The following is a 539,540-nucleotide window of genomic DNA, read 5'->3' on the forward strand; positions in this document are numbered from 1 at the left end:
ATAACAATATTCACTGTCTTTTTTTAGACAAAACACAGTTTAGTCTATTTGTCTATGTTTACTGTCTTTATACTGAATTCCTGACAGATACTGGCCATATCTTTTCTCTAGATTAACTTTGATGCAGTGCCTATCATTTGCACTCATGCAGTTAATAATATTTCCTCTTGGTTCTTTTGTCCTTCAGAATCCGAGAATGCAGAGTAGTTCTGGTTGAAGGTAAAGCCAGAGGCTGTGCCTATCCAGCCCCTTATTTGGATGAATATGGAGAAACAGACCCTGGCCTGAAGTAAGATTAGTTTTTGTTTGTTTGTTTCATTGTAGTCACATTATTGTACATGGATGGTAACAGTTCTTTAAACACAGAAACTAATGCTAAATATTGAAAGATATTTTTAAATAGTTGCAAATTAAAAATATTAAATATGATATGATCCTGAGGAGCACATAATTTTGAACAGCTTTGTGCTGCTTTAGAATGTGAAGGTAATACTTTTCCAAAATTAAAGACACCCAGCTGTTCTAATGTTTGAATGTTATGTTATTTTTAAGCAACCTTTCTACAGAATTATGTATGGAGGTAGTTTTTGGATTAAGGGAGAAAAAGGCTGAATGGTTCAAAGTAGTTAATGACTGAGGATAAGAAATCTGAGTTGTTCCAGAAAGGTACAAAGAAGCAGAATTTTTAAATTAATTAGGCAATTTGAAAATCCCCAATCAGCTGAGACACTTTGAGTGCCTCCAGAATGAGAATCTCACAGTTCTCCATTACTGGCAACGGCCAAATTTTAGTCATTTTGGATTAGCTGCTCTACAGTGTTACAAACTGTACAACCTTAGAATTGATGGGGAGTGGTTTTATTTAAATATTTGCTAATCACCAGCAAGTTTTTTTGTGTGTCATAAAGACAACAATTAGCAAATATTTCTGAGAAGCAGAATATAATTTGAGGGCTTAGTATTCTATACCTCAGACTTAATCTCTACTATACAAAAACCAGAAATTAAAGCTAAATACACTGTATGAAGCTGAAAAGCCATTAAAGCTCTATCAGACTAAGTACCCAAAAAAAGAATAAAGCTGCTTCGGGTTATAAATCTCATTGTCCATTTAAATGAGGTCTAATAATGCCTATGATATACTTTGCCTATTTTCTGAGTAATCAAGGAGTAAATTTCTGCTTCATCAGCTAAGTAACCTATTAAGTTCATGGTGATCAGTAGTGAAGGGAGAATATCCCTTTGAAACCCTCTTGGTAATTACCCCCCTGCTCTAAGAACATCTCGCCTGGGTGGCTCAATCGGTTAAGCAACTGATTTTGGCTCAGGTCATGATCTCACAGCTTGTGAGTTCAAGCCCCACAATGGGCTTTATGCTGACAGCTCAGAACCTGGAGCCTGCTTCGGATTCTGTCTGCCTCTCTCTCTGCCCCTCCCCTGCTTGTGCTCTATCTGTCTGCCTCTCCCCCTCTCTCTCCAAAAATAAATAAGCATTAAAATTTTTTTTTATTTCTAAAAAAAATTATTTATTTATTTATTTATTTATTTATTTTTATGTTTTTATTTATTTTTGAGAGAGAGAGAGAGAGAGAGCAAGCACAAGCAGGAAAGGGGCAAAGAGGGAGAGAGAGACACAGACTCTGAAGCAGACTCCAGGCTCTGAGCTTTCAGCACGGAGCCCAATGCGGGGCTCAAACCTACAAACTGTGTGATCATGACCTGAGCCGAAGTCGGATGCTTAACTGACTGAGCCACCCAGGAGCCCTCCCCACCCCCCAAAAAATTTTTTTTTAAAGTTTGAACTAATTTAGGCAATAAAGATATGGGCAGTTATTTGATTCAAACTTACATGTTGGTGTTTTTTGTTTTCCTGAAGGAGGGGCAATCCCCTTCATTTATCTCGTGAACGGTATCGGAAGCTCCATTTGGTGTGGCAACAGCACTGCATTATAGAAGAGATTGCTAGGAGCCAGGAAACTAATCAGATGTTATTTGGATTCAACTGGCAGTTATTGTGAGCTTCAACTCTGCCTTGGGACAATCACAAGTGAAGACAGCAATGAAGACTGATTGAAAATTATGGAGATCTTTCTTTCTGAGGGCTGGGGAAGGGTTGGAGGGTCTTTTGCTCCATGTCCAGATTTGCATACATTAATAAAATATTCCTTAATGGAGTATTGCTTTCAATTAGTGAAAATATGCTTAAAGGAGTAAAAGGACGACATAGGTTAATGTTTCATATTCCAGAACACTAAAAAAATTCTTCTTCACCCCAAATGTCTCACTGTGCTATTTCCAGAAAACTCATTTCCCTTCATAATCTGTCCCATTTCATGTCATTTCATTCACCTGGTAAATGAAGTCACATCAAGCAGTCATGGACATTTTTATATGTTGGTTAACTCTTCTACAGTTCTGTATTTGGTATTTCCCACACACACCCAAGTTTCGTTTAGCTGACATTGGAACACTGACAAGATTCTAATCTGTGGTAGTCTTCCTTGCAGCTCAAGAGGAATTGCAGGAACCATGCAGTATACTTCAGTTGAGAAAGTTTTCAGAAGAGTAAATTTCTTTTAAGGAATTCCCCCTAATGTGCCACTTAGTGTTTCAGCCAGAAATTAAACAGTTCTATGGACAGAGTTGCCACTTCTAAGACAAATTTCTGCCACTGTGGAAAAGCTTTTTTCCCACAGTAGACCTCAAGAAGAGTTAGGATAATGTATTCATTATTCATCCCTGACGGGCCAAAGAAAGTGTAATCCTCTCCTTTTACCACAAATAGCTTTGTTAAGTTTTGAAATTATACTTTCTATTTCCAAAGGCAAGTTTCTAAAATGAGTTCACTTATCTCTTGTTTGACTCTTAAAAACCTGAGGCAGTTCTGATATAAAACTGTCTATAGAATGAGGACAAGAAAATTCCCCCAATGAATGGAGCATGGCAGCTGTAAATTAGAACAATCAGATTTAAGCCAATTCTGTAACCTATGTCTTTGTTAAAGACAAATCCTTCGTTATCTGTGTACAATGTTTTCATAAACTCTGGTTTTATGTCTAGTACAGATAACCAAAAAAGCCATGTGATCAGTAGTCTGTGTCCTGTTATAATATGCTGTGGTTGAGCCATCTTGTTTATAAATAATAGTGCTCTCCTGAATCCGTGCATAGACTTCTTGATTTTTGGCTTTAACTTTTTATATCAAGAACTTGTGATATGAGCAGCAGATAGAAGATAAATTGAAATCTTCCATTTTAGCTTCTGTTGTCTCTGGAATAATGTTATGAATTTGAAAAGATGCATTCAAAGATCATCTGATTTTGCCTTTGGTGACTACGTCATATACGTGTGTACATGTTTTCCTGTCTTCTTTTTGCTCAGCCAAGGCAAGCAAATAAAAGTATATTTGCACAGTGATTGATGATGCACATTTGGGGTTAGATTTTTTTGGTATTTTTTATGTAAAGTGGGTTTTGCAGTAAAGGATGGGCATGAACAGGCATCAGAATCACAATCATGATTTTCTACTTGAATAATTATTATTCAGAAGGTATCAGGAAATAGATACAACTCCAGTGAGCAATCTGTAACAGTTGATGAATGAGGATCAGAAAATTCAGTATTCAGTTTGTCCAATTTGCCAGTATGATTAAGTGATAAGAACATCTCCCTTTATTTCTTAAATAATTTTTTTGGATGGATTGTCTGACTTGGTAAGTCTGAGCCAAAATAGGCAACAGGAGGTACTGACTTCTGCCCTGATTGGCCCCAATTTAGCAAAGATACACTGACTTTGTTTCTAGTCTTTTTATATTCATTTCATAAATCCTGGGCTTAAGCTCTGAGGCTGCCAGAGGGACTATCCTGTAATGGCCAGTCAGACCTTTACTGCCAAAGAACCCATTTCATATTGAGTCCCACTTTTGAGATTGATTCAGACCCCTGCACTGTAGATGAACACGTGTCTCAGTGCTGCCCCCAGCCCTAGGGATTTCTAATTATATTCAAATATGATAGTGGTCTGCCCTCATCATTGCAAATAATTTAATTATGCTTATCGAGTTTACTCACAAATGAGCAAAAAGTCACTTTATTTTCATTAGTGTAGTTATGTGGAGGAACTGGTTCAACAGGATGGCTCCAAAACTATGTTTTTCTCATGTTTTTGGTGAGGGGCTGACAGGAATTTTAATGATACAGTGAAGAAAAACGTATATCTGTATAATTAATTTATTTTGTTGATGTATGGGCTGTGAGTTCACTTTAGTGGTCATTTGTCATTTCATAACAACTATGCATTTTGGTTCACTGTGACGATGATCTATATTTAGTGACTGCGACATGTTTATACCACTGATTCAAATTCCATCCATGATGAAGTTATACAAATAATGCATATATTGATATCTTTTATTGCAAAATGTAAATTTAAAACTTGTATAATGTTCTTGTGCTTTTTGAAATAAAATATCTTATATGTGTATATTTACAAAGAAAAAAGGGACTTCTCATGTTTGGGGATTTGGGTTTGAAGTATAAAAATCTGTACCTAGAAAGGAGCTCTAGTTAAAAGTCAGCCTTCTCAGCTCAAATTCTTTAACAGACATAGGTATTTGGTGTAATGGTCTCCAAACTTTTTGACCATACATTCCATCAGTAAATATATTTTTTTAATTTTTAAAAAAATTTTAATGTTTATTTATTTTTGAGAGAAATAGAGACAGTATGAGCTGGGGAGGAGCAGAGAGGGGGGAGACACAGAATCTGAGGCAGGCTCTAGGCTCCACAGAGCCCGATATGGGGCTCATACCCACAAACCCTGATATCATGACCTGAGCTAAAGTCGGACACTCAACCGACTGAGCCACCCAGGTGCCCCCATCAGTAAATAATTTTTAAGCATGAACTGATATATAGAGAGAATTTTTTATTTTTTTAAAAATTTTTTTTCAACGTTCATTTATTTTTGAGAGAGAGAGACAGCATGAACAGGAGAAAGGCCAAGAGAGAGGGAGACACAGAATCCGAAGCAAGCTCCAGGCTCTGAGCCATCAGCACAGAGCCCAACATGGGGCTTGAACTCATAAACGGTGAGATCATGACCTGAGCCAAAGTCAGACACTTAACTGACTAAGCCACCCAGGTGCCCCTAGAGAGAATTTTTTATATTCAGTACTATACTAATGTATTAAATACATTATAAAACATTGCCCAAAAATGGAGATTTTAAAAATCAGCTGAAAAATAATTATATTTCTATTTATTTATTTATTTATTTATTTATAAATGTTTATTTTTTAATAAATTTTTTCAATGTTTATTTTTGAGAGAGAGAGAGAGAGACACACACACACATACAGAGTATGAGCAGGGGAGGAGCAGAGGGAGAGGGAGGCAGAATCTGAAGCAGGCTTCAAGCTCTGAGTTGTCAGCATAGAGCCTGACATGGAGCTTAGACTCACGAGCCATGAGATCATGACCTGAGCCAAAGTCGGACGCTTAGCCGACTGAGCCACCCAGGTGCCCCATAAATGTTTATTTATCTTTGGGAGGGAGAGCGTGAGCAGGGGACAGTCAGAGAGAGGGAGACACAGAATCCAAAGCAGCTCCAGGCTCTGAGCTGTAAGCACAGAGCCCAATACGGGACTTGAACCCAGGAACCACGAGATCATGACCTGAGTCAAAGTTGGGTGCTTAACCAACTGAGCCACCCAGGTGCCCCTAGAATATTTCTATTTAAAGATTTTCCACATGAATCTATGGATTTCATTGAGTATGTACACTCCACTGTGGACAGAGTCGTCTAGGGCAGCAGTGTCCAGGAGAACTCTGCAATGATGGAAATGTTCTCTATTTGCCCTCCACTATGGTAATTACTGTCTCCATGCAGCTATTGAACTTTTAAAATGTGGCTAGTGCAACTGAACACCAGGATTTTTAAGTTTATTTGATTTTAATTAAATTTAAATCATCATGTGTGGCTAGTGGCTACTATATTGGACAGCATTAAATCTAGTGTAATGGTTCTCAAACTTGATTGTGTTAGAATCACCTAAAGACTATTAACAAAATATAAATTTCTGGGATTTCAGCCCGGATCTTGAATCCAAATCTCCTGAGATTGAACCTTTGTAAAATCATTGTGATTTCCTTCTGTTTCTATACCATTACTCTTAAAATTTAGAGCTTTCTTTCTTTTTACTTAAGTGATTTTGGTCTAAGTACCAGAGAGCCTCAGGAAGAAAAGTAGATCAGAGAGGGAGGAAAGTGTCAAACTTGGATAGTTGTGATATTTCAGTTGGAGTTTCTGTGTATGCTTTCATTTAAGGAAAGGGTACCTGGAGTTAAAACAAAAAGTCCTTGCTTTAGTTTTAAGACTGTGCGATATTCTAGGAGGGTAATACTGGAGGCAGTGAAGGAAGGGTTTGGTTATGAAAATACAGTTGGCAGGTAGAGGTCACTAAGGAATCTTCTCCATGCTTATACTAGAGTGTCTGGGCACTACTAGGAAAAACAAATCATACAATTGTTCACAATTGTTCACAATTTACATTAAAATTTAAATTTTCTAGGGCCACCTGGGTGGCTAAGTCGGTTAAACATCAGATTCTTGATTTGGCTCAGGTTATGATCTCACGGTTTGGGAGATCAAGCCCTGTGTCAGAGCCTGCTTGGGATTCTCTCTCTCTCTCTCTCTCTCTCTCTCTCTCTCTCTCATTGCCTCTGTCTCTCTACCTCCCCTGCTTGTGCTCTGTCTCTCAAAAATAAATGAACATTTAAACATTAAAAAAAATTTAAATTTCAGTACAACAAATAAATAAATAAAATAAAAAGATACCCAGAGTTAGGTGGTATAATCACATCAACAGTACAGTTTCTGAATTTCCCCCATACTCTTCCTGAAAACCATATACACTAACCAGGATAACAAAAGAAAAACCCCAAAGTTTAACAAAACTAGGTAGCAGCAGGGCCTCTCCATGAATTTCCAAGTCTGGGCAGATACACCCAAAGCACCAATAGCAGCAAGGCTGTGTAGTGAAAGTTGTGGAAAGTGAAAGGGGAACTAAGAGTTGCAGAACTAAGAAATTGCTAATGACCCTTAAGTGGGGAGAAACATAGTCAACAGAAATCCTGGACAATCAGGACTGAGAATTGCCAGCAGAGTTAATTGAAGTCCTCACATGTTCTAAGTTGAGGGTCAGTGAAAGACTGCTGTCTTGAGAGAATCCAACAATGTGGTGGCAGTCTAAGTCCTCTGTATTCTTATAAATAACCATTAAATACTGCCTTCATTACAGAAAGAGAATCGCCCTATGGAAAACTAAAAACAAACCAGATTGAGAATGGCAGCAATACTGTGAGTAAGAGAGAGAATTCAGATTGTATGCGTGAGTGATATACAAAGTAATCTATTAGCAAAATGCTACATTTAAACATATAAGTATTAGAGAGAGTATTATCTGAGTATTTGACATTAAAAATGGAGGAGGTAACTCTGAGCTGTGAAGCTGTGAACATTTTCTTGGCCAATCTCTGCCGATATGACAAATATCTCTTGCAGAAAATCCATCTCATTTAAAAAAGAATATAACTTTCTCTGTATGGCTTATTTCACTTAGCATAACACTCTCCAGTTCCATCCAGGTTGCTACAAAAGGCCACATTTCATTCTTTCTCATTGCCAAGTAGTATTCCATTGTATATATAAACCACAATTTCTTTATCCATTCATCAGTTGATGGACATTTAGGCTCTTTCCATAATTTGGCTATTGTTGAGAGTGCTGCTGTAAACATTGGGGTACAAGTGCCATGGGGGAGGGGAAGGGAAAAAAAAGAGGTTAGAGTGGGAGAGAGCCAAAGCATAAGAGACTCTTCAAAACTGAGAACAAACTGAGGGCTGATGGGGGGTGGGAGGGAGGGGAGGGTGGTTGATGGGTATTGAGGAGGGCACCTGTTGGGATGAGCACTGGGTGATGTATGGAAACCAATTTGACAATAAATTTCATATATTAAAAAAAAAAAGTTTGACTACAAAAAAATATATATAACTCTGATTGGGGCATCATTGGGATGGCTCAGTCGGGTAAGCATCTCACTCTTGATCTCAGGGTTGTGAGTTCAAGCCCCACATTACTTAAATAATATAATTGTGATGGTTAATTTTTTAAATGTATTTATTTATTTGTTTTGAGAGAGAACAAGCAGGAAGGGGCAGAGAGAGGAGAGAGACAGAATCCCAAGCAGGCTCTGTGCTGAAAGGGCTCTATCTCACAAATGGTGAGATCATGACCTTAGCCAGAATCAAGAATCAGATGCTTGGGGCACCTGGGTGGCTCAGTTGGTTAAGCGTTGAACTTTGGCTCAGGTCATGATCTCAGTGTTCATGGGTTTGAGCCCTGTGTCGGGCTCTGTGCTGACAGCTCAGAGCCTGGAGCCTGCTTCGGATTCTGTGTCTCCCTCTCTCTTTGCCCCTCCCCCACTCATGCTCTGTCTCTCTCTGTCTCAAAAATAAATTTAAAAAAACATTAAAAAATTAAGATTAAAAAAAAAAGATCAGATGCTTAACCGACTGAGCCACCCTGGCACCACCTATGATGGTTAGTTTTTTTATATCAACTTGAGAGGCCTAAGGGATGCCTGGATAGCTGTTGCAACATAATTTCTGGATGTATCTGTGAGGGTGTTTCTGGAAAAGATTAGAGTTTGATTCAGTAGACTGAACATAGCTATCCTCACATCCTCTGGAGGTATCATCCAATCCTCCGGGGGTCCAAATGAAACAAAAAGAAGAAGAATGATTTCCCTCTCTCCCTCTCTCTCTCTTTTTAAGTTCATTCATTTTGAGAGAGAGAGAACGAACAGGGGAGTGGCAGAAAGAGAGAGGGAGAGAGAGAATCCCAGGCAGGTTCCCCATTGTCAGCACAAAGCCTGATGTGGAGCTTGATGAGGGGGCTCATTCTCATGTTCCTGTGATATGACCTAAGCCAATATCAAGAGTCAGGCTTAACAGACTGAGCCACCCAGGTGCCCCTTCCCTCTCTCTAACAGGGATAACAGGGATGTCTATCTCCGGCTCTCAGGCTTTGGAGCTCCTAGTTCTCAGGCATTTGGACTTGGATGGAATTACGCCACTAGCTTTCCCAGTTCTCCTGCTTATAGAGTGCAGATGGTGGGACTTCTAGGCCTCCATAACCACATGAGCCAATTCCTATAATAAATCCCATATATACCTCTGTCTGTGTGTGTGTGTATCTTCTGTTGACTCTGTTTCTCTAGAGAAGCCTAATATAATAAACTAGCCCCAAAGTTATTACAAGGAAAAGGAAACCAAAAATGAACTGAGCAAAACTGCAACGAGTGAGAATACAGTAGAAAATTGTGGCCCCAAAGCAGACAGAACCTGTAACCTAACAATTGAAAATGAGATATAAGAATTTTTTTAAATGATCAAAGCTTTGTCAGGACACAACTCATAAATGCAATAGAAGATCTCAAAAGTGATACAGTAAGACAACAGGAGGACATGAAACTCAAGTAGTATTAGGAAAAAATTTTGGAAAAGACTAAATTAGAATGAGTACAAGCTGAAAAATCAACCATGAAAAACACAGTAAAGAAAAATAGTAAATAGAAAAATAGAAAAAAAATAAAAGATAAAAAAACATTTGAGATAAAACAAAAGAGACAGAAGATAGGCAAGAATGATTGAATATATATTAACTACAGTTCCTGATAAAAATCAAAGAAATGGAACAGAACACAAATGGAAAACTAATTTGACAAAACTTACCCGGAAAAAAAAAAAAAAAAACCCTTGAAAATACACATTTGAAAGGAAACACTGTCAAATTCAACCCAGAGGAGTCCAACACCAAGACCTGCCCCAGTAAAGCTGTTGGATCTTAAGAACAAGAGAGACAAAATCATTTGGACATCTAGGCAAAAAAAATCCAAGTCACTCGTAAGATAAAGTCAAATTGACATTGGCATTAGACTTCTTGGAAGCAACATTTTAAATATACTCAATAAAAGGATTTTCAAGAGTTTTTATGTCCAAACTGCCCAGGTATAAAGTTCACACAAATTGTTAAAAGCAAGTTAATACTCAGGAAAATATTTTTTTCCCATGAGCCTTGATTGAGGAATTTACCAGAAAACAATTTTTGGATAATCACAAAATGGTTATAGAAGCTTTGGCATATAGTCCAAGGGTTGGGTGTTGTAAGAGTTGGGAGTAAAGAAGGAGTAAAAATGAGAGACAAAATCAGATGCTCTGATAATGTAAAACTAATACAATTAACAAAAAATGGGAGGAAAGGGTTGAATAGGTACGAAGTTAAATAAGTGAACTGACTGCATCAGTGGTATTAGCTAAAAAGATATCACTCAAAGCCGACAAATCAAAAATGAAACTTTACACAAATTGACACTAGGGATAAAACTAGTGGCTACATAGTGAGAAAGAAGAGGCCAGTAAGCAATTTTAAAATTGCTTACATGTTAGCAAAACAACAGCCAGTTTTAAAGAAAGAGTACTTAGACGGGTGCCTGGGTGGCTCAGTTGGTTAAGCAACCGACTTCAGCTCAGGTCATGATCTCACGGTTGAGGAGATTGAGCCCCAGGTCGGGCTCTGTGCTGACAGCTCACAGCCTGGAGCCTGCTTCGGATTCTGTGTCTCCCTCTCTCTCTGCCCCTCCCCCACTCATGCTCTGTCTCTCTGTCTCAAAAATAAAATAAAAACATTAAAAAAAAAAAAAAAGAGTACTTAGAACATTACATAAAGATGTTAGTATAATGTTTACAACCAGAACTACAATGCAATACTAAAAAGGAGAAAAAAGGCAAAGAAAAGAGGCTACATTGTAAAACACTGTAACAAAATTCAGAGACCAATGGATAAATGTAAATGGGCTTAATTCCCCTATTAAAAAAAAAATCAGATGAGCTAACCAATAGATTCCAGTGAAAAATAAAGAAATGAACATAATTTTTAAATGGGCAAAATATGTGGATATTTTTCCAAAGAAGATATACAAATTTCTAATCAGTACATGAGAAGATGCTCAACGACATTAGTCATTAGGGAAATGCAAGTCAAAACCACCATGAGACACCACTTCACACCCACTAGAATAGCTATTAATGAGCAAGACAGAAAATACCTGTTGGCAAGGATGTAGAGAAATTGGAACCAAATACAGGCAGGCTTCACTTTGTATGGTAATGAATTATTGTAAATATGGCCATGCAAACAAACTATGGAAAGCACTCTTAATAAACAATGGGAAAGATTGTGATTGTTCCATAGCCTTTAAAAGTTTTGGTGGAGGGGCACCTGGGTGGTTAAGCATCTGACTTGGGCTCAGATCGTGATCTCATGGTTTGTGAGTTTGAGCCCCGCATTGGGCTCTCTGCTGTTGGCACAGAGCCTGCTTCAGATCCTCTGTCTCCCTCTCTCTCTGCCCTTAGTGTGCACGCTCTCTCTCCCTCTCTCTCAAAAATAAATAAACATTAAAAAAAGTAAAAATTCTGGTAGAAACAAATTCTTATAAATGTGTGGGGAAATAAAAATAGTAAAAAACTAACATTTAGTATGATTTATAATATTGAAAACTGAAAATTAAAGTGTTTTATTTCTTTTCGAAAGACTTATCAAGAAAAAACATCAAGGGTGCTTGCTTCTTCCCTGTGTAATTTATGATACAGTGAGCATCTTTTCTACACCTTGGCAAATTGTCATTCATCTAAGTTTGAATTACTTCCAACAATGTATCCTTTGTGTTCCCAGTGTTATGAAATACTTTCAGGCATTCCTTTAATGTGAAGTTTTGTGCCAGTATCGTTTTTTTCTGGGGCGCTTGCCATAAAAACTTATTTATTTCAATAAGTTTGTCTTCACTAAGTTTCCCTGACTGCATATCTAGAGTCCCTTAAGCAACAGTAATGTCAACAATTCTGCAGTTAACTATTTCTTCTATAACTCCTATATAACTTTTATGACATTTATATTTGACCCAAATTTCACTTCCAGCATTATCACTTGAGTGTCTTTGTTGCGCTTTTATCTTTGTTGGCCAATTCCCTGTTTTGATTATCAATTTTTGTAAAACGTCACATGGGTTTATCACTGGGAGGCAAGAAGACAGCACAACGACATGCTTTGCTCTCTGTCCCTGACCTGAATGCTTTGACACAGATGTGCAATGTCCAAACAGAATTGGCCACTGACCATGACAAGCATTGTTATTTAGTAATTTGTGAAGTGAAGAGCTTGCTGCAAAATTAACACTTTATGCAATTACAATTAACATACCATCATAAGCAAAATCTGAATCATGTTGTTGAGGAACTGGTGTTAATTTCATTAAAACACGGTAACTGAAAACTTTGTATATGGGAACGATCCAAGCTGAAGACATCTTGTAACAGAGCGGCAACTTTCATAAAGCCAAAAAAAACCAAAAAACAAAAACAAAAACAAAAAAACAGGATAAATAGACACATTAATAAAAGAGACTTTAACAAACATCTCCCAAACCTAGATAAGGTAGACAAAACATTCGTAAGGATATAATAGACCCAAACAAAATTATCAGTGTGTTAGTTGGGTCTTAAGGTAAGCAGACACTGAGACAGATTGGGGAGCACAAAAGGTTTAAATTACTGCACTAATCCACTCAGTTACAACTGGGCAAGGGAGTTCCAAGAAGTGCCCAGGCAAATCATCTGAATTCCATACATAGTCCTCTCTTTATCTAACAACAGCCCTTATACTTTCTTGCTGATCCCTGCCACTTACCCCTGCCAAGATGGTGACTCCTCTTCTTGCTTGCTAGTCCCTGGTAATATGCAGTCCAAAGGCCCGAGCTGCAGCCATCGTGTATAGTCCAGCAAGATCTTTGCCATGTCCCCTGGCAAGAGCGAGCCCCTTTTAGGCACCAAGACCTTTAACTCTGAAGAGCTCAGAGTTGTAGGGATAGGAAGCATGAAGTCCTCCAGGAAGCCATTAGGAATGATGAAGGGAGCCACTGCTTGGCCCCTGAACCTCAGTTATATACTTCCTATTGGAAACACGGCACTATATAAAGGTTTCTGATTCAGTGCATACCCCGTGTTATGGAAGATGGCATGCCATCCTCACAGAGCATTGCCTCTGAGCTGATACTTGAACTACATCTTCCACAGTCCATTCCAACATTCTGTCAGACCAGCTGCTCCTGAATGATGCAGTGTGCAAAACGACCTCTATATCCCACAGTCTGGGCCCCCTCCTATACCTCCTTAGCTGTGATGTGTATTTTCTGATGGCATGATATATTGTGTGGAATTCCGTGCTAATGGAGCAGGTACTCTACAAGCCCCCAGATAGCAGTGTTACCTGAAGCTCTGTGGGCAGGAAAGGCATACTTATACCCTGAATAGATGCCCAATCATGTGAGAATGAAGCATCCCAGTGAAATCAACTTGCCACCCAGTAGCTGGTTGATCTCCTTGAAGAACAATGCCATATCAATAGAGCAATGGACTCCATTGCTGGCAGGATGGACGTTCCAAGGTGGCAGTAGCTCTAACAGTCTTGGTAAGTGGAATCCATGCTGTTGGGCCCATGCTTAACCTCCATCTCTCCAGTCGTACACCTATTGTGTCAGTTCCCAAAGGATGCTAATGTCTAAGTTGTTTGGATTACTTGCTTGTTTGGTATGTCTTCTGTAATGGACATACCATGAAGCCTTTTGGTGGGCATTAACATTTAAAGCAAAAATCTTCACACTTTGTACACATACTCATATGCCCATCCATAGTATCATACTGTGTGTACTCCTTGTGTCTAGTTTCTTTTGCCTGTGAGATTCATCCATGTTGTCTTATGTACCAGTAGTTCCTTTCTTTTATTGCTAAGCAGTATTCATCATTATATGAATACACAAAAATGTATCCCTTTTCCTGTTGATAGATATACGGATTGTTTCTAATTTGGGGCTATGATGAATAAAGCTGTTAAGAACATTATTTTTAAAATTTTTTAAAAATATTTATGTTTATTTTTGAGACAGAGAGAGACAGAACATGAGCAGGGGAGGGGCAGAGAGAGAGGGAGACACAGAATCCGAAGCAGGCTCCAGGCTCTGAGCTGTCAGCCCAGAGCCTGACGCAGGTCTCGAACTCGTCAACCATGAGATCATGACCTGAGTCAAAGTCAGACGCTCAACCTACTGAGCCACCGAGGCACCCCTGTTAAGAACATTCTTATACAAGTGTTTTGTTTTAGAGATGTAACATGCATTGATTTCTCTTGAAGACTATATGTATGTATGTATATATATATATGTATATATGTATATGTATATATATGTATGTATATATATACGTGTGTGTATATTTATAGTAAGAAATATAATGAGATATATAATGAAATACATGTGTGTGTGAACTGATCCATGTTCAACCTTTTAAGAAATTGTCAAGTATTTTGCCATCATTCCTCTTCTCCCTATTCTCAACATTTGGTATTGCTGTCTTTTCACTTGTAGCCATTCCGGTGGGTATGTAATGGTAGCTCACTCTCTCACTAATTATAACACTTTTTTTAGATGCTTTTGAGATTTACTGTGTAGACAATAAATATATTTTTTCTCTTCCCTTCCAGGATTTATACCTTATTTCTTCTCATCTCTTACTGGATAGGCTGCAATATAGAGTTGTGGTGGCTTAATAGCAAGAGTAGAAAATGATCATGAAGAGTTTTCTAAGTGCTGCTCAGGGCAATGAAGAATCACTAATATTTTTTTCATAGATGAATAATGTGGTCAAATTTGCATTTAGAAAAAGCTCTCTGGCTATGATGTGGAAAAAATAAAGATACCAGGGAAGGCCAGTTAAAAGGTTCCTGAAGTAATGTAGCTAAGAAGTGGTGACCTAATCCAGGAAAGTGGCAATTGCAATGGAGAAGAATTGATTTTTAAAAAATAAAATATGTCTGGCTCCACTTAGTCCACATCAAGTGTGATTTCAGTAAAGCAATCAATAAAAATGTGCACATATTTCAAGCCATTCTGAGATAGACTGAATTTAGGGGAAATTCATCTCCAGAAGCCACTACAAAGAACACTTTAACAAATGTTTTCAAGCTGTTAACAAAAAGAACTTGAAACAAATGAAACTATTGGGTTCAGTGTAAAATATAAAATGAAACTAATGCAATTCAATGAATGCAAGATCAGTTAGTTACTAAAACTTATTTTCTTATAAATGTGCCCCAGTCAAGGCAAGTCACAAGTTGTTTATGCCAGCTTCCAGAATTGGTGAACTAAATTGTAGCAGTAGTTGATGTGGCCCTTGATAAGCCATATAGATGAACAGAAAAAAAGTAAACCACCTCTGGTTGATACCAAAATAATTAAGATCATACCAACTTGGAAAACAGCAACATCCACAAAAGACATAAATAGGAGAGAAGGTGACAAAAGTAGAAAATCTGTGAATTATGCAAAAAGACAAAAGTAGATGACTTTTGGAGAATGTAACTCAGCTGTGACACTCACCCAAGGCCTCAATACTCCTAGACAGCTTCCTTCTACTCCTCTGCCTCCTTTGCTCTCTTGCTCTTCCTTCCTTTTGCCCTGAACCCTTCCCTCACCTCATTGCCCTAGTGGATGCCCCGCTCCCTAGAGATTTCTCCAGCTTCGAGTTCATCTCTAGGTGAAAAGTTTTCAAAATTATGTGTCCAATCCTGACCTCAGGCCAGCATTTCCAACTTTTTACCTGGCGGTGCTGCTGGACTTTACAGCTCACAGAGTCAAGTTCATCAAACTCATCCTTGGCCCCAAACCAATTCTCCTTCCTGTCTTTTACTTCTGTTAAATGTACCACCATTATCCAAGTCATGCATGACATCTAAGTTACCTTTGACTCTTCCACAGTATGTTGCTTGGCAAAGTTACCAAGTCTCATCAGTTGTTTCTTCTGATTATCTGTCCTCTGCTCTGTACTCTCACCTCTCCATTTCAGGCCCTTCTTACATCATTGCCAGAACTGTTGCAACGGCCTCCTTGCTGGTCTTCTTTCCCTAGTTTCTTCCTTTCCTGAATTAATTCTGCATATTGTCACAAATTTAATCTTCCTAAAGCACAGGTCCGGTAATACCTCTGGCTGATACAGTGGCACCTCAGTAGCACCCCAAAAATCTTCAGTGGCTCATGAAACTCAAGAGCCTCTAAAACATGGCTCTGGGTTTTTTGTTTTGCGGTTTTTGGAGTTTTCTTCCCTTTCTGTGCAACCAGCTATACTCTGGTTTTTAGCCAATTTGTAAAAATAACTTTAACAGGTACTTAAAAGTTCCCATTACATCTCTACTCCTTAAGTATGAGCTGTGGATAGTGACTTCCTTCCAAAGACTACAGTGTGAAAGGAAGAAGAAAATAATAACTTTCCAGTGGAGAAAACTGATAAATCCTAGCTCAGTCAAGTGATCAAGGTCCATATCAATAGTGATAAATCATGTTGATAGTATGTATGTTGGATATGATGTGATAAAATGGAGCTTTATGTGCTTTTCCTCCCTAAGACCCTTAACCCCAGTATAACAATTTTAAAAAATTAGACAAAATCCAAAAGAGCATCCTACAAAATACGTGACCAATACTCCTCAAAACCATCAAAACTGTCATAACTAAGGAAACCTGAAGGAAATGACATGCAAATGTAATGTGGTACCCAGATGGGATCCTAGAGCAGAAAAAATTATTAGGTAAAAACTAAAAACATCTAAATAAACTATGAACTTTAGTTAATGATAATGAATCAATATTATTTTATTAATTACACAAATGTGCCATACAAATGTGAGCTGTTAATAACAGGGAGAACTGGATGAGAGGATATTTGAGAACTCTCCATACATACTACCTTGTCAATTTTTCTGTAAATCTAAAATTATTCCAAAGAATAGCCTATTTTTTCAAATCTCATTTCCAAATAAATATTACACAATCATCAAAAATAATGAGGCAGATCTTTATGCACTAATATTGAAGAAACTCTAAGAAAATACTAATGAGAAAAGAAAGCTGCAGAACAGTCAGTGCATGAAGTGCTGCTTGCTATTTGTGTAAAGAAAAAGAATCGGTAGCTGTGTTTGCATATGGGGCAGAAAGCTACACAAGAAACCAGTAATTAGAGTAGGTGAATTGAATGGCTGGGGGTCATGCATGAGATCATGACCTGAGCCAAAGTCAGACACTTAACCGACTGAGCCACCCAGGCACCCCTGCTGTTTTAGCAGTTTTTGAATATTGAACCATGTGAATATATTCTCTATTAAACAAACAAGCACACAAACCAACCAAATCAGGGGGAGAGAAGATGGTCTGCCAAATCCTCCTCCTGACATTTTTAGCCAGAGCAGATGAGCATTTTTCTGGTCAGGAAAGAATAGGCAAGAGGCAGCTGAGAATATACCTTTCTAAGATCCTTTCAAGAGGAATCTTAGGGCAGGTATCAACACTGTGAAGCAAGAGCCGTGGAAAGGTGAGACTTGAGCAGGTCAAATTGCCCCATCCAATGGCCTCTCCTGGATACTGTCCCACCATCTTCCCTTTAAATATTGACTTTTCTCCAGGTTCCAATCTTGCCCTCTAGCCTTTTTGCTCTGTAAGCTCTTCCTTGGGGATTTCATCCATGAAAAACATTGATTCTAATTAGGGGCAGAATTAAATGACAAAAGAGAGAGAGAAATTAAACTATTTGTTGAACAGCAGCTAATATTGTCTAGAGCTCAGTTTTATGGTCTACGAGAGGGCCTCATACTTGGATGAGTTGGTATACAGTAAGTTAAAGGTATATTTGTTTATTCTTGGATTCTTGTCGTTTTTTCCTTATTGTGTGTACATGACTCTGGGCTATGTAGGCACAGTGTAAAAGTTAACAAGTTTACTCTTGCTGAGTGGGGCTTTATAATCTGGAAAAAGCCAACAGTTATTGTCCAGTGTATACAAGAGCACAAGGTCAAAGCAACAATTAGATGAGTATAAAATAAGGCTGATCTGAAATTTTTTAATGTTTATTTTGAGACAGAGAGTGAGAGAAAGAGACACATGTGAACAGGGGAGAGGCAGAGAGAGAGAGAGAGGAGGAGAGAGAATCCTAAGCAGGTTTTGCACTGTCAGCACAGAGACCAGCTTGAGACTTGATCTCACAAAGAGTGAGATCGTGGCCTGAGCCAAAATCAACATTCTGATGCTTAACCGCCTGAGCCACCCAGGCACCCCTGATTTGAACTTTTTGTTTTTGGTTGTAATTCTTAGCAAACATGACACAAACCATAGGGATTTGCAGCCAATTCTTGAAGGAATCCTAAACTTCTAACATAAAATTAATGATTGGTGCACAAATGACAAAAGCAAGAATATATCAATGAATAATATAATTAATGAAAATTAAAAGTTGCAAGAAAATTTGAGAGTGAACTCAAGTGTTACTTTTCAGGAAGTTTTTCTTAACTCTGTGGTAGGTAGAATAATGTCCCCTTCTCTCTACAAACTGTCCATGTACTAACCAGGAATGTTACCTTACATTGTGTTTGGGTCTTTGTAGATGTGATTCAGGGTGTGGACCTTGAGATGGGGAGATTATCCTGGATTATCCAGGTAGACCCAGTCTAATCACATGAGTCCTTAAAAGTGAGGGAGGTAGAAGAGCGGGTCAAAGGGATGTGCCATGATGACTTTGCCCACCGGTGCCATGACCTTGTAGATGGAAAAATGGGGCCAAAAGCCAAGGAATGTGGGCAGCCTCTTGAAGCTGAAAAAAACAAGGGATCTGATTCTCCCCTTGAGTCTCAGAAAGGAACTGAGGCCTGCTCACATCTTGATTTTAGCCTAGTGAGACCCATTTCAGATTTCTGACTTACAAAACTCTAAGATAATAAATTTGTGTTGTGTTTAGCCATTGTGTTTCTCGTAATTTGTTGTATCAGTCTAGAAAACTAATACATTCCCCTCAACCCTGGGTAGAATTGAACAATCCCTAAATTTACACACACCCGCCCCCCCACCGATCCTGTGTAGACATCTACCAGAGGCTCACTAACATGTTTGTCAAATCTTTTTTTCAAATATTCTATTGTGAATATTTTCAAACATACCTCAAAGTTGAAAGAAATTTACAGTGATCATCCATATACCACCACTTAGATTCTACCAATAATAATTTAGTATCCTTGCTTTGTCACATATCTATCTGTCCGTCCCTCTATTAATCCGTCTATACAACTTATTTTTTGGATGCATTTCAAAGTAAATTGCAGATATCAATACATATCCCCCTGTATATTTTAGCATGCATATAATTAGCTAGAATTCAATATTTGTTTACAGGCTTTTTCCTTTGGATATAAAATTGGAATGAAGTGTACAAATCATAAGTTTACTTTCACTGAGTTTTGACAAAATGCACCTGTGTAACTTAAAGCTCTGTCAAGATACAGAACATCATCATCACCTGTTTTCCCCTTGGAAGTTAATCCCTTTCCCCACCTCCACAGAGATTGCAACCACTATAGCAACCACTGTTGTAATTTTTTCTACCATAGATTAGTGTGTCCTGTTCTAGAGCTTTATATAACTGGGAGAATATAAACTATTTTCTGTAAGACTTTGTCATATAAATAGAATCATATGAACTTTTTGTGTAAGGTTTCTTTCATTCAGACTATTGCTTCCGGGATTAATCCATGTTGTTGTGTGGTCCCATTCCTTCTTATTGTTGATGAGTATTTCTTTTGTGAATATAGCACAGCTTGTTATCTATTCTCTCTTATTGACAGACACCTGCGCTTTTCCCTACTTCGGGCTATCATAAATAAAGCTGCTCCAAACATTCTTGAGTTGGTATTTTTGCAAACACATATTTTTCTCTTGGGTAGATATCTAGAAGTCAGATTGCTAAAAACAGGGTAAATGTATGTGCAGTTTTATTTTTTATTTTATTTTATTTTTTTATTTAAAAAAATTTTTTTTCAACGTTTTTTATTTATTTTTGGGACAGAGAGAGACAGAGCATGAATGGGGGAGGGGCAGAGAGAGAGGGAGACACAGAATCGGAAACAGGCTCCAGGCTCCGAGCCATCAGCCCAGAGCCTGACGCGGGGCTCGAACTCACGGACCGTGAGATCGTGACCTGGCTGAAGTCGGACGCTTAACCGACTGCACCACCCAGGCGCCCCATGTATGTGCAGTTTTAAAGAAACTTCCAGATATATTTTTTTCAATGTGGATGGACCCTTTTACATTTCAACCAGCAATATATGGGAGTTCTGGTTGCTCTATCCTCAAATGTTTGGTGCTATTAGTCTTTTTTAATTTTAGCCAAGTGGTGAATATGTTTGTTTTGTCTATTTTTCTATTGTTTTTTGTTCTCCCCCATAACCTGGATTTTTAAGAGTTTTTAATATATTCAAGATGTTATCTCTTATCCGTGAAACACATTCCAAATATTTGATTTTGGTCATTTTTACTTTATGGTGATTCATGTCATGGAAAGATATTTAAAGTTTTGTAGTAGTCTTTCAATTTGTTTTCATTACATTTGGATTCTGAGTCATAGTTTAAAAGCTTCTTCTCACCCAGGTTTAAAGAAACCCATCCATGTTTTCTTCTAGTGCTTGTATAGTTTCATTGTTGACATTTACATCTCTGATCCATATGGACTTTATTTTTGACTGTGGCCGTATTTTACTTGTATATTTTCCTTTTTAAAATTTTTTTAAAGTTTATTTATTTATTTTGAGAAAGAGAGAGAGGGAGCATAAGTGGGGGAGGAGCAGAGAAAGGGGAGAGGGAGAGAATCTCAAGCAGGCTCCACACTGTCAGTGCAGGGACCAATGTGGGGCTTGAACCCACAAACTGTGAGAACATTATCTGAGCCGAAACCAAGAGCCAGACGCTTAACCAACTGAACCACCCAGGCACCCCTATTTTTATATTTTTCAAATGGCTGTTTTTGGTCATCTGAACACAAGTTCTATAAAGATCTATCTTTGTCTCAACTCTTTGAAATGCCATTTTTATCATATATTAAACATAGTTGAGTCTATTTCCAAACTCCCTATTCCAACTAGAATTGAAGGTTTCAAAATTTTATTTTTCCAGAAATGGATTCCTTAAAAATCTGTGTGAACAAGTAAAATAAAACTTCAATTTACTTTGCAAAAAAAAAAAAAAAAAAAAAAAAAGGAGGTATAAGGATAGCATCTTTCCTCAAGAGGGTAGGCTAGAGTTCATCTTCAACTGAATCTAGTCACCAACACTTACTTGCAACCATGAATTAACCAGAGCAAGCTTATGGACACCCAATGATGGATGCAGTGCTGAGAATAGGCAAGGACCTTATTTGAATGCTGTGTATAAAGACAGACTGGCCCAGGAACCTAAAAACTCCAGTTTCTGGCTCTATATTGTTATTACAGTAAATTTAGCCGGATTTTTCTCTTTTCTCTTTCTCTTTTCTTCTGTAACCTCCACACAGGTAGAAAAAAATCACAGGGAATTTTTTTCTTTTTTTAAAAAAAATTGTAATGTCTATTTTTGAGAGAGACAGAGCGTGAGTTGGGGGAAAGGGAGTAGGGAGCAGAGAGAGAGGGAGTCACAGAATCTGAAGCAGGCTCCAGGTTCTAAGCTGTCAGCACAGAGCCTGATGCAGGACATGGACTCACAAACTGTGAGATCATGACCTGAGCCGAAGTCAGACACTTAACCCATTGAGCCACCAGGTGCTGCCCCTGTTTGTTTTCTAATAATCATCCTTCGTTATGTTTCTGGGTAAGAAGTAAAGAAAATCAAAGAGCAATATATAATCATCTTAATACAAAAGATGCAGAAAAAGACAAACCCAAAGGTGGTGACAGCACTTGTTTGGAAGTTAATACAAAGTATGAGGGCACTTGTATTTTTGTATTATTAGTATTTAATTTTTTGCATTCATTCATTTAAAAATACCGAGTGTATTTAATAAATACAAAGTGAAGAAAGTATGGAAAATACATAGTGTAAGAAATGATTCTTCTATACTTATAGAAAGAAATAAGATATATGTACCAAAAAATATAATTCAAAATTGTCTATATAGGAACAACATCTAATATTTTTTTAATCCTCCATAAGATACCATACAATACCTTGATGTAAATACCCAATAAATTTCTGGGAATTTTATTTGGCATCTGCAAATATATTTTATTTTGCAGAACATACAGTGCCCAAATATCACCACCAGGAAAATATTTTTAAAGATCATCTTTGTCATCATGATCATCAGGTTTTTAAAAATTATAAAAATCCCTAGCCATTGGATAATTTGCTTTCGTCAGTAAGATAAGATAGAAGAAACCATTCTGTTTTATTTCAATATAGCTGGCAGTGGAATACTATGATCACTAGGGTGCGCTATTAGCATCCCCAGCCAGTTAGTCTTCCAGGCAGTAGAGCCTGAAAATCCCAGAAAGATGTCCCATGTTTCCAGTAGTTTATTGCTGAACCAGACTGAAATTCACTGAACCTTTTCCAGGCCATCATAGGAACACACCAGGAATCACATTACCTCACCACTTTGTCATTTGAAATTTGCTAACTATAGGGGTGCCTGGGTGGCTCAGTTGGTTAAGCCACCCACTCCTGATTTTGGCTTAGGTCATGATCTCAAGGTCCATTTGATTGAACCTGAGTGGGGCTCTGCGCTGACAGCATGGAGGCTGCTTGATTCTTTCCCTCCCTCTCTGCCCCTTCCCCGTTCACACTTTCTCTCCCTTTCTCAAAACAAACAAACAAACAAACAAACAGAGGGGTACCTGGGTGGCTCAGTAAGTTAAGTGTCCGACTCTTAATTTCAGCTCAGGTCATGATCTCACGGTTGTGAGATTGAGCCTCGTGTCAGGCTCTGTGCTGGGTGTGGAGTGTGCTTAAGATTCTCTTCCTCTCCCTTTGCCCCTCTCCTCTTTCTCTCTCAAAAAATAAAAATGAAAACATGCTTATAATTAGTATTTTATAAATGCAACTGCAAACTAACTTTTAGTTTCTTTTCTAATTTTACTAGTTCTAATCAGTGTTCATCTTCTCTGATACTACACTCTATTTTAATTATTATCAAACACAAACTGATATTCAATATGTTAAAAGGTAATAGATACACATACTCAAAACTGAGTATATCCTCCCACCCCTAGGTTTCTCTTGCTTATTTCTTCTTGAAATTTAAAATATTATAAAGCCTTTCACAACAAAAGATGAAGTTGATTTCAAAAACATAAATACTTGTGGGGTGCCTGGGTGGCTCAGTTGGTTGTGTCTGATTCTTTTTTCTTTTTTGTAGAGCCCAGCACGGGGCCTAAACTCATGAGCCGTGAGATCATGACCTGAGCAGAAGTCAGACAGTTAACCGACTGAGCCACCCAGGTGCCCAGTCCACCTGTTGATTTTGGCTCAGGTCATGATCCCACTCATGTTCTCTCTCTAAAATAAAACAAAACCCCACAAATACTTGACGTAGTTAACGTATTTGGTATGAATGCATCTCTGTCAAAATCAGAATGCAACTAACACTGGCTTAAAGAGGTCTAGCTTTCAGAGGACCCTAAGGATTTGGCTGGCTTGTAGGCTATAGTTTACTGACTCCTGTTCTAGAGCATCTATATATGATACAGAATATACCTCTATCATTGTTGTTACTGCAATGCATTGTAAAAGGATTTGCATGTTTGCTGATCCATCGTGAAACCCTTAAGGACAGGGGCTGAGTTTATTCATATTTGTTTTCCCAGTACCTAGCAGAGTAGTTGGCATTAATGGGCCCTGAAAATTTTTGTTTAGTGGATTAAGCAATATTTAAATAGAAGCTCACTAGATTGATGAAAAATTTTATCAACAGGGCTGTTTCCTGGTTTGTGGAAATACTTGAGCACCAGTTCACTATTGTTTCATGCTTCAAAGGATTGTGCAGAGTTCTTAAAAACAGATTTATTGAGATAGAATTCATATACCATATGATCCACCCGTTTAAAGTATACAATTCTGACATTTGTTGTTGTTGTTGTTGTTGCTGAGGTATAATTGACATAACATTAGACTAGTTTCAGGTATACTAGGTGTACTAGGTATAGTGAGATTTGTTTTTGAAGAGAGAGGTGGAAAGCAAAAGGGAAGGGGTCTCTTTTCCTTGAATTGCACCCTAGTTTGTTCCGTGTGGTGCTGTCCTCCTGATAATGATATAAATAACCCATCTAGATGGTTTTGTTTGGATTAGGGGGAAGTTAGAAAGTAGGAAACCATTGGGTGTCTAAAGATCGGTAGAGGAGGCCACAAATGGAGGTAGAGAGAAAGAAAAAGCATTCTCTAATATGTGATTTATTCTGTGCTACGAGAAAAAAGGTGTGTTGAAAGGCGCTATTATGTTCTAGGTGGGGAATCAGCATAAATCTGAAATCTGCTCATTATCCTTGAATGTGCTCTAAGACTGATCCTAGGACCAGAGTCTCATTCTTTCAGACTCAGTTATCCAGGGCAGATATCCCTAGACTTGAATCATTCCTCATTCTCTTATTTTTGTAAATTTTATTGCACTGGTTATGAATTGCTGCATGACAAATTGCCCTCCAAAACTAAGTCCTTAAAGTGACAGTAAACATTTGTCGTATCACACGGTTTCTGTGGGTCTGGATTTTGGGAATGGCTTAACTGGGTAGTTCTGGACTGGGGTATCTCACAAGATGGCAGTCAAGATGCTAGCTGGGCCTGCAGTCATCTGAAGGCTTGGCTTAGGGTGGAGGATATGTTTTCAAGAATGGCTCATTAACATGGCTGGCAATCTGGTGCTGACTGTTGAAATGCTTCAGTTCCTGGCCAGGTGGCCACTCTTAAGGGCCACCTGCTTAAACATCCTGATGTTACGGCAAATGGCTTCCCTCTAAGAAAGTGATCCAAGGGAGCATAAAGCAGAAGCTGCAAAGTCTTTTTTTTTTTTTTTTTTTTTTTAAATCTGAGTTACTTAACATTAATGTAATAATGGTTTTAGGAGTAGAATTTAGTGATTCATCACTTACATGCAACACCCAGTGCTCATCACAAGTGCCCTCCTTAGTACCCATCACGCATTTAGCCTGTACCACTGCCCCCTGCCTTCAGCAGCCCTTAGTTTGTTCTCTGTCTTTAAGAGACTCTTATGGTTTGCCGCCCTCTCTGTTTTTATCTTATTTTTCCTTCCCTTTCCCTATGTTCACCTGTTTTGTTTCTTAAATTCTACATATGGGTGAAATCACAAGGTATTTGTCTTTCTCTGACTTACTTCACTTAGCATAATACTAGTATTAATACTAGTAACATAATTCTAGTTCCATCCACATTGTTGCAAATGGCAAGATTTCCCTCTTTTTGATCACCAAGTAGTATTCCATCGTATATATATACAACATCTTCTTTATCCATTCATTAGTCAATGGACATTAGGGCTCTAATAAGCAATAATTTGGTTCTTGTTGATAGTGCAGAAACTGCAAAGTCTTTTACAATATGGTCTTGGAATTTACATACCATAATTTCTGAAAAAGTCTATTAGTTACACAGATTAGCCCAATTCAGTATGGGAAGGACTACACAAGGGTGAACATACCAGGAAGAAGGGATCATTGGAGGCCATTTTAGAGGCTGGCCACTACATTTATTTAAAAAAAATGTGTATGCATATATATATGTGCTTGGGTGGCTCAGTTGGTTAAGCGTCTGACTCTTGATTTCAGCTCAGGTCATGATCTCATGGTTTCTGGGATCAAGCCCTGCATAGGGCTCTGTGCTGACAGCAAGGAGGCTGCTTGGGATTCTCTCTCCCCCTCTCTCTCTGCCCCTCCCCTGCTTGCTGTCTCTCAAAATAAATAGATACACTCAAATATACATACATATTTGAGATCTATCTATCTATCTACCTATCTCAAAAGGGATTCCTTAACACTAGTACCAGCTCTTCAGTAATATATTACCTTGCCATTTATTCTAACTGAAAAATGCCTTTTGGGACAGTTCAGTACTTTTTTTTTTTTTGGCTTAAAAAAGGTGATCTTATTAAAGCACAGAGACAGGACCCATGGGCAGAAAGAGCTGCCTCAATACTTCTAAAATGGAAAAGATCACGGAAAAGGGTGACCTGGTGAGCTTTTCTTTGGCCAGTCCGGTATCATAGGATTCCCACTCCTGTGGCATTTTCACCATTTATTTATTTATTTATTTATTTATTTATTCATTACTGTCTATTAATTCTTACACTTCCTACTCTGAGATACACTGTACCCTATTCTTAAGATACTCATCCTAGAGCAATTCCCTCTGCACTGCATTAAAAAATTTTTGTTGTTCTCGATATGCAGCTACTGGATTGTTTTCTCACATACTTTGCTATTACCTTACCCTTCATGGATTTGCAAATGGAGTTGGTTACAAAATAACAATCAGAAAAATAATCATCTTTCCATATTTGGAGAATCCAGCTGTACCTACTGATTCATTTAAAATAAACAAAATAATAGTTCTGTGAATACATTAATTAAAACTCTTACCCATGATAGCAGAGATTTTATCTGGGTAGCTTGAAGAGGACACACTGTATTTGCTGAGTGAAAAATACTATCTTGAACCGAGAATAGCTATTTGAAATATTGCTAGGCATAATTTCAATGAATCTGAACTTTTTCCCTATAAACTTCTTTAATTTTAAAGAAAAACATTTGCAGAAACCCTAATCCTTTCCAATTCAAATTACTTGCCCAGCCAATATTCTGAAGTGAACTATATTCCGTTGGACAAAATAATGGGAAAAACAACTTGTGGTTTTAATCAGTGGAAAGGAAACAATTTGGCTTCTTTAAGTTTGAACAGAACAAGATAAGCTGTGTCATCATCAATTGCCTTTAATGTGCATAATGTACACTTTGTCCTGCTTTTTATCCAAGGATCTAGGCATGACAGAGGTGTCTGTTGTTTTTTTTTTTAAAGAATGTGGGGAGGCTGTGGCATTTCCTGAATAAGAAGAAACAGATTCTATAACAGTTCTGAGATTGAACATAGGGTTTATTATTAACCTTTCCATACTCCCAATTAATTAGTTTCAATCATAATATCACTTGAGTGAAGAAAAATATTTAATGTAAGATGAAGCTTGTAAGTCATTGCATCCTTTCAGTCCATGGCAGACTCCTGGGAGTCATTTTGATTATTAAATAAAAAAAAGCATTGGACACAGGAATAAGTTTAAGAGACCTGAGTTTTGAGGTGTCTGGCTGGCTCAAGCAGAGGAGCGAGCAACTCTTGATCTTGGGGTTGTGAGTTCAAGTCTTATATTGGGTATAAAGATTACTTAAAATAAATTAGGGGCACCTGTGTGTCTCAGTCTTGAGCATCTGACTGTTAATTTTGGCTCAGGTCAAGATCCCAGGATGGTGGGATCCAGCCCTTGCCACCGGCTTTGCCATGAATGAGGGGCCTGCTTAAGATTCTCTCTCTTGCTCTGCCCCTCTCCCCCGCTCACGCGCTCTCTCTCTCTCAAATGAAAATAAAATAAATAATTGAAACACAACGAGTAAACAAGAGACCCGAGTTTTGGCTTGGCCACTAATTAGTTTTATGGCCTTGGAAAGTTGCTTAACTTCTTTTGAGATTTTTCTTCTCTAAATTGGTGGGTAAGGATGGGAGAGAGGTTTAATCTTAAGGTTTCCTCTTCACCAAAGAGTTTGACACAACACCTAATACAAATTTATCCCACACAGCCTCATTGCCCTGCTCTCCTCGCTTTTCCTTGAAAGTCTTCGAGGGACTCCCGCAATTGTCTTGCTTAGATTCCCATCCTGACCCTCACAAGGGCTGTGTATCCTTTGCTAGTGGTGTTTGAAAAAGGTAAGGAAGCCTCGTTTTTCACGGGTTGCAGTAAGGACACTTCGGGCTCCAGGCTGGTAGTCTTCTCTGGAGGTCTCGGTCTCCTTTCCTCCTTCTACCATTAGGCCTCTTCCTAGTGCCCGCCGGTGATTAGCTTCCTGTTAGGCGGTTCTGGGGATGGCGCCAATTTGCCAGATCCTGGCAGCTCTGGTTCTGAGGAGGTGGCATGGTAGGGCCTCACGGTTTGGGGCCCTTCTTCGTGACTCCTTCAGTGTAAATTCGTATCGTGACAACGCATTTCCGATTTTCTTCCAAAAAGCCCAAACCTGGGGTCACAATCATGCCTCTATAAGCAAGTTAACTACTGAGCTAAGAGGACACCAACGTGGGCCAACCACTAGTCTCAGGAGCTCTACTTCTACGCTCCGGACCCACGGGCAGTTGCGGCTGTGGCTGGAACTACAAGGCCCAGAATTCCAGCGCGCACGCGCGCTGCCATTGTGATGCTCCTTTCCCGGTAACTCGCCCTCTCAGGCAAACCTGAAGATAGCGGCAATTCTCCGGTGGGGGGCGGAGACGCTCTCTGCCTGACTCTCCGCCCCCGTCGTGATAGGCAATGGGACCAGCCAACCGACGTGGCGGGTTCGGGTCGTGCTCTCCAATCAGCACCTGCGGCGGAGAGGTGGGCGTGCGCACTGGCAGGGCAGGTGGGCTAGGCTGTGTCGGGTTGCGAAGGGGGAGAATAACGTCGGGTCGGGTCAGCGGGCGCTGCAGTAGTCGCCGCAGCGGCGATGGGAGCGGTGGGGACGAGGCGGCGGCGGCGGCGGCAGGAGGAGGAGCAGGGGCTGGCACAAGAGCAGCGGCTGGGGGCGGCCAGCAGCAGCATTAACAGCAGCCGCAGCCGCCGCCGCCGCCAGTAAACGCGGACGGTACCCGAGGGGACTACCCAGCCGGCCGGCCCTCGAAGCCGCGCTCGGCTCCCGCCGCAGTCGGCGGCGGGGGATGGGCAGGCGGCGGCGGTCCCGCCTGCTGAGGGTTGATCCCTGTCGGTCCTGGTCCTGAGCTGGATCCGAGCCCTCCGCCCGAAATCCCTGCGTCTGCCACGGCCCAGGTAGGACACACCCCCCCGAACCCCCCGGGCGCCTCTGGGGTGCCCCGGGCCCCGCCCTCCCCCAGTCCTGACCCCCTCCTCCAGCCGCACCCCTCGCGGAGTGACCGACCCTGGTGCGGAGGGGAAGGGTACGAGAGTCTCCTCGGTAGCTGCCCACGCCCTGGGCTTGTGCCAGACCTAGTCACTCCACCTCGGAGACCGTCTGCTTCTACACCGTTTACCCGAAGGCTTGTGCCCTGTTTCCCGAGAGCCTTTCGGTGTCTTGACTGAACTTGGAGGGTCACGAAGCTTCGTCTGTTTCTCTCTCTGTAGGTGACCCATATATTGCTTGTATTTATGTAGCTTCTGGTACCAGGGCTGAGCACAGAGGGTTCTCAGGATACACTGAGCGCTTCTTTCGCACCCCGCCTCCCCAAATATAATAGAAGGAGGCATGGGACTATGCAGTGTGTTTGCTGTGTAGTAACGACAATGAAGGCCATGACTTTCTGGTACTTAAGGTGCAAAGTAATGACCTGAAGGATTTGCCTGCCATTTGCCTGGACTAAGATGATGTTGACACCCTGGGTGCTGTGGGAGGGACAAAAGACTCCACACGTTTGTACTGTCAAATCAGAGAAGTAAATAATCCATTGGATGCCAGGATACTTTATCGCACAGTGAAGTTAATTTTGTTTCAGTCGTGGCTGCATTGGAGGTAAAAATGACATTGAGTTGTGCTTTGCTTTGAATTAAAGTTGATAGGTGGCAGCAATCCCGGTATTAACTCTTCTCATCCTTAGCTTTAGAAATTGTTCTTTAAACATGAGAGAGAGCAGTTTTCTTATAGTCTATGTATTATGTAAAGATGTTTTGGTATTCAGTAGAAATTGAGATTTTGAAATCCAAAAAAACTGAAATACACGAGGATCACATTATTATGAATGGGCGCATGTACACATACACGCAGGGAGAATCCACTCTGTGTTTTGTTAGTGTGTGTTCTGAGCCATTAATAACAGTTGCATTGGTTTCTAAACACTGATTTGCCAGAGTAGACCACAAAGAAAGATGTGTTTGCTGTTTTCTTTTGGCTCAGTAGAATAATGTTCTCTTTGGGGGGAAAGGAGAGATGGGAGATTGATTTTAAAGTATCGAGGGAATTGAATGTTATGTATTTCTTATAAAGAAACAGTAATGTTGACAAATATTACTAATATGACTAATCTTGAAGAACTAACTCTAGAAATTTTTCAAATAATAAGTGTACTCATTTCCATGGCATATTGTGATCCATTCAAATTGAAAACATACCAAAAGGAACCTTTAATTTAGAAGGTTATGTTTTCCTGTATGATGTATCTTAGATCAAGGCACTGAAAGGGATGTCTGAAGCATGCTTATAAAGGAAAGTTTCTCATTCTTTTATGATAGAATGTTAGGAAATGTTTTTTTCTCTTTCAGTTTTAGAAACATAAAAGAAATTGAAGCCCCTAGCTTCATTAATTTAATTTATAATATCAAATTGAAATAAATCTGATCTTCAGTAAGGGGCTAAAAATAATAGATCTTGCTTATGCTCTTGTACTGTGGTTAATACATAATTTAGTAAATTCTCTATTGTACTATATATGATTTCAGATTTTGTGTCTTTTTTTGACTTAAAAAAATACTGATTATTTTAATGCCTCAGGAAATCTCCATGAGAACACGCTCATTTGCTTTAGCAAATTGAACTCAATTATATAGGGCTTCAAATAGTTTTAAATGTAGAGTTGAAAGTGAAGTTTGTATAATTTAGACAAATTTGAAAGTATTTTACCTCAAAAAAATGGGCTAAAAGGTGATAATTAGTGATAGATTGTTGGTTTTTCAATGTAAACAAATCTTACAGAGCTTAGTTCACTATCATGGAATCTAACTTTGACAGGGGCAGTCAATTCTTTATATTTTATAACCTTAAAAAGTACTATATAGAGATGACAACTTGATTGCAACTTGTGAGAGACTTTGACCTGGAACCACCCAACTAAGACACTCTTAGATTCCTAATCCTCAGAAACTCTGTGAGTTAATGAATGTTTGTTGCCTAAAAACAAGCAATGTATAACAAGGGGAAAATTTTAATGACCATTATTGAACTAGTGTGGGTTGAATTGATTCACGAAATAAAATAGCCTTTTAGAATTAATGGAAAATATAGCTTACATCCTTCCCCACTCTTAAAGAAGTCTCCTGTAGAAAAATTCTTTTATAGATATGTGACAAACAACTTTACGATTTGGGCTTTATAATTTAAACTTTACAATTTAAGTTACTCACAATGATTCTAGTCATGTATTCCTTTTTTTTTTTTTTCTCTTCTTGAGGTTTTTGAGAAATACTCAACATATAGCTGGAGTTGTGTCCGTTTATTTGATTAGTAATATTGCAGGATATCTTCAATGTATGAATTTTTGAAATTAAACATATTTATGCTATTTTACTTCCTTGTCGTCCTTTTTTTGTTGTTGTTATGCAGTGTATTGTAAATAATAGCGATGGCAGTGGTGGATTCTAACCCCCGCCACCACCCCCCCCCCACCCCACCTGAGGCTTCAGTGGATAGAATCCTTGTGTTGAAAATACTTTTATAACTTTTATTTGTAAATGCTCAGTGTTTTCAGGTTAAATGTCATACTTCCATGTTTGAGACAGGAGTCTTTAAGTCTGTATGAAAAAGTTGAGTATTTTAGAGCTAACTTTTGAGCATATGTACAAACATATAGTATTGCCACTCAGAAGTTACTGTCTTCCTTGGGGTGCCTGGGAGGCTCAATCTTTTGAGCGTTGGACTCTGATTTCAGCTCAGGTTGTGATCCCAAGTTGTGGGATCAAGCCCCGTGTCAGGCTCTGCTTGGTCATGTAGACTGTGTGCAATTCTCTCTCCCTCTCTCTCTCTTTTTCTCTCCCTCTCTCTCTCTTTCTCCTTCTTCTCTGCCTCTCTCCCCTGCCCCTTGCGCTCTTTCTCTCTCTCTCTCTCGAAAAAAAAAAGTTTCTGTCTTCCTTAATATCTGGTGATCTTATTGTAGGTTTAAAATACAGGTTGAAGGGTGGCTGGCTGGTGGAGCATGTGACTCTTGATCTTGGGGTTGTGAGTTCAAGTCCCACCTTGGGTCTAGAGATTACTTAAAAAAAATAAAAATCTCTAAAATACATACTGAAATTAAATTATTTACGTAATGTGAATGTCAATTTTGCCAGAAAATTTCATCTTTTAAATCGGTGATTTTTAAGCAGATTTCTTGGTATATTTTCATTTATGTTTTATGACTATGATAAACATAATTATTCTTCTCTTTGTGGTTATTTTATATGTTCTTTTTTTTTTTTTAATGGTTGTTAATTTTTGAGAGAGAAAGAGATAGAACACAAGCAGGGGAGGGTCAGAGAGAGAGGGAGACACAGAATCTGAAGCAGGCTCCATGCTCTGAGCTGTCACCACAGAGCTGGACATGGGGCTTTAGCCTATAAACAGTGAGATAATGAGTGACCTGAGCTGAAGTCAGGCGCTCAACTGACTGAGCCACCTAGGCGCCCCTGTTCTGTTTGTCTGCTTTTTTTTTTAATGTTTATTTATTTTGAGAGAGAGCACAAGCAGGGGAGGAGCAGAGAGAGATGGAGTGAGAGAGTCCCAAGCAGGCTCCGCACTGCCAGCACAGTGCCCTATGCAGAGACGGAGCTCACAAACTGTGAGATCATGACCTCAGGTGAAATCAAGAGTTGGACTTGTATTGAATTTTTTTCATGATTTTTTTTTTTTAACCTTTGTATATGAGATCCTCGATGTTTTGGGATGTTGATAGTTCCTTTTTATTGTATTAAGAAATTCACTTTCACTTAGATTTAAACTTCCCATGGTAAAAAATTAAGTGTTATGGGGCACCTGGGTGGTTAAGTTCATTAAGCCTTCAAATTCAGGTCAGGTCATGATCTCATGGTTCGTGAGTTAGAGTCCTGCATCAGACTCTCTACTGTCAGCCTGCTTCCTATGCTCTCTCTCCGCCTCCCCTCCCCCCTTATGTGTGCGCACACGCTCTCTCTCTCTCTCAAAAATAAACATTACAAAAAATTAAGTGTTCTTTGAAAAGAATCTGAGGTGTTTTAGTGTCTTCTGAAGAATAGGAGGTGGTAGGGGAGCCTGGGTGGCCTAGTTAGTTAAGCATCCGACTTAAGCTCAGGTCATGATCTCATGGTTTGTGGGTTCAAGCCCCGAGTTGGGTTCTACACAGACAGCTCAGAGCGTGGATGGAGCCTGCTTCAGATTCTGTGTCTCACTTTCTCTCTGCCCCTTCCCTTTTCTCTATCCTTCCCCTTCTCTCTGCCCCTCCCTGAGTTCTCTCCCTCTCTCTCAAAAATAAAGAAGTAAAGATTAAAAAAAAAAAAAAAGAAAGAAAAAGAATGGGAGGTGGTAGCTTTTCACTCTCTCTGGTAAGCTTTCAGGATTTAACTGTGTTTTAGGAATCAGCATTTTTGTTTTATAGAAAGTTTGCATCTTAATGAAAATAAGAATTGGTGTTTTTAAATGTTTGAAATAGAAAATTTATTTGCCATTATATGTATTTTTACCAGAATGCTTTTTATCATTTTTTTTATATAGAAGTGTATGGTTGGTACAAAATGTTACTTTAGTTTCATATGTACACAACTTATATGTAACACTATGCCCACCACAAGTGTACCTACCATATGTCACCATACAGTGCTATTATAGTACCATTGCCTATATTTCCTATGCTGTACCCTTTATTCCCATGACTTATTCATTCCATAACTGGAAGCCTGTACCTCCCACTCCCCTTTACCCATTTTGCCCCCTGCCCTTGGCAACCCTCAGTTTGTTCTTTGTATTTATGGGTCTGTTAATGCTTTTTTGTTTGTTCATTTGTTTTGTTTTTTAGATTCCATATATAAGTGAAATAATATGGTATTTGTCCTTTTCTGTCTGACTAATTTCACTTAGCAAAATACCCCTTAGGTCCATCATGTTGTCACAAATGCCAAGATCTCATTGTTTTTTGTGGCTGAAATATTCTATTGTGTATATATACCACTTCTTTATCCATTCATCAATGGATGGACACTTGGTTGCTTCCTTTTATCATTTTTTTACATTTGTCTTCTTTCTGCAGTTTCAAGATAATTGCCTTTTTAAAAAAGTGATTTCACATTGTTTTCCTTGTCTTATTCATTTAAATACTGTATTTTGTTAATATTTGTCTGACATTTAGTTTTATACATGTTATATATTATATATTAAGTTGGAAAGACCCTCTTTCTTACTTTCTTTGATTCATTAAGGGCCTAGTTTCTAAAATACTTCAGAAATGGTTTTATCAACATTTTGCAATGACCAATGAGGCAGAGATGAGGGGAGGAAGTAGGAAAAAATGAATAGCTAAAGAGACTCTTGCCTCTCATGAAATTTGATTTGAAAAAATCATCTGGAAGCTAATTCGTATGGTAGATAGTAAACTAGATTAGGACTTCATTTCTGCTGCGCTTGTTTAGCACTTAGAAAATCCAACATGTCCAAGACAAAAGTCAGCCCTCTTTTAAGTGCTTTAGTTCTACAAATGAAGGTATTATTATTTAATCAGTTGCCCAAGCTCAAAAATCTCATTATGTATGTATATATTTTGGTTTCCTTTTCCCCCTGGTTCTACCTGCACAGAATCTCTCCTTTTTATTTCTATTGTAAGTACCTTAACTTAGCCTCTTTTCACTTCATTACCTCTCCTTAAACATGTGGCAGCTCTGAACCTCATTATCTCTCCTTGGAACTATTGTAATAGCCTCATCCATTTGTTCATTAAATATTTGTTCAGCATCTATTGTGTTACTATGCTAGGGGTTAGAGATTTGGCAGTGAAAAGGACAAAAATGATGTCACTTCTGGAGCTTAACAATATAATGGAGGCAGTCTGTTATAGAATAAGGAATTCTAAGTGTTCCAAGTATCATGAAGGGAAAATGCAGACTACTGGGTGAACGTATTACCAGACAGAACTAACAGTCTGGGGAGTGGGTTCAGGGAAGTAGTCTTCTGTTTTGTCACCCACAGTTTATTCTCCATATGCCAGCAGATTCAGAGGTTAATAGATATATTACAGCTATAAGCAGTTAAGTAATTAAAAATAATAATTTATTTTTAATAAGCTTTTTAAATAAAACAATTTAATAAGAATTAAATGTTCACACAGCTTTTGAAACAGCTTCAGACAAATGCTTTCAGAACACCAGAGCATTTGAAAAATTTGGTTCTACAGAGTCTGTCCACCTCTCTGTACAGTATGAGTATCTACTTTGGGTTTTCTCAGGCTTCAGTTGCTTGAGTACTGACAGAATTCCTATGTTATGTTTCACATTCTGTGTTTGAATCTCAGAAATGAGGACTAGGCATTACCAGTAGGAGGGTATGTATGGCTACAAAAAAGAAGTCTTCCAGGTAAGTAACTGTCTCTCTGTGGCTAGAATCTAACAGTTTATAGGTGACTTATTATTTTTTTATTAAAAAAAATTTTTTTTTAATGTTTTTATTTATTTTTTTGAGACAGAGAGAGACAGAGCATGAGTGGGGAAGGGGCAGAGAGAGAGGGAGACACAGAATCTGAAGCAGGCTCCAGGCTCTGAGCTGTCAGCACAGAGCCCTACGCAGGGCTCCAACTCACAGACTGAGATCGTGACCTGAGCTGAAGTCGGACGCTTAACCGACTGAGCCACCCAGGTGCCCCTATAGGTGACTTATTAAATATACAAGTAATTAGGATATAATTTGGATATCTTTGTAAGTTTAAAAATATGTAGTGCATTTTAAATCAGAAAAAAAAGTCTCTTACCATATTCTGGCACCTAATTTTGGTTTAGAAAATAAAGTTACTAGAGCCATTAACCTCTACATTAATAAATGCTTGAGTGGGAGAGAGCCAAAGCATAAGAGATTCTTAAAAACTGAGAGCAAACTGAGGGCTGATGGGGGGTGGGAGGGAGGGGAGGGGGGGTGGTGGGTATTGAGGAGGGCACCTGTTGGGATGAGCACTGGGTGTTGTATGGAAACCAATTTGACAATAAATTTCATATATTTAAAAAAAATAAATAAACATTAAAAAAATAAAAAAATAAACGCTTACACAGCAAGTGAATACAAACTGTTAATTATGCATCAGGATGCAATTTGAGTGTATTCTAATCTTTACTGTAACATATCATAGTACTTTACTTAACTCCTTTTTGCCTCAGTTTTGCTGTTTTTAAAAAGGAAAATTAATATAATTAAAATGGAGATCATTACAGAGAAGTTTCTGTATTGATTTTTTTCCCTTTGTCTTAGTGGGAAGATCATAGACCTATAATGCTTTGTTTGGTTGATATAGCTACAGAAGATTTTACCCAAGGAACGGTCTTGTTCAGTGTTTTCATTACAATCTGGCCATGTAAGTTACACTGTACTTTCTTTAGGGAAAGGATTTGCTTATGTGTTGTTAGTGTTGTAGCCAGGGAGAAGAGAACTAGATTGTTTACACTTTTATCCTGTTGTCAGTAATTGGAACTATACTGACTTGTAAAGTTTGTCTTTAATAGGTATTTTACTTTCTTGAATATATTTATTGAACCCAGAGAGTTTCCATGCTGCTAGAAGTGTAATTTACCTCCTGTGAAAGTTTAGAAGGAACATTTGAAGTATGAATGGTGACTAAATATTCTTTTCCTTTTGCTATCAGCAAATAGCATTAATCACAAATCTTTATCTCTTTTTAATAGCCCTTTAGAGAGGCTCTGGCCAAAAATCTTTGGGGTAAAACAAAAACAAAATCCCATGAGATTTATCCTATTCTTGATTGTTATTTCTGTTCTTTACATTAATATTATTAAGTGTCTTGAAAAACTTAGCTGTTGTGTACCTCTGTAAACTTGCATCTGTCTCTCAGCTTGTTTAAAAACATAACTGAGAGGCTCCTGGGTGGCTTGGTCAGTTGAGCATCTGACTCTTGATCTCACAGTTTGTGGATTTGAGCCCTTAGTTGGGCTCTGCACTGACAGTGTGAATCTTCCTTGGGATTCTCTCTCTCCCTCTCTCTCTGTCCTAACCCCCCTTTGTGTTCTCTCTCTCTCAAAATAAATACATAAACTTTTTAAACAACAAAAAAACCGAGGGGGGAGGGGCAGAGACGAAGGGGGCATAAGATCTGAATTGGGCTCTGCACTGACAGCAGAGAGCCCAATGTGGGGCTCAAATTGACAAACCAGGAGATCGTGACTCGAACTGAAGTTGGGTGCTTAGCTGACTGAGCTGGACACCCCAAGGTTATTTTTTATAATGTGAAAAATATATTATTTTGACTTTGAGATAGGAGGTAGCCACTCTGCATCATACTATATTTTAATCTATTTTTGGATTACAGATTATGTATTCTACCTGTTTATATAATAGATCAGGATTACTTTGAAAGCATCTGGTCTTTTACTCTAATAATAGGAGGTGTTTGTTAAATGTTTTTTTTATCAAATTTGAAAAAATTTAAGACTTTTTTTTCTTTAGATTTTTTTCCCCCTAGCATGGAATCCCTCTGGACCCAATAAGTGTATCTAGAAATGAAAATATCTACTAAAAGTGGAAAGAAACTTTATATAAGACAGTATGGTTACAGTAACTGACAACAAAATAAAAGTGTAAACAGTCTGTTCTTTCCTTCTGGGACTCCAGTTACATTACATGTTTTAGGCTTTTTGATGTTATCCCATAACTAACTGATGATCTGTTGGTTGGGTTTCTTTTTGTCTGTATGTTTCATTTTGGATAGTTTTTTTTTTTTTTTTTCTCTTCTCTTCTCTATCTTCCAGTTCATAATCCCTTCTTTTACAGTAGCTAATCTGGTGTTAATCCTATCCAGTGTTGTTGTTGTTTTAATGTTTATTTATTTATTTTTGAAAGAGAGAGAACACAAATAGGGGAGGGGCAGAGTAAGAGGGAAACAGAATCTGAAGCAGGCCCCAGGCTCTGAGCTGTCAGTGCACAGCCAGACTCAGAGCTTGAACTCATGAACTGTGAGATCATGACCTGAGCTGAAGTCAGACACTTAACCGACTGAGCCACCCAGGCGCTCCTCCCCCCCTTTTTTTTTTATCTCAGATATATACTTTTAATGTCTAAAAGTCCTTGTCTACCACTTCTATTTCTGGGTCTGTTTTTACTTTTCTTTTTTCCTTTCTGTTCTTCCTTTTTTTTTTTTTTTTAATTAAAGTATATTTGATACACAATGAATGTTACGTTAGTTTCAGGTGTGTAGAGTACAGTGCTAAGGTAAGACTAGAGTTATGTATGCTGTGCTCACCACAAGTGTAGCTCCCATTTGTTACCATGCAATGCTATTACAATACCATTGGCTGTATTTCCTGTGCTTAACCTTTCATCTCCGTGATTTATTCACTCCATTAACTAGAAGTCTATACCTCTTAATCTCCTTCACCCATTTTGCCCATCCCACCACGGCCCTCTCCTGTGGCAGTCACCAGTTTGTTCTTTGTATTTGTGCATCTACTTTTTTTGTTGTTCATTTGTTTTTATTTGTTTTAGATTCCACATATAAGTGGAATCATATTGTATTAGTCTTTCTCTGTCTGACTTATTTCACAGACCTTCTAGGTCCATGTGACAAATAGCAAGATCTCATTCTTTTACGGCTGAGTAATAGTCCACATTCCATATATATTCCATGATATGTAACTTCTTTTTTATTCATTCATCTCTCTCTCTCTCTCTCTCTCTCTTTTTTTTTTTTTTGAGAAAGCGAGAGAGAGAGAGAGAGAGAGAGAGAGAGAGAGAATGTGCGCAAGTGGGGGAGGGGAAGAGGGGAGAGAGGGAGAGAGAGAGAAGCTTAAGCAGGCTTCACACCCAGCATAAAATCATGACTGGAGCAGAAATCAAGAGTCGGACACTTAACCAGTTGAGCCACCTGGATGCCCCTATTTATTCATCTCTTGATGGGCACTTAGTTTGCTTCCATATCTTGGCTATTATACGTAATGCTGCAGTAAACACAGGAGTGCATATAGCATTTTGAATTAGTGTTTTCATTGGATAAATACCTAGTAGTAGAATTACTGGATCACATGGTATTTCTATTTTTAGTTTTTTTGAGGAACGTGCATACTGTTTTCCGTAGTGGCTCTGCGCATTTGCTTACCATCAATAGTGTAAGAGAGTTCCTTTTTCTCCACATCCTTGCTAACACTTGTTATTTCTTATCTTTTTGATGCTAGCACACTGACAGGTGTAAGGTGATATCTCATCGTGGTTTTAATTTTCATGTCCCTAATAATTAATGATGTTGAACATGTTTTCATGTGTCTGTTGGACATCTGTATGTATGTCTACTGGAAAAATGCCTATTTGGGGCCTCTGCGCATTTTAAAATTGGATTCTTTGGATTTTTTTTTTTTTTTTTCTGTTGAGTTGTGTAAGTTGTTTATATATTTTGGATATTAACCACTTATCAGATATATTATTTGCAAATAGCTTCTCCCATTCAGTTGGTTACGTTTTCGGTTTTGTTGATGGTTTCCTTCACTATGCAAAAGCTTTTTATTTTAATGTAGTCCCAATAGTTTGTTTTTGCTTTCCTGCAGAGATCTATCTAGAAAAATGTTGCTAATGCTAATGTCAGAGAGATTACTGCCTATGTTTTCTTCTAGGATTTTATGGTTTCAGGTCTCACAGTTAGGTCTTTAATCCACTTTGAGTTCATTTTTGCGTATGGTATAAGAAAGTGGTCCAGTTTCATTGTTTTGCATGTAGCTGTCTAATTTTCCTAGCACCATTTATTGAAGAGACTGTCTTTTCTCCATTGTATAATCTTGCCTCCTTTGTTGTAGATTAATTGACTATAAATGTGTGGTTTTATTTCTGGGTTCTCTTTTCTGTGTGTCTGTTTTGATGATTCAGCTTTGTAGTAGATCTGGAAATCTGGGATTGTGATACCTTCAGCTTTGTTCTTCTTTCTTCAGAATGCTTTGACTTGGGTTTGTTTTTATTGATTGATATTTCCTTTTTTGCATCCCTGGTAATTTGTTTGAGTGCCAGACATTATGATTTTACATTGTTACGTGCTGGATTTTTTTTTTTTTTTTTTTTTTTTTTTTTGTATTCCTTTAAATATTGGGGAGTTTGTTTTGGGATACAGTTATTTGAAAATACTTTGATGCATCCAAGGCTCTGAATGTTTTTGAAGGTCTTTTTCACTCTGTCTGGTGAGTATGCAAACTATTCTTAGCCTTATTTGAGCATCAAAGATTGTTCTGCCTGCCCCTTTCCAGTGGTTTGAACTTGGTTTTGATCATTTCACTTCCTTACACAGGTGCATTGATAAGTACTTAGCCAGAATCTCAAGGAGAATTCTCTCTAGATATCCACAGCTCATTCTTTGTGCTGATGTGCTTTCTCCTCTCCAGTGTTTCGTTTTGCCTTGACCTCCCCAGAACTTTGTCTTTGAATTTTGTCTCCTTAACTCAGTGAGATTTCTGGTCTTTGTTTGGGTTCCCCATCCCTGTAGTGTGGCCTGGAAATTCTCTCCAGGTAGTGAGTTGGGGGCACTTGTAAGGCTAACTTTATTTCCCTTTTTCTCATGAATCCCTATTCTGTAGTGCTTATTGTCAATAGTGTCTAAAAACCATGTTTCATATATTTTGTCCTTTTTTCTAGTTGTTTAATGTGGTAGGGTAAATCTGGTCCCTGTCACTTTATTGTGGCCAGGAGCTGCATTCACCTGGTGAGTATATTTAAATCTCAAAGAGGAGTCATATTTCACAGTTATGCTGTCATTAGAAATTTATGTATTATCTTTATGCCCAAATATAGCTTCAAAGATATCTTCTGTGCCCTTTAGACACATCATAAGCTTCTGATGATTAATTCTAGCACTCTTCTTATTGGGATTAAAATTGTAGTAAAAATAATTTTCCTACTACTCTGTTCAAGAGCAGAATCTAACATAAACTGTATATGGCACTATGTATAAAAACCATGCTGTTATTTATTTTGTGAATTATCTAGCTTCCCCTCCAAATAGGAGGATATCTAGTTATAGATATATAGCTATCTATATATCCACACACACACACACACACACACACACACACACACACACAGTTATATAGTTATATAGTTAGTTATACAGTATATCTAGATAATAATAGTTATAACTGAACTTTGTTTCCTTTTGCTTTATATTCATCCCCCTTATACGAAGTTCCTTATTGGCTCCCCTTTGCTGAAATAGAATAAAGTTCATTTTCTTCCTAGCATGATTTTTATAGTCTGAACTCAGTTTACCTTTCATGTCTATGTATTCTTTCTCTATGATCAGAACTCTTTTAGACCAATCTTAGTCCATGTAGACAACTGTACATATTCATTTTTCCATGCACTTGTGTGTTTTGTTCATTTCTATTTATGTGCCTTTGCTTAGCTCCTCAGTCAGTTAGCTTTTGCCTTCAAACAAACCACCCCAAAGTTCAGAGGGTAACACAATTTGTTAGTAAAATATTCTGTGGATTGGCCGTTTGGGTCCAACTGCATATTCTTTTTTGGTCTTGTCTGGGCTCATGTATGCGAGGCATTGTGCTAGCTTGGGTTTCTTCACAATTTGGGTTCCAAAACAAGCAATAGAGGGCTAGTTGAGAGCATAAATGCTTTTCAAGCTTCTGGGTCATGTTTGCTAATGTTCTGTTGGTCAAAGCAAGTCACAGGGCCAACCTCAGTTTCCAGGATAAAGAAACTCTACCTCTTTGTGGGAGATGCAGCAAGGTCACATTGTAAAAAGATATGTATACAGGAGTGGGAGGAATTTGTGGTTATTTTGCAATCTACTGAACCATCATCATAAATCCTGTCCACCTCCTCTGAGAAACTTTGTATAATCATCCTATCTCATGTAAACCTCTCGCATTTCTGATTTGTCATGTGTACTTGGCCCTTACAGTTTGATGTTGATTAACTTTTTGTATTTTTTACCTTTTAAGTCCAGAGAATTACTGTTACGTTCTGTTTTTGCATTATGTATTCTATTTTAAAGAATAATTTGGAAATAATTATTTATGTTTTCTTCTTTCCTTGCTTGTAAATTAATTAAGGGCAAAACCATGCATTACATTTCTACCTACTCTTCTGTGTATTTATAACAATTCATTGAATGACTATTTTCAAATCAACTCTCAATTACTTGTTTGAGGATGACTTAATTTGACTCAGCTGTATAGAATGTGAAAGAAGTTGTATTCATTCTTCCAATAATTAAACATTTATTGAAAGATTGTTCTGTGGTAGGTATTATGCTAGATACTAAGTACAAAGATGAGAAGAATTCTGCTCTTGACCTCAAGAAATTTAAAGCATTGTAAATTATGTATGTGCTTATAAGCCTGCTTCTTTACTCTGAACCTAGATTTCTGCCCTATGACCAACTCATAGGTTAGCTGGCTTTTCACTATTGCATAGATGGAACAGTCTCCTGCTGTCTGTCACACTGCTAGATGATTGTTGCCTAATCTATTCTGTGCCTAGCTTCCTTGCCTCTGGTTTATATGACTATTATCTTTTGCTGTTTTCACTTATTTATTTTTTTTAACATTTATTTTTGAGAGACGGGGGAGGGGCAGAGAGAGGAGTGAGGGAGACACAGAATCCGAAGCAGGCTCCAGGCTCTGAGACATAGGGCTTGAACTCTGTAGCCATGAGATCATGACGTGAGTCGAAGTGGGACACTTAACCAACTGCGTGCCCCGGTATCCCTCCTGCTTTTTTTTTTTTTTTTTTTTTATAAGACATATTAATCATAGACTACGTAAAACATTGGTGTGAAATTTAACATTATTATAAATGGTCAAGAAATAGAACATTACCTGCATCTCAGAAGCCCCTTCCTGATTTATTCCCTTATACCCCAAAGGAATCTATTCTCGTGACTTTTGTAAAAAATCATGTCCTTGCTTTTCTTTATAGACTTACTACCTATGTTTGCATCCCTATTTAACATAATTTAGTTTTGCTTATTTTTGAACTTAATATAAAAGGATTTATATTGGGGGGGGCACCTGGGTGGCTCAGTTGGTTAAGCAACGGACTCTTGATTTCAGCTCAGGTCATGATCTCATAGTTCATGGGATCAAGCCCCTGCATCAGGCTTCGCGCTGACAGCACGGAGCCTGCTTGGGATTCTCTCTTTCCCACTCTCCCTCTCTGGCTTGCATGCTCCCTCTCTCTCTCTCTCAAAATAAATAAATAAGTTTAAAAAAAGGATCTATATTGTATGATTTTTTTCAATGTTGTTTGTGAGACTTGTTCTAGTAGTTCAGTGTCACAGTAGTTTATTTTTGGTTTAGCATAGTTTTTGTGGTAGGTAGAAAATGGTCCCTTGAAGATATTGGTGCCCTAACCCCTGCACTGCTCATGCAGAGCCTGACTTGGGTCTCGGTCCCACAACTGTGAGATGATGATCTGAGATGGAATCAAGAGTCTGACCCCTAACTGACTGAGCCACCCAGGTGCCCTGTGAATGTGTTACCTTATATGTCAGAAGGCACTTTGCAGATGTGATTAAGTTAAGGCTTTTGAAGATTATCTTTGATTATCCAGGTTGGTTCAGTGTAATCACAAGGGACCTTAGAAGAGCGAGACATATATAAAGAGACATGATGTTTGAAGCAGAGCTCAGAGAGAAAGATTTGAAGATGCTGTACAACTAGGTTGGAAGATGCAGGATGGGGCCGTGAGCCAAAGCATACCGGCAGCTTCTAGAAGCTGGAAAAGACAGGATAAAGGATTATCTCCTAGAGCCTCCATTACAAGCATAGCCTTACTGACACCTTGATTTTAGCCCCATTTAGAAGCCTGGACTTTTGATTTCTACCATTGTAAGATTATAAATTTGCATTGTTGTGCCAATAAATTTGTGGTAATTTGTTACAGTAGCAGTAGGAAACTAATTCTTTCTTTCTTTCTTTCTTTCTTTCTTTCTTTCTTTCTTTCTTTCTTTCTTTCTTAACTGTATGACTATATACTACACTTTATCCTTTCTTCTCTTACTGGACATTTGAGTTGTTTTTTGTTTTGGCGTTTATGGATGGTGTGGCTATGAACATATTTGTGTATGTTTCCTGGGGCTCATGAGAGAAGAGTATTTTTAGGATATATACCTGGGAAGAGAGTTATTGGGTCACGAGGTATGCACATTTTCAGCTTTACTTAGAACTATTTCCAGAGTACATTCCTACCAATGGTTTATGAGAGTCTAAGTTTTTATTTTTAAATAATTTCTTCTTTGATAGTCACTATGATAATGCTTCCTTCCTTTATGTGGGCGGATTCTCAAAATTTGCTTCAAGTCAAGACACATTTAGGAACTAATTTATACTTTTTCGAATTTAGAAATAGTAGGTGGCATTGGTTTATTTTTATTCCCTTTTTGATCAGCCAATTTTCACTTAACCTTAAAAGCAAGATTATAACAATGCAAATGCTGTAATTTAATTTGTAATCATAGTTGTAGAGTAATATTTTTCTCTTGCTGGCAAAAACATTTTTGTATGAATTTGCTAAGTAGTAGTTGTATAATGGGTTTAAATTCAAGGCCTCTATGCAAACATGATAATTTCTGTTCATCAGCATTCAAGCAGCACAGGGACTGCTTTGGACAGTAGTATGTCTGTTAATGTGACTGTTTCTTCTTTTGGTTAAGAAGCATACACAATGATTTATTAAGTAATCATGGCCATTTATTGAGCACACTTAGTATGCCAGGCATTGTGATAAATAGTTTACATATATCATATATTGTCACTTTTAATCCTGAGATAGCCACCATTGTTACCTGTTTTTTTTTTAGATGAGGAAATTGAGCATGGAAAAGCTAAGTAATGGGCCTTAGATTACACAACCAGGATTTGACTCCAGGTAGTTTGGTCTTCATGTCTATTTTTTGAGAAGTTCCTGGACTTAGAGCACAATAAACTCACTGCAGTATTATGTTAATTTCTCTTATAGGGAGTTCTCTTCATTTGGTGTGGTTTGGTCTAGCTTATGTTTATAGAATTATTATAGGATTTTTTTATCTATTTGCCATTGTTCCTCTTATTCTTATTTTCATTTTCCTTTTCTCCTTTTCTTCGCATCTTTCTATTTGTGTATGTGAATCTGTATAACTTTTAAATTATAGTTTGTTTCCTCATTTTCGTTTTATTAATTAACTTCATCAAATATCTATTTTTTTTAAATACACTTTTGTGTTAAAAAATTTTTTTTAAATGTTTATTTTTGAGAGAGAGAGAAAGAGACAAGAGTGTGAGCAGGTGAGGGGCAGAGAGAGAGGGAGACATAGAAATTGAAGCAGGCTCCAGGCTCTGAGCTGTGCACACAGCCTGATGTGGGGCTTGAATTCGTGAACGATGAGATCATGAACTAAGCCAGAGTCGGACATTCAGCCAACTGAGCCACCCAGGCACCCCTCAGATATCTATTGATTAACTGCAAAGTTTATATATTTTTTTATTATGGCAGAGGATATGTGATTATGATATGGTTTTCATCTTTAAGGGATTTATAATCTAGGGGATTGTCAGTGTTTGCTTATTAATTTGTTGGCTGTTTTCTTCTCAGTCTTTTTCTATCTAACACATGTTTCAAGTGATTTTTCACCACATGTTATTTTACAAATTGAATATCCATTTAGTATGTTTTGTTCATATTTCATCATCTTTGGGTCTGTTTTGGCAACATCTTCAGATTTATCCTCATCGACTGAATTCATCAGTATGCTGTTTACTCTATTAGGATCTAGGTCATTAAGGTCACCTAGGTTATTCTAGGTCATGAATATTACTAGGGAGGAAATTTTTAATTTTTCTCTTGCAGTATCTAGTTTTCTTGCATCAAGATTGATTATTTTTAAGTTATTAGTGTTACTGAAAAATGAATTCCAATTATTTGCAGCCAAATTACATTCACTGTTTAGATATACTTAGTGATGTGGAATCAGAAAGAACTATTGCCCCATACCATTGAAGGCTGGCGTGTCACTTATTTATTGCTGCATAACAAGTTACCCAAAACTTAGTGTTTTGGAATAACAACATTTGTTATTTTACAGTGTCTTTAGGGCAAGATTTTGGGTGTGGGTCAGGTAGGTACTCTGTTTTAGGGTCAGTCACAGGTTGCAGTCAGGATAGGCTGTAGTTGTCACATGGCTCAGCTGGGGAAGGATCTGTTTCCTTGCTTAGTCCGATGGTTGGCATTGATTCAGTTCCTTTGGAGTGGTTGAACTGAGGGCCTCAGCTCTCTGCTATAGCTCTTGGTACCAGTTATAAATGGAATCATATAATTTTGCTAGCAAGGGCTGTCCTCAGTTCTTTGCCATGTTGGGCCTTTCTTGGGAGGCAACATGGCAGCTTGCTTCATCAGAGCACCAAGTGGGAAGGGCCAAAGAGAAAGAATGTGAGCAAGGTAGATGTCTTTAGTAATATATTTGGGAAGCAACCTATCACTTTTGTTATATTCTATTCATTAGCGGCAAGCCACTAGATTTTTTTGTTGTTGTTAAAAAATTTGTTTTAATGTTTATTTATTTTTGAGACAGAGAGAGACAGAGTATGAGTAGGGGAGGAGCAGAGAGAGGGAGTCACAGGCTCCAGACTCCGAGCTGTCAGCACAGAGCCCAATGCGGGGCTCAAACTCACGAACCGTGAGATCATGACCTAAGCCAAAGTCGGATGCTTAACCAACTGAACCACCCAGGCACCCCAAGTCATTAGATTTCGCCTACACTCAAGGAGGGATCAAAAGCATGAGATGAGAGATCATTGGGAGCCATTTTAGAAGCAGTACAAGTAGTACATCTTGGTAGCTTATAAGATTCTAGGTGTTTTCTGTAGGGTTCAGTTCCTTTTTTTTTTTTTTTTTTTTCAACGTTTTTTATTTATTTTTGGGACAGAGAGAGACAGAGCATGAATGGGGGAGGGGCAGAGAGAGAGGGAGACACAGAATCGGAAACAGGCTCCAGGCTCCGAGCCATCAGCCCAGAGCCTGACGCGGGGCTCGAACTCACGGACCGCGAGATCGTGACCTGGCTGAAGTCGGACGCTTAACCGACTGCGCCACCCAGGCGCCCCTGTAGGGTTCAGTTCCTAATTGGAACAGGTGTATTCTTAGATTTATTTCAGTGTTCTGTGAAGGACTCCACCCAGGGTATCATTTGTTCCATGATATTTCCATTGGTAACCTAGAGTGAGACCATGAAAATTATTTGGATTTTGTAGTTATATCTGAGGGGTAACTAGTAATCATTAAAAAAAATTTTTTTTTACTGTGGTAGAATACACATAAGATTTACCATTTTAACCATTTCTAAGTGGACAAATTCAGTGCCATTACATACCTTAACACTATTGTGCCACCAGAACTTTTTCATCTTCCCAAAATGAAATTCCGTATCCAAACAGTAAATCAACACTATCCCCTCCTTGTAGCCCTTAGCAACCCACCAGACAGAAACTGCTTTTCTGTCTCTATGAGTTTGCCTACCTAGGTACCTATTATAAATTGAACCATAAATATGACCTTTTGTGATGGGCTTATTTAACTTAGCATAATGTCTTCAAGGTTCATTCATGTTGTAGTGTGTTTGAGAATTTCCTTCCTTTTTAAGATTGAATACTATTCCATTATATGTATGTACTACATTTTGTTTATCCATTAGTCTGTCACTTGGGATGGAGACTTGGGTACTTCCACCTCTTGGCTATTGTGAATAGTGTTGCTATGAACAATGGTGTGCAAATGTCTTTTTGACTCCTTTGAATTCTTTTGGCTATATACTCAGAGGTCGAATTATTTAATCATATTTTAATTCTATGCTTACTTTTGAGGGTGACCGCCAATAATGTTTTCTGTAGTGGCTGCACCATTTTAAGTTAATATCAGCAATGCACAGGGGTTCTAGTTTCTCTTCATCTTTGCCAGCAGTTTGTGTGTGTGTGTGTGTGTGTGTGTGTGTGTGTGTGTGTGTGTGTGTGTTTATAATTGTCATTCTAATGGGTATAAAGTGGTTACTGGTCGGATTTGTGTTTCCCTAATAATTAATGATGTTCAGCATCTTTTAATGTACTTTCCATTTGCATATTTTCTTTGGAAAAATATCTATTCAGGTTGTTTGCCTATTTAAAAACATTGTTTTGTTGTTGAGTTGTAGTTCTTTATATACTGTAGATATTTAACCCATTATCAGATATGATTTGCAGATATTTTTTTCCCATTCCATTGCCTTTTCATTCTGTTGATAGCATCCTTTGCTTCACAAAAGTTTTTAATTTTTATGAAATCCAATTTATCTGTTTTTTCTTGTTTTGATATTATAGTCAAGATATCATTGCCAGATCCAATGTTATGAAGCTTTTCCCCTATGTAGTCTTCTAAGAGTTGTATAGTTTTTTTTAACTCTATTTTCAGTAAATTTTTGCATACGATTATAAAGTAAGCATTTAAAAAAGATTGTCCTTTCCCCATGGAATAGTTTTGACACCTTTGTTGAAAATCATTTGACCATATATGTAAGGGTTAAAATTTTTAACTTTTAAAAACAGTGTTTCTCTTCTTATTGTAAAAATCTGTATTTGGTGTAGTAAATTTACAGAAGAGGAATCCTCCTTAAGAAAATAATCCTATTATATAGAACTATATAATTTGTTAATAGTTAATTTGTTAATAGTTGGTAAATATCAGTCAGGTTTTTTATTTTATTTTTTTAAGTGTGTATTTATTTTTGAGAGAGAGAGATGGACACAGAATCGGAAGCAGGCTCCAGACTCTGAGCTGTTAGTTTAGAGCCCTACTTGGGGGGAGCAGGGCTTAAACCCACGAGTAAGATCATGACTTGAGCTAAAGTTGGACGCTCAACCAACTGAGCCACCCAGGCACCCCAATGCAGGTTTTTTCTATACATAATTTGTGTGTACACTTTTAAAAATACAAATGGGATTATATATACATATCTATCTATCTATATATATGGATAGATATGTATATATCTATATATACTGTTTTATAACTCTTTAACTTGAAGCATAAAGAATTTTTCATGTTTAAATATTTTACAAGTTACTTTTTTTTAAATGTTCATTTACTTATTTTTGAGAGAGGGAGAGAGAGGAGGAGAGAGAGAGAGGGAGAGAGTGAGTGTGGGGGAGGGGCAGAGGGGGAAACAGAATCCCAAGCACGCTCTCCGGGGGGCTGGAAACCATGAATGATGAGATCATGACCTTAGCCACAATCAAGGGCCAGACGCTCAACTGACTGAGCCAACCAACTGCCCCAACAAGTTACTTTTTAAATTTATTTTTTTATTTTCAATTAATTTAAATATGCATGTAAAGTTTAATGATTCTCTGCACTTTATTATAGAAAAGAACAGTTTTCTTTCCTCCCCGTCTGCCCTGTTTACAACTCTGCAGAAGTACTCATTTGAACACTTTTTCCTGATTTTTTCATTGTTTACCTCTATATCTTAAACTGATGTGCTTGTATTGCTGCTGATTAATTTTTATTAAAATTTTTTTTTAATGTTTATTTTAGAGAGAGAGGGACAGAGTGTGAGCAGTGGAGGGGCAGAGAGAGAGGGAGACACAGAATCTGAAGCAGGCTCCAGGCTCCAAGCTGTCAGCACAGAGTCCAATGCAGGGCTCGAACCCAGGAACCAAGAGATCATGACCTGAACTGAAGTCAGACGCTCAACCAACTGAACCACCCAGGCGCCCCTAACTTTTAAATTTTAGTTATAATATATTGGCTTTTTTCTATGGAAGATGGGAATTTTATTTTTTTCATTGCTTATCTCATTCCTACTACAGTTAAGTCCTATTTTTTCAGTAATGTTATATCTTAATTTTGATTAGGTGAATATTCAGACTTTATTTTGGCTCTAAATGCTTTGACATGTAGGTGAAATTTGCTATCTATACAGATATAAATAGAGATAATGGTATCTTTTCTTCTCTACACTGTTATTTTTGTTTGTTTTTTCCTAGAGCTTATAATTGTTTTTGTTTGTGTGTTTGGTTGGTTAGTTTCCTAATCACTAATTCAGTCCCAAATTTTCCTCAATTTGTACAGGTCTCCTCTTAATGTATTCAGGTTCATTTAGGTATTCTATCAATAGCATCATCTTTGAGAACTCTTTCCTGGAGCCATTCTTGTCCTACAAGCTAGGAACTGTGGCTTACTCATCTTAGTGTTTCCACAGTTTTTGGCAGGGTCCTCATCAAATGTTTATTGAAAGGATGATTAGTAAAAGTTGAGATTGTAGAATTTTAAAAAATGTTTACTTATTCAGGCAAGAGAAATAAAACCAAAAACAAACTATTCAGATTACTTCAAAACAAAACGTCTGTGCACAGTGAAGGGAACAGTCAAGAAAACTAAAATGCAGCCTACCAAATAGAAGAAGGTAATTTCAAAGGACATATCTAATAAAGGGTTAATATCCAAAATATATAAAGAACTGATACAATTCAACACCCAAAAACCAAATAATCCTATTAAAAAATGGGCAGAAGATGTGAGTAGACATTTCTCCAAAGAAGACATACAGATGACCAACAGACATGTGAAAAATTATTCAGTATCACTTATCATCAGGGAAATGCAAATCAAAACTACAATGAGATATCACCTCACATCTGTCAGAATGGCTAAAATAAAAAAACACAAGAAACAAGTAATGGCGAGGATATGGAGAAAAAGGAACCCCCTTGCACTGTTGGTGGGAATGCAAACTGGTGCAGCCACTATGGAAAACACCATGGAAATTCTTCAAAAAATTACAAATAGAACTACCCCACAATCCAGTAGTTGCACTACTTGGTATTTATCCCCCAAATACAAAAATCACTAATTCAGAGGGGTACATGCACCTCTATATTTACTGTAGCATTATTTACAATAGCTAAACTATGGAAACAGCCCAAGTGTCTGTCGACAGATGGATGAATGGGGTAAAGAAGATACGTATACACACACGTGTACACACACATGATGGAATGTTACTCAGCCATAAAAAAGAATGAATTCTTGCCATTTACAACAGTATGGATGGAGCTAGAGAGTATTATGTTAAGCGAAATATGTCAGTCAGGGAAAGACAGATATCATATGGTCTCAGTTGTATGTGGAATTTAAGAAAAAAAAACCACAAATGAGCAAAGGAAAAGAAAGACAAACCAAGAAACAGACTCTTAATCTAAGTGGATGGGGGAATAGGTAATGGGGATTAAAGAGTACACTTCTCATGATTAAAAAAAACTACAAAATGGCATATTAGAAAACATTATAAAACAAAAATGGAACTCTAAAAAAAGTTTACTCATTCGCATAGCTTTGTATACCATAAGTCAGGATTATTAATAGGGAAAAATATATATCTCTATAACATAATTTAGCTGTTCTCAAACTCTGGTTTCAGGACGTCTGTCTTACTAATCTTAAAATTTTTTGAGGACCCTAAAGAATTTGTTTTTTTAATCATAGATTTATATATAATGATATTTTCTGTATTAAGATTAAAATATATTTTAAATTTATTTATTTTAAAATAATAAAACTGTTGCATGTTAACTATTTTCCAAAACAGAAAAGCAAGTTGATGAAATGAATGGCATTCTTTTATGTTTTTTTAAGTCTCTTCAATATCTGGCGTGATAGAAGACAGCTGGATTCTCATACTTCTGTGTTCATTCTCTTACAATATGTTGCTTTGGTTGAAGTATATAAAGAAAATGTGGCCTCATACAGAGACACAGTTGTAAAAGGGAGGAATATTTTACTAGCCTTTTTAGATTGTAGATTTTCTTTTTATAAATTAGAAAAATTTTTAAACTTTTAAAAAAAGTTTATGTATTTATTTTGAGAGAGAGAGAATCAACAGGAGAGGGGCAGATGGGGGCGAGGGGAATCAGAGAATCCAAAGTGGGGTCCTCGCTGACAGCAGAGAGCCTGACGTGCTCAGACTCACAAACCGTGAGATCATGACCTGAGCTGAAACCGAGAGTCCGACACTTAACCAAATGAGCTATCCAGGCACCCCTGTATATTCCCTGCTTTCAAGCATAGCGAGATTCTAGGCATATCTTTTACATACTCTGCCGTAGTTTAGAAGTAGTCATTTGTCCAAGGAGCTTTCATTCTTTTTGTTTTGTTTTCAAAGTTTATAAATAAATAAAATTTATTTTGAGAGTGAGAGAGAAGGAATGTGAGTGGGGGAGGGGTAGGGAGAGAGGAAGAGGAGAGAGAAAGTAAGAGAGAGAGAGAGAGAGAGAGAGAGAGAGAGAGAGAGAGAGAGAATCCCAAGCAGGCTTCCCGCTGTCGTCAGAGCCTGATGTGGGCCTCAGACTCACAAACCATGAGATCACGACCTGAGCCGAAATCTAGAGTCAGTTACTTAATCAACTGAGCTGCCCAGACACCCCTCAGTCTTTTTCGTTTTGGGTGTGGCGGGGAGGAAAATGGTATTTGGTACCCTCAGTCTGTATACTAATAAATGTTTAATGAGACTGTTCTGTGTTACTCCTAGGACTGCTCATGGTTAGTTGTGAAGTACATATTTAAATAAAGATCATATTTTTTCATACTTTCTTCATTATAGGATTTCAGGATTTTTACTTCTTTGACTTCTGTATTTATATCTCTTTTTGCGTAAAATGTTGATTCCTAGTGGCTTAATGTAATCAGTTATTTGCTGTGTTCTGCAGTATATCTATAATAGTTTTAAAATAATGTAATCGATATTCTAATACTATAACTACTAAAGGCTGTTTTAACATTTCTTTGTGGTTCTTTTATTCCTTTAGAATAGGGAATGTACAATCAAATTACTGTATTTTAGAGCCACAAACTTGGTAAAACAGTAGGTTATTGGTTTCAGTCTGTTTTAAATTTTTAGAGGTTGTGTAAAATTTTTGATGTTTGGCTCTTTTTTTTCTTTTTAAATTTAATTTTGTCTTAAAAATTTTTTTTAATGTTTTATTTATTTTTTAAGAGAGAGAGAGACAGAGAAAAGGTGGGGGAGGAGCAGAGAGAGAGGGAGACACAGAATCAGAAGCAGGCTCCAGGCTCTGAGCTGTCAGCAACAGATCCCGATGCAGGGCTTGAACTTGTGAATTGCAAGATCATGACCAGAGCTGAAGTCGAAGACTTAACTGACTGAGCCACCCAGGCGCCCCTAATTATATCTTTTAATTGTCTTGAAGGAAGAGGCCGTCACTGAATATCTGAACCAAATGCTTTTTCATGTCTCTCTGTGCAAGGGAGAGCTATGAGGCTTAAGAGTTCTGGGATCAGTGAAGTGAGACTGTTTAGGAAGTGGTTGAACTTTCGTTATGTACATGTGGTTATGGAGTGTCACTGCTAATTGGTTGACTTTTTAAAAATGTTTGTTTATTTTGAGAGAGAGAGAGGGTGTGCGCGTGTGTGCGCGCACACCCATCCACACACCCACACACACGAGCAGGGCAGGGGCAGAGAGTGAGGGAGAGAGAGAGAATCCTAGAAGAAGGCTCTTTGCTGAACGCAGGGCTCGATATCGTAAACCATGAGATCATGACCGGAGCCGAAATCCAGAGCCAGACCCTTAACCAACTGAGCCACCCAGGCATCCCCTAATTAGTAGACTTTCTGAAGTGTGGTCACTTATTCATACCTATTATTGATAGACGAGGATGAGTTTAAAGCCAGCTCTGATGATTACTATTGGAAAGTTACTTTCTTGAACTTGGAATTTAATTATAATAGTTTTTTCTCATGCAAAACAATGATTTTGGTTTAATTTTTTTTTTTTTTTTTTTTTTTTTTTTTTTTTTTTTTAAATTTTGGAGAGCAAGGGAGAGGGGCAGGGAGAAAGAAGGAAGAGAGTGCATGTTAAGCAGACTCCAAGCTCATCCAACGCTGGGCTTAATCTCAACCTATGTTATAAAATAGATCCATAGAAGTCTGACTCCCGTTCTTATCCCTTCTATTCTGTTTTCTCCATTCGTTTGAGAAAAGGTTGACAAACAACAGCCTGTAAGCCAGATTTGGCTACCTAGCTCTTTTTGCAAATAATGTTTTGTCACAGCCATACTCATTTGTTTACATATCATCTATAGCTTCTTTTGTGTTGTAACAGCAGAGTTGAGTAGCTATCACAAGGATTGTATGGCTTGAAAAGACTGAAATATTTACTATCTGGCCTTTTTCCAACAATACACTGACCTCTGCTATAAGGAATCATTTTCATCATTTTTTGGCTTATCTTTTTTTCTTTTTCTTTTTAAAAAAAGCAAATAAGTTTAACATTTATCTTCTTTTAACACAAAAGTAGCATACTGTAAATACTTTACTGCATCTTGCTTTTTTTCACTTAACAATATATCCTGAAAATCACTGTATCAACATCTCTCTTATTCCTGGACTAGTATTCCATTACACAGATGAACCATATCATTCCATTAATCCCCTATTGATGGGCTGTTAGGTTTTTTTTTTTCTAGTCTTGTGATTGTAAGTAGTGTTACAGTGAAAAGTCTTGTGAAGAAGTCATTTCACGTTTTTTGTCGTGGTACCTTTGGAATAGATTTCTTGAAGTATAATTACTGGTTTAGAGTTTGAATGTATATTATCATGCTGAATGTTACCAGTTTCCCCACCTTGGGCCCATACCATCCTTTCTTTTCTTTTTCTTTTCTTTTCTTTCCTTTCCTTTCCTTTCCTTTCCTTTCCTTTCCTTTCCTTTCCTTTCCTTTCCTTTCCTTTTGCTTTCCTTTTGCTTTCCTTTCCTTTTGCTTTGCTTTTTTACTATGGTAAAGAAAATATAAAATATACCATCTTAACCATTTTTAAGCGGACAGATCATTAGTGTTAAATATATTCACGTTGTTGTAAAACAGATTTCCATAACTCTTTCCTCTTGCAAAACTGAAATTCTATACCTACTGAACAACACTTCCCCTTTTTCCCTCCCTTCCTGCTCCTAGTAACCACCATTCTACTTATTCTGTCTGTGATTTGGACTACTCTAAATCCTTCATATAAGTGGATACATAAGAGTATTTGTCCTTTTGTGACTGGTTTATTTTACTCAGTATAACGTTCTCAAGTTTCATTCATGTTGTAGCATGTCAGGATTTCCTTCTTTTTTTAAGGCTAAATAATATTCCATTGTATGCATATACCACATTTTTTAAATCCATTCATCTGTTGATGGACATTGGGGCTGTATCCATGTTTTGGCTATTGTGAATAATGCTGCTGTGAACTTGAGTGCACAAATATCTGTTTGAGACGTTGTTTTCAATCTGGGGGGATATATACCCAGCACTGGAATTGCAGAATCATGTGGGAAATATATGTTTAATGTTTTGAAGAACTGCTATACTGTGTGTTTCATAGTGGCTGTTTTTACATTTTTATATTTTACTTTGCCACTATTTTACCTTTATATTTTACTTTCTATATCCTCTCCAATACTTATTAGTTCTGTTTGATTGCTTTTTTTTCTTTTTCTACATTTATTTATTTTCATTTATTTTTTTAATATGAAATTTATTGTCAAATTGGTTTCCATACAACACCCAGTGCTCATCCCAACAGGTGCCCTCCTCAATGCCCATCACCCACTTTCCCCTCCTTCCCACCCCCCATCAACCCTCAATTTATTCTCAGTTTTTAAGAGTCTCTTACGGTTTTCCTCCTTCCCTCTCTGTAACTTTTTTCTTCCCCCTTCCCCTCCTCCATGGTCTTCTGTTAAGTTTCTCAGGATCCACATAAGAGTGAAAACATATGGTATCTGTCTTTCTCTGTATGACTCATTTCACTTGGCATAACACTCTCCAGTTCCATCCACATTGCTACAAAAGGCCATATTTCATTCTTTCTCATTGCCAAGTAGTATTCCATTGTGTATATAAACCACAATTTCTGTATCCATTCATCAGTTGATGGACATTTAGGCTCTTTCCATAATTTGGCTATTGTTGAAAGTGCTGGTTCCCATTTCTCCACATCCTCTCCAGCATATGTAGTCTCCTGATTTGTTCATTTTAGCCACTCTGACTGGCGTGAGGTGATATCTCAGTGTGGTTTTGATTTGTATTTCCCTGATGAGGAGTGACGTTGAGCATCTTTTCATGTGCCTGTTGGCCATCTGGATGTCTTCTTTAGAGAAGTGTCTATTCATGTCTTCTGCCCATTTCTTTACTGGATTATTTGTTTTTTGGGTGTGGATATGTCCGATATGTCATTTGCAAATATCTTTTCCCATTCTGTCGGTTACCTTTTAGTTTTATTGATTGTTTCCTTTGCGGTGCAGAAGATTTTATCTTGATGAGGTCCCAATAGTTCATTTTTGCTTTTAATTCCCTTGCCTTTGGAGATGTGTCAAGTATGAAATTGTTGCGGCTGAGGTCAGAGAGGTTTTTTCCTGCTTTCTCCTCTAGGGTTTTGATGGTTTCCTGTCTCACATTCAGGTCCTTCATCCATTTTGAGTTTATTTTTGTGAATGGTGTAAGAAAGTGGTCTAGTTTCATTCTTCTGCATGTTGCTGTCCAGTTCTCCCAGCATCATTCGTTAGAGACTGTCTTTTTTCCATTGGGTACTCTTTCCTGCTTTGTCAAAGATTAGTTGGCCATACATTTGTGGGTCCAGTTCTGGGGTCTCTATTCTATTCCATTGGTCCATGTGTCTGTTTTTGTGCCAACACCATGCTGTCTTGATGATTACAGCTTTGTAGTAGAGGCTAAATTTAGTCTGGGATTGTGATGTCTCCCGCTTTGGTTTTCTTCTTCAGTATTACTTTGGCTATTCGGGGTCTTTTGTGGTTCCACACAAATTTTAGGATTGCTTGTTCTAGCTTTGAGAAGAATGCTGGTGCAATTTTGATTGGAATTGCATTGAATGTGTAGATTGCTTTGGGTAGTATTGCCATTTTAACAGTATTTATTCTTCCAACCCATGAACACAGAATGTTTTTCCATTTCTTTGTATCTTCAATTTCCTTCATAAGCTTTCTATAGTTTTCAGCCTACAGATCTTTTACATCTTTGGTTAGGTTTATTCCTAGGTATTTTATGCTTCTTGGTGCAATTGTGAATGGGATCAGTTTATTTGTCTTTCTGTTACTTCGTTATTAATGTATAAGAATGCAACTGATTTCTGTACATTGATTTTGTATCCTGCGACTTTGCTGAATTCATGTATCACTTCTATCAGACTTTTGGTGGAGTCTGTCGGGTTTTCCATGTATAGTATCATGTCATCTGCAAAAAGCGAAAGCTTGACTTCATCTTTGCCAATTTTGATGCTTTTGATTTCCTTTTGTTGTCTGATTGCTGATGCTAGAACTTCCAACACTATGTTAAACAACTGATTGCTTGTTTTTAATACTAGCCATCCTAGTGATTATGCGGTGATTTCTCATGAGGTTTTGAATTGCATTTATCCAATGATAGAGATGTTGAGCATCTTTTAATATGCTTTTTTAGCCATATATATGTCTTCTTTGGAGAATTATTTGTTTAGGTCCTTTGCCCATTTTTAAATCGAGTTGTTTGGTTTTTTTGGGTTGTTGAATTGTTGTTTATATATTGTAGGCATTAGCCCTTTATCAGATAATATAGTTTGCAGTTTTTTTCTTCTAGGTTGTCTTTTAACATAAATTTTAAAAATTTTGATGAAGTTCAATTTATCTTTTTTTTTTTCTTTTTGGTTTGTTGTACTTTCAGTATCCTATTTAAGAAATCATTGCCTAATCCAAGGTCATAAAGATTTATGCCTTTGTTTTCTTCTCCAAGAGTTTTATAATTGTAGCTTTCACTTTTATGTCTTTGATACATTTTGAGTTAATTTTTGTATATGATATTAGATGGGGGTACAAGTTCATTCTTTTGCATTGGATGTGTAGTTATCACAGCACTGTTTGTTACAAAAGACTCTAGATATTTTTAACCTATGCACTTTTTTTTTTACTTTTAGTATATAAATATTGCAAACATACACAGAAATAGATAGTATAGTGAATTCCCATGTACCCATCATACAGTTAGAAAAATTATAAAAATTTTACCATTCTTACCTCATCTAATTCTCCACCCCTAACACAGTAACTCTTTTTCCCCTTACAGTGAATTAGGGCAAATTCAAGACCTTTTTTTCACTTCGTACATTGGTAGTTTATGTGTCTCTGACAGAGAAAGACTTTTTATTTTATTTTATTTTATTTTATTTTATTTTATTTTATTTTATTTTATTTTATTTTATTTTATTTTATTTTATTTTATTTTATTTTATTTTATTTTATTTTATTTTATTTTATTTTATTTTATTTTATTTTATTTTATTTTATTTTATTTTATTTTATTTTATTTTATTTTATTTTATTTTATTTTATTTTATTTTATTTTATTTTATTTTATTTTATTTTATTTTATTTTATTTTATTTTATTTTATTTTATTTTATTTTATTTTATTTTATTTTATTTTATTTTATTTTATTTTATTTTATTTTATTTTATTTTATTTTATTTTATTTTATTTTATTTTATTTTATTTTATTTTATTTTATTTTATTTTATTTTATTTTATTTTATTTTATTTTATTTTATTTTATTTTATTTTATTTTATTTTATTTTATTTTATTTTATTTTATTTTATTTTATTTTATTTTATTTTATTTTATTTTATTTTATTTTATTTTATTTTATTTTATTTTATTTTATTTTATTTTATTTTATTTTATTTTATTTTATTTTATTTTATTTTATTTTATTTTATTTTATTTTATTTTATTTTATTTTATTTTATTTTATTTTATTTTATTTTATTTTATTTTATTTTATTTTATTTTATTTTATTTTATTTTATTTTATTTTATTTTATTTTATTTTATTTTATTTTATTTTATTTTATTTTATTTTATTTTATTTTATTTTATTTTATTTTATTTTATTTTATTTTATTTTATTTTATTTTATTTTATTTTATTTTATTTTATTTTATTTTATTTTATTTTATTTTATTTTATTTTATTTTATTTTATTTTATTTTATTTTATTTTATTTTATTTTATTTTATTTTATTTTATTTTATTTTATTTTATTTTATTTTATTTTATTTTATTTTATTTTATTTTATTTTATTTTATTTTATTTTATTTTATTTTATTTTATTTTATTTTATTTTATTTTATTTTATTTTATTTTATTTTATTTTATTTTATTTTATTTTATTTTATTTTATTTTATTTTATTTTATTTTATTTTATTTTATTTTATTTTATTTTATTTTATTTTATTTTATTTTATTTTATTTTATTTTATTTTATTTTATTTTATTTTATTTTATTTTATTTTATTTTATTTTATTTTATTTTATTTTATTTTATTTTATTTTATTTTATTTTATTTTATTTTATTTTATTTTATTTTATTTTATTTTATTTTATTTTATTTTATTTTATTTTATTTTATTTTATTTTATTTTATTTTATTTTATTTTATTTTATTTTATTTTATTTTATTTTATTTTATTTTATTTTATTTTATTTTATTTTATTTTATTTTATTTTATTTTATTTTATTTTATTTTATTTTATTTTATTTTATTTTATTTTATTTTATTTTATTTTATTTTATTTTATTTTATTTTATTTTATTTTATTTTATTTTATTTTATTTTATTTTATTTTATTTTATTTTATTTTATTTTATTTTATTTTATTTTATTTTATTTTATTTTATTTTATTTTATTTTATTTTATTTTATTTTATTTTATTTTATTTTATTTTATTTTATTTTATTTTATTTTATTTTATTTTATTTTATTTTATTTTATTTTATTTTATTTTATTTTATTTTATTTTATTTTATTTTATTTTATTTTATTTTATTTTATTTTATTTTATTTTATTTTATTTTATTTTATTTTATTTTATTTTATTTTATTTTATTTTATTTTATTTTATTTTTTATTTTATTTTATTTTATTTTATTTTATTTTATTTTATTTTATTTTATTTTATTTTATTTTATTTTATTTTATTTTATTTTATTTTATTTTATTTTATTTTATTTTATTTTATTTTATTTTATTTTATTTTATTTTATTTTATTTTATTTTATTTTATTTTATTTTATTTTATTTTATTTTATTTTATTTTATTTTATTTTATTTTATTTTATTTTATTTTATTTTATTTTATTTTATTTTATTTTATTTTATTTTATTTTATTTTATTTTATTTTATTTTATTTTATTTTATTTTATTTTATTTTATTTTATTTTATTTTATTTTATTTTATTTTATTTTATTTTATTTTATTTTATTTTATTTTATTTTATTTTATTTTATTTTATTTTATTTTATTTTATTTTATTTTATTTTATTTTATTTTATTTTATTTTATTTTATTTTATTTTTTTTTTATTTTATTTTATTTTATTTTATTTTATTTTATTTTATTTTATTTTATTTTATTTTATTTTATTTTATTTTATTTTATTTTATTTTATGTATTTTTTGAAATTTATTGTCAAATTGGTTTCCATACAACACCCAGTGCTCATCCCAAAAGATACCCTCCTTAATACTCATCACCCACCCTCACCTCCCTCCCACCCCCCATCAGCCCTCAGTTTGTTCTCAGTTTTTAAGAGTCTCTTATGCTTTGGCTCTCTCCCACTCTAACCTCTTTTTTTTTTTTCTTCCTTCCCCTCCCCCATGGGTTTCTGTTAAGTTTCTCAGGATCCACATAAGAGTGAAAACATATGGTATCTGTCTGAGAAAGACTTTTTAAACATAACCATACCACTATTGTTACACTCTAGAAAATTATCAGTTATTCCTTAATATTATATCCTACTCAATTTTTCTGATTGCTAGTTGTTGCCTTAGTTTGAGATGTATATTGTTTCTTGTAATGTATAGTGTAAGGTCTTTTATTTTCCATACCATTTATTTGTTGGATAAACTGGTCATTTTGTCCTTTAGAATCTCCAGTATCATGGATTTAGCTTACTGTATTCTCAGGTTGGCATTTAACATATGCCTTTGTTCCCCTTATTTTTTTAAATGATAATTAAATCTAGAATATTGATTAAATTTAGTTTTGAAATTGTTTTTTAGGCGAGGGGCTTCATAGCATAGGTGGTGCTGAGAAAATTTTGTTGCAGAATATCAGGAAGCACTTACGTTTCATTGTCTTGCTTTTTAGTGATGTTAAGCTTGATTGGTGGTTGTGGGGGGGGTGGTTCCTGGATGGCTCAGTTGGTTGAGCGTCTGACTCTTTGATTTTGGCTCAGGTCATGATCTCATGGTTTGTGAGTTTGAGTCCCCTGTTGGGTTCTGCATTTGTGGCATGGAGCCTGCTTGGGATTCTCTCTCTCTCTTCCTCTCTCTCTGATCCCCCTGTGCTCTCTGGCTCTCACCGCCCCCCCCCCCCCCAAATAAATAAATTAAATTTAAAACAAAAAAAGATTGATTGGTGGGTTCAACTTAATCTTTCATATTAAAATTCCCCATCTACCTTTGGATTTGGAAAATGGTGATTTTCTTTTTTTTTTTAAATTTTTTTAATGTTTATTTTTGAGAGAGAGAGTGCAAGCAGGGAAGAGGCAGAGAGAGAGAGAGAGAGAGAGAGAGAGAGAGAGAGAGAGAATCCGAAGTAGGCTCCAGACTCTGAGCTGTCAGCATAGAACCTAATGTGTGGCTCAAACTCAAGAACTTCAAGATCATGACCTGAACCGAAGTCGGATGCTTAACCAACTGAGCCACCCAGGCACCCCATGGAAAATGGTGATTTTCTAATTCTGTCATTTCTTCTAGCATTTATTAGCTGTGATTATCCTTTGAGGAAAAATTCATCTCCTTAGTTTCCCCCAGATACTGTTCATACCAGAAAGGCACGATAAATACATGATTCTTTGTTTCATTATCAGTGTTCAGAGTAATAAGTTGTACTCTGGCAACCTCCACAGGATGGCCAAAGAGGAATTTTCTTTTTACTTTTTTTTTTTGTTTGTTTGTTTATTTTAGAGAGAGAAAGAGAGAGACTGCATGTGAGTGGGGGAGAAGGGCAAAGGGAGAGAGAGAATCCCAAGCAGGCTCCATGCCCACACAGGGCTCCATCCCATGACCCTGGGGTCAGGACCTGAGCCAAAACCAATAAATAGTCAGATGCTCAACCACCTGAACCACCCAGCCGCCCCTCTTTTTCTTTTTTTGAGTGTCATTATAAACTATTGGTATTTGTATTTTTTATATTTTCCAATCATTGCAGTCACCATTCTTGTATATGCTCAAGGGAGAAATTTGGCAAATGAGAATCCTTTTGCCTGGCTCTGATTTCCTTTGACTTGCCTGTAGTAGTATTGTTGATATTTTGTTGCTTTCTGATTTGACAAGATATCTCAAGTTCATTGTGTACAATTTCCTGTGTCAGACCTGGAAAAAGCCATTTCTCCAGGAAGCCCTGATTTCTTTTAGTGGGAGGTGATGTTTAAAGTCCACAATCTGAAGGCAGAGGTACTCATTGCTACTGGGTTATCATTGCTTTTAGGCCTTTCCAGGCCATTCCTCATGCCAGATCTTCTACCATAATTCCTTGATTGATGCTTGTTATATAGTTGATTTTTAGGGGCATTTCCTGGGAACAGTGTTCTTTGAGTTCTGTGTTTCATAACTGTTTGTTTCCTTTAGCTATGGAAGTTAATTTGGCTGGGTAGAACATCTTTGGCTTAGATATTTAAATGTATAATTTCATTGTCTGCTGGTGTAAACTGTTTGTGCTAATGTCTATTGTCAGTGCCAGTGTCTGTTTTCTTTACCTTTTAAGTAATTTGGACTGTCTGCACAGATGCTGATGATTTTTTCCCCCTTGAAATCCAGTAGTTTTATTAGACTGCATGTTGATGTTGATCTCCTGGGTTGTTTTCTCAGGTATACCTGGGTATACCCAAGAATATCCCAGTGATATACCATTTCAGTATGCAAATTTAGCCTTTTTCTTTTAATTTAGAGAAATTTTTTGTATTATAGTGGCTAGTATTTGTTCTATTTCCTAGCATGGGTTTTCTTTTTGGGGGCCTTCTATAATATGTATTTTGTATTTACTTTGCCTTTTATTTGTCACTTTTGCTTTTAAATGTGTTTTTCATTTTCTTCTTTTTTTTCTTCCTTAATTTGTATGGTGTTTTCTCATGTGTCTCCTCTTCATTTCTGATCCTTTTCTGAGTTAGCTCAGATTTCTTTTTATGTCTTCCTAATTTCTAATTATGATTTATGTTGTCATCTCCTTATCTCCTTTAGGCCAGATTTTTCTGGTTATTTTCATTTTCTGTAGGTATGCTGTTCATATTATTATCCTCTTTTTCTTTAAATATCATTGTATTAGAACTGATCAACAGTACATTTCTGTGGCTCATGTTTATTTCCTATGCATTTTGAATGCATTTTGTACATTATGTAATATTAAAATTTTATTAGCTCTGATGATGATAGGCTCTAAGTTACAACCTATTAAACTATAAGCTGTTGTAAGTTAGGTGCCTTGTCTTTTTCTTTAGCAATATGTTGTAGTTAAGGTGGTGGTCTGTCTAGGTCAATTGTCATTGACACCATGCTTGCTCTATAGTTTAGCAGTCTCAGTTATTGAAATTATATCTGTGTTGTAACATAATGTCTTTGTAATGTCATGGGCACCTTTAATGGAAAGGTACTTTTTTTTTTATATAAGCACTAAACAGATTTTGGAACTGAGTTTGTGGTGTTTTTACTCCCTTTACAACAAAGCAACCTAATTAATGTATAGAATTAATGGTGCTACTTGGTCCTGGAATGTTTGTGTTAATTAATTAGCCCTGATATGCTGCTGCTGTTTCTTTTGTTTTAGGTTAAATGGAAACCACCCTTGGGAGCTGGATGCCTGTATAACCGTTCTATCACATCAGTGAATTGCAATGAGTGGAGGAGGAGAGCAGCCGGATATTCTCAGTGTTGGAATCTTGGTCAAAGAAAGATGGAAAGTGGTGGGTATCTCTCTTAGATTGAGAGAGAGACAACATGTGGGGTAATTTTTGGTATCTTGATAAAAATAGGATTTCCTTAGGAAATAATATATATATTGCTAATATGCCTGAATCAGTTTTCAGTTATTTTCCTGTGATTGTCTTGTTTATACAATAATTCTTGCTTTATACAGTAGTCAGTTTTCCTAACCACTGATAGCTAATGCTGAGTAAGGTAGAAAAAAGTGTACTTAGAGAAAGACAAATGAAAAAAAAAAAAAATACAGTACAATGAACTTCTCTTTTAAAAAAGTTTTGAACTTTTTATTAAGGAAAATTGTAAGCATACATAAAAGTAGTGAGACTGATATAATTAACCTTTATATACTCATGCCCCAGCTTAAGTAGTTATTAATTTATAGTCAGTCTTGTTTTATCTCTTTAACCTCCCTCCCGGAATATTTTGAAGCAAATCTTTTACTCTGGTATTTCTTCTGTGTGTACTACAATTATGTATCTCTAAAGGTTAAAAATTCTTTTAAAAATGTAGTCATAATATTATCACATCTAAAAAAGTAATAATTTTTTAATGTCATTAAGTATTCTTCTGCAATTGGTTGACATCGCTTAAATATCTTTTAATTTCTAGATTTCTTTTCATCTTGCTTTTGTTCCTCACAGTTTATTTATGGAAGAAACTTGGTCATTTACCTGTAGAATTTCACAGTTTGGATTTTTCTGATTTCTTCTGTGTGGTATTAATAGGTTTCTCTGTCTCATGTATTTTATGTAAATTCTTATTTATTTACTTATTTTTAGAAGTTTATTTATTTTGAGAGAGAGAGAGAAAGCAGGGGAGGGGCAGAGAGAGAGAGATAGAGAGAATCCCAGGCAGGCTCTGCACCGACAACCCCCAGTGTGGGACTCGATCTCAGGAACTATGAGATCATGACCTGAGCTGAAATCAGGAGTCGGGCACTTAACCAGCTGAGCCACCCAGGCATCCCCAAATTGTTATTTATTGGGGTTTGATTAGATCTAAGTTCAGGTTTGTTTATTGAGTTGGCGTTTTTTTTTTTTTTCTTCATAAAGGGTATTGTGATCTTTCAATAGGAGGCACATAATGTCTTATCACCCATCAAGACATTGTGTGTCCTATTGGCCATTCTCATTTTAGCAGTCCTGATCATCATTTTCTAGGTCTGTTAATTGCAGATTATTGAGCGTTTGTTATTCCTTCATTTTTTAAATGTTTGTTTATCTTGAGAGAGAGAGAGAGAGAGAGTGCACACGTGTGCAAGTGGGGAAGAGGGAGAGAGAGAGAATCTGAAGCAGACTCCACACTCAATGCAGAACCTGACATGGGGCTCAGTCTTACAACCAAGATATCATGACCTGAGCCAAAATGGATGCTCAACCCACTGAGCCACCCAGGCACTCCTGTCATTCCTTCATTTTTTAAAGTACATCTACAAAGAGAAATTTTTTGTTGTCAACTATTTGATTGTCCTGAGGTACATTTTGATTAGGAAAAGAGAATAAATGCTTAATTCTTTTTCTTAATTTACCAGTTTTCAAAATAATGAATTGGTTCCCTGGCATTTTCCAAAAGTGACCAATGAGATTTTTAAAAATAGGTAGTCAAGAATGCATGGATTTAAGCATATTTCATATATTTCACTCAGTTGTCATTACTATCCTTATTGATCCCTAAACTGTCCCATTTGACTAAGGGAGGACACCCTTCAAGTTGTCTCTTGAGTCTTTCAACATGATCCTAATAGTCCTTTGATATCTTCCTTGTCCTGGACTTGGAATCTGCCATCTTCTCTGCTCTTCAAGGAACAATTTTTGTTTCAGATGTATTTAAATATGTATTTTAATCAGAGTTTTGTTCATTACCAGGTGTAGGAAAGTTGTTTTAGTGGTTTCCTTAGTTTATCAACAGATTGGAAAAAGAAGATTCTTCCTTTAGAAATACAAATTTTGTTTCTATGATACAGTGTTTTAACCAATTAGGCAAATCAATTGGCTTTGAAAATTTACTTGAGTAAATGTAAGAAAAGAATCATGTTGTCATCATGGATTGGTGCAGGAAGATTACAATTAGTAATCTTTTATGTAAGTCAGAAATGAGTGTTTCTTTGGTGAGTGCTTTGTATTAAGTGCTGTGATAAAGTTTGGCTGTTTCCAGTAGACATATCAAAAGGTGACAAATGAAGCTATGCCTGGCTTAGTTGCTCTGTCCTGATAATTAGAACTAATATACATATCGAACATGTCCCCCAAATTTGGCAGGCATAGTAGCATTTTAGTAAGAAATAGTCTCATTGTTATGGATGGTGTTTTGGTTATCTACCATTATGAACAAACTGCATCAAAATTTAGAGGCTTAAAAAACAATTATTTTTTTACATATAATTTTGTGGATTAGGAATTTGAGATGAGTTTGCCTGATAGTTCGTCTCTTTTTTTTTTTTTTTTTTTAATATTTTTATTTATTTTTGAGACAGGGAGAGACAGAGCATGAACAGGGGAGGGTCAGAGAGAGGGAGACACAATCTGAAACAGGGTCCAGGCTCTGAGCTGTCAGCACAGAGCCCGACGTGGGGCTCAAACTCACAGACTGTGAGATCATGACCTGAGCCGAAGTCGGCCGCTCAACCGACTGAGCCACCCAGGTGCCCCAGTTCGTCTCTTAACCGTCTCTTAACCATGTGGCACTCGGCAGGGTTGGGTGGGTTAGAGGACCCAACTTCCAAGTGGGCTGTTTGGTGACTTGAAGGTCCTTAGTTCCCTAGTCCTCCCCCTGTCATCCCTGGTAGCTTATTTTCTAGGACCTCTTCACAGGTCTGTGGCTTCTCAGATGGTCACACTTTTTATATGGTAGCTGGCTTTTGAGAGACAGGAAACAGAAACTGCGGGGCTGGTTAAGGGCTGTTCTCAGGGCTGGGGCAGTATTACTTCACCATGTTCTGTTGGTTAAAGCAGCCACAAGATTAACCCATATTTAAGAGGGTGGGGAATGGATGCTGTATCTTGGGTGAGGGGCAAGGTCACACTGAAGAAGAGGAAAAGGGATGGGTGATATTGTTGTGATCATCTTTAGGAAACAAAGTCTGCCACAGGCCTTACCACCATTCTTTCCCTAATCTACATACCCCCATCATACTAAACTGCCTCTAGCTTTCTGCTTTATAAACATTGATGATGTCTTAATGCTTTGTCAAGCTCAGTAAAAAATATTAATGTTCCCACTATTGTTGAGATGACATTATAGGAGTAGACCAAGGAGCAAAATCATTACTTTGGTCTAGATTTTCTGTTCTGTCATTTGGTAAGGTTGTTGTGCGGTAAAACATGAAGGTACCTCTCACCACTGTCCATAATTAGAAAAATGTCCCTTTGGTATTGCTTATGGATTTTTAAAGTTATACTAGGCTTTGTTTAATAGACAGATATTAAGAATTGTAAGTATCAATCAGGGCCCAACAAAAAACAATTTAACTGCAATGAAGTTCTGGAACTTTATTTTAATCCTGCGCTCATACTGGAATTTCTCATGCTATCTCTTCCCATCACCCAACTGGAATAAAGGATTATGGCTCTTATATACAAAGCAATGAATAGTTATTTAGCAATAATTATGTAGTTACCACTTAGCCACTTGCTGTAAGGGAAACAAAAAAATAGAAAGGTGTGGCTGTTTCTGAAGAAACTTAGTTTCACTGTAGGGAGCTAGGACATTGACAGTGGAAAGTCAAAAAATAGTATAGTGTATTAATACAAGTGATATCTGAGGTGTTTAGGTTAGTAAAATGATTAAATGATTAAGCAAATAATTCCTATAGAGATTCAGAAGATAGAGAAATATGCCTGGAGGTAATCAGTAATGCAGTGTTCTTGAAAGAAGTAGAGCTTAAAGTGAGTCCTCTGGGGTGGTTAGGATTTAGGACCCTTGTGCCTCCAGTGAGGACTGCCTGCTTTACATCACGTCTTAGGTGTTTGATAATGTGGAAAGGAGAAGACCTTCAGGAAATGGAAGAACGCTAATTCCGTGCTACATCTGGTTTGAAGTATACTACCCACCTTGGTGCTCATAGCTCTACAGGTTTAGTTGTCACTAACACTTGAGAACTTGCTTGTAGTACTCAGACAGAGATCCTGGTATTCCCTAGTTAAGCTAATATGTTTTATCAGTAAGGATATTAAGTGTTTGTTGAAGGTGTTTTATTTGATTAGACTTTGTCTTATCTGAGCATATAGTTATATAGTGAACTCTGGGATAGTTTAGAACAGGAGTTTTCTGTCTCTTCTGTGGAGTCTGCTCAGTGCCTCAGAGAGGAGGATAAGTGGTGCTGAGAAGGCTGGGCTCTGGTTGCCTCACTCCCACCTCCAGCCTCTGCACATACACATCTCAGCTGGGGTCCAGATATGATTTTGATTGGCAAAAAGATTTCATGGTTTAAAAGTTTACAAATGTTGCCCTAGAATTAAAATAGCATATCTGGTTGTTGGGGGGCATTTGTGGCAAGTGAAACTTTCAGGTGCTGTCCTTTTTTGTGACATTTTTGATGCTGTAGACTAAATTTTAAAATTGTGGCTGAAATAATTTAATTACCTTTTGTGGGCAAAACCATGGGAAAAGGTTTTGATGGTATTTCTAGGCATCTGTTTTCTTGGCATATGTGCAGTTAATTTAACGATATTGAGATCTTTTATCCTCAAATAGGGATAGTAAAATTATATACAAGAGATGAATTGGTTTCCAATTAGAATGTTCTAGTAATTTTATGTGTGTATGTTCTTATTTCCCCTGCAGTTGAGGAAGATTGGGGGTGGGGGCTTTGGAGAAATTTACGATGCCTTGGACATGCTTACCAGGGAAAATGTTGCACTGAAGGTAGAATCAGCTCAACAACCAAAACAAGTTCTGAAAATGGAGGTTGCTGTACTGAAAAAACTACAAGGTAAGCTATTTTGTATGATACACCAAACAATTTATAATTTGCTGTTACCTTTCTAAACCTCAGTTACATTCTCAAACTATTAATGAATAATCAGGAATAAACAATGCATAGCATTTTTCTCTTGGAAATTTTATCACTAGCTAGTAGGAGTGGAGATACTGATTGCTTAGGCTAATTGGACTTTGGGAATTCCTTTTTATGGTGAACAAGGATGACAGAGTGAATTACCTAAAACATTCTGCTTTAGAAAGTGTTTTTGTAAGTCTGTTTTGGTAAAAATTTGCCTTTTTTTTTTTTTAAACCACTAAACATGAATACCTCTGAGTTGTTTCTACTCATGTCATTGGGTGTAAATATGCTTTAATCACTAAGGAAGCTGCCTTCAAATCATACTGCAGGATGGATTAAAAATAATACTATTTGTTGTGTGGATAACTTTTTCTTGCCCTGTTGTCATTTTTGAGATCTATTTTCTACTTGGGTTCCTATTTCTTACTACAAGGATAAATAAGTTTTTTTCTAACTTTAACCCAGTCATGTAATACCCTGAATTTATTGCTAGTTTATATTCATCTTTGTATCTTCAGCTTAATGATGTAATCTGATATTACTGATATTTAAATGTTTTGTCTGAATCAATTAAATGGGGTTATTAGCACATTAAATGATCTCGTAAAGCTCTAGATGGTTTGATATTGTTATGGGACATTCATTAGTATCTAAAGGAATTTAGTGGTAACATATAGAGCAAAGGAAGTTGCTAGAATTAGTAGAAATAACTGTAGTTGGTAGAAATAGCAAGCACAAAATGCTGTGTAGCCTAGGACCTTCAAATTCATGGCTGTGTAGTCTCTAGGGTGAATGTGCTCTCTTTGTGAATTCTTGATGTTTGGAATTCTAGTAAACTAGTTTGTGTTAAGTTAATGAAGTGTGTGTGTATTACGTATTCTGGCAATGTCTGTTCTTTTAATCATTGCCCTTTGCCTAAGCTTTCTGATTATCCAGGTTTCTCTAACAATTGGCTCGTTTGATTAGAGCCTGATGCTAATAAAATTATAGATCTGTTTAATAGTTATTTTTTAGTCCAAAATTAGCTTTCCCAAAACATGAGAAATTAGGAAAGCAGTGGATAAATCAATACCTATTAGAAGAAACATAACTGGAGAAGGAATAGTAGGGGAAAAGATGGTGCTCTCTTTTTTTTTTTCACTTTTCTCCGTACTCCCTGATTCTTTGGAGCTGTTCTCAGCTCAGTGACATAGAGGCCACACAAATAGGTGCGGCTGGAGCTACCAATTCCTGGGTCGCTCAGATCTTAGCAGATCTCTTTGACTCTCGGACAAGCTCATAAAGGATATGTCAGCATCAGTGTGGCCTGCACAGTGCCATTTCACCTTTCTCCTACTTGGCCCTGGGAAGATGTTTCCAGGTGAGGCAGGATATAGCTCTATAGGTCTTTCAGTAGGTTTCTTGCCTATTTTGACTGCAATTTACCCAGGATTCTATGGGATAAAGCCTGAAGATAACTTCAGTAGCTTTTTAAAAAAAATTTAGTTTATTTATTATTATTTTTTAAAATATAATTTATTGTCAAGTTAGCTAACATACAGTGTATACAGTGTGGTCTTGGCTTCAGAAGTAGATTGCCATGCTTCATCGCTTACGTGCAGCACCAGTTCTTGTCCCAACAAGTGCCGTCCTCAATGCCCATCACCCATTTTCTCCTCCCCCCCATCAACCCTCAGTTTGTTCTCTGTATTTAATAATCTCTTATGGTTTGCCTCCCTCTCTGTTTGCCACATTATGGAAACAGCCCAAATGTCCATCAACTGATGAATGGATAAAGAAGGTGTGGTTTCTATATACAATGGAATAGTATTTGGCAATGAGAAAGAATGAATCTTGACATTTGCAACAACGTTGATGGAACTGGAGGGTAGAATGCTAAGTGAAATAAGTCAGTCAGAGAAGGACATATATGTTTTCACTCATATGTGGAATTTGAGAAACTTAGAAGACATGGGGGAAGGGAAGGGGAGGAAAATAATGTTTGTTTATTTTTGGGAGAGACAGGATGTGAGCAGGGGAGGGGCAGAGAGAGAGGGAGACACAGAATCTGAAGCAGGCCCCAGGCTCTGAGCTGTCAGCACAGAGCCCAACGGGGGGCTCAAACTCACAAACTGTGACATTGTGACCTGAACCGAAGTTGGACGCTTAACTGACTGAGCCACCCAGGTGCCCAACTTTAATGCTAAACCCTGAGATGCTGAGGCTCTCCTTCTCTTTCTGGCTATTTTATCTTTCATACTATTAACTGACATGTTTTTCCTACCCGCTTATAACCACATCCTAGTTCTCACAATCCTTCACCTTCCAAAAATAAATGGGTTTTTATCTTCTGGTCTGTATTTCTTCTTTTGTTTTTAAGGTTTCATTTCTATGGTCTGTATTTCAATGAGGCAGCTCTTGACTCTTCTTGGCTTTCTCACTTATGCCTTCTGCGTACTTAATGCTTCACAACTTCTTTTTGTTGAAAGTGCTTTAGAATTTGGGCCTTTTTGAGAACATTTTTATGGGGCTGACTTGCTTGCCTTCCTTTTGATATAATGACTTCTTACTCACTGACCCCAATAAAAAGGCTAAGTGTATAAGGGGAAGATATACAACCAGAGGCTAACCCTTTAAAGGATTGGTTGGTTTTAGATTTTTTTTTAATGTTTATTTTTGAGAGAAAGCAAGAGACAGAGTGTGAGTGGGGGAGGGGCAGAGAGGGAGGGAGACACGGAATCCAAAGCAGGCTCCAGGCTTTGCAGCTGTCAGTGCAAAGCCTGATGCGGGGCTCAAACTCACAAACTGTGAGATCATTAACTGAGCCAGAGTCGAATGCTTAACCCACTGTGCCACCAGGTGCCCCAGGATTGGTTGGTTTTTAACTGATGTTCAATTTTTGATAGGTAGTATAAGGATTTGTTTCTTTATAAGATAAAAAGATATTTTAAGGTGAATTTAGCCAGAGCCCTAAGTTTTATTCCTTGTAATAAATCAATCCCCCTTTTCAAAATTCTCACAGTTTTTTTTTTTTTTTTCCTGGATTCCTTCAGTTCTCAATTTTCTCTCAGTCTAACCCTGTATTTCCTTAGCTCACGCAGAACTCTCATTACTAGTATGATCCTTTCTCACCGGCCCTGAAGTGTGAAGGCCTTAGCGTTTTACCCCATCTTTTCTTCTAAATCACCTCCCTATGCTACTGTCTCAGATTACTCTATTTTCACAGCTTTCTGAACCAATTCTGGATGTATCCTACAATTCTCTATTGAGTCAAGTTTGACTCCTGAATTGTACTTGGTTTTTAAAAATGTGTTTGAGAGGCGGTGGCTCAGTTGGTTAAGTGTCCAACTTTTGATTTCGGCTCATGTGATGATCTTGTGGTTCATGAGTTCCAGCCCTGCGTTGGGTTCTGTACTGACAGCACAGAGCCTGCTTGGGATTCTTTCTTTCCCTTTGTCTCTGCCCCCTCCCTGCTTGTGTGCGCGCGCTCTCTCTCTCTCTCTCTCTCTCTCTCTCTCTCTCTCTCTCACAAAATAAATAAACTTAAATAAATAAATAAAAATATGTTTGAATGCGTTAGTTGCTACTAGACTAAACCATGTCTGTAGGCAGTACTTCTAGTACTAGATAGTACGTCTACACTTAGTTATTATTTTGTAAAGTATCCTAGTAAATAGAACCATACAACTTAATAAGCTTTTCTTTTTAGTAATATATATCTGTGTATAATTTATTTGTGTTTCTTCCTTGTCTCCATTTGGACTTTACTGTCTCCGAACCTTTTTCAATTCAGTTGCTTTGAAACTTAGAGCTAAGGCGATAATTGCCTCCCTCGTCTGTTAGATTCCTTTTCCTTCCTTTTCTCCCATCTTCAGTACATGTTTGTAGCAATATCCTAGCTATCTTCACTTCTCCATTTTAATGGCCCTCTTGAGTTGTATCTCACTATACCATTTTTTTTGTTTTTGGTCTTTTTAGTAAGTACAGTTTTATTTGCACTGCTGGTGTAAGAGGAAAAAACCTTCTGTCTCATGACTTCAAATTGATCATCAGTAATTCTGTAGCACCTCAGAAACCTATCATCAATGCTTTTTATAAAGATTCCTGTTCCATTTATAAAATTTTGATACATAGCTATAATCCTGCAGCAAGACAGGCAAATCTTAACTTTGCTATTTTCCCTAATTTTTATTATGAAAAAATTTAAATATACACAAAGATGGAAATAATTATATAAAGAACATTCTTTGTACCCAGTACTCAACTTTGATGTATCAGCACTTGGCCAGTCCTGTTGCAGCTATATCCTACTCCTTCAACACTCTTTGCCACCTTGCTGGAGTAATATTTAAGAAATATTTAAGAAATGCTAGGTTCCTTCTGCATCCTGGTGCTGCTTCTGGGATATGTTTGTTATAATTGGTGAGCCAGTATTGATACATTATTATAACTAAGATCTATAATTTGTGGTAAGGTGCTCCTTTTTTAAAATAACATAAACAGTAGTTTTAAACACCTATCAAATACAAGTTATTCCTCAATACCATCTAAAATCTATGCAGTGTTTAATTTCTCCCATTGTATCAAAAATATCCTATTGTTCTGTCTTTGAGGCCTATCGATACCTTGTCAGCACTGATGGGGAGGGAAGGAACTGGTGAGTGAGCAGGACTGAGAGGCATGCTTTGACTCTTGACTATAGCATTGACCAGTGGGAAGTGGCAGAAGTATAATATATAGAAAAACATAAGTTGTAGTTGACAAAAAAAGTGACACCTGAGGAATCAGGACCAATTCCACCATCCACTGCTGTGTGAACCTAACCAGTCCAAGCAGGCTCCGTGATATCAGCCCAGACCCCGACGCAGGGCCTGAACTCATGAACCATCAGACCATGACCTGAGCCCAAATCACGAGTCAGATGCTTAACCGGATGCTTAACTGACTGAGCCACCCAGGTGCCCCTGCATTTATTTGTTGGAGAAATGAAGTTCTTAGTTCTATTCTATAGAATAGTCCAAATTCTGGATTTGGCTAATCACATACTTGGGGTGCCTTTTAACATGTTTCTCTAGCCTCTGTGTTTCCTATGAACTGGTAGTAGATATATAGAGCTTCGGTGAGATTCATGTTGTGATTGCTGTTGTTTTTGGCAAGAGTACATTGTCTGGATATATTGTTTCCATAGGGGTTACAAAATAGTGATTTTTCTGATTCTTTTATTTCTGCCAAATTTCTGAAGTGGAATTATTCTATCAAGTTAGAACTTTATTTCACCAGCTCTGTGTTTCCCCCGAAACATAGTTGCTGTAAGAAGGGCAGGGTAAAGACTTGATTTTTGATCCTTCTTATTTTCCAGTTCTCAGAATAATGAGCTTTGTGCCATATATGACCGGTGAATTTTTTTGTTTTTGTTTTTGTTTCCAGAATCACCATGAACTCAAGGATTTTTATGTATTTTATTTCAACTCATTACAGTCATTGTTATTTTGATGCTCAAATTTTCGTGTCTTTGGCTAGTGGAAGCCCTTTCAAGTTGGTTGCTGTGTCTTTCTAACTCCAGTGTTCTTTGATGTCATCTTTCCTTTCTGGCACAGGCCATATTTCAGGCTTTCCTTGAACTTTCCCCCATGCTATTGTTGGAATCTGGAACTCTGTTTCTCCAGGAAGCCCTATTTCCTTTTATTGGGAAATAATTGAGATTACAATATGGCACTAGGGCACTAGTTGCTCTTGGGCCAACACATTTTTCTCAATAGGTTTTAATAACCACTAGATTCTGTCTGGTTTATTCTTAATGTGTACTTTTTAATGTGTTTGAATTATTTATTTATTTTTTAAGTTTATTTATTTTGAGAGAGATAGTGTGTGCACACACAGAGGAAGAGCAGAGAGAGAACTAGAGAGAGAATCCCAAACAGGCAACATACTCATTGTGGAGCCCGATGCCAGGGCTCCATCCCAGGACCATGAGATCATGACCTAAGCCGAAGTCAAGAGTTGGCTGCTAAACTGACTGAGCCACCTGGGAGCCCCTGAATTGTTTAATTTTTTTATAAAAAAAATTTTTTTTTACAAATGAAAAATTCTGTTTAATTATATTTAAGTATTTCTCAATGTGTCCAAAATTTTTTACAAGTTTTCCTTGTATTTATAACAAATCTGAATAGAAAATTTTAATAAAATGTAGGTCTAATTTAAGAAAACTTTAAATGAACCATTCATGTTTAAACTCTAATATCAGTTATTTCTTGGCAGTTAGTAATTTTCTGTCAAATAATTATTCCAGGTTCATATTTAACCTTTAGTGTTATGCTTTTATCCCGAGACTGCATAAGAATATGCAAATTTAATGAATAGAATGGTTTTTTTAGACACAGTGAAAATCTTCCAGTTTAGAAGTTCTCACCTTGGATAAATAGGCACTTTTAGCCTCTAGGAGTGTTTAATAAGGTGATTCTTAAATTTGCTCTGTATCCAAAGCATCTGAAGATCTTGTCAAAAGGAAAAGGAGTTCCCACTCAGAGACTTAACAGATTCAGAGTCTGTGAGCTGCCTTCTTCAGCTTTCTTGGTCATTCTAATGCACACACAAGTTTGAGAGCAAATCCTTTAGAAGGTTCTTGAATCAAGAGACTTTACAGTTTCTTCCTTGTCAGTCCTCTTTTTTTAATTTAGTTTTTTTATTTTTTAAAATTTACATCCAAATTAGTTAGCATATAGTGCAACAGGAGTAGATTCCTTAGTGCCCCTTACCCATTTAGCCCATCCCCCCCCCACACTCCTCCAGTAACCCTCAGTTTGTTCTCAATAAATATGAGTCTCTTCTGTTTTGTCCCCCTCCCTGTTTTTATATTATTTTTGTTTCCCTTCCCTTATGTTCATCTGTTTTGTCTCTTAAAGTCCTCATGTGAGTGAAGTCATATGATTTTTGTCTTTCTCTTAGCATAATACCCTCCATTTCCATTCACGTAGTTGAAAATGGCAAGATTTCATTCTTTTTGATTGCCGAGTAATACTCCATTGTGCGTATATGTGTGTGTGTGTGTGTGTGTGTGTATATATATATATATATATATATACACACACCACATCTTCTTATCCATTCATCCATTGATGGACATTTGGGCTCTTTCCATACTTTGGCTATTGTTGATAGTGCTGCTATAAACATGGGGTGCATCTGAATTGCTTATTTTTTTTTTATAAAAAAATTTTTTTTTTAATCTTAATTTATTTTTGAGAGAGAGTGGGAGACACAGAATCTGAAGTAGGCTCCAGGCTCTGAGCTGTCAGCACAGAGCCTGATGCAGGGCTCGAACTCATGGACAGTGAGATCATGACCTGAGCTGAAGTCGGATGCTTAACTGACTGAGCCACCCAGGTGCTCCTGAATTGTTTATTTTCAAAAATACATTGTGTTGGGGGCTCAGTTAGTTAAGCATCTGACTTTGGCTTAGGTCATTATCTCTCGGTTTGTGGGTTCGAGCCCCACATCGGGTTCTGTGCTGATAGCTCAGAGCCTGGAGCCTTCTGTCTCTCTCTCTCTCTCTCTCTCTCTCTCTCTCTGTCCCTCCCCTCCATTCGTGTGCGTGCGTGCGCGCTCTCTCTCTCTCTCTCTCTCTCTCTCTCTCAAAAATAAATAAATAAAACATTAAAAAAAAATAGGGTCACCTGGGTGGCTCAGTTGGTTAAGCGTCTGACTTAGGCTCAGGTCATGATCTCATGGTTTGTGCTGACAGCGTAGAGCCTGGAGCCTGCTTCGGATTCTGTGTCTCTCTCTCTGCCTCTCCCCCACTTGAGCTCTGTCTGCCTGTCTGTCTCTCTCTCAAAAATGAATAGAAAATAAATAAAATAAAAATACATTTGTGTTCCCTTTTAAATTGCAAGCTATTTAAAGAATTATATATACTTAAACTTGACATATATATTATGTTCAGGAGCAAAATGGTAGCACAAATTAGCTTTGTATTTGGTGATAGCATACATTTGTAAATGGCGATATGAGAGAGTAAGAAAAATAACTTCTATTTCTGGCAATTTTCTTTATAAACTTTTTTTTTTTTTTTGGTAAGTAAAAAAAAAAAAAAAAAGTTTAGATGATCACAGCTTAGATTCTCCAAACCATGTTGTATAGAGATTTAACTCTTTATTGTTATAAAAAACAGTCACTTGGATCTTCCAGAAAATCATTTCTATTTGGTTTAGAAGTTTTTTATTTTTGGATATAGGTGGTTCTACTGTTTTGGGAATTCAAGAGTATTATAAAATTACTGTGTTTTATACTTAGTATATCTTTTCATCAAAGAAGCTTTCTTGGATCTTTAAAAGTTTAAATTTTGTTTATTTGCTTCTAATTACTATATAATGATATACCTAAGCATAAAATAGTTTTTCTTTAAAAGTATCCTACAGATCAGATTTCTCACTAATTCTTATGTGAAAGTGCCTTCCATAATGTGTTCAATCTAATGAAGTTTATGGTGTTTAAAAATCACTGCTTAAATCAATGAGTGACTTAGAAAGTTGTCTAGCTTTCCTGCCCCATTTTAACTACTTCATTCTGTGAATGAAATAAAGCATCATCTTATCTCTTGTACTCTTTCATTATGCACCAACTTGAGTAAAACTGAAGTTTTTCTCTTTATCTTAGATGAGAAGATAATTTATAAACTAAGTTTTTTCTCCTCTAGATTCTCTAAAAGCAAGTATAGAAAGATCCTATTAATATCAAAAAATAATAGGGGGTGCCTGGCTAGTTCATTTGGTTATAGCACATGACTCTTGATCTCAAGGTTGTGAGTTCAAGTCCCACATTGGGCATGGAGGCTACTTAAAAAAATAGACTAAATGCCATTGTTTGATAATCAAGTAATTTTGTTATTTTTATTTTTATTATTCTCAGTTGAAATAGCTGGGAATTAATTTTTCTTGCCCCACATAAATGTAGAGGAAAACTACTTCGGTATAGCCCTTAAAAAGGAATTGATTTTGTTTTGACTTCTGGGGAAATTTTTTCACTCTGTTATATTGGTCTTGCATTTTATTTTTGCCTTGGAGACTGCAGAGCACAAGCTGAGAGTTGGGAAGAAGGATTGCTAGTACGGAAGAGCAGCAGTACCTCTTCTGCCCTCCTGCTTGAAGTCTCTAGCTTCTGCTGAAAAGTATGACTACTCCCTTTCCCCAGTTGTAAGAATGAGAGACAACGTCTTTTTTGGATTAGACTACTGGTCTGTCCAGTATAGAAGACTGTCTGTGAAAGTTACTCCAAAGTGCTTGCCCTCATCAAGGTGCATCTGTACCATCAAAGGGTGTTAGAAGATCTCTGATAACTCCTTTTGTGGGAGAACAGAGTAATTGAACTCTGGGACTAAAAGGTTAGAGATAAACTCTCACCCTTTATTATATCATCTACCCATTTATTAACCTGTCATCTGCTCTTTTGTTTATTTCATCTGGTACTTCTTTTCCCTAAAGTAATTTTTGCTTGCCCTGGTTAAGGTTCATTTGTTCCATCAAAGATGTGTTAGGAGATCTCTGAGAACTTTATCTGTTCAGTGCATTTATTTTAATATTCTCTACTTGGAAGATTTAACATTATCTGCCAGCTTGGGGATTTGTCTATTCATTACTCTGGACATATAGAAATAGAATAGTTCTAGGTTATTTTAAGGAGCAGAGTTACATTTTCTTGAAAGGGAATATAATGTATATATGTTTGTCTTTGTATATACATATGCACATATAGTTATATGTGCTTTATAAGCACAATGAAAGTCTGGAATCATACAGAGCTCAAGAAGCCATTGGAAATGGTTATGTTTGGGTATTGGCATTAGGAGGGACCGGGAAAGGAGAGGATCTTTTACTGTAAAGCCTTTTATATCCCTCAGTGCTTAAGAAATTGAAAAGAATTATGCAAATCTTTCTTTTATAGTAAAAATGTAGTATAATGATAATAAATATCTTCGGAATCCATTCTTGCTCTTTATCTTCTGTTTACATTTCTGAATGATTGAAAATACATGGTGAATTAGTGTAGTGTGATATAATAAAAAAAACTGTTTTGTGTTATGAACTTGCTTTATAAACGGTTAGTAATACCTTATTTGTGGAGAGATCTGTAGAGTGTTTGAGAGCTGACTATATGCTAGGAGTTGGGGTACTGAATGCTAGGCTCATTCATACTTATCTTGTTTTACTATCTTCTGTCTAGTTCGTGTGTAAGACCTCGCTCTTTTTTTTTTTTTTACAACCCTTTTTAAGGGTGTAAGTATTCACAGTACAAGATTTAAAAATCAAACAGAAGAATAAAAAGTAAGTTTGCTTTCTCTTAGCCCCTCACTCTCCTCCAAAATTAACCATTGTTACTAGTTTCTTTTGTTTTTTTCCAGAAATAGTACATATTATAATCAGCTATTTATCTATCTATCTTTACGCATGCGTATATATAATCATGTGCTATATATTCTATATATAAATCATGGAATCATAATCATTTATAAAATCCTTTGATTACATATGACATGACTTTTTGCGTGTGTGTATGTAAAATTTCCCTCTCTTACCCATATGCCTCCACAATACGTGCAATCATATTGTATATATATTTGTTCTGCAACTTAACATGACCCCTAAGATTCAGACAGTAACACTCATTTTTTATGCACCTTTATGTTCTGCAGCAGGAATAATTGTTCAAACATACTGATTGCATCATAGCATTCCCAACCTTTGCTAAAACAATTCAGGGCCTTCCTTTTCTCAGGTAAAGTCCAGCCACCTTAACCTGGCATACAAGACCTTGAATTGGTTCCTGCCCGCTTTGCTTGCCTCTTGAAACTCTTGGCTTAGACTTGGAGTGTTGGTCATCCTCCAACTTTTTTCAGTTTTTTAAACAGTTTATAACCTCTTCTCTGCAATCTACTTCCTCTGTTTTGTACTTTGGATAACTCCTACTTTTTTTTTCTTCTTTTAACAAATTTCTAACAGTCATAGCATTTACAAAAATCCGCAAGTAAAATAAGATTTAAAGAAATAAAGCAAAGTACAATTAAAAACTTCACTTTTTTCATAAGCATATAATATCCAAAAGAATATATGCTTAAAAAATGTGATTCTACTGGCTTACTTATTTCCTTTTTCACAATAAGGTTAATATAGGATTTGCTTATTTTTAATTTTTAATTTTGTACAATCAAAGTTATATAAATAGATTCAGTAATTAGTTCCTCAAAGTTATTATGAAAAGCAGTAGTCCAGGTTCTGGTTCCAGATAAGATGGAGTAAGCACACTTCACCCTGTCTCTCCCACTGAATGCAGCTATAAAACCTGGACAGAGTGCTTGGAGTGGCTATTTGAGGACTCTGAAAAATAAATAGTAGGAGGCAGATTGGGGAAGAAGACCAGAATTCAAAGTACCACTGAACCGGCGGTGAGTTTACCATTTCTTTCCTTCCAGTATGCCCCAGCCTGAACTTAATGTATCCTGAAACTTGGAAGTGAGCATTATTAACACGACAGAAAAACTACCAGGAGAAGCCCTCTAGTTCTGACTCAAGGAGCTCCGGGAAGGGGTCTCCTAATGCTCAGAGAAAATGTGGCAATACCGCATCATTCTTTTTTTCTTCTTTTTTTCCTTTTCTTCATTTTCTTGCACCCCAGGCCTCAAGCAGTCCTTGGGAGCAGCTGCAGTGGCCTCAGTGGGGGCAGGCAGGAGCCTAAATCTCAGAGGGAGGGGAAGTTTCCTCTCAGATTGGAGGAGCTCTGGTCTCAAGAGAGAGGTAAATCCCATGGCTTTTCTGCTCCCTCTGCTCTTTTTTTGTTGCTTGGCCCAGTCTTGAGGAGTACATGGCAGAGTGGGGTTAATGAAGCCTCAATTTTCTGCTGGAAAGCTGGAAAAGGAGAGCCCCGGGGAACCAAGAGATTGCAAGAAAATGAGGAGTTTGGGAAACTGACTACTTAAAGTTACTTATGAAATCATGAGTTGACTTCCAAGCTGTACCTACCTGAGTCTGATCCTAAACAGCATACAGAAACATTGAGGACTGAAATACGGGATAGACCACCCCTTAACTCCCAAACTAGACACTACGTGGGACAGTTATAAAACACATTCAGTATGACTACAGAGGGTTTGAAAACTGAATTGAAATTGGAAATAGAACCCACAGGAGGCTGGTCAGAACTTGAAATGTGAACCCAACTGGTCAGTTATTGTCCAAAACAAATACACCCAACATTCTTAGTGGGACTTAAATAGGACCCAGGGTATCATAAAGTAATATTCCAAGTGTCCAGAATACAATCTAGAATTACTCAGCTTAAAAAGAATCAGAAATATTGAACTCACATGGGAAAAGACACCTAACAGATGGTGATCACACATATGTTAAAATTCTCTGAAAAACAGTTTTAAAATCAGCTATTACAACCATGTTCCAGGATTGAGCGAGAAGATAGAAAGTCTCCGCAAAGAAATAGAAGATATGAAGAACTAAATGGAGAATTTAGAACTAAGAAATACAGTAATGGAAATGAAAACTCATTAAATCAGCTCAATAGCAGAGTAGACATGACAATGAAAGAGTCAATGCACTTGAAAATAGATAAACAGAAATGATGTAATTTGAAAACAGAGGAAAACAGTTAAAAATAAAGAAATACACAGCCTCAGGGACCTACAAGACTATGATAAAGTCTTAAATTTGTATCATCAGAGACCCAGAATGAGAAGAGAATGAGTGTGGTCCATCAAAAATACTTGAAGAAATAATGACATAGAGATTGGAAAGAAGACATAAAACTGTCCCTATTTGCAGATGGCGTAATCATCTATGTAGAAAATCCCAAGGAATCCACGAAAAAATTCCTAAAGTAGTGAGTTTAGCAAGTGATTCATGGTCAACTCAGAAAAAGCAATCATATTTCTATATGCTAGTGATAAACAATTAAAAACTGAATTTAAAAAACTTTACGTAGCTCCCCCCAAATGAAACACTCAGCTATAAATGTGACAAAATATGTGTAAGATCTCTATGCTGAGAATTATAAAACCCTGATTAAAAAAAAGATTTAAGTAAATGGAGAAATACGTTGTACTCATGAATTTGAAGAATCGCGATAGTAATGATGGTGGTTTTCCCCAAATGATCTATAGATTTAAAGCAGTATTGATAAAAAAAAAAATCCCAACAGCACTCTGCCTAGTTATAAACTGATTCTACAATTTCTAAAGAAAGGCAAAGGACCTAGAATAGCCAAAACAATTTTGAAAAAGAAAAATGTTGGAAAAAATGAAACTACATGATTTAAAAACAGCATGATGCTATCATAATCAAGACTTTATTGGCAAAGGAAAGAGCTGTAGCTCAATGAGATAGAATAGAGATTCCAGAAATAGGCCCACACAAATATGGCCGATAATTTTTTATAAAGTTGCAAAATGGAAAAGGAATAATCTTTTCAATAAGTGGCGTTGGAATAATTGGACATCAACATACAAAAATAATGAACCTTGATCTAAACCAAACATATTATACAAAAATGAACTTAAAATGTAACACACATCTAAATTTGAGACATAAATCTATATAGCTTTTAGAAGAAAATGAGAAAATCTCTGTGTCCTGAGTGTAGACAAGAAGTTCTTTGACATGAGACCAAAAGCATGATTCATGAAAGAAGAAATCAATGAATTGGAGTTTAGCAAAGGAAAAACATTGCTTATGAAGATGCTACTAAGAAAATGAAAAGGCAAATTATAGGCTGGAAGAAAATACTAGCAAGTCACATACCTGCAAAGGACTTATATTTGGAATATGTAAAGAACTTTGAAAACTCAATGGTAAGAAAATAAGCCATTTAAAAATGTTTAATAGGCTTTGGCAAAGGGGGTATAGAGTGGCAGATCAGCTCATGGAAAGATGTTTAGCATAACTAGCTATTAGGAGAATGCAAATTAAAACCATGGTGAGTTACCATTGCACATCCATTACGATGGCTTAAATTAAAACTGTTAACTGTACCAAGTACTGAGGAGGATGTGGAGCAACTGGAACTCTCACATTGTTGGTGGAGTTGCAAAATGATGCAGTTCTTCTAGAAAGCAATTAAACAGATACTTACAAAAGTTAAACATGAATTTACTGTGTGATCCATCAATCCTACCCATAGGCATTTACCCTTGAGCAATAAAAATTTGTGTTCATATAAAAGCAGATACAAGAATATTTATATCACCTCTATTCTTGTCAAAAATGTATAATTCAAAGAGTGAATGGATAAATCAAGGGTGGTAAATCCACATACAGTGGAATACTGTTTGGCAATAAAAAAGTATGAACTCCTAATTCTCACAACTCCTGATTTCCTCTTCTTAGGGGAGTCTCTCCAGGGACCTCCTAGTCAGCTCCAGTCAGGCATTTTTGATCTGTTCACAAGTATCATCCTTGGACCACACCTCAATGTCTTCCTGGGGATTCCCTTTGCTTCTTTTATATTGTATGCCTTGTTGAATCCCTTTTCTTTTGTGTTTATTCTCATTTAGTGAAGCACTTCTACTAGCTCCCTGAGTAAAGGATGCATGGGAGGTATGTGTTTGGGACCTCTCTTGCATGTCTGAAAGTGTTTTTATCCTACTCTGATGTTCAAATGAAAAACTCTGGATTTAGAATTCTGTATGGAAAATAATTTTGCTTCCAAAATTTGTCTTCATACTCACCGTAGTGGTTAAGTATAATTCTATTATGATTCTTGTCACTTTGGCAATATCTGATTTTTTTCTCTTTTTCCCCCAGGGTTTTTCAATTTCATGGTGATATGCCATGGTATGGGTGTGTTTTAATCTAGTATGCCTGTTTGTGTGCTTTATTTAAACTTGTGATCTGAAGGTTTCTCTTGGGAAGTTTTCTTGAATTATTTTGTTGATGGTTTCCCCCCCCCTTCATTATCATCATTATTATTATTATTATTATTATTATTATTATTATTTTCCTTATACTGGGCCTTGGAATGGTTCCCTAATTCTTGGTTTCTTCTCTTATTTTTACATATGCTTGTTCGTACATATCTGTGATAGACAAGTACATTTTTTAAGTAGGGTAATGAAATTGTGCTTATTTTATTCATTCTAACCACAAAAGCCTGGTAGTTTTAAATTGGCAGTTGTGATAGAATAGTTTTGTTTAAAAGGTAGAATTCCCTGTGATGACTATCTAGATTGAAGAGATGGAAACTTTTGCCTTTGACTCCTGGTGAGCTACTATAACCTAGGTAATTGTTAGATGGGCAGCCTCGTGAGTGCTAAGAGGAGCCTTTGTTCCTTAAATTCCTTGGCTCAATTTTTTTCTGGGGACTTGGTTTAGAGGGCTCACCACTTTTGTTTTGTTTTGTTTTGTTTTGTTTTACCGATAGGTTAACTCAGTCAAGCTCTAAGCTCTGTGATGCATTCTAATCCATCGAATCTATTGATTTCTCACAGTGCTTATTCTTTGTTCTTAGAAGCTATCATTTGATCTCATATTGTCATATTGTATAGTGAGTTCATTTCTTTCAACAAAATTGTAGATTCTTTGAGGACAGGACCTATGCCTTTTATTTTTCTGTCTTCCTTGGTATAAGTACTTCATGAACTGTTTTTGTTAGGTTGGGTGTGGTTTGTTTGGTGGTGGTGCAAGTGGGTAAATAAGAGGAGTAAAGGATAGGTGGGTAAGGAAGCTAGGACTGATTTTCTTGTGTCTTTGGCAGTACAGTAGCCCAGCTTTGCAGAATCCCAGTATTTGCTAGTTTGCCACTGAGCTGGAATTTATTCTTTAAGTTACAGAGCATCCCCATTAGGGGGTTTGGGATACTTTTAACTCAGCTCTTCACTTTATTACTAAATGGCTTTTTTATTTTGAAAGGAAAATGATTGATGCCTCTTTCTGATTTTTTTACTGTCTTCCATCATATAAAAATAACATACAGTTATTTGCCTTTTGCATGACATTATTATTCATTAATATTTAATGCTAGGATGTAGACCACCACACCATCACTTGCCATAGCTTTTTAAGCTCTTGGATTGAAAGCAAAGGTAGTAAATTATCATTTGAAATTGTAAGAACACCATTTGCAACTACGTGGATGGAACTGGAGGGTATTATGCTAAGTGAAATTAGTCAGAGAAAGACAAAAATCTTATGACTTCACTCATATGAGGACTTTAAGAGACAAAACAGATGAACATAAGGGAAAGGAAACAAAAATAAAGACAGGGAGGGAGACAAAACAGAAGAGACTCATAAATATGGAGAACAAACTGAGGATTGCTGGAGGGGTGTGGGAGGGGGGATGGGCTAAATGGGTAAGGGTCATTAAGGAATCCTGAAATCATTGTTTCACTATATGCTAACTAATTTGGATGTAAATTTTAAAAAATAAAAAATAAAATAAAAAAAATGAAGTTGTAAGAACAAGAAGATTCATTAGGTTTTATGCATTTATTTTAAAGTACCAGCATATCTATTTCTTTAAAAAAATATTTTGGACAGTAAGGAAGGGTTTGACACTACTTGCCTTAGATGAGTAAAAATCCTTTTTAATATCACAATTAAAATCGGTGTTTAACTACCAGGGTTCCATCTTGCCTATAATATCCAAAGATAGTATCTACCTATTTAAATTAAGTCTACTTCTTACTGTCTTTTTTAGGTGGAGATATCACGGATTATTTCATTTTGCACAGTTTGGTGACAGACCACAAACATTCCTTATTGGATTATATTAGTCAGGAGCTAGAAAATTAAGAGAAGGACTTAGTGGTGGTATTTTGAAGGGTTGGTAAAGATTTGGTTTGTATATTCAGAATTCCTTTCCTCTCTTACAGGATTTCTTTAACGTAAGAGACATATAAACACGAAGTTAAAATTGATTTGTTAATATACTTCCATCCTGTATTTTCTTGAGGTCAACCATCTATGACTTTTAGTGATCAGCGCTACCTTGCTGATTGTCTTCTTTCTCTGCTTTCGTCTCTGCACCAGACTTGATCGCTCTTTTTCAACTCTGGGAAACTTACTTTAATTTTCTTGTTTTTTCCCCTCAGGGCTTTGGTAGGTGACTAATTTGCTAATACCTGAAAATCTAATCCTGAATTTTAATTGGTTGATATTACCTCTTACAGGGATATTTAGATTTAAGAGTTGTATTTGATTTGAGGAAATGAGGTTGAGGGGAAAATGTGAGCAAAAACCAAAGTAGCACATTTGAGAAGGAGAACAAAAAAAGAAACTGGCTTCATTAGCGTGTATGATACATGTTGAAGAACTGAGGTTTGGTAAGTAATGTAGAATTAATTGTGAATTCCAGGTTCACCATTTCATTTCATTTCATTGCATTGCATTTATTTTTCCAGAAAATAAATGTTTAAAAACTTTTAATCCCAGTAAAATAGCATAGAGCATTATATTAGTTTCAGGTGTACGATATAATGATTCAGCAATTATATACATTACTCAGTGCACGTCATAATAAGTATACTCTTAATCTCCTCCACCTCTTTCACCTGCCCTCCCCCCCCCCCCCCATCCACTTCTTCTCTGGTAACCACCAGTTTGTTCTCTGTAGTTAACAGTTCATTTTTGTTTGTCTCCTTTTTTTTCTTTGTTTATTTGCTTTGTTTCTTTAATTCCACATATGTGTGAAATCATATGGTATTTACCTGTCTCCGGTTGACTTCTTTCACTTAGCATTATATCCTCTAGATCCATCCACGTTTTTGCAAACGGCAAGATTTTATTCTTTTTTATGGCTAGGTAATATTCCATTGTGTGCACGCATACATGTGTGCATGTGTGTGTGTATCTCATATCTTCTTCATCCATTCATCTATCAATACACACTTGGGTTGCTGCCATAATTGGCTATTGTAAATAATGCTGCAGTAAACATAGTGGTGCATACATCTTTTCGAATTAGTGTTTTTGTATTCTTTGGGTAAATACCCAGTAGTGTGATTACTGGATTGTAGGGTGGTCCTAGTTTTAATTTTTTGAGGAACCTCCATACAGTTGTCCACAGTGGCTGCACCAGTTTGCATTCCCTCCAACAGGTTCCTTTTTCTCCACATCCTTGCCAACACTTGTTGTTTCTTGTGTTGTTGATTTTAGCCATTCTAACAGTGTGATATCTCTTTATAATTTTGATTTGCATTTCCCTGATGGTTATTGATGTTGAGGATCTTTTCATGTGGGCTATCTATATGGCTTCCTTGGAGGAATGTCTGTTCATGTTTCTGACCATTTTTAATTGAATTATTTGGGGTTTTTTTGGTGTTGAGTTGTATGTTTTTTACGTATTTTAGATGATAACTCCTTATTGGATATGTCATTTGCATATATCTTCTCCCATTTAGTAGGTTGCCTTAGTTTTATTTTTTCCTTTGCTGTGCAGAGATTTTAATTTTGATGTAGTCCCAGTAGTTTATTTTTGTTTTTGTTATCCTTGTCTTAAGAGAAGTTACTGCCTATATGTTCTCTTCTAGGAATTTTATGGTTTCAGGTCTCACATTTAAGTCTTTAATCCATTTTGAGTTTATTTTTGTGTATGGTGTAAGAAAGTGGTCCAGTTTCATGCTTTTACATGTAACTGACCAGTTTTCCCAGCACAATTTGTTGAAGAGACTGTCTTTCCCATTGCATATTCTTGCCTCCTTTGTCATAGATTAATTGACCATATAATCATGGGTTTTTTCTAGGTTTCTCTTTTCTTTTCCATTGATCTGCATGTCTGTCTTTGTGCTAGTATCATACTGTTTTGATTTCTTTAGCTTTGTAGTGTATCTTGAAATCTGGGATTGTGATACCTCTAGTTTTGTTCTACATTTTCAAGATTGCGTTGTCTATTCAGGGCCTTTTCTGGTTCCATACAAATTTTACGATTATTTGTTCTAGTTTTGTGAAAAATGCTGTTGGTATTTTGACAGGGATTGCATTAAATCTGTAGATTGCCCTAGGTAGTTTGGACATTTTAACAATATTTGTTCTCCCAATCTCTGAGCATGGACTATCTTCCATTTGTTATGTCATCTTCAAAATCATCAGTGTTTTATAGTTTTCAGAGTATAGATCTTTTACCTGTTTGGCTAAGTTTATTCCTAGGTGTTTTGGTATTTTTGGTGCAATTGTAAATGGGGTTTTTTTCTTAATTTTTATTTCTGCTACTCCATTGTCTATAGAAATGCAATGGATTTCTGTATATTAATTTTGTGTCCTGAGACCTTATTGAATTCATTTATCAGTTTTAGTAGTTTTGTGGTGGAGTCCTTCACCATTTTAATGGTCTTTATGTAGGCATTATTGTTTATGGTTTCTTAAGTAGGCAAATGACATGATATTCCAAACAGTATTTGGGGAAATTATCCTATGAATAGTGTGTGGCCGGTGACATATGGGATATTCTTGGCCTAGTCCAGTGAAGTACAATCAGATTTGACAGAATGGAGGGAGTCTAGGAGAGACACTGCTAAGTGAGCCTGTCAGTAAATAATAGGTGGTAATTCATTAGAGCATGCATCATCAGAGGAGTCCAATAGTATGTTTATAAAAGATAGGTGAAGCACAGGACAAGGCAAGCTCGTGCTTGTCATTCTAAGGTAGACATTTGGCCTACCCTGTAGGGGTGGGGAGAGGGGCAGTAGAGCAGAGAAGAAGGAGCAAATGGCCTTAGGCCTAGAAAGTCCAGGGTGCTAGATAGTTTATGAAAGGCTTATTTTCATTCTCCCTTCCTTCTTTCCTTCTTAGACACCTGTTAAATATGAACCACTGTGCTAGGAACTGGGGTTATAAATAAGGAATGGTCTTTGTCCTCAGGGGTTCACAATCAAGTCAGACTGATACAGAAGGTGAATAATGATGTTATAGACGAAAAGTTATAAAAAATGTATAAAATTTATTAAAAAGATCCATAGGAGCATTGAGAAGGGAACAAAAGAGAAACCAGAGAGAAGCTCAGTTGTCATAGCCAAGGAGTTAGGTCAGGACAAGTCGAAGCGGCAAGGGTGAATGGTTGATGACATCTAGAGTATTGTGGTGGTTAGAGCTCCATAAATGTTTCCTGCTGAGCCTGAGGAGAAAGTGAGGGGGGTTTGAGTCTTTAGGTGATAAGTAAGTGGCACCAGTAATATAGAGAGAAAGGATATAGTGGCAGGGAACGAACAAGGGCTTTAAAGTATTTGGGAAACATGACGCAAAAGGACTCCAGATAAATGGCTCTATGACATAGTGATGTCCTAGGCCAAGGTAGGAAGTCCCAGGAGTGGACGGAGAGCAGATGGACAAAAGATAAGAATTGACAATTCGCAAGAAAGAAAACCTAAGCAATAAAGAGATGAAAAGATGCTCAACCTTACTAGTAATAAAGAAACTCAAAATATACAGCAAAACACTGTTTCATACCCATTGGATTGGCAAAAACAAAAATGTCTGACAGCTCCAAGTGTTGGTGAAGACAGAGAAATGGGAACTTACTGAAGTCCTGATAGCAGAAGTATAAATTGGTACAACCACTGTGGAAGGCAATTTGTGCCTATTATTTAATGAAGAGGCTAGCAGCCATTTATCATTCTTTCTGTGTCAGGCCTTGTTTTAAGTGTATGCTTTAAAAAAAATATTCTTTGATTTAATTTTTCTTTAACTTTCCCCTGATTTTATAGTTGAGGAAATAGAGCTTAAAAGAGGTTAAATAATCTGTCCACACAGTCAAAAAAGTAGTGAATAAAAGAGCTAGGATTTTAGCTTAGATCTGTCTTTCTAAAATTTGTGTTCATAATCACTAACGATAATAGGAAGCATATATTGAGCATTTACTGTGTGCCAGGCAGTGTATTTAATATTAGACATACCTTACCTGATTTACCTGTGTAATAATAACTCTTTGAGGTTAAGAATTTTTGTTACCCATCATGTGGCTTTTAGAAATTAAGTAACAAGCTAGCAAGTGAAAAAGCTGTATTTAATTCCAGTGATCTTGACCACATGAACTTTTCTTCCACATCATATTGAAAGATCCAGAGGTGTAGGATAGACTACAGGTATATTTTGACCCGGATTCTCTTTTTTTCCCCTCTCAGTTTTACTGAGATATGTATAATTGACATATAACTTTGTATTATATACAACATAAAGATTTGATACATGTATATACTGCAAAATAACCACAAGTTTAGTTTAGTTTATCACCTCAAAGTTTTTCTTTCTTGTGATAAGAACTTTTTTTTTAACTTTGAGGGTTTTTTTTTTTTTAAGTTTATTTATTTATTTTGAGGAAGCATGTGGAAGGAGCAGCCAGAGAGAGAATCCCAAGCAGGCTTTTGCACCGTCAGTGTGGAGCCAAAATGAGGGGCTTGAACTCACTAACCGTGATTTGTTTCCATGTCTTGGCTATTATAGGTAATGTGGCATTGAACGTAGGCGTGGGATGTCTCTTAAAGATAGTAATTTCATTTCTTTGGGTATATACCCACAAGTGGAATGGCTAGATCATATGCTAGTTCTATTTTTAATTAAAAAATTTTTTTAATTCCCGTGTAGTTAATGTACAGTGCTATATTAGTGTCAGGTGTACAATATAGAGATCCAACAGTTCTGTATATTACTTAGTGCTTATCAAGACAATCCCGCTCCTAATTCCCTTCACCTATTTCACCCATCCTCCCACACACCTCCCTTCTGGTAACCATTTGTTTGTTCTCTATACTTAAGAGTCTGTTTTTTGGTTTGTCTCTTTTTTTTTCTTTGTTCATTTGTTTCTTAAGAAACTTCTTTTCTAAAGTTTATTTATTCATTTTGAGAGAGACAGAGACAGTGTTGAGCAGGGCAGGGACAGAGAGAGGGAGAGAGAGAATTCCAAGCACTGTCAGCATGGAGCCTGATGCAGGGCTCGAACTCAGGAACTGCTAATCACGACTTCAGCCAAAACCAAGTGGTGGACGCTTAACTGACTGAGCCAAATCTCTGTAATATTTTCCATAGTGGCCACACCAATGTACATTCCTAGGAGTAGTGCCCAAGGATTCACTTTTCTCCACATCCTTACCAACACTTGTTATTTCTTATCATTTTGATAATAGCCATTCTAATGGGTGTGAGATAATATTTCTTTGTGGTTTTGATTTGCATTTCTCTGATGATTAATGACATTGAACACTTTTTCATGTACCTGTTGACCATTTTACTATTTTCTTTGGAAAAATGTCTCTTCAGGTCCTCTACCCATTTTTAAGTTGGATTGTTTGTTCTTTTTTGCTGTTGAGTTGTATGAGTTCTATATTTTGGATATTAACTACTTATCAGATATATGATTTGCAAATATTTTCTTCCAGCTGGTTGTTTTTTCATTTTGTTGATGGTTTCCTTTGTTGTGCAGAAGCTTTATAATTTGATATGGTCCCACTTGTTTATTTTTGCTTTTGTCATCTTTGCTTTTGATGTCAAATTTAAAAAATCATTGCCAAGACCAGTGTCAAGGAGCTTACCCTCTATGTTTTCTTCTATCAGTTTTATGGTTTCACGTTTTACATTCAAGTCTTTATCTTGAGTTGATTTTTGTGTATGATATAAGATAGCATCTGGTTTTCATTCTTTCACATATGGCTGGCAGGTTTTGTATATGATTAAGTCTTCCATATTGTAGAAATAATTCTCATGTTTATTTCCTTCATGGTTGAGAGATAGTTGCTGATAGCAACTGGAAAGGAGCTCCATTCTTTCTCTTTAAAAATAACATCTCTTCTCATAAGTGTCATATGAAACTATTGAGTTTTCCTCTGATTAGAACATTCCTGAAATAATCTTGTCGGGCGCCTGGGTGGCTCGGTCGGTTAAGCATCTGACTTCGGCTCAGGTCATGATCTCGCAGTCTGTGGGTTCGAGCCCCGCGTCGGGCTCTGTGCTGACAGCTCAGAGCCTGGAGCCTGTTTCATATTCTGTGTCTCCCTCTTTCTCTGACCCTCCCCTGTTCATGCTCTCTCTCTGTCGCAAAAATAAATAAATGTTAAAAAAAAATTTTTTTTTAATAAAAAAAAAAATCTCGTCAGAGTAATGTCACGCATTGATTGCTTTAAGTCTTGAATATTTAGTTTTCTTCCCCTCTCTATAATAAAAGAGAAATTTCTCTATTACTCTGATTGGCTTAGAACAATTAATGTCCAACCTTGGGCCTGGAAGTAGATCAAGCCCATAGAGACAGTAGATACATGATAAAGAAAGATCATTCCCCAAGGGTAATTTGGGTCTGTTATTAAGGGGGAATGAACACTGGATAGTTAATCAATATGATGCTTTATAAATATACTATATCATTTAATTTTCTCAGTAGTTCTGAGGAAATTGAGACTTAAGCTTCCATAATTATTAATGGCAGAGTTGAGATTTAATTCTAATCTAGTGCTTGCTTTATTTCTTTCCATCTGTCTTGTGTCTCCTTCAAAGAAAAATAATAAGTTGTCCCACTGGTATATGGCATTCATGACCCTATCTTCTCAGATTCCAAAGTGATTTTCTGTAGTTTTCCTTAATTAAAACTTAATCATCACAAGATACCAAAAGTTATGGGGTACAGTTTAAGTAGTGCTTAGAAGGCAACATATAGCAGTAAACACCTAAATTAAGAAGCCAGAAAGATCTCTAGTACATTGTCTAACCTTCCACCTTATGACACTAAAGAAGGAAGAGCAAATTAAACCTAAAGCAGACAGAGCCAGCCTGGCTGGCTCAGTCAGTAGTGTGACTCTTGATCTCAGGATCATGAGTTCAAGCCCCAGGTTGGGCATAGAGCTTACCTAAAAAAGAAAACAAAACAAAGAAACCTAAAGCAGGCAGAAGGAAGTAAATAATAAAGATTATAGTGGAGATGAGAAAAACAAGGGGGAAATCCACAAAGCCAAAAATTGGTTCTTTGAATAAAATGAACAGTATTAACAAACCTTTAGCTAGAAACACTAAGGAAAAATAGAGAAGAATCAAATTATTAAAATCAGGAATGAAAGAGGGAACATTTCTGTTGACCTTACGGAAATAAAAATGATTATAATAAGGGAATACTACATAGTACATGACCACAAATTAACCTACATGAAATGGACAATGGATGAATTGTGTGGTATGTTAATAATGTTTCAATAAAGGTATAAAAAACTTATTCATTGTTTAGTATGTATCCTGTGCAGAGCTGCGTACTAGAGTACGAACATAATATAGCCTGAAGATGCTGAAATTAAGTTTATATATCTATTATATTCTGGTGCCTTTGTGTACAGTAATGAGAGTCTGTGGGAATTAAGTAGGAATAAAATGAGGGTTGGCTTGGTTATCATTCCTACACAAGATAGTCCTGCTCTACAGCATCATTAAGATTATATAGATGTCAGGGCACCTTGTCTGCTCAGTTGGTTAAGTGTCCGACCCTTGGTTTTGGCTCAGGTCATAATTTCATGGTTCCATGAAGTTTGAGCCATACGACGGGCTCTGCACTGGCAGCGCGGAGCCTGCTTGGGATTCTCTCTCCCTCTTTCTCTCTGCCCCTTCCCCACTTGCACTGTCTCTGTCTCCCAAATAAATAAACTTAAAAAAAAAAAAAAGATTATTTAGATGTCATGGGGGTTTCTGGATGGCTCAGTCGGTAGACTGTGCAACTCTTGATCTTGGAGTTTTGAATTCAAGCCCCACATTGGGTGCAGAGATAACTTAAAAATAAAATCTTAAAGAATATTTAGATGTCTTTTATCCTGGGAGTTCTTAAAAGTTTATAGAATGGTTTACCTAGAGATTTGGAGTTGTTTCTGTAATGTTTCTGGGCCTCTCCTCTATTCTCATTGTGCATGAAGTTGAATAACTATTTTTGTGAATGTGGAGTCGTGATCAGACCTCATAGTGCATAGTGTAGGACTCTTTTTTTTCGTTTGTTTGCTTACCAACTATATATGACTTTGTAGACTGCCTAACTTACAATAAAGATTGCTATAGTTCTGGTATCTAGATTCTACTTAGGACTCTTATCTAAATGACAGTGTGTTAGGTTTTACCTGATATAGTCTGTGCTTTTCAAGCTGGTTGTCTATGTTTCGTTTTCTCCACAGCAATGATTTTGAATTACTAACATTCTCTTCAAGTATAACCTACCCTAGTCCCCTCATTTTTAGAGATTATTTTGCTTAACTCACATCTAAAAAATAGGGAAAATAATAATACTTAAGCTGTGAGGATTAAATACATGTAAAGGACTTAATATAATGCCTGGCACAATATGCTTGCATATTGTGCATGTTTTATTATTTATAATTATTTATTAATTTGTTTATTTATAGATACTGATTGGGGATTTCACTATTTACCAGGTACTGTGCTAGGGACCAGATAGATATGGTCCTTGTACTACTCATGGAGTGATATCTCAGTTTGTACTAGATATTACAGTAGTTATTTTACTATTCTAAGTGGTGGTGAAGAATTACTATTCCAATTAAATTTTAGTTTCTCCATGCTTCTAAAAATTTGTATATATTTACTGAACTAACTTTATTAAGGATTTTCATTAATTGTGTATATCTAAAATAGAAGAGCAGTAGTACACTGTTTCCAAAGTATGAGGTAAGAATTCATTAAGCTCTTACCTAAAGCAATGAAGATAAATGGGTGAATCCCAGAAAATTTGCTACTGACTTTGTAGTTTGGTTACCTAGTAGAGTCTACACTTTATTTGATTTCTGTCTTTTTTCTTTTTAAAAGTAGGATGGTTTTACTATTGAGAGATAAATAGTATTTTGGTATATAACATACCAATAGGATATTTTTGAAAGAACATCCTAAGAAGAGTTAAATATAGTATGACCTTCTGGTTTTAGATGGTTGAGATGTCTTTGTAATAGAGATCCATCATTTAAATGTTATATGCTAGGAAGATGGAATCTTGAAGAATGGGAAACAAGAAGAAAATACTTCCTAAATGATATTTTAATTGTTCCTTTGAAGCTGAGGGAAAGTGTAAGTTGCTAATTGACCATTATTTTATCCTTTCATTCCTACTTCAGTTTACTAGGTGACGCAGTTTTGCAAACATTTGTAACATGCACGTGAAGTGATTGTCAGCATTGTACACACTGGGAGTTACTGCTCCCGTTTCACTCATTTCTTGCTAGTTCGAGTCCTTTTCAACAAAAGCACAGATAATGAGAAAACAGTGTGATAACCCAGAAGCAAAAGAAGTTGAATTATTAAGTCTAGATTGTCTTTATGTTTTAAGTCAGCCAGTAGAAAGGTTTTTTTTTGAATGTTGAGATACTATTTCTCATCCGTCTATCAAGTCTTGCCCTTATAGCTCTTGGTGTGTGACTTACTTTACAGGCAAGCTTCTTCAAAGATTGCCCTGGCTGTCTCATACTTCACTTACACTGTAATCCATTAAAGGCTGGCTGCCGCCCTTTCCACTCACTAGTGACTTCCTAATTTTTTATATTAACCAGTATTTCTCAGTCTTTCTTCTTCTTCTTCTTTTTTTTTTTTTAGTGTTTATTCATTTTTTTGAGAGAGAGAGAGAGAGAGAGAGAGAGAAAGAGAGACAGAGCACAAGTGGGGGAGGGGCAGAGAGAGGGAAACACAGAATCTGAAGCAGGCTCCAGACTCTGAGCTGTCAGCACAGAGCCTGACACGGGGTTTGAACCCACAAACCATGAGATCGTGACCTGAGCTGAAGTCAGACGCTTAACCAGCTGAGCCATCCAGGCACCCCACTTCTCAGTCTTTCTATAGCATTTGCCATTGGCCACTTCTGCCTTAACATGCTCTTCTCATTTTATTTCTATAATACCCCTTTCTCATAGTTTCCTCATACCTCTGTGGCTATTACTTGATTTCCTTCATGCATTTTATTTTTGCCCATGCTCTAAATGTTGCATTTTCTAAAATTCTGTTCTTAGGTTAATTTTATCATTCTTTATTCTTCCAACTTGTCAACTGTCCATCTATGTTTGTAGTTCCATCTACCTTCCATGAACTAATGGTTCCCCAGTGTATTTCTATAGCTCAGCAACAGGCTTGAAATTACAATTGTCTGCTGAATTCAACAGGTTGTTCTTATACTCAATATTCTGATATCCCTTACAGTCTATACAACCTACTATATATTCTCTTATTTTGGTACAATTTATCATATAGTTGTACCAATTTTTAGTCAAAAATTAGTATCTCTTACATTTATCTTATTTTTTCTGTCTCTACTGTAATAATTTAAACCCTATTCTCTCTCTTGGGATATTGTAACTATTCCCAGAATCACCTTTCTGCCTCTAGAATTAACCTCTCTGTAGCCTATCCTCCTCATTGCCACCATAGCAGTGTTCTAAAGTAAAATGTTTTGTGTTTTTCCTCATCTTAAAATTTTTTACTATTTATTTATTTATTTGTTTATTTATTAATTAATTATTTTTAGAGCGTGCAAATGAGTGAGGGAAAGGGGCTGAGGGAGAGAGAGAGAGAAAGAATCCCAAGCAGACGCCATGCTCAATCAGCGCAGAGTCCAACACAGGACCTGTTCCCATGACCCTGGTGGGATCATGACCTGAACCCACATCAAGAGTCAGACATTCAACCGACTGAACCATCCAGCCACCCCTTAAAATCTTTTATATGCTTCTCCTTACCCAGCAGTAGATTTTATATGTCCATCCATGGCCCATCTGCTTTTGGATCATTTAGAGAACTTTTGAAAAGCTCCTATACTGTATCTTCCTCCATCGATTATGAATCAGTATAGAGTTTAGGAATCTTTAAAAATCTTCCCAAGATGATTTTGATAAGCAGCCTGGGCTGGTAAACACCGACTTATAAATGTCTTTCACTTTCCTTATCATGGAGTCTAAGGCGTTTCGTGGTCTCATGCCTCCTGCTTCTCAAGCGTCTTCTCATGCTGTTCTCCATTCATTCACTGTACTCCAGTAGCCTTGGAGCCTACCAGTCTTGATCCTTTTTAAAAGACCTTTGTTTGCTTTTATTGGATCAGGGCAGAACCCTAGATTTCTGCCTGCTCCACCTTTGCTTTCCTCCGTACCCTAGTCAGCACCTCCTTGGGTTTCACAGATGGAACTCAGGTTGAAAGCTACTGAACTAATGCAAATTAATGAGGTCCAGAAAGATTAAGTGATTAAGTGACTGAAGTCATATATTGGTCAATGGCAGACCATATCTAAAATTCAGGATTTATATTCCTAACAGAGTTCTTAGGTATTGCTCTTCTCTCTTTTCATATGTATAATGTCTGGGCAACTTGATCTGAAATGACCCTTTAATTCTTTACTTCCTAAATAAATTATCATTCATTTATTCCCTCATTCATTCATTTATTCATCCAGTAAATTTATTCATTCAATAAACATTTATTTGACTACACAAGGAACAGTGTAGAGTCCAGGGGAGGTAGGTAGAAAATCTGAATAATACAGATTTCCTATTATTAAGGTTCTTAAGACAGGTCCATTGTATTCAATTATAAAATACTATACAGAAAAACAAATTATTAATTTTTTAGAAGAGAAACCATAGTATAACCTTTTCCACTGTTTTGTGTTTTTCTTTTCTTTCTTTTATCCAGGGAAAGACCATGTTTGTAGATTTATTGGCTGTGGGAGGAATGATCGATTCAACTATGTGGTCATGCAGTTGCAGGTAGGTTACTTTGAAAATGTATCTTAAAATATTTCAGTTTTGATCAAGGTACCTAATTTTACTTGTTATGGATAAAACAAAATTCTTGGTATCATCATCTCAGAATGTTTTATACTATGCAGATGGAATTTTTTTTTTTTTTTTGGATGGAATTTTATTTAAACAGATTTGATATAGATTTTCCCAAAGACGAAAGGGTTGTTCTTGTCAACTGTTTTAGTTGATCCATATCTTCATTGATTGTCATCATTGCAAAGTTTTTCAATCCCTACATGGATTGCTGGATATAATGTGAGTCTTGCTCTGTTCCTGTCCCTTCCCCTTCCTGTCTTTATTACCATTAGGACTCTAGTTTTTAATTTATGTGCTCACGTAGTAACTTTCCTTGAAAATTGAAGCATTAGTTGATACAGAGGAGAAATGCATTCCTTTTTCTTTTATCATTCATTAACATAGGTCTGATCCCTATCCTTTAGACGGAGAGTGGAATTGGGCTGGGCAGGAGAGGAAAGAAACTCAGAAAGGGAATTTTGGAGTAATGACCACAGCAGGGAGAAGAGGGAAACCATCCCATTCTCTCTGACAACTGCGTCTGCCCCTGAACACATACACATATACACATACACACACACACCTCTGAACTGTAGTCACTCTCAAAGTGTAAAAGCTGTGGTTTACCTTACTGCCTAACTTAAGAGTTATCAGAGTTTCCTTTCGTCTTTTGCGAAACTTTCTTTGGACATTGGGTTCTTTTGTTTTCTTTGAATTTAACTGTATAACAGTGATTTCAGACATATATCCTAGCCTGAATGCTTTCTCTTCTCATCAGAATGCTTTTCCTGTTTCCCTCAACTATCCTTCAGCATTCGAGTTAGATCTAAAGATATTGTCTCTGTAAGTTATAGCCATAGAGTCTTTGAGTCGTGTGATTCACTGTCTCTTGAGCCAGCATTGTTTTATTTCTTGAAGCAGTTATCCTTGTAACTTTTGAAGTCATTAGTGTAGACCCTCCTTCTCTCACTTTGGTCATTAATAATGTAACTTTTTGGTATGATATTGTATAGTTTTCTTCTGGATTTATTATACATCTTATTTGATCCTCACCATATCCCCATGGAGAGGATAAGGAGGTTATCCCCATTTTGCAAGTTAAGGGACTGAAGCTCAAAGAGGTCTTCCCTGGGGACTGACTAACTTGTTGGGTGTTAGGCTTTTGTGGAAGCCTGAGGCCAGTATTCTTGGCACAATTAGAGAAAACTCTTCATTTTGTTTTTAGGTTACTACTGACTAGAGAATATGGATAGAAGCTTTCTCAGTCTGTAGAATCTGTCTGAGTCTTAACACATACTCATTTTTATGTTACTTGAGCTTGTTTTTATTTTATTTGCAGTCATTTAAATCTCACTTTCTGGAAATGGGAGGGCTCTTAGTCTGGGAAAACTAAGGAGATTGTTGTATATCAGATAACAATGGCCTTTGGCCTTTGGCAAGCTCTTATGGACTCACCTAAAAACCTTTCTATTTGACTTCATGCTGTATTTTTTCCTGTCATAATAAAATTAATCTACCATTAGCCACCCCCCCCCCCATTCTGCGTAGTTGATTGACTTGATTTGGGCTCACGCTGGTGTACTTACTAGAGGGTATTCTCTCTTAGTTGACACATTGAAGATAATTACAAAGTTTCCCCATGTACATTGTGATAAAATTTACATACTCAGCTTTTCACTGGCACTTTTAATTTCTTCTAAAAACCCTAAGTTCATTAATTCTTAAGTACTCTTTTCCTCTTGGTGATTCAATTATATAATATCTGCCTTAAAAATTTCAAGGAATAATCCTATGTCTATTGTAGAAATTATAGCTAATTACCACTAAAATGGGTCTTTTTTTAAATGTTTATTTAAAAATTTTTTTTTTTTTTTACATTTATTTATTTTTTGAGAGTCATAGAGAGACAGAGCACAAGTTGGGAGGGGCAGAGAGAGAAGGAGATACAGAATCCGAAGCAGGCTCCAGGCTCTGAGCTGTCAGCATAGAGCCTGACATGGGGCTTGAACTCACAAACCATGAGATCATGACCTAAGCCGAAGTCGGAGCTTAACCTACTGAGCCACCCAGGTGCCCCTGTTTGTTTATTTTTTGAGAGAGAGTGGGGAAGAACAGAGACAGAGGGAGATCGGGAATCCCAAGCAGGCTCTGCGCTACCAGTGTAGAGCCTGAGACAGGGCTCAAACTCACGAGCCATAAGATCATGACCTGAGCTGAAATCAAGAGTCAGACCCTTAACTGACTGAGCGACTCAGGCACCCCAGAGTGGGTCTTAAAATCTTATAGGATCAAGAAGTTGTACTTATTTCTTTTCTCATTTCTACCAGCAAGACCTGAGACAGTTCTCGTGGAATTTCCTTTCACCATTGAGGCTTTCCAGAGCCATCTTTTTTATAGCCAAGGAGTGATATTTTGTGAAAACCATATCACCTAGGGAAAGCCAAGAAGTACTTTTAATTTTGTAACCACTACAGATGTAGATCTAGATTGCCTGACACCAGAACTGCCATAGTTTTAAAAATGTATTTTTTTATTATGAAAGAAACTAAACATACATGAAAATAGAATAGTATAATGAATACCCATGTACTCATCACCCAGCTTTGGTAATTATCAGTATATGGCCAGTCTTGTTGCTGGTGTATTCTCCCTCTCCTCTCCCTTCCCAGATTATTTCAAAGCAAACTGAAGGAATATTTTATGTGGAAATATATACATATGTATTCTAAGAGTCGGAGATTCCTTTTTTCTCCTCTTAATGATAAAACACAATAGTTCCTTCATAATAGTGTCAAATATCAAGACAATCTTCAGATTTCCTTGATTGTATCTCTTTTATTTTTTATATTTGGTTTACTTGAATCTGGTTCCAGACAGAGTTCCACACATTGCATTTGGTAGATATAATTCTTAAGCCTCTTTTACTCTATAGATTCACTTTCTTTTTTTCTTACAGTTTTTGTTGTTTTGATTGTCATTGATAAAAGTGGAATCATTTGTTATTAAGTTGTCATGTTCTGGAATTTGCTGATTGTCCCCTCCTTATTTAACATGTTCTTCTATCCCCTGTATTTTCTATAACCTGGTGATTAGATAAGATTCCAGTTTTGTTTTATTTGGCCACAGTACTTGAGAGGTGAGTGGTATGCTTCCTGTTGCATCACATCAGTAGGCAATGTCTGGGTTGTCTGTTTTTAGTAACGTTAGGATTGATTGGTGAGATTCGGGGACTGTCAGCCTGATGCATCCTTTTTAAAGTTCCCAGTGGTTTTTCTCCTATGTTTTAAAAACCCATTAGTAATCATTGCCTAGATGCATTACTTTAGTGAGATTGCAAATGTACTATTCTAATTCTATTTTTCTTAGTTTATTAACTGGAATTCTTCAAAAAGCACTCCACCAGGTGTGCTTGGCTGGCTCAGTTGGTAGAACATGCGACTCTTGATCTCGGGGTTGTAAGTTCGAGTCCCACACTGGGTGTAGAAATTACTTTAAAATAAATAAATAGATAGATAGATAGATAGATAGCACTCCACCAATTATTAGGTTACCTGAGATACATTTTATACAAGAAAGGCAGTAAATAGAAGAAAAGAATACTTGATTCTTAAACTCATGAATCGTGAGATCATGACCTGAGCTGAAGTCAGATGCTTAATGACTAAGCCACCCAGGCGCCCCAAGATTCATTGTTTTTTAGTGCTGCATACCGGTCAATAAGATGAATTTCCCACAGTGTATTAAACCTTTCATTTATTGATAAACATATAGATTATTTTCACTTTTTCTCTATAACATAATAACCGGGGTGCCTGGGTGGCTTAGTTGGTTAAGTGCCTGACTCTTGATTCAACTCAGGTCATGATCTCATGGTGGGTGAGATCCAGCCCTATGTCTGGCTCTGCACTGACACCATGGAGCCTGTTTGGGATTCCCTCTTTGCCTCTCTCTCTGCCCCTCCCCTGCTCTTGCCAGTGCGTGCTCGCTCTCTCTGTCAAAACAAATAAATAAACTTAAAAAAAACAAACAGGTAATAACCAGTTTTAGTTTATACTCTGAAGTATAATTTGGTAGATAAAACCTGCATATATACCATGTTAATAACTTTCCTCCATACTCTTGCTAGCCTTATGTTTTAGTTTTTTTGATTTTGTTAATTGATATTTTAGGTTTGTATGTATGTATGTATGTATGTATGTATGTATTTATTTATTTATTTATTGTTTATTTTTGAGACAGAGGGCAGACAAGCATGCACAAGCAGGAGAGGGGCAGAGAGAGGGGGACAGAGAATCTGAAGCAGGCTCTGCACTGACAGCCAAGAGCCCGATGTGGAGCTCGAACCAGGAGATCATGACCTAACCTGAAGTCACATGCTCAACTGACTGAGCCACCCACGTGCCCCTTAGATTTACATTTTAAAAGATTTGAAATGTTAGAATCATTGCTAATACCATAAACTGAATTAATTTATTTTCTTTCAAAAGCTTTTATAACTGTACAAGGTGTTTACAAATGAAGTTCCAATATTTCTTAGGTATATTTTTGGAGATCAAAATACTGATTTTTGAGAAAATATTGTTGGAGTGCTAATAAAATTTATTAGGTATTCTCATGGATTGTAAAACTCATTGTTCTAGATTGTCACTTATTTTACATTTGCTGAGATGTAGAGAACAATAAATTCACCTAACATTTAAAAAATAATAATAAAGATAACTACCAATTTATGTTATGAGAAAACTGCATTTTTAAAGAAGATATGAAGTATGAAAGACTCCTGACTTTCCTGTAATTTTTCAATTCTTTTATTACTTAAGTGCTATTTAGTATTTTTTTTTTATTAAAAAAATTTTTTTTATTAGGTAAACTCTATCCCCAGTGTGGGTCTTGAACTCATGACTCTGAGATCAAGAGTCGCATGTTCTACTGACTGAGCCAGCCAGGCACTCCTACTATTTTATTTTAAATGGTACTCAAGTAATTTAAGAATTTATTACTTTTTCAAAAGTGAATCAACTGTCTTTAGATGAAGTGATGGTATTAGTGGTATTAATCCCAAGCATATACTACAAAGTTTTGAGAATAGAGAGATTGGGATGTTTAAATTCCCTCGTGATGAAGGAGCCAGTTTCCATTCTTTGGGTGGTAGAACTATAGCAACTGTAGCCCTACTCTTCTCATCAAATTACTGGTTTGTTACCTAGGCAACAGAGAATTTTGTGGGTGGAGCAGTACTATGAAGTGGAAAAAAAAAAAACCCCACAACTTTGAATTCAAACAGGTTTAGATTTGAAAAACAACTTTATCTTAATAGGTTAACATTGTTTAAACTTTCTGAGCCTCATTTTCTTCACCTGTTACACCTATTTTAGGTGGCTGTAAAATGCAATCAGGAATGTAACACATCTGGCACAGGCTAGATACATTCACTGCTTTTATTTATTGCTATAAATTATTGAGTGTTTGCTTCATGTTATTTTTGTTCATAATAACAGTAATTAGCATTTACTGAGTACCTACTGTGTGCCAGGCAGTATTCTAAACACTTTACATGTATCTTGTTTAATTCTCTTCATTTTATAAGGAAACCGTGACACAGAAAAATCAAGTAGTTTGTATAGGAATATGTTTGTATAGGAATATGTAATGAAGAATTACTGTTCTGGTACATGTATTTTGTATATTTAGACTACATTTTGTTATGGCATGAAAGACAAGTGGAAACACAACGATGACTCAAAGACACAGTATGTTCAAAAACTTCTGGTTATTCTTAAATTTGTCTGAAACATTCATGTATTTTAATGGAATCTCTTCTCTTTTTTTATTTTTAAAAATTTTTTAAATTTACATCCAAGTTAATTAGCATATAGTGCAACAATGATTTCAGGAGTAGATTCCTTAATGCCTCTTACCTGTTTAGCCCACCCCCCCCAAAACCCCTCCAGTAACCCTCTGTTTGTTCTCCATATTTAAGAGTCTCTTATGTTTTGTCCCCCTCCCTGTTTTTATATTATTTTTGCTTCCCTTCCCTTGTGTTCATTAGAATCTCTTCTTTTGAATGAGAGGGTCGCGATTTGGGTAAAATCCTTGCTCTTTCTGTCAAAACATTTTTAATAGTAAATGAATAACTCCCCAGTCTTCTCTTACAACATAGTACCATATTTGACATTGTTGATTTGGTTTTCACAGGGTCGGAATCTGGCAGATCTACGCCGTAGCCAGTCCCGGGGCACATTCACCATTAGCACTACTCTTAGGCTGGGGAGACAGATTCTGGAGTCTATTGAGAGCATCCATTCCGTGGGATTCTTGCACCGAGACATCAAACCAGTAAGGGACCTTTTCAAGTCAGAGCATAGACTGAGTTTGCTTTGTACTCTTCATCTGATGATGGGACACAATAAATTATAATTGTAGCTTTCTGTGTTTGCTTTCTATTATTAAACACAAGGTAATATTTTAATTTCTTTAGAAGCAAAATGTAACTTGCCTCTTAATTTTTTTTTTAAAGTTATAATTACACACTACCACTTAAATTCAAGAGCTTTTCTCATACAATGAAAATGTTGCTTGCAGCCAAATTAAAAATTATTAATGCTTGACTATTATTACGTGTGCGGACATTCCTAGTTACTTAACCTTACACCTCAATTGGTAGTTAGTCTTTAGATTTTTTTTTCCTGATACTGTCTAAAAATATATACATATGTTGCTTTTAGATATTGACATTGTGTTCTTTGAACTATTTCTCAAGTGACAAATTGTACTTACAAGAAACCATCAGTTGTGAAGGACCTTATTATTTTTTTTCTGAGTGCTGCAGTGGCAATATATAGTATTTTTTTCAATTTCTGTTTTTCTTAGAAATTGTCACTTCCATAACTGAAATATGCTTTTATTTTTCCTTCTTGGTTTGTTTTTTTTTTTTGTTTTTTTTTTTTTTATTACTCACAAGGGGAAATGATCCATTTCTGGTATACTGTATTTACTATAAATATACCATGTGTTGGTTAGTGCAGTTGAAAATTACACCCTTCTGTTGCTACATGATTTCTAAAATTAAATGGTTTACATGAAAATGCCAACTAAAATTAACATTAGTAGAGTCAGGCTTAACGTAATGTAGATTTCTTCTCCTCTTTTTTTTTTTTTTTTTTTTTTTTTTAATTTTTTTTTCAACGTTTTTTATTTATTTTTGGGACAGAGAGAGACAGAGTATGAACGGGGGAGGGGCAGAGAGAGAGGGAGACACAGAATCGGAAACAGGCTCCAGGCTCCGAGCCATCAGCCCAGAGCCTGACGCGGGGCTCGAACTCACGGACCGCGAGATCGTGACCTGGCTGAAGTCGGACGCTTAACCGACTGCGCCACCCAGGCGCCCCTCTTCTCCTCTTATTTCTGTGCGAAGCTAAATGTCACTACTTGAGAATCATGGTGACTGAATGCTCCTTAAATGGAACAGTCTTTTAAAATAAAAGCTGACAATTCTGTAGCAATTTTGCTTTTTCCTTTATAAATTCCCTTTTTGCATACCATCTTTGCAAGTCTGTGCTTATTTAACATTACATTTACTTTTTTAAGGAAAGAATGCAAAGTTTATTTTCCTTAAGTCTGTTTTGAAATGTTTCCTTAAATTGAATTTTAATTTTGTACTTAGTGAAATTCAGCGTTATGATGCTTATAGGAAATTCATTTAAATACCTCGCCATGTATTAAAATTTGCTCACTCCTGGTTCTTCCCATGTTAAAAAGGAAGAATTGGACTGTCTTTAAAGCACTGACTTAGATTAGAATTTCAAGGAATTTAGAGTTCCACTTAAGTCAGTGTTGTGTTGTATGTAACTTTATACTGTCAGTTAGATTCTTTGTTGCTCAAAGTTACCTGATCCTGGGCACTCATAAAATCCACAATGAGATTGTGTATTAATATCCAGCAAAAATCATTGATTGGAATAGTATATTTGGGACGTATGTATTATATAGAGGTTAAATTGAAGAGTTAAAGTATAGGAAGGATAAGATGTAAATATAAGTTTTATAAGAATATATTTCCTTCTCTGCTTTTCTAGTCAAACTTCGCCATGGGTCGCTTTCCTAGTACATGTAGGAAATGTTACATGCTTGATTTTGGCTTGGCTCGACAATTTACCAATTCCTGTGGTGACGTCAGACCAGTAAGATTTTTCATATTATTATTAAATATTTAAGAATTAACCTATTATTTATAGTACCACTTTTTAAAAAAAAAAAGAAATACAAATTATATATAGAATGGATGTCATTCAAAAAGTAGTATATAGAATTTATCATTAAATATAGGATAGAGGTAATTAATTTTATTACTGAAAGTTGTGGCTTTAAAAAAAGTACATTAAAAACATTTTAAAAATTAAAAAAAAAAAACTTAAAAAGTACATGAGACACAAGTTTAGAATGGATTTGTAGTAAGAACACATGTTGGCCCTTTAGGATCAGGGGCCTTTTTTGCAATCTGAGGCTCTTTCTATATCCTACAGTTCTTCTGTTTTTGTTATTGTACATTTCATATCCAGAATTTACATTTGGTTCTTTTAAAAAAAAATTGTCTTTATTGATATTCTCTGTTTGATACGATGTTGTTGTCATACTTTCCTTACTTTGCTTTGGTTCTGTGCACGTATTTATAATGGCTGTTTTAAAATCTTTTAAGTCCAGCATCTACTCACTGTCAGAGGCAGTTTCTATTGCCTGTTTTCCCATGTATGGGTTATACTTTCCTGTTTCTTTGATTTCTTACATTTTTTTTTCTTTGTTGTTGGAAACTGAACATTTTAGATAATATCTTCTAGTAGTTTCAGATACTGGTCCTCCTTTCTAAGGCTTGTTATTGTTATTTTGCTTGTTTATTTGTTGAGTGAACGACTGGATTTGTTTTAGTGAAGGCTGTTCTCCCTGCCGCCACCCCCCAACCCCTTTTTCCCAACACTCAGTATTAAGTCTGTTGTTGTTCTGGGTCATTCTGCCTACAGTCACCCTGGAATGACAGTGGTATTGGTAGGGCTGTCTTCTATACTTTCTCTGACCACACCCAGTTTTTAAGCTCCACTAATTGCTGGCTGATTGCTCTATTGTTTATAATAGTGCCCTGGGGCATAAATTCCTCCACAAAGGAATCTAATCAAATTGTGGCTCCTAAAATGGAATAGTTTCTGAGGTCAGAATTTGTATTTGTCTGAGCCCAGGAGTCCTCCTCCCAGATGTCTCATTCCCCTGGTTCTTTCTCACTTGGCCAGCCTGTAGCCTAGGCTCTATCTTCATTAGATCGATGAATCTCTTCCCATTTTTCTACACCACAACCTTCAGTATTTTTGAGAAATGTCTTCAGTTTAAACTTCACTGTTGCAAATGAAATAAGTTCCTTTGGGAAGAGGTATTTTTTTCATGCCTTTCTCCTGCCCCTGATATGCCCCGATTCGAGAGACCCCCGAAAACAAACCAGCAGAGTCCAGAGTCAAAGCCAAGCGGCAAGGGTCGTTTATTGCAGGTTCGAACCCAGTGCTCCGCGCACTCTTTGCCGGTGACGCAAAAGGCCCCGAGCAAGGATCTTACAGCTTCTTTTATAGACAGGCACAAACAAGTTAGGGATTTTTTTTGAGGTTACAGAGCTGTTATAGGTTGACATTTAAATTTGAACGCTCAGCAGAACTTGATTGGTTCCCGCCTTTATTTCAAACCATTCAGCAGAACTTGATTGGTTCCCGCCTTTATGTCAGACTGCGACCGGGTGCACCCTGGCTGGTTTCAGAAGGGGGGGGGGGGGGGGAAGGAAAGATCATTTCTTTGCAGTTGTGAGTACACCTGGTAATTTTTCTCTTAGCCTCTCATTGCCCCCTCTCTTTGGTGCCTTAAGAGCCAATCTTGGATCTTATGTGTCTGACTCAAATGTTTCGGTAATGACGGGTTGGTATTGGGTCCTAAGGACCATCAGTTGGATCGTGTTAACTCGGTCTTTGATAAAGGCAACTAGTTTATTAATAATATAAGGCCCGAGGGCGAGGAGGAGAAGGAGGAGTATAAGGGGCCCCGCTAGAGCAGAAAGCAGGGTGGCTAGCCATGGGGACTGATTGAACCAAGACTCAAACCAGCCTTGTTGTTGTTCTCATTCATGCTTCCGTTTGGCCAGGCCTTCTCTAACTTTAGCCATGGACTCTCGGACTACTCTGGTGTGGTCAGCATAAAAACAACATTCTTCTCTTAAGGCTGCATATAAACCTCCCTGTTGGAGGAAGACTAGATCTAGCCCCCTTCGGTTCTGTAGGACCACTTCAGAAAAGGAGGTCAGAGATTTTTCGAGGTGCGAGATTGAGTCCTCAAGTCTGGCTATATCCTCATCAATGGCTGTCCTTAGGCTATTGAACCCTCGGTGCTGAATGGCTAGTGATGAGATCCCTGTTCCTGCCCCTATGGCACCGAGGCCAAATAAGGTGGCCAAGGTTATGGCCGTAAAGCTTTCCCGTTTTGTTCTTATTGACTCTCTTGCTTCCGTCCCTTCTGTCCACAGATCATATATAACATTTTCTCGGTGGTAAAGAACCCTTGGAAATATTAATATCATGATACAATATTCGGGTGACAAATTAAAAACATCCCTGCTAACACATGGGGTGAGCCCTGTCTTAGAACAAATCCACCAGCTGTCAGGAGCTGGAATCATCCATTTAGATTCACCTATAGGGCGACTAGTCTGGGCACAGAGCTGGATATGGCTAGAGGGGACCTTTCCTATACAAGTCCCACTGCCAGTGACTGCTTGCAGTGTGAGGCTGGGGCCCTTTCGATTCCACTTGCAAGCTGCTGGCGAATCTTCGTCTGACAGTGAAAAAGGAGCAGCTAGTCCTACGGCTTCGTAGAAGGGGGGGGTTTATATCATAACATAGCCAGCAGGCCCTTGTTGCCTCAGGGTCCGATCGGTTTAAGGCCTCATACGCTGCTGTTAGCAATTTCCATAGGGAGTCTATACCTTCTGGGATAGACTCGTCTCTTTTTTTCCTTAATTTTTTTAATACCTGATTTGGCCCTACCGGTTGTACATGAGGGGAGACTTTTAATTTTATTTGAATGGCAGTCCCAAAGAGGGGATATTGATATAAGTACAGTCCCCAAGTGAGTCCTAAGATCCACCGCCTGTCCTTTTTTCCCTCCTCTGTAAATCTCACACGAATAAGGTTACAGTTTTCATCATACCTGGTGCGGCTACATGGTTGGACATAGGACATTTCAATAAATTGGGGTTTTACTTCCCACTTCCATTCCCCATCATTGGAGGTGACACAACTCCAGGCTGTGCAATAGAGGTTTTCAAACCCCCCACATGTGTGCCTCATTGCCCCCGTCCTAAATCCCGGACATGCATAAAATCCATTTCTACTTATTGATACCCTCCTTTGCAGTTGCCTCCATTTACCTCCTTCCATTTCTTTTAATGGACTAATTTTTTCTAAATTAAAATATAAATCTGGCCACCAGGTATTTAATGGGGCAGTTCCTAGAGTTTTGTTGTAGACTTCATGAGTCTCTAAATTAGTAATTTCCCATGTCAAATTATAGGGGTCAGGGGAGTTTGAATTTACAGACAGAATTTGCAGAACAATCAAGAGAAGGGTAAGTACCATAGTTACAGCTCAGTCCGTGGGCGGCGTAGAGTCAATTTCAAAGGATTGTCCTTAGTCCGATCAACAGTCCAGGTTGTCTTTGAAGGTCCAATGAGGTCTGAGAACGGGTCCACTGGTTTGGCGTGGGCGAAATGGATCCAGGTGGCGATTCCGTCTACTTTGATGGCAGTAGGCGTTGTCAGGATGACCTGGAAAGGTCCTTTCCACCTGGGCTCCAGAGTTCCCTGTCGATGACGTTTGATGAGGACCCAATCCCCTGGCCGGAATTGATGTGGAATAGGTGGGGGTCCAGTCTCATAGAGTTCTTTTAATTTGGGCCATACATCTTCATGGACCCTCTGCAAGGCTTGTAGGGAGAACAAGAATTCAAGACTATTATCGTTCTCTGCTTTGATAAGGTTATCTTTTAGGTTAGGGATGATGGGGGGTGGTCTACCATGTATTATTTCATAGGGTGTGAGTCCCAGTTTGTATGGGGAATTACGCACCCTGAACAGAGTGTAGGGGAGAAGGACCACCCAATTAGCACCAGTCACCATGGTCAATTTGGTTAGGGTCTCCTTTAATGTTCTGTTCATTCTCTCTACCTGTCCTGAGCTTTGGGGTCGGTATGCACAATGTAATTTCCAGTCAGCCCCAAGTATGGAAGCCAGTCCCTGACTTACCTTAGAGACGAATGCAGGCCCATTGTCTGACCCTATCATTACTGGAAAACCATACCTGGGCAGGATTTCTTCTAGGATCTTTTTGGCTACAATCTGCGCCGTTTCATTCTTGGTTGGAAAGGCTTCAGTCCATCCTGAAAAGGTATCTACAAAAACTAGCAAATACTTATATATTTTCCTGGTTTTACCTCAGTGAAATCTACTTCCCAATAGGTCCCCGGTCTGCTCCCTCTTTATCTTACCCCTGTTGTCTGAGGATTGCTACTCGCATTGTTGAGTTGGCACACTGTACATTTAGTGACTACTTGTTCGACCTTATCAGAGACATTTCTGATTTTTAGTCCAGTCTGTCTCAGTAAGTCCAACATTCGCCGGGAACCTAAGTGGGTGCTGCGATGGATCTGCTCTAGAACTTGCCATCCTAGTTTATCTGGGAGTATAATGCTGCTTTTAGAGTCTCTCCACCAGCCATCTTTGATTCGGGTCATAGGAAGTTTGCTCATCCATTGAATGTCACTTTCTGAATACTCAGGGCTGGGGGGCAATTCCCGGGGTCCGGGGTCTGGCAGCTGTTGGGTCAGCAATTGCACTGGGGGCCGAGCTATGTTTTTTTGCAGTCTGATCGGCCAAATTGTTGCCCCGGGAAATTGGGTCGGTTGTCTTCTGGTGTCCTGGGCAATGTACAATTGCTAGCTTTTTGGGTTCCCATAAGGCTGCTAGCAGGGCTAGAATCTCTTCTTTATTTCTGATGTCTTTCCCTTCAGCTGTGAGGAGCCCCCGTTCTCTGTATATCGCCCCATGTACATGAGCGGTGGCGAAGGCATATCGGCTATCAGTGTACACGGTTAGCTTCCGGTCTCTTCCTAACTTTAGGGCCTGGGTTAAGGCTATTAGCTCAGCCTTCTGGGCCGAGGTTCCGGGAGGTAAAGCTTCTGCCCACACCACCTTGGTCTCTGAAGTCACGGCCGCCCCCGCATACCTTTGTCCTTGGTGAAGGAAGCTGCTTCCGTCGGTAAACCAGATGGCGTCCGCATCCGATAATGGTTGGTCCTGCAAGTCCTCCCGGCCCCCTTTGCCCTGTCGGGGCAGCTCACGCCAAGGCCGAGTCGCGCGCGGGGCTGTGCCCCGGGGATGTGTGCCCTGGCGGCAGCCCATGGGACGCCGCGGCGTTGCCCGCCGCTGCGCGGGCCGCAGCCCCGCCCCCGCTCCCCGCTGGTGTTCCCCCGGTTGGAAATGAATTTGGGCCCCCATTTTGGTAAGCAGATCCCTCCCCAACAGGGGGCAGGGGCTGTCAGGAATGACCAGGAAGGAGTGGGTTACCTTCCCAGTTCCTAAGTCCACAGTCCTCTGAGTTGTCCAGGGGTACTTCTTTATTCCGGTGGCCCCTTGTACCCAGGATGATTTTTCAGATACTTTTACATGGGGCTTGACCAGAACTGAGTGCTGTGCCCCGGTATCAACTAGGAACTGGACCCGAGTCCCCTCCACTTGCAACGTTACCCTAGGTTCGGGGAGGGGATCCGAACCCTGTCCTCCCTATTCTGTATCTTGGGTAAACAGTATGGGGGCTATTTTACGCTGCCACTGCCCTTGGCTGGGGCGGGGTTGTTTCTTCTTCGGGCATTCTCGTATCCAATGGCCTTTCTCTTTACAATAGATGCATTGATCTTTATCTAAGTGCTGCCTGGGAGGGCAGCATTGTTTGAATGCCTTCTGGGGGTGGCTGTTCTTTCTGGACTATAGCGGCCAGGACTTTAGTCATTTTCTCTGTGGCTTTGATCTGTCTCTCTTCTGGGGCGTCCCTGTTGTTATAGACCCATTGTGCTACACGGAGTAGATCCCGGATCTGTTTACCTTCTAAATCCTCTAGCCTTTGGAGTTTCCTTTTAATGTCAGGAGCTGCTTGATTTACAAAGGACATAACGACTGCAGCCTGGTTCTCAGGGACTTCTGGATCCATGGGGGTAAACTGCCTAAAGGCTTCCATTGATCTCTCTAAGTAAGCAGCTGGACTCTCTGCCTTACTCTGTACGACCCAATTTACCTTAGCCAAATTGGTGGGCTTGCGAGCTGCAGCCCGGAGACCGGCCATTAGAGTCTGGCGATAAAGGAGTAGCCTTCCCCTACCTTCTGCCGTGTTGTAGTCCCATTCATCCTGTGGAGGCCTGGTTAGGGGGAAAGCCGCATTAATGAGGTCAGGGTTAGATGTCGGCCGACCGTCGTCTCCGGGAACCAGCTTTCTTGCTTCTAATTGGATCCTCTCTCGCTCCTCTGTAGTGAACAGGATGCGGAGGAGCTGCTGACAGTTGTCCCAGGTGGGCTGGTGGGTGAACATGACACTGTCTAAAAGAGCTATTAGATCTTTAGGGTTATCAGAGAATCGAGCGTTCTGCGTTTTCCAGTTGTAAAGGTCACTGGTGGAAAAGGGCCAATACTGGAGTTGGGGGTTGCCTGTTTCATCGGGGGGTCCTATTTCCCGCAGGGGTAGGGCCACAGTGGAGTCGGGGAGGCGAGACTTTGGCTCACACTGGGTGCGCCCGTGGGTTCGACCGGCTGGCCCCTCGTGGTTGGTTACATTTTCAATGGGGCTCGGCGCGACTGCTACCTCCCGTCCTCCTGGTTCCGGCGCAGCTGCCGCTTCCCGTCCTCCCGGTTCCCCTAGGGGGGCAACTAGGGGGGCGACTGGTGGGGCAGCTGCCGCGGGCAGGGCCTGGGGTGCAAGGGGAGGGGGATGATAGGTTGGAGGGTCTAGGGATAGTAGGTCCTGTCTATCAGGCAATATGGGATACAAGGGCGCAGCTGGCGTCCTTGATTTTGGGGGGGACCTGCAGGCCGCATGGCAAGGACCTTACACGTTCTTGAGGATAGGAAGGGGGCTAACCAAGGGGGTGGATTTTCCACTAAATTCCGCCATACAAGAATGTATGGAATCTGATCCGGGTGCCCCTCGAGACCTGGTAGAAAAATCTTTGATTTCACCTTAGCAATCATAGGGAGGCAGAAAGTTCCTTCGGCCGGCCATCCAACGCCGAAGGTTGGCCATTCGGAGCGGCAGAGGGTTATTAATTTTCCCCGCCGGATGTCTAAACTCAAATTTTGTCCTCTGGTTCTAACATCCCTGAAGTTAGCAACGAAGAGAGAAAGAGGAGTGCTTTGAGATTGGCCCATCTATATCCTGGAGGTGGAGGAAAGGATTAAAAGGAGAAACAGTAAAGTTATGAGGATTTCTGGCTGGGCCAGGCCAGGTCACCTGTGAAAGAGAAGGAGTTTAACACTTAAAGGTTATAGAATAGAGAACACAACACTTAACACAACACTTAGATCGCTAGCGCGTTTCGGGTGTCTGCCACCCGACCAGAAAAATTCCGATGGGCCCAAAAAGGTGCCCCAGATGGGTGCCAGTGGACGTCTCCTACTGGACCTGACCGACTGCCCTATAGCGCGTCCGCCAGGGCCGTGTCAGTCACTGATACAGATCCCGCGCGGGAGAGCCAGAAACGAACAGAAAAACAGAAACGGACAGAGCCGGCTCACTTACCGATCGGTCTCAGGGACGACCCATTGACTCGGGGTCTGGTGGGTTTTGGGGGTATCCCAGACGAGCCCCCAAATGATAGGCCCCGATTCGAGAGACCGCCCGAAAACAAACCACCAGAGTCCAGAGTCAAAGCCAAGCGGCAAGGGTCGTTTATTGCAGGTTCGAACCCGGTGCTCCGCGCACTCTTTGCCGGTGACGCAAAAGGCCCCGAGCAAGGATCTTACAGCTTCTTTTATAGACAGGCACAAACAAGTTAGGGATTTTTTTGAGGTTACAGAGCTGTTATAGGTTGATATTTAAATTTGAACGCTCAGCAGAACTTGATTGGTTCCCGCCTTTATTTCAAACCATTCAGCAGAACTTGATTGGTTCCCGCCTTTATGTCAGACTGCGACCGGGTGCATCCTGGCTGGTTTCAGAAGGGGCGGGGGGGGGGGGGGGGGGGGGGGGGAGGAAAGATCATTTCTTTGCAGTTGTGAGTACACCTCGTAATTTTTCTCTTAGCCTCTCACCCCCAGGCAAAATCTCTGAGCCAGGGCTCTAGAGTTGGGGGTGAGGACTATGCTGAGCTTCTGAGTAACATCGTTATTTTTTAGGAGCTGAGCCCTAGGGTTGAGATGGGGGCAGTAGGCTGAGATCTCTGTCTCTCCTGCCATGGAAGCACTGCTTCCTGAGCCAGGAGAGGGCTGTTGGGCCCCCAGTATTCGCAACACATTCCTACCCAAGGTAGAGCCTCCATTCCATGAGTGGAAGCTGGGTGCAAGAAAGGAACTGTACTTCTCTGTCCACACTTAACCTGGATTAGCTTCCTCAGCAACAGACAGCTGGAAGAAGCTGAGAAATGCTGAAGTCCTGCTCCTATGGGAGGAAAGCCCTCTGGCTGGGAACTGAGAAAGGATGGAGTCTGGTGTCCTTGGTTGCAACAGTCTAGAGTGGAACCACCCTCTCTGCTCTGGAAGAGGGGAGGGAAGGAGTGGTTTTGGTGCAAGTACCGTAGACTCTAGCCTTTTTCACTTAATTTTCAGTTTTCTTGAATAGATGTTTCTTCATTCATTATTTGCTCTAAGGACCATTTTCAGAAGATTTAGCTGTTTTTAAAATAATTTTCACCAGTTTTACTGGGAATCAGGTCAGTGTGTTGCAGGATTTTTTATTTACCTCAATACCTGGATTTGTTGTCTCACCACTTTGAAGAATGAAGAGGAGGACACAAAGTGACCAGCAGGCAAAAGGTTATTAGAGTATAAGATTAGAAAGTAAGAGTAGTATGAAAGCTCTCTTTACAGAAAGGGACCATTTGAAAGTGAATGCCAGCCGACTATTGGCAAGGGTCCTTGTTTTATAAGGTTTTGGTTAGCTTTCCCCTTCCCCCTGTTCCTTCTCAGGTCCCACCCTTATTGGCTTGATAGTTCTAGGTGCTGGGTGGTCCATTTCTGATTGTCTCTATTCTATTGTATGAGGGGTGGCTATTGGTCATAGTTAGGTCTTTTGTCAAATTCCTAAGGGAAACCTGGGGGGGGGAGTAGATGGTGTCTGTTACATTCTTAAGTGGAACCTTACTGGTGAGGGGGTTTGCTGTGATCAGACACTCCTAGAATTGTTCCAAATATGCATTTTTCCCCACCCAGGGACTTCAGGTCCTAATCTTTCCCTCTTGCCTACTAATCCTATCTTTTCCTATCATAAGTGGAACTCCTTATAATGTCATCCTTACAGTTCAGTTCTAATATCTCCTCTTTACCTTTAGTTTTGTTTTAACATGGTACTGATTGTGATTTTCATTTCTAGCAAATTAGTTGTATACAAGTTGAAATGCTAATTTTGAATACATTTGCTACACTAAGTATATGCTACTAGAATTGTATACATAAATGTAAATTATATTTAAAATATAGGCACATGAGAATTTACCTGCCTAGAAATTATGAAGAATCTTTTTGAGTTTAATGAAGGTCTTGCATTAATAGATAGCAAAGCAGGTAAAGAATTTAGGTTCTTTGTAGCTTACTAGATTTCAATATATTTCTGTAATCCCATTTCTTTTCCAGATGTCTTTTTTTTTTTTTTTTTTTTTAGTTTTTAAACTATTACCAGGTTATTGTTTATTCACACACATAACAGATATTTAATGAGCACATAATGCGTGTGAGGCATGGATCTAGGTGCTGGGACTGTAGTGGTGAACAAGCAGACCAAAATTTGGCTCTTATAGAGGTTATATTTTAGTGGAGAAGACAGATAAACATATACATAATTTTAGGTAGTAGTATATGCTGTAAATAAACACAAAGCAGTATATTGACATAGAGAGTGATGGGCAGTGAGGATAGGAGACTATTTTGGACGTATTAGTTAAAAAAGACTTCTTGGGGCACCTGGGTGGCATAGTTGGTTAAGTGTCAGACTTCCGTTCAGGTCATTATCTCATAGTTCATTGAGTTCGAGCTCCTCTTTGGGCTCTTTGCTGTCAGCGTGGAGCCTGCTTTGGATCCTGCTTTGGATCCTCTGTCCTCCACTCTCTCTGCCCCTCCCCTGGTCACACTTGCACGTGTGCATGTTCTTGCTCTCTCTCTCAAAAATAAACATTAAAAATACATATATATAAAAATATTTAAAAAAAAAAGACTTTTCTGAGGAGGTATTGAGTTTAGAATTGAATGAAGTATGAGAACAATGTGAATTGCCATGTGAATAATCTGGAAAGGGAGTTACAGGCAAAGGGAACAGCAAGTTCAAAAGCCCTGAGGCAGAGTAAGTTTGGTGTGTTCAAGGAAAAGCAGGGAGGCCACTGGAGCTATAGCACAACATAGTGTAGCATGATGAGGGGTTAAGTGGAGAGAGACGAGGTTTAAGAGGTTGGTTGGCCCTGGATTGTGTATGATTTTGCAAAGAGATGGATTTTATTCCAAACACGATAGGAAGCCTTGGGAAAATTTTGAGCAGGGTTATTGCATACTCTGGTACATGATCTGTCAATAAAGTAACTACATAGTGGAATTATATTTAGTGGTAGATTATATTTAAAACATAGCCATAGGAGAATTTCAATGCCTAGAAATTGTAAGGAGACTGTCTTCAGTTTTATCAGTATTCCTGTGTTAATTAGTATGCATGCAGGAAAGAACTTAGGTTCTATACAGTTTATTGATCTTGAATATATTTTTAGAATCCCATCCCTATTCTATTTTTTTAAATTAAAAATTTTTTTTAATGTTTACTTATTTTTGAGAGATAGAGAGATACAGAGTGTGAATGGGGAGGGGCAGAGATAGAGGGAGACACAGAATCTAAAACAGGCTCCAGGCTCTGAGCTGTCAGCACAGAGCCAGATGCAGGGCTCGAACCCACGAACTGTGAGATGATGACCCAAGCTGACATTGGATGCTTAACCAACTGAGCCACCTAGGCACCCCTAATTTTTTGTTTTTTAAGTAGGCTCCACACCCATGTGGAGCCCTATGTGGGGCTCAAACTCACGACCCCAAGATTGAGACCTGAGTTGAAATCAAGAATCAGATACTTAACCAACTGAGCCACCCAGGCACCCCTCCCATTTCTGTTCTAAATAATCATTTTTCAATTTTTAGAACATGTGTTTTTTGTTTTTTTATAAAGTCACTCTGGCTGTGAAGAAGAGATCAGAAAGTTATAAGTTAGAAGGCTAATGCCATGGTCCACTGATCATTGATGGTGACTGGGACCTAGGGCATTAGGGTGCTATAATGAAAGTGGTGAGAAATGGTCATATTTAGGATATAGGTTTTGTTTTGTTTTGTTTTGTTTTGTTTTTTTTGAGAGAAAGTGCAAGCAGGGGAGAGGCAGAGAGAGAGGGAGAGAGAAAGAGAATCTTAAGCAGGCTCCATGCCCAGCACAGAGCCCAAAGAGGCTCTGTCTCATGTCCCATGTCCATGAGATCATGACCTGACCCAAAATCAAGAGACAGACACACAAATCGAGAGTTGGATATACTCAACTGACTGAGCCATCCAGGTGCCCTTAGGATATATTTTAAAAATGGACTTAACAAAACTTCGTTTTGGATTTGTTGATGTTGGGATGTCAAGGAAAAAGAAGGGTCAAGGTTGATTACTAAATTTAGTCCTGAATGAATGATCATACCAATAACATAATGGGGAAGAAGGATGAAGAGTGGATTTGGTATTCTGTTTTCTAGAAGTTAAGTTTGAGATGCCTCTTGGATTTCAGATGGAAATAACAAGAAGGTGATATGATATAGTAATATACACCTTAAAGGAGAAATCAGGATTGGAGATAATATAAATTTAAGAATCATTTGATTAGGAGTGGGGTTGTAGCTGGGGCTCAGAGTTAAAAGAGCACCTGGCTCTAGGGGTCCCAAACAAGTAAGATTCAGTTACTGGCTGTTGAGAAAAATCCAAAGGCAGAGAGTGGTGGTGAAACAAGAAAGGAATTTATTTCAATAAGGCCAACACCCAGAAGACAATGGACTAAAAAAAAAAAAAAAAAAAAAAAAAAAATCATTTGCTCCCAATATTTAAAAATAAATGGCAGTTTTAAAAAGTGGAATGAGGAGGGAGGGGCCAACATCACGAAGTAGTAGGAGGATCCGAATTTCCCTCTTCTCCCAGACAAAGAAGTGTTGAAGCCGAAGGACTTTGAATCCCAAGAGTCTGGGAGGAAAAGAAACAGTCGTATTCCCAGGAATCCCCTGGAACAACCTGACTGGCCATAGATGCGTGATTGCGAACTGGGAGAGATAAAATGAATGGAGGGCAGGGATCTGCTTCTGCAGAGAGACAAAAGGAAGAGAAAGAGTGGCTAGGGAAGTATAGGACTGTATCTGGACAAGAGAAAAATCTCAGACCAGGACGGAGAAAGATCAAATCTCTAACTGTGGGGCTTGCTCCAGACTGGGGCTGGCTGGCCGGAATGGCGTACCTGAGGAAAGGGGGAGCCAGCCCTGGGCTCAGTGGCTAGGTCAGGGATGCAGTCCACAGTAGGAGAAAGCAATCCCCTCCCTGGAGTGCTGTGGGACAGGACAAAGCCTGCTTGTTCCCGCCAGCCAGGGACCACATATCGGGTGACGCAGAGAGGCGCTTCCCCTGTACCGGAACCCGGGGAGCAAGAATTTGAATCCCAGCCAAGTGCCAGGCATAGGAGTTGGGGAAGCGAGACAAACTGCTTCATTTACACCCGTGGCACAGTGAGGATGGCCGAAACAGAGTGGTTTAGGACACCGGATCTGTGGAGGAGAGACTGGGGGGGGGGTCCCCATTTTTCTCCTTAAACCACCAAGGTGAGGCCTCAGGGATCAGACAGCAGGACCCACAGTGGAGGCGAGACCAGCCTACACCAAACCACGCCCCTCCGTGCCGGGTAACTGCATATCTACTGGGGCAGGGTAGACGCTGAGGAACCAGACAGCCCCTCCTCCAGACCTGCCCTGCTGCATTGCCTGGTTTAATGTATGTAGATACATTGTTCCTTCCTTTTCTCTTTCTTATCTCTTCCCTCTAGTCTGGTTACTCTGGTTGGTGGTTTGTTTCAGCAGACATATTTAACCCATTCTCTTGATACCTGTTCCACACCTCCTTCTTTATTCTCCCTTCTCTGTCTTGAATTAAGCTGTATTGTTTCTCTCTGAACAAATTTACCTTCTTTCATTTTTCCCTGCCTTCTTCTTAATTTTCCTTTCTCTCTCTCTGGATTAAGCCATATAGTTTATCTGTCTGGGTAACTTTCTTTTCTTTTTCTTTTTCCCCACCTCCTTCTTTATTTTCCTTTCTCTCTCACTGGATTAAGCCATATAGTTTCTCTGGTGAATTTTTATTCTTTCTTCCCTCCCCCCGCCTCCCATCATTTCTTTGTACGGAATAAGGCCTCTTTCATCAGCACTGCCTCCACCCTGTGGTTTACTTGTAGCTGGTGTTTCTGTTTTTTTGTTTGTCTTTTTTTGTTTGTGTGTTTGTGTGTTTTTGTTTTCTGTTTGTCTGTTTGTTTTCCTTTCCAGGGCTACTTCAACAAATCAAAGCACACCTGGTGGAAGGTCCAAAGCATCACCACAAGTAGGGAGACAAAGTAACCCAAGTCACAACAACAGACAGCAAGTAATACTCTCCCAAAAACATCTCCTGAAGGGCCACGCCCTGGACAATGTATGACCCCTCTTTAATATAGTAGTGCTTGCAGGAGCAGGGCACATAACAGCTTTTAAAATACATAAGGGACAGAAAACTAGCCAAAATGGTGAAACGGAAGAATTCTCCTCAAAAGAAATTCCAGGAAGAAATGACAGCTAAAGAATTGATCAAAACAGATATAAACAATATAACTGAACAAGAATTGAGAATAATAGTCATAAGATTAATCTCTGGGCTTGAAAAAGCATATAAGACAGCAGAGAATCCATTGCTGCAGAGATCAAGGAACTAAAAAATAGTAATGATAAATTTAAAAATGCTATAAATGAGGTGCAAATTGAAATAGAGGCGGTCACAATGAGGAGAGAAGAAGCAGAGGGGAGAATAGGTGAATTAGAAGATAAAATTACGGAAAAAAAGGAAGCTGAGAAAAAGAGATAAAAAATTCTAGATCACAAGGGGAGAATTAGAGAACTAAGTGATTCAATGAAACGGAACAATATCCGTATCATAGGAGTTCCAGAAGAAGAACAAGAGAGAAAGGGGCCAAAGGTATACTTGAATAAATCATAGCTGAGAACTTCCCCAGTCTGGGGAAGGAAACAAACACTGAAATCCAGGAGGCACAAAGAACTCCCTTCAGACGTAACTTGAATTGATCTTATGCACAGCATGTCATAGTGAAACTGGCAAAATACAAAGATAAAGAGAGAATTCTGAATGCAGCTAGGGATAAACCAGCCTTAACATACAAGGGTAGACACATAAGGGTAGTAGCAGACCTATCTACTGAAAGTTGGCAGGCCCAAAAGGAGTGGCAAGAAATTTTCAATGTGATGAACAGGAAAAATATGCAGCCAAGAATCCTTTATCCAGCAAGCCTGTCATTCAGAATAGAAGGAGAGATAAAGGTTTTCCCATACAAACAAAACTGAAGGAATTCATCAGCAATAAACCAGCCCTACAAGAGATCCTACGGGGGACTCTGTGAGTGAAATGTTGCATGGATCACAAAGAACAAGAGACATCACTACAAGTATGAAACCTATAGATAACACAATGACTTTAAACCCATGTCTTTCAATAATAATACTGAGTGTAAATGGACTAAATGCTCCAATCAAAAGACACAGGGTATCAGAATGGATTTAAAAAAAAAGACCCATCTATTTGCTATCTCCACAAGACCCATTTTAGACCTGAGGACACCTTCAGATTGAAAGTGAGGGGATGGAGAACCATCTATCATGCTACTGGAAGTCAAAACAAAGCTGGCGTAGCCATACTTATTTCAGACAAACTAGACTTTGAGTTAAAGGTTGTAACAAGAGATGAAGAAGGGCATTATATAGTAATCACAGGGCCTATCCATCAGGAAGAGCTAACAATTATAAATGTCTATGCACCAAATTCAGAAGCACCCAAATATATAAAACAATCACAAACATAAGCAATCTTATTGGTAAGAATGTGGTAATTGCAGGGGACTTTAATACTCCACCTACAGCAATGGACAGATCATCTAGACAGAAAATCAATAAAGAAACAATGGCCCTGAATGATATACTGGACTAGATGGTCTTGATAGATATATTTAGAACTTCTCATCATAAAGCAGAATATACATTCTTCTCGAGTGCACATGGAACATTCTCCAAGATAGATCACATACTGGGTCACAAAACAGTCCTCAATAAATATAAAAGAATTGAGACCATACCATGCACACGTTGAGATCACAGTGCTATGAAACTTAAAATCAACCATAAGAAAAAGTTTGGAAAGCCTCCAAATGCATGGAGGTTAAAGAACATCCTACTAAAGAACAAATGGGTCAACCAGGCAGTTAAAGAAGAAATTTAAAAAATATATGGAAACAAATTAAAATGAAAACACAACAATCCAAAGCCTTTGGGATGCAGCAAAGGCAGTCCTATGAGGAAAATACATTGCAATCCAGGCCTATCTCAAGAAACAAGAAAAATCCAAAATACAAAAATCTAATAGCACACCTAAAGGAACTAGAAGGAGAACAGCAAAGACACCCCAAACCCAGCAGAAGAAGAGAAATAATAAAGATCAGGGCAGAAATAAACAATATAGAATAAAAAAAACAAACAACAGATCAATGAAACTAAGAGTTGGTTTTTTGAAAAAATAAACAAAATTGATAAACCTCTAGCCAGGCTTCTCGAAAAGAAAAGAGAGAGGACATAAGTAGATAAAATCACGAATGAAAATGGCGTTATTACAACCAATCTCTCAGAAATACAAGCAATTTATCAGAGAATACTATGAAAAATTATATGCCAACAAACTGGACAACTGGAAGAAATGGACAAATTCCTAAACACCCACACACTACCAAAACTCAAACTGGAAGAAATAGAAAATTTGAACAGACCTATAACTAGTAAAGAAATTGAATCAATTATCGTAAATCTCCCAACAAATAAGAGCCCTGGACCAGATGGCTTCCCTCAAGAATTCTACCAGACATTTAAAGCAGAGTTAATACCTATCCTTCTCAAGCTGTTCCAAAAAATAGAAATGGAAGGAAAACTTCTGGACTCATTCTATGAAGCCAGCATTACTTTGATTCCCAAGCCAGACAGAGACCCCACAAAAAAGGAGAACTACAGGCCAATATCCCTGATGAACATGGATGCAAAAATTCTCAACAAGGTATCAGCAAATCGAATTCAACAACATATAAAAAGAGTTATTCACCATGATCAAGTGGGATTCATTCCTGGGCTGCAGGGCTGGATCAGTATTCACAAATCAATCAATGTGATACATCACCTTAAGAAAGGGTAAGAACCATGTGATCCTGTCAATAGATGCAGAAAAAGCATTTGACAAAATACAGCATACTTTCTTAATAAAAACCCTCATGAAATTCAGGATAGAAGGAACATACTTAAACATCATAAAAGCCATATATGAAAAGCCCACAGCTAATATCATCCTCAATGGAGAAAAACTGAGAGCTTTTCCCCTGATCAGGAACTCAACAGGGATGTCCACTCTCACCGCTGTTGGTTTTTTTGTTTTTGTTTTTGTTTTTTAAAATTTTTTTTTTAAATGTTTATTTTTGAGACAGAGAGAGACAGAGCATGAATGGGGGAGGGGCAGAGAGAGAGGGAGACACAGAATCGGAAGCAGGCTCCAGGCTCTGAACCATCAGCCCAGAGCCCGACGCGGGGCCCGAACTCACAGACTGTGAGATCATGACCTGAGCCGAAGTCGGCCACTCAACCGACTGAGCCACCCAGGCGCCCCACACCGCTGTTGTTTAACATAGTGTTGGAAGTCCTAGCATAGCAGTCAGACAACAAAATGAAATAAAAGGCATCAAAATTGGCAAAGAAGAAGTCAAACTTTCACGTTTTGCAGATGACATGATACTCTACATGGAAAACCTGAAAGAATCCACCAAAAAACTTCTAGAACTGATACATTAATTCAGCAAATTCGCAGGGTACAAAATCAGTGTACAGAAATCAGTTGTGTTTTTATACACCAATAATGAAGCAACAGAAAGAGAAATCAAGAAATCCATCCCATTTACAATTGCACCAAGAACCATAAAATACCTAGGAATAAACCTAACCAAAGATGTAAAACATCTTTGAAACTGCTGAAAACTATAGAAAGCTTATGAAGGAAGTTGAAGAAGACACAAAGAAATGGAAAAGCATTCCATATGCTTGGGAATGCAAGCTGGTGCAGCCACTCTGGAAAACAGTATGGAGGTTCCTCAAAAAACTAAAAATAGAACTACCCTACAACCCAGCAATTGCACTACTAGGCATTTATCCAAGAGATACAGTGTGCTGTTTCAAAGGGACACATGCACCGCCATGTTTATAGCAGCACTACTAACAATAGCCAAATTATGGAAAGAACCCAGATATCCATCGATGGATGAATGGATAAAGAAGAAGTGGTATATACATACAATGGAGTATTACTCAGCAATCAAAAAGAATGAAATCTTGCCAGTTGCAACTATGTGGATGGAACTGGAGGGTATTACGCTAAGTGAAATCAGTCAGTCAGAGAAAGACAAAAATCATATGTTTTACTCATATGAGGACTTTAAGAGACAAAACAGATGAACATAAGAGAAGGGAAACAAAAATAGTATAAAAACAGGGAGGGGAACAAAACAGAAGAGATTCATAAATATGGAGAACAAACTGAGGGTTATGGGAGGGGTTGTGGGAGGGAGGATGGAGTAAATGAGCAAGGGGCACTAAGGAATCTACTCCTGAAATCATTGTTGCACTATATGCTAATTTGTATGTAAAATTTTAAAAATAAAAAATTAAATTAAAAAAAAAATATCCCATATGCTCATGGATTGGAAGAATAAATATTGTTAAAACGGCAATACTACCCAAAGCAATCTATACATTCAGTGTAATCCCAATCAAAATTGCACCCACATTATGCTCAAAGCTAGAACAAAGAATCCTAAAATTTGTTTGGAACCACAAAAGACCCTGAATAGCCAAAGTAATACTGAAGAAGAAAACCAAAGCGGGAGGCATCACAATGCCAGACCTTAGCCTCTAATACAAAGTTGTAATCATCAAGACAATATGGTATTGGCACAAAAACAGACACATAGACCAGTGGAATAGAATAGAGAACGCAGAATTTGACCCACAAGTATATGGCCAACTAATCTTTGGCAAATCAGGAAAGAGTATCCATTGGAGAAAAGACAGTCTCTTTACAAATGGTGCTAGGAGAACTGGACAGCAACATGTAGAAGAATGAAACTAGACCACTTTCTTACACTGTATACAAAAATAAACTCAAAATAGATGAAAAACCTAGATCTGAGACAGAAAACCATCAAAACCCTAGAAGAGAAAGCAGGCAACAACTTCTTTGACCTCAGCTGCAGCAATTTCTTACTTGACACATCTCCAAAGGCAAGGGAATTAAAAGCAAAAATGAACTATTGGGACCTCATCAAGATAAAAAGCTCCTGTACTGCAAAGGAAACAGTCAACAAAACTAAAAGGCAACTGATGGATTGGGGAAAGATATTTGCAAATGAAAATCGGATAAAGGGTTAGTATCCAAAATCTCTAAAGAACTCACCAAACTCCACACCCAAAAAACAAATAATCCAGTGAAGAAATGGGCAGAAGACATGAATAGACACCTCTCTAAAGAAGACATCCAGATGGCCAACAGACACATGAAAGGATGCTCAACTTCACTCATCAGGGAAATGCAAATCAAAGGCACACTGAGATACCACCTCACACTGGTCAGAATGGCTAAAATGAACAAATCAGGAAACTGTAGATGCTGGCAAGGATGTGGAGAAATGGGAACCCTCTTGCACTGTTGGTGGGAATGCAAACTGGTGCAGCTGCTCTGGAAAACAGTGTGGAGGTTCCTCAAAAAATTCAAAGTAGAACTCCATGACCCAGCAATAGCACTGCTAGGAATTTACCTAAGGGGTACAGGAGTGCTGATGCATAGGGGCACATGTACCCCAATGTTTATAGCAGCGCTTTCAACAATAGCCAAATTATGCAAAGAACCTAAATGTTCATCAACTGATGAATGGATAAAGAAGATGTGGTTTATATGTACAATGGAATACTACTTGACAATGTAAGAGAATAAAATCATGCGATTTGCAGCAATGTGGATGCAACTGGAGGGTATTGTGCTAAATGAAATAAGTCAGAGAAAGATATCTTACGATTTTACTCATACGTGGATCTTGAGAAACTTAACACAAGACCATGGATGAAGGGAAGGAGAAAAAATAGAGAGGGAAGGAGGCAAACCATGAGAGACTCTTAAAAACTGAGAACAAACTGAGGGTTGATGGGGGCTGGGGGAGAGGAGAAAGTGGGTGATGGGCACTGAGGAGGGCCTTTGTTGGAAGGAGTACTGGGTGTTGTATGTAAGCCAATTTGACAATAAATTATATTAAAAAAACAAAGAGATTAAAGGAGAAATATTATATAATCATCAGTATAAAAGAAGAAAATGGAATGAGATTCGATGGCTCAGGAGCCCATATAGCTAGATAAAAGTCTGAGCCACTGGTTACTTTGGCAATTGGATGATGAGTAGAACTGTGAGGAGCACCAAGGTGGCTTAGTCAGTTGAGGGTCTATTGATTTTAGCCCAGGTTATGAACTCAAATGGTTTGTGGGATGGAGACCTGTGCCCAGCTCTGTGCTGACAGTGTGGAGCCTGCTTGGGATTCTTTTTCTCATCTCTCTCTCTCCCTCCCCTACTCGTGTGCATGCTGTCCCTTGCTTTCTCTCTCAAAATAAACAAATAAACTTAAAAAAAGAGAAAACTATGAGCTAGCCCAGAATAGTGGGAAGGAGAATCAGCCAATGAGGTAGGAGGAAAATCAGGGACGCCTGGGTGGCTCAGTTGGTTGAGTGTTGGACTTCGGCTCAGGTCATGATCTCACGGATTGTGGGTTCAAGCCCCACATCAGGCTCTGTGTTCATAGCTCAGACCCTGGAGCCTACTTTGGATTCTTTGTCTCCCTCTCTCTCTGCCCCTCCCCCATTTGTGCTCTGTCTGTCTCTCTCTCAAAAATAAACATTAAAAAAAGGTTGGGGGGGGGAGGAAAATCAGTGTGGTATCTTGGGAGTTAAGTGAAGAAAGTGCTTCATATATGTAGGTGGTCATCGCCCACCTGGTGCTGTCCTATCCCGGATGCTACAGATAGGTCAAGTAAGGTGGGAACTGAGAACTGACCTGGATTGGCAAGATGAAACCTTTTTGTGACTTTCATAAGAATAGTTTTGTAGAACAATGAAAACCTAATAGGAGTGAGTTAAAGAGAGGATTGGGGAGAAATAGAGAAAGGGAGTATAGACAATTTTCTGGAGGAGTTTATTTTTTTTAGATTTTTAAATTTTTTTTTGTTTTTACTTTTATTTGCATTTATTTTACGTAGAATTTACTCCCGGGCCGTAGTTTTTATTTCCTCAGTTTCTTCTGGGAAATGCTTTTTTTCCTGTGAAACCTTTTCTGGTTTAGGAACTATTTGCTCTTTTTCAGTAAGGATTATCTCAGTGTGACAGAGAGAGCTCACATATGGGTTAATCTGACCGTGAGCCCTGTAAGTTCTACACCACATCTTGGTGGCTTTGTTCACCTGGATTTGTTCAATGGCTAGAGGATCTACATCTAAACCCTTAAGTTCACTATTACTCTCCACATTTTTAAGCCTGTGCAGTAAAAATTCCACATTCTTTTTGGGCCACCAACCCTGTGTCCATCCTCACTGTTTGGCCTGGACATACCTACCAACTCCACCAGTATAGTGATGGAATGGCACACATCGCTTCTGCAAAGTGACATCTTTGAGATACTTGGTGGCTTTTTGGATATGCATACCCTTCATGGCCTGGGCAGTTTCACGTGTATTCTTAAAGTGGACATGAAGATTTGTACTTTTTGATTTGCATGATTGTGTAGAGTTTTCTGGATCAAGTGAATAGTGAACCGTTGTCAGAGATCACCTTAGGCCGCTATGGGAAGAGCTGGTTCTTTTTTTTTTTTTTTTTTTTTTTTAAAGAAGAGTGGTAAAACAGGAAAGGGGCTGAAAGGGAAGTAAAATCCTTCCTTAGTTTATTCCTTTTTTTTTTTAATGGCAGTTATTATAGCATGCTTGTGTACTGATGGTAATGCTCTAGGAGACATGAAAAAAAAATGATATTGTAGGACAGAGGAAAAATAATTCAAGGAGCCACATTCTTGCATAGCCATCAAGGAAAGGAACCTGGACACAAATGATGGGGTTAGCCCATTCTTTAAGAGCAAGAACACTTTATCCATTGTAATTGAGAAAAGGCAGAATTAAGTGGAGACAGATACAGGGAAGCATTTAGGTTTGGTGGTGGGAAGTTGAAGTTCTCTCATTGCTTTTATTTTCTCAGTGCAGAAAGAGGCAAGGCCTTTTGCTGGGAGTGCAGAATGGTGTTGGAGTTTGAGGAGAGAAGAGGACAAGTGAAATAATAGTTACCATGGAAAGGGAGAGAGGGAAACTAGCATCAGCAAAATAGATTGCTGGCCTGTGCTGAAAGCTCATTTGAGTATCACGGCAATTTAAGGGGAGGTTGTCAGGACAGTTGTTTGTTTTTCTCCAGACACCTTTAATTGCTTGTTTAGATTTACAGGTTAGTCTGAGAGTTGGTTTTAACCTGGGTGAGGATCTGGTTTGCCCTGTGAAAGAGCAAGAGGAGAGAGCTGAGAGAACGTTATTGTGGGTGAACATAGTTCAGGCTGTGTGAGGAATGAACTTTCCCTTTATTTACATATCACTAGCTGGTTCCTTTTAAGATTTCAGTAAGATTTTCATAGTTTTCTTTAAGTCTCAAATAAAATTAATTTCATACTTTTTGGATCATGATTATGATTGAAATCATTTTCTCATATTGTTCCACTAATATCAAATCAAAAGTTGCTTTTGTAGATTTGTTTCATGTAGTACAATTTTGTTTAATTTATTCATTCCTTTTAAGAAGCTTAAGTTGAAACACTTAGATTTTCTAGGTATGCTGTCATGTTATCTGCAAAAATCAATATTTTGATTTTGTCTCGCCATATGTGTTCCAGAAGAATGTAAAAAAAAAAAAAATAAAAATTTTAAGGAAGAATATTAAAACATCTGTGGCCTCCATCTATGTTAAGAAATATCTTATTACCACCTTACATCCCACCCCTTTTTTTCCCTCAAGCAGTATGGTCTAATTGAAGCTACTGCGAGGATGGAAATGTTCTGCATCTATACTAATATGGTAGCCACTAGCTACATGGCGCTTTTGAGCACTTGAAATGTGGCCAGAGCAAGTGAGGGACTGAATTTTAAATTTCATTTATTTGTTTTCTCTCTGTGTTGTTTTTTATTTGAGAGAGACAGAATGGGGGAGAGGGATGAGGGGGAGAGAGGGAGGGAGTTGAGAGAGAGGGAGGGAGGGAGAGAGAGAGAGGGACAGAGAGAGAGAGAGAGAGAATCAGAGAGAGAGAGAGAATCTTAAGTAGGCTCCATGATCAGCAAGGAGTTTGACACAGGGCCCAATCATCGCATAACCCTGGGATCGTGACCTGAGCTGAAATCAAGAGTCAGACCTCAATGGACTGAGCCACCCAGGTGCCCCTTAAATTTTGTTTAGTTTTAGGTTGCTATTTAATTGGCCATTGCAGCTCTACACATAACCTCCATTCTAAAATTTGTATTAAATCTTCTCTCTTTTGTAGACCTGACAGTACTTGTTTTGGAGTATGGAGCAGATTCAGGGAGCTATTGTAAAATAGTACAGTTGTCATATGGCCTTCACCTAGTTTCTCCTGGTGATAATATCTTACATAATTGTAGTACGTTGTACAAACTAGGAAGGAGATAATGGTATACGATTATCAGCTTAAGTGCAGACCTGACCTGAGTCAGCTTTCACTATTTTTTTTTTTTTTACATGAGGGAAGAGTGTAAGTGAAACTTTATCACATGTATAGATTTGTACACCCAACACCACAATCTATGGATACAATACACAATATGTGGACACAATCTATTATATCTATAATCTATTGTATACAATCTATTGTATCCATAGATACACGTATACAGTCTAGGATACAAAACTATTCCATCACCACAAGGAAATTCTCTCAAAACATAAATATAAATTATTTACCATACTTAGTAATAGTATCCTTAGTATAGGACCATCAGAATGCATTACAATGGGAATGATGTATAGTCTCTGTTGCACTACTAGTGAGTTGTTTATATGGTTGCTTTTGAGACCCTCTACTATCTAACTCTACTATTTAACTTTGAGATGTATTAGTTACATTGAATAGGGATGTGTGAGGCACATAGAAGTCCTGAGCTGCGTACATTTACAGTATTCTGTTCCATACAGCTTCAGAGTTGAACTTTTGTTTACTTAATAATTTGAATCGTCATGTTCATTATTGTTTCTTCCTGATTTGAAGTATGCCTTAATTTCCTCACTCCATCTGGGTCTCATGTTGATCCTTTGTATCTCAACTCTTGCAATGGCTTGTTTTCTTTTCCTGCTTCCTTTCTGCTATTCAGTTGAAACTTCTAGTGCCTAGGGTTATAGTGACCTACTTAACAAAATTTTTAAGAGTCCATTTCTCTGTTAGCACCCCACAATTTGACCTATTTTCTTACTTCCATTGGGGGCTATATTACACAGTTCTCCATGCTTTCCACCCACTCTCTGATCTCTTCCCTTTGGTTAGCAATAGGTCTGGGCTCATTTCTCCAGTTCTTCCCTTCTCCTTCTAGATTTATTCTCCCCGGAGCTCATTTTGTCTCTGACGTTCATTCCCTCCTTCACATTCACATTGCTCTGTGCTTGTAGTACTCTTGTGGTTTCTTTGTTTGGATTATTAAAAGAGTTTCCTTGTTGGTCTCCCCACCTCCTCCTTCCAGTCTGTTATTTTTACCTCCAGCAGAGTATACATCCCAAGAACTTTCCTGATCATGTCCCGTCCCTACTTAAAATTTTTTATGAATTCCATTTGCCTGCATGTTATAAACCAAAAACCTTAATATGGCATTCAAGGCCATCCTTAGCCTGATTCCAACCTATATTCCATTATTTTCTCTCACCATTTGCTCCAGCCATATCAGACACTTTGCCTGACACACACAGTACTTTGCTCCCATTTTGCATTGTTCACAGTGTTCTTTTTACTTAAAATGCTTTTCCTTCTTCCTGTTGTAAGGTTTTCAGATTTTCAACGTCCAACTTTTTCTTTTTCATTTTCATTTTCACTTTCATCCAAATATCTAGGTATTTATTTTAATCAAATATGCTTTTAGGTTGTTAACCACTCTCACTTTTTTCTTTCAAGATGTAAATAATGCCTGCTTTGGCAGCACATATACTATAACTGGAATGATACAGAGAAGATTAACATGGCCCCTGTGCAAGGATAACATGTAAATTCATGAAGATTTACATATTTTTTTTAGAAAAAGGATTTTTTAAATATAATTTTTAAGAGATAATGTATTTATATGGTACAAAAATAAGGTAAAAATTCATCAAAGTTAACCCCCCCCTTTTTTTAATGTTTTGTTATTTATCGTTGAGAGAGAAAGCACAAGCAGGGGAGGGGCAGAGAGAGAGGAAGACACAGAATCTGAAGCAGGCTCCAGGCTCTGAGCTGTCAGCACAGAGCCTGATGCGGGGCTCGAACTCATGAACTGCGAGATCATGACCTGAGCCAAAGTCAGCCACTTAACCATTTGAACCACCCAAGCGCCCCAAAGTTAAGCTCTTTTTTGAAAGACACTATTAAGCAAATGAAAAGACATGTCACAGAGTAGGAAAAAATATTTCAGAACACACATCTGACAAAGGACTTATAAACAATTTTCACAACTCAATAGTAAATGAATAAACATGAGCAAAAGATTTGTATAGACCTTTCATCAAAGAAGAGACACAGTAGCAAATGGTGAACATCTTTAGTTATCAGAGAAATGCACATTAAAACCACAGTTAAGACATTACTACCCAGCAGTTAACCTAAAAAGATGATTCTAAATGCTTGTGAGGGACAGAAATCAGAGGTTGCCAGAGACTGGGAATGGAGGGGAAGGGACTGACTACAGCCTTTAAGGGAACTCTAGGGGTGATAGAAATACTCTATGGCTTGACTTCAGTGGTAGTTACATGACTGTGTATCTTTAAAAACTCATAGAACTGTGTATACCTAAAGTTTGGATTTAACGGTGTAAATTATACCATAATAAACCTGACTCAAAAAAAACTAAAAGGTAAACCATGAAACAAATCTCCTACTTTACCTCTGCTCTCCGAAATGTACTCATTTTCTATACTGCCCTTATCCCTCTTTCCAACCAACAATATAGGTAGCTATATTGTTACTATTTCCTAAATGTATTCTTCCAGAATTTCTTTTTGCATATATAATAAATATGAATGTATATTCTCATTTTTCTCTTTTTGAGTCAAAAGGTAACGTGATGTATATTTTACACTTGTCTTTTTTCCCCACAGTATATCTAGGACATATTCCCATGTGAGGATATAGGACTTCTTCCTTCTTTTTTTGCAGCTGCAAAGTATATTCCATTTTAAATATGTACTGTAATTTATTTAATAAGTCCACGATTTATGTACATATGGGTTGCTTGCAGTCTTTTGCTATCACAAACATTAATGTAGTGAACGAATGTGTTACATCCGTTATTTTTGTACATATGCAAGTATATCTATAAAATAAACTTCCAGAAGTGAAATGGCTTTGTCAAAGAGAATGCATGCATTTGTAATTTTGATAGATATTGCCAAATTGCTGTTAATTAGGGAAATTTGAAGAGATCCTCTATTTTAAGGCCCCATTAAATGTTGCCTTATTCTTAAGACTTTCTTCTTCAGCGGGACTTTTCTTTCTTCCCTTTCTCCAAATGGAACTAATCCTTACCACTCTTAGGCTTTTTCATAGCTCTTTGTACTTTGCTAATGATGTTCATTATAATCTGCTTTAAATTAGAATTAGTTGTATATATGACTGTTTTCCCCAGGTGGGTTGAGTTGTCTTTTCTGCTTTATATAAAGTGGCTGAATTTTCTTGACCTGGCATTATTCTTTGATGAGTCACATCAAGATCTTTCTATACAGCTGATCTGTCTTTAGCTCTCACTTTTTCATGGCAGAAGCAAGGTCAGGGGTGCTCTTAACTGGAAAGGATCCCCTGGGTTTGTCTTGGCTAGAATCTGTTAGGGGACATCTAGATGTCTGATTAACTGTGGACTGGACTGCAGAGTGTGGTAATAACTCTGGGGATTTTTATCCTGACAGTTACTGGAATTAAAATAACTGGGCAAAAGTACGTGCTACAAAAATATTTTTGTTAGTGAAGGCTCTTGTCAGGTAATGAATAAAAGTATAGCCAGTGAAATGTTATTTAGTGAAAAAGATTGATGGTAGGCTTTCATATATAATCCTACACATTCTTTGTTTAGAAAAGGAATCTCTGACCTCAGAGTTCCATCAAATTGAGAATATTAAATATTCCTGTCAGTCATGAATGTCTTAGGAAAATATTGAGATCTACCGACTATGATTGTCAATGAATGGCAGCTAAGAAAAGAAAGGAGATCTAAATATATTGCAGGAACTTTTGATTGCCGAAATTGTTATAAATACAGGGGCGCCTGGGTGGCTCAGTCGGTTAAGTGTCCGACTTCGGTTCAGGTCACGATCTCACAGCTCGTGAGTTCGAGCCCCACGTCGGTCTCTGTGCTGATAGCTCAGACTTGGAGCCTGCTTCGGATTCTGTGTCTCCCTGTCACTCTGACCCTCCCCTATTCATGCTCTGTTCTCTCTCTGTCTCAAAAATAAACGTTAAAAAAAAAAAAACTTAAAAAAAATAAATACAAAGACTATTTTTAAAATATTTACAGCTTAAGAAAAAAACAAAAAGGAGTAATTAAAAAGGGAAGAGAGGGGCGCTTGGTCAAGAGAGTCAGCATGTGACTCTTGATCTTGAGGTTGTGAGTTCAATCTCCATGTTGGTTACAGAGTTTACTTAAAAATGAAGTCAGGGACACCTGGGTGGCTCAGTCAAATTGAGCATCTGACTTCGGCTCAGGTCGTGATCTCACTATTCATTAGTTCGAGCCCCATGTCAGGCTTTGGGCTGACAGCTCAGAGCCCAGAGCCTGCTTCGGACTCTGTGTCTCCCTCTCTCTCTGCCCCTCCCCTGCATGCACACTCTGTTTCTCTCTCAGAAATAAATAAACGTTAAAAAAAAAATGAAATTCTTAAAAAAGGGAAGACAGAATTTCATGAAAGAAGGAATATAGAGAAAACTATTTGAACAGATTACAAAAATGAGTAAATGAAGGAAGAACGTGTAGAATGATTATCTTTTAGCGTATGACCAGAATGATTCTGGTAACAAGATTTTAAAAATAACATTTATTGGGGCGTCTGGGTGGCTCAGTCGGTTGAGTGTCTGACTTTGGCTCAGGTCATGATCTCAGTTTGTGAGTTTGAGTCCCACATTGGGCTCTGTGCTGACAGCATGGAGCCTGGAGCCTGCTTCAGATTCTGTGTGTGTGTGTCTCTCTCTGCCCTTACCCCACTCATGGTCTGTCTCTCTGTCTCTCTCTCAAAAATAAATAAACATTAAAAATAAATAAATAAATAAATAAATAAGTAAATAAAAACAACATTTATTATAGTCTTTTTCTGGCTATAAAAGTAATACATCTTAATTGAGGGTAATTTGAAGTTACTGGGAAAGAAAAGTCTACTAATGAAAATTATTGGCTGTGAACGTTTTCAGGTTTGTCAAGTTTTCATATTGAGTTATGGTGCCATCCATGAATCTTTAGGGTATTGATTTGATCCTTGTGAAGCAGTAGAGTGGAAACAATGTATGATTTCAAATCAAAAGACGTTGGTTGATGTCTGGTTTTATCACTTACTAATTCTGTGTCCTCACATAAGTTTAGTTAACCTCTCAGAGCCTGTTTCTATGTCTGTGAAATGAGCAAGACTAAGACCTTGCTATCACAGTTTATATTGCAGTGGAAGAAGACAGGCAGTGAACAAATAAGTAAAAATATAAATAAAATTAATTTTAGGTATTGAAAGGTATTATGTTAAAAAAATAAAAACAGTAAAAAAGGGTGGAGTGGCATTGAAGGGGGGGAGGGGTAGTATTTTAGATTAGGATAATTAAGGGGTACTTCTCTGAGGAGGTAACATTTCAGCAGAGAGCCTAATGTGAAGTAGAAGAGCTAACCATTGGAGGCATGTGAAGAGATGGCTTTCCAGCTGGAGTGAGTAGCAGAAGACGCTAGAAACACAGTTGGTTGTAGCATAAACCATAACTGAATCCATTTTGGAATGGGGCCAATGCCAAATCATGGAAATCTTGTAGGCTGAATAAGAGTTTGGACTTAGTATTCTAATTTGAGCTCTCTGAGAACTGAGATCATGTATTATTCATGTTTGGCTTTATTCCCAGTACCTAGCATGTAATAGTTACCCAATAACTTGATTTATGAATGTATGAATTATATATTTAGAGAGGGATATAAGTTGCCATCATTTTTGAATTGAGTTTGAATGAAATAGCCAAGACATGAAGAGGTTGGCATCTTTACTTAGAGATTCCTTGTGGTCTTACTGTACTTAAATGTAACCAGCTTAGCATGATTCTGGATATGTGAAGGCATTTAGTGTTCTTTCTTTTTTGTTTTTAAAAAATGTTTATTTATTTTGAGGAGGGGGGAAGAGAGAGTGAGAGAGCACAGGCAGGGAAAGGGCAGATAGACAGGGGGAGAGAAAATCCCATGCAGGCTCTGCACTGTCAGCAGAGTCTGATTTGGGGCTTAATCTCATGAACCATGAGATTCTGACCTGTGCCAGAATCAAGAGCCAGACACTTAACCTACTGAGCCACCCAGGCGCCCCAAGTGTTTTCTAATGTACAGAATTTATTTATCATAAAAGCTACTGTATTTTAAAATGTAGGTAGAAAAAAAATGGGCTCACTGATCACTAAAATGTTAGTTTTTAACATGATTTAGAGATATTCTCTAATTTTCTGTAATTTCAAAATAAAAAATTAGAAATTTAAGTAGTATTTTATTGTGACAGTAATGCGCGTTTCTCCCATCTACTTCATGTGCTCAAGTGTGTGAGTCTTTTGTTATTTGAAGCTCATTTTATTATTCTTTACTTCATTTTGTTGTAGCCTCGAGCTGTGGCAGGCTTTCGAGGGACAGTTCGTTATGCGTCAATAAATGCTCACCGAAACAGGGTAGGTATATGAACTTAGAGTCATGTCTGCATAAGCATGCTGATGGCTTGAATCAGATTGACTTTTTTATATTAGAGTACACAAGTGTGGAAGGTACTTGGAAGCAAAGGGTAATGTGTTAGTAATACTAATGTATGGTGGTGTGTAGAGTAGATAGTAGATGCTCGCAGCTACATAAAAATAAAATTGGATTTGTTGGAAAAGATAATAGCTCTGTGTGTGTGTGTGTGTGTGTGTGTGTGTGTGTGTGTGTGTGTGTGTGTGTAGGGAATCTTATGTCCTTAATTAGGTATAAGTAAGTGTTAACAGGTTGAATATAGAATTTTGAAGAAATAAATTATCTGTGTTCTAATCTTAAGAAGTTATTTGGGAATATCATACTCTCAATACCTAATGAAATATAGGAGTCAGCATTGTACCTGCAGTACGCGTTTAATCGGTGATATCCCCTCTCCATTAAACCTTTTCTTTTCATGAAGATCTCTCAAACAGAGATAACTTTAAAATTTGCATCTTAGTAAATTATACCTTTTAGATTAAAATTTTAAAGTCTCTTTTTTACTTTGCTCCTTTTGTTCTTTTGATTTTTTTTTTCTTTTTCTGAATCTTAATTATGAGTGGGAAAGGTGTTTATTTTATGGAATCTGAATCCTTGAACTTGTCTGGATGAAGCTGAGGCATTTAACAAGTGATTCCTTGATAAAAGAGAAATCTTTTGGGGCGCCTGGGTGGCTCAGTCGGTTAAGCGTCTGACTTCGACTCAGGTCATGATTTCACAGTTCATGAGGTCAAGCCCCATGTCGAGCTCTATGCTGACAGCTCAGAGCCTGGAGCCTGCTTCAGATTCTATGTCTCCCTCTCTCTCTGCCCCTCCCCCACTCTTGCTCTGTCTCTCTCTGTCTCAAAAATAAATTAACATTAAAAAAAAATCTTTTCTTGACCTTTTATTACTTTATTCTTGTTCTGTGAAGCCAGAGTTGCCTTATTGAAAATTTGACTAATGCTAACTATAGTAAGAAGAGTATGCTGTGGTCTTATATGCTGTGCTCTAGTTAATTTAATTTGGTTTCTTATAATATGATTATAAACTGAAAATAGGAAAAGTATTTTTATCAGTGCATAATGTAGCACCCTGCCAAGGCTGTCAGCTCATTTGGTTTGATTCAGTGTTGTATTAATATGGCATCTGGTCAACTATTCTGCCTTGAAAAGATATATTCTTAAAATCCTTTAGAATTACTAGGCTTTCTAATTAATTCTGTGTAAAAATTTGGTCAACATTAGAATCTTTGAGATAAGACAGTCTTTCTGAGATAAGCATAAACATTTCCAGAGATCATTATAACTACATATGCATTTCCAAAGAAGCTAGTAGAAAGAGATTATATATTTTTACTTTTTTTAATTTGTACAAATTTCTTTTAAAAAGCTTTTCTAGTATAGAGTGCTCTAACAGTTAACTCTGTTAACCTGCATATTACTTGTTTTTCATCTGACCTTGGTAAAGGAATTTGATTATATATATCAGCAGTTCTTAACCTTTTTTTCTGCTCCCAAGACACCTGAGATGTAGAATCCTTTACAGAGCTTCACAGTGGTTGTTAGTTTATGTGGTGATACAGGAGTGCAACTAGTGGAACTTTCAGAGATGCTGGTCTAATTTTAAAAGACTGCTCAGATAATTCTAATATACTTCTTTCTTCCCTTTTCTGTGATCTTGATAATTTCTAAGCATAATGCACTCCATTTCTTTTTTTTTTTTTTTTTTGGTACCTTGATCTTAAACTTTTAACATGAATAATTCTCAGACAATATACAACTTTTCAAAATACATGAACTCTGTTCACTACATTGTTCTACATTTCAATCCATTATTAATATTTGTAGTATCTCATTAATTTGAAGAAATTATTTTACTGTCTTCTGATTCTGTGGTTTCTATTGAGAAGATCTTTGTCCATTTAATTTTTGTTATTTTGTATTTAGTTTGTCATTTTTCTTTGACTATTTTGGATATCTTCTCTTTGCTTTTCTACAGATATGTTCTTTTGTGCCTGTATGTGGATTTCTTTATAATTATTCTGTTTGCAGGGTGCGTGGGTATCTCAGTTGAGCATCTGACTTAAACTCAGATCATAATCTTGCAGTTCATGAGTTCAAGCCTCACATTGGGCTTGCTGCTCTCAGCGCAGAGCCTGCTTGGGATCCTCTGCCCCCCACCCCCACCTCTGCCCACCCCTGGCTTGCGCTCTCTCAAAAATAAACAAACATTAAAAATAATTATTATTCTGTTTGAGATTTGTTGTGCTTCCTAAATCTGAGCATTCATGTCTTTCATCGATTTTGGAAGAACCTCAGACATTTCTTCTTTAAATATTGCCTCTTTCTCTTTCTTTCTGTACCCTCGTTTTTCATATCTCAAATTGATATATTTGTTAGATCTTCTTGTTTTGCCCTCCATGTCTTTTAGGTTCACTCTCAGATCTAACTATTTGTGCCTCTGGGTTGCATTTCTAAATACTTTCTTCAGATCTGTCTTCCAGTTCATTAATTTTTTTTTCTGCTGATTTTGATTAGCTTTTTAACCTTTCCCTTGAGTTTTTAATTTCTAGATATTCTTTTTGGTCTTTTTTCAAATCTAATAGGTCTTTTTATTTTTTGGGGTAGGATATGGTTCCTTCCTGATGACATTTATTCCCTTTTTTTTTTAAGCTTAAACATTCTAAAAATTCTTAAAAAAATTTTTTTTTAACGTTTATTTATTTTTGAGAGACAGAGACAGAGCATGAGACAGACAGAGAGGGAGACACAGAATCCGAAGCAGGCACCAGACTCTGAGCTGTCAGCACAGAGCCCGACACACGGCTCGAACTCACAAACTGTGAAATCATGACCTGAACTGAAATTGGACACTTAACCAACTGAGCCACCCAGGCCCCCTAAACATTCTTATTTCATATTCTGTATCCTATAATTCCATATCTGAAATTCTTGGATATCTAATTCTGCTCTGTAATTTATCTTGTCATTAGCTTATGATAGCCTGCTTTCTAATGTATTTTGTGCTTGTGAATAATGAGCTTATATTTTATGGGACTTTATAGGACTTTTGTGAAGCCTGAATTTATGGGTTCTTTAATGTTGACAGGATTTTCATTTTCATCTGTCATTACCACAGGGTGGGATTACCCAGAAAACAGTTAATTTCTGGACTTGGTTTCCCAGACCACACATGTGGTATAAATTTAAACCCCAAATCTGAGTGAGGGGCAGGACTATGGTAACAAATTTTCAGGGTAGTTTTTTTTAACCACTAACTTTATCCCTTTGATAGTGGTTAAATTTTACAGAAAAAAAAAGTTATTGCTGTAAAATGTACGTACCAAATATTGAACTAAAGATAGCCCTTTGAGGGTCGGAGCTATATGGTGAGGGCCTAGGGGAAAGTGTCTCAGTTATAGCTTCCGTCTTGTGTAGTATCAGTACTTTTATACCTGTTCCCTTCCTGATTGTTAAAACCCTGGTTGATAAAACCTGTAACAGATGTTCCCAAAGGCAAAGTTTCAGCATCAGCTTGCTTTTCTTATTTCCAGCTTTCTTTTAATTTTGGCTCCTAGAATTTGCTTTAATTCTTTTTTTTAATTATTATTATGGTAAAGAACATATCACATTAAATTTACCATGTTAACCATTTTTTTAATTTGAGTATAGGTGACACACAATGTTACATTAGTTTCAGGTGTACAATATAGTGATTCAACAACTCTGTGTTATGCTATGCTCACCAGTGTAGCGTATTAACCATTTTTAAGGGATAATTCAGCAGTGTTAAGTATATTCACATTAGTGTGCAATAAAGTTCTAGAACTTTTTCATTTTGCAACACTGAAACCCCATACCCACTAAATGCTAATTTGCCCTTCACCTTCCCTTCTTAATGAACTGATTTATTAATTAACGAGCTGTTAATTATATTTCCAGCATATCTGGGTTTTGGGGTGTTCTTTATACCAAAAAGTATTTCATTATATCTATTTCTATTATGCAGATTGTTACATAGCTGTGTAGATATATTTACCAGAAGATTTTATGGGAAATACGTTAAAATTTTTAAGCCTCATAAGATGAAACACAATGGTTAGGCCTTAGACAATGTAATATACTCACAAGGAGTGGTAATGTATTGTGACTGAATTCTCTTTGGCTTATGAAGGAAATGGGAAGACATGATGACCTTTGGTCCTTATTCTACATGTTGGTGGAGTTTGTGGTTGGTCAGCTGCCTTGGAGAAAAATAAAGGACAAGGTAATTTTGAAACCGGAAATGGAAATAACAGTTTTAGTAGGGGAAGGAATAAAAATTTCTCCTGGGTAGGCATAATTGATGAGAACATACTTACATATAAAAATTAAAATTAAGCTGTTATTAAAGATCTAATGTTAGGATTTTTTTTCTGTGTACATTGAGAATAGATACTCCTTTGAGTATCTATTAAATCATCACTTCTGATTTGATTTCTAGCTTTCCCTCTTTTCACTACTTCTCCCGTATTCATTTTTATAAGTCAAGTAAGTTTTTAAATTTTAATTGTTACATTATATTGTTTGATTTGAAAACTGTGAACAAATGTGTTGGTAAAGAAAAGTAGACTAGATTTAACTCTTTAACTCTAGATAACTCTTTTTTGGCGAACTGTCAATTCACTGATGCAGAACTCTGTTACCCTTTTGATTATCCTCCCCTCTCCCCCTAAGGCATTGTGCATTAAGCTATTAGTAAGAGTTCAATTCTTGCTTTATACTTAATTACCCACTATCTCATTCTCTAGTACATACCCTTGAGACTATTACTGAGAGGCTGTTAATGTGTAGCTGCCAAGAGAAATTGACTTTAGTTCCTGTTCTCTTTACTTCCCAGGAGCAAGTAGGCTCTATTAAGGAGAGGTATGACCACAGGCTTATGTTGAAACATCTCCCTCCAGAATTCAGCATCTTTTTGGACCACATCTCTTCTTTGGATTATTTTACAAAACCAGACTACCAGGTAATCATCTTTGGGAGTTCTGTGGGCTAATCCTTCTCTCTCATTTAGTCTTTGTCTTCACTTACTGTAGCTTTGAGGGTATTGTATATGAGTATGGAAGGTCCTAGAATGATATTATTTTAATACATCCTGAGAAATGTGGTGACTGACTGATGAGGACTGTGTGTGTGTGTGTGTGTGTGTGTGTGTGTGTGTTTGTGTGTGTTCCCATCTGGAAGAACATACTTCATTAGAGTTTTAGATTTGTGTATGGTTGAATAGATTTTACTGTTCCTGCTGTGATTCATCTGGTATATAGAACTGCTGATAGTTGAAATTATGTAAATCCTATAACTAATTTGTTGACCAGAAGGAAGTGTCCAGCTAGGTAATGTATCTGTTGAGGGCTTAGGGCTATAATATCGTATGTTAATATGCTAGGGAACAACAGTTGGTGAAGATTATTGGCTCCATTTTATCTGTGGTCAGTGAATCATTTCCTTAGGGTTTCCATTAATAAGGCCTTATAAGGATTGACTAAGTTTACCACAAATTGCACCCCTGGCCCCAACCAACTGTATTTCAGAAGATTCTTTTGCTCTCAGGGAGAACTTAATATAGCTTAATGCAAGATAATCACTACCACTGAAGACATAAATGAAGCCACCCATAGATTAAACCAGGCATATGTCATTTCATTCCACTTTGCTTTATTGCACTTTGCAGATATTGCATTTTTTACAAATTGAAGGTTTGTGGCAACCCTGCATTGAGCAAGTCCATCAGCACCAATTTCCAACAGCATTTACTTATTTTGTGTCTCTGTGTCACATTTTGATAATTGTGAGATATTGCGTACTTTTTCGTTATTGTTATATAGTGATCTGTAATCAGTGATCTTTGATGTTACAACTGTAATTGTCTTGGGGTACCATGAAACATACCCATGTAACATAGTAAACTTAATCCATAAATGTTATGTGTGTTCTGACTGCTCCACCGACCAGCCATTCCCTGTCTCTCCTTCTGCTTGAGCTTCCCTATCCCCTGAGACACAACAATATTGAAATTAGGTCAACTAGTAACCCTATGATGGCCTGTCAGTGTTCAGGTGAAAGGAAGAGTTGCACATCTCTCACTTTAAATCAGAAGTTGGAAATGACCCAGCTTAGTGGGGAAGGTATGTCAAAAGCCAAGATAGGCTGAAAGCCAGACCTTTTGTGCTGAACAGTTAGCCAAGTAGTGATTGCAAAGGAAAAGTTCTTGAAGGAAATTAGAAATGCTACTCCAGTGAACACATGACTGATTAGAAAGCAAAACAGCCTTATTACTGATATGGAGAAAGATTTAGTGGTCTGAAAAGAAGATCAAGCCAGCCATAGCGTTCCCTTAAGCCAATGCCTAATCCAGAGCAAGGCCCTAACTCTTTTCAATTCTGTGAAGGCTGAGAGAGGTGAGGAAGTTTCCAAAGAAGAGTTTGAAGCTAGCAGAGTTTGGTTCATGAGGCTTAAGGAAAGAAGCCCTCATCATGACATAAAAGTACAAGGTGAAGCAAGTGCTGATATAGAAGCTGCAGCAAGTTATCCAGAAGATCTAGCTTCTGAAGGTGGCTACTACACTAAACAACAGATTTTCAATGTAGAAGGAACAGCTTTCTATTGGAAGAAGAGCCATTTAGGGTTTTCATAGCTAGAGAAGAAAAGTCAATGTCTAGCTTCAGAGGTTCAAAGGGCAGGTTGACTCTCTTGTTGGAAGTTTTTGCAGGGGCGCCTAGGTAGCTCAGTCAGCTGAGCAAGCATCTGACTCTTGATTTTGGCTCAAGTCATGATCCCAAGGTTGTGGGATCAAGTCCCGTGTCAGGCTCCATGAAGCCTGCTTAAGATTCATTCTCTCTCTCTCTCTCTCTCTCTCTCTCTCTCTCTCTCTCTCTCTCTCCCCTTCTCCCTCCCTCCCTCTCCCTTACCCCCTTCCGCCCCTCTCCCCCACTTGTGCTCCCTCGTGCTCTCTCCTCTAAAAAAATCAAATCAAATAAAAAAGAAGAAGTACTGAAGCCGGTTATTTGAAGTTGAAAGTAGTGCTCATTTACCATTCTGAATATCTAAGGGCTCTTAAAGAATGCTAAGTCTACTCTGCCTGTATTCTGTAAATGGAATAGCAATGCCCAGATGACAGCATATCTGTTTAAAACATGGTTTACTGAATATTTTAAGCCCCCTATTAGGATCTACCACTCAGAAAAAAAGATTCCTTTCAAAATATGACTGCTCATGGACAATGGACATGGTCACCCAAGATCTCTGTTGGAGATGTACAATGAGATTAATGTTTTCATGCTTGCTAATACAGTATCCATTGTGCAGCCCGTGAATCAAGAAGTCATTTCAATTTTCAAGTCTTAATGTTTAAGAAATATGTCTTATAAGGCGATAGCTGCTATAGATGATGATTCCTCTGATGTATCTGGACAAACTAAATTGAAAACTTTCTGGAAAGGATTTACCATTCTGGATGCCATGAATAATACTGATGATTCATGGGAAGAGGTCAAAATGTTACCATGAACAGGAGTCTGGAAGAAGTTGATTCCAACCCTCATCGATGACTTTGAAGGGTTTAAGACTTTCAGTAGAGGAAGTAACTGGAGATGTGATGGAAATAGTAGGAGAACTAGCATTACACATGGAGCCTGAAAACATGACTGAATGGCTGCAATCTCATGATAAAACTGTAATAGATGAGTGACTTCTTATGGATGAGCAAAGAAAAGTGGTTTCTTAAGATGGAAGCTACTTCTGGTGAAGAATGCTGTGAAGATTGTTGAAATGAAAACAAAGAATTTAGAATATTCCATAAACTTGGTTGATGAAGCTGTGGCAGGGTTTGAGAGGATGGACTCCAGTTTTGAAAGAAGTCCTGAGTAGCTCAGTTGGTTAAGCATCCGATTTAGGCTCAGGTCATGATCTCATAGTTTGTGAGTTTGAGCCCCATATCAGGCTCTGTGCTGACAGCTCAGAGCCTGGAGCCTGCTTCAGATTCTGTCTCCCTCTCTTTTTCTGCCCCTTCCCCACTTGTGCACACACGTGCTCGCTCGCTCTCTCTCTCAAAAATAAATAATAAACATTAAAAAAAGGTATCACATGGAACAGAGAAATCACTTGTAAAAGGAATAGTCAATCAGTGTGGCAAACTGCATTGTTGTCTTATTGTAACAAATTGCTATAGGGGCGCCTGGGTGGCTCAGTCGGTTAAGCGTCCGACTTCGGCTCAGGTCATGATTTCTCGGTCTGTGAGTTCGAGCCCCGCGTCGGGCTCTGTGCTGACAGCTCAGAGCCTGGAGCCTGTTTCAGATTCTGTGTCTCCCTCTCTCTGACCCTCCCCTGTTCATGCTCTGTCTTTCTCTGTCTCAAAAATAAATAAACATTAAAAAAAAAATTTTTTTTAAAAAGAAATTGCTATAGCTACCTCCACGTTCAGCAGCCACCACCCTGAGTAGTCAACAGCTATCAACATCAAGGCAAGACCCTCTACCACCAAAAAGATTCACTTGCTGAGAGCTCAGATGATAGTTAGCATCTTCTAGAAATATTTTTGTTTTTAAAAAAATTTTTAAATTTATTTTATTTTATTCTTTATTTTAGAGAGAGCACATGCACAAGCAGGGGAAAGGGGCAGAGGGAGAGAGAATTTTAAGCAGGCTCCACATTCAGCATGGATCCCAACATGGGGCTCATTCCCACAACCATGGTATCATGACCTGAGCCAAAATCAAGAGTCAGATGCTCAACTGACTGAGCTATCCAGGCACCCTCCAATAAATATTTTTAATTAAGGCATGTACATTGTTTTCTTTTTAGATATAATACTATTGTACACTTAATAGTATATAGTACAGTAGAAATAACTTTCATATGCCCTGGGAAGCCAAAAAATTCACTTGATTTGCTTGATTGTGATATTTGCTTTATTCTGGTGGTCTGGAACCCAATCTGCAATATCTCTGAGGTGTAACTATAAAAATGGTGTATCAGTTTATCATTTTCATATACAAAGGACAATACATAGACTTTACTGTTAATGAAAATTTTACATTCATCAGTGTTGCCCGGTTGAAAGACTCTGAACAGCATAGTGAACTTATTTGTATGTGGTAGCTATTTCTGTGTGAAATGGCAGCTTTTGTATAACATATAAACAAGATATAAAACAGAGAGGCAATATATAGCCTTGAGTACTTAGAGACGTTAAGTGGGTCAACTTGTCACCTTCTTTCCTGTGTGGCTTTTTGCATTAATAACTATAAATTGTGTAACAAATGGAGAAAATCCATTGTATGCAAGTCACTTTGGAATATATTCTTATAGTTACATTTTATATGTATTTCTGAAATGCACAGAATTCATATTACTTGTAATAAAATTCTACCTGTAATACTAGATTCAGGAGGAGCTGGAAAATGTTCCAACTTTCTCATCTTGGGTGCTAATAATTTTTTATTGATAGAGTTCGCATGGGAGTATAAAAGTTGAGCAAGCAAAATAATTTTGATCACATTCAGCACTTAGTTATGTCTATAATCTAAAGAAAACTATTGTATTCACTAGCTTAAGTTTGAAAGTTAGATTTATAATTATTTTATTTAATTTTTAAATTTGTTTTAATGTTTATTTTTTGAGAGAGAGACAGAGTACAAGTGGGGGAAAGGCAGAGAGAGAGAGAGAGAAAGAGAGAGAGACAGATTCCGAAGCAGGCTCCAGGCCCCAAGCTGCCAGCACAGAGCCCGATATGGGGCTTAAACCTACAGACCATGAGATCATGACCTGAACTGAAGTTGGTTGCTGAACCAGCTGAGCCAGCAAGGCACCCCTGTTTATAATTACTTTAAATTAACATATTCTTATTCTCATGTTTTTCATTTGGACATTCTCCTAGGGGCTTCTCTGTGTCTTTGTCATCTAATAACAAAACAAAATATAATAATTTTACTACTTTTGGAAGAGAGAGAGCAGGCAAAATATTTTCTTTTGGTTCTTTCTTGCTCTCTGATCTCTCATAAGCAGTGAGTGGGAGCAGAGGACAGGTGGAAAGGAGAAAGATAATTGGGGAAAAGATTTTGGTGTGCCTGGTATGTTCTCATGACTAGTATCAATGTGACATCAGGTTCCAAAAAGGTCTGACTGCATCTTCTGTCTCTTGCTTCCCTCACAGAGTCCTCCTATGGACTTCATTTTGAGAAAAGTTACTCTGCTTTGAATCTGAACACTTTGTGAACTAATGCTGTCCATATGGTTAATTTTACAGTTTGGTATCTGTTCAGGAATATGAGTTTAATTACTGTTCTTTCAAAATTTTAAATTCCTCATTGGACAACCATTGTGGTTAAAAACAATAACGAAATCTTCTATCAACAAGCAAAAAAAAAACCAAAAAACAAAAAAACAAAAACAAAAAAAAACCCAGTATTTAGCATGACTGCTTCCCTAGCTACATCAAAGGTCAAAAAACATTATGTCTTATATGTTCTGAGCCAAGACTGGAGTGAATATATTTTATAATCAGAGTGTTAAATGATGCTGTTTTACTAAAGCCATGTTCACTTTGAATGTCTCTGCTTTGTAAGCCCTTAAAAGTCAGAATTTCTTGCAAGAAAACATTTCCATATTAACAAGTTGCACATAGCCAACACCTCATCTAGTAGCCATCTAGTCCAGACCTAGAGAGAAGAGTTGTTTTGCTCTTAACCAGGAATCTTTTATGCATGTCTTAGAATAATGGCTGGCATTTGCTTTTGGAAAGAGTTATGGTGTTTTGGGAAACTACGTCCAAGTTTATCAGTGCTTAGTATTTATGTATAAGTGTATCTTCCCAGCTGGCTTTAAGTCCTGGAGGTACAACCATGTCTTCTTTTTTTGTCTTGCACTATCCTCACACTGTGCCTGGCACCTAAGTTTTCAGCAAATGTTAGGAAAATTCAATTTAATCTTAGTTTGCCCACAATCACCTACTAAGGAAATCTATAAATGCTGTTTTCTATCTGTTAAACTAAACTAAGTGAAGCTATCAGAATTATAGCCATGATTGAAACAGAGATCATATTATGAATATTATGGGGTTTTTTTTGAGAGAGAGAAAGCATGAGCAGGGGAAGGGCATAGGGGGAGGGAGGGTGGGAGGGGGAGAGAGAGAGAGAGAGAGAGAGAGAGAGAGAGAAGAGAAGAGAAACAGACAGACTCCCAAGCAGACTCCATGCCCAGCCCAAAGCTCACATGGGAGCTCTTTCTCACAACTGTGAGATCATGACCTAAGCCGAGAGCAAGAGTCTGATGCTCAACCAACTGAGCCACCCAGGTGCCCCCGAATATCTGAAAGAGGATAAATTAAATTCTGAAAGAGGATAGCAACTCTAAGAAAAAGATGCTGGGATATGAATCTCTTCAGATGATAAAATTCTATAGTTTTATACATGTACAAATACACACACACATGTGAGTGCATGTAAAATGTGAAATTTGATAAGCTCTGTGGATTGTACCCATGTAATTTTCCCGGTTTGGATATTGTACTCTAGCTATTTAAGGTGTTATTATTGGAGCACACTGGGTGAAGGGGATTTCTCTGTACTATTATTGTAATTTACTATTAATCTTTAATTATTTCAGATTAAAGAAAAAATGCTGGGCCAACATTTTCAAAAATGTACATAATGATTAAAAACACTCAACCCTATTGTGACCACCATGTAATTTAAATAATCCTTTTTAAAATATTTTGAGAAAGGAAAATATCTCTGAGGAGTAAATAGGAAATAGGAAAATAAATAGTAAATAGGAAAATCTTAACCTTCCACCACAAGACTCCACGTGTAGGTGACACAGTTACTAGTTAATGGGAAACTAACATAGCATCAGATTGGATAAAGAAGAACCCTTGGGGTGGGGGGCGCCTGGGTGTCTCAGTCAGTTGAGTGTCCGACTCTTGATTTTGGCTCAGGTCATGATTCCAGGGTTGTGGGATCAAGCCCCACATCAGGCTCTGCACTGAGCATGGAGCCTGCTTAAGATTCTCTGTATCTCCCTCTGCCCCTCCCCGCCACTCACTCACTCTCTCTCTCAAAAAAAAAATAAAATAAAAAATTAAAAAATAAAAACTCTTGGTGCCTCTGCACATTATTGTCATGGTAATGACACCTAACAATGCCATAGCAATACATGGGTAGGGTTATTATCCCCATTTTATGGAGACTTACTTTAGACCTGTTGCCTGGGAAAACTGGTGGTTTCCAGTAGTGGTACTGGAAGTGGTGTCTGAACCCAATTTCTGACTCATTCCAAAAAGCCCTGTTTTTTACCATCTTGACTTCTTTGGAGAGGTGGCCACAAACACAGCAGCCACTGTAAAACAAATACTAACATGACTGGTTGATAAAAATGCAGTGAAAGAACTACAGAGTTATATGAAGAATTATTAGAAATTCTTGTCAGTAATTAATGGAATCATGTGATCCTGACAAAAGACCACAAAAGTATTTTTATTAGAGTGTTCCAGTGATGTGAAGCATTGTTTAGCAAGTTGAGAAGACCAATAAAACCCATAAATATCCACACTGTTGGTGAACCTAAAACTAAAATGTATATGTCAGCCAGTCCATACAGTGCCACAGCATTGCTAAAATCAGAGTATAGGATAGGAAATCCAAAGCTGACCACATTTCTTACTAATCTTGTTAATCTACTTCCCAGGTTTAGGAATGGGACTGTTTAAGCAGAGGTTGCATCAGAATGCAGCAGGCTTGCCTCTTGCTGTTTTAAGATTCCCCTGAGTCTGATGACATTGGAGTTAAATTTTTCAGAAGGCCTAGATGGGCTGTTAGGAAGCAAAAAATAAGAGATTGAGCTGGAGAATAACAAGGGGGAACCTCCCATAAATTAGAGGGCCAGGGAAGGTCTATTTGTTCTGTGCTGTACCTTCCATCCTTCTGCCTTCTGCTGCTGGGTCTCTGGTGTCACCATCTTAGTAACAGACTTTTTTATCTGAGGCCCAAAGGCATATGCTGCATACGTTTATACTCTGATAAATGTAAGAAAATAATTCCATGATAAAAGGACATCTGGCATAAAAACTGCTTAGGATCGTTCCTTGGCAGCCCGGTACGGGCTGTAGCAGTGTGGCAGTGGCCGTCTGAGTGCTCACACAGCAAGGCGGGTACTGCCTCAGGGACAGGGACTCCATTTTCAGGAGGCATGCAGCTCACTCTGTGAGAACCTCTATTTCCAAAGTCAAGAGAGTAGTCCAAGGTATGCCACTTCTGTTCCCATATGCTGGGTCTCAATCCATCTTCCTTCTGGGTTTTCTGTAGCCCTCTAACTCTGACACTTTGGGGAAGTCTGAGCTATAACATAGGTAACTTAAGTCAACAAAAATATGACCAAAATCAAATTTCTGAGGTCTTATAGCCATGCCGTTTCCAGTTCCTTTTATCTATTTAGTTTCCTTTTCTACATGTATTATTTTTTCTTTGGGATTTAAATGAAGGGTAGCATTATATGAATCTTTTAGTTAATATTATCACAAATACTTGTTCTTGAAATGTTTTGAGAGTAACTATTTAAAGGTTCTGGACTCGTAATTCCAACATGGGTTTCTCTCCCTACCCCACCCCCACCCCCTCAGCCTGGTAGTTCTCTGGCACCAGCTGGGTGTCCTACAATTCAACTCACTTTTGACACTATCTACCCAGAGATAGATGGCATCAGATTCCACAGGTTAAGGACTCAGTCCCAGAAACCGCCCTCCACTTCAGATGCCATTCGCAACTCCTGGTTGTCACCTGTACTTCTGACTGACCTATGACTATAAACCAAAGGTTCCCACAACCCCTTCCTTGGGCCTGGTTAATTTGTTAGAGTGGCTCACAGGCCTTGGGAAACCAGTTTTCTCACTAGATTACTGGTTTGTTACAAAGGATTTAACTTTGAAAGAGCCAGATGGAAGAGATGCATAGGGCAAGCTATGGGGAAAAGGTGTGGAGCCTCCATGCCCTCTCTGCGGGCACCACTCTCTCGGCACCTCCATTATGTTTACCAACCCAAGAGCTCTCCAAACCACATCCTTTTTAGTTTTTATTATATAGGCATGATTGATTAAATCATTTACCATTGTTGATTGATTCATCTTCTAGCCCCTCTCTTGTTTCCTGGAGGCCAGGGGATGGGACTGAAAGTTACAAGTCTCTAATCACATTGTTGGCAGCCCTTATCCAGAGGAGCTTTCCAAAAGTTACCTCATTAACAAAAACCCAGTTGTGGTGGGAAGGGGCTTGTTACGAATAACAAGATAGTCATTTCATGTTTATGGCTCTAAAGTGATTTCATGAACTGAGGACTATAGATCAAATATTATTATATCAAAAGATGCTCCTATTGCTCTTTTCTTTCAGGAAATTTCAAGGTTTTGGGAGCTGTGTGCCGGGAACTATGGACAAAGACCAAATATACATAAGAAGTATATTCTGGTCATGTGATTGACCAAACTTACAACTTATAAATCACAACACTGCTGTTATATATAAAGTATTGTGTTAGATACTGTGATGATCAGACATGCACCAACCTCTTGGAGCTTACAGTTTGGGTGAAAGAAAGAAACCAAATAATCAGAAATAGCTATAAATATACCATTGATAGCATTTGGTCACCTTGTTGAGATGTTTTCTTCACTGGGCATCAAAAACAGCACACACTTGATTCTCCTATCTCATTGACCACTCCTTCTTGGTTTCCTTTGCTGAGTCTTCTTTCCAACCAAATGTTGGAGTGCCCTAGGCCTTTGCCCTTTGACCTCTTGCTTCCTACTCTCCTTAGATGATATCATCCAGTTCAGTGACTTTAAATAATACCTTTTCATATCTATATGCTGACTGTCAAATTTGTATCTATATACCCTATTCCTCCCTGAAACTTTCAGTATCCCAATCCTCAAACTCTCATAAAGGATGATCTTTGTGAGATCTTTATCCACGTCACATCAGAGTTTTAGAATTTAAAGACAAAAAAATGAGGGGTGCCTAGCTAGCTCAGTCAGTAGAGCATGCAACTCTTCATCTTGGGGTTGTGAGTTTGAGCCCCATGTTAGGTTTAGAGATTACTTAACAATAAAATCTTGGGGCACCTGGGTGGTTCAGTCAGGTAAGCATCCAACTCTTGATCTCAGGTCAGGTCTTGAACTCAGGGTGGTGATTTCAAACCCCACCATGAGCTCCACGTTTGGTGTGGAGCCTACTAAAAAAAATTAAAAAGAAAGAAAAATAAGATCTTGAACAAATGAAGACAAAAAATTGAAATATATAATATAAACCAAATAAAGAGGCAGATTTCTTTATGATGATTTGTGCATATGCACCCACATACAGCTGAATAATTTTTCAGCCCCCCCCCCAAAAATTGTAAGGAAGTACAATCAACTTCTGTATACCTAGATATACCAACTGTTAACACTCTTCACTTACATCAAACCATATAAAAATGTGTGTTTGACAAAAAAAATGATCACCTTGATGATTGAAACTGAATACACATGTATATACATACAACACAAATATTCTTTTGCCAAACCATCTGAAAGTAGGTTTTAGATAAGACACTTCATTATGTATCTTCTAAAAACAAAGACATTCTCCTGCATAACTGTAAACTGGTAACCCAACTGAGAAAAATCAGTATTAATTCAATATCATCATCAACATATAGTCCTTATTCAAATTCCCCCATTTGTACGATTGTTCTTTGTTTTGTTTTGTTTTATTTTTTTAAATCCTACTACAAAACCAATTGTGAGTCTGGCAGCTTTCTCAAGGAATAAAGCAATGATGTTTATTGTTACCTTACTCTAGTGTTTTTCTTTATGGTTTAGCTTCTGACATCCGTGTTTGACAACAGCATCAAGACCTTTGGAGTAATTGAGAGTGATCCTTTTGACTGGGAGAAGACTGGAACTGATGGTTCCCTAACAACCACCACTACTTCTGCCACCCCTCAACTGCACACCCGTTTGACCCCTGCAGCAATTGGGTATGTCCTAAACAGATTATTTACCAGTGGCTTTCTTGCGTGCACTGTGTTAGCAGAAATGTCTTTTATTTCATCCAGGTTCCTTCAGATGACAAAATGCTAAGACATATGAGAAAGCCTATGGATTTCCTTGAATTCATATTGCTCTTACATATGTCTGTTCAGATTTACTTTTCTTAGAAAGTGTTTATAGGTCATACTGTGAAATGGGAGCTTTGAGCTGGTATGGCTTATTGTCAGATTTACAATGGGTATTCCTCACAATGAGAAGGAATTGTTTGATTTTAGTTCTAAAGAATATATAGGAGCCTGGAAAGAATGAACCACAATTATACCTAACTATACTATGCTTAAGTTTAGTGTGAACAAAACATGTGCTTGTTGCTCTAAGAAGGTGATTTAATTTACAAAGTGTTTTAGGAACAGGTTATGGTGTATTGCCATCATCTTGGTTTTGTTTGTTTTCTCCCTTACATGCATTAAATACAGTTGGTTTTGTTTGTTATTTTTAAAATTGGGGGGCAAGGTTGTCCTTTTTTTTTTTCCTGACCCATTTTTACCTGCTCTGGTTGCTTTAAACTATTTAGTTAACAATGAAAAAAGTAAGTAGGGAAAAATCATCATATAAATGGAGCTAATTGTGATAAACTAATCCATTGTTTTTGATTTTATATTGAAAGATGGGATCAGCAGAGCTTATTGAATCAGAAGAGCTTACATGGGCTTACATAACTGGAGATGATATCTTTGATTAGCTAGTCTGAGAGTTCTTAAGTGGGGCACCCTGACTATCTACATTAGAATCATCACAGATGTTTGCTTAAAGTACCCATTTGTTGGAGCCACCCCAGACTTACCGAATCAAAATGTCCAAGGCACAGAATGTTTCTCTTGCTTCTCTGAGTTTAGAACCCACTGCCCTAGTCCAGCCACTCCCTTTTACAATAGAGGAAATAATCCTAACATTGAGTGAATCAATCATCCAACTGTAGGTAAATATTAGCAACAGAGCTGGAACCTGTCTAGAAATTTTGATTCTTGTTTTAGTGCCTTTGTCCTCCTCCTTTGATTGTTGTTAGAAGTAGATAAGTCTCAAACTTGCAAAAATCCAGGTGATAGGGCTTCATGGTAGCTGAAGTCAGTGAAGACAGTTTAAGTTCCCATCTCTCAATGTTTCCTCCTAAAATAAGACATAATAACAAGAAAGAAAAAATAAAACTACACAAAAACCATGTCCTTAACATAATTTGAAGACAAAGGATGCCTACCCTAAACTCCAAAATAAGTAGAGAGAAACAAAAAACCACCAACTCTCTTATGTTCCTACTTCACTCAACCCTGCCCCCCAGGCTTTATAAAGGCAGATCACTAAAAACTGGGGGGAGGAGGAAAATTAGCAATGGGACTTAAGGTTGGTCTTAAACCAACATCAGAAAAACTGAACCTGTCTTACAAATGAAATTATTAGAAAGTGTCTAGGTAGATCAGGTCATGAACTACCAGGAGGTAAAAAACAAACAAACAAACTATGATTCAAAATACATAGCTTCTGAAAGAAAGAAAGAAAGAAAGAAAGAAAGAAAGAAAGAAAGAAAGAAAGAAGAAAAGAAAAGAAAAAAAAGAAAGAAGAGTGGGAGGGAGGGAGGGAAAAAGGAAGGAAGGAAGAAAGAAAGAGAAGAAGGAAGGAAGGAAGAAAGGGGGAGTGAGGGAGGGAAGAAAGAAAGAAAGAAAGAAAGAAGAAAAGAGACAAAACAGAAAGGAGAAGTGCCTTTTATCAGTTGAGTGGTGAAGGGTCCAATCAGCAGAGAGAAACTACATAGTAATTTGAACAGAGAAGGATGATACAAGGAGTCATTACCTATAATACAAAATTGGAACAATGTGGCATAGACTAGTAAGAAATAGAAATACAGTGCTAGCAAATACAAAGTGTAGCTCCTACTGTTAAGGCTAAGATGAAGCATCCAAGGAAGAGCTCCACCAGCTCTGACTCCAGGGCTGAGCTCCTGACCTTGTTGGATTGCTCACTGGATGGCCAGGAAGTCACTCTGATGCCTGGTAGAATTTGCTGAAAATCTGCCCTCTGGAACTTGATGGAAATCTGTTCTCTGGGGTGTCAGAGAAAACTATTTGCTGGTGTGTCTCACCAGAGACACTGAGCCATAAAACTGCTATTTCTCAGGGAAGCTGTTGGTTGCTGACCTCTTTGTGCTGCAGGAAACAGGTGCTGAAGATGCTGAGACGTGGCAGGATCCTTGTGCTGGGGAGAGCCATACACACTGGAGAGACTTGCCAAGCTGCACACTGGAGCTCTGACAGAACACTTTCCTCTTGCAGTGTCTCTCCAGTGCCCTCTGACACAAGCCCCAGTGCCAGCTGGCAAAGGAAAATATTTCAAGGGCTCAGATCCACTTTCACAGAACAGGCAAAAGGGATGAATTTCAAGCTGAAGGCGGTACATCAATAATTGCAGAAGGGCAAAAGGGGAAATAAAGTTTACCTACAAAAAGGAGAACTATAAAATCAGGATACTGTATCTCTCTGACCATAAAAACAAGTAACAATCCACTAATGTGTTTGGACTTTGTTATATTGACAGAAGAGGGCACCAAATAAACTACAAATCTCATGAACTACTTCACTACCGCAAAAATGAACAAGAAAAAGATTTCCAAGGTCCATTACGTCTTACTGAAAAAAAAAATCAGAAGAGAAAATCTACTTCATACTAAGGAAATTTCCTTTCAGAGAATCAACCACGAAGAAGAAAACTCTAAGATAAAACCCCAAATGGAAGTAAATATACTTGTGCATTTGAAGATAGGGATAATCACCTTGAATCAGAAATTTAAAAACTAAGAACAGAAATAGACCACAAAGTAGAGGAAGATGGGAAAAAAAGGAAAAGGAGAAGAGAGAGAAAGGAAGACATGAGAGTTGACTGAACTGAATGGAAGAAAAAAAGATGTCTTAGAAGTGAAAAAATTAGGGGTGCCTGGGTGGCTCAGTCGATTAAGCATCTGACACTTGGTCTCAGCTCAGGTCATGATAACATGTTTTGTGAATTCGAGCCCTGCATTGGGCTCAAGCTGGCAGTGCAGAGCCTGCTTGGGATTCTCTTTCTCTCCCTCTCTCTCTGCCCCTCCCATGTGTGTGCTGGCTCTCTCTCTCTCTCTCAAAATAAATAAAATAAACTTAAAAAATGAAAAAGTGAAAAAAATTATAAAGAGCATAAAGGAGAGTAGATTCAAATGAAAATTTAATAAGGGCATTGATATAAAGTCGGGGGTAGGGGAGGGAAGCCCTAAAGGAATGAAAATAAGATAATCATTTAAAATGGCTAGAGAGAGAGTAGTGAAAATGGAATGCTGACAGAGGAGGAATAGCATTTATTATCGATTAAGTTAGAGTCCCTAATGGAAGAAAACAAAACAATACCGGTTAAAACCAAGAAACTCTATAGCAAGAAAAAATGAGAAAACAGGGGACTAAGAGCATTTAAAAAGGTATATGTCCAGAGTACACCATTAGAACAAAAAGGCAAGGGGTGCCTGAGTGGCTCAGTCGTTCAAGAGTCTAACTCTTGATTTCGGCTCAGGTCATGATATCACAGTTCATGAGATCAAGCCCCTCAATGGGCTGTGCACTGACCATGTGGGACATGCTTGGGATTCTCTCTCTCTCTCTCCCTTGTCCCTCCCCTGCTTGTGCATGCATTCTCTCTCTTTCTCTCTCTCTCCCTCTCTCTCTCTCTCTCTCTCTCTCTCACTCTCTCAAAATAAATAAACTTCTTTATAGGCAAACCTAAAATACCCCCAAAAACAGAAAGAAAGAAAGAAAGAAAGAAAGAAAGAAAGAAAGAAAGAAAGAAAGAAAGAAAGAAGGAAGGAAGGAAAGAAAGAGAAAGAGGCTAAATGAGAGTACAAAGAAGATTCATCTTGTAGAGAAAGAAATATAACAAAATACATATAATTATAAAATACTGTGACAGAGTTGAGGCCAAACATATCAATCATAGCAATAAATATGCATGGGCTTAACTCCTCTATGAAAAGATTTTCAGTTTGGTTTACATAGCTAAATACATATGCTATGTACAAGAGACCTAAAAAATATTTCAGAAAGGATGAACAAAGAAAAACCCAAAAAATGGGAGCCCTAAGAAGAGAATAATGATCCTGATATCAGAGAGTCTAAAATTCAAGCAAAAAAAGCAAAAAAAAAAAAAAAAAAGTTATGAAGATGGAATGCTTTTATTAATGCTTAATGCTGCAATTCACAAATGGGACATAATAAATACATAATATTTAGGCTCCAGAATCCCAGCAGTCACCTTTAGGAAGCAACAACTAGAAGAGATTCAGGGAGGCATAGCTAGAAACACACGAGTAATTGGAGATCTTCTTGCATATTTTTTTAGCTCTACATCCTGAAGATAGAGATCGTGCCTTCTGCTCAAATGCCCCTGGAACATTAATAAAAATTGATCAGTTATTAGGTCATCAAGAAACTTTAATGCTTTATAGTTCCATAAAGCAGAAATATTATACTGCCTGATCACACTGCATTAGAACTAGAAATTTCCAACAAAAAACAAAAATGTCAAAGGCCCTTCCTCCTGGAAACTTAGAACCCTATCAGACTACTCATTTTTTACATTTAAAGCTAAGATCAGAGGGAAATTATGGGTATTAAGTAAGGAGGTACATGATGTCAGTATGTCTTATTACTGGTGGTATTAATGTTGTTAATCTGGTTAGGGTGATGTTAGATTTTTCCACTGTGAAGTTACTATTTTTCCCTTTGTAAGTAATTATTTTATGGGAAGATGTTTTGAGACCATTCAAATAAACTTTTTTTTAAATTTATTTTTAAAAAAAATTTTTTTTAAGAGAGAGAATGCAGGCAGGGAAAGGGCAGAGAGGGAGGAGTACAGAGGGTCTGAAGTGGGCTCCGTACTGACAGCAGCGAACCTGATGTAGGGCTCAAACTCATGAACTGTGAGATCATGACCTGAGCTGAAGTTGAACGCTCAATCAACTCAGTCATCCAGGCACCCCAAAACTTGTTTTTCATTGTACTTTCTCCCACAAGTTTTAGCATCCATCAGTGAATCTTGCCTGAAAAGTATTGTGCCTACAAGCCTACCATTTATCTGGCCCGTTAAGAAGTGACTGAATTTGCTGACCTCTGAATTAAAATACTGATTTTTCAGCAAACCTTATCTATTAAGGCCAGATAAATATCTGTGAGCTGTGCTGTCTCTGTCGCCACTACCACTTCCATTATAGTGCTAAAGTAGCCACAGACAATATGTAAATGAATGAGCATGACCCATGCCATACACTTGACTTACAAAAATAGGTGAGCTGGCCAGATTTGGCCCACAGCCCTAGTTGGCTAATGCCTGCCTTAGATTATGGGGAAGGAAGTGTGAAAAGGATGTCTCTTCTTAGTACTTTTCTTGACATCTGTCCAATTCTTCCATACATGTCCTTACTTTTTTTCCCTTAATGTTTCTATAATTTATACCTTGTCCACAAACACACACAATGTGCTAATGTGCTAATAATACTCTTACATATACTTTTGCATTCATTCAACTCCTGAATGAAATATGATTTTTCTGGGAAGGAATTTCTTTCCATATCGCAAACTCCAGATTTGGATCAGAGCTATAGGAGAATGAAGAAAATAGAATTATGTAAGGGTTAAAAATGGGGAATAAATGCAGAGAGGAACCTAAGTCATGTGCAGGAGAGCCCGTGTGGGGAAGATGTGAGAGCCCCTTGAAGTGTGTGGAATTAGACCGCAGCATATGAGAGAAGAGGGAAACTGGGATAGAATAAAATTAGAAGCAGTTTGTAGGTAGAGATGTACTTTGTTTCCTCAGGAGTGGAGAAGGAAATGCCAAGGAGTTGGGGGGTTGGAAAGAAACTGTGGAATAGTAGCTAGGCATAGGGAAGAAAGGATTGGAAGAAAACTGAGAGATTTAAAATGGGAAAAAATTGTAGGGCTAGTAGACCGACCTTCCTGAATTCAAATATTGATTCTTTTGCCATTCTCTGTCCTCGAGAATACAGGGAATTCTTTTAATAAACATTTGGATTGCCATGTAGCACATATATGTTAGTGTCTGTTGTAATGTCTAGCATCAATCTGTATACTGAACTTATATCTGAAAAATGTTTTAGTAGCCAGTTTATGACCTTTATGAACTTTATTTACTTTTGAACTTTCTTTTTATCATAAATCCCTTTATATGAACTATTTTAGGCCACACTACCTTTTTCAATGTGTTCCCAATGTCAGAACTATAAGAACCACTTTACAGGCCTGAGAGCTATTTTTTTCCTGAGAGCTATTATCAGTGCTTTTCTAATTACATACGTATAACATATTGATAAAGAGATTCATCTTCTCCTATTGGCCCTAGTAGGGAGAGGTGGTAGCGAAGGTCAACTTAGGTAGAACAAGTCCCTGAAAAATGACTGATCTTTGTTCTCACAGCATTTCATATTGACAATACCTGGGCCAGAGCGTTGTCACCCTTGGAGTGGTTCACTAAGAAGATGCCTATTTTACCACTCATATTGATTGTATGTGTCAGTATAGTTAGTCTAGTGAAGACTGTTTTTTCTATTTTTAGACATTCCAGATCACTTCTAAGAAAAGGTTTCACTGTGTGGTAAATATTGTGTTCAGTCGGCAATATTTAAAAACAAAACAAACTGGGCACCTGGGTGGCACAGTTGGTTAAGCATCTGACTCTTGATCTCAGCTCAGGTCTTGAACTTAGGGTCATGAGTTCAAGACCCACATTGGGTTCTGTGCTAGGTGTGAAGCCTACTAAAAAAAAAAACCAAACAAATAAAAATAAAATACAAACTAGTATACAGAGCATAGTTCTAGAACATAAGAGCATACAAGGATCTGAACACTTAACGAGTGATAACTAAGAACTAGAAAAGCCCCCTCATGGGCCAGCGGTCTAAGGGAGAGATGACCAGCCATATAAATGGGACATGAAATTACTTAGAAAGAAATATATTGACAGGTGTCAATATTTTTAAAATTTTGTTCATGGTCAGTTCATGCAGAACTGTATAATTATAGAATTTCTAGTTTCACCCAGAGGGCAAGAATTTCCTTTCTCATTTCCCTAGAGCCTTCCATATAGTAGATACTTAGTAAAAAGTCTGTAAATGCAGAACGCTAGATACATTTTACACTATTTAAAAAATACAAGTGATCACATACCTGCTTATATCGTTATGACACTTAATATTTTTTTGCTTATAGTTTTTGTTATTCCCTAAATGAAAAAAAAATGGGTAAAGAATAGAAAATACTACAACTGACAGGGACTTATTAGAAAATAGAGCAATAATTGTTGAATCAGTGAGTTATTGTTAACATTTCTTTTTTTAGATCAGCCTGAAAATTCTGATCAGAAGCAGTTTTATTTTGTACAATTGGCATGACCTAAGTTTCTGAGGTTTTTGGTTTTGTTTTGTATTACTCTTTTACTCATGTATAGACTTCATGATTTAAGTCCAGAAACAAAATGTAGGATAATCTTAGAGTAACTTTTGATTCTGGTGTTTTTAAGTTCTACCTTTTTTTCACTCCACATTTTTAGAATTGCCAATGCCACTCCCATCCCAGGAGACTTGCTTCGAGAAAATACAGATGAGGTGTTTCCAGATGAACAGCTTAGTGATGGGGAGAATGGCATCCCTGTTGGTGTGTCACCAGATAAATTGCCTGGATCTTTGGGGCACCCACGTCCCCAGGAGAAGGATGTCTGGGAAGAGATGGATGCCAACAGGAACAAGATAAAGCTTGGGATTTGTAAGGTTAGTATTTCTTGTATAGGAAGAATATCTTTCTATGTGCTTAATGTTTTTCTTCTGTTAATGTAGCTAAGTATCATGATTCTTAACTTTGAGAAGTAGAACATTTATTGCTAGTGATTTATATATTTGTAATTGCAACATCTTGGCTAATTTTGCCCGTAGCACTCAGGTATAGATGCTAAACATTAATCTTCGTCTTGTATTTTGTGAAAAAGATGAAGGGATTTTTAAAAAATAACCAGACACAGAGACTAAAAGAAGAGACATCTATAGAAAAGAAGTAATAGTCTTTCTAAATAATATGACAAAACTCTGGGCCCCTTCTTTAGTGTGGACCTAGGGAACTAGGAGTACCCATTCTGAAAATTGCCTCAAGTGGAGGTGGGGAAATGAGGGTTGGGAATGGAAAACATTGAACTGATCATGAGGTGACATAGTGGATGTTGAATAATTGACATGATTTTTTCTTCCTTAGGATTGTAAGCAGGACTACTTGTAAGTATGGGGAGAGATACAGATTTCTGAATTAAATGGTTAATTTTTAATAATCTTGGGGCATATTATCCCCAAATTTCTTTTTGCCTTTACTGTTCCTTGTCCTTTCCAGTTCATAGAAGATAAAATGAAGATTAATGGGAATGGAGAGGCAGTGAATTATGAACCAGTTAGTTTCTGGTGCTTCTTATGTTTTTATAAAGGTTTATTTGGAATAGAAGTTAAATGTATAGGTGTGAAATGAGACTTTGGGCTCATACCTATTGACATAACTGATAGAAAATTGGCTAGTCATGCTTTATGAAGTATATCTTGAAAAGAATTTTCCATGATCAGTTGTGAGGAGCTTGGCCTGTCTGTGGGACAAGAGACATCTGGGGGACATCCCCCATCTGTCTCTCTCTCTCTCTCAAAAAATAAAGAAATGGTAAAAAAATAATAAAATAAAAATCTCTAGTGACATTCTTAGTTGCCAGCCCACAGGGGTATCTGTGTATATGAGAGTATGAAATGGCATTTGACATAGAACATACTTACTGTAATTTCTTTCACCCATTGTCACTATTTAATCTGTATTTAGTTCTCTTCTATTTTTTAATTATTTCCTTTTCAAAAACATTACTCAAATTAGATTATTAGTGTTACTGTTCTTTTATAGCAGTAGTGTTTATGTGGATTTTTCAAAGATATTTACCATTTCCTTACATTTTTGGAAGTCCTGGACTCACCTTCTTTCTTTCTGAAGTATTTCCATTAGAAGTTCCTTTAGTTCAGATCTTTTGGAAAGACTTTCAATTTTTACTTAGTTGTTAATGTATTTATTTTAGCCTCAATGTTTTTTTAACGTTTTATTTATTTTTGAGACAGAGAGAGACAGAGCATGAACAGGGGAGGGTCAGAGAGAGAGGGAGACACAGAATCAGAAATAGGCTCCAGGCTCTGAGCTGTCAGCACAGAGCCTGACACAGGGCTCGAACTCACGGACCGTGAGATCATGACCTGAGCCGAAGTCGGACGCTTAACCGACTGAGCCACCCAGGCGCCCCTAGCCTCAATTTTTAAAGAGAGTTTATGCTAGCTTCAAAGTTTTTGATTGACAGTTATTTTTCCTCTGGCTTCTGTATTGAATTTCAAACGTCTGTTATTCTGGATTTTTTTTTTTTTTCTTTGTTACATGATCCATTCCCTCTCCCCCGTCTTTGCTCCCTGGCAACTTTTTAGCTTTTCTCTTTGTCTTTGGTGTTGTACATTTTAACTACAGTGTGTCTAGGCTTATATTTCTTTTTATTTATCCTGGTTGGGATATCTTGTTTCCTGAGTCTTTGATTCATAATTTTGTATCATTTCTAAGAGATGTACAGCCATTCCCTAGCAAAATATTGCCACTAATTCATTCTCTCTGTTCTCTCATTCTGGGACTCCAATTAAACATATATTATGCCTTTTTATTCTGTTACATAATCTTGTGCTTCATTCATAATCTCTTAACATCTTTTTTCATATTTTCCTTCTCCTTATCTTGTGCTTCATTCTAGGTAATTTCTTTTGCTATGTCTTCTAGTTCACTGATTAAAAACTTTGGCTTTTCCTGGTTAATTTGATGTTTAACTTGTTGATTGAATATTTAATATTAAATTCATCAGCTAATTCCAAATAATCCCTTGTTGATATTTGTGATAATGACCTTTATTTTTTTAAACATTTTAGGTATAACTGTTATATATCCTGTTTCTTTTTTAAAAATTAATTTATTTAAATTCAAGTTAATTAACATACACTGTGCTATTGGTTTCAGGAATAGAACCCCGTGATTCATCACTTTCATATGACAACCAGTATTCATTCAGACAAGTGCCCTCTTTTATGCCCATCACCCATTTAGCCCATCCACCTACCCACCTCCCCTCCAGCAACCCTCAGTTCTCTGTATTTAAGAGTCTCTTATGGTTTGCCTCCCTCTCTGTTTTTATCTTATTTTTTCTTCCCATCCCCTATGTTCATCTGTTAAGTTTCTCAAATTACACATATGAGTGAAATCATTTCTCTAATTTATTTTGCTTAGCATAATGTACTCTAGTTTCATCCATGTTCTTGAAAATGGCAAGATTTCATTCTTTTTGAGCACCAAATAGTATTTCATTGTATATATACACCACATCTTCTGTATCCATTCATCACTCAGTGGACATTTGGGTTCTTTCCAACTTCTTATCCATTCATCAGTCAGTGGACGTTTGTACTCTTTCCATAATTTGGCTATTGTTGATAGTGCTGCTGTAAACACTGGGGTGCATGTGCCCCTTCAAATCAGCATTTTTGTATCCTTTGGATAAATACCTACTAGTGCAATTTCTGGGTCATAGGGTAGTTCTATTTGTAATTTTTTGAGGAACCCCTCCATACTGTTTTCCAGAGTGGCTGCACCAGTTTGCATTCCCACCAACAGTGCAAGAGGGTTCCTCTTTCTCTGCATCCTTGTCAGCATCTGTTGTTGCCTGAGTTGTTAATTTTAGCCATTCTGACAGGTGTGAGGGGTGGTATCTCCTTGTGGTTTTGATTTGTATTTCCCTGATGATGAGTGATTTTGAGCATCTTTTCATGTGTCTGTTGGCCACCTGGATGTCTTCTTTGGAAATGTGTCTATTCATGTCTTCTGCCCGTTTCTTTACTGGGTTATTTTTTTTTTTTTTGAGTGTTGAGTTTGGTAAGTTCTTCATAGATTTTGGATACTAACCTTTTATCCAATATGTCATTTGCAAACATCTCCTCCCATCCCATTGGTTGCCTTTTAGTTTTATTGATTGTTTCCTTCATTATACACAAGGTTTTTATCTTGATGAGGTGCCAGTAGTTCATTTTTGCTTTTATTTCCCTCACCCCTGGAGACATGTCAAGAAGTTGCTGTAGCCTAGGTCAAAGAGGTTGCTTCCTGTTTTCTCCTGTAGGATTTTGATGGTTTCATCGCTTCTCGGCCTTTTGGCTAAGATCAAGTGTAGGATTTTGATGGTTTCCTGTCTCACAGTTAGGTCTTTCATTCATGTTGTATTTACTTTTCTGTATGGTATAAGAAAGTGGTCCAGTTTCATTCTTCTGCATATCGCTGTCCAGTTTTCCCAGCACCATGTGCTGAAGAGACTGTCTTTTTTCCATTGGATACTCTTTCCTCCTTTGTTCAAGATAGGTTGGCCTTACATTTGTGGGTCCATTTCTGGGTTCTGTATTCTGTTGCATTGATCTATGTGTCTGTTTTTGTGCCAGTACCATACTGTCTAGATTACCACTTTGTAATACATCTTGAAGTCTGCAATTGTGATGCCTCTAGCTTTGGTTTTCTTTTTCAGGATTGCTCTGGCTATTTGGGGTTTTCTCTGGTTCCAGACAAATTTTGGGATTGTTTGTTCTAGCTCTGTGAAGAATGCTGGTGTTATTTTGATAGGAATTACATTGAGTGTTAGATTGCTTTGGGTCGTATAGACATTTTAACAATATTTGTTCTTTCAATCCATGAACATGGAATCTTTTTTCCTTTCTTTGTGTCTTCAATTTCTTTCATAAGCTTTGTGTAGTTTTCGGTGTACAGATCTTTTACCTCTTTGGTTAGGCTTATTCCTAGGTACTTTATGGCTTTTGGTGCAATTGTAAATGGGATCAATTCCTTGATTTCTCTTTCTGTTGCTTCATTATTGGTGTATAGAAATGCAACCAATTTCTCTGCATTGATTTTATATCCTGTGACTTTGCTGAATTCATGCATCAGTTCTAGCAATTTTTTGGTGGAGTCTTTGGCATTTTCCATGTAGAGTATCATGTTATCTGCGAAGAGTGAAAGTTTTGACTTCTTCTTTGCCAGTTTGGATGCTGTTTATTTCTTTTTGTTGTCTGATTGCTGAGGCTAGGACTTCTAGTACTATGTTGAACAACAGTGGTGAGAGTGTACATCTCTGTCGTGTTTCTGACTTTAGGAGTAAAGCTCTCAGGTTTTCCCCATTAAAGGATGATATTAGCTTCATATATGGCTTTTATGATGTTGAGGTATGTTCCTTCTACCTCTGCTTTCTTGATGGTCTTTATCAAGAAAGGATGCTGGATTTTGCCAAATGCTTTTTCTACACCTATAAAGGATCATATGGTTCTTATCCTTTGTTTTGTAAATGTGGCATAGCATATTGAACCAGCCTTGCAGCCCAGGAATAAGTCCCAATTAATCATGGTTAATAATTCTTCTAATGTACTGTTGAATTTGATTTGCTAGTACATTTATCTTATTGAGAATTTTTGCATCTAGGTTCATTAGGGATATTGGCCTGTAATTCTCCTTTTTAGTGGGTCTTTGTCTGGTTTTGGAATCAAGGTAATGCTGGCTTCATAGAATGAGTTTGGAAGCTTTCTTTCCATTTCTGTATTTAGGATTAGTTTAGAAGAATAGGTACTAACTCTTCTTTTTTTTTTTTAATTTTTTTTTTTTAACGTTTATTTATTTTTGAGACAGAGAGAGACAAAGCATGAACGGGTGAGAGTCAGAGAGAGGGAGACAGAGAATCTGAAACAGGCTCCAGGCTCTGAGCTGTCAGCACAGAACCCGATGCGGGGCTCGAACTCACGGACCGTGAGACATGACCTGAGCCGAAGTCGGCCGCTTAACCAACTGAGCCACCCTGGTGCCCCGTTATTAACTCTTCTTTAAATGTCTGGTAGAATTTCCCTGGGAAGCCATCTGGCCCAGGACTTTGTTCGGAGATTTTTGATAACTGATTCAATTTCTTTGCTTATGGGCCTCTTCAAATTTTCTATTTTTTCTTGTTTGAGCTTTGGTAGTGTGTGAGTGTCTAGGAATTTGTACATTTCTTCCAGATTGTCCAGTTTGTTGGCATATAATTTTTCATAGTATTCTCTTATAATTGTTTATATTTCTGTGGTGTTGGTTGTGATCTCTTTCTTTCTTTTTTTTTAATGTTTAGTTTTTTTGAGAGAGAGTGCACACATGCACAAGCCAGGGAGGGGCAGAATGGAAGGAGGACAGAGGATCCAAAGCGGGCTCCGTGCTGACAGCAGAGACACCAGTGTGGGGCTCAGACTTGCGAACCATGAGATCATGACCTCAGCTGAAGTTGGATGCTTATCCAATTGAGCCACCCAGGTGTCCCATGATCTCTCCTCTTTCCTTCATGATTTTATCTATTTGGATCCTCTGTCTCTCTCTCTCTCTCTCTCTCTTTTATAAGTCTAGCTAGGGGTTTATCAATTTTTATTCTTGCAAAAAACCAGCTCTTAGATTCATTGATGTGTTCTGTTTTTCTGAAAACAGCTAGGGACAAATGGACCTTAACCTGCAGGGGTAGACACTGTTCTACTGGGGTTTTTGTTTGTTTGTTTCTATATCGTTTATTTCTGCTCTAATCTTTATTATTTCCCTTCTTCTGCTGGCTTTGGGCTTTATTTGCTGCTCATTTTCTAGCTCCTTTAGGTGTAAGTTTAGATTGTGTATTTGGGACTGTTCTTACTTCTTGAGATAGGCCTAAATTGCAATGTATTTTCCTCTTAGGACTGCCTTTGCTGCATCTGAAAGGGTTTGGACTATTGTGTTTTCATTTGCTTTCATGTATTTTTTAATTTCTTCTTTAATTTCCTGGTTAACCCATTCTTTCTTCAGTAGGATGTTCTTTAACCTCCATGTATTTGAGGGCTTTCCAAATTTTTTCTTGTGGTTCATTTCAAGTTTCATAGTGTTGTGATCTGAAAATTTGCATGGTATGATATGGACCTTTTTGTACCTCTTGAGGGCTGATTTGTGACCCAGCATGTGATCAATTCTGGAAAATGTTCCATGTACACTTGAGAAGAATGTGTATTCTGCTACTTTAGGATGAAATGTTCTGAATATATCTATTAAGCCCATCTGGTCCAGTATGTCATGCAAAGCCATTGTTTCCTTGTTGATTTTCTGCTTAGATGATCTATCTGTTGCAAATGGGGTATTAAAGTCTCCTAGTATTATGGTATTATTATTAAGGAGTTTTTTTTATGTTTGTGATTAATCAACTTATGTATGTGGGTGCTCTTCAGTTAGGGGCATTAAATATTTACATTTGTTGGATCTTCATGATGTATAGACCCTTAATTATGACATAATGCTCTTCTTCATCTCTTGTTACAGTCCTTGGTTTAAAATCTAGTTTGTCTGATACATGGCTACTCCAGGTTCCTTTTGACCTCCATTAGCATGATAGATGTTCTCCATCCCCTCACTTTCAGTCTCTGGGTGTCCTATGGTCTAAAATGAGTCTATTGTAGGCAGAATATAGATGGATCTTGTTTTTTAATCCATTCTGATACCCTGTGTCTTTTGATTGGAGCATTTCATTTATATTCAGAATGATTATTGAAAGATATGAATTTAGTGCCATTGTGATATCTGTCAATTTGGTGTTTCTGATGATATTCTCTGGTCCTTTGTAGTCTTAGCTGCTTTGGTCCTTTTTTTTCCCCTCAGAGAGTCCCCCTTAAAATTTCTTGCCGAAATGGTTTAGTGGTCACACATTCCTTTAGTTTTTTTGTTTGTCTGGGAAAGTCTTTTTCTCTCCTTTTATTCTGAATGACAGCCTTGCTGGATAAAGGATTCTTGACTGCATATTTTTCCTGTTCAGCACATTGAATATGTCCTGCCACTCCCTTCTGGCCTGCCAAGTTTCAGTGGACAGGTCTGCTGCTAACCTTATGTATCTACCCTTGTAGGCTAGGACCTTTTGTCCATAGCTACTTTCGGAATTTTCTCTTTATCCTTGTATTTTGCAAATTTCACTATGATACATTGTGATGTTGACCTGTTTTTGTTGACTTTGAAGTGAGTTCTCTGTGCCTCTTGGACTTGGATGCCTGTTTCCTTCCCCAGATTAGGGAAGTTCTCTGCTATAATTTGTTCAAATAAACCTCCCCTTTTCCTCGCTTTTCTTTTTTCTGGGACTCCTTTGATATGAATATTGTTTCGTTTCTTGTAATCAGTTAGTTTTCTAAGCCTCCCCTTGTCATCTAGTAATTTTCTTTCCTTCTTTTTGTCAGTTTCATGATTTTCCATAATTTTTTCTTCTGTTTCACCTATTCTCTGCTTCTTTAATTCTTGCTGTCCCTGTATCTAGTTTATTTTGCAGTTCAGTTATAGCATTTTTTAATTCATCCTGACTAGTTCTTAGGTCTTTGATCTCTGCAGCAAGGGTTTCTCTGGTGTCTTCTGTGCCTTTTTTAAGCCCAGATAGTAGTTATGACTGTTGTTCTAAATTCTTGTTCAGATATATTGCTTATATCTGATTTGAGCCGGTCCCTGGCTGTGATATCTTCTTGACCTTTCTTTTGGGGAGAATTCCTTCATCTTGTCATTTTGGCTAAGTTTCTGTCCTTTGCATGTTTTAAAAGCTTGTTATGTTTCCTACACCTGAGAATACTACTGTATTAAAAAGGGGTCATACCCTGTCCGGGGCCTGTCACTCCAGGAAGTGTTTCTGGTGTATGCTGTGTGCCCTCTGCTGTTGCATTTTGGCTGCTCTTTCCCACTGGTCAGTCCTTTACAAAGCTCCTCCTTGCTTGTAGTGGTGGAGTGTATGGAACTTCAACCAGGTGTGCTTTGATTTTTTTGTTGAAGTAACCCTAGGAAAAAAGGAAAAGGCTGGGGGGGGGGGTGCCAGGGACGGCGAAGGCTGATCCCATAAAAAGAGAAAAAGAGAGGGAACAAAAAACTATAAAGCTGATTGCACAGAAAAAGAAAGGGGGGGGGGGGAAGCAGAAGAAAAAAGAAAAGAAGGAAAAAGAAAATTAAAAAGCCTGATTCAAAAAAAAAAAAGATAAAAGGAAATGACAAAAAGTAAACCAGAAACTATGAGCCTGATTCCAAAAGAAAAAAGAGAAAAGGAGAAAAAAACTAAAAATGAGTTGTCTTTGGTGCTTGAGGGGTGCTTGACTGTGCTGGTCAGGAGGAAAGGCTGGCTGCATTAGCTCAGATTCCATCTTGCTTCCAGTAGATAAGCCGTTGCCAGGCATGGAGGGGCAGAGTATGGTGTAAGCAGGTCCCAACTCCACTGGGGGCCGCTGTGCTCCTCTCTGAAGTCCCACTGTGTTGTGTTGGGGGAAAAAATGGCATCACCCCAGGCTTTGATCCCCAGACTGGGGATCCCAACCACCACTGTTGAGTAGCCCTTACAGAATAGTGAGGGCAGTCACCTTGCCCTCAGCCACAAGTATCCTGCACCTTCTCCTTGGTGCACAGTTGGGATTCAAAACCCCAAATCTTAAAGGACCTGGCATAGTGCAGATCTACTCCCCTCCTCCAGAGTAGAGCCTTTCCACCCTGCTGATGAAAGGGTTTGGCCGTCACCTGCATGGTCTTTTGTCCTTGGTGAGGCAATAAACCCTCTTCCAGAAGTACTCCAGGAAGGGGACTGTTCTCTTCCAGTGTACCCTGGAGATGTCTACACTACAGTATGCACTCCAGGGCCAGCTCCCTTCTCCCCAGGAGTGCGTCCACAGCTCCGCTCAGGAGAAAGACACATACTTCCAAAACTTTGGAGTGAGACCTCCAAAAGCTATTTGCAAAACAAAACTGGGATGCTCAGTATTTCTCGCTCCCCAGTTCATGGTCCAAAGAGGTTTTCCTCTTGTGCTAACTTGATGTTGCACTTTCTTAACCCTTCTCTCTTTCCCTCCCTTTTGTCTCTGCACAGAAATGGTTCCCTCTTGTCTGTGGCTCCACTGTTTTTCTCTTCCCCAGTTCACATCCATGCACCTCACATCTACCAAGCTGTTTCCCTCCAACTGTGGAGATCCTTCTGTTGCTCTGCAGATCTATTTCCTGGGTGTTCCAAAAAATCTGACCTCAATACAGCTGTGTTTAGGGACAAAGAAAGCCCAGGATCCCCTACTTCTCCACCATCTTAACTCTCCCCCCTATATATCCTGTATTTTAACAAGTTTAATATCTGATGTCTTTGGGAGTTTTAAATATTTTTCTAAAAATTATTATTATTTCTGTTAGTCGTGGTGGCATTCCTTCCCATGTGTTTGATTAATAATTGATGGCAGTCCTGTAGACCTTACTTCAGAAGAAGTCTTACCTCAGAGAAGATTGTCTTCTGCTTCTGCTGGTAGCCAGCAGACCAGTTGGGCATCTTTAAACATACCAGACCTCCCTCTCTTACCCTATTACTGGGGTCAAGCTTAATTTCCTTGGTAAGTGTGCTGCTGTGGGCATCTGTCCTTAGGCAGCCCCACTACTCTGAGCTGTGTCATATTCAACCTGCTGCTCTACTCAGCTCTTTATTGTTCTAGCTCCAAGTTTTCTTATTGTTGTTTGGTTTTTCATTTGGTTTTTAGAGAAGGAGCAACAGGGGATATTCATGTTTGGCAGCCTCTCCTACCTCTTGTGAGACCACCTGTGGCTCGAAGAAAATGTCCTTTCCAGGTTTTATTTTTACTTTAGTGGAATGGAGACCTGCAAGCATCTTGTAAGATATCATACAAAAAGCTAAGGTGGTTAAACATTTTTAGACTGTTTATTTTTGTACCAAAAACATAAAAAACTAAAATAATACTGAAACTGAGAATAAATTAATATTCATTTTATAAAGGGTTAATAGACAAGTGTTTAGAGATGTCACCTATCCAAAATATCTTGATTCCTGAAAACACATCGCAAGCATTTGCTTATATTATTTTGAAAGACGTCAGTAATTCCTATACATAGTCACCTGAATGTTTTTCATTATTTTCTTTTATATTTTGTCTAGGCTGCTACTGAGGAAGAAAACAGCCATGGTCAAGTAAATGGTATTCTGAATGCTCCAAGCCTTGGTTCACCGATTCGTGTCCGCTCAGAGATTACTCAGCCAGACAGAGATGTTCCATTGGTGCGGAAGTTACGTTCTATCCACAGCTTTGAGCTGGAAAAACGTCTAACACTGGAGCCAAAGCCAGATACTGACAAGTTTCTTGAGACCTGGTATGAAATAGTTTTTCTTTTCTTTAAAGCTACTAAGAAAGATGCTATAGTTATCCTCAACATCATCATTACTAATTTCTATAATGTAAAGTCTTTCAAATAAGAAATGTTTGCATTTTTGTAGTACTGATTTGATTAAGCTCTCATCTCCATCCATGTTTTTATTATCTTTGTGATTCTTAATGTGAATTGTCTTATAATATTGCTACAAGTTCTTATAACACAGCTTTTGGCCTTGCAAGTTGAGCAGTGGGAACTGGTAATTTCATAAAACTAGGTACAAGTTAAAAACATTTTGAACTTACCTTGTTTGGAAGGGATCTCATTTATTGGAGTAAGAAGATGCAGTGTAGAGTTGGGAGTGCACAAGATAAAGAAGGTATTGTGCAGGAAGAAGGGGAGTTCGTGAAGGAGGGAAACAAGTAATTTATATACAAGGGACAGGCAGTTCAATTCAATTTAATGAAGGCCTTCTGTGAGTAAGTACTGTAGGAAAAATAGGCATGAATAAGTTTCTTCCTAGAAATAAGGAAAGGTGGAACTTTAGAGAGCTATACATAGGTAATAACTATAGTTCATGATTAGAAGTCCAATTATCCGTAAATTTTGCTAACAGAAGAATTGTTATATATAAATTAAAGAAGACTGCAGTAATACTAAGAGCCAAGTGACTAGTGATGGTCGCATGCCCTTCAGTGTACATCCCTGGTGGCTGCTATTGGCAATGAAATGTTAGAAGGACCATGTAATTGACTAACATGGTGTTTACTGTGTTTAAAGACAGTTCAGCCACTTCTGGCCTAGTCTAATCTGGCTTCCATTTTCAATCGTCCTTCATATATGTGTATTCTTCCTTACATGGTAGTCATTCAGTCTCACAGCTATGTGATAGAAGCTATGTCTGTACATTGATATGGTCAAAAGGATGGATTTGAGATGGGGCAGTGCTTAAACATTTTGAGTTGTGGCTAAGATTGGGAATAAAGACCTAAATGCAATAGGAGTAAAAGCTTAGTTTGGTAAAGAATTAGTTTAACAAAGGAATGAAACCAAAGGGAGTCCATGTTGAGGGAAGAGCTGAGAAATAAAAATAAGGTGGAGTTAAGAGAAGTAATCCAAGAAAATGAACTCAAGCCAGAAGCTAGAATGAAAAGGGAACAGTTGAAGGAATTGAAGCACCTAATTACAGACTTGGAAAGCAAAAAGTGTATTGCTTAAACTACTTCCCTGAAGATGAGATCAGTTCTTAGAAGCAAGTGCAGCCAAATGGTCACACCATTGCCTGCCCCTCAGCCGGCAGAGAGATTCTATACCTCTATACCTCTCTGCCATCTGCCTTTTAATCCAGCCAAACTGACAATATACCTTGAAGCTTCCCCCACCCCCTCCCGACCCCCCACCACTGTGTGCACCGCTATGTGCGTAGTGGACTGGGTGTGCTTGAGCAGGTATAGCAGCTTTTCTTTTTAAAAGTTCTGCCTTTGGTATTTACTTGAATGAGTACATTTACATATATGTCTGAAGAAGAAACACTTCAAGTATTTACCTAATGCATACTAGCTTCTTCATTTCCTTTTGTAGGCCTTCTGGTGAAGCAAAAGCTAAATTTGGCTAAATTGTTCCTGTCTGCCAGAGAGAGGGCAGTGTGATTGAATTGTCAAAGAAAAGTTGAAATAGATCACATGAGTCAACCTGGTTAGGCTTCTCTTCTGCCCTGCAGCAGGAGAGCCATCTTCCTCCCATGGGCTCCATCTTCCCAAACAGGATTATGACACATAAAGCAGAACTTAATCAGCCTGTGAAACTTTCCTTATGTTTTATTTATATTTTTTTCTCTAACCTGTGTGTGAATGTTAGTTCTGTATAGAGCTTATAGGTTATGCAATAAATATTTTCCTAGGACAGTTGAGTAACTTCTCTCTGTTTTCTTAAGCCTGGAGAAAATGCAGAAAGATTCCAGTGCAGGAAAGGAATCTATTCTCCCTGCTCTGCTTCATAAGCCTTGTGTTCCCGCTGTGTCCCGTACTGACCATATCTGGCACTATGATGAAGAATATCTTCCAGATGCTTCTAAGCCTGCCTCTGCCAACACCCCTGAACAGGCAGATGGCGGTGCCAGCAATGGATTTATAGCAGTTAACTTGAGCTCCTGCAAGCAGGAGGTTGATTCCAAAGAATGGGTGATTGTGGACAAGGAGCAGGACCTTCGGGATTTTAGGACAAATGAGGCTTTAGGCCATAAAACAACTGGAAGCCCTTCTGATGAGGAGCCTGAAGTACTTCAAGTCCTGGAGGAATCGCCTCAAGATGAAAAGCTCCTACTGGGTCCTTGGGCAGAAAGTGATCATTTAAAGAAAGAAACCTCAGGTGTGGTCTTAGCACTTTCTGGGGAGTGTCCTGCCACTGCTGCTCCAGAGCAGTATACAGATAGGCTAGAACTCCAGGCTGGAGCTGCTAGTCACTTTATTGCAGTGACACCCACGAGTCCAATGGAGGCGCAAGCAGAAGGACCCCTCACAGCGGTAAGAAATTTGTTCCTATTATGTTTCTCTGCTATCCATTCAAGGTGCTGTTAAAAAAGAACTAACCAGTTCAACTAGCAATCAACTGAGATTGTTCAGCAGATGCCTAAGTTTGGGGATAGGGCGTGATGTCTGGAGTAGGTTCTATGTCAGTCACCCAATATGAAATTTCTCAAAACAAGTGAAGGTTTCCTGTCAGTGTAGCAACACATGAAATGTCATTATAACCTAATTTCAGAATAACATTTCTAATTAGTCCACAAGAGCTGTGTGTTTAGATATGACTTTTTAAAAGTTTGTAATTCTAAAGATTTTGAATCTCTGCCTTATAAACCTGGTGAGGAAGGCATATATAATTTGTACTTTATAGTGTACAGTTGGCTAGGTTTGATTCTTTTTGTTCTGTTTCTTTTTCGTAATCTCCACGCGGAAATTTCTCATATTTTACATTACTCTTAAACAGTAGTCTTCCAGCTTTGATGTCCACTGTGTAAAATACAGAGTCCCAGCCTCACTTCCAGAGCTTCTCCTTCAATAAGTCTGGGAGAGAGTGAGACCAGGAGTCTGCATTTTACCAAGTAGCTGAAAGCAGTTGTGATATAGGTCTTTTGCAAGGGAATTACCCTCAGTTTGGGCATTCAGCTGGAGACGCCTGTTACCCTGTTGTTAATCAGTAAGCAGTGATGCCCCGATGACTGAGAGCAGCTGGAGCCCCAGAAAAGTCAAATATGGAGGCAGTAAGGAACTGTGTACAGAGATCTTTGGCACCATCCTGAGGACAGGTACCTCTGTCCTTACATGGGTGGAAGTACCAGGTTTTCTCAAATTCCCTAATCATCTAGCAGCTGTCTTTTCCAGCTCACCAAAAACAATGTTGTTCCCCAAACTGACATTTTTCTATTAGAACACAATTACAAATGCAGGTGTAAAACAGTGAGAAAAGATAACAAAATTTGCTTTTGTGTCCTGCTTTGTAGGAATTCACCTGCACTTCGCCATGGGAAAATCAATGCCTGCCTCTTTCTACATCAGAGTTAGTCTTTTCTTCTTTTCCAGGACTGCTTTGTACAGTTATACAGGTTGTTCACTAAATAAAGTGGCCTAGCCCAGGGAGCAAGTAGGGGCTGAAACCTAGCCCAAACTTTGCTAACCAAACTGCGTTTTTGTGTAGGTCTGTCCCTTCTTTAAGGAAGCATCCTTTTTCAAATTGTACACAATGACCTATGGGCTAGAGTCAAGTCCAACCACCCCCCCTTCCCCTTATCCCTTTTTCCACCCACCTTCCCTCTTTCCATTTATTTCTCTTTCCATCTTCAGTTTATTCTTATCTTGGACTCTCTCATGCTATGTACTTGCCGTCACTCAAGCATTCTGGTGTACTTCCCTTCAAAAAGGTTTTCTAAGGGCCCCTGTGTGGGTCAGTCGGTTAAGCATCTGACCGGCTCAGGTCATGATCTTGCGTTTGTGGGTTCAAGCCCCATGTGGGACTCAGCTGACAGCTCAGAGCCTGGAGCCTGCTTCAGATTCTGTGTCTTCATCTCTCTCTGCCCCTCCCCTGCTTGCTCTTTGTACCTCTCTCTCTCTCTCTCTCAAAAATAAATAAACATTAAAAATTTTTGGGAAAAAAAAAGGTTTTCTAAAGCCTTGGCTCCATTTCTCCTAGTATTGCTTTCTCCCATCAATACTGTTTTATCCACAGGGATTGTTCACATGCTTCTCTTACACTGTTTGCAACATTTTCTCTGTCGGGTTGTTGAAAGACTTGCATTCATTTATTTGATATTATAACTTTGGCCTTATTTTCAGATATCTTTAAATACAAGTATTTTTCTTTTTTCTTTCTTTTTTAATTTAAATTCAAGGGATGCCTTGGTGGCTCAGTCTGTTATGCATCCAACTTCGGCTCAGGTCATGATCTCACTACTTATGAGTTCGAGCCCTGTGCTGGGCTTGCTGCTGTCAAGCTCAGAGTATGGATCCTGCTTCAGATTCTGTATCTCCCTCTCTCCCTGCCCCTCCCCCACTCATTGTCTGTCTGTTTCTCTCTCTCTTAAAAATAAACATTAAAAAAAAATTTAAATTCAAGTTAACATACATTGTAGTCTTGGCTTCAGGAGTAGAACCCAGTGATTCATCTCTTACATATGACACCCAGTGCTCATCCCAACAAGTGCCCTCCTGAATGCCCCATCACCCATTTAACCCATATCCCCACCCACCTCCCCTCCAGCAACCCTCAGTTCTCTGTATATAAGAGTCTCTATGGTTGGCCTCCCTCTCTTTTTTTATCTTATTTTTGCTTCCTTTCCCCTGTGTTCATCTGTTGAGTTTCCCAAATTACACATATAAGTGAAATCATATGATATTTGTCTTTCTCTGACTTATTTCACTTAACATAATTCACTCTAGCTCCATCCATGTTGTTGAAAATGGCAAGATTTCATTCTTTTTCATCGCCAAGTAGTATACCATCATGTATGTATACATATGTATATATATATATTACATTTTCTTTATCCATTCATCACTCAATGGACATGTGGGCTTTCCTACTTTGGCTATTGTTGATAGTGCTGTTATAAACACTGGGGTGCACGTGACCCTTCAAATCAGCATTTTTGTATCCTTTGGATGAATACCTACTAGTGCAATTGCTGGGTCATAGGGTAGTTCTATTTGTAATTTTTTGAGGAACCTCTGTATTGTTTTCCAGAGTGGCTGCACCAGTTTGCATTCCCACCAGTAGTGCAAGAGGGTTCCCCTTTCTCCACACCCTCACCAACATCTGTTGTTTATGTTAGCCATTCTGACAGGTGTAAGGTGGTATCTCCTTGTGGTTTTGATTTGCATTTCCCTGATGATGAGTGATGTTGAACATCTTTTCATGTGTTTGTTAGCTATCTAGATATCTTCTTTGGAAACGTGTCTATTCGTGTCTTGTGCCCATTTCTTCACTGTTTATTTTGTTTTTGGAGTGTTGAGTTTGATAAGTTCTTTATAGATTTTGGATACTAACCCTTTATCTGATATGCCGTTTGCGAACATCTCCCATCCCGTCGGTTGCCTTTTAGTTTTACTGATTGTTTCCTTCACTATGCAGAAGCTTTTTTTATCTTGATGAGGTTCCAGTAGTTCATTTTTGCTTTTATTTCCCTCGCCTCCGGAGACATGTCAAGTAGTAAGTTGCTATGGCCTAGGTCAAAGAGGTTGCTACCTATTTTCTCCTGTAGGATTTTGATGGTTTCCTGTCTCACAGTTAGGTCTTTCATCCCATTTTGAATTTATTTTTGTGTATGGTGTGAGAAAGTGGTCCAGGTTCATTCTTCTGCATGTCTCTGTCCGGTTTTCCCAGCATCATTTGCTGAAGAGACTGTCTTTTTCCATTGGATACTCTTTCCTGCTTCGTCAAAGATTAGTTGGCCATATGTTTATGGGTCCATTTCTAGGTTCTCTATTCTGCTTCATTGATCTGTGTGTCTGTTAAAGTATTTTTCTTAACTGAAGGTCTCTAAAGAAATGTCAGCTGCATCACTTGTGTACTTATGTCTAAGGTATTAAACTTAACCATTTCCTTCACTTGTGGGGGATGAGATTAAAAATATATTTATGTTGATTCTGTTTTTGAGGCTTAAATTCAGAGTTTACTTTTGCAAAGCAGATGGTATTATTTCCTAACTTACTACAGACATATTAAATAGGGAGGGCTCCCAGTTAGCTTCTCCACATCTCTTGCAACTCTGATTATATGTTCTAGCTTGGATGATATGCTAAACTATATTACTGGGCTATCTGAATATTTTAAATTAAGACATATCCTGATGATAATGTTTGTTAGTTTGTATCTTTTTCACTCAGGCTCGTTTCTCTTTTATGATGATATGAAGGGAGAATATACCGATGTCTTAAAATATGTAGGAACTATATAAAAATAGGCAAAGCAAAAGTTTATCTGTTTACAAGCATAGTTGGCATAATAAACTAACCTGATGAAAACTTTATTAGTGCAGAGCTGTTAGCCTTGGTTAGGAATTCCCTTATCCATAAACATTAAACCACTGATTATCACATAGCATGTATAAATTTTTTAAATAATATGTTTTGAAAGATGGCTAAATTTGCTAGATTTGAAAAAAATTGGTTTGGGGTTACTGTTGGAAATTAAATTTTTTTCCTTGGGTAAACAGTGTTGATTGAAATTGGCTCACTGTCAATCGTTTCTAAAAAGCTGCTAAACATGGATTTACAGGGAGTAAATAAGACCAACCTTTGGCTTACAGGAAAAATAATAAGTTATGTTTTGATTAGAAAATGGAGAGGTGCCTGGATGGCTCAGTTGGTTAAGCATCTGACTTTGGCTCAGGTCGTGATGTGATGTCGCAGTCTTTATTTTTTTTTAATTTTTTATTTATTTATTTTTTAATTTTTTTTTAACTTTTATTTATTTTTGAGACAGAGAGAGACAGAGCATGAACTGGGGAGGAGCAGATAGAGAGGGAGACACAGAATCTGAAACAGGCTCCAGGCTCTGAGCTGTCAGCACAGAGCCCGACGCGGGGCTCGAACTCACGGACCGTGAGATCATGACCTGAGCCGAAGTCGGACACCCAACCGACCAAGCCACCCAGGCGCCCCTATGTCGCAGTCTTTAAATTCAAGCCCCTTATTGGGCTCTTGTGCTGACAGCTCAGAGCCCGGAGCCTGCTTTAGATTCTGTCTCCCTCTCTCACTGCCCCTCCCCCACAATGCTCTGTCTCTCTTGTGCTCTCTCTCTCTCTCAAAAAATAAAAAAGAAACATAAAAAAAAAAAAATGGAGAGACAAGATTAAGCTAGCATACATAAATAAGGGTAGAGAAGAAAAAGAAAAGAAGGGGTGCCTGGGTGGCTCAGTTGGTTAAGCATCTGGCTCAGGTCATAATCTCATGGCTTGTGAGTTTGAGCCCAACCTTGGGCTCTGTGCTGACAGCTTAGAGCCTGGAGCCTGCTTCTGATTCTGTCTCCTCTTTCTGCCCTTCTCCCACTCACACTCTGTCTGTCTGTCTCTCTCAAAAATAAATAAACATTAAAATGATACAAAAAGAAAAAGAAAAGAAAATGAACTGCTTCTAACAGAGGTCTAAACCACTGGTCCACGTGACATTGGGTAATCTCTGTTAGTAGGGAGGTTGGATTTGAAATATAATACAGGAGTGGAAAAGTTATTTCTTAAACCGAGTATCAAGGCAGATTGTACCACATGATCTCATGGTTCTAGATGGTCTTTTAGAAATCCAGTGCTTCAGCGGTGCTTGGGTGGCTCAGTTGAGTAAGTGTCTGACTTCAGCTCAGGTCATGATCTCACGGTTTGTGGGTTCAAGCCCCACATCAGGCTCACTGCTGTCAGCCTGTCAGCTCAGAGCCTGGAGCCTGCTTCAGATTCTGTGTCTCCCTCTGTCTCTGCCCCTCCCCTACTCACGCTCTCTCTGTCTCTTAAAAATGAATAAACATTAAAAAAAAACATTTTTTTTTAAAAGAAAGAAAACCAGTGCTTCATTTTAATATTACCTTTGGAAGTAGTATAAATATGACTGGGGAATGATAATATCAACAATATGTTACCTGTTGCCGTGTAACAAATTATTCCAAATTTAACGGCTTTATTTATTTTATAAAAAAGTTTTTTTAATGTTTATTTTTAAGAGAGAGAGTGTGGGGAGGGGCAGAGAGAGAGAGGGAGACAGAGAATCTGAAGCAGGCTCTGCACGGACAGCAGAGAGGCCAGTGTGGGGCTCAGACTCATGAACCGTGAGATCATGACCTGGGCCAAAACGAAGTCAGTCACTTAACCAACTGAGCCACCCAGGTACCCCTCAAATTTAGCAGCTTTAAACAACAAAGTTATTTCACACTTTTCTGAGAGTTAAGAATGTAGGAGTGGCTCAATCTAATGGTTCTGGCTCAGGGTCTTTCATGATGTTGCTGTCAAGCTGTCAGCTAGGGTTGAAATCATTGTAAGGTTCAACCAGGATGGGAAGATCCACTTCCAGGCTCACTCACATGACTGTAGGCAGACCTCAGTAGCTGTTGGCCAAAGGCTTTGGTTCCTCACCACTTGGGTCTCTCCATTCTTGACAGTGGCAGCTGACTTTGTCACTAAGGAGAGAAGGAGATAGAGATAGGGGAGTGGGTGGGGTGGTAGAGCCAACATGCCTCCACCATGATAGAAGCCATAATTTCTTTTATAACCTCATCTCAGAAGGGCATGCCATCACTTCTGTCATATTCTGGTAGTCACACAGACCAATCCGGCTACAGTGTGGGAGGGCCTATACAAGGGTATGAATACCAAGGGGCAGAGGTCATTGGGGGCCATCATAGAGACTGGCTACCATATTATCTTACATCCATATTTCATAGAATACTTTTCGTAGTTGATCCTAACAGCGACTCTATGGAAGAAGCAGAGGGAAAATTATTGTCCTTTTTTGCACTGATGACACCAAACCATAGGGCAGGGAGATAATCTGTAAAGAGGCAGATAACTAGTGGAGTACATTCTGTGTTCTGTTCCTCACATCAGGGGATTATCAACATTTGAAGGAATTTCCTCTTTGACTTGTTTCTTAGACACTGAGAAGAAGAAAGGGGCTGCGAGTCACAACACACACGGGGAGCAAGACAAAATGGAAAGGAGTCACATAATTGTTTTGTGATCTATCTGGTAGTCAGCATCTACAAAGAGGATTCCTCTGACTGTATTTACAGGAGTACCAATACCAGTACTATAAAATTCAAATCAGCAGTGATTGCATTGCCTTAATTCTGTTCTTTTCATTCCTTCAGTTCTATTCAGTGTCTCCTGAGTTCCAGGCTCTATGCTTTACCCCAGGGATAAACAGTTGGCACCAGCCTTCCAGGTTGGCACTGAGGGCCTATGTCTAACAGTTACCTTAAACAACGTGAAGTGATTCTAGTGGAGCTGTGTACACAAAGGAGGGCACAGATCAATCTACCTAGGACTGAGGAGTACAATATTGGGTGTTTTTATTTTCTAAACTTTTCTTTATTTTCTAATTTTTCTTACCATGAAAAATGAAATTTTGAAAATACATTACTTTCATAATTAGAGAGGAAATAACAATTAAAAATATTTTTCTGGAAAGGTTAAGGTGCACTTCAAAAATAAGAGGACTCTGAAGGATGAATTAGTTTGCTGGAGGGAGATGCAGGGCTGTGAGGCAAAGAACACAGTATGTGCAGAGGCACAGAGACTTGAAGACCACAGTTCAGAGCATTGAAATAAGTGATTGAGAGTCTTAAGTGCCCTTTCCTTAGGGCAAAGGAAAGGGGCTGAAGATAAAATGCAAAAGGTAAGGTGATAAAGGGCATCGGCCTGCTCCGCTGAGATGTGTGGGTTGTGGGACAAGAAACTGCCAAGATTGAGGGAGGGGAATTTTATTCAACAATTATCCAGCATCTACTGTGTGTCAAGTACTGCACTAGGCATCAAAAGAATTCAGAGCCCAGTGAGTCTCCTCACTGCTTCCAAGCATCTTCAAGCTAGTAAAGGGAAACAAGTGAAGTGTTATTGATGCTTTGATAGAAATCTGTAGGTTATGGAAGTTGGGAATAGTTGAACTAGAGTGACCCCTGAAGTGTCTTCCAGTATTATATGAAGGGGCTTGAAAACTGACCATGAAATCCTGTAGTCAAGTATGTGATGTGTAATTGCAGGCCAACCAAAAATATTTTTACTTCCGTCTGTCTTTTCTGTGACTTGTATTCTTTGGTGTGGGGTTGTGGCCTGCTTATGATTTTTGGTACCCCCACGAAATTCTCATAGTTTCAAATCCTGCTAAAAAACACTTGAACTATTAATGATGAGTGAGTATCTCTGAGAAATGGGTAATGGGAAGGGGGAAAGCAACTTTTACTTTTTGTTTACTTCGGCTCGAGGCTTCAGGTTTTCCGTTTTACCTACCTATGTGGCACATTGCTGCTCTCTCCATTCCTCCTCTAGTCAGCCTCCATATTCATAAGCCAAGCCACAGTGTAACAACATCTTCAGCAATAGTAAGCAACATGGTCAGGGTAAGCAACAGGGATAAAGAGTGAGAGAGTGGGACATTCTGTTAGCAGATAGGACCTCTTTTTTTTTTTATGTTTATTTTTGAGAGACAGAGGGAGACAGCATGAGTGGGGGACAGGCAGAGAGAGAGGGAGACACAGAATCTGAAACAGGCTCCAGGCTCTGAGCTATCAGCACAGAGCCCGACAAGGGGCTCGAACTCACGAACTGCGAGATCATAACCTGAGCCAAAGTTGGACGCTGAACCAATTGAGCCACCCAGGTGCTCCCCCGATAAGGCCTCTTAATACTCAAATGTTATCACTGCCGTGTACTCACTTTTTAGTAATAAACATTTGATACATTAAAAACATGGTTCAATAATAGTGTTTTAGTTTCATTCATAAGTTTTAACACTTGTATGAAGTGTCACATAAAGATGCTTTGAGCAAAAGAAGCGTATAGTGGAATTTGAATGGCCCAAAGAAATGCGAATGTTTAAAATTTAATTTTTTTTAATAGACCAGGAATGTGTTCATATAACTCAGTTATTCTTGGCTATAGTGGGAACTAATAAATTATTCTACTACCGATATATCGTAAATTATTTGTCAAAAACCAAAAGGAGATCTAGATATTTCATATATGACATTTTATTTGGAAGAGAGGCTGTTTGGTATGCCTGTTGAATTTCCCAAAGTTTTTATTAATAACATTATACTCCTTGAATGAGATAAAAGTTAAAGGATAATTATTTATAAGTTAAATGTAAATAATAGTTTACAGTTTACTGTCTCTTGTTATGTGGCCAGTTGTAAACATGGGGTAATTATAAATAATGAGGCTGCTTTATCTGAACTAAAAAGTAACGAGACTGAGGTTAGTCAAACTGAGTAGCAGGCATTAATAAAACTAATATGAAAGACATGGAAAATATTGAGGTCATTTTCTAGTTCTGTAAAAAGGTGTTTACCTTTAGAGAACCAGTTAGAGAACAGAAGAAAGGCACTGATTGAATTCATGCCTTAATGAAGTGTTTGTGAATTATAGAAATTAAAGATATAAAAGATGCATATGGCTTCCTGGCAGATCGTTAATTAATTTCCAATTATGGGAAGTGCTTTTGTGTCTTACAGTCTGAGGTCAAGGAATCTGTTTTCAGATACACTTAGAATTAGCCTTTTCTTTCTCTGTATTCAGCTATTGATCTTTGGTTTTCTCCTTTTATCTCATCAGATAATGTTTTTGCAGACTCTTTCCCAGACTTCACTTGAGAGTGTAGTGCATGTCAGAATGCTTTGCTATGCTATGTATGATTTCAAAATCCTTAAATCCTATCCCTGACTTTTTTTTACCAAGGTTTTTTTTCTCACTTGTGAAATTTGTGTCAACAATAGTACCCAATGAAAATACAGGGCAGTTATGAAATGAAATTTGTAGAAATGATTTTAGGAACATTTTAGAAATTTTAGGTGCTGTAGAAATATTATATGAGCATATTTTATGCAGTTTTTCATAATTGCTCAGAATCTTTTTCAAGAAAATAAATTCTCCTATCTGATGTTCCTGTATCTTACATGTGTAGAAGACTGTCACCCCTTTTTTCTTGCCACACATACACATCCATTTATGTCCTGAATCTAAGATGAATTAAGCTCACAAGTGCATTGATTCCCTAGCTCTAATCTCAGAAGATCATTGGAATGTTTTTCTCTAAACACTGCTGAGTTTATTTTGGCTGATATTTCTGAAATTACATATAATAATGAAACGACTGTTGTTTTATTTTGACTGTAGGTAGAGTCATCTCCCTTGTTATTTGACATTTATTGTAACTTCTTACCTGGTTTTCTTATCACCCTGACTCCCAGGTCTTAAAAAATACATTTCGAATAGTAAATAACTATGTATTCTAGGTTTCAATATCATTTTTTAAAATATACTAGCAAATTGTCATCTGCCTGAATGAATATATTTTAGAACAATGAAAAAGAGATACAAGTGTAAAGTGACTTCCTGAAGGGCAACAGACCACTAGAACTGACTCCCTTTTCCTGAAGGTCATTAGAGGTCTGGGCTTATTGTAAGAATTCTGATCTGAACCTAAACAGCCTGTATTCAATTAATCAGACAGATGCTCAGGACACTGGTTCCATTCAGGAGCTATTTCAGGAAATTAGTTAGGTGTTTTCTCCTGGGCTGGACTTACGACAAGCTTTACATGTCTTTTTTTTTAAATGTTTATTTCCTTATTTTCAAAGAGAGTGAGCAGGGGAGGAGCAGAGAGAGAGAGAGAGAGAGAGAGAGAGAGAGAGATCCCAAGCAGGCTCTGCTCTGCCAGTGCAGAGCCTGATGTGGGGCCTGAACCCACAAGCTGTGAGAACATGACCTGAGCCAAAATCAAGAATTGGACACTTACCCAGCTGAGAGCCACCCAGGCGCCCCAAGCTTTACATGTTCTTAAACCTGATTGTATTCCTGATATACAAGGAAAAAAATCCAGACAGTTTCTCTGACTCTGGAACTACACCCATTTCTTGATGTCTTTGGATTAAGATGGGATCTAAGTGAAGTCTCCCATGACAGCTCCACATTCATTTTGCTTTGAATTCAGGCCAATTTCCATAGTTTCCCCAAAACATAATTGGTTTCATTAAGTAATTTGACTTACTTGATTTCTCAGAAAGGCTTTTTTCCTTATCAGTGTATGTGGTTGACATTTTCTGTCTCCTTACATGTCACTTTTTTTTTCTTACATGTCATAAAATGTAGAAACTTTAGGAGTCTTAAGAAAGGACATTCTTACTAGATACTGTATCTATCTCATTCACATAGAATTGAAATGACCTCAGTGGAAGGACGGTAGAATTTATCATAGGCTTGTCTTTAAGAAATTAAAGAAACTAATGAAACATAAGGAAACATCTTTGCAAGTCTTTGCTTATAAGAAGATAAAATATTCCTAACATTGTTTGATTGCTAGGATTTATGGGAAAGAAAATGCATGTAAATCCAGAGTTTTTAAACTTAGAGTAATTTGCCAATGATTTTTTCCTGTAATCCTATATCTGGATTCTGGCAGGAAGTAGCTGGCACACTGAAGGGGGCTTAGAATTTAATGAAAACAACTTTTTACGGATGTGTGGATAGACTAAAGAGAACCAACAGGACCGTCAGTAGAGGGAGTCAGTTTTATCTTGAGTCCTGCAAGAGAAGGAAGAAGGAGCAGAAGCTGGGAGAAGCGCCATGCAACAGCAGCTATGGCTAGAAGTGGTAGAATGTAGTCACCACCAATGCTCCTCTCCCTTGGGCAGGAAGCAGAGAGAATTAATACCCAGACCTTTCTCTCCTCAACTCTCTGATTCTCTGTTGGTGCTTCCCATTGGGCAAACCCAACCAGAAATCAGAAGGCAAGGGAGCCTGGATAGTGCAGTGTATAGAAATTCATCTTCCAGAGCACAGAGCAGGCTAAAGTAAAGGCAGGGATGAGCCTAGACAGAGACTGTTTAATGTAGCTCCTGAGTAGGGGAGCTTAAGTGTCATGTACTTTGACTGAGAATTATTCATTTTAGGTATGAGTTGGACAGACCTGGTCAACATCTGTGTTCCTCTAATAAATTAGAATTTTAAGTATTAAATTTCAAATCATCCATCTTCATTAATATTCCACATTATTGCATTATGTTTTTTCTTCTGTGTCTCCAGATTACAATTCCTAGACCTTCTGTGGCATCCACACAGTCAACTTCAGGAAGCTTTCACTATGGTCAGCAGCCAGAGAGGAGAGACCTTCAGCCTGTTGAGCCCACTGTAGAACTTTACTCTCCACGGGAGAACTTCTCTGGCCTAGTTGTAACAGAGGGTGAGCCTCCTAGTGGAGGAAGCAGAACAGACTTGGGGCTTCAGATAGATCATATTGGTCATGACTTGTTACCCAGTATTAGAGAGAGTAACAAATCTCAAGACCTGGAACCAAAAGACCTCGCTGACCATAACAGACTGGCTGTGAGAGAATTTGAGAGTCTCCCTAGAGAAACCGAAGAGAAAAGCATTCTTCTAGGATCAGATAATGAAGATGAGAAGTTAAGTAAAGGACAGCATTATATTGAGATCGCCTCTCTTCCAGGAGACTTGGTAACTGCGGAAAGGGATCACTCAGCTACTACTGAACCTCTTGATGTGACAAAGACACAGACTTTTAGTGTGGTGCCAAATCAAGACAAAAATCACGAGATAATGAAGCTTCTGGCAGTTGGAACTTCAGAAATTTCTCCACGAGTCATTGACTCACATGTTGAAGGACAGATAGGTCAGGTGGCAGCAATGCAAAAAAGTAAGCTATCTAAGGATGATGACATCAGGAGTGAAGACTTGCCAGGTCATCAGGGAGACCTGTCTACTTTTTTGCACCAAGAGGGTAAGAGAGAGAAAATTGCCCCTAGAAATGGAGAATTATTTCATTGTGTTTCAGAGAGTGAACATTGTCCACCATCCCGAAAGGATGTGGTTAAGTCATCTTTTGTAACTAGACACAGCCGAATCCCTGTTTTAGCACAAGAAATAGATTCAACTTTTGAATCATCCTCTCCAGTCTCTGCAAAAGAAAAGCTCCTCCAAAAGAAAGCTTATCAGCCAGACCTAGTCAGGCTTCTTGTGGAAAAAAGGCAACTCAAGTCTTTCCTTGGGGACCTCTCAAGTGCCTCTGATAAATTGCTAGAGGAGAGACTAGCTAGTGTTCCTGCTCCCTTTTCTGAGGAGGAAGTCTTCACTCCCTTTTCAAGACTGGCTGTAGACTCACACCTGAGCAGATCAGCCGAAGACAGCTTTCTGTCACCCATCATCTCCCAGTCCAGAAAGAGCAAAATTCCAAGGCCAGTTTCATGGGTCAACACAGATCAAGTTAGTACCGCAACTTCAGCTCAGTTCTTGCCTCGGCCACCACCAGGAAAGCCCCCTACGAGGCCTGGAGTAGAAGCCAGGTAATGCCATGTGTTCTGTGTTAAGTGTGTAGTGTTATTTCTGTGTCTGCTTGATTATGATATATCAGTGGTTTCATTTCTTCGTTGCCTGTTTCTGATCATCTACTTCCTCCCCTGCCTTTTCCAGCCTTTATAGCCCAGTGTATAAAAGGGATCATAGTGATTCACATTAATTCTTGCCTCTCCCACTTTCTCGCAGTGTGACCCTTAGTTTCCTCATATGTGAAACAGGTCTTACATTTGCCTCATGGTTTGGGGAGGATAAAATAAGGTTGCATACATATGGAGCTTTGTGCTGGGTTTAATTGGCATGCAACAAAGGTTACTTGTCTTCTAGTCCATTTTAACTAGATACTCCATTATAACAGATGTCATTATGATGTCAAACTCCAGTGAAAAAAACTGTGTCTATAATTTTTTTAATTTTATTTTAGAGAGAGAGAGAGTGAGAGATAATGTGTGCAAGCAGGGGAAAGGGGCAGAGGGAGAGAGAGAGATCTTAAGCAGGCTCCATGCTCAGCATAGAGCCCAGTGTGGGGCTCAATCCGATGACCCTATTATCATGATCTGAGCCAAAATCAAGAGTCGGACGCTCAACCAACTAAGCCACCCAGGTACCTCCTGTGTCCATAATTTGATGAACGGGTCATGGTAACCATGTTGTTTATCTGATTATAATGAATTAAGCAACTGCAAAAACCCTGTGGGCAGTTTTCCTAGGCCTGATACATACGGCCTTACAAAAGTATTACTTCAATATTTACTGTATGGTATACTTGTTTATTGAAGTATTCTTATGTATAATTGACCACAGAGTGATTTTATTTATATGTGTGTGTGTGTGTGTGTGTGTGTGTGTGTGTGTATATATATATATATATATATATATATGTACATATATATATATTTTTTTTTTTTTTAAGTTTATTTAGTTTGAGAGAGAGAGAGCATGTGTGGGCTTGCATGTGTGTCCAAGCCAGAGAGAGGCAGAGAGAGAAGGAGAGAGAGAATCCCAAATAGGCTCCGCACTATCAGTGTGGAACCTGACAAGGGGTTCGGACCCATGAACCTTGAGATCATGACCTGAGCCGAAATCAAGAGTCGGATGCTTATTAACTGACTGAGCCATGTGGGCACCCCAAGAGTGATTCTGTTTTAAGGAAGGGGGGAAATATTGGGAGGTGATGAACCAGTTAAGAATGCTTTCCTTGGAGCCATTACTCACTTTCACAGACTAGAAGGGTCTAAACCCTTGGAGAAGAAAGAGAAAAAGGATGACCTTTTACCTAAAACAAGGTGAAAATCAGAATACATTTACCTGAAAACTAGAGCCTGTTACAGGTAGTACAGTAGTAGGTCTCCACCTGTTATATGGATTCTGAAGTGTATTAAAGTGAAGTTCTGTCTGTATCATTACCCAGCAGAACTTGTTCCCCCAGGGTAATGGTAAGTTTAGACTTGCCCTAAGGTTTCATGTTCAAGGGTAACTAAACACTGGATTTTCAGTGCCAGTGGGACTACAATTCCATGGGGAGAATGGTGATGTGTAAACTGCAGTCATTTGAGACATTTTAAAGGTGATTCCATGAACTGTAGCCACACATCCCCTCTTCCTTCTGCTTTTCTTCTGTACTTAATAGAGATAATGTGTCTGTGGCTTGAGATGCTTTGGACTGCAACAAACAAATCTTGATTATCATTTATTATTTAGCACTTTACATGTCCCTCAAATGTAGCACTTGGTAACCAAGCCAAGCATGTGGCATTGTGCCAGATATTGCAGAGCTGACCGGTCTGGACTTCATCTGGGAGTTCAGCAGAAATGCAACTTTCCCACTTAGGTCCTGGCACAGAAGACGTATTTTATTCCCTTCTTCAAGTTTTACCATAAGATCCGTGAGGGTAGGCTTAACCAGAGTGAGTTTCATCATGTCTGAATAAGTAGATGGTGGAAAAGGAGGAGGAGAGAAAATTGAGTAACTTGTTGCTGACACATGATGGTGATTGATGGTGGCTGTTTATGTCCCTGCATCCTGCCAGTGATCATACAACCTTGGAAGTTCTCCCACTTCCTTCTATAAGGAGTGGCATGTCTGCAGTTTGCGGTTTAAATTCTTTTTTAACTGAATGGATTTTAGCCCAAGACAGAAAGACATTTAGGGCAGAGAAGATACTGCTATTCATATGAATATTCTCTAGATTTAGAATTCTAAGGCCCAGGTCCATTGCCAGTAAGACAGGGCAGTCAGCCCCCAAACCCAGCTCTGCTGAATCTCAGACTGTTGTCAAGGGCAGAAACTGAGGCCCCAAGAAACCAGTGACTACTCTTTTCCTTTTGGAAAGTATTAAATGAGGTTGAAAAATACTTTTATCTGTATTTCCTGCTGTTGGTGAATATAGTTCATGTTGAAGACTTACATCGTGGGGCTTAATGTTTGCATATGCACATGCCACATTTCTGTCATGGGAGCCTTAAACAAAATGGTTTACTCTCTCTCTCTCACTTACTAACATGCTAGAGATGTTTCAAGTTGAAGAGCAAACCTGCCTTAGGAGGAAAGGGACTAACAACATTTAAGTGCTTCTGAATGGCAGACATCCAACTAAATACTTGGGCCACTGTTCTCAGCTGCTCAGTAATCCTGGGAGGTAGATAGCATTCCTATTAAAAGCTAGGAGAGGTTACGTGAACTGCTGCTGAGGATGGGATTTATGGAGCAGCTGTGGAAAACAGTATGGGATTTCCTCAAAAAATGAAAAATGGAACTACCATATGATCCAGTAATGCCACTGCTATTTACCCAAAGCAAACCAAACACTAATTCGAAAAGATATAATGCACCCCTGTGTTTATAAGATATGCAGACAGCCCAAGTGTCATTGGTGGATGAATGGATAAAGATATAGAGTGTGTGTGTATGTGTGTGTAATAGAATATTGCTCAGCCATAGAAAAGAAAGAACATGGATTGGCATTTACAGCATAGATGGACTTAGAGGGTATTATGGCAAAGGAAGTGATTCAGAGAAAGACAGATACCATCTGATTTCACTTATATGTGAAATCTAAAAAAACCCAAAATGAACAAGCAAACAAACAAACAGACTCATAAATACAGAGAACAATTGGTGGTTGTCAGAGGGGAGGGATGGGTAAAGTAGGTGAAGGGGGGAGTACAGCAAAGGAAATTTAGTCAATGATATTGTAATAACTTTGCATAGTGACAGTGACAAAACTTATCATGGTGAGCATTGTATAATGTATAGAATTGTGAAATCATTGTGCTTTATACCTGGAATTAATATAACATTGTATGTCAACTATACTTTTAAAAAAAACTAGGAGAGGTTAAATAATTTGTCTAGGGTCATACAACTGGTGTGTGAAAGAGTAACTCTGTTTCTCCTGTGTTTGCTGACGTGACTCACATCAGATACATTATCATTTGGGACATTGTGACTTTCTGGACTCACTTGAAATGAATTAAAATGAAAAGAAGTCTTCTCTGTTCCTTTAAGGCTCCGCAGATACAAAGTCCTAGGGAGTAGCAATTCCGACTCAGACCTTTTCTCCCGCCTGGCCCAAATTCTTCAAAATGGAACTCAGAAACCCCGGAGCACTACTCAGTGCAAGAGTCCAGGATCCCCTCACAATCCAAAAACACCACCCAAGAGTCCAGTTGTCCCTCGCAGAAGTCCCAGTGCCTCTCCTCGAAGCTCTTCCTTGCCTCGCACATCTAGTTCCTCACCATCGAGGGCTGGACGGCCCCACCATGACCAGAGGAGTTCATCCCCACATCTGGGGAGAAGCAAGTCACCTCCCAGCCACTCAGGATCCTCCTCCTCCAGGAGGTCCTGCCAACAGGAGCATTGCAAACCCAGCAAGAATGGCCTGAAAGGATCCAGCAGCCTCCACCACCACTCGGCCGGCTCGAAAGCCCCCCCAGGGAAGAGTAAGTCAGCCACTAAACTCAGCAGATAGGAGCTGGGCTGCATCTCTGGGAAAGGTGTGAGGTCTTCCTCCTAAACCTGATGCATGTGTGTCCTTGTACTGTCTATTTAAAAAATCAGTGTTGATCTTCTCTTACAAAAGAAAGTAACATAAATTATTTATAAGAAGACATAAATATATGATAAGGAATTACCTAAGGCAGGCAGCAAGCAGATCAGGAATCCATGCCTTTGCATAGGAAGGGGCAATCCAGCAAAATCCAAGGGGGAGATTAAATGAACTCTTATTTTTTAGCTGCCTTTGAAACAAAGGAGTTAAAGGAAGGAGATGGAATGGAATTTTAAGGGGTTTGGCCTGGTATGTTTGTTTTTAAGGCATTGCTCAAAGATTATATAGCAAAAGTGAAACTTCTTGTTTTAATATTTTTATTCAAACTTCCCAACGTGGGAGAGTCAGAATTGCTCTAATATTAGGATATATAACAAGTCTGTTTCCTGGAGACCCAGTGCTCATACACACATGGCTTGTGTATTTATCTAGTGTATTGAGAGTTCACACCTTTACTTTGCCTCATGCCTACTACCCTCCGTGGATTTCACAGTTTTTAAAGTTAGTGTATCTCACCTGATGCAGTCTCTCTAATTTTAACAATACATTCTAATATGCTTTCAGCAGCACATGATGAAAACTTCAAATCCAGTTATTTTTTTTAGTCCCCTAATATTTTTCTGTGGAGCGGCAGTTCTTAGTATATTTTTATTGTGAAAAAGAACTACTGAAACTTAGGTAAAGGAAGAAGTCTAAATAGAGCTACTTTCCAGGCTTCAGTGCTTTAGGGAGAGAGGAACAGAGTGAGGCTAATACCATTCAAGACAAAAGAACCCTCTTCCCCTCTGTTTCCTCCTTATGGAAGGAAGACCGACCAGAGTAGACCTTACTTTCTTAGGTCTTCCGGATACCAGCTATTTCCAATATCAACCTCAAAGATGATACCAGGGAAATACACTGCTGCGGAGTGTGACTTTATGCTTTTAGATATTTAGAAAGAAAAATAGAAATTAGGTACGTTGTTGAGGCTTATAATCCTCAAACTTTGTATTTTATACATTTAGCCAATAAGGAACAAGTATCTGGGGAAATAAATTTAGGCTCAGTATTTATCTTTTAATGTTTTATTACCTGCTTCTCTTGTGCTTTAGTTTGAATATTTGGGCTTTTGGACCTGATTTCCTTGTAACCTCAATTTATAAAGCTGTGAGGAGGAGCATATTCTGATTTCACTCTTCTAGTAACAGGAATCAGGCAAAAGTAAATTATGCTAGATTTTTCAAATGGGCTCTTTTCTACTCTGTAGGTGTTTTGTGTTGTAAAGACCTTATTGAGGTCAGGTAAATTGGTCTGCTTGCTGTTGAAATTTGCCTTCTAGCAAACATCTGTGCTTTCTCTTTGACCTTGTGTTTGCTGCCAAAGCTTAACATGGTTGAATTGGAAAAAAAAAAAAAAAAAAAAGAAAAAAGAAAAAAAAGAAAGAAAGAAGTGTATTTCCTCACTAAGTGAATACATTCTAATGCTGCATCAAAGCTGCCCTGAAGCTGCACTGAACTTCTCTCGTTCTCTTTATCTGTGTTGAGCTTTTTTTAAAAAACAAAAAACAAAAAACAAAACGAAACTCAAAGCACTGTTGAGTCCTATACGATCTCCCATAAGAAATGTAGCATAGTGTGGAATCTTAATTTCTCTCCGGTTTCAAGCACTACAGAGGAATGCAATAGATAAGACATATTTGCTGTTTAACTAAAGCAACTGTAATATTGGAAGACCAGTCCTTCTGTATTATATTGTATAATAGTTGCTATAACACTACTTGCATGTCTTCATGGTAAATGATATAAATATTTATAAATATATAGAGAACCATATGCTTATATAAACTCATTCTTTCTCATTCTCCATTTGTAATTTCAAGATCACAGATGGTGAAATTCCTTTCTATTGTGTGCCTCGCGTACACTTGGGCCTTGCCTGTCTTCATTTTCTGAAAATATGTTCTTGGCATGGGACATTTCAGATTCTTCTTGCCTTCTTTGTGTAATAATGCAAGGGTTGGCAGCCTTCAAGCCAAGATAGGTTATTTAATTTTCACTTTTAAAAGATTTTAATAGGGGAAAAAATTACCGGGACATGCTTGTAATACTCGTTCAAAAATTTGTCATGTTAATCACATAATTCTGTCCTTATGGTTAAAGGGGATAAACTGGAATGATAATCATGGGTCTGACATAAATTGATTTTTTTTAATGTCTTAAAATTGCTATTCTTCGTTCCTCTTTTCATCTCACAATTTTTTTGGGTGGTGGGGGAGTGGAGTAAGGAATTATCTACAGTTCCTTAATTATCTACAGTTAAGGAATTATCTTTTTCTGTTGTATTAGCTAAATTGTGCTAAGGGTAGCCAGCTTTAAATCCTGACCCCTGTCATCTGAAATGTGCCAGTCATTGGGAAAGCTGATGAGGCTGCAGTTATGGTGTGTGTGTTGTTTTTAACTGGTGTTTCTCTTCTAGCGGTCAAAACAGACAGTGATGGCAACATGGTGATTGGATGTTTTCTCTCTATGGTTTCTTAATTTTCTCCCAGCTTTTCTACTGTGTTGCCCCCTTTTCTAAATGGCCCTGACGAACTCCAGATCCAGAGAGAAATAGCCTCAGCATATAAGAATATTTTATTTTGCATGTGAGGAAAGAGTTAACCAAAGATGTTCTGCTCTGATACTTTCAAAAGAAAACAGACTAGTTATCGCTTAAGTATCAATAGGTCCACCTAAAAGGACTAGCTGATACAGAGATTTACTTCATGGTTTTTAAAAGCATAGTTTGTGCTTTTAGAAATGTTAGAGGTCTCAGGCTAAAAAGAGAAGTTGGCAGCCCTGAGCAAAGCATTTTTGGCCCAAGGATTTTTGTTTTTGTTTTATTTTAAGGTTATGGTATGGAGAATGGGTTGGTTATTTGTTGTTGTTTTAGTTCCTTCTTTTTTATTTATTTTGGTGTGTTTTTTTTTTTTTTTTTTTTTTTAGTGTTGGCATATTTCAGATCTCAGTGACAAACACAGATCAACCAAGCAATTTTAAATCAGTTTGGTTATTCTACCTAAGAAACATGGCCATTAATTAAAAGTCCAGCCAAACTATACTAATATAGTATGGGGCAAAAGTTAAAATTCTCTTTTGAAAATCAAGTGCCTCCTGGTTTCTCTTCTCACAACAAAATGGCAAACCCTAGTCACACTTGCCCTTACACCGTCATGTCTAGTCTCTGGAATTATGTGTGGAGCAGAAAATGGATTAGCACTAGCTCATTCCCTGTAGGTAGCATTCTTCTTACATTATGCTGCCAAATCTCCAGGGTGTACAGACTGTTTGAAATATTAAAGTTTCACCTGAGAATCTTTTGCGCAGCATAAAGGCATTTAACTTTAATGTATAGTGAACAAAGGAAAATTGGATCATATCAGGCGTAAGCTTAAAGCACAGCATGTAAACATCTTTGAATGGTAAGTCTCAGGCAGGTGCCCTTATTCCCAACTTGGTATGCAAGCTGGCCTTGCTGACCAAGGGCACCATCATACTTACTGTTTCTTAAGTTGCATGTTGTGAAGGGAATGTTTTTTGTAAAAGTTGCCAAGTCAGTCCAGTTCTAAATAAGTAGCAAAATGGTCATTGATACCACTGTTGTCATTATCCACTTTGTATTATTTGCTTTAAAATACTAAGCAAATCTGAGCTGCTTCCTGATTCAGTGGACTAGTTGTGCAGTATCTCTTTCTTTTCAGCTCCCAGCCACTAGGGGAACTTGAAGTTCTTTGGTAATCATCAGAGATTCCTTCCAGGCTACAGATTTTTATGCAAATATTTCTATAGTTGCATTCAATCTACAAGGAAAAAGTGTACATTGGTGCATGTTTGATAAACCCACACGCAGATAGTTAAAACTATAATTAGTTTTTCTATACCCCATAGTTTTGAATTAAAAACAGATGCTTTTCCCCCAGAGGGTTCTTTGTTCTAGGAACTACATTCTGAATCTAACATTAGGAATTGGTGAAAGGAGAAACAGGATTGGGAATTCAGAATTTAGTGACTTAGGGAAAAAAATGCATCTTATTCTGGCTATTTGAAAATATATTTATTTATAGATAAGTCTAGATTTAGTCTTGGGAGATCAAAGTTTTTTACATTTTAAAACTGTTTTCATTCCCTTAGATCTATCCAAACATGTCATATGTTAGCGAACCATTTCTTCTCTCGTGTTTATGTATTTTGGAATTAACTTGTTTGCATTCACTCTTTTATATTCTGCCCATTTCTGTTTATGTGCATTTACCACAGATGTTTTGGGACGTTGCCTAAACGGAGACATATTTTGGCACCTGTGTCACTGAGGAGATAGAATGGTTGATGACAGTGGCATTGTTTAACTTTCTTGAGTTTGGGTCTGTACAGTTTATTTGCAGAAGAGCTACTCATCTATGTTTTAACACAAAAAGTATTACAGGATTGAGGCACGTAACCACAGTGGTAGTCGTCATATGTCAATATTTACCCAAGTTCTGAATCCAGAGGTGCAGATTTAGACCTTAACTTACAGAAGGGAACATGCAGCAGCTGCAGTCCTCAGACTGTATGGGAGGATGTGGTGCACAGAAAATGCCAGGTGCTTTTTAGGACATCCTGCTTCCCTGTCCTCATCCGATAGAACTCTGGTGTACACCTCGAGGATGTGGGAGGAATGTAGAAACGTCGTACCATTAGATTTCTCAATAGTTTGGCTATCCCTTTGGAATTAGGAGAAAGTGAACCCAGATAGTCGTGGGAGCCTGCAGAATCTGCTGCCAGCAGTGCAACGGAGAACTGCAGGAGGTATATGGGAATTCCTATAGTTTTTAAGTGACTCCAGGACAAGGGACAAGGATCCCTATTAATTTAAAGGAGAATTTGGATGCTGCATACCTCAGTCCCTGAGAAATCCCTGGCTGGACATGAAATGATGACATTAGCGTCCTGGCCCATCACTACATTGCCTAATTGAGTTGTGATTATCTGCTCTGACTTTTAAAATGTAAGTTGGATATTTAATTATTCCGCTTGAGCAAATTTGGATCAGAAAATGGAAATGTGTGACAAGATCAAGATCACTTTGTGGTTATTATACACAATCTTCAAAAAAGGGAATAGCCAACAAGTAACATTTAGTAATAATTTGAATACTTCTTACGCTTTGCTGGATCTTTGGTTTTAAGGAGACATGTAAAACAAGTGAAGCCTTTTCCTTCATTACCCTGTGAAATTTTCACAGAGCCTGCCTCTTCAATTGGCAGTGACAGTATGGGCATAGTATGTATCACTGGTGATGCTGACACGTCTCTTAGATACTCTGGGCCAGTGGTTCTGGGTTCCTTGACCTACAGAATAGGATTCCATAGGCAAATCTTTGAGCCCATGTGACTATAGAATTTGCCAATGACATCATTTTACACACTAATGATAGATAGGAATTTTACCTCTTTTCAGTAGTTTAATACCGTTTCATATTGTGTACAAAAATGTTCACTCACCCAGCTAAAAACATTGAGTAAACCCAAGGTTTTAATATAGACTGTCCTTGCCATATGATACTTTCTCCCCACCTTATAATACACATTTTTAAATCCTTCAAAATTCATTCACAGCACTTCACCATATTTGGAGTCTGGGTATTCTTCACTCACCCATAAGAGATAAACAAGGCTACTAGAGCTTGAATGTGATTTATTTTAGGGAGTAAAATTCTTGCCATCTTTCCCAGGAAGGGAAAGCCCGTAGGACTTTTCATAACTGTTTTCTTTTTAAATGACTCACAAGATAGGTAAGTTAGTTCAGTAAGGTAAAAAGCATTCAGAAATAGTTAGGAAGATCACAACACTGTGCCACCTGCAGCTCTGAAATTGGATTGAGTGAATTGAACAGAGAACAGAGAACCCACGTGGAGTCCATGCACTCCCTCCCTCCTGCACAGTTCTTGGTCCCCCTCCTGACTCCATTCCTAAAATTGCCAGTGTCGATTTCATTGGGCCATTTGTTTACGAGTTTAACAGTTTTGGGGAAAAAAGAGGGAGGGGGAAACATCTAGTTTTGACTAGATATAATTCTTGAAAGTTATGAACTCTTGGCAACTGTTATATCAGATTGAACCACAAACTAGAAGAATTTTCTTGTCAAGCAAGACCAGTAAGGTAGAATAGAGGACTTTAATAATCCCACAGTTTTCTCCCTTTCTCCTCCTCTTCGTGAAATCAGAGTGATGAGAAGTTGCTCTTTGAAATACCTCCAAAGGTATTGTATTGACCTTTTCCCTCCAAGCAGCCCTGTTTATGCATTTTTGCTCAGGCAACCAAGGACATAAGAGTATTGGCAGAAACACAGAGTGCTTTTGTATAGGCCATCTGTACATAAAAGTGTAATTATTTATTTAATTTTCCCATTTGTATCATATTAAAGCTTTGTACAGTGTTTTAAGTTCTGTTTTAAAATTATTTTGTATTTTATTTTTATAATCTAGTAATAAAATATTCATTCCGCATGCAAACTCTAGTTCTGTTTGTGTGATGGTTTGCTTTCAAAAGCAGGAAATAATATTTTTCTGATTTAATAAAGTTATTGAATGCACCAGAGGTTACAAGATCAACAGGGAACAGAAGGTGTTACTATAAATGCAGTACCACATCCAGAGGTGACCTAGAAAAAGAAGTCCTGGACTGAATAGAAGCTAGGTGTTCAGTATCCCTGCAGATAAAAACGAGAGTTCTGGGATATGAGGAGATGGTTTCCCATGTAATAAAACTGAAGGTGAAGTAACAAAACTGTGTGTATTAAGATCTCCTTTTCACTCCTTCATCCTATGGCTGGAGGTACTTTCTCCTTTTCTGCAGGAAACGCCCTTTGTATCACTAGAGTGATTCCTGCTCCCTACCACCCTCTCCTTTCCATCTGCGACCTTCCTTTGAACCAGAGGAACTCTCAGGAGGCACCCGTATGGGCACTGCTCCACCCCGCCTGGTGTGGTTCAGCCTGGAGTGTTCTTGCCATCTGTCTAGCTCTCTGCCTGGTTTCCCTTTCTTGATTTTCTCAGTGAGTAGCAACATCCAAAGAGCTGCCTCTCTCGTGTTTCTAAAAGAAATTAAGAAATAACTCAAGCTGCCATAAACTAATCTGAATGTGCCTCTTAACATTTCAACTGCAGAGTAGTCCAAATAATATAACCTGGTGTAAGGTAAAGGTACAGACAAGCGCTTCTGTGTGCAGCGTGGCCTGAGGAACTTTAAGGGTTGTGGGCTGAGGATTATAAAAAGCCTCCATGCAAGAATCATCGTGTCTTACAGCCTTAAATGGTCGAGCAGTTGATGGTGACAGCGGGCGTCGCACGGGCCAGGGGACTGAAAATTCAACTTTTGAGAAAGACAAGGTCAAATGAGGTTAGGCTAATTTTATCCTAACTTCGTTAGGGTGGAGACTGTTGTATCTAGAAAACTTAAACTCCAGAAAGAAAAGAGTGTGCTTATCACAGAAGATAAGGCAGGTGTCTCTCTCGGGGAATTGTTCACCTTTATCGTCCAGCCGCTCTCCCGGCCCCTCGGTCTCCCCTGTCGTGTCCCTGGGACCCCGCAGGTCGCCCCTCGGGCCAGGGCAGCCGGGACCGGACCTCACCCATCGCGGTGCGGCCTCACTTTGCGGGCCAACTGTTGGCTGCCGGGAGCCGCTGAGCCAGCCGCGGCCTTGACCTAAGGCCTTAGCCGAACCTCAACCTGGGGAAGCCCCGGCCCCACCCCCAGCCCCGCCCCTCCGCTCCGCGGCCCAACGGTCGCTCCTCCGCGCCGGCCCCGCCCCTCCCAGGCCGCCCGTGGCGCGTCGGCGCCTGCGCAATCGCGTTCAAGTGCCCCGACCGGGATGGCGGCCGTTTTGGAGTCGCTGCTGCGAGAGGAGGTGTCGGTCGCAGCCGCGGTGAGGTGGATCGCGCGCAGCGCCCAGAGTTCGGAGGTAACAGCGCCGACACGCCCCCAGGCCTGGCCCGAGTCTACTTTCCGCGTGAGATACCACCCCTCCGGTCCCTTTTCTCTTGGGTGCCTGGCTGTCAGCCCGGGCCGAATGCGCTCCAACTAGGGGCCGCTGCCGGGCCGTCCGCCTCAGCGCGCCCTGCGGTCCGGGCTGCTCGTGGCGCCGGGCTGGCAGCTGACCCTCTCGCCCCTCGCCCGCTTTTCCCTCAGGATGACCCCGGGGAGGCGGCCGCGCTGAGCTCCCTCCGGCCACTGCGGAAGGAATTCGTGCCATTCCTGCTGAACTTCCTGAGGGAGCAGAGCAGCCGCGTCCTCCCGCAGGGCCCCCCAACCCCCGCCAAGGCCCCGGGCTCCTCGGCAGCTCTGCCTGGGAGGCCCGGGGGCCCGCCGCGGGGCGGCCGCGGGGCGCGCAGCCAGCTCTTCCCTCCGACGGAGCCTTCCAGCACCGCCGCCGCCGAGGCCCCTTCGGCCCGCCGCGGGGGCAGGAGGCGGGGCCCGGGGCCGGGTCGCGAGCGGGGAGGCCGCGGCCCCGGGGGCCTGGAGGAGGGGGTCAGCGGAGAGAGTTCGCCTTGGGCCGCAGGCCGGAGGCCCAGGGGATCTGGCAGCCCCGGCAGCCCCAGCCTCGCGCGCTCTGATCCGCCAAATCTCAGCAACCTGGAGGAGTTCCCTCCCGTAGGCTCGGTTCCCCCCGGCCCTGCAGGGTGAGAATCAGGCCCCATCCACGATTGGGGTGGCACGAAGTCTGTGTTAGGGGAATCAGTAAATCAGGGCTGGGCTCTCCGCAGTTGAGCGTGGGAATGCCCGGAGGGTTGGGGGTGAGTTAACCACAGTGGTGAGGGGCCTTTTGCGAAGCGCCCCCCCCACCCCCCCGCTGTTGTGGTGGAGGGGGAGGTGTTTGAAGATAACGAATTTGAGAAAAACCTGTGGCTACTCAGCAGGACGAAGCCTTCGCGCAGGATCAATCCAACTCCGGTGAGCGAAGAGCGGTCACTGTCCAAGCCCAAGACCTGCTTCACCTCACCCCCAATCAACTGTGTCCCCAGTTCCCAACCCTCAGTCCCGGACACTAGCCCTTGGGGCCATGGCCTTCCCCCAGGGTGCAGAAGTCTGCAAGAGGAACGGGAGATGCTCAGGAAGGAGCGGTATGATCTTGCCACTCCCTGGGTTGTCAGCTTCCTCCCAGTGGGGGATCTGCAGGCCTTTTCCCTTGAGATTGGTTTGCCCCTGGGAGCAGCCCTGGGTCTGTTTCCTGGGCTGTGGATGTCTGCTCTGGAGAAACCTGAGTATGGCTGTGGAGGGGAAGCCAGGGGAACCTCTCATGACATCTCTCTGTCCCCCTAGCTCTAAGCAGCTGCAGCAGTCACCTACTCCCGCCTGTCCCACCTCAGAATCGGGGTCTCCCCTCCCCAGCCGGACAGGTAACCTCACAGCTGAGCCCGCTGACCCTGCCAGAGTGTCTTCCCGCCAGCGCCTAGAGCTGATAGCCCTCATCTACTCTTCATGCATCGCAGGTAGTTGAGAGCAAAGGGCGCTTGAGTGGAGATGCCTGCGGAATTTTGGTGTAGGAGAAATGATAAGGCAAGCAGAACTGAGCCTTGGTTCCAAATGATGCCTGACACCCTGGGGCTTCCTTTTATATCCAGAGAACCTGGTACCAAACCTCTTCTTGGAGCTTTTCTTCGTCCTTCAACTCCTTACTGCTCGGAGGATGGTGGCCACGAAGGAGAGTGACCTTGAACCAATTCCGGGAGCACTAGGTCAGTGAGTGAGCCTCTTTTTGGGAAATGAGGTCTGGAGATGGAACAGTTCTTAACTGACAGCTTGGTACTATCCTTCTAGATTCCCTGGAAAGCCCTCTGTTCCAGAGTGTCCATGATTGTGTCTTCTTTGCAGTACAGGTTTTGGAGCATCAGTTTCAGTGAGTTTCCCCAGCTTTGGCATTTGAGCCTTATTCCCAATGTTCGCTTGGGTCTCTGGCCACTTGAGGTAAAATGCTTGTGCTTAACACAGGTGCAATAACCTTGGGCCTTTTCCTACATGGAGCCTGTAGTTATTGGTTAAAGCTATGAATTTAACTCCTATAACAATCAAATTGCTCTCTGTGGTCTTGGCATCTGATCTTTGGGTTTATGTCTAATGTTTCCCTGCTCCATAAGGTTTCGTTTCTTCCCCCTTGCCTCCATCATCTTAAATTCTTGGCCCGTGACTTTGCCTTACATGCCTGCTCCATGTTCCAGATAATGTTCTCTGTGGGGTGCAGATGTCAGCTTCCTGTTTGCAGTCCATGTCCCGTTCCCAGTCATATGTGCTTTTGTCCCTGCAGGGTTCTTTCCTACTTGGACAAAGGGACCTTAAAACTGTTGGCTGAGAATGAGCGGCTGCTGTGCTTTTCACCAGCTCTGCAAGGCCGCCTCCGAGCTGCCTATGAGGGCAGTGTTGCCAAGGTAGGGAACTCTCCTGGCCTCCACCTGACCCTTCCCAGCCTCATAATTTAGGCAGCCCAGCACACACCGGGCTAACTCCGGGCAGGAATACAGAGATGAGGTTTTCTGAGCATGATCTGTGAGGGTTTCAGTCCCTAATGTCCCTGCCATATTTTAGGTCTCTCTGGAGATGCCACCGTCTGCTCAAGCTGTCTCCTTTCAGCCGGAAACTGACAATCGTGCCAACTTCTCCAGTGACCGAGCCTTTCATACTTTTAAAAAACAAAGGTGACAAGAAAAGGGAACTTTCAGGAGGGAGTGGGGCAGCATTTCTCTGGGATAGGCAGCCTATGTTGTTTTCCTAGAAACTAGGAGTTTGGCACTAATAGGTGGTAGTTTAGCACCACTGCACCCTTTCTGCAAGTATCATAATGGCTACACACCTTCATTCCATTTTCCTGCCCATGGACTTGAACCTCTGACCTCAGCAGCCTTCTCACAGGTATATGACATTAGTCACAGGGTCCTCAAACAAGAGAGAACCAGATCAGCTTTTCCTGTGTACAGAACTATGTGAAGCATGTTGTGTGCTGCTGCTGGGTCTTCAATGTTGTCGGCATGTAGAGAACTTTGGAGAGGATAAGGAATGGGGCTGTGGATAGTCCTGTCCTCGATGGTTCGGAGCTAGAGAAAGCACTCTTGGGAGTGAGATCAGCTATGCCTCAATTGATCAGGCGTTCTTGTGTCTGTCAGGGATGTGTTTTTTGAGGTGCTTCGAGAGTGGGAAGATCGGCATGAGGAGCCTGGCTGGGATTTTGAGAAGGGCTTGGGCAGCAGGATCAGGTAGGTGCTCCCACGCTGGTCACCTTAGTGGTGCTCTGGTAGTTGATTGGAGGAGGGCTCTTCCTCCACTTATAGCCCATAGCTCCTACCTTCTGTGTCCTCCTTAATCTCTAGTTATTGGCAACTCTGCCTCTACTCAGAGGGATTTGTATTGCCAGCTCCTTGCACTCAGAATGACTCAGACTTGTTATATGAGTGTGAATGCTTGGATGAATACCAAGCCCGTTTTCCAGGTTGCTTGAGTTTTGGCCCAAGTCACTGGTTAGACCCTTTCCAACATTTTCTTCATTGTCTAGTTCAGCAGCTCCAATAACTTTGCATAGCTAGATGCAGAAAGAATATCCTGTCCAGTGATCTACCTTCCACATGAGTCATGACACTCACTAGAGCCCAGTATAGACTGAAGATTAGGGATGGTATTATCTCTTGGTGGGTTCAGTGTGTCTGTAGCCTTGAGGGATCTTGGTGCTAAGGAGAGTGTCCCTGACCTATTCCCACATCTTTGCACTGGCCAACTCTGGCTGAGGTCTGCTCACGCCCCTGGGTAAGGACTGAAAGGCCCAAGGATTGGCTCGTTCTCTCAGATTTCTGCCCCCTTCCTCCTTCCGTCACATTCTGTTCCTGCCTCTTATGCCTCAGAGCCATGATGGGTCAGCTCTCTGCAGCCTGCAGCCACAGCCATTTCGTTCGGCTTTTCCAGAAACAACTTCTCCAGGTAAGAGCCCCAGCAGAAGAGATGAATCTACAGGAGGCAGTAGGTATTAAAGGCAGCCAGGTAATGGTGGGATGGAGCAGACAGACATGCAGGTCCTGGGCTGGAGTTTGAACAGGAGTTCTCCTTGGGGGGTGGCTGAGATGCAGGTAGCCAGAGGGGAGCCAGAGCCCTCCATCACGTGCCCTGCACCCACGGCCTCCCTAGCCTCCTCACACACCCAGCATACCCTGCCAGCCTTAGGCCCTCACTACTCCCTTGTCCTTGGTCTGTGCCATAGTAGAGCGAGCCCTGTCGTAGGACTCAGGCCCGATTTTAAATCCTGGCCCTAGTGACCGAGGCAAACATCTAACCTTGTGAGGTTAGTCTCTTTACCTATAAAATAGCGTGATCCCAACCTTGAAAAACAAACCTGTGGCACCTGATACAAGGCTGGCATTCCAGAAATGTTCATTACTTCCACCCTATTTTGTTCAGTCCTTCTTTCCAGAAAAACTTACTGTTTTTTTTTTCTCCTCTTCCTGCCGCGCAGATGTGTCAGAGTCCCAGTGGCACCGGAGGCACGGTCTTGGGTGAAGCTCCGGATGTGTTAAGTATGCTTGGAGCTGACAAACTGGGGCGGCTGCGGCGCCTACAGGAGAGGCTTGTGGCCCCTCAGAGCAGCGGGGGGCCCTGTCCACCCCCCACCTTCCCGGGCTGTCAAGGATTCTTCAGGGACTTCATCCTGAGCGCCAGCAGGTAAGGGTCCCCTGCAAAGTGCAGGGAATAGGGCTGAGGCCAGGAGGGGTTTGTCTTTCCAGAAGGGCAACAGTTCTCTCTCTTTTGCCTGGAATGTAACAGAGTGGGACCGGTGATGGCCAGGCTCCTCTAGCTCACAGTTCCTGCCTCCATTTCCTTTCCTGTTCTTTGACCCACACTGGTAACCTCAGCCTCCTTCCCTCTCTGCCCCACTGTGCCTTGCTTTCTGCATGAACTTTCTCTCTATTCCGATTCTGTCTATGCCTCTGCCAGTGTCTTTTTTTTTTTTTTTTCTTCACTTCCTAGCTTCCAGTTTAATCAGCATCTCATGGACAGTCTGAGTTTAAAGATCCGGGAGCTCAACAGCCTTGCCCTGCCACAGCCTGAGCCCAGTGACGAAGATGGGGAGTCAGATGTGGACTGGCAGGTTAGAAAGCAGAATGAGGGAGAGAACAGGGTTCTGACCTAGGAGGGAAGGGCTCTTTTCAAGAACTGGGTAACAGATTCAGAATTGCTCTTGAAGCCCTATGCTTAGGGCATCTTGCTTCCCTGATCCCTACAGGGTGAACGGAGGCAGTTTGCCATGGTGCTGCTCAGCCTGAGGCTTCTGGCTAAATTCCTGGGCTTTGTGGCTTTCCTGCCATACCGGGGGCCTGAGCCACCCCCCACCCGTGAGCTCCAGGACTCCATTCTGGCCCTGAGGAGCCAGGTGAATGGGGGCTCTGGTAAGGAGGGCCGGGAGGGGCCGCCAAGCCCTGGAGATGGAGGGCGTCCCCCACCTCCAGCCCCCCGCCCCCTGACCCAACCCTGCCCCGCCAGGTTCCCCCGGCCCTGGATGTGCGGGCGCTGTTGCAGCAGGGGCTGCGGGCCCGCCGAGCCGTGCTCACAGTGCCCTGGCTGGTGGAGTTCCTCTCCCTCGCTGACCACATTGTGCCACTGCTGGACTATTACCGCAGCATCTTCACTCTCCTGCTCCACCTACATCGGTGAGTCCAGAAAGGGTGAGGCTTAAGCCAAGGGCATGGGAGAACACTGCTGAAGCTGCTGTCAGTGAAGAGGGTTGAGCGGCCCTGTGCTTCCTGTGCGGTACCATAGCCATAACCTACCCTCAGGGGAGAGGCAGAAAGTGGGCACTTTTTTGCACTTTTATTAGCTGTTTTTTATTCCTCCTGTGGCTGAGCTCAGAGGGAGTACAGATCTGGTGAGGGGCGGTGGGGAGATCTGTATGGGGTCACCTGTATGACAGCCATCCCCTTTTGGTCTGCTTTTGAGAATTACCTTCCCAGTGATAGCTTTTTTTTATTCCGTTGTTTCTTTCCTTATACAAATGTACTGTTTAGGAGCTTGGTCTTGTCAAAGGAAAGCGAGGGGGAGATGTGTTTCCTTAACAAGTTGCTGCTGCTTGCTGTTCTGGGCTGGCTTTTCCAGGTTGGTCAAGTGGAGGAAGATCCAGATTGGGGAAGGGAGGCATCCACTGTGGGTGGAGTCAGGGAGTAGGAGAATGTCTGAGTCTGAACAAGGTCACGGCCAGAAGATGAAGGTTTAGAGGGGGTATGGGAATTACCATGGTTTCAGAGCAAGGTTGCTTTGTATCTGGTGGCCAAACCCTGGAACCACAAGGTCTGTGTGTTGAATCTCTGAAGCGCTGACTGGAGTTTGCACTGCTTTGATCTTTTGTCAGATTCCCACAGTCCCTGAGGATCTGTTCTTTCTGGAAGAGGGTCAGTTGGATACTTTTGAGGTGGATACAGTAACTTCAGAGCATGGGTTGGTAAGTGTTGGGGTCTGGCCAAAGCTGTGGGAGTGGCAGGAATAAAGGAGGCAGGCAGTCTGGGAGATCCTAGAGACTGAACTCTTCTGTAACTCTTCCCCAACTGTCCCATTTCTGGCACACTGGGGAGGAAGAGAAGCCTGCCTGCCTGCCTGCCTGCCTAACTTTGGCCTGTTCTCTCCCCCAGGATGGCATGCCTGTGGTGGACCAGCACCTACTCTACACCTGCTGCCCCTATATTGGTGAGGCACCCAGGGTCCTCAGTCCCTGGCCTGTCCCTTCATGAGCACCTAAAAGACATCCCGTGGGCCTAACACCCTAGTATGTTGTTCTCTTCTTAGGCGTTCCCCAGGTGCCTCAGCCTCTTTACTCCACAAATACTTAAAGTCCCAAGATGCCTGGGAGGGTAGGGGTGGTTCTGGAACTAAGCAGTTGGGCTTCCCTGTCGCAGGAGAGCTCCGAAAACTGCTCGCTTCGTGGGTGTCCGGCAGCAGTGGGCGGAGTGGAGGCTTTGTGAGGAAGATCACTCCCACCACCACCACGGGTCTTGGAGCCCAGCCTCCCCGGACCACCCAGGGGCTGCAGGTAAGGGCAGGGCAGAGGCAGGGGACATCCAGGGGAGAAGAGAGAGGAAACTCTTCATGCGCCGTTGCCTCCTCCCCATAGGCACAGCTGGCCCAAGCCTTTTTCCACAACCAGCCGCCTTCCCTGCGCAGGACTGTAGAATTTGTGGCTGAAAGAATCGGCTCTAACTGTGTCAAACACATCAAGTAAGGGTTGAGGGGGTTGGGAAGGCAGATGTGGAAGGTGCCGGGCTCATTCCCTTACCATTTACCCCCTCAACTCTTAACATTGTATTGCCAATCTGAGGAAAGTTAGCTTGAGGGGAAGGATGTGGTGGGGAGGCTAAAACTGCTAACATTATTTGAGGTTAGTTCTGACCAGATTTCCTTGCATTTGCAGCCCCTTTCTGATTCAGTTCCCTCAACCACCTTCAAGCTTTTCTGTTCCCGCTGCAGGGCCACACTGGTGGCAGATCTGGTACGCCAAGCTGAGTCGCTTCTTCAGGAGCAGCTGGTGACGCAGGGACAGGAAGGGGGTGATCCAGCCCAGCTGTTGGAGATCTTGTGTTCCCAGCTGTGCCCCCACGGGGCCCAGGCACTGAGCCGGGGGCGGGAGTAAGAGACGCCAGACCCTCATCCCCACTCTCCGCTTTTATTTTCCTGACTTTTTCTTTCTCACAAACTCATCTCTTTTTATTCCACGTCCTCTCTGAAACCCCCTTTTTCTTTCACTTCCTATGTAGGTACATATCTTAGGCTTTAGGACCCAAAGTCCAAAGTTGAGTTGGAAGAATGGGGGGTTGGGTGTCCCATTCCTCCCGGCGTCAGGGATCAGGGGTGGGCCCAGGGCTGACAGTGCTTCTCTTACTCCCCTGCCCACCTCTCCCCAAGGCAGAGCCCTCCTGGCTCAGCTGATTGGTGCACTTGGCCTTTCTTTCTGTGAGCCAGGCCAAAACCTCTAGCCATCACGGACTCTGTCTCCTTTCAGGTTCTGTCAGAAGAAGAGCCCTGGGGCAGTACGGGCACTGCTTCCCGAGGAGACCCCGGCAGCTGTAAGTAGGGAGGAGGCCTGGAGCCCGCGGGCTGCTGTTTGGTGGTGGGAGAGTTGTGCTGCGGGTCACGTGTGCATGAAGGTGGTGGATGGGTCCGAGGGTTGGTCCCGGCCTTGGGGACACCTGAGCTGTTGTTCATTCTCATCCCTGAGCCTCCCCTGGCCCCTGACGCTGCAGTTCTTCTGGGTCACAGGTTCTAAGCAGCGCAGAGAACATTGCTGTGGGGCTTGCGACAGAGAAGGCCTGTGCCTGGTTGTCAGCCAACATCACAGGTAAGGTCCAGGACAGGGGAGTGGCTGACCAAGTTCTTCGAAAGTGGACTGGCAGAAAGTGGGAGGCCTCTGGGGGAGAAGGAACATAAACCAGTTGGAAACAGTGATGGGCATGGGTTGGTGTGGTGACCCCTCTTCTGTTCTCCCTTTGACCTGCAGCACTGATCAGGAGGGAGGTGAAGGCGGCAGTGAGTCGCACGCTTCGAGCCCAGGGTCCTGAACCAGCTGCCCGGGGGGAGCGGAGGGGCTGCTCCCGAGCCTGTGAGCACCACGCTCCCCTCCCCTCCCACCTCATCTCCGAGATCAAAGTACACAGCTCCCCTCCTCCCTGCGCCCCTCTCCTCTCCCTTCTCCCCGCTCTTTTCCTGGTCTCCCTCCTTCCTCACGTCAGCTGCAGTGTTTTGTGTAGCCGCTTTCTGTGTTGTGCAGCTAGTTCGGTGTCCTTCGTTACTGAACGGGATTAGGTAGGGCACAGCTGAACTGAACGGTTTTCCTAATTGCTTTTCGCTAACTTCCGGTACCTGAATCACCCAAAAGGGGAAAAGAACAGATATGAAAGTTTCCGATGGGCTGCATACTGCTTGCATGGGAGGTGATGGGGGTCTGGGGGGAGCGGACGTCTGCTGTAGTAGGAAAGCCTCGAAGGGGGCAATCACCTGTGTTGGCACAAGATTTCAGAAATGTTCTTATATGTGGGATGTGATGCTTATTTAGTTGTAGGCAGTAAGAATAAACTACCATTGCTCTTGATTGTAAAAATTTAGATACCGTCTAGAGTAGGGCTCAGCAAACAGCCCATGGACCAAATCCAGCCAGCCTGCTGCTGATTTCTATAAATCAAGTTTTATTGGAACACAGCCACACTTGTTCACTGATGAATTGTCTAGGGCTGTTTTTGTGCTACAGCAGCAGAGATGTTAAGGCCTGCAAACCCTCAACTATTTACTGTTTGGTGGAGCCAAAGATTAGGACTAGGGACTAAGAAGGAATGACAAAAATGGAGAGTATATAGTGGGGAGAAGAAAAGGCTAAGTGGTTTTCTGTACTGAAGCCGGACTCTCCCAAGAAGATGAACAGAAGCATGGGGGATAGAAAATATAACATGTAGCCAGACGGTTCTCCTAAATGCTTTCAGGATAAGGCTCTCTGGGAAGTGGCTGGGTGTGGCTTTGTCCCAAGACGAGTGACATCTCTTGAGCTCTCAAGGCAGCATGTTGTCCCTCAGCTGACCTGCTCCATCTGTTCCCTCTGTTGCTGTCCACTTGGTTGGCTTCTTCTCCCAGCTGTGCGGTCCTGCCCAAGTCCCAGGTCTAAGGCACCTTGGCCCGGCTGCTTCATCCGGGGACTCGGTCTTCCTTTTCCTTCTGCCTCTTTCCACTGGCTTCTCGGTGGCCTCCTCAGTCCCAGCCAGGTATGAAGTCTCGCTCTGCTTCCACCCCCGCTCTCTCCAGGATGTGCTCGCTCTGGCTGTGGGGCCCCGGGACCCTGAGGAGGGAGTCTCTCCGGAGCATCTGGAGCAGCTCCTGGGCCAGCTGGGCCAGACACTGCGGTGCCGCCAGGTGAGACCTAACACGACGCTGTACTTGTGTCCTTGTCCAGTGCTAGTCACCAGAGCTGCATCAGCTCAAGGCTGCTGCTGTAAGGATAGCGCTAACGTCCAGCCTCTTCTCCACAGTTCCTGTGCCCGCCTGCAGAGCAGCATCTGGCAAAGTGCTCGGTGGAGTTAGCATCCCTCCTTGGTATGGCTCTCTGTCATTACATCACCCTTCTGTCACATCCCCCAGATCTCAGGTTTTGGTACAAGCTAGATTAGGAACATGGAGCTTTGTTCTCTTCTACCTCCCAGGGGCCAGCTAGGTGACCCTACCTCCATTTCTCAAAGCTTGACTTTTTTCTTTGCCCAAAGTTGCAGACCAGATCCCTGTCCTCGGGCCCCCAGTGCAGCACCGGCTGGAGAGAGGACAGGCTCACAGGCTCCTGCACATGCTGCTTTCCCTGTGGAAGGATGACTTTCAGGTGCCGGTTCCACTGCAGCTGCTGCTGAGCCCAAGAAACCTGGGGCTTCTGGCAGACACTCGGCCAAGGGAGGTGAGCTAGAGCGGTGGAGGTGGGCAAGTGGGCTCTTTAGCCCCCTGCACTCCTGTTCTGACACCCCCCTACCCTCACCCCAGTTGCTGTGTGTGTGTTTCCTTTACTCCACCTTTTCTGGCGCTGTGTTCGTTTCCTCTAATACGCTCACATGGGCTGCAGATCTCCTCCTCCTCCTCAGCAGCTCTGTCCTTTGGATCAGTCAGGGTCGCTGTGTCAACCTACCCCACTGACGCTCTCCATGTGTGTTGCAGTGGGACCTGCTGCTGTTCTTGCTCCGGGAGCTGGTAGAGAAAGGGCTGATGGGACGGACAGAGATAGAGGCCTGCCTGGGCAGCCTCCATGATGCCCAGTGGCCAAAGGTAAGGAGTCCTCATCTCCTCATCCATCTGTCCCTTTTCTCCTGAAATGGGGCCAGCGGTGGGGCCCAGGAATTCTTAGGATCTTCCCAAAGCTCAGTGGACTTTATCAGGTATCTTCAGGACCACCCTGAAATGGTGTGGCTGTTCTCGAGTGCCTTTTTCACATTTGAGTAGCTACTGTATGAAAGAGGGTGCCAGCGGAGGAAGGAAGATGGAGGGCAGGTAGTTGGAAAGCAGCGTGGCAAGGTGAGTATGGGTTTTTTAAATTAGAATAACCTAGATTTGAATCTCAGCTGGTACTGAATGTTATCGTAATCTAGGGCAGAATAGTGTATACCTCCTAGGGTTTGTCAGGATGAAATCTGTTGGTGGTAAGTACTCACTAGATGATTCTGCGCCTCCTGTCAGATTCCCCTCTCCCTGCTGGAACTGGAGCATCCCCAGAGGACTAATGGGAAAAGGTGTCATGTCCATTTCAGTGTAGAAGGCCGTTGGGAAAAAATAAGGTTGTCTACTCGTTGGTTAGCAAGGGCTAGATATTGGGGATTGAGTTTTATAGAAAGGATGTACCATCCAGAATTATGTGTCAGCCTTCTCTGTCCTCTTTCTGCTTATTCCAGGACTTCTCTGAAGAATTAGCAACACTGTTCAACCCATTTCTAGCTGAGCCTCACATGCCAGAACCCCAGCTAAGAGCTTGTGAGCTGGTGCAAACAAACCGGGGGACTGTGCTGGCCCAGAGCTAGGGCTGGGGAGTGGCCCTGCCTCAGGTGTCTGACCAGAACCCTGGAGCCCGGCCGGACTGTGCCTCAGGAAGAGGCCCCGTGCCCCCCTCGGAGTGCTCACCGCTGACCCTTGCTGACGCGGGAGCAGCTAAGTCTGTAAGTCAGGCTTCCTGCTCACATGCGAAGGAAGCGTGTGGCTGCCGGCATCCCACTGACGCTGACTGCAGGCTCACTGCCCGCGTCCTAGAGGAAGGAGGAGGGTTCACCAGATTCAGGATTGTGATGGGAAAGCCTAGAGACAGACTCCAGTCCTGGAGCAGAAGAGTTGGCATTTATTATTTGGATTATTAAATGACGTGTGTGGGCTTGACGACACAGGACTCGAGCCCTATTTGCTGCTACCCCAGCATCCCTTAAAACTCTTTGGTTTGGAAATCATGACAGAGGCAAGTGGCTTCTGCTTAACTCGTGAGTAAAGTTAAAACATGAATCTTGGGGAGTGGACGTTTTCTTACCACCAGGAGCTAGGCTGCCTGCCATCTCCTTAAAAATGCACAGTACGTGAGGTGGGGCTGACCTGCCAGAAGCCCAGCTTTTACCCTGCACCTTCTCTGCCTTCAGCCCTGTGCAGGTACTAACTCTCAACCGTAACTCCATACAGGGGCTACACACAGGGCAGAACATTAGAGCTTTTTAAAATAAACCGTTTTCTTTATCAAGGGCTTCATGTCTAGTTATTTTCACCTGGCTCTTCCCTTGAGAAGGCTGTAGTCTCAGGTGGGCTTGAAGGTGGGCACTGACAGGGCAGAGCAACCCTTGTGCTGGTTAGGGCTGGGGGTGTTGCATTTGGCTCAGAACAAAAGCGTTCTGTGTGTCTCTAAGTTTGGACTAAAAAGCGCTACCTTGATAACGTGCATGAAGTTCACTCCTATAAAATTCATTGCTTTTCTACATTGGCAGTGCACACAGATTCGGGCTGTGTTGGAGGAAGGAGAGGGTACTCAGGGAACCCTCCTGAAGTGTCTCGCAAAATTCTATCTGTGCGTCCGTGTGTAGTTCCTGGGGGAAAAGCACATAGCTGTCAAAGAGGCCGACCCAAGGCCGAAGGGGCCTGCTGTGTCTGTCACCTGAGGAAAGCTGGTGGGAAGTCCTGACAGCCCTCAGCACAGAAAGGTCCCTCAGCACCTAAAAAGCCACTTCCATCCCTCAGCTCCTCCCAGCTGCTCCTTTTACAAGTTTCTGCAGCTGAACCTTTTGTTCCATAATCTTTTTATCTTCAAAGGCCTTTATTTTGTCCTTTAAATCCATTTCACACTAATCTATAGGATTTGTCCTATAAATCCATTTATACTAAATTCAGGAAGTTCTGAATGCCTGGGAGCCAAGAAATGTTTTATCTTTCTGCACCCATGTGGCTTAACGAGAGCACTGCTCTCTGAAGGTGAGCCCTGAGGTAAGAAGCTGCCACTTCAGAGGACCCAGCTCTCTGTAGGTGGGACAGGTAGGCGGAGCTGGGAGGCAAGCCTGAAGCCCTAGGGATGCTGGGCTAATGCCCACTCAATTCAATATAGCGTGGGCCCAGCTCAGGAAACTTCACAGTGGCCTGTGTTGAACCTTAAAGGCCCATTCTCTAGGCAGTAAGATAGAATTACAGTGAAACAGTGAACTCATTAGGTTCCTTTCTACATACCTGCTCTCTACTAATTGTCTCAAACATTGGTTTTCAAAGGGTGGCTGGTCCCCAGACCAGCAGCCTCAGGACTTCCCAGACATAGAACAAATACGTTGGCCCCACTCCAGGACTACCGCATCTCAAACTCTGGGATGCAACAAGTTCTTCAGGGGATTCTGATGAAGTCAGAAAGCCACCTATCCAAGCCAAAATTTGACTTCCTCATGATCATTTGGAGCTGGGTCCCTGGATTATCTTTAGTACAGAATCAGCCTCAGTTAATATTCCTTAGCTTGCTGACTCAGGCCTGGTGTGTGGCTATTGTAGGAAGGGGATTGGGATCGCCTCTGGGGACGCGTATGTTCAGCTTCCCATTGCCAGCTCTGCTTCAGAAGCCCAGAAGTACTCACCTGTTGTTAAAGAGCTTCCTTCCAGGGGATCATGGTCACTGGTGTGTGGCAGTAACTGATCTGGAATCCGCTCATGTTCATATCTGGCTACAGCTGGCTGTAGTTAGGTAACTGACAGGGCTGTTCACACACAAAGTCGTGCTGAGCTCATGGAAAGAAGTCAGTACATGTGTGTGAACTGTATAGCTTGAAACCGGGCCGTGAGCTGTTGCTGCCATCGTAATCCCCAGACTAAATTCTGAGCTCAAGGGACACCACAGTCTTCACTAAATGAAAGGACACCATGGACCTTTAATTTGCAAGTGTTCTTTTTCAGTCAATGGACTTAAGAGATTTATATGAAAAGAGATGGGAGTACATAAATAGGGTGTTAAATATACCAAAAATTTAGCCAGAAAAATACATTTAAAAGCAATTTAAAAAGTCTTCAACCAATCATATATGAGTAACAATCTGAGGTAAAAGAAAAACAATCCTGCAAACACTTTGAGAAACAATAAATCTCTGTGCTATACTGTACAGAAACTGACCTTTTCAATCCCCCATATGGTCATCCTCTTCCGCCAAAGATTGTGGGCACCAGAATGGAAGCTGGGAATCTCTCCCACCCTACCACTTCCACGTAATCGTACTGAATACTCGAAGCTCAAGTTTAGGCAGGCTAAGGTACAAGAAAACCGAGCCCATTCCCCGTCCCCTCCTAGAATAGCACGTCTGACCACAGCAGCACGGACGCTCAGGGGACCACTGAAGGCTGGCAGCAAGGCTCTGAGTGAGGGAAGGAACAGAACTGAATTTCCTCCTAATGAATCACTTACCTCCTCTAAGAGTTCTCATATCTTCTCTCCAGTCTTCAATAAACAACTTTTCAGCTCTTTGAAATTCCTCTTGCCCTGTCAGCAGCCAACATTGGGCTGCCCACCCCCCTCCCTCCTCAAAGGGCTAGGTTCCCCTCCTTGGCCTCAAATCTGTCCAACCTGCTTCTACAGTGGTCTTTCCCATTCTCCTGAGCTCTGGAGTGACTGCTCCAAGACTGAGCATTGCTCAATACTCCTGACTGAGGCAAAGACCCAAATGTCCTCTCCTGTGAAGGAAACGAAGAGGAAAAAGTAAAAATTAATAATAAAGCATTTTGTAAAAATGCAAGGAGAAACGATTCCGAATGGTTTGTGCAGTTGTTTTTTTAAACCGTTTTTCTGGTTTGGCACTTTCCGATACTGCAGTCCGCAGTGGAGCTGAATGCTGGAGACGGATTCTGAACAGTCCCGGTCAATGGCTGCTTGCTTCCCTCCCTGGCTGAGGGCTGGGCCAGAGTACTGCCCTCTCCTGGCTCTGCTGGCTACTCCCAGTCCTGGTCTTCAAGCGGCCTGCCACGATGTCCCGGAGAGGAAAGAGAGGTTGAGGAATCCAAAAAGGTGAGTTGAGCTTCACTGATGCTGGCCACCTGGGGCCAGGAACTCAGGTCCCCTGGCTCTGCAGAGGCACCAGCTGTGACCCAAGTACTGACGGGACTTTGCTGGCAACTCAGGTCTGAGTGCTGGTCAGCCTGGTCAGCCACAACCAGGAGCCTCGCCTGTCCTTGCATCCTGTACAGAGAATGACAAGAGCCACCTGGCATCACTGGCACATCCTGCACCTGCGTCTCTGCAGCACCATCTTGACAGTAAGATGCTAACTCCCAAGGAAGGAAGCCAGTCTGGCTATAACCAGTGGCTGCTGTTTGATGAAGGAGCTTAGGAGCTGAGGGGGGAAGCCCGGCGCACCAAGTTCTACCTGAAATAAAGCAGAGAGGGAAGGGTTAAAGGTGTGTACAGACGGGGAGAACACGCCAGGCCACACGTCAGCCCCAGGTAGTCACCCAGGCTGTTGCGATGCAAAAAGCTCCTCTGCGGTCCCGGAGTTTATAGGCCCCTGGGCTCTGCTGTTCAGATCTAGGCATGGGCTTCACCTCCCGGTGACAAAGGTCACGTTGGGGAACTGGGAGTGGAGAATGAACAGAATGGGTCCTGCTCATTCTGCTCTGCTGAGGCTGCTGCTCCTCCCTCACCGTGACTATCTCCCAAGGACTCAGCAACAGAGGGTCTAAAGGCCACCGAACTCTTTGGTAACAGCAACTTCAGTCAGAGGAGACTGACCTACTCTGTCCCCCTCCTCCGTCCTCGATTCCCCACTGACTCCCCGCACTGTGGCCCAGGAAGCCTGAGTCTCCAGCTCTGGGGACACAGGGCCTGGGCACTGAAGGGTGTTGAGCAGCTGAAGAGAAAACTCCCGCGGGGTGGTGGGGTCACACCGAGGCGTTCTGTGCAGCCAGCCACACAGGAAGGATCACCTGGGCCAAGTAGATGACTCTAGTGATGTCCCTTCCTTCCACGGTGAGAGGCTGTAGGATCCAGGCACTGGGCAGGATCTCCCCTCGGACCATGTCTCTGCTGGGTCTCGGCATGGATGTATCATAAACAGACTGAGCCGCCATGACAGACAGGTGCCCCTGGGGACAGGGAGTGAAGTGGATCAAACCAGGACAGGCTCCAGTGCGGCCAGACAGGCTTCATGTCATCCTCATCCCTGCCCACCGCACCCTCCTTTCCCTGCAGGACCTGAGGCCCACAGTGACTGCCTCTCAACAGCACTCCAGCCCAACTTCCTCCCACATCTTTACCACCAGCGAGGCAGGCACCTCTTTAGCTTCCACGCAGACACAACAGAAATCCCGCGGCTGCTTCAGGGCACACAGGGCAGTACTGCACACCAAGTACACTGGGGGGTCAGGAATGGGGAGAGTCAGGAGGTGCATGGACAGACCTAGTCCTAAATCCTTCCCAGCTCAAGAGCGCCCACCAATATCCTGTCGTTCTGCAACCTGACAGGCAGACCTAGCCTGAGCCACCCGGTGGAGGTCGTGTGAGCACCTGGCCTCCCAAGAGGACCACCTCCAACCCTTGCTGCCCCTGGCCCCTGGCCCGGACCCATGGGAAGCCCTCCCTGGGCTCACCAAGGTTGATGCTGTTGGTCACCCGCTGATGCAGCCTCGCTGTCTGGATGGGCTTGTGGTAGAGCGGCCACAGGGTGGGGTCACTCACAGCTGCCCACACATGAGACAGTGGCTGGGAAACCACGCCTGCCCCCAGGAAGCCATGCCGAGTAGAAGAAAACATCTTGTAGTAAAGATGCACCTCCTGCTCCTCACCCTGATGGCTGGGGACACGAGGGTGGGGAAGAGGAAGAAGAGGTGAGAACTGGGCTCCTGGGTCATAGAGGGGCAGCTCAGGGGAGGGACTCAAGGGAGCCGGGACAGAGAAGGTAAAGGAGGAAAGAGGACAAGCAGGACAACAGGTTAGGACAAGACACTAGAAGGAACTTACTTCCAGCCAGCTGCTGGCTGGCAGCTGAAGAGGTTGTGCAGGTTACCTGAGCAAGCAGCCATTACCTGCAGACACAGGGATCACACCCAAGTGAGCGGGCACGGTACAAAGCAGACCCCTGGGTTAGTCAGTCACGAGGGCCAGTGTTTGCTGAATTCCCTTTCTGTCGAGATGGAGAGCCACCAAAGAAGCCCTACCCTCATCTAAAAGAAGTTGGCCCTCATCTGCCCTGCTCTTTCCCTCCTTTCCCTCCCTCCCTCTCCCCACCCGGCGGAGGGCTGGTAAAGGAACCACGGGGACAAGCAGAATCGCTCCTCACGTCAGCAATAGAGATGTCCACGATGTGCTTGGCCAAATCCTGATAGGAGGAGGACAGGTAGGCCCCCAGGCTGGACAGGCTGGACGGACAGCAGCAGCAGCTGCCCAGGGAAGTTTTGCGGCCTGCAGTGAACAGGCAGAGGTCGTGAGACAGCATGAGCATCGAGGCCTCAGAGCAGCAACAGCCTCCTGAGGGACAGTGACTCGGGGCTGATAACCTCGGGCTAATGACTCCCTAAGGATCTAGAGGACCTCCGCCCCCAAAGTCCCCAAATCGGGCAGATAGCTGCATGCCCTCACCCCCACCACTCACCGTAAGCTAAGCTCTTCCAGGTGGATCCAGCCAGACTCAGTTGACTGTTCCTCACTGCAGAATGTCCCCGAACATCCCCTATCCAGGAGTCACTGGAATCAGGCAAGTGTGCATCCCCCTGCAGAAAAGATGTTTAGGACCAGAGCAAAGAAAGATAAAGCAGAGCACCAGAAAGCCTGTGTAGAATTATCTCCTCTGCCTCTGAACTATCCCAAGTTTCCAATGTAGAGGCTCTATCAAAAAAATCTTCCCCATGGAGCCTGGGTGGCTCAGACAGCTAGGTGTCCAACTCAATCTCAGCTCAGGTCTTGAGCTCACAGTTTTAAATTCAAGCCCCGTGCTGGGTGCTGTACTGTGCATGAAGCTTGCTTTAAAAAAAAAAAAAAAATATCTTCCCCATTGGGATTACAGGAGGTTGGATGTCCCCAAGAAGCCAAGAGCAATAGAAACCAGTCCCTGGACAATCTCTCCTTATGGTTCAAGCCACAGGATCAAAGACTGCTTGTAGGAGAGCTCCAAAAGGGATCAAAATGAACAGAGCCTCAGAGGACCTGGTATGGAGCCTCAGTGGGTTTGGGGGCTCTACCATGTGGCAACACGAATGAGGCCATGGCTGGAGCCCAAGTGGAAGGAGGGAGGGGGAGGAAAAGCAACGGACTGTGAAAAGCTTGACCCTAGGCCCCAACTTCTCCGAGCCTCACCTCCCCAACCCCATACAGCAAGTAAGCCAAAGGTCCTAATTTGGAACCAGAAGGGATGATCTCTGGATCTGCAATACGGTCCTCCCACCTTTACTTCAGCCGGCAACTCAGTGACATGACCTTGATCTCTACCAGACCTGACAGGCACTGTCCATCCCACCTCTATCATCAGTTTTTAACCTATGGCTAAAGACAAGAAGAGGTGAACACAGACAGTTCTATCTCCATCCTTGTCTCCATTCCTCTGCTGCAACATATAGTCTCTTGTACTTTAAGCAGGTGTCTCTGTCTCAGATTGAAGTCTTGTGCCATCTTCTTGGGAACTTTCCACTACTGATCATCTCCTCCTTCACTGTTGCCTCTGCCTCACCCTCTTCGTTGGATCCTTCCTACAAGCACTCAAGCATGTAAATATTTCTCCCACCTTTAAAAAATTTCCTCAGAGGGGTCCTTGCTCTCCCACCCTTCACACACGTGCTTCTTGAAACAACGGTCACCATTCGCCATCTCCCACCTCTCACTCCCTTCTGAACCTGCTTGAACTAACATTTGCCTCACTACTCCACCCAACAGCAGTCACTAGGTCCCTGTGACATCCATGTGCTTGGAGCTGATCACCAACTCCAGTCCCCACCTTATTGAACCTTTCCGTGAGCTTCCACTCAGCCAGCCTCTCCCTTCCTAATCACTTCCTGACTCCCCAGGCTCTTGGCACCTCTCCCTGCAGTGCTCCTTCTCCTGTGTTGGCTCAGACTCCTCAAACAAAAATCGACATTCTGGGATTCTTTCAGGACTTAGGCCCAGGCCCTCTTTTCTCACTCATTATATACTCCTAAGTGATTCCATCTGCTCCCCCTGCTACACTGATGACTCCTAAAAGTAAATATCCATGGTTTAATCAATAAGTACTGATGACACAACTAGCTACCATGTGAAAAAAATGGATCAGAGACCCATTTCATACATCATGCCAATATAAACTCTTCATGCTTTGTGGCTCAAAAATACATGGAATAAAGAATTTATTATTACTATAAGAAAAAAATAAGTTAAAAAAATTATAGTGGGGATATGACTTCCTAAACAGGGCATAAAATTCAGAAGCCATGAAGAAAACATTGGTAAACACCAGGCAACACAAAATTAACATTTTCCAGGAGCGCCTGGGTGGCTCAGTCAGTTGAGCATCCAACTCCTGATTTCAGCTCAGGTCGTGGTCTTGCAGTTGGTGAGTTTGAGCCCCACATCAGGCTCTGCTCTGACAGTACGAAGCCTGCTTGGGATTCTCTCTCCCCTCTCTATGCCCTTCCCTTGTTCATGCTCGCTCTCTCTCTCTCTCTCTCTCTCTCTCAAAATAAATTTTAAAAACTTTAAAAAGTAACATTTCCAGGTAGTAATAAAAAAAAACAAACAAAATAAAAACAACTAGGAAAAAACACTGGTATCTCAAATGAAACAGAAGGATAATTTTCTTAATATAAAAGGGCCTCTAAAACCAAAAAGACTAACAACCCACTCGAGAAGTGGATACAGTACACTGTCATGGAGCAAAAGGACACAGAACTTTTAAGAATCTGAAAACACGCTCGATCTTAGACACATGAGGAGAACTGCAAATGCGTATTTTATGCCCACCACACTGCCAAAGACTGAAGGAAAAACCCTTGGCAACGCTCTGTTAAGCAGAGTGGTCAAGTATTATTTAAGAGTGTAAACTGGTATACTTTGGAAACATCTACCACATATTTTAAATTTAAAAATGTACATATCCTTTGACCTACCAATCTCATTCGTAGGAATGCAACCAAGAGATGTTCTGTCATTTAAGCATAAAAGCGATAAACAATTTCAAATACAAACTCAGGGACCAAAGAGAAAGGGCCCGTGAGTCTTTCTGGAAGAAATTATGAGGGGACGAATCACTAGGGAGGAATAAAAATGCCTGGAAAATTACTAGAAGTGAGAAGAGTCCATTTAATCTAGCCTAAGAACAACTCTATGAATGGAAACATTATACACAATGTAGAAATACTCTGACAAAAAGTAAAGGGAAAAAAAAGGGTAGAATACATTGATTTCCTAATGTTTTATAAAGGTAACAACACTGCTAAATCAAGTAATAAAGACTATTTGAAGATATAAAAGTGATCATGGAAAGAATTTTTTAAAGGCTTCCAGATTATCAGACAAAAAAGACACATATTTACCCTCACAGCAGAGAACAAACAGACCACATAATGATAAAACAACAAAAAATTTTTAGATGTCCATGGGAAGGTATGCCTAGGTGGCTCAGTCAGTTGAGCATCTGACTCCTTGATTTCAAATCAGGTCACGATCTCATGGTTATGAGATTGAGCCCCATGTCAGGCTCTAAGTGTGGGGACTGTTTGGGATTCTCTCTCTCCCTCTTGCTCTGCCCTTCCCCTGCTTACTCATGTGTGTTCTCTCTCTCTCTCTCTCAAAAGAATAAATTAAATAAATTAAATAAATAAGTTGATGTCCATGGGAATACTGATAACGAAAAAACCTTAATAAACTTAAAAAAGTAGAAATCATTCTTCTCTGGAATCTTTCATAATCAACACGTAGCAAACTAAAAATTAATAATAAAATCAGGAAACACAGGAGGCTTTCTACCAAAAAGTTCTTAAGAACTCATAAGAACTGGATTAAGAAAGAAATACAAACTGAAAATGCAAAATTACTATAAAAAATAGATAAAAAATGTAAGTTATGGGATATAACTAAAGTACCATTCAGGTGGAAAATTTTAACTTTAAATATTTACATCAGTAAAAAAATAAAAAATAAATGAGTTGGTGTAATATCTATACACCAACAAATTAGATAGATGAACAAATTCCTAGAAAGACAAAAACTACCAAAACTGACTCAAGAAGAAATAGATTCTGAAAACAATATGACACTATATGTTAGCTAACTGGAGTTTAAATAAAAATTTGAGGGGCACCTGTGTGGCTCAGTCGGTTGAGTGTCCGACTTCGGCTCAGGTCATGATCTCATGGCTCATGAGTTCGAACCCCACGTTGGGCTTTGTGCTGACAGCTCAGAGCCTGGAGCCTGCTTCAGATTCTGTGTCTCCATCTCTCTATGCCCCTTCCCCGCTCGTTCTCTCTCTCTCAAAAATAAACACTAGAAAAAAAAATTTAATAAAAAATTTGAAAAAAGGAAAAAAAAGAATAGAATATCTGAACAGACATTTAACAAGATATTGAATTAGTAATCAAAACAATTCCCACAAAGAAAATTTCAAGACCAGATAGTTTCATTAGCTTCAAATCTACCAAACATTTAAAGAATTGACACCCAATACTTCACAAATTCTTTCCAAAAACAGAAGAGGAGAGAATAGTTCATAAATCATTCTATAAGTCCCTGAAAACCAAAGAAACCACACGTAAACTACAGATCAATTTCCCTTATGCATATCAACACACAAACCCCCAACAAAATATTAGGAAGGTGAATCTAGCAACACAGAAAGAGTTATATACATCATGACCAAGTATACACCATTCCTGGGATTTATCCTAGGAACACAAGATTAGTTCAATATACAAAAATCAATCATGTAATACACCATATTAATAAAAGAAAAAATCCACACAATCATCTCAATAGTTACAAAAAAAATATTTGACTAAATTTAATACCCTTTTATGATAAAAACTCACTCAACAAACTAAGACTGGAAAGAAATTTCCTCAACTTGATAACAATTGTCCACAAGTCAACATCATCCTTAATGGTAAAAGGCTGAGTGGTTTAGTACTAAGATCAGTAACAAGAATGTGTGCTTTCATAGCACTTCTATTAACATTGAACTGGAGATTTTACCCAGGGCAATTAAACAAGAAAACAACAGGGGCACCTGGGTGGCTCAGTCGGTTGAGTGGCCGACTTCGGCTCAGGTCATGATCTCGCAGTCCGTGAGTTTGAGCCCCACGTCGGGCTGTGTGCTGACAGCTCAGAGCCTGGAGCCTGTTTCTGATTCTGTGTCTCCCTCTTTCTCACCCTCCCCCGTTCATGCTCTGTCTCTCTCTGTCTCAAAAATAAATAAACGTTAAAAAAAATTAAAAAAAAATATATATATATATAAAAATAAAATAAAATAAAATAAACAAGAAAACAACAGGGGCAGATGATATGATCTTGTATACAGAATGTCCTAAGGAAGCTACTAAAGAACTATTAGAGCTAATAAAAAAATCAACTCAGCAAGGGTACAAGAAACAAGATCAGTACACAAAAATAAACAGAGTAGCAATTAACAAACTGAAAATGAAATTAACAATTCCATTTATAATAGCATCAGAGGAATAAAATATTTAATAAATTGAATAAAACAAATTCAAAATTTATACTCTGAAAACTACAAAACAGTGTTGAAAACAAAGAAGACCTGAATAAATGGAAAGATACTTCACATTCATGGATCAAAAGACATTACTATTAAGATGTTTAATACACCCCAAAATGACACAAACATTCAATGAAATCCAAATCCAAATCCCACCTGACTTCTTTGCAGAAATTGATAAGCTCATCCCTAAATTCACATGGAAATTCAAGGGACTCAGAATAGCCAAAACAATCTTGCAAAAGAATAAAGTTGGACACCTCCTGATTTCAAAACTTACTACAAAGCTACAGTAATCAAAATAGTGGTACTGACATAAGGACGGACATATAATTCAATGGCATAAATTCAGAGTCCAGAAATAAATCCATACATCTATGGTCAATTCATCTTTGACAAGGGCACCAAGACAATTCAATGGGGGAGAAATAATAGTTACTAACAAATGGTGGTGGGACAAGTGGATATTCACATGCAAAAGAACAAAATTCAACTCCTAATTTTGTCTCACTAAATACAAACATTAACTCAAAATGGATCAAAGACCTACACCTAGGAACTAAAAGCATACAACTATTTTATTTTTTTATTAAAAAAAAAATTTTTTAACGTTTACTTTTGAGACAGAGCATGAACGGGGGAGGGTCAGAGAGAGGGAGACACAGAATCTGAAACAGGCTCCAGGCTCTGAGCTGTCAGCACAGAGTCTGACACGGGGCTCGAACCCACGGACCGCGAAACCATGACCTGAGCCAAAGTCGGCCACTTAACCGACTGAGCCACCCAGGCGCCCCAGCATACAACTATTAAAAGAAAATACAGACACACCTTGGAGATACTGTGGGTTTGGTTCCAGATCACTGGAATAAAGTGAGTCAGATTATTGTTTTGTTTCCCAGTGCATATAAAAGTTATGTTTACACTATATTATAATCTACTGAGTGTGCTATCTTTACATCTTAAAAAACCCCCAATACATATGGCACCTGGGTGGCTCAGTCAGTTGAGCCTCTGACTCTTGATTTTGGCTTGGGTACACAATCCCAGAATTGTGGGATGGATCAGGCTCCATGCTGACAGTGGAGCCTGCCTAAGATTCTCCCTTGCTCGGGGTGCCTGGGTGGCTCAGTCAGTTAAGCATCCAACTTGAGCTCAGGTCATAATCTCACAGTCTGTGAGTTCAAGCCCTATATCGGGCTTTGTGCTGACAGCACACAGCCTGGAGCCTGCTTAAGATTCTCTCTCCCTCTCTCTCTGCCCCTCCCCTGCTCACACTCTGTCTCTTTCTCTCTCAAAAATAAACATTTTTTAAAAATGTTTAAAAAAAAGATTCTTTCTCTCCGTCTACCCCTCTCCCCTGCCTGTGCTCTCTAAAATTAATAATAATAATAATAAACAATGCATATAACTTAATTAAAAGTACTTTATTGCTGGAGTGCCTGAGTGGCTCACTTAAGCATCCAACTCTTGATATCGGCTCAGGTCATGATCTCATGGTCGTGAGATCGAGCCCCTTGTTGGGCTCTGCACTGACAGCACAGACCTGGTTGGGATTCTCTCTCTCCCCCTCTCTCTCTGCTCCGCCCCTGCTCATGGTCTCTCAAAATAAATAAACTTTAAAAAAATACTTTATTGATAAAAAATGCTAACCATTATTTGAGATTTATATTGTAACCATTATTTGAGTCATAATCATTGATCACGGGTCATAACAAATATATTAATTAAAAAGTTGGAAATATTTCAAGAATTACCAAAATGGGACACAGAGACATAAAGTGAGCAAATGCTGTTGGAAACATGGCGGACAGACTTGCCTTACACAGCCCAAACCTTCAATTTGTAAAAAAATGCATTACCTGCAAAGCATAATAAAGCAAAGCACAATAATAGGAGGTATGTTTGCCTATATAGGCATAATCTTTGTGACCGGGGATTAGGCAAAAATTTCTTAGATATGAAACCAAGAGTGTAAGCAATAAAAGGAAAAAATAGATAAAACAAACAGCATCAAAACATTTGTGCTTCAAAGGACATCACCAAAAAAGTATAAAGACAATACAAAGAATGGGACACAATTGTTACAAACCAGATATATAACTGATAAAGAACTTGTACAATATATAAAAAAATTATTAAACTTAATAAAAAGATAATCCAATTATAAAATGGACAAAAGGTCTGAAAAGACATCTATCTGAAGAAAACATATAAATAGCTAGAGTAAACACATGAAAAGATGCTCAAAACCATTAGGATAATGCAAATCAAAACCACAGTGAGGTACCATGTCACATCCACTAGGACAACTATAATAAAGAAAGATGCTGGTCAACATGGGGGGAAATTCAGTGCTCACACACTGCTGGTGGGGCTTTAGAGTAGTGTAGCCTCTGTGAAAAATAGTTTGCCGATTGTTCAAATGGTCAAACACAGTTTCACCCATCTATGGACCCATCAACCCAACTCCTAGGTATATACTCAAAAGACAGGAAAATGTATGCCCATACAAAAACTTTTTTTCTTAAGTCAATAAATTTTTATGCAAAGAATTTTACATGTGATTCCTTCCACTGCCAATCAGTGTTGTTCTTCCAAAGTCAGAATCATAATCTTCAAAATAGCCCCTTTATAAAGAACTTTTCGGGGCGCATATGTGGCTCAGTCGGTTAAGCATCCAACTCTTGATATCATCTCAGATAATGATCTCATGATAGTGAGATTGAGCCCTGTGTCGGGCTCTGTGTTGACAGCATGGAGCCAGCATGGGATTCTCTCTCCCCTTTTCTCTCTGCCCCTCCCCTGCTTATGCTCTCTCTCTCTCAAAATAAATAAATAAACTTAAAAAAAAAAGTTGACATCCTAAACTGGCGAAGCACAGGCAAGCTGTCTAGAGGAACAATCAAATGTTAAAGAGACAGCTCAACAGCCATCTGGAAAGAATAAAGTTGGATCCATACCTTATATATTCAAAATGAATCAAAGATTTAAATAGGAGGGGCGGGGAGCCTGGATGCCTCGTCAGTTGAGCGTCTGACTCTCGATTTCGGCTCAGGTCATGATCCCAGGGTCATGGGATCAATTCCCCTCCTCGGGCTCTGTGCTGAGCTGAGCGTGAAGCCTGCTTAAGATTCTCTTGCTCTTCCTCTCTCTCCCCTGCTTGCTCTCTCTAAAATAAAAATTAAATTAAAAGAAGATTTAGGGGCACCTGGGTGGCTCAATCAATGAGTATATGACTTCAGCTCAGGTCATGATCTCATGGTTCATGGGTTCGAGCTTTCCGTTGGACTATGTGCTGACAGCTCAGGGCCTGGAGCCTGCTTCGGATTCTGTGTCTCCCTCTCTCTTTGCCCCTCCCCCATTCATACTCTGTCTCTCTCAAAAATGAAATTAAAATATTTAAAAATTTACAAAATTTTTAAAAATGAAAAAAGATTTAAATATGAAAAATAAAACTATACAATTTCCAGAAGAAACCACAGAAGTTCTTTATACAACTTTGGAATGAAGAACATGTTTCTAATTATGATCAGAACATAGACACTTAAGAGGAGAACTGATAAATTTTCTGAATAGCCCCAAACACAATAAGCAAAGTCAAAAGAGAACAAAGAACTGGGATAAATATCATTAATTCCTATTAGGCAAAGGGCTAGCTTGCTAAAGAACTCCAGAAACTAGTAACAATAACATAGAGAAATGAGCAAAGGATACGAACAGATGGCCCAGCAAAAATTTAAACATTTGATAACCTGTTGCAGAAACTGTGTATATCTATGAGGTAACATTTGTCAATATTAAGATCTCAAATGCACATACTCTTCTGGGTATTTACCTCATGGATATATTTGTAGGTTTAGGAGATGATGCATACACACAGTTATTTACTGTAGCACTGTTTACAACATCAAAAGACTGAAATCAACCCCAGCTGAAGGACTGGTTACATAAATTACACTGGATCTTTATAATGGAATGCTACGTAGCAGTGAGAAAAAAAAAGAGACAAAGCAAGTTCTCTATACAGTCATGTAGAAAGAGCTCCAAGATACCCTGAAGTGGCATGATATGCTTTATTCCATGAGCATTAAGATACTCTAGGAGGGCTCCCCCGACACAACAGTGCTATTTCTTTGGGGGCGGCAAGGGAGAAGGACTGGCTTGTCGGCTGCTAGGGGCGGGTACTTCCCTAGTTACCTTTAGAGATAGGTATATATAAGTTTTTGTCTTTTCTACCATAGGAAAAGATTACCTATGCAAAACATCACATTTAAAACCATACAATAAAAGAGAAAAAAGAAACACTAAGTATTCAGCTGTTAAAAAGAATAAGTCAGCCGCAGATTTGGTGGTGCGCAATGGTGTCCAAAAGACATTCTTAAGGAAGAAAAGTGACAAAGCAGGTCACTTTTGCTGCCATTCATGTGCTTTAGAGAGATACACACATTGTAAAAAAAAAAAAAAAAAAAAAAAAAGAGAGAGAGAGAGAGAGAGAGAGAGGGAGAGATTTAAAAAAAAGAAAAAACATGGGGGCGCCTGGCTGGCTCAGTCAGAAGAGTATGCGACACTTGATCCTGGGGTTGTACAGATTACTTAAAAATAAAATCTAAAAAAAGGGAAAAAGAAAAAAATACGCATATAACAAAATAAATAGAATTTTAAAAATTAAAATACAGAAAAAATACATTAAAAAAGAAAAAAAAATTTTTAATATGCACATTCTTATAGATAGTAAGACATACAACATATTCAGAATACCTCCAGAAATCCACACCGTACTGGGATAGAAGATTGGTTCTGAGCAGGGCAACAGGAGACTGAAAGACGAACTTGGCATCGTATATCCTTTGCTACTGTCTGAATACTAGTGAAGTTTTACTATAAAGCGAATTTCACATTTTATATCCCTGGCCAGATCTTACCTGTGATAAACCTGTGTTTCCAAATGCTCCCTTTGCATTTCTCACAGAGACTTCAAAGCCAGTAAGTCCCATACTACACTCATGATCTTCCCCACAAAACCTGTCCTCCCCCAGTGCCTCACAGTCACCGTCACTGCCCCTTCAGCTGCTCTGGCCAAAAAAAAAGTGTGTGTTGTTTCTGACTCCACCCTTGCCCTTCCTCTGCGTCCAGTGAATGTGCTCTGTCCAGGGCACCCCCCTGGGCCCCTGTGCTCGTTGTCACTAGCAGGGCCCCCACCCGGCTATGGGCAGCTCTCACCAGGCTTTGTTGTGGTCATTGCCGGCTCTACCCACAGCTGCCCTGTCCCCTCTCCTATAACCTCATCATCCTGCTCCTCTGGTTTCAAGGCTTTAGAGCAGCTTCTGGGAAGTAACATCAATCCGAAAGGGGCCTGAATTTGCAGCAGAGTCTACGTGATCTGGCCTTTTCTAGTCCTTCCTCAAGTCACTCTCCTTTCTTACCATATTCCAGCCATGCTAGCTTTTAGTTCCTCAAACTCTTGCTCCCTGAGGCCTCACTTACCAAGACCTCTGCCTGGAAGGCTACATTCCCCATCCAACCCACCATCTCTCCTGACACCTGACATACTACACTAAGCTTCTGCTCTGTTAACTGCCTCTCACACTTCTGGTGTCGCTTTAAACACACTCTCTTCAGAGCATCTTTGCTGACCTTCCAGATCAGATCCCATTTTATATTGACTTAGAACCCCTTCTTCATATAACTTACTGCAACAGTGCTTAAATAATCTTACAATAATCTGTGCATATCCCTCTAACGGTTTAAGAAAAACTTTTTTGCTCACTGCTCTAACCCCAGTGCCTAAAATAGTACCTACAAAATAAACACATGTTGAATGAACACACAGGGAGAAGGAGGCAAAACTAAGGGAGAGACAAAGCCTATCTATCATCCACCAGAAGGGTTCAAGTCAGCGACAGCCTCCGGGAGGCAGAACTTCCTGCTCCAACTCCTGTCTCAGTGGCTCTGGCCTGTGGCTCATTGTTAGTATCTGCCCACTCACCACACTGTCTGGGGACTGGAGCTGGTCCGACAATAAGGCGTTGCTGCTGTTGTAGCCAGAGGTAAGACCAGAGGAGAGGCTTCCATTGGAGCTGGTAGACAGGGAGCTGGAGGCAGCCAGCGTGTGCAGCTTTTCTTCTTCCTTACAAGGACGGATGGCTGGAAACCAGCTGCTGGTACACCTTCTCTATCCCCTCCTCCCCTGAAACCACCCCTCCTCACCTCCCCAGTGCCTCCCCACATACCTACCCCAACTCTAAACCAAAGCAGCCTCCTCCCAGATTTTGGCCTGAGGACAGGAGCCAGTCAGAGGAGGGTGACAAGTAAAAAGAGCGAGCACAGCTTTGAGCTGGCACTAGGAGTCCAACACCTTCCTCCAAAGGCTACATCCCAGGACTCCAAGGCAGCCCGGGCGAAGGCTGACCCGGTCTGGCGTCTTTCCCAGGCTCCTGGCCCACCCAGAATCACTAGCTTGCCCCATGCCCCACCCTCAGTAGCTGGGAGATGATCTGCTGGCGGATTCTCAGCTTCTCCTGCTCGGTCCGCTCCTGCAGCCGGGTCCGGGCCCGGGCAATCTCCACCTTGGCCTCCTCGCGGGCGCGCTGGTATTCTTGCAGCATCAGCGCTATGTCTGAGGCAGGGTGAGCAGACCGTGATGCCGACCCTGGGCTCCTAAGGAAAACCACAGGGTGGAGAGATGCCTTCTAACATGGTGGGTGCATGGGTGACGGCCCTGGCCTGCTTACCCCAGACCTATTCAACACCATCCTCTTGAAGGACCCATCCTCTCTTTGCCCAGTTTGGTTTTACCACCCATTTTGAGGTTCAGGCCTGCTGTCTTACACAGAAGGTCACAGCTGCTCTGTCCACCCTCTCCCATGAGCTCTGCCCCCACCCTGTTCCCTCCCACATCCTCCTTTTTCCCTTTGACCCATTCTCCCCGAGCTGCCTCCACCTGCCCACAGGAATGTAGGACCCACTCTTGGAATCACTCCTGTCCAAAGGAAGCTGCAGCCCCCACTTTCCAGGCCCTGCCCCCCACAGCCCTCCCACTCCATACACAATCTGCTCTCTGTAGGGTCCTGGTCCATACCTGGTAGTTTCCACAACATCCTTCCTCAGCTGCTGCAGGTATTCTCGGCGCCTGCTGGGTAGGCCGAGGTCCCAGGTGGGGAGATCCCTGTTGGGCAGGAGGCTCAGTTGTTTCTGGGGGCTGAGGTTCCGTGTCTGGTGTAAGTTCTGAAGTCGTTCAGCTCGCTCTCTCCGGAGGGCCTCAATGGTTTGTTTTTGCCTGAGACAAAATGTGATTGATTCACTGAAGCTGGCCCTGAATGCCCTTCTCCATCTTAAGATCTATCTCTGAGCCCCGGAAGATCCCAGAGCTGAGCAGGGGAGAAAGGAACAGCCAGCTATTAGCCTTCTGTGGTTCTCCTTCAGCCCACCCCTTGCCCTTTCACGCCAGGCTGGGGGCACTTACCGGGCAAAGAGCTCCTCCCAGGTGGACTGCAGAGGCTCCTCAGCAGCAAGTGCCTCCCCTGTCCCACTTTGCAGCACCTGCAGCAGAGCATCGGCCTCCCCAAAGCCGTGGTGCAACTTCGCTTCTGTGAGCTCTGTGCTGAGTGAGAGGTTCTGGGCCCCAATCTGCAAGGGGATCTGCTCCCTCTGGGACCACTCAGGATCCTGGCTCTGGTTGTCAGGAGATTGTAGGGGCTTCTGTCCCTGCTTTCCAGAGCTAAGATCACACCTGGTTCCCAGTGACTCCACACCTAGCTCCCCAGGAGAGCCATCCTGAACCCCGCTCCAATGACTGACTTTGTTATGCACTGAGGAGTCCCTCAGGCCGTGATGCTGGGGCTCAGCAGCCATGCATACCTGGGAACTGGAGCTCAGTAGCACCTCAGATTGGCAGGTAGGGCTCAAAGTGGGACCCCGGAGCCCTGCAGTAGCAGTCAACTCAGAGACAGGGCAGGGTCTGAGGTGATGAAGGCCTCCTCTTGAAGAGGAAAAGTCCAGAGTGGGTTGTGGCTCACCCTCATTTTCTGTCTTGCTCCGCCATTCACTTGGCTCCCTACTGCTCAGCGAGCCACACTCCAAGGAAGCCACGTCCTCAGGCACGAAGTCATCAGCCAGACTCGGACTCTGGCTCCTCAGTGAGGGTGGTGGTGGTCTGTTTTGGACCAAGGTGGTGGTCTTGGGCTGAAGCTGCTGAGGGGGCTGCTCTATGAAACAGACTTGGAGTTTTGGGCTCTGTGGTGGACTGACCGGGGACCTCACCTCAAGGAGCGAACTGCCATCACTCCTTTCTAAGGGACTTCCACCGTCCCCACATGGAGCCCCCACTCTTTGGGAGTCACCGGACTCATTAACAATTTGAGAATAATTATCCACTGGAGGCCTGGGGGAATCAAGGAAAAGGTCTGGACTGGAGACAAAATTCTGGCGGCCTTCAAGAGGACAAGCTGAGGGGGCTGTGAGAGACAATGAATCTGGGGAGAGCCCCAATCCTTGGGTGCTGGCACTAAGCGTGAGTATTGGGGAGGAGGCCCTGTCTACCAACAAGGTACTCACAGTGCCCAGCTCCTTCTGGACCTTAGGATTCCCCATGGACTCTGCAGGACTGGGGCAGGGCCCTGGGGAGTGGGAGCCTTTGAGGCTGGGGCTGTTGACAGCCAGGCAGGAGGGCTCCTCTGCCTGGACGCTGGGAGGCAGGGAGGCATTAAGGGAAGCCTGAGGGATCACAGAAGGGAGGTTCTGCCCAAAGTGGGCTTTCTGAAGCCTCGAGTGGTATGCGGGTGCTGGAAAGCTCTGGGGCCTAAAGTGGGGGCTTTCTTCCTGAGATTCTGAGGGCCCTGCCATTTTCCATGCAGTTTCCTCTGACTCTCTCTTCTGAAGGGTCCCTGTGACATGTCCCTTTTTTTGAGACATGATGGGGATATCTGAGCCCAGCACCTCAAGGACCACATTGACCTCCTGAGGGTTGGCCTCTGGGGTTGGAAGGTGCAGAGGTGGTAAGGCCAGTTCAGTTTGGATGCCCTCATCCATGGTGGTCTGAGTACAGCAGTCCATCATCAGGGCCTGGGTCATCTCATCTGGGGACTCCCTCTTGAAGTTCCGCTCCTTTTCAGCCACACTTGGCTGGGAGAAACTCCCTAACAGCTCCGAGGTGCTGTGTAGCAGCTGTGAGAGGTGGAGAGACAGGTTGTGCATGCTAGTCCAGGAGACCAGACCAGAGCCTGGCACTGCACTTGTTTCTGGCTGAGCAGAGATGTCAGCGGAGCTCCAGCAGACACTGCAGCCCAGGGTCTGTGTGCCCTGCTCCAAGGTGTTCATCCTGGACTGCCCCACAGGGCCACATGCCTCTGATGGATACAGAAGCATAATCTCATCTACTGGACCTGCAGCACTTTCTTCTGCCAACAGGGGCCTACTCCTCAGACAGCCTGCTTCATCAGGAGTGCCCAGGGTCTGGGCTCTCTTGTCAGGACCCTTACTGGGGATTTTTCCTTCAGGGATGTTCAGGATGTGGGGGCTCCCCAAGGCAAATGAGGAGCCCCATACTTCCCAGGCCTCCTGTGAACCTTGGGCATTTCTAATGCTGCTCTGTGTGCTCCCCAGGTCCCGGCCATTGGCATAGGTGCTAAGGTGGGAGTGGAAAGGAGAGTTCTGGTCTTCGAGGCCATCGTCCATGCTTGAACAACGGGCCATGTTTGATGGTGTTGGGCCCTGGGTACAAGAGACATCCGCGGCACTGCCAAACACATACTGCTTCCAGCCAACGTGCACAGGACCCTCTGGACGTGAGTAGAGGATGTAGGGATTGATGTCCCTGGAGCCAAAGTGTAACGTTCCTTTGTCTACCCTGGAGTGCCACTTCTCTGGATTTTCCTGCCAGGACTCTTCCAGGGTACTAGATGTCCAGCCTGTCATGAAGTCAGGGATTGGCATGAAAGAAAGATCTGAGGACTTTGGGTAAGGAGGGTTGGCAGGTTGTGGGGGCTGGTGACCAGGAGTGCTCATGTCCCAGTTAGATGAGGCTTTCTGACTGCAGCCCTCAGCTTTCAGAGATGTTCCTGCTGCTGACTTTCCTTTGAAATGACCCCTGAGATGTGGAGTCCACCATCTGTTAGGTTCCTGTGTATCTTCATCTGTGGGGGAAGGAGGCTCCACACTCAAATTCAGCTCCTGAAGAGACCGGGAAGAGCTGACCACAGAGAACTGTGGTCTGGGGGAGGACCTGGAGTGTTTGGGGCCAGAAAAGACTGAAATCACAGGAAGTGAGCACCCATGATGGGGAGCCGGCTGCTCCCTGCCAGAGGCAGGCAGGCCAGGGCTCTGGGGTGTGGGCCATGGGGCTCCACTCTGCCCCAAAGGCATGGAGGCTGAGTCTTCAAAGCCTGATGAAAGCATCTTGGACACAGACAGATGGGCTACAGATGCTTCCTCTCTGCCTGCATCTGTAATTCGACAGCTGTCCAACCCACCTTCATGGGAAGGTTGGGAGCTCCTGCCCTGGGCAGGCTCTTCCCAACCACCCGAAGCCTGGTGTCTCTGCTGCTCTTCCTCATCCCAGGGACTGTCAGCTTGGTGCCTAGAAATGTGTTTTAACTTTGCTACAAACTTGGCTTGGGGATCCAATCCACTGTGATCTCTGGACTGAGTGGAAAGTTGTGGTTTTTCTGGAAGGCACTGGATGGCATCTTCTAAACATCCATGCTGAGGTTCCCCCAGAAGCTCACTCTCAATAGGCCCTTTACTTAAATTCAGGGTGTATGGTCTCCCAGTTGTTAAAGGTGGTTCTGGCTTGGTTTGAGAGTCCTGTGCATTCTGGCCACCTACAGAGCTATCCTGAAATTCCCTCACTGGCTCAGAGTACATGTCTGCAGAGGAAAAGGTAGCCTCAGGCTCTAGGCTGGCTTTCTTCTCAGCAACCTTTTTCTCAGGATCCTCTCCTGACCTTGAGCTTCCATCAGCCACTGAGTGGCTCAAGGAACATGTCATCACATCAGGGGCGGAAGGGGAGCTGCCCTCTTGAGCCAGAGATAGGACAGGAGCGGAAGCGGAAGGCTCCCAAGAACTGATGTCTGCTGGTGCAAATACTACACGAATGCCTTTGGGCTCAAGGCCAGGAGTCCAGAGCACTTCAGGTGCCCTGGAATAGCTTTCTGCTGTCTCATCCATTCCACAGGCTCTGGAAGATACTATGCAGGGTGGATGGAGAGTATGTAGGGCAGTCTTGGCACTCCCCTTCCTCAGGTCACCGTCTCTGTAACACGATAAAGTATAGGACGGGGATGCACAGGCACGAGAATCCATGGGTTGAGGATTGCAAAGATGCCAGCAAGGCGATGTTCCACTGTCTTGCTGCCCCCTAGGTGGACTAAGAGCCCTGCTGCCTTCCATGCTCCCTGAGATGACGACACGGTCTAAAGTTTCCTGTGGATGTCTGCACTGGGACTCCTCCTGAACTTCAGAATCAGGGCTAGGTCTTTGATCTGGCAATGGAGTTGGTCTAGGATGTTTGCTGCTGGCACTGTTTGCTGGGCTGCAGGCTTCTGCCAGCCCACAGTCATCGCTCTCCTCCCACTTCACAAGTTGCTGTGAAGGAGCGTCTGTATCAACCCTTCTTGGGGCTCCAGGCAGGATGGTACCCTGTTTGGGACTTGCCCCCCCTTCCTCTAAGCCAATAGAAGCCTCAAAGCACCGGCCATGGTCTTGGGTACGTCCTGAGAGGCTGACAGAATTCTGAACATCACAGGTCACAAGCCCACTTTCAGAATAGGCTGTTTTTCCTCCCTGTGCAGCCACTGAGAAATTACCTGAACCTCCACCACAAGTGGTATCTAGAATTCTAGGTTCGTGAAGCACTGGGTTGGTCTCCTGACCACCAGGGCGAGTGCCTTCTGCAGTCTCCCATTGAGCTAACTGGCTTCCCCCACACAGAATCATGCCAGGATCACCAGAAGGGGCCCAAGAAGATAAGGCAGCCACTGCTTTCTCTGACCTTACCCTCCTGTCCACTACCAGTGTGGAAGAAAAACTGTCTGAGCTCACAGGATCAGCAGAGGAAGGTGTTCTGGTTGCTTTTTTCTTTTTCTCTATGATTTCAGAAGAGCTACAGTGACATACAAACTGTTCACCAGCTCCCAGAAAATGTCTCCGTTCTCCAGTACAATGGCTTTTGCCTGGAACAGGGGCTGCATGGGAGGAAGTTTGTGAGGGATGCCGTGGCCCTGTTTTAGTTTCAGTGTTGGGCAGATGTTGAAAGCTGTCTGCAGGGAGGGGTGTGGCCTCATCAGTCGACAGATGTCCTGGTTCAGCAGAGAGAGATGTCACATAAAATCCTTGTGCTTCATCCTCATTCCTGGTCCTATCTGACACCGACTGGTCCCTTTGTGGACACTGAAGCCTACCACGGGCCCCTGAAGAATGTTCAGGTTCTAATAAAGTCACATAGTAAGGAAGAACATTGCCATCAGCCCCTAAGCCATGAAGTTGCTTTTCCTGGGCCTTTGCTTGTCTGATCTCCTCTAACACAGCCAGGTCCGTAGATGTATGAGCACAGTGCTCTAGGTGAGGCACCCTCGGCAGGGACACAGGTGCTGAGAAAGCACCACCAGGAGGACTGAGGTCCTTAGCCTCCTTCTCTGCCTTCTGCTTAGCCTGCTGGCCTTGACTGTTACCCTCTTCTAAGAGGCAGCTGGTCTTCTTTTCAAGTGGGCTAAATCCCCTTTTCAGGGGACTGGCTCTTTCTGATCCTCTTTGCACAGCTGCCTCAGCTTCAGAAGCAAAACTCTCCCTGGGACTCAAGCCCATCATGATGCTTCTGAGGTCCCCTCCTTCATCTTGAGTGCTTGCTGATCTCCTGCTCTCTGCCCCCAGGGAAATGCTCTCTGGTACATGGAACTGACCATGAGATGCCATGGCCGTAGCTATCACAGACTCACACCAAGCAGTGTGTGCCAAGGAAAAGCCCCCTCTAACATCTCCCTGAGGGCTATAGCTTCGGGGCTCTCCATTCTGGTCTTGACGCCCTGCTCCAGTTACCAAGGGACTGTTAGTCATTTTGAACATCGTGGGATCCAGCACATTGTCAATGTGTACAGTATCACATGCGTGAAGATAGTTTCTTGGTAGCCTTGGAGAATCCAAAGGCAAGGTACCACTCAGGTCTCTGTGAGGAGCCACAGAGGAATCTGGCTGGCTCAGCAATGGGCCAGTCTCCTGGCTAAAAGATGTGCTCACACAATGTGGGCTTGGGCTAGGAACTTTCTGAGTCCATGAGACCATTTTGTCTTCCTCCAGTAGGCTCCCTCCTGTTCGCACAATCATTTCCTCAACTCGGCCTTGAGCTTTTGGCCCCTTTTGCTTAGAACTACTTGCATGTTTGGCAACTTGGCTCTCCTGAAAATCTTTCACAGTTTCCAGTTCCTCAAGACCTCCCAAGCTACAGGGCTGCCCTCTGGGGCATGCAGATGCATTCCCTGCCTCGCTCTCCTTCTCAGAAGACATCTTCAATCTGGGCTGTGATGGCAGAGCACTAGCTGATGCCTCAGTTCTTGGATTACTGCAAGTGTCTGCGAACCCTCCACCAGCTGTACATGTCCCTACGCAATCACAAGTGTCCCAGGATGGTCTGTCTAATACAGCTGGGGGAGTGTGCTCTGTCACAAACTTAATGTCTTGTATACATTCCCTTAACTTGAAGGGGCTCAAGATGATTTTTCGGACTTGGGGACCTTTCCCAACGCTATTGTTAACCTCCATTTCTCCAGCTTCACTATCCCTAAAGGTAAAATCATCTATCTGTTTTGGAGAAGATGGCTGATCCCTGAAAGACAGGTGGTTTCCAGAGCTGCCTGACCTCAGGGCACAGTCAGCCATCTCCCGGTCCCGCTGGTCCTGGAACACAGACTCCTTACTGACTCCCTGTGTGGGAGGAGCATATAGCTGCTTATTTTGCTTGGATTCAATTTCTAAGATGCCATTTTCCAGCTTCATTACACTCCTAATTAGCCTGGCCATTTCATCAGCACTGTTAACTCTTTTATTCTGTTTTCTTCCAGAAGGTTCTTCTTTGGGGTTTAATGTTTCTTGTGATCTTCCAGAGCCCTTGCATTCACTCAGGCTTTTTTCCTGAGAGCTTATAACTGACCGGAATCTTTCATATGTAGACTCTGTCTGTGGAAGCTTAAACTCTTTTGAGCAGCCTTTGGAATGGAGAGATTTCCCAAGAAGCCCAGATTCACTCTTCCCTTCTGCTTTCCCCCCACCCTTGTGAGCTGGACTCTCATCTTGGGCCATCATCTCTGGGCCTCTTACTCTATGACATACTGATTTAGACTGCAAAGAAACAGCAGTTTCCCCCAGCATGTCCTTGTCAAGGGCTAAATTGATGGTTTTATAGATGAAATCAGACCTGGCCCCGGAAGGAAGCTGTCTGTTCATATCAAACGCCTGGGTCTGTCTTAGGACTACATGGTGATCCTGCTCTTCTTCCCCATCTGCCTCAGACTCACAAACAAGGAGAGGCCTCCCAGACCTACAATGGTTTGAGGAAACATTGCAAGAGGACTGTATTGTGGCCTTTTCTTTTTCCTCAAGTGATGAAAGACTGTGTTCATTTAAAATTCCAACTTGATTTTCAAATTCACATACTTTTGTGCTAGTAGATAGAAAATGTCTGTTCTGACCAACAAAAAGATAAACTGAATTATGGCTTTCTTCTTCAGTATTTCCAGGGCATTCCCCCATTTTTCTGATACCTTCCTTGGTGTTCAGATGAACTGGCCTCCCTGCTGTGACCTGCTGAGATGAGGGAATCTTGGAATTGTGGTTTTGTAACAGCACTGGCAAATTATTCTTCACATAAACATTGTGGAGAACCTGGTGGTCATGACCAAAGCCCCAGGCTTCCCTGGGGGGTGGGGAAGGCACTCTTGATTCTCTGCAAGCCGGAATCTCTAAGGCAGTTTCTGTCAGGGCATCCCGGCTTTTGGTCACATAGAATGTCTCCAAGGGGGGTGGCTTCAAGGAAGACGGGAATGGATTCCAGGCAGCAGAGTGGGGGTATGGCTCTGGACCTGACGCGAATGAAACGCCAGTGTGCCTTCCAACCACTTCCCTGGAGCTCTCTTGATAGTTCACCTTCTCCTCCTGGAGGGGCAGGTAGCTGTTGTGACTTAAGTGCCCCTCCTGGCCTGCACTATTCTTTCTGAGAGGAGCCCAGCCGCGGGGCCAGTGGTTTTCTTTAGTGGCTATGGTGACATTACTGTGACAAGGGCTCTTGAGGAAGAAACATTCATCAGAGGAAGTCATCAGTCCAGGCTTCCCATTACTCTGCGAAGACTCTTCCAAACTGTTCTGCTTGTCTTCACGTGCTTGTGTCATGGAATTTGCCACCTTGTTCTCGGCTACAAAGACTGGTGCATTTATAGTTCCAGAAGTCAATGATTCTACATCTGCTGAGTAAGTTCCACTATGACTCACCTCTTTCTCTCTAGTTGTAAGGAAATCTGAAGTACCTTCTATCTCAGTGCTCAGACTGTCCTGTTCTTTCTCTGCTCTCAAATGCCTAATTTTGGAAAAATGGAGAGGAAAGGTGCTGAAATGCAGACTGCTGGATACCCCAAAACCAACTGGCAAGACAGTATCTGTTTCTTTGCCAGAAGCTTGGGTAAAGGAAGTGGAGTCTTCTTCGAGGGAGGGGAAAGCTGGCCTGGGCTCTCTCACAGCCTCCAGAACAGGATGAGACAGTTCAAGGAGGTACTTCTGCTGAAGGGCAGCCCAGTCCCTCTCAGGCGCACTGCCTACATGAGTTAATGAGGCGGCAGAGGCAGCCAAAACACTTGATAGGCTAGAGGTGTTGGATGCTTCCGAATTGCCCTGCTGGGCTGTATCAGGGGTACCTCTGGCTCGAAAGATGCCAGCAACTCGTGGCTGAAGAAGCCTATACGACCCCCAGAATGACAGCCTGGATGTATCAGAGGCAGGGATTGTGTACACACCTCTTATATGGCAAGGCAGCTCAGTGCCGCCTTGGGGTACTTTGGAGTTATAAGGCAGGAGTGTTTCTGCCCTTGATGGCTTGAGTTCTTCCATATTTTGCCATTGTCCAGGCTGCTCCTGACCCTGGGGTTGAAATTCCTGGATATCAGGACTCGGACATAAGGAACCCACTATTCCTGAAGGGCTGCTGGAATTGATCTTAGAGTCACAGGAAAACCAGGAATCCATGGACAACAGAGGGCTCCCTCTGGAAAGCTGCAGGCCTTGGAGTGTGTTTGCCTGTTCAGAGGAGCTCACCTCTACCTCCGACTCAGGTTGTTCACAGTGAGGCTGGGGTGGGGGGCCAAGGTAAAATGAACTGCTCATTGGCAGGATGGCATCCAGCCTGGTTCCTGTTCTATGGTTGATGGGACCAAGCCTGCACATTGCCTCCTGGTCCACTATGGGCAGACTGGAGGTCTGCAGGTGCCAAAATGTCTCTGCGGGCATCTCCTCAGCTGAACTGAAGAAAGGCTCTTGCTGATCTTCCCCCAGTTCCTCCTTGGCATCAATCAGGCTATCCAGGGAAAAGCTCCTGCAAGTTTGGGTGAATAGTTCACTGTCTGAGGACATGGTGAAGCCCCTCACAGGGACTTTAGCTCTGGCCCTGGGGTGGCCATGGTGGTTGGTGAGATAACTGCTCCCTGAGCTGTCTGGCGGGCTTTCATATCCTTTCTCAGCCAGCGAGTCCTCAGATATTTGGCTGTCATCACTTTCAGAGTTCTCTGACTCTGGGAGATCCTGTTCCTTCCCCTGGAGGTCCTCTGGCTTCAGTGGCTCCATTTGGGCTTTGGCATAGACATAGGAGAGAGAATCCACTGAGTAACTGCTATCCGCATTAGATAAGTCACCATCTTTCCCTCTTACAAGATCCACTCTTGGGCTGCAATCAGTGAGTGAGGATGTGGAATCTGGGTCTCCTGCACTGTGCTGCCTCCTCAAAGAGCTGCCATGAGGCAAACAAGAGGAATTTCTGACAATGTCTCTGGCCCTAGCTACCAGAACCCTCTGCTGCCTTTTTGATGCCTTGCTTGAAGAAGGTGGTTTGGATTCTACCCAGAAAGTCTTGGCTGCCTTTCCATGCCCAGATGCCTGTCTGGGTCCACAGGGATGTGAGGAACTGCATCTGGCTCCCTTAGCAGTCTTGTGGGTCCCAACGTTCCCTTCTTTACGCCACCTTGATCGTGTGTGGTCAGAGTCTGCTAGTCCCCTACCCCTCCTGGTATAGGTGGAAGGGCTGAGTGCTTCTGGCTCATCCTTTGGCTTTAGCTTGTTAGCTAAATGGTCAAGAGATGCTAAGCTCTGGGACACCATCCAACAGGGCTGCTTACCCACGCTCTCCATTTCCTGGATGCTGGCAGACTCAGAACTCACAGTGAGACAGGTGCCTGAGGCTGAGGCTCCTTTCCTTGCCAAGGCCCCCCTGGCTTTGCAGAGATGCCCCTTGCCTGAGGAACAGAGGGCATTCTTGCTGAAATGCCCTGTCTTTGGAGGGTAAGAAGCAGCCTGGGGCAAATATTCTTCTGATGGAATTGTCTCTGATATTTGGTCAGTAGGATCAGGCAAAGGAGGTACCATGGTGGAGGGATCTCGACTCAGGAAAATACTGTGGAGACAAGGAAATCCATCTCAGAAAAGTAGAAGGTCCCTATTGCCTGCTCACAAAGGGAATATAAAGTCCCACTTAGTTTTCTGTAAAAGAGGTTAAAAACTAGGCCAATGTCACTGTCCCCTAGCATTTGAAGTCAGAGAAAAGCTCTATGGGTACAAAAAGCAACTGTGGACTATAGCCCTGGCTTCAAAGAGGCCCAGGTACACTCTGTTCCTTAATTTCTTTATCTTACAAAAAAATTGAACTGAATCTGAATGTAATCATGTCTTTAGGGAAAACTTCCATTTAATAGGCAGCGTGAGGAACAGAGGAACCATCTAAATGACACCACAAGGAATCAAACAGGCAAACCTATAAAGCATCATATTCTACAGAACTGATACACTTTTAACAAATCAGTGATATGAAGAAATAAAAATGAAATAAAAGAAAAAGGAACTTAAAAGACATAACCACATGCAGTGTGTAAATCCTATTTGGATCTTAATTTGAAGTGTAAATACATATTTTTGAGGCAATTAGAGAAATTTGATATGGCCTAGGTTTTGGGTTATATCGAATAATTAATCTTAATTTTGTTAAGTGAATAATGAAATGTGGTTCGAAGGAAAGTTCTTATTTTTTTAGGTGTATACTTGATGTAGGATTGAAATGACACGGTATCTAAGAGTTGCTTTAAAAATACTTCATCAGAGGGGAGACTAGGTGGCTCATTTGGTGAAGTGATCAACTCTTGTTTTCTGCCCAGGTCATAATCTCACAGTTTCGTGAGTTTGAGCCCTGCACTGGGCTCTGTGCTAGTGGTGTGGAGCCTGCTTGGGATTCTCTTCTCCCTCTCTCTGCCCCTCCCCAACTTGTGCATGGACGTGCTCTCTCTCTCTCTCAAAACAAACAAACAAAAATATTTCATCAGGAAAAGGAAGGAGAGGAGATTAAAGCAAGCATGGTAGATGTTGGAAACTCCTGAATGTGGGTGATAGGGACACTATTCTCTCAACTTAGTCTATGTTTGAAAATTTTTAATAAAAGTCTTTAAAAAAAAAAAAAGCCTGCCTAGTACTCTGAAGACCAGAGAGGTGAGCCAACAGAACGAAAAGGCGTGAAGTCTACACATACCATGGGCAAGGCTCTGAGGTAAGCCTGGAGGATACAGAGAAGTAGACACAGTCCACCCTCACCTTGACTGAATATAAGGAGTGAAGGGGAAAAGAAAAAAACAAAAGAAGATCCCAAATTGGACCCAAGAATCAGCTAGTGTTCCACTAGCTTACCAGTTGGAAGGTAGGGTGAGGAAGCTCACTTGAGGTGGCAGGACAGGTGGAAGGGAGGGAGGAGAAGGAAGCATGTGGGAACACAGTCTGGTGTGAGGCAAGAGGAGAGGGAGGTGGTGGCAGGACAAACACAAGGAATGTATGTGCACAGCCAGGGTCTAAAGAGCAGGTGAAAAATGAGGCTGAGATTCTCACTTGGAAGATATCACCAAAGTAGCAAGAGTTGCCACTCGGGGTGGGAGAAGAGAAAAGCTTAAGTCTTAGAAGATCTCACCTACAGAGAAAGAAGAGGGAAAAAGTGGTGGGAAAAAGAGGAGGAAGCAAATCTTCCCATTTCACAGACTGAGAAACCATGGCACTGGGAAGTGAAGAACACTGACTGGGCAACAAGGCTCTAAACCTCAGCCAGTGATTTCAGGTGACCACAGCTGGCTGTACCTGTGTAGCCTGGGAAAATACTGGCTGCAGAGCCTCTGGAGGCTCAGAGAACGGCAATCTGTCAGTCTGCTTCTGTGTTGAGATCCTCGGACCATCGCACCAGCACCAGGGAGCCGGTATGGGGGCTTCTGGGTGTGGTCATCCTGGAGCCCACACAATGCCTTGGGCTGCTCCAGTCCTGTCTGGGCCTCCAGCAGCCTCTGCTTCTTGATGATTCTCTCTAGCTGGAAGGAGGCTTTTCTTCGCCGGATGTCCCTCTGTGCTGCCCGAAGCACGTTCCTGCGCCCAAGCTGCAGTCGCACCTCCCTCTTCTGGCTTCGGACCAGTGGGGGAGGCAGAGTCTCAAGATCTGTCTGGAGCCAAGCACCAGGTCGCACACAAGCCTCGAGTTCTTTCTCTGCGATGTGGTCTTGCTGCTGTTGCTGTTGCTGCTGCTGCAAGCCAGCCAGCCGGGGCTCTTCTATGAGCAGCCACTGCTGGTCTGGGAACCAAAGACACCCTGAGAGAAGGGCAGCACCTCTCTCCCTGCCCGTGTGGTGTAGACTCACACAACTCTGGCTGTGGTTGGACCTGAATGGAGGGAAAGCCCTGGCCAAGATATGAGGGATGCCAGGCCCCCTTACCACAGGGCTAGGGAAGGAAGCCCCCAGGCATTAGCACATGCTGGGACAGGCACCAAAGCACAAATAAATGTGCGCGTGAAGAGAGAGCAGGAGGTCCATCACTCTGAGGGGCAATAAGGAAGGTCGCTTCCTTATTCTTGCTTCCAGCCCCTCATAAGAGCCCCTGGTTTCTAAAAGAGGGGAGAGAACACCTAATACCAAAGATTCCATCAAATCATAAAGGCAACAAAGGAGAGAATACAGAAGGATGCGGAAGCATGAAAATGAAGAGATGAAAAGGTGAAGCAAACACAGTGAGGAGTGGGCACCTACTGTCTTTAATTTGCCGGCTGAGGTGTGCTTGGTCGAACTCCAGTTCCTGTCTGGCTCTAATCTGTCCTGCTAGGATCCGCTGCCTCAAATCCCCCACGTAGTGCTGGTGCTGAATGGCGGCCCTGTGGGGCGCCACTCCAGCCCCCAGTGGCTGGCGGTCCTGGTCGCTCTGCTCTTCCAGCACTTTCCTATCACAGAGGGGCCGGGGTTACCCAAGGGAAATGCAAGCCCAGTTCAGGGCAAACCAGTGGTAGTCTAAGCTTTTCTGAGAGAGCCATGAATTCAACAGGGCAGAGAGGGCTTTGAACTTCTAGCAACTTGAGACACACACTGTCCCAGGCACGCTGTCACAGGCAGCTCATGATGTCACAGTGAAGGAGGGGAGAATGGTCCTCAGACTAGCATATCCTTAGACTGTGAGTCTACCAGAAACACAAGTTCATTCTAGTTAAGGAAAATAACCAGGAAAGTAAAGCAGCTTTAAAAAACAAAAACATTTTAGCTAAATCAAGGAGCTTTGGCCTTTAAAAAAGAATAAAAGGTATCTGCTCAAAATGTGCTGGAAACAGAGTAGAGGCAGAAGCTCCAATGACCACTGTGGGAATAGAAACTCCCCTACATGTTCATCATGCATCTCTGTTTTCTGAAACAGAAACACTCTGTGACATGGGAGTAGGAAAAAGGTAGCCAATCTAGAGGAAAGAGATTTATATGCACTGAGACCCAGAGGACGGCTGGTCTCCACTCAAGGGCTATTCTCAGTGAATGAGCCCAAGAATAGGGCTCATGAGTTTCAGGTTGTACCATAACTTCGGAGATATACACTGAAGTATTTACTGGTGAAATTGGGATTTGTTCAAATCCAGTGTGGGGGACAGTAGGGGAAAGTGGAAAGGGAGTGGGGATATAAACGAAACAAGATTAGCCATGACTTGATCACTAGTAGTGTATTTGGAATTATACATAATACAAAGTTTAAAAAGAATTCTGGATTGCAGTTATGCTTTATTCTGCCTTCAGGTACCTGTGTGGCCATGGATGAGTCACAGCCTTCCTCAGAAGACTGATAGCTTCTCCCTGCATGGCTTTTCCCAGGGGCACACATGGCCTCCTATACAAGGACCTCACATGCTGTTTCTGCAGGGTCTCCCCATCTCCGTCATTCAGGTTCATTCATTCCTTCCTTCCTTCCTTCCTCCCTTTGTCTCTCTTTTCCTCCCTCCCTCCTGCCTTCCTTCCTTCCTTCCTTCCTTCTTAATGTTTATTTTTGAGAGGGAGAGTGCATGTGTGAGCCAGGGAGGGGCAGAGAGACAGGGAGACAGAGAATTTGGAAGCAGACACCGTGCTGTCAGCGCAAAGTCCAACATGGGACTCAAACCCACTAACTGTGAGATGGTGACGTGAGCCAAAGTTGGACACTCAACCGGCTGAGCCACCAGGCGCCCCTCTGTCGTTCAGATTTCTAAAAGAGCCACTGCATGGGCATTCCAGGGTGGTGGCCCTAGGAAGTAGGAAGTGACTAGAAGGGCTTGGGAGCTGCCACAGGCTAACAAAAGAGCCCGCATCTGCTCTCCCTTAGCCAGTCCTTAGCACTCATTCCAGTCCAAGGATGCCCTGACTCTAAAGGCCCATTTACTGACTTGACATTAGACAGTCGGAGCAGTGCTCTGGGCAGGGGTGGGGGGCGGGGGGGAGGGGTTCACCCAGCTTAAATTTACTACTTTGTAGAGAAGAATGAAATCACAGAGGGTATATCAAAGCAGAGGTCCATAAATTATAGCCTGTGAACCAAATGTGGTCTGCTGCCTATCTTTGTGAATAAAGTGTTATTGGAACACTCATTCGTTTATGAGTGTTTATATCTAGGCTGCTTGTGCAGCTGCGGCAGAGACTGTATGGCCCACAAACCCTAAAATACTATCTGGTAAAAATAACAACAACAAAACCCAAACCAACTATCTAGTTCTTTACAGAAAGTTTGCTGCCTTTTGTCTTAGAAGAAATTAAGATTTCTTAATGCAGCCTTAAGAGGAGAGTGAAGGATGTATGGCGGCGGGCGGGGGGCGAAGTGACACGATGGCAATCTCCTCCCTGGGAAGGAGTCTGGGAGGGGACTCAATCTACAATGGGCCCAAGAACTGGGACAGGCCCAGATACTTGAGTGCGTGTGTCCTGGGGGAGACTGGCTCTGACTACTATGGGCAAAAGGCCAAACACACACAGTGGAATATACAGGAAAGAGGAAAGGCACTCTGTTCATATGTGAGGCAAAAGGCTAAGGACAGCAGTTAGAAGAGAAAACCAGTTAACACCACACAAAGAGAAAAGGTGCTAATGGGAAACAGATTATACATATGTTTGTATGCATGCTAGATTACCACTCCAAAATTTGTCTGACCACAGACATGGCTGAATTACAAGCATTAGCCCCTAAGAGGGTCTTGGACAAACTCAGCTAAAGTCCAGACCATCAGATGCAAGGAGCAGGGGAGGTACCTTTATTCTTAATCCCCAGAGAGTATTCAGCTTCCTTCTCTGCCTGTCTCACAACCCTCAGATTCACAATTTGCTTCTCCACAGAAGAGGGTTCCCTCTACCCTTCCCCTAGGGAAGCAGCAGCTAGCCAGTTAGCTTCTGCTGACCCAAAGCAGCTTCCTTCATGCACCAACAAGACCTGCACAGGGAAGCTGTCTGAGATGATCACTATAGACCCAGCACATTCACCTGAGATGGCCACACACCATCAGAATAAAAATGGCTCCTCTGCTAAGCACATCAGTCAAGTTCCCAGAAAGCAGGTTGGGGGTGGGGGAGTGGGGGAAGCAACCTTATGTTACATGTCCGGGCTTATTACTACTGGCAAGTCTTCAGTTATCTGCCAGCCAAGGACCTCTGTCTCTGTCAGATGACTGCCCTTCATCTTAGGTGGCTCCAGTATCTCCCCACTGCTGCCTGGTCACCTGCTTGCCAGGACTCCATAACGCCCTCCCCCGCCCTCTCTCCCAGCTGCTTGGAGGCCTGACAGCTTCTGCAGCAGAATGCAGCCGCAGGTACTCACTAAGGCAACAGTGGCAGTGGCAGCAGCGACAGGGTCTCCCAGGCTCTAAGCACTTAAGGTTAAGCCCCCAAAATTCCAAAGAGGAAAATGCAAAAAAAACAGTTTTCAAAGACAAACTCCTCTGTGGTCCAGGTCACTGCTGCAAGGGATAAAAAGAGACAGGTTGACCAATCCCCTCTGGCTCTGGAGTCAGCTCCACCTTTGCAGGCTCCCTGTGAGTGCTCCCCCAGAGAGAAAAATGAGAGAAGAAAATTCTAGGACAAGGGGAGGCTCTGGAGCTAAGCCCACCAGAGCAGAGGAGACTCTTATGGAGACACAGCCACACACACAGTCTGGGAGCCCAGCTGACGACATACAGTGTTCTCTCTCACGGGTTCTCTCCCTGGTCCCTCTGCCCAATCACAGGCTTGAGGCCCATACCACCCCACTTCCACCAGGGGCTGGCACACAGATGCTGACTATGGTAGCTGCGTAGGACCAGCCCAGCCCACGGACTCCTGGAGCTGGTGCTAAAGACTGGAGGCAGCAAGTGGGAGAGGCCTTGATTCTTCAATCCCTCTCTGTCCTCTCCAAATGAAAGGGTGCATTCTTGATGTTACTGAAAGGTCACACCAGTGCCCCTGGGGCTAGAGAGCCCAAGAAGACCTTTAAAAGGCAGGAGAAGGGGGCAGCTGGGTGGCTCAGTCAGTTAAGCACCCGACTTCGGCTCAGGTCATGATCTCATGGTTCATGGGTTCGGGCCCTGCGTCGGGCTCTGTGCTGACAGCTCGGAGCCTGGAGCCTACTTCAGATTCTGTGTCTCCCCCTCTCTCTACCCTTCCCCTGCTCACGCTCTGTGTCTCTCTGTCTCTCAATAATAAATAAAAGTTAAAAAAAAAAAAAAAAGGCAGGAGAAGACCAGTGTTCTCTAGGGTGGATGGGTCAGCTGAGATGAGGTGGGAGGACAGGAAAACAAAAGGGAGATTATGTACCTGGGCAGCTCGGCACAAGGGCCTTCAGCAGCGAGGCTGGGAGTGCCAGGCAGAAGGCAGAGCTCTCCACGTGCACTTGCTCTTTCAAACCCTATCATGAGGACCTCCCAGAGACAGATGGTAGTATCCTTACTTAGAGGTGAGGGACTAGGCTCAGAGACTCAGTAACTTGCTTAAGGCCACAAAGCTTTTACTTCATAATTCCAGGATGTCAAGGAGCTTTATCCAACTCCAAGATAACTCTTCAACCTCACAGCTCATTAAGTTGCCGAGCTGTTCTCTGTAAATCTCTGAACTCTGGGAAAGACAGATCTCCAATGCGTCTTCCCACAGTAGAAATCTTACCTAAGACAAGACCTCCTCTCATGACTGTACTCTCATGAAACAAGAGCTCCAGCAGCTCCTTACTCCACCTTGGCCTTGATATGTTCCAGCTGTGTCACCTCTCCCACCTTCCCTGTCACCCCACAGAGCCCCCGGTCACGCAACACTGGAGTCATCCTGCCTGAGACTCTGGTGCTTCGTCCTTCCATCCTCAGTAGCCCACATGTGAGGACTTGCCTGCTATTCATGCATCGCAGCACTCTGCCCCTACATCCAACACCCCTCACCACCAATGTCAGACCAAGACTTTTCATCAGCTGCCAGCAAATGTTCCTGGCCTAAGAAAACAGCAGCTAGATTCCCTGGAAGGAACCAGGGGAAATAGCCATCATAATCTCCCAGGAACCCTGGCCTCAGTGCTGGGCAGCCTCCCAACACCACTGGTCTCACAGGCAGTGGGTGTCCTGCTGACATTTTCTACACAACATCCCCAAGTAAGAGGCTACTTTGGCTTACAGGACCAGAAGGATACCACTGTTCACAGTATCAAACCTACGAGACATGTAGATCTGGGAAGGGGATTCTGTGGAGAAATAGATGAAGAAGGACTGTGAAGAAGAAAAGTAATGGCCACCAATCACATATAAAACTTTGATTCCATGTTTTCACGATCACAATGCAGGCGCAGTGGGTATGAGAGGGCAGAACTCCAAGATATTTTCATATTGTTCTGAGAGTTCCTGACCCTCTTATGTGTAGTTCTGGACCCTTTGGTATTGAGAAAAGAAAGGATTCTCAGTCACAGACCATCTTTAAAAACTCAGAGGAAGCCACAGTCCTGAAAGTTGACACACCTTGTGACCTCACACACAGGCCAGCCAGAATTTAAAGGGGCACATGGGGAGGTAAGTTGAGAAGCAGTCTCAAAGTTATGTACAAACATGTCATGTTCAAATCTTGCTGACAGAAGAAACTGGCGACAGGAAACATCAAATGATATATACTCCTTTCAGTGATGAAGGAAGTTGTAATAACAAACAGGAAATGAATGAGGGCTAAGACTGCTTCCCTGCCAACTAGAAGCTAAGCAGCTAGTTCAGTAACATTCCATCACTTGCACAAGTTGGTTGAGACCAGGCCTCATTCAGAGCTTGGCTATTATACTCACTTCCTCCCTGCTCCATGTTGTATTAGACTAAGAAGTAAGAACAGTAGCAAAATGAGCACAAGATTCTCACCTCTCCTTCCAAAGCAAAGGGCAGAGACCCAACCGGGAGGCAGTGACATCTCCGTCCAAATCCAACCATTCCAAAGAGCCATTGCCACCGACAACCTCTCCGACCTGGGAACGAGGAATGAGTGCGGTAAGGCTGCTATCACCAACCCCACCCCAAGAGAACCAGATAAAGCTCAAACTTGTCCCTTTGAAAGGAGCAGGGCGGCTGGCAGTCACCTTGAAAACACAGCACACTAACCTGCCTTCTCTGCCGCAGGACAGCGGCCTCTGCTGGGTGGTTGAATCGGAACTTCTGTGCCTTCCCCAGCGTTATGACTGCTCCTGTGGCAGAGACAGGGGAGAATGAACCAACAGCTCACGTTCTCCGTATGTATTATGTGCAGGGTGCCCTTCTGAGAGACAAAGTCCTGCCCCCAACAAGCTTATAACTTAGGTGAGTCAATAAGATATGTATTCATTGGATATCCCACAGCATATGTACTGAACTAACAAAATGAACAGGAGGAGTTCTGCTATTCTGAGGGAAAGCAAAATGAGTTCCTCATGGACTAGTTAGGGAATGCTTCATGGAAGAGGGGGAATATAAGCTCAGCGTCAAAGGAAAGATGGAATTTGAACAGATTAATAATAGTAGTAATAGTAATAGTGATAATGAGTATTTACTAGGTGACAAGAATACTGTTAAGAACATTACACAAATTAACTCATTCAGTCTTCACAACAATTCTCTTATCGCCATTTTACAGATGAGAAAATTGATGTCCAGAGACTTTCCCAAGGACACAGAGCTAGCAAACACAGGGAGAGATTTCAGAGAGTCATTCTCCACCTTGGGACCTGGAATTGGGGCCTTGGGAAGAGGATGGTATTAGGAAATCTTCAGATCTTCAGATCTCTGGGTGCAGAGGATGAGTATTCCATGTTTAAAGCCTGCTTCACTGAGTTCTGTGGGTTTGGCCCATGAGAAGGAAGCTAGTTCATCACTTATCCCGGTATAAACAGGGCTATAAACAGTCTTACCTTGGGTCAGACGACAGGAGGCAGTGACCTCCCGGCCATTGACTGTGCAGCGGGCCCCCTGGGCAGGCCGCAGAATGACTACCCCACAGGCACTCGTGATAGTGCAGTGGTCTCTCTCAATCCACTGCCCCTGCAGAACTACACAAGAGATGGGGGTCACATGGGTGGGGAAACAACCCAGGGAAACACCCTTTCTGCGAGATCGGAATCCACATCTAGAAGATCTTACATTATGACAAGAGAGGAAGAGCCACCACCTGAAAAGCACCCAGATCTGGATTCTCCCATGGTGTGGATCTCCTCCTATCATGTCCCTGACACACAACAACCACCACAATGTAGCAACAAAAGAGTAATAGCGCCTTGATCCTCAAGGATTCCTTCCTCTCAGAGCATCATCAGGTTCCTCTAAAGAGACCAGTCAGGCATGAGTATCCACCACAGTGTCAGACCCAGATGCTCTATCACTTACCAATGTCCTGTTCCTGATCTGAGTCAATCCTTCCTATTTTTGTTGTCCCCTCCTAAAAGGAAAAACAAAGCCCTTTAAATGAGAATAAAAAGGGACAGAGCTTGCCCCCAAAGCAGAACCCACCTGGTGGAGTGTTTTCACTGTCTTCCCATGCCCACCCCGGCCTTTCCCACACCACTTCTCAACTTTGGTCCAGGTTGTTCTGACTGCTCTGCCCACCCACTGCAGCCCAGGAAGCTCCTGAGAAGGCAGGGGCAAAAAATACAGAAAAAAGCAGCACCAGCTCTTTGCAAAGTCAACTAGTGTTGACAAACTCCTTTCTGTCCCATGGCCTGATGTTAGGGAACAGTCATGGCTGTCGGTCAGATAATCTCCAGTCCGAGGAAGAGGGCGCAAAGGCAGAGCTTTTCTCTAGGGACTAAGGTTGGTGTGGTCCAAGTTTGGTCCCTTTAGTCTCCAAGAGACACGTATTTTACGAAGATGTATGGAGCACAAGATTTTTAACTTCTTGGTCCACAAATGAAGTTTGAGAGATACCAGATTTTAAGAAGGGTAAAGCACAAATGGGAGAAAAGCATGTCTAGAATCAAAAAGGACTAGAAGAGAGTGTAAGGAGGGGAAAAAGGAGTTAGCATAAACAAATTACTGGGTTAGTAGATAACAGGGCCTTTTGGCCCTTGGATTATAGCAATTCTTTTAAGAACACATAGCTCTGTTTGTAGAAGGCAGCACTATGACAACAAGGATGCTGAGTTTAGATACATATTTATCAGGTATTGAATAACCATCCACTATGTCCCAGGCATTGCAGTGAGTGCTTTATAGACATCTCTTATTTAATCCTTGAGCAACCTAAAATATACTCATTATCCCCCTTTTATATATAAGGAATCTGAAGCTGATGGGGAAAGTTGCTCAGGGAGCCTACACACTAAATAGGAGAGCCATGGCTGGGGCATCTGGGTGATTCAATCGGTTAAATGTCTGAGTTGGTTAAATGTTAAAGGTCATGATCTTGTGGTCTGACTTTTGAGCCCTGCATCAGACTCTTTGCTGACAGGTCAGAGCCTGGAGCCTGCTTTGGGTTCTGCGTCCCCCTCTTTCTCTCCCCCTCCCCCAACTTGTGCTTGCTCTCTGTCTTTCTCTCTCTCAAAAATAAATAAACATTAAAAATATTTTAAGAGGCACCTGGGTGGCTCAGTTGGTTAAGCATGTCTGACTCCTGGTTTTGGCTCACGTTATGATCTCACGGTTTCATGAGTTCAAGCCCCACATCAGGCTCCAAGCTGACAGTGCAGAGCCTGCTTGGGATTCTCTGTCTCGCTCTCTTTCTGCCCCTCCTCCATATGTACTGTCTGTTTCTCTCTCAAAATAAATAAATAAACTTTAAAAAAAATTATTAGAAAAAAAAATTTAAATAGGAGAGCCATGGCTAGAATTGAGGTCTCTCTGGGCCTGAGCCCATGCTTGTCCAGCCTCACCATACCACCTCCCTCATAACTGGAAGTGACCAGAGAGTTTCCCACCTGTTTTCACTGTCAGCAGCCAGAAGGGGGATGTCCCTGCAGCTCCCCAAAAATAGCTGGTGAGAAGGCAGCCTCCTAGAAGCAATGAATGAGACTCTGGCCTCACTGTGCTTCCCACCACCCCCAGACAGCCAGAGCCCAGCCTTTCCTGCTCAGCCACACAAACAAATGGATGCTGGCCTCCACAAATACCATCAAACAAAATCGAGGAAAAGGGGTCAGGACCCCTTGGGTTCAGGGTCAGTCCTGATGATGAAATGCATTCCTCACAGTATATCACAACTTCTACATCTACAGGGAAGAAACTACCAAAAAAAACACAAAGGCATCTCATTTAACAAGGACTGAGATGATAGCTGTGCTTGCTGCCCCCTCTGTTTCTTTATGCAGGGAGAGTGAACAGCATGAGGATGAAGTCCAGGATACCAGTAACCTGTGCTCCACCCAACCTTCCCTCTGTCCATCCAAGGTACTTCCCAAGGTGACCCAATGGAAAAGAGCGTCCAGAGCAACGCTAGGGATTCGTGACAGGTCTATAACCAAGTTAGCAAAGCAAACAAAAATACAGAGAATCTTGAGTGATTACTGCTCTACCATTACCCAAAATAGGATCTAAACCAACAAAAAGGGAAAAAATGCAGAAATGCCAGGATTAGAACTAGACTAAAACCTCATCCCCCAGGTTCACTGGGAATGCATCTAGGAGGGGGCACCACCCTCAGTGTGCACAGACCCCACACTGAAAACCAGCGCTCCCAACATTCAGATGAGGCCTGTGCTCACCTCTCCTCTCTGATTCAATCTGAGTCATGTCCTTTAACCCTCTGCTGCCACACTTAGCTCTACCACATGACGTCTAGCTTCACCTGCTCACTCCACATCTACTCAATACATCAGATCATTTCTATTCAAATATTAACCATTTTAATCCACTGGTCTCTTCCTGACCTCCAACCTCTCCCTATGGTTCTAATAGAAGGATTGATAGACAGCCTTTGGTATTCAGATCTGTTATTTAGGTAACAGCTTCTGCCTGAGGCATTTTCACGGAGCTAATTTATACTCTGTGTCGGAAAATAAAATACTTTAACTTTCTGAGAGGCTCAGTCTCTGACAACTTCCCTGAGGGCTTATCCTAAGAACACAGACTTTCTAAACAGGATGAGCTTTGCTAACATTTCGCTACCATATACACTGCAGTGATAGGAGCCTGATTTCTCCAGGGATGAGAGCAGTGTTACATACCCCTCATAAACCCTGTTCCTTTCAAACGGCAGCTGGGGACAATTAGGAGAATGAAGACTGGATTTTCAGTGAGCGTAGGGATTTTGGCCACATACAGTATGTTCTGTCATCCACAGGGAATGTCCTTTTATAGGAGGACAAATACTTTTGATGAGGACAGGGTATGAATGACTACCACTGGGCACTACATCTCAAAATGCTTCATTTAGAAATGAGGACCTGCTTCCATGTGACAAAGAACCAGGTGATCCAGATCCTTCTTGGAAGACAGGAGTTTGTTCCACTGTTCCAGATGGCTGCATGTTGTGCCCTGCCCTTCCCCACCCTGCTGGCCCACCAGCGCTCTGGGGTCTTCCTCACGCTTTAAATTATTTTTTTCTTCCTTCCTTCCTTCCTTCCTTCCTTCCTTCCTTCCTTCTTCCTTCCTTCCTTCCTTCTTCCTTCCTTCTTCCTTCCTTCTTCTTTCTTTCTTTCTTTCTTTCTTTCTTTCTTTCTTTCTTTCTTTCTTTCTTTCTTTCTTTCTTTCTTTCTTTCTTTCTTTCTTTCTTTTTTATCTACTTAGAGCGTGCTGGGGAGGGACAGAGAGAGAGAGATATAGAGAATCCCAAGCAGGTTCTGTGCTATCAGTGCAGAGCCCGTCTTGGAGCTCGAACCCACAAACCGCAAGATCATGACCCGAGCTGAAATCCAGAGTGGCATGCTCAACCAACCAAGCCACCCAGGTGCCACATCCCTCATGCTTTCTTTAAGCCATCTATATCTGCTTTCATTTGCCTCTCTTCTTTCCCTGGTAAACCTAGTAATGAGAAGCAGGAGGTTGAGGAGTGGGGAGATATGAGAAGGAAACTGTTTCAGATCTTGAGTCCCTCTTTAGCCTCTGAAAGCTGTCTGTGAGCGGCTTGCATGTGCAGAGCTCAGGAGTGCTAACCGCTTTTCAAGGTTAGGATTTTACCTCCATGCCTGCACTTCCGTGCTTCAGGAAGCCAGAAAAGGAATACAAGCAGCATCATTCTTACTTTAAAATGATGAAATTAAATCACAGACAACAAAAGTAAGTTATATAAGAGCAATAGTAGCAGCCAGAGAAAAACAAATAATTGTTCTGATTCCCAGTTTTCTGCTCTAATCATACAAAAGCAAACAAATCAATCACCCTTGGCTTGCTAGCCCATTTTCCAGAGGGCAAACCTGAACACAGCTCTGTGGCATCTGACTCAATTCGTAGATGCATAGCTACTGCATTTGGCTTCTCCCTCCTTAACTCTGGAGCCAGTGGCTCAGGGAAGGAGGCAATGAACCAGCCTGCTCACCTTCAGGTGATACAGCACGACTCCTGTGCTGAGTACATCATCCTCCAAGGCCATCAGGTGTGGCAGACTGGAGTCAATGACCACTCCAGCCCGCCTCCTGTTGATGTCCACTCTGTAATGCTCCAGGAGGGCCTTCCACTCATTCCACTTCCGGGTCCAGTCTTTAGTCAGCTGGTCTATCTGCAGAGACAGGAGGCAGTTTTAGATGCCCAACAGTCCACAGAGCAGACATAAGGTCAGAAGCCACCGTGCTCTGATTCCTCATGGCATTCCTTCCTTACCTTCTTCACTGTTACTATTCAAAGCTCCACATAGGCCCTTGCACCTCCTATGTGAGCTGTTTCCAAAATTTCTTCAATAAGCAAGAGTTACTTTTATAAACTCCCTCAGTAAAGTTTTCTTCAACAAACATGTATTGTTTTTATAACTCGAAAAAATGCCATAAATGTTACTTTGTTTTATTATTTGAGATGTTATTCATACATGTATGTTTACAACTCCCCTTTCCCCATCCTTCTTCTACGTGATCCATACTGGGAATCCTTTTATGACCTAACACTTCTTTCTCAAGGTGTAGAACCTCAAATCCGAATATAAGCTTGTATCAGGCTCAAAGATACACAAAGCATCAAGATCAATCTCCTCAGGTAGAAAGAAGACTATAAGAAACTGGTCTAAAAGAACATGTAATAACAACAATAAAATACTAAGGGCTTACTATATATCAGGAACAGAGTTTAAATATATATAATATAGCAAATTACAGGCCTTAAGCTAAGGCCATTTGGGGAACGTGAATGAACAGTGTTGAGTATAAGGTGCTTTTTTTTCTTCTTTTGGTGGAAATTAATGTCCAGGCAGAAAAGTTATCCTGGGAATGGAAGAACTGAGGAAGCCCAGGAAAAGGACCTGGATTCAGCTAAGTACTTTTCATAAACAGAGAATGTGAGAAAAAACCAAGTATGCCAAGTTTAGGTACAAGTGTTTTATGTACCCTAGAAATGTCATTTTTAACATTATAATCATTGAGTTGAAGTCTGCAAAGAGTGAAACTACCAGGTACTGCGAAGGGCTGGGTTGGATTAGGACCCGGCAGAGGTGAGCAGCAGTGCATGGTGGCTTACAGTTTAGCCAGCGTGGCTCAGCTAACCGGAAGTACCCCTTCTGGCTGGCTTTCGTCACCTACCCCTACAAAGCCTAAGGTCAGAAGGCCAGCAAGTGGCAGATTCGAGTCCAGGTCTGCCAGAATGTATAACGGAGTGATTTTTACTCTGTACTTCATCTCTTATATACACAGGGGTGGTATTTTCTGAACCAAAAATCAGAACATATATTTAAACACAGAATTTTTGAGAGATATCTGGATGCGTGATGTAGTCCTAAAGTTTAGTCTGGGTAACAAAATATTGACGTAGCCAGGATACTTTATAATGGATAAGGATGAGGCGACAGAATACCAGGAATTGGGACATTTGGTTGTGGTATCTAAATCGAACCTGTCACCAAACAATGCCTGCCATTTCTTCCTCACAAATGTCTCCAGGAATCACCATGTAACCTAATCTCCCCACATGTCTTGTCCTCACGTTCACAGGGTCGCAAAATCAGTCTCTTTCCTGGTTGGTCTCTCTGCTTCCAGTCTTCCCTCTCTTCAATTAGTCCTACATACAACTGTCATATTAAATGTCACCAATAGACTCCATTATTATGTCACCCAACCTGGTTCAAGAAGCCATGACTAATCCTGTGTATGTCAAATTCAAACCTCCTAAACTGGCCCTAACATCACCTCCACTACTCTCTTCCATGAGCACCTATTCTCACCAGCTCAGTCTTCCTCACACTCTGTGCTTCCACGTGGCCTCCTACACCAGTTCATTCTTTTGGTTCTATGGCTTTTCTTATGTTATCCCACCCTCACCCAAAATGTCGTACCCCTTTCTCCCTATCTAACACAATCCACTGATCTTTCAAGGTCTAGTTCAACTTCTCTAGCTTCCAGCGTTGTGATGCCTGCACTGAAAATTCCAAGCCATACTGATTTCTTCCTTCCCTAAGCTCTTTTCATATAACTCGTATAGTTCATTTCATTTAACCATTCTCTAAGTGTGTTTCCAACTAGACTGCAAGCCAGTTGAGGGAAAGAACTTCTTTGTATCTCTGGAAGCATCATGCTGAGCACCTATTTGGTACTCAACGAATACATGTCAGTTAGTTGATTTTTTGACTGGAAAATATTTTTTTTTTCTAGGCTACTGTCCCTATCCAAAGGAAGTTATCATGAACCCCTAAGAGAACAAAACAAAGAAAGCCAGTCACCAGTCCCTAAGGCAAACACACTCCCCACTCAAGGCTCAATGGAGACAACTGTCTCTAAACTAGATAGAACCTCTCCGTCCTGAGGAGGGAGCAGTCTTGACTGAGGAATAATGGAAGGAGATGAGACCCACTACCAGGGTGATATAAACCATAAATGAGTCCACCCAACAAACCCACCTTCAATTCATTTTGGAGAACCAGCTCCTTCAGATTCTCATCCTTTTCCTCATTCAATGAACTGAAGTTTCTCTGCACAAAGAGAAAGATGTGCTTCATGGGTCTCACCCTTACTCTTATGAAGGAAAAGGGCAGATTAAAAAAAAAAAGACCTTATCATTAAAATCAGAAACAAATCAGAAGCTTAAATATTGGGGATCAATTTGGTACAAAGAAGGAAAATTCAAAGAAATTCTTCTGGAGGGGCCCATTCTCTTAATCCTCTTACACACAGAATAACAGCCATTCAGGCAATTGCCCTTTGGACAGCAAAGATGATATATTGATGATGCCCACCCCATCCGAAACTACTCAGGTAATCAGAGTAATCTAAGTTCTGTCTTTGTTCCTGACTCTGTTCTACAAGTGTCACTTAAGTGAAAACACAAAATGCAGCAGAGCTCAGCTTCCATGCAGAAGAAAAGCAGGTTTTGTGTACAGAAAAGTTCCGATTGCCTGAATACCAGTTCGAAGCTCAACAGCATGGCTTTTAGTCTTCTGATCTCCTCCCTGAGTTCTCGGATCAGTTTTATATTGGCATCCTGAAACATAAAAAACTTGGTCACCAATGAATGATATCAGGCCTCAACCAGCTTTAAAATAAAACAGAGAATTAGTTCGGAAAAAGTGGTTTACTCCTTTGGAGTAACTTCTGAGGCAGTCTTCTCAAAGTATGATCCCAGAACCCTATCAACTTTACCTAAAAACTTGTTAGAAATGCAAATTCTGCCCCCCACCAACACCTACCAAATCAGAAACTCTTGAGGGCCAGGGCCCAGTTTAACCAACCCTCAAGGAGTTGATTCTGATAAAGTATGAGAATCAGTGTCCTTGAGCAGGAGGTTGACAGGTAACCCAAAAAGCAGCACAAATAGGTGGTAGATGCTGGCCTTCCTATAGTGTGACTGAATTTAGTACCTACTTAATTACATTGCCTTTTAAAACAGTTCATAAATGGGCTATAAAGGTCTAGCCACCAGTTTATGATTCCAGCCCTGAAACTTTTCACTGAAACTGCAAAGATAAGGAATTTTTCATTATTTAAAAAAAAAATTTTTTTTTAACGTTTATTTATTTTTGAGACAGAGAGAGACAGAGCATGAACGGGGGAGGGGCAGAGAGAGAGGGAGACACAGAATCAGAAGCAGGCTCCAGGCTCTGAGCCATCAGCCCAGAGCCCAACGCAGGGCTCGAACTCACAGACCGTGAGATCGTGACCTGAGCTGAAGTCGGACGCTTAACCGACTGCGCCACCCAGGCACCCCAGGAATTTTTCATTATTAATTAACTTTCAAAACTATTAAATTCCTTACAAGCCCCTTTTAGCCTGAAACAGAGAAATCACTGCAGTTTGCATAGAAAAGAAAGAAAACAGGGGTGCCTGGGTGGCTCAGTTGGTCAAGCGTCCAACTCCTGGTTTCAGCTCAGGTTATGAAACCTTGTGGTTTCATGGGGACAGTCCCCTTGTCAGGCTCCACAGTGATAGTACAGAGCCTGCTTCGGATTCTCCGTCTCCCTCTCTATCCGCCCCTCCACCACTCACACTGTCTCTGTCTCTCTCAAAATAAATAAACTTAAAAAAAAAAAAAAGAAAAAGAAAAGAAATAAAACAGAAGCATACATCAACATAAACTCAAAAGCAATAAACACAGAAACTTTTAAATGATCTCCCTTAAGGTGGCAGTGGTACACCAGGGATGGCCTCAGAGAAGTATCTAAAATAAACTATTCAAAAAGGCAAGTGAAATGGAGTCAGTAAAGATATGGGAGAAGGGTATGACTCTGAAACAAAGAATTTCACTCTTTATTTGGAGAAGGTCAGGCAAGTTGAGGTGACTGTAAGGAGAAAGAAATCAGTGAGAGACTAAAAGAACTTAATGTAAACAATACCAAACCAGGACTTCAAATAAAGGCCTCACCTCATTTACCCGAGGCTTGTTGACGATGTGTTTGGCATTAGATGCATATCTCAGTGTGCTCATGGTCTCACTGTAGCTAGTATGTGCAGGAGACACAGCTGAGGTAGAAGGAGAAAGTTAAAAACGATGCCAAGCCCTTCCGACCCAGCCTGTAACCACTTGCCTTACTGCTATCGTCCATGCTGTATTATGAGACCCTTAATGAAGCAGGTGGTCATGGCCCCTTCTCTGAGGCAGAGTACCAGTCCCAACACAGAACCAGCTCCAGCATCCCACTCACTGGCAACCATGATAGTTTTGGAGTTGCCGCCAAGGCTGTCCTTCAGCAGCCAGGTCAACACGGAGTCCCGGTATGGGATATAAGACTGCCTCCGAGAGGGCCCCCCTCCACTGCTTGTCCCAGAAGGAGAGCTAGGGATCCCACTGTCACCACCATCACTGGCTGCACTGTTGAGGCTCTGGCAGCTGCTGAATGCTTGAGAATTCTGGGCTTTAAAGACAAAAAAATAATAAAAGTGGAGGGAAAAAGGAATCATGAAACACACGCAGTAAAACAATGGTTGGAGAACACATTTAAGTATCACACTTCCTAATCCCTCTCTGCATATGATAGGATGCTACAAGTTTGAACCCTGAATTAGACTTTGGACTCATGACATGGAGTATCTGGTCACATGATATTTCAGTCTCCTCTCTTTTTGAAACGAGAGGGATGGGAGGATGACCATAGTGTTCTCAATCACAGACAAGTATCAATTTTTACGATATTCACCCAGAAGCTAAGTTTATAAAAAAAGGACCTTGTAAATGTCTATCCCAGCTTGACAAGATGAAAATATAGGAGTTATTTTCCAAAGTCTCCCTCCCACTCTGATGATCCAGTCTATCAGCAAAATACCTAAAGTGGAGATGACAATTCCCAGAGTCACAAGAGACTTGTTGATATTGGCTCCTTCAGTAATCCGGTCCTTACAGTAACTGGGATCTGCTCTTTCACTAAATAATCAATGAAAAGAAGAAGAAAAACAAACAGGAAGACACTGTCCTTATAATACTACTGAAAGACACTATCCATTATGTTGTACATTATGTAAGAAGCCCACATGATAAATTCTTTTTAGAATTCAGTGCCCGAAAAAGTATTACCATCTTGTAACCAACTGGCATTCTTCCACTTCTCAGGCAATAGAAATCAAATAATTCATTACATTTTTATTTTGACTGCCAGAGCACTTTCAGCTAACTAATGCTCGTTTACAGTAATGATATTAGCATAGATTTTTCATATACTCACATCTGCCCAATCTTTGTTTTAATTTCACCTATTAATGGCTTTATGGTATCTGGGTCGTTATCTGTCAATTGTTTTAAATTTCTTTTTTAAGTCAATGGGAAATATTGAAGATTCACACTTCCAGGTGCCTGATATAGTTTCTTTCAGAGAGCATTTCATTTTTTTCTCCCAAAATGCCAGAGTTGCAGCTGACAGAGACAACACTTCATTTTTAAGGGAATGATGTACCATAGTAATAAATTAACAGTTTTTAAAATAAGAAAATTTGCTTTATCTCATCTCACACTTTTGTGTGTGACCACAGAAGAAAGATGACTTTCTTCTCTCTGAATATACGTGTGACTACAATCCATGCTTTCTTCTAATACTTAGAAGGTCGTATCTTCTCCTCTATGCCATGGTATTTTTATAAGCTTGCTTTCTTTTTTTTTCCAGTAATGATAGCTGCATGAAACCAATATTAAGTCAAAAAAAAAAAGTATACTAAACCGGTTACTTCCACTTAGAGCAGTGGTTTTTCATCTTGACTATACACTAGAATCACCTGGGCAGCTTCAAAAACTACTGACATCTGCACTGCCTCTGGTGCCACTAATAATGCTATTTATTTGATCAGAGGTGAAACCCAGGCACTGAGAATTTTTAAAGGCCCCAGGTGATGTTAATAAGCAGCTAAGACTTAGAACCCCTGACATCGGAGATTTTGCAGCCCCTAGAAAACTATAATTTCTTAACATGGCATTCAACAATTTGTTTCTTTTGTAATTTTCTCAGGATGACTGATATGTGGAAAAGGTGGAACAAGTTTATTCCCTGTAAAATGGGCAAGAACAAGGTCAAGGGATTAATTCCCCTTGGCTCTGAAATCCTAATTACCTGCCTGCTAGGTCCACAAGGTTGATCTTGCTAGCAATTTCAGAGGGGAGGTTGTTCTCCAGGATTGCCTAAGGGAGAAAGCACATTTAAAGCTTGTCATTTGGAAAAGTGTAGTATTTCCCCCTTAGACACCCTCCCTGAACAAGGTGATATTCTGGATTTTTAGCCAAATCACTCAAAAAATGTGTATATGAATGTGCTCTGAACCGGATGAGCTCTCAAAGTTTGATAAGTCAATCAGTAAGCTCTGGGTCCTTACTTCATTGAAAATAGAGCAGGACAAAAATTAAAAAAAAAAAAAAAAAAAAAAAAAAAAAGGAGGGGGGTGCCTGGGTGGCTCAGTCAGTTGAATGTCCGACTTCAGCTCAGGTCATGATCTTGTGGTTCATGGGTTTGAACCCTATGTTGGGCTCTGTGCTGACAGCTCAGAGCCTGGAGCCTGCTTTGGATTCTGTGTCTCCCTCTCGCTATGCCCTTCCCCTGCTTATGTTGTGTGTGTGTCTCTCAAAAATAAATAAACATTAAAAAATTTTTTTTAAAAAAGAAAATAGAGCAGGATTTCCACAGTGGGCAAATCCCCATGAGGTCCTCTGAGCACAATTTTCAGAGGTACCAGAAATTTTACTACAATTTAGCAGGCAAATGCTTGACTCCCCTCCTGGGGACTGATTCTCATCAGTAGAGATCCACAGCAGGTGTAGGGCCCCCAACTGGAGTCACAGCATGTTCACTTACTAGGGCAAGCACTCTACCTATGTTCTCAATTCAGGAGCCATCCAGCTCTCAAGAAAAAAACCTATTTTTCCTTTAAAAAAAAAATTAAGTGTAGGGTTTTGTTGTTTTATTTTTTTTTTTATTTTTTTTTTTATTTTTTAATATATGAAATTTACTGTCAAATTGGTTTCCATACAACACCCAGTGCTCATCCCAAAAGGTGCCCTCCTCAATACCCATCACCCACCCTGCCCTCCCTCCCACCCTGCCCTCCCTCCCACCCCCCATCAACCCTCAGTTTGTTCTCAGTTTTTAACAGTCTCTAATGCTTTGGCTCTCTCCCACTCTAACCTTTTTTTTTTTTTTTTTTTTTTTTTTTTCCTTCCCCTCCCCCATGGGTTTCTGTTATGTTTCTCAGGATCCACATAAGAGTGAAACCATATGGTATCTGTCTTTCTCTGTATGGCTTATTTCACTTAGCATCACACTCTCCAGTTCCATCCATGTTGCTACAAAAGGCCATATTTCATTTTTTCTCATTGCCACGTAGTATTCCATTGTGTATATAAACCACAATTTCTTTATCCATTCATCAGTTGATGGACATTTAGGCTCTTTCCATAATTTGGCTATTGTTGAGAGTGCCGCTATAAACATTGGGGTACAGGTGCCCCTATGCATCAGTACTCCTGTATCCCTTGGATAAATTCCTAGCAGTGCTATTGCTGGGTCATAGGGTAGGTCTATTTTTAATTTTCTGAGGAACCTCCATACTGTTTTCCAGAGCGGCTGCACCAATTTGCATTCCCACCAACAGTGCAAGAGGGTTCCTGTTTCTCCACATCCTCTCCAGCATCTATAGTCTCCTGATTTCTTCATTTTGGCCACTCTGACTGGCGTGAGGTGGTATCTGAGTGTGGTTTTGATTTGTATTTCCCTGATAAGGAGCGACGTTGAGCATCTTTTCATGTGCCTGTTGGCCATCCGGATGTCTTCTTTAGAGAAGTGTCTATTCATGTTTTCTGCCCATTTCTTCACTGGGTTATTTGTTTTTCTGGTGTGGAGTTTGATGAGCTCTTTATAGATTTTGGATACTAGCCCTTTGTCCGATGTGTCATTTGCAAATATCTTTTCCCATTCCATTGGTTGCCTTTTAGTTTTGTTGGTTGTTTCCTTTGCTGTGCAGAAGCTTTTTATCTTCATAAGGTCCCAGTAATTCACTTTTGCTTTTAATTCCCTTGCCTTTGGGGATGTGCCGAGTAAGAGATTGCTACGGCTGAGGTCAGAGAGGTCTTTTCCTGCTTTCTCCTCTAAGGTTTTGATGGTTTCCTGTCTCACATTCAGGTCCTTTATCCATTTTGAGTTTATTTTTGTGAATGGTGTGAGAGAGTGGTCTAGTTTCAACCTTCTGCATGTTGCTGTCCAGTTCTCCCAGCACCATTTGTTAAAGAGACTGTCTTTTTTCCATTGGATGTTCTTTCCTGCTTTGTCAAAGATGAGTTGGCCATACGTTTGTGGGTCTAGTTCTGGGGTTTCTATTCTATTCCATTGGTCTATGTGTCTGTTTTTATGCCAATACCATGCTGTCTTGATGATGACAGCTTTGTAGTAGAGGCTAAAGTCTGGGATTGTGATGCCTCCTGCTTTGGTCTTCTTCTTCAAAATTACTTTGGCTATTCGGGGCCTTTTGTGGTTCCATATGAATTTTAGGATGGCTTGTTCTAGTTTCGAGAAGAATGCTGGTGCAATTTTGATTGGGATTGCATTGAATGTGTAGATAGCTTTGGGCAGTATTGACATTTTGACAATATTTATTCTTCCAATCCATGAGCAGGGAATGTCTTTCCATTTCTTTATATCTTCTTCAATTACCTGCATAAGCTTTCTATAGTTTTCAGCATACAGATCTTTTACATCTTTGGTTAGATTTATTCCTAGGTATTTTATGCTTCTTGGTGCAATTGTGAATGGGATCAGTTTCTTCATTTGTCTTTCTGTTGCTTCATTGTTAGTGTATAAGAATGCAACTGATTTCTGCACATTGATTTTGTATCCTGCAACTTTGCTGAATTCATGTATCAGTTCTAGCAGACTTTTGGTGGAGTCTATCGGATTTTCCATGTATAATATCATGTCATCTGCAAAAAGCGAAAGCTTGACTTCATCTTTGCCAATTTTGATGCCTTTGATTTCCTTTTGTTGTCTGATTGCTGATGCTAGAACTTCCAGCACTATATTAAACAGCAGCGGTGACAGTGGGCATCCCTGTCGTGTTCCTGATCTCAGGGAAAAAGCTCTCAGTTTTTCCCCGTTGAGGATGATGTTAGCTGTGGGCTTTTCATAAATGGCCTTTATGATCTTTAAGTATGTTCCTTCTATCCCGACTTTCTCAAGGGTTTTTATTAAGAAAGGGTGCTGGATTTTGTCAAAGGCCTTTTCTGCATCGATTGACAGGATCATATGGTTCTTCTCTTTTTTTTTGTTAATGTGATGTATCACGTTGATCGATTTGCGAATGTTGAACCAGCCCTGCATCCCAGGAATGAATCCCACTTGATCATGGTGAATAATTCTTTTTATATGCTGTTGAATTCGATTTGCTAGTATCTTATTAAGAATTTTTGCATCCATATTCATCAGGGATATTGGCCTGTAGTTCTCTTTTTTTACTGGGTCTCTGTCTGGTTTAGGAATCAAAGTAATACTGGCTTCATAGAATGAGTCTGGAAGTTTTCCTTCCCTTTCTATTTCTTGGAATAGCTTGAGAAGGATAGGTATTATCTCTGCTTTAAATGTCTGGTAGAACTCCCCTGGGAAGCCATCTGGTCCTGGACTCTTATTTGTTGGGAGATTTTTGATAACCGATTCAATTTCTTCGCTGGTTATGGGTCTGTTCAAGCTTTCTATTTCCTCCTGATTGAGTTTTGGAAGAGTGTGGGTGTTTAGAAATTTGTCCATTTCTTCCAGGTTGTCCAATTTGCTGGCATATAATTTTTCATAGTATTCCCTGATAATTGTTTGTATCTCTGAGGGATTGGTTGTAATCATTCCATTTTCATTCATGATTTTATCTATTTGGGTCATCTCCCTTTTCTTTTTGAGAAGCCTGGCTAGAGGTTTGTCAATTTTGTTTATTTTTTCAAAAAACCAACTCTTGGTTTCGTTGATCTGCTCTACAGTTTTTTTAGATTCTATATTGTTTATTTCTGCTCTGATCTTTATTATTTCTCTTCTTCTGCTGGGTTTAGGCTGCCTTTGCTGTTCTGCTTCTATTTCCTTTAGGTGTGCTGTTAGATTTTGTATTTGGGATTTTTCTTGTTTCTTGAGATAGGCCTGGATTGCAATGTATTTTCCTCTCAGGACTGCCTTCGCTGCATCCCAAAGCGTTTGGATTGTTGTATTTTCATTTTCGTTTGTTTCCATATATGTTTTAATTTCTTCTCTAATTGCCTGGTTGACCCACTCATTCGTTAGTAGGGTGTTCTTTAACCTCCATGCTTTTGGAGGTTTTCCAGACTTTTTCCTGTGGTTGATTTCAAGCTTCATAGCATTGTGGTCTGAAAGTATGCATGGTATAATTTCAATTCTTGTAAACTTATGAAGGGCTGTTTTGTGACCCACTATATGATCTATCTTGGAGAATGTTCCATGTGCACTCGAGAAGAAAGTATATTCTGTTGCTTTGGGATGCAGAGTTCTAAATATATCTGTCAAGTCCATCTGATCCAATGTATCATTCAGGGCCCTTGTTTCTTTATTGACTGTGTGTCTAGATGATCTATCCATTTCTGTAAGTGGGGTGTTAAAGTCCCCTGCAATGACCACATTCTTATCAATAAGGTTGCTTATGTGTATGAGTAATTGTTTTATATATCTGGGGGCTCGGGTATTTGGCGCATAGACATTTATAATAGTTAGCTCTTCCTGGTGGATAGACCCTGTGATTATTATATAATGCCCTTCTTCATCTCTTGTTACAGCCTTTAATTTAAAGTCTAGTTTGTCTGATATAAGTATGGCTACTCCAGCTTTCTTTTGGCTTCCAGGAGCATGATAAATAGTTCTCCATCCCCTCACTCTCAATCTAAAGGTGTCCTCAGATCTAAAATGAGTCTCTTGTAGACAGCAAATAGATGGGTCTTGTTTTTTTATCCATTCTGATACCCTATGTCTTTTAGTTGGCGCATTTAATCCATTTACATTCAGTGTTATTATAGAAAGATATGGGTTTAGAGTCATTGTGATGTCTGTATGTTTTATGCTTGTAGTGATGTCTCTGGTACTTTGTCTCACAGGATCCCCCTTAGGATCTCTTGTAGGGCTGGTTTCGTGGTGACGAATTCCTTCAGTTTTTGTTTGTTTGGGAAGACCTTTATCTCTCCTTCTATTCTAAATGACAGACTTGCTGGATAAAGGATTCTCGGCTGCATATTTTTTCTGTTTAGCACACTGTAGATATCGTGCCAAGCCTTTCTGGCCTGCCAAGTTTCAAAGGAGAGATCAGTCACGAGTCTTATAGGTCTCCCTTTATATGTGAGGGCACGTTTATCCCTTGCTGCTTTCAGAATTTTCTCTTTATCCTTGTATTTTGCCAGTTTCACTATGATATGTCGTGCAGAAGATCGATTCAAGTTACGTCTGAAGGGAGTTCTCTGTGCCTCTTGGATTTCAATGCCTTTTTCCTTCCCCAGTTCAGGGAAGTTCTCAGCTATAATTTGTTCAAGTACCCCTTCAGCACCCTTCCCTCTCTCTTCCTCCTCTGGGATACCAATTATGCGTATATTATTTTTTTTTAGTGTATCACTTAGTTCTCTAATTTTCCCCTCATACTCCTGGATTTTTTTATCTCTCTTTCTTTCAGCTTCCTCTTTCTCCATAACTTTATCTTCTAGTTCACCTATTCTCTCCTCTGCCTCTTCAAGCCGAGCCATCGTGGATTCCATTTTGTTTTGCAATTCGTTTAAAGCGTTTTTCAACTCCTCGTGACTGTTCCTTAGTCCCTCGATCTTTGTGGCAAGAGATTCTCTGCTGTCCTGTATACTGTTTTCAAGCCCAGCGATTAATTTTATGACTATTATTCTAAATTCACTTTCTGTTATATTATTTAAATCCTTTTTGATCAGTTCATTAGCTGTTGTTATTTCCTGGAGATTCTTCTGAGGGGAATTCTTCCGTTTGGTCATTTTGGAGAGTCCCTGGCGTGGTGAGGACCTGCAGGGCACTTCCCCTGTGCTGTGGTGTATAACTGGAGTTAGTGGGCGGGGCCGCAGTCCGACCCGATGTCTGCCCCCAGCCCACTGCTGGGGCCACAGTCAGACTGGTGTGTGCCTTCTCTTCCCCTCTCCTAGGGGCGGGATTCACTGTGGGGTGGCGTGTCCCGTCTGGGCTACTTGCACACTGCCAGGCTTGTGTTGCTGGGGATCTGGCGTATTAGCTGGGGTGGGTAGGCAAGGTGCACGGGGGCTGGAGGGGCAGGCTTAGCTCGCTTCTCCTTAGGTGATCCACTTCAGGAGGGGCCCTGTGGCAGCGGGAGGGAGTCAGATCCGCTGCCGGAGGTTTGGCTCCGCAGAAGCACAGAGTTGGGTGTTTGCGCGGAGCGAGCAAGTTCCCTGGCAGGAACTGGTTCCCTTTGGGATTTTGGCTGGGGGATGGGCGGGGGAGATGGCGCTGGCGCCTTTGTTCCCCGCCAAGCTGAGCTCTGCCGTCCGGGGGCTCAGCAGCTCTCCCTCCCTTTGTCCTCCAGCCTTCCCGCTTTCCGCGCAGAGCTGTTAACTTCTGACCTCCCAGACGCTAAGTCGCGCTTGCTGTCAGAACACAGTCTGTCCGGCCCCTCCGCTTTTGCCAGCCCGACTCGGGGGCTCTGCTTGGCCGGGGAGCCGCCCCTCCGCCCCGGCTCCCTCCCGCCAGTCCGTGGAGCGCGCACCGCCTCGCCGCCCTTCCTACCCTCTTCCGTGGGCCTCTGGTCTGCGCTTGACTCCGGAGACTCCCTTCTGCTAATCCTCTGGCGGTTTTCTGGGTTCTTTAGGCAGGTGTAGGTGGAATCTAAGTGATCGGCAGGACGCGCTGTGAGCCCCGCGTCCTCCTACGCCGCCATCTTCCGGAACCCCCCTTTGTTGTTTTATTTTAATGTTGTGCATCGATCACCAAAATCCAAAAGGGTTTTTTTTGGGTGGGGGGTGTTTTTCATTTTAGAGAGAGAGAGGGTGAGCACGTGTGAGCAGGGAAGAGGGGGAGAGGGGGAGGGAGAGAATTTTAAGTAGGCTTCACGCTCAGCATAGAGCCCGATACAGGGCTTGATCCCACAATACTGGGATCATAACCTGAATGGAAATCAAGAGTCAGACACTCAAACAGCTGAGTCACCCAGGTGCCCCAAAATCCAGTTTTAAAACATTTCCAATAACTCCCCAAGTTCCCCCAAGTCAGAACACAATCAATCTCCATTCCCATCCCTTTCCCCAGACAACCACTCACCAATTTTCTACATATAAATTTGTCTTCTCAGGGGCGCCTGGGAGGCTCAGTCCGTTAACTGTCCAACTTCGGCTCAGGTCATGATCACGTGGTTCATGGATCTGAGCCCCTCCTAGGGCTCTGTGCTGACAGCTCAGAGCCTGGAGCCTGCTTCAGATTTTGTGTCTCCCTTTCTCTCTCCCCCTCCCCTGCTCACGCTCTCAAAAATAAACATTAAAAATTCTTAAATTTGTCTTCTCAGTGTATTTCATACAAATGGAATTATACAATGTCTGGCTTCTTTCACTGTGCATAACTATTTTGAGATTCATCCGTGTTGAGGTATGTATCAAGAGTTCATTCCTTTTTATTGCTGAGTAATATTCCATTGTGTGAATATATCAGGTTCAACTTATCCCTTCTTCACCTCTTGATTGACATTTGGATCATGTCCAGCTTTGAGCAATTACAAATAAAGCTGCTATGAATATTTGAGTCCAAGTCTTTGTACAAACATACAATTTCTTTTCTCTTGGGAAAAATAGCTAGGCATGGAATGGCTGGATCATATGGTAGATATATGTTTAAATTCTTTTCCAAAGTTGTACCATTTTATATTCCAACTGGTAATATAGTGGACAAGAACTTCAGCTCCTACATAGCAGGTCATGATTTAGTACAATCACTCTATTAAATTTAGGTATTTTAGGGATGCCTGGGTGACTCAGTCGGTTAAGCGTCCAACTTCGGCTCAGATCATGATCTCACAGTTTGTGAGTTCGAGCCCCACATTGGGCTCTGTGGAGCCTGGAGCCTGCTTCAGATTCTGTGTCTCCCCATCTCTCTGCCCCTCCCCAGCTCGCACTCTGTCTCTATCTCTCTCAAATATAAATAAACATTTAAAAATAAATAAATTTAGGTATTTTAAAAGGTGGATAGTGGTATCTCATTTGATTTTAACTTTCACTCCCTTAATGATTAATGATGTCTGCATCTTTTCAAGGGCTTGATAATCATCTATATATTTTCTTTAGTGAAGTGCTGGCTTAAAATTTTTGCCCACTGTTGTAAGTCGTTTTCTTATTACACTGAGTTTAGATAGTTCTATATATATTATGGATACAAATCCTTTATCAGGTATGTTTTACAGATATATTTTTCCTATCTGTGGCTTTTTAAAAATTCTCTTAATAATGTCTTTCAAAGAAACGTTTTAAATTTTGACCAATTGCAAATTTCAATTTGTTCTTTTGTTCAATTTATCGAAAAACCCTTTGCCTAATCCAGTATCACGAAGGTTCTCCCAAGTTATTTTCAAATTTAATAGTTTCAGGCCTTACATTTATATCTATGGTCTAGTTGGAGTTAATTTCTGGATAAAGTGCAAGGTATGGATTACAGTTGTTTTCTTCTGGTTTTGGTGTGGGTTTTGTTTTGTTTTTTTGGTTTTCTAGGGGTTTGTTTTCTTTTTAACATATGGCTATCCAATTGTCCTACCACCATTTGTTGAAAAGATTATACATTCTCCACTGAATTGTCTTTGCCAAGTTTGTGAAAAGACAGTTGCCTGTACATAGATTTATTTTGGACTCCCTTCTATTCCATGGATCTATTTGTCTATCTTAATGTTAATGCCACACTGTCTTAGCCTTTTATTTTTACCTTAAAAATATTTTTATTAGGGTAAGTTCCAAACATATAGGACAGTAGAAAAACAGTATAATGAGTTCTCAGGTACCTGTCAACATATGGCCAGGCTCACTTTGCTTATATCCCCACTATTTCACCACCCACATTATTGTGAAGTCAATTCATCACTACAATTTCAACTGTAAATATTACAGTATGCATCTCTAAAAAACCCTTAAAAAACACAACCACAATACTATCGGTATACCTAGAACATTATCAACAATTTCTCAGAGCATCAAATATCTAGTCATTGTTCAAATTTCCTATTCAATTTTTTTTTTAGTTTCTTTGAATCAGAATCCAACTAAAGTCCTACATATTATGATTAGTTGATGTATCATTTTTGTAAGGTAGAGAACATTAAATGTAAATGTGCCATAATTTGTTTTTCCAGTTTTATTGAGATATAATTGATATACATTGCATAAGTTTAAGATGTATAACATAATGATTTGATATATGAATATATTGCAAAATGATTACCACAATAAGTTTTGACATCCATTACTTCACACGATTATAATTTTTTTGTCCTTGTGATGTGAATTTTTAAGATCTCTTAGCAACTTTCAAATAATAATCTATCATTGTTAACTCTAGTCATAAAGTTGTACTTTACATCCCCAGAACTTATTTAACTGCATACTTTAGCTTTATTCAATATATGGTTTATCCTGGAGAATGGTCTAGGTGCACTTGAAAATGTATTCTAGGGGCACCTGGCTGGCTCAGTCGGTGGAGCATCTGACTCTTGATCCCAGGGTTGGGAGTTTAAGCCCCACGTGGGCGTGGAGCTTACTTTAAAAGAAAGAAAGAAAATGTATTCTGTAGATGTTAAGTGTTAAATGTCAGGTCACGTTGGTTGATAATGTTGATCAAATCTATATCTTTGCCGATTTCTGCCAAGTTGTTCTACCAATTACTGAAAGTGGATTACTGAAATCTCCAACTACTGTAACTGAACCGTCTATTTCTATTTCTTCTTACATCTTAGAGCTCTACTGTTGAAAGCACATACATGTATAATTGTTATAACTTTTTTTTTAACATTTATTTATTTTTGAGAGGCAGAGAGAGACAGAGCACAAGTGGGGGAGGGGCAGAGAGAGAATGAGACACAGAATCCAAAGCAGGCTCCAGGCTCCAAAGAGCCCAATGCAGGGCTCCAACTCACAAACCATGAGTTCATGACCTGAGCCAAAGTCGGACCCTTAGCCAACTGAGCCACCCAGGTGCCCCTAATTTTACATCTTTTTGATGCACAGACCTTTTATCATTATGAAATGTCCCTTTCTGTCTATAGTATTTGTCTTAAAATTTATTTTTTGCCTGACATTAACATAGTACTGTAAGTCTCTTATGGTCACTATTTGCATGGTGTATATTTTTCTATCCCTTTACTTTCAACATACTTGTATCTTTGGATCTAAGGGCTGTTTCTTGTAGACAGCATATAGTTGAGTTCTGTTGTTATCCAATCTGACAATTTGTACTCTCATCCAATCACACTTAATGGAATTATTGATGTGTTCAAAACTATCCCTACTCTATTTATTTTCCAAATGTCTCATATATTTTTTACACTTCCGTTCTCTCTTCATTGCCTTTTCTGTGTTAAATAATTATTTTTAGTATGTCATTTTAATTTCTGATTTTTGGTTTTTTGTTTTTTAATTTTTTTTTAACGTTTATTTATTTTTGAGACAGAGAGAGACAGAGCATGAACAGGGGAGGAGCAGAGAGAGAGGGGACACAGAATCTGAAACAGGTTCCAGGCTCTGAGCTGTCAGCACAGAGCCCGACGCGGGGCTCAAACTCACAGACGGTGAGATCATGACCTGAGCCGAAGTCGGACGCTTAACCGACCAAGCCACCCAGGCGCCCCAAATTTCTGATTTTTGAATTACATTTTTTAGCTACTTTCTTAGTGATTGCTCTACAGATGACAAAATGCATCACAACTTATCACAATCAACTTCAAAACAATACTAACTTCATTCCTATAAATATAGAAACTTTGCTTGAATAGATCTCCTTTTCCTTCCTATTCCTTTGTCCTATTAGTGTCAATATGTATGACAATGTATGTAATGTATAGTGATTATAATACAGCATTATAATTATTGTTTTATACAATCTTATTTTTAATAACATTAGGAGAAAAAATATATTTATGTAGCTTTTTATATTAACCTACATATTTCCTATTCTCAGCACTTTTCGTTTCTTCTTGTAGACTTAAGTTACTGATATTACTTTCTTTCAGCATGAAACATTTCATTTGGTTTTCTTGTAAGGTAGGCTTGCTAGCAATAAATTCTGGGTTTTTTTTTCTTTTTTATCTAGGAATGTTCTTATTTCATCTTAATTTTGGGAAGTTAGTTTTGCTGCATAGAGAATTCTTGGTTGACAGTTTTATTTCCTTTCAGTACTCTGTTTTCTGAGGTCCAATATTTCTGGTGAGAAGTTGTCCATTAATCATGTAATTGTTCTCTTATATATCCTGAGTCATTTTACTCTAGCTGTATTCAAGATTTGCTTTTTGTCTTTCAATAATTTGACTATGATGTGTCTAGGTATGAATCTTTTTATATTTATTTTACTCAGAGATTTCAAAATACTTCTATCTGTACATTAATGATTTTCAACAAATATTGGAACTTTTGGCCACTATTTTTCAAATTTTTCTTATGCTTATTTTCTTGTGTCTTTCTGGGATCTCCATTACACTTATGTTAACACATTTGCTGTGGTCCAACAGGTCTTTGAGGCTCTGTGCTTTTTTCTTTAATCTTTTTACTCTCTTTTCTTCAAAATGTTTGGTTTCTACTTGTCTGTATGCAAGTTCAGTAATTCTTCTGCCATCTCATATCTACTTAAGTCCCACTAGTAAAGTTTTTTGTTTCAGTTATTATACAGCTCAATTCTGGGACTCCCATTTTATACAACAATTTGTAGGATTTTATTGAAATTTTCTAGAGTCACTGGCATCATTAAACAATTTAACATCTGGAGCACTTAGAATCAATTTCTACTGACTGTTACTGTTTGTTTGTTTGTTTGTTTGTTTGTTTTTCCCCCCCATGGCCATGAGTTGTAGTTTCTTACTTGCTTTTGCATGTCTAATATTTTTGGTCGAATACTAGCCATTTTAGATAACATACTGTAACAACTCTGAATTCTGTTATTTTTTTTCCCCTTAAAAGTGGCAGTGGTTGTTGGGTTTCTCTCGTAACTTGCCTAGGCTAAAAATCTCTAAAATCTGCCTCCCCAGCAATATATAGCCAAAGAATTCTCTGTTCAGTTTTTTCCTTTAGTTGTTTTTACCTCTAAGCTTGGCCTTTTGGGGGCCACTCTGTGTCTACATAGCTAAGTATTCAACAAAAGACAGGTCATAAATTATAATCAAACATCTTGAGCCAATAAAATCTCTATTCTCTGTTAATGGATCTATGTGTGGGCTGGGGAATGCATTAAAAGTTCAGTTTTAGGTTTAGGTTCTGTTCAATACAGGATATGTGAAGATCTTATCAAGTCTGCTATGGCTGCATCATCTTCCAGAACTTCCTGTTAAATCCCCAGATAATTTTCCAGTTCATTTCTTGCGTGAAACAGACTCACAACCTCAGTCTTAAGGGAGCTATTGATCTCCTGTTCCTTGCCATCAATAGCACCACTCTAACTTGAAAAAGGTCCAAATCATGTGAACTCCTCTAGCAGCGGTAGCAACAAAGGTGCTGGCTTTCATGGCCTTCTGTTCCCTCACTCAACTACCTCATTAACAGAGACAGGTAGGGATAGTAACAGCCTAAGGCAACACACCACAGGTTTGTACTATTCTTACCTGCAATTTGGTAGTTTTCTTAAACAAATGTGTGGTTTATTATATGACTCTGGTCTATTTTTAGAGAGGAGAAATGGTTATTTTGACAGTTTTGATGAGGTTTATAGTTGCTTTTGAGGGATAGGATTTGTTGATCTCTTTACTCCGTCATAATAGAAGTAAATCTTCAACCTTTTCATTTTAACACTTATATTTATTTCAGTCTCGCTCCTTGTTTTATCTTTTTAATGTTTATTTATTTATTTTGAGAGAGAGAGAGTACATGGAAGAGAGAGCTGGGAGGGGAAGAGAGAGGATCTCAGGCAGGCTCTGTGCTGCCAGTGCAGAGCCCGACATGGGGCTCGATCCCACAAACCATGGGATCATGACCTAAGCCAACATCAAGAGTTGGACACTTAACCAACTGAACCGCCTAGGTGCCCCTTGCTTGTTTTAAATGCTCATATTGATCACATAGATGTAAAAGTGCTTTGAAATGTTAAAAGTAAATATAAGTTGAAGATATTTTGATTAGTTTTTATGAAACTGCCTCCACCCTTTCTGGTGTAGAGCTTAGGAGATTGTATGTAGGTCCTCCTTGTGACATTAGATCACAGTAAAGGACCTGTAAATGGAAAGGTAAGAAGAAAGGAAAAGAAGTAAGAAAAGACAAGAAAGCCGTCAAAAGGGCCTGAGAAAGGAAGAGATCTAAGCAAATAAAGGGGTAACCAACCTGTGTATAGTAGATAGTGAAGATGGCATGGGATCTGCTGCTGGCTTCATGAACATGAGTGGCTGCTGTGATTCTGTGTACATAAAGGAAGACAATTAGGATAGGTATTGTTTACGCACGGTGGATCCTTAAGAATCCATGGGGAACACAAGAAGTGTTAGTGTCGAGGTTCACAGGTGAGAATCACAAAACATCCATATTTAGTCCAGTTTAGTTAGGAGAGTGGTCCAAAGATGGCAGAAGCAGCATTCTAGGTATGGATATCTGAGAATAAAAGGCAGTGTAGCATCATATTAAACCACATTAGGACATTTTTAAGCAAAAGCAGCAAAAATCAGAGTTGAAAAGGGGAATACTAGAGTGTCGCCAACCTGGAAGAATATCCCCAAAATAGACCCATTTAAAGAAAACAAGAGGAAATAGAGAGCTTGTTGGAGAAGCCTCAAAGAAAAAGTAAAATGTGATTAAACACTAAATATTAATGCTGTAGTGTCAGAAAGGGATTTGAAATGAGATCCTGAATTATGTCAAAGTCATACTTAAGCAAGGTGGAATCCATAACCTCCTTTAGAATTCATTGAAATATTAATCCTTAAAGACAGAAGAGTCTTCCCTTCATCTAAATCTAAGTCAATCATGTTTCAGTTTAAGACCATCTTACTGACTTCTGTTCTCAGAGGAGCTGGAGAATGGAAGAAGAGTCAAACTCCAAAGACAGGTCTCATGATTCAAGGATAAAGAGGAAAAAGTGAAGCCTGACACTTAAAAATCAAGGAACACAGGGTATCCTGAAGACCAGAGTCAAGGTCCTCCAGGATAGTTCCATGAAACCTAAGGAGTAGAATGTCAAACTTAAAGTTCTTCTTTTGGGGCCCCTGAGTGGCTCAGTCAGGTGAGCATCTGACTTCGGCTCAAGTCATGATCTCAGGGTTTGTGAGTTCAAGCCCCATATCGTGCTCGCAGCTGTGAGCACACAGCCTGCTTCGGATCCTCTGTCCTCCTCTCTCTGCCCCTCCCCTGCCTGCATGCTCTCAAAAATGAGTAAAACATTTAAAAATTAAAAAATAAAGTTATTCTTTTATGGTCAATTAACTTGGACATGCTATTAATAGGGTAAATAGAAGACTAAATCCCAACATTTTTCCCAGGTAAAAAAGTCTGTTCTTTCAGGCATATACTAGTAACAGTCTCAGTATTTCCTAGTAACCAACAATATGGAATGTTATCTTACAATAGCTTTTAGGAGAGTCGACAGCACTTATTCATAGCAGATTCAAAACAGTCTTTTTTTAGGTATCCTTTACAAATATATCAAACTAGAAGAAAAATGGTTTTCTGAAACATTTTAAACTATACTGGTTCTTATCTCTATCAAGCCTACAGAAAGAACAATGCAGGCAAGAATCTTTCTTTAGTCCAAATAGCAAAAATTGTGTATTCTAAGACAAAGCACAGAGTAACTCTGGGCTTACTGCCTAATATTATTATATCCAGAACAAACTCCAGCCTATCTACTAGTGAGAAATGCATGAAATCTTAGCTACTGCCCCTTCCGCTGGGTACATTACTGTTCTGAGAAAGGTCTCCTGATTGTGAATGCGGGAAGCTACAGAGAGAAGTATAATCATATACTCCAAAAGGGAGATGAGAACACAGGAAAGAAGAATGAGGCTGAAAGAAGGACAGCAACAAATAAACCTGTTACCTGTTTGCTATTCCCTCCTCCAAGAGTTGAATTACTTGCTTATAGTTGGTAACTACATGTTGAGATAAACCTATCAGATTTGTGAGGGAGGAAAAAGCAAAATAAATAAAATGTTTGATAAAGTTTAACTTCTTCCTGTAGGTCATTAACTTTACCCTATTTTATATAATTTGATAGACAAGAATAAGAGACCTTGACTAAATTCATTAAGATAATAAATTAAATCCACAAATATTTATTGGAAGCCTATTGTCAGGCATTATGATAGGCTCTGGAACCACAGGTCTCTGCCCTCACAGAAAATATAGTCTAGAATTCATACAGTGGTTCTGCTAACAACAACAAAAACAACAGCAATTCCTTACAATTTAGCTACATAGAGTATAAGAAAAGATTTTATATTCCCTCACATTTGGCCCTCACAAAATTTCTGAGGTAAACAGATGCTATGTGCCCCACCAGACGGCAGACTCAATTTGGCATGCAAAACATACAGTACACATGTCCCTATGCAAACACAGTTTACAAGCGTAAGAAGTTATACTATACAAAACCATATGGCCAAATGCCATAGGAGTAGAAGAGATAATAAATGCTAAGGCGATCAGAGGAGTGGCCAGGGCAGGCTCCATGAAGGAAGTGAGACTTGAATTTAGTCACAGAATAGGTAGGCTTTAGATAGGTAAAGAGGAGCTTAAGGATATGAATGCAAGTCTTTATGGGTCGTTAGTGACCAAATCAAAAAGTGCCTTCACAACTGAGTCAGAGATTCAGGAAAAAAGTAACTTCACTGGCTCATTGCTGAATACAATTAGGCTACAAATTAGCAAAGCAATTTCAACACTGCCTGGATTTCTTTAAGAAATTATTGGTAAAGCCACAATGAGATATCACCTCACACGTGTCAGAATGGCTAAAATCAAAAACACAAGAAACAACAAGTGTTGGCAAGGACATGGAGAAGAAGGAACCCTCGTGCACTGTTGGTAGGAATGTAAACTGGTGTGGCTGCTGTGGAAAACAGTGTGGAGGTTCCTCAAAAAATTAAAAATAGAACTACCATATGGCCCAATAATTCCACTATTTACTCATAGAATACAAAAATTTTTTTTTATTTTTTATTTTTTTAATGTTTCTCTATTTGGAGAGAGAGAGAGAGAGAGCGCACGATCAGAGGAGGGGCAGAGAGAGAGGGAGACAGAATCCGAAGCAGGCTCCAGGCTCTGAGCTGTCAGCACAGAGCCCAATGTGGGGCTCAAACTCACCAAATGTGAGATCATGACCTGAGTAGGAGTCAGATACTCAACCGACTGAGTGACTCAGGGGCCCCAAGAACACAAAAATTCTAATTTGAAAAGATATATGCACCTCTGTGTATTGCATTATTTACAATAGCCAAAATATGGAAGCAGCCTAGGGTCCATCGATAGACGAATGGATAAAGGAATTGTGGTATAAGGGCGCCTGGGTGACTCAGTCAGTGGGCATCCTACTCTTGATTTCACCTCAGGTTATGAACATGGAGTTGTGGGATCAAGCCCCAAGCTGGGCTCCACACTGAGCATACAGCCTGTTTGGGATTCTCTTCCTCCCTCCCTTTGCCCCTCTCGCCTGCTTGTTTTCTCTCTCTCTCTCAAAAAAACAAACAAACAGAAATTGTGGTGTATATATATATACACAATGGAATATTGCTCAGCCATAAAAAAAAGAATGAAATCTTGGGGTGCCTGTGTGGCTCAGTTGGTTGAGCATCCGACTTCAGCTCAGGTCATGATCTCGCAGATCATGAGTTCAAGCCCTGGGTCGGGCTCTGTGCTAACAGCTCAGAGCTTGGAGTCTGCTTTGGATTCTGTGTCTCCCTCTCTCTCTGCCTCTCCTGTTCATGCTCGCTCTCTCTCTCTCTCTCTTTCTCTCAAAAATAAATAAACATTAAAAGAATTTTTTTAAAGAATGAAACCTTGTGGGGCGCCTGGGTGGCCTGGGCGTCCGACTTCGGCTCGGGTCATGATCTCGCAGTCCGTGGGTTCGAGCCCCGCATCGGGCTCTGTGCTCAGAGCCTGGAGCCTGTTTCGGATTCTGTGTCTCCCTCTCTCTGTGCCCCTCCCCTGTTCATGCTCTGTCTCTCTCTGTCTCAAAAATAATTAAACGTTAAAAAAAAAATTTTAAAAAAGAAAAAAAGAATGAAACCTTGCAACAACATAGATGAAGCTAAGAAGTATAATGCTCAGTGAAATAAGAAAGAAAGACAAACACCATATGATTTCACTCATATGTGGAATTTAAGAAACAAAACAAAAGAACAAAGGGGAAAAAAAGAGACAAACAAAAAAACAGACTCTTAAACTATAGAGAACAAACTGATGGTTATCAGAGGGGAGGTGGTTGGGGAGATGGGTGAAATAGGTGATGGAGATTGTAAGTACCCTTATCATGATGAGCCCTGGGTGATGTATGGAATTGCTGGATCATTATATAGTACATGTGAAACTAATATAACACTGTATGTTAACTATACAGGATATAAACTAAAATTTAAAAAATAAGATTTTTGGGGCGCCTGGGTGGCTCAGTCGGTTAAGCATCCGACTTCAGCTCAGGTCACCATCTCAGGGTCCGTGAGTTCGAGCCCCGCGTCGGGCTCTGGGCTGATGGCTCATTGCCTGGAGCCTGCTTCCAGTTCTGTGTCTCCCTCTCTCTCTGCCCCTCCCCCGTTCATGCTCTGTCATCTCTGTCTCAAAAATAAATAAACGTTAAAAAAAATTTTTAAAAAATAAAAATAAAAAATAAAAAATAAGATTTTTTAATGAAATAAAATAATAAATAAAAAAGAAATTATTATTATTTAGATGTTATAATTAGTTTTATGGTTATGTTTTTTTTTTAATCTTTACCTTTTAGGGCTACATACTAAAATATTATAGACGAATTGATGAGACATACACAATTTGCCTTAAAACAACACAGAATGAGGGAAAGTAGACAGGAATATAGGTACAGCAAAACTGGCCAGGGGTTAATGATTATTGTAACTGGGTGATGAATACATGGGGGTTCATTATATTAGCCTATTTTTATGTGTGTTCAAAATTCTCTCTAATAAAAAGTTTTAAAAATTGTGGTAATGGTAAGTGAGATAACACAAATCAATCCTTCCAGTACAAACTATTAGAAAAATCTGGACAAGTAATATTAAAGACATACGTTTTGAGGCACAGAGGGATACCCAGATATTAAAAATTTTCTAGCCATATACTGGGCGAAGATGGAAGCCCAGAGAAAAGAGGCCAGCATCTGGGGACACTTTTCCTCTGAGGTCAGTTGCCAGATCTTGAGGGGATATGACTCAGAGCAGTTCCCTTGACAACCTCACTGGTCTAGAGAAACCCAGACTGCAGTCCAGATCCCACCCACAGTTGCCCTATAGAACACCACTTGAGCTGGAAACCCAAAGGGCTAAAACACAGGAATAAAAGAGTTAAAGTACATAGCCTTTGAAGGGTTTGCAACGCAGCTTTGAACGTTGCCAAAACTTAAATTGGACTGAGGTGATTCTGGATCACTAGCATATGCAGAAACCTGGACAAATAAAGAGAAGTCTTCTGCATAGAAAGATATCATTGTCCTACACCTTCAAATTATTTCTAGAAAAAAATTTAGCCAACACTATCTGGCACAAAATTGTAACAAACCAAACATCCAAGTAGATCTGGCAATAAATAAATGAAAACCAGCAAAAATAATAGGCAATATAAAAGAATTATTCACCATGATCTAGTGGGATTCATTCCTGGGCTGTGGGGCTGGTTCAACATTCGCAGATCAATCAATGTGATACATCACATTAGTAAAAGAAAAGATAAGAATTATATGATCCTGTCAATCGATGCAGAAAAAGCACTGACAAAATTCAGCATCGTTTCTTAATAAAAACCCTCGAGAAAGTCGGGATAGAAGGAACATACCTAAATATCATAAAAGCCATTTATGAAAAGCCCACAGCTAATATCATCCAATATGGGGAAAAACTGAGAGCTTTCCCCCTGAGGGAAACATGACAGGGATGTCCACTCTCACCGTCGTTGTTGAACATAGTGTTGGAAGTTCTAACATCAGCAATCAGACAACAAAAGGAAATCAAAGGCATCAAAATTGGCAAAGATCAAGTCAAGCTTTCGCTTTTTGCAGATGACATACTACTACATGGAAAACCCAATAGACTCCACCAAGTCTGCTAGAACTGATACATAAATTCAGCAAAGTCGCAGGATACAAAATTAATGTACAGAAATCAGCTGCATTCTTATACACTAATAATGAAGCAACAGAAAGACAAATAAAGAAACTGATCCCATTCACAATTGCACCAAGAAGCATAAAATACCTAGGAATAAACCTAACCAAAGATGTAAAAGATCTGTATGCTGAAAACTATAGAAAGCTTATGAAAGAAATTGAAGATACAAAGAAATGGAAAAACATTCTGTGCTCATGGACTGGAAGAATAAATATTGTTAAAATGTCACTACTACCCAAAGGTATCTACACATGCAATGCAATCCCAGTCAAACTAGCACCAGCATTCTTCTCGAAGCAGAAGCAATCCTAAAATTTGTATAGAACCACAAAAGACCCCAAATGGCCAAATTAATATTGAAGAAGACCAAAGCAGGAGGCATCACAATCCCAGACTTTAGCCTCTACTACAAAGCTGTAATCATCAAGACAGCATGGTATTGGCATAAAAGAATTTTTTTAAATAAAAATTTAAAAAAATAATAATAGGCAATATAAATGCAAGAAAAATTCAGACCTTGGGGTTATGGTAACTTTAAAGTAACTCTGCTTACTATTTTCAAGGAACTAAAAGCAAGATTATAAAACTTCACAGAAAACTGGAAATTGTAATGAAAGGATCAAATGGAGATTTGGGAAATAAAAAGTACTACAGTGAAAATAAGAATTCAATATCTAAGCTTAATAGCAGGTTAGATACAACTGAAAAAAAAAGTGAGTAGAAACATAGGTCAGAATCATATATACCCAAAATAAAGCACAGAAAGACAAAATATAAAAAATATAGACAAGAGGGTAAAAATCATAGCACAGATAAGGAAATGGTCTAACATACCTGTAAGTGGAGTTATAGAAGGAAAAGAGTGGAAAAAAAGCAATATTAGAATAAATAACGACTAAAAAATATCCACAACTGATAAAGGGTCATTAAACAGCAGACTCAAGAAGCCCAGCATGTGCACGAGGTGGACACCCACATGAGAAAGAGGACAGCAATGGCAAGGAGACAGATCACATGTAGGAAGGTAGATCAAAGAAGTATCTCCCCTGTTAGATAAAGGAATTACAAATATGGAAAGAGAGAAATCCAGAACGAACTGTGCTGTGTTGGACTGCAATTAAAGGTACTGGTGTGAACACAGATTACTTAGCTCTGTCCACTCAGAGGGACATTTGGGCATACATAGCACCCAGACCCTAGCTTCTAAATATTATTCTCCACTAAAAAGGAACAGGACTCCTGGGAGAAATGGCTGATTCCAAGACTGAGGCAAAGAAAGTAGATGGGCCTGGAATATCTCTGTGCTAGAAAACAAGGAGATGCTCAAAAAAATAACAGTGATGTGTCAAAATGTCACAGAAGCGTACTCAAAGAGGATTCCTGAGTGCATCAAAATAAAAAAATCACAGTAAAAGAAGATAACCCAGGGGCGCCTGGGTGGCGCCGTCGGTTAAGCGTCCGACTTCAGCAGGTCACGATCTCGCGGTCCGTGAGTTCGAGCCCCGCGTCAGACTCTGGGCTGATGGCTCGGAGCCTGGAGCCTGTTTCCGATTCTGTGTCTCCCTCTCTCTCTGCCCCTCCCCCGTTCATGCTCTGTCTCTCTCTGTCCCAAAAATAAATAAAAAAACGTTGAAAAAAAAAATTAAAAAAAAAAAAAAAAAGATAACCCATTGGATAAAATAGGAAACCATGAATCTAAACTGAAATAAATAAATTGAAAGTTAGATGACGATGGGATATGTACATGATTTCACAGTACTGCCCCACAAATACTTGTTGATCACAAAAGGAAAATAGCAATTTCAGAGTGAAAAAGGCTGGCAGATATCACCTTAAATATCATAAGTAATGGGGCACATTAAAACTGTATACTACTTGATGGCTGTCAAAGTTCATGAAAGTTAAAGAGAGACCAAGGAAACTTTCCAGACTAAAGAGTCCCAGAGAGACAAACTAAATGCAATCTGTGATTCTCAAATGGGCAATTATCAGGATAGTTAGGGAAACTTAAATGGGTTTTAATGATTAGATGGTAGTAACATGCCAAAGTTAATCTCCTGATTTCGGTGGTTGTGCTGTGATTATACAGGAGAACATTCCTATTTGGAGGAATGGAGGGAAAATACCCTAAAATAATCAGGGAGATGGGTCATTAGGTTCGCAATTCACTCTCAAATGGTTCAAGAAAAAAAGGTCTTTACACTGTACTTGCAACTTTTTAAAAAGTTTAATTTGTTTCAAAGTTAAAAAACAAAAAATTTAGGAGTGCCTGGGTGGCTCATTCGGTTAACCATCTGACGGTTTCAGCTCAGGTCATGGTCTTATGGTTCGTGGGTTCAAGTCCCAAATTGGGCTCTGTGCTGGCGGATCACAGCCTGCTTGGGATTCATTCTCTCTCTCTCTCTCTCTCTCTCTCTCTCTCTCTCTCTCTCTCTCTCTCTCTCCCTCTCCCTCTCCCTCTCCCTCTCCCTCTCCCTCTCTCCCTCTGCCCCTCCCCCCCCCCCCCCCCCCCCCCCCCCCGCTCATGCTCTCTCTCCCTCTCAAAAAATAAAAAATAAAAAAAACTCTTGTAAAACTTTTAGAAAAAAAAGAGAATTCCCTTAATCTGCTATGGCAATGTTTCTCAAAGCTGGTCCAAAGACTGGGGCCAGTTCTCAAATTGTTACTGGTATGTAATGAGACAGAAACAGAAATGAGAGTTTTAAGAACTTTTATAACAATATGAAAAATGATTTTATATCTTTTGAATTGGTAAAAAGAATTTGAGCTTATAATCAAGATGTCTTTCTCATTTTTCTAGTAATTCATCTTTTTTTTTTAAGATTTTATTTTTAATCTCTACACCCAAGGTGGGGCTCAAACTCACAGCCCCAAGATCAAGAGTTGCATGCTCCTCCAACTGAGCTAGCCAGGCACCCCTAATTCATCTTTACTTTATCAAGGTTTTGGTTTGCCATAGATTGGAAATTTTTTTTAAAAACCTGGTCCTATATTTTTGCTGTATTTTTATAAGTATGTGATAAAGAATATTTATTAAAAACAAACACTATTGCAAATATCATACCTAATGGTAAAATGTTGAAGCTTTCCTCTGGGGACAAGATTAAAAACTGCTAGCACTTTAATTTAATATGGTACCAGAGGTCCTGGTAAGTGCAGAAAGGCAAGGGGAAAAAAGGTTTAAGAATTAAATTTTTTTAAAAAAAGAATTAAAAAGAAAAAAAACAAACATGTAGATTGAACACATAGAATATTAAAAAAAATTTTTTTTCAGAAACCCAATTACCTACCTCCAACACCTTCTACTTTGCACCTTATCCCTTTATGTTAAGATAAAGGCCAAGGCAAAAACATAATACTGTCCTTTTCTCACTTAGATAATACTTCAGACCCTATAACCACTAGCCTCTGATGTGTGCTTTGGGCAGAACTTTGTATGTTTCAGATTTGAACTTACTCTGTCATCTAATTAATAAACTTTTTAATGGAAGGTAATGGGCTACCCCCTTCCTTTCCTTTGATTTAGACAACTCTCAAGTTTCAGCTCACAATTCTGAACTAGAAGTGTAAGTTCTTATATTTTCATATTTCCTATGGCACCCTGAATAGTATAGGCATCTAGTAGGTACTCAATAAATTCCCAGAGAATTGGTTTCAAAGCAGAAACCACTTTCCACTTTGGAATCACATTCACAGAATGTATGAGCCCAAAGATGGAGGTACACAGACACGTATATAGGCAGGCAGGTAGGCAGATAATGTAAATAAATGAAGAAAGCAAATGTTTAAAAAACTAAAAGTAAAAAGTTTGCTGTAATGCCATCAGAGAGTAGTAAGGGGAATAATAGTTCAGTGTGACTATTCAGAGTCTTAGCTTCCAAGGCTGGTTCTGTACAACTTAAGTTCAAGGCTCCTTCATTGAGAAATGGGAGGAATGTTGACCTTTATTTGTCATGATTTGAGAAAATGCCAATCAACTTTAAGAAACATGTAACCCAAAGGAGGGGCGCCTGGGTGGCTCAGTCGGTTAAGCATCTGACTTCGGCTCGGGTCATGATCTCACGGTCCGTGAGTTCAAGCCCCGCATCGGGCTCTGTGCTGACAGCTCAGAGCCTGGAGCCTGTTTCAGATTCTGTGTCTCCCTCTCTCTCTGCCCCTAACCCGTTCATGCTCTGTCTCTCTCTGTCTCAAAAATAAACGTTAAAAAAAAAAAAAAATTAAAAAAAAAAAAAAAAAAAGAAACATGTAACCCAAAGGAGCTAAGAGACTTTTTGCTGGGTTAGAATTATTTCCTACCAACCATCCCCCCTCCCCCTGAGGGTTCACTCCATGAAGGTATCCAAAAGAGCCCTGAGATTTCAGTCCAGTTCCTGTCACTGACCTTGGGTATATGACCCAAGCTGAATGACTATGCATAAGTTCCTACCTTCTCCGGGTTTCAGGTGCAATGCCAATCAAAGAATCTATGATCACAGGTCTCCTTGATGTACAGGATTCTGTCCCACTCATCTCCTCCTATTCTAGGCAATGTTCCCAGTTCCAACCATGCCCCAGTGAGCTGTGTGATTTGGGAATATCCCCTAGCTTCTTGTAGCTTCATTTTAGCCTTTGTGCAATGGGAACACCTGGACTGTGTCTGAGGTTTCCTCTACTTCCCCACCACACACACACACACACACACACACACACACACACACACACACACATTAAAATAAAACACAAAGGTGAGAAACTGTGACACTACTGCATCAACTCCTGGTCTGCCCTCAAAGTATTGTTTTACACAGAAATACATATCCACACAGTTTTACAGAGTAAACTCCACTGGCTCTTGGGAAAGCAAATGGCATTTTTGTTGTTTCCAGGCTGCTGTTTATGATGGAACATTTGGGAAAAGACAAAGGTAGCAGAATCAGTGACTGGTACACCTCCACCGGTCATGCCCTGGTCAAAGAAGAGACCAACTCTTGATGTCTGATATAACTCTTCTTTTGTCAGGATTTAAATTAGCATATCTCTGAAGGAATAGGAGCATAGAATTTGAGTGTTATTTTTTTATAGTGGCCTGAAAGGGTAAAAACTTCCTCCACAAAAGAACACAACTGTTTCTACTTAATATTAAGACCTAGCCTAATGGAATAAGACAAATGGTACCAAACACCAAGTATCAGCACTCAATGAGGAAGCAGTTCTGACCCATGCTATGTGTGACATCTCCTCATTTCCCTATCACCACCAGTGGAAGACAAAGTACTCAGAAAAGGAGAATGCCTGACCTGGGAGTCAGTCCAGGCCCTGCTGGACCTGGCACCACAGACCCAACCTTATACCATGCCACTTTCCCTCTCATCCACCATGCTTTAGACATATCGGTCTCCTTGTAATCACCCAGCCCTTCTCTCAGGGCTTTTGCTCACGGTGCTCCTTCTACCTGAGTCACTCTTCCCCTTGCTACACCATTCTTCACGTGACTGGCTTCTGAATCTCCTCACATAAGTGTTTCCTGACCACGCTATGCAGATGGACTGCCTACACTGCCCAATGCTCTTTTCCATCATGACATCTATTTATTTTTTATTAGCTTTTTATCACTACTTTAATTGTTTGTTTTCTGCCTCACCCCCCACAAGATTGTAAGCCTGCCTCTGAGGGCAGGATTGTCTTTTTTGTTTATTGCTATATATCCAGCATCTAGTACAGCAGGTGGCACATAGTAAGTATTCACTATACATCTGTTATATGAATCAGTGACCATTAGGAAAGCTTCTCAGAATTCAGTTTGGTCTCAGACTTCCAGGACCACAGTGGCTCACCTTGTACATAGGGCCCCATCTCTGGGTGCTCCCTGACCCGCAGACTGTAGGACTTTTTTTGATCAGATTGCTTCAGCAGATCCCGCACTCGTTCATTATAGATTTCCAGAAAACTAAAGACATGTAGAACAAAGCATGTAATTACATTTTGAAAAATGGGGACATCTTTTCAAAATTACATTGTGAAAAAAAGGCAACATATTAGATTTGGAAAAAAGTAGGGGAAACACTAAGCCAAGAATCAGAAGGTTCTAATTCTTGATCCAGTTCTACCTCTGACACTCTAAGACCTTGGCCATGCCAAGGAGCCCCACTGAGTCTCTTTCTACATGTGCACAATTATGCTGCTAGCGTTAGCTGTCATCACTTGACAGTCTTAGGTTTACAATGTCAGCGCTGACTCAAATTTAGCCTTCAGGAGGCTATTTCAGCATGGTTTTAGGATGCTGCCACCAGCCTTTATCTTGATCAGGCCACCATACCGCAAAGTCTAAAGGCTTATTTCTTAAGTGATTTTCAAATATGATCTTTGAGCTCTTATTATTCTGTGATGGCATCTTGAGAGCCAGTGTTGAGCAATGAGGACAGTTAAATGAATAAGATTCTGGTCCCTACCCCTAATTTAAGTAGGACAATTCTCATTTCACCTGTTTTATACACAGCAATTCTGGTTAACATATGCTGTATCTTATAGGTATCTACTAGCATTTCATTCCTTTTCAAAATAACAACATAGCTGGGCATCTGGCTGGCTCAGCTGGTGGAGCATACAACTCTTGATCTTGGGGTTGTGAGTTCAAGCCTCACGCTGGATGTACAGATTATTTAAAAATAAAATCTTTAAAATAATAACAAAATAGCTACAACTCTTAATTAAAATCAGCAAAGATTTTGTTAAATAAGAAAACATAATTTGGATGTAAATTTTAATAAATAAAAAATTAAATTAAAAAAAAAAAGAAAAGAAAACAAACCTCACAGAAAGGTCTTCCTCATCAGAACACAGATGTTTGCCTGTGAAGCCAGTGACCAGAAAAAAAGGCTCCAGATCAGAGCTGAACACTATGCACATTCTTATAAACTGTTTCTTCTTAACCTTCCCAGATTTGGACACAGGAATCCCAGATGTCTCTCAGAGTAGTGGTTCCCAGATTTCATGGCCAATAAATATGTACATGTTCACAGACACACATATACATGTCTAAAAATTTTACTTTGAAACTTAAAAAAATGTATAAATAATGTTCACTATCACTTAATTTTTAAAAAGGGCATTTATTCTTTTTGGGATGATGAAATGTTCTGGAATTAGTAAGGATGACTGCACAACCTTGTAAATATAAAAAAAAGATCATTGAACTATACACTTTGGAGGCATGAATTTTATGGTATATGAATTATGTCTCATGTTTTTTAAAAAGGACATTGAACACCAAAAAAACAGAATACCAAAAATTAAGGGCAATTGGTAACCTTGCACCAACATTTTCGCTACAGGCTGGTTAAAACTTCATATGGGAGTAATCAGCACTGTCTTGGAACTAGAGCTTAGGAACTACTGACCCAAAGAACAACCTACTGGAGCTGCAAGAGAAATTCCAACAGCTGGTGTTAAACTGTAAGGAAAGTGAAGAAAAGGAACCCAGATAGCCAGGGCAAGCTGGTCCACAGAAAACACCTGTTTAAGCCTGGGGATAGGAATTAAGATTCCTACAACCCAAAGATCTAAGTATGTTTCTCATCACTCTATACTGCAAAATATTTCTGCTGTGACTTTTCTCCATCCCTCTAGATGACTCTTGAAGCAAAGAGAGGACAGCTGAACATGCTACAATTTGGAGTAGAAACGGAAATATCTTAGGCCCTAGGGCCTGACAGGTTCTTACCTTACTTTTATCCTACAAGAGGAAGGCAGTGGGGCATAGTCTTCCTCCCTGATGAAGAGACCCTGCACAAACCAGAGGGTTGGAGTTCACTGAAGGGAGTGTACAAAGGAGGTGTACTTTGAGAGGATCTAGTCAAAATAGAATCTATACCTCACATATCCGTGGCGTCAACCCAACAGAGGCCTAGAGAAGAGAAGAAAGGAAAGCATTACTGTTCACTTACAGTGAAGCTCTCCCACAACAACCAGGAACCAAGGTTGGCAGGGAGATGGGCACATGGGTTCCCTGTGCTACCTCTTCGTTTTAGGCAGGTTCACTGGAAGTATGTAGAAGATTCTATTTGCCTGTGCTCTCAGGAGACACTCACGGGAGGAATGTACCAGCTGAGAGGCAGATCACCACCGTAAGAAGGAAGAGTGGAGAAGCTAACAAACACAGGTACCTGCTTTCATGCAATAAAGATTACATCCTTCTTGGATAAACCTATTTACCACGGCAGGCCCTCCCAAAACACTTCTATCCCTACACATAGAGAACTATACATATACATTTAGGGGGCGCCTGGGTGGCTCAGTTGGTTGAATGAAAACTTTGGCTCAGGTCATGACCTCACAGTTTGTGAGTTCATGCCCCACATTGGGCTCACTGCTTTCAGTGCAAAGCCCACTTCGAATCCTGTCTCCCTCTCTCTCTGCCCCTCCCCTGCTTGAGCTCTCTCTCTCTCTCAAAAATAAACATTAAAAAAATTAAAAAATAAAATAAAATACACATGGGGGTCTGGATGACTCAATGGGCTAAGCATCTGAATCTTGATTTCGGCTCAGGTAATGATCTCCCAGTTCGTGGGATCCAGCCCCACGATGGGCTCTTCATTGACAGTGCAGAGCCTGCTTGAAATTCTCTCTTCCTCTCTCACTGCCCATCCTCACACACTCTCTCTCTCTCAAAATAAATAAATTAAAAAATAAAATAAAATAAAGCACACATTTAGGGAAAAGTAGCTTCTTTTTTCATTTTAGACCCATTGTTAACATGTATGTAGGTTACAGCTTTTATACCCGTGGTGTAGTCAGCATTTTCTCTTAATTTCAAATATATAAAGTCACACTAAACCACAGACATAGTAGCAATGAGCTGAGCCCAAGGCAGCAGGGGTAATCTTTTTTTTTTAATGTTTTTTTTTTTTAGGTTGTCTTTCTACTTTATTATTTTTAGCACAAAAATGTTTAATTTTAAGCAAGTCCAATTTATCTGGGGGTTTTTTTCTTGCCACTTGTGATTTTGGTGCAGTATATCTGAAGTCATTGCCTAATTCAACGTCACAATGATTTACTTCTATTTTGTTTTGTTTTCCAAAAAAACCCTACACTTTTAACGCTTAAATTTAGATCTATGAATGATGTTGAATTATTTGTAGTTATGAGGTAGAGTTCTAGCATCTTTCATTTGCATGAGTGTATCTAGTTGTCCCAGCAACATTTTTTGAAAATACTATTCTTTGCCCATTGAATTGTCTTGGCACACTTGTGGAAAGTTTAAGAGTTTGTTTTTCTATTTTCTTCCATTGATTTATATGTCAATCCTTATAAAAGGTCCACACAATCTTATTTAGTTTATCTTTCTAGTAAATGATGAAGTCAAGGAGTATGAAACCTCCAAATTTGTTCTTTTTCAAAACGTCCTGAGACCCTTTAATTTGCATATGCATTTTAAGATTAGCTTCCCAATTTCTACAAAAAAAATGGTAGCTGGATTTTTTTTTTAATTTCTTTTTTAAAATTTACATCCAAGTTGGTTAGCATACAGTGCAATAATGATTTCAGGAGTAGAATCCAGTGATTCATCCTCTACATATAACACCCAGTGCTCATCCCAACAATTGTCTTCTTTAATGCCTCTTGTTCATTTAGCCCATCCCCGCACGCACAACCCCTCTGGCAACCCTCAGTTTGTTCTCTATATTTAAGAGTCTCTTATGGTTTGTCCCCCTCCCTGTTTTTATATTATTTTTGCTTCCATTCCCTTATGTTCATCTGTTTTGTATCTTAAATTCCACGAGTGAAGTCATATGATATTTGTCTTTCTCTAATTTTGCTTAGTATACCTTCTAGTTCCATCCACATTGTTGCAAATGGCAAGATTTCATTCTTTTTGATTGCCAAGGAATATTCCATCGTGTGCGTGTGTGGTATGTATGTGTGTGTATATGTGTATATGTGTGTATATATATATATATATATATATATATATATATATATATATAAATCCACACACACATCTTCTTTATCCATTCATCTGTCAATGACATTTGGGCTCTTACCATACTTTGGGTATTATCGATGGTGCTCCCATAAACATTGGGGTGCATGTGCCCCTTTGAAACAGCACACATGTATCCTTTGGATAAATACGTAGTACTGCAATTGCTGGGTCACAGGGTAATTCTATTAATTTTTTTGAGGAACCTCCATACTATTTTCCAGAGTGGCTACACCAGTTTACATTCCCATCAGCAGTCCAAAAGGATTCCTTTTTATCTGCATCCTCACCAACATCTGTTGTTGCCTGAGTTGTTAATTTCAGCCATTCTGACTGGTGTGAGGTGGTATCTCATTGTGGTTTTGATCTGCATTTCCCTAATGATGAGTGATGTTGAGCATTTTTTCATGTATTTGTTGGCCATCTGGATGTCTTCTTTGGAAAAGTGTCATGTCTTTTGCCCATTTCTTCACTGGATTATTTGTTTTTTTGGGGTGTTGAGTTTGATAAATTCTTTATAGATTTTAGATACTAACCCTTTACCTGATATGTAACTTGCAAATATCTTCTCCCATTCTGTTGGTTGCCTTTTAGTCTTGCTGTTTCCTTCCCACGCAGAAGTTTTTTTATCTTGATGTGGTCCCAAGAGTTCATTTTTGCTTCTGTTTCCCTTGCCTCCAAGACGTGTTGAGTAAGAAGTTGCTGTGGCCAAGGTCAAAGAGGTTTTTGCCTGCTTTCTCCTCAAGGATTTTGATGGCTTTCTCTTATGTTTAGGTCTTTTATCCATTTCGAGTTTATTTTTGTGTACGGTATAAGAAATAATGTTTATTTTTCAGAGAGCGTGCTCATGAGAGAGGGGGAGGGGCAGAGAGAGAGGGCGACAGAGAATCTGAAGCAGGTTCTGTGCTGTCAGTGCAAAGCCCGACATGGGGCTCAAACTCACGAACTGTGAGATCATAACCTCAGCGAAAGTCAGATGCTCAACCAACTGAGCCACCCAGACACCCCTGGGGGGTAATCTTTCAGAAGGAATAATGTCCCAGATCATGTCCATGTGTAGTGTTATTTGCCACCTGCCCCACCAGTTCAACTAACCAAGGTACTCCTAAACATAAAACAGAGGTGTGCTTAAGGACCTCTACCCTCCCAATTTTCCATGACAAAGGAAGGTTCTCAAAAGTCCTTCATATTTCTGAAAGTTCCATCCCAGCAGCTGGTCCTCCTGCTTCTCTCCAACACTCAGATGGAACACATAGCCCCATTTCTGCACAGCCCTAGGCAGCACTTAAGATTCAGTCTGTCTCATCCACTCCTAAGGTGTTAAAAAGCTTCAAGCGACGAACTTGGAAATGATATGAGAAATTCAGCACTGACAAGGTCTGCTTCATCAAAGGGAGTTGTAAAATTCTAAGGTTCTTCAGGTTTAATAAGGAAGGGCTAATTATTCAAAGTTCACTTTTCAATTAAAGTGCTAAGAAACCCAATCTTAATACAGAAAAGAGCCCATTAAATCTTATTAAACTTGACTGTTAAATTCATATTCTAGCTCTCAGTAGCAAGGACATTTGAGATTCAGGCTTGCTGTGGCAACAGAAAGAGATATATTTCAATACCAACACTCACTGGGGTCCCCAGCATGGTATATGTCTTCCCAGAGCCTGTCTGCCCATAGGCAAAAAGGCATATGTTGTAGCCTTTGGCAGCTCCAGACAGTACTTCGGTTCCCAAATCTTGGAACACCTGTAACAACAAAAGTAAAAAGCATGTCACTATAGTCCTTCCCATAGCATATTGAGGGACCATATCATTTTAAAATTTTCAATGTCGGAGAGGGAAGATGGCGGCGTAGGAGGACGCTGGGCTCACCGCGCGTCCTGCTGATCACTTAGATTCCACCTACACCTGCCTAAATAACCCAGAAAACCGCCAGAGGATTAGCAGAATGGAGTCTCCGGAGCCAAACGCAGACGAGAGGCCCACGGAAGAGGGGCCCCTCCTGAAGTGGATCACCTAAGGAGAAGCGAGCTAAGCCTGCCCCTCCTGCCCCCGTGCACCTTGCCTACCCACCCCAGCTAATATGCCAGATCCCCAGCACCACAAGCCTGGCAGTGTGCAAGTAGCCCAGACGGGCCACACCACCCCACAGTGAATCCCGCCCCTAGGAGAGGGGAAGAGAAGGCACACACCAGTCTGACTGTGGCCCCAGCGGTGGGCTGGGGGCAGACATCAGGTCAGACTGCGGCCCTGCCCACCAACTCCAGTTATAAAATTTTCAATGTCTAGCCTTGTGCCCAACACACAGTAAGTGTGTTAAAACACATTTGAATGAATAAATTTTCCCTAGCAAACTTTTTCTGAAACTGAATTTGTTCTTGTAAAATCATAGGGAATTAATAGTCATGTGTACTTGAAACACTTTATAATATTTTGGATTAAAAAAACCCAGGGGTGGGGTGACTGGGAGGCTCAGTCAGTTAAGTGTCCAACTCTTAACTTGGGCTCAGGTCATGATCTCGTGGTTCGGAAGTTTGAGCCCTACATCAGGCTCCACGTAGATGGTGCACAGCCTACTTGGGATTCTCTCGGAGTCTCCCTCCCTCTTCCTCTCTCTCTCTCTCTCTCTCTCTCAAAATAAATAAATAAACTTAAAAAAAATAACCCTGGGGTGCCAGGTTGGCTCAGTTGGAAGAGCACGTGACTCCTAACTTCAGGGTTGTAAGTTCAAGCCCCATATTGGGTGTAGAAATAACTTAAATAAATAAAACTTAAAAAGAAATTTAAAAAAAATAACCCAGAGTAGTTACATATGGAATTGTTCAATCACTATATTGTACCCCTGAAACTAATATAATACTTTATATATAATACTTTATGTTAACTAACTAGAATGAAAATAAAAACTTAAAAAAAAAAGAGCTGTATTTACACTTCTTATCACACATAAAGGTTGAGGTAAGGTTGATACTATTTGTGGATCTATTTACCCATCCTCTCTCCAAACTTGTGGTAGTAGTATAGAAAAGTAGGGTTGGAGCTTGTTATTTAAAGAGAGAGGATTCATGTAAAATATATTTTTTAGTAGGGCCTAACATTAGGGAAAGTTCTTAAAATGATTTCTCTTCCTCTAAACAGCTACCTATAGTTTAATTATTAAGAACACAGGCTTTGGGGGGTGCCTGGGTGGCTCAGTCAGTTGAGCATCCAACTTCGGCTCAGGTCACAATCTCACAGTTTGTGAGTTCGAGCCCCACATTGGGTTCTGTGCTGACAGCTCAGAGCCTAGAGGCTGCTTCAGATTCTGTGTCTCCCTCTCTCTCTCTGCCCCTCCTCTGCTCATGTTCTGTGTCTCTCTCTCAAAAATAAACAAACATTTAAAAAAAATATTAAAAAAAAAAAAAAGAACACAGGCTTTGGAACTTTCTAGGTTCAAAGCCTGGCTCCTTGGGCAAGTAACCTTACCTCAGTTTCCTCATCAATGAAACAGATTTTTAAAAAGCACCTAAGAATAGGTTAAGGGAATTCTGAAACAACATCAAGCATACTAACATTCACATTATATGAGGCTGAGAAGAAGAGAGAGAGAAAAAGGGACAGAAAATTTATTTGAAGAAATAACAGCTGAAAACTTCCCTAACCTGGATAAGAAAACAGACATCTAGGTCTCAGAGGCAAAGAGAGCCTGAAACAAGATGAACTCAAGGAGGTCCACACCAAGAGACATATAATTAAAATGTAAAAAATTAGGGGTGCCTGGGTGGCTCAGTAGGTTGAGCCTCTGACTTTGGCCCAGGTCATGATCTCCTAGTCTGAGTTCGAGCCCCGCGTTGGGATCTGTGCTGACAGCTCAGAGCCTGGAACCTGCTTTGGATTCTGTGTCTCCCTCTCTCTCTGCCCCTCCCCTGCTCATGCTCTGTCTCTCTCTCTCTCTCAAAAACAAATAAACAGTAAAAAAAAATTTTTTTATGTAAAAAATTAAACATAAAAAGACAATCTTAAGAGCAGGAGAAGAGGGGCACCTGGGTGGGTCAGTCAGTTAAGATTTCGACTCTTGATCTCAGCTCAGGTCTTGATCTCAGGGCTGTGAGTTCAAGTCCTGCACTGGGCTCCATGCTGGGCATGAAGACTAGTTAAAAAAAAAAAAAAAAAAAAAAGCTGGGGTAGCAATACTTACATCAGACAAAAAAAGACTTAAAGACTAACAATACACAAAGAACTGCATTACATAATGATAAAGGGATCAATAAAATAAGAGGATATAACACTTATAAACATCTATGCACAGGGGCATCTAAATATATAACACAAATATCAGCAGACATAAAGGGAGAAGTTGACAGTAATATGCTAATAGTAGGAAATTATAACACCTGATTTACATCAATGGACAGACCATACAAACAGAAAATCAGTAAGAAAACAGCGGACTTGCATAACACATTAGACCAGATGGATGGCTACATGCAGAAGAATGAAACTGGACCACTTTCTTTTTTTAATAATTTTTTAATTCCAAATTTTTTTAAAATTTACATCCAAGTTAGTTAGCATACAGTGCAATAATGATTTCAGGAGTAGAATCCAGTGATTCACCTTCTACATATAACACCCAGTGCTCATCCCAACAACTGTCTTCTTTAATGTTTCTTGTTCATTTAGCCCATCCCCCCACGCATAACCCCTCCGGCAACCCTCAGTTTGTTCTATTTAAGAGTCTCTTATGGTTTGTCCCCCTCCCTGTTTTTATATTATGTTTGCTTCCCTTCCCTTATGTTCACCTGTTTTGTATCTTAAATTCCACGTATGAATGAAGTCATATTTGTCTTTCTCTAATTTCTTAGCATAATACCCTCTAGTTCCATCCATGTTGTTGTAAATGGCAAGATTTCATTCTTTTTGATTGTCGAGGAATACTCCATTGTATATAGATACCACATCTTCTTTATCCATTCATCCATCGATGGACATTTGGGCTCTTTCCATACTTTGGGGTGTTATGCTAAGTGAAATAAGTCATACAGAGAAAGACAGATACCATATGTTTTCACTCTTATGTGGATCCTGAGAAACTTAACAGAAGACCATGGGGGAGGGGAAGGAAAAAAAAAAGTTAGAGAGGGAGGGAGCCAAACCATAAGAGACTCTAAAAACGGAGAACAAAATGAGGGTTGATGCGGGGTGGGAGGTGGGGAAGGGTGGGTGATGGGTATTGAAGAGGGTACCTGTTGGGATGAGCACTGTGTGTTGCATGGAAACCAATTTGACAATAAATTTCATACTTTGGCTACTGTCAATAATGCTGCTATGAACATTGGGGTGCATGTGCCCCTTCAAAATAGCACATCTGTATCCCTTGAGTAAATACCTAGTAGTGCAATTGCTGGGTCATAGAGTAGTGCTATTTTTAATTTTTGGAAGAACTTGTTTCTCCAGAGTGGCTGCACCAGTTTGCATTCCCACCAGCAATGTAAAAGGGTTCCTCTTTTGAAACTGGACAACTTTCTGACACTATACACAAAAAAATAAACTCAAAATGGGTTAAAGACCTAAATATAAGACCTGAAACCATAAGACTACTAAAAGAAAACACAGGCAGTGGGGTACCTGGGTGGCTCAGTCAGTTGAGCATCTGACTTCAGCTCAGATCATGATCTCCCAGTTTGTGGGTTCAAGCCCTGCATCAGGCTCTCTGCTGTCAGCATGGAACCCACTTCAGATCCTCTATTCCCCTCTCTCTCTGCCCCTTCTACACACATGCACTCACTCGCTCTCTCTCTCTCTCGCTCTCTCAAAAACTTGCCTCAGCAAGTTTTCTATATCTGTCTCCTCAAGCAAAGGAAACAAAAGCAAAACTAAAAAATTGGGACTACTTTAAACTTAAAAGCTTTTGCATAGCAAAATAAATATCAGCAAAATGAAAAGGCTACTGAACAGAAGATATTTCCAAATACTATATCTGATAAGGGGTTAATACCCAAAATACATAAAAATATATACAACTCAATGTCAAAAAAGCAAATAATCCAATCAAAAACAGGCCAAGGACCTGAATAGACCTAGTTCCAAAAGAAACCTAAAAATGACCAGAGATGCTCAACATGATTAATCATGGAGGAAGTGCAAATCAAAACCACAGTGAGTTATCACCTCAAACCAGTCAGTATGGCTAGTATCAAAAAGACAAGAAATAGTAAGTTTTGGTGAGGATGTGGAAAAAAGGATGTGTAGTGCACTGCTGGTGGGAATATGTGTGGAGCCCCTGTGCAAAAAGGTATGGAGTTTCTCAAAATATTAAAAATAGAAAAATGCCATATGACCCTGTAATTCCACTTCTGTGTATTTACCCATAAAAATGAAAATATCAAACTCAAAGAGATAAATAAACATTTATGTTCACTGCAGCATTATTTACAATAGCCAAGATATGGACGTAACCTATGCCTGTCAATCAATCAATCAATACATGATATACATTATACAATGGAATATTACTCAGCCATAAAAAAGAATGAAATCTTGCCATTTGCAGCATCATGAATAGACCTGGAAGGTATTTTGCTAAATGAACTAAGTCAGACAGGAAAAGGTAAATACCGTATGATTTCAATCATATGTGAAATCTAAGAAACAAAACAAATGAACAAACAAAAAACAGAAACAGACTCATAAAACAGAACTGGTAGTTGTCAGAAGGAAGGGGGTTTAGGAGATGGTTGGAATAAGTGAGGAGATGTAAGAGATACGAATTTCCAGTTATAAAATAAGCTACAGGGATGAAAATTACAGCACAGGGAATATAGTCAGTAATACTGTAATAACTTTATAAGGCGACAGATAGTAATTATACTTATGGTGGTGAGCATTTCATAATGTATATAATTGTCAAATCACTATGGTATATATCTGATACTAATAAACTATTTTATGACAATTCTACTTCCAAAAAATATAAAGATGATGAAGACACCGGCCCTCTCCCTGGCCAAAACCAAAAACATACGAGGCCTGACCAAGACAACCCTATGGAAAGGATCTCCCCTCTGATTTCCTGCTAGGGCTTTCCATTGTCCAATGCCAACCTCAAGCCAGAGGTTAAGAGAGTCCATTTTTTAGTCCAACAGGTCACCCTTGGGGCAAAAAATAAGATGGAAATTTTTTTAATGGTTTTTAATTTTTTTTTAATTTTTTTAATGTTTTATTTATTTTTAAGACAGAGAGAGACAGAGCATGAGTGGGGATGGGACAGAGAGAGAGGGAAACACAGAATCCAAACCAGGCTCCAGGCTCTGAGCTGTCAGCGCAGAGCCCGACACGAGGCTCGAACTCACAAACTGTGAGATCGTGACCAGAGCCGAAGTCGGACGCTCAACCGACTGAGCCACCCGGGCGCCCCTGAAGAGTTCATCTTGAAGGGCAAAATGAAGACATTCAACAGAACCTAAAAAGCAAAGGGAATGCTGGCTGAAGAACCTGGAAAGACTTTATGAAGTAGGGAACATCTGAACTGAGTTTCAAGACAAAAGGACTTTCAGAAGTGCCTGGGCAGTTCAGTTGGTTAAGCATTTGACTCCTGATTTCAGCTCAGATCATGCTCTCACAGTTTGTGGGATCAAGCCCTACATCAGACTCTGAGCTGACAGCATGAAGCCTGCTTGGGATTCTTTCCCTCTCTCTCTCTGCCCCTCCCCTGCTCGCCTGCATGCTTTCTGTCTCTCAAAATAAATAAATAAAAAGACAAGGATTTTCATGATGGGGATGATTGTCTAGGTTGGATAAACAACACATGTAAAGCTTGGAGTAACGAAAATACATGGCTATTCAGATGGAATTTGGAAAATCAGATACATTGGGAGATAAGACTTAAGTATTGGGGTAATGCTAAGGATTAGGTTTTCTTTCATCTTAGTGTGTACTGCATTATTTATGGCAGAATCTCAAGGAATATGATGAGCAACCTATTGTTCTACCATGAAAAATTAGCAGTACAAGGACAACTAGGCAGCAAAGAAATTAAGAAACCCACTTATAAATAACCCTTAAATCAAAGAAGAAATCAAAACTAAAATTATAAACTACTCACAAAGCAATGAAAAGAACACCATATCATACCAATGAAATAGAGTGAAATATATGATTGAAGAGTAACATTTTGTTTATACATTGGCTTTTGACTTTCTCCACATCTTCCTTTAGTTCTCTGAGCATCTTTAAGGCAACTGGTCTATAGTCTTTGTTTAATATATCTGCCTTTAGGGCTTTTTAAGGGACAGTTTCTGTTGATTTTTTTTTCCTTTGAATAGGCCACACTTTCAGGTTTCTTTGTATGCTTTGTGACCTTTTACATTGAAAACTGAACATCTGAATCTAATAATGTAGTAATTCTAGAAATCAGATTCTCTTCTTTGCCTGGGGTATCCTGTGTCTCATTATTCTTTTTGTTTATTGTTTTTGTTTTTCTGATTACTGTAGGCTATCTCTGTGCCGAGGATCAGCCTGAGGTGTAAACCTAAGGTTCTAGCAAGTGGTCTTTTCTGAGCCTTTCCCTGGGCACGCATGGTCACTTTCTAATTTTCCCCATGTGTGGAGTTGTTTTTCAATGCCCTGGTCCTTAGTGTCTGACTGCAAAATGGAGAAAAGCAGAAAAATGAAGTAGGAGTGGAGTGGGGAGTTGTCACTTCAAATCCCCTGGAAGTCACTTCAGCTGTATGGGGAGGGACTTGCAACAATGGGAAACATGCGACAACAATGACTACTCAACTCAGCAATTCTGTGATCCCAAGCAGGAATTGGCAATCAGCACAGATTCCTGATATTTGGAAGACAGGGTCCTTTTTGTCCACCCGACTTGTGCAAGCTGTGTACAAGATGCTCCAGGACCCATGTACAGCTGCCTGCCACGTGGCTGGGGATAACAAATGGGTAACTGCTACTGTGCTAGAAGCTGAAATTGACAGAAATTAACTGCGATTTATCCCTCAAGTCTTCCTCTGGAAAATGCAAGCCTTCAAGAAAATCCAGAGTTCCAAAAACCATTACATCAGACAGTTTTGTCTAGTGTAATCCCTGTCTAGGTTGGGGAACAGATTCTTCATGCTTCCTGATAAGGGAGCATAAGGCAAGCTGAGGGAAAAGCACAAGCTAACAGTATTCCCCCACCCCAGTTGGGATATGTGTGATATTCCTTGGACACTCCTGGCAACCTAAGAAGAAAGGAAAGGGGTTTAAGTGCTTCCCGTGATGATATGGGAAACAAAGGCAAATGAAAAATTTAATTCCCTTACTGCCTACAGCCCAGTGACAAGTCCTTGAAAGTGGCAGTGACCTCCTTCTAGGAGCTCAGCTGCCTGATGATAACACTTTGCTAGGGGCAAAAGGGAATCTTGGCTTAACATTATCCTGACCCCCAAGGTCCTATAAGTCTACTTTAGCCTATGAAAATTCCTTTGGAAACTTTATCTCAGCTCCCCCAAGATATATGCCAGCAATCATACTCCAAGCTTAAGGCCCTCTGATATACATCTGAAAGGTCTCATGACTGAAGTTTTACTAAATTATAATAAATGGCATTTTCCTAACAGCAACTGGCCCCTCAAGGTCCCGGAAACCTTGCTTTCAAAATACCTAGAGACTTATTCTATCTTTAACCCCCTTCCACCCTGAGGGTATATAATCAGTTACCCATCACAGCCCCAATGCAGTTCTTTCTGCCCATGGGTCCTGTCCCCGTGCTTTAATAAAATCACCTTTTTGCACCAAAGACATCTTCAAGAATTCTTTCTTGGCCTTTGGCTCCAGACCACCCCACCATCACCCCAAAACTTCATCATTTCCTACTCGGTCATTTTCCCAGACTCCTCTCCTCCATAATTATTCTTTAAAATACAAATTAGTAGCCCCATATTCCCCTATTGAAACTCTATATATTTAAGTACATAGAAGTTTCTTTTATTCTTGAACCCATTACCTGAGATTCACCCATATTATCACCCTACGGATGTACTTTTCCTTTTAATTTTCTGAAAACAAATAGAAATATATGAAGTAATGTTAAACTACTCAGAGACTAATAAAATCAAGTGAAAGAAGTTACATTTATTTATTCAACAAATATTTATAGAGTGCCTACTAAGGCAAAATACTGTGCTGGGCACTGCTCCCATTGTTTAAAGATAACTGTTAGGATTGTTTTGCACCATTAGTACTTCATTAGAAGTGTTTTTATTCAAAGCCAGGGTTTTAGATCCCTATAACCAGTAACACTTACTTAGCAATTATTTCATATTAGGGGCTCTTCTTAGCACCTTAAATGATTTAGTACTCCTCACAATATATCTATGGGATAGTTACTATTATTATCAATCTCTAATTTTCGCAGGAGAAAACTCAAGTGCCACAGGTACCAAGTACTTCTAAACAAAGCTCTTGCTCTTAACCAACGTGATACCCTGCAGCTAACAAATTAACTACTCATGGAATTACCAGGAAAGGCAAATCTTATCTGCTAAACACAAAGCTATTACCCTGCAATTTAAAACTATCTTCATGGTTTCCTTACTTCCTGTTATTTTGCTTTACAGTGGAAGAAACTTTACCAAGTCTCCTTTTTAGTATTTCCTCTTTAGTATTTAGTATAATATCTTGTTAGGGGGTCCTGGGTGGCTCAGTTGGTTAAGAGTCTGACTTCGGCTCTGTAATGATCTTGCGGTTAGTGGGTTCGTGCCCTGCCTCAGGCTCTATGCTGAGCGGAGCCTGGAGCTTGCTTCAAGTTCTGTGTCTCCCTCTCTCTCTGCTGCTCCCTTGCTCACTCTCTCCCTCTCTCAAAAATAAAATAAAAACATTAAAAAAAATTTTTAAATAAAATTTACCAAAAACAATAAATTCTAATCCTACTGCCATTTGTTAATTGCTTTTGGAGTTTTCTGCTCCATTAACCTCTTCATTGCACATAAAGAGAATTACAATCTCATCCCAAAATTTCACACACACACCCTTATTAAATGACCAGAATTTGAAGCTTATTACAGACACACACTTATATTTTTTTTTCTTTGCTGTTTTTCAAATTACAAAGAATGCTCACTTTTTGTATCAAGTTAATACAACACATGAAAAAAAAAGCTAACCTTTCCTTACCCCTAATGCTGCTCATTTAAGTATCCAACAGGTAGCTTTCAGTACTAAGACAGGGAAGAATATATCCAACAAGTATGTCATTCCATACTTTCCTCCACATATACAAGGATATACAGTTGTTTTTGTTTGTTTTCACTGAAATAGACACATACAATACACATCAACCTGTAACTTGCTTTTTATCATATAGTATATCATGAACATACAGGTTATTTGCCATAGATACAATTTTTCATTTTTCATGTATACACACCATAGCGACAGTCATACAAACACAATTTAAAATGATTGGGATAGGGGTGCCTGGGTGGCACAGTCAGTTGACTGACCAACTCTTGATTTTGGCTCAGGTCACAATCTCAAGGTCATAGGACTGAGCTCTAAGTCAGGCTCCACATTCACTGCTTCCTTCCTCTCCCAACCTGCCATATAGATGGAATCACAATATGTAGCCTTTTCAGATTGGTTTCTTTCACTTAGTAATATGCATTTAGGGTTTTTCCCTGTCTTTTCATGATTTGATAACTCATTTCTTTCTTTGCACTGAATATTCCATTGTCGGATGTACCGCAGTTTATCCATTTACCTACTGAAGGACATTTTGGCTGCTTCCAAGTTTTGGTAATTAAGAATAAAGCTGCTAAAACATTTCAAGCACAGGTTTTTGTGTGGCCCTAAGTTTTCAACTCCTTTGGGTAAATACCAAGGAGCATGACTGACCAACGCTAACTTTCCCCTCATCTTACACCAAGATCTCCAAGAATCCATGCATTCCAATCTTTACCTCTGGGTACTCCAAAACAGTCCCCATGTCTGTATGAAGTCCTGTACCAGCTTCCTCTATTAGAATTGCAACAAAGCCTGAGGCCCCCTCCCCTGAACTCTCTAGCCCCCGACTGTCTGCTGATCCCATAGTTATTTTTTTTTTTAAGGGTTGGATTTAATTGTTAGTTATAGGACATCCCAAGACACAAAATTCCACATAGAAATAAGAAATCCACTGAGAGGAGAAGCTTCACACAGTATGCATAGTTTGGAACTATTCAGTATAGTTTGGTCATAAAAAGTGCTACAATAGCAAACCACTTTTTAAAAGTTCTTAGTAGAAAAACAGTAAGACAAACATACACCAAACATAGTACACAACTTTAAGCCTCAGATGTATAATCTAAAAGTTAAAGATCCCAGCAGTGCCATCCTTAACTTGGTAGGGTAGTTTCTGGCACAACATTTTGATCCCCTTCTTCCTCTATAGGGAAATACTTCTCAATCAAGCTTAATGAAGCTTTGTACACAGACTCATCTTCATAGTTTTGTAGACATTCAATTTTGTCCAAACCCCCATATTCTTCAATCATTATACGAGTTTCTCAACAGCTTAAAAGATACACGAAACAGCACCCAGAATGACACTGTCATCAGTCACAATTGGCAATTCAGTAGCTCCTAGAAGCTTCTCAAGTTGGGGCACAATTCCTGTTTTCACAACCATTTCAATCCATTCATTTGGACCATTGGTAAGGGAGAAAATGGCCCAGCAGGTATCTTCTAATACTTCTGGATCATCATGAGGCAGGGGATGAACTCAAGTAGGAAAAATTTTGTGCAACAGCATCTAATGGAGGTGCATGAATCTTGTTGCGACAAAGTTCAAAATGAGTCCAGGTAAGATGATGCAAGTAACCACATGTTAAAGATGACATATTAATAGGGTGTCTGGGTGACTCAGTTGGTTAAGCTTCTGACTTTGGCCCAGGTCATGATCTCACGGTTCATGGGTTTGAACCCCATGTTGGGCTCTGTGCTGACAGCTCAGAGACTGGAACCTGCTTTGGATTCTGTGTCTCCCTCTCTCTCTCTCTCTGCCCCTACCCTGCTCGCATTCTCTCTCTCTCTCTCTCAAAAATAAATAAATGTTAAAAAAATTAAAGATGACATATCAGGAAGTGTAAGAAGAGCCAACAGTAGATCAACTGCACCATATTTGATAACCAAGTCTTGGAAAACTGAACCATCACCTGCAATGTTTCCTAGAGTCCATACAGCTGTGTACTGATGTGATGAGAGATATCAACAGAGAAGTGAATGCTGGGATAGCACTCTATCTGCCACAGCCTTGCTCTGTTGCAATGTCCTGGAAGCAGTGTTTGTGAGCACTGAACCAGAGCCAGACTGAATGAGACCACCACCAGTTCTGCCCAAGGACACAAAGTTTGGAATCAAACCAGCCCAGATTAGGTTGTCAGTGGGGGGTTATTGTTCCCTAGAAAGCCATCTCCTAGCAGCCTCAGTAGCTTGGAGCTGGCTTCCCAAATCTGTTGCTATTTATGCCTGTGACAATGTCATCAACAGGCCAATCTATAGTGCCCTGCTTGCTGCAGTTTTCTTGCAGTGGAGAAATAGCATCATCAGGAAAAGAGCTGACATTGCTCCTTTCAGCATGTGGTCATCCTTCTTAGCTTCTGTCACCTCCATACTAACCTCAATTTGGCACCCCCTCATTTCTATACTATCTGTCCCCTTGTTCTTGAATCTGTTAAGGCAGGCAGCTGGTGAACTGGCACTCTGATTAGTGGACACGGTTATGAGACAAAGGAAGAAAACGACAGAGCTGGCTTAGGCTATCACAGGAAGCTTCTTAACTTTAAAAAAATTGGGGGCTGGGAACGGAGGGAAGCTGAGAAACATTCAAGTCTCTAAATAGTCTGTAAACATGTGATTTTTCGGATTCTTCAACCTCTTGGCACAATGTGCCCCAAATAATTTTCCCCACGATCCTATAAAACACTAGAAATGCTCTCCATTAGAGGAATTCACGTTGTAACGTCACAGTGTCCCTATTAAAATATACAGGCAAAAACATAAAAATTAATAAAATTAAATAAAATGCCCATGCTACTAGGAAGGGCAGAGGGATATATTATTTTGAATGGAAAAAGGATTCAAGAAATTATTGTATGCTGGATAAGATCTTGATCAGGTATCACAGAACTCAGTGACAACAACAACAGATATTTATTATCTGCTAAGCACTGATCTAGGTGCTTTATATTTCTTTATTCATTTAGTCCTCACAATAGCTCTGAGGTAGGTATCATTATTATCCCCATTTTACAGATAAGATAACAGAAGCACTGAGCGATAAAGGGACTAGCTCAGGATCACAGCCAGTAATTTGTGAATCTGGGAAATAAACCATATCTTTAATTACTATACTTCACCACCTTTCATCTAGGAAAGAGATGGGGTGACAAGAGGAAAGTCTAAGGTCTATGGTATCAGACCCTAAAATATACCCTCACTACTAAATTAATTCTTTTCTCATCTTTATCCAAAGATAAAAACAGAAATTCCTGTCTCTAGGCAGTCCCTCAGTCCACTTACCTAGGGCTTCTTATTCTGGAAAGTAAAATAAATAAATAAAATAAAAAACTAAAGAAAATTGCACACAGCAGCAGTACTACTATAGAGAACTACTATATACACATACTCATTTATATAAACATACATGCATGAAGAAACATAAATTTATATTCCCAGTTTAAGCCCCTGGTTCCTGAAGGAACCAGGAAAACTGAGCTTTGAGATCACCAAAACACATGTCTTTGTTTACACAAGAGTCTGCTGTTTCTAACAATGCTGTTTTGCTAAACAACGCTCACATGGACAACTGTCTGAATGGCATGTGAGATCTGGTAGATCCCATATGCAGCTGTCCTACCCTCTGGACATAAGCGAGGAATTCCTAAAATAGACAGATGAGTATCTAGCTCTAATGCTTCCCGTTTCTTTGCAAAAAGATGGATTCATTAGACAGGGTCTTGTGAGAAAAGATGGCTTTACTGGAAGAATCCAAAGTTTTTGCCATTCTCACAGCCTCTTCTAAAAAGACAACAAGTGGTTCCTTGATCATAAGTTGCCATGTTTTAGATCATTTGACCCTGCTTCCCAGGCCCCAACTAACTGGACCCCAAGCAAAAGCAAGAACATTCAGCATGGACCTAAGAGAGACTATCAGCCATTAGATGATCCAAATAAGAATGCTAACAGGATATGCCAAATTGGATAAAGATTAACTGGCATTATCAACTTTGTTGGGGAGATCTGAATGGGAGACAGAGCTGCCACTGGCCTCTTATAGTTACTGCTGAATTCTGAGCCATAATGAATAATGTTCCATGGTGTTGGGGCCTGGCTGTGTGACTGATGACAGTTTCCAGTTTCCTTATTTCCCCACATAATCTTACATTCATACCCATCCTGTGAGATAATCTGATTACCTCCTTCCATGCAGCCTGAGAAAGCCCTATCACAATGACAAGTTAAACTGTCAACAGCTACAAGCACAAAGCAGAAACACTGACTGAGCAAGCAGGAGTCACATCAATGGACCTGTTAGCAGTTGGTCTAGACAAAGACAATGTGGGTGGCAATATGCAAGATGGTTCGATTATCAGGGCTGAGGGAGTCTTTGCTTAGTCATAAGCAAAATCCAAGAATGGTAAGTTGTGGTACTGACTCAAGGAGAGTATACAAAATAAAGGGAGATTGGAGATCCAGAAGAAGGCCTTCATTCCATTAGGGTGAACTTCCAAGAACTAGGGTGTTTGCAACAATTGAGGCAAATCATCCAGAATCTTTCCATTCCTAATAATTAAGATTCCTATAGGGCAGGGGTCAGAAATTTTTTTCTATTAATGGCCAGAGAGCAAATATATTATTTAGGCTTAGTGGGCCATATGGTCTCTGCCATGACTAGTGAACTGCTTTTGTAGTAGAAAAGCATCTACTAACATTACGTAAACAAATGGGCATGGCTATATTCCAATAAAACTTTACTAAAACAGGAGACGGCCAGATTTGGCCCACAGGGCATAGTTTGCCAATCCCTACTGTAGAGCAAAAGTCCTTTCTAGAGTCAACTTCTTAAAAAATACAGGTTGGTCTGTGGGTTCCAAGAGAAAAAGGGAACAAAGCAAGACTAAAATGAATCCTGAATATGTGAAAGGTCTTCTAACCCTTAGAAATACGTTAACATCATTATCATTGAAAATGAAAGTACAGAGGCACCTCAGGTGGCTCAGTCAGTTAAGCGACTTAGAGTCGGTCTTTGGCTCAGGTCAAGATCTCACAGTTTTTGAGTTCGAGCCCTGTGTCAGGCTCTGTACTGACAGCTTAGAGCCTGGAACCTGCTTTGGATTCTGTGTCTCCTTCTCTCTCTGCCCCTCCCCCACTCGTGCTCTGTCTCTGTCTCTCAAAAATAAATAAATGTAAAAAAAAAAAAAAGAATAGGGGCGCCTGGGTGGCTCAGTTGGTTGAGCGCCGACTTCGGCTCAGGTCACGATCTCGCGGTCTGTGAGTTCGAGTCCCGCATCGGGCCCCTGTGCTGACAGCTCAGAGCCCGGAGCCTGTTTCAATTCTGTGTCTCCCTCTCTCTGACCCTCCCCCATTCATGCTCTGTCTCTCTCTGTCTCAAAAATAAACGTTAAAAAAAAAAAAATTAAAAAAAAAAAAAGAATAAAGAAAATGAAGGTACATGTACAGATCACCTTGTCCATTTTCTTTTTTTTAAACATGCATTTTAAAATTTTTATTTTTATTTTTATTTTTGAGAGAGAGAGAGATTGAGGGAAGGGCAGAGAGAGACCACCCACCTAATCCATTTTTCTTATAATGACTGATACCGTACCTAAGTTAAAGTCATTCAATAAGCTCAACACTGAATAGTTTATCAGTCATGACAGGCTAAGTTAGGTTATTGTAGCCAACTCTCAAAGCGTGGTAGCTTAAAAAACTACTTTTATTTTCTTATTTCTGGCTCTTGCTACATGTGGGTCAGTAGAGGACCCTTAGGGTTGTAGCTTCTCTAGGACCCAATTGACAAAAAACAACCTATTTCCAATGTTGCTTCATGGTGCCAGAAGAAAAGAGGGCTTCAGAAGGTCATACCCCACCAAGTGAATGCTCAGACATAATTTCTGCTCATAACACACTGTACAAAACTAATCATATGGCCCCACCTCACACAATAACCAGGAAGTGAAATTCTATCACACAGAAAATAAAGAACCATGAATATTCAGTAAGCAACATGAAGACTATCACATAGCAAAGTTAAGTCACTTTTACCTAATTGATCACAAAATGAGATTCTTAAAAAAAATTTTTTTTAATGTTTATATATTTTTGAGAGAGAGAGAGCAAGCACAGAAGCAGAGGAGGGGCAGAGAGAGAGGGAGACAGAGGAATAGAAGCAGGCTCAGCGCTGACAGCGGAAAGCCCAACGTGGGGCTTGAACTCACAGACTGTGAGATCATGACCTGAACTAAAGTTGGATGCTCAACCAACTGAGCCACCCAGGCACCCCACAAAATGAGACTCTTAACAAAAAACCTTTCTGATAATTGGTTAGGCAGAAACCACTGTCAACTTCATTTAAATTAAAATTTCAAATTGTTTAGTGTATTTTTCCTTAGTGTCTAAGGATTCTGAAATCACAGGACGCTGAGGTTATCATTATGGGTATCAATTCTTTGTTGTTGTTGTTGTTTAAGAGAGAGGGCACAAGTGAGTGAGGGAGGGAGGGAGAGAGAGAGAGAGAGAGAGAGGCAGAGAGAGAGAATCTCATGCAGGCTCCACACTGTCAGCGTGGAGCCCAAAGTGGGGCTCGAGTTCACCCGATGCAGGGCTCAAACTCCTGAACCATGAGATCATGACTCGAGCCAAAGTTGGACCCCTAACTGACTGAGCCTCCCAGGAACCCCTCAAGTATCAATTCTTAATGCCCACATTGGTAGTTGCAGAGGACATAGGAGACTCTTCACTGACCATGAGACATAACCAGAAACTACATTAAGAGCAGGGGTCTGCAGGAAGCAATGGGGACAGGATTCACAGAGGAATATTGCCATATTCCACTTTGGAACTAGCAAATGTTTCACAATTCCTTAAGTTCTCTACTGTTATCTTCTAGATCAACTTTGATGACACAGCAGGTGCTGTTAATGTTCCACCCATATACACTCAAATTCCTTCACCATTTTCATGCACATTGGGCAGCTGGTGTGCTTTTACTTCCAAAAATCAATACTGGTGTCTCTATCTATTTTTGGAGGACTGCCCCCCAGTTACTAGAACTCCTTTTGAAAGCCAGATATCCTAGGAGCCAGCCTTAACCAATGTTTGATGGGTGCAAGAAAACTGATCAGGAAATTCTTGATCAGGAAAACTCTACACTCAGTCTTTAAAGCACCCCCGTGGAGTTGCTTGGCCTCTTTTCCTTTGCTGGTGTCACTTCCCCACCACACCTACCATTTCTTTCCTGGCAATACTTCCTAATAAGTCACCTTCACACAATTCTTCATCTCGGAGTCTGTTAGAGAGGAAGCCAGCCCAGAAACAGCCCACCCACAGCCTGAGGATAAAAAGGCTATGTGGTGCTATTCAAAGAGGCCAGGATTTAGATTCCAAAGACTCCAAATAACAAAGTTCCAGTTCTACCAATTATTAGATTATGGCAGTCTCTATCAACCCTTCCAAAATGTAGAAGTAATGGTACCTACCACAACAATTTTGAGACAAATACATGTGACTATGACAACACATGTGAAAGCACTTTGTAAACTAGGGCCTATGCTATCAAGAAGTTAGCTTATTTAAGACAGCTGCTTCCCAACTTTCAGTCCCTCCCCCAACCTATAATTATGACTATACTCCCACTTGCCTACAAATAGAAAATGTGTTGAGCAGTAGTTTTCAGATTTTAGCATACATTATAATCACCAGGAGGGCTGTTAAAGAGTTCGGTGGGCCCCACCGAAATGTTTGATCTGTGGGTATGGAGGAAGGCCCAAGAATTTGCATTTCTAACAAGTTCCCAGGTGACATTAATGCTGCTGATCTTAAGACCTCACTTTAAGACCCACTGTTATAAGAAAAACTTCAGCCACTCTCTGCAGAGTGTAACCGATAGAAATTTACAATCGGTCTACTTATTATAGGGAAAATTTTTAGGAGACAAATACAGCTTTAAAAAAAACTTGTGAGATTTTCTTTCCCATGGTACGGATGTCCTCATCTTACAAAATAAACGAGTGCAAGTAAAGTTGCCTGCAGAGAATACTTCTGGGGGCACCTTGATTTCAGCTCAGGTCATGATCTCACAGTTTGTGGTATCGAGCCCCCACAGCAAACTCTGAGCTGCCAGTGTGGAACCTGCTTGGGATTCTCTCTCCTCCTCTCTCTCTGCCCCTACCCTGTTCATTCTCTCTCTCTCTCTCTCTCTCAAAATAAATAAACTCTAAAAAAAAGAATATTTCTGAAGAGGAAACTCTATGTTCCATCTCAATCCCATAAAGACTTGCATTTAGTAAAAGAAGAGGTTCAGATGGTTGTCAGTCTAGTGTCATGATCAATGTTAAGGTAGTAAGAACAATTTATTCAGTACTGAAATGTACCCAGTAATGTTCAAAGCACTTTACATGCATTGATAATTTACTCCTCACAATAACCCATGAAGTAGATACAATTGTCATCTTCATTTTATGATGAGGCAACTGGAGGTCAAGAAAATGGCCCAGCGTTATACAGCTAGTAAATGTCAGAGGTGAAAATCAGGCCCAGGAAGTTTGGCTCTACAGTCTACAGTCTTAACCATAAACAATACTGCATGGTGGATGCTCTTTCAAAAGTCTGCACTGTTTACAAAATTCTAACTCTATGATCTTTCTTCTTGTTGGCTCCCCTACCATTCCTGTGTGGCCATATGACCAAGCATGACTCTACCTCAAAGCACAGGCATGGCTCCCAAGAAGCTTGCCAGTTACATTGCCAGTATATGCTCAATAACTCACGATGTTGGGCTATAATACAACTACTAAATATTACATGTACTCAACCTGAACAGTACCAAAATGAAGAGGGATGATGAATAGCAAATATACTAAAACCTCAATTTTAAAGACATTCTACATGACATAGACATTTGTTAAAGAAATGCACTTTTTGGGGCACCTGGGTGGCTCAGTCAGTTGGGCATCCAACTTCGGTTCGGGTCATGATCTCGCAGTTGGTGGTTTCGAGCCCCTTGTCAGGCTCTGTGCTGACAGCTCAGAGCCTGAAGCCTGCTTCAAATTCTGTGTCTCCTCCTCTGTCTGCCCCTCCCATGCTCATGCTCTGTCTTGCTTGGTCTCTCAATAATAAATAAATGTTAAAAAAATTGTTTTAAGAAATGCACTTTTTGACTTTCGGTATATTTTATAAATGTAACACAAAATAAGAACAAAGTACAAAAGTCCATCTCTATAGCTAGAAACCAGCCGAGGGCTAGAAGGTTAGCAGGGAACTGACAACTCTAGAAGGTAAGAAGGTTAGTAGGATACTGACAGCTCTCAGTCGAACTCCACAAAGACTCCACATAAAGAAAGCACAATATAAAGAGAAATACAACAAAAAGAGAGAGAGAGAAGAACAAACATATTGTGTTGGGCCTTAAGTCTCAGCAAAAAGGTTGTTCAAGGAGCCCACATATAGTCCTGAAAGTCAGAAAAAGAAGGGAAGGTTGAGAAGGCAGGGCTGTCTGACCTCTCTTAGATTCAGAGATTAGCAGGTTAGGTAGTGACACTACTGATGTCCAGAGGGAAATAACTTGCTCAGAGTCAGATAGCAAGCTGGTGGTAGAAGGAGGACTTATACCTATCTCCAAACTTCCTATCCACTTGTACCTTTAGACACTTTTTAGGAAACGATCCTGATTTCCCTTGGGTCTCTTCTACACAGGGTCCCCATTGTTGGTGTTTCATCCTCTCCTCACTGGGCAAATGCTAAGACTGTATGTAAGAATAACCTCTGCAACCAAACTCTCATTGTGACACTGCAGCATTCACAGGGACTGAAGAAAGGCAGAGACTATTCTCACTAGTTTTTACAAGACTCTCTGCCAGGTCTATTAGGAAGCAGCATGATGAATGTCACACTTGAACTGAGATGAAAGACCTATCCTCAAACAGCTCATCTCTCAACACGTCGTCAAAGCACTCCCTGGAAAAAAGCCCCAGGAAAGAGCTTTACCGTGTATTTTAACAGAGCACAAGTGGGACTTCCGAGGAGCTGGTAATGTTCTCTTTCATGATCTGGATGCTGGTTACATGGGTATGCTCATCTTGTGAAAATTCAAGTGGATAGAAAGTTTGAACTGTACACTTATAATATGTGCATCTTTCTCGATGTATGTTTCAATCAAAAGTTTTTAAACTAGCTCTGTTTCCCTTACCAGCAGAAAGGGGTGACATGCATCTGCTGAAGAATCTTTTGACCACACAGTCTCTTCTGCAAACGCTCGTTCATGACACATCTACTGAGCCAGAGTAAGAACTGTAAACACAGTTTGGGGTGACAGAACGGGCTCAGGTCATGTTCACGGAGGGCTGTGGAAGCCTTCCTCAACAATGGATTTAGGCAGAGTGACATCACAGCAGGGGAGGAAGAAAAGACCATTTCCTCACTAGCTTTTAGATTTCTCTTTGTCCCCACTCTCTCCCTAAAGATCCTCCCTAGTGGATCCCCACTAACCTCAGCAGTGAATCATGCACAAGAGCAGCAGTCCCCAAAGTCGGGTCCCTAGATCCAGGGATGCCCAGGGCTGACTGTGACAAGCAAACCTGAGCAGGCCCTGTGGCACTACAGAGGGAAGAGAACATCACACATCTACAGCTGCAGCTGGGACATGGCACCCGTGAACAACACACAGTACACACTCGGTTAACACTGACTAAACAAATGAGTACATTATCTATGGACTGAATCTAAAATATGTGCAATAAATGTGTGCTGAATAAAACTGAATGATGGATGTTTTCTAGGTCTTCTTTAAACCTTACTGGCATTGATTCTGCATATTTGATCTTTAACCAAGATGAACATCACCAGGTCAGTATCTTCCACGTAGCACTGTTTTCATATTTCTCAATGTGTTCATGAGGGCTCTTTACCACCTTTTGTAATAGGTCCCATCAGGCAGTACGCTGAAGGCAGTCAAGTAGGATGGAGCCGCTTCACATTGTTTGAGTTGTTAATGCTTTCATCTAAGAAGAAAATAAGCCTGGAGGATGCAGTTTCTGTTTTTAACTCTCATTCCTAAGTAGAAAAAGTTTTCCTGCAACCATGCTGCTAGAAACGAATTTCCTGCTTTTAATATTGTTTAGTCTGAATAGGTCTCCAGAGACCAATCTTAATTGGGAAAGCAAATGAACTAGGCCCCTAAGTCAGTTCCGGTTTCATAGTTTGGTTCAGCCAGCCCAACTGAAGCCCATCTCATTCCCAGGAATCCAAGGCCTAGTTAGTTTTGCGTTGATGTGCACAGCCTCTGTCCCATGCTTACCACTGTTAGGGGCCCTCTTCCCTTGAACCACACTTCCCTCCTCCAACCCTATAATCACAAGATCTCCAACTACACTGGTAGTGGGGCACTTGCTGCGCCTCAGCCCCTCAGATTAAATCACCTCAACCAACGAAACAAAGCATGACTCCAACCTCAGCTAACAGCCCTGGGACCATCTCAGGGCTGCCACTGCCACTTACCAAAGTGTAGGCAGAAGACAAAAAAGATGATGGAAGACAGATTTGATGGCATAGCACTCAGTTCAGCAATTATCTGCTGGTGACAATAAGGAGAGGCACTGACACAAACCTGACCAGTCACTCAGAAACCTGGGACTGACTTTCAATGAAGCATAGTTAATAAATTAAAAACTTCTAACAGGGGCACCTGGGTGGCTCAGTCAGTTGAGCGTCTGACTTCGGCTGAGGTCATGATCTCACAGCTCATGAGTTCGCGTCCCGCATCAGCTCTGTGCTGACAGCTCAGAGCTGAGAACCTGCTTTGGATTCTGTGTCTCCCTCTCTCTCTGCCCCTAACCCACTCACATTCTGTCTCTCTCTCAAAAATAAATAAACATTAAAAAAAACAAAAACAAAAAAAAACACCTCCTAACAGAACTGGGGCTCCTGGGTGGCTCAGTCAGTTAAGTGTTCAACTCTTGGTTTCAACTCAAGTCATAATCTCACAGTTGGTGAGTTCAAGCCCCACACTGGGCTCTGTGCTGGCAGCATGAAGCCTGCTTGGGATTCTCTCTCTTCCTATCTCTCTGCTCCTCCCCCGCTCACGTGCTCTCTCTCAAAATAAATAAATAAAAACATGAAAAAAAATTTTTTTTAATCCTAATGAGCTGACAAATACCTAAGAGATTCATCCTCTCTGGTGTATAAATGCTTCTAAGTGAAAAATACTGAGATGAGGGGCGCCTGGGTGGCTCAGTCGGTTAAGTGTCCGACTTCAGCTCAGGTCATGATCTCGCGCTCCTTGAGTTCGAGCCCCGCGTCGGGCTCTGGGCTGATGGCTCAGAGCCTGGAGCCTGCTTCCGATTCTGTGTCTCCCTCTCTCTCTGCCCCTCCCCTGTTCATGCTGTGTCTCTCTCTGTCTCAAAAATAAATAAACGTTAAAAAAAAATTTTTTTTTAAATACTGAGATGAGGTTCATCTTTGCTGAAAAATAAATACTTGGAAATTAAAGCTGGTGGAATTTAAGATAAATCTAGATAACAAAATCATTTAAATGAAATGAAAAGATTCTTTCTTCTGGATTCAATCTAGAGGTCCTGCATTCTTTCTTTCCCTCCCCAGTATGACAGTGGACACCTTAGGGTTTCCTGACAGATAAGAGACCTACTCAAACAAACAAACAAACCAGGTACCAGGAAATGCTGGGCTGTGCCAGGAAGAAAAAGGACCACACTGCCAGACAGGGTTAGTACACAGATCCCAGACTCCTTCATGGGCACTTCTGGTTATACTTCAGCACTTTTAAAGTCCACTTCAAAAAAATAAAATAAAGAAGTCCACTTCAAAACCTGGCCCCACTTAGAAAAGGTGAATTGAAGCACCTCTTTGCCATGAAGTGTGAACTATTTCTTGTGTCTCAGAAAGTAGTTGGGTCACTTATGGCTATTCACAGGATTCAGAACAAAACACCCTGACTGCACCTACAGGCAAGCACTTGCTTCAGATACAAAATTAAAAATAGGTGGGGTTCTCCATATCTCAGAGAGAGGCATCAATAGGAAGGTTTGCAAACAAATGTTTCTTATTCATGACTTTGGAGTCCTTTCCTACAGTAAATGCAAAGTTAAACAGCCCAAACTTTTCTTTTTTTTTTTTTTAATGCTTTATTCATTTTTGAGAGAAAGAGAGAGAGAGAGAGAGAGAGAGAGCAAGCAAGGGAGAGGCAGAGGGAGAGGGAGACAGAAGATCCAAAGCAGGCTTCACACTGCTGATAGCAGGGAGCCCAATGTGGGGCTCAAACTCACTAACTGTGAGATCATGACCTGAGCTGGAGTCAGACACTCAACTGAATGAGCCACCCAGGAACAGCCCAAGATTTTCTAACCGTCAGCTAATTCATATCATATTTCAAATATTAAGATGGAAGCACATAGGAGGAATTAGCTCACATAGCAGACAGCAGGGTGTAGTGAAAAGAACAAGGGCTTTGAAGGCAGCGGAACTGGGTTTCAACCAGGGCTCTGCCTCTTAAGAGTGTGGCTGTTGTCAAGTTACCTAACCTCTCTGAGCCTCAGTGTTCATGTCTCTGCAGTAGAGGTGATAATAACCCACTTTGCAGGGTTGTTGTGAAGAGCAAATGAGATCATAAGTTACGGACTCAGTTCAGTACCTGGAACAGAATAGGTTCTCAAGAAATGGTGTTTTTTTTTCTCATTTCACACTTAAGCAAGTCGGTCATGAAAACATTTTCCAAAATCAAATAAAACTTTTCCAAACCCTGAAACCAAATCTCTAAACTACATAAGAATATTTCCAGATGCTTACTGAAGAAAGAGTTGCTTCTATTTTCTTAAAATCTCTGATGTGGGAGAAAAGGAAAAGCGACACCAATCAGAAACCACTACATGTCTGTGCTTTAAACCAAACCGCCACCACCACAAACAAGATGAGGTTAGTTTAATGGTAGAGGAATAGTAAAGGGGAAAAAAGTAATTAAGGGTTCCCATTCCTTTCAGATCTCCTTATCTGAGCTGAGAACCACTATCTATACTGACTGTATGCAAGCTGTATTAATTCTTCCCCCCACATCAATTCAACACATATCCCCATACAATATTTGTATTTTGTGTAACTGTGTAACTAGTGAGATAAAAGCTAAGCAATGAAAGGACTGACAAAGGAATATCCCCCGCTTCTAGGAAGAGAAGAAAAAAAAAAGAGTTTAACACACTCTTCTGTTTACCTCTTCCACTCCTGGGGACCAGATGTAAGGGGCTGTTTGTATATGCAGGATGGTTTTATGAGTAAGTCCTTCTGCTTTTGCCCAGAGACCAATTCCCCAGGAGCTCTGCCTTTTCCAACTTCTAAACACAAACTGAAGGGTGCCTGAGCACATCTGGTCACCATTTGATTTCAGGCTTCTATTGTGTTCAGGCTATGGGGGGAAGTAAGTCTATAAATAGCTCATGCCGCTATGACTTACAATTGAAAAATGAGAAACCATCAACTGCCTTTCCTGCAGAAAGAAGACAGGTTTTCACTGAATCCAGCTCCCTCCATACTAATCATACATCAGGTTAGCATGCTAAATAGCCAGCTTCAATCTAATAATTCACATACCTATTTTATTATAGGACTAAATGGTATCTAGAATGAAATCCAAAGGGAGCTCCAATTAAAATTAGTGAATGATTCATGATACTTGAATAAGTCTCTCATCTTTTTGGAAACTCACCAAGCTGTGTCGCTAAATCTATGTATGTGAAGCACCACTTTCAAGTCATAATAGGAAAAGTTCTTCCTACCTTTGGAAGAGAACTACTAGGTTTAGATCCTATTCAATCCAGAATATATCAATCCTGTTGTAAACTAGATTTTTTGACAACCTCCCTTTCCCTCTCCAACAAAAAAAACCTACGTCCCTCTTTAAGTTTTTTCAAATGTTTGATTAAAATATTTATTATAGTGGGGCGCCTGAGTGGCACAGTCAGTTAAGTGTCCGACTCTTGATCTTGGCTCAGGTCATTATCTCACAGTTCGGGAGTTTGATCCCTGAGTCAGGCTCTGCATTGATGGTGCAGAACCTGCTTGGGTTTCTGTCTCTCCTTCTCTCTGTCCCTCCCCGACTTGTCACCTCTCTCTCTCAAAATAAATAAATAAACTTAAAAAAACTTTTAAAAATATATATTATAGTATTTACCACACCGTGAAGGAATTAACTCTTTATGTATCTGTCTCTCTCAAGAACTATGAATTTTCGGGGTGTCTGGGTGGCTCAGCCGTTTAAGCATCCTACTCTTGATCTTGGCTCAGGTCACCATCTCACAGCTGGTGGGATCGAGCCCTGTGCTGGGCTCTGCACTGGTGGTATGGAGCCCGATTGAGATTCTCTCTCTCTCTCTCTCTCTCTCTCTCTCTCTCTCTCTCTCTCTCTTTTATTTATTTATAAAATAAACTTAAAAGAAAAAAAGTTATGAATTTTTAATGGGTAACTACAGTGTCCAGTTCTTACTGGTTATTTCCAGTGCCTCATACAATTCTTGGCATATTTTTCAGCAGATATACATTGAATGAATTATTGAATAAGTTAAAAATAATCACATATTATATGAACTTAATGAGCTTTCACAAATAAAAGACATCAAATTGAATGTTAGTTTAAGGGAGAGGTAACAGAAAAGGGAGCCAACCAAGTAGAGGTAGACAGAACAAAGATATAAACATATTGTTCCCTCTTCATCCTCACACTAGCTCAGAACTCCAAAAAGGCTATTTTTGTTGGAAGCTGAGCTTATGTAGATGTATGTAAATCACAGATTAGAGCCAGTACACCACAGTGACCACCCCTAACTTCAGATCCTGAAAAAGAACATAGGAGACTAAATTCCTATCCCCAAAAATGCAGTTCAGAAAGAACAGCAAGCAACAACAAGGATGTTGGTCAGCCAAGATCTGGAAATGCTCTAAACTGTTAGAGTAAATTATCAATTTCTGATTTTTTTTGGTTTTAGAATATATGGAAAAGCCTTCTGCCCATACTCTAGAAGCCACAGCATACTATCAACGGTGCCTGACAAAGGCTCTGGCTGCCTTCGGTTTAGGAGACAAATGCTAAGTTAAAATTTGTTCTGCTAGAGTCCATAGAGCAAATTACAAAACAATATGGATCATCTGCTGACACGAGTCATAATGCTATATAGTTTGTGGGATATAAATCAAACACAGTCTCCATCTCTGCAAAATATGATAGCTAAAATAAAGTTAAAGAATACATTAAAAGACAGAAGGAAGAGGACACCAGTTGGAAATATGGATCCAAAAAGGAAATGAAGACCACCAGAACTGGTAACTAGGTGGGTAAATATATAAGATTTTTTTTCTTACATTCTTTAAAAGATAATTTACTGCTTAAGCAAAAATGTTAACATATAATAGAGTTCATAACATATGTAGACATAAAGTGTATGACTTGATAGGATAAAGACTGAGAGTGGAGAAAAAGAACTATTCTAATGTAAAGGCGGGGGGGGAAGTAGTATATTATCACTTGAAGGTAGACTGCAGTAAGTTAGAAATGTATACTATAAACCCTAAAACAGCCACTAACAAAACAGAGTTATAGCTAATAAATCGACCAAGATAAAATGGAATCATAAAAAATACCAATCCAGAAAAAGGTAGAAGACAAAATACAAAACAAACAAACAAAAAAAAAAAAAAAAAAAAAACAGATGGGACAAACAGAAAACAAACAAAATGATTGTCAAACCTGTATTGGTAATTACACTAAATGAAAATGGTCTAAATAGCCCCAATTAAAGTACAGAGATGGTCTGATTAGGAAAACACATATGCTGCCTACAAAAAAATTCACTGTAACTATAAAGATATAAATAGTTTAAAAGTTCACAGTAGCAAATATGTTAGGGTATACTCACACAGAAGGTTACTATGTGATCATCAAAAAAAAAAAAAAAAAAAAAAGACATAATTATATATGGATATGAAAATGTCTCCAAGATATATTAACTGAACAAGGCAAGATACAGAATAATATGTGTATGCTCCAATTTTTTAAAGAAAAGAAATATACAATTATATGCTTATACTTGTATAGAATTCTCTGGGAATATATATATGAGAAATTGATAACAATGTTGCCTCAGTATAGGGGAAAGAGTTGGGCTAGAGATAGAAAAGAGATTTAATTTTCACTATATGTCCTTCTGTACTGTTTTTTTTTTCTGCCATATGCATATATTACCTATTTTTAAAAATCAATACAGTATTTTTAGAAGAAAAATATTCTTATTAAAGAATTAAGACCAGAAGATACTTTCATTGGCAACATATAGAACTCAGCAGAGAGACTGTCTTGTTTGGTACATAAACAACAGAGAAAGAGGGGCGCCCGGGTGGCTCAGTTGGTTAAGGGTCCAACTTCAGCTCAGGTCATGATCTCACAGCTCATTCATGAGTTCGAGGCTCACACTGGGCTCTGTGCTGACAGTGCAGAACCTACTTTGGACTCTCTGTCTCCCTCTCTCTCTGCTCCTCCCCTACTCATTCTTTCTCCCTCCCTCTCCCTCTCTCTCTCTCTCTCTCTCTCTCTCTCTCCCAAAAATAAATAAACATTAAAAAAGAAACAATAGAGAATGAAATGCATTAGTAATAATAACAAGTGATATTTATTTAGTGTTTCTACTCTTTTCCAAAGTCGTGTCAAGCATAATACTTCATTTTATTCTAACAATATTCCTATAGTGTTGGTAGGTGGGGGAATTACCGCTCCCTCTTGAAAGGTAAAGAAACTGAGGCTGATGAGGGAGTGTGAGGCAGGATAGGGGGCAAAACACAAGCTAGCACACCCCCAATGCCCAGGTGGGACATGTAGGATACATGACACTTATGGCCACCCAAAAAAAACAAGAAAGGACAAAAAACAAATGGTCAAACTGATGAGAATCTCTACCAGAAAAAGGCAATCCTATCAATAGGCCAAAGTCCAGGAACTCCCTAAGGTCTTAATGTTAATGCCTTGCTAGAGGGAAAAACAACCGTAGCTTAACAACAGCTAGGCCTCCAGTAAAGTCTTTAGCATATTAAAGTCTCTTTGGAAACTCCCTCTAGATCCCCCAACTCGATAAACTGGTCCCCCCCCCACACTCACAGTGCAGCTCTTCCTGCCTATGGGGTTCTGTCCCCGTGCCTTAATAAAATCACCTTTTTGCACCAAAGATGTCTTCAAGAATTCTTTCTTGGCCGTTGGCTCCAGACTCTATGAATTCCCCATCCATCTCTCCAAAACTTCATCAAGGATATTTAAATCACATAATATAAAATCTGTTCCACTAAACCAAAAGTCATCAAGGTTTGCCTGAAATGGCAGTTATGTAAGTGGATATGGGAGAGTCTAACACAGCTTCTTTCTTGAGTCAACCAGACAGACTAGTAAGAGAAATTTCGGTCAGAATGAAGTCCACATTTTATAGCCCAAACAAAAGCACAGTCAACTAGGCCTTGGGAAAAGTAGTCATCTATTCAGATTTGTATAAATTAAAGCGGAATGTATCACATACTCTACAGTCTTGTTACTAAAAGTGTAGTCCTCAGGCCAGCAGCATCTTCAACCCTACCTCAACACCTCCTCCTTCTAAATCTGCTTCTCTAATTTTAATTACTTTCAGGTGCATATGTATCACCTGGTGATCTCTTTAAAACGCAGATTTTGAGGGGCACCTGGGTGGCTCAGTAGGTTGGGCGTCTGACTTCAGCTCAGGTCAAGATCTCACCAGTTGGTCGGTTCGAGCCCTGTGTCCAGCTCTGTGCTGACAGCTCAGAGCCTGAATCTTTTTCAGATTCTGTGTCTCCCTCTCTTTCTGCCCCTCCCCTGCTCGCACTCTGTCTCTCTCAAAACTAAACATTTTAAAACGCAAATTTCGATTCAGCACCTTTGGGTTGGGTCTGAAAATGTATTTCTAACAAGCTCTAGGCAATACCAAGGTTCACACTTTGAGAGGCAAGGCAGAACAACCCCAGACTCTCTACATCTGTATTCCCAGAGTAGAAAGCAAGTCCTCTACCTCTCATGGTACAGAGGCATCTGGATATGCACAGTATTTAGTAAACCTCAACAGGCATATCCAGAAGGAAAAACCAGCAATGTTTTCCTGGGAGGCTATTTTTCTACAAGAAAGTACCTTAAATAATAAAATCAGAACACTTCTACTATTCTGGAACAAGAACAGATACATCTGTATGATGCCCCATGGGCAGGCTGCTGAGAAATCAGTAGAAATGGAGATACCATGGAGCTATATCAACGGAGATAAACAAAACAAAACAGAAACAACAAAAAACTGAGCAAAACTCTGTCTCTTATAAATACACACACTCACAATATTTTTGGGGTTTTTTTTTTAACTTTTTTTAATGTATTTATTTTTGAGAGGAACAGAACATGAGCAGGGGAGGGGCAGAGAGAGAGGGAGACACAGAATCTGAAGCAGACTTCAGGCTCTGAGCCGTCAGCACAGAGCCTGATCCCAGACTTGAACACGAGAGCCATGAGATAATGACCTGAGAGCCCTGCACACTCACATTGTTTACCCAGCACCTAGCATATGCCTGACATACAGTAGATAAACATTTTAGTCAGAGGGAAAGGCTTAAGCAAAGATTTTAAGGCAAGAATAAAAACGTACAAGATGTGTTTGAGTGGATTCGGTGGTGCCAGTCCAGGGTGAAGCTAAGAGGAAGTTAGAATGTCCATCTTTCCAAGTGTTCCAGGAGGCCAGACTCCCACATTCCACCTCTGAGCTGCTCCAAACTCCAAGGGATATGGAGGCTAATCACAGGGTTTTTTTTGTTTTGTTCTGTTTTCTGTGTAGTGGCACAGTGGCCTCAAGAACATCCTGGATACCCAGCAGATAGAGGCCATGTCATTACTCCCATTCCAGAAACAGAAAAGGGAGGATAGATACTTTCACTTTAGATAATTTGGGGCCATGAAGATTTTTAACCAGAGGGAAGGAGGCTGAGCATCCTGGGCTACAAGGTTGCAGCAACAGCATTCATTCACTCAACAAATGTTTATCTACTGTATGTCAGGCATATGCTATGTGCTGGGTAAACATAATGTGAGTGTGTGGGGCTCAGGTCATTATCTCGTGGCTCAAGGGAGCACACTTTACACATTGTATGTTAGCCAACTTGACCATAAATTATATTTTTTAAAAAAGAGGCAATGAAAAATAAAAAAGACATATACACAAAGAAAAAAAAAAAAACTACCATGAACAGAATCAAAAGTAAAAATGTGAAATATTTCCAGCATCTGAAACAGAGGGATCAATTTCCTTAATATGCTAACTACTCTTACAAATAAGAAAAAGATGAACATGACAATAGAAAAATGGGGAAAATATATGAACACATTATGACAAAAATGGCCAAGAAATTTGAAAAGATGCTCAATCTCAATTATAATGAAAGAAAAGCAAAGCCAACAAGATACTATTTTTAGTAGTAATAGATGGACATAGATTAGAAAGTTTGGTAATACTTAGTATTGACAAGGGATACAGTAGGGTATTCTGTTAAGGGTATAAACTGGTACAATCTTTTTAGAAGGCAATTAGACAAAAATCTACTGAAATTTAAAATGCACAAATTCTCCGGGATGCCTGGGTGTCTCAGTTGGTTGAGCATCCAACTCTTGGTTTCAGCGGAGGTTGTGATCTCATGGTCATGAGCTCAAGCCCCATGTCAGGCTCTGCGCTGACAGCGAGGGGTCTGCTTGGGATTCTCTCTCTTCCTCTCTCTGCCCTTCCCCAGCTCATGTGTGCAAGCTCCTTCTCCCTCTCTCAAAATAAACATTTAAAAATAAATAAATGAAATGCACAAACTCTCTGAACATGCAACAGCACTTCTAGAAATGCATCTTACAGTTATACTTGCAAAAATGCAAAGATGCTCATTCCAGTATTGTGTATCACAGAAGAAACCTGGAAATATCCTAATTGTTCATTACTAGAGAACTAGTTAAACTGTATTACCTTTATACAATCAAATTCTATGTAGCACTAAAACAACGAGGTAGAACCATATGTATAGCAAATAAATTAGGGCCAACCTAAGCTGAGTAGAATAAAGCACATTGAAAAATAGTACGTATAGTGTAAACTCCACCTTTTTAAAAGGCTATATAATACATACTTATTTATGTTTACAGAATGTCTGGAAGGATACCAAAGAAACTGTAGACAGTGGTTACCTCTAGAGTAAGACTTGGGGAGGAGGGGAGGCCTGGCAGGGGAAGGTTTTCTTTACTTTTCACATTATACTCTTCTTTACTATTTGCACATTTTATAATTAGCTTGTATTGCCTTTATAGCAAAGTATTTTAATAAACTAATCAATTTGTAAACACTTTTATGCAGTCACCTGCTTTCTGCTGAGTATAAAACTAGGGAGAAACCAATCCCATTTCTTTCTCCACACTTCATGAACCCTTTTCAGAACACTGCACTTAGAAGGGGCCTTTTGTTGGTCAGCTGGACTGGCTCCCCCAAACAGAGGACCATTGACATGGTGCTGAGAGGGTGCTTGGACACAGACTTACTGTGTAAGTATGTATGTGCAAGAGAATTTAGCACCTGGCAAGGCAGACCAGGTGGCCTCCTCTGGAGAGGCTTACCATTATCAGTCCGCCTGTACATGAGAGTCTACTGGGGTAGACTTTTGTTCAAAGGGCTGCTGTTTATTGTATATGCCCTCCTTTAGACGATTTTGTAAATCTGTTTTTCCAAAAACTTTCAAAGTACAAAAAAAAAAAAAAAAAAGCCTCTCAAAGTAATCATCACCATCACACTTCTCTTCTTCAAGGATTTAACTGACGACCCTTTAAAACTCAGGACAAATTCAAATGTAAAGGGAGTGCACATATGGGGCAACTTGTCAGCATTGCACACAGGAGCAAGAGAACTTCTGGGTAATGTCAAGGACAACTGTCTCAGGAACCCTATTTATATTTATATTTAGGCTGCCCCATGTCTGCAAGTGACTACTGAGCTTTGGGCATGCCTCCCTTACAGATAACCTCTCTCTCCGGCCTAGACTCAAGGACCCAGACAGTACCAGAAATTTCTGTTACCCTTGGCTCACAGGGGAGGAAAAAAAAATGCCATCAAGCTTTTGCATTTTAAAAGATTTCTCTAGTTTTTGTACAGGCATCCAGCACCAGCAGCAAACATTAAGTTTCAAAGATCCCAGTTCCTCAGATTTTTATAAGTCTGAAAGCTACTCTTTAAAGATTCATAATCAAGTTTCTGGAGAGGAAAAAATGTGTTAGATGAAGCCAAAAGAATGACCTTATTGCCTTAAAATCCAGCCCATGGCGATGCTTATGTAGCTGAGCAGCTGTGCTGCTGGCAGGGGTAACATACTGAAATGAAACACTCATGATAATCTCCCTTCCCCCACTTGTGCCTGCACAGCCTCATCCAGTTATTGCACAAAAAGGCTTTTTCTTATAAACTTCTCTCCCTTCTACTTCTGGCTCCATCTTGGTTGGGAAAAATAGCACGAGTGATGGAATGTACACAGCTCTGCAAATATTCATGAGAAAATGCTTTGACGCCCACATGCTCCCCAGCTCCCCTAACACATACATGCTTTAGGGAAAAGGGATGCCCAGAGAAACTGATAGGAGTACGTGGTTCTCTAACTTAAGTAAACCGAAAGTCTTCTCAAAACAGGTAGCAAGATTCAAGAAGGCAGAGTCTTAATTTGTCTTTCACCCACTGAACCATAAATTGAATCATTAATCCAATAACCATTGATGGGTCATTTCAAATGTGCAGCACTGAGGGCACTTGGCTGGTTCAGTCACTGGAGCATGTGACTCTTGATCTCAGGGTTGTGAGTTGAAGCCCTACAATGGGTGTAGCGATTACTTAAAAATAAAATCTTAAATAAATAAATAAATAAATAAATAAATAAATAAAATCTTTAAGGGGTGCCAGTGGGTTAAGCATCCAACTCTTGACTTCAGCTCAGGTCATGATCTCAGTTTGTGGGTTTGAGACTACACTGGGCTCCGCGCTGGTAATGCAGCGCCTGCTTCGGATTCTCCCTCTCTACCCTTCCCCTGCTCTCTCTCTCTCTCTCTCAAAATAAATGAATAAACTTTAAAAATTAAATAAGTCAAATCTTTAAAAAAAAAATAAACTGTGTGACACTGGAAATACAGAAATAGAGCTGTGCAGCTCTGTGTGGCGTGGCATTCGAAACCTTGGACTCTGGAGTCACACAGTCAAGGGTTTGAATCCTGGATCTACGACTTGATTGTAGGACCTTAAACCAAGGTATCCAAACTATCTGAGCCGGTTTCTATTCTGAAATGGGGATAATAATACCTACTGTAAGGAACAGTACAATCCTAACAGCATCTCCCCCTCTGTAAACTCTCAAATTCCTTTTAACTGTAGTTTCTTCTTCATGTTTTCCCCTCTTCTTGCTCCTCTAAGGTCCCTCCTCAGTTTCAGTAACTCTTCCACCTTCTCTACTCTGTCCCCAAAGCCTCCATTCACACTCCAAGCTCAGAAGATACAAAACAAGTAAGGCATAAAAGAAGTGAGAGTCATAGTCCACTTCTCTACCTCACTCTACTTGTGTTCTGAGGAAGTAATAGATCATCTGTCTTCATCTTATAATGAGTTGGGGTCCCCAGAGAGAAACACTGCTTCTGTGCCAGCAGTATCTAATCACAGCCCAGTTACATCAGAGAATCCATAGTAGGCACCTAATACTTCCCCGTGCTACTAGATGGCAATAGTGCCATTTCCTCACTTGAATGAGTACAGAGCCAAGAACAGAAACATTCTAAAGAACAAGAGCTTTCGTTGGGATTCTGCTAAGCAGCCTATTTTCTGCCATGCAGGAACCACTGTGCTGCAGTTGATGACCCTCATCACTGGAATAAGCAACAGGCACTTCCCTGAAACATTAAGGACAATTCTGGACTAGCCGAAAAGAAAAAAAAAAAAAAAATCCCGTAACTGATTTTTGTCTCTCTAGGCTTTCATCGTTAAAATAAGTATCTTGAATTGTCTCTAGCATTCTTCTAATATCAATATTCTGTATTTTTGTTAAAGTTTTTATTTAAGTAATCTCTGAAACCAAAGTGGAGCTTGAACTCATGACCCAGAGATCAAGAGTCGCATGCTCAGGGCTCAGTTGGTTAAGTGACTGATTCTTGATTTCGCCTCAGGTCAGGATCTCATGGTTAGTGAGAGCCTCACACTGGGCTCTGGGTTGACAGTGCAGAGCCTGCTTGGGATTCTCTCTCTCCTTCTCTCGGCTACTCCTCCACTTCCTCTGTCTCAAATAAATAAATAAACATTTTTAAAAATTTTAAAATGGGGTGCCTGGGTGGCTCAGTCGGTTAAGTGCCTGACTTCGGCTCACGTCATGATCTTGCAGTTCGTGAGTTTAAGCCCCATGTTGGGCTCTGTGCTGACAGCTCAGAGCCTAGAGTCTGCTTCAGATTCTGTATCTCCCCTCTCTCCGCCCCTCCCCTGCTCACACTCTCTCTCTCAAAAATAAATAAACATTAAAAAAAATTTTTTTTAATTAAAAAAAAAAGTCACATGGTCTTCTGAATAAGCCAGCCAGGTGCTCCTCAACATTCTGGAATTCTAAAGTATAAATATCTAGCAACCACATATAAGGATGCAAAAACTCTGCACAAGTTATTCTTCATGCCCTAATTACATACAATCCGCTACAATTTAATTTGAAATCCTCTATTTTGTACTAATGGAAATGAAGACCAACTGGTTTAATGCTTCATAAACTGTTAAAATCATCATGTTCTGTACTTAAACATTATTATTACCTCTCTGTCGTCCCGTCTCTGAACCGACATTTCTTCATTAAATAATCACATGCAAATGCATACAAAGTATACTATACTGATAGTGGCTTTCCTCTTGGTTCCTGTAGTCAGTCCTTTCATCATTTTTAGGGGCATGTGAGGTTTTCCTCTGAAGACTCCAAGTTTCTAACATCCTCAAGCTGAAGTCCAAAAGAAGCAATGGGTGCCTGGGTAGCTTAGTGGGTTAAACATTTGACTCTTGATCTTGGTTCAGATCATGATCTCACAGTTCGACACATCAAGCCCCACATGGAGCTCTGTGCTGCTCCCTCAGAGCCTGCTTGAGATTTTCTCTCTCTCTCTCTCTCTCTCAAAATAAATAAATAAACTTAAAAATTAAAAAAAGAGAAGCCAAATTGTCTTTATTCACAGGTGACATGATTCTGCATTAAGAAAATTCTGAGGAATACACACACACACACACACACACACACACACACACACACACACACACACATTCCCCGCACCCCCTCTTGGGCTCTTTGAGGGTAGGCAATGGATGTACTTATGTGTGTTGTTTGGTATTCAGTGCACTGTGGAGATTAAATAATATTATAAAAACAAAAGCACAATCACATTGCTGCTATAATTTCAGTTTTGGATCTAGTGGTTAGGAGGAGGAAATCTCCTGCACACTCACACGATTTTTTATCTGGAAAAGATACAAGTGCTTCAGCCAAATAACTGACCATTTTAAAATAAAGATTCCCAGGAGAATAGGAGCAACTGCTTTCCACAAAGGGCTGGGTAGCTTTTTGTTCCTGGACGTGCTTTCTGTTGACTCAGTCTGCACTTGTTTTGACAGCCAATTACAGTCCTTTGTGGGTAAAGCTGAGCTAAAGCTCTTCATGGAAATTTTTACAAACACAAAATTATCCAAACACAATACACTTGAGCAGAGGACTCCCACTCCAACAGATATTCCTGACCAGGAGGAAGGGAAGGGAAGTTAATTTTCCAAGTGCAGCATGCTGATCCAGAAGGGATCATAACCAGATTCAAAGAAGAGATTTTCAAGTCTAGTTCAGCTCTTAGCAGCCTGAGCCTCACTTCCTTTGTACTGTGATAGGGTAATCACCATAGGGAACCAAGCCACAGTACTCAGGAACCCCCTTATCAAATTGCAGTTGCCAAGCCCTGATCTGGGAACTTAATTATTTCATTTCCTCCTCACAGTAACTCAAGCTCAAGAAACTAGAACTCAGAAAATTTAAGTAACTTGTCCAAAGCCAGCCAGCTAATAAGTGGCTATGCCTGAATTCAAACCCAAGTCTAACTTCAGAAACTGGATTAACTTTAATACAGATTCAAGCCAGATAAAATGTAGGCCCATTTTGAAGAAAAGCCTTGACTACAAGTCCAAATATCAACAAACACTAAAAACACAATTTAGACCAACGCTGACTTGCCTTTAGAACGGGAAGCTAATGACACCAAGGTCACAGGGTAATGGACAAGACAAGTGGTATGATCCCCTACCACTGCCCATTCACTACACTCTTTTCTCTCTTCACCATCTCTTTTCTTTCCTAATTTACCATCTCTTCCTTTTCCTATATCCCTTTTGTTTTTCTTTTTATACTGTATTGTAGCAAATCATATGAACTCTGCATTCAGATAACCCTGTGTTCAAATCTAAGACTCATTTCTTACTGTGTGACCTTTGGGCAGATCACGTAACCTAAACCTACATTTCCTCAACTATCAAAGGATAAAATCTTCTACCTTTTAGGCTGCTGAAGGGATTAAATCAGATAATATGTGTGAAGAGATGACCAGGTCTCTAGTAGACTAAATGAGACTTTAACATTGAGGGTCAATGAGACTTGCTAACATACAATTTAGAATTGGACAGTCTTGGATTTGAATCCCTGCTCCACCACTTACTGGTTAAGTGACTTGGGCAAGTCTCATAACCTTTATGTACTGTAGTTTCCTTATCTATAAGATGGAATATAGAGGATAGACTAAACAGATTTGGGAGATGATCAAATGGAATGATAAACATTTAGAAACTATAGATATTTAACAAATAAAGCAGCCTCTCATTAGAACTTGCAGTAGTGCCTTGTTCTCTAGAGGCCCATGTTTGTTGATGCCTGATCTATTTATCAAGCGTGTCACCACTAAAGATTAGGAGGTGCTAAAACACTAAGCAATGCTAATCTTGAACCTATCTTTTCAGATCGTAAAATAAATATAAAAACAGGGAGGTAGAAGAGTACAGTGCAATGAAAAGACCACCATAAGAAGTATGGGTCCGGTCCCACTTGGGCCTTAACTGCCTATATAATGCCATATAAATCACACAGCTGTAATCTGGAACATGAAGGGTTTGGAAACATTTTTTATTTTCCTGACTGGGACTGCCACTGGCATTTAGAGGGTAGAGGCCAGAGGTGCTGCTAAACACCCTACAGTGCACAGGACAGACTTCCACAGCAAACAATTATCTGGTCAAAATATCAATAGTAAGTAGTGAGGTTGAGAAGCCCTGGCCTAGATGATTGCTAAGTTCCCTTCGAGCTCTAACATTCTAAGAGACTGTGATGAGGCAGCACCGACACTTAATAGATGACATTCTTGCCAACATCTATCAAGCAATGGCTTATGATATTGCTCAAAATCCTCCTACAGCCAGTGGGGGAACGTTTTCAGAATATTTGAATATTCTGAAATCAGTACTGTATTTTTGTGGGTAAGGACAGTGCTTCCTCACAACAGGAAGAGAGCCAAGGATGAAGAGGGCTCAGTCCTACAGGGACTTGGTCCCTTGCTCTTTGGAGTTAGAATCAGTGTTTCCAAAGTCACAAGATTCCTTCTGGCCAAGATGATTTAAGTAACTCTGATTCAAGGTCAGAATAAGATAACACACATAACAGCAGAGGTGAATCTCAAATCCATCATGCTAATTGAAAGAAGCCAGACTCAAAAGGCTACATACTATTTTATTACATTTACATGATATTTGGGAACAGACAAAACTGTAGTGACAGAAAACAGATTAGCAGATGCCAGGGCCTAGAGGTAAGAACAGTTTGACTGCAAAGGGACATAAAGAGATTTGGGGAATGATGCACTGTTTTGTATACTGAATATAGCGTAAGCTACACAATCGTGTTTGTCAAAACTTAGAGAACTGCACACTGTACACTGAAAAGGTGAATTTTACTGTATCTAAATTATACTTCAATAAAACTGCCTAGGGGCCTGGGTGGCTCAGTTGGTTAAGTAGTCCGACTTCAGCTCGGGTCCTGATCTCACGGTTCATGAGTTCGAGACCCATGTCAGACTCTGTGCTGACAGCTCGGAGCCTGCTCTGGATTCTGTGTTTCCCCCTCTCTCTCTGCCCCTACCCTGCTTGCATTCTGTCTCTCTTTCAAAAATAAATAAACATTAAAAAAAATTTTTTAAATAAAAATAAAATTGCCCCCTCTCACCTCCACCCCCAAAATATGATCATAAATGCTATGTTGTACTTTGGGAGAGGATGAACTGGATGACATTAAAATTCTTCCCACCCCATGTCCTATAATTTTATGACAGTCTGCCCCGCCTATCCTGGTGACCTCAGGGTTAAGTCTGGGCTCCAATTTCTGTGTTAAAGCAATGAGTCTCTCCGACCAACTTATATGCATATGAGTTCTGCCATTATTCAGGGACATTTGGCCCTACTTTAGCTTGTGACAGAGGCTCCTTCCCTGCTATCTCCTATCTTAACTCCCCTTGGGACTGATGAGGGCCTTAGACATTAATAAACAAGTCAGAATAAACCTCAGGGGACACTGGTTTTATCTCTCTGCACAGGCTTCCTGTCCAAATCCCATTTGATCCTTCCATTGAACTTCAAACCAAGCAAGAGAAGAAGAATCATATTTATGACCCCCTCCACTATGGACCTCTGGGCTTCCCACCAGATTATTCTTATACTTACGTTATATAAATGCACACCTAAATTATACCCAAGTTTGTTGAGACATATATAGATACAGATACGTAGTTTTGTTTTGTTTACATACATCACTGACCCAGATTATTACTCTATCAAATGTTACACAAAATGGTTAACTTTTCTTATATCCATATCTAGGTATGCTATAGCCAGGCAGGACTGAAACAGCCATTAGAATGCTCATACTTTCTGCTAATAAAGACCACTGTCTTCTATGACACATATAGAAGGGTATTTAGTCACAACTGTGAAAGGCTGAAGGAGTCCCATCCTCTTATTTGAAAGTCAGCTCCTTTCTTGCCTCTGCATGAAGGATGTCAGTAGAACAGTTACAAACACCAGGAACCAGATACTTCATACATGCTTGAGTGCTAGGATAAAAATCAAGGTCCAAAAGAAAAGCCTGGACATGCCAGTGCCTTCATATTCCAAAGGACAGAAAATATGGTAGGGACCAGATACTATCCACACTGACGTTTTTTGCTAAGCATTTACAGCAAACGCCTTGTGACTACAAATATAGGGTGCTCATATTACAACAGAAGGGGCCCACAGAGACAACAAATCCCACAGTAGTCTAGGGTCTTGTTTCCACATGTTCCCCTCAGAAGAGAAGAATGGGGGAATTACACTCCCATGTTTTAAAATTACTCAATCATCTCAGAAGTCTGCAGTGGCAAAAAATCAGTACTGTAAATCACTCAAACTTCTTTTTTTTAATGTTTATTTTTGAGAGAGAGAGAGACAGACAGACAGACAGACAGAGGAGCCATAGCCAGCTCTGCACTGACAGCAGAGCACGATGCAGGGCCTGAACTCACAAACCGTGAGATCATGACCTGAGTTGAAGTCAGACACTCAACTGACTGAGCCACTCAGGCGCCCACCATATTTTTTTTCATGTTTTAAGTCACTCAAACTTGATAACATTGCTTCTTTGGCATAATCAGAAAAAGGTCCACAAAAAACTAAAACACTTAGCAGAAAACATACTTTAGCTTTTTATTCAAAAGTATACAGACTGACAGGGTGCCTGGGTGGCCAAGCTGGTTAAGCATCCGACTCTGGCTCAGGTCATGATCTCATGGTTTGGTGACTTTGAGCCCTGCATCAGGCTCTCTGCTGTCAGTGCAGAGCCCGCTTTAGATCTTCTGTCCCGGTCTCTCTCTGCCCCTCCCCCACTCACGCATGCACTCACTCTCTCAAAAATAAATAAACATTTAAGGAAAAGTATATAGACTGATAGGCAATGTTCTTCCAGACTTCCCCCCAAAATATTTCCATTTCCAGTGGTATTTCCTAAGGACTTATTCGTATACTGTTTTTTTCATATGTAGGTATGATGATATTGACCCACAGAAGGCCAAATAAGTGATTTTTCTAATATTAGGGATGGACTTTCATAGAAAGTATCTTGGTAACTGCTGAGGCGAGGGCTATTGTCTGTGGTCATAAAACTCAATGGGGCAAGGTTTGCAGGCCATCACAGGGACTGAATGCATGACCTTCAACAGTGCTCCAACAAGGACAATGCTGCTGCTTCACAGAAACAGAGAGAAGCCCTGTGGACTCAGCTGGCCAGACCTGCTGCCTCAGAAGCTTGTGAGAGAGCTAAGTAGAACTACCAGAGGCAGGAAGGGTGACCGACAGTCTTGCTGGGAAGGCCTTGACTGGTCCTCTCAATCCTCAGCAGATCAATAGAATTCACTTCTCACATACCTTGCAGGCTGCCAGACTAGATGTCTAGCCCTTTTACACTCAGCCTAGGACCATAAGAACAAGCCTGAGTGTCAAAGATACTAGCCTCTAGGATTCCGGGTCCTTTTGCTGTATATACCAAAGGCCAAGTTTTAGGTGAGCCCATTTATCTGCCGTAGGAGTAGAACACTACCTGAACTAATTTCTACCCACCTGAATCTTGCTGTGGCCCAAGCCTAAATGGACACTAGCCAACTTTCATGACCTGAGCAAGCAGTCTTTTCCCATTTCCTTTGTTCTTTCTGCAACCGAAGCCTCTCACTACTATTTCTCAAAGCAGAACATCATTAGTTTCTGACCAAAATATTAAAGTAAGATATAGCCAGGCCCCATGTTAATTTCCCAATAATTATCCAGTCAGAACTGAGGAGAGTGAAGGGAAAATGACATTACCACATCCTGAGATGCATACTGGGGGTCCTCTGGGTTGACTGACCAGTAGCAATAATCAAAGCCAAATGCCACCACCTTCTCCCGGGAGTCACCAAAGCCATCTGGTCGACTGTCCACCTAAAATCAAACATAGGATAGTCTTTTCTATCATAATATCAGAATCTAGCCAGTGCCACCTGATTCCTCCCTGCTATAGCTAGAGAGACCTCAACTGGTCATGAAAATCTTTATGTTATCTACCTAAAGAAAAAAAAGTAACCTTTGTCATTTCCTCATTTAAAACCCCTGGAGAATTAAATGTGCCTATCATGCTGTCACCTATCTGCCTATATATGAACCAAGCACAGAGCAGCTTAGGAGAGAAAGTCCCTCTAGGAGCATCTTCTTATCACTATCATTTTTTCTCCAGGCATTTCTGTAAAGGATACTAGGAGTGCATGTGTAGTTCGGTGCCTGGGCCTGACAGTCTACCAACTGAGGGCTTTCACAGAGGTCCCTGGGTATCCACCCCTAGTGAATTAGGAAGCACAATGGACAGAAGCAAGGACCAACCCCACTGCCCATGGTAGATGAGGGCAGAGCCAGAGCTTGGAACCACACTGACTTCCAGGTACTGGGGAGAATGGTATTATTCCCAGAAATGTCTTACTATTTAATATTTAGACTCTGAACAGAGATAGACAACCCCCAGCACTAGCCACCATAAACTACAGTAGAAAGAGGCTATCAGAATGACTAAGAAATTTTTAGTGGATAAATGACTTCAAGGAAGTAGACAGCTAAGGAGGTGTGCAGGGAGCAGATTAGAGTTTGATCCTGGCCAGGATTTATTCTTAAAAACCAAAAGTCTCACCTTCAGAACAAAGCCCCTGAAGTGTTTAAGCAACAGAGACATAAATAAGAGACAGCAGAGAATAAAAGGTCTTTTGTCCCTGGGGAGCTCCTGTTGCAAGTTTGGCAGGTCCTGTTCTCTTTTAGCCCAGAGCTGCTGTCAAGGGAAACATCTTATCACATCACATCACAGGAGTGGGCATGGCTGGAAGGCCTGGGTTCTTGATAACCCTCACTCCTGCAAGTCAGCTTCCTCACTCTCAGGAGTGCTTAATACTACCTGCAAGCTGTCTATAGCAGTAGTCACATGGCCAGCTTCCCTCCTCACACCCCAAGGCCCAGAAAGAAAGAAACTCTTCCACTTCCGCTGTTCTGGTAAAGGAAGGAATAGGATGGAGGAAATCAGCCCTGGGAGGGGGTGTGGGGTGGGGGAGGAAGTTCCCAGCGTTTGTCCAATTGTGACTCAAAGGTCAGTCAGATCTGTGAAAGAAAATCTGTAACAAGACCCAGGATAGTGACCTACTCCATTCTGAGATCTGATGCATATTAAAATCTATAGTAATGCCTCTAAATTAAGTGATATCAAATGAGGGACTTGGGACAAAATCTAACTCGTGGTCAGGCAAATTAACTATATCCACAGATGTACCCAGCATGACTTAAACTGGCCATGGTGCCCATAAATAATTACCAACCAGTTTCTAAACATCTGCACCCTATTTGACAGAACTTGGGCGGCCGTGCCACAATTCCTATACTTCTTTCCTGCCTTATTTTTATACTTGCTTTGTAGTAGGTTATAACTCTTCCCTCTCCCAATCCTCCACCCTAAACACATCTTTATCCCAGAAGCCCCTGTAATCATACAAACTCCTCAGTGGAAAGAGAAAGGAAAACAATTTCAGGCTTACCTTTAAATTTCTGATTTTTGCCACTTTGCCATCAACTTCCATGATAATTCTTCCCCCTTCTTTGGTCTCCCTAGAAAAAAGACCCAAACTCATATGAGAAGAAACATTGCTTTAAAAAAAAAAAAAAAAAAAATCAAGAAAAGGGAAGTTGAGACCAGCGTTATTGGGACAAAATGTTTCCCTACTGCTGTCTCCTAAGTAGCTGTCCCCCGGCAGACGTGCTTCTCTGGATCATTAGATTGGCTTTAGAAGAGCTAAAAAGTACCACTATTGAGCACCCTCCACGTGATAGGCACTGTATTAGGTACAGTCATATTATGCTTCATCTTATGCAATCTTACCGCTAACACACCCTCCTGACATGGCTTCCTACCGTATCTTCATTTTTTCAGATGGAAGACTGAAGCTGAGAGAAATTATGTAACTTGTCCAAACTCACACATCAAGTAGTGGCAGAACTGGGATTTAAACCCAGATTTATCTGACCACAAAGCCTAGGCTCTTAACCATACCTTAGAAATCAGGCCCGAAACTCTGCAGAGTACCCTTTGCTCAGAGCACAAGTCATCCCCTCTCATTTTTCTAGGATTTTGAGCGCAGATAATAATGAAAAGGGTTTTGGAGTCCTCTCTGTTGAGACACTGAGAACACATTTTCCAAATCCTTTCCTTTTGTCTTCCTACATCCGAATGAGAGTTAAGATTCCCAAGAATTTTCCTATGTAGCAGTTATGTAGTAACACTACATAACCAACCAACCCCTAAATTTACTTTAAGGGGCTTAATTCAAGTGATCCATACACCTGAAGCCCAAAATAAACAGAATATACTCCATTCTAGATATGAAATCCTTTTTCATAACATGAAGACCTTTTAGCTGAAGTGAAAGCCAAAATGGCAGATGAGAATTAAATTCATTGGCATTTCCCCCACTATAATGAAAGTAATAAATTACTTTCTAATTACTCCTAGCCTAGAACCTGAAAGTTAAGAAAATATGTTCTGTCTCATTTTTATCCTTCCTCATGGTTCCGAGGATGTGACCTTGAGAGTTTGGGGAGGGGAGGAGAGGCATAGTGAGACAAGGGTCTTTACATTTAAGATTTTTTTTTCTTTTTTTTTTTTTTAATTTTTTTTAATGTTTATTTTTGAGACAGAGAGAGAGCATGAACGGGGGAGGGTCAGAGAGAGGGAGACACAGAATCTGAAACAGGCTCCAGGCTCTGAGCTATCAGCACAGAGCCTGACACGGGGCTCAAACTCACAGACCGCGAGATCATGACCTGAGCCAAAGTTGGCCGCTTAACCGACTGAGCCACCCAGGTACCCCTAAGATTTTATTTTTTAACGTTTATTCATCTTTTGAGAGAGAGAGAGAGACAGAGCGTGAGTGGGGGAGGGGCAGAGAGTGAGAGAGACACAGAATCCAAAGCAGGCTCCAGGCTCTGAGCTGTCAGCACAGAGCCCGAAGTGGGGCTCAAACTCACAAACTGTAAGATCATGACCTGAGCCGAAGTCAGATGCTTAACCGACTGAGCCACCCAAGCACCCCTAAGATTATTTTTTTAAACCAGTGAGTGAGTCTGGGATAAAGCCCTGGGTGGGAAATTTCCCTCTCCCATGTAGTAACATTTCTGTTACCTAAATTTCCTCAAGGCCTTGATGCTCTTTCTTTCACATTTTATACTAGATAGTACTCAAGGCACCTGAGATACTCTTAGTCCCCCAGGATCATAAACCACACCCTACTCATCAGCCCTCAATGATTCTAAAGAAAATCTTTCATCTTTACTGTTAACATTTTACATAACATTTTTTTCCTTTCTTCATTCTAAGGTACATTTTATTATCTCTCCTCCCACTATAAAAGCAATACACATATTGTAGTAAATTTGGACAATAAAGAAAATAAGAAAAAAAATCATGCAATAACTTTTCCAAATCTATTACCTAATTTTTTCTAAGAACACCCTTTCTTGAGGATTCATCTATGACTCTCTCATATAAAGCAGCCTGAAAAGAAACATCCTGAATTTTACTTCTTGGAAGAAAGATACAAATCATAAGGGTAAGATGCTGACTCTTCCAGGCCTGGACCACTGCCATTGGTAACCTAGGGATTCCAAGCTATTCTAAAACAAAATGAGGGAGAATTAAAACTGAGCAGAACAGGGGCACCTGGGTGGCTCAAACGGTTAAGCGGTTATGCATTTAACTCATGGTTCATAGGTTCAAGCCCTGTGTCGGGCTACACACTGATAGTGTGGAACCTGCTTCGGATTCTCTATGCCCCTCCCCAACTCACGCTTTCTCTCTCTCTCTCTCAAAATAAATAAATAAACTTGAAAAAAACAGTGAACAGAAAGAAAGGGCACCAACCTCAACTGGGGAGCTGGCCACACAGAGCTCAACGAAAGTCTGCAGAGATGGAGCCTTATGCGGCGGAATGGCGCTACTAACACTTGCCTTGGGGTCCTGAATTCTACCAAGAGGCATTTATTTCTTTGAATTTCCCTTTGCACAGGGATAAATCCTCAGTTACACATTTACTCCTACAACAATGTTTCTTAGAGTGTGGTCCACAGGCTACCTTCATCAGAATTAAGTGAGTTGGTGGGTTTATTTGAATTCCTGTTAACAAGTTGCATTATGGGGCTGGGAACAACAACCAAGTTGCATTGTAACAAGCTCCCCAGGTGGATTGTATGCAAATGGTAATTTGAGAATCACTGTCCTAGAGGGGAAAATAAGCAAGCCATTACCACTTATTATCTAATCATTTGTAAAAGTTAAAAAAAAAAAAAAAGCAGACATCTAAGTATAAGGAGTAATAAAAATAATTGTTGAAAACTTTATAGCGAACACTTTTTTGTACCCTTAAAATGAGCCAAGCCCTAGGTATTTTTAATGCATTCTTTCATTTAATCTTCATAAAAAAACATTGAAGTAGTTATCCTATTTTACAGATTAAAAAAAAAAAAACCTACGACCCACAGAAAGAGAATATAGTATACGAACAGTAACTTTTGACAGGGCAGTGGGGAGTATTCCAGAGCCTACAATATTGACAGAAGAGAACATGTTCTTTAAATGATGAATGATTCTGGATACGCAAGGAAGAGCATCACATAATGAGCTACAGATTTTCTAATTATGGGAAATTGTGAGGAGTGGGAGGGAATCAAAACCATTTCCCACATTATCATTTTACTTATGGTCAGCCCCAGTCCTATTAAGCAAACAGGCATTTGATCAAGAAGCGCAACTTTTCGGTCGTCTCAGGAAGGAACAACTTCGTCTACTGACTGGAATCTTGACTCTACCTACTTTTAGACCTTAAACAAGACCATTTTCTTATCTGGAAAAACAAAAAATGGAAGCTTAGACCAGATGATCTCTACGATTTCTTCACAAGTACATCATATCCAATGACTATTAGCTGAATCCGTGCCAGTGACTTATTTGAAGGTTGAACAAACCACATAATTAGCAGATTCCCTACATTTGAATTTTTTTTTTTAACGTTTATTTATTTTTGAGACAGAGAGAGGCAGAGCATGAACGGGGGAGGGGCTGAGAGACAGGGAGACACGGAATCGGAAGCAGGCTCCAGGCTCCAGGCTCCAAGCCGTCAGCCCAGAGCCCGACGAGGGGCTCGAACTCACGGACCGTGAGATCATGACCTGAGCCGAAGTCAAGTCGGACGCTTAACCGACTGAGCCACCCAGGCGCCCCCAGATTCCCTACATTTGGATGAACCCCAGCAAAGATAGTGGAAGTTAACAAACCCTGGGTATAGCTGCATCTCTGCAGGGTTCTCTGAGAAGACAGGAGTGGTCTTGACTTCTTAGCTGAAGAGTCACAGTGGGTTTATCCATATTTGCTCCTGAATCTTCAGCCTCATATAATTTATTCACACCTGGATATCTGCAGTATTGGCATTCTACCTCTTGAGGCTCAAGCCTCGTAACCTAAACTAAAAGCAAGAAAGCTTTTGTGCCCTTCTTTCACCTTCACTTTTGTTTGATGAGATAAATTACTCTCTACCATGGCTGCAAATAACTCAATTTCAAAAGCATTTTCTTAGTTTTTTTATGTTTATTTTTGGAGAGCAAGAGACAGAGCAGGAGTGGGGAAGGGGCAGCGAGAGAGGGAGACCTGGAATCCTAAGCAGGCTCCAGGCTCTGAGCTGTCAGCACAGAGCCGGAAGTGGGGCTCAAACTCACCAATGCGGGAGATCATGACCTGAGTGGAAGTTAAACACTTAACCGACTGAGCCACCCAGGTGCTCCACAACAGCATTTTATTAATCTAATCCACACTATTATAAATTCCTAGCACTCAAGGAATTGAGAGGCTACTGTTAGGGGTGTTCAAGGTAATTATCCTGAGAACCCTAAAAAAACAGTTTTGCAAAAAGAAGATGAGCTGGAGGCTACCTCCAAGGTGGCAGCTGCACCTATGAAAACTCAACCATAAGTCACCACATTCAATCATGCAGAAGCCCGATGTCATAAACCACTTACCAATCTAAACACAGCAGTTCAGGCACGTACTGCTTTCCTTCTTTCTTCATTATATCTCTTTTGCCTTTTTCCTACTTTCTTTTCTGTTCTTGTTTCTTTCCCTCATCCCATTGCTCTCCTCATTATTCTGCCAATTGTATGACTTTTCAAAACCAATCACCACCATACCAGGGACAAAAATAATCCCTGCTAGTACCAAATTTTGTTATGGGAGACAATGCATTTTTGTTTATCCTTCTGCCCAATTTGCAAGCCACCTTATGTCCTGGAAAATTTTTAAACCTCCCAAATAATTCCATTATATGTCTTATGATCCCAAACTACATTCTGCCAGCTTTGTCTCCTCTCACTCACCTCCCTCTACACATCCTCTCCCCAAAAGGGGGTTTTCTAACAGCTGAAGTCCTTTGCTCTCAGTGTTCTTTCTACACCTTCTATACCTATCAGCAAACTCTAATAGCTCTTTAAAAAACGGTACAGGGGTGGGGCCCCTGGGTGGCTCAGTTGGCTAAGCATCTGACCTCGGCTCAGGTCATGATCTCATGGTCGGTGAGTTCAAGCCCCATGTTGGGCTCTGTGCCGACAGCTCAGAGCCTGGAGCCTACTTCAGATTCTGTGTCTCCCTCTCTCTGCCCCTCACCTGCTCTCTCTCTCTCTCTCTCTCTCTCTCAAAAATATAAAACATTAAAAAATTAACACACACACACACACACACACATACACACACACACACAGTTCAGGGGCTCCTGGTTGTCTCAGTCAGTAAAGCATGAGACTCTTGCTCTCCTGATCTCTGGGTGAGCTCTAGCCCCACATTAAAAAACGACAACAAACAAACAAAAACAGTTAAAATACCAGCCCTTCCCTGGCTTTCCAAACCTAGGAGTGGAAAATCCATGAAAAAGGGAAGAAATTATCTCGCCTGATACTGGATGCCTCAAGAGCTGAGAGATGATGGATCTGATTGACCCATGAGGAAATAAGCACTGACGACACTGAAGAAAACGGGTTAGAATAACTTCCTTCTACTACCCAGTTCTGCTACCGTGCATGGGATGAAACCGCGCTCTCCCTGGGCCTCAATTTCCCTCTCATGCCTTACAATCTGGCTCTCTCCACATCTGTGCAGAGAAACCAATGTGCGCTCAGGAGCAAACACAATTCTGCCTCAGCCCCCGCAGGTACTCCAGAGCCACCAAGAAGAAAAGACACTGCCCATTCCTCTCCCCGGATACTTTCCCAGCCCTTCTCAGCGAACTCAGTGAGAAAGGCCCAACCCATGCATCAAGACTTGAGCCGTGGTCCCCCAAAACTCCTGCTCACAGGACTCCAGGGACACGGACACAGCGCAGCCCACAGCTGACGCAATCCAGTAAGCACTATACCCCAGGACGAGACCCGAAAGTTCTAACCGAAACTTTGTCCCGCCAGGCTTTTAGGGTTTCCGGACCCTGGCCCCTTGGGCCACTTTGTGTCTGACTTCTCCGCGCCAGAATCACTTGAGCGAGAGGCGGGAACCTCGCCCTCCTCTCAGCTCATATGACGCCTCAGGAGCCCCCTCCCTTCCAGACTCACCTCTTGCTGAGAGGTCGGACCCTCACGGCCACCCGCACGTTCGCCATCCCTCGGCCACAGCCCAAGCCTAGCAGGTCCGCCCAGCCGCAGCATCCCCAGCCCCAACCCCAAGTCCAGCCCCGCCCGCCCCACGCGCCTCACGGGACGGCCCCGCCCATGCGCGCGCAGTGAGCCAGCAAGGGTAGAGCCTGCGGAGCCTCATCCAATCGTGAGTCCGGTGGGCGGGAGATCGCCCTGCCCGGCCAGCCAAGCCCGCCTGGCTCCGCCCCGCCTCGCCCCGCCCACGCACTGCCCAACACAGCCCCGCCCAAGGGCGAATCTGTTCGACGGCGTCTTAGCCAATCCTGAGCCATACAGGCCAGGCCCCACCTACCAGGAATTAGCTTTTGTTCTCGGACAGTGAGTGCTGTACAGAGTCAAGTAAACACGTTTAAGTTTCGGTTAACACCGACAGTTTACAACGAAATTTGCTAAATACTTGTAATCGCTGCGTTGCCCTGAGCTGTCAATTCTGTGCTTAAATTTTAGGGGCAGAAATGAAATGGCGAACAGTTCCCAGCGACATTTGCAGTTCCTAGCGAAGAACAGTGCTCTTGAAGAAGCACCTGGAGTGTGAAGTTTACAGTGCTAGTTGGCAAGCTTCTCTAGATTGTGATGGAACTTCGTGGCCACTCTGACAGTGTTTGTGATCGTGGAAAGAATGCTGTCAGTCCGAAATGGTTCATTAGTTCACCCAAGAAATAACTTGAATACCTACCAAGAGTCAGGTGCTCCGGTTCTTGCGGATACAGTCCCAGCCTTCGTGGAACTTAGAATCTACAGGGAAAGGAAAAGAGACAAATTATATAATTTGTCAGATGGTGCTGACTGCAATTTTTTTTTAAAGCAGGGAAATGGTTTTGGGGTATGTAGAGGGAAAGGTACTTATATTATACAGGATCTTAAGGAAAGGCCTCACTGATAAGGTGACACTTAACTAGATTTGAAGAAAAGGAGGGGGCCATTCAAGTATTCATTTATTTAATAAATATTTTCTAAGCAAGCATCTATTATAACAGGCTTTGTTCTAAGTAGGAAGGATATAAGCAGTGAAGAAAACAAGCAAACTTCTGACCTCATGGAGCTTGGTGAGAGAAATTACCAATAAGCAAAACAATTTAAAATGTATATCAGAGATGTATAATATGTATAAAGACAAAATATAAAGCAGGAGAGGAGATAGAAGAAAGTGAGTAGAGAAGGTGTTGAAATTTCAGATATGGCCAGGGAAGTATTTGCTGAGAAAGTGACATGAGAAAAATCTGAAGGATATAAAAGAATCCCGCTGTTATCTTGAAGGACAATTCCAGACACAGGGACCAGGCCAGTGTGAGGGCTCAGAACTTGGATGTAGCCTGAAACATTAGAAGAATGACAAGAAATTCGGTGGGGATAGAATGAAGTGACAGAGAGGGAGAGTCATAGAGGTAACATGAAACCACCATAAACTCTTTGAATTTTATTCTGGGTGAATTGGAAAACAATTGGAAAGTTTTAAGGAGAAAGCAAAATTATATGATTTATGTCTTTAAAGGATTGCTCTGGCTGTTGTTTTGAGACTAGGTTGAGGAATGGGGAATGATGAAAGCCCAACAGAGACCAGTTAGAAAGCTCTTTTAGTACTTCAGGGGTAGTAGTAGAGTCATGGTGGTGTCAGGCATTTTGCAATAGCAGTTTACCTTTCCAGTCTCCTCTTTCTCATCTGTTTGAAAGTATTCTTCCCTAGAGTTTTAGGACACAATTCAGATTCACCTGGAACCCTAGTCTTCTGAATGGCTTCTCTACTCACTGTGCTTTGCAGTGAAAATAATCACTGTTAGGAAAACCAGTATTGAGGTTCTTCAAAAAATTAAAAATAGAAATACCAAAGATCCCACTTCTGGGTAAAAATAGAAATGAAATGAAATCAGTATCTTGAAAATATACCTGCACCCGCAAGTTCATTGCAGCATTATTCACAATTAGCCAAGACATGGAAACAATTTAAATGTGCACCAAAGGATGGATAAAGAGGGGTATCTGCATGGCTCAGTCGATTGAGCATCTGACTCTTAGTTTTGGCTCAGTCGTGATCCCAGAGTTGTGGGATTGAGAGAGATTCTCTCTCTCTCTCTCTCTCTGCCTCTCTCCCCTGCTCATGCTCTCTCTTTCTCTTTAAGAGAAGAAGAAGAAGAAGAAGAAGAAGACGACAACGACAGGGACACCTGGATGGCTCAGTTGGATAAGTGGCTGACTTCAGCTCAGGTCATGATCTCACAGTTCATGAGTTCAAGTCCTGCTTCAGGCTTGGTTCTGACAGCCTGGAGCCTGCTTTGAATTCTGTGTCTCCCTCTCTCTCTGCCCCTCCCCAGCTTGCACTCTGTCTCTGTCTCTCTCAAAAATAAATAAACATTTAAAAAAAAGTTTTTTAAAGATGGATGGATGGATAAAGAAAATGCAGTGTATGTGTGTGTGTGTATATGTGTGTGTGATGGAAAATTAATCAGCCATTTAAAAAAAAGGAAATCCTGGGGCGCCTGGGTGGCTCAGTCGGTTGAGTGTCCGACTTCGACTCAGGTCATGATCTTTCAGTCCGTGAGTTCTAGCCCCGCATCAGGCTCTGTGCTGACAGCTCAGAGCCTGGAGCCTGCTTTGGATTCCGTATCTCCCTCTCTCTGCCCCTTCCCCGCTCATGCTCTGTCTCTCTCCGTCTGTCAAAAATGAATAAACGTAAAATGAAATAAAATAAAATAAAAGTAAAATAAAAATGTTTATTAAAAAAAATAATAAAAAAATAAAAAAATAAACAAAGGAAATCCTGCCATTTGTGACAACACGGATGGGAATTATTCTAGGCAGAATAACTCAGAGAAAGATAAATCGTGTATGATCTCACTTTCATGTGGAATCTTAAAAAGCAAAACTTGGGGTGCCTGGGCGGCTCAGTCGGTTGAGCGTCCGACTTCGGCTCAGGTCATGATCTCACAGTCTGTGGGTTCGAGCCCCGCATCAGGCTCTGTGCTGACAGCTCAGAGCCTGGAGCCTGTTTCAGATTCTGTGTCTCCCTCTTTCTCTGACCCTCCCCTGTTCATGCTCTCTCTCTGTCTCAAAAATAAATAAACGTTAAAAAAAAAAAATTTAAAAAAAAAAAAAAAAGCAAAACTTATTGAAACAGATTGGTGGTACCAGGGCTGGGGGTGGGAAAATGAGAATATGTTGGTCAAAGGGTACAAACTTCCAGATAGAAGTTCTGGGGACCTAATGTACAGTATAGTGACTATAGTTAACAATACTGTATTGTATACTTGAAAGTTGCTAGGACAGACACCTAGCTGACTCAGTTGGTGGGTCATGTGACTCTTGATCTCAGGGTTGTGAGTTCCAGTCCCATGTTGGGGGTAGAGATTACTTAGAGAGAAAGAAAGAAAGAAAGAAAGAAAGAAAGAAAGAAAGAGAAGAAAGAGAAAAAAGAAAGTTGCTAAGAGAATAAAATTTTATTTTACTTTAATTTGAGAGAGAGAGGAAGAAAGAACACAAGTTGGGCAGAAGGGCAGAGGGTGAGAGAGAGAGAGAATCTTAAGCAGGCTCCACGCTCAGCATGGAGCCCAACATAGGGCTCCATTGCACAACTGAGATCATGATCTGAGACGAAACCAAGAGTCAGAGGCTTAATCAACTGAGCCACCCAGGCACCCTGAGAATAAATCTTAAGTGTTCTTACCACCACACACAAAAATAGTAATTATATGATAATATATATGGATATATTAACCAACCTTATTGTGGTAATCATTTCACAAGGTAAATATGTTGTACACCTTAAACTTACACAGTGTTAAATATGAATTGTATCCCAATAAATCTGAAAAAAGTATTGTTTTGTTAATATATTTCTATTTTAAGATTGGAGAAGTTGGCCTAGTAATATTCTGTACTTTAAAAATTGTGTATAGTCATAAATATTTCGATCTGGATTTTTAAAAGATAAGGACACTTTTTAAAGTTTATTTATTTTTGGGCGCCTGGGTGGCTCAGTCGGTTGAGCGTCCGACTTCAGCTCAGGTCACGATCTCACGGTTCATGAGTTCAAGCCCCACGTCAGGCTCTGGGCTGATGGCTCAGAGCCTGGAGCCTGCTTCTGACTCTGTGTCTCCCTCTCTCTCTGCCCCTCCCCCATTCATGCTCTGTCTCTCTCTGTCTCAAAAATAAATAAACATTAAAAAAAAAATTAAAAAAAGAAAGAAAAAAAAAGTTTATTTATTTTTAAGGGAGAAAGATAGCTAGCAGGAGGGGGGCAGAGAGAGAGAGAGTGAGAATCCCAAGCAGGCTCTGTACCATCAGCATGGGTGCCCAAAATGGGACTCCAACCCATGAACCATGACATCATGACCTGAGCTGAAATCAAGAGTCAGATATCAAACCTCCTGAGCCACCCAGCCGCCCAAGAACTTCTTTCTAACATAACCATAATATCATTATCATGACCAGGGACATTCGTTCCTTAATACCATAAATATTCAGAATTTAAACTTCCCTTATTGTCTCATAAAGTTATTCTTTTTAAACAATCTCTGGAGGTGCCTGGGTGGCTCAATTGGTTAAGCATCCAACTTTGGCTCAGGTCATGATCTCACAATTTGTGAATTTGAGTCCCACATCAGGCTCTCTGCTGTCAGCATGGAGCCCACTTTAGATCCTTTGTCCCCCTCTCTCTCTGGCCCTCCCCCTCTCATGTTCATCCTCTCTCTCTCTCTCTCAAAAATAAACATTAAAAAAATTAAAACAAAACATCTTTGAGTCAGGATCTAAATAAATTGGGTTGATATGTCATTTATTTGTTTGCTTGTTTGTTGCGAGGGGGGTGGGGCAGAAAGAAAGGGAGAAAGAGAATCCCAAGCAGGCTCCATGCTCAGCGCAGAGCCTGATGTAGAGCTTGATCCCACAACCCTGGGATCATGACCTGAGCCAAAATCAAGAGTCGGATGCTCAACCAACGGAACCACCCAAGCACCCCTGGGCTGATAGGTCTTTTAATCTTTTATTCAGTAACTTCCTTGTTGTTCTCTTTCTCCCCTGGCATTAATTTGTTTAAAAAAAAAAAAAAGGCCATTTTTCTGTAGATTTCCCACAGACTAGACTTTCCAAATTGATCCCTATGGTGATATTCAAATGTCTTCATTCTCTGTATTTCTGTAATTGGTAGTTCAATCCAGAACCTTAGTCAAATCAATCAGCACCTGTCTTTCTTTTTTGTTTTTTTTAATTTTTTTTTTAACGTTTATTTATTTTTGAGACAGAGAGAGACAGAGCATAAACGGGGGAGGGTCAGAGAGAGGGAGACACAGAATCTGAAACAGGCGCCAGGCTCTGAGCTGTCAGCACAGAGCCCGACGCGGGGCTCAAACTCACGGACCGCAAAATCATGACCTGAGCCGAAGTCGGCCACTTAACCGACTGAGCCACCCAGGTGCCCCGAGCACCTTTTCTTTTTGTGGTATTTGTAATCGCTAATGATGATCTTTTGAGCTCGCAGGTCATCAATTCACCAGGGGTTTAAATGTTCTGGACCTAATTTCCAATGTGTGTGGTGGAGTGGGGGTGCCTCCCTCCCCCCACCAAGCAATTCTCCAACACCAGCTGGGTGTCTTACAATTCAATTCAATTCTGACACTATCTCCCCAGAGATAGCATCAGATTCCAAGGGTTAGGGGCTCAGTCTCATAAGACTGCCCTCTACTTCCAATGCCAATCACAATCCCAGGTTATTATGTGTGCTTCTGACCCACTGTCTACAGAATGGAGGTTCCCACAATGCCTTCCTGTATTCAATTAATTTCTAGACTGGCCTTCAGATGTCAGTCAAAGGTCCAAGTTGTTACCTATACTTCTGACATAGTGGGCATAAATCAGAAGTTCACATGAGCCCCTCCTTAGGTTCAACGAATCTGCTAGAGCAGCTCACAAAACTCAGGAAACCCATTTACTCACTATATTATCAGTTTATTACAAAGAATATTAAAGGATACAGGTCAACAACCAGATGAAGGGATACATAGGGTGAGGTCCCAAACAAAGGAGCTTCTGTCCTCATGGAGTTCAAGACCCAGCATGGTGGCATGTGGGAAGGGTTCTGATTCTCCAATCTGGAAAGTCTTGGAACACCATCCTTTTGGGGTTTTATGAAAGATTCATTACAAGGGCATGATTGATTAAATAACTGACTATTGGCAATTGATTTAGTTCCAGCCCTCCTTCCTCCCTAGAGTTGAGGGAGGTAGGAAAGTCCTAACCCTCTATTCACATGGTTGGTTCTCCTGGCAACCAGCCCTCATCTCTAAGTGGGGTCAAAAAGTCACCTCATTATAGGGGAGCCTGGATGGCTCAGTCAGTTAAGCATCAGACTTCAGCTCAGGTCATGATCTCACAGTTCATGAGTTTGAGCCCTGCATCAGGCTCCTTGCTGATAATGCAGGGCCTGTTTGGGATTCTCTCTCTTCCTCTCCTTCTGTCTCTAGTCTTCCCCAACTCTCTGTCTCTCTCTTAAAATAGATAAATAAACTTTTAAAAAAGTCATTTGTCCTGGGGCACTTGGTTGGCTCAGACAGTGAAGCATCTAAATTTCAGGTCAGTAGCTCTAAATTTCAGGTTAGTCGGGTCAGGACTAACAGAACAGAGCCTGCTTGGGATTCTTCCTCTGTCTCTGGCCCTCCCCAACTCATGCTCACTCTCTCTCTCTCTCAAAATAAATAAACTTTAAAAAAAAAAATCACTTGGGGTGCCTGGGTGGCTTAGTTGGTTAAGCGACCAACTTTGGCTCAGGTTTGTGGTTTTTGGCTTGTGGTTTGTGAGTTCGAGCCCTGAATTGGGCTCTGTGCTGACAGGTCAGAGTTGGAGTCTGCTTCAGATTCTGTCTCCCTCTCTCTCTGCCCATCTCCTGCTTGCACTCTGTCTCTCTCTCTCAAATACAAATAAACATTAAATTATTACAAAAATAAAAAAATTAATTAATTAATTTTAAAAATCACCTCATTACCAAACAAGTGACACCTTTAAAGGTCACATCACTTAGAAAATTCCAAGGATTTTAGGAGCTCTGTGACAGAAATGGGATGAAGACCATTATACATATTTCTTATTGTAAGTCACAATATTACAGGGTTGCAAAGTGATGATACTCTAATTTTATCATTTCTTTTTTTTTTTTTTTTTAGAAAGAGAGAGAGAGAGTGCATGAGTGGGGGAGAAGGACAAAGGGAGAGAGAGACAGAGAGAGACAGAGAGAGGATCCCAAGCAGGGGCCACTCTCAGCACACAAACCGACATGGGGCTTGATCCCACAACCCTGGGATCATGACCTGAGCCAAAATCAAGAGTCAGATGCTCCACTGACTGAGCCACCCAAGCACCCTTACCATTCTTCATTTATGAGTTGAAATACTTCTATACAGAGCAACTTTTCCTCATCAACTATTTGGTTACCCTGAGGTACAGTTTATTTAGCAAAGCCAGGACAAATGCTTGATTGTTTCAATTACCAGTTTTCAAAATAAGTTGGTTCCCTAGCACTTCTCAAGGTGGTTAATGATTTGTTTTTACTATTTTTATATATTCATGAATTTAAGCATATTTGATTTGCTTCAATCTATTGTACTTACTAGTATTGATAGCCAAATCATCTCAACTTTAGCCAGTGGGAGCCTCACTGACTTCTGACTCGGCTCGAGTAGTCTTTGATAGCTTCCTTTATTTCTGATATGACAAGAAGTTCCAGGTTTATTTTAAACATTTCCCACTCTATTTAAAAAAAATTTTTTTTAATGTTTACTTATTTTTGAGAGACACAGTAACAGAGTGAGAGCAGGGGAGGGGCAGAGAGAGAGGGAGACACAAAATCCAAAGCAGGCTCCAGGTGCTGGGCTATCAGCACAGAGCCCAACATGGGGCTTGAACCCACGAACTGTGAGATCATGACCTGAGCCAAAGCTGGACGCTTAACTGACTGAGCCACCCAGGTGCCCCAACATTTCCCACTCTGAATGTGATGTCAGCCATTTCTTTAAGAATTTCTGATTCCTTTATGCCTCTGTTATTCATTTATTTACCATTTTATTTTTATTTCTATTTTTTTATGTTTTTATTTTATTTTTGAGAGAGAGAGATAGAGTGTGATTGGGGAGGGGCATAGAGAAAGGGAGACACAGGATCTGAAGCAGGCTCCAGGCTCTAAGCTGTCGGCACAGAACCTAACGTGGGGCTCAAAACCAGGGACCTTGAGATCCTGACCTGAGCTGAAATCGGACGCTTAACCAGCTGAGCCACCCAGGTGCCCCTATTTATTTTTTATTTAAAAAAGTTTTTAATTGAGGTAAAATTGACATACAACATTATATTAGTTTATCTTAGGCCACAAAACAAGTCGTAATACATTTAAGAGGATATCAAGCAATGTTTTCAACCATAACAGGAAGAAACTAGAAATCAGTGGCACCTGTGTGCCTCAGTTGGTTAAGCGTCTGACTTCAGCTCAGTCAGGATCTCAAGGTTCATGAGTTTGAGCCCTGCATTGGGCTCTGTGCTGACAGCTCAGGGCCTGAAGCCTGCTTCGGATTCTGTACAGGTCTCATTCTCTCTCTGCCCTTCCCCTGCTTGTGCTCTGTCTCTCTCTCTCTGTAAAAACAATAAATAAAAATTTAAAAAAAAATGAAACTAGAAATCAAATACAAGAATAAAAACCAGAAAACTCACAAGTATGTGGAAATTAAGCAACATACTGCTGAACAAACAGTGAGTCAAAGAAAAAATCGGGATGGCTCAGTTGTTAAGCATCTCACTTTGACTCAGCTCATGATCTCATGGTTCATGAGTGAGTTCGAGTCCCATGGGTGAACCCCACTTCTCTCTCTCTCTCTCTCTCTCTCTCTCTCTCTGCCCCTCATTCAATTGTGCCTTCTCTTTCTCAAAAAAAAAAAAAAAAATCAGAGGAGGAAAAAAATACCATGAGACAAATGAAAATGGAAACATAACATACCAAAATTTATGGGATGCAGCAAAGCAATTTTAAGAGGGAAACTCAAAGAAATAAATGCTTATCTCAAGAAACAAGAAAAATATCAAATAAATAATGTAGCTTTATACCTCAATGAACCAGAAAAAAAGGACAAAGTCCAAAGTTAGTAAAAGGAAGGCAGTAACAAATATCAGAGCAGAAATAAACAAAATAGAGACTAAAAAGACAATAGAAAAGATCAATGAAACTAAGATTTGGTTCTTTGAAAAGACAAACAAAACTGACAAACTTTTCGCTAGATTCACCAAGATAAAAAGAGAGATCAAACAAAATCAGAAATGAAAGAAGAGACATTAAAACAGATAACAGAGAAAAACAAAGGATCATAAGAGACTACTATGAATAATTACATGCTAACAAATTTGATGACCTAGGAAATAAAATAAATTCCTAGAAACATACAAACTACTTCATGAATCGTAAAGAAATAGAAAATCTGAACAGACTGATTACTAATAAGGAGATTGAATCTGTAATAAAAAACGTTTTAGGGGCACTTGGCTGGCTCAGTTGCAGGAACATGTGACTCTTGATCTCAGGGTCATGAGTTTGAGCCTCACACTGGGTGTAGAAATTACCTAAATTAAAACTTAAAAACAAGAAACAAAGAAACCTTCCCACAAACAAAAGTTCAGGACCCAGCAGCTTCACTGGTGAATTCTACCAAACATTCAAAGAATTAATACCAATCCTTCCCAAATTCTTCCAAAAAATAGAAGAGGGAACCCCCCAAACTCATTTTACCAGGTCAGCATTACCCTAATACCAAAACCATTAGAGGATGCCATTAGAAAATTACAAGCCACGGGGCGCCTGGGTGGCTCAGTCGGTTGAGCGTCCGACTTCAGCCCAGGTCATGATCTCGCGGTCTGTGGGTTCGAGCCCCACGTCGGGCTCTGTGCTGACAGCTCGGAGCCCGGGGCCTGTTTCGGATTCCGTGTCTCCCTCTCTCTCTGACCCTCCCCTGTTCATGCTCTGTCTCTCTCTGTCTCAAAAATAAATAAACATTAAAAAATAAAAAAAAAAATTACAAGCCAGTATCCCTGATGAATATATTTTCAAAAACCCTCAACAAAATATTAGCAAACCAAACTCAAGAGTACCTTAAAAGTATTACACCCCATAATCAAATGGGATTTATTCCAGGGATTCAGGGATGGTTCAACATCTGCAAATCAATTGAAAATTAAAATCAGGGGTACCTAGGGGCACCTGGGTGGCTCAGTTGGTCAAGCAGCCAATTTTGGCTCAAGTCATGATCTCACGGTTTGTGAGTTTGAGCCCCGTGTCGGGTTCTGTGCTGACAGGTCAGAGCCTGGAGCCTGCTTCAGATTCTGTGTCTCCTTCTCTCTCTCTGCCCCTCCCCTGCTTGTGCTCTGTCTGTCTCCATCTCTCAAAAAATAAATAAACATTAAAAAAAATTTGTTAAAATCAGGGGCGCCTGGGTGGCTCAGTTGGTTAAGTGTCTGACTTCTGCTCAGGTCATGATTTCTCAGTTTGTGAGTTTGAGCCCCACACTGAGCTCTGAGCTATTAGTGCAGAGCTTGCTTCGGATCCTCTATCTCCTCTCTCTCTCTGCCCCCACCCCCCACTCACTCACTCATTCTCTCTCTCTAATAAAAATAAACATTTTTTAAAAAATTAAAATCATATGATCAAGGGCACCTGGCTGGCTCAGTTGGTTAAGTGTTCTACTCTTGATTTTGGCTCAGGTCATGATCTCATAATTTGAGAAATTGAGCCCCACATCTAGCTCTGCACTGACAGTGTGGAGTCTGCTTGGGATTCTCTTTCCCTCTTTCTCTGCCTCTCCCCCACTCGTTCATTTTCTCTCTCTCTCTCTCTCTCTCTCTCTCCCAAAATAAATAAACTCAAAAAAAGTCAAGTGATCATCTCAATAGATGTAGGAAAAGCATTTGACAAAATTCAACATCTGTTTATGATAAAAACTCTCAACAAAGTGCATACAGAAGGAAATACCTCAACATAATAAAGGACATATATGACAAGCCCACAGGTAACATCATACTCCACAGTAAAAAGCTGAAAGCTTTTCTCTAAGATAGGGAATAAGGCAAAGATGTCCACTCTCGCCGCTTTTACTCAACATAGTATTGGAAGTCCTAGCCATAGCAACTTGGCAAGAAAAAGAAATAAAAGGCATCCAAATTGGAAAGGAAGAAGTAAAACTGTCACTAATTGCAGACGATGTATTATATATAGAAAACTCTAAAGATTCCACCAAAAAAACATTAGAACCAATAAAAGAATTCAGTAAAGTTTCAGGATATAAAATCGATATGTAAAAATCTGCTATATTTCTATACACTAATAATGAACTAACAGAGAAATTAAGAAAGCAGTTCCATTTACAATTCATCAAAAAGAATAAAATGCCTGGGAATAAATTTAACAAGGAGGTGAAAGACCTATACATTGAAAACTGTAAGACATCAATAAAAGAGATTGAAAAAGACAAATAAAGGGAAAGATATTCAGTGTTCATGATTGGAAGAATGAAGATTGTCAAAATGTTCATACTGCCCAAAACAATCCACAGATTTAATGCCATCCTTATCAAAAATCCAATGGCATTTTCCACAGATATAGAAGAAACAATTCTAAAATGTATACGGAGCCAGAAAATTGTCTTACAAAGCTATAGTAATCAGAACAGTATGGTAGGGGCATAAAGAGACACATGGATCAGTGAAACAGTACAGAGAGCCCAGAAAAAACTGCATGCATGTATAGTCAATTAATTTACTACATGAAGCCATGAATATACAATGGGGAAAAGGACGGTATCTTAAATAAATGGTAGGAAAACTGGACAGCCACATGGCAAAGAATGAAACTGAATGAAAAGAATGAAACTTCAGGGGACCCAGAAGGGCCTTTTTATGTAAGTTCCATACCCAATTCTTATTTGCTTGTTTAATTTAGTGCCTGAAGGAATAAAAAGATAGCCTGGAAAGGGAAATGAGAGTTACCAAAGTCATCCACACTTTTGGTTAAATCTAATAACACCAAGGACTTTCACTTATCATTATGTACTAGGAACTGATTGTTTTCCATGTATCATCTTACTTAATCTTCCCAATGAAGTAGGCACTGTTATCTCCATTTTTGAAAAAAGGAAATTGAGACTTCTGTTTTAAAAAGTTGTAAAGAACATACAGCTAGTGGTGCAACCTCAACTCAAAACCAGGTCTAATTCTAAAGCCTTTGCTATTACTCTCCATGCTGTAGTAGCTAAAGACAAGCCCCATCTCTAGGTCTCCTTAACTGGGGAGTGGAGATGGAGAGAGGAATATAAGATTAATATGAGTTTGGGGAGAAAAGCCAATTCAGATTGCTGATATCCTATTCCATGATTCCCACTTATGTTCAGGTATTTTACAGAAAGCCTTCCAAACAGCAAAGTTTTTCAAGTAGATTCTCATTTTCTAAAATTATTTTTCAATGTTTTAAAAACATTTTTTTATTTTTATTTTTTTAGTTTATTTATTTTGAGAGAGAGAGAGAGAGAGCAGGGAAGGGGCAGACAGAGAGGGAGTAAGAGAGAATCCCAAACGGGCTGTACACTCAGTGTAGAGCCCAATGCAGGCCTCGAACTCATGAACTACAAGATCATGACTTGAGCTGAAAGCAAGAGTTGGATGCTTAACCTACTGAGCTACCCAAGTGCCCCTTTATTTTATTTTTAAATGTTTATTTATTTTTGAGAGAGTGCAAGCAGGGGAGGGTCAGAGGGGGACAGAGGATCTGAAGTAGTCTCTATGCTGACAGTAGTGAGCCTGATGTGGGGCTCAAATTCAGGAACCACGAGATCATGACCTGAGCCAAAGTAGAACACTCAACTAACTGAGCCACCCAGGTGCTCCTATTTTATTATTTTAGTATAATTTAATTTAATTTAATTTAATTTAATTTAATTTAATTTAATTTAATTTTATCTTATAGAAAGAGCATGTGTGGGGGAGAGTGGTAGAGGAAAACAGAAATAGAATCCCAAGAGGGTTCCATGCTCAGCAGGAAGCCCAAAGAGGGGCTGGATCCCAGGACCCTGGGATCATGACTGAGCAGAAATCAAGTGTTGGACACTTAACCAGCTGAACCACCCAGATGCCCCTTAACTTTTTTTTAAGTTTATTTATTTTCTTTAGTAAGCTCTACACCCAATATGGGGCTCAAACTTAAAACCCCAAGTTTAAGAGTCACAAGATCTTCCGACTGAGCCAGTCAGATGCCCTCAAGTAAATTCTCATTGATCAAGGTAAATTTTTATGTCTCACAAAAGCTAAGATTCAGAAAAGAAAATACACATTACAGAAAAATTTATCAGCAACTACTGATAAAAAATAAGTATATGTTACTATCTCTAGGTAAAATAATTTCTGGTTAAGAAAATGTATTCAGGGGGTACTTGGCTGGCTCAGTTGGAGGAGCTTATGACTCTTGATCTCAGACTTGTGAGTTCAAGCCCCACATTGGGTGTAAAGATTACTTAAATAAAAAGCTAAAAAAAAAAACAAAAAAAAAAACAAAAACAAAGCATATTCAGACAGATTAAGTGCAGGGGCTTTTTGAAAATGTAATCTCACTTCAACTTTTAGAAAATGAATGGATTTTCACTTTTTCTAGCCTTCCACAATAAGAAAATAAAATGGTTTTGGGCACCTGGGTGGATCAGTAGGTTAAGTGTTAGACTTGATTTCAGCTCAGGTCATGATCTCACAGTTCTTGAGGTTGAGCCCCCATTTGGCTCTGAGCTGACAGCGCAGAGCCTGCTTGGGTTTCTCTCTCCCTGCCTCTCTCTGCCCCTCTCCAGCTCACTCTCTCAAATAAATAAATTAATAAATAACCTTAAAAAAAGAAAATAAAGTGGTTCAAAGTCTTGAGTAAGATATTTGACTATTTCATTATCTTAAATTCTGGTATAGCAACTTAAGAGGTCTAAAAAATTAGCCTCCCAGGAAAAGTTCATAAGATGATCATGGGATTCCTGCTCTTACCATATCCTAATGGAAATCTTTTCTTACAAACACTTATGGTGGTTTTTTTTGTTTTGTTTTTTGTTTTTCCAAAGGAGAAGGGAAAATTTAACTTGGAAATGCGAAAAGGCACAATTAGAAGACTTCTAGAATGTGTTGTTTATCTTGAATTATACCATTTTTTTGGTAAATTCAATCATATTAGATTTTACCTGAATGTGGAATAAATTTGTTATGTAAATTCATTTGTTTTAGACATTTTAGGAATAGCTACATTAATTAGTTTTATTAACATGTCAACTCCATTGTATTTTGCATGTCAAGGAACCCTTTGGGTTTTTTTATTCCAGACTTTATTTAAGGTTTGAGAAGACAACAGGTATCAGTCTGACAGTCATAGATTACAGGAAGGAGTAAATAAGAAAAATGCTAGAAAAATCAGGCAGCATCTCAATTCTCCAGAATAGTCTTCACAGAATGGCATCATTATAATGCTGGAAATGAATTCACAAATTTCACACACCTCTTAGCGCTGGTTCACAAGCTCCTCAGGTGTTTTCCAGGTACAGCCTAAAATTGGCCCCTGTATTTGTTGGGCAGTATGGGACTGAAGAGACACTGGCCGCTCCAGGTTGGTAGGTCGCAGATTTAATAAGCAAGGGAACTTACATATGAGGGTTGTCTTCGGAAGCTACAAGATGAGTAGGTCTCCAAATCCTTCCACAAAATCTCAGGTTCTATGTAGAGGCCTTAACTGGGTTCAATCATGTATACCGTCCAGATATTCTCAGCACCACATTATCTCAAGGTTATGTCCTTGGGGGCACTTTCTGGGAGTGGGGAAAACAAGTAGAACCCACATTCCAAGAATAGGGAAGTGGGTGAGGAGCTTCGAGGTCTGTGAGTTCGAGCCCTGCGTCAGGCTCTGGGCTGATGGCTCAGAGCCTGGAGCCTGCTTCCGATTCTGTGTCTCCCTCTCTCTCTGCCCCTCCCCCATTCATGCTCTGTCTCCTCTGTCTCAAAAATAAATAAACGTTAATAAATAAATAAATAAAGTAGACCTCACTCTTACCTCAAGTTTTTGAGTCAGATAACCTATAGGCCTATACTTTATGCATTTTTTTTTTTTTTGAGAGAGAGAGACAGGGTGCAAGTGAGTGAGGAGCAGAAAGAGAGAGAGGAGAGAACCCCACAAGGGGCAGAGATAGAGAGGGAGAGAGAGAAGTGGTCGCACCCAAAGCAAGACTCGAACTCAGAACTGTGAGATCATGACATGAGCCGAGGTTAGATGCTTAACGGACTGAGCCACCCAGGTACCCTATATGCCTATACTTTAAATGTAGACACTACAGAGAACCTATCACAAGATTCAGACAAGGGCCACAAAATTTTAGCTAGAAATTACAGGTTCATTTTTTTTTAATTTTGAAAAAGACACACTAGACAAAACAACCAGGCATATCAATTTTTGTTTACACACACACACACACACACACACACACACACACACACACACAGAAAATCACATGAAGAAGAAACAGTAAGATCTTTGCAAACAAGGCTGCTCTTGAACAAATTTCTGATGAAATACAAAACCTTGTTTAAGTGTCTAGGAAACGTTAATGTTCAAGATATTACGACCACTCTTCTATATCCCATTTGCAAAAGTAGCAAAGTAGGCTTCAAAACATGATCCTGGGTTGTTCTGGCAGTTTTTTGGCAAGGATCCTGCTTCCTTATGAACAAGTACTTTGCTCAGTCACTGTGTTGAGGTCTTCTTGTTAAGGAGTATGATGAATATAAGGATCAGTGAACCCTGGTGATACAGAGAATGCAACAGCATAAAAATACTGATGCTTACATCTTTTTTTAAAGCAAAAGAAACCACCTATGGCTTAGTATTAGCAAGTATTATTATGCCACTCTCTTTTTTATATGTACAATAATCTCAGGCAAAATATCTGAGCATTTTGTAAGGGAAACTTCTAAAAGTTTTAGATAACAGGGCTTTATCTATTCTTTGTTCTATCTTCCTTCTTTGCCTATTCATAAGGCTGCCAGGAGTTTCTTCATGTCTCAGGGTCTTCAACACCTCCCCCCTCAGGTTTGATACGTTTGGAAGATTCGTAGGATTCAGCACATCATTGTATCCATGGCTATGATTTATTACAACAAAAGCACACAGAGTAAAACAGCAAAGGGAAAAGGTGCATGGGGCAAAGTCCAGGGGAAATCAGGTACAACCTTCCAGAGTCCTCTGCTAGTTGAGTCACAGAGGATGTGCTTAATTCTCCCAGCAACCAAGGCAGAACATGTGTGAAATGTTGTCTTTCATGGAAACTCATTAGAAATGCAATGCCCAGGGTTATTTTCATGTGCTGGCCATATGTACCTTCTGCTTAGCATGCACCAAAATTCTAGACTCCCAGAAGGAAAGGTGGTCAGCACAAACCACATTGTACAGGGGCACCTGGGTGGCTCAGTCGGTTAAGCATCTAACTTTAGCTCAGGTCATGATTTCACAGTTTTTGAGTTTGAGTCCTGCTTCAGACTCTGTGCTGACAGCTCAGAGCCTGGAGCTTGCTTGGATTCTGTGTCTCCTTCTCTCTCTGCCCCTCCCCGCCTTGTGCTCCTTCTCTCTCTCAAAAGAAAAAGCATTAAAAAAAAAAAAAAAAAGACCCCCACCAAAAACCACACTGTACAAACACTTCAGTCATAGTGAGCAATTCTTATTAGTGAGATTGGGAATGGAAGGAACCCTCCTGAAATCTTAAATTCCCAGAAGCCAGCCAAGCAGGCTTTATAAGCAGACTCTTTTGTATGCACAGTAACTTTCCCACAGGAAAAATCAACATACTTTCAGATGCAAGAAGACTCTTCTAATTCAGAAGCAAACATTTACAAAGATATAATAGGGACACCTGGGTGGCTCAGTCAGTTAGGTGTCCAACTCTTGATTTTGGCTTGAGTCATGATCCGTGTTGGGCTCTGCACTGACAGTGCGGAGTCTGCTTGGGATTCCCTCTCTCCCTCTCTCTCTGCCTCTCCTCTACTTGTGCTCTCTCTCTAAATAAATAAACTTTAAAAAATAATAAAAAATAAAAAGAAGACATAAAAGGGTCCACTGAGTGAGATATGGCTAAGGCACTCATGTTAATAAATTGTCATAGTTGTATTTGATCTTCAAGAGTTTTACTGTAAAGCAGAATGAAAATATATGAAAAACAAAGGAGAACTCAATTTGGTCTTAATGAAGTTGGAATCTTAGTGCTTTTCAATACAAAGAGGACTCTTTCAGTATTGCTAGCAGCAGAGCTTATGAATGCCCATATTACCTACAACTGGCTAGAAACAGACTTTGCATGACTATATGTAATTAAGCAAAAATAAACCATTGACAATCACTTGGCATTAACAGTTTGGATATGAACTTTAGAAGTAAAAGGTAAAGATGGCATTATAGCATCATGTTTATGAAGATAATTTTCTTCAGCTAGTATTTTGGGGATACAAGAGGAAACCTCCTTTTGTTGTTCTTGCCACTTGAGTATATTCTCTGCCAGTTCTTCTGTCTCAGTCACCAAAATATCCATTTTTGCTAAAGCCTTGCTCTGTAACATTTGAAAGAAGGGGAAAACAGGAGAAATTACATGTGTCATCAATACATCAGTATTATATCATAAATGGTTATGATAACAAAAGTTTACACCGGACATTTTCTAGCCCCTTAATACAAAGGCTTCTTAAAATTGTGCTCTCCTCATCTATTACAGCACACGTTTTTTCTTTGTGAGTTCATTTCTCTTTTGTCTTCAATTATCACCTCAAAGCAGATGACCCACAATCTATATTGTAAAACTTATCTCCTTCCTAAAATTCAGTCCTACATTTCAGTTTATTGAAAATCTCCACCTCAATGTACACTTAAGAACGCAATTTAACTGCAGTTCAACAATGATTAAAGGTTTTCTCTCTGTGCAAGGCATGTCAGAAAACAAACTCATTAGCTTTTTTGATTTCTTGCTCCTATTCACCCTGGAGTCACCAAGGCTAGATACTTTATTGCCTGGGATGTGTCCCTTGTCCAAAGAGTAGACACGTTCTAGGAATGTGACAATCTCAAAATCTACATAATCCTTTGTTTATCTATGCTTTAAATCTTTTATCTGAATGCCTGTATTTATTCTCCAAGTTTCTCTGCCATTGGTTCCTCTGCACAGTCCTCTAACCTACAGTTTTAATGTGCACAGGAAACACCTGAGGAACTTATAAACCGTGGATTCAGATTCTGAAGGTCTAAGGTGAACGAAGCCTTTAATTCTGCATTTCTAACAAGGTTTTAGGTGATGCTGATGCTGTCTGCCTATACTTTGTGAGACTCCATCTATTCTATCCAATATTTTCTCTATTAAGGTATAATTCTGATCAAGTCACTTCTCTGTGTCCTTCTCTAAAAAACAAAACAAAAAACTATTTAAACTGTTGACTGTTCCCCCGTACTCAGATAGTAAAGTCTAAACTTCTTAGTCTGGTTTTCAAAGCATTCCATAAACTAACCCTGAATTAATCTCCCTTTCAATACCTTTAAGTATCAGCCAAAGTGGAGTACCACTCTGGCCCCAAACTACCAGTGCTAATTTTCATATCTTTCTTCACACTGCTGCTTTGGCCCATACTATTCTTTCTGATGCAAAATTCACTGATTCTTCAGTTCACTACTAACTACTATGTAAAACTTTATTAAAATATTCTTACCCCACTCTACTCCCAATCTCCCTAAAGTACAAGCAATCCCTCCCTTTTCTTTGCTTAATAGACAGCATCTTCTTTATAATTCTCTGCTGTATTCATGGCACAAAAGTAGTATTTTAAAGTAGAAAATATCCTACAGGTTTCTCACTAAATCTTGAGAATTTGGGAGCAGGGATCGGTTATATCCGTTTATCTCTCCTAACACCTATAGCAAAGCCCCTAGCACAATAAAAAGAACACGTATTTATTAAATATTGGAATTTTGGAATAAAACACTGTAAAATGACTTCTAAAAAAGCTAAAAAAAAAAAGAGAGAGAAAGCATCTTAATTAAAAAAAATAATTCATTCAAGGGTTTCTGGGTGGCTTAGTCGGTTAAACATCCGACTTTGGCTCAGATCATGATCTTGGGGTTTGTGGGTTTGAGTTCTGCATCGGGCTCTGTGCTGACAGCTCAGAGCCTGGAGCCTGCTTTGTATTCTGTGTCTCCTTTGCTCTCTGCCCCTCCCTCCACCTCAAAAATAAATAAGCATTAAAAAAAATAATTCATTCAGAGTATTAGCCATCAAAAAGTTAAACAAAGAGATCACACATTTGAGCTTCTACTATAAAAGAACTAAAGAGCCAAATGCAATATAAAGCAGTTGAGGTACTTAACTGCTACTGTTAATACTCACCATTTTCTTTAGATTTTCATCTAAATGAGGGATATTTCTAATTGTTTCCAGATGGTTTTCTAATCTTTCAATGAAAGTCACTGCCAACTCCAGCAAATGTACCATGTATCTGAAAGAGGGAGAAAAAAGTCAACCATTTTCTTTTTAGTTATTTTGTGTCCCCCCCCCTTTCCCTTTAATTAGGATTTTTAATAAAAGAGAATTACAAGCAACCCAGTGAGCCAATAATAACTGTTCTGCATTCATGGAAATACCAGTGATAAAAATGTCACTCTCTTTCACTTTAGGCAGAAATTAACTTGTCATCCAAACAGAAAAACAGAGACAACACTAATCCAATCTGGTACCCAACCTAATAGACAAAACTTAATGTTAATCATTTTCTCATATAAGTAAAGAAATTTCCCTAGATTAAATCTCATTCCATTTCAATGTACTCATTTTCAGTGAAGGGTGAAGACAATAAGGATAAATGTACTTGACTGAAACAGGCTACACGTAAAACCACTTTGAATCTTTGCATTTGCAAAATGCTTTAAAATCATTACTTACTTTTTCTGATATAATGTACAATATACACATTAATGGTATTTTACTGTACCGAATAGATACTGAATATACCCTCATGAATGGAATTTTTATATTTATTCTTTTACCACAAGATAAAAAAAAATCTGACACTTAAGAGAGGTACTATTGCTTGGGCTTATCCAATAAGGCACAGGTGGAGAAAGTTAGCAGTCAGATCCCAAGATGTTTGCTTCTTTACTGTTATTTATGATTATACTTGCAATACTCTTATGGGGAGAAGAGCAAAAGAAAGCATGCCCATTCTATGGATTGGGAAACAGAGGCTTAAACAAATCATTTGCACAAGGCTTTGAAGCCTACAAACAGCAGAAATGAGATCAGACTTTTTAAAATTAGAAAGTGACTTTTCTCATTTCTTTCTTAAAGTCATTATCATCATTCCTAAAACACAGTGGGCAAAAGGAATGCCTTTCTCTTCACCACAGCTTAACTGTTTAAAAGCAAAAGGTTTTCTTTCTGGTTAAAGTTAATAATAATAATTAATGTTAACAGATACAATCACTAATATATTGTTTAATGAATTAATCTATGAAACAACTACTAAACATAAAATGCCCTCAGGAAACATGTGTAACTATTAATTTCTACTTTTTTAAAAAAAGAGTTTATTTATTTATTTTGAGAGAGACAGAGACAATGCAAGTGGGGGAGGGTCAGAGAGAGAGGGAGAGAGAGGATCCCAAGCAGGCACCGCACTGTCAGCAGAGTCTGACGCTCAACCAACTCAGTCACCCGGGTGCCCCTAATTTCTACTTTTTAGTTTAACCTGTGATAAACAGCTTCAATAGGCAAGTTTTCCTGGCACATGGGTTTCAACAGTCTTTGCCGCAGGGACCTCTTTTCTTTTAGCACCGCTTCCAAATGATTATTCATGTTTTGCAGAGCATTACACTTCTGAGCTACATAAACCAGAAACAGTAATTATAGTTAGTAATATAACATGACAAGTAAGTTTTAAAAATCGCTAATAATTCTTTGCTTAGATCTGACTCTACCAATGTCGAAAATTAACCCATTTCTCTCCTAAATATCTGCCCTTTGCTATCTGTAATGCCCAAACCAGTTTACTTTCAACGATTTTCTCTTATTTTGCTGACAACCAAATCCAGTGCTAAATTCTTTGTCTGCATTGTTTAACTCTACTCCTAGTTTAGTTTTTATAGCCTGCCCCGTATTCTTCACATAAAATCTCTTTTCTCATCTTGGCCTCGAATATATCTTTTTAAAGTTTTATTTATTTATTTTATTTATTTGAGAGAGAGAGAGAGAGAGTGAAAGTAGGGAAGGGGCATAGAGAGAAGCTAAGAGAGAACCCCAAGCACTGACAGCCTGGATCTTGCCATGGGGCTTGATTCCACAACCCTGGGATCATGACCTGAACCAAAATCAAGAGTCAGACGCTCAACCGACTGAGCCATCCAGGCACCCCTCTGCCTCTGATATTGTACATTCATATTAAAAAACAAACATTTCTCTTACAAGCTATTTCTGATTATTTCAATATTTTGCCCAGAATTCAGTTAATGGCTGCCAAATGCCTTTTTTCAAATTTTTATTTTGAAAAAATTTTAAACTTACAGAAAAGTTTCATTGAACTCCCACATACATTTCACCCAGACTCACCAACCGTTAACATTTAGCTACATTTTTATTTCTTCTTTCTCCACATACCCATACATGTATTTTTGCTGATCCATTTAAGAGTAAGTTGTAGAGGGATGCCTGGGTGGCTCAGTCAGTCAAGCATTGGACTCTTGATCTCGTCTCAGGTCATGATCTCACAGTTAGTGAGTTTGAGTCCCACCTCGGGCTCTGCACTGAAGACATGGAACCTGCTTGGGGATCTCTCTCTCTCTCTCTCTCTCTCTCTGACCCTCCCCTGCTCTCTTGCTCTCTCTCTCAAAATAAATAAACTTAAAAAGAAGAATAGGGGTGCCTGACTGGCTCAAGTCATGATCTCACAGTTCCTGGGGTTGAACCCTGTGTCAGGCTCTGTGCTGACAGCTGGGAGCCTGGAGCCTGCCTCAGATTCTGTGTCTCCTTTTCTCTCTGCCCCTCTCAGACTTACTCTCTGTCTCTCAAAAATGAATAAAGGTTAAAAAAAAAAAAAAAGAGTAAATTGTAGATATCATGAACTTTTACCCCTAAAACTTGAGCATGTATTTCCCCAAATAGCATTCTCTTATGTAATCACAAGTGTCAAATTCAGAAAATTTAACATTTTTATAATACCACCAATATATAATATAGTCTATATCGACACATCATCACCAAGTAACTCAATAATGTCCCTTAGAGCAAAAAAAAATTTTTAAGTTTATTTATTTTGAGACAGAGAGAGAGAGAGAGAGAGAGAGAGAGAGAGAGAGAAAACATGAGAAGGGGAGGGGCAGAGAGAAAGGGAGAGAGAGAATCCCAAGCAGGCTCCACACTGTCAGTGCAGAGCCTGTTGTGGAGCTTGATCCCATGAATTGTGAGATCATGACCTGAGCCAAAATTAAGAGTCAAACACTTAACCAACTGAGCCACCCAGGCACCCCAGCAAAAGAATTTCTAAGCAAGTAGTCAATCCATAACCACACCGTGCTTTGGCTATCATGTTCCTTTACTCTCCTTTATTTTTTTTTATTAAAAAAAATTGTTTTTAAATGTTTATTTATTTTTGAGAGAGACAGAGACAGAATGTGAGTGGGTTAGGGGGAGAGAGAGAGAGAGGGAGACACAGAATCCGAAGCAGGCTCCAGGCTCTGAGCTGTCAGCACAGAGCCCGATGCGGGGCTCAAACTCAAGAGCTGTGAGATCATGACTTGAGCGGAAATCGGATGCTCAACCAACTGAACCACCCAGGCGCCCCAAGTCTCCTTTATTTTTTTTTTAAAGATTTAAAATTTTTTTTTATTTTTAAGTAATCTCTATGCCCAACATGGGGCTTGAACCTACAATTCCTAGATCAAGAGTCGCAAGCTCCACTAACTAAGCCAGCCAGGCACCCCTAGTTTCCTTTAATCTGGAAAGTTCTTTGGCCTTTGTCTTCCAAGATTTCCTGAAAAATTTCTTTTAATTTTTTTAATTTATTTTGAGAGAGAGAGAGAGCACATGCACACACAGGGGAGGGGCAGAGAGAGGGAAAGAGAAAATTCCAAGCAGGCTCTGTACCATCAGTGTGGAGCCTGATGCAGGGCTCCATCCCAGGAACCATGAGATCATGATTGGAGCCAAAATCAAGAGTCCGATGCTTAACCAACCGAGCCACCCATACAGCTCTAAGCTTTCCTGAACCTGAGGAGTTCCTACCTTGGTCACTTATTATGCTATATGCACTAGTCAAGCCAACAGGACTTCTATTTGAGCACAGAAAATAAGACTTTATTAGCTTTGGGGCAATACCTGGAAAAGTTATGGTATATCATAATTTTACTGCCTGGTGTTTATTTAAGGTAATCCAGGAAAAAGTTGAAATTCCAATGATTACCCATTTCCTCAAATACTTACCCAAAAAGGAAGGATGAATAACATCTGCTGCATCTTTTTCTAGTCTTAAAAGTTCAATTTCCAGGTTTTTCTACATTAGGAAGAAAAAAAACACTTAGCTCATGCGGAATGCAGCCTGAAGGCTTACATTTTGGCAAAAATGGATAGTCTTTAACCTAGGAACACTAGAGGGAATGGAAGGCAGAATTTGTTATGAGAGCCTAGGGGATTTACTGCAGGTTTTTACTTTGGTGTTTAAGCCCTATTGCTGCTACTGCTATGACTACATAAATAAACACGAATGCAGCTATGTGCTAGACACTATTCTAAGTGCAAGAGAACTACTGCTGGAATCAATTACGATTTTTTTTTTTTTTTCCTGTACTAGAAGCAGAAAGCAAAAAGTCCAACAAAATTTACCTGGTAGATTTCAGCTTGAATGTTTGTCATCTGCTGTAGTCTGGAGAAGTTCACAAAGCAAGAAGCTGATTTCTTAGATATATTTAACATCTCCTATTGGTAAGTGAACAAAGAAAGCAGCAGTATGTCATATAAAAAAGTTTGTGTGCCTTGAAACAGCATGTCCACACACATAAAACATGAGGATTTATCATGTGCAACATTGCCCCTGAAAAATGAAGTACTGAAGTATAACAGTAGCAATGTGTATTTCCTGTTTTTAACATCTCTATCACAAATCTTTTGCCCAAATATTTAAAAAATAAGAAAAATAAGACTTAATCACTTTGTACTACTTCCTAAAGTACCATGCACATTATGTTTGTATTAGTGACAGCTTACCAGAGAAGGCTGCTAACAGTAAGAAGGTGGAGGCTGAGGTTGTTGGAGAATCACCTCTATACAAATCACCAAGACCCAGTCTCTGACCTTCCTGAGTCTAACATTAAAGGCTTCCCCACCATGGAATCACTTATCTGATGCATTAAAAGACCTCTCTATTGGCTAGAAGTCATTCATCCTGTGTCTTTTCACATTCTCATTCTTTTAGGCAAAGGAATGTTTTGTTCAGGTGTAATTATTTTTCTAAAAACCTTACCCGCCCTTCATCCTTTCATTTTATGCAAAATATTGCTTGCATATATAGCCACCTTAAATTGCAGGTTACTTCAGAATAAGAATATTGTTCATCCTTTGGCTTCATCCATAATTTTCTGTATCCTCTTCTCCTTTTTGAGAATGGTAGCACAGAAAAACTTTAGAGATCTTATAGGCAAAGGATTGGGAAATGAAAGCCCATGAACTAAATGAACTAAAGTGACTGTTTTTGTGCAGCCCATAAGCTAAGAACGGTTTTTATATTTTTTAATGTTGGGGAAGAAAAATCAAAAGAAAAACAGTATTTTGTGACACATGAAAACTACATGAAATTCAAATTTCAGGATCCAGGATAAACTCAAGTGTACCCATTCATTTACTTATTTCCTCTGGCTTCTTTCACACTACCACAGCCCAGTTGCAACCATATGGATCTAAAATCCTCAGATACTTATCCTCTCGCCTTTAATAGCAAAAATTTGCTAACCAATGATAACCAATTTTATAAGCACTGATTGAGTTAGGCCATGGAAGATTCAAGTATGGATGAAATAAGCTCTCTGTCCTTTAATAAGCTCATGATGGATGAAAAGGGAAAGGTATTCTTGTACTAACACATATGTGAGACGAAGGGGAAGATGAATCTAGAAACGTAGTTTCCTGCGTCATCATGGAAGATCTTGATAAATGCAGAAAATGAGAGCAACTGAAGGTTTTCTGGTGAAGAAGTAACATGATCATATATGATACATATTTTAGAAACTTAAATATTGACAGTATGGAATATAAAACTGATGAGGCTGGGGGAAAGAAGGAATGGGGAATGACTACCTAAGTGAGTATGGAGTTTCCATTGGGGATGATAAAAAAAAAAGTTTTGAAAAAAGTTTCACAACACTGTGATTGTATCATGCCACTGAAGTGTACACTTTAAGATGGTTAAAATGGTAAATTTTATGTTATGAGTATTTTACCACAATAAACACTTAATTCTGGTAACTAGCCAACAAAATAAAACAAGTAAAAACAAACAAAAACTAGGGAAGAGATGGGACTGGAGGTTAAATATTTAGACAAGGGGCTACTACAGCATTCTAGGTGAGAAGATGAGAATGTGGAATAGGTCAGTAGCAGTTAAAAAGGAAAGGAAGAGAGTGCCTGGGTGGCTCAGTGGGATAAGCGGCCGACTCTTGATTTCGGCTCTGGTCATGCATGATCTCACAGTTTGTAAGCTTGAGTCCCACACTAGGCTCCCGGTTGTTAGCACGGAGATTCTTTCTCTCCCCCTCTCTCTACCCCTCCTCGACTCAAGCTCACGCTCTCTCTCAAAATAAATAAATACGCTTAAAAAAAAAATAGGAAAGGAAGGCATAGATGTGAGTCCCTGGTGAGATAAAATTCATAAATCCTAGATGATATGGGGTACCAGGGATGAAGTCAAGTCAATGCTAACTCCAAGGATCCTGGCTCCAGTGACTAGACAGATAGATATGCCATTCAGTGAGGAAGATAACACAAGATATTTTACTGACGGCAAAACTGAGGATTGAGGGAGTAAAGCAGTATAGTTTAACTTCATTCTATGTATATCATGGCTGAAATGAGGACAAATCTAATCCACTGCATTTCCATTATGTAAGTGGAAGGTAAATAAAAGTAAAACATCTTCCATTTCTCACTGTAACTTACTCGTTCTCTTATCTCTCCATCCCTCCCTGTGTATACACTAATCTTAACTACACACATGGCAATCTAGTAAACTGTTGGGTTCAACAGCAGGGTAATGGAGCTTAGCCAAAAACATGCAAGAGAAACCAGTGGAAAAATAAAAATGTTTGAGGGAGAGCCAAAAGGAGAGAGGAAAGAAAGAGTAGCCAAATTTCCTAGAAATAGAAATTCTGTTTCTATTTCTACAAATAGAAATTCTAACTATTTGAGGATTCTGACTTAGCCCTATGTCTTTTTTTTTTTTTAACGTTTATTTATTTTTGAGACAGAGAGAGACAGAGCATGAATGGGGGGAGGGTCAGAGAGAGAGGGAGACACAGAATCAGAAGCAGGCTCCAGGCTCTGAGCTGTCAGCACAGAGCCTGACGCGGGGCTTGAACTCGTGAACCACAAGATCATGACCTGAGCCGAAGTTGGACACTTAACTGACTGAGCCACCCAGGCGCCCCAACCCTATATCTTTAAAAAAAGAAAAAAAGGCAAAGATTGGGGAATACAGAAAAGTCTTTGCTGTTAATGACTGCCATTAAATATTATACACTTTATATGCCAGTAGGGTAAAGGGACAATGAAAATGAAAGGATCCTGAAAACGGGAGTCTGTTTAGGGTATTTCTGTTCATTCTGTTGCTAGGCACAAGAAGCTGAAATCCAAGACTTTTATGTGCAATATAAAAATCCTGGGGCACCTGGATGGCTCAGTGGGTTGAGTGTCTGCTTCTTGGTTTTGGCTCAGGTCATGATCCCAGGGTTGTGAGATTGAGCCCTGTGTCCAGCTGAGCTGAGCATGGAACTTGCTTAAGATTCATTCCCTCTCTCCCTCTCCCTTTCCCTCCCTTCCTCTCCCTCCCTCCCTCCCTCCCTCCCTCTCTCTCTCTCTCTCTCTCTCCCTGCCCACCCCCCCCCACCACAAGAAAGAAAAAAAGAAAAAGAATCCCAGTAACATTGTGCACATAATATATATATATATATATATATATATATATATATATGTATAAACTTGTGTCTGTGGGCATACTTTCTTCTTTTTTTTTTGTCCTTTCTACTTGATACTGAATTCTAGCTGAGGGACGTTAAAAGGGAGGCAGTATAGTAGAGAGTTAAGAGCAGAGCCCTTATAATGGGGGAGGGGCTACAGAGGGTAACACTGAGAAAATAACATATACAGTCCTATCTATATACCTGTGTGTGTGTTTGTGTGTATGTATTCAATAGAGCTGCCATGACTCACTAAAGCTTGCCAGAAAAACATGTGGGACATAAGGCCACTGAAGCCATCCTAGGGCATATATCAGAGCAAATACCCCATTTATCTCACACTTAACCATACCTTTCTTTCACTAAATCATTCCCCAATGGATAGATCAAAACAGAACAAAGCGCAAACAAACTATGTTTTCTGGAAGAGTTGTATCATACAGCAATTTTAAGCATTACTCTTAAAAAAAATTTTTTTTACTGTTTATTTACTTATTTTTTTTTTATTTTTTTTTTTTAAACGTTTATTTATTTTTGAGACAGAGAGAGAGACAGAGCATGAATGGGGGAGGGGCAGAGAGAGGGGGAGACACAGAATCGGAAGCAGGCTCCAGGCTCTGAGCCATCAGCCCAGAGCCTGACGCGGGGCTCGAACTCACGGACCGTGAGATCGTGACCTGAGCTGAAGTCGGACGCTTAACTGACTGAGCCACCCAGGCGCCCCAACTGTTTATTTATTTTTGAGAGAGAGGGAGAGACAGAGTGTGAGCAGGGGAGGGGCAGAGAGAGAGGGAGACACAGAATCTGAAGAAGGCTCCAGGCTCTGAGGTGTCAGCACAGAGCCTGATGCAGGGCTCGAACTCAGGAACCGAGAGATCATGACCTGAGCCAAAGTTGGACACTTAACCCAACTGAGCCACCCAGGCGCCCCGCATTACTCTTCATTTTTAATGCACATGGGATGATATACACTTAAGGGATAGACTAAAGAGATCCTATAACACATATGATTGTTAAGATGGTCTTAAAGAGCTGTGGTTGGCAAATCTTACCTGTAAGCAAAACAGGTAACTAATTAGTGCTACTTGAAGGACACTAGGAAGATCCTCTCCAAAACAACTTCCACCCCAACAAACAGCTTACTTATCAACGCCTAAAATTCTCTCAGATGTTTATTTCTCCTACCAATACACTCTAGAGGGATAATTCCCAAATGACTTACAGTATGAGTTTAACAAATTACTTTGTTACAGAACTAAACAATACAAGGCAGACTATTAGGCAATCCAGTAGGAAGAAAACCCAGGAGAGAAGAGAGGAAGGTGAGAACTGGGGAGTGCTGTAGTTAGGTTTTGCCTATTTTCCAATGCATTCATTTGTACCCCTTTCCTCCCCCCAAATTCATAAGGTCTGGTTACTAGAGCCTCAAGTAATCTATTAGACTTCAATAGAAGTTTAAACTCTTTCAAGATAGTTTCATAGTATCATCTATCACAGTTCATCTTAGAGATGATACAATGTGTCAGAAAAGGCAGCTCTGTGATCTATTTCACTAGTTGAGTGACCTGGGATAAATTTCTTGGTCTTCTCAGGCCTTAGTTTCTTCATCTTAAAAATAGTATATGGTAGAGGTGCCCGGATGCCTCAGTCAGTTGAGCATCCAACTCTCGGTGTCAGCTCAGGTTATGATTCCCGGGGTTTCCTAAGTTCAAGCCCCACAAGTACTATGCACCGTCAGCGCGGAGCCTGCTTGGGATTCTCTCTCTGTTCCTCCCGTTCTAGCGCTATCTTTGTCTCTCTCAAAATAAATAAATAAACTGACTGCCTTGGACCCATAATCTCCCCCACCCTGTGTGACTCCCCTCTCTTCTACTGGCATAAAACTTGGTGTGTGTTCTCAAATACACTTTTAAAAAATTGAAAAAAAAATAGGGCATGATAGAATTCTCTAATGATTCTTCTAAGTATACAAAGTTGTGTATTTTCCATAAATCTTACATCATGTTCATATAGCTAATCTCTGCGGATGATTTTACCTTTCTACTTTCTGTTTCCTTTTTAGCCAAAATCCTCAACTTGCTCGTTATCTCAAAATTCCTTTCCCTCAATCTCACTTTCCCCATTTCCTTGTCACTTTTGCCACTTGTATTCCATTATTCCCTCACATCATTAAAGAAAAGAAAAGATGCGTGCTTCCCCTGACGCTCTTCTGTACCCAGCGCCTCCCGGCGAAAATATGCTTCAATACCTCACACCCACAAGCGTAGTTTGGGAACGTTTGTGTTGTAACTAATTATCCCTATTCCCCAAGCCTGGCACCCGTTACAATGTAGAGGAGGTAGCAATGGTGAGAAAAATCGGGGAAGACTGGTCTTTATTATCTCTCACGAACTGACCGAGGATAACTCGCCCGCAGACACTTGAAATATCATCTTCTTGGAGCCCCGCTTTCGCACCACCACTGCAGAACGGTCACTACTGTTGCCTGGAAGGGGTTCCAACGGCATCTACTACAGTACGGCCCCTAGCCAGCACTCTCACACACACTTCGGCAGCCCAGCACCACCACCACCTCACAGCCATCTTCTGTTGCCACCGTCGGCACCCCCTTAATGACGCCATCGCCGCCCACGCACCTGAGTGACCAGCCCCGAAGCTACGAAACGGTCCAGCAGTAGCCCCGCAGCATTTGGCTCGGCCGCGCGGTCCCAGGGGTTCGCAGCAGCCATGGCTGCAAGCCACCCCCCGGATTGGCGCGGAGAGTGAGTGGAACGCACTGCGAACGCGCCGCGCAGCTCGATGACGTCACAGGGCGTTTCTTCCCGGGCGGAAGCCCGGGGAGCGCATCCCGGGAGAGCGCGGGCCGCGGGTCTTCCTTTGCTGAGCCGACTGTGAGCTGCGGGGTAGGAGGCGAGTCCGGCGCTCTCAGATCATTCGTAGGCTACAGCGGCGTCCAACCTCGGAATAGCTGTGAAAGCTGCTGGACCTGGTGGTCGGGTTCTCTGTTCTCCCTTTTCTTCCTTGCCACTTTTAGTTGGCCCCCAAGATCTAGGAGTCGGCAGGAGGTGACAGCTTGGGAACGAGACCCAGCCCAGAGGCGAATAGGGTGGCTGGGTGTCTGAACTGAGCGGTGACAGCTGCGCTTCCTTCCTGCAGGGACCTGAGCCGCGGCCCTAGGATGGGAAACAGTGCCCTCCGCGCTCATGTGGAAACCGCGCAGAAAACTGGTGTCTTTCAGCTTAAGGACCGTGGGCTGACCGAGGTGAGACTGGGAGGGGACCGACCAGGGAATTTAAAGGGAGAGGGACGGCGGGGGCGGTGAAGTTACTTGGTGAGGGATTCTCCGCGCTGTGAACCCCTTTCTCCAGTTCCCCTCAGAGTTGCAGAAGCTGACCAGCAATCTAAGGACCATCGACTTGTCCAACAACAAGATCGAGAGCCTACCGCCTATGATTATAGGGAAGTTCACTCTGCTGAAGAGCCTCTCCTTGAACAACAACAAACTGAGTATGGCTTTGGCGCCTGGGAAGCTTTTGCTAGTGATCAGCTGTTAAGAAGGGTGGTTTTCTCTTACAAGCTGATTTTTGTTGTTGTTATGAAACCGTTCTGAGAGCTCAAGACGCAGGAGAAAGTCAGAGTCCTTAAAGCTATCTCTTGTAATTACATCTACAAGCCTCCTCTGGTGGTATAACGATTGGTACTGGCTTAATTTGGACTTCAAAGGGAAAATCGTCTTTAGGATGTAATGTAAACAGAGTTAATTTTGCTGCTAATTTAGAAAGGGGGATGGAATGGGAAGGGGAGGGCCTTACAAATCCCATAAAATTGCCGTCGGATTTTGCAGAGGTCCCTTTACAATGAGCCCAATATATGCATAAATGCTTTCCTGCATTTTGATGGCGCCCTCACTTTCTGAAGACTGCGTTGGTAAAAATGCAATACTTAAAAATGGCACAACATGTAGGAGTTCTGTATGTGTTAACAGGAGGTATATCAGGTGGTCATATAGTTTTTATAAATTTCATCAAAGGTGTTTTTCAGCTGTATCAGATTCAGGTTTTTAATTTTTTTTTCATTGCCAGCTGTTCTTCCTGATGAGTTATGCAATCTGAAAAAACTAGAGATGCTAAGCCTAAACAACAATCACTTGAGAGAGCTACCATCTACCTTTGGGCAACTGTCAGCCCTCAAGACCCTGAGCCTCTCTGGGAACCAGCTGCGAGCCCTACCACCACAACTCTGTAGCCTAAGGCACTTGGATGTGGTGGATCTCTCCAAGAACCAGATTCGGAGCATACCTGACACAGTGGGGGAGCTGCAGGTCATCGAACTCAATCTCAACCAGAACCAGGTCTAGAGCTTAAAGAGTTTTTTCCTACAGCATGTGGGTTATAGTCTCCTGTATAATCTGTTGTTCTCTAAACTGTAATTGTAGAGCTGGGTATGAGGCTAGATGAGAGGTACCGTCTATAGTCTGTACTAATTTTAAAGGCCAAAGTGCCATGGAATTAGTTGAGACACTGGGTGTGTTGTGTAGGTGTTTTTTTAAAAGAGTGGGATAGGTGATGGGGTGAGATAATTTCAAAAGTTAAACTATGGGGCGCCTGGGTGGCTCAGTCGGTTGAGCGTCCGACTTCAGCTCAGGTCACGATCTCACGGTTCGGGAGTTCGAGCCCCGCGTCAGGCTCTGGGCTGATGGCTCAGAGCCTGGAGCCTGCTTCCGATTCTGTATCTCCCTCTCTCTCTGCCCTCCCCCCATTCATGCTCTGTCTCTCTCTGTCTCAAAAATAAATAAACATTAAAAAAAATTAAAAAAAAAAAAAAGTTAAACTAATGTCTCATAAATGTTGAATTCTTCAGATCCTCCCCAAATATGCCTCTAATCATCTAGCAAGGAGCTATGTCAGGTAGAATAGAAAAAAGGCTTTAATTCATAAGTTCTTGGAGTTAGACAACAGAGATAATTCTTTGTCCCTTTTTTGACATCTTTGTCAAGTGTGTCCTGCTTTCACTGAAAAATCACCCCTAACAGGCTTTCTGGTAATAGCCCATTTCCTTGTTTAATTGTACAGCTTTAATTGTAGTATTTGAAATTTATTTCCATTACTTTGGAAGCTTTTTGGTTAGTATGCATCTGACTAGAGAAATAATCTTTGGTCTAGACATAAGTCTTAGTGAAACATTAAACATAGACTAGGTGGCCTTTAGTTTTTTTTTGGTGCCTACACTTCTAGATTTGCACAGTCCAATCCAGCAGTCACACGCTGCTATTAAAATTCATTTAGATTTTAAAATTAATTTCATCTGATGCCACTAGTGTATTTCAAGTACTCAAAAGCCGTATGTGGCTGCCTTATTGGCTGCATATAGAACATTTCAATCATTGCGAAGCTTTATTGTACAAAACTGTTCTAGATTGTAGTAATCTTACGTTATGATGAGATTCAGTCTGTCTCTGTGGAGATTGGCCTCACCTTTTCCTTTACTCTTGTACGTTCTTGAGATTTTTGGAGAAAAATTATATTTGAAAAAACTTTTGGAAAAACATGGTTCAGCGACAAGTACTGGTTGCACACTCATTCCATTCACCCAGGCTGATGCCCTGTAATCACTGGTTCTGATTTTAGTGTGCACCAGATTAACCAGAAGAGCTTGTGAAGAGATCACTGGGTCCCTACCCTCAGTGTTTCTGATTCCGTAGGTCAGGGGTTGGGTCTTAGAATTTACATTTCTACCAAGTTCCCATGTGATGGTCTGAAATGATACCAGGCAGAGTAAATATAATTTGGTGACTTGGAGCATTTAAAGGGCAAAAGAGGTGAATGAATCAGAGACAGTTGCTTGAGTGCCTAAAAGAAGATTAGAGCTACGCAGAATGGACATGCTGAGTTGATTACGATGGTGACTCATGCAAATAGAAATGTTTTACTAAAAATTGGACACATGGGCACCTGGGTGGCTCAGTCAGTTAAGTGACCGATTTTAGCTCAGTCTGAATTTCATGATTCATGAGTTTGAACCCCACATGGGGCTCTGTGCTGATTACTCAGAGCCTGGAGCCTGCTTCAGATTCTATGACTCCCTCTCTCTCTGCCCCTCCCCCACTCACATTCTCTCTGTCAAAAGTAAAAAACGTAAAATTTTAAAAAACTGGACACACAGGAGTAGACTAGACGTGAGCATATATGAACGTAGATAGACTTTCAGGTCTTGACAGAAGTGATGAACTTTAAGGATGTGAAGGGATCCTTAAGGATGAACTTGAAAAAGATCAAATATTAAATATTAGAGACTACTGCTTGAAAAATGTCCATAGGAACAAGGCGGGGGCAGCCAAAAACCAGGAATAATTCAAAAGAAAAACCTAGTTCTTAGGTACAAGAGGGAGTTTCAAAGAAGTGGTAGCAAATCCAACGGGGAATGAGTACAGTGAAACCTTGGCTTTGGTAGTATAGTGGTCAGCATCTATGTACAAATAAAACATTGGTAGTAAATGCACCAAAATGTTTATGATGGCAGATTGGATAACTTTTTTCTTTAAACTTATGTGATCCTCAAATTTCCTATAATGAACAGTGCTTTTATTAGAACATTTTGTTTCTAAAAAGCCACTGGTGACCTTCAAAAAGCATCTTTTTTCCCAAAAAGTGGAGGAGGAGTAACAGAAGCTGGATAACACAGGCTTCGGGAGTGAGTAGGTAGTGAGAAAATGGAGGCGGTAAAAGAAAGAACTAGGACAAATGGTCACGTTTTTGTTTTAATTTAGTAAAAAAAAATAACAACCATTATAGTAGTGCTTTTGCTTTTTCCTATGACTCTTTTTTGTTGTTGTTCAATAGATATCTCAGATCTCAGTAAAGATATCTTGCTGTGCTCGTCTTAAAGTTCTTCGCCTGGAAGAGAACTGTCTTGAGCTCAGCATGCTTCCACAGAGCATCCTCAGTGACTCCCAGATCTGTCTGCTTGCTGTGGAAGGCAACCTTTTTGAAATAAAGAAACTTCGAGAACTGGAAGGCTATGATAAGGTATGTATTAGTATACTTCATCTCTGTCCCAGAGATGAGGACAGTGAAGTAACCCCCATGAATGTATACCTACAGGATATATGCATAATCCTGTTTACATCAACAGGATTTGTTCCCCAATTTGGAGGTGGATTCTAAGAAGCAAATGGTATTGTGCCAAGACGACTTTTCCTCCAGACAGCTTATTGTAAAGCATCTTTGTCTTTTGATGAGTGTTCCTGTTAAAATATATGTGAAAAAAAAACCCCAAACTATGTGTTTTATATTTGCATTTACAATAGGTTGATTTTGCAGGGAATGAAAAAGAACATATCCAATAAAAACCTAAGTGAAAATCATCATATAAAATCCTAATTAAGGGTGGCTGGGTGGGTCATTTGATTGAGTCTGACTCTTGATTTCAGCTCAGGTTGTCATCTCCCTGTCGCAGGATCAAGCCCCACATTGGGCTCCACACTAAGTGTGGAGCCTGCTTGGGATTCTCTCTCCCTCTGTCTCTCTCTGCCACTCCCCCTGCTTTCTCTCTCACACACACTTTCTCAAAATAAATAAAAATTTTTAAAAATCCTAATTGAAAAAAGGCTAATTTTCGCTTATGCCAAGATACCACATATTCTTCTTTCATGATTTTTAGTACATGGAGAGGTTCACGGCCACTAAGAAGAAGTTTGCATGATGTTCTCCAGGAGCATGGGAACCATATAGGACACTGACTTGGAATCTGTTGCAATCTGGATGAATCAGAGGCTCCTGTTGTTGTCAAGGATTATCTGCAGTAAGGAGATGATACTCTAGATTATATTTTGCTCAATGATCTTTTTCCTTTCCAGGACTCGTCTTAAGTAAGCTAAAAGAAATCAAGAGACAATAAGAGCCTTCCATTTTGAGTCATGGATAGGGCAGAGACAATGTCGATCATCAAAACCATCATTAGTCTGCCTTTAAGAAACCAGTAGCTAGTTGCTATTTATACAGTGAAGGGATGCTGCCCGGTAACAGAATCACTCCATATCACAGCTTGAAATTTCATGTTTAGTTTCAGTGTATGAGCTTTCATAAAGTTGACTGCCATTCCACCTGTGTTAACATTTTGTATTTTTATGAAATTCAAATAATTTGTGAGAGGCTACTATGGTTAATCTAAGGATTTATGATTTCATTTCAGTCCATCAATTCAATTGCAGTGTTTATACTTGGAATTTAGAATGTACATAACTATGTGACTGTCTTGTTTAAAAGTGTACTGTCAGAGAAGCACCAATACAACACTAAGAGATGTGTCCCCAAGGCTGCAGTAGCAAATTTTTTACTATTGCAGGTGCCTTATTGGTAGAGAGCTTTGAAGAGCTAAAACCATATATGCAAAACTTGTAAGATACAAAGGGTTTTAATAATCAAGATTTTCCCGAAACTTTGTTAGAAATAATGTCTTATTTCTGGTAATCCTTTTCCCTTTTTGTATTTATAATTCTAATCAAATTACCAATCAAAAAACTATCTGTATAATATTTTAAAATAACTATGTTTATAAAGCTTATTCTCTGGGTGAGAGAATATACTAAATAAAGAATTTTTAATGAACTTTGACTGGAAAAAGGGTTAATCCTTCTTCCATCAAAGGAAGAAGACAGGAGAAAATTTAACCTGTATGTGGTCCTTTGTTTGAAAGTAAAGTGATTAGGAAACATTTCATGTTCTTGTTAAGGTCGCAGGAGTACTGAAATGCTTTCATGTGACCGATAAGCATTTCATTTTGCAGTACTGGAACCATGTTTATTAAGAGAAACTAAAATTTACAAAGGTATATGATTTCATGTTGTTACTGACATGAACATTTAGATAACTACCACTCTGTAATTTTCTGAGGTTTTGTCTTTCTCAGGGCAATTTAGCGTGTATTGTCAGTTCTTCTTTCATAAACCTAGTTTAACCATTAAGCCTAGTGTTTATATGAAGAAGTCTCTCTGACCCTAAATCTGATATGGATATTCTCTATTTTCCATGTTATTTTCTGTTTCTCAACATGGGGAAGGATGGGCTGCCAGTTTATCATTAGCAATTGAGTTTGGTTTTTTATAAACTTTAATGCTTAACCTTTTTGATCTACTAAACAATGTTTCTCTAAATTTTTTTTATCAGTACTTAACATCTAATAAATCAGAACTTATAAATAACTTAAATGTCCCCATTTAATTATTAATTGGAATTAAAAAAAAATCCCTCCTGAGAATCAGTGACTGCTAGCTTTCATAACTTGGACCCAGCCTTATTTCCAGATACCCCTTCTTCACTCTCATGTGCCTGCTCAGTCACACCAGATTATTCTCCTTAAACCCACAGTGCAGGGTCTCTCCTGTAATTTGCCTTTACATTGTTTGCTCAGTCAGGAATGCCCTCTCTAAAATGCTCCTCTCTAAAACCCATTTTAAGTCTAAGCCAAATTAATTAATCCCTCATCTGTTATGATAGCACTTCTCACATTCTATATTCATCTGTCCCTTGTTAGAACAAGCTACTTGTGGGCAGGAACTATGTAAAGTAACATGCTCAGATTTATAGTGCACAAGTATTTAGACTTAACTATGAGCTGACATAATGAAGTTGGTTTACTAGTATGTGGTCTGGAGACCCATATTCTAGTTTGGCCACCAGCCCTAAGTCACCCACATTTTTTTAGAGCTTGGTTGGAAGTCATTGTAGTATATTAAGATCATGGGCCTTGGAGTTAGAAAGATCCTGATTTGAATCCACAGTATTTCATTTTCTACCTCTGTGAATTTGTGCAATTCATTCCCATCTGTAATATGGGGAATACCTCCTAACGTTTCAAGTATGAGGATATGGTAAAAAGATACATAAGGCATTTAGCAGTGCACACAACAGAGTAAGCAATCAATAAATGCTGCCATTTATTTCATCTGTAAGGCATTAAAATAGAAGTTAAGTTATATAGAAATGGAAGGCTTGCAGCAAATAACTACATTTAAAAGGATAAAAACAAATGACTAGAGAATAAGGAACTTGAATACCAATCTGAAAAATACAAATCTGATTAGGAATGTAATTGGATAACCTGGAATTTTAGTAAGAGTGACCTAAAGAAAATAACATGTAAAGAGATGAATTTTGGGGCACCTAGGTAGTTCACTCAGCTAAGCATGACTACTGGTTTAGGCTTGGGGTTGTGGTCTCAAGGTCAAGCCCCACGTTGGGGTCTGTGCTGGGTGTGGAGCCTGTTTAAGATTCTCTTTCTCCCCTGGGGCGCCTGGGTGGCTCAGTAGGTTAAGCATCCGACTTCATCTCAGGTCATGATCTCACGGTTCATAGGTTTGAGCCCCGTGTTAGGCTCTGTGCAGATGCTGTGTCTCCCTCTCTCTGCCCCTCCCCTGCTCATGCTCTGTCTCTCTCTCTCTCAAAAATAAAATTAAAAATAAGAATGTTTGGGTTAGGAGATTCATAATTCACGCATGACATGAAAAGATCTAGAGTTGAAGTGTAGTAACAAGGATGAAGGAAGTGTGAACGAAGAAAAAATAGGTACAACTATTGGGGATAAACATAATTGTTATTATAAGATTGGAGACTTGAAGAGGGAGCTTACTGTTAAAAAATATATATATATTCGGGGAGAATACTATTTTTGAACTTCTTAGTTGTAGGTTAGTGTTATGCTCAAGGTCATACAAGTAAATGACCAAAGCGAAATTTCAAAGCAGGTGGTCAGACTCTAGAGCTGTGTTAACCACTTTTAGTTACTGCCTTTCAAAAGTACTGGAAAACAAGTTTCCAGATAATGTTACATGAGAAAATCAGAGAAGTCTTTTTAAGTCAATAGCATCTATTTCTAGTGCATTATGGACCTAATTTCTATGGCCTCAATCCCTCTTGTTTCTCAGCAGAACCTTTGGAAGAGTTTGTAACCTGGGATCCATAGATGGGCTTTCAAGACCCATTGATGCAAGATTCTTATTTATGCATGATTCACATTTGTGTTTATCTGTTTCTCTGGGGAGATAGACTATGATGTCTTTCATCAAATTCACAAAGGGATTCACCAAGAGCTCCACCCAAAAGAGAATAGCAACTATAATTTATTAAGCTCTTACGTTCACTGGGTGCTGCTCTCAGTACTTTACATAATAGCACACTGAGTTCCTGTGACAACTCCATGGAGTAGGAATTGTTAATCCCCATTTATAGCCAAGGAAAACTGAGGCACAGAAATGGGCTTGCAGTCTCAGCAAGTAGCAAGAGTGTAAATTCAGACAAAGTTGAGTGCCTTCTAATTATATTGTGTGGGCAGCATTTAGGTGTTCTCAGAACTATTGCCTTTAGCCATAATATAAAAAAAATTTTTTTAAGTTCCAAGTAAGGGCATTTAGGTATAGCACAATCCCCAGTGTTTTATACCTTCTTACTTTACACATTTACTACTACCTGCCCAGCCAAACTATTCCTCTGGCATGCAGAGTGCCTGACTGAGTATCACTTTACATACTTTCCTCTTTAGCCTATGAATGTCCTCATGTTAATATAGTCTTCAGTAAGTGGTTATAGTTCTAGCTCATAAACATCCTTTCAATCACTGGTATATTTAAGCTCGAATGAGAGACTAATAAAAATTAAAATGAACCTCATGACAAGTTATAGGAAGAAAAGTCATGTCAGTACAAAAGATGGGAAAGGTGCTAAAGGCAGCTTTCCATTGGAGTGCTTCTTAATTTATGGACTTTTGCTTTATGCAGTTTGTTAAGAACTGGTGAAATTATTGATCCCCCTCTCCCCATCCCTCCACCAAACAGTCACAGAAACACATTACCTATTTGAAAGAACAATTCCATTAGTTAGTTATAAAATTTAATTGTAAAGATCAAGCAGTGGTTATTGGTCAAACCAATCCACATTAATAGCTCTGAAGTGTACAGACACTAGTTTTTAAATAAAGGTGACAAATACCAATCAGATTCTTATAACACTGTTCAGGATCTAAATAAACGTGATTCTGGACATAATTCAATCCACAAGGCTAGTTGAGTGATAGTGCAATCATCAATAATTAAACCAAAAGCATAATTTTCCAAATCACTTTTAAACAGAATAAATTCTAGCTTTTGTAAAGTCTAAAGCTACAAAAAACTCAAAGCAATGTAACTATTTTTCTACCTGAGATCAAAACAAGTTTCTTTTTTTCGATCTAAACATAATTCTTGGCATTGAGGTAAATCTGAATTCATGTGATACACTTTGTCAAACTTTTCCAAAAAATTTAAGCCCTGCTTTAGAGAGAAATCCTCATGTTATACATACATATTTACATATTTTTTCTTCAAAAACTAATGACAATTTTATGAGGTTAATAGGCATGTAATGGGACCATGATAGTACTAATAATGTGAAAATAAAAAGCCATTCTTTTATACAAAGTGTTCCTATGTGGTGCAATATAAAATGCGATCACAGAATCTATGTACATACATGAATCACCAAAAGTTCAGAAACTAAGCTCACTTTAAGAAAATTAATTCTGTTTTTTTGGAGTAGAGGTTGCCAAGTTGTGTACAACAAAAATTTTGTGCATAAAAGCTCTGAAACCAAGTCTTAGCCTAAATTGGCAATAAATGCAACTTAAGTTAAAAACTAAACCGAACTAAATCTTTACTGTGGCTTTGCAACTTTTGCTTTGTGGCCTACAGGTTTTCCTGAGGTAACAACCTCTTATCTCTTGCCTCTCCTTCTTGCTGCCCCTCTCCCTGCCTCCAGCTTCCTTTTTCATGGCTGTCTTTGGCAATGCTTCCAAATCTTGAAAGCAGAAGAACCTGCTAAAGTAAATGGGAAGGATGAAAAATAACACTATATATGATGGACAAAAACCAATCTAAGTGTATAAACCGAGGGAAAAAAAATACTAGAAGGAAGGCTGAGCAGTAGTCTACCTTCAAGGGAAAAGAGAACATAAAAAATAGGGGTCTGTACTCCTAACCCTTCTTGCACATTATCTTGTAATTAGAAGAGCATGGGACCAAAACTTCAAACTTTGAAAAGGTAATGACTTTGAAGGAGGAGCTAGAGAAGTGAATAAATGATAAGTACAGCAGCATCTTTAGCTGTCAATGAGTTTCTTTGCTCTGGCATTCGCAATGTCAATCCGATCTTTGTTGGTGTCAGCCTGAAAAAAAGAAAAAGATAACAACATTATGTTACAAGGTAAGTTGCTCTAAAAAAGTTAAATTTCATATACTTGGGAGTAACTCATACACTGAGAAAATTCAGGAAAACAGATGAAGTCACATTACAAATCTCACTGTAGGCAAGAAGAGACAATATGAGGGGCACCTGGGTGGCTCAGTCGGTTAAGCATCTGACTTCGGCTCAGGTCATGATCTCACAGTTTGTGAGTTCGAGCCCCGCATCAGGCTCTGTGCTGATAGCTCAGAGCCTGGAGCCTGCTTTTGAATTCTGTGTCTCCCTCTCTCTCTGCCCCTCTCCTGCTCATGCTCTTTCTCTCTCCTTCAAAAATAAATAAAAACATGAAAAAAAATTTAAAAAAAGAGACAGAATATGAAATTCATTTGGGAAAACTGGGTGTATAAACATGACAAAGACATGACAGAAGAAGTGGCCAGTATTTCATAAATTCCATAACATTTTTTCATAGTTTAATATGTCTGAAACTGGGATGCATCTTATAATCAGTGGCATTTGAGATGTGGTATTTTAGATGCAATGAAATTAACAATACTCTTTGCTACAGATTTGGACCTTGTGGGATCCCCTGAACTGAATCATAAAAACTTTTTTTTTTTAATTAAAAAAACTTTTTTTAGTGTTTATTTTTGAGACAGAGACACAGCATGAGCAGGGGAGGGGCAGAGAGAGAGACACACACACACAGAATCTGAAGTAGCCCCCCGGCTCCGAGATGTCAGCACAGAGCCTGATTCATGGCATGAACTCATGGACTATGAGATCATTACCTGAGCTGAAGTTGGGACACTTAACCAACTGAGCCACCCAGGCGCCCCAATGAATCATAGAATCTTATCTGAGACTACTCTAGCTCTAACCCAGAGAGACTGAAAGAATTTTCCCCAAGATTTTTGTAACAGATATATTACCATCCATATCAATATGTGAATTAAAAAGATGGGTGATATTAGCCTAAACCCACACTACAGCTTTGAAAGCATCTCATGAACCACTGTTTGCTTCACTGAAATCCACCATTAAGTAAGTCAACAGAGCTAAGCTTAAAAATTTACCCAATCTTTAAAGCACACTGAGATTTTTATTAAAATAGCAGTAACAAGAAATGGCTTTTAGACATGACACATCCAAACACTGAACACAGTTTCACTTCCAGTATCTTTTCTATCATGTGAAATTTAAAAAAAAAAAAAAAAAAAAAAAAGGCAATTCTACTTTTTCTTTACTGTTTTGTGTGTTCACTCCACAAGAACCATTCTGCAGAAACTGATTTTCACCTACTGACTCATAAGATGAAGATTCAGGAACCTACTAATTTGTTAGTAACAAAATAAAATTCCTGAAAGCTAACTCATTCATTCAGGGGGGAAAAAAAATAGCCCTCCCAAAGGTCAGAGTAGAGTCTAAGCTTCATATGTGAAATTTTAAATAAAACCACTTCATTCCAAGATCTTGGTTTCAAAATGAACCAACTGCCATGAGCAAGGGATTGGAGAACTTGGCTAGTGTTTTTCAATGTGTTAGAAATGCCACCTTAGGGGGGCACCTGGTGGCTCATTCAGTTAAGCATCCGACTCTTGATGTCAGCTCAGGTCATGATCTCACAGTTCATGAGATCCAGCCCTGTGTCAGGCTCTGCACAGATAGCCACGGAGCCTGCTTGGGATTCCCTCTCTCTCTGCCTCTCCTGTGCTCATGCCATGTGTGCGCACTCTCTCAAAATAAACAAAACGGATTAAAAAAAAAGAACTGCCACCTCATCCAAACTGTAAAACTTTGATAGGAGGACAGGATCTCCTATTGTTCTCTCCCAAAGTATCGAGCATAGACGTCCATTACTAAAACACTGCAGGTATCTCAAATTTCTGAGGCACAAAGGAGAGTTTACCTTTTCCGTGATCCGGTCTATTTGTCGATTTTGAGCCTCAATCTCATTGCCCATGTCCAGGGCCATGTTTTTTAGGTTTCCTAGGATACTGCCCACTTGAGTCAGGTTCTCTTCCATTTCATCTTCTCTGGCATCATTAGTTATACTATCACAAAAACACAGTTAATTCAGTACTTTTATGGTGAATTATAAACGGACTAATTGGATTTAATTTTCATAAAAATAAGTAACCAAAAATGACCTCAGCAAATGTTATACTTCTGGGAATGTAGGTGACTATTCTTGGAAAACATTCTGCAGTAAAAATGGAAACATTGCCCAAGGAAAGCACAATGTCTTAAAGCCCATGTAAGAGAAGTAACAACTCTAGAACAATGGTTCTCAAAGAATGATCACAGCATCGTGTGGGAACTTACACTAATTCTCACATTCTACTACAGATCTACTGAATCAGAAACTGGAAGTGGATCCCATCATTCTGTGTTTTAATAAACCTCCCAGGTAACTATGATGTATACTAAGTATAAAGAACCATTGCTCTAACACAGAGGTTGCAGGGCCTGCATGGCTCAAGTAGGTTGAGCATCTGACTCTTGATTTCAGCTCAGGTCATGATCCCAGGGTCATGGGGTTGAGCCCTTCATTGGGCTCCTCACTGAGCGTGGAGCCTGCTTACGATTCTCTCTCTCTCCCTCTGCCCTCCTCCCCGACTTGTGCGCACGTGCTCTTTCTCTCTCTCTCTCTCAAAATAAAAAATTGAGGGGTTCTAGGTAGCTCAGTTGGTTAAGTGTCCAACTTTGGCTGGGGTCATGATCTTGTAGTTCTTAAGTTCAAGCCCATGTCAGGCTCTGTGCTGACAGCTCAGGCCTGGAGCCTACTTCAGATTTTGTGTCTCCCTCCCTCTCTGCCCCTCCCCCACTTGTGCTCTGTTGCTCTCAAAAATAAACATTAAAAATAAATAATTAATTTATAAAACAGAGGTTGCAAAACTCTGGCCCAAAGGCCAAAACTGGCATGCCACCTCATTTTGTAAATAAGGATTTATTCAAGTACAACCATGCTCATTTGCTTATATGTTGTTTATCGCTGCTTTCACCCTACAACAGAGTTGAGTAGTTGCAATGGAGACTGGCCTGCAAAGTCTGAAGTATTTACTATCTGACCCTTTACTGTTATCCTTATAGGGATCTAGCTGACCCCTACTCTAGATGATACATTTAAAACACAGTTTCCTATTTATAGAAGTAAAATATGCTTATTTAGGTAATTCTGAAAATACTGAAAAATGTAAAGAGAAACGAATCCATCAACGAAGGTGAACCACAGTCAATATTTTGTCAGAAGACAGATTTTCAAATGCATTTTTCAAACAGCATAAACACTATTTCTAATTGATGAGTTAGGGTTCGTATATAACAACACCCATCCTCCTGAGTAAGACATTCATATAGGAAAGGGGTAAAAAAATCAGGAGGAGCTGGCATACCGTTTAATGTATCCACCGCTGGCTGTGCCAGTAGTTGCTTGTTGAGGCTGACCATTTGTCACTCGACCTGGCTGCTTAGATACTACATTGCTAGGACAGTTGTCTCCACCATCTCCCCATGTTGCCTTGTAGGCCTTACCGGACTCAAAGTTCTTTGTCCTATATAAAAGTCAGGAGTGTAGAGAGATACCGAAAAGCAGGAAGGGAAGAATTGGAATTATTAATGCTTTTTACTTTGAGGATGACCCTAGCATCCTTAGCATAAAAGCTACCTCTAGTTAGACCTGGATTAGCTGTACTATGCTTAGTTGCAATATGGCATAGAAAAAAGATGAATTGTGTAAGCCTGCTGACATTAAAAAGTTTTTTTGAAGGTTCAACTATTTCCATGAAATCTTCATAAGCAGTTAGCAAGTTAGAAAATTCAATTATTTGATTTTTCAGGTTCCCCTAGCTTTTGCCAGTCTTTAGAAAAGAAGATCGTGGATACGAGGAAAAAAATTCCTTAGGACAGGTGTTCTCGGATGCCTTAAGAGGCTCCCTGGGGGGGCGCATGAGTGGCTCAGTCAGTTAGCATCTGACTTCAGATGAGGTCATAATCTCATGGTTTGTCAGTTCGAGCCCCACATCAGGCTCTGTGCTGTCAGCGTGGAGCGTACTTTGGATCCCGTGTCCCCCGCTCTCTCTGCCCCTCCCCTGCTCGTGGTTTCTCTCTCCCCAAAATAAACATTAAAATAATAATAATAAAGAGGCTCCTTGGAAGGATCTTACAAGTTGATGAGAGATGGAAGAGAAAGAAGACTGAATGGGCAATACTCAAACCCTGGTGCCCTTTTATTTGACCCAGAATAGTTCCAGCTGATCAGATTTTTGAAGTTAGAATTTTGCATTAACTTTTAAAAAAGAAACAAACATCATGAAGAAAGGCATGAATTATTTCCAAATTGTACAGCCAATGAATAACTATCTTGGCCACACTGGTGGCAGTTACAAATCCTTTGATTCAGGGCTTTTCCATTTAAGAGTTTCCTTTTTCTCCTTAAAAAAAAAATAATAAGCCTGGGGTGCCCAGGGTGGCTCATGGTTGAGGGTCCGACTCCTGATTTTAGCTCAGGTCATGGTTTCAGAGTTCGTAAGATCAAGCCCTACATTGGGCTCTGTGCTGACAGCATGGAGCCTGCTGGGACTCTCTCTGCCCCTTCCCTGCTTACTCACATGCATTCTCTCTCTCAAAATAAAGAACTAAACATTAAAAAAAAAATTCCTATATCCAGGCCTCTTAAATAAAAGCATGTACTTTAGATGTAACTGATACGCCAAAGCCAGAATTTTACCATGGGATTTACTACTCAAATTGGTAATAATGGCAAGAAAAAGAGCCTTTTAAAGTGACTTTTCAATGACTATTACAAAAAAAATAAAATAAATAACACGAATAAAACTTTTTTACTAATTGTTTGGCTAGGTATACTTGTCACTCACACAATTTTATTTTTTTAATTAAGTCTATTTATTTATTTTGAGAGAGAGACAGCATGAGCAGGGGAGGGCAGAGAAAAAGGGAGAGAGAGAGAATCCCAAGCAGGCTCTAGGCTGACAGCAGGCCTTGATCCCACAAACCATGAGATCATGAACTCCTGAGCCAAAGTCAGGAGTTCGACACTCAACCAACCAACTGAGCCACCCAGGTGCCCCTTCACGCACACAATTTTAATTTTTACTTTTCTGTAAACAAAAACAAAGTAGTATATAGCTATAATATTGGTGTCTGATTTATTCCACATAATATGCTGATGAGGAAGTTTCAAAACTATAAAAGCAGAGGAGAGATTTTATGAAACAGTGGCTCCTTCCTTAATAGATGTTAGGATTCATTTTTGACAAACCTAGAATCAGATCTACAACCATTATCATTAATGCTACAGAAAGGTACTACTACTTTTTTTGTAAGGGATAATGAAAGGGTAAATCTATCTATGAAAACTAAAGAGCTAATCAAAGTGCCTTTCTTGGTTCCACGTTAAGTTCTCATGATCAATTTCCAACTTGTGCTGTTTAGTTAATTTATCACTAAACCATGTTAAATCTATCTTGGAACAAGGTAGGATATACCTTTTTAAAGTGAATATTTACATATAATTATCTGTTGGTTTGGTGAAATCCATTTACATTTATGTGTTGTTAATAAGTCACAGACAAAATTCTAAAGTAGAGTAATTCCTAGTAAATTGACAGCGTTATTATTAGAAAGTTAATAACAAGAAATATTAATAGAACTAATATATGTACAGCTTTTATCAGGATGTCAGATTGTAGAACAGTTAAAAAGAGTGAGGGCTGGAATCAAGTCACTGAATAAAAGACTATATTTCTTGCTAGTCTTAGTACATAAAGAGTAGCCCGGGAAAGGATTTGTGGGGCTCCTAGTCTATCAAGGGATATATATATATATATATATATATATATATATATATATATATATATATATATACATACACACTCTAACCTCCTTCTCAACCATAAAAGATAAGATTTGAAAATTCTTTTAACCTTTTGAGAATTCTTCCATCCATAATTAGCTATAAGGGGCTTAAGATGGAAATGAACTGTTTTAACATGATATAGTGAATAAGTTTCAGTTAAAGCATGATCTGTGTTATAAACAAAAAATCAGACTGGTTATCAAACCTTTCTCCCCTTAAGAGGACTGGACCCTGGAAGATGTTCGTCGAATATCAAGGGGAAAAGGTACAAAAAGTGGACTTTGAATTTTTCTTTTTATAGCTTTGCATTGGATTGTCATGTTTACTTTCAAATGAGTTGGGGAAAAAACTGCACTCTTTCCATGCAGTGAGGACTATCCTGAATGTTTACGAAGAGGTGCTTTTAAATGATGTTGATTTTGTATCTTTATCTACCTGACCTCTCCAGGTCTCTTCAGCACCTCCACTCTACGTAGTATCTTCCAGTTGATCCTGCCGCTTGCCACTACCTGGAGTTTGTGCCACTAAGTTGGAATACCTTGAAAGTTACCTGTTTTTAAGGAACTGTTGAGTAGCTGCCCATATAATAATAACAACAATAGCAACAGTAATAAGAATGATTTTAATCTTATTTGTCTTCCTTCAAAGGGTCTTAACTGCTTTAAAGGTAATTATTTCCCAAACTTGACTAGGCACAGTGCAACGTGGATGCCTGTGAACACACAGATGCATAAGTTACACACTGAAAATTTTGCTTTAGTATGTATGGAGTAGAGCCTGCAAATCTTTTGTTATTATTGTCTTATTGAAATTCAAAAGCTTATTTAGCTCCCCAGCCAGGGGTAAGGGACTGTGTAAGGACTTCCAATCTGTTATAGAAAGAGTATTTTAGTTACTCTGGTAGTCTGCGTTAGTATTTCTATACATTGGGACGGTAAGGAATTAATCTAAAGGAAGCAAAAGTATACACCAAGATTTTATTTTTTTAAAAACCCATAAGATTTGTGGTATATTGACTTGAATCCCAATCCTAGACCTGTCTTTCCAGAGCTGTAGAGCCTTAAGCAAACTTCCATTGCAAATGTCCTTTTTCTTATATGTAAAACTAAGATAAAATAAACATACTGTAGTTAATATCAATACTTCACGGGGCTGTGAAAAGATCCTGTTGATAATGGATGTAAACTGCTTTGAAAAGCATTAGTCAAATATTTTTATTCTTTGGCTTCAACCTCAACCTGATCCTTACTTAAAAGTCCATGCCTTTAAGCGCACAATTACCAACTGGCATGTTTACTCTCTTCTGGCCCATTAACACTCCCTAGCTTTGAGGTAGCTGAATATAGTTAGATTATGGCTACGTAAAAAAACATCAGGCCCAGGTTGTTTTGGTCTACAGTAAGAAAGAAAATATTCTGATGTGTGACCGAATTCTTTTGCTTAGTAAAATTTATGGTCTTTCTGGGAAGCAATTAGACTTCATAATAAAATGCTTAAGCAAATTTATAATTTTTAAAATTATTTTTATCATTAAATTGCATTGGAATTTAATGCAATTAAATTATGATAGAATTAAGAATGCCATCTGGGGGATGCCTGGGTGGCTCAGTCAGTTAAGCATCATAATCTTGATTTTGGCTCATGTCATGATCTCATGGTTTGTGGGATTAAGCCCCATGTTGGGCTCTGCACTGACAGTGAAGAGACTGCTTGACATTCTCTCTCTGCTCCTCCCCTGCTCATGTGCGCGTATGCTCTCTCTCAAAATAAATAAATATACATTAATGAATAAAAAAATAATGCCATCTGGAAAGTTAGATTTATCCTGTCAGTTTTGAGGTGTCAAATAGTCTTTATCACTTTTTTTCCAGATAAATCCCATTCAAAAATAGCAAGTTTGAAATAAGGATTTGAAATATCCCTTAATCAATTAAAGAAGCTGCTGTAAAAGCAGAAAACAAGTCTCAAGATAGGATCACAGTAATTTTAACAATTTATACAGTTTTGGTTGTTAACATTAATATTAACAGAATAAAAACAACAAAAAAAGCTCAATGTTAGCTATAGTTCTTTCATATCAAGAAGAGACCAACTAAATACCAAATGTAATGAGTACAAGTGTGTGTGTGTGTGTGTGTGTGTGTGTGTGTGTGTGTGTGTGTGTGTGTTTCTGTGTATGTGTGTGTGTATGCATGTTAGGTGATCAGGCTACAGGAAGGAAAAAAAAGGAAGGCAAGAAACAATGGACAGAAATCAAATGCTTAACCATCATCTTCACAGTTCCTATAAAGAACCAAAATTAAGGAGTCAGGGGTGCCTGGCTGGCTCGGTCAGTAGAACACCCAACTCTTGATCTCAGGGTTGTGAGTTCAAGCCCCATGCTGGGCGTGGAGCCCACTTAAGCGCATAGCCAAACAAAACAAAACAAAACAAAACAAAACAAAACAAAACAATACTTAAGAAGTCAAAGATTATACTAAACAGTAGGCAGACTACAGGGTTAACTTTGATAAAAAATTAAGATTAATGGGGCGCCTGGGTGGCTCAGTCGGTTAAGCATTTGACTTCAGCTCAGGTCATGATTTCACGATTTGTGGGTTTGAGCCCCTCATTAGGCTCTGTGCTGACAGCTCAGACCCTGGAGCCTGCTTCAGATTCTGGGTCTCCTTCTCTCTCTGTCCCTCCACCACTTGTGCTCTGATACTCTCTGTCTCTTAAAAATAAACATTAAAAAAAAATTAAAAAAAAAATTAAGATTAGTTAAGCTCTGTATTAATTCAACATGAAACCAGAGCAAGCTAACACATGACATAATAGGAACTATAGAGCAAATTAAGAGAGAAAACCCTTACTTAAAGAACATTCAAATATGGTAACATTTTAAGTTTATATCCCATCTTGTTCCAAATGGTATTCAAGATGACTAGATTGGCAATTAATTCCAATTTGGTAGTGGCCTAAGTTATGGAGAATCCAAATCATTAGAAACAACTCTTTAGGAGGAAAAAATCTTGATTTTGGAACCGGAAAGGCGTAAGGAAATAACAAGATAGGCTGAAATCGAAGTCCTATGGAGAATGGTGGATTTAGCCTGAATTCCCTTACCTTTCATCAGAACATAGGATGAAGCAATTCTCTACAAAAATCAACTTATTTAAAACTTCTTAAGAAACTTCAGGGGTGTTTTTATTTTTAATCTCAAATGTTATTTAGTAAAAGCTTAGTTATCAGAGTCATTAGTCAAAGGGTCGCATTATAAATTAAGATCATTTTGTCAAGTCCATCTTTTGGCATACAGCACCCAGAACAAACTTACTTTACATTACACATCACAGCACAGTTTTAAAGACAGTCTCCACCATTCACAAAATCCATGCACATGCACAGAAAAGCCATTTGAAGCATCACCTTTAGATAGCAGGTTAACAGCTCAAACTGCGCCACAAGACTGCATCTTAAAGTTCTCTTTGATCAGTTACTGAGCTCGGGTCCTGATGTTAAATCTTCATTTTTAGTAAGCAGATTAGAAAGGAAGAGATTGAGAGGATGAAATGCAGAAAATAGTGAGTGCCAGTCAAACAGAACAGAAACAGGTTTAGAGTTCTAAAAACATAATGCATTTAAATTCCTGCCTGGTTTCATAGAAACAATGAACATCTGAGAATCTAGATAAAAAGAAAAACAGGAAAATAATTTAAACCAGAGTATGCTTCATTTTTCCTAAGAATGTGTGGGTGATGATATTCTTACCTAAAATTATGAAAATTAGTATGAAGAGAAGGCAAAAACTAACGGGAAAGGTCCTAAAACTTTTTTTCTTGGTGATTACAGATTTCTCCTCATTATTTCTATTATATATTTTATTTGCATTTTAATTTTTAAAAATCTTTTTATACGTCTAACTCTCCCATCAGCCAACAAGTTTCTTAAAGACATTCAACCAACAAGTATTTATTGAACACCTACCAAGATACCAGGTCAGACACACACAAAAAAACAAGAGTAATGACAAATAAAACAGTGCCAGAGCTATGCCTTACTCATCTTTTTATTACCAGTGAGTAGGATGGAAGGGGCACTCAAAAGTTGACTCAAATATAAGTCAGCATTTATTTTAACAATCAGTGCTGAATTTTTACACCTCAATATGACATAAGACTTGAACAGTAGAAAATCTCTAGTACCAATTTTGAAGCTCTCTAATAAGTGGTCCAGAATTACCGATTTATCTTCAAACTATGTGTCTGACATTATAAGCATACACTGAAGAGAGGCAAGTTCAGACAGAAGAGTACCTTGTCTGAGAATAGTTAAACTGAGATACGAGAGAGTTTACTATCATGAGACTTCCCATTTCAATTCTGCTTCTTTCTAAACTCTTATTAAGTAGAATGACAACTTATCGGGGCGCCTGGGTGGCTCAGTCGGTTAAGCATCTGACTTCAGCTCAGGTCATGATCTCACACTCTGTGAGTTCAAGCCCTGCATCAGGCTCTGTGCTGACAGCCCAGAGCCTGGAGTCTGCTTCGGATTCTGTGTCTCCCTCTCTCTCTGCCCCTCCCCTGCTCAGGCTCTGTCTCAAAACTAAAAAAAAAAAAAAAAAAGAATGACAGCTTATCAAAGTTACTGTCAAAGATAATAGAACTTTTAAAAGATCTGTGCTATCTGTGCTACAGTTCAAATAGTAGCAAGCTAAGAGAATGACACTTATTCATGATTTTAAAGTTTAATCCTGGTAGTCCTTTAAAAAAAATGAGCTAAAATTAAAATTCCCTTCTAATACAGGGTTCTGTTAAGTAAAGCTATTTCCAGGTCTCTTTTGTTTACTGACCTGGTTTCAATGAATACTACTGAACAAAAGAAACCTCAAAGAACAAATCTATCCAATACATTTTCTATATAGAAATACATCTAACAATGGCAACAACAAACAAGTTCATTCTTTTCTTGCCAAAGTCAAGCAATGCAGCATACAGTTAAAAGCTGTGGCTGTAGCTGGTTTTGAAACTCAGCTCTTCCATTTCTAATGTAAGTTTTTGTGCCTCTGTTTCCCCATATGTAAAATGGTGCTAAGAAGAGAATCTATCTCATATTAAGGTTACTGTTAGGATTAAATTTAAAGTGTTCAGAATAATAAGCGCCTAAATTAATAAAAAAGGCCCACAAATCTTATCCAAACCCTTGGATGTGAGACATTTTGAGCAGTACCACATAATCAGTAAATACCCGGATATTTCTGTAGTGAAGCAAATTAACACTTACATGAAGTGTGATAAAGATCATGAGCAGTTTCAGTTCACATCACATTTTATAGCCTAATTAATGGGTTGTGGCACCACATTATGAGGAAAAAAAAAAAAACCAACCAAAAAGTTGGTTCTCGGAGTTTTTCAGATTTCTGAGTGGCAGATTAAAAGATTGTGTATCGAGTTTTTATTACTACCAGAATTACCACTAGCCTTATACGATCCTGTGTCCGCCTTTGAGAAGCTCATGTTATGGCTATTTATATGATAAGCCTAACTAAAACCCAGATTAGCAGATAAAATTAGAAAGATCAAGGCACTGGCAGGAATAATAGTAGACAGAGCTGAGGACAAGAGATACCATAGAGGCCACGGATTTAATGTTATAAGAAGAGATAGGTGCAAGGAAGGCAGTTAAAATCGGACATCTTTAAACTAAAATATCTCTCTTCCCTTCAGGGAAAAATCGTTCTGTTATAGGAGCACCTTAACTCTTATCTGTCAAGAAGTGCCTTCCTCTCTGGACCTACTGAGAAAGGGTTCTCAGAGGTGAGAGGCTGCAGACAGCTTCAGGACCATACTCTACCTTCTCTCTCACCAGTGTCCCAGAAAATCCTGCCTATGCTTGGTTCGAATATACAAAGTGAGATAGTACTTACTAATAATTAATACTTCTATAGCTCCATTCCCTTCTTATTATATCAGATCATCTTAGGATTCACTGCTCTTTCTGTTTACCAACCCTAGACTCAGAGCTGATTTTGCTCTACATTCTAGGGAGGTCTTCTTTCTTCTTGCTCTTCTCCTAATAGGTAATCTCAAGGAAATTCATTAGATTTTTCTCCTCTGGACTTTCAAGAGGATACACAGAACACAGGAGAAAAGCACAAGTTTACAATCCATAGTTAAGAGTTTAGATAAAAATGGGGCACCTGGGTGGCTCAATCGGTTAAGCATCTGACTTCGGCTCAGGTCATGATCTCATGGTCTGTGGGTTCGAGCCCCACATTGGGCTCTGTGCTGACAGCTCAAAGCCTGGAGCTTACTTCGGATTCTGTGTGTCCCTCTCTCTCTGCCCCTCCCCAGCTTACACTCTGTCTCTCTCCCTTGAAAATAAACATTAAAAAAAAATTTTTTTTAAATCTGTGCATTTCTAACTTGTTTGCTTAAACCATCTGCTAAACCCTGTCAAGTCATAGTTATTTAAATATATGCTTTCAGAGAGTCAAACAAGGTACAAACAGGTCAACAGATTTGTCTTAAAATAGAAAGCCAATGGACAAAACTGTCAAATCTTAACTTCTTATGACCAAAACACTAAAGCTGACCAATAAACAATTCTATATTCTTTGGTAGAAATGGCTAAGAATGCTGTCACATGAAAAATCATCTATAAGTATGGCAATATAACAAAAGTTCCCCCATTCCTAACTCCTTTGAGAAGTAAAAATGCTGAGACAACTAGATGAAGTACTAATGTTTATGAAACTCGTCAAAAATGAATTCTCTCAGCAGTAAGGGTGGTCATTCAATTTCCAGACGCTGTCATTTCAACTAAGGGTAAAGTTCAAAGTTGTTTCGTTAACAAACAGAAGGGAAGATAATGGTTGACTGCCTTAGGTAAAACCTCATTTTGGTTGAAATACATAGAATATTGTCAACACCATGGAGTTTGGTTTACCAAAGAATAAGTAGAGAATTTAAATATTCATAATGGAGTGACCAAAAACAATGAATCCCTTTCAAATATAATCTTATATACCATACACAAAAAGTTTGAAGACTTTTCATCTCCTAGTTTATCAGAGACTTCAAATTTTCAGACTTCTTTGATTTTTCCTTGTGTTTGACACACAATCAATTGCTTTAAAATAAATTCCCTTTGACTTACACTTTTTTCTCTAATCTCATTAACAAGGCCTCACCTCACAGGCCTAGATTATAAAAGGTTCCTAACTAGTTCCCTAGTGTGCAGTTATATATTCCACTCCAATCCATCAACCCCTCAGTCTGCCTACTTATGTCTTATTTTTCACTTCTACTCTATATGAATCATGCAGCTAAGTCAAGCTTCTCTATAATTTCTGTTTACATTAGGAAAATGCCCCTTAGTTCTTCCATGTCCATCCAAATCCTTCTAACACTCAGAGTCCAACTCAAGTCCGATCTCTCCTGTAAGATTTCTCCAAACCAAATTTTATCAGTTCTGTACCCTTAGCTTTAGCTGACATGTGATCTAGCACTATTATTTATTTTTTACTTCTCTGCTATTCTTCCTCATATATCTAACCACATGGTAGGTCTTTTGAAGACAGGATCCAAATCCTTTCCTCCCTTGGCAATTCCTCATGTGCCTACCATAAAATATATATTTTGTTAATATTCTTTGTTTGAGAGGAAAAGACACTAATTCCATCTTGCTATATATTATCCAGATGTAAATTTCCTCCATTATATTTCATACATTATTAAAAAATGAAATTGCGACTTGATCCCAGAAAAGACCAAATTTAGGCCATGGTTTTTAGTGAACATGCCCATTTTCATGAAAAGGTTGATCTGCCTGAAGGAAAAATAGCTTAAGTTTATCTCACAAAGTTCCGTATATAGGCCCAGTCACACCTCTGACCTTATCGGAGGGGTGGGTGGGGATGCTCTCACTTTAATTTTAAAAAGATCTTGATTTCTCAACTCACCTATTACATGGGCAGACACAAAGGCCACAGCACTTGTTGAGTTCTGTTAAAGTCTTCTCTGCCTCTCTCATGTCTTTATTTATTTGGTCCATGCCTTCTTCTATGCGGTTTAGTTGTTCTAAGAATAAGGTGGGGAAGTTACATTTTGTTTTACAGTCCCAGTGCCAACCAGAAAACACTATTATTATGAATAGCAAACCTCAATTTTGAATCCACCAATCATCCATCATCCCAGTGACTGTATCAGAGCCAGAAAGTACTACATATTGTCCAACATGAAAACAATCTTTCACAAACTGATTTTGAGGCAGCTGGCCTCTTACTGTGGGAGGATTTGTTCTAAAGAAATTTGTGTAAGAGGAGCATGTGAGAGTTTTTAGAGATCACCCCTGAAACCAAATAAAGTATACTTTGACCAGACCAGGTCCCTAGTGTTTTATCTCTGGATAAGTTCAAAACTTGAGGGCTATCGTTAAGTCTAATAAAAACTAGGCCAGAGGAGCACTGGGTGGCTCATTCGGTTAAGTGTCCGACTTCAGTTCAGGTCATGATCTCATGGTTCACAAGTTCAAGCCCTGTGTCGGGTTCTGTGCTGACAGCTCAGAGCCTGAAGCCTGCTTCAGATTCTGTGTCCCCCTCTCTCTCTGCCCCTTCCCCACTTGTACCCTGTTTCTCTCTCTCAAAAGTGAAAAAAAAAAAAAAAAAAAAATTAGGCCAGATTGCTCAGGGGCAACTCAAATAGAATATTTCCAAGCTCACCCAAATCTAAACCTGTTTAAGGTCTTAACCTGATTTCTGAAAAGGATGCAAGAATATCATAGTATCTAATGTACATTATGACAAATGCACACAATAAATCCTGCTACTGGACAAGTACTTGGTATACAATTGGGCACTGTCATCCCCACCTCAAATAGGCAATTAACACGACATAATTCAGAAAAAAGTAAACCTATCACTTTTATCTTACACTGAGAAGGCACTCCCCAAGGCTTAATTTTCAACATGGCTGATTTGAAGGGGCTTTCTGGTATTCTAAGTCAAATCAAGGGTTTTTGCCAATGACTGCAACTCACCCCCTTGTTCATCCAGCATAGTGATAGTCTTGATTCCTGCATCCTGAGACTAAAAGAAGGGAAAAAAGCTGATAGCACTAAAAAACAAAAGCAACAGAAACAAAGACTACAAGGCCTAATAGCAAGAGATAATCATTTAGAAACCTAAGTTCTCAGAGGATTAAAGCTACAGAGAAAACTAATATCCCAAACCAACTTTAACTATTCACCATGCCCCAATAAAATTAAATCACTAATTCATGGTGAATTGATCTTCCTTATCACATTCTAATACTGTCAATGGGAGAAACAAAAAAGGTCCATTAGTGTATGGTTTGACAATTTCAGCAACTGCTGTTTCAAATAATAAAGCTTACTGATACCATATCCTTTTGACTCTTAACAGAAATCCCAGCTTATGCTATCAAGATCCCTCTTATACAATTTCTGTACTTAACTTTAATGATTAAAGTTTCTTTCTTACCTCAATGGCTAAACCCAGCATTCTCCTTGTGCTTTCCAGAGACTAGGGAAAAATATAGGGTTTTAGTATTCTAAAATATGTAGCCAAAAAAAAAAAAAAAAAAAAAAAAAAAAAAAAGAAAGAAAAACCTGATCATATATTCATGATGCTATTCTATTTTTAGATACTGCCAGCCCACCCAACCTTCCCTTTAAAATAAACAAACAAAACAAAAAAATAAAGTTGAGCACTATAATTTTAGTTATTTTCTTCCTACCAGGTGCTCCATGAGAGAAAATTTGGAGGGTAAATTTAATGGTATTTATAAAAGTTTAATGTAGGCAGAAATCAAGGTATATAACACAGACATCAGAAATTCTGTTAAATGTTTTCAATTCCTCTAGAGTATTTTGTTGTAAGTAATTGTTAAACAATGACTATCTAAAAAAAAAAAAAACAAAAAAACCAAAAAACCCCAAATTGCTTTCATTTATTTAGCTTTTGGTGAGCTGAAAAACTAAGGGGCCAGCAATGGCATTCTGAGGCAAATGCATTCTTGGACATAAAGTGACGGGGAGGTCAAAATGGACTTCTAAGAAGGTCCTTTCATCCCTCAACTGAAAGAGAACTGCTGGGGTGCCCAGGTGGCTCAGTCGGTTAAGCATCCGACTTTGGCTCAGGTCATGACCTCATGGTTCTTGAGTTCGAGCCCTGCATAGGGCTCTGTGCTGGCAGCCTAGAGCCTGGGCTTGCTTCGGATTCTGTGTCTCCCGCTCTCTCTTCCTTTCCCCAACTCGTGCTCTGTCTCTGTCTCTCAAAAATGAATAAACATTTTTAAAAAATTAAAAAAAGAAAATGACTTATTCCAAGTAAAATATTTACCTCATCAGTAACCTGGTGGGCTCTCAGCTGAATTTCTTCTGATGACAGATTATCCATGATGAATTAAAACTTTTGATAAGCACAGAAACTGAAACGTGGATATTCTGTAATAATAAGGATATAAAAAAGTTTGAGCAAAGAGTATGGATTTATGGAATTCAGGATACTTATCTGGAAAACAGGATAAAATAACCTATCTGTATCTTTATCCAGCTAGCTATCTATCACAGGTGAGGAAATTATGGCCAAGGAAGGATAAATAGTTGGTTACATGCTAATTAGCACCAGAGGAGAACCTGAAACTCAGGTTTCAGGACTTCTAGTGAAATGCTATTTCAAAGAAGAAAGTGGTCTCTCTACTTTGAGGACCACATACTAGAAGACAAGCTTTAAAAGATTATTAAAATGAATTCTTGGTTATAAAATGTTCTTCATACATTATTTGAATACGGAAAAGCAATAAGGTGAAGAGTCTAAGTTAGGTAGTATTCCATGAATAAAGTAACAAAATTCGAAGTCATGTGCCTGAAGAACACAGGAAACATTCTAGACATGTGCCAGTTGTCCAGGCCACTAATTAGAGAAAATGAATTATTTTCATTCTTAACAAGAAAAGGGTAATGTTAATGTAGAACTCAGAACAGATTTTTCACAGTGGATTCTCCCTTTCCAATTATATTGTTTCTTGTTTTAGTGAAGTCCCTAAGAAACGTAAAAATTCTTTCTCCTATACATAGTAATTTAGTAACTCATAACTCAGAAAGAGAAGATTCATAGACATTCAAACTAAACACAAAACAGTTACTAGCTGTTATTCAGTACTACTGTTGTGTATCCCTCTTTGAAAAGTCATATGGAGTAGTAACTACTGTGTTACACCTCTAGGTTGCTTTCCTGTCATTACATTTGTTAGCTTTGTGTTATTTTTTTTCTGTTATTACATTTTTGAAAACAAATTTTACCAAAGCTCTGTGTCAGTGACACAGATAAAGTTCTGAATTTACCCTCAGGGAACAAGGGTAATGACTGTCATGAGTTTGAGGAGGGTGGGTAGTGTTACTGGCATCTAACAGGTAGAGGCCAGGAATGCTGCTAAATATCCCATAATGCTCCTAGGGACAGCCCTTCGCAACAAACGATTAACTGGCCCCAAATGTCAAAGTGCTGAAGTTGAGAGGCACCCTGCCATGGAGTATATTCAATGACCGGTAGGGAACCTAGTTAACCAGGAATATACTAGACTAAATCCTTGGAAGACAGTGATTTTGTTATATATATATATATATATATATATATATATATATATATATATATATATATATACACACATACAATATATATATATACACACATATATATATATATATATATTTTTTTTTTTTTTTAAATCTCTAACACCTAATATATTGGATCTGACAGTTGGTACTCCAGCAAATGTGTGCTGAATGAACACACAAGCAGAAAAACAAGGTGTATTCTCAAAATATTTACGTAGATTTTAGAAACAAAGCTACATATACCAGTAGCACTAAGCCTGCAATTATCCACTAGAAACACAAAGCAAAAATTGCCATTACAAGTGTATGATCTGAAATGGCTTGCTAGCCACACACAGATCTTTTTAGTCACATCCATAACTAACCATCACTTTTAGTAGAATCATCACTCATAAAACAAAAAACAACAATATTATATTCTCAGTACAGAAAGGCACTGCGTTTGGAGTCCTGTTTATTTATTAACTCCTATCGTGGCTGTTTTAGGTTTAATTAAGATTTTGAACCTTTATTAAAGCCTTTAATGCTCATGAAAAAATGATTAATTACTATTAGTAATAAAAAGTATTACTGCAAAAGCTACAGATTTAATTTCATATCTTGCTTGCCACTGTAGGACTCTGGTTCTGGCAAAAGGTTCATGTACTAAGATATATAATCAAGATACAAGGTCTTTCTTGAATTAAGAACTGTTCATTCATAGGTAGAAGCATAAATAGGACCACATGCTTTATTACTTTGTTTGACCCTTTAGCTTTATCAGAGATATGTTCATGCTACAGTTTTCTCTTGTGTCAATCTTTTATAGTTACAATTATGAAAAGAAAAGTTGTTTTTGTAATCTCTCACCTTCAGATTTTTGTACACCTTTCATTTCTATAATACCTCATCTGCCTTCCCAGGTAACTTGTTTCTCTATTACTTTCAGAGCCCCAAGAAGATACCTTTCAAAGCCTGCTCTTACCAGGCAGAATGCTCCAAAGTTGTCTATACCTCCTCAATGCCCAAGAGAACAAAAAAGTGATATGAAAAGTAATACATGCTAATCAAGCAGTGCCTGGAAGTGACATCCTTAGTCAAGTTTCCCAATACAGTGTCCCATGGGTAGGAATGTATTTTGGGCATATGATGCCCAGATCTCTCAATTTTGTATAATTTCATAATTCTACTCCTATTTGCTATCTTCCTATCCTAGTGAAAATCGGCAAAACACGTAGGTTGAAGGAGAGGCTTGAATGTAAAACTGACCTCTGTCAAACTAGAAGATTCCTTCTAATTATACACACACACACACATACACACACACACACGAAGGCAGATACAGCTGGGAGGCAGAAATGAAGAATCACTCCTGGCATGGCAATGGACTCATTTTGAGAGACACAACCTTTGGTGAACTCAAAATTCTGCCTAGTATTTCTTTTTTTCCTCCCCTGAGCAGATGGCGCACAAGACAAGAAACAGACTTATGTAAAGTTCTCACACACGTTTGACAAGCTGATATCAGAACACAGCTGCCTAAGACCTCTACTCTGGATTCTTGAGGGTGTTGAACACATGGTTACAGTAAAAAGGAGTAAGAGAGACAAAGCAGAATTATAGGAGAAGGACAAAGCAACAATACTTCCAAAGCTCTTATTAGCTTTTACTAAACTGCTCTGAAGCATCAGGCAGGGTGCAACCTAGAATTAGTTATATAGCTTTACTCATATTTATTATTATCTCCAGGAGTTTTTCCTTATGGAGTCAGGAAAAGACTACTCAGAATGTTGTAGTAATGAGAATTAGAGGGAGTGCCTAGTGGCTAAGTCAGTTAAGCCACTGACTCTTGCTTTCAGCTCAAGTCATGATCTCACAGTTCATGCATTTGAGCCCCATGTCAGGGTCCATGCTGACAGTGCAAAGCTTGCTTAGGATTCTCTCTTCCTCTCTCTGCCCCTTCCCTGCTCTCTCTCTCTCAAAATAAGTAAATAAACTTAAAAAAAAAAACGGGGGGGGGGTGCTTAGAGCGGCAACTGAATGGCTCAGTCGGTTAAGCGTCTAATTTCCACTCAGGTCATGAGCTCACAGTTCCTGAGTTCAAGCCCTGCGTTGGGCTCTGTACTGACAACTCAGAGCCTGAAGCCTGCTTCAGATTCTGTGTCTCCCTCTCTCTCTCTCTGCCCCTCCCCCATTCATACTGTCTCTGTCTCAAAAAGAAAACACACAAAAAAGTTTTTTAAATTAAAGCTGGGGGAGGGGAAGGAAAATGAAATGTCTCTTGACACAAATATCCCATTAAACTTTGTCTTCGGGGTGCCTGGGTGGCTCAGTCAGTTAAGCATCTGACTTTGGCTTACGTCATGATCTTGTGGTCCGTGAGTTTGAGCCCCACGTCTCTGTGCTGACAGCTCGGAACCTGGAGCCTACTCAGATTGTGTCTCCCTCTCTCTCTGCCTCTCCCCTGCTTGTGCTCTGTCTCTCTCTTAAATGTAAAATAAAATATAAAAAAAATTTTTTTATTAAAAAAAAACCTTAGTCTTCTTATATATAATCTAACAGGTTAAATATGTGTCATTTTTGTCAATATTCCTGGAACTTAATATACTATGCTAATTGTGAGTGTAGTATATGCTCCCTTTGAAAGATAAAAGCAAGAGTTTCCCTAGCACTTTTACACTGTATCTCCCTTAATTTGGTTAATTTGGGCCTACTAGAAGACTCCTAGTTTACCTTAATTTCTTTTTATAAACTTTGGAGTGGGGAAGAAGAAATGTTCACTGAGTACCTTACTATATATCATGTACCCTACTAAGTACTTATATATATCATTATCTTTACTATGCCACCTTATAGATGGGCAAAATAAGGTTCCAGTAATTTGCCCAGGGTGACTGAATCAGTAAAGAGCTGATTTATTATTTTTATTTTTAAGAGAGAGAGAGAGAGAGTGCAAGACTGAGGGGAGTAGCGGGGAAAGGGGCAGAGGGAGAGAGAATCTCAAGTAGGCTCCACACTCAATGAGGAGTCCAACACAGGGCTTAATCCCACAACCCGGGGATCATGACCTGAGCCAGAATCAAGAGTCAGACGCTTAATCCACTGAGCCACCTGGGTGCCCTGTTTTTTGTCTTGTTTTGTTTTGTTTTCTTTTTGAGCAGACTTATTATTCAAGTATGGATACCCTGAAACCAAAGATAGTTCATGGTCTGGTAACTAGTCTTACTGTTGGATGCATCTTCCCTTAACAAACATCAGATGTTGTGAGAACTGTTGAATATCAGAAAATAGACTAACTACCCTACCCGATGGCTCATTCTGAAATTTAATATAAATATATAATATACATAATATACATATAATAAAACCATAAAAATTCTTCAACAGACTCAAAAACAGTTAAACTAAAGGAAGAACTGGGGTGCCTGGCTGGCTCAGTCAATAGAGCATGCAAATTTTGATCTTGACGTTGTAAATGTGAGTTCCACGTTGGGTGTAGAGATTACTTGAAAATAAAGTCTTAAAAACAAAATTAAAGAAAGAACTAGAAAGACAAAAGTTATCATGGTTTTCAGCTGTTTTAAAATAATTAAGAATCTGAAATTACATTAATTTAGGGGTGCCTGAGTGGCTCAGTTGGTTAAGAATGCAACTTCAGCTCAGGTCATGATCTCACAGTTCAGGAATTCGAGCCCTGTGTTGGGGGGCTCTGTGCTGACAGCTCAGAGCCTGGAGGCTGCTTTGGATTCTGTATCTCCAACTCTCTCTGCCCCTCCCCCACTTGTGCTCTGTCTCTCTCAAAAATAAACATCAAAAAAAATTTTTTTAATGAAATTACATTAACTTTGAAAATAATACTATTGGGAATAAGGGATATAAAGAAAAAAGTCTTAGAACTGAATCAACAGGAGTTCGATGTCTTCACTGATAAAAATCAGGAAGTAATAATATAATCAGGAAGTATATATATATATATATAATATATAATAAATATAATCAGGAAGTAATGGAAATACAGCACTTTATCATTGCTATTATTTTTAAAGATTTTATTTTTAAGTAATCTCTGTACCCAACCTGGGGCTCAAACTCACAACGCTGAGATCAAGAGTTGCATGCTCTTCCAACTCAACCAGCCAAGCACCTCACACACAACACTTTAAGTCACCACCCATTTCAGTGTCCTGCTAAGAATAATATACCAGTGATTTTATATAATTCATTTTATACTGGAAAGCAAAGATTTTGCATTAAAATATTCTACCAAGTTAGCTTCATGACTTATTCCTTCTTAATCACAATATAAGTTGCTCTACAAGTTACACCCATATAGTTTATTATTGTATGATAAAATTTGTGGTTCTTTTTGGCATAGTTTGATAATCAATGTATTTGTATCAAGTGGAAATTTCTGTTCATAGCAGGCTAGCATAGGAACTCCAGCATTCAAATTCTGGCCCCAAAATGTATTTGTTGTATAACCTCGGGCAAGTCAGCTAAATCTATTAAGACTTGGTTTCTGCATTTGTAAAATAGAGATAACAGGCTCTTTTTGTGAGGATTAAAAAAAGGTGATCCATACAAAGTGCTTATTATTGGTGCCTGATGCATGGCTGGTATTCAAGTGTGAGTCATTATTTTAATATTATTAGGGAAGCAGAAAGACATAGGCAAAAGAAAAGCCAAACAATGTTAAATATAAGTGACATTAATGTAAATGTAATTGAAAATAGCTACTAAATATTAATTGTTCCATCTTTGAGGCTACATTTGAATACTGAAGTTGATAATACTGTATGAGCTATGTATCTGAACTATTTTCAGGCCAGTCATGAGTCTGCACATGTCAAGACAGATATTAAGCAGGTTTAAATTAAACCAAGTTTCCGGATGATAGGTACTTATCTAGACAAATATATATATAGTTTGCATGTCTAAAAAATTAAAAACTGCCCTGAAATGTTTTTTTTTTTTTTTTTTTTTCTGGCTAAGGCCAAGCAAACACAAAACTACAGAAAATGTTGAAGGTTATTACATAAACTGAACAAAGTAAGACTTAAAAAAGTCAAATACTTGCTATAACTACTGAGACAAAGAATATGGGTATAAAAAAGTCTAGCAGGAAATCATCAAAATATAACTAACGGCTGTGGTGGTAAAATTGAGTGATTTTTCTTTTTTTCCCAATTTACCAAATGATCTGCATTGTAGTTATACTACTTTTAAATTTCATTCATTTATTTTCATCACAAATATGACAGCTTATGACAACCAAGAAAACAGACTTATAAGACTGGAGAAAACAAAGACAAGGAATTAATTTTAGACCACATTTCATAAGCATAATGATCAATTCTTAGCCTCTCTTGAGAGAAATCTTCTGTTGGTACATATTCACAGTAAATGTATTTGTGGAAACATTTCCATCCATTCACAGATGATATAAAGGTATAGAAATGATACAGAGGTATAGAAATGATACAGACTGATTGTCCAAACCACAAAGGTATAGAAATGATACAGAACGATTGTCCAAAACATTCTGCTAACAGATGTTTAGAGGAAAGGCCCTTGCTAAAGCTTGGCTGGGAACCATACTTCATTCACATTAGGTGGCAGAAATGGGTTCTAATGAGCTCTGAATAAGTTCTTAGTACTTTCACGGCAAAATACTAAGAGGTGGATAACGCAGAGTTCACAAAGAGGCAGAGAACTTAGCTGGAAGAGAGAATTTACAACTTCATCTTGGAATACAGCCAAACTCCTGCCATGGCCCCTCACCTCCAGTGTATTCTCCTTCTCTAACCTTCCTACCAACAATGAGAATCCTCAGGGATTCAAAGAAAATGTATAAAATTAGAAGCCATTTAATAGGTAATCTGTAGAATGTGCTTTAAAATAATTCAAAGGTGGGGAAATGGCTGGGAGTACAGAGGAAACAAGATTGGCCACGACTGTTGAAGCTGGGTGAATAATACATGAAGGTCATTATGCTAATCAACTTTTTACTATGAATTATTATGAAAGTATCCAACATATACATAAGTTTTTTTTAATGGCAGCTAGCTTTTAATAATCTTTACTCACCATTTTGTAAATCTAGATAGTAGAAGATTGAGAAGATTCAGAGTAACAACTACAAGTTAATGCTTATAAACCATTATACATGCAAGACACTATACTAAGAAATAAAATACATATGTGTATTATAGATATACACACACACATTCCTTTAATCCTTACAATACTCTCTTAATCCATCTAGGCTGCTATAAAAAACAACAACATAGACTCGATTTATTAACAACAGAAATTTATTTCTTATAGTTCTGTAGGCTATAAGTCTGACTAAGCTCAACATGCCAGCACTGGTCATATTTTCATGAGGGCCATCTTTCTGGTGCAAACCTAATGCCTTACATGGTGGAAGGGGCTAGGGAGCTCTCCAGAGCCTCTTTTCTAAGGCACTAATCCCATTCATGAGGGATCCACCTTCATGGCTTAAGCACCTCCCAGAAGACCCATTTAAATACCATCACACCAGGAATTAGGATTTCAACCTATGAATTTTGGTAGGAAGACAAACATTTAGTCCATAGCAAATACTATTTAATTCCACATTTTACAGATGTAGGAACTTAAGGAACAGTGAGGTTAAGCAACTTTTGCAAGGTCACCAAGAGCCAGATTCAAATCTAGGTGGACCGATGCAGAGGATGTGCTGTTACATATAATAAAAAGAGGAAAATAGATATATTGTCAACTCATTCAAATGTGTAGCAGCTTTGCCCAAAGAAATGCATATATATGAAGTCCCTGCTTTTCCCTTTTCAAGTAGCAAGTCTAACTCCAGGATTAGCGCACATGTTACAACAGTGGTTCCCAGTCTTGGCTACACTCATCACCTAGAGGCCCAAGCTACACCCAGACTATTTGAATCAGAATCTCTGGGGGGTGAGAGCCAGTAGATGTTAAACCTTCCCAGGTGACTCCAATGTGCAGTCATGGCTGAAAACCACTATTTTTTATTTTATTTTTTTAAGTTTATTTATTTATTTAGAGAGAGACGGAGAAGAGAGAGAATCCCAAGCAGGCTCTGCACCATCAGCACCGAACCCAACATGGGGTTCAAACTCACAAAACCGCGAGATCATGACCTGAGCTGAAACTGAGTCGAGTCAGATGCTTAACTGACTGAGCCATCCAGGTGCCCCTGAAAACCAGTTTTAGATCAAAGTTGATATTTTTAAAAATGTAGAGTCAGGTATCCTACCCTGTTATAATTCTGGTACCTAATGGAGGGGAGGAAAAAAAGTATCATTTAACAATGCAGGACAAGAAAAACTTAGCCTTCAGTAAGTTAAGCACTGAATTACATATGACCCAGCAAATCTATTCCTAGGTACTTTAGAGAGAAATGATAATGCACATCCACATGAAAACTTGTACATTAAATGCTTAAAGCAGCATTATTGCTAATAGTCAAAAAGCAGAAAAACCCCAAATGTTCACATAATGGAATATCATTCAGCCGTAAGAAGGAATGCTACATGCTACAACATGTATGAGTCTTGGAAGCATCATTCAATTAACAAAACCAGATACAAAAGACCCGTATAGTATGATGTCACTTATGTGAAATGTCCAGAATAGGCAAATCCATAGAGACAAGAAGTAGATTAGTGACTGCCAGAGGATGGGGGAAAAAGGGAAAGGACTAACTACTGATAGGTACAGGGCTTGTTTTGGAGGTGACAGAAATGTTTTGGAATTAGTGATGATAGCTGCACAGCATTATTAATATACTAAAAGCCACTAAATTGTTTACTTTATTACTTTAAAAACTTTTTTTAATGTTTATTTTTGAGAGAGAGAGAGAGACAGTACTAGCAGGAGAGGGGCAGAGAAAGAGAGAGGGAGACACAGAATCTGAAGCAGGATCCAGGCTCTGAGCCGTGAACCACGTGATCATGACCTGGGCCCAAGTCAAATGCTTATCCATCTGAGCCACCCAGGCGCCCCTAAGTTGTATACTTTAAATAGCGAACTTTAACATTATGTGAATTATACCTCGATTTATAAAAAATTGAAAAAAAAAAAAAACTTCAGGATAGAGAAAGAATATTTGGAAGTAGCAGTCAAGTAAAAGTAAACAGTATGAGTGAGAATCAAAAGGAAGAAAGAAATCATTAATTTTGTAGCTTTTCCTATGCCGAACAATTTTTTGCCATAGCATAAAATATGGAGATTCACTTAAAATAATTGATAGTAGCTATCTATAGAGTAGGCACCATTGAAATACAAAACTTGTACTTTATGTTCAAAGGATCCCCTCCTTTCTTCTCCAGAAAGAAAAATGGTAGCTGGAAAAGAGGATAGAACAACCACGTCAAGAAATAAACCCAACGTACTTCTTTATTCAGATATAAGTATCGTTTGTGTTTAAAGCAACTTCTGGGTGGGGTGCCTGGCTGGCTCAGTTGGAGGAGCATGCAATTAAAAAAAAAAATTTTTTTTTAATGTTTATTTATTTTTGACAGAGAGAGCGCGCGCGCGCAGATGAGCAGGGGAGGGGCAGAGAGAGAGAGAGACACGGCATCGGAAGCAGGCTCCAGGCCCTGAGCTGTCAGCACAGAGCCCGACGTGGAGCTCGAACCCACAGACCTTGAGATCACAACCTGGGCCGAAGTCGGACGCTCAACCGACTGAGCCACCCAGGCACCCCAGGAGCATGCAATTCTTGATCTTGGGGTTGTGAGTTCGAGCTCCACATGAGGTGCAGAGATTAGTTAAATAAATAAAAACTTAAAAAAAATTTAAAACAGCTTCTTGGAATTCTGAAAACATGCCTTTCCACATCTTTAAAAGGAAAAACAGTCCAAGTTTTCTTTCTGTCAAGGAGAGAAAAAAACTTAAAAAAAAATTTTTTTTTAACGTTTATTTATTATTGACAGAGCATGAGCAGAGGAGGGGCAGAGAGAGGGGGAGACAGAATCTGAAGCAGGCTCCAGGCTCTGAGCTGTCAGCTTTGAGCCGAACATGGGGCTTGAACTCACAAACTGCCTGAGATCATGACCTGAGCCAAAGTCAGACGCCTAACCAACTGAGCCACCCAGGTGCCCCAAGAAAAAAACTTTTTTTAATTGGCACTTCTGGCTGTAATTAATAACTAGTACAAGAGAAAGTGAAATTTAAAGAAGGCAACATCAAAATCATTATTTACATGTTAGTGTATCTGAAAACGCTGAACTGTTTTTTGAGACTTAAAATGGTCATTATACAGGTTAAGCACCATTATTTTCTACTAATAAATCTTAATGCCACATTAAAAAATGTGTATAGTTTAAATACTAAAGGCCAAATTGGGGCGCTTGGGTGGCTCAGTCGGTTGAGCATCCAACTTCAGCTCAGGTCACGATCTTATGCTTCGTGAGTTCAAGCCCTGTGTCACGCTCTGTGCTGACAGCTTGGAGCCTGGAGCCTGCTTCAGATTCTGTGTCTCCCTCTCTCCCTGCCCCTAACCCACTCACATTCTGTCTCTGTCTCTCTCAAAAATAAATAAACATTAAAAAAATAAAATAAATAAAGGCCAAAAATGAAAATGCCCACCCCAGCTTAAATGAGATGGAATGAAAATATTTTAAAAATTTTACAGATGATTTTTATTTGCCTTACACAATAATGCATTTTCTAAATTTTCTTTAAAGAATCTTTTTAAAAATTAATTAATTTATTTTGAGAAAGATAGAGACAGTGCAAGTTGGGGAGGGGCAGAGAGAATCCCAAGCAGGCTCCGCACTGGCAGAGCAGAGCCCAATGTGGGGCTCAGATGCACAAACCGTGAGATCATGACCTGAGCTGAAACCAAGAATCAGACGCTTAACCAATTAGCCACCCAGGTGCCACTTTTCTAAATTTTCTTTAAAAGGATTTTATTTGTAAGTTTTTATTTTAATTCCAGTTAACAGTGTTATATTAGTTTCAGGTGTACAATATAATGATTCAATAATTCCATATATCACCTGGTACTCATCACGACAAGTATACTCCTTAATCCCCATTACCTATTTAACCCAATCCCTCACCCCCTTCCCAAAAAGTTGTAAACATATACTGGTTTTATAGATAGGTTTCACAATACTCTATTACTCTATAACTACATTAACAGCAAGTCTATGCAATAACTATAAATCATTGATAGTGAAAAACTCTAAAAGATAAAAAATGTTGCAAGTTCCAAATGACACAAGAAATAGTGATATAAATAGTAATTTTTTTTTTTAGCATTCAGGATGTCTGTGGGTAGTTCAATTCCCGCACCTATAAAATTAAAGTTTTCTTGACCACTGTGTAGAATAAAATGATGATTTTTAAAAACCAAAACTCTCAAAAGATAATGCAATATATACAAGAAAATTTTAAATTATTCCTACTCTTTGGCCTTGTTCTGTTCTTAACAATGTAGAAGTAAATCACAGATACAAAGATACATTAGCCCCAGTTTTATTTATTTATCTATCTATCTATTTATTTATTTACTTATTTTCGGCGGGGGGGTGGGAGGAGGGAGAGAACGGGCAGGGGAAGGGCAGAGGGAGAGAAAGAATCCCAAGTGGGCTCTGCGCTGTCAACACAGAGCCCTGGCTGGGGCTTGATCTCATGAACCAGGAGATCATGACCTGAGCCAAAATCAAGAGTCAGATGCTTAATAGACTGAGCCACCCAGGCATCCCAATTCCAGTATTATTTATAATGTAAACAAAACAAAACAAAAGGAAGCCACTAAGGAACCAATGTGGCCACTAAGCCACAAAGGAACCAATGATAGGGGATTTGACTGAATAATTATGGCATAACTACATGATGGAATATTATTTAGCCATCTAAAATTATTTTTGAAGATTTGGGTTCTTCTATATTTTATTTTAATGAAATCTATATATGTACATGGTTTGAGAGGTCAAATAGTTCCACAACAGTAATAAATAGCAATTCCTCTGCCCTCCCTCATACCCCAAAGCAATTATTGCTCCCAGGACCCCAACGGCAAAATTTTCAACAGTATTAGTTGTTCCAGTGTTTAATCCCAAATTCCTAAATCATATGCTTCATATCTTCAATTCTGGATGTCACCCACAAACTTTCTACAATGAACATATTTAGCTCTTATACCTCCCCATCTCCTAGTTTTATATTTGCCCTTAAAAACTGGCTGGCTAATTAAATTCTTGGCTGGAAATCAGAAGTCCTGAAGCAACAAAGAAATCTGTTTAACTGTGGCTATCTCAGTCAAATGTAAATGACCTAAATATCTTTCCTTTAGGGGTGCCTGAATGGCTCAGTTGGTTGACCATCCAACTTTAGCTCAGGTCATGATCTCACAGTTTGTGAGTTTGAGCCCCATATGGGGCTCACTGCTGTTAGCGCAGAGCCTGCTTCGGATCCTCTGTCCCTCACCGCCCCCCCCCTTTCTCCCTCTCAAAAATGAATAAATATTTAAGGAAAAAAAAAGCCTAAAAACAAAAATTTTCCTTCAAAGAACATTTTTATTAATCCCAAGGAACAAGGGTTCCATGGAACATGACTTGGAAACTACTAACCTACTGAAATTTCTGCTTAATCAGTTATATGGGAACAAAGTTTCTGTTCAATTCTTATCTCAGAGAATAGTCTCTGAAAATAAACCTCAGAGGTCATCTAGTCTAACTTATTTATGCTAAGAGAATAAAATGCAATACTTCTGGCTCTTTCCATAATACGTAATCCTTCCTAGGGGATGGGGGTGGTCCTTCTTGGAACAGACCTGATGATAACTGAAGAGGTAGCAGTTCTCAGAAGAGAACTGTGGTCTTAGAAGGGCACGCCAAACCAGGACCCAACTGAAGAGGAAAACAAGGCCAAGGTTGTCAGAAGAGAATGTGGTGATATCTAGCTACGGTGACTCCCCCATAAGACCTGAGAATTCCCTCACACTGGTGGATGGAGAGTCTAAGAGAAAGCAGTTATTAGCAGAAACCTGTGGTCTTAGGAGGGCATGCCAGACCAGGGCCCAACTGAAGAGGAAAACAAGGCCAAGTTTGTTGGAAGAGAATGTGGTGACATCTAGCTATGGTGACGGCCTCAGAAGAGCTGAGAATTCCCTTATGCTGGTAGATGGAGAGTCAGCAGCCTACCTAGTCTGGAGGCGTGGCAGAAAGAAATCCCAGTCCCAGAATACATCCCTCTTCATTCATTCCACAAACATTTTTCAAGTATTTGCTATCAAGTAAGGGAACATTTCTTTTTTAATATTTGTTTATTTTTGAGAGACAGAGAGAAAGAGACAGAGTGTGAGTGGGGGAGGAGCAGGGAGAGAGATACAGAAATTGAAGCAGGCTCCAGATGCGGGGCTTGTACTCATGAACCGCGAGATTATGACATGAACCGAAGTCGGACGCTTAACAGACTGAGCTACCCAGGTGCCCCATTTTTAACGAGACATTTAAAAGGAAGAAGGAAAGGATGCTCACACACAAAAAGTACAGGTGTACAGTATTTCAAAATATTCAAAATACTCTAGATTATACCAAAAAGAGTCCATGCTCTGATTAGGAAATTTAATTATTTCTGAAGGCATTTATATGAGAGCTTTACTTATGTTAAGATTAGTTTCCTCCTTTTACTTCCTCTCTCAAGGTTCTTTTCTACTTCCTTCTATGGGAACAACTTTAACCATTCTTATGAAGCTCAAAAACTATGTAAATAGAAGAAGTACACCACTAGATCATATCTATTAAACATCTTGGTTTCAAAGGGCACTGAAGCACATGATTCAAGACAGAAACCATACTGAGTGAGAAAATACCACTGAAAGTCAGGAATCAAAAGATCAAAATTACACTTCAGCTTTACAGAAGCACAGTTTATAACTTAATTGCTGATGTCCAACACCTAGTTGTCAAGTCCTGGAACTTCCCTAATTCTATTCTAAGTGACCAGAACATAATTCTAGGGAGGTAGATCTATATGTGATTACAACCACATTGTTGAACTGAATCACACTGTTGAAAAGAAAGGCTATGGAAAAAGAAAAGGAATGCTCTATGGGAGTTAGGAAAAAGGCTCAAGAATGCAGCATTCATTCTCCAGGTTGGAAAGACATACAATCTGGCAGACTTAGGAATGCTATCTGCTAAGGAGACAGCAAGTGTGAGGTAGGCACAAAGCTTCACCTTGCCTGAATAAAGTATTTACCCAAATCATCCAGGTATGTTGGCTCCGAGTCCAAGTTCACCTAGAATTTTTCTGGCTAGCTTCTCAAGTATTCTGACAACAGGAATCATATGCCAGAGATAGAGAACAGTAGCACTCAGGTCCCCGGAAAATATCTCCTCACAATAGGTTAAAAGAGTGACACACATTCTTGTTTATACAACAGGCAATACAGTGTGGTGGTTAAATGCCCAATACTTGGAGGCATAATGTTTTTAAATCCTATTGTTTAATTTACTTCTTTGTACTTCAGTTTTCATTAAATGAGAATATAATGTTTATTTGAGCATTATAAGGATTGAGTTAATTCATGCAAAGCATTTAAACCTTGGCTGGCATGGTTTATAGTGCTCAACAAAGCTACTATAATTTTTCCTAATAGTTATTAAACATCTCTTGTGATTTTGACTTGGGAACCAAAATCCAAGCATGATCAACCCTAAAAAAATTGTGATTTTGCACTATCAAAGAAGTGTCACAATGTAAGGACTCAGTAGTCCTTATATTACATATGCAGTAATATATTGTATGTATGTGTGTACAGAGTGGGTAGGGTGGGGAGACACAGGAGACAGGTTGTGAAGGGCTTTGTATACTCTACAAAGAAGTTGGGAATTTTATTTTATAAGCTTTAAGAGGCCATCTAAATGTAATCTCCATTATCAAAGCATTGTTCAAATAAATTTAAATCCAAGTTAGAGATCTCACAAAAATCAATATGATGAGGGGATTCCAGAAAAATACACTCATCAGTGATATAAATATTTTAGTAGCAATACAACCTAAATTGAAATCAAAACCAAAATGTCAGTGAATTTAAATGAGGGCAAATAGAACCCCACCTCCACCCCCAGTCTTACAAAAAGAACAGTACATGCTGTTTCCTGGCTCTACAATCCACTTCCTCCAATTGTTGGGAGGCACTGGATCCATCTGTGTCAAGTCTCTACCCACCACAACAAAGAAAAGACCAGTCCTTGTCATCTAGTCCTCTCTCAATCTACAGAGCTACAAACAAAATATGGCACTAGAATCAAAAAGTTCAGCACTTTTGGATGCAAGCAACATCATATATTATAAATATACATAACGCTAAGTATAAACACAACTAAAAAACACTCTTCCAGAATGTTTAAAACACAGGAACGAAAGGAAGAAAGAAAGCACCTTAATTCAGAAGAAAAAAACCAAACCGTAGCTGATTTCACTAAAATGTCAAAGAGCTAACATCCTCTTTTTTCCCTTTTGCTATTCTCATCTACTTTCATCTGGTGAGACCAGATAAGTAAGTTTGCTAGAATTGTGTCACAACAGTGAATGCCATCACTGGGTCCAGTGGCCTAAACCAATCCTTAATTTTAAAGTGGGTAGGTTATGGGGTGCCTGGGTGGCTCAGGGTTAAGCATCTGACTTCAGTTCAGGTCATGATATCAAGGTTTGTGAATTCGAGCCCCACTTCAGATGAGCTCCGCTTCTCTCTCTCCTCTCTTTCTCTGCCCTTCATGGGGTTCTCTCTCTCTCTCTGCCTCCTCGATCACTTGTGCCCTTTCTCTCTAAAAAAATTTTAAAAATAGACTGAGTAGGTTAGTTCCAAAGCAGTATTTTCCAGAGTGCAGAGTAAGAACACAAGATGATTTCAGCTGTTATATAAGCAATAGTTACGTATTTAAATAGTTTTTATTTTTCATTATTTTAAATGTTTATTTACTTATGGGGAAGGGGGTGCAGAGCCCAATGTGGGGCTCAAACTCATGAACTGTGAGATCATGACCTGAGCCAGAATCGAGTCAGATGCATAACCGACTAAGCCACCCAGATGCCCCCAGCAATAGTTACGTATTTAAGTTACATGTATATTATAACGTATACTAGAAAAGGGAATAAAATACATAAAAACCATGATTTCACAGATTATCACTTTGGAAAAGTGTAATGTTGAAAACAAATCTATTAAAAACATGAAATAATGCAGATGATCTTCTAAAAGGCAAATTTTACAATGGTGGTATGGTTCATGATGGGTGAAATACTGACAGTTGTCCCATGAACAACTTGGGGCTGTTTCTTTGTTTACCTGCTTCCATCTAGGTTCAAGGCTGTGTTCCGAATAATTAGAAAAGGTGTGACCTTTAGTTAAGTGAGCTAGCTACTATGTTTAAGCAAACACTACTATTTACAGGAAAGAGTGTTATACTGTTAAGAATAGTGTCTATGGGAAAGAGTGTTAAGAAAATAATGGCACAATAATCCACTGCTATCCTGGAACTAGGATAACAGCAATTTTCTAGTGTATACCCATATACCACAAGCACCCCAGCCCCCAAAAACCAAAAAACAAAAATAAAAAGCCTACTAACACTGATAAATATTTGAGCTGTAGGCTGTTGCATGATCATTTCATTCACTTTCACATCATTTGTCAAAGGAGCATGGTAATTGTGAGAAGTGTTTCTTCTAATATCTATATGAATATATTCTTTCTCATTACCTCTTGCCAAAGGAACAAAAGACAATTAACCTCATTAGATGCTTTAGGCATCAACTGTGATTATGGAAGAAACATTATTTTTAAAAAACCTCACTATGAAATATTTTAAGGTTAGATTTCAAAGTATTCTAGCTAATGAGGTCCCATGAATTTAAAGTGTGGTATTTTCCAGGCTAGGCAAGAACGTGGGAGAACCATTTCTACCTGACCGTATTTTACCTGCACATCTGAAAGCCAGTCTTAAGGGCACATGGAATAATATTCCTCTCAATTCATGAACTATCTGCTACTAAGAAGCTATATTATTTTCACATGGCCAAGGGAACGCTGTCAGAAGCTACCAGTATCCAAACAGCCCTCTCCAGTCGTCCACCTACTCCCTGAAGATGACTAGCAAAAGGCAAAACGACACTCCCTTCTCATCTTCCTTTCCCAACTTTGACGTCTTTCGGTTTTCTCTACTCTCATGTACCTCTCCTAATACTGTAGTGATTAATGACTTTAAAAAGGTTGAAATGAAACAGTACTTTCCAGTACTCTCCCCCTACCCACAACAACTCCAGGCTGGAACTGTGAAATTCTTTTTACGGATCCTTCGTGAGTCTGCAGTACAGCCACGAGGTAAGAATGGACTTTCCTAGAGAGCATGGACTCTCCAATGCCACGAACCTCAGAGACCTTCAAATAACTAGTTCAGAGTTATCTGATCACTTGTGGTCACCGTACAGTCTTCTAATCACGACCACAGCAACACTGTAGAGGAGAGGGAGTGGGAGTTTACCTCTGCTTGGTTTTGAGGAGGGGCCCAACGAACCACCACCCCACCACCCTTCCTCCGCCGCCCCTCGGTAGTTTCCTGGCGCCTCGCGTCCTTGCTCTGGGCCCGACCTGCCCAGTGGAGGCAAGAGCACTTCCCCCTCCCCTTAAGCCCGACCCCACGAACTTTTAAACACAATAATACTCCTTCTTCTTGGGACCTGATCCCAATCTTCAACCCGACTAGCTCCCTCAACCCCACTCCTAGAAGCTCACCAACCAGTTCCGGCCACTCCTCTCGCGCCGCAGCGGCTCGGACACCCCCAGACCGGACTTGGAGCTGCGTCCTCCTAGCGCCTGCGCGCGCCGGGCCCGCGCGCCTGCGCACTTCCCCGGCCGCGCGGGCGAGGACACACCCCTGGAGCCGGAGCCAATCACCGTCTGAGGGGTTTAAATCTCCCTGCCACGCAGGCGAAGAGCCTGGGGAGTCGCCCGTTAACCGGATAATTCGAATCCCTCCCGAAGGTGGGATATATTCATGCAACAAACATTTGTCGAGGGCAAACCATCTGCTGGATGATTGCTGAAGAAAAGGAGACAAGAATGCCTTCCTTGCCCTCCAGGGTCTTTTGATCTATCTAGATTGGAGATCGACATGTAAACAAATAATAGTGGGTAGAATTTAGTGAGTGGCATCAGGAAGTCCGAGGCGGAGTCGGTGCACAATGAAAGCTGCGCCTTATCCTTAGGGATGTCTGGAAGGGTTCCCAGAGAAAGCGACTTTTCAATCAGGAAGGCTAAGTAGGAATTCTCCCAGAAGTCTGGGATAGAGGGTGATAGTTTTCCAGCCTGCGGAAACAGCCTTTGCCATTAGGAACATAGCACTTTCTGTAAATTCCTTGTAGTTCATTCTGCTGAGAGGCTTAGAGCTCATCGTGTATCTCCAGGTGAAGTGGGGAATAACCTTTAAATAGTCGGCAACGGGCTAGATCTTGGTAGGTCTTGCACTTCTGGATTAGTGAGCCTGGACTTTATACTATGGCTACAGAAATCCATTGAAGGGTTTTAAACAGGTCCAGGAACTCTTCTGGGTACCTCTAAGAATAGAGCACAGTGCTGGAAATTAATAATTAAAAAAAAATAATAACAGCACTTCGAAGGAATCTACTTCTAAGGGTCAAGGAAAGTGAACCCTGAGAAATATCTTTTGTATATTGTAACACAGAGGTCATTGGTGATCTTAGTAAAAGCTATGTGGTGGAATGATTAAGTTGAAAGATAGATTGCAGCAATTTCAAGAGAGGGGAGGTGCAAAAGTGGGGAGAGGTTATAAAATGCTTTTGGAAAGTTAGGCCTTGACAGACAAGAGGTCAAAGTTTTTGTTTCTGTTGTTTGGATTTTTGTTAGAATTAAGACAGGAGAAACTTGAGCATGATAGGCAACATACAACTGAGGGGAAAAAATAGTTGAATAAACAGAAGTGTTAGTAGGTAAAGATCTTGAGAGAATAAGAGTAGAGACAATCCAAAGTACTGGTGGGAGGAATGGTGTTGGAAGAGAAATAAAGATATCTCCTCAATTATAATAAGAGGAAGTATGTGTCTGTAAGTGTGTCCGTTTAGTAACAGGAAGTTAAAGAAGTTCTCATCTGATGACCTCTGTTTTCTTTGTGAAATAGGAGATGAGGTCATTTGCTAATAGAAAAGGAGTTGGGGGTTTTAAGGAAAGTGGAGAAGTTTTCAAATATGGTTGTATAAAGTGACAGAACAAGTTGATCAGAGAAAGACTGGAGGACTGGTAAGCAGTGTCAAGGGCCTGTATAAGATTGGTAAAAATGAACTCTCCCTCTTCTATCTTGGTGTGTGGCTTTCTCAAGCACCAATCACTTCTTATAGGCAGAAGTGGACAAAATGTATGGTTGAGTTTATTTATGGTGTATTTATCCATGGTGTAATGCCATGGTTCTTAATCAGGAACATTTTTGCCCTTGAGCGGACATTTGGCAGTGTCTGGAGACATTTTTGATTGTCAAGACGACAGGGATTGGGGTGGCGGATATAAAGGGGATACTACAGATATTTAGTATCCCGGAATGCTAAGTATCCTGCAATGCATAGGACAGCCCAAGAATCATCTCCAAAATATCAATAGTGCCAAGGTTAAGAAACCCTGATCTAGGATTACCTTGATGCTCACCAATGGCTGACCTTGGTCTTCTACAAGCTTTTCTTTGGACTATGGCCCTCAGCTTATAGGGTAAAGTAGTCCTTCCATTGCATGCCTTTAAAGGAGAGTAGAATGAGCAGCATACCTCAGACCTTCAGTGTTTAGAAGAATTGTGATGTCACAAACACACAATTAGAATAGTTCCTCAATCCTTTAGAAGCAAATCTGGGGGCGCTTAGGTGGCTCAGTCAGTTGAGTGTCTGACGTCGCTTAGGTCATGATCTCACAGTTTGTGAGGTCAAGCCCCGTATCAGGCTCTCTGCTGTTAGTGCAGAGCTGGCTGATCCTTTGTCCCCCTATCTCTCTTCCCTCCCCCTGCTTGTGTGCGTGCTCCCTCTCTTTCTCAAAAAAAAAAAAAAAAAACATAAAAAGAAAAAAGGGGTTCGAAGCAAGTCTGGACTTACACATAGATGAAGGTGCTGCTTTGATTTTAGGTATTGCAGGTCTTGTTAAACATAGACATTATCAGAAGCTCAATAATATGGGAGGAGTAACACTTCACAACATTATTAATCCTAATGTAACTTGGTTTATCTGATTATTTGTAGTCACTAAAATAGGGAATATGTATGGGCTAAGTTTAATAAAGAAAATAAATATATTAAATATTAATAAAAATATAATCATTGGTATTCATGTATTCGCTCTTTGACAGGCACCCATTCATGGATAGGAACGTGACCTATATTATGTCTTTTAATCCTAGCAACACCCTGAGAGATAGCATTATCCTAATTTTAACTGTGAAGAAACTGAGGTTCCAAGAAAACTTGTAATTTGCCCGAAGTCATAAGTTACTAGCGGCTAGATCAAAATTTGAACTCAGATCTGTCTGTCCTCAAGCTCTTGCAACATCCATTAAATTTCAGTAAATTTTCCAAGGCAGGAATGGTTGGAAATGTAGCTTAAACAATTGCCACTACATAAAGGGAATGCTGGGGATTTAGGAAGAGAGTAGAAGCAAAAGGAAGGCCGGAGAAGAACAAAGAAAGAAAAAGGAACGAAGGCTAGTCACAACTGAGTTCAGTGCAGCAGAGTAACTTCCTCAAGCTTGCCTGCCGGCCTTTGATCTTTCTTTTTGCGTAAAGCTTCTTTCCCCTGTGTCCGTTGTTCGCTCTCATGTGTTCAAATAAAGCTAGATTATTGAGAAAGGCGGGCAGCAAAGGGAAAAAAAAAGGGGGAGCGTGACGGTGGCGGTGTGCGCCTGCGCGCTGGCGGCGGCGGCGGCGGTGCCCGGCGGGGAGGGGGTCCGGAGTGGGCCGCCGGACCCAAAACTGAGTGGGGGGGCCTCAGGGAGTCCCCTCGCCGGGATCTTGGCGGCCTGATGGAGTAGGAGGGGTCGGCTGTGAGTGTGAGTATCGAGGGTCGGGCTGCGTTGAGGCGTTTCGGAACGGGAGGGTCCCGGTGGTCCGCGCCTAAGGTTTGGGGCTGCAGGACGTGGCCGGGTTTATGCTCGTGCAGGCTGCGGCACAGGGGCAACCCCCTTCTCCCGGAGCCCGCGCGGTTTACGGGCAGGCGGTGCTTCTGGCTTCGGGATACAGATTCTCGCGGGGGCGTTCCGACTTTACTTCCAGCCCCGGCAGGAAACGTGCCTGCAAGAACCTTGACCTTTAGGGGAGGCCGCTGACCTCCTTCGGTCCCCGGTTCCTCAGGGATCCCGCAGACCCAGGTGCTTAAAGGCCTCCGGGTCACAGGCCAGGGACACCTTTCGACCTCTTGTGACTGACAGCCTCCGTTCTTTTTCCTCCTTCCGTCTTCTCTCCGTTTGGGATGCGTCTTAATAATAGCTACGATTTATGGAGCGCTTACTACGTGTCAAGCTAGTATTTAGTCTGAATCTCGGTGCATAATTATGGAAGGAGATGCTTTGCACTCAGATGCTTTGAGTCTGTTCAATTTAATCATCTTTAAGAGTCAGCCTAAGCCATTTTATTGGGAAGTTTGAGATTTCCATGGCTCTTAGCAACTTAGGACCATCCGAGTTAAGGGAAGTTCTTCTCTTACCTAGCAAATGGGTGCTTTATCTACCATAATGGTTTATATCAAATTTAGCTAAGCCGAAATAACTTGTGAGCACTTCCTAAAAGCCTAATAGTATTCCAAACGCCATGGGAAATCTTAAAATGTGTTCTAAGCCCTGTTCTCGAGTTTGGTTGTGAATGAATCCATGAAATATTTAGATTCAGTTAGGACTTATTTAGCATCTGCTGCATTGTACACTCCGGTGTGTCACAAAAAATTGATGAGATACTGTAATGGCAAGTGGATTTTTGAAGCATATTTCTGATGAGGTACCTAAGGGCTTGACTGTAATTTGCTCAAGCTAAACTAGCTAGGGTAAGTGGTGAAATTCACATATGCCAAGTCTCCTCTTTTTCCTGTTACACCAAGTTAGATATTCTAAGCACTTTTGGGAAGCAACTACCTTACAGTTATAGTTTCTAGAGTTAACTCCTGAGTCTAGAGAATGGTATGTGCTTTTAAAGGTACTAGAGGGGCACCTGGGTGTCTCAGTTAGTTGAGAGTCTGACGTCAGCTGAGGTCATAGTCTCAGCTCCTGAGTTCGATCCCCGCATCAGGCTCTGTGCTGACAGCTCAGCCCTAGGGCTTTGGATTCTGTCTCCCTGTCTCTGCCCCTTCCCCAGCTCACACTCTGTCTCTCTCTCAAAAATAAATAAACATTTTAAAAAATTAAAGAAAAATAAAGGTACGAGGTAGTTTTTGAAGAGAACTTCAGCATGGGTTGGAAGGTGGTAAGAGGGTGTAAAGGAATCTGGTCAAGTTAGTTCATAATCAGTTGCTTTGATAAAAAAGATAATCTAGAAAGGAAAAACTGCAAATAGTAATTATTTATCTAGCTTAGAGCACAGCACATGTAGTCTGCTGTATAAGAGGCTTCTGTACAAGAAAAGGAAAGAATAATGGTAGATGCTAGATGAATTGGTTCTGGGGCCAGGAATGGCTCTGTGAGAAATATACATGTTATCCATTTCCTAATTCAAACATCATAGTGGGAAGTTTAGGATTAATTTGTGTATCCAGTAAATAACATGTAGGCAGACAAGTTGTGTAGGAATACTTCCAACTGCACATTGAAATGTGCTGTCTCCAATTGAAACCTTATAGTCAGTTGGGCTTTTTTCCTCTTCTAATCTGAAAGAGACTATCAAGAAATTAGAGTTCCTAAGTGTTCATCAGTAGAGGACTGGTTAAGTAAAGTATGCCTTTGTAAGAATGAGCCAGCCCTCTGTGTGCTAATACTGAGTAATAACCAAGATACATTAAGTGAAAAAAAAAGTGAAAAAAAGGTTTCGCAACCATCTCTCTGTGTGTGTGTGTGTGTGTGTGTGTGTTTAAACTGTGGTTATTTGTGTATATATATACCTAGAATATCTCTGGAAGAATTCAGAAGAAACTGGTGACAGTGACTGGAAGTTGAAGTGGCTGAGAAACAGGAGTGGGAAGGGAATTATTTTCTGTATAAGTTTTTAAGAATTTCTTATGAAAACTTTTAAACATCCAGAAAAGTAGAGAAAATACTATATTGAACCCATGTAAATTGGTCATTCTTTTTCAAATCTGCTGTTACATTGCTATTTGCTTTTATTCCTGACATTTCACCCCTACACACTTTAATACATGTCTGTAATAAAAAGAACATTTTCCTGCATAACTCAATAGCATAATCACACGAAACAACTAATTCTTGTATATTATCTAAAACCTAATCTTTATTAAAATTTCCCCAAATTTGGGGCATCTGGCTGGCTCAGTGGGAAGACCATGCAACTCTTGATCTCAGGGCTGTGAGTTCAACTCCCACGTTGGGTGTAGAGATTACCAAAAAAAAAAAAAAAAAAAAAAAAATTTAGAAAATTAAATTAAAAAATTTCCCCAAATTGCCCCCCACTTATTTCTTCTTTTTTACTGTTTTTGATCCTATTTCCAATAAAAGTTTGTGCATTGCATTTGGCTTTTATGTCTCTTGAAATCTTTTCAAATCTAGAACAGTTAACTTTTTTTTTCTTTTTCATCATAACTTGTTGAAGAGACCCTGTCAATGATCTGAATTTAACTGATTGATTCCTAGTGATATCACTTAGCTTGTTACTGCTAACAAAGGTAAGGTAAATGCTTGATTGGTTTCAGGTTAAACACTTTGGGTACAATATCATAGGCTATGCTCTATACTCTAGTGTTTCTGCTATTAGTGATAGTAGTGGGTGATAGATAGTGATTGATTTGTGGGTTCAGGTGGTAAATTGGAGTTCTCCATTGAAACCAGCTGTACGCCCATTTCTATTTTAAAAATTTGAAACATGTTACCTATTGAAAATGTAAATAATTACCTTTAGAAAGAAAAGCTCACAGCCAGAAATTGCTTCTTCTTTTTTAAACTGAATCCCTGATTACTAGGTGGTAGTATCTCATTTTATAGAAAAGGAATTTGAAGTTCAGAAAGATTAAAATTTACTTGGGGTAGTAAACCTATTTTTTGTCTACTTCAGAGGTCATGCTTTTCCACCAGATTTTGTAAACTATAAACTATAAACTGGTATATAAATATAAAATTATTATTACTCCTAGTAGTTATGTTACTTGTCCCTTTATGTCTTTTTGGATAGGTAATCAGTTTCTAATTATATTAGACTTTTTTGGAGTATCAGTAAACTGCGATAGGTCTCTTTAGTGTGATGAACATTCTGAAAGTTCAAAATATATGTGCAAGTCAAACTTCTTGATGATTTCTGGAGTTTCTGTTTTTTAATTTTTTTTTAATTTTTTCAGTATATGAAATTTATTGTCAAATTGGTTTCCATACAACACCCAGTGCTCATCCCAGCAGGTGCCCTCCTCAATACCCATCCCCCACCCTCCCCTCCCTCCCACCCCTCATCAACCCTCAGTTTGTTCTCAGTTTTTAAGTCTCTTATGCTTTGGCTCTCTCCCACTCTAACCTCTTTTTTTTTCCCTTCCCCTCCCCCATGGGTTTCTGTTAAGTTTCTCAGGATCCACATAAGAGTGAAACCATATGGTATCTGTCTTTCCCTGTATGGCTTATTTCACTTAGCATCACACTCTCCAGTTCCATCCACGTTGGAAGCTTTTTATCTTCATAAGGTCCCAGTAATTCATTTTTGCTTTTAATTCCCTTGCCTTTGGGGATGTGTCGAGTAAGAGATTGCTACGGCTGAGGTCAGAGAGGTCTTTTCCTGCTTTCTCCTCTAGGGTTTTGATGGTTTCCTGTCTCACATTCACATTCACATTCACATCCTTGCTACAAAGGGCCATATTTCATTCTTTCTCATTGCCACGTAGTACTCCATTGTGTATATAAACCACAATTTCTTTATCCATTCATCAGTTGATAGACATTTAGGCTCTTTCCATAATTTGGCTATTGTTGAGAGTGCTGCTATAAACATTGGGGTACAAGTGCCCCTATGCATCAGTACTCCTGTATCCCTTGGGTAAATTCCTAGCAGTGCTGTTGCTGGGTCATAGGGTAGGTCTATTTTTAATTTTCTGAGGAACCTCCACACTGTTTTCCAGAGCGGCTACACCTATTTGCATTCCCACCAACAGTGCAAGAGGGTTCCCGTTTCTCCACATCCTCTCCAGCATCTATAGTCTCCTGATTTGTTCATTTTGGCCACTCTGACTGGCGTGAGGTGATATCTAGTGTGGTTTTGATTTGTATTTCCCTGATAAGGAGGGACGTTGAACATCTTTTCATGTGCCTGTTGGCCATCCGGATGTCTTCTTTAGAGAAGTGTCTATTCATGTTTTCTGCCCATTTCTTCACTGGGTTATTTGTTTTTCGGGTGTGGAGTTTGGTGAGCTCTTTATAGATTTTGGATACTAGCCCTTTGTCCGATATGTCATTTGCAAATATCTTTTCCCATTCCGTTGGTTGCCTTTTAGTTTTGTTGGTTGTTTCCTTTGCTGTGCAGAAGCTTTTTATCTTCATAAGGTCCCAGTAATTCACTTTTGCTTTTAATTCCCTTGCCTTTGGGGATGTGCCGAGTAAGAGATTGCTACGGCTGAGGTCAGAGAGGTCTTTTCCTGCTTTCTCCTCTAGGGTTTTGATGGTTTCCTGTCTCACATTCAGGTCCTTTATCCATTTTGAGTTTATTTTTGTGAATGGTGTGAGAAAGTGGTCTAGTTTTAAACTTCTGGATGTTGCTGTCCAGTTCTCCCAGCACCATTTGTTAAAGAGACTGTCTTTTTTCCATTGGATGTTCTTTCCTGCTTTGTCAAAGATTAGTTGGCCATATGTTTGTGGGTTTAATTCTGGGGTTTCTATTCTATTCCATTGGTCTATGTGTCTGTTTTTGTGCCAGATTTCTGGAGTTTCAAAAAAGTTTTGTACAAAGAAGCATTATGCAGTCTTAGTTCTTGTGCCTTAGGTCTTCTAGGTTTAAAAAAATATATGAGTTAGGGGTGCCTGGGTGGCTCAGTCGGTTGAGGGTCTGACTTTGGCTCAGGTCATGATCTCGCTGTCCATGGATTTGGGCCCCGCGTCAGGCTCTGTGCTGACAGCTCAGAGCCTGGAGCCTGCTTCAGATTTTGTGTCTCCCTCTCTCTCTGCCCCTCCTCCACTCATGCTCTGTCTCTCTGTCTCTCTCTCTATCAAAGATAAATAAACATTAAAAAAATTAAAAAATATGTGAGTAGAAAGACAATTAAAAAAAATTAACAATGATACATATATATTGCTTAATTTTTTGAAAAGAACAAAAAGGTCTATAGTGAAAAATGAATTTCCAACCCCCATGCCCTCAGTTTTTTTCCCAGAGTCAAAACCTATTACTAGTTTCTTGGGTATCCCTCTAGATAAATTCTACATATGTATGTATGTCATTAGGGTAAATTTTGACATTTATGTATAGAAGTATCTTAGTAACATAACCTAAAATAATACTGTTGAAGGTTATGCTCCAGTTTTTATTGTTTATATCCAAACACCTTTGCTAACTTTTATTCATTCATTTATTCAATATTGAGTACTAACTCTATACCAGATGGTGTGCCAGGTCATAGGAATAAAATAATGAACACAACAGACATTCCTGCTAGCTGTAATGGAGTTTACTGTCTATTGGGAGAGACAGTCATTAAGCGAATAATTATACTAATGACTATAGCAAAGATTTGGTACCAACTTGGTGCCAGACACTTAATATGGATTTTCTAATTTATTCCTCGTAACAGCTCTATGACATTGATTCTGATAATATTTTTGTTTTATGAATGTAGAAACTGAAGCACAAAAAGGTTAAACTACTTGGTCGAGATCACACACAGCTAGTAAGTGATAGAGCTAGGTTTCAAACACAAGCAGTCTGGTTATAGAGATCTTGCTATCTTCCTTTACCCTAATGTAGTGGTTTTTAATGAGTTTGAGATCATCTCCTAGGGAGGTTTGGAAATTTGGGGGGTATTTTTAGTTTCAAAATCATTGAGAGGATGACACTGACTTTACTGGATAAAGATCCGGATGTTAGACATCCTGCAATGTAAAGAACATCCCTACCCTATACAGTAAAAACCTGTTGTACATTTTACATCACTTTCAAATGGCCCAGAGGATGTTCATGTAGGTGAAAAATCTGTTTCTGATCACATGAACTTAGAACTAATTTGTTTTACACATGAATTATTTTTTGTTCTGTTTTGTTTTTGCATAGAGCACAGTTACTGTGTAAATCAAGAGATTGTATTTTCTTTTTTAAAAATTTTTTTTTTTAACGTTTATTTTTGAGACAGAGAGAGACAGAGCATGAACAGGGGAGGATCAGAGAGAGGGAGACACAGAATCTGAAACAGGCTCCAGTCTCTAAGCTGTCAGCACAGAGCCCAACGCGGGGTTCGAACTCACGGACCGCAAGATCATGACCTGAGCCAAAGTCGGCCGCTTAACCGACTGAGCCACCCAGGCGCCCCTGTACTTTCTTTATTTCAGAGTTTACAAAGAGCTGGTCACTATTTTGGAAAATCGTATCACGTTCCTGGTATTTTCATCAACGATATAACATGCTTTTATCAGTCTGTATTTGCAGTTTTCACACTCATAGTCTTCATCTAATATAGTCATGCCCAAGCATTTACATGTTGAAATAAATATTATTTTATTTTTTAAATTTTTTTTAAAAAATGTTTTATTTATTTTTGAGAGAGAGAGGGGGTACCAGCAGGGGAGGTGGCAGGCTGGGGTGGAGGGGAGAGAATCTGAAATAGGTTCCATGCTTACAGCACAGAGTCTGATCCAGAGCTGGAACTCATGAACTGTGAGAAAATGACCTGAGATGAAGTTGGACACTTAACCAACTGAGCCACCCAGGTGCCCTTATATTGATATTTAAAATTTGACATGTGTAAGTTACAGTCGCTCTGAATTTCACTAAGAATAGGAGCTATTATAAAATATTTATAATAAAAAGGTATAAATACCTTGAAAGAAAAATTCCATGGTGACCTTTCGGATAGCTGCTTGAAGAGCATACTGAGGATTGTTTCTCTTTTTTTTTTTTTTTATGTTTTCTTATTTATTTGTGAGAGAGAGAGGCAGAGCATGAAAAGGAGGGGCAGAGAGAGAAATACACACAGAATTTGAAGCAGCTCCAGACTCTGAGCTGTCAGCACAGAGCCCGATGTGGGGCTCGAACTCACGAACCGCAAGATCATGACCTGAGCTGAAGTTAGACACTTAACCAACTGAGCCACCCAGGCGCCCCGTACTGGGGATTGTTATAATCATGTCTCATATTTATGGATGAATGAAAATTCCCGTAACATTTTAGGGAAAAAAAAGAGGGTATTGTGTCTGATATGGTTGAGAACTGCTGCTCTACTGTCTGCCTCAGAAATAGTCACAGTTGTGATAAGTGGTAGGAAGGAGGTACAGGATTTTAGGAGAGAAGTGTGTATGAGGGAGTATGGCCTAATCTGAGAGATCAGGGAGTGCTTCCCCAGGCGAATGACATTTGGAGTGAGATTTGAAGGATTAATAGTTACCTAGATGGAAAGGAATAAAAACATTCCAGGGAGAGGGACCAGCATATGAAACAGCTCTTTGGAGGACTTTGTTAAGTATTTTGGTTTTTGATCTTAAATACTTGGATGCATTGAAGGGCTTTTTTATTTTTTATTTACATATTTTTAATGTTTATTTTTGAGAGAGAGAGAGAGAGACAGAATGTGAGTGGGGGAGGGACAGAGAGAGAGAGGGAGTCACAGAATCCAAAACAGGCTCCAGGCTCTAAGCTATCAGCACAGAGCCTGACATGGGGTTCGAACTTGGGAAGAACAAGATCATGACCTAGGCCAAAGACAGACAGTTAACTGACTGAGCCACCCAGGCCAAGGGGCTTTTATTTATTTATTTATTTTTAATTAAAAAAAAAAATTTTTTTTTAATGTTTATTTATTTTTGAGACGAGAGAGACAGAGCATGAGCGGGGGAGGAGAGAGAAAGAGGGAGACACAGAATCTGAAACAGGCTCCAGGCTCCGAACTGTCAGCACAGAGCCTGACATGGGGCTTAAACTCACGGACCGCAAGATCGTGACGCGAGCTGAAGTCGGACGCGAGCTGAAGTCAGACGCTCAACCGACTGAGCCACCCAGGTGCCCCATGGGGCTTTTAAAAGTAAGGAACTGAGGCATAAAACATAAGAGCTTATGGTCTTGGGGCGCCTGGGTGGCTCAGTCGGTTAAGCATTCAACTTTGCCTCAGGTCATGGTCTCACAGTTCATGAGTTTGAGTCCTGCATGGGGCTCTGCTTGGAATTCTCTCTCTTCCTCTCTTTCTGCCCCTCCCCTGCTCGTGCTCTCTCTCTCTCTCTCTCTCTCTCTCTTTCTCAAAATAAGTAAACAAATAAACTTAGAGTGTATGGTCTTGGCTTTTTCAGCGTATGGTTGAAGGAATCATAGAAGTGAATGTTTAGGTTGAGGTGAAATGGAAGTAGACTAGAATCCTGAGCCATTTCATGAAAGACATATGCCATTCAAGAATCATCCTAGACCCTAGCAGACTTGTCACTAGACCTAGGGCCTCCCACTCCATCACAAGACTGAGGAGCATATCTTCTTTGATCACCCTCACCTGCTTGAACATTGCCTGGAGCCATTCAATCAGGTTGAAGGCTCTGAAAAGTGTAAGCATGTGTCTAGTTCTGATCATGGCTTAGTAAGCTCCTACTGGCAGACCTTCCTGCAGATAACAGCTATTAAATCAGAAGTACATAAAGCAACTAAAATCACTGGAGAGTTACCCAAAGCAAACAGATTCTGGAAGGGAATTAACACTTGAGGAACTGATGCACATGATTTCCCATTTTCATGGCTCCAGTCTGTGCCAGGTAGGGTGGTTAAATTTCTGATGTTAAACTTCTAGTGTCTTTGGCCTGAAGAACCAAAAGATAAGGCTCTAGGCAAACACACCTATTGGGAAGTAAAAGGAGAATCCTGGAAAATAGAGAAGCCTCAAACTCTTGTGAATGAACTCTACTGAAATCTTGACAGAGTGTGGAACTATGCATGTGTAGAACAGACTCTAAGAAGTTCAGCTAAGGGTGAAAGAACTGAATTGAGATTTCATCTACCTAAGAAACAGATTTTGCAGTTTGAGTCAACCAATTTACATACCTACTAAAACAAAAATAAATTAAAAAAAAAATCACTCTTGGGGCACCTGGGTGGCTCAGTTGGTTAAGCGTCAGACTTCGGCTCTGGTCATGAACTCACAGTTTGTGAGTTGGAGCTCCACATCAGGCTCCTGCTGATAGCTCAGAGCCTAGAGCCTGTGTCAGATTCTGTGTTTCCCTCTCTTTCTGCCCCTCCCCCGCTCGCGTGCGCACACACACTCTCTCTTTCAAAAATAAACATTAAAAAATTTTAAAAAAAATTGGCACTCTTCAGAGGAATATAAAGGAATTCAGAGTCTCCACAATATAACATTTATAACATCCAGCATATATTCCAAAATTACACATACAGAGGATCAGGGAAATGTAACCTATTCTCAAGTTAAAAGACTATCTTAATCTTAAAATACTCAAATGTTGGAATTAGCAGGAAAGGATTTGAAACTTTTGAAAAATATGTATTAGTAAAGAAAAGGAAAATGATGCACAGGAAAATATACTCGTAAAGAATGAGTATTAGGGGACATGGGTGGCTCAGTGGGCTGTGTCTGACTTCAGCTCAGGTCATGATCTCACGGTTTAAGTTTGAGCCCGACATCAGGCTCTCTGCTGTCAGCACAGAGCCCACTTTAGATCCTCTGTCTCCCCCTTTCTCTGGCCCTTCCCCACTTGTACATGCTCTCTCTCAAAAATATTTTTAAAAAATGAGTATTAAATAATCAAATGGATATTCTAATGTTGAAATATACGAAACTGGAAATAAACTGGTTGGGCTAAAAGCAGAATGGAGACGCCTGAGGAGAGAATCCATGAAATTAAAGATCAATAGAAATTACTCAGTATAAAGAGCAGAAGAAGAGTAAAAGAGAAAAAGGAAGAGATCCTCAAGGACCTGTGGGCAATATAAAAAAACCAACATACTACATTGGAGTGCCAGAAGGAGAGGTAAAAGAATGGGGAAGAAGAAAAAATACTTGAAAATGTAAGGGCTGAAAACGTCCCAAAGTTAGTGAAAGGCATAAATTGACAGATTCTGTAAGCTCAGCACACCCTAAGAAGGATAAAGACAAAACCATGCAAACCATAAGTTTAGCAATGAAGAAAACCATGACTAGGTACCTCACAGTCAAACTGTTGAAAGCCAAAAATAAAAGGAAAAATCCAGAAAGCAGCCAAAGAAAACATGTTATATACAGGAGGATAATCATGAAGGCCAGAAAGCATAGAAAATCTTTAAAATGCTGAAAGAAAAACTTGACAATCCAGAATTACAGATTCAGTAGTATAGCATTCAAGAATGAAAGTGAAATAAAAATAGTGTCAGTTAAAAGAAAACCAAGAGAATTCATTACTAGCAGATTGCACTACAAGAAATGCTAAAGTTTGCTCTAAAGGGAAATGATACCAGGTGGAAACTTGACTCTTCATCAGGGAGTGAAGAACATCAGAAAAAGTAAATAAGTGGATAAATACAAATCTTGTCCTTTTAATTTCTTAAAACAACATACAACTGTTTAATAAAGATGCATCATCTTGTGGAGATCATCACATCATATAGATATAAAACATACACCATAAAGCATGGAATGGGAGTTGGGGTAAATTGACCTATATGGCTATAAGGTTTGTAAAATGTACTTGAAGTGGCAAATTATTATTATTTTTTTTTTATGTAACCCTTTTTTTTAAATTTTATTTTTTAAAATTTACATCCAAATTAGCATATAGTGCAACAATGATTTCAGGAGTAGATTCCTTAATGCCCCTTACCCATCTAGCCCATCCCCCCCCCCACAACCCCTCCTGTAACCCTCAGTTCTCCGTATTTATGAATCTCTTCTGTTTTGTCCCCCTCCCTGTTGTTATATTATTTTTGTTTCCCTTCCCTTATGTTCATCTGTTTTGTCTCTTAAAGTCCTCATATGAGTGAAGTCATATGATTTTTGTCTTTCTCTGGCTAATTTCACTTAGCATAATACCCTCCAGTTCCATCCACGTAGTTGCAAATGGCAAGATTTCATTCTTTTTGATTGCCAAGTAATACTCCATTGTATACATATACAACATCTTCTTTATCCATTCATCCATTGATGGACATTTGGGCTCTTTCCATACTTTGGCTATTGTTGATAGTGCTGCTATCAACATGGGGGTGCGTGTGTCCCTTTGAAACAGCACACCTGTATTCCATGGATAAATGCCTAGTAGTGCATTTGCTGGGTTGTAGGGTAGTTCTATTTAGTTTTTTGAGGAACCTCCATACTGTTTTCCAGAGTGGTTGCACCAACTTGCAATCCCACTAAAAAAAGTTTTTTTTAATATTTATTTGTTTTTAGAGGGAGAGAGTGTGAGCAAGGGACAAGCAGAGAGAGAGACACACACAGAATCTGAAGCAGGCCCCAGGCTCTGAGCTGCCAGCACAGAGCCCGATGTGGGCCTCGGACTCATGAACCGTGAGATCATGACCTGAGTCGAAGTCAGACGCTTAACTGAATGAGCCACCCAGGTGCCCCCTGAAGTGGCAAATTATTAACACAGAGTACAGGGTAAAATGATAGGGTGTATTTTGTAGTTCCTGGAGCACTCATGGTAGAGAAAATGTGAAGAAGCACTGCTAAAAAGCTAGTAGAAAAATTAAAGTGAATAATCCAAAAGAAGACAGCCTAACAGAAATAACAGATTGGCTAAAAGTAAATGCATGGAAAAAAGATGTGTGTTTCAGTCAGTAAGCATAAGAAGGCTAGAATGGCTATGTTCATGTCAGATAGAGTTCAAGATAAAGTGTGTTGGGACACCTGGGTGGCTCACTCGGGTGAGCGTCTGACTCTTGATTTTGGCCCAGGTTATGATCTCACAGTTCGTGGGTTCAGGCCCCACATCAGGTTCTGTTTTGGGGGTGTGGAGTCTGCTCGAGTTTCTCTCCCTCTCCCTCTCTCTCTCCCTCTCTCTCTCTCTCCCTCTCTCTCTCCCCCTCTCTCTCCCCCTCTCTCTCCCCCTCTCTCTCCCCCTCTCTCTCCCCCTCTCTCTCCCCCTCTCTCTCCCCCTCTCTCTCCCCCTCTCTCTCCCCCTCTCTCCCTCTCTCTCCCACATCTTTCTCTGCCTCTACCCTGCTTGCTGTCTCTTTCAAAATAAATGAGCTTAAAAAAAAATTAAGTGTGTTGCCAGAGTTAAGGGGGTCTTTTCATAATGATAAAAATGTCAATTCATGACATTATCATAAACACATACGTGCCAAACACCAGAGCTTCATAATACATCAAGCAAAAATTGATACAGTTAAGGAAAAGAAGGGGTGCCTGGGTGGCTCATTAAGTATCCAACTCTTGGTTTTGGCTCAGGTCATGATCTCGCAGTTCATAAGATTGAGCCCAATGTCAGGCTCTGTGCTGACAGTGCAGAGCTTGCTTGGGATTCTCTCTCTCACCTCTCTGCCCCTCCCCTGCTCATACTCACTCTCTCTCAAAATAAACTAAAAAAAAATTTTAAAAATGGGTAACAATCATAGAGACTTTAACATTTTTCTCAATAACTGATAGCTAAAGAAACAAAAAAATCAGTATAGATCTGCACCCAACTACTACAGAATACATTGCTTTTCCCCAAGTGTATTTATAAACCAGATGCCAGGTTGTAAATCATGTCTCGATAAATTCGAAAGGATTGAATTAATATAGAATATATTCTTTGACCATGATGGGATTAAAGTAGAAATCAAGATGACTAAAATATCCCACAAATATTTGAAAATTCAGTTAAACTTCTAAACCTATATCAATGAAGAAATCACAAGAGAGATAGTGATTTGAACTGGATGGTGAAAATACAGCATCAAAATTTGTGGGATCATGGTAATAGCCAAGAGGAGCCTGAGGAGGCATCATGACCAAATGTAATGTGGTATCCTGGTTGAAATCCTGGAAGAGAAAAAGGATATTAGGTAAAAAATCTCGTTGAGGTGCCTGGGTGGCTGAGTTGGTTAAGTGTCTGACTTCAGCTCAAGTCATGATCTCATAGTTCATGAGTTCAAGCCCTACATCGAGCTCTGCACTGACAGTGTGAAGCCCGCTTGGGCTTCTCTCTCTCTCTTTCTCTCTCTGTCTCTCTGCTTCTACCCCCCTTGCATGCACTCTCTCTCAAAAATAAATAGATAAGCTTTTTTAAAAAATATATGGAAATAAAATATGGAGTTAAATTAATAATTATCAATGTTGGCTTATTAATTATGACAAACTATTATACTAATGCAAGGTATAAATAATACAGGAAACTAGGAGTGGTATATAGGGGTGCTTTGCTATTTTTGCAATTTCTCTGTAAATCTAAAACTATTCTGATAGACATAGTTTATTAAAAAGTGCTTTAAAAATTTGTAGGATGCAGTTAATGGCATGCTTAGAGGGAAGTTTATAACTTTAAACACTTATTTTAGAAAAAGGAGGTCTAAAGATAGTGACCTAAAATTCTACCTTATGGAGCTAGTAAACAAAGAACAAGGTAAATCCAAAGTAGGCAGGAGGAGAGAAATGATAAAGACAACAGACGCAATCAGTGAAATAGAAAAAGGCAAACAATAGACAACATTACAAAGCCAGAAGTTCTTTGAAAAGATTAATAATGTTGATAAACCCATAGATACACTAATAAAAACAACACAAATTACTAATATCAGGAATGCAAGGGATTTATCACTACAGATCCTGTAGAACAATAAGGGGATGTTATAAACAACCTTACGCCAAAAAATTTGACAATATAACTGTGCAGTTTCTTGAACACATCAACATACTAAAGCTGTCACAAGTTGAAACAAAATCTGAATAAACTCATATTAAAGAAACGGGATAATGATAAAAAAAAAAAAAAAAAAAAAAACTTCCGTAAAGAAAACTCAGGGCCATAATGGTTTCACTGATGAGTTCTATCAAGTACTTTTTGTTTGTTTGTTTTTGTTTTTTTTTAAAACGTTTATTTATTTTTTTTGAGACAGAGAGAGACAGAGCATGAACGGGGGAGGGGCAGAGAGAGAGGGAGACACAGAATGTGAAACAGGCTCCAGGCCCTGAGCCATCAGCCCAGAGCCCGACGCGGGGCTCGAACTCACAGACCGCGAGATCGTGACCTGAGCCGAAGTCGGATGCTCAACCGACTGAGCCACCCAGGCGCCCCTTGTTTTTGTTTTTTAAGTAGGCTTCACCACCGTGCAGAGCCCAATGCGGGGCTTGAACTCATGATCCTGAGATTAAGATCCGAGCTGAGATCAAGTCTGATGCTCAACTGACTCAGCCATCCAGGCACCCTGAATTCTCTGTGAAGTATTTAAAGAAGAAATAGGGGCATCTTGGTGGCTCAGTTGGTTAAGTGTCCGACTTCGGCTCAGGTCACGATCTCACAGTTTTTGGGTTCAAGACCCGTGTCAGTCTCTGTGCTGACAGCAGGGAGCCTGGAGCCTGCTTCAGATTCTGTGTCTCCCTCTCTCTCTGCCCCTCCTCTGCTTGTACTCTGTCTCTCTCCCAAAAATAAACATTAAAAAAAATTAAAGAAGAAATAACATCAATCTTAAACTTCCAGAAAATAGAAGGGAATCGCTTCCAAACTCATTTCACTAGTGCATCATTACCCTAATAACTAAAACCAGATAAAGATGTTACAGATTTAAAAGAAAATTACAGAAACATGCCTTATGTACATAGAGCCCCATATGATTCTGAGCAAAATATTAACAAATCATAATACATTACGATTAAGTGATCTTTCTGATACAGCAAATATAGTAAAATGTTATATGGCAGAATCTAGGTAATAGATATAGGGATATATGGGAACCTGGATGTGGGATGTTCACTATGAGAACCTTTCAGCATTTTTGTGTTTGAAATTTTCCAAAACACAGTATAGGGAGAAAAGAGAATATTATGAACAGATTTGTATTTTAAAGAGATTACTTCTGCTGCAGTGTAAGGAATTGGGAAAGTATAGGAATACCTGAGAGTAGTTTGAGAGAGGGTGCTGGGACCTGTTAGGATATTATACAGCTGTTCTTTTTAAGGTGACAATTTCAAGGTAAATTAGAGCTCTGGGAAAATTTCCATGCTGTTGGAATGCTGAACTTTTGAACAGTACCAAATTTTGTCTAAGCATATTTTTTTTTACTACTTACTTGCTGAGATATTTGGATCTATCACTGTATGCATGTGAGCTGTTAGTAAACAGTAGATTTTTGACATTTACAAAGTGATGTTGACGAGTTTTGCAAATTCAAAAATTTGCAGACACCACTGCTTTAGCACATAAATTCCTCCCTAAAATCTGATGAAATATATGGTGACCTTTGCAGACTCAACAATTTTTTAAATATAGGACGAAGGCATTTAGGAGGCTTAATGTCTAGGAGTTATAGATTAAATTAGGGTAGTTTATAACTTCATTACTTCACAATTTTAAGGTCCCTAAGGAGTGAATCCAGGCAAGGAAGCAGATATGTCTGTTAGAGCCTGGTGTTTCATGTGTGGAAGGAAAAACAGTGATGCTTGGGAAGTGAAATTAAATTCTCATGTAAGGCATCTTTGAAGGGACATAAGAGAAAAATATGCTAGCGCTAGAGGATTGTAAAATAAACCTGGTTTTAATCCAAACCTCAGTATTTACTCAGCTCTATCTCACATTTGGTAACCAAAGATAGTTCCATTTGGAACAGTTCTACAAATGCTTATGGGATGCCCGCATTATGGCAAACATGGTTTTAAGTGCTAGATCTATACTAGTGAACAAAATATACAAAGTCCCTGGAAATAGAATTAAGAATTAAAAATAAATATATGCTATTTCGGGTAGTAAGAGATACTTGCCTCAGATGTCTTTTGCTGTTTAACAAGCTAGCCCAAAATTTCCTGGCTTAAAAGAAATATCTTACTGTCTCTTAACATTCTGAGGGTTGAAAAGGCTCATCTGCATGATTCTTTAAGTCATCTTACTTGGGGACCCTCATTGGCAGCTTACCTGACATGGCTCATTCACCCAACATGGCTGTCAGATGGTGCTGGTCATTGGGTGCTCAGCTGGGCCTCAGTTCTTTTCCCCTTGTCCTCTCCTTGTGGCTTGGGCTTCCCACAGCCTGTGGCTGGGGAAGGGAAAATGAACCACACCTTCGATGGGTGGTGGTGATAAGATTAAATTGCAAAAGAATACACAGGGTGGGAGATAATGCTGTGGCCCTCTACAGAAACAGCCTACCACAGTGCTATTAAAAATATAAAAATCAGGTAGCATACCCAGTAGTTCCATGGATCTGCCTCTTCCTTCAACAGTATTTGGATGTATCAGACCCAGGGATACCCCTTCTTCCAGCCTTCTACCACTCTCCAACCTCTTTTCCAGTCACAACCTTCAGATCCATCTTCTAAGCTATCCCTTGCCTCTGAGACCAGCTAACGCTGTGGTTTTTGGTTTTGTTTTTAAGATTAGTTCCTTATTGCCAAACATGAGCTCCTGGATTTGTCAGAATTATTCCCCTGAGGTGGTAGCTGCTGTCAACCTCCTGGTCAACCTGTATCTGCAGGTTTCCTACACCTACTTCTCTCTGGGCTTATATATCAACCATGATGTTGTGACTCTGGCACTTCTACAAGTTAACTGAGGAGAAGTGTGGGGGTGCCCACTGTCTCCTCAAGATGCAAAAACTAGTGGGTGGCCGCACCCTCTAACACAATATGCAGAAGCTGTCCCAAGATGGGTGGGGTGAAACCTTGGACACTAGGGGAGACACTATGGTCTTGGAGAAGAAACTGAACCAGGCCTTTTTGTATCTGCATGCCTTGGGCTTTGCCCATGCAGACCCTCATCTCTGTGATTTCTTGGAGAGGCATGTACTTGATGAGCAGGTGAAACCATCAAGAAGATGGGCAACCACCTGACAAACCTCTGCAAGCTGGCTGGTCCCCAGGCTGGGCTGGGCAGGTATCTCTTCCAAAGGCTCACCCTCAAGCATGACTGAGAGCCTCTGGGGCCCTCTGAGGGCCCCTCTGGCATCCCCTTGGTATCAGGCTTCTGCCTGAGCCTCTCCCTGCAGCCTCTAGGCAGCTTTTTAACTGCCATGGAGCCCTCTCCCAAACCGTGGACCAAATGAAAACAATAAAGCTTTTGCAGCAAAAAAATAAAATAAGCAGATTAACAGGAAGAAGGAATGGGGAGCAAAAGATATAGAATTGTATAGGTCAGGTAACGCCTCCCTGATGAAGCAACATTTTAGATACTTGAGAGAATGAGCTATGAGAGCCATAAGGACATCTTAAGGAAGCATATTCCAGGCAGAGAGAATAGGACATATAGAAACTCTAAGGTAGGAGAATCCTTGGTGTGATCCAGGACTAGTAAGAAGGGCAGTGTGGTGGGGCATGGAGTTAGATTGAGAGAAGCAGATATTGTGGCCAATGGCAAGGGACTGGATGTCCTGTGAGTGAGATGGGAATCTGTTGGAAGATTTTGTGCAGAGTAGTTAAGTGATCTGACTTAAATTTTAAAAGAATCCTGTTGTGAGAATCTTTGGCTCCTGTTTTGAGAATGGACTATGAGAGGACACGAGTGGAGCTAGAGACTCAGGTCAGTAGGCTAGTGCCATGTGAGATGACAGACCTGCTAAGTAGTGAGGCTGGGGTGGGTTTGGGATGCATTTCAGCATATGGGAGTGGCAGGATTTGCTTATGAGGGTGGATATGGGGTGAGAAAGAGGGATCGAGGATGACTTCCAAAGTTCGAATTTTCATTTACCAGCGTGGGAAGACTGGGAAGAGCAGGGTGGAGGTGAGGGAGACGCAAGACTTGTACTTTTAGCTTGCGTTGAGGTGAATCTAACAGGACATCTGGGGAGAAAAAGGTTGCTAATTGTTACTTCCTCATTGCAGGTGTGACGTTGAGTGCTTCAGATCTGGTCACTATGGTACGAGAACGAAAATGCATATTGTGCCACATTGTGTACACCTCAAAAAAGGTAATAAATAGAAGAGGGAGAATCCAAGGCTTTTGTGACTGATTTTTTTTTCCCCAGAGACATCACGTGGAATTTGTAGATAGGTGAAAGCTTTTAATGGTGTCTTGTTTCTTAAACCATAGTCTCATTCCACTGGTTTCTTTTTTGCTGCCTCATGAAGCCAATAACTGCATTATTAAATCTCTACCCAGAATTTGAAGATACTCAAAAATCAATAATAAATAGTTACTAATTTAGTCAGTAACTAGTTACAGAGAAGATGCCTTAAAATTCAATTTATTTGAAGTTATACTATTATCTGAGGAGCTAAGGATACAGCATTTGTTGTCTGTACCCGCATTCTGCTTCTGCCCATGCTTGTGAAAAGTGCAGCACATCGAAAATGGTGTTAGCAATACCCTAGATGTCCACAAGGTGGGAGTGTTGCTCAGAGAAAAAACATCTTTCAGAACTGAAAAGAACTTGTACCTTAGGGAAATTGACTGCAATTTGTCTCACTTTTTGCTTTTTCTTGACTGTGTCGTTTGGATTTTAAGTAGTGCTGCTAGCTAGAATGCTGAGAGATTTTTCTCTAAGCTTTTTTTTTTTTTTTTTAAATTTTTTTAATGTTATTTAGTTCTGAGAGAGAGAGACCAGAGCACGAGCAGGGGAGGGGTAGAGAGAGAGGCAGACACAGAATCCAAAGCAGGCTTCACGCTCTGAGCTGTCAGCACAGAGCCTGACGCAGGGCTCAAACTCAAGAACTGAGAGATTATGACCGGAGCTGAAGTCGGACACTTAACCGACTGAGCCCCCCAGGCACCCCTCTGAGCTTTTAAGATGTCCTGGATTGTCACTGAAAATTCAGAGAACTGGGAAGATTATCATGAGCTAAGTTAGCCAGAGAAGTTTGAGTGAACCTAGAAAGATGTTTGGGAGAAAGATGGTTTAAAGAAATAAAAGAGAAAGATATTTTAGGTGGAATAACAACATGTACAAAAGTGAAGAGGTAGAATGGAGTATAACAGTTCTAGTTATCTATCAGAAGGCTTATCTGATTAAAACAGTTTTGTTTTGGGAATAGTGGGACTGCAATATAATTTGTAATTTAAATGCAGATAGTTATAAACCGTGTTGAATGCCAGGCTGAGGGGTTTGATTATGATCCATCCAGTAGGCTCGGGTAAAGAAATGTTTTTTGTTTGTTTGTTTGTTTTTCCTGTTTGGGATTTCTGTTGTGATGGAAAAATCGGTTAGGAGTTTATTTATTTGTTTGTTCATTAATATTGTTTTAAAGTTTATTTACTTAGAGAAAATGCAAGTGGGAGAGGGGCAGAGACAGAGGTGGAGAATCCCAAGCAGGCTCCATGCCATCAGCACATGGAGCCCCACACGGGGCTTGAACTCATGAACCCACGAGATTGTGACCTGAGCCAAAATCAAGAGTCTGACACTTAACCAACTGAGCCACCCAGGCACCCAGTTGGGATTCTGAAATCATGTTTAATAATATGGCTGATATCTTTTACAAAAGTAAAAGAACTGTTCTTCTAGTTTAAAATTTTTTTGACCAAGCTTTATGCTAATTTGTAATAAATAGAAATTCCTTATGGCTCCTTTCAGATTGGAGGGAGATGGGAACTAGAGAAGATGTGAGAAGGATAGGCAGACACTCAGGTAATGGTTTCAGACTTTCATGGTGTAGGAGCCCTATCTTGTGATATCTCATAATTTTGCCATTTTAAGTCTTTGGACGTTTCTTCTACTCTAGTTTAAAACGGTTTTGTCTCTTTATATTTTTTCCATGGATCATAATGAAGTTAAATTAAGAGCTGTGATTGATTACCTACTCCTGCCTTAGGAAATGCCAATGATAGGTTTCTTTTTTTTTTTAATGTTTGTTTTTGAGAGAGAGAGAGTGAGCGAGCATGAGCAGGGGATGGGGGGGGGAGGGAGGTCAGAATTTCTGAAGCGGGCTCTGAGCTGACAGTTGAGAGCCCGATGTGGGGCTTGAACTCACGAACCATGAGATCCTGACCTGAGCCTAAGGTGGATGTCTAACCGACTGAGCCATCCAGGTGCCCTGTCAATCATAGGTTTTTAAGTGAGGGAATGTGTGATTTAAGTGTTAAGATTAATGTGGTGTTGTGGTGCCTGGGTGGCTCAGTCATTTGAACCTCCAACTTTTGATTTAGGCTCAGGTCATGATATCGAGCTTCGTGGGTTCAAGCCCCACCTCGGGTTCCGTGCTGACAGTACGGAACCTGCTTAGGATTCTGTCTCCCTCTCTCTGTCTGCCCCTCCCCTCACATGTGTTCTCTCTCTCTCTTTCTCAAAAATAAATAAATATTAAAAAAAAAAAAGTTAACGTGGTCTAAGAAATTAGCAGAATGGGTTAGTTGAAAGGAATAACTCTGCTGGTTTTAGATAGATTATGAATAACTTATGTTGAAGCAGTGCTTTCTTCTAGTCTCCCAAACTAGCATAACCCTAATTTCTCCAAATATACTGTGGAGAAGAAAAAGAACCTAAATGTCCTAAGTATGGGGAAAAGCTGTATACTGTATCCCTGAGCATTCTGATGCTCATTAATTTATGAAAGGCTGAGAAGCCCTGGAGTTAAGAAATACTAAAAAAAAAATAATAATAAATTTGTTGTTTTCAGTGTTTTCTAAATTTGTTCAACTGCCAAATCTTTTTAAAAAAAATTCTTTCCTCCTTCTTCTTTAGAAAATATAACATAGTTAATATAGAAGAACTAAATAGAAGCTTGATAACTGAGCAAGTATGCGTTTGGGGCTATTACTCTAATCCCGTGCCCATGGATCTTTCCTAGTTATTTTGAAAGCTCAGTTGTCACACTATTTGCATTCATTCCTTGGAGCAGGATGGGAGAGGATTTCAGATGTAAATTTAGGAAAAGATTTGTGAAGTGTTTTAGACAATCAAGTCATGTTAAAACAAGTTTTGAATGATAACATTTTTATAACTGAAATAGAATATAGAATTAATTTTTATATCAGGATGACCTATTTCAGTGAATGGTGTTTTGGTCAGAATGGTTGCAAGAAACAGAGGGACTTAAATTTAGCTCAAGAAAAGGGAATTTGGCACATGTAAATCTCATATAAGGAAAAATTGAACAAAGGGATGCATAGGGATTTGAGTAGGTGTTGTATATTGTTCATGGATTTTTTCATTGTTTATTATGTCACTAACTTGATTCAGCTTTCAGCTATGTAAGTGTTCATTGTAATTAGTGGCCAATCAGGTGTAGGTAGAAGGACGTCACATGTAAAGTCATCCTCCAAGTGAAACATTTGTAGAGATAGGAAGGAAATGATGGTCATCTTCAATAAAATTGTCATTTAAGGGATGTATTTTGAATCACATCCCTGTTTGTCACACTGTAGTAGATAACTTAAAGTAAGAATAGGTTATTGAGTTGTACTCTTTGACAAATGAATTGTATATAATGAGAAATCTGAATGCACTAGATGGTTACAGTGCTTTGATGTCAAAAACGTCAGGATCTGAGTTCTAGTTTGACCACTTGATTATCTCTGACTCTGAGAGGGCAAGACTGAATATTTTCACACTTATCCCTTCAGTGTCTAAGTCTGTACTTGGCATATAATAAGCAGTGATAAATATTTGGTGAATAAATGAGTTTGCTCCTGTGTATCCTTGTATTCTTTTGAAATTAACAATATTCCCTCAGCAGTGTTGTGCAGTTCATGTGAAGAAATGTTTGAGGCACTTAAACACAGGGCACAGTTAATAGTAATAGTCAACAATTATAGTAGCCCTTTTATTATACATGTCAACAGCCATTCTTTAATTATGTCGTGCTAATTATGTCGTGCTGCGTACGTATATTTGCACGTGACAAAGGGATAGACATTTACAGCTTTTTGAGTTTTTGGAGGTGTGTGTGCATATGTTTTTAAGTGGAAGCTCTTCCTGCAGATTTTATTTTCTTCCCACTAAGAATGGGATGGAGAGAGGAGAGAACCTAGCAAATTTTCAAACATTTCATCAGAATCAAACAAATCAGTGGGGGAGATTGGGCAGTGAAAATGAAAGCATGATTGAGCTGCTGTGTTCAAAGCAGTTTTTAAAGACTTCATAATCAACCACGGAGAAGTTCTGTATCTGTAACTTCTACCTAGAATTGATATATCCATCTGTTCATTCAGCAAATGTCGACAACCAGATGCCAAGCCCTGGCCAAGACCTGAGTAACAGTTGGAATTTGCTCTTGAGAAACTATCAGTTGAGTAGGGAAAGAAAGTCTGGAGAAAAGTAGCCAAAGAGCTGAGAAGTTAAGTGATTTCAGAGATTTTTTTTTTCTTTTTTAGATAATTGTAGTTAAATTCTTTATTTTGGGATAGAATTCAACCCACATAGTTTATCTTAAATATTTTGCCCCCCCCCCCCCCCAAGACAGTATACTTTCTAACCTTTTTGGAAAGCCATTTAATTGTTTTTTTTCTTAACAGTTCTTTTATTTAAGAATGAAATATGCCCAAAACATAGCTGAAGAATTATGAGGAACTGGTTTCACTATTGAATTGAGAAGGGTAACCATGGCAAGGAACTTGAACCCTAGTTGTTGATTGAGTAAAAACAGAGGGATTTCTTTTCCCAAAACAACCCCCCCTTAGTTTAATCTACTTTCTTTAATTTTGAAGGAGATGGACGAACACATGCGGAGCATGTTGCATCACAGGGAGCTTGAGAACCTGAAGGGCAGGTATGGGAACGGCTGTATTCCATAACTTGTGAATGTCGTGGGAGCTGAGTGCTGAGGGTGCCTGTTAGCTTATTTCATAATAATCCTTCATAAGTGAATATAGTCCTATGACATAGAACTGTCTTTTAGAATTATTGACGAATGTAGTAGTTTTTTTTGGCATTCAAAAAGGGTAAGTCTTTGTGTATCTAGAATGTGTAGAATTCACAGCAGCTCTAACAAGCAGATTGCAACAAAGGTGGGTGGGGATGGGCTGGTTCCTCATTAGTAAATATTCTCATCCAGACACACCAGTCTTGAAACTAAGACATTTCATGTTAATTGTCTCAGCAGTGTTACAAATTATTACCTGCCATAAACCTTTAGAGTTAGTGGGATAGTCTGAGAAGTCCAAAGTGTGCTAAATGGCAGCAAGTCTCTCATTAGTGTAAATAAAATGAGTGCAAACTTTGAATATTTAAGAATGCTGTTTTGTGATTTAAAAGTTGAGATGTTTAAAGAAAGAAAAGCTAATAAGCACCTTTGAAAAATTAAATATAACATATGTGTGTATTCCATGTCCCCCCCCGCCCCCCCATCTGTGGTTCTTTTTTGATGTTTTTCACTTACTTGAATTTGAGATTTGGAAACAGTATGGAATAGAGAAAGATTGGGAAACTGAGAAATATTAATTTTATCTTTTTTTTTTACTTTGTGTCTTATTGCATGAATAATAGATACAGGCTTTGATCATGATGCCCGTGTAAGTCATTCGAAGTTACTTGTGTTTTAAGTAGTACCGTTTTAGATTGTGTGGGCAAATTAATATGGTAGTAAACTTTCAGCGTACGTTTAGCCTATTAGTGGAGTTTTTCCATGGTCTCCGTTCCCTACTGTGTGAAGGTTAGGTCTATACAGCAGTATAAAAGAGGCTTTCATTTAGATTTAATGTGGAGAATTTTTATCATAATACCTTGAATATATGTAATCTTTAAGTCATTATCATTGGAAATCTGTGAAATATAGTCAACCTTTGATTCTCTAAATGTGGATTATCCTAATTACCTCATCCCATTTCCAGCAGACTTCCTTTTGGAATTCACCTTTCTCTGGGCTGTTTACCTGCTACCTGACTATATTATAAATCAAACAAAACATATGAGGTCAGTAAATCTAGTCCTTAAGAGAGAAGCCAATTTTTTCCCAAGGCTAATGCCTTGTTTTGTTCATACATCCACTAATCAGGTATTTAAGACATTAAAAAAAATTTTTTTGATTACTTAAGATTCATGTTCAGTCAATACAGAATTGTAAAAAGTAAAAAAGGTAGAAATCCTCTCACCCATGTATTACTCCCCACCCTGCCCCAATCCTACTCCCTTTTTACAAGAAAGTCATCAGTTTAGTGTATATCTTATCCAAATCTCTTTCTGTATCTATGCATAGATTTATATTTATATGTAGATATATATGGTTTTGTCTTACTAACGTAACTGAACTACATGCCATGTATTTATTGTTCAGTAACTTTTTTCCTCTACTCCTGCCCATCAACTTAACTGTGCTTTGGGGATTTTGTGTATTTCCAGTTATTTGGAGCATAGTCAAATAATCAAGGAGAAAGCATTTAGAAGCCTCAAAGCTGACAATAAAAATGTCACCCTTATCATCCAAACTCATTTTATTTAGAGGGATATGCTTTAGTACGTATTTATTCATATTTTAGACACAGTGCTAACAAGTTTTATATGGCTTCCTGGCCTGTAATAAATTATAAGGGAGAAGGCAAAGCAGATAACAAGGAAAAACAGCTGATGAAACTATAAAAAACAAAATTTCAAAAATCATTTACTTACTTGGAGCATTTACTGTAGAGACAAACTGTTAATCCCTAATTTGCACCATAGGGACAAATAGTTACCAGTCATTATTTTTCCTTCCTCTCCTCAGTTTGTGATTATTTTCTGTGGAATTCATGTTTGATTACTGGCTTTCTGATGTTAAGACTATCTGTTTCTCTTTATATGTGTATCACTCTAATTTTTAGTTGTGATCTGGTTAAGAAATGTAAAGAGCATACTTTTTAGGTTTTGAATACAAACTTGATTGAGAAGTGAGACATTCTTATTTGGTTCACAATTGTGGACATCTGGAGCATTCCCCTATTTTGTCCCCAGTCTGCTTTTTCAGATGCGTGGCCTGTTTCCACAGATAAATGCTATTACAAGGGCACAACTTTATTTATCAACCAGCTGTTGTGGTATAGTTAGAGCAAGCTTAATAAAGAAAAGCTTATGGGTAGAATATCTTAAGGCTTTGCCTTTCACACATGAGAGGAAATTGTGTGGTAACAGGATGAAGTTAATTTGGGCCCTTCTTTAAATGTCCTGAGGACCGTTTTTGCTTTTATTAGTCAAGAAGTAAAGCAGTACTTTTTCCCCAACAATTACTTACGTAGTTATACAAAATAGTAAGTATTTTAACTGGTTATTTGATAGAGAATTGGGAAATAGCATCATTAAAATATTATTTAATTTGCCATTAGCTTTTTAAAATACGTGGTTTCCCTAACATCACATGTGGAGGCATGAATGCATATTGTATGTAGAACAGATAATATGCCTGCCTCCAGACACAGACGCATTTGCATTTTTAAGAGATGTGGTTGTCCTAACCCCCTGTTCTTTCCCAAGATAAATGTGGATTCTCCTTTTTCTCATTTTGATGTTTCTTGCAAAGATTCTTCCCCCCCCCCCCCCGCCCCCCCGTCTCTCTTTTTTAAACAAGAATTCATCTATAAGAAAAATGTTAGGGACTTTTGTTTTGGATAGTTTGCTTTTAGTGTTAACCTTTATTTGTATTGCACTTATTGCCTGTACCCTTTTGGGCAGGATCTTTCAGGTGTTTTTCTATTAAATACGACTTTATTAATTTTTAAAAATTAAATATAACTTTAGTACTATGGTTACTATCCTTTCTTACAAGGAAATCCCATGTGTTTAAAAAATCTGTGTTTGAGTGTTTGTTCCACATCCAGCATATGCCTGTGCTTTGGGGATCGCAGTGTGTGGGTTTATGATTATGGATGTTTATTTTTAACAGTTAAATACTGTTTATACTGCATTCCTTAGTATTTTAAACAGTATGGTCTTCCAGTAATATCTGTAAAGAGAGGGATTTTGGTGGTTTGGATGTGAGAAAAATTCTATCCATTTTAGAAGTAAGGGTATAATCAGAAATTTTACTTAAGAATACCTTTTTGGGGGTGCCTGGGTGGCCCAGTCAGTTAAGTATCCGACTCTTGGTTTCAGCTTAAGTCACGATCTCACAGTTTTGTGGGTTCGAGCCCTGCATCCGGCTCTGTGCTGGCAGTGCACAGAGGATTCTTTCTCTTGGGATTGTCTCTCTCCTCTCTCTCTGCCCCTCCCCTGCTCACCCTGTCTCTGTCTCTCTTAAAAAAAAAACAAAAAAAAAAAACTTCAAAAACTTAAAAAAACAACAACAAAAAACCCTTTTGGAATGATGTCCCTGGTACTACGATATACGGTTTAGTATTCTGTAAGTTTTTAGGGAGAAAAGTGGACTAAAACATTTTTCATAGTTTTAGAGAGTTTAGAGCCAAGAAGATTTTCTAACCAGAAAATTCACTTGATTCGAATTTTCTTTTTGACTTCATGATTTAAATTATAAAACATTTTTTTTTTTAAATCGAAGCATAGTTGACACACAATGTTACATTAGTTTTAGGGGTACATCATAATGGTGCAAGACCTCTGTAAGTATGACTCGAATTTTTATTATAGTGTAAATTCTATATTCTAGGTTAGTTGGGGTTTTCAGACTTCTGATGGTAGGTAGATTTATATTTACATATTTTTAATTTCTTTCTGTGTTGCCATGAGAAAAGGCTTGATTTCTGTTACAAGTTAACATCCACTTTTGTTTTCTTGAATGTTTTTATTTATTTTTGAGAGAGAGAATGTGAGGACTAGATCGGGAGGGTCAGAGAGAGAGGGAGATACAGAATCTGAAGTAGGCTCCAGGCTCTGAGCTGTCAGCACAGAGCCCGATGTGGGGCTCAAACTTACGAACCGTGAGATGGTGACCTGAGCTGAAGCTGGACGCTTAACTGACTGATCCACCCAGGTGCCCCTTGTTGTTGTTTTTGTTTTTAAATAAATGTTCAGGTGGTCTGTAACAGAAACCATCTTTTGGTAAATGAAGTGCTCAGTTTTGAGGTTCTCTTCTGGTTAATTGATGTGAATTCCACCATGTCTTTATAGATATACTTGAGGGGAGGATGGAGCGTTGTTGTTCATGGTGTGTGTCTGTCTTATCAAAGACAGCATGTCTTTTTGTGTTGGTTTTTTAAAGGTTTATCTATTTTTGTGAGCAGGGAGAGGGGCAGAGGTAGAGAGAGAGAGGGACAGAGGATGCTGACAGCAGCGAGCCCAGTGCAGGCCTCACAAACTCACAAACTGTGAGATCATGACCTGAGCCAAAGCTGAATGCTCACCTGACTGAGCCACCCAGGCACTCCTGAATTTTATTTATTTATTTTTTGTAAGATTGGCAAAGGTAGAGAATTTAATCACTGGAGAAAGCACCAACTTAATTCTACATAACTACCCTTACCATTGTTTTCCATGCTTTTTGTGATTACCTCCATAACTGTTCCTCCTTCCTGCTTTTCTTTCTTTTGCCTTTAGCTGAAGGTGGTATTTCAGTTGGTGGCTTAGGTTACCTACCTAGGACAGTTAATAATTTTCCCTGGGTACCTCTCATGTACACATGGGATATACATGTCAACAAACTTCTTATAAAATAAATAAATAAGTAAGTAAGTAATAGAGATTGGCATAGGAAGTACAAAAAGATCACTTGTGTAAACCCAAGACAAATGATACAGAGGTGGGCCCATCTGGATTATTGAATGGATTTTACTGTCCATTTCTTACACTTGTGGCCATGGTGTTCAGATGTTTCCCATCAATGACTGCATAGACAGCTGAACCAATCAAGGGATTTCAGGAAGCTAAAAAACCAGTTAAAACACTCATCTACTACAGCTCTGGATGTCGACTCAAGATTTTGGTTTCTTAAAACTGGCCAAATATGAGAGTTACCATTAACTGTGTAAAGTAAAAGGGGAAAAAAAAAAATTGCTCAATTTTCTTTCTGAACAAGAACTGGTTTTGCTTCTCTCTAAACTTTTGCATTTTCTGAAACTTGAGAAAAACCATTTGCCTAGCACAGCTGTTAACTTCCTACAACTGAAATGCTTTCCATTCCCTTTAAATAAGCCCTTCTGAAGCAGAATGTAGGTCACATGTATCATCCAGCCCAAAAAAGTTTGCTGAGACTCCTCCTATCATTTGCTCTGGGGTCCGGAATCTGCACATTCCAGGCAGAGCTCCAGCCGGGTCCGATTTAGTTACCACGTTGGGATTGGTTAGGCTGCCTGCTCTTTTCTCCACCCCTAAACTTTCACTGGGAGAAAGCTCTTGAGCCTGAGATAAAATGGAAGCGCTGTCACCAGGCTTCTGAGTGCAGCTGGCATCATGGGTGTGCTCTAGAGCAACTTCTGTTTGCTCTGAGCCCCCTGCCCTGCCTCCCCTTTCACCATGTTTCCTCTGGCAAGATTTTAAGTACAGCAATTCAAGAAGATTTCTCCTCCTAAACTACATTATTCTGAAGTGTATTGCCTCTTGATTGCTGGAAAAGAATCTTAAGTTCATTTCAAAAATAACTTATGAACAAACTTATTAAAAGTGATGAAAGGAGCATTGAAATTGATTAGCACTAATCTTTCACTGTGCCAAAGTGTGCAGTGTTTTTCAGAGGAAACCATACCAGATCTGGTGAGTGTGCCATGCCAGTGGGCAGAATTGAACGTCCCTCATCTCCCTCTTTCCCTAGGGACAGTAGTCATGAATGCCGAGTGTGCGGGGTCACAGAAGTGGGTCTTTCTGCATATGCAAAGCACATTTCTAGCCAGTTGCACAAAGATAACGTTGATGCCCAGGAGAGAGAAGATGATGGAAAGGGAGAAGAAGAGGAAGAAGATTATTTTGACAAGGAACTCGTTCAGTTAATAAAACAAAGGAAAGAACAAAGTCGGTGAGTAATTATTTTGATTTTTAAAAAGTCTGTCTGAAACAGTGTGGTAGAGAATACATTTTCCATTTCCGTACTTTTCATCTAGTAACTTTCAAACTTATTTTAATTGCAGAGGTTAGCTTGAGGTTGCTGTCTTATGCATGAAATGTCAGTGGAATCCTCTCTTGAACTACTGTACTATCTGCTTACAGAAAAAACAAACTCAGTATTATCCCTCCATAAAAGTTAGCTATAGGTGCTACATATCTGAAATTTTTACTGTGTTGATAACCATGTTTAAAACTGGCTTTATTCCAGTTTTTTTTGAACACCAGTGAATGGTTTTATTTGATACCCAGAATGTCTAGTGGAAAGGTATTAGTGTATAAGCTTCCTTCATATATATTGCATTTCTTATTCTATCCGTCAGTAAAAAAATGTTTTGCCCCATGTGAATTAACATGGTGCTTCTACCAAATGTGATTTATTCTTCATTATTTAGCATTTAAGTATTCACTGAATACATTTGTATCTTAAGTTTGACAATGTCAGGATCATTTGAGCAATATAAGTTCTCTAGCTGTACTACATAATTTTATACCTGCATCTATGATTCGGGTATTAGGCTTTTGTATTTTTACATTACTGAGTTGTGGCCTAAAGAGTTCAAGCAGAAATTTTCAGATATGAGTAAGAGAGAGAACCATTTAAGAGGTTGGGTGATTTTTCAAGTCCTAGAATATAATGAGAAACGTTATACGTTCTAATATAAAATGTTAAAGATTCTTTCTGAGTACTAGTTATACCAGGTATGCAGTCTGTATTCAGTTAGTGGTTTAGTATAAAAAGGAAGTAGTCTTTACTACTTGTAGTATATGCTACAAGTGTTTTGAACAAGTCCTTGAAGGAGACTTGTCTCCTTTCTTAGTCTTAAAATGTCAGTAGCACCTGGTTCTTAAACCCGTTTTGCTGCTTAGTCCTTCAAATGACATTGTTACTACTTTCGGTATAGCTGTAGTTTATTCTTGTTTTAGGGTGTTGAAGCCTCTAGGAGGCTAACTTTTATTTTTTTCTTACGAATTTGTGCCATTATTAGCTTATCTGTGTAAATGATTAAACATTAAGTCAGAAGGTAAAAGAGCTTCTCAGTAAATTAGACATTCACATTGTAGTTAATATTCTTTGAATATTCTGATATGCTTCTTTGGTGATGTATTTATAGTATCTATTATTTCTTCACATTTTTTTCTCTTTTCCTTCATGAGATTTTTAATTTAGATTGTTTTTTCTGGGCTATGGATTTAGCTGCATGCCACTGTCCCCGCGATCTAGCCAATTCACACTGATCTAGGAATTCTATTCTGTGACAGATTTGTTGCCCAGTTCTGGATCCCATTAGTGTAGCCAAGTCCGTAATCTCCTTGGATGTCAAAAGTATATAGCGCTTAGAAACAAAAGATAAAAGCAATTTGGCCAATGGCGTTAAAAAAAAAAAAATCCTGCACATGTATGTAATAACACTTGTCACTTGGCGACTTAGGGTCTCCTGTTTAGAAATGGTTGTAATTCATAATGAAAGTGGATGTTTGAACTTTCAAGTAAATTAACTTTGAATTCCATCTTGTGAAAAAGGAAGAAATTCCAATTTGTGCCCAAAATCTGAGAGACATTAGAAGTTTTTAGAACCAGTTAGAGTCATTACGGAGTTGAAGTCAAGTTAAGAGGAGGGAGCCCAATAGCAGAAACTTAGTTTGGGGATTTTCAGTTCATCAAGGGCTAGCAGTTAAGAGTGTAGACTCTAGCGTCAGTCTGCCCAACAAATCTCTCCTGTACCACTTACGGGCTTTCTAACTCTAGGCATGTTACTCTACCTCTCTAATGCTCTGTTTCTTCATCCAAAAAGTAGGAATAAGAGGAATAATTGCTTCAGAGCTGTGAAAACTAAATGAGATAATCTACATAAAGTGCTTAAAATGCCTGACAGTAGGCGCTCGATAAGTTTTAGCTAGCATTATTCGATTTTTCGAGCACCTACCACATGTGTTAAGCACTATGCCAGGCATACCACAGGCAGTTTATAGAGGGAAGTGGTTTTACACCTATTCCTGTGATGTTTACTTAAGTCTGTTCACATTTCTGTGGGCTCCTTGTCTAACACGAATAGTTCAAACAGCTGTAGCTTTATAAAAACCTCTAGCTCATGAAGCTCCTTATAGCACTGATTGTGGGTACTGCTTATTTGGTATGTGCTATTTTACTCCTGTTTGTGACCTTATTTTCTCAGCTAGGTTGTAAGTCTTTCAGGAACAGGAACTATACATAAAAGTTTTCTTTCACAACTAACAGTCATTGAATATGTGCTGGATAAAGTGTTTATTAATGAAAGTGATAATGCAAAGTGAAATCTTAGAATTTAAAATAGGTTAAGAAACTGGTTTTTTCAGAAGAATCTATGGCTGGAAAAATCCGCAGTATTAAGAGCAGTGGAACTTAGGTTGTATTAACTATGATAACTAGCCAAAGCTACAAGATACAATTATGCTTATTTTCAAAAAGCTACATAATGTGAAAATAATAATTGGATGATGGGGACAAAAGTCCCAGAACATGCTAAGAAAAGCAGGAGCAGGAAAAGGAGGATAGTATAAATGTGTCAGATTTTTAATATTTCTGGAGTGATAGCAGAAATGGCATATCGTTTAATATCTGCCTCCATAAACTGTGAAATATAAGTTTAGCAATATCATTTAAAGACGGGAAACAGCCACTACTAGAAATAAAAATAGACTACTGTATGTTCTAAGTAGCCGAGGAGATAGGTAGAGGAAAGTTTGATGGGTTATGCCTTTTAAGGAAGCATGATAATTACTTTAAATCACTAATGGAGAACTGTTTTTCTTCCAGACAAGATGAACCTTCCAACAGCAGCCAAGAAATAAACTCTGATGACAGGCGACCCCAATGGAGACGAGAAGACCGAATCCCTTACCAAGACAGAGAGAGCTACAGTCAGCCAACATGGCATCATCGCGGACCTCCTCAGCGAGACTGGAAGTGGGAGAAAGATGGCTTTAATAATAGTAGGAAAAACAACTTTCCACATTCTTTGAGGAATAATGGTGGACCAAGAGGATGTTCCGGGTGGCATAAGGGTGTTGCAGGAGGCTCCGCGACTTGGTTTCACAACCATAGTAATTCTGGAGGTGGTTGGCATGCAAATAGTGGAACGGTAGATTGGAATCATAGTGGTACAGGAAGGAATTCCACTTGGCATTCTGAAGGAACAGGTGGCTTTTCCAGTTGGCATATGAACAGCAGTAACGGAAACTGGAAATCCAGTGTACGTAGTACAAATAGTTGGAATTACAGTGGCCCTGGAGACAAATTTCAGCCAGGCAGAAACAGAAACTCTAACTGTCAGATGGAAGACTTACCTATGCTGTGGAACAAGAAATCTAAGTCTAACAAATACAGTCAGGATAGATACAGTTGGCAGCGGCAAGAAAGCGACAAAGTTGGTGCGGCTGCCACATACAGAGGGCCTTCTGAAGGATTTACAAGCGATACATTTCCTTCAGAAGGCTTACTTGACTTCAATTTTGAGCAGCTAGAAAGCAAAACTACTAAACAAACAGATACCATAGCTTCCAAAACTGGTGGGAAGAACAGCAGTGTAGCAAGGGAAAAGCTCCGCCGCTGGACTCCTTACCCTTCCCAGAAGACTCTGGATTTACAATCCGCAATGAAAGAAGGCGCTGGAAACAAGGCAGAAATGATAGATAAGCCTTTCTTTGGCTTTAGCTTGACAACCACAGGAGCAGCAGAGCCCCAGAATGATGGAAAAAGTAACTCCCCGACGCTGAAAACACAAAAAGAAACACATACTGGATTGGTTAGTCACAAAGCCCCTTCTGACTGCACTGCTCCCTATGAGGCGGTGAGAGAGTGCCCCGTCACAGAGAAACACGAACAAGAGCTTAACTTAAGTAAGATGCCATCATTGAAATCTGCACTCCTTCCAATTCCAGTCACTAAATCAGTTCCCCAGAACCCAGATTTAAAGAATCCCTCAAAAAACACCAAAACAAATTCCTTTTTTCCTGGAGAACACTCAAATCCCTTGAACAAACCCACTGTGGCAGACAGTCATGGGTCTTACATAACCAAATTGCAAAGTTCATGTCCTCGTGTTTTAAAAGGGAATAAAAGTACATTTGGCACTCAGGTGGAACCTGATAAAAATGTAAGTGATACTTTACAAAAAGCCAAAGAGGTGCTACAGTGTCATGAATCAGTGCAAAATCCACTCCTTTGCACTTCTAAAAGGACCAGGAACTATGCAAAAGCAAGTAGGAATGTAGAAGAGTCTGAAAAAGGATCTTTGAAGATCGAGTTCCAGGTACGCACATTAGAAGATGAAAGTGATGGGGAGCTATCTGACACAGAAAAGCATGGAACAAAAATTGGAGCCCTGGGTTCTGCACCTACAGAAATTTTATCCTGCAGCACTCACATCACTGATGAGAAAGACGGTGATGAGCAAAACCTGAAAACATGTAGAAAACTATCCACTAACGCATGTAATTCAACAGTTCATCAGAAAGAACCTGAGTTACAAGTGACATCTGCAGCCAGTCCACACTCTGGCTTACTGCTAGACTTGAAAACTTCTCTAGAAGATGCACAGGTTGATGACCCTGTTAAATCTCATGTGTCTTATGCAACAGAAGGTTTCGAGAGTGCTAGCTTGGATGCAGAACTTCAAAAAAACGATATCGGTCCGTCCTCAGGCCCTCTTCTGCCTGACCTCAGTAAGCTTGGCTTTCCTGCCTCTCTCCAGAGAGATCTAACCAGGCACATCAGTTTAAAGAGCAAAACTGGAGTACACCTTCCTGAGCCAAACCTCAATAGTGCTCGCCGCATACGCAATATCAGTGGTCATCGAAAGGGTGAGACGGAGAAGGAGTCTGGGCTCAAGCCAACCCTTCGGCAGATTCTAAATGCATCCCGGAGAAATGTCAACTGGGAACAGGTCATCCAACAAGTAACCAAGAAAAAGCAAGAGCTAGGCAAAGGCTTGCCCAGGTGTGTGCTTCTTTTTAGTGTCCATTTCTCTCTCTTTTTTTAAACTTAACCCTTTGCCCCTGGCCAAGAGAATTCTATTTGTTGTATTTAATTAAATGCTTGCAAAAAATACATGTTGTAGATGTCTGGTTTAAATATTAAATAGTGACTGCTACTCTATAACAACGCAATAAAGTGTTTCCTAACAGGGAATTCAGGTTGCAAGGAAGCACATCAACCTCTAAGAAATGAAATGAGATGGGGACGTGGAAAAAAATTATCAGAAGTCCATCACTTTAGTTATAGAGGCCAGAAAGTAACAGCATAAAAAAGTATATCAGTAGATTTGTATCTATCTCTAGATCTTAATGACTGGTACAGTTTTTAAGTGTAATTGTTCTTACGACCTTTTACTCAGAATCTACGAATAGTTACCCTTCTGTCTTTATTCCGGGCACTATATTCGTGATCACAAAATACTTTCTCTTAAGTACTTGTGTGATATTTTGGCTGTTCATCTTATGCTGAGATGCTAAACTTTTCTGAATGGTAGAGCAGCATTCAGTGTAGGTTTGCTACTTGAAAATCAACCTGCTGTGTTATATAGCCCTTCAAGCTTTAAATTTTATCCGTGATGAAATAGCGTATTTATTGTGCACTCTTTTCCATAACTTGAGTATTGAGATTATAAAGTTCTTATCCTTAGCCCTGTGCCTGTCATTTGTTGAATGCTCAGTAAATATTTTTGTTTGTGTTTGGTTTGTGTGCTGTTAAAAATTATTATGGTTGGTTTAGAAAAGCTCCATGCTAATAAAGCTCTCAATTTTTACTTCTTCAAATGTATTCTCATAACTGTGTACAAATCTGTAATTTAGTACTTGTTATATTACAATACTTACACTAAGGTTATTTATGTCTGGGACACTTATTAGACTGTGAGCTTTTTGAGGGCAGAAACCATCTTATTTATATTTGTACTCTCAGTGCTTAACAGAGTTTGGCACTTAAGTGATACCCTCTCTTCCTTAATCATGTCTGATTTAGGTTTTTTTTTCTTTTTTTTCTTCAGGTTTGGCATAGAAATGGTGCCTCTAGTTCAAAATGAACAAGAGGTCTTGGATTTGGATGAGGAGCCTGATCTGTCTAGTCTCGAAGGATTCCATTGGGAAGGTGTTTCCCTTTCTCCTGGGTTGGCAAGGAAGCGAAGCCTTTCTGAGAGCAGTGTGATCATGGACAGGGCTCCTTCTGTGTATAGCTTCTTCAGTGAGGAAGGTACAGGCAAAGAAAATGAGCCCCAGCAGATTTTTTCACCTAGTAACGCACTGAGGGCTGCACAGAGTCAGACAACAACCATGGGCCTTAAGCAGGAAGTGACCCCTCTGGCTCTCTCCCTAAGAACAGGTGAAAGGGCTGAAAATGTTGCTACTCAAAGGCGACATAGTGTGCAATTATCCTCTGACCGTTCGATACCTTTGATGCATTTGGCAAAAGACCTGAACAGCCAGGAGAGTTCTACGCCACCTTCAGAGAATCAGAATACCCAGGAGAGTAATGGAGAAGGAAACTCTTTATCATCAAATGCATCTTCAGCCCTTGCAATCTCCAGTTTGGCAGATGCAGCCACAGACAGTAGCTGTACTTCTGGTGCCGAACAAAACGACGGCCAGAGTGTTAGAAAGAAACGAAGAGCTACTGGAGTGAGTATGATTGCCCCTGCTTATTGTTGGACCCTTCATGTGCTGACCTGACTGTTTTAAGAAAGATATAACTTTAATTTTTTCTGGGTATCTGGGTTGTGTTTTTCCCTACTCTGGAATAGATTTGTGAGGCTTTTACTCTTCCTTTCATATTCTTATCCTACTGGTTCCTTTCACTGAGTGATTCTACTAAGTTAGATGTCAGTGAATATGAATGTACAGTACTAGGAAAATATGAAGTCATCTCTAAAACTAGTCTCCAAGGCAATGATTCTTTGTATCACCTGACTGAGGAGTAAGCCACGTCTTCATCTGTAACTATATCTATCTTCATGATGCATTCTGTACTGGCCCTGAAGAAAGGCACTCTAATGTTGCATTTGTAGGCCATGAATGCTTGTTAGACCGAGACAATTGGGCTTAACACTAGGGTAGTTTTAATGCGATGAGAGTGCATCTGTGTGAACATGGTCTTACAAATATTTTTGGTCTCTGTTACTCAGTGTTTTGTACCTCAGTTACCCAGCCTGGCCCTTTCAGAATCCATCTTCCACTGAAACCACTTCTCTTCTGGCATCTATGTCACTAACACTGCTTAACCCTTTCAGGAACCCTTTCTGAAAAGAAAGAGTTGCTGGCAGTGATGTAGTCTGGAATGTGGCACTTTGAGAAAATGGACTGTTTGCTTTAATACTGAGGCACTATAGCAGAGTACTTAAGGGCTTGGCTTGTAGACCTGAATTCAAATTCCAACTTTGCCCCTTTGAGTTAGACACTGTAGTGGATATTCTTGGACGAAAGTTTGTCCTATAACAAAGCTAATATCTGGGCGCTTGTCTGATAGACTGTTTAGCTTTTTGTTGTAAAAATTTTGTTGTGAAGATTTTCTAGTAAAGTAGAAAATGTCACTAGTAGACATAGTTCACTATGTCACTGTGAAATCATATATGTGCATTACTGGCTTGGTCCATACCTCTAACTATGCCATACTTTACCAAAGTGAAATGCTTGCCTAAGCCCCAGGGATTCACCACCTCTAGGATGCTAGGAAGGTACTGGACCTTAGATTCTGTTTTGGGTTTTTTTGTTTGTTTTTGTTTTGTTTTAAATCCAATACATTCAACTAATATTTGAGTTCATAATGTGTGCATGAGATTCCTACTATCTTGTTAGAGATGGTAATAATGTAGAACAGTCTTAGAATTGATTCACTTTTTTTATTTCTTGGAGAATAGCTTTTCCACATTTAATATTACTCAGTTTTCTTTATCTTCTCAGGATGGATCTTCTCCTGAACTCCCAAGTCTTGAGAGAAAAAACAAAAGAAGGAAGATTAAAGGAAAGAAAGGTACAGTGCAAAATATTTTGTCAGAAACAAATTGTTTTTATAGCATTTCAACTTTTTCACAACTTGACAAAGTATAGCTTGGGGATATCAAATACTGTTCACCCACTTAGTATTATTTTTTGACATTTTTGTTATCTTGCTTCAGGATGTAGAAAAGGTTGATTTTCTCCCATATCCAGTTGCAGCTATAGAAGAAACGTTTGATGCCACATAGACCCATAGCTAACATTAATGTATATCTTGGACAAATTGAGTTCAGTATGAAGTCAGAAAGTCCCATTTGGGCCTTTTCAGTGATGAAGAGGAATATAGGCCATTTGCTAAGAATTTTGTGTCTCTTGATTATTTATCGCCATTTTTCTCAGTTTACATTTTTGAGGCATCTTTGTTGCTTCTCTTACTTGAGTTGAGACAAGTTATTGGAATGGCTCCCTCACTGATAGGATTCTCTTATTCTTGCTTTCCACTGATTCTGAACCCTTTCAAATAAGAGGGCTGGTATGGGAAGTGATTGGATGAGCCTTGGATGGTTGGATGTTATGGGTAAGTTGGGGGTAAAGGATGACCCCAATTTCTGGCTAAGGCATCTTTGGGGATGATGATATCGTTTATTAGAGCTAGAAAACTGCATGAGAGGAGCAGGTTGACGGTAGAGGAAGATGATGAGTTCCCTTTTGGGGGCCTTGAATTAAAGGATCTTAGAGACACCTAAGTAAAATCAAGGTGGTAGTTGGATGTGTGGGTCTGGAGTTTTAGGAAGAGGTCTTGACATACTGAAAGGGAAAGAGACAGACCTAAAGATGACAGATACGCACACGTGGTAGGACATTTTATTTAAAATCACTTAAATGTACACTTCAAAGCTGTTTTTTCTTTAGGAAGATTTCTCTCATAAAGAGAACTATTTTATGTTAACTAAGAGACTAGAAAAATATGCTTTGGGAAGAGAGTGCAAGCAGTTCACATCTGGGACCCAGTCTAAGCATCCTTGAACCTATGACATACCTCCATCTCACCAATTCTCACTTTTGGTTTAGCTCTGATATCAGGCTTGACCACATGATTTGTGAGATTTGGTGAGTCTGCAGTGACCTATTGGAGAGGAAAAACAAAGGCTTATCTTAGAGAACTGAGGTAGTTCCACCTTCTGAGGGCTGTATTATTCAGAAGTCTGCAGTATTAAACTGAGCCTTATGGTTTCTTTTGGCAGAACGTTCTCAGGTTGACCAGCTGCTGAGTATTTCTTTAAGGGAGGAAGAACTAAGCAAATCATTGCAGTGCATGGATAACAACCTTCTGCAAGCCCGTACAGCTCTTCAGACAGCTTATGTTGAAGTTCAGAGGCTACTTATGCTCAAGCAGCAGGTAACAGCGGATGGAACATTTAATGAGAATAGATTATCTCTAAAGTTGGATTTCACAGTGCTTAACAGATTACTTTATTTTTAGATAACTATGGAGATGAGTGCACTGCGGACCCATAGAATACAGATTCTGCAGGGATTACAAGGTATTCGGAGAGAATCTGATGGATTGGATCCTCTGTAGCTTATTATTTCTTTGTTATCTATGCAGGGGAATTAAAGTAGTCGTGAAAAGGTCAAATGTTTTCCTCTCCTGTCTCCTTGTTTTCATCCTTCTGTAGAAAGGCCTGTGAGGCTGTGCTCCCTGAAAATGCTTAGCAACAGAGGCAGTATGTTACAGGAAGAGCCTTGTGTTAGGAATCAAAAGACCTGGGTTCAAATCTTGGCTCTTCCATTAGTAACTATGTGACTTGGGATAAATCACTTAAAATTTGAAAAATTGGAATACTAACACCTGTTCTACCCGTGTGCTTGTTGGTTGTATGGATTTAATTTCATACATTTCAAAGAATGAGGGACTTTAAAGTTCTCCTGTAATCTTGAGAAATACAAACTGGCTCAGAAATGAGTGGCTTTTCAGAAAATATTTTTGCATTTGTATGTGCGTATGTTTCCCATTCTAGAAACATATGAACCTTCTGAGCGCCCTGACCAGGTTCCTTATAGCCTTTCGCGAGAACAAAGGAACAGTAGATCTCAAACATCTGCTGATGCCACGCTGCTGCCTACTCCCTTTTTCCCAGTATTTCTGGAGCCTCCATCTTCCCATGTGTCTCCATCATCCACCGGAGTCCCTCTCCAAGTAACCACATCTCCTACTTTCCAAGCCCATGGCAGTGTTCCTGCTCCAGACTCCTCAGTTCAGATTAAACAAGAACCCATGTCTCCTGAGCAAGACGAGAATGTGAACGCTGTGTCACAAGGCTCTGCTGGCAATGTGTCCAAGGAATTACCGCAAGTTAATAGTATGTAAACTTTTCTCTGGGTTAAGGGCAACCCCAGCAGAAGGTGTAGGGCAGTTTTAGGTCAGTGATGTAAAGTCATACCTGCCCATTAAAACTAAAGTTTTTACAATTAATTGTTCTTAATGTTTCCTCCATTTAGGAGGATTGTTTAAATATCAGTAACTTGTCCTCAGTTTTCTCTAATCTAGGATTACTAAATTGACTTTGTATTAACACCTAAAATGTTCCATTATGAGGATTGATGCTGCTTGTTTTTTTGTGAGAGAAATGGAGTTGAAGTTGTCCAGTCAATTTTCTAGATAAGATATGTCCTCTGAATTTCTCAGCACTTACCTTTCTTTGTCATTAAAGTGCAAGGTAGGATTAATATAAGCCTAAGAGGCAGGTGGCCATGATAAAAGGCAGTGGACACAGGTTTAGGATCATCATTAGGAACTTGAGTGGTTTTGAGAAATGGCCAAGGTTTTTACTCTTTGCATAAAATAACACTCACTTATTTACCATTGGAGAAGGACTTCTAAGCTATTTTAAACCTTATCTGAAGTTTGTGTAACCACGATTGTGCTATACTGAAAACTGAGTAAAAATAAACTGCCATTGTGTGACCTGAGCAAAAACAAAAAGTCTGAAGAGTTACCCTAGATTTTGCTACCTGTTGCAGTACTAATCTAGATATCTTTCTAGCTCAAATGTATATTATCTTTCGTCTTGAATTTTGTTGCTTTTGTGTGAATAGTATTTGGTATTTTTTTAAAAACTGGTAAATAAGTATTATAGTGACTTCTTAAGCTAGTATTTAAAAAAAGGTTTTTTTTAATGTTTATTTTTTTTATTTATTTATTTTTTTTATTTATTTTTGGGACAGAGAGAGACAGAGCATGAACGGGGGAGGGGCAGAGAGAGAGGGAGACACAGAATCGGAAACAGGCTCCAGGCTCCAAGCCATCAGCCCAGAGCCTGACGCGGGGCTCGAACTCACGGACCGCGAGATCGTGACCTGGCTGAAGTCGGACGCTCAACCGACTGCGCCACCCAGGCGCCCCTTAATGTTTATTTTTGAGAAAGAGAAAGAGCAAGCGGGGGAGGGGCAGAGAGGGAGAGGGAGACACAGAATCTGAAGCAGGCTCCAAGCTCTGAGCTGTCAGCACAGAGCCTGACCAGCCACGGGATCCATGACCTGAGCCAAAGTCAGATGCTCAACCAACTGAGCCACCTAGGTGCCCCTTAAGTTAATATTTTTAAAAACTGATTTTTATTAGATTTTTTTCTCTGCAAAATAATTCATGTTCACAGTAAAAAATTGGGAAGCGATTAAAATGTAGATATGTTGTTTTGTTATATATTATTTCAGTCTTTCTTCAATCGTAATTGTTTGTGTATTTGCACATAGAGTTTATAGAAAGGCAAAATCATAGTCTGTTATAACCTGGCTTTTTTCCACTTAATAGATAATGATCATTTTCCTGTGTCATAAAAGTAATTGTGTAAAATATTTTAATTTTACTACTTGAATAATACTTGAGAAATTGTGTAATCTGGGTAGATAGTAATTTATACAATCTCCTTTGAGTATTTAGTTTTTATCCTTTTTTCTTTAATATTGCATAGAACACTACATTGTATATGTCTTTGAGTATGTCTTTGATTATTTCATCAATCTGAATTCCTTGACATGAAATAACTATGTCAAAGAAAATAGACTTTGTTAAGTCAACTGACTTTTTAACTACTCTTATGTAAACAAACTGGGTGATGTCTCAGGTAAAGTGGCATAGTGAAAACATGTAAGACATAAAGGTGAAAGCACTTCAGCTAAGTAGATATTTCAGTGTGTACCAAGAATAAAACATCATGTTAAACATGGGGACATTTCAAACAAGAAAGAAAGAAAAGAGATGGCTAGGAGTCCCTGCCCATAAGGAGCTTTTGTAGGGTATAAGACATGTTATTTGTGAGATTTAATTCAAGGCAAAGAGAAATTTCTGCAGGCTATGGGAAGCCAAGGGATGAGAAAACAGTTTTAACAGTCATAGTCTTGTTAGCATATGTCAAAAGGTTGTTTTTCAGTAGAGATTCGATCAGTGGTAAATAATGGCAGTTTATGATGATAAATCGCAGATACAGAAGAAGATGCAATATTTTTTTCTTCTTATTTCAGGAGAGAACAGTGACAGTTATCCAGTTTATCCAGTTATCCCTGCAGCATTATCTTTATCAGAGCTAACAGAAAGTTTCCATGAGCCTAGCCAAGAACTGAAGTTTTCCACGGAACAAGGAAATACCAGAAACAGAGATAATACTGCCTCTTCCCAACCAACTGGTCTTCCAAGCCTGAATAAAGAAGATGAGCCAATCAAAGGCAACAGTGGGTCTGAGGCCTGTACCAGTTCTTTTCCAAGATTGTCCTTTGCTTCCGAAACCCCCTTAGAGAAAGAGCCCCACTCTCCAGCTGACCAGCCCGAGCAGCAGGCAGAGTCTACTCTGACATCAGCCGAAACTCGGGGAAACAAGAAAAAGAAGAAACTTAGGAAGAAGAAAACTCTTCGGGCTGCTCATGTTCCTGAGAACAGTGACACCGAACAGGATGTATTTACTGCTAAACCTGTAAGGAAAGTAAAGACTGGAAAGTCAACCAAAGGGGGGAAAGTAACGACCTCCACCTGGGAAGACAGCAGGACTGGCCCAGAACAAGAGAGTGTCAGAGATGAGCCAGAGAGTGACTCGTCTCTGGAAGTCCTAGAAATTCCTAATCCGCAGTTGGAAGTGGTGGCCATTGATTCTTCTGAATCCGGAGAAGAGAAACCAGACAGTCCATCTAAAAAGGATATTTGGAACTCCACAGAGCAAAATTCATTAGAAACTTCTCGTTCTGGTTGTGATGAAGTTAGCTCTACCAGTGAGATTGGCACTCGTTATAAAGATGGTATCCCTGTAAGGTAAGGATGTTGTGCTGGTCCAGTCAGAACAACTTTCGCCATTATTCTTTTCTTAAACAATAGAACTTTTGGTTATGAATCAATTTTTTTTTTTTAATTTTTTAATGTTTTATTTATTTTTGAGACAGAGAGAGACAGAGCATGAACGGGGGAGGGGCAGAGAGAGAGGGAGACACAGAATCTGAAGCAGGCTCCAGGCTCTGAGCTGTCAGCACAGAGCCCGACGCGGGGCTCGAACTCACGGACCGTGAGATCATGACCTGAGCTGAAGTTGGATGCTTAATCGACTGAGCCACCCAGGCGCCCCTATGAATCAATTTTTAAATGAATCAAATGTATAGAAAATCGGTAGAGATTATGGGTGTAGAAAAATCAAACCTTGGCAGTGGAGATTTTCTGCTTTCTCATTTGTGTTGTAAATATATACTATACTTATATTTCCTTTCATATAGAAATTTCAAATGGAAAAACTGATCTCTTTTGTCACTGCTGCGTGCCCAGTGTTTAGAACAATCCTTGAGTCAGGAAAATTTAAGTTATTGCTTGTCTTATTCACATCCGCTAAAAAGACTTTTGCTATTCTTTTGTAGTGTGGCAGAAACTCAGACTGTGATCTCCTCCATAAAAGGATCAAAGAACTCTTCAGGTATTTGGTTATTCAGTTTTATTTAAATTAGCCACAGAAAAAAAAGCTTTATAAATATTAGAGCCAGGGTTTAAATCTTATTAAGTATGCCTATAGATTAGGATAGGGTTGGGGGATTGTCACCAAGAATATTGTTTTGATCAGCAATTATGGTGTCCTGTAAATCCTGCCTTTTTATTTTCTTATTCCCATCTCTCCTATCTGTTCAACTAATGAGTTTTCAATGGCTCATGGGGCTTTTGCTTTGAGAAGGAATTGCTTGAAGAATAATGCCTTGTTCAACAAAATAACTGGCAGCAGAAGAGAGGATGTGGGGAGAGATTTGGTACTTCCAGGTATCACTCAAAAAATGAGTATCTGTCTTTTTTCCTCAGTGAGAGGCTTTCTCTCCCAGAGTCTCTTATTATGAAATCTTCATAACGAAGATCATTAATGGAAAATGTGGGGTTTTGCTAGAGGAAACAGGTTTTAAGGAGAATCCAAGGACCACTATATTATGTAATGGTTTTAATTTTTGAGTATCTTTTCAGACAAAAGCTGATACATGTCTGAAACACATTCTTGATTTCCAGAAATATCTTCAGAGCCAGGAGATGATGATGAGCCCACAGAAGGGAGCTTTGAGGGTCACCAAGCCGCAGTGAATGCAATTCAGATATTTGGGAATTTACTATACACCTGTTCGGCAGATAAAACTGTTCGAGTTTATAATCTGGTGGTGAGTTGATATATCAATTTGAATGTTTTTTGGTTTTTTGCAGGTTTTAGGAACTCTGATTCACACTCTCTTAAACAATAGGGGTATCTGTTTGTTGTCCAGAGATGTGTAGACTAACTGTAGATAAAGTTGATGCAGTGGCTCAGCAGGGTCCCTGGGGACTTAGCTTCTTTTTGTCTGTCCACACTGCTTTCTCTGGTATCACCTGTTCCTAACGCTAGTTCTCCTCCTGCTCATAGACTGATGTCAGATGCCGCTGGGGTTTCTTTTTTCTCCCGTTACCAAAAGGGTCCTGTGCTTTACTCTGAACAACAACCACTTGGCAAAGGGAGATGAGATAACAGAAGGCTGGGCCAGTCAGGTCCTGGTCCTGGAGGTGGTGATGAGGTCAGTCGGATCGCTGCGACATAATAGAGAGGATAGAATGAAAATACTGGGGAGGTACTAGAGGAGGCATTTTTCCTCACAGTTGATTAATTGTCCCAAGTGATTAAGGAGAGCAACAGTGTTCTAGGACCCATCACTGATAATCTGATGCTCGTTACTCTCCGTTTTCATAGAATGAACTCTTGAGTTTTGAATTTGGTATACATCAGATTAATTTTATCAACAATGATCTTTAAGAAACTTTAAGAGCACTATGTTGTCTGAATAAATACCATGAAAGTATTTGAAATTACTGAAGTCCTTGAAAGTCCAAAGGTTAGATGATGGACCATGAAAATGTGTCCTAGGCAACAGGTGTCTAGGTTCCAATAGCCTAGTGATGTGAAGGGGCAAGAAGGATGTCTGAAGGAAGGAAGCAGTGGTGCCAGGAAGTATGAGTGTAAGATTTGGGAGATTGACTCTAACTCTAAATTGCAAGATAAATGTGTGTGTGTGTGTGTGTGTGTGTGTGTGTGTGTGTGTGTGTGTGTGTTTTAAGTAGATCTGAATATGTGCACAAAGATAATATCTAGGATGTTCCTGTGTGAAACCACCCCTGGTGGCCCCACTAGGGGCCTGACACATCTCTGAATGTTGTGGAACATTCTCTCACAAGTTACCAAGGAAATGAAGGAACTCATTTGGGAAATTAGCTACAGTTTGGATTTGTCAGATCTTTGGCCCCTATGTTGGAGAGCCTTGCTCCAGGCATTAAAATTCTGATCTATCTTACAGCAAACTGCCTTAAGAATTTTGGGTAGGGCTCAGCTAACAGAGTTGTGGGTACTTAGTCCGTCTGACTGCTGGGCATTTAGTAAACACATATTTACTGAGCACCTTTTGTGTAATAACAGGCACTAACCTAAGCACTGAGGATGCAGCAGAGAACTAATATGTTTTAACATTTTTGTTATTGCTAAGGAAATGTGTTACCTAATCCTTGTGTATCCACAAGTAATAATCTGATATGCGCTTGACTTTAGAGTCGGAAGTGCATTGGGGTCTTTGAGGGGCATGCCTCCAAAGTGAACTGCCTCCTGGTTACCCAAACCTCTGGCAAGAATGCTGCCCTTTACACTGGTTCCAGTGACCACACCATTCGCTGCTATAATGTTAAGGTAAGTGGGTCCAGACAAATCAAAAGTGATGATATTAAACTGCTTTGACTGCGTTTACTGTGTAGAGTGGAGACACTGAAACAGATGCTTCATTCTGCCCACTCTGTTTTACGCTTCCAAACCATTTTTAGTACAGGCACACCTCAGAGATTGCGGGCTGGGTTCCAGACCCCTGCAGTAAGGAGAGTATCACAATAAAATGATCAAATGAATTGTTTGGTTTCCTAGTGGATATGAAAGATATGTTGATGCTATACTGTAGCCTACTAAGTGTGCAGTGGTGCTAAATCTAAAAAAAAAAAAGTATGTACCTTAAATTAAAAATACCTTTTTTTTCTCTCCTCCACAGAGAGAGAATAAAAGAAAAAAAAACATAAAAATACTTTATTACTAAACAAATGCTAGCCATCATCTGAGTTTTCATCAAGCTGTAATCTTTTTGCCCACTTCTTAGTGTCCTTTGAAGAATTTCTACATTACAAATTAGGAACATGAGTAACATTAGAATTTAGATTTGTTTATAGCCTGAGGGTCTTTGGCCACATATTTCAAAGGAAAAAGAATCTAAGATAATCTTGTACAAAACAGAGGTCGCTACATTTCCTTCCTCATAAAGATCATGTCACACACTGCTTGAAAAAGGATTGTTGTCACCCTTTATTTGCTGTGAACCCCTGCTGATTAGGTGTTGTGTGCTTTATTAGACGCGAGAGTGTGTGGAGCAGCTACAGCTGGAAGACCGGGTCCTCTGCCTCCATAGTAGATGGCGAACCCTCTATGCAGGACTGGCAAATGGCACCGTGGTCACCTTTAACATAAAGGTTAGTGTTTGAGGGGAGAAGGCTGAATTCCCATGCCACTTGAAAGTAGTGTGAGAATGTGTGGAAAGAAGTAGAAGGCAGACATTTTCCTGTTGTCTTGTGTGAGAAGATGACAGAATTAGCTGCTGCTCAAAAACTGTTATTTTCTGGTATAAGTGAAACAAGATCCTGCATTCTGTCTGCTCAGGCTCAAATGTGCCAGGCCCAAAAGGTAACTCTACTAAATTAAACCAAGCCTGATGATTTGGGGCCAAATAATGAGTCATAAGTTAAACTAGTCTATCTCATTTTAAGAATGACACCATGAAAAATGAGCTTAAATTCTTTTGAGTATGACATTGATGTGGTTTGGAACCGATTGAGAGTTTCATGAGGATAGCCTGTTCTGTAATGTGAACTAAGTCATAGGTTTGTCTGTAAGCCCGTATGGCTTCATTCTTTCCTAACCCAAAGAGAAATTCATTTGTTGAGTGAACCTATATTGAACATCTGTTGTTATGTTCTAGACCTTAGGATGATGCCTAGGAAATGAGGAAAGACCAGTTCTTGCTGGCCCTATATGCTTTGTTAACGTAGATGGACTTCCGTCTTGTAGACTTTAAAGTATAAGAAGCATGATTGAATTTGTATTTTAGAGAAAGTCACTCTGGAGTTGATGAGATAGGAAAATACTGGTCCTAGTAGAGACAGGGAGCTCATTTAGGAGGCTTTGTAGTAGAAGGTGACATGAAAGGTTAGACTAAGGATGAAGAGAAGAGAATGGATAAAAGATAATAGAGGTAGAGTTGATGGGTTTGGTTGCTAATGAGTTGTAGTGCTATATCCCAAGTCATTTGGTCATCTTTTAACAGCACGTTAGAATGTTTGCTATGTTATGCCCAATTATAATATTATTCATATGTGTAGTGAATACCTACCAACTCTCCTTCCACATGTGAGCTGGAACCACTACTTCTTTTTTTAATTGTTTTTTTGATGTTTATTTATTTTTGAGACAATGTGAGAGACAGAGTGTAAGCAGCAGAGGGGCAGACAGAAGGAGACACAGAATCTGAAGCGGGTTCCAGGCTCTGAGCTGTCAGCCCAGAGTTCGATGCGGGGCTCGAACTCATGAACCATGAGATCATGACCTGAGCTGAAGTCAGATGCTTAACCGACTGAGCCACTTAGGCGCCCCTGGAACCACTGCTTCTAAGGGATACAATAAAATACATCATGCCTTCTACTGTTAAGAAGCTTAGGGGCGCCTGGGTGGCTCAGTCGGGTAAGTGTCCGACTTCGGCTCAATTCATGATCTCGCAGTCCGTGAGTTCGAGCCCAGTGTCGGGCTCTGTGCTGACAGCTCAGAGCCTGGAGCCTGCTTTGGATTCTGTGTCTCCCTTCTCTCTCTGCCCCTCCCCCACTTATGCTCTGTCTCACTTTGTCTCTTAAAAATAAATAAGTTTAAAAAAAAAATTTATTTTTAAAAGAAGCTTAAAATCAAGTTAGAAGAATCTAGCACATAGGTAATCAAGTACCAGGTTATGAAGAGATCACAGAAGGGTAATTAGTGAAGGTTGTTACATTCCAGATGTGAAGTGTTAACAGCCTACATTAGATTTGGTTAGGGCAAAAGAAATGAAGAAGAAAGAATAAATTTAAAATATTTTAAAGGATAAAACTTGATAATTCTCTAATTCTCTTTTGTGAGAGTAATGTCATCAAAGGTAGACAAAAGTCAGGAACAGGACTTTTGAGGCAGGATGAAGACAAGAAATTGAAATGTAAATGGTTGAAAAGCCACAGAGAAGGTGGAGTTGGAAACAGAGATTTGAGAATCTCTGCAGACATCGGAATTTTGAAGCCTCGTGAGCACTGAGCCCTTGTTGGTTTGTCCATACACCTGAATGCAGTGCTTCTGAGGTCTTAACAGAAAGCCAGGGCTGTTTACTAGAGCCTGTCCACCAGTGGTCTCTAAACTCCCATCAGGCTGTTTCCCCAGCACCTATGATGGCTGGAGTCATTGCTTAGCCCTGGAGGCTACCAGCTGCTCCTTTGTGAAGTTTCTACGAGTTTCACCCCTTGCATGTGCCTGATGTTCCTTTTTAGAGATTTTGGGGAAATGGGAGACTTTATGGACAAGGTTGGTGTGGGACTGAGGGAAGCAAGTCTAAGATCTGAGGTAAAGGAATGTTTGGGAATTCAGGATGTGACCATGCCACTCTGATATAAAAGGCTTCTCTAGTTCACGAAATGATGTCATGAGAGATGACATAGAACCAGAAATCAGAAGGACTTGGGAATAACAGGTGGAGAATGAGAGATTCTTACTGAAATTATTTGTAAGTAAGTCATTCTCAGTGGAGAAATTTGGAAACATATGACAAATTGTTTGCATAAAGTTTGGATGACAAAATACAGAGAAAGAGCTTCTGAGTCTGTGGCAAGGAAAATGTATGAGCGTATGAAAAAGAAAGTCGATCATCCGTTATCATTAACCTAAGGAAACTGAGAGAAGGCATAAAAGAGAGTCAAGTGCTAACTAGGATCAGATAGTATAGGTTGAAGTTAGAAATGTGTTTATAATGTAAGAATTTGCCATGCCCGCACTAGAATGGGGGAGGAGGGAGTCATGGACACAAAGAGAGTTGGAATGGGAATAGCAGAGGTTGGGAAGTTAAAAGATTCGCATGGGGTAGGAGAACTTAACAGGTAGTAGAATTTAAGAGTTTGAATCAAGGTAGTGATTTGGGTGAGTTGATTTTGATATTTACCAGCCAAGCTGCTTTTATTTCATATAATGGTGGCTTATTTTTCAGAACAATAAACGACTTGAAATCTTTGAATGCCATGGCCCTCGGGCTGTCAGCTGTCTTGCCACAGCTCAGGAAGGTGCCCGAAAGCTGCTTGTTGTTGGATCTTATGACTGTACCATTAGTGTCCGTGATGCACGGAATGGACTCCTTCTCAGGACCCTAGAGGGCCACAGCAAAACCATTCTTTGCATGAAGGCAAGTACAGTGCAAGATAACAGGAGTCAGTTGGCACAAATAAAAGGATTTGAGTGACATTTGTCTTGTCATCTAATGCCTTATCTACAGCACCTCATCTGGAAAAGAGCAAGGAGATTATGGTGCTTTTCTTTAGGCCTGGGTGACCAAGGGATGTATTTTTTTTTTTTTTTTTTTTTTTGTGGGGTTGGGGTTGGACTGTATTTTAATACATTAATATATTAATGGAGAAACAGTGTATTTTATTATAGAATGTAGATACACTTTAAAGTCCTTCTAGGCAGTTTCACAATCGTTCTGACGAGGTAACAAACCCAATAATACATTGTCACTTCATCAGAGTACCTGGTGGTAGGCCCTAAGTTTCATTTCAGAAAATTTGAGGAACTTAGTGTCTTGTATCTAGTTGATGCTCATCTCAAAGTGGGTTGGAAGTTAGAATTCAACAGTGTGCATTGCAAATTACAGAGAAAGCTCAGAACCTTTTACCAAATGTAACTCAATGTATTTTTTTCTTTAAGGTGGTGAATGACCTTGTGTTCAGTGGCTCCAGCGATCAGTCAGTCCACGCGCACAACATTCATGTAGGTTGTGTTGGTGTAAAGAAATCTTTAATGGAATGAAGATTAAACCTTGAAGGATTCCTCAGACCTCTTGCATTTTATATTGCAAGCTTAATATTTATATTGAAAAGCTTAATAATAATCCCTACCTGCATAAGCTCTTGGAAGATAGTGAGCACTTGAGAAATTCTGGCCTCTTCAAAATTTTTAATGGGGGACAGATTCAAAGTTTACATAAGGTTTAGTTTGTCTCATTTAAACCTGAGATAAATTGAGCATCTGAGGCTCTGAGAAAGTGGATGTGATACATAGTTTAAAATAGAACAAATAAAAACAGCTGAGAGATTCTGCTCAGGTCATAGAGGCAGCTCTTTGACGCTCAGTGCCCAGTCTATAAACCTGGGGATACTGCAGCCTCAGGGACTTGTCCAGACACAACAAAATGATAAGAGTGAAAATTCTTTAAAACCTGTAAAATACATACAGATAGAGTTGTAGCCCTTCTCTTTGTGTGACAATAGGTTCTCTCCATCAGGATACATTTCATGCATATTATATATGTATATTGTAATAAATGCTTATGCAGGTACCTGAGCTGTTAAAATTAGTACAGCTATGTTGTGTACAAGTAGGCTCAGAATTACGACTTGGAATAATAGAATCATAAATCTCAAAAGTCAGAAGGAATCTGGAACGTCAGTCTAGTGACTTGTCTCTTTTCTGATGCAGACTGGTGAGCTTGTGCGGATCTATAAAGGTCACAATCATGCAGTGACTGTGGTGAATATCCTAGGGAAAGTGATGGTGACTGCTTGCCTGGATAAATTTGTTCGTGTCTATGAATTACAGGTAGAATTTAGATCCAGTATTTTGCTTGAATGATTTGGGGAATAGGCCTGTTTGGGTTGGGTGTTGAATTATTATTATTATTGTTATTGTTATTGTTATTATTTTTAATACAGTAAGGCTGGGGTGGGACCCAGGAATCTGCATTTTTCACAGGCCCTCTAGATAATTATGAAGCAGATGATCCTTGGACTGTCAGAAACACTGCTCTGAAAGACATGGTCTGGCTCACAGAGGTCAATACTAAAATGGTTTTTGGAGAGCAGAGTTAGTCTCTAAAACCTGTCTAGTTCTCTTGGTGTGCAATTTCAGGTTTAGACTTTGACATTGCACAGAAGTTAGTTTTCTCATTTCCAGTTACCAGCTCCTCCCTTGAAGACTTATTCGAAAGATTGTCATTAGATTATGTTTCTGTGAAAATGCTACTGGTGCTTCAGCTTAGTGCTAAACCTGCCAGAGGCCTCCAGGGATTATGCTTATTAACCACAGGGTATAAATAACCTTAATTCTCTATTTTTTTCCTCCACCTAAGTCCCATGATCGATTGCAAGTTTATGGAGGACACAAAGACATGATTATGTGTATGACCATCCATAAAAGTATGGTGAGTGTTATTAGCCATGTTACATATTTGCTTTTGAATATGCTTATTACTAAAAACTACAAACTGATAACAATATTACTATTTATCACTTCCAAAAATGACACGTTTCTGGTAGGCATTCTGATATTGAATGCCTTTCTTTCTTTTGGCATGCTATTATCGAGAAGTAACCCAGTGACATTGTTGAATATTCCCTTTTCTATTAATAGCTAAAATAACTACAGTAAAAATCTGATAACACCATTAAACAGAATATAAGTTTAAAATGTTTCCCCCAAAAATTGAGTGGTGCTTTTTCCAGAGACATTATGATCCGAACAGAACATTGGAATAGAGTCAGGAGATTAGGCCAGTATGGCATAGTGAAAGCAGACCTAAAAGTAGAAGCTAACTCATTTAACCCTGCTAAGCCTTGATTTATTTTATTTTTAAATTATGTGGTTGGACCAGAATGGGTGTTTTTCAGACTCTGAGCCTTAGAACCCTTTGTTCCAGTGAAACACAGACGGCTAATATATTATGCCCGAGGTAGCATACAATGCCCCGTAGCCAGAGTGGACCAGTTACAATGTAAGTGGGTGCCGCTGAGCCCTGCCACTTATGCTCTCAGCCAGCGTTCTGGAAGGAGCAAGGCTTCAAAGTATCTATACTAGAAGATACTTCCCCACTGTTGTACTCTGGGGCTGGGTTTGGTTTAGGTTTGTATTTTCTTGTAGCTGGTACAAGGAGCTTTTGACATGTATTTTTGGGATATTGAGTAGTTGTTTTTTGTGTGTTGTTTTGGTCTGATAGGATAAACCTTTCTTTCCCCCAGATTTACACTGGCTGTTATGATGGCAGTATTCAAGCTGTGAGGCTGAATCTGATGCAGAATTACCGCTGTTGGGTAAGGAGTGAAACTGTTCTTATGACCAGACTTAGGAGTTGTTTAACCCTAGGCTAATTTATACATCTTTATCATCATCAATTAAGCATTTTTATATTTGAGTGTCTACTTTATGCCTCCTGCTATAGGCCAAGGAAGCTTATTTTTAAAACCTGTACATAGGAGCATCTGGGTGGCTCAGTCAATTAAGCGTCCAACTTTGGCTTAGGTCATGATCTCACAGTTCATGAGTTTGAGCTCTATATTGGGCTCTGTGCTATCAGCACAGAGACTGCTTCAGATACTCTGTCTTCCTCCCTCTCTGCCCCTCCCCCGCTCGTGTGTGTGTGTGTGTGTGTGTGTGTGTGTGTCTGTGTGTGCGTGCTCGAAAATAGACATTAAAAAAAAGAAAATATTTTTATCATTTATTTTGATTATTTTAAAAATTTTTTAAATGTTTATTTTTGAGAGACAGAGTGAGCGGGGGAGGGGCAGAGAGAGAGAGAGAGACACAGAATTCGAAGCAGGCTCCAGGCTCTGAGCTGTCAGCACAGAGCTTGATGCGGGGTTCGAACTCACAAACTGTGAGATCATGATCTGAGCCGAAGTCAGATGCTTAACTGACTGAGCCATCCAGGCATCCTCAAGAAACATTTGAAAAAAATGATTTAAAAAAGTTAAAACTGTACATAAAATACTTCCATACTTCTTTCATGAATAATCTATTTTAAGATTAGATATGAGGTATGTTTATGTATCATCCACCCAGGTTATTTCTTTGGTGGTTTTTGTTTATTATAAAATCAGTACATGCTTACAAAAATGTCAAGAGTACGGTTGACCCTTGAACAGTGCAGATGGTTATAGAGGCACCAAACCCCATACAGTTGAAAATTTGCATATAACTTATGACTCCCCCAAAGCTTAAGTACTTATAGCCTACTGTTGATCCTTCCTGACAACATAAACAGTCAATTAACACATATTTAGTATGTTCTATGTATTACTGACTGTATTCTCACAATATAGTAAGCTAGAAAAAAGAAAATGTTACTAAAATGTAAGAAGGAGTGTCTGGCTGGCACAGTTGGTAGGGCATGTGACTCCTGATCTCCGGGTTGTGAGTTCGAGCCCCACATTGGGTGTGGAGATTACTTAAATAAGTAAATAAGATAAAATCATAACGAAAATACATTTACAGTACTATATTGTATTTGTTGATAAAAGTTCATGTATAAGTGGATCCATGCAGTTCAAACCTATGTTGTTTAAGGATCAACCATTTACGAAATAAGTGCAAGTGTTTATTTTTGTGACCTGCTTACTAGCTTATACAGGGATTACTTGTATTAACAGTTTGATTTGTGTCCACATTGGTTTTTGAGGAATAGGCCAATAAAAATTTGTATTCTGGAAGGTTTTAAACTTCCATTGCCTAGGCTAAATTGCCTGGTTTTTATTTTGGGGTGGGAGCTCCAAACTTTTACGTTGTTCCTTATAGGCCTTAATTTGTTTCATCAGTTCTAATATTAGTAGTGATCAAAGAAACGTTTATGGCTGAAATTCCCCCCTCCCAGTACCCTAACATGCTTTGTAGAATTGATGGAATGAAATTGACACCCTCCATTTTTAGATTGGGCTCTGTACTGACAGCTCAGAGCCTGGAGCCTGCTTCATATTCTGTGTCTCCCTCACTCTGTCCCTCTCCTGCTCACACTCTGTCTCTCTCAAAAATAAAAACAAAACAAAACAAAAAAATAAATGAACGTGTTAGAATTAGAATTGTAAGATTTATGAGAAGCAGGCTTGTAGGATAAATACCAAGACAGAGTTTGTATGCTTTCTGACTAACAAGTGAAACTGAGAATTGAGCCACATTTATTTATTATGAAAAAAATTTTTTTAACGTTTTTATTCATTTTTTGAGAGACAGAGACTGTGAGCGGGGGAAGAGAGAGAGGGAAACACAGAATCCGAAGCAGGCTCCAGGCTCTGAGCTGTCAGCACAGAGGCTGAAGTGGGGACTCAAACCCACAGATGGAGAGATTATGACCTGAGCCGAAGTCAGACGCTTAATCGACTGAGCCACATTTACCCCTGAGCCCCATATTTTATAGTAAAATTAGAATTTAAAAAAAGAAATAAGATTGTGATTCAAGTGATAAAGATTCTGAGTAAAGTCAGGCTTCCATAGCAACGTAGTTTTATCAGACATTTTTATTTTCAAGTTTATAAATCAGCATTTCTTAGAATTGTTAGAAACAGCCCCTTCAGTATTACAGAGAGCTCTTAGTCTTTTTAAATAAGTAGACTAAGGAACTCATTCTGTGATGGCAAGGTAAAAAAATAAGTGTGGTGTAAACTGAATTTTATGATAAGTTGTCTGTCAATTTTTGCTAACCTTTTCCTTATCTCTCTTAACGATACAGCTATCTTAGTGCTTTGCCTTCTCAATATCACACAGTGTCAAGACTTTCCAGGCTTTTCAAGGCTCCTCATGATATTGTTAATTAATGTGGGTGCCTCTGGCTTTGTTACATTTTCTAGCTAAGAATAAAGCCTAAGGGGATTGCTTTTTTTTTTGCCCAAAACTTATAGGATAAAAGTGAGGGGCTTTCTAATCGCAGTTGCATGCTTCCTGTACACTTTTTAACTTTCCTTTTTGTTCTCTTTCCAGTGGCATGGTTGCTCTCTGATATTTGGCGTTGTGGATCATTTAAAACAACATTTGCTCACTGACCATACGAATCCAAACTTTCAAACTCTGAAATGTCGCTGGAAGAACTGTGATGCCTTTTTCACTGCTAGGAAAGGGTCTAAACAGGTACCTGAGTGGGACTTGAGGCCGACCTGGGGTCTATTCGACTGCTCAGAGCAGGCAAACCTTTTTTGCTTTATTAGAATGTTGAGAATTGGAATAAATAGGGAGAGATTTTCCTTTTTATTATTATTATTCAGAGATTTGAGGAATAGCTTAATGAGGTTTCAGATGATGAATTAGGTAGTTTTTTGGTTTTTTGTTTTTTTTAATTTTTTTTTTAACGTTTATTTATTTTGAGACAGAGAGAGACAGAGCATGAACAGGGGAGGGGCATAGAGAGAGGGAGACACAGAATCTGAAACAGGCTCGGGGCTCTGAGCTGTCAGCACAGAGCCCGACACGGGGCTCGAACTCACGGACCGTGAGATCATGACCTGAGCCGAAGTCGGACACTTAACCGACGGAGCCACCCAGGCGCCCCGAATTAGGTAGTTTTTGAGAAAGAGCCCAAAGAGAATGTTTTCAAATGTTCCAAATCCAATAACTGAACCTAGAGGTTTGTTACAGTGCTCTTGTATAAGATAAGAACTCATCTTGAAGTGCATATTTTCATGTAAGTTAGCAAAGTGCTGGGTCCTAGGTACCTTTAATGTGTGGATCTTAGAATGTGCCCATGAAGCTCTCCTTGGCTTTAACTGTCTCTTGTCTTACTATCAACTTTTCTCTCATGGGCTCTTTCCCCTTTATTCCTAGGATGCTGCAGGACACATTGAACGACATGCTGAGGATGACAGCAAAATTGATTCATGAAGCTTTTTGCCTCCCATGTTGGGAAGTTATTAATTGAACTAATTTCACATCGGCCCCTCACAGAGGCCACAATCTTCCCTTCCCCAGAGAAGCAGGGAAGGAGAAAGTTGTTACCAGCCAGGCTTACCACTAACATAAGTCTGGGCAGCTCTATGGGATGATAGTTACACTTTAAGTTCTTACTGGAGGTTTGTCCAATTTAAACAGATTTTAGGGAACCATACTTCTCTGAGACAGCATGGAATATAGTCATCTATGCTACTAGTATTCTCCAGATGTTTATTAAAAATACAGATCTTAATTGGCTACTCAGTTTGACCCATATGATTAATATGTAGTCGTTTCTTGATTTCAGTTTGCAAGTTTTAGTTTACGTTCTTATGATGGTTTAAACCCATAGTCCGGCTTTTTAAGTACAAGTTTGTTCAAATGCTAGATTTTTAGGATCAGTTTTAATTTTTTTAGTTCTAATAACTGGGTATTTAAAGTAGAAGCAACTAGTTTCCTTTCTTAACGATTATGTGCAGTGTGTTTCAATATCCTCTTGCTTTGTAGATGGACAGAGCTAGCTTTAAATCTCAAAGGGACACACAGTAGATTATTAACGGCTAGAGCGACTGCTCTGCTGATATTTTAGGAACTCAGCAGATCACATAATGACAAGTCCTCACAGACAGCACTTCCTTTCGAACCTCTGTTCAAGTTGTGATAAGAGTACTCAGTTCAAGATAGTGCACAGACCCAACGTCTACCTTGGAATTTTGCTGTTAGACCCAGGCACTCACTGCTGCGGGTATTGTCAGGCTGTTTGAACTGGAGGTGTAGATCTCCTTTTCCAGTTTTTGACTCGCCAGTCCTGCTGTGGGTTTGCAGCCTTTTAGTTTGCTCCATTACAAATCCCTTTCTCCTCCACTATCTAGCTGTGCCCAGACTGTTGGCAGCCATCAAATGCTTCCTCTGGGCCCCTGGGGTGCTTTCCACCCACCTGCAGCACTCAAGAAGGGGGAGTTAGGATAAAGCATCTGAATACAGTCTTGAGAGGCTCAAGCAGGCTTCTTAGAGACTTATTTCTGAACTGGTGTCTTGCCATCACCTTCCCTGTAGCTGGCCAAGAAGAGTGGAGCATGGTGAGGGTGAAGACGCTACTTGTCCACTGAGAGCAGACAAATTAACAAAGCCTAGTGAGACTGCTTTGTTTCTGGATTTTCTCTGGACTCTTGAGAGAAGCTATAGAAGTGTTGCTTTCTAGCCTTTTGTTTCTGGATTCTCAGAACTCTGAAAGATTCTTCAGAGTGGTAGAAGGGAGAAGAGCTCAGTGCCACATACCAGGCTTCGGGATGTGACACCTGCTGTTTTCTAGGATCGCGTAGCGTGCAGGTTTATCTCCACCCCTTTTAGTGCACACACACACCTACTCACATGTCTTCACTCAGGCTCTAGGGCTGGGGGACTTCATGAAGCATTCATGGAGAGGTTTCAAGAGGGTATGAAATTGTATGCAAGTATGTGTTCTTTTTTTCCAGGAAGAGCTCCAGGGGTTCTTACTGGATCCAAAAAAAAAAAAAAAAAAAAAAGCTAATCTAAGAGCTGCTAAATAACGAATGGCCCCAAAAGCTGTTTACTTCTATCCTTGTGAATAGGAAGACTTTTTGACCAGACTATTGATGTTTGCATGATACCTGAGAGAGAAAGGAGAAGATTCTCTTGCATAAAATGTATTTGTGCCGTTTCTGTATGCGATTAAGAAGCTTTCTTACCTCTCCTCCTCATTTCTTGTACGGATGAGCAGGGAAGCCAGGCTGTCATGTGGGTTTGGGAAGGGTGATTTCCCAGGAAAGCTGTCAGAAATTATTACTACTCCTGGCATTTTATTCAGGGCTGTCGTGAAGCTGCATTTCTGTGTTGATTGGTCAGTGTGTTAAGACAGTCTTGCATACTCTGTTACACATAGGTGCTCTTCTGTCCTGCCTGAGGACATGTCTGAAAAGATGAGCGTGGTGGAGCCTTTGGACAGCAGGAAGGGGATATGTGAGGTGTTGGGCAATCGTGGGGAACCTTTGAAGGTATGATAGAATGAGTAACAACTGATTTGGGTTTAATTTTGGTAGAATTGTGCATAGTCTATCTGCCTTTGTGTGTGCAGGGTGAATGTTCCTTGGACGTGTGTATGCGTGTGGGCACCTATACCTGTAATGCTTTTCCTCATTTCACACACACACACAATTTGAGGCCATGGTAATGTCTTTGTTTCAAGAATGTGTGAAATTCTTTTATTGCAGGTTAGTGTGTTATCCTAAGTGCACTATTTGAGCCCTCTGTTTAGAAATAAAGGCACCATAAGCATCTTGGCTGCTTATGGTTGTGTTATTACTTTTAGGGGTCTTGAAAGTTATGCAGAACTTTGACTATTTTTTGTCTTTTACAGTGTCTTAACTGATGCTAGCCCTCTGTCTTCACTTAGAGAAGAGGGGTGGCTCAGGTTTTTGCCTTGACTTGGTGTTTAGTGCTTGATGAAGGAAGGTGTTAACATGACCTGACAAAACCCAACTCATTTCTTGTAAGGAGTTGGAGGCCATTTTTAGAATGTTATCTTTAATTGCCTGTGCCTACTTCTAACGGCTAGAAGCCAAGAAAACTGTGGTTATGAGTCCTTTTGTGTGCTTATGCTAGCGTTTTAATGGCAGTTTGTTATGACAAGCTATCAGTCACTTCAAGTTTTATCCCAGAGTTTTTAATCAGGTTCAAAACTTATTTTGGCGCTCCTCTACTCAGTTAGAAAGCAGTTAAGCACCTAAGAGCAAAGAATTATCTCCATCTGATGTTACTTGAAACTGAGGAAACGCCATTGCTACTACAGTCCTACTTTTGTGGGGAAAATATTTTTCTGCCTCAGAAGTGAGCAGTTGAGTGTTTAGCTCCTGACCTTCCTGTAATTTATAGGCAATATTATCGCTGTTCACGTGATTGTTTGTCTAACAGAGGGGGCTTTTTGTTTTTGTTTTGGGATATTGTATACAGTAGACAACTTTAGTGAGTAGGTATGTGGACAATGTGATGGGAGTAGGTATACAACACTTTGTCGAATGGTACAGTATATTTTATGGAAAAGAATTCATCGGAGGGGAGATCAAAGTATTTTGTGAAGTGGGATTTAAACAGCACATATCCTCTTGGTTTGCTCAAATCACTATGATTTGTATGCGCACACTTAAAAATTTTGTTTCTGCTACCAAAAGGAGACCTCCTAAAACTGTTATATACAAAGGCCATGCCTGCCACATGGGTAAAATTGTGATTTCATCCCTGCCCCAAATGAGCGCGATTTTCAGGATTTCAGAGAAGCCGTCTAATGGATATGATAGAAGCCATGATGGAGGTGGTTTGGGTTGTATGAGTTCCACATGCAAGTGGATGTGAAATCTTGGTGTAAACCAAACATAGTGCTTACCAGACAATAACCTCTAACCTCACCTCCAGCCCCCAAGTCTGTGGCCCTGCTGGGTCACATGACAGCTGACTCCTAGATTTGCCCTAAATTCAAGGCCGTAGCCCAGTTGAATCAGTGGGGGAGGAAGTTAAGGAGGAAAGGCTGTTGAAGATCTTTCTCCTGCTTAAGAGAAATATATGCCCTAGAGCTGCTCCAGTACCCTTGGTCTCTGAATTTTTTTATATATTGAATATGGATTAGAAGAATGAAATCAGATGACATTTGACTGCAAAAATGTTTATAAGCAAATAGCTTAGCCTTCTTACATTTTGGTATAAAGCTGTGAACTTCATAACTTTGTAAAGCAAGATATAAAGCAAATACAAGAGGAAAATAAAGTACTTTTACTAATTGTTTACTTTTGCTACCTTATCTGGATATTAATAGCCCACCCTTTCTTTTCCATGTTGGAATAGACAGTAAGAAGAAAACTGGGTGGGAAACACAAGATGGTTATAGATACGCCACAGACCACGATCCAGATAAGTTTGGCAAACAGCTACATTTATGGATTTGTCCAAGGTCGTAAAACAGGTTAGTTAATGGAAGAGCAAGATTAAAACTACATCTCTGGGGTTCGAGATGGCTGTGTAGAAGACCCTGAGTTCACCTCCTCCCAGGTATAACAATACATTTACAGCTATAGAGGGAATAATTTCCCTCTGTAAAGGACCTGAGGACTAGATTAACAGCACCTCCAAAAGGAAAGATACAAGAGATACATTGAGACAGGTAGGAGAGGCAGAAGCTCATTCACCCTCTGGATCCTACCTGAGGTACAGCCACCCACTATTTGGAAGGGATCCGAAAAATAGAGCTTTCCCTTGAGGAGTGAAGGGAGTATGCCCCACTTTAGGCACCCAGACCCTCGTGTCTGGCACCAGAAAGACAGACTCTCAAAACACCTGATGTTGAAAATCAACAGGGATTATGTCCAGGGAGACTATAGAACTGTAGGGAACAAAGAATCTACTGTTAAAGGGCTCACATGCCCACCCACTCATCCTGAGATCCAGTGCAAAAATAATTTGAAAAGTGCCTAGACTCTGACAGAGGGAGAGACCCACTTGCTAATCCTGAAGTGGCAAACAGGCAAGAACCTGCAGTGACTTTCTCTGGGGATGGAAGCACTGGCTGGTGCCAGTTTTGCAATCTTCTAACCAGCTGGTTACAGAGCTGGTGGGCACCATTTTTGGTGCTCACCCTGTAGCCTCCTAGCACTGGTGAGCATACTCCGTGTCCCACTGAACTGATGCAAGCAGCCACACCACAAAGGGGCCAGGTGAGTACACTGCAGCTGGGCTGGGCATGTTCCACCCTCCCTGTGCAGCAGCTGTGCCCCAACCAGATGGACTCAATAGATACATACAGAACATTCCATTCAAGCAGCAGAATACACATCCTTCTCAAGTGCACATGGAACAGTCTCCAAGATTGATCATTAGCTAGGCAACAAAACAAGTCTCAATGAATTCAGGATTGAAATCCTATCAGGCATCTTCTCCAACTACAATGGTATGAAACTAGAAATCAAATACAAGAAAACTGGAAAAACTAGAAAACTGGAAAAACACAAAAATAGGGACACTAAACAATATGCCGCTGAACAGTCAGTAGGTCATTGAAGAAATCAAAGATATAGAAGTAAGACCTACCAAATTCTGTGGGATGCATCACAGGCCTACCTCAAGAAAACTAAAAATCCCAATCTAATGTTCTAGTTAAAATAACATATAAAAAGAAAAAACAAAGCCCAAAGTAAGTAGGAGGGAGGAAACAAATATCAGAGTGGAAATAAATGAAATAGAGACTGCAAAGACAGTAGAAAGGTCAGTGACTAAGAGCTGCTGCATTGACAAGATAAAACTGACAAACCTTTAGCCACACTCACCAAGAAAAAGAGGACTCACAATCAGAAAGAAAGGGAGGAGACATTGCAACTGATACCACAGAAGTATAAATCTAAGAGACTATGAACACCAACAAATTTGACGACTTGGGAGAGATGGATCAATTCCTAGAAACATACCACCTACCGATGCTGAATCAAGAAGAGATAGAAAATCTGAACAGACTGGTTACTAGTAAGGAAACTAAATCAATAATCAAAAACCTCCCAACAAACAAAAGTCCAGGACCAGATGGCTTCCGTGGTGAATTCTACCAAACATTCAAAGAAGAATTAATACCCATTCTTTAAGAAGAATGGGTAGTAATTCTCAGATTCTTCAAAACAAAAAACAGGAGGAGGGAACACTCTCAAACTCATTTTACAAGGCCATTATTACCCTAATGCCCAAACTAGACAAGGATGCCACTAGAAAATTACAAGCCAATATTCCTGATGAATAGACATTCAAAAATCCTCAACAGAATACTAGCAAATCGAATTAATACATTAAAAGGATCATGTCTTAGGGTGCTTGGGAGGCTGAGTTGGTTAAACGTCCAACTTCAGCTCAGGTCATGGTTTCACAGTTTGTGGGTTTGAGCCCCAGGTTGGGTTCTGTGCTGACAGCTCAGAGCCTGGAGCCTGGTTCAGATTCTGTGTCTCCTTCTCTCTCTACCCCTCCCCCACTCATGCTCATGCGCACGCACTTTCTCTCAAAAATAAACATTTTTAAAAAGGAATCATATCCCCCCCAAAATAAAAGGATTGGGGCACCCAGGTGGCTCAGTCGGTTGAGCGTCCGACTTTGGCTCAGGTCATTATCTCAGTTCATGGGTTCAAGCCCTGCACCGGGCTCTGTGCTGACAGCTCGGAGCGTGGAACCTGCTTCAGATTCTGTGTGTCCCTCTCTCTCTGCCCCATCCCCACTCATGCTCTGTCTCTCTCTGTCTTAAAAATAAATAAAACACTAAAAAAATAAAAATAAAAGGAGGGGCGCCTGGGTGGCTCAGTCGGTTAAGTGTCCGACTTCAGCTCAGGTCACGATCTCGCACTCCGTGAGTTTGAGCCCTGCGTCGCGCTCTGGGCTGATGGCTCAGAGCCTGGAGCCTGCTTCGGATTGTGTGTCTCCCTCTCTCTCTGCCCCTCCCCCATTCATGCTCTGTCTGTCTCTGTCTCAAAAATAAATAAACGTTAAAAAAAAAAAAGTTTAAAAAAAATAAAAGGATCATACCCATGATCAAATGGGATCTATTCCAGTAATACAGGGTGGTTCAACATCTGTAAATCAGTGTCATTCGTCACATTAACAAAAAGAAGGATAAAAACATGATCATCTCAATAAATGGAGAAAAAGCATTTGACAAAATTCAACATTTATGATAACATAACAATATAGTCAATGGGGAAAAGCTGCAAGCATTTTGTCTAAGATCAGGAACAGGACAAGGATGCTCACTTAACCACTTTTATTCAACATAGTATTAGAAGTCCTAGCCAGACAATTTGGTGAGAAAAAGATATGCATCCAGATCAGAAGAAGAAGTAAAACTGTCACTATTTACAGATGACATGATATTATATGTAGAAAGCCCTAAAGATCCTGTAAAAAAAAAAAAAAAAAAAAAAAAAAAACACACACACAAACAAAAAAACTTGGAATAAAAAATTCAGTACAGTTGCAGGATACAAAATCAATATACAAAAACATGTTGTATTGCTAAACAGTAATAATGAACTATCAAAAATCCAGAAAACAATCCTATTTACAGTTGCATCAAAAAGAATAAAATGCCTAGCAATAAATTGAACTAAGGAGGTAAACACTTACACATTGGTAACTACAAAACATTAATAAAAGAAACTGGGGACACAAATAGATACTCAATACTCCTGGATTGGAGGAATTAATATGGTTACAATGCCTATGTTACCCAAAGCAATCCATAGATTTTAATGAATCCCTATCAAAACACCAATGACATATTTCAGGGAATAGAACAATCTTAAAATTTGTATGAAACCACAAAAGAACCCCAAAATGCAAGGCAATCTTGACAAGACCCAAGCTGGAGGTATCATTGCTGCCTGGTTTCAAACCATTCTACAAAGCTATAGGAGTCATACAGTATGGTACCAGCACAAAAACAGATACACAGATCGATGCAGCAGAAATGAGAGCCCAGAAATAAACCCATACCTATATGGGCAATTAATTTCTGACGAAGTGGAAACATACAGTGAGAAAGGACAGTCTCTTCAATACGTAGTGGTGGGAAAACTGATCAGCCACATGCAAAAGAATGAAACTAGACCATGGTCTTCTACCATACGCAAATATTAACTCAAAACGGATTAAAGGCTTGAATCTGAGACCTGAAACCATAAAATTCTTGGAAAAAAAACATAGGTGGTAAGCTCCATGACATCCTCTTAGTAATGTTTTTGTGGTCAGACTCGAAAGGCAACAGAAACAAAAGCAAAAATAAGTGCAACCATATCAAGTTAAAAAGGTTCTGCACAGTGAAGGAAACATCATCAAAACAAAAAAGCAACTTACTAAATGGGAGAACATAATTGGAAATTATACATCTGGTAAGGGGTTCAGATCTAAAATATGTAAAGAGCTCAGGTAACTCAACCACAACAAAAGACCCAAGTAAAAAGTGGGGAGATGATCTGAATAGACATTTCTCCAAAGAAGACATTCAGATGGTCAACAGGCGCATGAAAAGATACTCAACATCATTCATTATTAGGGAAATGTAAAAACCACCATGAGTTATCACCTCACATCTGTCAGCTCTGTGCTATTATCAAAAAGATAGTGTTGGTGAGAACGTAGAGGAAAGGGAACCCTCATACAGTCGGTGGGTTATAAGTTGTTGCAGCCACTATGGAAAAGATACATGCACCCCTATGTTCACTGCAGCATTTTTTACAATAGCCAAGATATGGAAACAACCTATATGTCCATCAGTGGATGCATGGATAAAGAAGATGTGGTGTGTATGTATGGAATACTACTGAGCTTTAAAAAAAAAACAAAATGAAATCTTGCTCTTGGCAACAACATAGGTGGACCTTGAGAGTATTAAGCTAAGTGAAATAAATCAGAAGGAGAAAGACAAATACTGTATGATTTTGCTCATATGTGGAATCACAAAAACTCAGATACAGAAACAGACCTGTGGTTACCAGAGGGGAAGGGGTTTAGGGGGTGGGGCACTAGGGGATAGGTATGAAAGAGAGTTGCTTGTAGGGTAATGGATGGTAAGCAGATTTTGGGGTGATCACTTTGTAGTGTATACACATGTCGAATTCTAGTGTCGTATGCCTGACACGCATAACTCCCCAAAAAACTGCACCTACATCATGGTTTCGTTACACTCAGGTAACCAGCCCCTCCAGTTACAAGGTGACCCATTTATTCTTGCTATTCTGTACACCAACAGCTGTTCCCCCTTCCTTTCCTCATCGATCTTGGAAAGTATCTGAGTGATTCCCATGTTCAAGAAATACCAATAGGCATGGTTAACACGGGGCCCAGGTTTTGTTTGTGTGTGTATGTGTCTTCCATCCTTGTATTCTGAAACAAGGGCTCTCTGCCTGATAGAGGGGTGTAAGATTTGAAGCTACTCAACCCTGCTCTGGCTGATATCTAAATGTGAGAAAACAAAAACACAACCAAACCAGCCATACACATGCCTTTATTTAGATCAACTCTTTTCAGAATGCAGCCAAACTTATGAGTCATACAGCCCAAAGTATCCAAGCCCTCTTCCACTGAGCTAGTTTATCCCGGAGCGGGCCCATCCTGAAACAATCAGAACCAAGTACTAGTTTGGTTACTGTCCCATGAGTGGGACAACATGAAGGTGATGGAGGACTCTAGCACGGCAAATGCTGAGTGCCATTGGCAAATGCTTCCCGGAACAGCCTAGGGCAAGCTAAGGAACTTCCTTCAGAAGTGAGGCCACTCAGATTCTGAGCAAGCCTCTCAGCTGGGCTACAACTACCTGAGGCAGACAGACACTTGCCTCCATTTGGCAAAGGGACAAAATTGTTCTCCCTCGTTCCTTAACTGATGGGTCAGTGTGGGCGTGACAGATGGACAGATGCCCTGAGGCTGAGTGGGGAGTGAAGTAGAGGAGGAAAGAGACCAAGGAGGCGCCTGGAGGCTTGCGGGGGGGGGGGGGGGGTGGTGGGGGGGGTGGGAGGGGGGTAGGTGCAGCTACTGTGTCCTTTGAGGTAAGTGGCTGTAGCTATATTGGATGAAATGGAAATCCTGAGTGATCTGTATGGCCTTGGGTGAGGCCAGCTTGGTTCAGGCATACATGGTGAGCTGCAGCCACTGAAAGAGGAAGTCCCAGGATCAGAATGTGAACAAGAAAAGAGAGCCCAACCTTAAGGGTGTGATAGGGTAGGGGGAAAGGGACATCCCCAGCATGCCAGACACTGGGAAGATTTTTCTAAGAAGCAGTGGTTTATGGCATGCTTCTCCGATCTCTACTAGAAAGGTATATTTTCCAGCCTAAAAGCTTTTAGGATCCAAGTCCCCGTTGGAGCCTTCTCCCAGTACGCATTTCCTACGAGCCACATTCCTTGCTGAGCTTCCCTTTCCATTCCGTTCCCGTTCCATCCCTCCACCTTCATTGATTCCTCCACCCTGAATTTGAAGGCGTGTGGTGAGTGTACTGCTTCTATTAGGCTTTACCTCTAGCACGTTGAGTTTGATGATACCGTCTCCATCCTTGTCAAATGCATTGAAAGCTCCTGTGTGGAAGAATGCACAGGCCAAAGGCCAGTTAAAGGGTCCCTTCCCCTCCAGTATTGTAACTTTTCTTAAGAGGACTGTGTACTAAGTGTTGTCCTTCAGCACAAAAATCTGCTGGGCCGAGTATCAACCATCATCCTCCCTTTGCCAGCCCATTCTGAGCTTAAAGAGAGTCTGTGCTTTTGTTCAGACCCTGTTGGATGGAGTAGACTAGAAGATGATCAGGCTGAGATTCCTATTGCGGCTCCTGTCACTGTGGGAGGAGGGGCACAAGAGTGCAGAAAGGTAGCCCCCGCACTTACTGAACATGCCCTCCAGCCTGACGAAGCAGCAGATGAAGCTGTCAAAGTCGATGTTCATGTGCTTGTCTGCATACCGCATGGTGATGATGTCGTAGAGCTGGCTGTTGAGGTGGAATCCTGTAGGGGGCGGCACGGGAGAGGACGAAGGAGGCTGAGGATTAGCCTGGCATTCTATTTTCCCTGCCTCTCAGCCACTCTGGCCTGGGGGATGAGAAGCACTTTCTCCTTCCTTTGGCTAGTAGGCCCCTAGCGGCCTTCTGCCCCCACCCTCCAGCTCCTGCTTCCACCAGCCCGAGTCCACATCCCCACCACCCACTTGCTTCCCCAGCACCTGCATCATTGACTGCATTTCGCATCTCATAGCTGTTGATGGTACCAGACTGGTCTGTATCATAGTGTTTGAAAATTTTCTGGCAATAGAAAATTTCAGGACAGAGGTCACATAGTAACCCCCTGAATTAACCAACCCCCTCTTTCACTCCCTTGCTTCGTTCTCTTCTCACCTGCCAGGCTTTAATCTTCTTCCAAAGGTGATGGAACTCGTGCAAGTTCAGCCTCCCAGAGCCATCTGTCTGGAGGAAGGAGGTCAGGGCTACAGGGCACACATAGCGAAATCCCCCTGGGTTGGAAGGAAGGGGGGTCTAGGGGACTACAGGGAAGGTCGCCTCACAGGAAGGCTCTGCCCCAGATATCCTACCCACTGTCCTGTCCTGGGGTTTAACCCTCCCCTCCACACCTTCTCAGCCAAAGTTAGTGTCTGCTCTAAAACCCAAGGAGCCTATCTCCTCAGGATCATTTTTGCTCGGGCAGGGCCTTAGGCAGAATCCCAGGCCTGAAGTGAGGGCAGAGGTTAGGGGCTGGTTACAACCCAATGTCTTGCCCTGCTGTGCCTCCTCCAACGGCCCCTCTTTCTCATTGGGCACCCTCATTGTTCCTTTGGCCCCCAGGGGCTGCATGGGGCGGGGGAAGGGTGGCGGGAAGGATACATCCATGAGAGCAATCATGCTACGGCAGGACTCCAGCGTGAACCCTTGTGTCTTCAGGTCCTTATCTGGGAGGTATGGAGAAGAGTGAGGAGCTTCTTTCAGATAACCGGACACACACTCATTGCCTGCCCGTCCTCCACACACAGTCTGAGCCACTCACGTTTGTTCACAACCGTGTTAAGGATATTCTTGAGCTCATCTGCACAGACCTCCATATCCTGAGGAGGAAGGGAGTAGAGAATGACAGTCCAAGGGGACAGTAGCTGATGGAACAGAGGGTTTGCAAAACAAATCCCAGCTCTCCATGTTGGTAAAGTCCCTGTCAGTGCTATTCTGTCATGGGAGGCTGGGGTTTTTCCAAGGAAGACACAGCACCCTCAGTGTCCAGACCACAGTGGGCAGCTCGGAGCAAAAAGGCCTCCGAGGCACCCAAGTGGATGTTGGTCTAAACTCAAGGACCTGAGGATTTGTGTGTGGATTTCTGTGGCACACATGCATATCCCCCGTTTCCACCAAAAGCTAGAAGGACCCCTACTGAACAATAATGAAATAACTGGTCATCTGAGCAGCTAATCAAGGAGAGGAGCCTCTGTAGGAGTCCAGGTTGGCGGTACTCACCTCGCCTGCTATCTGCCTAAAAATGTTCCGGAACTGCTGCTGCTCCTCAGTCTCTTGGCCGGTGTTGCCAGGCCGTGGCTGTGGAAGCACAAAGGAAAAGTGGTTCACAGTGATCAGGGAGACAGACGGACCCACGAGGAAAGTTCCTTCGGGTTGAGGGAGCCAGAGTGCCTAAACCAGCCCTAGGTGGCAGCAGGAGCTGGGTACAGGACAAATGGCTTTTCTCAGTTGAACCTAGAGAGCGGGAGTGACAATCCTCTAGGCCCAGCGACCCTTCACTCCAGACATCCCAGCCAGAGGAGTTAGATAAGCCATGCCGACATGTAGACAGCCCCCTTGGTCTTCTCTCCCCACCCCCACCACTGTTTTGAGCTTGACCATCTGAACCAAATGAGCTCTAGAAGGACAAAGGGGACCAGACCATTTTGGTACTTCCTGCCACCTCTGTCATCGAGGCCAAATCCTCAGAGGATGCCCACATGCCACGATGGAGGAGGACATTCCACAATGGACATTCCACGATGGAGGAGGTGGCCCCAGATTGATCTGTGGACTTTGGTCCCTCAGCCTCATCTCCACTAAAGCTTTATATGACCTCCTCTCCCCACATCAATCTAATACCCTTCCCTGGGCTCCACAGGACTCCTGTGCGGATGTCCATCCCTTTTCTGCTACTATTCTTTATCCCCTCGTTGTCAAGAGCTCGAGGACACCAGGGCACAGGAGTTGTTCTGTCTTGGGCTCTCTCAAGCTGGCTGTGTCCCAGGTTCTGCCTTCCTTTTCCTTCGCTGTCCTGGCTGGGGGGCTCCAGTGGGCAGGCTTAGCCTGTCCTTCCCAGGCCTGGGACTGGCTTGGTGTGGCTGCCACCCCCTCAAGACATTCGCCCAAGCAGCATCCCAAATTTTAGGAGAACGTGATGAGAGAAAAGGTCACTGGGATAAATCCAAACCTGCAGACGTTAAAGGGACACCCCACCATACAGCCCCTCCAATCCAGAGGCCCCCACTGTTTGCTAGCCACCCCATTCATGCCACATGCTCAAAAACCTGTGGGGATTTCTCTGGCTTATCAGGGCTTGCTTTGTCTCTGCCCTCCTCTGATTCCTGGTCCACACCCAGTTCCTTGTTGCTGTTTGCTCTGTCCGAAACGAAGATGATGGGCTGGAGAGAAGAGGGAAGTGGGGAAGGGGCAGGAAGGAAGCAAGGATTACAGGCTGAGCGGGCACATGGAGGCAGCCTCCCTCCTGGAGCAGCTTTGTCCAGTGAAGAGGAAAAGAGCAGAGCTGGGAGCTCTTGAACCTCAGTTCAAGCTCCATCCCTGCCGCTAACAAGCTGTGTGACTTGGGGTAAGATGCTAAGTCTCTCTGGACCTCAGGTCCTTATCTCCTGATGGTAGAGCTGGGAGGGTTCGACAAGGTAGGTAGTAAAACGCTAAGAATGTTAAAAGTAGTGCGATCCACTACAATGATGTTCTATTATTTTTAGGCTTTTTTTTTTTTTTCAAATGGAAACACTGTTCAAATTAAATTTCCCCAGAAGCCCAGCGTATCTCACGTCATTAAAAACAAGCCTCTCCGCTTGATGAAGAGGGCAGAGCTCTTTTCCCTCAGCACACCTGTATCAGCTGTGGCAGCTACGGAGGCACCTCCAAGGAACCTCTGCGACACCGCAGAGGACAGACTGAAAAAAGGACTCCGATTAATGGGTGAGAGGTCAGAACACAGGGCTAAAATTCCAGTCCTGTCCTCACAAACGAGCAATAACCTCTCTGGCCTCCCGTAATGCATCCATTAATGTGGATAACAGAACCTGCTCGGCCTTTCTCATGGGGCTCTGGTGGGGATCGCATGCAAGGCTGAATATAGAGCTACTGCAAAAACACTGAAGATGCCACCCAAATATAAGGGATATTTTCAAGACATGCTCAAGCAAGTGAAGAGGACACAAAAAGAGCAACGAGCGGCTGCCATGCTGTGCCACCCTTCGTTGGTGCCATCACCCCACAGGGAAAGCCAGAGGAAGGCAAGGTTATAGGGGCTCATGGCTGCAGTGCAGAGAGCAATGCGACAGTCAGAATCTCTCTAAGCAAAAAAGCAACGGGACCGGTTTCTGAATCCCCTTCTGCCTTTCCATGTGGTTCATCTAGAACTGCACAAATGGTCAGACCTACAGAAACAGCTCCTAGAACTTTGGCTCCCAGCAGGCCCCAACAGCCCTGGCTTGCTTTACCTTCCAAGCAAAGGGTCTTGTGCAAGCAAATGATGCCTGTGAGGATCCTAGAGCAACTGTGGGTCACAGTTGGAGGGAAAATGTGTGCCTATGGACATGGTTCGGCCATGGTGTGGCCATGAGTCACCCCTGCCAGGCACACATCTCTGGGCCCAAGTGTGGGTCTGGAAAACACAGGTTTTGGAGTGTAAGGGGCCTGCACCAGATCAGTGAGGGCAAGAAACATGGGTTTGGGGGCAGATCGATGTGGCTTCCAGTTTCCCCATTCATTAGTTGTTTCTTTGGCAAGTCTCTTCACTTCTCTGAATACTTGTAAAGTATCTATAAAAGGGGAATAGTCATAGCGCCCACCTTGTAGATACTGTTGTAACTGAAAACAATGTATGTTTTACCCCTATCACAGTGCCTGCTGCATGGTAGGTGCTTGATCAGTGTCAGCTCTGGTCTGCACCAACGTCAACACTTAGAGGACCTCTATGGTAGATCCTTCCAGGCACCACCATAAAACACTAATGCCAAACCTCATCCGAAGGCCTGTGGCTAAGTACCTCATGGGCCCGAGGATGCCCAAAGGTCAGTCATTTCTGTATGGCACTCTGAGCGGTCAAACCAAAATTCTGAAAGGGTTAGTCATCACTATAGGCCCTGGGGACAAGGGGAAGGTTATGGGGTACATGGAGCTAGGATATAGGAGGGGATTTGAGTTGCTAAACAACTGTACTTCTGAATTCCAAAACCACACAAAGGAAACAATGCCGCTGGTCCCAGATGAAAGCTTTGTTCTGAGGTCCCTGAGATGCTCTTACCACACATGGTCACCTTTAGCAATGTGGTTATAGCAAAGTGGTTATAATCAGGACACTGAGGCCCTGGTGAATCAATGGATCATAGCAACCTCCCAAGACCCCAAGAGGGGAAGCTGTCCAAGTAGCTCTCATTCCCCATTAAACCAGTCAAGTTGATCAGCAACTCTGGGGCTATGAGGGTGAAGTTCTCTTTCCCTTTCTCCACTGCTACCTGGACATAGGTCTGTTGGGTTCCATGGCTTTGAGGAGCAGGCTTATGGAGAGGTTGCTTGCCTAGAAAGGGATGTGGAACAAGCTTCACCTGGAACAAGAGCCCTGGTCGTGACTTAGCCTCTCTGGGCATCCTCTGTCATCCCCTACAGAGCAGGCTAAGGAAACAGGAGGAGTGGGGAGGAGGCAGGGAACGGAAAGGAGGGAGAAGGAGCAGTCCTGCCTCCAGGGCAAGCACCTGGCATCTCGAGACTCTCTCCATGGAAACCCTCACACACCTGTTTCTCACTGTACCCTGGGAAACACAAACAGTTGCTGTTCCCCCCACCCCAAAGAATCAAGCCCTTCTTAGCACTTCTGAGAAAGAAGGGGTGCTCCTGGTTTTTGCAAGAGCCCCCATATCAGGCCCATTTTCACTGGTTGGCCATCCTCCTCCTCCCTCATATGAAAGGTGAGCATGGTGGTTCAGGGCAGACTCTGGAGCCAGACTGCCTGGACTCTTAGTGCTGCTTCTGCCACACTTGGACAATTTAGCGGATCCATCTGTACCTTTTCTTTCTCTGAAAGCGGGGAGGATAAAAGTACCAATGTCATGGGGTTGTTGTGAGGATTGAGCATATCCATGGAAAGCACCTGGAAGAGTGCCTGGCCCATAGCCTTCACCTGGCCAGTGTTAGCTAACATTGGTCCACACCCTTAGCTGTGACCTGGGCCCAGGAAGGCGAGGTGGGGGTCAGTGAGGGAAGAGGCAAGTCTGGTACACATGCTGTCACACACACATGCACAAACACACTCTGCTGTCTACCCACTCACCCTGTTACACCCACCTTGGTTTTTTTCTTTTTCTGCATAAGGAAAGGAAACAACAAATGCAGAATAAGTGAAAATCAAGTTTCCAGAAAACCCAGTGGCTTTTGACTTTCCTGTGATTTGGGCCTCAGCTTGGAGTGAGGCTCTGGGGTCCAGAAATCGGGGCCACACAGAGCCAAAAGAGGCCTGGAGGGTGAAGGGAGGTCAGAGTTCTCCATGCTCAGAGACTGGTGGCCGCTCTGGTGGCCGTTCTTATAGTCCACTCCTATTAGGCAAGGCCAAGGAAAGGAATCTTCTGGCTAAAGTTTTATATTTTTAAGTGAAGTTAGTTTCTAAAACACCAAAAAAAGTGGCTCACCCAAACTGGCCTGAAAATGGATTTTGCTTGACTTCCAGAGTTTGGGGGGGGTTGTTTTGTTTTAATTTTTTAAAACTCTTTTAAAGTTGGCTTCATGTCTAACATGGGGCTCAAACTCACAACCCTGAGATCAAGAGTTGTGTGCTCTACCGAGTGAGCCAGCCAGGTGCCCCCGTTTTGTTTTAGCAGATATTTATAACATAGGGAGAGACTTAATGTGGAAATCTAAGTTTGGGGCTTTAAAACAAAATAAAACTAGGAGGTCTGGCAGGCTGCACTGGCAACGATCTGGGGAGCTGAGGGCAGCTGCTGCCTGTACCCTCCAGATGCCATAGTCACCACCACTCCGGTTGTCCCTCCAACACTAAAGCTAGGTGTCAGTTGAGAACTCCAGGTGAACATGTCTGTGGAGGGACATCAAAAGCCCCACATGTGCCTGCCCTACCCAGTTCAGTGGCATGCCAGCTCCCATAAGCTCCTGAGTTTGAGATTCCTGATCAATATACTGCCCTGATTACTAATGTTTCACAGATGAGAATAGAACCAAATGCATTTAATCCTAAGATGAATGTCCTGTGATAATTCAGAAGGCACTTGGAGATCTGGCACTGGCATAGGGTCAGGATTGGAGCCCTGAGTGTCACCACCCAGAAGATAGCTCAGTGGGGCATTTGCTGTCCTCTTATTGGCCCAAGTCACACAGAGCACAGGGGATGTTTATAAACCAAGGCCCAAAGGCCCAAGGCAGTCACAAGGCTCCTTAACAAAGAGAAGCCACATATACCAACTCTGTGCTTCTAACTCAGGGACTCAAACACGTGGGAACTGGTCTCCACATGGCGACTGGGGAAGCAGCCTCAGAACCTGGAGAATCTGGGCTCCGAGAATCTGAATGTCAGTTTCAGCCCTGCCATTTAATGAGACCCGTGAACCAGGGGAGCCATTTAACCCCACTGAGCCTCTACTTCCTTAACACCAGGGATAATAATAACCTTATCACATCTCAGAAACCTTGCAAGGATCAAGTGAGGTAATGCATGTGGGAAGTACCTTTTGAGATATAAAGCACATGAATTATAACCACCATTTAAGGATCTGTGCTATGCCAGGCACTTCACATACATGATCTCATTGATTCAAACTTCATAAGAGCCTTGCAAGGCACATATTATTGTCCCCATTTTACAGAGTAGGAAAATGAGGGGTTATGTAACTTGTCCAAATCACCCAGCTCTAGGTGGAGGACCCAGGTTTTGATGCTGACTCCAGAGCTGGTGTGTATTCTTTTCCATATGTGAGACTGACTCTCATAATCCAATCTGTTGCTCTTGTTGTCCCTTACTATGGCCTTGACCCCTCCCTCTCGCTGTTCAAACTGCTTTTCCCTTCTAGGACTCTTCTTCTGTGCTTCCTAGACCTTGGATTGAGTACACGGCCCAGTACCGTGAGGCCTGTTACCTCTAGTTGGGACAAACAGAAACTGCACTAACATGGAAGAATTGCCCTGCAGGCCCCAGACTCCCATCTTCTCTGCCAATACCCACTCTCCCCTCCACCGCCCCTATGTCCCCTGCCTGGATGGGGGAAGGTGAGCCTCTGGACCTTCTCACACATAAGAACTAAAGCACTCACCACGGGCCGATCCACGGAGATTGTATTTTCAACTTCCCTGTGGAGAAACACAAACATGAGCGGGGGTCTCACTGTCCCCAGGAGCAAGCAGGAAGCATAGAGAGAATTCGCCCAGGCCACACAGGTCCTCAGAGCCAAGTCAGAGCTGATTTCAAGGGAACCACAGGAACTAATACCCCACCACGGGAACCAACCCCATGTAGGCACCATCCCCAGCAGCCAAGTGCAGACACATGGGTTCTTGTTGGCTTTGCCCAGGTGCCCAGACTCAGCCACCTACCCCTAGACTTTGTGTTTCTCAAGGGCAGAGTCCAGAGTAGTTGGGCTTATGAAATCATCTGCAGTGCGCAAAAAATGCAGGATGTGGCCTTGCTGGCTTCCCTGGTCACCTCACCTAAAAGTTCCGTCACCCCTAATGCCTCCTATCCTTGTTCCCTACTGTATTTCTTTCTCCTTATCACTTATCTCCCTCAAACACATATATGCATATTTTTTCCCCCTATGCATTGCTGTCTCATGCTAGAATGTTGAACTCCATAAGGGCAGGGATTTCTTTCTGTTTAATACATTGTTCTATCCTTAGTCCCTAGAAAAGGAGTGCCTGGAACTTAGTAGGTTTTCTATAGAGATCTGTGGGATGACAGACTGACTAAACAAATGGAGGAGATGTGGCCAGTGACTCAGGAGCAGAGGAAGAAGGGCAGCCTGGTCAACATATCCCAGGATTCCTGGAGGTGACAGGTCCAGCTACCTCACATCTCCAATCTCTGGAATGGGCCACATGGGCTTTTAGGGACAGGAGGGGAAAGCAGGCTGACTCACTCGGAGAGGTTCCTTTTTTCAGAGAACACCCGGAGGATGAATTCTCCCTCCTGGTGGGGCTCATAGGTGGAGGGCACGATGACATACTCGCTGGGAGGTAGGCGGAAGCGCTCGGACACCTCCCGCATGTTGATGTAGGTCTTGCTCCTGGCCTTGGAGGCATTGTACAGGAAGAAGTCTTTCTGCAGGTGCTGCTTGTTCCCGTGCATCTGAGGGGGAGAAGAGCCCGAGAGACCTGAGCTCCTCCAGAAGGATGTCCTGTCCTGCTCACAGTCCCGTCCAGGGGTTACCCCAACTCCCTGGTTACCCAGTTCACAGTCGTGACCTACCTACTTCCGATTCCCAAGGCCTCAAATAGCTCAACATCCCTGGAGCTCCCTACCCCATTTCCTCCTCTTTTTCTGTTGTGATTCAGAAGTGAAGGTCAAGTCTATCATTCCCCCCACTTACCAGAACTGCTGCTGGTCAGCTCCAAATCACCTCCAGGCTGGGGAAGGACCCCAAGGAGGCAGGAGGGGCCTTGGCTGGGGTCTGAGGGAGGCGATTCCTCCATCCCAAAGAGGGCAGTCACCCTCAGAATGTGTCTGTGTGATTGTGTGCGTGAGTGTGTAACTGTGAGTGCAAATGTGTATGAGTGTGAGCAAGTGTATGCGTGTGTGTGAGAGAAGAAGTGCGTATGAATGTGTGAGAGCGTATGTGTGAGTCTCTGGTGGGAAGGGAGAAAGGGCTTCTCATGAGGGTGATAGTCAGGGGGTCATGCAGTACCCTGAGGCACCCGCTCTGGAGTTGCGTGACCCAGGCGAGACCCTCTCCTATCATAGTCCTGTCCTCAAACCCCACCAGGAAGCTTCCCGATGTGCCACTGATGGACACAGGACCCCCAGGTAATGCTGCACACAACTGCTGGCCGCTGCCACTTCTGTACCTCTTTGGGAACCTTGAGGAGAAACAGAAAAAGAAGACGCTCAGATTCTGTGGACTTCAGATCTGAAAGAGGATGAAACTCTTGCAGGGAGGGAATGCCGACAACCGTGGAGTGAATGCAGATGTCTGACTCCTCATCTACTCCTCATCTATCTGGCTAGCCCCAGCCCAGCCCTGCTCCATCTCCCCCAACCTGGTTTTTTCCACTCATTACAAATATCTAAGAGATTCTGACACATGAGGGTCTGATTCTAGGAGTTCGGGGCCCGGGGTGGGGGCACTGAGTATTTGGGAGGCTCCCCACCCCCAAGGAATGTGTTTCCTGGGCTAAAGCTGGTCAGGAACTGCACACCTCGTAGATGGCAAAGCCAATGGTGAAGAGGTTGGCCCCCAGCTTCCGGTCCTTCCTCCGGTTCTTCTGCATCAGGGCCACCAGGAAGCTGCAGATCACCTCCGAGTCGTCAGGGTCATCGTCCTCCTCCAGGAGCTTCAGACGGTACTGTGGGTTGGTCCAGAAAGTGTCTGTGCCCCCAAGGAAGGAAACATACATTCAGATCTGCCTCTCAGAGAAAGGTCAGGAAGGGAAATAAGAGGGAACCTATTTATCCCCTGCATCTAGGCGCTCAATAAATAGAGAAGGCATGACTCAGGCATTTGCCAAACTATGTGGGGGGAAGTGTGGGTAGCCTCCACCTTTATAGAGATGGAGCCTCACTGCTTGGCTGTGTGTGGCTTCTTCCCCCTCCCGGAGCTGTGAGTCTCATTCTCTGCTGATGGTTTCCCTTTCCTCACCTGCCCTTTAAATGTTGTTGGTCCTTGGGATGTGGTCTTAGGCCTCTCTCCCACCCCACTATTCTGCCTCCCTAGGCTGTCTTATCCACTTAAAAAAACTTTTTTTAATGTTTATTTTTGAGAGAGGGAGAGCAGGGAGGGGCAGAGAAAGAGGGAGACAGAGAATCCAAAGCAGGCTCTGAACTGACAGCTGTGAGCCTCATGTGGGGCTCCAACTCACAAACCCCTGAGATCGTGACCCGAGCTGAGATGGAAAGTCGGACACTTAACTGACTGAGCCACCCAGGGGCTCCTGTTTTATCCACTTTTTAACTGTCCCTGCATGACCATGATGCCTGAACTATATATATTCCACAAATATATATCAAGTTCTAATCATACAACCAAGTACCATTCTAATCTGTGTATCCAATTCTCTAGGACACGTCTTCACCTGGATATTTCTATAGGTGCCTCAACTTCCCATGGGCCAAACCGAACTCCTCTCCCCACAAGCCCACAACCAACTCCACCAAAAAAACAAACAACATGCTGATTTTTCCCTCCTGTATGTTTTACATTGCGACATTGACACCATCCACTCGGGCCCTCCAAATGGGAAGCTTGAAGTCACTCTTCAATATTCTGTTCCCTAAATCTGCCCTCTTCCCTCCATCTCTGCTGCCCCCGACTTGCTTTGGTTTTCATCATCTCTGGCTTGTGCCCTGGCAGGCTCTGCTAACTCCGTTTTCCAGTCCCATCCTCAGCATTATGAATGTAGTGTTGTTCCGACACAGTGTCCTGCTTAAAAGTTGTTACCAGCTCCCCACCGCACACTCCTCAGCAGGCGGTTTCCTTCTTGGTAAAACGGGGAGGGTTTAATAAGATAAGATACACCTGGAACTTAATACAGACTCAGTGAATGGTATTATTCCACCTGGAACTTGTTGCCCTTGGACCCTCCCCCATCCCGAGCCTCTCCCACCTGGGAAGTTGCGGCAGCCTCCGGCAGAACAGCCCCTCACCCAGCGGCCCTCGTTCACGGAGACCGTCCACGTCTGCATCTTGTCGGACTCCAGGGCGTCAGCCGTGAGGTTGCAGATCTCCAGCTTTGTGAAATGGTAGATGAAATCGTCATATGACATCCTGAGAGGTTGGAAGAGAGAGACCCATATGGGAGGCTGGGAGAGGTAAGACTCGGGGACCGGAGCAGCACGATCCCACAGTTCACAGGAACTCGGGCATGGCCCCAGGGACGCCCCTGCCCTTCCTCGTTCGGGTAAACACTGTCAGTTCTCATGTCTCCACCCCAAACTACTGTCTCTTCCAGTAATAGCTCAAACTCCTGTGTTTTCTATGGGAGAGCTCGGTAGCAATTCAGTTCTCCCAATGGCACCGTGTGCCTCTGCCTTGGGCCCCGGTGCTGTGCTGGGCTCACCGCAAAGAAAGACAGTTTGAGGAAGGACAGACAACTAAGCAAGCAATTTCAAGGATGATGAGTCTCACTAATTAATCCCAGTTCTGGGCAAAACACAGGGATCCAGAAAATTTCCTTTAAGCTGAGACTCAAGGGCTGAGTAGAAATGAGCCGAGTGAGGATGAGGGTGGCATTGGGTGAGCAAAGCAGAGCTGCTTTGGCCCAGGAGACAGGGAGCAAGTGGCCGGGGCCATGTGCACGTCGGAGGGATATAGGCGAAGCAGGAGCCACCTTGTGCTGGCCTGGTCCCAGGCTCTCCTTGTTTCTGTGACCTGGCTGGCTCCTCTCAGAACCCCATCCTGTTGGGCTTTGGGCTGGAGGAAGAGAGCAGGGCCCAGATCTCCTGAGGGCTACAATGTGATGGCCTCTTTCCAGGGATTGAGGTTTCAGATTTCAGCTCCCCACTGGATCCCTTACCCTTCAGGGTCCTCTTGGGTCCTGGACTCACCAGAACTCTCCATCCTCAGTGACCTGGTGCTGCAGACGGGCCTTCTCAGCTTTGTCCACAAAGCTCCAGTCCTTCCAACTGGAGGGAAAATGGAGGAATTATGGAAGGAAGAAGAACGGGAGAGGCCTGATGTGGGATGGGACAGGAGGTATCAAGAGAAATACGAAAAAGTTGAAAGAGTAGCCCATCTCCAAATTGCAGCAAGCAGGAAGCATCAGATATGGAAATCTGATCTGATTCCCTCAGTGTAAAACCCAGTAATGGCCTTCTACTATCCTCAGGAGTAAGTAAGGCCTTAAATGGGTTTGTAAGGGCTTAACCTTTCTCTGGACAATTTTTTGTTTCCTCCTCACACTTTAAATTTTTTTTAATGTTTTTCATTTTTGTTTTTTTGTTTTTGTTTGTTTGTTTTTGAGAGAGACAGAGAGAGAGTGAACAGGGGAGGGACAGAGACAGAAGCACAGAATCTGAAGCAGGCTCCAGGCTGTGAGCTGTCGGCAAAGAGGCCAACACGGGAATTGAACTCTGGGACTTCGAGATCATGACCTCAGCTGAAGTCGTCCGCTTAACTGACTGACCCACCCAGGTGCCCCATATCCCTCCTCACTTTAAAGTTTAAGAGTTGACCTTTGGAAATAGATTAACTGGATGCCATTTGATAATACCATTCCTAGCTACATAACCTTGGGCATGGCACTTAACCTCTCAGCTTCTGTTTTCTCAATTGCAAAAGAAGAATGAGTATTATGATCTACTTATATGGCTGTGATGAGCAATGAATGAAATAATACATGTAAAACTTTTAGACCAGTGCCTGCCATCTAATAAGTAACTGAGTTACTGAGAAAAACACCAAGTATGTAAACATTTCCTTTCTCCTGTCACCCCAGGAAATAGCCTGGCTTCATGTTTCTAAAGGCAGGATGATTTTTCCACATCTCTCCTCAAGAGGGAGGAAACAACACATCTGTGTTTCAGGCTTGTTGAGGAGAATAAAACTAAACTGGGTTGTCCTTGGAAAGGTAAAAGATTGAGGAAGTTCTTGGGGTCAGGGAATAATAGAGGGGAAATGGAGATTACTGAGAGAGCAGAAGGAGGGACATGGGTTGGGGGGGGTTGGGAGGGCCCCTAGGTGGCTCAGGTGGCTCAACTGGCTGAACTGGTTAAGCATCAGGTCGTGATCTCAGGGTTTGTGAGTTCGAGCCCCACATCGGGCTCTCCTCTGACAGTGTGGAGCCTGCTTGTGATTCTCTGTCTCCCACTCTCTATGCCCCTCCCTCTCTTTCTCTCTCAAAAATAAATAAATATTAAAAAAAAAGGGGGGGGGATGGGGCGCCTGAGTGGCTCAGTTGGTTAAGCGTCCGACTTCGGCTCAGGTCACGATCTCGCGGTATGTGAGTTCGAGCCCCGCGTCGGGCTCTGTGCTGACTGCTCAGAGCCTGGAGCCTGTTTCAGATTCTGTGTCTCCCTCTCTCTCTGACCCTCCCCCATTCATGCTCTGTCTCTCTCTGTCTCAAAAATAAATAAATGTTAAAAAAATTTAAAAAAAAAAAAAAAAGGGGGGGGGGGAGGACACAATACAGGGAGGGTGGTCTTGAGTGACCCAGAGATGGGCCCCACTTGTCAGCAGTCCCTGCAGCCGAGGCATTGGCAGGACATGAGTTAAGGCTGGACACCAAACAATGAGGCTGGAGGACACAGTGAGGGTCCCTGTGGGTGACCTGGCCCAGTAGAGTAGACAACTGCTGGGGCACTGAGGGTCTTCCCAGAGCAGAGAGCACAGGTCAAATGCCACTCTCACCAGGCCACATTTTTCTATTCTTCCTGTCCCATGCAAACTAGGTGAGGGGCTCCTTCTTTGTGACCTTTATGATAGCATTTATTTTAATCATCAGTGGGGCTTTTTTTGTCCTTCCCACTGGAGTCTGCAGGGGCAGGGCCTATGTCTGTTCGTCTCTAGGTCCCAGCTAGTAGCATGGAACTGGCCGCACACTCAGCACAGAGGAAGTAAGGATTTGTCTCCCTGATGAGTGAAGGAATGCCAGAGAATGGCTGCAAGAGGCAGTAAGAGGACTAGAGTCGGCCCGTCAGTCATCCAGGGAGGCTGCCTATTCACAGAATATCCTCAGTGCCTGGGCCTGTACCTGCTGTTCAGTAGGTGCTCAATAAGACTTACTCAGCAAATGAAGAGCTGAATGAACCAGTAACGATGGTGCCCTGGGTGGAGGTAAGCACAGGGGCTGAAGGCACACATGGCTACTGAGTCCTGCTATCTCCTCTTGGGAATAAAAAAGGCACTCAAGGGGCTTCTCTCCACTCAGTGAGGCAATTGGCCATCAGCCTATGAAGACTTGTAAATGTTTCTTTGTAAATGTCCCCCGTGTTTGTACTTTTGCTGCCCCCAGTTCATCCCATTCAGTGATAAGGGGTAAGATCTTTCAGGGGGACTGTGCACCTTTTTCATGGGGACAGCAAGGGACAGGAAATCTTAGCACTGGCTAGGCACTCTCCAGCCCACCACGTAAGTGTTAGTATTGTTTCCATTTTACAGATAAGGACACAGAGACTCTGAGAAGGGAAATCCCTTGTCTAGTCCAGACCCCTGCATTCACACTTTGCTTCTACCTGGACCTAGCCCGTGCTTTTTAGAAACTTTCCAGTCAATGGCCATCAGTGAGGTCTCTGGATCCCCAGCTCTCCTGGCTCTTCTGTGGGCCTTTCCCTAGAGCCCACATACCCACTTCCCCTTTGTGGATCATGGGTCTGGAGGGTAATTTTAGACCACGCATTTGTAATCCTCGTATATCTTGATATGCACCCCAGCCTTGCCCCAGGCTGTTTGTCCCCTTCTCATGGACCGTCCCCCTCACCTACCTGTCACTCCAGGAGCCGTTCCACTCCACCTGGCCCCAGGGATTCCGCAGCCGTACCAGCTTCACTTTCTCACCCTTGAACAGGGTCTTGGGCAAAGAGAAAAAACTCTTGCTATGGGCCTTTCTGGAAAGGGGGTTTTCTGTCTTGCCCTGAGGGCTGGGGTGGGAATGGGGACAGAATCCTGTACAGGGGGCTGTCCTGCCTGGTCCTGGTCGGGGAGACTAATCAGAGGCACTCTTGCAGAATGGCAAGGTGAATGGTCAGAACCTTAGGACTGAGTCTGCAGAGGTTAGGGCTTGACCATCTTCTAAGAAGTGGTTTTCCCAGCCATTATGAGCTTTGGGGGAGGAGGGAGGGCATATACTGTAGGGCCACTCTAACTCATTAGGTGTCTTTGTTTGAATTAGAAAAAACACCCCTGCTGGCTGAGTAACTATGCAGAAATGGCCACCATAGATGGACTGATTAGAAAAAGGTGCCCTTTGGGGCACCTGGGTGGCTAAGTCAGTCAAGTGTCCAACTTTGGCTCAGGTGGTCTTGCAGTCTGTGAATTTGAGCCCTGAGTCAGGCTCTGTGCTGACAGCTCAGTGCCTGGAGCCTATTTCGGATTCTGTGTCTCCCTTTCTCTCTGCCCCTCCCCTGCTTGTGCTGTCTCTGTCTCTCAAAAAAAAAAAAAAAAAAAAAAGAAAAGAAAAGAAAAAGGCACCCCTTCCTCCAGTCTCTGCCCATCCCTGTGAACAGGGCACAGCCTGCCTGCCCAGCTGTGCACAATAGTCCTGACAAATTTCCTGTCTTCAGCCCAACGTGTCAGGGGGAGCAAAGTATTGTATCTGTTCAACTCCCAAAGAAAAGGAGACATGAGAGCCCATGAGATCAATTTCATAAAACCAAAGTGATTTCTATTTGTTCCCTGGAACTGTTGGGAAAATTGCCATTTTTAGCGCTAAAAGCAAAGATGAACTGAGCACCACCTTGTGGCAATATCCACGTCTACCAGTCCCAATGGGCCCCTCTAACTGCATGCAGGTGCTGGGCCCAGACCGCGAGTGGTGCCCCTGAGAGGAGGCAAGCTCTGCCGAGGTGAAGGGGCCCAGTAAGTTAAGTCCTGACTTCAGGAGGCTGATCCAAATAGCTCCCCAGCCACCCACGCCATCAGCCTCACCTCCTCCAGCCCAGTGACAGAGTAGGCGTGGCCCTTGACTAGCCCGCAAGCCATTCTTGTTTCATACTGAACCGGAACAATTGTCTGTGGAGCAAAAACCAGACAGCCTATCAGGGCCTGCACACATTGGATCATTTTCCAGGTTCTGCGAGGACAAAGACTCCTCTGTGCTCTGAATGTGGACCTCCTGGCCACGAGAAGGCCCTCCCTGGCTCTTTTAGAGAGTCAAGAAGACATAGCCCAGACAAGTGGTTTCCCTCAAGCTGGTTGCCCTGAAAAGGTCTGTTCTGACCATCGGAGAACAGTATGAGGCTGGGACAATGTCGATGTAGGTAAGCAGATCCCTGGCCCTCCTTTCTGGATCTCTTGGGGTCTTTCAAAGGAGGAACAGGGACAAATGGAGGCCCCTTCCCTTGAGCCCACCCAGACTTGACAACTCCTGGAAGAGAAAGGAATTGAAAAAAGAGGTTAGATGAAACATATAGGTCTAACCTTCTCTCTGTATATCCCATTCCCCCCTCCATACCCATCAAGAACAGAATACTCAAGAAATCAAGAGTCACAGTGCCCAGGGAAGGAATTTGGAGGAGGCCAGAGTCGAGTCCTATTCAGACATGATTTGGCCTACCGGTCTAGGGGAATCTCTTAGATTTGTAGAAATTACCAAGTTTCAGCCCCAGAAGATGCTCAGTAGAGTGATAGGATCTCCAATGCCCATTGAACCCTAGACCATATCTCTATGGCTCTCCTTTGCCTGGTAACATAACAGCTTTAAGAAGAGCTTCCTGGAGCCATGCTAGGCTGTGCAATTTGTGAGCCTTTTCAACTTCAGGGATGCAGGTGGAGCCAGGGCTTTTGGCATCTTGGCCTCTTCCACATCTTAGTCCTTATGTGACCCAGACCATGCTGAATAGAAAGGATGTGGAAGCAGATCCATGCATCTTTCAAGTCTAGACCTGGGAAACCACTTGAAATTACTCTATTGGCATTACTTTCGCACAGCTAGCAATTCCTCCACTGGTATTCTGTCCCAAAGAAATTATCACGACACACACAAAGATATATCTATTAGGATGTTCAAGATAGCATTTAAAAATAATAGCCAACACAAGAAAGAGAAAACAATCTAATTTTCCAATGATAGGGTATTGGGTAAATAAATTATAACTTATCTGTGTGTTGGCATACTGTGCAACCACCAAAAAAAATGTTTTGAGGGGCACCTGGGTGGCTCAGTAGGATGAGCAACTGACTTCGGCCCAGGTCATGATCTCACGGTTCATGAGTTTGAGCCCCGCATTGGGTTCATTGCTGTCAGTGCAGAGCCCGCTTTGGATTCTCTGTTCCCCTCTGTGTCTCTGCCCCTCCCCCACACACACTCGTATGCTCGGGTGCTCTCCCTCTCTCTCAAAAATAAATAAACATTAAAGAATGTTTTGGGAGACACATTAACAACATAGTTCATATTGGCACATTAAGAACATAAAGCTAACTGAAAAAAGACACAATGTGAAGAGGTACATACAGTGTGACAACATTTTAAAAATAAAAATGTAGATTAACTGTACGCAAAGAAATATCCTAGAAGGACATATACTACATACTCAGAGTTGCAACCTTTAGATGGGAGAAAACATGTGTTAATTTTTCCTCCATGCTTTTCTATAAGTATTTTTCAGTGAGCATGCATTACTTCTGAAAGTACTAGAAAATAAACTCTATGAGGGGAGAGACTCTTTTAGTGAACAAAATGTATTTTTTTTGTTTGTTTACTACAAGAGTGTCTGGCACCCGGTAGGAGCTCAATAAATCTGCATTGAATGAATACCTGAATTAGAAGAGAAGAAATATTTAACAATGAACAAAGTCTCTTGTATTTCTACTTGTTAATTTGTTATCAGAGAAACTGCCTGGACCACGGGGTATGAAAGAACTCCCACAGAGAGTTCCTCCAAATCCTGTCTCCCCCACCTTCTCCAAGAGCCTTGGAGCAGGCAAGTTATTCCACCCCAGCCCCCTGGAAGGCCCATGTGGAGGTCTGCATGTAAGGCCCTGGCTGCTGAGGGGAGTCTAACACCAACAGGCCTCATGCAGGGTCATGCAGGTAGGAGGGGTGGTCATTCCTGACATTTGGAAGCGTACACACCCGGGTTGGTCTGTCATCTGAGTCCCTGGGGATGAGGTCTGAGTCCCTGAGCAGCGAGTTATCCATATTCCTCACCATCCGTGCAATCAACTCCCCCATTTTCAGCCCAGAAGGAGAGGTTCCATAGGTCATGTTTGTGCCATCCTGAGGCCCGACGGGATGGGCCGGGGACAGTCCAGAAGAGGGAGGGAGAGATCAAACAAAGGAGGGTGATAGAAAGGGAAGGAGACAGAAAGAAGGGAGGGGACAAAGGAAAAGAGGAGAGAGAAACAGTGTGAATGGAGACAAGATGGAGAAAAGTGATGCAGAAAGAAAATGTTCATCCAGGGGTGTTTAATGCTAGCTGATCTTCCCAAGCTTTTGGACCCATTTGGAGTATTGGGAGAGGAAGGAAATTCAGGAATTCAGCTTCAGTTCCTTCCTCAGTGATGGAAAGCTCCAGCCAAGACTATTATCCACTGAGCAGCCCCCAGGGCAGGTGTGTCTCCTGAAACTCAGGAGGGCTGGCCACTCTGTGGGTCTCCATACCCTTAGCCCCAGTGTCAGATCACACTACTCTGTTGTGCTGAGAGTGTGCCTGCAGGCCAACCTTCTCCCAGATCACAACACAAGGCCCGTGTCCTAAGTGAGAGACAGGATCACAGCTCAGTGACTGAGAGGCTGTCTCAGGGAACTGGCTGGCTCAGGTCCAGAACCAGATATGCAGCCAGCTTAATTGGGGGCATGCTGGGGTTGAGCAGCACTGGCCACAGAGGCCGGGGCTGACACAGGCCTCTGGACCTATTTCTACCTAAAGTCTAGGCCTTGGAGTGTCTTTGCCCAGTCTCTTTAGTGAAAATCCCTAGGAACTCTTCTTCCTTTAGTAATTTTCAAAGTTGAGAGCCAGTTCCTGCTTCCTTAAACAAAACATCCACCCTGTCCCAGAGGAAAGCCCTACATTGCTTTTCATCACATGAATGGCTTCCCGATAGTTGCCTGCTCCCTGCCCTGCACACCACACCCCAGGCTTACATCAATGGAACAGCCCATGAGGGAGCCTCTCTCGATGGCTTTCTTCATGATCTTGTACATGTCTCTGGGAGCATCCTTGATCTCAAAAAACTCTGTCACCCCTCCTGTGAAGTCCTCCATGGCCTCTGTAGTGTTCCCACCTTTCAGGGCCTCATACGAACCATGGAGCCTTGGAGAGAGAATGAAGACCAATCTGAGGTCACAGGGTTCCAGGAAACATGACCCAGGCCCTGGGCCACCAGAATTTTACTGTTGGGTCCTGTGATGTTCTCTTATCTAATTCTCCAACAACTCTGTAAGCTAATGGAGTAGCTACTATGATTCTCTTTCTTCACATTCGAGCAACTGAGTCTTATAGGCTAAGTGGCTTACCCAAGGCCACAGAGAACCAGAAACACTGGGATGGGAACCCAGCCATTCTCACTTCCTGACTCTTCTCTTTCCACCATACTCTGAACCCCAAGGAAGGGCTCCATAGAGCCCTTAGAAATAGCTGGGGTGGAGCTTCCAAGTTGAGAGATAACATGGCTTTATTAATATCCCGCGTGATCATGAGGTTGAGCCAAGCAAGACCCTGGGAATGTGAGCTTCAAAGATCTAATGCTCAAATATAAGACTTGCAACATCACCACGAAGGCAGAATTAAAGTGCTCACTATGGGAAGCTAAAGCTAAAGATTTCCTACACATGTCTTCATCCTCCCCTTAAATACAGTTTTTTAGTTATAGCCGTTGCTGCCTGGACCCGACCCCCTCAGACTTAGGGACCCAGTTGAACTGTTACGCATGCGCACATGTGCACGCACGCTGCCTCTTGTGACAAGACTTCAGCTGGATTTTGCAGCCCACCATCTTTAGCCCTGCCTCACATCCTCAAGTGTTGCCTTACTTAGCATAAGCCTTCTCCAGCAGAGCACTCCAGAATTCATTGCGGTGGTTGGACTTGGTGAAAACCAGTTGATTGTTGTAAGTCGGCAGGCAGTCATCAATGACCACATCCACCCAGTCTCCGTAGCGCCAGAACTGCACAGAGGCACCAAGGACAGAGTCACATCGTCAGGTTACCACGTGCCTCTCCTCCACATTCCTCAGACTCTCTTTGATCCCAAAGCGGTCCCATTGCCTCAGCTCTGCACTTGGTCCTTGTTCATACTCTTTTGGGTTTGGAGGGTGTGTATCTTTCTCTAACTGGACCGTGAGTTCCTTGGGGGCAGGAACGTGGGCTACATCTTGCTTTCTCTCTTGCACACAGTCCGGCCAGCCTCAGGGATGGTAGGTCCCCCATGAATATCTGAGGACTTGAGATTGTCATTCTCCTGCTCAGTAAGTCTGGAGTGGGGCCTACGTATCATATTTTAGGTATTTTAGCTGATTCTAATATGCAGCAGCGTTGAGAACTGCTGGCCTAGGTGAAGGTGACGTATTGATTTATGGATCTCTTGATGACAAACAAGGTAGAAATGGCTGCTGAAGAAGACTGATAGGGAAAAGGAGAGTGTCCCAGAATATACTCTGGCTATAACAGGAACATTGTCAAATAATTTCAATTCTGAATGTTCCTTTTTGAACAAACCAATTTTAACTGAAGACTGCCAAATGTGGTTTAATTTCCCCTCTAATGACATTGTTTTCCCTTATTGAAAAGAGGGGGAAAAATCTATGTGGTCTTTCTATTTGTGGCCCTATTTAGGTAGAAGACCCTTTAAATATCAGAGGGAAACTAGCAGCTTGATGGCACAGGGAAGAAACGAAAATGAGGGCCTGGCTGCCTTACCCGTGTTCAGAGGGCAGCAGGACCTGAACCTGAACCTGAAAAGAAGACCTTCTGTCAAGCCTTCAGTCCTGAGGTACAAAATCAGCAGGTACGTCAACTGATGATTTGGGTCAGTCCCAGGACGTGTGTGTGTGTGTGGGGGGGGCTTTCAGGGCTGGAAACAGATGGATGCCTCAGAATCCCAGCATCTGCTAGATCCCCACGTGTGGAGCTCACTTCAGTTTTTGGCCAGCACCAGGATCTGGCTCTCTGGTTTTGCGTCTAGATTTTGGATCTAGAAAAATTTCCAATGGTTTAGTTGATTCTGGATACAAAAGACTCCTTTCTGGGCTGAGCCAGAAGCCTGGTCCCCAGATTGACCAGATTTTCCTTCCAAGGCCTGGAAAAGGTGAGTGATAGACTTGGTATCGACCTGTCTTTAAAGCAAAACAGGTAAAGGAGCCATAGTCATTCAGGGGGTTTCCTTTGCAAACTAAAGGGCCCTATGAACCGCCAATGCTAATATCTTAGGAACCTACTTGAGAAAGGCTGCAGGTAACACAGCAGCCAGCTGGAAAGGCAAAAATAGATCCACAGGCCAGCAAACAGGATGTCTTCCTGCCTTTCTGGAGCATGGCAGAAGATGGGGTTTTGGGAGGGGGGCTGCTGAGGGGGCAGAGATAAACAACTGCGTCCTCACAGGCCTGAGGCCTTAGGGGGGTCATTGCCCACAGCCAAGACTGGGAGGGTGGGTGGAATCTTTCCTGAAGCCACTGGAAAGTCAAGGCCAGAAGACCAGCGGTGGGTAGACAGCAGCTGGCCCTCTTCCTTTACTGTTTTTTCTTTTTTAAACACAATTGTGAAAACACTTAATAAAAGTTTAATCATACAAATGATCTATAAGAATTCTCAAAAATCAGTTTTGATATTACAGAAAACAAATAATAACATATGTAAGTGGTACATTCCAAACACATCGTGGTGATGGGAAAACCTCCACACGCTTGTGGTGTTTGAGGTAAGTGTTCCTGAAAAGGTGGGTTTCCAAAAAGCAGCTGGCCCTCTTCACCACACTCCAATGAGCTCACCTGGAAGTGGAAGATGCCCGCATAGTTTTCAGTGAAACTCTGATCGTGGGGTATGACTCGGAAAAGCAGGCGCTCGTTCAGGGTCAGGCAAGCAATGGCTGCGAGAAACCAGCAGTCCCCTGCAGGGAAAGTACATGGCATAGGTCACCTCCGGGGAAGAAAAAGGCCCAATCCCAGCTGATTCTTCTGCTTCTCTGAAGTACAAGTTCACTTAGTGTTCACTGTCCTACTTCCAGATCTGACCTCAGAGAGGTCGACCCAGAGGAGTTTGATGGCAGTCCCTCGACAATTCGATCAGGGTGACTTACTCTCTTCTGACTGGTTTTCCAGAAGGGTATAAGCAATGGCTCCTTCCGTAATATAAGCTCACTTCCTTTTTGGACCTCAATGAACACAGAGCAGTAGGTCAAATGTGTCATTCTTCCTAACACCTGGATGAAATCTGTACTTCCTGGACTTTTGCAATGTGAGTGCATACCTCAGTGGAGACTGAGCATCTGAGAGCCATCGGCCAAGACCTCTTGTACTGGAAGGAAAGCCAGTAAAGCAGCTTCTCTGCAGCCACTTTATGAGGGCGCTGAGATATTGCTGGCCATGGAATGAGATGGGGATATTTTCTTATTCTCTGAACTTCCTTTCTGGCAGAATACTGTATTTAGCGATTTTGCTGTGTGTGTGTGTGTGTGTGTGTGTGTGTGTGTGTGTGTGTGTGTATGAGAGAGAGAGAGAAAGAGAAATAGAATGCTCAAGGGGCATGCCTGGCACACTGACAGTCATAGAATTTCCTTCTAAGCAGATGGGTTGAGTTGTGCAAGGCCTTTGATTTCCTGTGTGGATGTGACGGCACCTTTGAGACTGTAGAGGGGAGACTGAGAGCTCCCAGCAGCCGTCCTCCCCACCCCCACCCCTGAAGAAGCAAGCCTCTTCTTTGAAAAAGTGTTAAGAAGTCCAGGTTATTAGCTCTCCCAGGGCTCTGCAGACATCTTTCTCCCGGGTGCAGGAACCCCGATATTGAAAACCTCTTCAGCCTCTCTTTCTGGGGCTAAATTCCTTTCATTTGGTCTCGAGTGCACCTTTCCCTCAAATTTTAAATTACGTCTGTTGATGTTCTTTCCACCTTTGCTTCATAGAGTTTCCTGCAGTCCAGTCGCTTCTTGGCCTTTTGGCTAAGATCAAGTGTAGAGCTTTCCTGCAGTTCGTGCCAAAGATAGTACTTCCTGAGAGAGGAAGGTCTGGTAGAAGAGCCAAGGTGACCACCCGGACAGAATGCTGGGTGCTCGTCAATATGGCAAATGTCATCCTTGTTGAAAGACTCCATTAATATGGAGCCACTCTGGCTGGGGCATTTTAAACAAAAGTTTGAGTTACAAGTGCACTTTTTGTGTGCATATGGATTCAATATATATTCAAGGGACATGCTTGGTATTCAGACAGTTTCAGAGCTCTCTTTTAAGGAAATGGGTGCAGTTAAAAGCAGGGCTTTTATCCTCCTGAGTGGGGTGTGCAAATGTCCTTCAGACTGTCAGGAGGATGCTGTGGACTGAGGCATATCCCTTGTGAACTCATGAGATCGTGGCGGGGGGGGGCAGTGGGGACAGAAATTAAATGAAACCATCACCAGCACATAGATAAATGGGCACAAAGTAGTGTTATAAAAACCTCCTCCCCAAAATTCTTTAAAAGCAAAACCAGATGTTAATCGCCTTTTAATCACCCCTTGATCGTTTGGCTGGATATGACCCGAGGGTACTTTCCTACCTAGATCTCCTTGACAGATGTCAGTTCTGTTGGCTCCACCAATGATAAATCGAGGATTCTCACAGATTTCCTGTTGAAAAAAAAAAAGGAAATAATAACAGTGGTAGTAGCAATTGTTTGTAGTGGCCCATTATGTAGTACTAACATCCTATATCGGGGGCATTATATACGCCACTCATTTAAGCCTCTCCAAACAGCCTGTGAGTTGGATAGTATCATTCTTATTTTTCAGATAAGGAAACCAGGGCTCAGAGAGGTTAAGAAACTTGCCCAAGGACACACAGCTAGTAAGTGGTGGAAGCCAGAAGCCTGCCTCCTTTTCCCATTGTTCTACATTGGTCCCACACACTGACATACTGCGTGAGTAAAGATGTACCTTAGGAGTTAGGACAGTATCATTACTGTCACAGCTTTGGCAAGGGACAACGGAAAGCGTGGATCTTTTTTTTTTTTTTTCCTGTGCCAGGAAAATAGGTGCAGGAGGGAAAATATTTATTCCCAAGATGTGGTAACAGCGATATTTAGTCGCCATATATGCCTGGGTCCTAAGGACATGAGAGCTGGGGAGAGCAGAAAGTAAATTTAGTGTGGGCCTTGTAGGTGTCCTGGTCAGCTGACGGTTCATTGCTTTACTCAAGCTAACCCCATAAGGCATCACGGGCCCCATTAGTTTTCAAATTCAGGTACTACAGATGATGTGCAGCCCAACAGAGGCCAACAGAGGGCACTCTTGTTTTTTCTTCCCATGTCTTGTGCTTTGTTTTTTAACTTTGAACATTTTGAAATAATTGTAGATTCTTTGTTTTTTGGTTTTAACACCATTCTTCAGAGGCTTAAGAAGTCTTGCTATCCCTGTGACAAAACCCCCCTCCCCCCATCTCTTCCTGTGTGTGTGCATGCGTGTCTCTCCCCATTCTTGCCCCCATCACAACAACTCCATACACCAAAGTGAGTTGAAGCTCCCTGTACATGGGGAATCTCTCCCTCCTACCAGATGGAATGTCTTGCTTAGACCACACCACATGCCCCTCCCGTCTGAAACTCTTAATGCAATGGAAAGATAAACCCCAAACCGTAATTCTTACAAAGGTTACCTATAAGAGAATAAGATGGTGGGAATAAGGATGGAAGTAAAACTCTGAATATAACTGAAAATAGTTCTGACTTAGGAACCAAGTCAATTTTTACATAATTAAAAGCCAAAATTAAAGGAAAGACAATTTTAAAAAGCAGTCTGTAGGGGCGCCTGGGTGGCTCATTCAGTTAAGCTAAGCATCTAACTCTTGATTTCAGCTCAGGTCATGATCTCATAGTCATGAAATGGAGCCCCGTGTCAGGCTACATGCTGGACGTGGAACCTGCGTGGGATTCTCTCTCTCTCCCCCCCACTCCCCTACTCACATGCATGTGTGTGTGCTCTCTTTCTCAAAAATAAGACAAACATTATATCCAAAGAAAACAGTCTGTAAAAGCTGAAAGCAAATTGAAACAAAGGAACCGAACTGCAAATCAAGTCGGTGGCATGACCTCACACGTAAAAAGAATTCTTTCAAGTGACTTAAAATATAACATTTTGACTCTTTATCCCTTTTGGGATATATCCTAAGGTCAAAAACCCAAACCATAAAGAAATATGAACCATAAGAAATAATAATAATATTTCAAAACTTTGTCATATATGTTGTATGATAAATAAGAATTTATATTAATGTCCGTAGGCACCAAGATTTTTTTAGCATAAAAGAAAATATGTAAAGTTAGAAAGCTGAACAACTTAAGTAACAGCCGTGCAATGTTAGAGTTGAACTGGGTATGTAAACGTGACTCAGGATTTGTTTTTTGTCTAAGAAAGTATTCCCCATCTCTCTGCACTAAAAACAAACAGTCCCCTCTCCCCAAAACAACTCTCCCAAACTAGAAGCAATAGCAATATACCTTCTTCTTAAAATGAAGCGAAGTAAGGCATAGTGGACAGGTTTTTTGGTTTCCCCATTATTGATTAACACATATTTTGTATGTTATATGTATTATACATTGTATTCTTACAATAAGGTAAGCTAGAAAGAAGAAAATATTGTTCTGTTTTTAGAGAGAGAGTGTGTGCCGCGGGGAGAGGAGCAGAGGGAGAAAGAGAGAATCTTTCAGCAGGCTCCACACTCACTGAATGTGGAGCCTGACACAGGGCTTGATTCCATAACCCTGGGATCATGACCTGAGCTAAAATCACAACTCAGACACTCAACCAACTGAACCATCCAGGCACCCCAGAAAGAAGAAAGTATTAAGAAAATGATAAGGAAGGGGCGCCTGGGTGGCTCAGTCAGTTAAGTGTCTGACTTTGGCTCAGGTCATGAGCTCATGGTCTGTGGGTTCAAGCCCTGCATCGGGCTCTGTGCTGACAGCTCAGAGCCTAGAGCCTGCTTCAGAGTCTGTGTCTCCCTCTCTGACCCTCCCCAGCTTGTGCTCGCTCTCTCTCTCGCTCTCTCTCTCTCTCTCTCAATAATAAATAAATAAACTTAAAAATTATATATATAAAAAAAGAAAATCACAAGGGAGAGAAAATACATTTACAGTGCTGTACTAGATTTACAAAAAAAAAAATTTAAAAAAAATCCGTGTGTAGGTGGACCTGTGCAGTTGAAACTGGTGTTGTTCAAGGGTCAACTGTACATTCTTCTGCCAGAGCTGCTAAAGCTGGTAGAATGTTAGCCTGAAGCTGTCTGGGGCATCTTTGCCCCATTGCAAAGTTAGTCTGCTTGAGAATAAAGCTGACTCAGAGGAAACAGATGCAGATGGGGGGCAGAGGAGGGAGATGACGACAGATAAGCAGAAAATAGATAGATCTATAGATAGATACCATTAGGGACTGCATCTTGATGGCATGGTCTGAGCCTGGATTCAGGTGTGTCTAAATCCAGCATCACTCTTGAACACTTGAATTATACGAGCTTTTTTTTGGTTTAAGCTAGTTTGAGTTGGGCCTCTGTTACTTGCCAGCTGAGACCTTTGACTACTATATTTTCTGCCCGTTTGACGGAATGTATTATATAGTGACTCAAATACTAGACTTATAGCTACATTTTTTAGTTGTTACAGGTGTAGCTTCTTCTCCTTGGGACCATAAATTCATCCTCCCACTGCCCACCAATTCCAGGGTTGACTACTTGGAAAGGCAGCAGTGACTACCCTGGTCTCTCTTACATCTATTAGGAGGCCTAGGTATTTGGGCGGAGTTACATTTTTTGCAATAGTAGATTCCCCAATACACCACATCTACCTTCAACACCACCTCAGCTAAATTCACCAAACATTAATTGAACCCCCAAGTACGTACAGAACTGGGGGAATTGAGGGTACAATAAAAATGAGAAATCATCCCTGCCTGCCTTCCACAAAAAGCACAGCCTAGAGACACTTAATTACTTGTCTTCATAAGAGATACCTCTTTGGTGAGGATCTGTTACCAAGCTTATTGAAGGCTGATTCATAAAAAAAGCTCTGATTTGCCTAGATACCCCCTCTCTACCACCTACTTCTTCTTTCCTTACTTATAAACACTGTGTCAATAGCCCTTAGAGGGTCTGAGACCTGTTTATGTTGGTTGATATGTACAAAGGGTAAATGGTCCCAGCTCTGTCACTTTAGCTTGGGGACCTAAGATTGCTAGCTATTCCTTTGGCTATAATTTAGCCTGGGGACTGGATCTGTCAATGATGGAGTCCCAGCAATGAGCAACACATGACCATTTCCTCAGTTTTTGGGTACCGTGGTTCACACAGCAATTTGAAATTTTTATTGTGTACCTCCATCAGTAAAATATTTCGAATGTGCAACCCTATGTAAGTAATCTTATTGGTTGTAAATTACCTATGTGTATATCGATTGTCCTCACCTATACTGTGTATTACAAAATACACCAAAACATACACTTAAAAGGTGGTGCTAAAATAGATCCATATGGAGGATTTCTGGTTCAGTTCCAACATGTAAAGATCCTGGAAGTCCTCACTCTTGTCCTTACCACAAGAAAAACCTGAGCAAACTGAAAATCACTGACTTTGCTGGGACCCATCAGAGAACTGAAGTCGCAGGGCAGCTCACCACTACCCTCAAATATGGGCACAAGTGAAATGAGAAAGTTACAGCCAAGATCTGCTTGCCCGGAGCGGAAACTGCTGGAGCCATAAAGTGGTGGGAACAAGCAACTGGTAATTTTGATGAATTTCCAGAAGCTGAGTGTGGACTAGCATGAGTGTGAGAAATTTCTGGAGGCCACAGTCTTGGGACAATCTTCCCCCCTTCTTATATACTTTCATGGTTTTTACCTCTGAAAATCCCACCAAGTTCTCGTGGTGAAGATCTAAGAAAGATCTACAAAGGCTTTTCTGGAGTTTTACCTAAGTTGGGGGAAGGGCATTGCTCCCCATACAGTCCCATCTGGGAAGCTCCCCTTCCTTTCTCACCTAAGAAGGGAAAAATGCTATACCAATGGGGAAATGTGTATGAAGGCCAGAGCCCAGAGACCTAGGCCCATTAAAAGATGGAGATTTAGTCATTACGTTAATGAACATTTCCCTTCCCCACCTTAACAGTGCATCAACAGGGCTTCAGTATAATAACAGCGACTTACAGCTAAAGATCTTCAAGGTGCAAACACTGAGGGGGAGTGCTTAGGAAACCTGAAGGCAAGAGGAGGGCAATATGGGGGTAAAACAAAAATACTAGAGGAATTTGAAGTCTTTGACACCTGCAGCTATAGGAAGCATTAATCACGGCACAACTCCTAGTCAGCTTAACATAAATCTTATCACCAAAACTTATTTATCTCAGTTCTTAATGCCCAAAACAACATGTCTGGCTTTCAGCAAAAAACTATAAAGGGTGCCAAAAGGCAAGCAAAAATAGTCTGAACAGAGAAAGCAAGCATCAGAACTAGATTCTGATATGACACAGATATTGAAATTACCAGGCAGGAATCATTAGTAATAACTATGATGAGTACGTAAAGAAGTATGACAGAAAAAGTAGATAATGAGCAAGAAAAGATGGGTCATATAAGCAAGGAGGTGGAAAGTCTGAGAAAGAATAAAAAAGAAATGCTGTAAATGAAAAAACACGATAACATGTATCGGATGGGCTCATCCACAAGCTGGACATAGACAAGGGAAAAATCAGTGAGGTCGGAGGTAAGACAATAGGAACTTCCCAAAGTGAAATGCAAAGAGAGCAAACAATGAAAAAAAAACCCAAAACCAAAAAACCCCACAAAAACCCAGAGCAAAACATCCAAAAACCATGGGAAAACTTATACATGTGTTATACCTATGGATAATTGCAATATCAGAGGAAGAGAGAGAACAGAGCAGAAGAAACATTTGAAGTAATAATGGCCAAGAACTTTCTCAAATTAATGACAGATACCAAATCACAGATCCAGGAAGCTCAAAGAGCATGAAATGGCATAAATACTAGCAAAATACAACAACACAAAACTACTACGCTTAGGCATGCCATAGTCAAACTGCAGATAACCAAAGACAAAAAAAAAAAAAAAAAATCTTGAAAGAAGTCAACAGGGGAACAAATCCATTTCCTATAGAGAAATGAAGATAATTATAGCAGACTTCAGAAGCCATGCAAGCAAGAAAGACTGGATAGAAATATTTAAATTGATTAAAGAAAATCCCATCAAGCTAGAATTCTATATGCAAGAAATTATCTTTCAAAACCGAGGGAGAAATAAAGACTTCCTCAGAAAAAGAAAACCAGAGAGAATTTATTGCCAATAGACTTGCCCTGCAAGAAGTGTTAAAAGAAGTGCTTCAGGGAGAAGGAAAATGATATAGGTCAGAAACCTTGACCTACGTAAAGAAAGGAAGAGCATCAGAGAAGGAATAAATGAAGGTAGAATAAAACTTTTATTTTTCTTATTCTTAATTGAAAGATAACTTTGTTTAAAGTACTAATAATTACAATGTGTTGAGTAATTATAGCATGTGGATAGATGAAATGAAGGAAGGAAGGAAGGGGGGAATTGGACATTTTCTATTATAAGGTGTCAGACTACATATATAATAGCATAGTGTTATTTGAAGGTAGAATTAGATTAGTTGGAAGTGTATATTGGAAACTGTAGCATAACCATTAACATTAAAAAATGCAACTGATACACTTAAGAGAGAACATAAAATTGTCTCATACAGAATATTAAATTACTGGAAAAGGCAGAAAAGGGGAGGGGGAGAAACAAAGAACAGTTCTCACAGAAAACAGTTACAAACATGGTGGATAGGAATCCAGCTATTTCATAATCACTTAAATGAGAATGGTCTAAATACACCAATTAAAAGATAGAGATTGTGAGCATGGATAAAAAAAGAGACCCAACTATATGTTGTCTACAAGAAACTAGAGAAGGATGCACCATGCTAATGTTAATCAAAAGCAAGGTGGAGTCATTGTGTTAATTTCAGACAAAGCAGACTTGGTAACAAAGAATATTAGACATAAAGAGTTGTATCACATAGTGATAAAGGAAGGAGTCCGTTCTCTGAGAAAATACATAGTCCTAAATGTGGACGCACCACATTGCATTGTAAGAAGTCTGGCTGGTCAGCACAGACCTTTCTGTTTAAACAGAAGCGGCATGTCCCTGATGAGCCAGCCTTAGGCGAAAGGTTCAGAAGGCATCTCCAGCTTCCCACAGCCTCCTGTTTCTTAACTGTTCACCACTTTTCATGGAACTCTCCTTGAAACTGTGAGCCTCAGTGCTCTCAGCCACTCCACTTTCCCACCCCCAGAACACCTGCTCTCAAGAAGCCTTGATAATCAATTATGCCTTACTGTTTAACTCTGAATAAAGCCAGCGCATTAGCTCTCTTAAAAATATTTACAGGCTCAGGACCTCTAAAGCGTTATAACAATCTCTAGTTCAGGAATAGAAAATAACACCTACCATTTCAAGAGGAACCAGAAAGGTGTTCTGGGGGCACATAGGGAAGAGAACCTTGATAAGCCACTTGCTCAGATCGTGGATCCATGGCCTCTGGCCCTGGACCACTTGACCTCCTGTCCCCAAGAGCTGTCTCCTGAAGCCCTGTCCCTCCCATCCCTACCTTTGGCCTTTTCCACGTGATGGCCTTCATCTTGGTTTTCTGGCTCAGCTCATGGGAGCCCAGGGCCTGAACACCTGCTGGGAACACACGGTCTTCAAAGAGGCACTTCTGAGCAAGGCACCGTCGTCTGAGAACAACAAAATCCTGCCCCTCATACTTGAGGGGCTGTGAGACAGTGCCCTCTCCATTTCTCCTGTCCCTCTCCCGGATCACGCGGTCACAGAAAAATCCTGGCAGCAGGTAGGGCATGGTGACCGCTCAGGGAGTGGAACTGGACCTTCACTGCGGCCTCTCTCCCACTGCGCCCTCAGTCCAGGCCTAATCCTCCCATGAATGGGCCGGAGCCTATATAGCTCCTCCACCCTCAGCAGCGCGATGCAAATGAACACAGTCCAGAGAAAGGCCGTGGTCAGAGTCAGCAGCTTTGGCTGGAGGCCCCTGAGCCCACGGTCAAGGGGCAACACCATGCCAGTCCGGGAGCCAGCAAGGGGAGTGAGAGAGCCAGGACAGCCCAGGACAGGCCTCAATGGCTTGTAGACCTTTAGGGTACTTCCATCAGCCTTGCTGGGATTCCTTCTTTAAAGGGAAAAAATATAGTTACCGAGAGGCTTACCCTGCCTCAGCAAAAGGCATTCATGCCTTTGACACTGGCGGCCAATGGGATATAGCATGGGGCCTTCGAAACATGCTGTATACACTAATCCTATACAGGCTGCTGAATGCATAGAAGGAATCTGCTCCAAGCCATTGTCTGAGGTTAATGAAGCCTTCATTCTCCTGATGTCCCTGCCCCATCCCCCCAAAGACCTTGACTGGCCATTTAGGGCCATTTAGGGCCATTTAGGAAGGGTAGGTAACTTGGCCCTGGTAGAGTAGGCCCCATGGTAACAAACAGACATCCACGGTTACAACTTCAGAATCTCTGAGGCAGAGAACGTGGGTGGGGAAGGAAGGAGAAATGTGTTTGTCAGAATTATATTCACAAGGAAGCCCCGCTTTTTCAAAGCCTCCCCATGCTTCAGTGGGCAACTCAATGTGAGAGCTGGGAGCTGATGGCAGGTGGACACTCGGGCCTGGCAGGCTGCCCACTAGCAGGGCGCTGTCCCCACCCAGTCACTGGCTCCTGCCAGCCTGCATCTACTGTGGGCTTTTCCAAGTGTGGGCTTTGGACTACCTGCATCAGAATTGCCTGGGATGCCGGTTTAAAATGCAGATTCCCAGGATTCACCTTAGACTTAAGGATGTAACTATTCTTGGTAGGGGTCTGGGACTCTTCACTCTAAAGAAGCACCCAGGAGATTCTTACGTCTCCCAGGGTTTGAAACCATGACATTAGCATTACAGGGCACTCAAAATAATTTCTGAGGTCGGGTCTTTTGTGAAATAATTATATTTTATTCTGTTTATACGTGAACAAAGTTTAATAAAATCAGTACAAAAGATACATAGAGGAATAGGAGTCTCTTGCCCTGCAAATCCCTCTCCTCAGAGACAGCCACTTTCAATTCTTGTAGCAATTTCTTTTGGTATTTACCTCTGTATTTCTAAAAAACATCGTATATTATTACTTTTTAGTTTATTGTTTTTAGAAGGTATCAGCAGAATTCCTATTTTGGCCAATGAGATTTAACCTTCTCACATGAAGCTCTGCCCACCACCTTCCCAAAATAGTAATGTCATAAATTTTGGTAAGATTAAAATTCAGTATTTACTTGAGTATGATGAGGTGACTATTGTTCGCTTCTTAGCTAAGTGCTATGCTGTTTTACATTTCCTTTCTGTATGAATTTTTTTCCTCTTATTCTTTATAATTTTCTGATTTTCTATGTATTGATCAATGCTTTTCCTCAGCAGTTTTCCAAATACTTAAACTCGTCAGATAACCTAGTGGTTCCATTGCTCTCCCACCAAGGCCTTCCTCTGCAGCCTCGTTCTCCCATACAGACCGGACTGGCCGCCCTTCAGGTCTGGAGCAGTGGCCTAGGATGGACTGGGCCCTTCTGGTGCCATTCACTTCCCGGATCTTAACGCTTCTTTGGTTTACTCCTTGATTGGATTGGCCGACAACTTGCAGCTTCCTAGGTAAGGGTGCACAGGAGGTAAGTGGCCTCAGTCCTTGCCCATCTAACTACGTTTTCTACTTGTCTCATGATTGAAAATTTGGCTAGGTATTTTAGATTGAAGAGCATTTTCCTTTCAGAATTTTTAATGCATGGTTTCATTGCTTCTAGCATCTGGAGTTGTGAGAAGTATGGTACAATTCTGATGAATATTCCTTTGTATATGACCTGTCTTTTCCCTCTAAAAGATTTTAGGGTTTTCTGCCCTTCCCTCCTACTCCTCCCACTCCCAATTCCAAAAGCCAAATTTATGTGCCTTGGTATGAGGTGGGTTTTTGTTTTGTTTTGTTTTTAAATTCTTCGTGCTGAGCACTCAGTGACTCCTTTCCATACAGAGACTTTTGTCCTCAGTTTTGGCATATTCTTACATTATTTCTTTGACATTTCTCTCCCTTTCGATTATTTCCTTCCTTTCTTTCTTCCTTCCTTCCCTCCTTACTCCCTTCCTTTCCCCCTACCTCCTTCCTTCCTTTTCGTGAAACTTCTAAAAATCTGATGTTAAACCTCCTCTAATTTTATTGTATTTTCCTATTTTTGTGTTCTACATCCTAGATTTCCTTGATTTTATATTTTAGCCCTGCTACTAAAATATGTAAATTTCCACTCTCATAGTTTTCTACTTTATATTATGAAAAACTTCAAACTTACAGGAAAGTTTAAAGAATGGACACCCATATAGCTTACATCTAGATTCAACAATTGTTAACATTTTGCCATCTTTGTTTTCCTGATCTATATACGTATATATGGATCCTATTTTTTTTGCTGAACCATTTGAAAAAATGTTGACAGTGTCATGACACTCCACACCTAAATACTTAAATGTATACTTAGGCTACAGCAGGCATCTCCTAAGTACAAGAGCACTTTCCTACTGACTTGAATGCCATTATCGCTAAGAAAATTAACTATTATTCTCTAATATTATCTAAAATCTAAATTCATATGTTAATTTCTTTTTTTAAAATTTTTAATGTTTATTTATTTTTGAGAGAGAGAGAGAGAGAGAGAGAGAGGCAGAGAGAGAGGGAGACACAGAATCCGAAGTAGGCTCCAGGCTCTGAGCTGCCAGCACAGAGCCCGATGCAGGGCTCAACCCCACGAACCGCAAGATCATGACCTGAGCCAAAGTCAGACACCGAACCAACTGAGCCACCCAGGTGCCCCTCCACATGCTAATTTCTTCAGTTTCCCAAATGTCCTTTATAGCTGCTTTAAAAAAAAAAAAAAAAAAAAAAAAAAAGCCAGAATCCAATTAAGGTTGAAGTGAGCATTAGTGAACTGGAAGGGAGGTCAGAAGAAATCTCCTAGAATATCACACAGAGAAGCAAAGAGATGGGAAATTTTTTAAAAAGAAAGAAAAAAAGGTTAAGCTATATGGGGGCTAGAGCAAGGTAAGTTCAGCATATATCTAATTGGAGTTCCAGAAGAAGATAATAGAAAATATGGAAAGAATTAATATTCTAAGAAAGTTTTTACAGTTAATCATTGACTCCAATCCTCAGATTCAGGAATCCCAAGGAATACTAAGCAGGAAAGATGCAGAAATACATGTTGAAACAAACACAACATAGCAATATGGCAGAATACCAGAGACAGCGTAATCTTAAACACAAAGAGAAAAGGCAGATGGCCTATTAAGGGATACCAATTAGAATGATTGCGGATTTCAGCAAGAATGTAAGCCAGAAGATAGTAAGGAGAATCAGCCTAGGACTGATTACCCAGGAAAACGATTTCATGAATGAGAGTTAATTTTATACAAATAAAAATTGAGAATGCTTACTACAAATAGATTCTCACCAAAGAAATTGTTAAACAAGATACTTTAGGAAAAAGCAGAATTATTCCAGAAGGAAAAGTCTAAGACTCAAGAAAGAACAGTAAACAGAGAAATTGGTAAACGTGTGTAAAATATTGACTGTTTTAGAAAAGTATATTTCCTACTTTTTAAGGTTGAAAAATCAATATAGAGCTAAAATTCTGAGCGACAATGACAGATTAGTTGGGAGAAGAATATTTAGAGTCAAAGTGCCTTATGGTATTCATATTGTTTTTGAGGAAACTAAAGCTATTGATCAACTTCAGGCTTTGTCAGGATGAAACATATGTTAAGTATTTAGGGTAACCACAGAAAAAAACAGAAATAGTCAATAACATATGAACTAATAGAAAAAAAGAGAAAACACTTTTAATATGTTTTTAAAAGGGTGTAAAGAGGAAAAAAGCAACATTTAAAAAGTAATACCAACGGAAAGGTTATGGTTAAGATGACAGTAATAAATCCAATAGAGATAGATGTTCATAATCAATGTAAATGGACTAAAACCTTCAGTTAAAAGACAAAGGTTTTCAGATTGCATTAAAAAAACAACAACAGCCTTCTAAGCAGTTTATAAGAAACACACCCAAGACATCAGAACATAGAAATCTATAGCAAGTCTATTCAACAGTGAGGCAGCTAAGATTAAGTTCCCTTTAAAGTTAAGACCCAGGGACACCTGGGTGGCTCAATCAGTTATGTCCAACTCTTGATTTCGGCTCACGTCATGATCTCACAATTTGCGAATTTGAGCCCTGTGTCGTTAGGCTCTGCCCTAACAGCGTGGAGCCAGCTTGGGATTCTCTCACTCCCTCTCACTGTACCTCTTCCCTGCTCATCCTCTCTCAAAAAAAATAATAAAATTTAAAAAATTAAAAAATAAAATTTTTTTTATTATCTGTTATCTCCTTTTTGCTGGAAGATTTAGTGCAATAAAACAGGAATTAGGTTGCTCAATACAGTTGTGCATAATGTACCAGGCAGCCCTGTCATTATTTACAAATGACCTAACTATCTGTATGGAAATGGAATCTATAGATAAATAACTTGGGGTTTTCAAATTGTTAGAATTACTAAGAGTTTAGGAAATATATTGTATATAATATGAAAGTCAAATGCATGTTTATGCCTGAGAAATTGAGTACAATTTTAAGAAAGATGCCCTTTATAAAAATAATAGCAAAAGCAAAAGATGCCTAGGAAGAAATCTGACAAAGGATGTTCAAACCTTTATGGAGAAAATTATAAAAGAACTTGATGGAAAGATACTAAACGAGACCTATTTAAATGGAGAGACATCCCTTCTCCATGGATAGGATGACTCAGTATTGTCAAGATGTGCATTATTCCAGGTTGATTCAATGCAATCTCAAAAAAATCCCAACAGGATTTTCTGTGGAACGCAATATCCTGATTCTAAAATTTAAATGGATGGGGCGCCTGGGTGGCGCAGTCGGTTGGGCGTCCGACTTCAGCCAGGTCACGATCTCGCACTCTGTGAGTTCGAGCCCCGCGTCAGGCTCTGGGCTGATGGCTCAGAGCCTGGAGCCTGTTTCCGATTCTGTGTCTCCCTCTCTCTCTGCCCCTCCCCCGTTCATGCTCTGTCTCTCTCTGTCCCAAAAATAAATAAATGTTAAAATTTAAATGGAAAGACAAGGAGCCAGATACAGTTAAAACAATATTAAAGAAGAAAAGTTAGAAGGACTGGCTCTACTGAATGTCAAGATTTATTGGCACAAGGTGTGGAGTTGGCACAAAGATAGACCAATAAACACAAGTGAAACATGGTAGAGAGTGCAGAGACAGAACCACACATTGGCAAACATTTGATCTGTTTAAAAAGTGATATTACATAACAACAGAGGAAGGATTTTTAAAAAAAAATGAATTCTGCTGGGAGCTTTGACTATCCATATGGAAAAACAACAAAATCTGATCCCTATCTTATGTAAGAAAAATTTTCTCTGGATGGATTATAGACCTAAATATAAAGGCAGAAAAATTAAGTTTCTAAATGATAATAAAGGGGCACCCTGGATGGCTCAGTTAATTAAGCATCCCACTCCTGATTTTGTCTCAGGTCATGATCTCATGATTTGTGAGATTGAACCCCACCCCTGTGCTAACAGCAGCAGAGCCTGCTTGAGATTCTCTTTCTCTCTGCTCCTCCCCCACTCTCACATTCACAAACACTCTCTTTCTTAAATAAATAAACATTTAAAAAATGATAATACAAACTCCACACCCGAAAAACAAATAACCCAGTGAAGAAATGGGCAGAAAACATGAATAGACACTTCTCTAAAGAAGACATCCGGATGGCCAACAGGCACATGAAAAGATGTTCAACGTCGCTCCTTATCAGGGAAATACAAATCAAAACCACACTCAGATATCACCTCACGCCAGTCAGAGTGGCCAAAATGAACAAATCAGGAGACTATAGATGCTGGAGAGGATGTGGAGAAACGGGAACCCTCTTGCACTGTTGGTGAGAATGCAAATTGGTGCAGCCGCTCTGGAAAGCGGTGTGGAGGTTCCTCAGAAAATTAAAAATAGACCTACCCTATGACCCAGCAACAGCACTGCTAGGAATTTACCCAAGGGATACAGGAGTACTGATGCATAGGGGCATTTGTACTCCAATGTTTATAGCAGCACTCTCAACAATAGCCAAATTATGGAAAGAGCCTAAATGTCCATCAACTGATGAATGGATAAAGAAATTGTGGTTTATATACACAATGGAATACTACGTGGCAATGAGAAAGAATGAAATATGGCCTTTTGTAGCAACGTGGATGGAACTGGAGAGTGTGATGCTAAGTGAAATAAGCCATACAGAAAAAGACAGATACCATATGGTTTCACTCTTATGTGGATCCTGAGAAACTTAACAGAAACCCATGGGGGAGGGGAAGAAAAAAAAAAAAAGAGGTTAGAGTGGGAGAGAGCCAAAGCATAAGAGACTGTTAAAAACTGAGAACAAACTGAGGGTTGATGGGGGGTGGGAGGGAGGGCAGGGTGGGTGATGGGTATTGAGGGGGGCACCTTTTGGGATGAGCACTGGGTGTTGTATGGAAACCAATTTGACAACAAATTTCATATATTAAAAAAAATGATAATAAAGAAGAATGACTTTAGTTTAGGAAAAACTTCTTTAACAGAACATGAAAAGCGCTAACCATAAAGGAAAAATAATAATTAAAAATTAATTTAGAACTTTTAAGTCAGAATTTTAAAAATAGGGGTGCCTGAGTGGCTCAGTGGGTTAAGCTTGTGATCTTGGCGCAGGTCATGACCTTGAGTTCCTGAGTTCGAGTCCCGTGTAGGGTTCTGTGCTGATAGCTCAGAGCCTGGATGGAGCCTGCTTCGGATTCTGTGTCTCCCTCTCCTTCTGCCCCTCCCCTGCTCCCACTCTGTCTCTCTTTCTCAAAAATAAATAAACATTAAAATATTTTAAAAAAAAGAATTTTTAAAATAAAAAAAACACCTTAAGAGAGTGAAAAGGCAAGTTACAAAATGGGAGAAGATATATATAGCATATCTAACCAATAAACAATCAGTATCCAAAGAATGCCTACAGTTCAAGTTGAAAAAGACAACTCAATTGAAAAATTAGCAAAGGCAAGGTATTTCATGGACATCAAGATAACAAATGATCAAGAAATACATGAATGTGTGAAAAGATGCTCTGCCTCATTCATAATCAGGGAAATGCATCTTTTCATACATTTCTTGGCTATTTCTGCCCCTCTACCCCCATTTTCAGTATCTTACTGCTAAGCTATTTTAGCTTCTTCACTATGATGTCCAGAGCTTTGTCTTCATCATGGCCCTCAGGAGGAGCTGTTGTCTTGTGGAATATAAGAGGAGGCAGTCCTAATTATTTATTGAATTGTCACTTTCCCCAGAATTTATGCTCCCCCACCCCCACTCCAGCATGGTGCCATCGTGATTTTCTGCCGAGTAAAGAGAGGGCTGGCTCCCAGCTGGGTACCTCATTTTACCTTTGAATTACCATCATCATTATTTGTTGACTCATCATGCTAATGTATGTCATTTACAATATCTCATTTAATCCTTAAAACTCTGTGAAAGTAAGAATTTTCATATTCTTTTCACAGATGAGGAAACTGAGACCCAAAAATGGTCAGTAACCTGCTGGAGGTCACCTCGCTAAAAGGTGGAGCTGGGATTTGAATCAAGTTTGTCTGATTTGAAAGCATGTGCTTTCCCCATCACTGTGTTATGCTCCTGTCCTTTGCTGCCTCCACTCATAGTAATTGCTACCTTACCTTGAGCACCTACCAGGACTTTAAGGCTGCTAGTTCAGAATAGCCACGTGATGAGAACATCACTATGTCCTTTATAAGCAGAACATCTTTCATATGTTCATGTATTTCTTGATCTTTTGTTACTCTCTGTTCATGAAATACCAGTCTTTTGCTAATTTTTCTATTGAGTTTGTCTTTTTCAACTTGAATTGTGGTCATTCTTTGGCTCTTGATTGCTTATTGGTTAGATGTGCTATAAATATCTTTTCCCACCTCATGAATTGCCTTTTCCCTCTCTTAAGGGAATTTCTTAATTTAAACTTCTAAACATTCTATTTATGTGACTTGCTAGTGGCAGAACCAGAGTCCAGACACAGGTTTATTTGGTTCTAAGTTTAGTTTGTTTTTTTTTTAATGTTTATATATTTTTGAGAGAGAGAGTGTGCGCGCATGAGCAAGGGAGGGGCAGAGAGACAGAAGGGCAGAGGATCTGAAGCGGGCTCCACACTGACAGCAGAGAGCCAGATGTGAGGCTCGAACTCATGAACCATGAGATCATGACCCGAGCTGAAGTCGGATGCTCAACCGACTGAGCCACCCAGGCACCCCTAAATTTAGTTTCCTTAACTACTCTGCACGATGCCCTCAGGTCTTCCTCTTTGTGTCTAGCCCAGTGATCCCACTTCTCTCGAAACTGTCTGACAGAAGATGACACATCTAAATCAGATTACAAGCAGACCTCCTGAGCCGGGTTTATGGGAAAGATAAGTAATATCCCTGAGAGGAGAAGCTGCGTAGCCAGTGACTGAGCCCTCAGCCCTGTAACAGAGGGCTCACTGCACACAGCCTGGGTTTTCCTGTAGTTCTGTTTCTTCCCTCTCATTCCACATTGGAAGGGAGTAATTTTATTTTTTGCCAACCTAGGGTTTCTTCTTCTCAGAGTTGAGTAGTGCAGGCCAGGTAACCCCCCTGGCTGGGAACATACACATGGAGAGTGTTAGTTACACAAGCGATGGGGCACACAGAAGGGGCCATCAGAGCAAGAGACCTCTGGTGTCACCACACATTGTCAGAAAGCTTTCATCTTCTGAGCACTGAAGCAGTGGCTAAGCTCTGGGTCCTCAAGAGTCGGTGGTCAGCTCTCCTCCACATTTTACAACTTCCTTCAACTTCATTTCAGACTGAAAGGAGCCAGGCTACTTGAAAAAATAAATTGTTCTACGTCTGGGGCAAGAAATATACAAGATGAGCCTGGGACATTCTGTTGTGGCCAGAAAGCAAGAAATCTGTTTAAGATTAATGGGGTCATGTCAAATGATATAGGCAATTTATAGGGGGTTCCCACTGGCCAAAGATGGGACAATTTGAGCATCAAGAAAGTCATGACTGTAATGGATTAAAACATGTTGCAATGTAGGGTGCCTGGGTGGCTCAGTCGGTTAAGCCTCTGACTTTGGCTCCAGTCAGGATCTCGTGGTTTGTGAGTTTCAGCCCCATGTGCTGATAGCTCAGAGCCTGGAGCTGCTTCAGATTCTATATCCTTCCCTCTCTGCCCCTCCCCTTCTCGCAGTCTGTCTGTCTGTCTTTCAAAATTAAATAAACATTAAAAAATAAAAACATGTTGCAATGTTTACTATTAATCATACCCTTAGTAGGGTGTTGTTCCAAGCTGTGATATTTAAGAATGCAGAGAACATAGGAATTACAGTCGATTCTCGTTATTCATGGTAGTTATGTTCTATGAGGTGCCAGTGAATGCTGAATTAGTGAATATTGAACCATTGCTCCTGGAGGAAATACAGAATTAGATTCCTGTGACCCTCTAGTCACATTTTAATCAACTGATCAATACACACTCTTAAGTGTGTTTCTGTTTAAAGACACCTTATTTAATATATTTTATTGAGTCATTAACATTGCCCTCACAACCAACTCAAGCGTTAATGAAGCTTATCTAACACATGTATTTTCTCCCTGAGGCACACCCCAGCCTTCTTGCATTAGGAACATGAGAAAGCACTTTACATTTTAAACAGAGAAATCACCAACAAGAAGTGCAAAAATGTGAAAAACGTGGCACTGTGTAGACTATGAAAAGGACGCCTGTTTACAGTGTGAGAGCTAAGCTGAGAAGGCCGACTGTCCCCTTGATTTCATCTGGGAATGTGCGTGGAGGGCGACTCAAAATTTTCACTGCCCTACACATGTCTGCAGATGACCACAGAAGCACCTTGGAGACTGATTTGGGGTTACAAAGAAATGTTAGTGAGTAGGGGAATTCACAAATACAGAACCCAGGAGTAATGAGGATCGACTGTATACAGATCATAGCACTGACACCTCCAGTGCTGGAAAAACCATATTACAGGGGAAGGTTAGGGGAGGTTTATAACTATTTGATCTGAAAACAATTAAAAGAAGGATGAGATTGTTGATGAACAGGGAGAATTACTACGTACAGGAAATCTGCTGACTGTTTCACTGTCTTCTGGATCAGACCAGAGATAAGGGGCAAAAATTGTGGCCAGAAGAGTTCTGGCTAGAAATGAGGATGCACTTTCATGCTGTGAAAGGTACTAACGATAGGCAGGTTATTGAAGGAGCTGGGAGCATCTGTTTTCCCTTCAAAATCTTAACATCAGGAAAGAAACTTTGAAATGGAATGGCTGAAAGAAAAGGTTTCCAAAGATCCCAAACAATACTAAAATTTATAAGGAGTTTTTGATAGCAGTTTTAATGCTATCTTCCCAGTATTCTGGGGGAATATAATAAACTTCTATTAGTTATAGAAGTTATTATAATAAACTTCTATTAATAAAGTTCTGATGGTGATTATTTAGACTTGAAGTTTGGATGAAATGGTAAAGCAAGCGTCAGCTTCTCTCTTTTTGTTTGTTTGTTTTGAGAGAGTGAGTGGGTAAGGGGAAAAGGGAGAGAATCTTAAGCAAGTTCTACCCTCAGCGTGAAGCCTGATGCAGGGCTTGATCCCATGACCCTGGGATCATGACCTGAGCCAAAACTAAGAGTTGGACACCCAGTCAACTAAGCCACCCAGGGGCCCCCTTGTTTGGGCTTTTCAAATTTTTAGCCTCTACTACAAAGCTGTCATCATCAAGACAGCATGGTATTGGCACAAAAACAGACACATAGACCAATGGAATAGAATAGAGACTCCAGAATTGGACCCACAAATGTATGGCCAACTAATCTTTGACAAAGCAGGAAAGAATATCCAATGGAAAAAAGACAGTCTCTTTAACAAATAGTGCTGGGAGAACTGGACAGCAACATGCAGAAGAATGAAACTAGACCACTTTCTTACACCATTCACAAAAATGAACTCAAAATGGTTAAAGGACCTGAATGTGAGACAGGAAACCATCAAAACCTTAGAGGAGAAAGCAGGAAAAGACCTCTCTGACCTCAGCCGCAGCAATTTCTTACTTGACACATCTCCAAAGGCAAGGGAATTAAAAGCAAAAATGAACTATTGGGACCTCATCAAGATAAAAAGCTTCTGCACAGCAAAGGAAACAATCAACAAAACTAAAAAGGAACCAATGGAATGGGAAAAGATATTTGCAAATGACTTATCGGACAAAGGGCTAGTATCCAAAATCTATAAAGAACTCACCAAACTCCACACCCGAAAAACAAATAATCCAGTGAAGAAATGGACAGAAAACATGAATAGACACTTCTCTAAAGAAGACAACCAGATGGCCAACAGGCACATGAAGAGATGCTCAACGTCACTCCTCATCAGGGAAATACAAATCAAAACCACACTCAGATACCACCTCACGCCAGTCAGAGTGGCCAAAATGAACAAATCAGGAGACTATAGATGCTGGAGAGGATGTGGAGAAACGGGAACCCTCTTGCACTGTTGGTGGGAATGCAAACTGGTGCAGCCGCTCTGGAAAACAGTGTGGAGTTTCCTCAGAAAATTAAAAATAGACCTACCCTATGACCCAGCAATAGCACTGCTAGGAATTTACCCAAGGGATACAGGAGGACTGATGCATAGGGGCACTTGTACCCCAATGTTTATAGCAGCAATTTCAACAATAGCCAAATCATGGAGAGAGCCTAAATGTCCATCAACTGACGAATGGATAAAGAAATTGTGGTTTATATACACAATGGAATACTACTTGGCAATGAGAAAGAATGAAATAGGGCCTTTTGTAGCAACGTGGATGGAACTGGAGAGTATTATGCTAAGTGAAATAATTCATACAGAGAAAGACAGATACCATATATTTTTACTCTTGTGTGGATCCTGAGAAACTTAAGACCATGGGGGAGGGGAAGGGGAAAAAAAAAAAGAGAGGGAGAGAGCCAAACCATAAGAGACTCTTAAAAACTGAGAATAAACTGAGGGTTGATGGGGGTTGGAGGGAGGGGAGGGTGGGTGATGGCTATTGAGGAGGGCACCTGTTGGGATGAGCACTGGGTGTTGTATGGAAACCACTTTGACATTAAATTTCATATTAAAAAAATAATTCCAGTTAACATACAGTGTTAACTGTATTAAGTGTTATTATCAGGTATATAATATAGTTATTTATTATTCTTATATATTATATATTATTTATATTTTTATATTTATAACAATAATTTTCATAATTATAATATATTTTAATTTATAATAATTATATTTACAATAAATATTTTATATTTATATTATTTATACATCATATATATAAATTATATATTATATTTATATATTATATTACTACATATTATATAAACATATAATATATAAACATATATAATATAGTGATTCAACAATTCCCTAGACAACCTGGTGCTTATCACAAGTTAACTCCTTAATCCCTATCACCAATTTCACCCATCCCCCCACCCACCTGATAACCATCAGTTTGTTCTCTGTAAGTACCAATCTGTTTCTTAATTTGTCTCTCTCTCTTTCCCCCTTTACCCATTTGTTTTGTTTCTTAAATTCCACATGTGAGTGAAATCATGTGATATTTGTCTTTCTCTGACTGACTTTTTTTGCTTAGCATTATACTCCCCAGCTCCATCCATGTTGTTGCAAATGGCAAGGTTTCATTCTTTTTTATGGCTGAATAATATTCCATTGTGCATATATACCACTTCTTCTTTATCCATTTGTCTATCGATGGGCACTTGGGTTGCTTCCATAACGTGGCTATTGTAAATAATGCTGCAGTAAACAAAGGGGGGCATGTATCCCTTTGAATTAGTGTTTTCGTATTCTGTGGGTAAATACCCAGTAGTGTGATTGTTGGATCATAGGATAGTTCTATTTGTAACTTTTTGAGGAAGCTCCATACTCTTTTCCACAGTGGCTTCACCATGTGTCAGCCTCTTGTAAGCAGACCACTTCCCAAGTGTTAGTTGGGGTCTCACAGTTCCTTGGAGATCTTGAACCCCCACCTCATAGGCTCTGAGAGGGCAGAGCCGTTTCCCCCCCACCACAGTTCAGTGGGTTCCTGGCAGTTTGATTCTAGATGCCTCTCTCTTTCCCCACTCCTGTGCTTTCCACACTCTGACTTCTGGGTGTGTTGGCTCATTCTGCCTGTGTAACTCAAGACACTAACTTCCCCCTTTACCAAAAAGTTACTTTTTACTTGCCTCAGGCATGTCACAAGTTCATGAGTAAAGATGCCTTTGAGTGTCAGGTCAAGTGGAGGGATGACATTGGAGTGTGTGGCCTTCTGCCCTGTTGCTTCCCCCCACCCCACTTTGGTTTCTGTTCTAGCTCCCTTCCTCTTGTAAATAAACTAGCATTTTTCCCTCTTTTTTTTCCCCATTAAACAACAATCATGTCCCTCCTAGAGAGAAATTATCCTTTCTGTAATTATAAGAATCTTACTGATTTTTCCTTATGAGTTTTCCTCATGAAGAGAAAAGTTAGAGTCTGACATGTTAAGGATTCACATTTTGTTAAGCATGCTTGTAAATATCTTAAAAAAAAATCAAAGATGTTTTTGTAGTGGTTAACAGGACTTAACCTGAAAAATGTAATGATTTATTTATTATTATTTTGGGCTTTTTCTTTGTATTGAAGTGTAATTAACATACAGTGTTATATTAGTTTCAGGTGTACAACATATTGATTCAACAATTCTATACGTTACTCAGTGTTCACTTCGTTAAGGGCAGTCACCATCTGTCACCAAACAACATTATTACAATCTTATTGACTATATCCTCTACATTGTACTTTTTATCTCCATGACTTATTTATTTTATAACTGGAAGTTTTTACCCCTTAATCCTCTTTATTTCACCCATCCCCTAACTCTCTTCCCTTAAGGTAGCCACCAGTTTGTTCTTTTTTTGTTTATGTGTCTCTTTGTTTCTTTCTTTGTTCATTTGTTTTGTCTTTTAGATTCCACATTTGAGGGAAATCATTCGGTATTTTCCTCTGTCTGACTTATTTCACTTAGCATTATACTCTCTAGGTCCATCCATGTTGTTGCAAACGGCAAGATCTCATTCTTTTTTATGGCCTATTGTGTATATGTGTGTATATATATATATGTATATATATATATATGTATATATAGACATAGTCTCCATATACATATATACGTATATATATATACATATATATATATATACACACGCACACACACAATATGTATATATATGTATATATACACAATATGTATATATATGTATATATACATATATACCACATCTTCCTTATCCATTTATCTATTGATAGACACTTGAGTTGCTGCCATATCTTGGCTATTGTAAATAATGCTGCAAAAAACATAGGGGTGCGTATATCTTTTCAAATTATGTTTTTGTTTTCTTTGGAAAAATACCCAGTAGTGGAATTACTGGATTGTATGGTATTTCTATTTTTAATTTTTTTGAGGAACGTGTTTTCCATAGTGGCTGCACCAATTTGCATTCCCACCAAGAGTGCTCAAGGGTTCTCTTTTCTTCACATCCTCACCAACATTTGTTATTTATGGTCTTCTAGGTTTTAGCCGTTCTGACAAAGTGATATCTCATTGGTTTTGATTGGCATTTCCCTGATGAAATTGGGCAAGAGTAATCAGTTTCCCAGAGGCCCTGTTCTAGAAGCCCATTCTCTTCTGTCCAGGGGTTTGTCATCAAGAAAATCTGGCTCAACAATTGGGAAGTATTGTATGGTTTGTTTGCTTTCTGATTCTAGAAATAGGGGCAAGAGGAATCAGATAGCTTGGCCTCGAGACACAATGCATGAAGCTCCCCAATAGAAGAGGAAAGGCAGTGAGGGTAGCACTCATAGGCAAGTGAAAAGAGATTATAGGTGTGCCCAGACAGGTGGCCTGGGTGTCTCTTCTTTTAAGAGGGTAAAGCTGAAAGTGCAGCATCATCTTAGCTAGAATTGTAGCTGGCCTGAATAATTCTCCCCTTATCACCACCACCACCACCATCTAACTGTAACAAGTAAAACTTGATTATGAAGAAAAGCTCAGATTGGCTTTCACTGATTCTGTGCCTCAGATAGTAAAAGCAGGAATGGTCTCTCGTAGGACATAGTCTCCATTTCAGACTGCTCAAACCTGATAAAAGTCACTACATCTATGGAATGCAGGCAAAACTGACGTTTCCAATAAGTGCTTTACACTTCAGAAAGTTCTGGGATCATTTCACTCTTTCAATTTCAGTCAACTTGTGTGATTGTCCTTTCTGGACTTTAATCACTTCAACTGTATGTAAGGGGGTGTTGGTGGTAGGAGCACAGTTGGAAAGAGGTCTTTTGGTGCCCCTAATGTCACACTGACAATGGCAGTGTAAGTTTTAGGACTGAAGTAGTGCCTAGAGCATAATAGACCCTGGTAGCATTTTTATCGAAATGCAAGTATAGCTTTTAAGACTAAAAGCCACCAATAATTTCACTAAAAGCAATATTTGTAAGGTTTTTGGTTTTTTTCTCTGTAGTAATATTAGAAAAAGCTTTTAGGGGTGCCTGGGTGGCTCAGTCGGTTAAGCGGCCGACTTCAGCTCAGGTCATGATCTCGTGGTCCATGAGTTCTAGCCCCGCGTCAGGCTCTGTGCTGACAGCTCAGAGCCTGGAGCCTGTTTCAGATTCTGTGTCTCCCTCTCTCTGACCCTCCCCCGTTCATGCTCTGTCTCTCTCTGTCTCAAAAATAAATAAACGTTAAAAAAAAAAAATTTTTAGAAAAGGCTTTTAGGAACCCCCAGCCTTGGAATGCTGGGCTGTCCTTATCTCTTGGTGGTCAGTGCCCTCAGATGTGAGTTTTCATTCACCACCAGCAGCTGAGTACCTACTGTGGGCCTGGCCCTTCTCTGACTACTGGGGTCCAGCGTTGAATAGGAATAGGTCCTGTTATCAGATAGGGAACAGACATGTGAAAGCCTGAAGAAAGTGACACCTGAGCACTGGAGAGAGGGTGAGGAGGAGCAAATCAGATAAAAACAAGGGCATTCCACTTTTCACTCATATGTGGAACTTGAGAAACTTAATAGAAGACATGGGGGAAATGGAGGGGGGAAAACTTGTTACAAACAGAGAGGGAGGGAGGCAAACCATAAGAGACTCTTAAACACAAACTGAGGGCTGATGGGGGTAGCGGGGTAGAGGGGAAAATGGGTGATGGGCATTGAGGAGGGCACTTGTTGCAATGAGCACTGGGTGTTGTATGTAAGCAATGAATAATGGGAATCTACCCCAAAACCAAGAGCACACTGTATACACTGTATGTCAGTCAACTTGACAATAAATTATATTAAAACAAGCAAAACAGAACAAAACAAAAAACAAGGGCATTCCAGACAGAGAGCATGAGCAAAGGCCTTGAGGTCTGAGGAGACTTGGAACAACAGAGGAGCTGAGTGTGTCACCGTCTGGGGGACAGGGTGCCAGCCTGAAAAGGGCTGATAGCTCAGCTCAGGAGTTTGGAGTTATCCTGAAGGCATGGGGGGAGGGCAGAAAGGTGTCACCGAAGATACTTCAGCAGGGATGGGACATATCCCAGTGCTCTGGCAGCAGGGCGGTGACTGGGCTGGAGAATGAAGTTCTTTCCAGTACTTTCTTCTAAAGAGAGAACTCAGGATAGTCACAGGCCTTACCACAGGGCTCCCAGGAGAGGAAAGGAGCCCTTGGGGGAACCCAGGGGCTGAGAACAGGGTTGTTGGATGTTTCATCTCAGGTTATAAAGAAAAACGTGGCTAATGAATAGGACTTCAGCGTCACTTGATTAAGTTAATGAATAGCTCGGGGCCTCAGCTTAAAGGATCTCCTCAGGGAAGGTTAGTTCTTGCCTTTTGAGCTCACTGTACCCAGAACGCTATCTCCTGACAGCCTTCCCTTCAGGACTCTAGGCTCCAGGAGAGCAGGACTTCTTGTCTTTCTTATCCACAGCTGTCTCCCTTGTTGCTTGCCTGCATTCCGGCCCTACCAATGCCCAATAAATATTTCTTGAATTAAGGACCAGAGTCATATGGGTGGTCTGATCAGAGAAGGGAGGCAAGAGGATATGCTTTTCTTTCTGGCGGATCACTGTACATGAAATCCAGAGGCTGGAAGAGGTACCTAAAGAGAAAGGATTTTATTCTGGGCTGTCATGCTCACTCTGGATGTACTTCTCTCTGTGCGCCTTTATTTTCTCATGTGTGAGGCGAAGTATGTGGACGAAACTGACTGCTAGGATTTCTCCTTCTAATCCTAACACTCTATGCATGAAAAAGTGATCTTTGCCAGCTCCTCTCCTCTTTCTGGGGCTTCTCTGTTGCAGAAAGTCATGGCTGCTGGCAGACTAAAGATGTCATTCGTTGTGATTTTAGCCCTAGAAGTTGAAGGACTCTTACAAAGAATTTGTTGTTGTTGTTGTTCTGGGAAAGGGATATTTACTTTTATAGGCTGCATTACACTGAATTCCAATTTCTTTTATAGAAAGCAAGATGTTTTTTAGGAAAAGAGAGCAAGAGAGTGAGAATGGGCTCGGCCTCAGTCGAGGGCAGAGCCCTGGGGAGCCTCTGCCAGGACCCTTCCCCCAGCGCCCATGTGCACCGTGGGGCTGCGGGGAGGTGCTGAGTGGGAGGACTTCTAGGAGGGGAAAAAGCCCAACGGGCAGCCAGCAAGCTACTCACCGGAGGTCTCTTCCAAATGAACTGGATGGGGAACTTCTGGCTGTAAAAGAGAGAGGTCTCATCTGGTGGGAACTCGGGATCCAGATAAAGAACCTTCTTTTCTAGACACTTCTTGTGAAGCTGCTCAAATGTCTTCTCTTTCACTCCGATAATGGGAAAATTGCGGCTGATGATGGCTGAATAGATGCCACTTGGGTTTCCGCCCCCGGCCTCGGTGGTCTTGCCTTGGCCCTGCTGGGGAATTGGTCCCGGGGACCTGGGCTCAGCCCCTGTCCGTGGGGCCACAGATGCGCTAATGACGGTTGGCATGGCAGGCAAATTTGGAAGGAAAAGGTTTTTTAAAGAAAACAAGATAGAACTACCTTCAAGGAAAGGAAGCAACGGCAAAGGGGAAGTTGGAGTGATTCTGTCATCTGAGAGAAAATGTCCACATCCAAATTCAAAGCTCAAAGCCCATCAGAAGGTCATCCAGCTTACGTCCATCTTAAAAGCTGAGCTGTGATCCGGAAGAAATAGGTTTTCCTGAGGAAGGAGCACTAAAGTGTTTCTGCAGGAGTGTTTACCTGGGGGCTCCTACCGGCAGCATGCATGCCAGAGGGAGAGAGGGAGAGAGAGAGAGTGAGGGCTGTGTTTCAGTGGCTTGGAGAAGCTTGAGCCAAGAAAACTAAAAATAGGCATGAAGAAAGATTATGAGTATGAGAGCAAAAGAAGCTATGTGCAGGCAGGCTACGTGGTAGACAGAGAAGGACCTGAATAGGAACATTTCTGGGTTGTCATTAAGTGCTGGTGTTGTCAGGAAATGAAAGGGGAATACTTGAGGAAGTTGAACACTGAAAATTAACAAAGTACTGCTGATGTGTTATTGAATCGGCTCCTATATAGATCATCAAACTATAGGCCACTGAATGAATGGAGAACAATATCAAAGAAAAGGTAGCCAGGCTGAATGTGAGACACTGAATTCTAGGAGAATATTTTAGATATTTTTGAGAACATAATTTTTAGTTTCTAAAACTCTAGGATATCAACATTATTCAGTTGCGTTTGGCATCTCTTCTAGAATGTTATGGTGTCAGCGTTCATTGGAACTGTCTGGGTGGAAAATGCCACTCAGCAGAGTCCCCAGTTGAGAAAAATCCCTGTCTTTCTTGCCCACTTGACCTAGACACCTCTCATCTCTCCCCACACCCCAAAATAAACACTGGACCAGATTTGCTACAAAAAGCACACCTGAGTATGGACTATGCAGGCACACATTAGGCATCTGAGTCAGCAGGTGGAACTAGATACTGAATCAGGTTGCCTGTCAGGTCTTGGGGGATGTCATTCCAGAAAGAGTTGGTATCAGGGCTCTTGGATAAGAGCACAAGTGGCCTTGGAGAAGGGAATTGCCTACTTGGCCTCCATCTTGCTTTATACCCATCCGTGGTAGCTTCTACCCAGGCCGTAAGGAGACGGCTACATTCCACGTGTGGCTCAGTGGAGGCTTGTGCTAGACTGTAGCCATGACTGTTTCCATGTGACCAGTCTCATCAGCCCAAGGCTAGAGGCTGTGAGACAAGGTGGGAAGTGATAGCCAAAACAGGGAATACTACCAGGCTCACTGTCCCTGGGGTTGCAGCTTTGAGGAGCCCTGTGTCTGGAGCTACTGCTTATAGGAACCATCAGCCTATCCTCCTGTCCCCTAAGAAAATGCCCAAGGACCTTTACTACTGCTTTTGGAGAGGCAGAAAATGGGAGGACAGACTGAAGGCTGACTGCCGAGCTTCAAAGCCTGGGCTTGCTGCTTGCTGGCTGTGCCTGTGTAACTTTAGGTGAGTTACCTCTTCCTTTCTTCCTGTGTCTCAGTTCTCTCACCTATAGAGTGGGTATGTGGATAGTCATTCTGTTACTGAGTTATCATAAAAATTAAACAATTTTAATTTATGTAAAACATTTAAGATAGTGACAAGATTGTCTTAAGCACTCAATAAATGTTGTTTTTAGAGGTGACCCCAATTTAATAGATCAGGTTGAATTACAGTCAGTCGGCGTTCAGTCTACAAGATTTATTTACTGAATATCTTCCATGTGTCCATCCCTGGGATAGGTGCAGTTTGCCCAGCATCACATGGTCACAGCATCTCCAATCAGAGGCATGCCTATCTGCCTGTACTAAAAAGTCCTCTAAAAAGATTGACCTCCACTCTCAAACTCCCCAGTGGCATGGAAAGCAAAGTGGGGGAGTTTCCTTTCTCCACCATCAAAAGCTTGAGTCCCAGCCCTACTCTATACTCTTAAATTCACAGCACGCACCCACATTTTATTGTTTCTGCTTATTGAGCTTTCCACTTGCCCTCAAGATCGTAAACTCTGGGCCCCCATCCCACTCTCAGGGCTAAGCACATAGAAAGCTCTTAATAAATATGTGTTGTATATCTGCTGAATGAAATTTCCCTATGCGAGGAGAAATTTCTTACCCTTCTCTTGCTTTGCTAATGCAATAAAAATTTCTTGGTCAATTTGCCCCTGTGGGTGGAGCTGTCTCTGGGCCACACACCTGCCGACTTTTCTTTCCTTGGCAGTCTAACTAAGTAACTTAGTAACTAAGTTGAGTATGTGATAAGATGAGCCTATTGTCAGAACAGGATGGGAATATCAAACACAGACTGCAAGGTGCTATTCACTTTGCTCTATCAATCGTTGTGGATGAAACCCCCTCAGATTAGTGGGTCCAAACACAAGGTTTATTCAGCTGCCTCATGCCATCAGGGAGAAATCCAATCTGAGCCCAAGAACAAAGGGCAGATAATGAACAGCTGTGCATTTCGATTCCCAGAAGTCTCGTCAAGGATAAAAACTAGCTTTTATAACATATTTCAGGCAATGTCACACGCTATCTGAGGTTGGAATGGTTTCTTTTGCACCAACAAGGCCAATCAATGGCTTTGTATCACTGTCTTTTCCATCAATAAATATTTCTTTTTTTTTTAATGTTTATTTTTGAAAGACACAGAGACAGAATGCCAGTGGGTTAAGGGCAGAGAGAGAGGGAGACACAGAATCCAAAGCAAGCTCCAGGCTCCAAGCTGTCAGCACAGAGTCCGATGCAGGGGTCGAACTCATGAACTGTGAGATCATGACCTGAGCCAAAGTCGGACCCTCAACCGACTGAGCCACCCAGGTGCCCCAATAAATATTTCTTTGATTCAACTCTATTGGAGGAAATGCATTTGCTTATAACACCCATCATTCATTGAGCGTCCACTGTGAGCTAGCCTCTTCATATAGTTTTTAAAACTTTTAATTTTAAAGTAATTTTAGATTTACGAAAGAGTTACAGGATAGTACAGAGTTTCTGTATACCTTTCGCTCGGCATCCCCTAGTGTTTACACCTCATGTAACCATGGTAAATGATCAAAACTAAGAAATTAGTTTTGGTAAAATAGTATTAACTAAACTACAAGACATATTTTGATTTGATAGTGTTTCCACTAATGGTTTTTTTTCCCTCTTCTGTTACAGGATCTGATCCAAGATCCTGTACTGCATTGTAATGTCTCTTCAGTGTCTTCCAGTCTCTGATGGTTCCACAGTCTTTGCCTCTCATGACTTGCTACTTTTGAAGAGTACTTGGAAATCACATTGTAGATTGTCCCTCAACTGGAGTTTGATGTTTTTCATATTATTAGACTGAGGTTATGGATTTGGGGGAAGAGTATCATAGAAGTCATGCGCCCTTCTCATTTGGGGATACAGGATCTAGAGGTGTTTTATCACAGGTGATGTCAATCTTGATCACCTGGCTAAGGTGGTATCTACCACGTTTCTCCAAAGTAAAGTTACTATTTTTTCCTTTCCACACACATAGAATATTTTAAATCTGTAGGACAACCTTGCAGGTTTGATTAATGCTATTTTACAACTGAGGAAACGCGAGATATCTGCCCTAATTTTACAGTGACATCATGGAAAAGTCACAGAATTTTAGAAATGATCTCTTTTCTTTCAGAGATGAGGAAACTAAGGCCTGGAGAGATTAAACGGCATGGCCAAGATCACTCAGTTCGCTGCAGAACCAAACCAGACCCCAGGTTTTCTGATTTCCAGGGAGCGACTAAAGGCATAACTAGGACTCTAATATGTGAAGTAGGCGTAAGAACACTGGATCCTTGTATATAAATAGTGAGGGCTCCCCTTCCCTTAGCTCTGATTGGAGAGGAATCTAATACCACAGCCCTGCTGGAAACAACTGTCAAGAAGCAGCTGTAGAATTCTGGCTGGCCTTTCTGTGGCACTGCAGTCTTTTGCAAGGTTGGTCATAAGACAGGCAGATCTGATATCAGATGCCAATTTCACCTAGAATGCTAGTTATATGGCCTCTATTGTCTGTGGTTAATATAGTAATCTGTTTCCAGTGGAGCTGCAGGTGGCTTTCTAGGCCCGGGGCTAAGAAGTTATTTTAGTCTAGGGTGCTGCCCCTGGAATTTACGCAAGGCATTCAGAGGGGTTGGTAGGTGAAAATCTTAAAAGCAGAGTGGAAAGCTTGATATGGTCATAGGAATTCCATTATCCAGAACGCTCTTAGGTAAGATGGTCAATTATGGGCAAAAATTCATTAAGCTCCAGATATTTATGTGTTTGTCTTTCTGCTGCCTATCATTATGATAGTCTGCTACTGAAAGAGATGTGAGAAAGTGAAAGAACTCTGCACTCAGCCCAAAATTCCAGACTTGCAGTCTCCTCTAAGGCTATGGCAATCTGACTCACTGGTTTTAGTTAACCAGGATATAGGGCTCAGCGCAACTTTAAGACAAACTCTTGGCAACAATCTACCCTTTCTCCTCTAGGGCGCAGTTAGGAGGATGGCCTGATCTGGGATTGGTCCTGGTGATGCTGACACATGGAAGTTCACCTGGTTCTGAAGTGAGCTGTGCCTGGAGCATAATTAGTCCTATAGGTCAATCCTAAGTGTAACCAACCTCCTTGGGCATTCTCAGAGAATGTCTTGGTACCAAACTGGAACCTACTTCTTGGGATCACTTCTTTGAGGAACTGACAGCCTCAGATCCACCATTGCCAGGATCTGCTGGATAACTCAGATCTGGGAAGAGTAGGACGGTGACCAAACTGGCCTTCCAAATGCATGAAGGACTTTCTCTGGCCACGATGCTAGTCATCTGCCCGAAATAAATGCCCCCCTAAACATGTATTCTATTTCTTCGTGTGAACCCTTCCAAAGGTTCTTTGGTCAGCTCCCGCAGTCAATTAAGACCTCTGTGGTGAAGCAACATACAGTGCTGCCACAGTGTGGGTGTGTAGGGTCAGGGGCTGCTGGCCTGCTGCTCAGAGTGTAACTGAACTCAAGGGCATTGCCGCTTGATGTGCATTAAGTTGAACACAACCCAAGGAAGTGCTGAAAACAAAGAACTTTGTATTACTTGTTACAAGTAAGAAGACAGATAGCTCTGAAAGTACTGTCTTCCTGTGGGGTTAGTACAGGAAGCTTTCATTCAATGTATTAGGGGGCAGGGGCAGGGAACTTGCATATATATTAGGAGTCTTATATTCTATTCTTAGCATTTTGGTTCAACTGCGTATAACTCACATGTCAACATGCTAATGCACATGCTGTATGTTTGAAAAACAGCAGAACACTCAGCCCAAAGGAGGAGATCTGGTATTATAATGAGCCAAAGTTAACTTTAGGACCACTCAGGGAGGCTTCTGCTCAGGTCCACAGTCCAAACTGGCCTACACTGGCTCGCACAAGAGGCTATCAGGTGAAAGACCTAGTGGGGAGTCCCCTTGGCTGGCTGCTGGTTCTGCAAAACAAAACACATTCCTTCCCTGCTTTTGTTCCTTCCCCCTCCTTCCTTCTGCTGAAGGCTTTCAGCCCTTAGATATGAGTAACTCCCCCTTGGTATCCTAGCTAACAAGAGGATGCTGTTTGTGTCCCTGAAGTAGAGGACGTGGCTTGGCCCAGCACTTCTCAGGTGGAGAACAGCTGATCCGAGGAACATTCTGAAGTGGTCTGCAGCATCAGAATCAAGGTATCTTCTTTTTTAAATCCATTTGCTTCACCCTATTTTATATGCCACAGCTTATAAGCTTTTACAGTAACAGAAAGCAAACATTTAAAAGCTGTTAGATCCTATAGAGATATGGCCCAACTTTTTGTTTTGAAAAAGTTTAAAACTTAAAGTGGAAAATATAGCGTAAGGAGTTCCTATATACCCTTAATCCAGATTCTTCAATCATAGCATTTAAATACATTTTGCCTTCTCTCTTTGTCAGACATAAATAAAATTTTTTTCTGAGCCATTTGAGAGTAACTTAGAGATGGGATAACCCATTACCCTTTAATACTTCAGTATACATTTCCTAAAAGCAAGGAAATTCTTCTATGTAATCACAGGATAACCCTCAAAATTAGGAAAATTACCATGTAATCAAAAGATCCCATCTAAATTTTGCCAACTGTCCCAATAATGTCCTTTATAGGCCCAGATTCCAGCCCAGGATCACATATCTGTTGTCACGTCTCTTTTGTACCCCCTTCAATCTGAAACACTTCCTCAGACCTGTTGTTTTTCATGGCCTTCACATTTTGAAGAGTATAGGATGTCCCTCAGTTTCAGTTTATGATAATGTTTACATAAATGAAATCACTCAGTAAACATTTAACAAAAACATACTTCTATGTTGATATACATTAAGGCTGTTATTTAATAATTGTACAGTATTCTGCAGTATGAAAGGGCTATATTTAACAAGTCCCCTGTTAAAGAACACTTAGCTAATTCCTAGTTGTCCACAGTATAAACCACATTGCAATTAGGAGCTCTGAGCAATTCATCTGGTTTATCTAAAGTGGAATCGATGGGTTAGAGTATGCAAATGTAAGGTTTTGATATTATTGCCAACTACTCATCCTGGTAGATTATCCTTATTTATAATTCCACTAATGATGCATGAGCAGGCCTATTCGCTACACTAATATCAGTGCTGGACATTTTCACTTTTTTAAATCTTGGCCAGTTGGGGGAAAAAATCATTTCTTTGATTATGACTGAGGCTGAGCACTCTTCATGCTCATTTTGTCTGTTTTACTTTCTTTTATGAATTACCTTTGCCTGTTTTTCTGTTGGGCACTTTCTGATTTAAACGGATTTGTCAACTCATTCCTGGCACATTATGCATTTGAGAGCTTTGTTTCAATCTCTGTTGAATATTCTTTTGGGGGGGGGCTTTTTTTTAACTTGTTTTATTTATTATTTTTTAAAATTTACATCCAAATTAGTTAGCATATAGTGCAACAATGATTTCAGGAGTAGATTCCTTAATGCCCCTTACCCGTTTAGCCCATCCCCCTTCCCACAACCCCTCCAGTAACCCTCAATTTGTTCTCCACATTTATGAGTCTCTTTTGTTTTGTTCCCCTCCCCGTTTTTATATTACTTTTGTTTTCCTTCCCTTATGTTCATCTGTTTTGTCTCTTAAAGTCCTCATATGAGTGAAGTCATATGATTTTTGTCTTTCTCTAATTTCACTTAGCATAATACCCTCCAGTTCCATCCACGTAGTTGCAACTGGCAAGATTTCATTCTTTTTGATCACCGAGTAATACTCCATTGTATATATATATAAATCACATCTTCTTTATCCATTCATCCATTGATGGACATTCAGGCTCTCTCTATACTTTGGCTATTATTGATAGTGCTACTATCAACATGGGGGTGCATGTGTCCCTTTTAAACAGCACACCTGTATCCCGTGGGTAAATGCCTAGTAGTGCAGTTGCTGGGTCATAGGGTAGTTCTATTTTTAGTTTTTTGAGGAACCTCCATACTGTTTTCCAGAGTGGATGCACCAGCTTGCATTCCCAACTGTTGAAAATTCTAATTCTTACTTGAAATCCAGTTTCCTGAGAACACATATCAAGAATTAGCCACAACCAACAAGGTAACTGAACACCTGCAGGCCAACCCATGCCCACAGAACGCTCTGGTAACAGCTGCAGAAACAGGAGGCAGGTGAAGTGTGAGAAGCCGTAAAAGCAGAGAACAATGAACACCCAGACTGTATTTCTCTCCACTCTGACTCTCGGAGAACTTTTCA

General features: G+C 40.5%; 9 protein-coding genes, 2 non-coding genes and 1 pseudogene across 46 annotated transcripts in view; 8 read left to right on the forward strand and 4 right to left on the reverse strand.

Moving 5' to 3' along the window:
• The window catches only part of UBR1 (ubiquitin protein ligase E3 component n-recognin 1), a 133,268-nt gene extending 128,768 nt beyond the window's left edge, over nt 1–4,500 (forward strand). Inside the window, exons 46-47 of the mRNA XM_007081724.2 lie at nt 188–289; nt 1,877–4,500. Coding sequence (XP_007081786.2) covers nt 188–289; nt 1,877–2,018 — 244 coding nt within the window. The 3' untranslated portion in view covers nt 2,019–4,500. The remainder of the gene's footprint in view (nt 1–187; nt 290–1,876) is intronic.
• Nucleotides 4,501–28,463: 23,963 nt separating this feature from the next.
• Nucleotides 28,464–196,368, forward strand: TTBK2 (tau tubulin kinase 2). 7 transcript variants are annotated; one of them, XM_042989059.1, is made up of 15 exons: nt 28,464–28,615; nt 63,991–64,126; nt 68,928–69,075; nt 97,744–97,817; nt 104,064–104,204; nt 105,944–106,048; nt 135,643–135,708; nt 139,922–140,014; nt 140,627–140,752; nt 151,637–151,794; nt 159,437–159,653; nt 169,919–170,130; nt 172,064–172,652; nt 184,403–185,676; nt 189,195–196,368. In XM_042989059.1, the coding sequence occupies exons 2-15, from the start codon at nt 64,058–64,060 to the stop codon at nt 189,655–189,657; spliced, it is 3,735 nt and encodes a 1,244-aa protein (XP_042844993.1). In that variant the 5' UTR covers nt 28,464–28,615; nt 63,991–64,057; the 3' UTR covers nt 189,658–196,368. The 7 variants fall into 7 exon arrangements, with proteins under 7 accessions (XP_042844993.1, XP_007081785.2, XP_042844992.1 ...); XM_007081723.3 differs by having other exon boundaries at nt 28,464–28,590; XM_042989058.1 differs by lacking the exon at nt 28,464–28,615 and adding an exon at nt 28,644–29,019.
• Nucleotides 130,766–130,868, forward strand: LOC122239794. Its single transcript, XR_006219180.1, has one exon. It is a non-coding gene; the product is annotated as a U6 spliceosomal RNA (small nuclear RNA).
• On the forward strand, nt 163,109–163,292 carry LOC122240019. The gene has a single exon (XR_006219389.1). It is a non-coding gene; the product is annotated as a U2 spliceosomal RNA (small nuclear RNA).
• A 1,227-nt stretch (nt 196,369–197,595) lies between the features above and the next one.
• CDAN1 (codanin 1) lies at nt 197,596–209,974 on the forward strand. Of its 3 annotated transcripts, none has more exons than XM_042989063.1 (28): nt 197,596–197,693; nt 197,921–198,411; nt 198,646–198,852; nt 199,052–199,221; nt 199,354–199,467; nt 199,550–199,628; nt 200,034–200,154; nt 200,312–200,421; nt 200,887–200,976; nt 201,616–201,691; nt 202,221–202,426; nt 202,733–202,853; nt 202,989–203,135; nt 203,246–203,412; nt 203,767–203,854; nt 204,108–204,197; nt 204,385–204,439; nt 204,649–204,782; nt 204,864–204,967; nt 205,217–205,375; nt 205,749–205,812; nt 206,006–206,084; nt 206,244–206,392; nt 207,536–207,643; nt 207,760–207,823; nt 207,991–208,172; nt 208,427–208,534; nt 209,155–209,974. In XM_042989063.1, the coding sequence occupies exons 1-28, from the start codon at nt 197,604–197,606 to the stop codon at nt 209,278–209,280; spliced, it is 3,699 nt and encodes a 1,232-aa protein (XP_042844997.1). In that variant the 5' UTR covers nt 197,596–197,603; the 3' UTR covers nt 209,281–209,974. The 3 variants fall into 3 exon arrangements, with proteins under 3 accessions (XP_042844997.1, XP_042844998.1, XP_042844999.1); XM_042989064.1 differs by having other exon boundaries at nt 198,649–198,852; XM_042989065.1 differs by lacking the exons at nt 207,760–207,823; nt 207,991–208,172; nt 208,427–208,534; nt 209,155–209,974 and having other exon boundaries at nt 206,244–206,345; nt 207,536–207,623.
• A 2,530-nt stretch (nt 209,975–212,504) lies between these two features.
• Nucleotides 212,505–353,686, reverse strand: STARD9 (StAR related lipid transfer domain containing 9). Of its 7 annotated transcripts, XM_042989046.1 has the most exons (34): nt 353,611–353,686; nt 338,690–338,748; nt 331,833–331,902; nt 330,091–330,207; nt 289,487–289,603; nt 285,755–285,787; nt 285,605–285,666; nt 283,719–283,831; nt 273,612–273,681; nt 271,907–271,979; nt 258,492–258,559; nt 257,220–257,317; nt 256,602–256,811; nt 256,322–256,419; nt 254,867–254,944; nt 254,364–254,435; nt 251,868–252,047; nt 247,787–247,838; nt 247,315–247,452; nt 246,533–246,615; nt 246,296–246,399; nt 240,705–240,892; nt 239,770–240,250; nt 227,882–238,054; nt 227,498–227,695; nt 226,893–227,076; nt 226,406–226,546; nt 215,335–215,452; nt 215,023–215,144; nt 214,704–214,768; nt 214,334–214,536; nt 214,019–214,098; nt 213,671–213,829; nt 212,505–213,114 (listed from the first exon to the last, which is right to left on the reverse strand). In XM_042989046.1, exons 3-34 carry the CDS (start codon nt 331,872–331,874, stop codon nt 213,013–213,015), a joined length of 14,022 nt encoding a protein of 4,673 aa, XP_042844980.1. In that variant the 5' UTR covers nt 331,875–331,902; nt 338,690–338,748; nt 353,611–353,686; the 3' UTR covers nt 212,505–213,012. The 7 variants fall into 7 exon arrangements, with proteins under 7 accessions (XP_042844980.1, XP_007081783.2, XP_042844981.1 ...); XM_007081721.3 differs by lacking the exons at nt 338,690–338,748; nt 353,611–353,686 and adding an exon at nt 337,933–338,024; XM_042989047.1 differs by lacking the exons at nt 239,770–240,250; nt 240,705–240,892; nt 338,690–338,748; nt 353,611–353,686 and adding an exon at nt 337,933–338,024.
• A 4-nt stretch (nt 353,687–353,690) lies between these two features.
• HAUS2 (HAUS augmin like complex subunit 2) lies at nt 353,691–367,995 on the reverse strand. Of its 5 annotated transcripts, none has more exons than XM_042989068.1 (7): nt 367,663–367,857; nt 361,926–362,018; nt 361,527–361,596; nt 358,801–358,933; nt 357,444–357,552; nt 355,526–355,625; nt 353,691–353,776 (listed from the first exon to the last, which is right to left on the reverse strand). In XM_042989068.1, exons 1-7 carry the CDS (start codon nt 367,771–367,773, stop codon nt 353,751–353,753), a joined length of 642 nt encoding a protein of 213 aa, XP_042845002.1. In that variant the 5' UTR covers nt 367,774–367,857; the 3' UTR covers nt 353,691–353,750. The 5 variants fall into 5 exon arrangements, with proteins under 5 accessions (XP_042845002.1, XP_042845001.1, XP_007081774.1 ...); XM_042989067.1 differs by having other exon boundaries at nt 353,708–353,788; XM_007081712.3 differs by lacking the exons at nt 353,691–353,776; nt 367,663–367,857 and adding an exon at nt 367,903–367,995 and having other exon boundaries at nt 355,369–355,625.
• Nucleotides 367,977–385,038, forward strand: LRRC57 (leucine rich repeat containing 57). Of its 5 annotated transcripts, XR_006218653.1 has the most exons (8): nt 368,159–368,331; nt 368,423–368,528; nt 368,635–368,773; nt 369,349–369,617; nt 372,106–372,291; nt 372,926–373,066; nt 380,824–380,884; nt 384,801–385,038. XR_006218653.1 is itself a non-coding variant. In XM_007081716.3 (6 exons), the coding sequence occupies exons 2-6, from the start codon at nt 368,445–368,447 to the stop codon at nt 372,965–372,967; spliced, it is 720 nt and encodes a 239-aa protein (XP_007081778.1). In that variant the 5' UTR covers nt 367,977–368,258; nt 368,423–368,444; the 3' UTR covers nt 372,968–373,367. The 5 variants fall into 5 exon arrangements, 2 of the variants coding, with proteins under 2 accessions (XP_007081778.1, XP_007081775.1); XR_006218654.1 differs by lacking the exon at nt 384,801–385,038 and having other exon boundaries at nt 380,824–380,926; XR_001510250.2 differs by lacking the exons at nt 380,824–380,884; nt 384,801–385,038 and adding an exon at nt 376,188–376,600.
• SNAP23 (synaptosome associated protein 23) lies at nt 377,132–414,822 on the reverse strand. 5 transcript variants are annotated; one of them, XM_042989073.1, is made up of 8 exons: nt 414,757–414,822; nt 394,695–394,798; nt 393,834–393,875; nt 393,371–393,419; nt 392,295–392,412; nt 381,870–382,028; nt 380,384–380,528; nt 377,132–378,457 (listed from the first exon to the last, which is right to left on the reverse strand). In XM_042989073.1, the coding sequence occupies exons 2-8, from the start codon at nt 394,749–394,751 to the stop codon at nt 378,392–378,394; spliced, it is 636 nt and encodes a 211-aa protein (XP_042845007.1). In that variant the 5' UTR covers nt 394,752–394,798; nt 414,757–414,822; the 3' UTR covers nt 377,132–378,391. The 5 variants fall into 5 exon arrangements, with proteins under 5 accessions (XP_042845007.1, XP_042845006.1, XP_007081771.1 ...); XM_042989072.1 differs by lacking the exon at nt 414,757–414,822 and adding an exon at nt 414,642–414,727; XM_007081709.3 differs by lacking the exon at nt 414,757–414,822 and adding an exon at nt 414,630–414,716.
• Nucleotides 413,798–475,502, forward strand: ZNF106 (zinc finger protein 106). 8 transcript variants are annotated; one of them, XM_042989052.1, is made up of 22 exons: nt 413,798–414,242; nt 434,217–434,302; nt 438,976–439,037; nt 444,936–445,136; nt 448,020–450,200; nt 451,249–451,876; nt 453,155–453,224; nt 454,435–454,589; nt 454,674–454,734; nt 455,212–455,553; nt 457,712–458,489; nt 459,080–459,135; nt 459,708–459,853; nt 461,263–461,397; nt 462,102–462,218; nt 465,017–465,208; nt 465,730–465,792; nt 466,501–466,620; nt 467,150–467,221; nt 468,036–468,107; nt 470,764–470,910; nt 471,601–475,502. In XM_042989052.1, the coding sequence occupies exons 2-22, from the start codon at nt 434,249–434,251 to the stop codon at nt 471,655–471,657; spliced, it is 5,709 nt and encodes a 1,902-aa protein (XP_042844986.1). In that variant the 5' UTR covers nt 413,798–414,242; nt 434,217–434,248; the 3' UTR covers nt 471,658–475,502. The 8 variants fall into 8 exon arrangements, 7 of the variants coding, with proteins under 7 accessions (XP_042844986.1, XP_007081767.2, XP_042844988.1 ...); XM_007081705.2 differs by lacking the exon at nt 413,798–414,242 and adding an exon at nt 415,889–416,022; XM_042989054.1 differs by lacking the exon at nt 413,798–414,242 and adding an exon at nt 415,889–416,022 and having other exon boundaries at nt 455,332–455,553.
• On the forward strand, nt 432,797–433,490 carry LOC107179593 (annotated as a pseudogene).
• A 5,801-nt stretch (nt 475,503–481,303) lies between the features above and the next one.
• On the reverse strand, nt 481,304–531,745 carry CAPN3 (calpain 3). 3 transcript variants are annotated; one of them, XM_007081703.3, is made up of 24 exons: nt 531,437–531,745; nt 505,993–506,062; nt 504,235–504,353; nt 502,283–502,416; nt 501,395–501,563; nt 500,384–500,527; nt 498,238–498,321; nt 497,076–497,161; nt 494,202–494,279; nt 493,262–493,422; nt 491,858–492,027; nt 491,507–491,518; nt 490,582–490,790; nt 489,760–489,796; nt 487,787–487,804; nt 484,762–484,875; nt 483,716–483,793; nt 483,258–483,315; nt 483,098–483,162; nt 482,615–482,683; nt 482,443–482,521; nt 482,112–482,228; nt 481,750–481,808; nt 481,304–481,386 (listed from the first exon to the last, which is right to left on the reverse strand). In XM_007081703.3, exons 1-24 carry the CDS (start codon nt 531,743–531,745, stop codon nt 481,360–481,362), a joined length of 2,466 nt encoding a protein of 821 aa, XP_007081765.2. In that variant the 3' UTR covers nt 481,304–481,359. The 3 variants fall into 3 exon arrangements, with proteins under 3 accessions (XP_007081765.2, XP_042843648.1, XP_042843649.1); XM_042987714.1 differs by lacking the exon at nt 487,787–487,804; XM_042987715.1 differs by lacking the exons at nt 484,762–484,875; nt 487,787–487,804; nt 500,384–500,527.
• Nucleotides 531,746–539,540: the final 7,795 nt, after the last annotated feature.

Source organism: Panthera tigris, chromosome B3, assembly GCF_018350195.1.
Source record: "Panthera tigris isolate Pti1 chromosome B3, P.tigris_Pti1_mat1.1, whole genome shotgun sequence".
Taxonomy (NCBI): Eukaryota; Metazoa; Chordata; class Mammalia; order Carnivora; family Felidae; genus Panthera; species Panthera tigris.

Excerpts from the sequence above, each read along its gene's own strand:
- CAPN3 (XM_007081703.3), bottom strand. The coding sequence starts at position 531,745 with ATGCCAACCGTCATTAGCGCATCTGTGGCCCCACGGACAGGGGCTGAG. Across the intron at positions 506,063-531,436 it reads TCATTTGGAAGAGACCTCCG|GAAATCTGTGAGAATCCTCG; the intron begins GTGAGTAGCTTG and ends TTTTTTCAACAG. Across the intron at positions 504,354-505,992 it reads CATCTGTCAAGGAGATCTAG|GGGACTGCTGGTTTCTCGCA; the intron begins GTAGGAAAGTAC and ends CTTTCCCTGCAG.
- CDAN1 (XM_042989063.1), top strand. The coding sequence starts at position 197,604 with ATGGCGGCCGTTTTGGAGTCGCTGCTGCGAGAGGAGGTGTCGGTCGCA. Across the intron at positions 200,977-201,615 it reads GGCTTGGGCAGCAGGATCAG|AGCCATGATGGGTCAGCTCT; the intron begins GTAGGTGCTCCC and ends CTTATGCCTCAG. Across the intron at positions 203,413-203,766 it reads CTCCTGCTCCACCTACATCG|GAGCTTGGTCTTGTCAAAGG; the intron begins GTGAGTCCAGAA and ends TGTACTGTTTAG.
- SNAP23 (XM_042989073.1), bottom strand. The coding sequence starts at position 394,751 with ATGGATAATCTGTCATCAGAAGAAATTCAGCTGAGAGCCCACCAGGTT. Across the intron at positions 393,420-393,833 it reads TGCTGGGTTTAGCCATTGAG|TCTCAGGATGCAGGAATCAA; the intron begins GTAAGAAAGAAA and ends CCCTTCTTTTAG. Across the intron at positions 378,458-380,383 it reads TAGACCGGATCACGGAAAAG|GCTGACACCAACAAAGATCG; the intron begins GTAAACTCTCCT and ends TCTTTTTTTCAG.
- STARD9 (XM_007081721.3), bottom strand. The coding sequence starts at position 337,979 with ATGGCGAACGTGCGGGTGGCCGTGAGGGTCCGACCTCTCAGCAAGAG. Across the intron at positions 246,400-246,532 it reads TCCTGCGGCAGAGAAGGCAG|GTCGGAGAGGTTGTCGGTGG; the intron begins GTTAGTGTGCTG and ends CCTCGTTCCCAG. Across the intron at positions 240,893-246,295 it reads CCTTTGCTTTGGAAGGAGAG|GAAAGTGCTGGAAGAGCAGA; the intron begins GTGAGAATCTTG and ends CCTCTGTGATAG.
- ZNF106 (XM_042989052.1), top strand. The coding sequence starts at position 434,249 with ATGGTACGAGAACGAAAATGCATATTGTGCCACATTGTGTACACCTCA. Across the intron at positions 451,877-453,154 it reads AGAAACGAAGAGCTACTGGA|GATGGATCTTCTCCTGAACT; the intron begins GTGAGTATGATT and ends TTATCTTCTCAG. Across the intron at positions 455,554-457,711 it reads GGAATTACCGCAAGTTAATA|GAGAGAACAGTGACAGTTAT; the intron begins GTATGTAAACTT and ends TTCTTATTTCAG.
- LRRC57 (XM_007081716.3), top strand. The coding sequence starts at position 368,445 with ATGGGAAACAGTGCCCTCCGCGCTCATGTGGAAACCGCGCAGAAAACT. Across the intron at positions 368,774-369,348 it reads CTTGAACAACAACAAACTGA|CTGTTCTTCCTGATGAGTTA; the intron begins GTATGGCTTTGG and ends TTTCATTGCCAG. Across the intron at positions 369,618-372,105 it reads TCAATCTCAACCAGAACCAG|ATATCTCAGATCTCAGTAAA; the intron begins GTCTAGAGCTTA and ends GTTGTTCAATAG.
- TTBK2 (XM_042989059.1), top strand. The coding sequence starts at position 64,058 with ATGAGTGGAGGAGGAGAGCAGCCGGATATTCTCAGTGTTGGAATCTTG. Across the intron at positions 140,753-151,636 it reads TTACAAAACCAGACTACCAG|CTTCTGACATCCGTGTTTGA; the intron begins GTAATCATCTTT and ends TTTATGGTTTAG. Across the intron at positions 172,653-184,402 it reads CAGAAGGACCCCTCACAGCG|ATTACAATTCCTAGACCTTC; the intron begins GTAAGAAATTTG and ends CTGTGTCTCCAG.
- HAUS2 (XM_007081711.3), bottom strand. The coding sequence starts at position 367,773 with ATGCCGTTGGAACCCCTTCCAGGCAACAGTAGTGACCGTTCTGCAGTG. Across the intron at positions 362,019-367,662 it reads CTGCGGGCGAGTTATCCTCG|GAGATGTTAAATATATCTAA; the intron begins GTCAGTTCGTGA and ends ACTTACCAATAG. Across the intron at positions 355,626-357,443 it reads ATGAAAATCTAAAGAAAATG|AGCAAGGCTTTAGCAAAAAT; the intron begins GTGAGTATTAAC and ends CAAATGTTACAG.